The sequence below is a fragment of the Filobasidium floriforme genome, assembly GCF_021052385.1.
Source record: "Filobasidium floriforme strain CBS 6241 chromosome Unknown HD553scaffold_8, whole genome shotgun sequence".
NCBI classification, from domain to species: Eukaryota; Fungi; Basidiomycota; class Tremellomycetes; order Filobasidiales; family Filobasidiaceae; genus Filobasidium; species Filobasidium floriforme.
This window is the reverse complement of record NW_025763629.1, coordinates 1-479667: the sequence shown is the minus strand read 5'-3', so window position 1 is coordinate 479667 and position 479667 is coordinate 1. Positions and strand designations below refer to the sequence as shown.

Here is a 479667-nt window from a genome sequence, read left to right as displayed (position 1 = left end):
CGTCGCTGATGATGGCAGAGAGCAGAGAGAGAAAGGTGGATTTCGCTTCGGAAACGAGCTCTCGTCATCGGCTTTCACAATCGTCGCATTGCTCGGCTCGATATGTTCAACGGGAAGATATTATCAGTAATACACGTCATCTACGTGATTCGGTTCGACTTCTTATCAAAGTAACTAGAGCTGGACCGAGATCCAGCTATCGAGAACCGTTGATCTGGTCAAACAGCACTAGCGTAAACCACCTAGTATTATTAGCTGGTATAGCTGGACACCGGCTCACTGTGACACCACAGACGTCATTTCTAAACTTATAGTACATCATCACATCGTGCCCACCATGCCTACCGTGGAAGATTACGTCGAAGAGGAAGAGGACCAACAGCAACCGACCGATTCGTTCGTCTTTGACGACGACACCGACCTTCCTCTCCCCGGTACCACACCTGCCAACCCTTCCAACTCGACACCTCGTCGAGCCCTACCTAACGCGGGAACAAGAGGAGCTCTCCTCTCCCACATCGACGACGATGAGGTAGATTTTGATCTGGCCAAGATTCAAGCTCAAGGTCGAGGGATCGAAAACGTCGGGGCACCTGCTGCTTCTTCCCGTTCTGCGACTGTCACCAGGAGCACCGACGATGGCTCGAACAGGCCTACAGCGCCGGCTGGGGGGATGCCGGGAATGGGGGGGATCATGGGCGACTTGATGAAGATTCAAGAGGCCGAGGATCAACGGATGAGAAAGTTGGAAAAGCAGTTGGGTTCGACGCGGTTCGTCAAGGATCCGGAAGAGTTCAAGAGGTGCGTTGGCGGATCGTCGGAAACTATCACTCCAAGCGAGACTGAATCTTCGAGGTTGCTAATCTACACCTTGCTCCACACTATGTACCTTGGTTACGCCGCAGATGGCACTCGATTTACCCGATCTACTTTGATGCAAAGGCAACGACCACCACCGGACGTCGTGTGACCCGGCAGAAATCTCTCTGGTGGCCCCAGAGTTTCCACATTGCCAAGGCGTGTAGCTCTTTGGGTCTCGAGACTGTACACGAGGTGAGTAGGAGGTACCTTTGACTAGAGCACGCTCAAACAGCAAGATATGGATTGCAAAGGCATGTTAGCTGATCTTGCTCTGGGCCCGTGCTCGACCCGACGTGTTTGGAATAGATTGAAAAGTGTCACCCGAGCGATTGGAAAAACCCGGGTAGGGTCAAGGTCAGGTTGGAAAGGGACGGCCAACCGGTGCATCGGGACATCAAAAACCGTGAGTCGACAGATTAAGCTTGCGTCCATCATCATCATCGCTCGGATCTTGAAGCTGACATTGCATAACGTTCTGCAAACAGGTACCCAACTGTACAACATCGTAGCCACGCAGATGCAGAGACAGAACGCGTCGTTGGTCTACACGAAACCTCCTCGAGAACCCAGCTCGTCCTCTTCTAAACCCCAAGCCGTCGCCAAACAACCATCAGCCACTTCAGGATCGAAAGCCAAGCCCAAGAAATCAGCCAAGAGTGGTACGGCTCCGGCACCTTCGAAACCATCTTCCAGTACCGTCAAGCCTGGACCCCGACCACCTCGACCTCCCCATCCTTATCCCTCGATGGAAGATCGATTCCCGCTCAACTCTCCCCTCCTTGCGCTCGGTGTGGCCGTCGAGGCCGTCAAGCGGGACGTAGAGCAGGAGAAGGAAAACCTCAAGAAGGGCATCGGTGCTCCAGGTGGTGGAGCGGGTGCAGACGGGGAGGGCAAGGGACAGCCGAAGATGCCGAAGATGAAGAAGATCATGGTCAGGAAGAGGTAGTTCTACTGAAAAGAACGGGCGCGGTGTCAGAATGGGGGCTCATGAAGAAGAAGGAATTGTATAATCAGGATTACGGGTCAGCCGTGTTCCTTCCGATATGAACCGAGAGGTCCCTAGCAATCGGTCGGTCACATCGGTCACATCGCAGACGTCGTTCCTCGTCGAATTTCCGAGAGCAGACCGAGATGTGCCGCTGAGCTTCAACTCCGCTCTAACACACTTTGGCTATGGCGTAACTGTCATTTTCTCAGAGCCTGCATCGCGCGACAAACGCGTTGCAGTAATGTTGTTAAGTGGGCAGTGGGTCTGCGTGATTTCGCGACTGTACTCTACGATCGCTATCTATCATCGCACATCGAGCCCGTACGCAAGTGAGCGGTTGTTCAAGAGGTTAGTCTTTTGGACTCCTTCTGCAGACACTCTCGGCGGAACGACTTCGGGACACCTTGTGGCTCTAGCTGATGATATTTCGACGGTACAAATCGACGATGAAGTCATCGCGTGCAGAGTCGTCGTTTCTCTCAAGATTTCGGTCCCCGTACGGTCCGGCCCGATCTACTTTCCCTTTCACTTTTCATCACTTTTCGTATTTTTTCGTTCAACGATACCAATCATCTTCGGTCATGTCGATGTCATTCGCACAGCGATTCTAGTTCCGATTCCGTACTCCCACTCAGAGGAAGTATCTGCACACAGATGTGTCGTCAATATCAGCTACGCGTTCAGGCAATATGCAAGAAGAGGGCTCAGGAACAAGACTGACCGGTCACCGAAATCTCCGAGTCCAGGGACGATGAACGAATCTTTATCCAGACCTTCGTCTACCCAGGCGGTGATCTGCAATACGGTGCAAGATGACCAAGAACGTTTCAGCGGATATACCCAGAAAGTAGCGGGCAAAGGAAGTCACGAGGCCAGACTTACGATCTTGAGCTTGGGGTACTTTTCACAGACGTTCTTCAATCCCTCTGGGGACGAGATCTATGCAAAACGCCATGTTACCGATTGCGGATCAGCTTCGATCCACACGACGACCTCCTCGAAATCTTCCGAGACATGAGGGATTCCAAGACTGACCAGGTTCAAGAACAAGATTTTCTCTTCCTGTACCCCGTGACTCAATAGGACGTCGATAGCTTGCATGGCCGACCCGCCGGTAGCTGTGAGACAGACGAGCTAGAAGGTCAGCTCACGGAGGGTGGAAAGACGGCGAGTCTAGAATTAGAGGCAAAGCTTACCGAGCATAGGATCGAGGAGGAGACAGTATCGGGTATCGATATCCTCCGGTAACTTGGCGTACTATCATACAAGAGGTTCGGATTCTCGGTCAATCAAATATCCTGGAGCGTCATTTGCGCGAGCGAGAAAGAGCACTTACAAAGAGCTTGGGCTTGGCCGTGGCTTCGTCCTGTTAGAACCGAGTTTTGTCTTAGCTTCCAAGCATGGGGACGATCCGGACATGATGCCGACGTACCCGTTGAATGAGAATCTATCGCACAGGAAACATGAAGCACAGAGTTCAGACTCATCCGTACCGCATCGAGGGCAGAAACCATACCACCAGCAAGCTGAAACTCACTTTACCTATCCGTACTGTTCGTATTGTCGACTTCGCACGATCAGTCCAGTATCCTATGGCATCTACGGTCTCGACGACTCGCCTGATCGTGCACATTCCCGCAAACCCGCTTCCATAGCCTCTCCTGCACGCATGATCGACACCCCACAGATCTTGCCCTGGAAGCTGACTCCTTGGTACTCGATTCCCAATGGTGTGGTGACCGTGTGCGATACGACGGGCAGGTGGTTCAGACCTTCTTCGACAAGCAATCGGATGATCCTGTCCGACGTGCTGCAACGTGCAAGAGCTCGCTGTTTAGGTATACCGCATCGCAAACGTGGCACGAACATTTTGCGTAAGAAACTCACAAGACGAATTCTCCACGCTGAGTCTTTACATCCCGGATGATGGTCAACAGAGCTTGGAGTTGTGCGGTAGCGGGGAGGACGAGAGCGTTGGTAGGCAGGTTTCCACAGGAAGGGTTTGATCGGCTCATGCTCGAGGCCGGGAGGGTGGTGGTGGCTTGTTGTTGCTGTTGCTGATTGGACATGATGACCTTCTATGCTTCTGAGTGGGTATGTGTCTATATGATTCGGTCGTGCTAGACTATGGCAGGGTAGCAGAAGTAAGTCAGGTCGAGTGCTGTTACATCTCGCTCTTGGGTTATCTGTTGCAATATGTGATGTACGCAGGTTACCGATAACGATGGAACGCATGAAAAAGATGTCAGGCTGCATGACACCTCCCTCTTTTGTGCACAAAGAAGACCGCTTTCATCTCATGCATCTCAAAGGTAGTTGTACGAGGAAGAACGAATATGTTCATATCTTGCCCAGTCTACACTCCATCGTCGCTCTCGTCAGTGAAACAAAGTGAGCACCACCTAGGAGCTGCTTGGCTCGAGACCGCGCACGCTTATAAGATTGCCTGATCAGTTCCTCTTGCCATCGAGCAGAATCTTAAAAAGGTCGACCTTGACAAAACAGCTCAATAACATCGTATATACAAAATGTCAGATTGGGGTGAGTTGCAATCCTCATCGCCTTTACCGTCCATTCTCCCAGCTAACTGATCGACTCGGCTGTTCTCCTTGATCGCGATCCTGTTCAGACCTCAGCGAAGATGAGACCCCGGTAGCACCCAAGGTCGCACCCGCTACCACCGGGACCAGCACGGCACCCGCCATCGCCCCTACCCCTGCTCCTGTGGCCTACAAGTCGAGACGGTTCGAGGGTGAAGATGAGGAGGAGGAAGGCGATGTCAGTACAGGCTATGTGTCTCCGTTGCCTTGGTCACCCACAACACGGCTGATCTGGTTCAATCTCGTCGGCTGAAACTCTCGTATCATGGACATGGCACTATAGGACGACTGGGACGTCTCCGATTCTGAGAAGAAAAAGTCCGACGTCGCTTCGGGAGCCTCGACACCAGCGACCGCGATCAAGAAGAAGCGGAATCTGAAGACCGTCCTCGCCGAGAAGGAGGCCAAGGCTGTGAGTACCGCATATTCGCAATACCGGAGGTCAAGTGACTGATGTTGACGCTGCGGTTTGATGCGGGATGGCATGATCTGCTTTGTTGCTTTAGGCTATGGCCAAGGACCAGGACGATATTATGGACGACGAGACCCCGCAAGAGAGGAGGAGGCGGGAAAAAGCCCAGCAGGAAGAGGCCGAGGCCGCTGCCGCTGCGGATTTCTTGGGCGCCGTCTCGCTAGGAGGTGAGTTCCCCAGGCCGTGCTTGTAAAGTATCCAGGATATCAAGGCTAAAGACCGGCACATCTCTGGCCCTCGCCTTGTAGACGCCGCCGACCTGACGAAAGCCGAACCCAAGACCAAGGACGATTTCATCAAGCTCGCTCAACAGGTCTCTGCCGTGATCTTTGAACGACTGCACGACAGGCCCTTGTACTCGGCTTTCGCAGAAGAGATTGCCAGGATGGCCGTCGTCCCGCTCAAGGACGTGGATACGAGAAAGATTGGAAGTGCGATCACTGCCGTGGCGAGCGAAAAGACCAAGGAGGCCAAGGACAAGGCTAGCGGGAAGAAGAAGGCGAGTCGGAGTGTTTCGAAGGGGGTCGTGTGACCCGCCGTGACAGGTGGAAAAAAAGTTACTAACGGGTCGTATCTTTTTGTTCTACCTCTTTTTGCGGGTTTCACGTTGCAGGCCACCAAGAAGCCCGCTCTCGGTGCCAACAAGCGTGTCAACGAGTGAGTCTCCATCGCTCTGGCATGAGCTCGTACTGTCGAAACCTTTGCTGATGCCTTGTTCGCGCGCGCGATCTCTCCTCGGCGGCAGGGCTGACACGACGGCTTATGACGAGGCTCTGGACGACGATCTCGACTTTATGTAGACACGAGAGGTTGGTGTACTTTACATCGGGATAACTTGTCGTGGTAGATGAGATATTGTCGATATACGATGGAGGCGTATCACGTGACTGCACCTAGTTACTCCCCCCTACCCCTTTCTGTTTCGATGACGCGTTTCGTTTTTACGGCATCAAATCCCCTCTCCCCTCTCCGGCAGCCAGCTTGGTCGGGGATGAGTGGAGCTTTCGATTGAGCACAACCTCGCACCTCGAAGGGGGGATGGGGGATTTCGTCGTCGATCGTTGATCGTTGAATCATCCATCAAACATCTCTTTACTGTAATTACTGTTGAAGCACCTGACGATAGCTAATATTCAGCAACCAGTAAACAAAGGATCGACAACCAGACTCTCTACCTCATCCTCGTACGCGCACTCCAACGCACAGCCTTCCTCCATCACAGCAACAACCCGAAGCCATGTCCTCGTCGGAACACCTCGCTACCGACAATGTAGGCCCCTCACCAGGCCAAGGATCGTCCTCTTCCACTCTCCATTCTCACGTCGAGCCTGCTACCACCACTAGCACTGGCGCCTCGAGTGGACCTGGACACGCACACCAGGTCGCGCAAGCTCAAGGCCTCAAGCTAGACACGGCCGCTAGCAACCAGTCGTCGTCTTCCGGTGCAGGAGGGGAAGCTGGACGAGGTGGTGGACCTATGGAGGGGAGCTACAAAAGACCGGGTGGATTTGCCGAGAACCCGAATGCGAGGAGCAAGACGATTACCTTGGCGGAGGGAGAGAACACTTATGGGGTCAGTCCGAGGACCTCCTGGTTTCCTGCCGTATACTGTGCATAAGTCAGAAAGGTTGACATGCTGCTGCCTTTTCTCGAAATATGTTTCGTTCCGACCTCTCTTGAACCGCACCCCGCGTTTCACCGCTCAGGCCTTGAACCGACACCCAGCTCAACCGCACTCGGCTTCCTCCATGTTCCCTTCTTACCGAGTCGGCGTGTCCGAGGATAGGAACAAGAAGTGTAGAAGAACGATGGAAGATTCTCATTCGTTTGTCTATGATTTCGGAGGTGTCGTCGGTCAGGGTTATTTCGCCGTCTTTGAGTGAGTCGATCGGAATCTCCTTTTGTTTGCTCGAAGAGGTCGGTGGGCTAGAAGCTCAAAGCAATCTTCTTCGTGCTATGGGGATCATATTTCAGTGGACACGCAGGTAAACACGCCGCCGAATGGTGTGGTCAAAACTTTCACGAATTCCTTCTCGACGGTGTGATCACCAACCCTCACACCCCGATCCCAGACCTCTTGAACAAGACGTTCCACGCCGTCGACAGGCGTCTCTTCCAACTCGCCGAGGAGGACCGGACTCATTCGGGTTGTACCGCCGTCACCGCCTTTCTCCGGGTCGAAGAGGATGACGAACAGGCCAACGATCAAGGTGGACCCGCCAAGGGATTCACCAACCCGGGGATCAAGAGTCGTGGCTTGTTGGAGGGTAAAGGGATCGAAGAGCTCGAACGTCTCACCTCGGCCGGAGGCGGGTCCAAGGCTACCGTTGGGGGTGCAGCCTCGTCTACCCAGAACCAGGACGAATCGCTCTCGAGCGGTAACGCTTCGGTCCAACGTCGTTCTTCCCGAAAGATGATCAAGGATTTCGTCAAGGGCCTCACGGGTGGCAAAGAGTCCTCATCTTCTGGAGACTCGGGGTCTGCGACCGGAAGCGGGAGGGACGGCAACGGGTCGCTCGAGACGATCCCGGATGGCACGCCGAGCCCGTTAGCGAGGGAAGGGTCGATGCCGATCGCCGATGGACACCATATGGTTGACCTCGTCGAACCCAAGAGTGAGAAGCCGTTGAGGCGAGTGTTGTACACTGCCAACGTTGGGGACGCTAGGGCCGTCTTGTGGTGAGTTTCCACGCGGATTCATAATCTTCAGGAGAGAGACTCGCAAGCTGAGACCATCACTGCTGGCCTGCTGTAGTCGCGGAGGCAAGGCTGTCAGGCTCACGTATGACCACAAGGGAAGCGATGCACACGAGGCCAAGCGAATCACCGATGCTGGTGGCTTCGTGATGAACAACCGAGTCAACGGTAAGTCTAGAGCTAGGTGGTATTCAAGCATACGGAACGGCCGAGCTCACCCAAGGCACGTTGATCCTCGGTCGATCCTGACAGGTGTTTTGGCCGTAACGCGATCGCTCGGAGATTCGAGCATGAAAGAATTCGTCGTCGGCGCGCCTTATACCACCGAGACTGCACTGGACAGCGACGACGAGTTCTTGATCGTAGCTTGCGATGGGGTGCGTACCTGTTTCTTCAAACTTTATACGTCGGTTTCGTGCGCTAACGAGACCTCTCGACAGCTTTGGGACGTCACGGACGACCAGACCGCCGTCGACCTCATCCGAAAGGTTGAAGACGCTCAGGAGGCTTCTAGGGTCCTACTAGACTATGCCATCACCAACTACTCGACCGACAACTTGTCCGTCATGGTGGTCAGATTCAAGTAGGCGTAGAGGCAGATGTTTCATATTTCCTCGGATGAAGCGCGCGCGTGTAGTGGAGGGCTGTCATCTGTGTTCCGCTTCGTTCGGTTGTGATTCAGTATGTGAATAATATATCAAATGATCTTATGAATGTCCGTACCTCAGGCTTTCCGTACTAAGAAATAATGGTCGATGTTTTGTGGCTAATGCGGTCAAGCGTCGGCAATGCGTGGGCTGCGAACTAGCCCACGAAATGCCATGAGGGATCACGTGGCGCAAAACCGCTATGCCATTCTATGTCTGATGCCTTTGTTATTCCGGCGAATATACTCGCTGTACTGGTACCAAGCAGGTCGTCGCCATCGGAAAGGCATCGTCTAACTGCGCACATCTACTATGACGTCGTCTCACCCAGAAGTTTGCCGAACAGAGGCTGAAAGAGGATCGCCCCTTCTTTCCTCCGTCATGACATATCGATAACCTCACACCGCCCGTCCTACATATATGGGTCATGTAACTGAATCGAACTTGACGATGAGGGCGATCACCTCAAACCAAACCTTCTGAACGTTGATGAGGCGTGAGTCACAGTAGGTAGCGCACGTCCACGGAATGGAGACGAGCCCTAAGAAGTGGGAACGTGCGAGAGAATGCTCCCCTTGATGTACGACGGTACGTGGTGGACTTGTTGTCTTGATATGGACATGGATAAGTACAATGTTCAGCCTGTTATTTCGCATTATAATTGCACTACAGACACGCACTGTCCAAAGGTTGGCAAGCGGCACGTTGGCGGTCGAGTCGCGGGCAAAGGTTGCGGTGGGTTTGGTCAAAGGATCCGACCATTCCTTGTGCTGCGGCAAGACTCTCCGTGTACGTCTTGACGAGTCGAGTTCCCACCTCAAATTTTGCCTCGTCGAGGGGTATCTTGAAACCAGACGGGTTAAGCGCTTGCGCTAGCTGCTGCCCAATGGCGTCATCAATAGGCTGGGGGCGTATGAAAAAGGGGCCCTGGAGGATCGTCTGTTTGAGGACCTTGGGAATGGCCATACAAGTCCTCAATACGCACGCGAGACGGGTGAGCAGGGTGAAACCCGGGCCTGTCGACTTCTGACCGAACTGTCGAGTGATTTCATGCAGCACGCCGCCTGAGGAGTTGCACAGATGAATCACAAGACCCGTACCCGTGCCAAGAGGCAGTCCATGAGTGTCCAGCCGAAGTAGCCGGACTTTCCAATGTGTGGCCCCTGCGTGCTTCTGTGTGATACAAGAGCGTCAGAGGATCACTCAGGGAACGCGCCATGGCCCGCTCCACCACACCACACACCCCGTCTACGACCAGGTTGCAATTTGACTCCTCATCGCCATCCGCCACATTGTAGGAAGGCGCGTCGCTGTCGCTGATCGGTAAGACATATCTCTTGAACTGTTTCAGCGAATCTCGGAGGTACCCGGCGCTTCCGCAGTCAAAGAGGACACGTGTGCTGTGATTGCCTTTAAAGATGGGGATGAGGCGGCTGAAACCATCGTCATTGAATCTGTTGGTTGGGGCGGGAGGCAGGAGGCAGGTTCAGCACCAGGAGTACCTGTCTGCAGACGTGTTGACCGACTGGCAGACCTCCATCAGTTGTTTCCTTGCCCATTCTTCTTGACATTTTTCTGTAGGCAATTGTGTCAATCCCAACGCGCCACGAGGTGCTCCATCTTGCAATGTACCGGGTGGCGGGTGGAAACCCAAGAGCAAGATCTTGCTCTGCAAATTTATAACGCAATATGCGGTCTACCACGTTCGCAGTGTTCACCAGCAGTGGTGAAAACCACCGAACATTATATCTTCCTTCGAATCATTACAACACTTAGAACACAACCAAACCGCACCCAGACCAAACCCTTTGCCAACAGACCCTCTCAACGTCTCAACTCTCCTTATGCCACTATGGGTCGACCAAGTCCATGCATGACCTGTCTCGTTCCAGAAGCTCAAAGCAAATCCACAACCAACCAAAACCACTTGCACTACCGGGACGACGTCTACTGCGTGCCGTTACGACATGAAACGCGGCGGAACCAGCTGCATCCCATGTCTGAACAGACACAATATCTGTATAGGTCCAGGGTTCTGGTAATATGAGGTTCCAGTAGGATTGATTAGTGAAAGTCTGTTGAGCGTAATCGACATTATTACAAAGATGTTCCCTCCGTAAGAAAACCGTCTAGTACTTATGATTGATCGAAATATTGCACACTTGAGTCATCATTGTCAGGTCCGATCTGCATAACCCATTACTGCTTGACACCCGTCACTGTCCATCATCCCGCTGCCATCTCGAGCATTCTGTACAGGCCATTCCATCAACAAGATGTTTCGCACAGCCCTGACTCTCTAAACTCACCGATCGATCGCTTGACCAAGGTCATTTTGACAGCTGTCCAGGATAACGCCCGCGATCTCGCGGTCGATGTCAGGGAACATTTGGTGTAGGGTATCGATACCGGCTTGTCGGGCCGTCGTAGTATTCCGATCGATTTCGGCGGTCAATTCGGTAAAGTTGAAAGTTGGGTCATCAGATGGGGTCATCCTAAGAGCTCAGAGGTTGACAGTGTCAGCTGCGGTAACAATGATGCTGTCCGAGAGTAAATCTACTCACGGTCCTGGAGGCGGCGTAGCAAAATCTACCTGATGGCGAGCATACATCTCATTGACTTGCAGCCGGTCCTCAGGGTGCGATGGCACACCATGTGGTACGTCCGGTTGCCGGCGACCGAACAGACCCCCAAGCGGACTTGCGGTGGGCAGAGATTTCTGACCTTGACCAGATGGACTTCGATAGACCGGTCGAGGGGCACGTATCCGATTTTGGAAGCTGGGTGTCCGGGGCGTTTCTCCTCGGTCTCCTCCCCGATACGATGGCTGACGGTAAGCTGAACCTGGGTAGTCATTTCCTTCTTCATCTGCTGTACCTCCGATGCTCTCAATCATTTTGCCCAACGCGCTCAGCGGCCGTGAAACGGCTTCCGTTGCAAACTCGCCCGTACGCTGGAAGAACCGTTTGGTATCGAGAGCGATATTGCCCGGCAACGATGTCAAATCGCGTGCTGGTTCCTCTCCTTCCGCTGTATTCGACCAAGCCGCATTGACAGTGGACGCGCTATTCGGCCCCTGCGGTCCTCTGGCGTTCCTTGGTTCTGCTGGCGGCATCTCTGCCACGGCTCGCCCGACATTCTCCTCGAACTCTTCCCGTGTGATGTTGCTCAGGCCCGATGCGTCCATCGTTTCGATAAAGGAGATTGTGCCTCCCTGTCGGATTTCTCCTATGAGCACAGGCGAAATTGTCTTTTAACTCAAATCCACTCACCAGACTAGACAGGTAATACCCGGCCTCTCCTTGAAGGCGCTGCGCTGACCTGAACCGATTGATGTACCTGAAGGAGCATCCAATCAGTTCTCTGCCTCAACCCCGCCTCGAGGATAAAAAGCTAGATTCACTCTATGTTTGAGATCATATTGTCGGGATTCGCCCGTATAACCACGAAGATCAAGATCGGCAGAAAAGCATCGGCCGATGTGTTGTCCGATCCAGCTACATGACGGATCAATCCTGGTGAAAGCACAGTATCGCTCAGCTTGGGTCTGGGATGCTGAATGGATTCAAGGCGGAAAATTTACCGAAGATGACCTTGCAACAATTCAAGATACAGATCATTTTATCTCTAGGCGCCTTGTAATGATTGATCTTGAGCAACTCTATGCGACCGGAGCCTCATTTAGCCTCGCTCATGATCTACCCCAAATCACTGTCTCGACCGTTTCGACAGACTCACCCTGTTCAGCGAAAGCCAAGAAACCCTGACTCGCCTCTCCCTCTGGCACATCCAGGTGCTTCTCTCGTACCCATGAGAAGATTCGTATCCGCTCGCTGAGCACGAAATCCTTCTCTAGGTCGTCCGTCGTGATTGGGTAGACGGAATGATCGATCATCGGTGAGAATGTGCTGGAAAAAGCGGTGATATCAGTCGGAACGGAACGACAATCATTCGATAGCGCGACTGGAGAAAAGACTGGCTTACTAGGTGTATAACCGATTCATGACCAATTTCTCCATCGCTTCCATCGACTGCTCAAACTCTGCTTCGCTCTGACCTTTCCACGGATCCGTCTGCCTCATCTTTTCAGCGATAAACTGAGAGCAGAACGACAGGGTAAAGGAAGTTATTTAGCTTGTAAGGCGTAAGAGTCACTTGAACATCGGGACCGGCGGAACTCACCTCGAGGAAATCGTGAATGAGCTTGATCTGGTCGTTGATAGTAAAAGGCCGTTTCGCGAACGAGACCAGGAAACTAAATTCCAACAAGAAAGGAGACAGCACACAGTTAACATGCCGATTCTCCTGGTCTCAGGCCCTCATGGTCGTCTCTTCAAATCAAAGGCTGATAGGACACACCTCTTCAGATACTTCTGGATAGGTTCCGCCGACCGACTTCGGAGTTGGACCAAGAACCCTTGAAAGTCAAACACCGGCTCCGAAGGTCGGTCTTCCTCTTCATCTCCTTGTCTTTGTCTCAAGGAAGAATCCTCTTTGCCTTGACGGATGCTTGACGGTCGGCTTGAGTCGGTGTTTTGTACGGCTTTGGATGGGGTTCGAGGGGCGCTCGATGAAGGGGGTGGGGTTGATGAAGGGGATATTCGCTGCGACCCCAATTCGGCGGTAGGTTCAGACGTTGCACCATGATCCGGACCAGATTCCCTCGATATGTTCTTCTTCGGTACAGACGGTTCGGTCGTGGAAGAGGACTTGTTGGCCTGCGTATCCACTTCTTCTGCAACGGCACCGGTATCTCCTTGTCCTGAAGGAAAGATCCCCGACAGGACCAGTCCAGGAGGGTTCCCCTTTTGTGTATCTTCCGTATCCCTTTCGTTGTTCACCGGAGTACCTGGATTACTACTACTGCTGGGAGATACGTCGTGCGAACTGAAAGGGTCGAATTCGGCGAGGATAGATGCGTCCACTCGTGCGAGCGGAGACGCTGCTGATGAGGTAGGACTGAGGTTGGCTGACGGGTTGAACGGCGAGAGGTAATTGTTGCTGGTCTCTGCTGGCGCCGTAATAACACATCGAGCGAGTGAGTATTCCTAGCTTCATGTTCAGCTATGAGGAGCCGTGACACTCGTGGTCACTGACCTGGCTTTGGGGTATCGGTCCAGGGGTTCAAGTCGCCCAGCTCCGTCCGTTTGTCGCCAGTGTCGTCCGATAGGTTGATCGTCGGCTCTATCGCTGCCTGACCATCGGCCTTGGCAGCCATCCTGACCAACTCTTCAGGTTGTACCATTTCATGAGAACGATGTGTCGATGAACTTGCCCAATAACCTTGTGGGATCATCCAGTGCACGATAGCGACCACCTCATTCCACGAAACAGCAGCAGCAGCTTCGGGCAGCATTTGCTTCCGTAAACGGCGTTGGCTGTGTCCTCCGGAAGCAAATCGAGCGGCACAAGATCAGCAGCAGCCTGAAGGTTCAGTCGATAATCTACCTACCCGCATTCATTCCTACACAAATCAAGTATCACTTTCCAACTCATCGTACATACACGGAAGCGCAGGATCGCCCCTCTATTTCCTGAGAGATGGCCTCCATAAGGGATGCGAACCTCTACACCCTCCTGATCAGGCCTTCCCCGGACTATCCCAATGTGCTTCAACTCATAGACAGTTCCCGGGGTTCCGAGGTCCGGTACCTGCGAGTCAAAGAAGACAACTCTGTAGGACCGGATGGAAAACCAAAGTTGGAGTATGCCGCTGGAGGATACGATGCAGGGTTATATGGTATGTCTCTTCGCTCGTCATGCTCGTGGTAGCTCGGTTGAAGTTGAGAACCCACACCGAATGTAGACGCATATACGAACGCAAAGCTGGCTTCGGTTAGCGCATCCAGCTTGAAGGCGAAGAGCAGAAAGCTCGAGCTGCACAGTCCAGATATACAATTGCCTTTCGGATTCTCGGGAACATTGTTAGTCCGACCTCTTTCCCGCTGTGAGGACGTCGCATACAAAGACTGACCTATATCGTCTCGATTTTCTATTCAATTTCAGGTCATTCGTAAGTTGTTAGGATTCATTGTCCGCAATTCGTCTAGAATCGAGTCACTGAGCGTTTGATTTCCGCAAATATACAGGAATGGACATTCACGTTCGAAGGGTGAGCTTTACCAACCCGCTGATACCGCAAAGTACTATTCTCACCTATCTCTCTCCTGTGGCTCTCCTCGCGCACAGCCACAAATTCAGGTGGAACCGCCCCACATTCCATTCCTCCGATTACGTCTGCTCTTTGGACCGGAAACCGGACCCAAGCGTTCAGCTCTGCTTGTAGGTCTTCTGTTACATATCGACATAGACTTCCAGAGGCATCAGGCTGATAATATGCACGACACCTTGCATGATACCTTTTGCCGATACGATGATCAGAGGAAGAGAACCCGCAAAGGGGAAAGACGGAATCATCCAACTCTTGGATTATAACCTCGAGCGATTCGAGTTCGAGGACAAGAAAGGTAAGTCGTCAGAACTCGAGCTATTATAGATGTACAGAGGCTCATCCGCCTGGAGTCGTCTTTGTCGCTTCTTGCATCAGGACTGGAGATTGCCATGTATACTTCGTAAGTCGCGCCTCCCAATGTTATGACTTGATCTTACAGGTTACTAATGCTGACGCTCTGAACAGCTTGTTGTCCATCCTAGACGCCGCGGAAGAAAGACTCGCAGCTAGAGATGGCAAACCCACCGTCCAGCCGAAAGTCGCGACTACAGAAGCAAGCGGTGCGAATCCGGGACTATCGAAAGGAGGTCGAAGAGAAAGCGCAGGAAAGGCTGTCGGTACGGATGACATGTCAGGTGCTGTAAGTCTCGGAAGGAGGGTGACTACTGGGTCTACTATTGAAGCAAATCGGATTCTGGAACGGATAGAACCCCAACGAGCTGTTCGTCCGAGCTGACGGGTCGACAACGGAGTACTCGGCAAGGGCGGTCTCCCTTTTGGCGGTAAGTAGGAGTCTCGCTCGCTTGTTGGCAAATTGTCATTTACCAATTGCATTGGTCGCTCGACACAGGATCCTAGCGTGCTTTTCATCATCATCAAGACCCGACAAGCAGAGGCCGCACAGAAAGCCGTCGAGGTGGCCGATGCGACAAAGAGGTAAGCGCTTCATCATGTATGTGTAATCGTGCACCAAGTTCACTGACGCGACCTACGACATCCAACATCGTAGGGCAAGACATCGAGCTGGCCTGGATCAGGATTCGAGGGGTCTATACCAGTATGTCGTGGAGGAAGAGGTCAAATCTGCTCCGCGGGTCGCGAGTGGTCAACAAGGCCCTCGAGTGATCGACCTGAATGATGCCCCCAAGAGCGAACCGAAAAGGAGGTGAGTGTGCGACGTCTAGATCCTAGGCTCTGGTTTGAGCAAGACTGATGGATTTGAGTTCGCATAGTGACACCAAGGCGTGGCGACCGCCTCCGAATATCTCGATCTACTTGTCCAAGATTGAACTTCCCGACCTTCATCCGGGTCGACTAGCAGCGCAGAAGTCGTCATCATCAGCAAGGAGATCGCCTCCACGTAGCTCTGGACAGACTCCTCCGTTAAGGATGGAACCTCCACCTGTCCCCAAACATAACTCTCCAGGTCCTGGTACAAGTCATGCGAATCTTCGTCCACCGTCTTCGAACGCGCCGAATTCACGTCAGCCTAGTTCAAGTTCGAGGATGTCACCACAACCACGACCGTCTCCACCTAACCCGTCAATTAGTGGCGGACAATCAAGGCCTTCCAGCTCAGTGCCTGCTCCGATCGCCAAACCACAGGTACCATCACATTTACCCCCTGAGCCCGAGCCGTTCGGGTTAGGAACCGTGGGGTCCAAGATCGCCGCCCGACTCTTCTCATCCAAGTGATCGTATCGCCGCGCGAAAGCGCAAATGTAGCATGCTATCTCATATCCATACCCTCACGATAGACAGATGACCGATCAGACGATCATGCGCTCGTAGACTGTTCCTTGTCTTTGGCCAAGATCTGCTCGACCCTCTCCTTCTTCCCCTTGTTTCCACCTCCGGTGATCTTGCGGTCCACCCGGGTTCCGATCCTGATATCGCTCGAGATACGGGGCGTGCCGAGTTTGTGGACGGCTACGTGACAGTCGTAGATGACCTTGGTCACCTTGGACCACTATCGGTGAACGAAGTAACAGTTATGAGCTCGTGCAAAAGTATGATAGATACGTTGGCAAATGTTTACGGGTCCCTCGATATTGGTACCATATCCATGCATCGTATATTCCACACCGCTCTTCTCAAGCACTCTTTGGCACTGGTACGATCGAAAGCAAAGCAGATATATTAGTGAGATCGATGGAGTGCCTTCACGATTTTGGATAACATTTACCTCGGCGATCTGGGGACCGACGCTGGGATCGGCGACGCCCATGGGGATCAAGCAGAGGTCCGCTACAGCCCATAGCTCCTCACCGTCGTTAATCTCTTGGTTGGACATTATTGACGAATTGTAGTTGTAGCTGACAATAAGGAGATGGACGGGGTGCGGAGTCGAGAGAGAGAGAGAGAGAGAGAGAGTATGAACGATTCAAGATATCCGTCACTGGCACTGGCTCGGCCTTGTCCGTCATCCGAAGTTCCGCACTCGTCATCAAGCCCGTCTCTCACTTTTCACGTGATTGCTCGAGATGGAGATTTGCTTCGGCGCGATCCTGCAGGTATAAGAACCTCCGGGGTCGGAACGCACACACTACCCTCACCCGCACGTTCCCTTCTCCTCTTTTCTTCACCTTACTGAGCCGACCCTTGAGCAACTCATAGCAGTGCAAAACGTCAATTACCTCGCTTCCCACGAGGACTGTTACACATCGCGGTCCAGGCTGTGGATCAAATCTGTATAGGCCTCATTTAATCCCCCGCGCCCAGAGCTTCACCAAAAAGGGGAGTTTTCGATGAAGGCCGGGTTTCATATTGGGGCTACATGTATTGTTATCACATCAAATGTTCTATATCAACTGCAACTGGTGCTACTTCAGATAGCATTCGATTGACATCGTTTCCACTAGCTTGTCCTGACGTATATTGTTAGGTCGCAGACTGTTCGTAACTCGAGCCTGGGCGGGGATATTCGTCATATCGTAGCCAACATGCTTGCTTGATCGTAATTACATAAGGAGACCCATCGTCTCACATCTAGGAATCTACATCCCAGCCTATCTCGTCCTTTCTAAGCCATCTAGACGATGGCCTCCAACTCGGTAGCGTAATCCAAAGACGTCTTGATGAGCCTCTCCTTGGCGATCGGCCCATCACCTGACAGTCCCGCACCGGCCGACCCGGTTGGCCCGTCCGTAAAGCTCGAACCTGGGTTGTTCAGCACACGAGCGAGACCGAATTCCCTTGTCGTCGGTGAGAAGGACCATCCTCGCTGTCGAGTCCGAAGCGGTTGTTCAACTCAGTAATGTTCGGCGAAAGGGGTACATGGAGGCATATTACGGCGACTCACGCCTTGACCAAATTCGACCGTCTCGGACTCGTTCTTGAAGAATAACAACCTCGTCGCATCCGCTAGGGGCAGAGTGGCATATGCCTTTTCGTGACACGAAGCGATCTCACTCCTGGTCACCCAGCATGGATTGGTCATTGTCAGCAACCGATTTTGAACAACGCCTGTTAGTCCATGGCACAAGTTAAGACCTACCGAATAGTCCCTACGAGACCTTCGAGCAGGACACCGTATTCTTCCCTGGGTACCCGTTCCCTCGCTCTCCAAACCTTCGTGTAAGATCCCTCCATCAACCATCGCTCGCTATAATCACAACCGGATAGTATTGTATAAGAACCGGTTCTCCGAATTTGATGACTTTCGACGAGATCACCTCCAGCCCACTCACAGATCGATCGGCCATCGTACGTAGACGTCGTTCATCATCTGTTCATCCAGGGTCTCGAGCACCGTGTGGAAATCGGCGATCCTCGAAGAAGCTAACAGGGAAAGGAGGGAGAGACCGAGCAGAGGAGGTTGAGAGGTCGAAGGGGGCAAGATCGCCCTACGAACAAAGGTTGACGACTTGATTAGCTAACAAGTGTTCCGTAATACCGCAGAAGTAGAGAGAGCTCGACGCACTTGAAGTCCCGGTAATAACCGCTCAACATGGCCTCATATCGAGCAAAAGCACTGACATCCCTGACCTTGAGCGAATAGAAGGCTCCGATCTCCAAGATAGATCCTATGATGACCACAAAGGAATGTCGGCTTGTTCAGCTTGGATTGGACGCGGCCAGCTCGCTTGTTGAATGCGACAACATACGGGCTGTCAAAAGGTCCTCCTTGTCCTGCTGACCGTTGGGGCTCAACAGACCTGCTCTTGCGAGGGCGATCTGCAAGTACTTTTGTGTTCAGATCGACGCATCCAAGCTTTAAACCCAGGTCGTCGAGACTGACCTTGAGTTGCGTCAACTGCTTCCCAGCTCCGGCGACGTCCCCTGAATCGTAAGCCTGCTGGAGACTTGTCAGACCTTGTTTGAGCTGTTGGTTAGGCATGATCGTGAATGATATCTATAGGCTCTATTCTATCGATCGAATGGAGGTGCTAATGTCCTGAGCCGACAGTGACGTTCGAATATCCCATAGATCTGCTTGTGCTTGCCCCTGTCGCCTGACGCTGGCGTAATCAGTCGAGGTCGAGCGCGAAGAGTCTCAGGTCACGCAAAGGGATGATGCATATCGACAACTACAGCTGGATCTCGCTACACGGCTCTTGAATGCTGGAAGTCATTCCCTCATCATTCCCGCTACAATTCGCCCTCCTCTTTAACATCGTCGATTCGAGCACGCTACAGGCAGAAATTAGGATCTTTCAGCTCTTCTGATGGACTTCGCGCGCACTCGCGAAGTATACTCGGCGCTCACTTTGGCTACATGCTTGTCCATTTCGACATCGCTAGCTTCACCCTCCTCGACGTCCCGACGTCTAGTCCCAGACTTGCTCTGCTGTTCAACGTCTGGCTTGGCGTCGTGAGACTCTCTCTTGACCCTTTCACGAGTTGGACTAGCCGACCGACGATCGTCTCTGTCCCTACGATGGCTGTCACGTCGTTCCCGTTGTCTAGGGGAACCGTCCTCCGAGCGATCATGATGTCCCCTATCCCTTTCTCGATCACGAATCTTTTCCTATAGCACAAATCATAGTCAGCAAAGACGATGGTGCCCTGATTTGGTGGCTGGTCGGCTCACCTTCTGACGTCTGACAAACTTTTCGAAGACGTCCTTCCTGGCTTGCTCATCGAGGTCCTCGAACTCGCGGAACTGTCCCATGATAGTGGCGGCCTAGCATCACGTCATTTGTCAGCACCGCAATAGAACCTTTGATTAACGATTTCAGTTAGCTTACCTCGTCGTACGACCCTTCGAGGTTGATAGGAGGTTCAGCCTTTTTCATGGCATATCGCAAGTCGTCCATCAAGTGACGCTTCCTTCGCTCGGCCCTCTTACGCTCTTCCCTCGCCACCTTTTCGTTCTGAGCCTCCAACTGAGGTTCAAAAAGCCTTAACACGCCGCACGGTAGAAGCGATGCCGATAGCTGCCAGTAACTCACCAGCTCAAAGACCTGTCTGACATTACGCTCATCGACCAAGCTTGTGATCTTCAGCTCGTGAAGCAACTCCGAGAATTGTTCCCGCGTCATGCCAAGTTCGATTCGCTTGCCAGCCTTCTCGACCGCGGTTCTGATCTTGTCCGCACTGGCCCCGATGGCTTCTCCGATATCATCCACCGCATCCTGGAACAGATCCAACGGGCCTGATCCAGGCATCCCGAGGATGGCTTCATATTCAGGTCGGGTCTCGATCAGGGGCAAGAACTCCTTCCACCTGGTATTGGCCGTGATCTTGCCGGCGTCTTCCATCTCGCTCAGCAATGCTCGGAAGCCATCCCTTGCCTTTCGTGCCCTTCGATTCCTCTCGATCCTGTTACGTCGTACCTTTTCCTCGTGAGTCTTCATGATCTGCAAGGCGTAGCTGTCAAACGCCCTGAGGACGTCCAGGTTGTCAGCCTGTCGCAACTTGCTGTCCTTCTTCCAACGTTCCGAGTCGAGGACCATCTCTTGAGCCGTGTTCCATCGGGTCCCGACCGTGATAGGCAGGTCTCGCATCATCTCGTCTAGAACTTTCATGTTTCGCTCGTACAGTTCTCTTTCGGCGGCCTATCGCAAGGAGAGATCGTCATCAGCGCGTTGTATGTCTGCAACCTTGCAAAAACAACGCTTACCTTTTCCTTCCTCTGCAGGTCATGAATATACTCGTCAAACAATTGTCGACGCTCATCTTCGGCTTCCAAATCCTTCCAGTACTTTTCGTGCCGGAACCGCTCCTCTGCAGTCCGGAAGCTTGTCCAGGCTTTGATGTACTTGCTGCTCCTCGTCATCAAGCGGTGGATATACGGTCGGAAACGGTCCAAGCGTTCTTTCCTAATCTGTTCCCTGTTGGAGATCAGGTTGTTGATGTACTGTCATGACGATATGATAGCGATGGTAGATCAGCTTGATGAATAGGTTTCCTGAGAGTATCATTCCTCTGGCTTACCTTCTGATACACGTTCTTCTTTTCAGCAGACGTGCTTAGAGCCTTGTAAAGAGGATCCATGATGACGGTCCTCATAACCTTGTCCCAACTCCAGGTCTCGTCGACCTTGGTCTTCTTCAGCAACCAGATGAAAGCTTCCTCGGCGTCCCGGACGTTGGTGTATCCGCCAGGGGGAATCATGGGAGCAGGACCGATAGCGAGATCATCCTTCTCTTCGAGCTCGTCTTCTTCTTCTTTTTCAGGGGTCGGGGAGCGGGACCTGGAACGACCTCGGATAGCTACCGCTGAGTCGTTTCGTTCAGCTTCAGCGTCACCACCGGTGATCATTCGTTGCCCGTCTCTATCAGAGCTGTACAAGTTAGCATCCCAAGTCAGATTTGTCTCATCTTAGCTTAGGGGCTTACGCTTCATCGTCTTCTCCCCTCGCTCGAGCGGCATCTGCGTCCAACTTCTTTTGCAGCTTCACCAGCTCATCGGGCATGTCCCACTACAAAGCGACCGAGTGAGTTCCTGCTACTATCAACAAGAGGACATCAGCCGTACCGGGACCCACCTGAGTTTCCTTGGTGACATTATTGACAAAGTACGTCTTTCCATTAGTAGTGTACTGCTTCCACTTGGTAGTAGCGATTGCTCTCTGGATACCGCCAGATACAACTCAGCTCAGCATCGATCTGCCCACCTTTTCTGGAAGAGAACTGACCTCGAACGGCGATTTCAACGCATCAGGCTTCTCCCAGGTAGACTCCTTCGTCACAGTGTTTGCCCAGTAGATTTTGCCATCCTTGCTATTGTACTCTTTCTGTGTTTGGGTGTGAGGAGGGCGTGTGAGTAGAGTCTTCGTTGCAAGTCGAGCAGTCCTGCGCTTACCCATTCTCCGGTCTCGGAAGCGACAGACATTTTGACAATATCTATCAGGATTCAGATGCTGCGATCGTGGCTGACGTGAGTCTGATGAGCTGTACCTAAGCGATATTCAAGAAGACGATGGATATAGACACAGTTGGGTACCTTCGTAGCTCGGATCGGTGATGCATGCACCGCAAGCTGATAGGTCACGTGATCGCACAACTGACTGACTACTGTACCCTAGGAGTCACGGAGGCCGCGAAATGGCACATCTAACTTATCTTTATGATTGACTACTGCGACATCGCTGCACAAGCAGTCACACAAGCAGAATTGTACTCGCAACGATGGATCAGGTATGTTCGATTCTGCAGCGACGCTCGGCAAAGATATGTAACACGAATGCTCACGATGTGGATGCGATCAGAGCGCTTTCCGTAATCTCCTGGCATCCGCGCCCTCCAAGGCTCATACGACTGGCAGAGCTGCTGGAGTACTCGGGGGTCAGACTTTGAAGAGAGGATATGGTGGTGGAGCAGGTAGACCCAAAGACTTGTGAGTGACAATCGCGATCGCCAGGTCAGCTGGAGGTTGAGCGGTGCCGCCCGTACAGTGCGCCTAAGGAGAAGACGGACAAGGGAGAAGCACCGAAACCGGAATTCGCCCCTAGAAAGGTCAAGAAGGACAGCAAGTACAAGGATCGGGCCGAAATGCGACGGCTTGGGGTGGAAGATGAATTCAAGCCTGTGAGTTATGGTCACCTCGGCTGTATTGGATGACTAGTAGCTGATTCCAGACCCGGTTTCTCGAGTAGATCGAGCGAATGCTCGACGATTTCGAACAGCGGGCGAAAGCTGAAGGTGAGGATGAAGATTCTGTGAGTCGGTGGACGTACAACAGCGGCACCACCGATCTTCGCTAAATTGAACTTTTCATGGTAGATCGCTGCCAAACGGGCTTACCTAGGCGGAGATGCCGACCATTCGGCCCTGTTCAAGGGTCTCGACTACAGTCTCTTAGAAGTCCGGAAAGCCGAGCTCGCCGCACAAGAGGGCACCAAGTACGACGAAGAGCTGGACAAAGTCCTCGAAAACGCATTACCGTCTGACGAAGTGATGTCCGCAGAAGCTGGGCCGGGACCGAGCACGACGGGACAAAAGCGGTCGAGGGAGGAGATCATGAGCGCGTTGCAGGAGAGTCGTAAACGTCTGGTCGGTGGGGACGTGCTCGAGGGGGAAAAGAAGAAAAAGAGATCCAAGGTGGAAGCTCCATCTGAGGCACCGACTGCAGGGTTAGGGAGCAGGTTCAAGAAGATCGCTGCGGTCGCTACCGAGACGGACGGGAAGAAGAAGAAAAAGAAGAAGATAGTCAAGGCCGTTCCCGCACAATCCGAGGCACAATGGCCGGCCCCGCCACAGCCTGGGTTGACCATCATCTCGGCCAAAGCGGATATACCGGAAAGTCCAGCTGTCATCCTGGAGAGGGAGAAGAGGCTCGAGGCGGAGAGGCTGAGAAGACGATCACCATCCCCACCGCCTGCAAGGCCGGCTTGGGCGGAGGAAACCACTGAGGCGCCGGCAGTAGTGGAACAGGAAGCATCACCTCCTCCCTTGTCTGCTGCTCCCGCACCCGCAGACTTGCCTGAACCAACGCAACCACAAGCTCCTGCTGCCATCGATTCGGATGAAGAGGATATATTTGGCGGAGTGAGCGATTACGAGATGGACCTGGGCAGCGACTCGGAGTCGGACGCCGAGAAGACTAAACCTTCAAAATCCGCAACCGAGTCTAGAGCGCAACTGAGCCTCCCTCCTAAGAAGGGTAAAGGTTGGTTCGGAGACGAGGATGAGGAGCAAGAGGAGGCGAAACCGAGCGATTCCATGTTACCTAATATTCTCCGGACCACCAGGCCCGTGGATGAGAGCGCTCAACGTCTCCCCTCGCGCTCGCCGTCACCGGAAGACGGCACGCTTCGTCCTCTTCAGCCGTTATCCTCGTCGAAGCTCCCTTCGGCGAAGGAGCTACTGGCCATGGACAAGGCTGCCGAGGCGGATGAAAAGCGACGAGAGAAGAAGGCCAAATGGCGGGCGAAGCAGGGCTTAGCTGCTCAGGAAGGAGTTGGCGGGGACGATGATGGCGATACGCGGGGGGATAGGGGTAAGACGGACAAGGAAAAGGAGATCGAGGAGAAGCGAAAGTTGCACGTAGAGACGCAAAGGCTAGAAGCCTATATGACCAAGAAGAAACAGGGGTGAGAAGGGTATACTATAGCACTAAGCTGCTGTTGTACAAGATTACTATAATGCGCAATTCGATTCGCAACGCCGGATGGCATTCAATATACTCGACCGACGCCTTGACATGCTCGGCAGAGATCGTTGTCGAAACTGAAAAAGGTGACGGTCTCCCCGGTACCGCCGCACTTGAAACATGGCCTGTACAAAGTCGAGGTCAGTTCGATCTGATCCGATTCGATTCCAACAGTTCCAGGCCAAGACTTACGTGCCTCCCAGCCTAGGATCTCCCGGACGAACGACGAGCGCCCCAGGCGGTGGCCGAGTCCCACCCCATCCATACCCATTTCCTCCGTGTGAGACGAACATGGTCTGCGCCGGTCCGCCTCCGCCTGCACCCGGATAACCCGAATGAGAATGACTCGGACGGGGGGGCATCATCGGATAGTGCTGAGACTGAGGTGGTGGTGGTCCAGCGTTCCCGTTACCAGCAGGATATCCGGGAAAATAACCCGAAGGTAATCGATTCGTCTGTCCTCCGCTTGCGATCATCCCCGGTCGGAAGGCGCTATCGTTCATTATCGGCCGTTGAGGCTGTGGGTACGATGGCTGTCCTCCGACTTGGTTGAGATTCTGGGAGAGCGCCATTGGCCGTTGATAGTTGTTCGCGCTCGTCGTGGTATCGATATTGTCAGTCGTGTCGGTAGGCCAGGAGTAGGACATGGCCTGGGTATAGGGTTTAGAATGTTTCTTCCAGCACTGCGGAAAGGCAATGCATGCAGGAGTCAGTTGGGCTTGGCATTTTTCGTATGTAGAGGTGGGAGTTGGTGTCGCTGACATTTTTGCAAGGGTGGTATGGGTCATCGTTCTTGAACCCCGTATTATAGCCTGAGTAGAACGAAGTCAAGCAGTCAGATCATGTACAATGTCATCGGGAAGCATCATAGGATATCGCTCACATTTCGAACAGAAATGACCTTTCGGATAGATCAACACCTTGCCATCTCTCAACAAAGGCCTTCCCGGGGTAGGTACTTCTGTCGGTCCAGAACCAGGTGGTACTGAACTTCCAGGTCCAGGTCCCGGCCGTGACGGCACACCCGGAGGCGGTAACCTCTGCGATCCCGGGTTAGGAGACCACTGGGACGTCGAGGGTCCCGCCCAGCTATGATTCGCATTGCCCGAGAACTGCGGCCGCATCGGACCTGCTTGCATCCCGGTATGTTGTGGTACGAAACTATTGCTGCTATTATTCGTTGGTGGGGGACCGCTAAAATCCATGTACTGTGGTCCCTGAGCGATAGACTGATGACCGGGCGCAGCAGAGTAGGCTGGAGGTGGTTCGTCCGGTACACCATCTCCATCTACTTGGACCCCTGGAACAGGCCTGGCGGATGAAGGAGGAGGGTGCAGAGGAGGAGCATGTATTGTCGGCATCTTGGTGATCAGGCTAGATTGTCTATATCACCGAAGAGCCCGGCAGAGCTGATCCTCTGATGATCAAGACGTCGACACTTCCTCGCGGATGTCACCGACGCTTGCTGAACGCAACAAGAAGGAAGTTAAGGAAGTCGTCATTCCCCTCGCCAAGATTAGCTTCCGAAGAGAGAGAGAGCGCGGATCGAATTAGCTTCCGGATCGAACTCGGGGACGGCGATGTTGTCAACGTCTGAAATCGCTCAATGACAATCCTTTTGGACATTTGAATGGGAACATCTAGCTTCATCATCCTCCACAAGCTACAAATTTACCAATTGCAAACAACGGGGTGTTCGTTATGGACTCGGTTAGCGATTCCGATGATGACGGTCTCGGCCCTGGTCCGGCCGACAAGGACCTGGTCGTCATCGTCTACGTACACGGGCAAGTCCGACTCGGTGGCTCGTTTGTGCAAGTCTTGCAAACATGCTAATTACGGTCTGGCTGCCCGTAATCCGTATAGTTTCAAGGGTACAGATGTAACGTTCGAACAGTTCCCCGAACGTATCAAACATCTGGTTCAGACCACGTTACCTAGGGTCAAAGTTCGGAGTGAGGTCTTCCCTGTATATGAGACGAAAGGAGATCTAGTGAGTCCTCGGTCCAGGCGATTAGAGTTCCATTGTTGACTCATAGCTGGATATGCCCCGCTACTGTTGTAAAGAACCATGCTGTAGAGCGGTTCGTTGATTGGTTGACCGAGCTCACGGTTCATGCCGAGGTCGATCATGCTCAAGCCGGAGGCATAGGGAAGGCCAAGATAGTCCTCTGTGGGCATAGGTAACCCTATCGAATCGTTCACAAGCGATGTACAAGTGCCGAAGCTGAGAATCTTGGGTCTTTATAGTATGGGAGGATTGTTGATAGCCGACTCGGTATTGCGCATGCAAGCGCACAAGCAACACCCGGAAGAGCTCTTGTGGCCTAGGGTCATCGCCGTCATAGCGTTCGACACGCCTGTAAGTTGAGACCGCCTCGCATTGTGTGTTTTTGGGTTCAGAAGAGCTGACACTCTTTTTGTTCCTCCTACAGTACCTCGGTCTGCATCCACATGTCTTTGTGAGCACATGAACAGACTGAGCCGTTTGCGGTCGTTCCGATCGCCTTCTGACACGCTGTCTTCCCTTTGTCTTCGTGTAGAAAAACGGTATCACCAAATACAGCGGCCATATCGAGACTGCACGGACAGTCCTCTCTACCGTCTTTGGATCAACAGAGACAGCCTCGGGTTCATCAACACCTACCAAGACAGAGAGTCCGCCCGCAACCTCTGCCTCGACATCTTCCTTCTTTTCCCTGCCAACCCGACAATCCCTCTTGAAAGCTTCCGCCGTAGCTCTAGGTGGAGCTGCAGCGGTAGGAACAGCTTATTGGCGGAAAGATGACATTCAATTCGGTTGGAAGTGGGTCTCGGACCATGCGGTCTTTGTGAGAAACCTTTGGGACGATACGGGCATGAAAAACCGGTTGGAAGGGTTGGCGGGAATGGTCAAGCATGGTCAACGGGACGGGATCATTTATCGCAAGTGAGTCCTCGCCTGGACATACGAACCCAGCTTGAGGATCATGCGCTGATCATACGATATGCTATGACATGCTAGCTTCTATACTCATCTCCCACCTTTCCCACCACAACACCCAACAAGACGCACCTTCTGTCTACTCCCATCCACGACCCACCCACTCTGGCCGTTCTGGAAACCGGTCACTTTCGATATAAGCAAGACCGAGGATGAAGTGGCCTCGCATCTGGGCATGTTCAATCCAAGGTCAAACATGAGCTTTTACGAGCTGGGTCTGGATGTCGTCAAGGCCGTTCATGAAGCGATGGAAGGGGTCACCCAGGAAGACCAAGCAGAACAGGACGTGGAGATGGACTAAAGGGTGATCGCACAGCGTCCAGCGTTGCGGGTCCGAAGTCGTTGCTAGAGTTGTATAAAGTAAGTTGGTTTGATAGCATTTCGATGTTCAGATTAATCAGAGTCACTAATAACCCTTCCTCCACGTAGACCACAGTTGTATCGTGAAGACTCGTCAGATCTAGGTTTAGACCGTTGCTCATGTTGACCACCAAGACACGGTCGGCAGCAATGCTATGAAGCATGTCAGCCATATGCCGATAGATCCCATGAAGCCTTCAGCCGAAATGGTAGCCGATGGGAAGAATGGTGTGCATCGATTTTATCGTTTATTTCTATGCTATGAGACGGAAGGCGACCAAACCGCTAGGTCTACTCAGACTTCTCCCCCGTCTTCTGTGCTTCTTCAGCTAGAATCTTGGCAGATACCTATAACGACAGACACCAACGTACATGCGACACGGTTCCGGTCAGCAAACACGTTCTGCCAATGTCTGCCAAGCTTGCCGCCTTCCATGAAGCATGTCACCGGCACTTACGTTCCGGACGTTCTGCTCGGCCCTCTCGATCCCTAGCGTGACGGACTTTTCGTACAACTTCAAGGCAGGACGAAGGTTTCCAGCTGCAACGCGAAAAGGCATAGCCGGGATAGGGTCACGTCAGCATTCGGTTTTGCTAGGCAGAATTCTGCAGAGGAGCTGGATCTTAGGCTGAGTTTGGCTTACTGGACTCGAGAACGGCGGCGAGGTTGAAAGCAATCTGCGCCGCAAGACGATACAACACAGTCGGCATACGCGTTACGGTGGTTTTGATTTCCGTCTCGCAGGACGTGTACCTACCTCAGGATCATCAGGTGCCAACTCCAAAGCTTGCCTGTTCTCACAAAAACGACCTAGTCAGCCCCCTATTCCATCGACTTTCTACCGCCTGTCTTATCGCCATGCGGAATCCCGTCTCACCCCCCAGCCGCACAACTCACTTGAGATGCCTAATAGCCGCACCCGGTTCAGGCGGACTTGATAGGATATAGGCCGATGCCAAGTTCATGTGCGAATCCGGACTGTCGGGTTGGATGGTAAGGGCTTGTTTCCAGGCTGTGATGGCTTCCGGAGTGTTTTCTGCATTTCCCAGCAGAGATTCACGTGTCAGCCGAGGGATCATTAGAGCACATTTGGGCAAAGGCGACGACAAGATCAGGGAGTAGAAAACTCACGGAGGTGGTATTCAGCTACCTAAGATCCGCACTCGACATTCGATTAGCTCTCCGCAACCTTACAAGCTCCAGTGACCAAAGCCTTCACCTACTCACACCCAAATTGAAACAAGCCGAAGCGGTAGGCTTGATCTCGACACTCTTGGCATACTGATCCCTGGCGCCCTGAACGTCTCCCTCTTCTAGTCGCTTGTTACCCTCTTGCATGGCTTCCATGGCGGTATGCTCGGTTGGGTCTTCTACTGAAGGCGCTGCGGAGTCTGTGCTGGCGAAGCCTGAGGCGTCGTAGGTGTGATAAGCAGGACATCAATACTCTCCAGTCTGTTCATGATGCTACTCACGCCTGGAGTAGAAGGATAGGTTGTTCAACCGGGGCACACTCGAAGATGCTCGGGTTCGTGCAACGGTAGACATGCAGGCGATCCCAGCTCGACGGCTAGGACCGGCGGTAGCGGCCGCTTGACGAAAGATTTGAACTGCTGAACGACGCATATCTATTATCTGAAGGCCGTTGTGTCTCAAGTTTGATCGAACGAGTGCTGCAATGATCGCGAGCGACACCCTACAATATCGAGAATGAGATGTTCGAACTTGGTGAATTGTACAGGCAAACAAGGTTGACTTAGAGTCTCACCTCTGTGCGATTCGGGTCACTTACGTCATCCCGTGGGTCCCGGCTGAACCCGAGCGGGCGATCGATCGAGAGAGATTGTCAAGGAAAGCTGGTCGAGACCCTGAGGACATCATCTTTTCCTCGAAATCTATCTGATTCACAACCATATACCTTTCACAGGCTCGAATCAATCTCTACAGGCTACAAGATGCCGTTCTTGATCGCAGGCAGAGGTCCCGTTGCAGCCGGTTTTTTGCCCTGCTTCGAGACCTTCTGTCGATCGCCCGTCGCCGGTTCTTCTCAATCGTCACCGCTCTCAATCCATTATACTTCTCGTCGAACCTACGCTCAACCGGCCAGTCGACCCGTCGAGGATCAGGACAATACAAATGATGAGCCTGTACAGCGTGCTAACTCTGGCCCTAGCACGACCGCGCGCAGAGGGGGGATGTCGGATGAGGAACGGGCCAAGTGGGCTTTCACGACCAAGATCCACCCGACGCCTTATGATATCCTCCATCTGCCAAAGACGGCTAGTAAACACGATATAAAGAAGCATTGTAAGATGTCGTCTCTTCACGTTCATCTCGGCTTGTTCAAACTCACTGTGACCGCTTGCCCGCACTCCGAAAGATTACCGCCTAGCCATGATCTATCATCCGGACGCCAACCACCCCTCGGCATCGACTGACAACTTCATGTCACTTCGCAACGCCTACAACTTGCTCAAAGACGAATCCTCTCGCGTTCGATACAACCGCACCGGGGTCGGATGGAACTCCTCGGCAAGCTCATCAAGCGGAGGTGGTGGGATGGGCACGAACTGGAACGACGAACTCATGAAGGAACAGATCCGGCGTCGCGCTTATGGTCCTCATCGGTCTTCATCTTCTTCTGCGTGGGGATCAGGAAGAGGCGAGGCGGGCTATTCGCAAGCACGGTGGGGCGGGACCGCGGGGGATTCAGATTACGGGTTCGCAGGTTACGCACATGCCGGACCGGATACTGGAAATAGGAGGGGGAATTACACGTCCAATGTCAGGTTTATCGGGTCGGTCGCCATCGTGGTAAGTACGATCTCTTGCTGAAGAAGTTTTCTCCATAGGTCTTTATAGGCACCATTCCGGGGAGAAAAAGGAGAGGAAAAGCTGATCTTGCTATTCGTCTTTGCGTAGAGCGTACTGTTTGCCATGTTTCAGTATGATCGAGCGAGCAAGTCCGCCGAATCTCATCACGCTCAGCTCAGGATCAACCATCTCAAGTAAGAGCCCTTCATCGTCCGAGCTTTCCTCTCGCAACTCATCTACTCAAGCTGACGTTGCTCTTCCGGCAGAGCCTCTGAAGCGCTGGCAGAAGCTCGACATGATGCCAGACTGTACGGCGCCGAACGTCGTGATCGGATCAGGCGATACGTCCGCAGTCTCGAAGTCGAGCGCGAGTACGAGCGGTTGATGAGCGAGAGCGAAGGAGTTGTGGAGGGGGGCGAGATGGTAGGCGCGGTGGATAGGAGGAAGGAGGATGCGAGTGCGATCTTGCATGGGTCCGGGAAGGGTTGATACCGTCGACGTCCTTTACTGAAATGAGAAATAGATTATTCGTTCGACGCATAACTATCAAGGTTCATATCCGCACCAAACTGGATCGCGTTCGCCTTGGTGATTTGGGGTCAATCTCGCTTCTGTGCCCGTCGTCATCTCAACAACCCCATCAACAACCCCATCAGATGAAGTTAACACAAACAGCAAACACTCATTCGCTCATCTGATCAGTCCGACCTCAGTTTTAAGCGAGTTCTCCGTCATGTCCTACTCAACGAGGTCTAGGATTGGTGTCTCGATCACAGCAAGTGACGAACATTGCCACCCTCTTGACCTCGCCGAAGCGTCGGCACAGAAGGGGTCTGTCCGTCAGGCAAACGAGGTTCAGTTCATGGTGCAGTTCCTCTTCAAGTCTTGGGAGAGCTGCCGGTTTAAATTTGCCTTTCTCGATCATGGCAATCAGGTGTGAGACCCTGTTGCTATTCGCGTCGAGCTGCTCGGCCTCCTTGTTCGTGTCGATCGAAGATGTACCGATAGGGGATAGCTAATATATCGTCAGGAGATACATTGATGATATAGACGTCAATCGCATGTCGGTACACCGCTTCAATCTATACGACTAAGGACGACCTTGCGTTGATAAGCCAATAGAATTGGAACCATATCCCTGATCCCGAACTCTGGCCAGAAGGTCTTTACGAATTCCAGCGAAGTATTCGATGAGCACTGTCGAGGACAGCGGAGACATCAGCATGTATGTCCTTCTTGAAGCCATGCTGTATGCCGTAGCCCAAGCTTACCTGCCACATCATGAAATCGCTCAAACGTTTGACGTCGCTGGTCCGGATCAAGATGTCCAATGGAGGAGATCCGGACTTTTGTGTGGAAAGGTTACTGAACAAGACGTCCGACGTGATCTCACTGTTGCAATGACTGGTTCATCAGTAAACCTGCCGTTATGCCAGTCTCTGGTGCAGGAAATTTAAAAGCTTACTCGGTCTGGATGAGCCCTGCACGAGCGTCTGAAACGGCCGACCGGATCGCGGTGGTGACCTCGTCTCTCGAAGTGTACGGGCAACATACATTGAGTATTGACCTGCAATCAGGAGGACAGGAAGGGTAAGCAGCTGACGAGACTCATCATGTGATCATCGTGACGAAGCGATGAGATGGTCAGGGGAGACGTAACGTACGATCTGTGTGATGATGTAGATTCCTCCAATTCTTGCATAGATTGCTGGATTTCTAGTGGTAGAAGCGATCTCCGACCTAGCACATTGACGCGGACGTCATAGCGATGTAGAAGTTCGCTATCGTTGCGAATCAAGTTGATAACGTTAGTATTAACGAAAGGGATGCGGGACCATCTTCCACGTCGACTCCGCTCACCCTTCTTCTGAGAGCCGCTTGAGATTTGTCTTGGCGAGATGCATTATATCGTCTATCTCTTCTTGTGGCCGGGTAAAGTTTTCTATGCTGAAGGCGTATACTGATACGCAACGTATGTTTAGACGAAGGCATTGTTCCAGGATCTATGCGCACGGGGTTATGACAATGGGTTTAGCTAGACGCATATTAGCGACCGTTGTACCGTGCCAAGCTCACCCCTTTTAGGCTTTCAAACCCGGCTTCATGACCCCGACCCACCCTCAGGCCTCTTTCTCGAGCATACCGCCGGTTGCCATCCATTACAATTGCGATATGCCGTGGAATGGGTCCGCAGGAAAGAATGGACAGGAGCAGCCGAGTGAGTCGAGATGTCGCATAGCTCGACAACGAGTTGAGGAGGTCGGAGAGAGTAGCGCTCAAGCCTGAGAATATCTTGAAGGTATGCATATCGTACTAGATTGCGGGATATGCTGCAATGCCTAGATGTGCTTCTGTGCTTCGATAGTACAGACGTTCAAACGAGAAGATAGAACTAGAAAGTTGGTGAATATCGCTCCTCTCGACTGCGACCCTCCCTTTGATCGGAAGCGTAATTTACTTCCGAATGTCTAAGTCACGTGATCTAAATGTTATCGATCACAAGAGTTGCGAGATGTTCACTTCGAGTTTGACTTTTGAGATTCACTTCGAAAACGCTACTCTGGCTATCGTTCGGATTACCTTTTGGCAACCCAAAACTCACAACTCGGCATGTCTTCATCAACTACCAAACAGCCGAAACATAGGGTATCGATTCCCGCCAAATCTGCCTTGAAAAGCGGCCCCTCGAAGAGCCAGAGCAAGCGACCCGCAGGAGACGAAGATGACGAACCAGTGATCATCAAGAAGCGAACAGCACCGTCTTCGAAAAAGGCCTCAAGGAACAACGAGAAGGACGATGAGGAGGAAGGTCTGAGTGATCTGTCGGACGGAGCCGACGGAGAGGACGAGTTCGATGTTAACGGGATGGAGGTGGACGAGGAAGAGGGCAGTAGTGATGAGGAGGGTGATATCAGTACGGACGAGGAGATCGAGGGCATGAAGGCGGACCGCAAGAAGTCGAAGAAGAACACCAGTGAGTCACTTCTGCGCATCTTCAGCAAATAGACAAGCTGACGATTTTATGCGTGACCTGGACAGAAAAGCGAAAGGCAGCTACCACCTCGGATGTCTTCGCTTCGACGCTGACATCGCTGTTGGAGGAGCCCGCCACTAAACGACCCAAGACGGATTCATCAGCCCCTCCCAAACCTGTCAAGACTGAAGTCAATCCGATCCTCGCTCTCTCCGCCGCCTCTGCACTCCCCCCAACGACCAAGCAGATCAAAATCGAACGACTAGCCAAACGACAACTCAAGCAGGAAAAGATCGAGCGGAAAGATCGAGCGCGGGTCAAGGATGTCTTGGAAGGGTGGGGACCGAGGGCGATCGTCGTAGTAAATCACGACAAGAAGGCAGAAGTCAAGGACGAGGGCAAAAAGGCGGGTCAAAAGGGCAAGGGGAAAGGGAAGGGCAATAACAGTCTGGTGCAAGAAGGTGTCGAGGTGATGGCTCCCGGTGGCCAGGAATGGGAGCGAGGTCTCCGAAAGGTTGCTCAACGAGGAGGCAAGTACAACCCTACCTACCGAATGGTTCTTGCCGCAATCCTAACCCCTCAATCCTGCTTCGGTCGAAATTCAGTTATCAAGCTGTTCAACGCCATCGTCGTCGCCTCAAGTAACCACACAGCACCCCTGGCCAAGGACAAGATTGACGCGGCGCACAACGACAAGAAGTCGAAGAAGTCCGACAAGGACAACATCCTGGGACGTGGAGGCAAGAAGGACGATGTCTTGACCAAGGAAGGGTTCTTGGGCATGCTGAAGAACGCATGACCTTACGGATTAGAGCCACTCGGAGTCATCTTGTATAGTGAGACTTGGATGATGTTGTGACACTATCGATTAGCCACGTTGAATCGGATTATCCGAGTTCGTTCAGTCAGTAAGCCCACTGGCTGCGAAGAACGACGACATGTTACCGCGGCGTCAATAGGGGAAGATGGGGCGCGGGATCGGAGGATTGGTCCGGCTGAATTCATCGAAGACTGTCGTAATATCGATACAAATGCGTGTTCCCCTGATACAATGCGCGGCCCCTGCGAGGTTACATTACCTTACTTCTTGATTGCGGACAGTTCAATGTCCGGCGCTGGCCCCGCCTCTGGCTCAAGCGACGATCTGTTCTGCTTCTTCTGTCGAATAAGCGCGTCCGAATCCTTGCGGAACGTCACTTCCTGCAGAATCGCAGGACACAGGTTTGTTCAATCAGTTTCCTGCCATCTCGTTGCCGACGCCGCTTCCACGCTTGCGGCTAACCTTGATGAAAAATGACAAGATAAAGCAACACCCGGCGATTGCGGTGAATGCAACGAAACAGGTTCTGATCGAGGCGGCATAGCTGTCGACGATCAGGAGACGAAGATCCTCTGGTAGGCTTGAAGTGGTGGCCAACGAGGCCTCGAGGATGGTCGCGCGGATTTCGGGCGATAGAGACGATGGAAGTCGGGATTTGAGTACGTTATTGAAGATGGCGTTGGAGGCTGAAGTAAGGAGATTAGGGTTAGAAACGGACCTGTGGAAGGAGTGCTCATCTCCAAGTCACCTGCTAGGCCAAAAGCTCCGCCTGTAACAAAGTATGCCAAGTGATCAGCCACCAGATCGGGGGTACAACTTTGCTGAAACTTGCCCATTGTTCGGAAGAAGTTCCGCGAGGCTGTTACGACCGCTCGATCCTTGTCCGGCGTGACAGCCATCATGGCGACCAGAGCTGCAAGGCCAAGTACGGTGTAAGCTCTGGGTGAACCGAACGGTCAGACTCGAAAGCTTCTCTTACTTGTCTGCAAGCACCATCCGACACCTAGCGAATTGACCTGCAGGATACCGATCACCTTGCCGAGTGTTGTCGTTCGACCCCAAAGCAACTGGAGGCCGGAGGACAAGGTCCACATGCAGGATCCGAAGATGATGACCGCCTTATACCGATTCGTGCGCGAGATGATCTGGCCGCCCAAGACTCCCCAAAAAGCCTGTGGAAGAGTGTAGGCGAGTACGAGCGCACCAGACTTGAGCGCAGTGTAGCCTTTGACGTATTGGAAGTACATCGGAACGTAGAAGATGTTCCCGTAGTAGATGAACCCGATCAGAAAGGATTGCATCAGTAGGATAGAGACGGAAGGGGTGCGAAACAGCCGAACTGGATGAACGCAGGAATGGGCGTGAGATGGATTGAGCGACTCGCTATCTCTTCTAACTTACGTGGCAGAATCGGTAAACGACTGAGCTTCCATTGGGAACATAGAAAGCCAACAAGCATGGCTCCACCGACGACCAGCAGAGCAATGACAGTGGAGCTATTCCAAGCGAAAGCGCTACCGCCCCCGGATATCGGTACCTAAGGCCGGCCAGAATGAGATCGAGGCTCTTCAAGCGGATTTATGCTCAGGCTTACAAGTAGCAGAACCGTCGCGCCTGCACCGAGGATGATTCCAGTATAATCGATTTGACGCAGTTTTGTTCTAGTAGATCCGTTTGAGAGTTATATGAGGAGAGTCGTCACGTCGGAATAAGTCCGAGGCGATACGTACTTGACACTGCCAACTACCGGCTTCAATGGCAATATGAAATGGGTGCTGATCGCGATCAGGACAGATAGGGGGCAGGTCATCCTGCGAGATAAATTGGTAATCAGCTGGGCATCCAAGAACAGCATCGCTCGAGACCTACCAAAACACCCATCTCCATTGGCCCGCCGTAGCTAGACCACCTCCAGCGAACGGTCCAATACTATTCCCTATCGAGGTGGCCGCCGAGATCAGACCTTGATATTTGCCTCGGTCTTTCAGGGAAACGACGTCAGAGACCTATAGTGTGACGAGAAATGTTCAGCACAGCTGATGGTTTCACGAAGAGCCTTCATGCTTACGACGGTCATGGCGATTCCGTTGATTCCACCTCCTCCCAGCCCGCTGATCGCCCTAAAACAGTAGAGCTGAATAGGGGTCTTCGCAAACCCGCAGAGCAGGTTTCCGAACCCAAGAAAGAGGAGCGCGAGTTGCAGCATAAGTTTGCGGCCGAACTAGAGCAGTTGAGGGAGGTCAGTGCCAGGTCAAGGCAACGGCTAGAATTCGATAGAACTTACGATGTCGGAAAGTCTTCCGTATACCAGGTGCATGGCACAGCTAAGAAAGGCGACTAGGATCAATCAAAATTCATAAGGTTCGAGATGTCCATGTACCCCTTACTTGGCGACCAGGAATGATGTTCCAACCCAGGTGATACTACAATAGATGCCATGCCAGGTCAGCTACATGACGGCAATCAACGTCTGGTACATGGCCTGCCCTCACCTATCGCTGCCGCCGATATCAGTTCCGATCACCGGTGCCGCAGTACTGACACTCGTTTGATCCATAAAACTCAAGATGAGAGCGAGACCAATACCAAAGTAGATCATTAGCAGACGAGAGAGTGGGAGGCGTATGGACTGGTCCTGCAGGACGATCTCTCGATCGGGTTGGGCGGGTTCATCGGGGTCGAGCGAGGTTGGTACGTCGTCCTCGATCTTGCCCATCTTGTTGTTATCCATCGGCGACGATATGCGTTAGATCGGTGGTCATTAGGCATCAGGATGTCATCATTGGGTGTGGGTACTCGTATCGCTTTGAGAAACCTCTCAATTGAACTTGCACCTGCAGGTCGACGTGAGAGGCATGTGAAGTGAAGTTGATGGTGACCTTGTGGTGCGACTGGCGACTGGTCATCCAACACCGAAGAACGACCCAATATAACCGACAAACACCGAATCAGAGATCAGAGATTGATGCCAAGACCGAAGTTGAGACATTTCTATATGCGTTTTCTCCTCACTCTACCCCTACATGATGCGTTCTGAGGTCGAGTTTCATCGATCGACCGCTCAGTTCTTTGATAGCAACGCGATCTTCTGGAAACAAATGCAGGAAGGACCAATGCAACAGCATTTGGTATGCTTTCGTCGACCGCTTCTAATACAACCGAAATACGGCAGCTATTGCTGTTATCCTCTTCAAAAGGACAGGTCACACTTTCCGACGATCTGCGAGTTACCCCCCTCCCCCCCCTCCAAACCATCTAGCGCGAGCTGCCTGATATATTTCTTCGCAACTGGAAGTCGAGGGGGGGGTGGGTCGTTGATTCAGGATAGGTAATTGAGGGTTACAACGTACAGCAGACAAATAGGTAGTGTGGCCGCGAAAGAATGCCGCAGATGCGGTGGGGAGATATTACACAATTGGTGAAAAACTAGAATCTATCGTATGCCTGAAATCGCTATTGTGCACGTCAAGTGGCGTGGAAGGTAAATCCCGTCGTGTGTAAAGTCATGGCGGACCACCGGACCTGGCGCTCTTGGGACCAATCAGCAGGGTAAGTTGAAGGTAGCGGATGAAATGCTCATCTTGTGTCATGCTAGTTCAACACTCAAACCACATGCTTGCCAAATCCACCGCATCTCATTTGTTGTTTCCAGAAGCCCTTCTTCTTGTTCACCATCACCGAAAGATCCAGTTGCTTGAGCAACTCCTTGAAGTGGATTTCCCGCTGAATTCGAGACTCGGCCAAGCCTACAGTGACCTGGAGTCTGTACAAGATGGCGACCTTCACCTGAGCTCGTACTTGACATCAAGCTCGTTGCTGGATTGTGCACTCACTGAAGCAAAGGATCGGCCGGGGATTTACATGTATCCGTAGGCTAAGGTTCTCAAAACTTGCTTTCAGGGAGGCGAAAATATGAAGGGCTACATGTCAGTAGGATCAATCTTGTGGAGAACATATGATGGATGCTGCGGTGGAAAAGCTATCGGGATCGTTCGAGCCCTATGTATCGGTGGTACATGGTCACAACCACATCTCATGTAACGTTTATTTCGTTGACTTTCGTCAAGCTCATTCGACTTCAGTGCGCTGTCGCATTGTAAGGTAGGTCTATGAGAGTTGAATGACGAAAAACTGCCATAAATCATGTCTCGGTTCGAAGAGGGTCCAGCGGATGGTGGCATGAATTGTGAGATAATGCTCGATGGTCATAAAATCAAGCGAGATGATCTCAGGAAAGCTCGTGTGTGACGCTCGGACTCGATTGACTAGCTACCATCTGACGTCAAGATTCCCGATCTGGCGGATCCCAAAGCTGATTCGCCTTGCTTAAAGGACGCGCTTCGGTTCCGCGTCACAAAGGGGCGTTGCGCGATCCGGTCTGACTCAAAAGTGCCTTTGCGTGAATGGACAGATTGACTAAACTCTCGCTTCATATAGTCTTTCACCTTCACCTTCCCTTTGACTCGATCTACAAGCTCAACATATCATGACACTTCAGTGGGAAACACACGAAACGAACCCGATGGATACTCCCCGCCTATTCGAGGGAGACACGCGCAACAGTGTGGACCATTTCGATGGCGAAGCCAACGTCGCGCTGATCTCGTCTGACGGCGTCCGCTTTCAAGTCTGGGACTACGAGCTGCGAGCCGGAAGGTGAGTACTGAGCCGAATTATGAGAGCAAACGGGTGGACAGCTAATGCTATCTCCCTGGGTCTTGATGACAGCGAAATCTTTAGAAACTGTCTTAGCATAGGGGAAAAGGGCAACGACCGAGTCGCCACTTTGCGCTTGGTCGAACACTCTGGGATCATCAGGACCATCCTCGACGCACTGCTCTTGCCAGTCAATAAGCTTGAAGCGATCCCTTCATACTGGACGTTCGAAGACGCCGCGGCAGACTATGCCGCGGCTGAAAAATACATGCTGGACCGATACATGTCGGTCTTTCAGCGCCGCATCGAAAAGGCCGTCCAGATCGGGCCGTTCGAAGCATTGATTTGGGCGGTCTCCAAAAGCAATGCGCGAGTTGCCAAACTGGCCATCGAGCAGTTTGCGAAAGCGTCTCATCTGGAGATTCGGGCCGGCTCAGTACGAACCGAAGTCAAACCCGGACACTGGACAGCCGCCATGATCGAGTCGATTGGCGTGGAAAACTACCGACAACTCGTCCGGCTCAGCATGGACTGCATCACCGCTTCAATCCAGACCGGCAGGCTTCGAATTGATTGGCTCGCGGTCGCCGAGAAGTTCGAATTGCATACGGGTCGACCTGGAATTGAGTGGGAATGCCAAACGCCGGTCTCTTATGCATCAATGTGATCGTCGTAGGAACTTCATAAGAAACTAGGGGTCGTACACCGACTTGACCTTGTACATGTTGACGTTCTCGTTCGGCGTGACCACCTCTTCGTTACCGCTATCGTTGTAACTTATAATTAGGACCAGGCCAACCAGGTTTGATTTCAGGCTGACTTACTAGATCCTGTCGACCTTGTACATCTTGTCCTTGGAGACGATCTCGAATCCCCGGGTAGCATCGGATAGGTAGACCTTGCCCTCAGCAGTTTCAGAAGCAGCCTTCTCGGAAGGCTTCTCTTCGCTTGTCGCTGCGGTAGAAACCGGGGTCTCCTTGGGCTTGTTCTTGACGTCCTTGGTGGCCTTCATATCTTTGCCCCAACCCTTTTCACCTGGCTTGCCAACAGCCTTGGTCGTGTCTTCCTCGAAAGGCTTGCCCTTCAAGGCGACGGTGCTAGCTCGTCCGCTGTATACAAGCCAAATGCGACCAAGTTAGCTCCTGGCTGTTCTTTGCTTTTGCCGGCCAGACTTACTCGGGAATGAAACCAAACTCCATTCGGCCTTCGCTATCCTTGGTTCCCTGGTAGATATAGAATCCCTTCCTCTCGAACTGGATGATGTCGAACTTTTTCAATCCGACCACGTTGGCATCGGCCAAAGCCTTGACGCGGTATTCAGTGACGGGGTTCAAGACGGCGGTGAAGTCGTCGTCTCCCTCGATCTTCTTCTTGTTGATCAGGTAGTCATAGTCAATCAAGGTCACCGGGACCAAATCGCTCGCAGGCTGGGGCAACCAGTGCACCTTCTTAGACGTCTTCTTGACGTCACCCTCGAGGTGGAGCTCGAGCTCAAGGCTGTCGACCTTGCCGCCATCGGCCTTGGCGATCTTCCTGACATAGGCGTTACCCCAGTCCATAGCAGTGATCTCCTCGTTATCGCCAAAGAGAGCGGCATCGTACTGCTCCATGAGCAAGTCGGAGGAGAAGACGGTCTTCTTGTCTCCGATCTCGGGGTTCTTCTTGTGAGCGGGTAAAGTCTTGGTCTCGGGCTCGGCAGGTCCTCCGTTGACGTGAACCTTGACCCTGTCGACAAGGTTCATGATCAGCCACTTGTATCAACCACTTGCTGATAACCTGCTAGTCTGACTTACAAGTCTTCCTCAGCGACAGCCCAGAATCGAGGAGCGATCGGGTCCAAGACCTTCTTGTTCCAAGCCCAGAGCTGATCCCACTCCATCAACAAATTACTCGAAGAGGCACCCTGCGAGGCGATGAACCCCTTCAAAGCTTCGACAGTGAGACCCCTGGCTCGCATACCTAGAATGATCCGAAGGAAAAAAACATCCTGCGTCAATGCCGCGCAACTTGTTACTTTCAGATCGATCTCGAAGACCCACCTCGCAATGTAGGGAACCTCGGATCCTCCCAAGTAGCCACCCGGCCTTGTTCGACGAGGTACTTGAGCTTTCGCTTGGACAAGACCGTGTACACGAAATCAATCCTCGAAAAGTCAAAGATCTCGATGTGCGCCAACCCGAGCTTCTTCAAGAACCATTCGTACTGGGGCTTCCTGTCCGCGTACTCGTTGGCTCTCAAAGCGTGGGTGACGCCGTCAAGAGAGTCGACGATGGGACAGGCCATGTCGTACATCGGGTAAGCCTTGAACTTGTCACCGGTGATGTGGTGAGGCTTGTTGACGCATCGGTAGACGGCGGGGTCTCGGAGCGAACCGTTCGGGCTGAGGTGGTCGATCTTGGCTCGCATGAACCACTTTTGACCTTCTTCGGTCCCGTTCAGCATCTCTTCGAATCGCTTCATGTTGTCCTCGATCGACTCGTCCCTTCGCTTCGAGGGCACCATGGCTTTACGTTGGTCACGCATCTGTCGCAATGCGTATCCTATCGAGTCAATGTCTATCGTCACACACGAAATCTCTCAGAATTGCACTCACGGTCTGCTGGTCGGTGTCGTCCATGAACGCGTCACCTTGCTGAATCAATCTCCTAGCAAAGTCCTGAATCTTGTCAAAGTGATCGCTGGTGTGGACGACCTTGTCCCATCCGACACCGAGCATCTGCAAATCTCCCTCGAATGACGACTCGAACTCGTCCTCCTCCTTTTCCGGGTTGGTGTCGTCGAAACGGAGGATGAACTTGCCCTTGTACTTGTCGGCGAAGAACCGGTTGAGGATACAGGCCTTGATGTGACCGATGTGGAGGTAACCTGAAGGCTCAGGAGCTGAGAGGCAAGGATGATCAGGATGCGGCTGAATTTGAAGCAGTACACGATCTAGACGTACCGAATCGGACAGTGACCTTGCCCTCAACGGCGTTGGGCAATTCAGCCTCGACAGTTCCTGCCTTCTTCGTCTCGGCCTTGGCGTTCTTTGCCTGCTCCAGTCAGACCCATCAAGATTCAGAATCAGTATTCTATCCATCCGAGGTATAACGTGACACTGCTCACGGTCTGAGACTTGGAGTTGAACAACCCAGTGACAATCTCCTGGGTAGCGGGGAGGGCATCGATGTAGTTGTACCATCTGGTCAGGTGGACGTGCTTGTTCTGCTTGAGCACTCCGAGGGCCTTCAAGGAGGCTATGAGGAAGAATCAAGATGTTGAATGAGTGTTTAGCGGTCTGTTCTCAGCTGGAAAGTGGGATCAGAGGTGATGAACAAGTACCTTTGATGCTCGCCCAGATTTTGAAATCGTTGAAACCAGGTTGACGTCCAGCCAAGAAAGTCCTGTGGTTTCAAGATTACCACCGTGCTCATTAGTATCAATACAGATACAACCAGATGAGAAGGGATAGCATCACTTGCCTGAGAGCGAGGTGATCGTCCAAGGCGTTGAAGATGGCGGGAACCTCTTGGAAAGGAGTCGTCGGGGTCAAGGGGGTAGGGAGGCTAGGCAGAGCGGTCTAACGTAACACACAGTCCAACCAAAGTGAGATCAGTTGATTCGACAGAGTTACTAGCAGATTCAAAACCCTCTGACTCACCTCCTTTCCCTTGAGCTTGCCGGCCAAAGCACCCTCGATATCCTCTACGGTGGTCTTGCCGTCATACTGCAACTTGCCGGCCAACCAGTCGATCTGGATGTTTTGGTGCGACGCGAGCAAGGCGACCGACCAAGGGAAGGGATTCTGAGCGACGTCTACTTGAAGGGACATGATGATGAGTATCAGTCAAGAATGATATCTTTCCGTGGGAGGGTATTATGACAGGTCACAAGGGATATCGAGTGACGAATTCCAAGGAGCACCCGACTTTCGAACCTTGTGGCATGTGCCAGTGCCAGGGTAATGACCGCGCGGACATCAACTATAACTATCTCATGTCCGTCCACTACATTCACCCTCGGCCATTGCCAAGGATCACGCTCCATGCCCGATGCCGATGCCAATGCCGAGGCTGCACTACAGTACCTTCCCCCTTCAAGGCATGCAGTCTAGCACAAGGTCGAGGGATATAAACTCGTTCGGGTGACGATGAACGACGTCGCATCAACACTATCATCCTGCTGGTACATCGCTCAACCGTATTCGCTCCAAGGTACATAATCCAATCTCGTCCCGCTTCAACCTCGCTACCACGTCCCACATCGCCATACCATCATGACGTCCGGTTTACTACTCGACGGTAGCGACCCGATGATGCTGCCCGAAAGAGGCTATACCACCGATTGCATAAGCACCCAAGCTCGAGCCATCAGCATCATCAAGTTTGAGATCGAACGGGCCAAGGCTCGAGGTGCACCGCCGCCCGCAGAGTCAGTTCCCAGAGCAGCCAAATCCGTGTTTCATCTGTTTTTACTATAAAATGACTTCGCTTTCGCTTCCACGATCACTGGCTACGAACGGTATGGGGAATAGAGTATTCACAGATATTTTTGTCCGCTACGTCCGTTGCAAACGGAGTAAAGGGAAACCTCCGGGTCAGATCGGCCTGAAGCTCGCCGACCTCGCATCCACCATGAAGAGTCGCAACATCGTAAGACCAAACGAATTCCTGACATGAGGGAGCCGACGAATACTGAAAAGCCAACTCCTTTCGTTGTCTGGAACGCTAGTACTGGACCTACCCGGAGCTTTTCGACCTGGCTCTGAGCCGGACGACCACCTCCGAAGGCCTCAAAGTCGGGCTCATGCCGCCGACGTCAGCAGGGGTGTTTGCAAACTACATACCGATAAACTTGCAAACACATCCGTATCAATCTATGGATACGCAACCCGGTCATCCGACTGCAGGAACGGGCGGAGCGGTGTCAGCACCAGGACCAGGGTCAACCGCGGACGCTCCGCCCGCTTATCAGCCTGGGTGGGAGATGGAAGCAGCGATGAGGGAGAGCGCGAGGATGGCTACGTGAACAAAGCAAGAGCGGAGTCTTGACCCTGCCAGGCAGTAAGGGAGGATATGTGCGGGAAACATCGAAAGACTAAGGTCGACTGCGAGAAGGAATACAGACAGTACATCGGCAATTCGGAGCTCAACTGTTGGGAGTCATTCAGTGTACGTGGATCGCAATACTTTATAATATTGGGTGGGTAATGGCAGTCAGTGTATAGTATATAGTATAGTATGTAATCAAAGATCAGAACATGTGTATGCAATTATGTAAGGAAGCTAGGAAAAGAGAGAACCGCCATGAGCCACAAGTCAAACGCAGAAGGGATCCATCGGTGGGTGCCACGTCATCGCGCGCGTGATGATCGACCTTTCTTACGGAATTCCTTGACAAGCTCCTAAGTTGCATGTTTGTTTACGTTTCGGACGTTCGAAACCGATGTTCAGACATGATCGACATGACCAGACATGTTCCAGATATGCAAATATCGATCGGATCGGCACGATATAGCTAGATTTAGCTTGACCGTTCACCAAGCATGACTACGCTCCGGGACGCTCTGTCCAACTTGGAGGAACAGACCTACCAGATCCATGACCTCGCCATCCAGACGGCCTCGCGACCCCTCGCTGGTAGGTTCACCCGAGCCTACCTTGACGGCAACAAGAACATTTTCAGCACCATTCGGGAAGCGGCTCACCACGAGCGAGGATTGTTCACTTTTGTCGGAGAGAGTGGTTTGGATGACCAGGGCCAACCTCAGCGGGAGGGGATGCCTTCGGCGTCGTTCGTGGAGAGGAGGAAACAAGAGGTGGTGACCCCCTTGAGGAAAGCTCCGGCGGCAGGGGGTGACGACCCGATCAAGTTACTGGACAAGGCGTTGACGTTGGTGGATGAATAGTAAGTATGGAAGGATGTTGTATCGATCGAGCAAGTCGATTGATCTTGGCTGTTCGTAGCCAATCGATGCCCCGGGCTAGGGCTCATGTGGTAGACCTCATGGAATCTTTCATGTCCACGCAACAAGCCATCAAGGACCTCGAGCAACAGATTGAAGAGGTCAGTACGATGGCTCCATCAGTTTGAGCTCGATCGGACGTTGAATGTGTCACGATCCTGGGTCTACAGGCCAAACAAGGCGGATCGAAAATTCCACACAAAGCGAATCGATCGGCTGAAGCCATCCCTGCAGAGGAAGAAGCCGAACCTACTTTTGACAATCCGGACGATTGGTTGAGAGCGGAAGAAGAGGCCGTCAAGAGGTTGGAGAAGGAAATTGCCAAGAAGAGGCGACACGTGAGTCCGAATGCAGGTCCTTCCATAGGGAAATGCAGGCTGATGTTTGCGGTTCCATCTCTCCAGCAACCACATTTGGCATCTCGTTCCCGAGTTGCAGGCCAAAACGCTGAACTAGAATCTACGCCATCGCCCACGCTTTTGACTCGTACTTCCCAACCCTTGTTCATGGCCTCGCCCGGATCCCCGTTGAAATCGATGAGGTTCCCGGCGTCTCCCAGGCGTCGAATCCAGACCAAGGAAAAGTCGGACATGCAGACCCCGTTGAGTATGGCCCTGAATGCACCTCAATCTCCCGAGACCCCTGTGAATGCGACCGGGTCTGAGAGCGCTACTACCACACCGACTCGAACTGGAACGTCCGGCTCGCCTGGTCGATCACTCGGCGCCAGCGGGAACGTCAGACCCGCCACAACTACGTCTACCCCTCGATTCGCGCAGACGACCACAAGCTTGGCGGCCAAGATCAACGCGCTCACGCCTCATCGGTCCAAGGGTTCACCTTCGGCCAACGAGAGACGACGAGTCACTTCTTACGCTGCGACGCAAGATGTCAGTCCGGGTCCTTTCTTGGCGGGTGGGACATCCGGGTCAGGGCCGATGTCGGGAAGAGGGAGACGAGTGGGGTTGTTTGGTCTCGGACGTAGCGTCAACAGTGGCAAGGAGACAGAGGTGAATTCGAAAGAGAAGGCCAGTCAGGGTGCCGATCCGACGACACCGCAACAAACCGGACGACGTGCAGATCCAGTGGGAGAGTCGACCGTCATAGAGGCCCGTCCTGATTCTGATCCTAGCCCAAGCGGCGTTGAAGAGGTCGGAGACGAGACGATCACCGGACCTGTTGGTCAGGAACCTTCTATGGAACCCGATCAGACGGAGGAAACAGGACAGGAACCGGCCGTGATTGAGGGTGTCAAGGTGGATTCGCCGGCCGTCAAGTATGGGATCGTACGTCTCTATTCCAAGGGAGGTATACATGTAGTGAAAGAGGGCACGGCTGACAAACATGCTCGCGAGAAATTTAGGACACGATTTGGGCGGCTGTTCCCGAGATCCTAAGGACTGAAGAAGCTCCACCGGAAGTCTGCGCAGGAGGGAGATTGGACATTGGGGATACGATGTAAGTCCGGCCTTGAGAACCAGATTGTGCCATGAGACCACCCGACGTCTGACATCACACCGTGTGCGATGTTGTAGCAAACTCTTGGTCAAGATCGCGGCTGTTACGGACATCCGTGCGCCTTCGCCTTCCAACGTCTCGGTCGCCTCTAGTAGCTTGCATTCCGCTACCGGCCAACCACCTCCCCAGGTCAAACCCCCACCTACGACTGATTCGAACGTGATTACCTGCCACATGCTAATGACCATTTTACGGACGGACGAAGCTGTGGTGGTGTGGCCCGAGCTGAAGAAATATCTCGAAGGGATCTGCAAGGAAAAGGGCTGGGAGACGGGCTTGGGCCAGAAAGCATTCTACGGAGCGGTGGCCAAGAAGGTGATCAAGCTCGATCGAAGGGGCGCTGTCAGGGGTGGAACGGTCGCGTTTCACAAGTAGACCCGAGGTGCCGGTATTCATATTGTATATTCTTCCTGAAGGGTTGTTTCACCTCGTGTCTCTTTCGCATCGCAATCAACTATAATTTCTCACGTGACTCTTCTCGGTACGCTTGATGGCTGTGAAAAGCCCCGAACCTCTCGCCTCTCGGCGGCCGCCCCGCGCGCTTTCTTGATGACGCGGCAGCGTAATCTTATCAATTTGGAGCAAACGTTCGTCGTTCGCCACTTGCACCTGCTTGATCTCGTCAACTGTACGTCGACATATACACACTCTGTTACTAAGTACTGTTTCGAAGATTTCCTTCTACCCACAGCATAACCACAACTCGTGACAAGAAGGCGCAGAGATAATCCTGGTCGGTACACTTGTCTTTGCCCGCTCGATCGAATCCTCTTCCGCAGATCGCCGTCGTCCCTCCTCTGTACCTCTGTTCCGATAACGATTCTATCGATCGATCACGATATCACCATGCCCGACAATCCCGAACATGCACAAAAAGCAATTCCGTCATTCCCATTCACATCCCGTGACATTGAACACGGTGCTCGAGCCAGATGCTCACAATCTGCTTGCCCGCCTGGTTGAGGACAGCTTCGTCGCATCGCAGATCAATCGATTTCTCCGGCTGGTTCGACCTTGAACACGTGCACGACGAGACGAAACACGATCGTCAAGCAAACATTCCTTTGACTCCGCCTACCCCGACCAGACCGGACAGAAGGTCCCCCTTTTACCCTTGGCCCTTGGATCTGTTGTGATCCTTTCGTGGTTCAGTCATCACGACATACGAGGTCGACAAACGTGTATTCCCGCACACGTACCCAGCGAAAGCACGCTACTCCGCGTTCTTCTGGATCCGTTTCAGCCTCATCACCTCTCTTCGCCTGACGTCCAGCTACGGACCTGGACCAGATCACAGACGGGGCTCTGTCGATTGCTTTTTTCCTGTACACCGACTTGGACAGGCTCGCTGCTCGCTGTCGACCCGCACCCCTTAGTCAGGAAAATCCATTGACCACGACCTCCTCGCTCCCTCGTGCCTCCTCGATCTCCTTTGCTCACAAAGGAAGCATCAAGGGTTTGAGACGGAGCTTGCCGACTCCTCCGAACGTCGGACTCCTTTTACGACGGCGGACGTATTGCGATTCCTACGCTCGACTAGATTTGGACTGCTAGATCCGTATAAGAGCAACCCCAAGAGGTTTGTTCGCGACACCTATACATATACCCATACACACGTGTATACAAGGAACGGACCACACGGGCCATCGACGAACGCCGCAACGTCGCCACCGTCATCATACCTTGTTGATCCTCTCGCGCCGACAACTCGACCTCAGTTGACAGGCGACACTATCGATCCGGACCGACCTCAACTGGTCCTCGCCGATACGCATACGAAAAGCCTCCTGGAACACCAACGACAAACTCCGCTTCGATATACATACCTTCAGCAAGGCCTGCAAGAGCGGTACGATATAGCTACCATGTCAGCCCAGATCAAATCGACCCCCGCTTCGACCTCGTCTTCGGCGACCAACTCTACCGAGGTCTCACCCGCATTTTACCGGTTCGAGGACCCTATCATCAATGGACAGCTGACCCCGTTGACCAGTGTCGATACCACGCCTGTCAACGAGAAGGAGGATAGTGACAAGCTTGTCCAGTTCAAGGATGTTCACGCTGCCGGTGGGCAGATGCAAGAGGGAATCGATGTCGATGTGCCACCAACCGAGCTCGAGATCTTGCAAGCGAGGGTCAAGGAAAGCTGTGAAGGGAGGACTCAGAAGGTCGAGGCTTGGGGTCATCGAGGCGCTAGTGCCACATGTCCAGAGAATACGATGGCATCCTTCAGAGCGACTTGCGAGGCCGGCGCTCAGGGTATCGAGACCGGTAAGCGCGCCTGTTGTTGCTTTTTAGAAAGTGACCAATGTCATTGACGACCCCCTCGGCTATGTTAGATATCCACATCACAAAGGATGACGTCTTGGTCATGTTTCACGACCCTGAGCTCGGTGGCAAGACTACAGGAACGGGCAAGATCCATGAGACGCCCTGGAACGGGGTTTTGGAGTGAGCTGACCCGATTATAATTAGTGCTGCGATGAATACTGATATATCTATACGACAGGCACATTCGAACTCTGGAACAGCCGGCTCAACCTCTGCCCCGATTCAGCGAGGTGCTGGCTTTGCTCATGGAGCCCGCCAATATCCACGTCAAGCTCAACGTGAGTTGTTCGCCTTGACGGTACAATTTATGTGGGCGAGTTCGGTCTGATTGGAGGAAGACAATTTCATGATGCAGATCGACTGCAAGGTGGAAAACTTGCCGGACAAGTTGTTCCCAATGATCAAGGAGGAAATGTTCAAGTACGAGCATTGGGAGACCTTGTTGGCGCCCCGAATCATCCTCGGGATCTGGCATGTGGGTCGCTGCACAAGCTTGATGCGATGCTGCATAGACTTTTTCGCTGATCTGGGCGCTTTTACCTTTCGACAGCCCAAATTCATTCTGGCTGCTAAACGACACCTTCCCTTCATTCCCCTCTACGCGATCTGTATGTCGGTCGCCACTGTCCGCTCGTTCTTCTTCCAGCACTGCGTCGGCTTTTCGATCGCTTTCCCTGCGCTCTATTCGGCCGATGGGAAGAGGTTCCGTGACGAAGCCCGGGCGGCAGGCAAGAAGATCACCGTGTTCACCGTCAACGATCGGAGCGAGATGCTAGAGTGTATTCGTTGGGGCGTCAGGGCAGTGATCACCGACGAGCCGAGCAAGATGGTCAGCTTGCAAGAACAGGTCAGTAGAGCCGAGCGTTTATGGCGTGCTTCGTGTAGCCATGACTGATCGTGTTCTCACTCGCAGATCCAGCAAGACCCGACGACCCTGTTGACGCCGTACTTCCAGCGCGTTTTGATGCCCTGGACGTCGCCCCGGTACTATGCCTACAAATACGTGAGTTTACGGCGGAACAGCCTCGATAGTCAACCTGCCCTGCTGACTAAATCGACACTTTGCAATGCAGAACGCCGAGGCAGACATAGAGATGGAGTACCTCGAAAGGGAAGGTGGCAAGTTTTACGTCGTCCAGGACGTGATCAATATCTAGCCCAAGGCCCTTCCATACCCCACGGACACTAGATGAGACGCATGGATTCAGACAGATTAGAAAGCAAATGATATGACAACGCCCTGCAGTGTATATAGACAAATCGCCCGTGACTTTCACTTGTACCCCTTGGCCCGTGGATCGCCAGATTGATTTATGCTTCGACGTCAAACGCTTGCATTTATCAAATAGGTGATATGACTAAGGATGAGTAAGAGGTTGACGTTATGGCAGGACTCGATGTCAGTCCCAGCGCGCATCGCTCTCACCCTTCCCATATTGGACACCACAGCTTAAAGAGAGCCTTTTCTGATCTGGGTGTGGGCTCCTTTCCAATAATGATGCTTTCCAATTGTCTTCATGGTCCCTACGATGTTGCTATGCTGCCCTCCTCGATCACACGGCATTACAGCGTCTCTCTGGAGTCGAGATCATAACTTTATGCAATGACAGCCGACGGATGTCCAAATAGGATCGTCTCCCAACCAAGTCTTTTGCCCCCGTTCGATCATGCAAGCCAGGCTTCCTCGAAATGCACCTACCTTCTCCACCAGGCGAAACGGGAGACTGCCAGAGCACGTGCAGGCCTCGAATGCGACCGCAGCACGAGTCAGGTGCGTAAATCGACAAGTGGAAAGCAGCGATGTTGTGCGATATTCAGATATCATCTGAATCTGTTACAAACAATATCGCTCTCTTCCTCCTTGCGGTCGATCACTCGCTGTCCGAACCAGACCCATATGCTAAAGCCAGTCCTCTGGCGGGCTGAACAGGTGCAGGCGCTGATATGGGTGTCAACTTGGAAGGACGAGGGATGGTTTGGTCGAAGACCGAAGGAGCGGCAGGTATAGGTGCAGGTATGGGTTTCGGTATTGTGTCCTGGGCGACGATCGTGTTCGGTACGGGGGTTGGCAAGGCCGTCTCAATGAGATTCCGGTCTTGCGCCTGGTCTCGATGCACGGACGGATCGTGCTGAACAAAAGTGGGTGCTTCCCCGTTCACGGAATCGTGTATAACTGATGGTCGATGACCGTCACCTGAGTGAGCTCCCCTAGTCCTTGTCCCCCGTCCGCGGTCTTCCCTGCCTTCGGATCGACCGCCTCGACCTCCATCGTCACGATGTGACGGGGCTCCACGTCGTCCTCCCGTCGAAACGTTCCCATCTCGACCCCGCCCGCGTCCCCTTCCTGTCTCTGAATACGGATGCTGAACGCCTTGCCCCCTACCCCTCCCACGTCCTCGTCCACGGTCCTGTCCCTGTCCTCGTCCCCGATCTCCTCCGGTGCGTATACCCATCGCCGCTCGAGCATCGTCCACGATTCCCGTCTTGTCGAGACCCTTCTCGATGATCTCTTTCCCCCACCCTTCGACCCGTCTCCTCCCCTCTTCCAACCAGACGTAATCGTCCATCATCGCCCCGTATCCATAGTCCTTCAGTGCGACTTTTTTCGTCTTGTCCCTCTCTCCCGAACATCCTGTGGACGCTTTGTGGGCTTTAGAGCAGGCGAGTGAACAGGTAGGGAGGGCACATCGTGGACATTTGTATTTCGACGGGTTGGAAGAGCATTGTTGGCAGAGCGTGGTCGACGTGGAAGGTGCTGAAGGTCCAGGGGTAGGAAGTGTAGGTACCTCTTCGACTAAGTCCATCGTGTGAGGTTGTATAAGTAGGTTGGATGCTCGACCTGTGCTGTAGCGCGCTGTAGGTCTTTAACGATTTTAACCTTTTTCTCAAAGTCCTTTGACCAAAATCATCAAATTCGAGTTCGTCATCTATCGATTTTTGCTTCCGACCTTTACTGCCGGCGATCAATCTGCATCCAGACGAGGTGGAATTTACTTCCGATCCCGTCATCTCCGGTATCCTCGGGCACGATCTGAGCTGTTATCGTGCTGAGCATGCTGAGCACGAATGATGAATGACCTATACCTCCATAGTTTGCTTTTGATGCCCACTAGTAGCCTCGACCACGACATATCAGCACTAACTTTCCAGTAACAACTAAACATGTCCCTCGAACAACCCGAACTCAAGCGGCTCCTGAAAGCCAGCATTCAAGGTGAGCCTCGATCCGGCCTCTTGCGAACATCTATCCCGGCTTATCATCATCGACCCTCTTGTAGCTAAAGAGACAGCTTATGCACCGTACTCCAACTTCCGGTGAGTCACGAGAGAATATACTGAACGCTCTCATGATATTCACAGTTCAACGGCTGATGCGACTTGTCGTTGGCGGATCTCACCGGGGATCACTGAACGAAACAGCGTCGGGGCCGCTCTTCTCTGTGACGATGGGACAATCATTCCAGGCTGTAATGTCGAGAACGCCAGTTACGGTAAGTATCTCATATACTATGCAGCAACCATTCGCTAGGACGTAGCTGATGGACAATCTTGTGTTCTCGCTGCGCTGAAGGCGCCGGGATCTGTGCCGAACGTACCGCACTCGTCTCCGCCGTGGTCAGTCGACCTTCTCGTTGATATCCATTCCTGACAAAAGGAGCCTTCCAAGACTGACACAAGGGTACCGTTCACCTTACGCCACATCCATGTAGAGCCAGGGAAAGAAGGATTTCCGAGCCATCGCTGTGTCCAGGTAAGTCTCCCGCTCCCATACCGCCTTTTAGCTCTACCATCAGCTCAACGGCTTATTCCATCACCTACCTCGTACGCTTTACTCTATCAACTTGATCCTCAATCTCCATGTCAATGTCCATCTCATCGTGCTCGGCCACAGCGACGTCCCCTCCCCCTCGGTATCTCCCTGTGGGATCTGCCGGCAATTCATCCGAGAGTTCTGCAGCCTCGACACTCCGATCTACATGGTCGGCTCCAACTACACCGAGTCCGACAAGGAGGTCAAAGACGATGGGGAGACGATGGTGGTGAAGACACTAGAAGAATTGTTGCCGATGAGCTTCGGGCCCGAGTTTTTGGGCAAGAAGAAAGTCTGAGTATTGAGTGTACTGAGCGTAATACCATGAGAACGGTTAGGGGTTGAAGTTCAGAGGCTCAAGATCGGGTTGTACGTATTGATCGTAATATGCATAAAGGGGAACCAGCCATCTATCTGTCTGTCTTTCTATCTTGATGTGAGGTAAATGCTGCCAGGTCGTCCATGTTCCCCCCTCTACGCCCTCTTCTTCCCTGCAGCCCTCTTTTCGTCCCGCTCGAGCGCTTTGCCCAACCTGCTCGCCATGTCTAGCATCATTCCGAACGGCAACAAGAAGAACGGGATGTACGTCCCCAGGCCGAAGACCAGTTGGAAATTAGTTGGGCGGGGCAAGGTGGGTGGCGGAGAGATGATGTGTTGGAGGCAGGGGAGGAGGGTCGTGCAGACCGAGGCCGAGTAGATCAGGAGGAGGGCTGTGATGCGACAGGGATGAGATAATTAGTGAATGAGTTGGACGTTCGAGGCGAGGAGAGCATGACTCTGAACACAAGAAGCTTACGGTAAATGCTCTTGATGTCTACACCAACGCCCGACACGCCGAACCAAGCGTATAAGCAGACTATCAAGCTAGGTCGAGCTCAATTATTTGTACGTACTGTAGTAGAGACAATAGGCACCGACGAAGAAGAGCGGGAGTTGGAAGAATACCTCGAGGCAGATGCTTTTCGATTCGCACACGCGTATAATAAGAGAGGATCGGCGGTGCGGGGAGCGATCATCGTCGGGGGGGGGGTTGGCAAAGTGAAACCCAGAGCTTCAGTTTCACTATCACCCGTCATATATATCCCACAGGGATCATTCGCCAAACTCACAACCCCTTGAACCAGAACAAGCTCGGATCTTGCTTCTCCATGCCGAGCATCAAGGTGTCTTTACTGAATTCGAGCGCTTGAAGGTAAAGCGAGCGGATAAAGCCGGGAACGAGGTGTCGAGGGTAGATCGCTTGGCCGTCGATCACGGCAGTCAAGGGCTGCGAAAAAAAAAGGTGCAGGAAAATGAGTTCTGAACCGTATGAGAGGTCTACTTTCTGGACAGAAGCGCTCACGATGTGAATCTGCAGGAAGATCGAGGAGGATCATCATCAGTGCTGTGCCGATGCGTGCAACCGGAATGCAGCGACTTGCCACAAACCACAAGAACCAGAGCTTGTCCAGCGGACGAGAAGAGAGAGGAGTCCTGTCCATGATATTGGGTGTGTATCAGAGGTGTGTGGCGAGCTCAGGTTGATTGACCAAAGTCCTGGACGACTCAGCATTATTCCATCATCTCGACGTCTCTGATCGAGTATATATATTCATTTCTCGCTTGTTGACGATTCAGAGATCGATCCGGAAGCAAAGTTAGAATCCGATTAGCTTCCGGATAACCGCCGTCGGAATCAAATCTCGCTGCAGTGAGCTCGACTGGATATCTGTAGCTCAACAACCTGGCTGCGAGGATTCACTTCTTCTTCTCGATAAACGACTCGACTTGGGACACTCTGTCTAATCACCGCCATTAGCAGAAATTGGAACACGCTGGGAAGGTTCCAGAATCCCCGCGGCATGTCCCGACTGTCCTCCTTGTCCACCTCGTTCCCGAGCCCGACCTCTTCGCCCATCCTCATCGACACCGCGTTTCTCTTTCTCCTACAGGGGGGCTATTACCTCCTCTCCCGTCGGTTCCTTTTGCATGCATTGCCAACGCTCCGACAGATCTCGAAACGTGACTCAGAAGGAGCAGACGGATCAGGAGAGACGAACGATACGGGTATCTTGGGGTTGCCCGGGCTGGCACGGGACGATAACGACGACGAGGACGGGGTGATCAACGCTTCGGGCGGTCTGTCGGATACCGGATCAACCCACGGTCCACCAGGCTCGAATTCTCGTCGAAACAACTTGAACCTGTACCCTCCGACTGGTCAGAATGCTTCCCGAGCTCATTTGGCAACTACGGACGACCTAGACGAGTCGGACACGGACTCGCTCATTTCGTACGCTGCCGGTTCCCCCTCTCCTGGCATTTCAAATCGACCCTCGATGGACGGCTACCCATTGCTTCCCCTGCACTCGCAAGCTCAACCTAACCTCTCGGGTCAACATTCTTCTCACCTCCGTCCAGGTTCCATCGTCACCGACCCCAACGTCCTGAACAAAAAGCTGGCCAAGGAGGTCTCGATCCGATCACCCGGAACCTCTTCGTCGACGGCACGAGGGGTGGAACCGAGGAAGAAAGTGTTGAAGCTGTTTCACGGGAGGTCTAGATCGAACCGAGCGCCGGTAGACGGGGAACGTGTACGGACGACGAGGGGCTTAGGGTTCTTGGCTAGGTGTGTACGATTCCAATCCCGTTCTTGCGCGAACTCGAACAACGTTCTATCCACATGCAGCTGATAGGCTGATCCCTTTGTTTTTATGTTCGAATACCACAGAAACCTCTTTTCACTATGTTTCTCTGAATGTCTCTTGCTTCTCACGTTGGTCATGTTTCATTCGATCGGGATCCTCCATTCTAGGTGAGCTTTTCGTGCCGACGCCGTTTGGCTGAAAAGTCGGGTTGTGCATGGAGCTGAACGCCCTCGGTCTGTCGCATCCCCTTGCCTTGGTGTTCAGATCGAGACGAGTGCATTTCTCTTTTTCCCTGCATGTGCTATTATTGCTCATCCTGTTAGTGGTGCCAATGGTACAATGCCTTCAGTTGACCTATCGCTCACGAGGTCAGTACATATGAATCTTGACAAGACTAGCAAAGCATTTCGACTGACTATAGCTCGCATGTGGTGCTACTGTGATAGATCCTGCACCGGCTGGTACTACCGCAACAACCACAACATCGTCACCTCGACGTCTGACCATCAGTAAACGGCTTCTGCTCGCCATGATCCCCTTTGGAATTTACGTCTTCGCGTTCACCCGGATTCCGCCTTATGTGACCACCGATCATTTGGGTCTGTCAGCGGTGATGCTGGCGAATCAGAATGAGACAACGGTCGTCAACGGTACCACCATCGTGGTAGGGACGGGAAAGACGTCACACAGGATCGCTCTTCCCGCCCACGTGCATTTGGGGGATTACAAAGATCTGAACGATGACGCCGACAACACAACAGATCCATCACGCGAGGATGCAGGTGAGGGTGATGATGGGGTACAAGAGGACTGGCAACGCGGCGGATGGCTAGAACCCAGTCTCGGACGGGTGGTCGTCTGCGGGATCATCATCATGGGCGCCTTGAGCGGGTTTGGAGCGGTGAGGACCGCTTGGGGCTTTTACGAGAACGGGGGTTTGAAGAGCGGGTAGGTTCGATTCTATCTTCGATAGGCACAGTGAGCTCAAACAGCAGAGCTGATCACGTACTGCTTGTCATGCGCTCGCAGCCGGCCGGTCTCCCGAGAAGACATCATAGCGGCCGAAAGGTCGTTGTACCGAGTCCGGCACGACATCATGTCCAAACGGGAACATCTCGGCCGGTCTGATTCGCTAGGTGGCGACGCGAGACCATCGATGATGAGGTCTGCTACTGGCTGGCTGGACATTTTCGGTTCGGCAAGGTCGAATGGAGAAGACAGTTCGGTGAGGAGAGAGTTGCAGGGATTGGAGACAATGGAGGGTCAGGTCAAGCGGTCGTTAGAAGCCATGAAGTTGAGAAGGGTAAGTCTGAGCAAGACCTCTTGGTGATCGAGCATCCTGTAATTGACGTGTCTCTAATTACAGAAACGCCAACGGTTCGCTCAGACATGGAGGGGAAAAGTGTACAACCTGATCGGTCTCGTGTTCGCCTTCTACTGTCTCGCACGGGTATTGATGGTGAGTCTCCGATCGAGCTCGTCGGCAGCGGCAACGCTCGTACTGAGCAGCACCTCACGCGCAGTGCCTCACGTCGGTGCTATTCCCGCCGTTGGCTACGAGTCACATCTCTCAGCCAGGAAAAGACGACGATACCCTCCCTCAAGACGGCAAGGGCAACACGAACGGAGACTGGATATCGTACTCGATCGCACTTGCGCTCAGCCAATTGCCTACGGGCGTTGTCGACGTCAAGATGTGGAGTCGAGCCATCTCGCTGTTACTCACGGGCCTATTGATCCTGGCGTCTTTGGCTCAGGTATTACGGAGCGTAGCGAGAATTCTGAGGTTGACGAGCAAAAGCATCGGAGCTGGATTCTTGTTGCTCGGTCTGAGCCAGCTCATGGTCAGTTTCGTCACCACGCTGTCGCTTAGTCTGAGACCCGCTGACGGTGACTTTCGAATCACAGTCCACGTATGTCATCTCATTGCTGATCCAAATGAGATCCTACATCCCTCCCGCTACGCCAGACGCCTATCTCGAACTCAATTCCACCTCTACAGCCTCGATTGACAACTCGTTCTCTACTGCCCTGGACCCGACGCCGAAGGACCCCTCTTTGTTGGCCACCCTACCAGACTTTCGAGTTTTCGGTCGCTTGTTCGACGTGATGTTTGTCCTCGCTGCCGTCAGCACGATGGTATGGCGGTACGTCGGTAACAAGCTCAACGGACCAGACGAGTTTGGAACAATCTATCATCATTAGGTTGGGAGATGCGGCATTGTGATGTGAAAGGGTCATCCAAGTTGTACAGCAATATATCTATAGATGAGAAGGTATTAGATAGCACAGGAATCGAAGCAGCAGGTTCGAGCTGTCTAAACTCGGCGGCGACCAGTGAGTTATGGGCTGTTTGAACGTGCTAAGCATAACGAAAGCACCTCCAGCTTTCAGGAGCTCAAGATACGGTAAAAACATCGACGATATAAGCTGGCTTGCCATCTCCTCTTTGGAGAAACCACGCGCAACCCAGAATCTCCACTGGTATACTCATCCTCCAGCCTGCCACCCTATCAAGGGTCTTTGCAAAGAAGCCATTCTACATAAGTCGGAGAAGTAGGGCGACAGCAACCACGGCAGTGACGAAGCCCGACTTCCTTAAATGGGCATATTCCATCACCACAATCCTCGTTACATCCCGGGTTATAGACAAGAGGAGATACTCGTCCCCCGTGTTTTCCCATTTGTACGGGGCAGGCACCTGAATTGAGAACGATGAGCCGTTGTTTCTGAGGTAATGTTTGGTGAGAGGGGACGCACCTGGTGACAACACAGAAAGGTGCGGACGTCAAATCCGGTGTCCGGTTTGGGGACAGTGATTTGAACCTTTTGCTCAAAATAATGTTTGGGGAAGGGAACATAGGCCGCATACCCCCGCCCAAGATGCTTTGCGTAGACGTATGCAAGGCTCTTGTCCTTGGGCCAACCATCAAGGACGACGTACTCAACCTTTTCTGACTCAACTGTTCCCAAGGGCGAAATCCTCATTTGGATCATTCGACTGCATGCCACTGCGCCGAACGCAGCAGTTTTGAACTGTACAATAGTCGTGGCGGCGGTCCTTTCGAGAGTGTCAAGCTCGGACAGACATGTGATCACAAAGTGAACCGTGCTGTATTGCCAACGTCGCTTGTCAAAGTGCTCGTGAATGCATGTTTTCTCTGAGTTTGTCGCTCCTTTTCGAGGTAATACAAGATGTCAACTAATGCTAATGACAAGGTAAGAAAAATACAGCTGCGACGAGAGGTGGACGGATTATGGGTCTACAAAATGTCTCCAGCATGAAACGCAGCCAACGTAGTTGTGAAAATAAAGTGGGGAAAGGCATCGCAAAATCGCCGCGAGCGAAGATAATCCGGGTATGCGAACAGTCGATCCCTTCTCCTTGTGGCGAGAGGGTTCTCTCCCGCCAGGCCACGAGCAGAGGGTCGAATGTGGATTTCCTGCATCAGACGGTGATTATCTCTATGTGTATCGTCTGATCCTGGTTTACTGGTTTTCGATCAAGCGGCATCCGACGAGAAATCCTTGTTGGAATCCCGTTTCGAATCGCCGTTTTCCGAAGTGGGCGTCCCTGCGTTGTTCTGTTGCCCGCCATACGTCCACAGCGCTCCAAAGAGATCTTTGGCCGTCGTCGCAAGATTACTCATCAAACTACCGTCCCCCTCGTCTCCTCCCCGACCATGCTGCTGATTCAAGCTCGACTTGAAATATCCGCCCGATCCTCCCGTCTGTCCAGCACTACTGCCGCTCGGCATGGATGCTCCTCGCTGATGTCGCCTTCCGATTGATGTTACATTATTCTGAGCCTTTAATGTCGATGCCGATTGTTCTGCCGCCGAAACACTTCCACTAGCCTGCTTCTTGCCTGGTACATGCACCGTCTGCGCGTGTGGAAGCGAGGCCGGGGATGTGTCGACTAGTGGCCGTATCGCGACCTACGCAAGAGGAAATAAGGAAGATCAGGTCAGAAAACACCGTTTTTATCGGTTATAGACGCTCACCTGAGGTGAAGAATGCGGCGTCGGCGTACTGCCACGGTCCGGGACGTACTCTTCCGACTCGACCTCGTCTTCTGGCGCCGCCGCCTTCTCTGCCTTCTCTTCCTTCATCATGGCAACGCTGTCCTTGGGCATTGTACCGCCCAGGCCGACTGGTCGTTGAACTTGGGGTGCCGAAGGCTTGTCCGTGGCCAAAGGTGGCGACTTGGGACCCGAAGCATCGGCAGTGGCTGTTGACGATTTGCTGGACGATTTGGCATTCGTAGGCGGCTGGGCCGCCATCCGGGACGAACTGGGCGAGATAGACGTCGCTGCAGCGCTTCCCGTACCTCGACTGGCTGATCGCTCGGCAATGTTGACCCCGGTCCTTACGGCCGACCTGCCTCGCGACTCGCCATCCCGTCCGGGAGATGTCGAACCGGATGCCTTTTCGGTGCTGACCAAAGGTTGCAAGGGGGGCGTTTCGTTACCAGCTCCTCCACTCCCCGTCTGACCAAAGTATGAATCGTTGACGTCATACGAAGGCAACGACCCAGCGACGGGCTCCTTGATCACCCGACGGACACCCTGTTCCAGGCCACCTTGACCGGTCGCGGCCGAAGGTTTCCAGTTGAAATGACTGTTAGTCGGGCTGGTCTCTTCATAGTACGGCTGCTGGGAACCAGGGGTCCTGATCTTGAGGATGCTTCGTCCGGGCTGAGGAGGCGAGCTGATCCCTGCGTTCTCGGGTGAGGTGGGAGACGACACCTTGTTGGGCGAGTATGACGTTGGCGTCTTGGTGTTGGGCGAGGCCGTACCCGAAGTCGACGAGCTAGAGGTTCCCGATGACGACGACCTCCATTTGGGTTGTTGCGGGGCCTGACCGACGGTGGCAGCCTGTTGCTTGCCATACGAAGCCCCACCTCCGAGGTGCGTCTGGACCGTCCTGGTTCCCGCCCCGCCCCGTTTGGCGGCGGTATCATACTCGTCCCCGACCCCTAGATCGGGTCCAGAAAAGTAGTCGAAACCGACGGCGTAATCGTCTTCGTCGTCCCAGGTTGGCGAAGTGACGGGCTCAGGTGACACCCCGTCGACATCACCGCCCTTGGCATTACCCACAGGGTATCCGCTCGAAGCCTGTTGCTTGTACGCGGCGTCCACTTGCTCATCGTCATGAACGTCATCTTCGTCCCCTCCACCATGTCGCTCTGCATACTCGCCCGTCGGCGCATAAGCCAGCTGAGGGCTGGGGCTAGGGAAGTCGCCCATGGTCTTGAGCATCGTCGGTGCAATTTTGGCGATGGTCATATGGTCCGGCTGGGAGGACGACGATCCCTGCCTAGACAGCGAGGGGCGGGACGATCGGGTCGAATTGGATCTGATCGAGTTGGACCGGGCGGACGAACTGGCGGATGACATGCTCCTCATCTCGAGCACGGCGTCATCGTCCTCGTCGTCGTCCTCATCCTGCTCGTCGATTGCCGTACCTTCGATACCCGGGATCTCCTCGGGGTCATCGACGGCGATGCACTGTTCGACAAACGTGTTGAAGCTGATGTGCTTCTTGCTGGCTTGTGCAGGCGGCAAGACGCCCTCGACGGGCGTCCTCTGACCGCTCGACGGGTTGTCCTGCGGGGTCCTGCTTCCCGATGTGATGGGACCTCGGGGTGGCGATTTACGTCGCTGATGATGCCCCTTGGTGACGATATTGGTGTCACTCTTGGTGTGCAACAAGATCGGCCTCGACTCGTCCAGATCGTGATCGTCCACCTCTTCCGCTCGAACGGCCTCGAGGATGGGCGATGACGGGTTCGGGATGGACAACATTTCCGATAATGTCCTGTGTTTGAGGATGGGTTTCGTCGGGACGCCGTTGACGGTTCCGCTATCGGCTCGGGAGAGACCCAGACGTTCTTCGGCTGTGGCGACCTTGGGCGGTGGGACGGGTTCGACGGCAGTGTGTAATGGCCCATACAGCCAGGTGACGTCCGAGTCTTTCAGCCTGCGCGGGGGGCACGACCAGGAAGGGCAAGAGCAAGGCGGACGAGTGAATTAGCAGTGTACAAACGGAAAGGTAGACGACTGCCACCACGTCCTGGACTGCACAGCCGCATCGTCTCTGCTATCCATAATCTCTGTCTCTGGTCGAAACCTGCTCGATCGTGGTCGAAGATGACGAGAATTCGCCTTATCAAGCACCTTATCCACCCCATCGCTCCACAGCCACCAGCCCAAACCACCCAAAACTGCCCCCACCCGCTCGTCGAGACTCACCAATTCAAGGTCTCCGGACTGATCGTCTTGAGCTTGTTCCTCTGTTTCCACCACGTCCTCCAACTAGCATTTTCCAGCCTGACCCCGTTGGCGATCTCGTTCTTATGCCTCGTCATCGACCTCCAACTCGCCCAGACGTCTTCCTCGGCCCAATCGTGCGAGAGATAGTCGACGCAGATGGAAGGCAGACGGGCTTGGATGTCTTCCACCGAGGGCGCTGCTGTCGAGTCTATCGGCAGCGAGGTAAGGGAGGGGACGACTTGAGCCATGGTGATGAGTTTGAACCAGGTTCAAGACTGTCCGTGTGTGGCGTTCGATGTCGATAGGTGCGGCTGGGGGGATCGGTAATCGAAAGTTTCAGAAGTGCAAGACCGACGTTATCAGGGGCAAGGCAGTTTTATTCCTGGATACTATGACCACCTTGTTCCCTCTCGATACTCGTTGCGTTGATGCGTGCTTGATGGTGTGTGTGTGCTGTTGTGTACTTATATGATGGAGGACGATGGCCCCGGTCCAGATTGGTGGTAGCTTGACAAGGATGAGGTGATGCGAGTGATGGGACGAGATTGCCGAAAGCTGATGAGTGACGCGCGCACAAGAGTAGCTGGCTGGTGGAGCAGATCAGGCAGGCAGGGGGTGACAAACAGCAAACAGCAAGGGAGGACACAACCGCCGGCAAGGTCGTCTAATGCAAGTCGAGTTGGTAGGTGGTTCTACAACACTTTGCTTTTGGACAATCAAGACCAGCAGCCAGCTATCGTTGTACAATATCTTTCCGCAACGACCCCTGTCCACGGTGCACGGATAAGGGGTGGGGGGATCTGCGACCCGCTTGCCCGCCTACGTTGACCCCTCGAATTTTCCCCGCGAACGATCGAAATTTCAAAGCACACAAATTAAAGTACTGGCTTGCGGTGTCCTGGACTGGCGGCTAGCTTCTGACCTTGGTGCATGTGTCTGCCTGACGGACCTCGTCGTCGGAAAATTGACCGAGACCTCCCTCAGCAGCCAGGACCACGTTCTCCAGCCACGGGGTCGACGTCACGCGTTCGCGCAGAGTCTCACCCCTCGCCCCCTCTCGTGAGAAAGCGAGGGCAAGCGCGGGCGCTCTAACCCCATCCATGGCCATGGTCTAGCAACCCCTCTCTTCCGAGCAGCCGATGAGTAGATCTGGGTCCTCGGCGGTCAACGTCGACACACTGCATGTTTGCATGCCTGGCGGGACCATCGGTCAGCTCGAGCCCCCCCGATCGCGTTTCACCTTGTGGCCGTACGCGGTGTTTGAAACTGGAACATGTTTCGAAACGTCATTGTAAAAAACGGCCCGAATCATACGATTGAAACAGTCGGGAAAGATGAGCTAGGAAATTCACGTTCTTGGACCTTGTAGTGATTGCGAGATTGTCAAGGTCCCGAATGACCTTGGCCTCAGATTTACGTGGCATGTCATCGATACGAATATGTATCGGTGAATACTTCGAGCGACGTGTGCGATGGGTATACAGAAGAAATTAGTCCCTTTGATGTCGCCAAACAACGTCTCGCCTTCGAGGAAAGGAAGCTCGCTTTTGAGGAAAGAAGGCTTGAGGCTGACCTCGCCATCGCCAAGTCCAACGTCCGCAATGTGTCCTCACGACGTCGATCACATACATGCCCTACTTGTGTCCATTTCCAACGAAGGAATTGACATCGTCAAAGCCGATCTTGTTAACAGAGCGGACTGACCATGAACACTATCTATACGTAGCTCTTTATTGCGTGATGGTCTTCCTTCTACTGACGAGAGGGATCGATCTGAAGGCCCACTGAGCCAGTGCCATAATGCAAAAGATAATCCAGTGATTTGGGGATGGACCAACCTATGAATATACGCCGTCGGCGGTTTCCCCAGATAGAGTCAAGTGGTTCCAGTTCGAGACCTAGCGGCGGTGCACAACGCTGCATGCGAGAGCGCCAGAACCCACCTCACCACAAACCTCCTTGACCGGGACGTCAGGGACAAGCTGATGGTTTCCATTTATTCCTGCGCAGCCATTCCTTTGCCCGTTACCTTATCATCGGAAGGCTTACATCCCGTCGCAAACTGATAATGAGCACGAGCCAGCCGACGTTCATTGTCCGCATCGCTGAGATATCTAGCTTCAACGCGCTGGTCGTAGTTCCCTCTCCAATGACAGAGCAGTACTCTAATCACCAAAGACACAACGCCTTCTTCCAAAGACTCGGCGCAGGGCCATCTGCATATCGGCGCCCGAAAATGATCACAAGTTAAGACCTCCATACAACATAGAAATCGAAGGAGAATAGATAGAATAACAATAACCAAAAGCCCATCAATCTTCGTCAATCATATAGTCGGGATAATTAGGCTTCTCTGCCGCTCGATATTCGTCGACCAGGGCCTGTACCGCCTCCCTGTGACAAGAAATACGTTTTATATTCCAGCTGCCGTCCCTGCATCGGCATACGACTAGCCGGACTCGCGACTCACCTCGATCGATCAAATTCATCAAAGTTGTCTTTGAACATCGCCTCGGATTTGTAGTTGTGGAGGTACGATCCGAACTTCTTCGTTTGATCATACTCCCGGAGCATACGGCTGAAACGCTGATGATGACAAGCGCGCTGTCAACATCGACGGGGAGTATAGCCTAGCGAACGGTGCGAAACTTACGTGAGCGATACCAGTATGATTGGCCAGCATCAACCCGCTGACTCGATGGTTCGACGGGGAATAGGGGGATTTCTTGGCGAGCGCTACTTGTATGGAAGCTGCTCCCCAAGGGATGAACCGCGCGAGTTGTCGTTCTCGTATCCGCAGCAGGGATTTATGTACCTAGTCAAAGCCTTTATGTATCAGCATTATCTTCAGCGAGCAATACCGCATACATCGCATACTCACATCGGTCGGGTCTACGTCTCCCTGGATAATGTTTAGGATCGACATGTAACAGCTAGCATCGCTCGGGTTGCTTGGTGTCGACACTAATCGGTTCTTGGGCTGGAGTAATCTCCGCATAACATCCAGTACGGTCGTCTTGCGAACAGATTTGGCCTGGAAGATAGCAAACTCGGTCAGTGAGCACCTAGATAGAATTAGCCCTAGAGCCTCGGCGCACCTTGTCAATCTCATCGCCGGTAAATGGTGTATAGGCTGTCATCAAGAAATGACATCGCGGTGTCGGGATCAACGAGGATACCAAGCTGACGAGGTCGTTGTTCATGTATCCCGGATATCGCAGCGTTGTCGTGGAAGCGGCCATCACGGTTGAAACCTGCGGTACCATGAAGGAAAATTGGGTCAGCTTCGCCATCACTGGCGGGCAGGCATCCTGCACGATCGAGACACCCACCAACTGATTTGTCTGCCTGAAGCTGGCTTCCTTCTGATCCATGTTTTGCTCCACCAACTTGTGCAGTTGCAGATTGTCCACCATGATCACGCTGTCTGCATTCTCGATCAACCTCTTGGCGGCCAATATGTTGTTGTAAGGCTGAACGACGACGTCGCCAACTCCAGGAAATACCGAGTATGTCTGGATGATCTTCTTTGGGAACGAATCCGAAAGACGTTCTAGTAGGAAAGAACCGAGTCCGGATCCTGTCCCACCCGCTATCGAATGCGTGAGCATGAAACCCTGACGAACGGCACGGACATGGGTCAGGTCATTTAGATCCCTCGGATGGTGTTTGAGCTCGCGGCTCACCTCGAGGCTATCACTGCCGTCCGCCTCCCGATTGATCAATTCCATCATCTCTTCGTGGCCTTCCTCTCCCAATGCATAACCTTTAGCCCAATTATTTCCTGCTCCACCTCCATCCTTGTTGACGTAGACGTTTTCAGTGTTGTACAAATCTTTGAAAGCGGATGTCTGGATCTGGTTTATGACCTAGAGTAGCATCCCGTTCATGATGTCTTCAGTAACCGCAACACATCTGGACCTAACATATGGGAATCCTTCTTACCCTAGGTTCAGTATCTATCAAAATGGCACGTGGCACGTAATGATCGTCATCCGCTTGATAGAAAAAGACGTCCTTCCTATCCCCCGCTGGCGAGTGAAAACCGGAAGGACCGCTCGACTCGCCGGAAGCGTTGAGGGGTGTCGAGGGGAGAGAATTTGTGCTACCCTGAGCCCATTCTTCGACGGTACCGTTCGGTGAGAGTCCGTGGTCCGCACATAGCTTCTTCCAGAACTGCATCGGAATGACGGTTGAGAAAGATCAGAGAAGAGCAATGTATGTCGCGACTCGTCGAGCTTACTTCTGAACCGACTGTGTACAAGAGGCACACGAGTTTCATAACATCAGCTAGCGATTGGTGTAAAGACTTGCTTTGCTACTGACTTTGGTTCCCAGCCTGACCCGCTTGAAGGGAAATGATCTCCCTGGGCATCTCGGTTTGTTTACGATGATCTGTTTACCTCCTGACGAGTCGGGGCCTTGCGTTTCTCTTTCGTTATGGGTCGATGCTGCTTGATGGTGGCAGGCTATTGACGCTGGTAAGAGCTTAGGATATGTCTTCGAACGGGGGAATCTGCTGGCTGATGGAGCAAGTAATCACACAGACGTCCGCATCATTCCGAACAGGTAATCGTGCTCGAATGAATGGTGGATATGGTGGTCAAATGCTTGTTGTTGACAATTCGGACCAAAGCTCGTTACGTAACCATCGGAAGTAAATATATCCAACGTTGAATATGCTTCCGATCTCAGCCGGAGTCTGGCCGTACGACTAAGTTAGTACTATCCGCTTGCAGCACGATCAATGGATCAATGGGCACCTGCAAGAAATTCCTGATAAAACATCACCCGACTACTCCTAGCTCCTAGACACTCGTAGCTCGAAACATCCGTACACTTTCGAAATAGCGATTCAGAAACCTCAACCCGGGCGGGCACGATGTTCAATTCCCTATCTCTCGGCAGGAATAGGAACAACAACTCTGCATCCAAATCGCCAAACGAGGCACTCTCAGCTCACCCACTGCTCGGAGCAGTGTCTGGAAGTGGTTCGGTTTCCGAGTTAGGAGTCGTAAATTCTGGTTCGGCCGATGATGCCAGCAAGACCCCGGGAGGTCCCTCTCATAAACCTCGACAACGTCATGGCGGAGGGGGAGGTGGTTCGCAGGGTAGCTCCATCGGGACCCCATCCAACGTCGCTTCCTCCCAATCAGCGCCTGCTCTGAATGTACTCTCCGCTAGCAAGACACCTCAGCCTTCCGCGGTGACAACCGCTTCGCCAGCCTTTGCCTCGAGCAATCCGTCCCCGACGGGTCAAGCTGGTAGCAGCGTTACCTCGCGATTACAGCTACAGTCCCTCAAAGCTGCCGGTCAACGTATGGGCCTTGGAAACGGATCAGCCGGGATTCAGATGCTGGAGACGTTATTCGAAAAGGCACAGGTTAGCCGGTCGGGGTCTGGAGGCGACTGGGGCGAGATCATCAAGGTCTTGACAGCAGGCAAGGTGAGGGTCATGTCAGCCAAGGTCAAAGGGTTGACAAGCAGGAGAGCTTATACGCTCTCAACGATATGGAACTGGGTATGAAGGCGACTCTTTTGTTACCATCGGTACCGGGCTCTTCGCTACCGGTAACGACTCAGAGTCTACGGGATCACATCATGTTCCCTGCCTGTGGGACGAGCACGGGTAGCGTCTTCGTCACGATGTCAGGCTTGACCGGAGTCATTGAGGAGTACGTGTAATACGTACTGCGGAGGGGGATAACAGAAGGGTCAAATTGTGCTATTCTACAGAGACAGAATCACGTTCGAGTCGTGTTTCGCTGGCGACAGCGCACTCCTGCAAGCCCTTAAGAACCCCAATACGAGAAGGTGAACACTACGGAGAGCTGATGCGGCTCGAGGTCTTTCATGGCTAACGTATATTCCCGGTGTCAGTACTGCTTTGGCCAGTCTCCAACCTCTAAGGGCATCAACGAGCACGAACGTGCATTTCCCGTCGTTCAATACGGGCGCTGCCAACGGTCTGCTGCCGTTTCCACCTCTGCCTCCGCCCCCACCAACATCAAATACGGGTAACCGGTCCAGATCCGGTAGCAGTGCGAGCCTGGCAAGCATCCCTCCTATCGCCTCGTCGAGGTTGAATCCCTTTGCCTCGCTGTTCGGTAGTAGCTCGGGACATTCCAGCAATGCGCCTAACACACCGCCAAGAGGAGGTGCGGCTGAATTATCGTCATCGCCTGGTAAAGGGGCGTCTGCTCTGAGTCCCAGACCACCATCCATTGCATCGCTCCCGCCTTTGGAAGTTACTACTGAGCAGGCAGCAGGCGCGCTCGAGCCCGAAGGATATCAGTTCCCAGCTTGGTCTATCGACAAAATCATCAAGTATGGGGAAGTCTGCAAGTCATTAGGCAAGGCGATCAGGAGGAACGTAACGGACGAACTCGAAGGGCTTCCAGACAAGATAGTCGAACGTGTCGCTCGCTTCGTGCTAGTCTCGCATCCCTGTTCAACAGAGATAAAAAACGTCCCCGGGACGCCGCTGCTGAGCGTAAATTCGCCAACAATGGACGCGCCCCTGGACTTCCATGCCAAGGCGGATCACGTCTCCGAATCTCTACAAATCTTCTTCGAGAGCGTCTATGACGACCTGTTGGCCCATTACTCTTCGGCCGTCTCGGTACCGCAATCGCCCTCTGGGTTGGGCAGTCTGAGACGCCGGGGCAGTCAGAAGGGCAAGGCGAGCCACGAGGATACGGAAAAGACGCTCGGGGCTTCGCAGAGGAGGGAGAAACAGAAGCTTGCTGCGGAGGAGGCGGCAGAGATACAGGCGATCCAGGCACTGGATGTCGTCGAAAAGGTCGTATGCTGTCTCTTATACAACTTGTCAGTATGCCCGAGGCGAACTTGAAGAACGCGTCAAGCTGAACAGTTCCCGTATGTCCAGCCTTTTTGCCCCTTCTGTGTCGGATGATTTGAGACATGACGAGGCATTATCTTCCCGAGTGGCGGCCTTGAATCTTCTAGAGCTGTCCTTGGATCACCTGGGCGTCAAGACGAAGGAATCTGACCCGAAGAAGCCTGACGAAGCAACGCTCGAGCGGGACCGAATCGTGGCCGAGGGTCTCGAAACGATTGTCAACAAGGTCGGACAGGGTGAGCATGCAGAAGGTAGTGGTTGCCGCTTTCAAATGCTCAAACGATTCTTTTCCATAGTCTTGCAATCGCTCGATTTGCCGGAAAATCACACCCCAAAGAGGAAAAGCGAGATCTTGGTGCAAGCGCACAAAGTCGTCATTGGTGAGCGGCGTTTTTCAAGACTCGACACATACGTTATTGATATACTGAATTGTCTCGCAACCACCTCAGACGGCTTGCAACAATTGCCTACTATCCGGTTACGGCCAGAAGGAGAGACGTATCAATCCCCCGACGCGTCATCTCAGCCGACTGCAATCGACCAAGCTTTGGAGATGCCGCTGTCCTCGGTTGACAGCGAGACCGCGTCCGTTCCGGGACCTCGTCCGGGTACACTGGCTTCACTATCTTCTGCAAGTGACCGTAGTCTCGACCGAGGAGGGCATGAGTAATAATGAAAAAGGCAGGTCGGCGTGCGTGACCGAACTTCGATCCAGCGCGTTCAGTGACTGCAACGCGAGCGTAACGATTGTAGCTGCATGCGTATCATCTTGCTGTATTTCGGAAGATACGCTTTGTGGAGGTAGGGGAACGTCTGGGGCATCACGGTCGATGCTCAAACCGAAGATACCTGAGCGAAAGATGTAATTGAAACTCTTACGCCGGTACGCCGGCTTGCTCCCGATGCCGTCATCGTGCATTTGTTGACGATGTCCCGACCGGCCGACGACGATCCCCTCTGATCCTCTGGCGTACGTACTGCCTAGCTACCTGATGATGTGGACATTCCGAACATCATCAAGGATACAAGGACGGACGGCTGATCTGTTTCGATATCAAGACCTTGCATGCTAGCTCAACGAATCTGCCTGATGTAGAGTAGGCTTTGGATAGAGGTTGTCCCGTATAGTCATCTCTGCACAGTGACCATGTCTGCATCAAACATGACCGAGCAAGGTGAGTCGAGTTTACCCTTTGATCACACAGTCCCTCGGTGTTGCTCAAATGTGGAGTCTCATCGTTCCTAGGCGATTCGACCGAGGGTACGCCTAGACCGGATAGCTTGCAGGTTCAAGTGACCGCACAGGTTCCCGAGATCAGGCTGCCGGATAGCGTGGATCAATCAGACCTCGACGAAGCTCTCCAAGATAGCATGGTCCTCGCCGCTCCTGCGACCGAAGCCACTCAGCCTGCTGAACTCAAACTCGAAGGAGGGACCTCAGGGGCAGATCTTTTGCTACCTATCATGATCTACGCCATTGTGAAATCTAATCCGAACAAGCTCGTCTCCCACCTCCTGTACGCTCAACGGTACCGAGCGGCCATGGCTACAACGGGAGAAGCGCAGTATGCCGTGGTCAATACCACTGCGGCCGTGGAGTTTCTGGAGAATGTTAATTTGGCCGAGCTCGGGCTATCATCAGCAGAAAAGGTGCTCAGGTGCGCCCTACATATCGACTCTGTATCGACCGATATCCCGGCTAACGCAGCGGGTCGTGCAGCGTGACGGACCTTGAACCTATAGGTCTAAACCATTACTATAGCGACAAGGATGGCGATACGGCGAGCATCGTCTCTGCATCGAGCCGTTTACGGGGCCGTGTCTCTCAGGTTGGCGAGCTCGCCGGATCGGCAGCTGGATCAGCGAACAAGGTGCTCACCGGCGTGGTGGACTCTAGCTGGACAGCGTTGCGTGGGTTGATGGTACCCAACCTAGGCTTAAGATCAGGGGAGGAGGAAATCCACGAAGGGGCTCAGTCTACCCTCCGACCGAGGTTGACTCCCAGGCGAGCTTCCGCATTCACGCTGGCGAGCGTCACGGCGACCGTTGCCAATATCGCCCACGCAACCACCCAGCGACAGCGGGCCAAGACGATCTCTGCGCCACCCATCGCCGAGGATCGAGAACTCCACGCCGTCTCGAGCAGACCGCCGTCTATTAGGGAATCAAGCGAAACTTCGGAGTCGGAACATCATGGTTCCGACCGAGGCGAGATGACGGATGACAACGAGGATGATGATCTCGAAAATGCTGATGATATCGTGCAAAAGGCACTAGGCAGGAACAAGCAGGCATCGGACGTAAGGAGCATCAAGAGCGTGTCGTCCATGCTCGGCAAGCCGGAGACCGACAAGCTCGAACGCTTGAGCATACACGAGCGGTTCGCGAATATGGGCTTACAACGACATCCCGATGGGTCGATCTCGTCTACTGCAGATGGTAGCAAGGTAGGTCATTGGCTTGATTGCCAGTCTGAAGCGAACGCTTATTGCGGTGTGGCATATAGACCGTCATGTCGAAGAACGGTCGGACAGGCCATCCTCCACGACGGACGACTCTGTTGAATCCGATGGGTTCCGAGTCGCACCCAATCGCGCCGGAATCGCCTCCTATTTGTCCAGCATTCGATACGACGCAATACACTGCTGAGGATCTTGCCCCACCTATCGAGCAGTTTATGGAGGGTGAGTCGACTCTTCGGTCACACACGCATACCGTGCCCTTTGTCGATGCCCAAGCTAACCTTACCGCGTTCTGGTCATAGGCAACGTGGCTGACTTGAAGATCTCTGATATCGGAGCGTTGTTAAAAGATTACCGACGGCTGGGCGATGTCGTCAAGCGACTGAAGAGCGATCTGGACAAGGGGAGCCAAGACATGACATGAGCACACGATGCCTCGCGCGAGATGGACGTTTCATAGCGATTTGCGACTTGTAATCCCAAATGTAACCACTAGGAGACCTTCTGATGAGACACTTGCTTGATTCATTCGATGTTGTTTTCTGCGGCGATGGAGGCCGTGAACGGGGTAGTTGACCCCCTTCAAGCAGATCCCCCGCAAGACTCGCGTGCGGCTTTGAGCGGGGTCTCTCTCTCTCTCTCTCTCGCACGCCCAGGCCGGGTCTGTCAGCCTGGATCACCACTCATCATCCTCACACATCCGATAGATATCCTTCATCTGGCTACATGTCGATGCCATTCTGGTTATTATTGTCATAATCTAGCTATCACAAATAGTGTTCCCTTACCACTCGTTGCCCTGGATACGCCTCCCTTGCACCACGATCATTCCCCATATACCCCCCCTGCAACCACCTCCGGCTGATCAAGCCATAAATCACCCATTTGAACGCTACGGATCATGTCATTCCCTTCATCGCCGAATCAGCAAACAATGCCGGCTCGGAGACCGTCACACACGATGCAGACATTCGGATTCAACCATCCAACAGCGCCGCCCTCACACCTGCCTGTAGCCTCGACATCGACTAGCGAATCGACGACGCCGAAAAGGAAGAAGCTCACGCACGCCGAAGCGTTGGAACAGATCCGGACTTTCTTGAGATCTCAGAGCTCGTACGACGTCTTTCCAGTCAGCTTTCGGTTGATTGTGCTGGATCACCACCTCGTCGTCAAGAAGGCACTCAACACGATGTTGCAAAACGGTGAGCCCCCGGTCGGCGTGAGATGGGTATCGAAGGATGGAAGCTAAACGTTACGGCTCGCTTTCGTTATAGGTGTTGTCTCTGCACCGCTTTGGGACTCGGAAAAGTCGCAATTCGCAGGTAGGTCCTGGCTGTTCCGGCCGGCAAGGAAGAACTAAACTGATCGACCGGAATCAACAGGGATGTTTACGGTGTCCGACCTTATCCATCTCATTCAATACTACTATCACACGACAACGTATGAGGACGCTGCCGCAGATGTGGATCACTTTCGACTACAAAGCATCCGAGGTAGGTCTGAGATTGCTGTTTCATCGCCTCGTTCTCGACAGATGATAACCTGTTCATCCTGCAGACATCGAAAAGGCCATCCGTGTACCTCCACCCCCTCTCCTCTCGGTTCACCCTATGCGTCCGCTATTTGAAGCGTGCAAGCTGCTCATTCAGACGCACGCACGACGGTTACCACTCATCGATACAGACGATCAGACGGGGAAAGAAGTGGTACTGAGCGTGTTGACGCAGTATAGGGTATTGAAGTTTATGGCGGTCAACGTGGGTCCCTCCATAGAGAAAGCCGGTATATCCGAATTCCTCACTGATGCAGCATCCCGGTATGACACCTGCCTTTATCATTGTGTAGTGCCGCGAGACGATCCATCTGGACCAGACGCTTCGTTCGCTGAACATCGGAACCTATTGCAATCCTTCACCGGAACACGATAATCCTTATTATCCCATCGCTACGGCGACGATGCAGACGGCTGTATTCGACGTCGTACACATGTTTTCAGAGTTGGGGATCTCGGCGGTCCCGATCGTAGATGCAAACGGCAAGGTCATCAACCTGTATGAGACGGTCGATGTGATTGTGAGTACCGCAATCAGGTCGTTGTATCGAATGGTCAGACTGACCTTTGGTATTGTCGTGCAGACCTTGCTGAAGTTGGGGACCTACCAAGCGCTGGATTTGACAATAGCTCAGGCTCTGGCCCGACGCCCGGTAGATTTCGAGGGCGTCCTGACGTGTGGACCGGAGAGCTCGCTGGCGTCCGTATTCGCTCTCATTCGCATGAGGCGGATACACCGACTCGTCGTCATCGATGACGGGCGACCGAAGGAAGGTGAATCGGAGCAGGATGCCAAGCAGCGCAAGGGCAGGCTTTTGGGGCTGATCTCGTTGAGCGACGTTCTGCGTCATGTTATCGTGAGTCGGATTCGCTCGCAAGGACTCGATACATGAGCACTGAACGTCCTTTGTTGCGCCCCTCCGTAGGGTTCGGACGTGGAGATTGGCGGAGGTGGAGTCGGGGCCGTACCGGTCGAGACGCTACTAGCAGGAGGAACCGCGCAAGGCAAGGCCCCTCGAGCAGACAGGGCCGCGGCGCAGGCCGCCATCCGTAGAGATGCCGAGTTGAGAGGAGAATTCCCTTCATGACATGCACGTATAGCAAGAGTCTGAAGCGGATTACACGGTGGGTGGAACGGATTCGTAGGTGCGAGGTTAGAGGTCGAGCAGGGGAGAACAGGATACGGAGAATCCACCAGCTGCCAGCTACTATAGATGCGAAGAGACGTTTCTTTCTTTCTTTCTCCAGTTGCTCTTTAATGATCCTTTGTTACACTTCTTGGAACGAGTAGACTGTGTTCTGACGACTTCTGCTGCATATCGAATCAATTCGTTGTATTTCGGGAATTCTGCGGTTTTGCCGATGCTGATGGTTAGCTCGTTGTGGTAGTAGGTCACGTGAATCGGCTCGAACCGCTCATGATCGTCGGCGGTGTCCTAGGCCAAGTCGACAGTACACTCACACACCTCTTGCATTCCACTCGTCGTTTGTCTTGCGGAAGAGTCCTCGACCTTGACACTTCAGGGAACACTGTACTGTTACGGATCACTGGCAGACCACTTTCTGGACAAGATGGCGACAAAGCTGGCTCAGAAACGAGTAAGTCCACATCCCGTTCGAACGATCTTTTGTTATCTTTTGCCCCGAACCTCATCATCAATCATCCGCTCTATGAACAGCTTCAGAAGGAGTTCCAGGCGATGGAGAAGTCTCCTCCTCCGTTCATCTACGCCAGGTTCGAGGAAAAGAACATTTTAGACTGTAAGTGATGGCTGCCATCACCTCGAATACCGTAAGATAAGTTCGGCTCATTTGGGTGATCGATCAAAGGGCACTTTATCCTTCGTGGGCCTCCGGATTCTCCTTATACCGGGGGCGAATACCACGGCGTCATCAACGTTAGTCACAGTGCATTCCTTCTTAGCCAGAATAACTCGGGAGATCGCTGATGTGGCGTTCGCAGTTCCCTAGCGACTACCCGTAAGTGCTGCTGTTCCATGCATATCTTCAGCAGGTGTTCTTCGACGAAGAGAAACTGATCATATCAAATCGATGTCGGACCACAGGTTCAAGCCTCCTGACATCAAGTTCTTTACTCCCTCTGGGCGATTCGCACCGAACCAGAAGATTTGCATGAGCATGACGAGCTAGTGAGTGGAGGATTGTGCATGATGGGCAGTCGTGTGCTCTAACTAACTCCAATCGCCATGACTACGTAGTCATCCTTCTACGTGAGTATGGTAGCTTCTGAACGAAATGTGAATACTGCTTGACATCTGCAAGTGATCACAGCTGGAATGCTGCCTGGTCCGTTGCAACGATCTTGACTGGTTTGTTGTCCTTCATGTTGTCTGATGAGTGAGTGCATCTCTGGATATCGACTCGAAATGCGGCTTAGATGCTGAAGAGAAGACACCTTTCCGTAGAATCACGACGGGTTCCGTCAAGACGAGTGTGGATGAAAAGAAGGCGCTGGCCAAGGTGTCTCATGCCCACAACATCCAGAACAAAAAGTTCAGAGACCTTTTCCCAGAGGTACGTACCCTATCTTATCCGATTATGATACACCTATAGCTCAGCTTATAGCGTGTTGCTGCAGTACTCTGGCCCGGAAATGAAAGACGTGCCCGACATGGGTCAGGCTGACAAGCCGCCCGCAACTTCTCCCGTAACCAGCCAGTCTTCAGACTCAGCGCCGAATGGTATAGCTGATCCCCGGCCGACAACAGGAGAAGTGACGACATCCAGCAACATGATACCACGAACAGCTGTCGGAGTCGATCCGTCGGGGTCGGCAGCAATAGTCCCACAAGGGCGAGGATGGCAGTTCCTGAATCTCAGATGGTGGGCCGTCGCGGCCTTTTTAGCATTTGTCCTCTCACGGCTATCCACTCTGGGAAGTGCCTAGACCCGTCTCTGTTTGTGCGTTTGACATCGTGTCGTTGTAAAAGCTTATAACTACGAAAGTGTTTGATATCATGGTTACGTGTACACATGTGAAAGGTGCAGCTGCGACCTTGATCGATACCTCAGGGTGCATACCAAAATGCGACATTGGCAGGTATGGCTAATTCTACTTAAAAAGGCACTGTTTAGCATCTGATCGCACAGGGTGATTCTACCTGTCTTACCTAGAGACTGCTCTTCGACGTCGAATCCCTCGCTTGTCCGAGGCGGTACATCTGCTGAACGACCGGCGGAGTTAGTGAAGTGTAGTCCAGTCTGGGGTGAGAGCGATTTTATCTCACTGTGCAGGCGCGCGTCCAGGGAACATTTCGCGAGAGACTATCGAAGGCCCGGGTGAGCTGCAAAGTCCAAAAATCTGGAGCGGTCATACGTGCCTTTATCAACCTATCAGGTACGCTTGTGACGTCAGGGTGGTACCGATCGGACTGGAATAGAAGTGCTAGGCCTTCCATCCATTCGGTGTATGCGTCGCGCGATGGTGCCACGAGATCGAGCAGGCTCAGCCCATCCACGCTCATCAGAGAAAACGACGTTTGAGAGGGAATCGTTTGGGTGTGCTGCGTGATGGGTCGGGAAGTCTGGGCTCTGACCTCGACAACGTCACTCAGGATCAAGACTTCCGGCAGCCGTGCTGAAACGTTTGTGTCGTTGCGCTCTCTAAATGCTCCCCATTGCACAGTCTTGAGATCTGGCGACTGCGACCTTCATAGAATGAGCGGTCTGTCTTTCGCTAGATAGAAGGTCGACTCACGAGCTTAGCGTAGCGCCAAACGTCCATGTGATCCGGCAGCTCATGCTTCGACAAATTGAGACCAGCGTAGAACCAGGTTCCTATCCATGGCGGCCAAATCAGCGGACTGATTTGTTGAAACGGGCAACGCTCGTGACTTGCCAGCACGCATGCAGTCTAGCCTAGTTTACGATCACTAACTCGCAGTCAGCGAAGAAACGCAAGTAGTCAAGTCTGATATGACTTACCTTTGTGCTTGAACGAAGTTTTGGCTTTGCTGGTGGAGTTCCTCGGTCAAATCTCTTGAAACAAAGCGGAAGATCAGTCACCGAGCGAGACACGATCTTGCACTCGCTTACCTGATGGACAGAGTTTGCTGAAGCTGTTTGCCATCAGCATATGCTGTAATCTGGAGCTCTAGTACGGTCTCATAGCGGGTTTCGAGGAGGCGTTGTTCCAGAGTATGCCAAGCCATAAGCGGGTCCTGCTCCAGTACATTTTGCACGTGGAATTTCGTGGATTCGCAAACTTGTTCGATGTGATCTAGATCCGCCTCGGAAGACTGCCAAATCCTGCGCATCCCGATCAATAATTCAGGTCATAGTGGGGGAATTTCGGTACTCACTCCAAGAACAATCTCAGAGTCAAGGTGTGCAGGCGGTAAAAGGCCAGCAGCATCGGCTGAAACGAGGGGGCGGTCGATCGCATCAAGTTCGTAAAACACGACAATAACAAGCGCGCGCTTTCGAAACTGAACACACGACGCGAAGTCAGCGCGACCGGCGTGACAGTGAGACCGCTCATCGCTAACCTAGCTACTACCAGTGAAACTCTGGAATTCTCGTCGATGTCCTGGAGAGCTTCAATCACCTGTAGGGAGCAATGGTCAAAGTCTAGTTGCGCCGCCGAGACTCGATTCAGCGACCTACTTTCAGAAATTCGCGCGGGTATGAGCCAGCAGTCGCCTGTGAATTGTGAATCGACGAGATCAGCTCGAGCCACTTTGTTCCATCATGATACTTGCTAATAGATCGATCGCTAGCAGACCCACGCCAGTCGAGGTCGCTGAACTAATTCCGGTGATATCATCCTCCTGAGGTTGCACGGTATTGTCGATCTGCCGGTCGAAAGGTCCTGCTCCTGGATGACGACCTTCTTTGGCATGATCAAGGATGGTCTGGGCTAGACCTTCGTGGTATGGGTCCTGTATGACGAAGGGTATGCGGAGTTTGCGTTCCAAATACCTCAGATAGAGCTTCTGAAAGTCGAAAATGTGTTGTTTGATGTCGGTGTGTTCGTAAATACTCATTGTTCTCTGCCAGATGGAAGGATGAGCACAGATAGTCTGCAAGAGATCAAGTCCCACGGAACCCACTTTAACAACATCGTTAACTCTCGTGCGTTCGAGTTCTATCAGGAAACTCCATTCCACCTCATCAGCCATGGCCGCGCCGAAGAGGCTATTGACCAGTTCGAGGCTATGTCAAGCGGATGGTTTAGATCTTGCGAGTATCGCATGATTCACATCGTTTCGTCTGCCTCTTACCTCTTTGAACCCATTTCCAAGTCACTCGTATCGATTCGTTTGACCACAGACTGTAGAAATCCAGGCGCTCCTCGCATAGCGGGAAAGATCGGTCCGATACCCAGATACCTAAAATCGTTCTGTCTGTCATCCGCTCGACCTTTCCCTTTACCGGTGAACTTTTCGAGAAGAGCTGTCTCGCTGACCCGTCCTACTAGCTGAGATAGAGCCTCGGTCGCAGGACGAGAGACGTTGTGCGTCTTCCCGGTAGCGACGATATGGACGAGCTAAGAAGTCGGGGATCTCATTAGTGCTGCATCGAACGAGGAGATATGGGCAGATCGGCCAACCCGTCGAATGCACTGGGGTCCGATGGTTTCCCAGCCAATATGTAATTCCAATATGGCCGAGAAGCTTTGCAAAGCGTACTGCACGAATAGTTCTCAAATTCTGTGATCAGCCAAATCGGGACAGAGAAGCGAAACCCAACTCACGGCCAACATATTCCCAGTCAACGGAGATACAGCTTGATCGACTCGCGATATCTTGTTGTCTTCTTGTACCCCAGATGCATCTTCTGCCTGATAGGTTTCGTCCGTGACCGACAACAGTTTCACCAAAAGCTGCATTCCTCCTTTGAGCATGAACTCGTGGCTGAATTCCTCCTCCTTGATGTACGAATGCAATTTGAAAAGAGAAAGCTTCAATCCCGGTTGAGTTTGCCTTGTCGGTGAAGCTGGAAGGATAGGAGAAAGCGGCTGTAAAGCATAGGACATGGCCGAGATTGTATCCAGAGCCTCCAGAGCGGGAGATGCAATCACCCTGATCGTCCGGCACTGCTCATCAGCGGTGCGGCCATGATTGGATACGGGAATAAGCTCACTTCAGATCATCCCCTTCCATCACCTTGATGGTCAAGTTTTCATCCGTAACCAAGACATCGTTTGCATCTCGTATCGCCAGCGTCGCAGCAGGTTCTTCCGTCTTGAAAGCGGCCGCTAGCTGTTTGATGACTTGTCGTACAGGCTGCAGAAGACGATATTTAGCCTAGCTTTCTCGATTGTCGATCGCAAAGTGAACCACTCGCCAGTTGGGGATCGATCCGAGCTTTGAGTACCCGGTCTATACACAAGAGAGCGAAGAATTGTCAGTCGATCCGATATCCAAGCAGTTTGATGTCGCACTCATCACTAAACCGTACCTCGGTACCGAACGGAATTGCTAGCTCGTGTTTGTTGAGTAGACATTCTGAATGGGTCTGTGATGTCTTGAAGATCAAGCTCCCGACTAGACTGCGGTGTTATCAGGTACTTGAACCGAGATGCACGATTCAAAGGAGTCGAGCAATTGACTGATGACCCATACAAGATTCTCTTTGTTCCACCTGTAGTGACCGGTTGCAAATTCGCTTCCGGAACACTTCGTAAACACGCCTCACGTGACGGTCGCAGGCTCGTATGACGTATCAACCCAACCTTGGAGGCCTCCAACGAGGTCCTTGCGTCCTTGACTGCAACCCGCAATCCGTCTGGAAAAAAATGCCATTACAGCCAGCATGCAGTGTGCAATTGAATAGGCGATCCAGGTCTTAGAAGGGCCGAGCCCATGTGCATGCGACATATAAAATCATTTGAAGAGATATGATGCCGAGGTGGCGATGATTATTAACAAGGTCTTGCTTGACGAAGGTACAACGTAGATTCAGAAGGGTGCTACATTAGACTGAGGGTGATACAGTGAGATGTCGGTTAAACAGAGAGACTTCGCATTTCTGTTATCGCGATCGTGAAAGATGAGTGATCAGCCGAGAGGATCAGTATCAAGGAAGTGACTGCGGCCAAGATTAACCTTATCGGGTGTCTGATCGTATCTCGCTCAGCGATGACCTTCTATCGACGATTGAGCGTAGCCTCCAACGACCCGATGCTAGATCCAACAGAGGAGATGGACGAGTACGATTCAGCCCGTTCGAAGCTAAATCCCATAGCAACGACATCGAACGAAACATCAGCTACCGCTTATGAGAAAATACAGATTTCTTACAAGTCGACAGCCGGCCATCGTACTCACTCGATATCCGTGCGAGCTGTCATCCATAGAGCTTTCGTATAATCGAAAAGGGACAATGAATAACGTCTTTTGGCCATCAAAACATTCTTGACGTCGTCTGTTCATCACGGATACCGAGAGACGGGTATCGAGTCGTCATTATTATCAGCATCGTACGGTCCAGTGAGATGATTTTGACCGGGGTCTGGAAGAGCTCGGACACACCATCTTCTTCCTCGGGAGGATGAATATCGTTGACGCTCAAATCGAAATAACCCCGGACGGTCGGGAAGGGCACTGGTTCGTACATCGTGAATTCGTGAAAGGTTGTCCGTTCAGGTTTCAAGTTATCGTCGTCGGCAGCGAGTTTGTGGTGCTATGGTCTCTGGTGGTGCCAATGCACCTGAGCGGCTCGAGATTTGTACAAGGGTCAGACGGGTGATAGGGGATGTAATATCGCATCGATGGCCTGGCTATCTATATATCCTACATCGTACAACTTGATAATTGATAGCTCACTAGCGTCAGATCTCAGAGTAGTGTGTGACCGTCAGCCATCAGTACGATCTAACGGCTCGGCGAGATCGGTTCAAGGTATCGGATGCCCTCCAAAGGCCAAAGGTCCTGTCGAAGCTGCAAGGTGCAAGGAGGGACTCGTTTCCCAAAACCGGACCCAACCCGCAAGCCATCGTGTCACTCGCCCTCGTGGAAAAAGGTTGATCGCGCTAGTCGAAGAGGTTCTGTATCGGCTTCGTTTCCAGCGCCCAGAATCGGAGAGTCATGCGTTTGTACTATCTGCCTCGATCCACCTCGCTGACAGCTGGAATCTCATGAGGCCTAGCAGCTGGCATCCGAAAGGTTCTGATCTTGCAGCTACGAGCTACGTGACTCCCAGATTTCGATGGCCAATTGACCAACGGGTTTCTGAATTTCTGATCGGTGTGCAGCTCATCGTCACGATCGTCACCGAAGATGCAGCGATACAGCGCTCCAATCGCTCCGACGACTTCTGCAATCGCGGGCAGCGGGCAAGCTAGAAAAGTGGTGACGTTGAGATGGAAAGCCTTTCCCGGTTTCAGCATCGCCGATCATCAGCATCGGTGGCGCAAGTCACCGCTCGGCGTAGAAGCGAGATCGATGACGTCGCTTCTCTTTTGGATCGGCGATGGCCTCGAGAGCCGACACGACGTAAGAACACATGTACACATGCGTTATCATGTTGAATATGTGTTATGAGCGATGTTCAGGAAGCTCTTGTCACCGGAAGCTAATGACGACATCAGGCGAAACGGATGAAGCGAGATGACCCGTTCCGAGGATTATAAGTCGCGAGCCGTCACAGATCACAGAGCACAGAGACATGAAAGCGATGGACATGATGGATGACATCGGAATTCCGAAAACTCCCTCCCGCCTCACACCCCCAAGAGAATCTCAGTTCAAACAAACACTTGGACCCACATCTTCTTTACCATGTCCGACTACCCAACCGCTTCTACCTCCGCCCTGATCGATGTCCTTCAGCACCGAGCGAGTTCACCGTTCGCCCTCTCGCTCGGTCTAGGATTCGCCGGAGCCAGCGCCTTCTTGTTCTCCAACGTCGACACTTTGCTCTGGAGTCCGACTGCGCTCGTCGGTTCTGCCAAGGAGAGGAAGAAGGTCGGCTTGGAGGGTAACCAAGGAACTGCCGTCGAACTTTGGGCCTGGTACATGAGCAAGGCGGTGGTAAGTCGAAACGTCAGATCAATCGTCATCAATGTACATACCGATCATTCTGTTCTTCTCACATACAGCCCTCGACCGGAATCTCGCTCGCCGTCGGAGCTCTCGGACTTACCTCTGCTGGATTCCTGATCCCCGTCTCCTCTTTCTCGACCTACGGCCGAGACCTCCGTCGAATCCTCTTCGGAAGCGTCTTGTTGCTCACCTCGACCGTTCCCTACTCGTTCTTCTCTAGTGAGTCTTTGAACGAACTATATCCTCCGCTTGTTCTGGACGCTGATCGCTCTGCTCAACTCCACAGTCACTCCATTGAACAAGACCCTCCTTTCTCTCACCGAAAAGGCCAAGGCTAAGCGAGCGAACCCGCTCTACCCTGACTCCAAGCCGGCCTCGTCCGAGCTCTACACTCAGGATTCTCGAGGACTTTTGCCCCAGGAAGAGTCGCAGGCCCGCATGCTCCTCGAAAAGTGGATCAAGGCTCACACCGGAAGGGTTGTCTTGGCCGCCGCTGGGTGGACCGTCGCTTTGGGTGGATTGTTGCTTGCCTACTAGACGAGCAGAGCGAATGGGAAGGAAGGATGTTGAGAGCTGTGTCGTAGTCGAGAACGATGTATCATTAGACAAAGTCAAACGAATATACCAAATATACGACGGACAAAGTAAAGCATCGACATCGTGCGAAGTGTATGGGCGATACTTCTCAAAGGTCATGTCGGATGCCGGATATAATTGTGATAATTCGATACAATAGATGCTGAGGACGCTGTGCTTTACAGTGCGGTTGGTTAAATTGGGAAAAAAGAAGGTAACGCTGAGTCCTTGAGTGTTCCTCCATGAGATGTCGAGCTGGGAATCGAGGAACGCTTGTCGGCTGAACTTCGCAGATCTTACTCGAGAGCTTGACCGCCAGAGACGTCGATCTGACCGAGGAGTTCCTTGGCCTTTCCATATTCCGCGGTAGAGACGATCTCTTCCTCCTCGGCCGTATCTTCCTGTGTGAGTAGAGGAAGGACCGAGCAAAATCAAGCGGTATAGATATTGTTGGAAAACACGCGGCGAGATCAGACGGAACGAGGTCAGTTGCCATGATGAGGGAGGAAATAGGGACAGACTCACAACCAATGCGGAGAGGTCGTCAAACGCCTCCTTGACTCGTTCTTGCGAAGGAGCTAACATCTGTTCACAGTCTTTCAACACTTTACGCTGCAGTCGACAGGGGCGGGTCAGTTCGAAGGTCATGCATGCGGCGGCCGCAAGGACGTCCTTGTGGATACTCACGGCGTTCTTGAGCTCCCACTCGTCTCCATTTGCGCTCGATAACCGCTCGACGACATGTGACTGCTCGGCATACTCCTTCTTGTACAGGTCGACCTCTTTCGCCAAGCTGTATAGCATGTCCAAACAGCAAAATGACGGGGTCAGTATGGGTTTGTTTACGATTTCGGAAATCATGGCGGACGAGGGCGTCTTCGACTTGCCGTTTGAGGGAGCCGGTCTTGATGGTCAACTGGCGGGTAATTTGCTTGACTGAATCTGACATGGTTGCTTGAGGCAGAGATGTAGCGGCTGTCTCCGGACAGGAGGGAGGCTGGTGGAGATGAGATGTTTGGGGCATGAGGTCGGTGTTGCATGAACATCTAACGACGACCCAACGATTCCTTGATCTGTAGCGAGCGCGTGAGAAAGCGCGCGCGATGAAGCGAAGAAGACTAGTACTCTGTGTCACAAAGTGCGGGTCTCCTCACTCTCTACGAATTTACGAACAACCTGCACACCTCGGACAAGTCGATCAAGCTCCTCGACTCTCTCTTCTCTCAGCTCGAGATTGGACACCAAACGATCGGTTTCTCGCTCGCGCTGACCTGGCATCTCCAGCGAAAAAAATGGCCGACGAATACGGTACGTGAATCTTCGGTATTGTCACTACGAAACAACGCGACCGTCAACTCACTCGGAATTTCGTTGTAGACGCACTCGAGGCAGCAGCCTCATCGTTTGCCGCTACGGCCGAGGTAGGCAAGACTGGTGAGTCTCACTATAGTTCCGGAACACAAGGCCAGATGATCATACGAGCTGAACGAACAACTACCTACTTCTTGCCAGAACCTCGTTCTTCGAGGAACCGTGAATATTCCCCTGGACATCGTAGCAGCCGGGACGACCGTGATCGACGAGGAGGAGACCGGGATAGGCCTCGCGAGAGGGACGACCGGGACAGAGATAGAGATAGGGGAGATTACGACAGGAGGGATCGACGGGACTATGAACGCGAGCGGGAGAGGAGACATCGCGAACGTGCCGACGGTGGAGACAGAGACAGGGACAGGGAGAGGGGTTACGATCGAGATCATAGAAGAAGAGATGATCGTGGAGGAGATAGATACGGAGGACGAGGTGGAGACGGATACGATGATCGACGACGGGGCGGGTCGCCTCCGGGTGGGATGATCGCTTCGAGCATGAGGGAAGATCGAGGTCCTCCAGCAGGCGGACGTGGAGACTATGGCGGGGGTGGTCGAGGTGATTACGGTGGAGGTGGCGGTTACGGCCACGGAGGCGGGTACAGAGACGATCGTCGCGGAGGCGGTGGTGGGGGTGGTGGACGAGATAGGAGGAGGAGGGACGATGACCGCGAGTTCGAGGTCGGCCCTCTTGCGAACAGGAGGCGTGAGCCTACTCCGGAGGATGCCATTCCCCTGAGCGAGAGGCAGAGGCTCGGGCCTAGCCGGTGGGACGAGAAGCCTCCCGGTTTCGAGGACATCTCGGCTGTCCAAGCCAAGCAGACTGGTAAGGCGCCCCATTTGAAAGGTCTCGACGTCTTCAACACGCTAACCTTTCTCCTCCTCGTCGTAATCTTTTCCAGGTCAATTCCCTGCTCCGGGACCTAACCGTCAACCCATTCCCGCGATGCACGGTAACCCCGGTTTCCCGGGCGCACCCGGATTTGTCGGAGGGCCAGGCTTCCCCGGTGCCGGTGGACCCATGGGCGGTGTCGGTAACCCCATGCGACAGAGCAAGAGACTCTATGTCGGTAACATCCAGTTGACCTGCAACGAGGCTACGTTAGCGGAATTCTTCAACATGAAGATGCGGGAGCAGGGTTTCGCCGTCGAGATGCCTGGCGAACCTGTTACCAGCGTACAGCTGAATCACGAAAAAAGCTATGCGTTTGTCGAGGTGAGTTTGGGTTCCGTATATGAAAAGCTCTTGAGAGCGGCCAGGGCTGATTTCGGGGTACATTGTTCTAGTTCCGAGTACCTGAAGAAGCGACCGCGGCCATGGCCTTTGATGGAATCATCTGTGAGCCGCGCCCCAAGCTGTTTCGAATGATGTTGTCATTGACAGATACCTCCTCAACAGTCCAAGCTACTCCTCTCAAGATTCGTCGTCCCAAGGGTAAGCCGTCAATCTCTGACAAGATGTTTCAGGTCACAGCGCGCTCAGAGCAGCTATTTTTGTGCAGACTACGTCGGACCGGAGGGGCCTGGTGGATCGATGCATATCCCTGGCGTAGTCAGCACTACGGTTGCTGACACGCCTAACAAGATCTATATCGGAGGTCTTCCGACCTATTTGAATGATGAGCAGGTCATGGAGCTTCTCAAGGTACGCCGGTCTAGCCATCTCAATCTGCGTAATGATATTGACCTGGAGGTACTGCTATACAATAGTCTTTCGGAGAGCTCAAATCGTTCAACTTGGTCAAGGAAGGAGCTGGCCAGACAGGACCATCCAAAGTATGTACTGAGAAATCGACCATTCTGCATGAAATTTCTGGCTGATTCATGCAACTCGGTCTTGCATAGGGTTTTGCTTTCTGCGAATACGTCGACGATGTCGTCACCGAAATGGCCATCCAGGGACTGAACGGCTTCCAGCTGGCCGATCGGATATTGCTCGTACAACGAGCGTCTACGGGACGAGGTCAGCAGTCAAGCTTTGGCACAGGCGCCAACTCTGGTCCCACCGGTGTACCCAATTTGCGAAGTCTTGGTGAGTTCGTATGCAGATACCATATCTTGTCATGCGCTGATCACGATCCCGTTGTCTTAGCTCCCAACATTTTGAACAACGTTGGCATGCAGTCTGCGCCCACTTCGCGCGTGATGCTCTTGCTGTACGTCTTTTGCTAGAAACGCCAGGTATCGTGTTGTGTCTATCGAACTGATTCGAATCGCCTGAATTGCAGTAACATGGTGACCGCGGAAGAGTTGGTTGACGAGCAAGACTACCAGGACATCTTGGAAGACATCCGAGAAGAGTGTGAGAAGTATGGTCCGGTGGACGGGCTCCGTATTCCCAGGCCTGGTAAGCGTACACGCGACCTTTTCCGAAGAACCCCCAGCTGACTTGTAAATCTTGCGCAGCTAAACGAGAGGCCAAATGGAACCCGGGTGAGACCGCTGGTCAACAGAAGGCGCATTACGACGTAAGTCCGGAGTAGGGACCGCGTGTCCAAGGGAGTCGAACTGAAACGGTGCTTGGTATCAGAAAATCGACGAAGATGCAGGTGTGGGCAAGGTTTGGGTTCTGTTTAAGGACATCAACGGAGCGGTGAGTCCGAACAATTTGTCTCCATTTGCCAGTTCGTCAAGCTGACCGCTAGTCGATGATTCCGCAGAGTCGCGCTATTCAGCAGATTGCCGGAAGGTAAGCTAGCCAATCTCACATCCTATCGCAACCCACTGCTAACTGGGGCATTATTTGGATGTAGGCAATTCGGTGGAAGGACCATTCTTACCGCAAGCGTGCCGGAGGAAGAGTTCTTCCCACCAGGCGAGGCCCCGCCAGCACCGCCGCCAATTGACCAGGCTGCTGATGCAGCATTGGCAGATATCTTGGCTTGATCAATCGCCAGAAGGTAGCGATGGAATAAAAAGCCCATTGTGGCATTGGTCTCTTTGTGCAAGTTTTGGTTTGATAACACATGATGAACGAGCGATGGGACAAGGATTGATAGCGAAATCAAAATCGACCGAGGTCATATCACAGCCAGTACCTCTCCAAGTGGTCCTACCAGGCAGAGCTTGACGCGCAAGAAAGGGTTCTCTCCCGTAATTCGAGCTCTTTTATCCTGATCTGCGTGAGCGGTGGTAGATGGAAAGCCGAAATTTCGGGTGCCAAGCCACATTCTAAAGATCAGGGCGTGCTCCAGATCACAACCGATGCGCAGGTGATCACCGGCGAACATGCGGACAGGTGGCTGTGAGACCAAGGTCGACTCGAGTTGTGCCAACCGATGCGACACTACAGACCACGGCGATGACACCGGTCGGAAAGGGTCTGGATAGGGACCAGAAGAACTGATTGAAAGAGGTCCACATGTGCCTCGGCTCCGCAACTTGGCCGTCTCTTTCCAGAACCTGGCCATGGCATCGGGCGTCCAGATCAAGACCTCGCGCCGGTTTCTAAGTCGGCTCTCTGCAGTGATCTGCTCGTCCAGTTTTTTGTAGCCTTCATGCAGTTTGTCGTGCGTCGTAATTATAGCTGGCGATGGCCAGAATTTGTGTTGTACATCGTGTTCTGTCATCAAGAGTACAGGTCCGTGAATGGGGATAGCCCATCGTACTCTCAATCTGGGCTGGGTCTTGACGAGGCCTGCCAGGTCGGGATGAAAAGGGTGTGGAGTTGAAGGCATCTTGATGGGCGCACCGATGGCCTGGTTTGCGATCTGGGTATAGGCTGGGCCGTCCTCGGGCACGTGCAAATTAACGGGCTGTCACACCGGAGATATCAGCGCAATGGTCCTGCCTGAACACCAACCCCGAATGCAGGTAGGGCTTACCTCGGGTAACATGTCAACGTATTTGCCGAACCGTCGATCTCGCGAGATGAGACCTCGAGCCCAGCTTCGATGGGTCTTCATCCACGATTTTACCTTGTCCGCACAGGGGGCCGATGGCGCTTGATCTCGTAGAGACATTGCCTCTGGACTTTCCCTGAGCAGCTCCTTATATTCCTGAGGATGTACGACTCCCGTATCCGGCAACCTTGACGCGTCTGCGTCCGTGACAGGCTTCGAAATCAGGTCGACCTGGGACAATGCGCTCAGAGCTCCAACGTCGTCGTCAACATGCGTCTCATCGGCCATCTTGAGGGCCTCTGGCTCTTGGTGCAGAGACCGCAAGACGAATGGCGACAACTCTTGCTTCATCGGCTTGACATCTTTGATCGTTTCTGGCATATTCTGCTTGACGGCCTTTTTCCGAGACTTGGTCTGTTTCGCAGGGGGCTCCTTAGGCGGGAGTACTGACGGTCCCGATGATTTATCCGTCGGGATTTCGAATGGGGCAAGACGCAGTGGGAGCGGTTGATAGTGCGATTCTACCGGCCCTGAACCAAGAGTTGGATTGGCTTGAGTGATAGTCTCGTCTACGATAGACGGATCTGTCAGGTAAGAAACCATCCCGGTCGTCATTCGCTCTGACGGACCCTCTGGAGGTCGAACCTCTTTGCTCCGCTGGATCTGACTTTGCGATCCACTCAAAGATTGCCTCCAGATCGTCAAGCTTTCTCGCTGTGTATCGCTCTGACGGCTCTGGAGACCTTTGTCCCAACCCCATTCAAAGTCGGGCAGATTGTCCAGTTCCGGGTCGAGCCATTCGAGATCGGGAGGTCGGGCCTCTCTCGAGATGCGGGACGGTCCGGCCTCTGGGGAAGGACCTAGTAGGCTCAAGGGGGATAATAAAATCATAGGACCTCTGGCCTGAGCGGATGTGTGTGCAAGAGGAGTTTCTAGGATGTCGTGAGACTCTGCCGCTTCGACCCGATTGACTATGGATTGTTCCGGTCGATACAGCTGGAACGACTCGGCTGCCGTTGTTCTTCTCCATTCTGGGATTCCCACCGTGTTCTATGAATCGAGCTTATCGTATCAGCTATCCAGAAGGAACTCGCAACCACAAGAACCAGGACTCGCCGGAATCATCCTGTAATCTTTCCCGCTACCGCCGATAACTGTGAGGTCCAGAGCGGTGGGTAACGGAGGCGCCGAGTACCGCCATGTTCTCGGGCCAAAGGTGTAGTCTGATCCATAAGCCAGTCGGTTTTCAATCGACCCGGCTGACTTGCGTTTCACAAGATGATATGCGTGACTCACCTAACGTGCGGCACTCTGGCATTTCCATAGGCCTCCAAAACGACTCCGTCCACGACATACTCTCATGTTCCCTCCTATCCCCGTCGATGGGCCTGGGTCCATTCCGTCCACTTCCTGCCTTCCGCCTCAGATCCTGCATTTCGATATGTGCCAGCTTCTTCCCCTGTACCAGCAATTCCTCGGCAGCCACCTCCAGCTGCTCGTTTTCCTGCTCGTTCAGGCCCATACGGAAATCTTCGGGTCCTGCTAAGTACACGTGACATCGATCCGCCCTCCTTTGGGGTTTTAGAGCAGTTGATGAGGATGAAGATGGCTTTGACAGCGAGGCTGGAACGAGTGTTGTCCGTTCAGATTCCTTGCCTTTCCGTCGAGGAGCCAAGTCTAGTCCGCTCGAATTTCCATACTTGGCGTGTCGAACACCCTCGTTTGTATTCCTGTCCGTGATGGTGTTCGTGGCCGTAGTAGATCGCTGTCTAGCTCGTTTAGCAGGGACCGGCTGGACTGGAGAGGCTTCGACCTGGGAAGCCGCTCGTTTCTGCGATCGAGTCTTTGGCATCATTCGAAGCGGGACGATCGCGACAGTGGCAGAGAATTCATCGCATGGTCGGTTCTGCTTGCAAGAACGTCGTGTATTTGCGTGTTGAATCTACTGCCGAAAGCATGTGAAGTTCTGTAGAGTCGTTGGTCGAGGGTGATGATGGACCGAGTAAGTCAAGGTCAAACGTTGAGTGATCATCCATCCAGGCGCGGATACAAATCTGGGACAAGGATCGTTGTCCATGCTGGATACCATCGTGACCCGCACCTTGCGCCTTGCCAGTCAATTAATGCTAGAAACATCACGTATGCAGTCGTACAAGAGTCATTCGTTACAAGTCCCCACGATCGTGTCGAGAGAAGAAAATCAAGAGCAGAAAGAGGCATACAGGAACGGAGGAAGAAGGAAAAGAAACGGATTCCCCAGTCGCGCCCAATAAGGGTCGGACCATCGTCCTTGTCAACTCGAATTCCTTCGGCCCCGTCTCGTAACCCATGCGTCGTAATATCGTTAAAGCTATGTCCGAGAAAAGCGTGTTTGTCCTGCGCCGGGCCGCGCATCGCCTGGTCCCGGTCCATCGTCCAGATCCCTTCCTCCCGGATCCGACGCCCCATCTCCTTTTGCTGAATCGCCTTGCGTCATCGCACCCGTTTGTCGACTTCATCAAGGTGCAAGGTGACCAGTACGGTCGTGGATGACCCCGGGCGCCTCCCCCTCTCGATCAAGCTCGGCTTTGGTAAGGCCGTTCCCTGAGCGGAGGGTGTTTCAGGTCGTAATCCTTGTCCCGCTACGATCGCCGGATTCGAAACGAGCACGAAGTAATGATGAGAGCATACGGCACAGCTATCGTCAGCCGTGCATGGTCGAAGGTAGAGGTCCACGAAAGCGAGATGGTGATCGAAGAAAACGGTACTGACCTTGAACAAGAGCACATGGGGCTCCGGTGCATGCCTCAGGTACATCACCCACCTGCGACTTTCCGAATCAGCCATCGAGCCGCAAGGAGACGACATCGTGTCGAGCCCGACAGACTCACCCAGCGCTCTGCCTGATCCCGATCCCACGCCATTCAGCCTCCGAGGTAACGCCCGGTGGAAGGTATTTCACCAGTGCTTTGGGGATCTACAGTATCGACAACAGCGGACCAGGACGGTTAGCTCGATCGGATGTCAGGCCATGGAGAGTAGGACGTCGTTTTGTTTCGTGCGGGAAGCAAATGCAAGACGGAACGGGAAGAAAGGATGTAGGAGGTATGGATTTACGTGGACGTGTCTGCAGGGTTGGTGTAAAGGAAGGACTAGTCAGACGAGCTCATTCACGCTGCAAGAAGAGGAGTAGTACTTACCGATATTCCCATTGATCATCTATCCATTTAAAAGGAAACGAAAGTTGACAAATGAGCAGACATATTTCGCATTGCAGTTCCGCATCCAACGCCGCAGACTGACCAGAATACCTCGAGCTATATGTGATCTGGTCCGCATACTTTTCCACCGCTCGTTGTTTCTCCTGAGCCGTGTACATCTTGGGTGGGTTCTGTTCGAACAACATTTTCTTTCGTAGTTGTAGTTGAGTTGAAGGAAGGTAGCTATATCACCAGCAACTGCTGATTATCCAGGTGGTAAGAGTCGGTCGGTGAGGCGGTCGTCGTGTGGTCGTTTCGTCGTGCTATGATATGCGGTCTGTTCGATTCGAGATCTGTGTATCCTGAAGAACTAGTGACGGTCGAGTGTGAGATGCACAAGAGGTTGTGATTTGTTGATCGTTGCTGCGTTGTTGGTTGTGTGTATGTTGTTGATATACCTCACCTCGGAAGCGATCAGACTGAAGGGATCATTCAAAGAGAGGTTGATCGACTTTCCATCCCAATAACAAACGGCGTTGCGAAGATCACGTGACGTTCAGACGACGGCAATGTCACGTGATCTTCCACACGTCATCACACTTCAAGGGACAGCGTCTTCAATCAAAAGTCTCATCGACAGCGACATACCCATAGCCTACAGTCGTCACAGATAGGCATCGGCGTAAGCACGATCCTTGAATCAAGCCATGACCAAATCCAAATCGACTCGCCACACAACAGCTCCTACAGCAGCCAACGAAGACATCCCCCTGTCGGAACAGATTCGGCTCGCCCAAGCTAGCGGGATTCTTCCTGCCGGATCGCTACAACACCCTTCCTCCATCCGCCAGAGAAAGCCCGTCACCGAACCTCTAGTCAGAAGAATACCCTCTGATCATCAGGGGGCTACGATCGAGGAGATCACCCTGGGTGAGACCGGCACTGAGGAACAGCAGTACGATAGCGACGAGGACTACGCCGACAATGGTGAGGTTGAAGTCGATGCCGAGGACCTCCCGAACGTCCCTTGGAACCCAGAAACGTCACCCAACACCATGAAGATCCCGACGGGTATCAAACGACCTCGAAGCTCCGATCGCGAACAGACAATAACGCAAGAGTTGGACTTTTCGGATGAGGTTTTCATCACGATCATGTACCTCATCCCGCTGGCGTCCCTTTACCTGTTATTCGATATGTCAGTATCCTCCGATTTCCTATCTCCTTACTCCGATTGTTGCTTCTGACGCCCCCTTTTGTGCTTCTTTACCACTCATGCGCCTGCACGTTGTGTATGGTATCTCATACTTCGACGGAACCTACGTCAGCTTGGCGCACCAGTCCTTCAATCGAGAGCCCGGGTGGACGCATTATACCAAGAGGCTCAGCTCAGCCATCCCTAGTGAGTGTAGTCACTTGTTGCTTGTTTGAGTCGAAACATCATCAAGTACGTTGGATGTTGATCGTGCTTTGATTCCTTACTCGATTGGTAGCTATCGCCATCCTCGTATTCATCAGCAAGTCCATCCATCCACCTTCCTTCCTCCTTGTACTACCGTTACTGATCTCAGGAACATCTCTCGATCCCATAGCTAACCGCTACCAAGCCCACCCACTCACAGCCCCGCTTTTGATGCTGACCTCGTTCGGCGCAGGATGCCGGTTGTTCTGGATAATGAACAAGTCGAATTGGTTGACGGTAATGAAACAGGTACGTTCGCACATTTTCTGGACTGGTACGGTGAGCGAAGGGCAGGAAAGGGCAGAAGCTGATCCCCTTGCACATCATCAGGCAGCCCCGGTGGTCACCCTCTGGATCTTGTCAGTCGTGCAACTACCGATCGGAAAGCTTATGATCTCGTTGATGGCAGTGCTCGCATGGTACTGGTGGAACGGGTTCGAGTTTGCTCTCTCCCTCACCTAATCACGGCCCAACGAGGAATAGCGGAGGCTTGAGAATGTGGCTCGGCTGCTTATGATCCTCTTAACGATTTCATGAACCTTTACGATATACATGCATGGGGTACCCTTTCGTTACCAGCAATCGCTTTTCAGTCTCGCGGATTCACAAGCCCCAGGATATTCTTTGATATTTCGTGTTGCGATCCCAGTCTCGTGGGTTAAGAAACGTTCTACTACAAGCGAGAAGAAGGCGCGATTCAAGCCTTCAGCTTGGCCTGCAACTTGGGTCCACGGAGAGCCTGCAAGTCGGAGTTTCCACCGATAAACTCCTGCAAGAAATAACGCCCCGGGAATTCCCAACAGATGAACATCAGCATTGGATTATTTCCGACAAAGCGGTGTGAAACTAACCTGGTTGATCCAGATCTGGGGGACAGTTCGCTGTCCGCTCTTGGACTGGAGGTACGCCTGGATCTTGTCGGTGTCATCACGCAAGTCGATCCTGCAATCAGGAGGGGGAGATTCATGCTTAGTAACGCGACAGGAAACGGGGCGAAGAGGATGGTAATCTAGCAAGGGGGTCTACGCACTCGACAACCTTGTACTTCTTGTCGGCGGGGAGAGACTTGGCTTCCTCCTCCAAGAGCTTCTTGGTTTGCGAGCAGTACTGTGGGCCGAATGATAAGTTGGACGGTAAGCCAAAGTTCGTCGATATAGACGAGGTAAGCGAGGACATACAGGGCAGTAGCTCTTGCTGAAAACCATGACGTGGTTGGCCTTGATGGCCTCGTCGACCTCGATCTTGTAGTCGGACATTTCGCTTGTACTGAGAGGTCTAGCCTGGGTAGTGGAGAGTAGGGCACCTATCTTGGCAGTTTCTTGCGGTGTCGACGGAGAGAGTCTGGTGACGGTGAGATGGGCTCGAGGTTGACTGAGCGGTGTGGGTACGGAGAGCAAGTGTGCGCGAAGCTGTGAGAGTCTTTTGAGACTGCTGTTCATTGACTGTGGCGAGAGAGTCAAGAAGAGGAGTGCGAACAGGAATACGACGGCGAGTGCTGACCAACGGAAACGACGTCGAGCTAGGTTGAACCGCATCGTTGCGTGCGAGAGAAGTGGAGAGGAGGCGAGCGCCGTGGGAGGGGAGGAGAGGCTGCTCTCGAACCGGAGAATGACGAGTATTTGCCAAAAACAGGCGAGGGGAACGGGGAGAACGCGCGCACGCGCCCCGGGAGATTTGTCATTATTGATTCCGGCGCGTACGTAAGACATTCGTCATCGATGTCGATGGCTGAAACTAACATGAAGCAGTTTCAATACAGGTCACATGCTCAGGACTGTCGCAAGCTGTGACTCTACACTCGAGGATTGTCAAAGTGTCGTCTTTGATTTCCAGCGGCTCTCTCGGAGCCTGTGCCCGTACGAAGCGTTGACGACCGCGCCCCGCTGATCACCACGTAGGGTGGCGTGCTTGTGACAAGATAGCTGAAAAGGCTCAATGCAGACTCGGTTTGTAGTGATTCCACAGACTCTATTCCAGCCTCTACTTCATTATGATTTTGTGTGATGAACAGGCGCTTTGACTTCTTGGAACCTAGCGAGTTTCAAGAATTCTTGGAACCTAGCGAGTTTTAAGAATAGGAGGCATCAGCGAGATTATCAAATATGAATCGTTCTCGTCTCCCCCAATTGCTGGCCGTGCTTCAGTGCGAAGTGCTCAGGTCCTGATCACCTCAAGTCAACGTCATGCTCAAAGATGCTATCTCGCGACGTCTTCAGACTACCAGTCGCCATTAAGCGTCTGTGCAACCAAGATTAGGTCAAGTGTGCATATCCTATAGGTAGGTACGAATTCGAGCGCAAACCGATACCCGTCAATTCCATTGGGCGCATCCGAAGCGAAAGTGAATCAGGGGCTTGTGGAGTATGTCGGTACAGTGAGTTCCAGGTCTCTAGCTGAGCCAGTAGATCTCTCTTGAGATATATAGCTACACAAGCTGCTTGAGGGCCCTGCGTTGCGAAGCAAGATGTATATCGGGGGCCAATCTTAAGGCCGTGGCACTCGATGCGTCGTCAACTGACTTGGATCTTTCGATATAATCGAGAAATTCTTCTATATGACCACCGATTCCTTGAGACTCGCTTGGGAACCCCTCATCCTCAATGACAGCACTCGGAGCAGGCATGCCTTTGCTTGAGCAGAACACTTCGGCTGTTCGAACAGAGACGATCCTTTGTGACAGCTTCACTGAAAGTTCTTGGGAATCACCTAGCGGGGTCATATGGACAGAGACCTCCCAACTTGACCCATGCTGTCGATTCTCGAGAAATTTCAGTGCCTTACTGAATGCCACGAAGAAGCAACAGAAGTGAAGAGCCAGTATACGCACTTACGCGAGATTTCAAGCTCGCGCGATGAAATGTCTCGTTCTTCTACGAACAACTAGCTACGTATCAAAGCAGCTGAACGATGTCAACAACAGCACGACACATCTACATGTTAGGATACTATGCCCAATGCAAGACGAGAGGGGCACACAAGAGAAACACCTCAAGCGCTTGTCGATCGGACTAACACCTGTTGGCGTGTTGTTATTCCGCGCGCGCGGCCTCGGGGTAACCTCGCCTCGGGCATTGTGGGTCGTTGTGCAGATATCGTGAAATCGTTCTGGGCTAGGATCGCAAAGAAGTTATGATCACTGTGACGATTGGAACGTCGAAATGGCAGACGGGGTTACACCGTTGCGAGATGGTAGAGGGAAGCTCTGTCCTGCGGCGGTGCAATGGCCTGTTCGATGGCCGCTACTGAGAGCCTGGTTCTCGATCTCTCAACGCTGAGCGCCAGTCGATCGATGGCCCGAACAAGGTTGCTCGCTTCGACATAAGGTCGTAGATTGAGGAGGCTAGTTGATGTGTAGTATTTGATCCCCTGTGACTATTCTGCCTGCTGTAGAAGTCGGCCGAGCTCGGGTGAGATGTAATGCTAGGCGGAAGAGCAGCAGGAGTACGTCAGCCCTCGTGAAGCGGCGTGGCGCGTCGCGACTAGCCCAGACCATATCGCAAGACTATGCCATTCCCCCCGGCTATCCAGCTGTTCCCGTTCCGGAATCTGGTAATGTAATGCTTTAGCGTCATTCTTGATCCCGTTGAGCCTTGGGTCTCTGCTCCTTGCGCTGACGGACGAGAGGTATGGGGAATGGCGAGTCGATGAGGCGCAACAGCCATCGTTCTATGACATCGTGAATGACATCGTTGAATGACTACAGGGAGGTCAAGGCAGGATGAGGAGAGGTAGAGGAAGTTGGATGAACATCTACCCATAGTATCATCGTCATAGACGACGCATTCCCAGTGAAAAAAAAAAGTCGTCGAGCCAGTTGCTAGGGTGGCGAATCGTGCCCTGCGAGTACTTAGTCCCGACCGTTCTGGATTCCCCCCTTTCCTTTTTCCTTTTTGCCTTTCTCTCTTTCTTCTTTCTCAAGAGTTTTCTTACCCACGCACACGCTTATAAGCCCAAGCCAAGTGACTAAACCCTTTTATAAACGCTCAAAGCGAATCAAAAACACTACAAAATGGACTCCATCAACCCTTACCGATGCCAGCGACTCGCACTCATCACCGATTTCGTTCGAGAGACCAGGAACGGCGGTTTGATCGTGGAGCTCAACGAGCGTCGAGAGAGGATGCAGCCCGGAAGGAAGATGCTTGGACTACGAGGCGAAGCGCCAACCATGCAGTATGTTCGACCGGTCGCCCGGCCCGAATCGCTTCCCATCACCTCCCCTACCGCCGCACCCGTCAAGGTCAAGACCGAGGTCGTCAAAAAGACCAGAGACGTCAAGAAGACCGAGGGTTCTAGGAAGACCAAGGACAGTAAAAAGTCCGAGGTTTCCAAGAAGGTCAAGGTCGTCAAGAAGTCCGAGGCCGAATCGACCGGAGACGTCAAGAAGACCAAGACCAAGGCGATCGTCGTCGTTGTCATCCCCAACAGCGATGACGTCTTCTACACCGCCCCCACCTCTACTCCTATCCCCACTTCCACTCCCACCCCCGCCCCCAACCCTGTTGCTCCCGGCGTTTTGGCTGTCCGGGTCGCCCCGGCTCCGGTCAAACCCGTCGCAGCTAACTATATTACAGAATGCTTGAGGCCTCGCAACCTGGTCGGACCCAAGATCGCCAAGTTAGCCGTCTACGTGGACACCGAAGAGGACGAAGTCGTCGAGAAGAAGGTCGTCGAGAGGGAAGAAACGTTCGAGGACAAGGAGAACGCCGGAGTCGTTCTCGTCGGGAAGAAGGAGGTCGTATCGGTCGAGACCTCGGAAGAGAAGGAGCAAGTCGTCATCGTCGTCGAGGAGAAGAAGGAGGTCGCATCGGTCGAGACCTCGAAGGAGAAGGAGGAGAAGAAGAAGGACCTCAGCATCATCATCGAAGAGGCGGAAGAAGAGGAATCGTCGGTCGAGGTCGAAGTCAAGGTAGAAGTCGCCGCTCGAGTCGAGGTCGGGTCGGAGGAAGAGGAAGAGTCGTTCGTGGTCATCGAGCCTCTTGAGGCCGACGAGTCGTTCGTCTTGGTCTCCAGCCCGGTCCCGACCCCGGCTCCAGCTTCGGCTCCGGCTCTTGTCTTTCCCCGTTCTCGTATTCCCGTCCTGATCAAGAAGGCTCACCGTGCCGTTGCTCTTCCAGTCCTTTCTGTTCAGACCCAACCCGAAGCTCAGGTTCAAGGCCAACGCCGGACTCAAGCTCGACCTTGTCCTCAAGCCACGGCATCTACGGCATGTCGACGACTCTTCGGGATCGGACGGGCATCGACCAAGGCGACCATCAACGCAAAGGATCCTTTTGCTTAGGAACGCATACGAGGACGGGACTGGCGATGTGGTTCTTTCGGCAAATCGAGGATTCGGCTTTCGACAATCGACGCACCTCCGCCATCGACAGGATCCCCCCCTCTTCTTTATCATAAAAACGCCCTTCAGACCCTTCTCGAAACCGACTCGGCTCGATCCTCCCTCCCCAGCGTCGGAACCGTAGTACCTCCTCATCCGGGTCCCTTCAGCTCAACCGGTCGTAGGGGTTCGCTCCCTTATTGTCATTCCGGCCTCCCAGTCGTCGGTCTGAGCCGATGAGTGTGGTACTATGGGACGGACAACGGGGAACATGGGACAGCCCGGGCACGGATCAAGGATGTGGTTCGGAGGACCGTCCTCACGAGGGTAGTAGTACTCGCAAGGTATTTATCTATCCTCGTGGGGGGGCTCACGACGCCCGTGAGTATTCTTCTGTTGCGCGCTTGACAAATATGAACTCGTCGGCTGATTATCGTCGTTGTTCTTGATCTTGTTCGATCGTCTCTGCGTTGTCCGGCTTTCTTCGTGTCCTGTAATAACGAACTTGTCTTTATGCTCTCTCCGATCCATCATTCCGCCTGTCTCTGCTTCGAGTATTGTGGAGTCTTATTGCTTGCGACTTTGCTTGCGATGGTTCGTTCGAAGGTCTCCCCCTTTTGCGCGCGCGTGGCTTGGATGGAATAATTTCCTGGGAGAGAAGGGGGGAAAGTTGAAAATGGGCAGCTCGGGATTCGTTCGACCTTTACTGATGTTACTCTCGAATCGTTCTCGATCGACGTGTGATCCAGCGAGCATATGCTATTCTGTAGAGCTACATCTCGGAGAATAGCTCGTACCATCAACCTAGCATCACCCACCTTTCCGCAACGTGCACCGCGTGCCATGTCCTCGTCCATCTCCGTCCCCCGATCACCTCCTTCGCCGGCGAGCGTACCTACCGCTCATAAAAAGGTCAAGCTGGCCACTATCGACGGTGACTTTGCCGAGCCCGTACAACAAGCGTCTGGATCTGGGTCCGGGTCTGGTAGCAACCCGACCGCTGCTGATGGAAAGGTTGACAACCGCAAGAAGAACGGCAAGAAAGAATCGAAGCAGAGGTCGAGGAGGGCTCCCCCGATCGACGAGGTGCTCCTACACGACCTCTTGTCGACCTTGGGATGGAGCGAGTTGCCGAAACCGAGTGATCCTCCCTCAGAGGCACAGACGCTCGGACAGCGATTATGGCCCAAGACGGCTCCGGCGTGGAAGAGCTCGCGAGGGGGGAAGAAAGCTGTCGAGCCGGTAGCGGCAGAGGAGAACGAGAACAAGGTCGAACAACCAGCCTCCTCCAACGATTGGGGCTTCACCGAAGCTGAATTCACCGTCGTCGCTTTGACTTCTCACGGGGATGGAATCGCGGTCTACCCCGTCGCCCCCGAGAAACCGCAGTGGGCGATCATCATGCCGTTCACCTTGCCAGGCGACGTGGTCAGAGCCAAGGTGACTCGTCACCAGCACTACCATTCCTTCGCCGACCCGCTGAAGATCATCTCTTCGAACCCCTCGGCATCCACCTTTCCCATCCAAACCACTCGGGACGACTCATTGGTAGGCTGCAAGTATTTCGGGACGTGTGCTGGGTGTCAATACCAGTCCCTACCGTACGAGCAACAACTCGCGCTCAAACGTCACGTCCTCGTCAAGGCCATGAAGAACTTTGCCAACCTGCCATCCGAACAGATCCCCGAGGTCAAGGAGACGATCCCTTCCCCGAAACAGTACAACTACCGGACAAAGATCACCCCGCATTTCGAACTCCCGAAAGCGTTGCAGACAGGGAAAAAGGGCAGACAGGCGTTGAACGGGGCCAAGAAGAATAACGCTGCGTCGGCTGCGGAAGCTCAAGCTCAGGAGGAACAGGCTAGCAATGAGCAGAACGAGATTTCAGCCGAGCTCGATACGCCCATCGGGTTCGAGGGGAAATGTAAACCCGGGATCCTCGATATCGAAGTCTGCCCGATCGCGACCGAGGCCATCATGAACGCCATGCCTGCAGCACGAGCTGCGGTCAAGCAGAACATACGGTCGTACAAACGGGGAGCGACGTTGTTGCTGCGAGATTCGCTCGTCCCCGAAGTCTCTGCTGGCGGGTCGAGCGAGACGGAGCAGAAGGAGGCGGAGAAGGTTGACCCGGTGGTGGATGTTCCGGCTGGTGTGATGGACGAGGAGGAGCAAGGGATGAACGAGGGATCGACGCCCGAGGTCGCCATCGCTACCAGACGGTCGTCCAAGGGCAAGACCATCGATCTCGGTTTGAGCACCGACGTCAAGCTCAAATCCCCGGAAGAACATGTCTGTGTCTCGGTGCATAGCCATACTGTGACAGAGCGGGTTGGAGATATCATCTTCCAGGTGAGCATTCAAGCCGGACACCTTTGATTCCCTCATTATCAATCTCTCTTCTTGTGCAACAACAGTTCCCCGCAGGTTCCTTTTTCCAGAACAACGCCTCGATCTTGGGCCCCTTGACCTCATTCGCGCGGGATCAAATCGACAAGGATTCGGATGAGAAGAAGGAGTCTTACCTGGTCGACGCTTACTGTGGGAGCGGACTTTTCAGCTTGACGCTGGCAGAGCATTTGTCAGTCCTGCTCACACGGTTTCTTGAATGCCGTCGGCTGATCACGTGACCTATTGGTTTCGCAGCACCCAAGTCTGCGGGATCGAGATCGATCCCAACTCGATCGCTTATGCTCGTCATAACGCCCTTGTCAACAAGATTTCCAATGCCACCTTCCACGCGGGCGCTTCCGAGTCACTGTTCGACACGGTCACCCAATCCCTCGCCTGGCCTGGAGACAAGACTACCCTGATCGTCGACCCGCCTCGAAAAGGATGTGACGAAGGCTTCCTGGGCCAGGTCGTCAAGTTCAACCCCAAGCGGATCGTCTATGTCAGCTGCAACGTGCACACCATGGCCAGGGATGTCGGGCAGTTGGTCAGGAACAGCAACGCCGGGGGCGCCAAGGGGTACAAGATCGACAGTCTAGGCGCGATCGACTTGTTCCCTCAGACGCATCATACGGAAGGTCTTTGCGTGTTGACCAGGGAGGTGTGAAGCAGGGGCGTGGTTGTAAGACAGTGTCAGCGAGCTGCAGAATATAATGAGAGTTGTTACTCGGTCGGACGGCGCAGCGTAAATGAATCCGCGATTTCGAAACGGGTCGGCCAAGCGGTATCACCGCAGCTTCGAAACTATGCTCATACTTATCGAAACAAGTCTACCAATAAGCCTACCCGTTAACCGTTAGTGCACAGAACCGTCGGCATCATTCCGGAATCCCGGGATCCTAAGCTTGTAAAAAAATTGGTCTTTGAGCGGCGATGGTGCTCTTTATCCCCAGATGCCTTGCTTGATCGCTTTTTTTCGAGGGTTGTTTGCTGTTTAATTGCTTCTGATATAGCAGATCTCACCCTAGATTCAACCATACCCACAGCGTAGCAAGGCGCCGATTTTCGCTAGTTGTCGCTCTCAGCGCGGGGACCATGCGACACAGATGACAGGCAAACGCGCCACAGCAGACGAGAGCCGCCCAGCCTACGTCACTTCTTGTCCAGTGGAGCGATGTATGGTCGTAAGATTGTCTATTTGTCGTTATCATTGTAGTTCAGTAAGTCGTGTATAATATCGCTTTCCCAGACCATCCCAAGTCTTGCCATCCCTGCCTCTCTGCCTCCACACCCTCGGTCCCTATCCTCAACCTACTGACAGACCTTCTGCCCCGCCCTTACTACCCCGTTCCTGTTTCTCCGCCAGCCGGTTGCCCCTGCGCCTGTTGCTTCTCCCTGGCCGTCCGTACTTGATCTCGCCACCAATCGATCATCTCCCCGCTCACGCTCATCTGCCGTACCGAGGGTTCTTCGAGCATATCTAGGGTTCTTGTGAAGCGGCGAATCTGTCGGACGCCGATGAAATGCAGGTATAAACCGATGGTGGTAGATGAGCGACGACGATAAAGGTCGAGAACGGTACAGATGGCGGGGACCACCGAGTGCAGCGAAAGCGATAAGAATATGAGCACCTTCGTTCGGAATCAGCAACTTCCGACACTTTCGACTCGCCTGGTGTTCGATGGCCGCGTGATCTCGTACCGTCAACCTCGGATGCCTGAACGAATACCGGAGGTGCAGCAAAAAGTTCTCGCGCGTCTCGTCCGGTTTCGAGGAGACGTTCTGGAGGCCACTGCGTTGCTTGCCAGACGTTCATGATTTATGAGGTGATTTTCGGAGGACGTGCGGATGCAAGAGGTCAAGTGAGGGTGGGGGAAGACCTGGTCGATGGCGTGAGTATCAGTTCTATCTTTGGTGTTTCGCGAGACGAATGCTAGCCGGTACGCACCGTCTGTAGAGGGAGAGGACCTCTTTCTGGAGGCCTGATCTTGGTCGTGGTGGCATCGTTCGCGTGTGAGTGGTACAGTAGGATCTGTGTTCTGGATATCTGAGTGAAGAACATGAAGATTTGCAAGAGATGGAGAAGGTGTCGGGGTGTTCTCTCTGCCTGCTTTTGATCTTGCCATCGATCGGGGGGAGATGACGTTTGACAGGGGGCAGGGATAAATGTCAGGTTCACTAGAGGGGGGCAGTCGCCCTTACGTAATCGATCGACATCCCTCAGAGTAACCGAAGTGACCGGGTAGTGTTGCTAGCTAACTATCCAAGGGTCATGTCATCGAGTAAATCATCTGTTCCCCCCCCCCCCCTCCCCCTCCCCCACATCCATACGTTACCACCCACCATCCTCAACCCTTGCAGTCATGCCGCCTGCTAATGCTCCGGGAAGATCACGCCTATCGAAACTCTACCACCGACTCACCTTTGCGCTCGGATTAGGAGTCACGCTATGGGTCATCCTGGGGTACATTGGCACGAGAATGAGACGGGCGAGGATCGAGTTGGTTCAGGGTCGACAACGAGCAGATAGGTGGGTCATGTCGTCATCGTGTTTTCTGCAAGCAGCAGAGAGTATTGCCTTTTATTGAAACGCTGACCCGGACTGGAACCACTCGCTTGCTCGCCCGTGGTACAGGGTCAAACAACACTTTACGTCGACAATGTCCAATATCACGTTCACCATCTACGCTCTCCTACCTACGCTTTCCTCCCAGCTCCTGGAAAGTCTCGATATAGAATCCCTGACTGAAGAGCTACAAAACCTCGCTGCTGCGGGAAAGCACACGAATATCAATGACGACAAACCCACGCCGGGTACTAGCGTACCGACGGATTCAGAGGGCATGACGAGCGGGGCATCGAGTACGACCTTGGAGAGCGATTTCCAGTCACACGAGAGGGCAGACGAAGTAGCATCCGGACGGCCAACAGGTCTGGGGATGGGATCGACGGGGATGGGAGCGGGCATAGGAGCTAGCTGGGCTAGCGAGTTTGTCAACTCGAACCCGTCTTCCTCCTCGAGAGGCGTTTCGACCGATGTCTCCGTCTCAGGGGGTGAAGAACATGGGGATCTTCTCAATCAAGACCATGATCGCCATCACATTCAAAACGATCCTCATCAGCCCTTCAATACCCCAGGATCGCACATGGAAACATCACACTCTGACTTGGAATTGGAGACAGCTACGGATATGTCGACGTCGATGAGCAACATCACCTCTGATCCAGATCCTTCGCCCGATTCCCAATCCGGAACCGGCTCGCCAAATCGAGATCGATCCAGACGAGGAACAGGAAGAGAGGCGGAAGGTGATGACGGCGACGTCGAAGGTGGAAGTAACACCTTTGATGGACCTAGGTCACCCGAGTCGAGGTATCTGAGGAGTCCTAGTCGGAGCCCGAGGCGGTCCAGACGTGCATTGCCTAGTCGGGGGACTGGGGCGGGTTCCGCTTTTGCGGGTACGACGGCTGTGGATCAACATTCTCAGCGATACCACGAAATCGGCACACAAAGGGGAGGCGATCAAGGGTCTTCTGCTTCGTATGCCGAAGTCGTCCAATCTGGACCTGCAGATATCACTGTCACCCGAGACGAAGAGAGAGCAAAAACAGAGAAGGTTGAATCCCAGCCAGGGAGGACCAAGGCGCAATTGTGGACCGAAATCAAGATCCAGGGTAAGTTGGTCTCAAGCAGTGTCTGTCAGAATCGCAACGCTGCTGTCAACTCGGATCGTGTGTGGCTGATCCGTCCGCTACCTCCTTCCGTCATGTCTATCAGCTATCACTAGAACCGTGATGACGTTTTACCTTGTCCCCCTCTTGACGATCCAGACGACGTCACAGTTGACCCTCTTGGCTCGGTTACATCACCTGCGGAACTTGGCAGATGCTCAATCCGCCTCGACGCGCTCTCCGAAAGGTTCACGCGCACTCGGCGAAGATGATGAGCACCCTACGTCACCGGTCAGATCGCGGTCGGGGATGAGAAAAGCAGCGAGCGAAGTCATCCAGCTCTTGACCCCCTGGCGATACTTTTCACTGGAGTCGATGGGCCTGGACGAATATACTACGGAGACTGAGCAGCCAGGCGGATTTAGCTCTGGCCTCTGGTCGATTGGAACGTCGACCGCTTCATACCTCTCGGGAGCGTCGAAATCTTTCGCTTCCCCTGCCGATTCGGCAGCCACCGTGACGCCGTTACATGCTAGGCTCGACGTCGAAACTGAGAGAAAGTTCCTATGTTTCAGCTGGTGGCTTTTGCACGTCGGTTGGAGGGAGCTTGAGGAACAGGTCCGGAGTGCTGTGGTCGACGTCTTCAAACCGTAAGTCGTCAATCGCATCTACGAGAAATTACGGCGAAAACGCTGACGCGTACCGTGCATTCCGGTCGACTGACAGGGTCGGTTTGAAAAGAGAGCTGGCCGTATATGACTGGTTACGCTTGTTGGATGAAGTAAAATTCAAAGTCGACGGGACGGTAGGCCAAGGGTAAGAGCACTACGCTTCGTGTCGTCGAGTCGGCCGGTATTAACCTCATGTCGCTCAAACGGTCAGCTTTCACGATCTCTTGTGCCCTCCAGCAGACCCCGCCGAGTTTGAACGCCTACTCTCCAAGCATGGCCTTCAGCACGCTTGCCCCATCCCTATGCCCCCCTATCATGGCCCGCTGGCCGAGCTGCTGGATCAGACGTCGGGACATGCGCGTTCAGCCGATTTCACCTATCTCCTCTCTACGTGTTACGACCGGATGAAGAGGACTTGTCTGGACCATTTCGCCTCGCAGGTCTACGATGAGATCGTCTTGCTAGAATCGTTGGACGATGGCCTGTACTCGCATGATAATGCAGCACGGGTCGAATCACTCAAGTCGAAGCGTCTCGTCGAGTGTTTGCCATTCCTGACTGATTGGAGTCGGAGCGTTTGGGCCAAAGTTCCCGATGAAGCCGTAGAGGTGAGACCCCATTCGTGAACCAGGAAGACTTAACCGTGCTGAGTCGATATGCTTGCGAATGACTCCAGCGTACATTGGGTTTGCCTGAGGTGGAAGGCTTCGCCACCCTGATCTATGCGGACTTTGCAAGTGGTATATGAGCCTCGTCACGGTTTTGTCACCAAGCCGCCGAGCTAGGTCGGACCCAAGTTGTATACCCTTCAGCATCGCCTAGATTTGCACGTGGCCGAACCCCTACAGCTGCATCGATCATAGCGATGCTAATATGCTCATAGCGAACTTGAAGCCCTCTGACCTTGTAGCGGGGAGAGGGACGGATAGTTGTGGGTATAGGATACAATTATTCTGAAATCGGCTACTTTGCAGCTGGTCATGTCATGATGGATAATGACCGCTATACCAAGGACTTCATGGGCCGATACAAACCAACTACTTGGAAGGGAACAGTGATAGGAGGATATTTATAAAGTAACTGGACGGGGGGAAAAGGCTATGAGCTCTTTCCACTGAAAGCCCACACTGGGTGCAGGCCGTTCGTAAGGGGTCGTTAAAGCTTCGCCGATGAGCCTCGCTCGTGTATATCGAGAAGGTCAGGCGGTAGCTCGAATCGTATAGATGCCCTCACAGGGGTCTTTCTCCTCGTGAGCGATGTTGCGATAGATAGCGTCCATCGTTTCAGGTGTAATGAGTTGGAACTTCACGTTCATGTGTTGCAATAGCGAGACGTAAGAGTAGCAGGTCCGTCCATCCTCGGAGGCTTGAGAATAGCTGTCCGATGGCAGAAGTTCCGCATCTAATGTAATGGTTTGACAGCCAGTCCCTGCACCGTCTTGGATCCGACCCAAAAGGGGCGATTCGAAGGTCTCCTGAGAAAAGTCAACGTCTTCTTGAAACGCATCGTGGCTCATATGCTGATCCTCGCGAGCCACCAGCGGCGGAAGGCTGTCCGGGTCGACAGCACAATGGAGTTTCGCCAGGTATTTGCGTAGGATTCCGTTGGTATCGTAGATGTGTTGAGAAAGTTTGGTGAGAAAATACGAGGCTGTAATTCGATATTTTCGCTGACGAGCACTTCTCCTCCCGGTCACTTTGAACAGGGGCCACCCGCGATTGTGAATACTCCCAGGTCGTCTCGGCTGATTATGAGTAGATCGCCTCGGGATATGATTTGTCTGCTCTGTGATGGCTTCACGATACGACTTTCTGTCATGTACAGCTGATTTGGCACGAAACGCAGGAGCGGTGCGCCACTTCGCAGTCGGCCCATCATCTTCGTCTTCGTACTCACATTTACGTGCATTGGTCTTGGATGCTGACTGCGGCTCAGCTCCAGTCTGCTTGCCTTGGTCGGAGGATGCGATCATTCGTGCTCCGAACTTTTCGATTTGCTGCCTGTTCCCCTCAGTCGACACGGCTCGCGGCGCCGTGAACAACCGCTCGCTATCGGGCGGAAGGGCTCGAGCGGAAGCCACAGTGTCTTTGTAACTGGACATGACATAATTCCAGAGTGCCGCTGCCGCATCCTCGTTGATATTGGTCTCCGAGCCTGCCCCGTAGTCCCGAGTACGGTGAGGCAACTTGTGTATTCCGAAGATGTCGCTGTCGAAGATTTCCTTCGCACTCATTGAACCCTCTGCGCCCTCCGCTAGATTGGCGTGGTTGTTCGGGTCGTCACTCGCGTCGTCACCAGACCAGGCGGTCTCGATGTATATGACGCGGTCTCGCTGTGCATCGTCCCAGGCTACATCGTTCCGGATGAACAAGCGCTGGAACGACCAATTAACCATGGCAACGCCGTGCCTACAACCGCAGAGCTGATTGGTGATCGACAGGTACCAAGCAGCCTTGGCTAATGCCTTCTTGTGCTGGCCCACGAACTCCGAAGTTTCCTGCTCTTCCACGGTTCCATACGGCATCTGCTTCTTGTTCTCGCCACAGCCTCCTATGTGATGCATCTCGAAGGTTCCATTGATCATCCTACCATGGCCCCACGAGAAGTCTGGGATCCTGACGCCTTGACGGATAGTGCTCGCTGCAGCCATCGCGGCAGTAATCGACTTCGGCAACGATTTCTTTTTCTCGTACGGCTGTATAATTTCCGCCCAGATTCCGGGACCGCAGCTTTGCTCCCATTTGACAGGGGTCATAAGACTGCCGATATTTTGTTCATGACTCGCGCGTGTTTCGTATGGTGTGCCCTCGATGCTTCGGTAGCGGCTTATTGAATGGAAGCTTGATACGATATTGGAATTTTGGGTGTTCTCGCCATCATCCAGATCCCTGGAGTCCCTCATGTGAATAGACTCCGTGACCCAGCTGGGGAAGTCGAAAGATCCGTGTATAGCAATTCCCGCCGGAATGGCCAAGGGCTCTCGGGGCATCGTGATCGCTTTGAGTGACTACGGAGAGTACAGTGAGCTGCCAAGTATCAGATAGCAATCTCATATGTGGTCTTCACTTACTGATAGTAGGAGTGATGCAGGCTTCGAGTCTCTTCTTGATCTTGAAACGACAGAGGAAGGAGCGATACAAAGAGATTGAGCACTCCGCGCTCGCCGTAGTGCCTACAGGTACCAATAGGATCTGAATGAGCTCAATCATCAGGAAGGGAAGATAAAGATAACGAACAGGTCTTCGTGATCTTTCGTAATGGTCCCAATGGTAAGGCTTTGGTGAGAAACCTTCTGCCTTGAAGTAGAGCTATTTGGTCGTGGCGAAGAGACTTTGATGAGGAGAACGGCTAGCCGTATAAGCCGATTGAAGGGGCAAGGCACTCCAGCCTTATACGACGCCGATGTGATGGAGGTATCCAATGATTTTTTAACAAGGTATGAATAGGCGGGGCGAAGACGAGTACTGACGTTACATTGAGGTCAGTATATCATCAGATCAGTAGATCAGTAGTACAGAGTAGTGAATGACAACAGGCGATCAGGCGGGTGATTACACCAAGAACACGGAGATGTCGCTTCAGACTGGTCGAAAAAACGTGTTGATGTCCGCTCATCGCGCTTGGTCGAAGACAAGTACTTGTTACAATGTCGCTCTTCAACATCATGTCATCATTCTCTGTATGAGAAGCTTCCATCAGATCAGGTGGAGACATTGGGCAGACGCCAGCCGTTGGTAGTCGTCTCGATCAATCCCGTTCGTGCTGTCACTCCTAAGAAGCGCTCGAGGGACTCTCTCGAATTTTCATATGTAGGGTCCCGGGAAAGCAAACGATGGAGGATGAAGGTGTTAAAGCTGGCACCGCCGGCCAACAGACCTGGAAAGACGCGAAAGCTCAATGAGTATGGATGACTCGAAATCTTGACTCTCCGCGCTGAAACTGACGTTGAATTTCCTGTGGTGCGTTAAAAGCAAAACATAATTCAGGAGGCTGTCATCCCGAAGGGAAACACAGAATTATAAAATGCTCACGGTCCATCTATGCGTCTCCATATCGGCACGAGTCTCGAGCGGAGTCTCTAGGACGACCGCTTCGGCAGTATCAACTTTGGCATCCAAAAGGTGTGAGTCGCGGTTGACGGGCTTTCGACTTGAGCTGCTTAACTCACACAGTAAAGAAGAAGGGTCTTCCGGGACGACTTCTGGCTTGTCCGAAGCGGAATATAAGCCATCGTTGCTACTGTGTAGAATACCATGGTTGATCCAATGATTCAAGGCGTGCTTGATGACCTTTTCATCGTCCATCCCAGTCCAATCTGATATCTGTTGCCAGGTACATCGGCCTGTAATCTCCGGTTTTAATACGGTATTGCTCATCTAGGATCGGAAGCCAATCAACGAACCCTTTTTGGAAACAGCATCGAGAATGGCAGCCTGAAGCGGTGTGGCGTTACAGGTGACGGACCGATCGCCGAGCTCTATGGTTAATGAGACCGACCCGAGCATATTGAAAAATTTCATGTGTTTATCCTGTTTCACTTTCTTGAATGCGGTGGAGTACTGCTTTTGCATGCTGTGCGATCAACAAGTATAAGCCTCGTTATTAATGCAAGCGGTCGTAACATAGACTGACCGTCGAAGCGCCCGTGGCAATCTGAGGCGCTTTCCAGCTACGCTCGGCCAGTAGTGATGCGACAAGATGATCGGCTCAAGTTGATTCTGAAGCGCTACTTCTCAGTTCTCGCTGGCGAGAGTAACAACGGAAGCTCGGGCCGCATACCTGTTGAACTCGCTGCACTTGCGCGTTGAGACGCTTCGAATCCGTCATATCCTTGAGCATGACCTCGCACACCTGCAAAGTTGTGTCCCCGAACCTCTTCTTCAAAGTTTCAACTTTGGCAAACTATTCAATAGAACAATTGAGAGACAAGCTTAGGAGACGTATGGATAAAAAAAAACTTACGTGTTCGTCATAATCGTAGTTTTTGACGTTCAGTAACTGTCTTGCCAGCCACATCTGAATCTCGGTCACAATCACATCGCGCGAGTCGTACATCCCTACCAGGATGCTCAAGATATCGTTGGGATTCTTGGCACGGAATTCTGAAGCGTTCGTGAAGACTGATCAGCTTCAGCCGAGCTATTCGAACTGCGGCAATATTGCCAGCCGACTGACCTGGTGCTGCGTCAATGGGTTCTGGATCCCACTTCTGATCGATCCATTCTTCGGCCAATTCGTGTCTGACATTGATCTCCCTGATCCCCCGAATCTGGTCGCTCTCGTCCGCCAACTCGTCCGTCTCGACGAGCATACTGACGATGCTCGCCACTGCATCGCTTCTTGATCTGAAATAGGCGGGACGAAGATTAATCAATGATCTGGCTCTCCTATCATCCGGCCTCACTTGAGATATGCCTTTATAGGCTCAGAGATCGAGTGAAGAAGTACTCCAGAAGGGTCGACTACCCGTAACGCCTTGATAATCAGGATGTAGCCCCGGATGATATCTTTAGTCTCGGCGCCTGGATGAAGTAGCCTCTGATTGATGCTGTAGATCGACTGGTATCAGCGAGGCTCTGCTTCTAGCTTGAGATTTCGCGCTAGCTCTACTCACGACTCCTTCAAAACCGGGGCAAGCTTCGTCCGCTTGAGCGGTGGAGTAAGTGCGTCACAATCCTGTGAGAGGTAAATGTTGAGGTGAGACCTTCGATGGTCGCCTTCGCACTACCGCATGGTTTCGGCTCACCTGCATATCGGCCAGGGCGGGAAGCGATGCCGGGAAGTTGACAATTATGTCGAACATCTGCTGACATCTATTGGTTCCAACAGTCAGCCTGCACTCAGCGAATAGCGCGTTGTTCATATTGCACTAACCTGTATTCATATAACTCCATCTGCAGGCGGTGCTTGATTCGCGTCTCTATATTATGCTTCCTGTGTTCGTCCTTACTACCGCCGGCTACGACGTTACAGAGGAATATCAACGTCTAGTCATGAACTCTCCGCAAGCGCCTGTCGTTTCGCTTACCCTCTATGTACCCGAAGAACCAACCGAGGATATCTCGCCTGACGACAACCTGCAAATCTCTTAACATCCTTCGTTTCCATTCTCTACCTTCTTCTTCGCCCTGATCTTCGTCCATAGAATCGACTCCGTCTTGAGTCCTAACGGGCTCATCCCAATCCCCCCTCACCACCCTACCCAGCTGCTCATAAGCAACGTCTGCGAGCATAGAGGCATACTTAGGCAGGATCCCAATTCGATAGAGGTAGCGGTTGGGGAGCTCGAATTCGTAAGCACGATTCGAGGGATGATGTAGGGGTCGCAAGGGAGGTAGCGTGGACCGGAAGTAGTTCTTCAGGTGGTGATGGAACGCTTCAGACGGCAGGATATCGAAGAGTAGCGCTTGGTAATGGTTGCGAAATAGGGTCTGGCAGTAGCTTTTGCTAGGTGCAATGGGTGTTTTGTAGCTTTCGGTTTCATCCAAAAATTAGGGAGAGAGATTAGAGACTCTCGACTCAACCTTATCAGATGGACACTCACAAGCCATCGATCCACTTCATACCCGCGCCCCATTCCTTTTCCCACCGGTACAGCTTGTCAAATAGGGCGTTCATGACCTCAGTTAGCCTTACATTTGAACCCCTCGACAGATGCGCGACCTTGACGTGGCTATCCGTTAACATCAATCTTGTTTGTGACCGCGATGATGATCAATCCAACGCTTACTTCAAGGTGCTGCATACAACGCTTGATATCAGCCTCGATCCAGGAGAATGACGCCGACATTTCGTCTGCGGCGAGACATATGATCAGTTTAATTCCGAGAGTATGTTTCGCCCTGGAGACTGTTGTTGCGAAAGTAGCTTACCTAGAAAGTTGGAAACGAGTAAGCGAGGCGCATCATACGACGACTTCATGATGTGTGCTAGCGAGGCCGTCTGAGATTGGGTAGCTACAGACAATACGTATGCAGTGTGTTGTTTCAGTGAGATTCCCTGATGACTCTTCGTAGGGTCGCTCACCGGGTTTGACAGTGTTTATATTGATGTTTCTCGGTGAAAGATGGGCAGCGACCTCATTCCACGCCTGGAAAGACAGACGTCAAGCAATTTCAACCGTCTCGATCTTGAAGAACTCGGCCCGAAATTAAAGCCGCTTACCCTCCCAAGAACTAGCTCCCACTTGAGTTCGGATGGCGTCACCTTCTCATAATCATGTGCCAATGTCCAGCGAGGCCTGCTTGATGACGAAGCTAATTCGACGGGTGCCGCTTCCTCTTGCTCATCGTACAAGGCCGCTAGCGATAGCCCAGTGGCGATCGGCATCATGCTGATAGTTCAGAATGAGCACCGTTGTCAACTGATGGGATATGAGAACCGCCTCGAAAGGTACCCGCCGGTTAGCATTCCTGTACACATCGACCCAAGAGAGATACACAACAACCCGGTGACCTCGACGAGAAGACATCGTAAACAAGCGATCGAAATGCATCCGGTAGGAAACAGACCATCGGAACCAAATAGAAGCGCATCATCGAGACTTTCGATAAGCGCATCGAAGTTCCCCGTTCAAGTTGTTCAACGACGTTTACGAGGCGATCATTCACCTGGGATTTGGCTTTATTATCTAGCCCTCCTCCTCATCATACCTGCACCGAAAGGATTATACAGATCCTTCTCGTCGTACATAGCATATTCGCGGAGGGGACACGTCGAAAATGGCCCAGGAACGAGCTTCAAAGCGGACCAAGGTCGATGGCAACGGGGAGGCCATGAACAACCCATATCTGTAAGTCGCTAGGTATCGCTGCGGAAGGCCGAGAACGAAAGGGGACGATGATGGCAGTCCGCTGAAGGTATTAGGCGAACTATGTTCTAACACACCGTTCCTACGTATGCATAGCGCCCATCTTCAACCTCAAAACGGATTCAACGCGTCGGCTTCCTCGTCGTCCAGCACCAAGCACCCCTTGGAAGGCCTCGTTCCCCGTGCTGTGGGTCTTGACAAGATTCACGAGATCATGGGAGGAGATGTCAACCCTTTCAAGGGAAACGGCACCCAACCATACTCGGCCAACTACAGGAAGATCTTGCAGCAGAGGAAAGGGTTGCCGGTTTACCAAAAGATGCAAGAGTTCTACGATGTGGTGAGTGTGCAACCTCATTCGAGATTTTGCGTGTCGTGTTGCCTTGCTGAGAACCTAACGTTCGCTATGTCTGGCAGTTCAACAACAATCAAATCATCGTTATGGAAGGTCAGACCGGTTCCGGAAAGACAACTCAGATCCCTCAATTCGTGTGTTACGCCGACCTGCCTCACCTGAAGGGCAAGATGGTCGCGTGCACCCAACCTCGACGAGTTGCGGCGATGAGCGTTGCTAAGCGTGTCGCAGACGAGATGGACGGTGAGCAAGATTGCCAATTACTGTAGCGACGAGCGACAACTGACGACCATGCCTGACCTTCACAGTGCCCCTTGGGAAACAGGTCGGATATTCGATCCGTTTCGAAGACATGACCGAAGCTGGCACGACTTTCCTTAAATACATGACGGACGGAATGTTGCTCCGAGAGGCCATGAACGATCCTCAGCTCGAACGTTATAGTACCATCATCTTGGACGAAGCGCACGAACGTACCCTCGCTACCGACATCCTCATGGGTCTCCTCAAGGATATCGCAAAACGACGGCCCGACTTGAAGATTATCGTCATGAGTGCCACGCTCGATATCCAAAAATTCGCTAAGTACTTTGGTGACGGAACGGAAAGCGGGAAGGCTCCCGTTGTGCAGGTCTCGGGAAGGACGTTCCCCGTCGAGACTTATTACACGGCCGAACCCGAGCCCAATTACCTGGAAGCCGCGATCAGAACGACGTTGATGATTCACCAAGCCGAGGACGCCGGAGATGTCTTGTTGTTCTTGACCGGAGAAGAGGAGATTGAGGATGCGTGTAGAAGGATTAAAGCGGAAGGAGATGAACTCTGTCAGAACGGTCTCGCTGGGCCCATCCTGGTCGTACCGCTCTACTCTTCCCTCCCACCTCAGCAACAACAGCGTATCTTCGACGCTGCGCCCGAGAACAAGGACGGACAAGGACCCCCCGGCCGCAAGGTCGTTGTATCGACCAACATTGCGGAGACATCACTCACAATTGACGGAATCGTCTACGTGGTTGACCCCGGTTTCTTCAAGCAAAAGGTGTACAATCCTCGTATTCGAGTCGAATCCTTGCTTGTCTCGCCCATTTCCAAGGCTAGCGCTCAACAACGTGCTGGTCGAGCGGGAAGGACGAGACCTGGAAAATGCTTCAGGCTGTACACCGAGAAGGACTTTGTCCGCGAGCTGGAAGATCAGACGCACCCGGAGATTTTGAGAAGTAATCTGGCCAACACCGTCTTGGAATTGGTCAAGCTCGGGATCAAGGATCTGGTGCATTTCGACTACATGGGTGCGTCTGCCTTGTCCATGCAAGCTTTGATTCGACGAATTGGAACCGGCTTACTGACTTTTGCGATACTCACTGATATATGGCACAGATGCTCCTGCACCGGAAACCATCATGCGTGCACTGGAACTGCTCAACTACCTCGCGGCTCTGGATGATGACGGTGGTATGACCCCGCTGGGGCAGATTATGGCCGAGTTCCCCTTGGACCCCCAGGTAAGCCATCCCACTGCGATGGGATTGTGAAAGAAAGCTGATTGGTTCAATTCCCATTTGAACAGCTGGCCAAGATGCTCATCTGCAGTCCCGAGTTTGGATGCAGTAACGAGATCTTGAGTTTGACGGCGATGTTGTCCGGTAAGCCTTTGCCAAGTCCCTCTATACGTGATTTATAAGTATTGAAACCCTTTGCTGTTCAGTCCCAAATGTGTTTGTCCGTCCCAACAACGCTCGAAAGGAGGCCGACATGGCCAAAGCTCAGTTTACGCATCCCGACGGTGATCACTTGACAATGCTGAACGTTTACCACGCTTTCAAGTCGAGTGAGGCCGACTTGCTATAGAGAACAATCGGTCGACTTTTGCTGATTACAGCCCGTGACTTTTCATTGACTTAGATGAACACGACAAGCAGTGGGCATGGAACAACTTTTTGTCGCAGAGGTCGCTGCAGCAAGCCGACAATGTTCGAGCCCAATTGCGTCGATCAATGGAGAGTAAGCAGATCGCGCTCTTCTCCGAAAGGCGCCCTGCACAGAGTTTGATGGTGTTTTGGCTTCTGTTCTCTGTTCCAGAGTACGATCTGGATCTAGTTTCAACCGCGTTTGAAGACAAGAACTATTGGCTCAACATCCGGAAGGCTCTTACGGTCGGATTCTTCATGCAAGTTGCCCACAGGGAGGGAGAAAAGGGAGCCTACAACACCGTCAAGGACGGTCAGGTGAGACGATCCGTTCTTACGGTCATCAAGCAGGACCCGAACTGACTGACCGAGCTCCTTCTAGATTGTCAAGCTGCACAAATCGTGTGGTTTGGACACCAACCCAGAGTGGGTGCTCTACAACGAGTTCGTGTTGACGACGGCCAACGTGAGTCCATTCCTCTTGTAGTGGCCGCCCATCTCGGATACTAATCCGGCCGATCCTATCGCAGTTCATCCGCACAGTTACCGAGATCCGGGGAGAATGGCAAGTCCTGCTCGCGTACTTTGCCCCTGACTAGCTTCTAACGCTATGAACTTCTCACAGGCTTTTGGAATACGCACCGCAATACTTTGACTTGGACACTTGGAACGAAGAGCACCGAAAAGGCGAGACCTTCAAAGCTGTCAAGGCCCTGAAAGAGCGGTTGATGGGGCGACGAGGCAAATCTGATGGCGCCGGAGCCATCAAGGACAAGAAGCGAAAGACACACTGAAGAAAGATTGTCGCGTCGACAAGTTGTACACTGGGTTTCAAGCGATCGCCATAGACAATCAAGAGCGATCGAAATGTTTCATTATGCATAAGCAGCTGGTTCGCCAAGACTTGTAGAGTCTGAGGTGACATAATTTTCGATACATTCGGGTCGATAATAAGACTGTGCGATGCTACAAGGGGTATAAGGTTGGATATCTGTAGCGTATTAATGCAACTCGATCAGGGCGCCTGCCCCGAGCTGCCAGAGATCTCGGTAGACAGCGAGTTGTCTAGCCAATTCTGGGGTACACTGATCGTTCCCCCGCTTGGTGTGGGTAGCGACCATGGACTGGATGGATCCCAATCTGGTATCTGCATACCTCCCGATTCAAGTTCGGTCTGATTACTAAAGTCGAGCATGTCCTGGTTCTGCGTGAGCGAGAGGAGCAGGTTCATCTCGTCTAGGGTGAATTTGATGTCTTGAGCGTCGATGACGGGGTCCGGAAGCGCTGGAACCGCGGCGGCCTGGACATCATTGTCCAGAGGCGCCATGTCGATCCATGTGCTCAGATCGTAATCGAGCTGATCCGTATCGCTCGTTTCAGCCTGGACCGCACCATTGCCGATGGCAGTGAAGCGTTCGAAGAGGTCATTGCTGCCGTGATGCTCTCCGAGCAGATCGTTCGATTGTACTTGCCATGAGCTGGATTCATTGTGTCGAGAGGCAGCTTCGGAAACTGGAGGGGGGGTGAGAGATCGATCTCTCGAGGGCGAACGACCCGCCTGGAAAGCCGGAACAGGGCCTGTCGAGCCGCTAGCTTTTGGCTCGACTTGAGGCTCATCCTTGGAGAAAGGTCCACCGAACTTGTTTTGACGAGCGCTCACGCCCGTATGACCTTCAAAGGTCGCCTTGACCTTGCTAGCTGCAGCGGTCGCGGCCATCCTCCTCGGCGTACGTCTCAGCTTGGGACTCGCCTCTGCAACATCGTCGTGTTCCATCCGAGGGTTCTTGGAAGATCCACCTTGGCTCAGCCTCGTGGATCTTCGTGGAGTCGTGAAGACGGATTCCGAGAGGGTTCGCGGTTGTCTGGGGGGCGAAGCCGGTAATTCTGCAAACGAAACCTCATTCGTCTTCTGAGCGAGCGGTATTGGGGCTGCTGCCGCTTGCCGCATAGGCTGCGAAGGTGCAGGCTGCGAGGCGGTCGATCGTCCCGGCTGAGAAACGCCCTGATTCGCCGCCACCGTGGAGGCCTTTCCTAAGGACGCCATCTGTTTCGCGGCCGCCGCCCTCGAGGCAGCCATCGCGGCTTCTTGCTTGGGGATATCCTCCAAGGGTATCCTCTTGGCATTCGGAGACCACAATTCCTTCGGTCGCATCTGTTTCATCTTGTTGAAATAGATCCCGCAAGCGTCGCATACCCGTCTCTCCTTGCCGTCGGCGAGCGTCTTGACCCTCCATCGGGGTGTCTCGGTCGTCCCGCAATTTTTGCATACTGGCTTGACCACAGGGACGGACGGGCCGCCGACCTTGGCTGTAGTGGCAGCAGCAGCTCCGGCAGAAGTAGGCCCTGCCGTGCTCGTCCCGCTTGTACCAGTCGCCGTTGGGGGCCCCGTCGTCGGAATGACTGCCTTACCCTTGCCCTTGTTGTTAGGTCCGAGAGTCGTCGGTCCAGCCTTAGTCCTGGCCCGTGTCAATGCCGCGGCCGCAGCAGCAGACGCGCTTGCCTCGCCCGCCCCCTGCTTGGACGACCCGGCAGCTGATCCTGTTCCAGCTCCCCCTTCCTTTCCACTCCCATTCCCATTGCCCACCTGAACACCCATCTCCATCAAAATTTGCGCAAAAGCATCCTTGCCTACCAACTTTTGAGCGAGATCGATCGTGTGGCTCGTCGGATTCCTAAGCACTTGACGAGCGAGGGCCATATGCGTAGCCGGCGAAGACTGGGGAGGACGATCGGTCTGCATCGGACTGCCGGCGGTGGTGGTACCGGATTTCTTGGAGCCTTGCCGAGGTGTCCGCAGGATATCGGCGATGAGCGTCCCTCCAGAAGACGTCCCCGGTCCGATCGGTTGACGGGGCGGTGTATCATCGTTGGCCCCATGGACGAGCTTGGGTTTAGACCCGGTCAGATCGATCGTCGTCGTCGCCGTCGTCGATGATGTGGCCATCCCCGTCTTTCCGCCTAGCCCGACCATAGATTTCGATCCCGGCAGAGCACTGATCCTCCTCGTTCTACCCTCCGCCGTCGTCAAAGTTGCGGTCGAGCCCGACAAGGTCGTCGCCGACATGGCAGCCAACAACCCCGGGCTCGAAGCCGCCCTCTCCACACCTCCCAATCCCGGTCGAGCCCTGCTCATCCCCGCTTGCCCTTGCCCCTGAGTAGCTGCCCGAACTTGAGGTTGTCCTTGGCTCGCAGCTCTGGCTCCCAAGACGTCCATGGACGTCTTCATGCCTCCCAATCCTCCTCCGACGACCTTGACGTCCAATTCGTCGTCGATACCCGCACCTGTCGCACCTCCAGTCGACGCTGATGTCAGGGTGGACGCGGCCGGGGTCACGCTCATAGGGACGCTCTTGAGCAAGACGTTGAGCTCCAGTCCAAACGTCCTCTGCCTCGGCTTGGATTTTGAGCTCGACCCCACTCCGAGTCTCGCACTGGACTCGGCATCGACCGACGTGGATGTCGAGGCGGATTGAGCCTTTTCCCGCCTGGCCGCCTTCCTCTTCGCCCTCCTTTCCGCCGCACGAACGAGACCTTCCAGCCCGTCCAACCCCGCTTCATCTCCCTCCGTCTCCCTAACCACCCCGTCGTCATCCTCGGCGTCATCGCGATCATTGTCATCATCGTCGTCATCCTCCTCGGTCCTATCCCCTTCTTCGAGAGGATTCAAGCGAACGTACCCCTTCCCCAGCGTCTTTCCCGGTGCGGATTCGTTGAAGATCCAGGACAAGAGCCCCTTGCCTTCTTGCGGAGGTGCGAGTGGCATCGGAGGTGGTAGCGAGACGCTAGCGTTCGAGTAGGCTGGGGACGGGTATGTGCCCGCCGCTATGTGAGGTGGAGGGGCGGGATGGTGTTGTTGTTGACGATAACGCTGGTGGTTCCTCGGCGTATGTCCCGACAAGCTCGTCACCGGGGACGAACCCCTTGCATCGTGAATGTTGTCTTCGGGCGTCATCTGCATCTCCAAGCTAGGGAACCTCGAGAGCGTTCGACGGGGCAAATTAGGTATGGTTTGAAGTTGTTGCTGCTGTTGTTTGATCGTGATGGGGTGGGGGAGGACGGGGAGGTAGAGCGAACAGTCGGGTGTCGAGGAGGAAGGAATGACCTCGGGGCTGTTTTCGAGCGGGTCCGAATGATTCAGCAAATCTTGATAACGTTGAGAACTTGTGACGGTCTAGGCGAGTCGACACTCACCTAGCGCGACAGATGGCCCTGACGATGGCTCTCAGGCTGACGCTCCCCATATAGACCTCTTCTTCTTCCTCCTCTTCCTCTTGCTCGTCGCCGTCCATCTCGACATTCTCCTCGTCCCCGTCTTGACCCTTTCCAGACTCCGAGTTCATACTCTGATCTTCCGTATCCACGTCTGCCGTCCGTCGCCTCTTGCATCCGACGCCATCTCTACCCTCACGAACGGAATTCGAACCCCTCCTCGCCTTGGCATTCAGGTTGTCACCCGAGGTCACCTTGACGCGGGGTTGACGGTGAATAAAGACGTCTTGGTGTGATGGCAAGGTGGTGGTATAAGAGTAATGCGAGTCGGGGAGGTTGTAAAAGACCCGGACTGTTTGCGTCGACGAAGTTCAGGTCGGATCGGGTCAGCCATTTCGATCTGTGTGTGTGTGGTGTGGACCCGCTCACCTGGCAACTTGTAGATCTTGCCCGTCTGCAGTGTGGGCAGAGGATCTGGTCTTCGTCTCTTCATCGTGTTGACGGGATTGTGTATGTCTGTCCTGACTATATTCTGTAAGTTGGGTGTCGATGGTATGGTATGGAGGTTGATGATTCGATCTGCATGTGTGATGACATTCGACATCGAATGGGTTGCATGGTAGAGGGAATCGACGACGCGTCTTGCGACGCGAAAAGGGACGCGTCGCGCGCGCGATCAATTTAACTCTCCAGGCAATGAGAATGTCAGGCTCATCTTACGTAAGCCGTTCTCCCTCTCAAGACCCTATTCTGCAGTTCATGCAGTTCAGTCGATCCGACTACAACGCTTTCGATTGTCGACGACGATCACCATATCCGTGTCATCCAATCAAACAGCTCTGACATCGCCCTTACGACCATGCCACGAGGTATAGACCTCTCCAAATTCCGGGGAGACTCGGACTCGGAGGACGAGGCCTTCCCGCCCGTCAAGAAACAGATCGTCCTCGATTCATTCAAACAACAGACATTCTCACACGGGATTCAGAAAAAGACCAAGAAGGAGTTGGAAAAAGAGGAAGAGGAGAGGAAGCGCAAGCAGGAGGAAGTGTGAGTGGCCGTCCTATCCTCTACCTCTACAAAAGGAATAGCCACCACGGCTCCCCGATCGATCGGCTTTTCGAGCTGAACTTGATACTTGACATCTTGTTTGTACGTTCCCTTCTCGTACGACAACGACCTGCAGAGACGCGGCCAAGGCGTATAAAGAGTTTGAAGACTTTTTCGCCGGAGACGATGCGGCCTCGGCACCACGGGGCGGGACTCGAGGTCCGGCTCACGGAGGAGGAAGAGGAGGTGTAGGTGGGGGGTTCGTCAAGGCAGGAGGAGGTGAGTCGATGGTTTCCAGTCTGGCCCACGTGGACAGCTGTACAAGCAGCTAACGTCCCGGTGCGACCATGATCATAGGCTCGGATGCTCCCGGTCAAGCTTATGTACCCTCCCGACCGATCCCTACCGGCCCCTCTTCGTCCTCTTCCCACCCTTACTCTTCCACTCGCCGACCTCGTTCCCCCTCCCCACCCGCGTTGCCGAAACCGAAAGGCAAACGTGCCATGGATTCCTTCTTGGAAGAGATCAAGCGGGAAGAGAGGTACCGAGAGGAAAAGTACGGCCGGGTCGCTCAGGCTGAAGGGTCGAGCGTCTCTGCGATGGCGGCCATGGCGGGTCAAAAGACGGGGATGAGGACCCTGGCGAGCAACTCGGAGACGACCAACCTTTACATCAGCAACCTCCCTCAGGGGATCGGGGAGGACTCTCTGGGCAACTTTTTCGCCAAGTACGGTCCTGTGGGGGCGGTCAAGATCATGTGGCCGAGAGGGGACGAGGACACGTCGATAGGCGCCGGGATCACTTCGAGCCGGAGATCCAAGGCTGGCCTGAGCGGGTTCGTGGCGTACATGAGGAGGGAGGATGCCGAAGTCGCGGTGAGAGAGTTGGACGGGCTGGATTGGGGTGGGAGTCTGTTGAGGGTCGGGTGGAGCAAGATGGTCAGAATCCCGAGTCATCCTTTATACGGTATGTTGGAGGGCGTGGTTGAGCATATCCGAAGCGGTCGCGCTGATTCTTCTCCGGCGTGCGCTCTTAGACCTCACGTCGCACAAGGAAGCCGATCGAAGGAGGTCGTCCCGTTCACCACCGCCTCGACGACGTCGATCACGATCGCCGAGTCGTGATCGTGAACGTGAACGGGACAAGTACGATGATCGCTCTCGTGCAGCTCATGGACGGAGAGACAGTCCGAGCCGGAGTCGAAGTCCACCGAGACGACGTTCGTCACGAGATCGTGATTGTGATCGACGCCGTTCCCCTTCACCAGAAGCCCGACCCTACAGCCGAAACGCTCCGCCGCCACCTCGAGGTCGTTCTCGATCACGCTCCTTTTCGAACGGCTCTTCCTCTTCTTCCCGCTCCCGATCACGCTCTCCTGCCCGCGGCGCACGCAACAACCGGTCAGACGCAGCCCTCGCCAAGTTTACCCGCAAGATGGGCGAGGAAAAGGAAAAGTTCGTCCGCGCCGTCGCCGACCGGGTCAGGGCGCATGGGAATAGGTTTGAACAGGTCTTGCGGGATCGGGAGAAGGGCAATGAGAAGTTTGCGTTCCTGAGGAATGTCGACGTAAGGACTATACCGTGGTTGCTGTCCAGCGTTGAGACGTTCGAGCTGATATGAGGACGTGACGTGCGGTAGTTGCCGGAATACCATTTCTATCGGTATTGTCTCGATTCCAGGTACCGACTGCCGACGCCGCCACCGGACGATTTTGCAGACGAGGTCGGTCGGCAGTGTTCAAGCTGATGTGCATGCGTCGAGGTCGCTAATGTGCGATGTCTTCTGAAAAGGGCAAAGCCGACCTGTACTCGAGCGACTCGGCGGAAGACTCCGAACGAGAACGAATGCACCGTACGAACAAGGGTCGTCTCGGCAAGATGGCGAGAAGACGTCTGGAAGCGGGTCTACGTGCGATGACCGGCGAGAGGGAACAGATCGCTCGGTTGATGGAGTTTGCGGTGAACCATGCTGATGCGGTGGACGACGTGAGTGGCAATGATCGAATCGCTGGTCGAGGTCGTTCGGATCGAGCTGATCGGCGTGTCATGAGGTAATGTAGGTGGCCGATGTCATCTGCCAGAGCTTGAGAATCGAGGGCACGGCCGTGCCGAGAAAACTCGCTCGTCTCTACCTCATCTCGGACATTCTGCACAACTCGGTCAGTCGGTTTGTTCCCTCTTCAACGCATGCCCTTGTACTCATGCATCATGCTCTCTAGTCGGCCACACTGTCAAATGTCTGGCGGTACCGGGATGCTTTCGAGAAGAGACTGCCGGACGTCATGGAACATATGGCAGACGTGCATCGGAGTCTCGTCACCCATGCCGGCAAACTGAGTGGGGAGACGTTCAAGAGTCAGGTGGCGTTCGTGATAGAAATCTGGGAGAACTGGTACGTGGACTGGCTCCGGTTCGATCACTTTTATGGACCGAGCTAACGAGCTCGACCCGATGTGATAGGATCGTTTTCCGTTCCGACGTGACGGACAAGCTGCGATCGGTCTTGGGCGGTGCTGCGGCTCGTCCTGCGCCAGCCCAGACCAGCGATGCTTCGAACCAGAAATCATCGGAGACTACTGCGCAGAGCGATCAATCCCTGAATTCTAGCCGATTCAAGAAGGCATCAGCCGGCGGTTTCAAGTCGACCTTTGTCTCGTCGACCGCGACCGCGACCCCGGCTCCGGCTCCGACTTCGGACCAGCCCGTGCCGGTCGGCGATGACGAAGATCTCGACGGTGAAGCGATGGACCAAGATCTCGACGGAGAGGCTATGGAAGAGGACCTGGACGGCGAAGCTATGGATGCTGATGAGGATCTGGATGGAGAGGCCATGTAGCAGAGCAGTGGAGCCGATACCATTGCGATGGTGGTGTACCCGTTTCCCCTCAAGCTGTTGTTTTCCAAGAATCGATCGCTCCGTTATCTTTCGGCCGTATATTTGCTTCCGAGACTGATCCGTTGGAAATCCCTTGCGGCGATGGACCCATATGCCCTTGGCCCTTGGCTTCCTTTGGCTTCATTCCAGAACTTGGAAAAGGATCTCGCTGGTAGCTGGTCCGACAAAACCGTTATCCAACTCACCCATATGAGCACAGAAGGGTCGACAGATCAACAAGCAGCGTTTCTGCTTTAGCACACGAAAACACTTAGGATCTTGCCAGACCAACCCGTACTCGTTCTGCACTGGACACCTTTGGCTTCGACTGCCTTTCTCACCGCGATGATCAGGACTCTTCTTGGACGAAACCTGCCTGGATCTGCTGGCTCTTCCAGCAAACAGCAAATTGTTTCAAGGATCGTTGGCTTGTCACAATGCAGGTCATACGCTGCCATCCCCAACGCGAACATCGTGAGCTAATCCGGCTCGAGGTATAGGAAGCGGTCATTCCGAGCTGATAAGATTACGAACCACCCTATCCTCCAGGCTGAGCTCAAAAGGACACCTCTGTTTGATTTCCACAAACAAAATGGAGCCAAGATGGTACCCTTCGCCGGCTGGGAGATGCCTCTAAGTTACGGGACAATCGGTCAAAGTAGGTGTCCACCTATCTTTCGCCTATCGTTTAGCTGCTTATACTCTAACGCATGTATTCTAGCCACTGCACACGGCCACGTCAGGACCGACGTTGGACTCTTCGACGTCTCTCACATGCTCCAACATGTCTTTACCGGCGCATCTTCTCTCGAATTCCTCTCCTCCCTCTGTCCTTCCTCTCTCAGCTCGCTAGCTCCGTGGTCCTCAACCTTGTCCGTGCTCCTAAATGAAGAAGGCGGAATCATCGATGACATGATCGTTACCAAGCACGGCGATGACGGGCAAGGTGGACAGAGGTTCTACGTGGTCACCAACGCTGGGAGGGCGGAGGAGGATGTCGCGTGGATCACCAAGAAGATGCAAGAGTGGAACGGTACGGAAGGCAAGGGGAAGGGGAGAGAGGTCAAGTGGGAGAGGCTCGAGGGATACGGTCTGGTGGCTCTCCAAGGTGAGTTCAGGTCGGATGATCGGTCGAACGCAAAGCTTGTACTTAACGATCCTTTTCCGCCGGTTCGCAGGTCCAAAGGCTGCCGAGACGCTACAAAGCATGATCGACAAGGATCTGACGAGTTTGAAATTCGGACAAGCGACATATGCCAAGGTGGCTGGCGTCGAATGTCACATCGCTCGAGGAGGTTACACCGGCGAAGATGGCTTCGAGGTAAGTTCGCATATTCTTGAATTACAACCTATGATGCTGACAAACCGTCGATCTTGCTGCCCAGATCTCGATCCCCCCCGCATCGGCTGTAGAGATCACCTCGAAGCTGACCAGCTCGCCCGGGGTATCTCTTATCGGACTTGGTGCTCGTGACTCGCTTCGGCTGGAAGCTGGAATGTGCTTGTACGGGCATGATCTGGACGAGTCGGTCAGCCCCATCGAGGCCGGTCTCGCTTGGCTTGTCGGTGAGTCCTCGATAGGCGAGAAGCCTCATGAAAGACGGCTGAGATCTGAGGTATATGCATTCCGCAGGCAAGGATCGAAGAGCCGCGGGAGACTTTCCCGGTGCTTCCAGAATCTTGAGAGAGTTGAAAGAAGGGCCTGCTAGGCGAAGAGTCGGGTTCGAAATCACCGGTTCGCCCGCTCGGGAAGGATGCGAGATCCTCACTGTCGACGAGGGCTCGATCATCGGTAAGTACCGGTGTTCAAGGCCAACATGCCTGATGACGTGACACGTTCAACTGATCGATTGACTATATGATGTAGGCGTGATCACCTCGGGTATCCCATCTCCTACCCTGGGTAAGAACATTGCGATGGGATATATCAAGAACGGGTATCACAAGAAGGGAACCGATGTCAAGGTCAAGGTCAGGAAGAACTTGAGGGATGCCACGGTGGTCGGTATGCCGTTCGTTCCCGCCAAGTACTACAGGTAGATGCCCAGATGACAGATCGCTCAAGGGTTGTTGTATAATTCCGATATACTTTGAACACTTCCGAAGGTATCGCATAGAGGGTCACGACGGCGACGAATGCATTTGCTAATTGCTAATACGGCGATCGGGCTAGCCTTTTGCTGTTTGTTTTCTTTTTGTTGTGCGTTTCATATGATTTGCTTCCGATCAGGAGAAGCCCGAGGGTGACCTCAGCTTTGCGATTCAGACTCGGGATCGATCAACTTTTGACATTTCCCCCCTCCCCTCCCGGTCCTTTACATGTACATGACACCGGATACAAGTAGCCCCAAACCGATCAGCTTCGACGATAGCGACACAGTACCTCGACACAACTCTCCGACTCGCCTTTCACTCCACATCAAATCGCACCACTCCGTCAGACGAGAACCGAAACCGACCGACACACGACATTCGACAATCGCCAAACCCAGGCCACAAACACAACCAGTCCGACTACAGCATCACTCGTCACCTCCATCATTCTCGCCTCTCTCTATCACCTTCTACCCTCACTTCCTCTCTTCTCGCCGACACACAGAGTGGCAACAGGACATATCGCTCCTCAGCTTCCAGCAGAAGAGGGTCATCATCAGCACAAGTCCGCGAAGATGGAGAACGAATGCTGTATCTGCTTCGAGGATCTTCTCACCAGGGATGAGTTTGACAAGCAGCTGAAGGTCGCGGCGATGGCAGGATGTGGCGAGTTCAGCCTTGCTCTCTGTTCCTCACAACGCTTCGGCTGACTTTTGGGCTCATGATTCCGCAGGACACCTCTTCCACGAAGACTGTCTCAAGAATACCTTCGCGAAGCTCAAGCCTCCCCAAGTTCCAGTATACGCGCAGCCCGTGGAAGGTCTCTACAAGTCTCATCCCGAATGTCCCAAATGTCGCACACGACCCAAGGCCTGCCAGACGGCAAAGTGCAGACCCGAGTACGGATATTACGGTGACGCCGCGTACCCCTGCATCCCTTACACCACGATCTTTTTGGAAGACGGCGTGGACGCGCTATTTGTCAAGAATAAAAATGAGGAGAATGTCAAATACCTCGAGGTAGCCCTGCCAGTCGGAACGGTGCAGAAGTTCGATCTGGCGCGGGCTGCGCGGGATCTAGGCCTGGAGCTCGAGGCCGTGACCGAGGAAGCCGAGGCGATGGCAGCGCAGGACAATTTTGGCTTGCCTAGGAAATTCAAACCTAAAGCTGAGACTGTACAGAAGGAGCTGGAGAAGATGTTGACAAAAATGAAGGGGCAGCAAGCCGATAATACTATAAAGGTGAGACTGTGGCTTTGGGACGGTGGCTGAAATCTTCGATCGTTGGAGCTGATGCGGTCCAACAGACATGCGTAACAGAGCTCAAGACGGTCTCGCAGCGACTACACGACGATCTGGGTCTCTTTGAACGCAACCGCGATCTCCAGGAAGAACTCGAACATGCGGAAGAGAATAAAGAGGCGTACGGCGATATGATCGCAGGAGATTTGACGGCAGAGCATCAAGAAAGAATCGCTGAAATGGAAGCAGATCAAGAAGCGATCAGCCAGCAGCTGTTGGAAAAGACGGCGGCCCATCAGATCATCCAGGCGGAAGCGAAGGATAAGGACAAGCAGATCAAGGCTTTGACGGTTTCAGAGAAAAAGTTGAAAGGGTGAGTTGATGCTTAGATATAAAATGCTAAACGTCGCTCAGTTGCGAGATGTATGCTCAACCCAGGAACGTTGCCAAGCTCGAGAAAGAAAAGATCAAGCATGCCAACGAGACCAAGAATCTGAAGACCAAGGTGGGTTCCGTTTCATTGCCGAGCTATAGCGTCGGCTGATCCCATCACGGCCATACGATAGTTGGAGAAAGCGGAGGCCAATGCAGCGCAAGAAAAGTCTATTGTTGCGCAATTGAAGGAAAAGCTGAAAGAGGCGGAAAAGCAAGCCAAAGAATTAGAGAAGGCGGTCAGTAGTGCGATGATAAAGCGTTAGACGAAACTAGAAGTTCAACTCGCTGCCATCGTATCCAGCTGAAGAAAGGGCAACCGAAGATCAAACCTGACCCGAAAGAGGTCATCGATCTCTCTTCCAGCTTGCCCGGCACGCCACCACGGAAAAGGGCCAGGGTCGCAACACAAGGGACCAGCCCTGGTACCGAGAGGAGCACCACGACCCCATTATCCTCTCCTCCTCAAACGCCTCGGAAAAGCACTGGCCTCAGCAAGCAGGCATCGAGCGACTTCAGCAAGGCCATTTTGGCAGCTGGCGAAAATAAGAGCACGGGAAGCAAGAAGGATGTTACGATCAACGACGTGGCGATGGAGTTGTTGACGGGCTGGGTCAACTCCTCTCAAGCGAGCCAGGCAACGCCACCTCGAGCCACGCGCAGTGCTGCGCAGAAGAGGAAGGCTGCCGCCCTCTAAAAGCCCAAGTAACGACTTCTCTCACCCATGATCCGCAAGAGTGAAAACGATCTGTTGAAGCACGTGTCGAGATCGCATCGTTATGAATGCTACGAGATCCCCTATTATACTACATTGTCTTCAAATCACGATCGTTGAGATGTCGAGTCGTATGTTGTATTCGTATGATCAGAGCCACCATCGCATATGTCATGTCGCGTCTCTCATGACGCCCATGGGAAATAAGCAAGAACGTCTACTTGCGGGTCCTCTCGAGGTACGCCTTCCACCCTTCGGACCGGTAACGCTCCGCCTCGACCTTGACCTCTTGCTCGTCCGTCTTTCCATAAATCCCCCTTCCGACGATGATGACATCACATCCGCTGTCGAGGATGACCTCTTTGGGCGTCCTGTACTGTTGACCCATCTTGTCGCCCTTGACGTCCAATCCGACACCAGGCGTGAGGATCATGAAATCCTCATCCTCGGCAGCTCCGGCCGAATGTTCCTCGTGGACACGTTTCATGGCGATGAAACCGAAGACGAAACCCTCGTCCCGGTGTCTGCGAGCCATCTCGACGGCTTGTCGGGTATATTCCCCCGTTGCGAGGTTGCCCTTGCTCGACATTTCGGCCAGGAGGAGGAGACCCCGGTCGAGAGGCTTGCCGACGGAGGAGAGACCGGTGATGATGCCGTCACCGGGGATGGGGTGGGCGTTGGTGATATGAGACCAAGAGGCGATCTTGTGGACGCCCGAAGAGTATTGCAAGGAGACGGTGTTGCCTGAACGTAGGGGATAAAAAGGTATCCCGAGGGTAAGCTCGAGCGGTCGAAGAACATTGCTTGTCTGACTTTCACTCACCGATATCGGCAAACTTTCGGTCCTCGAAGATCATAAACTCTAGTTCCTCGCTCAGCTTGACCAATTCTTCCACCAAAGAGTGCGAGTAGTCCTCGACCACGTCGATGTGCGTCTATGAATGACAACCGATCAGCTCGAGTACCGGTACGCATACCCAGGGTCCTTTGACTCACCTTGACCATACAACAGCTCTTCCCTACTCTCCTGACTACTTCAAGCAGCTCGTCAGACTTGGTGACGTCGACGCTGACACAAAGGTTGGTCTGCTTCTTGTCCATCAGAGCGAGGAGCTGTTTGGCGGCCGCATTCGAGTGGAAAGGGATCCGGTCGGTGTAGCTCAGACCGGCTTTCGAGGAGGATGCTTGAGAAGACATCGGGCAGACGTGGATTTCACGATTTTTACAGGCAGAAAGGCAGTTGGAAAGACGATGGAATAAGACTAAGCAGAGTGTCAAGGTGACCTTTAGAAAATGCAAGAGCTCAAAATGTAACTAGCAGTAGAGACATGCATGAAGTTCTGGGTTCCCCGACGAACCCAGAGGCGACGCGCATTCAACGACTCCCGGAAGTAAACGATATCTGCTTCCGACATCTGGCCTCGGCCATCACCAGATCGCAATAACTACTTGAATTCTCGCATCGAAAATGCTCAAACGAGCGAAAGATCGATTCATGCGATTCAAGAGATCCTTTGCATCGTCAACCGTCGACAGAACGAAGTTTTATACAGCTTTTGCGCTTGGCTGATCCTGTCACCTCAGGTTTTTGAAAAGGTGAGCAGCATCAGCCGTGATTTCATCCCCCAAAGGACCTTACGGAAAGAATGCTTTTCAGGTCACGATGTCAGCTCTCTCGACCGCCGCTAGCGTGACTCAGCCTGGATGTTGCCAATCGTCCTTGGTACTACAAACCAAACTAGCCCAGACTCCTATATGCCCGATCTGCTTTGACCCTCTGGTAGTCGCCGATGAGGAATTTTCGAATGTCAAGGATGTAGTTGTCTGGAAGAGATGCGGGTAAGCAAAGCTATGTCTTCAGGAAGGAATTCCGTCAACTTAGAGATGGCTATACATAATACATATAGGCATCTCTTTCACAAGGAATGCTTGGAGAGCACTTTCGGCCGTCTTCCGCGAACCAGTGAACACAGCAGACGATGGATCGGTCCTGATGACGAGAGCGACGGCACGGAGGACTATTGCCAGGATCCAAAACTTCGATGCCCTCGATGTCCGAAATGTCACCAACTCGATCAATCCTGCGAAGTCCCGACACTGCGTAAACCTTACTGTAACCCAATCAGATTAGTCTACCTCGATACGGATATTCTAGGCCAGGATGAAGTAGTCCCTCTCAATGTCGCCGTTCCTGGAGGCGCAGTTCAGAAACTCAACCTTGCGCACACTTCGCATCGACTTGGAATAGCATTGAAGGATTTACAAGATAGGTTCGAAGACATGGAAGAGGAGGAGGAACTCATCGGCACGGACATCGTGGAGCAAGCAGAAAACACTAGGGAGCTGCTTGTAAAGCATATTACTAAGATGCTTAGGCAAAGGGCGAATTCGGCTTTAGAGGTAGGACTTTTGGCGATCGTGGACCAGATAGAACAGGCGATCTGATGTTGTGTCTGAACCTTCAGGAACAGCTTATGTCGCTCTCTGATACGGTCTATGACCTCGACCTCACTATCGATGCGATCGCTCATCAGTCGTATCAATGGATCATCGCTCGTGACGCGATAGACGAGTTGGAGCTTGAGAAGCAGGAACTCAAGCGGAACCTACTTTCAGCCCAAGCACACGCTTCAACAGAAGAAGGTCAACTCTGCCAGCTAAGAAAGGTAGTACAAGAACAGGAGGCGAAAATCAAGAATAGAGACGGCTTGATCACGGCTCTAGAGAAGCAGGTCCAGGTCCTCCAGAGCAGAAAATCTATATCTTGCTCCGACCGCTTGCTACAGGAACGCAACGAGAAGAACTCGTCAAGGTGAGAGCCACATAAAACTAAATCTGTAGCTGACAAAAGCGCAGTCGACACGTATTGACTGTGAATGGCATTTATGTCCTCTAGCAGAACGCTCCCTCTGGGTGCTTTGCGAAGCAATACTTTCAGCGCCGACGAAAATGACAAGGTTGATAGCAATGGTAATCAACGACTTTTTCTCTCCTGCTCGCGTGAATTTTCAATACTGACCACAGGGCGGTACAGTTTCTTCTCAAGATCTACGGTCTACAAAGCGCCCTGCGTACAGCCATCATAGGGAGGATGACGACAAGGATGAGAATCGCGGCAAGAATACCAGAGGTCATATCGGTGAGGATGAGACATATGGCCTTTAATGCTATTCGACGACAGCACGTACTGATTGTCGTGTTGTCATCAAGCGAGATGCTATTCTCATGATGATCGCGTCTTGTACACTGTTCCACGGTACGGCCGAATGGTCCGAGCGCCACTGATAGTCACGAATGACTGACTTTGTCTCTCTTCGGTCCGAAGCAGTTCTGATAAACAATCGAACTCGCGTGGCGTAGCAGAGCAGATCGGGCTGAAGAGAAAAGCCTCAGATGCGCTAAGCGGAGGGTCCAGCAAACGCAGCGAAGGCCCGAGCAGCCGCAATGCCTAGGTCTTTCGATCCCGTATACGAAATTCAATTCCAAAGTATCCATCCTTCCAGGTAGTCTATCTCTCGTAGTTGTAACACCTCTCTGAAGAAGGTCGAGCCCCTTATGTCTGATCGAGAATTACGAGTTGAACACATGTGGCGACATCAAAAGGCATAGGGAAGCTATTTTACACCCGAAGCCCCGCGTTCGCGCTATCGCGAGACATTCATTATTCGATCTCTTCGGCTAATAATGCGGGCCTTCGTACCGCCGAACTTGCGACTTCCGCTCCATGTCGTTATCTTTCTACCCGCTCCTAGATCCATGCGATCCCTTCTTCCGCTTGTTCGAGGGAGCACTTGCGACCTCGGTCGCCGAAGCTTTCCTCTTTTTTCTAGGCGTATCGTCTTGCTCCTGGATGTCGAAGTGACCTTTCCCATCCACCGAGATCTCGAAGGTGCCACCGTTCCCGAGCAGGCGAATGTTGAGCGGCCTACTCTCACTTTGCCCATAAATCCCGCTTCCGTTGGCGCGGTCACCGTGAACGATTGTAGTGGATTGTACAGTTATGCGCGATTCGACTCGGGAGTCGATCGACAGCTGAATGACCGGCCTAGAAGGATCCAAAACCACCTGCATCAACACCTTCGTCTCGGTGGTGCACCACTCTTGGATATCATTGAGGTTTCAAGATGAAGGAGGTTGTGTTCTCGCACTCACGATTTGTCGGTCTCCCTTTCAACAGAACTTGCACCGTCGTTATCCCGGATCCCCGTAGGTCTGCCGAAGTTGATGCAGTCAGACACGAAGCATCCAACAGATAAATCGTATTGAATCTCACTTTGGTATGGTCTCCAGTAAGCCCCGAGTCGCTTTCTCGCTTGCCATAACTCGGATGACCTCCGCCCGCTCCCACTTGAGCTGCCCTAATTCAGTCTCCAGTTTCTTAATGGTTTCGCCTCGATGCCGACAGAGGTCCTCGCTTTCTCTCAGAGCCCCTTCTCTGTCTATCGCAGAGGCTTCCAGTGCGACGATATCCTTGTCAAGCCCGACCTTGTCTGCCTTGAGCTTCGCATTTTCTTTCTCAAGAGAGGCGTTATCCTTTCTTAACTGTAGGATTTCTGCGATCGGGTTTACCGTCGCGGTCACCGTTCTCCTGAGCTCGTTGATCTTATCCTAGAGGCAAGTTGATAAACGATTTTGCTTCGGTTACGAAAGCATGATCACCGATACTCACTGAAAGTATACCCTCGGATTTGAGCTTCATCAGATTCTTGATCAAGGTATTCAACTGCTCTTTCTGAATCCGGGTTGTTGTGTCGATCACCCCTGCTTGGTATTCATCTCCCTCATCATCGATGAGATCCTTCAGAACCTTCATGTCGGTTCCCAGCTTGGAAGCCACATGGGCCAGGTCGAATCGGGCCTTGTCTTCTCCATCTACCGTAATTGTGACTGGACTAACTTCTTCTGTACCAGGACTAGAAGCTAGAAAGACTCTCATCACCGGATCACAGTACTTCTGAAAGTCGAGGCTAGCGATGCACGCGTCATCCTGCGCTTTGCACATCGGGCAGTGCGGGCATAACTTTTTGTAGTCAGGTTCTTCCCCCTCTTCTGCTTCTTTATTGTGAGTAGTCGCTCGCGGAAAGGTGCCGAACGCTTCTTCTATGCAAGATCGATGATAAAGATGCCTAATGAGATTGGTCGCAGCCTCAAAATCAGCTCTTGGTCAGATTGTTGAAGACTCCCCCTTACCCGCAGCTCTTCCATGCCACGACCTCCAGTTCCTCAAGGGACTCCTCGTTGATCGCCAATAAGACATCCAGACAGATGCCGCAAATCGGGCTACTTGCGAGCTTGCCCTGGAGAAGCAGGGCCGAATTGCAGCAGCCGGCATTGTCGATACCCGCCGATGCGATGAGATGATGTCTGCCTGATTCAGGAAGGTGCTCGGTACCCGAAGTCGCCATTGTGGTCTATAAGAACACGGGAGGAAGACGTCAGTATAGCGTTCGGCGTACCACGTTCAGCCTTGCACGCACTGTCATAGATCTTTACGACAGCCGGGGATAAGCAGCTAAGCAGACCAATTCGAGAATATGGATGCCCAGTAGACTATGTGAATCGTAATATCGAAGGTGATTGTTTCGATGTCGATTGTACGAGCTCATTATGTGCATATGTATACTTGTGTATATGTGTGTACGATATACGACAGTCTTACGAGTAGGCGGCTAGGGGGTGATAGCTGAGCAGTCATCGAGAAGCGAGAAGCGAGAACGCAACACCCAGACAGGATTTGCTTCCGGAAGCTTGAGTATCCAAATGAACTGATGGCCGAGGTCGGTGTTTCGGAAGCAAATAACGCTGAGAGCCCATCAAGGATTCCCCAGCAGACGTTAACTTTCGTTGTGAAAGAGAGCTTTATGAGCGATGACGCCGCTCCACTCGCCAGACCGTGCAAACACCCCTACTATACTCAAATCTGAGTGTTCACACACGCCTTCAACATAGCACATATACAAGTACGGACGCGAGTCACGCCTGTACGGGCGCCACAGCGGTATGTTATATCTCTTCCCGTCCTTTATTCTGAACGACATCAAGTCTCACAACCACTTGGACCGTAGCCTGTATCTCTTATCTACAATGTCCCATATTTTTAGTCAGGCAACAAGGATCGAAGGAGATATCAATTCCGACGCCGTACACAAAAGGCTTCAGCAACAGACCGACATATTGACGTGCCCGATCTGCCCGATCTGTTGGGAAACCCTGTGCGGATTTGATGCCGAATCTAGGACGGAACATGTAGTCGTAGCATGAAATGGATGTGGTCAGTGCGAGGGCGAGAGCTACGCCATGATCTGCTCCAGTCGCTTGACCACGACGCCGCTTTATGGCAGGTCATACGTTCCATCAATCCTGCATCGAAGCGACTCTCGCGACTCGCCATCCCAACGTGGCGATCTCGGGGGAATATCGACCTATGAAAGTAGGGAAATGCGCAGTGTGCAATAGTGGCAGTTTCCTGATAGACCTTCCTAGCGACTTGGGCGTTCGGCTCCCTTTCAAGCGCATCTATCTGGGTACTCAAGACCCGATGGATGCCGACGTTTTACCTCTGACCGTCAACTTCAAAGACGGGAGCTCTGCTCATTTTAGCATCAATGCTTTGGCTCACAAGGCGACAACGGAGGTTGAAAACATGAGCGCCGCGCTCGAGCTTCACCTCGGTGCCTTGCAGATGAGGGTGTCGGGATCGCCCAGAGGTCTGCAGTCTTCCTGTTCGTCCTTCGAGACAGTCATCAACAAATTGCGAGCACTGGTGGCAGAGGTCAGAGCAAATCAGGCGGAAGGTCTCATGACAGTAAGACTTCTGAATCTCGACTACTCAACGAAACCGGCTAAAGTTGGCTGTCTTCACCACAACAGGCGTCCGTTTCTCGCCTCGATGAGGCGACTCTTAGTCTGCAAGACGTTTGCGAAGACCTGAAACAAGGTCAGGGCCTCTTCGATGACATCGCTCGCGCCAAAATTGATCTCAAGAAGCTGCTGGAGGAGAAGAGCGCCCAAACTGAGCATGTGACCAAGCTAGAACGCAAGATCTTCGAGCTGAAGAAGGGCGTATCCGATGCCGAACTGGTCAAATCCGAGAGGATGCAGCTGCTTTGTCTGGACAAAGAGTTTGCCCTGCGAGCACGATACGACAATCAACAACAGTGCGACCGTCAAGAGATGAAAGGGGTCGTCGCCTCGCTGGAACAGCGATCGGTTACGGCCGCCAACGAGAATGCAAGACTCCAGCACGAGCTGCAGTATTACCACGCCTTGGCGCGCAACAACAAGATTGGTATCACTGATCAAACTCGCACTGGTATGTCGTTCGCACATGGTATAGTACGTGCGTGATTAAAACTGACATTGTTCGCCCCTTATCAGGCCAGGTCGGCACCCCTATCCGCTAAAGACGTCAGCTTGTAGCGCTACGGGTCACTGCATACGGTAAGATCGTGCTGACAGGTTTAAAACAGAGTGTTTCAATCGCTGATATCCATTCACTGAATTTAGTACCTCCTGCTCTTATGCTCGTTGATTGGGCGGGAGCAGGATCACTCACGAACGACTTTGCCTTCCACCCATCGAATTATCTCAATGACATTCTTGTAATATCTGGAGTCCGAACTCAGTTTCCCGTCATCAGCTCTCAGAATTAAAAGCATGTCCTAGCGTATTTCTTCTCTTTATACATCTAATCATCCCGCAGGCGGTCGTCGTTTCGGCAGCCCATTGGGCTTGGCACGACAATTGGCTCCGACCCCATTGCACACCCTCTTCGGACTGGAATGTCGCAGGAAATCGGAATACGCTCACATATCGTTATGATGTTATACCTACGTTCCGCCGGATACAGACAGTGTGACCTCTTTTCTCGTGTGTTCCGATAAATTCGAAGTTCAATTATCCCTCTAATCTCAGTAACACTTTTGCAATAGATAGCGCTGCATCGAAGCTATTGGATTGCGATATTAGCGGTTAGTCGCGGAGACGGCACTCCATCTGATTCGATCCAGCGGTTGATCTTGCTCTCACAAATGAGTATAGCGTGACATATCTATATGGATCAAGCTCAGGCCAAGTCGAATTCTCAAGCTATATGCAGCATCTGCCTCGATGCTCTGGTGGGACCAACGTCGATGGAAACGACCACGAGCAATGCGCTTGGACATGTTGGGATACATGACACGCAGCTCACAGCAAGCAGACCCAACCATAGATCACGCTTTCCACATCGCTTGCATCGACACTGCTTCTGGCGATCTCGATCCATTCAGCAAAGATCCAGCGGCTAGATGCCCCAAATGTCCGCAATGCCGAAGCATCTCTCCTCTCTGCGGGCTGAGTCCTAATGGCGCGCACGCTTGCCGTCCCTATCAGCGTATCTATATTGATTAAGAAGATCATCTAGAGTCCCGGCCTCAGAAAAAGTCTGTCGGCAAGAGCAAGGGTTCCTGGCAGGCGTCGTCGGCGTTGCTTCAGCTGCGCGATGAGAAACTCGCCCTCGAGCGCAAGGTCGCAAGCGTCTATACCGAGATGAGCCATGAGCACGAAGCGATCAAAGAACAGCTACTCGTACACTATGAAGAGTCTGTACAAAGGATCCACAAGAAATGCGTAGAGGGGTACAAGATCAGACTCGACGGGCTCAGGAGGTTCAAAGACGCTCTCGAAAAGCAAATGTTCTTGGAGAGAACGCGTATGGCGAAGAAAAGCAAAGGTTTGGAACAACTTTACAATCAATATCAGAGGGCCATTCAGCATCTCGAGTACATATCATCGGTTCCAGCTGGTAGTCACGCCTTCCGTTGACGTCCAGAATGAATCCGTTCTTTTCTCGTGATAGGCGAATGGGTCAGCCTCCAAGCGCGCAAGAAAATACCCTCAACCGCTCCTTCGGATATGGCAAGAACCCTCATTTGAATACGGTAAGTATCATAACGCCTCTGGTGCTTATCTTCAGCCACGGGCTTTGCTAACAAAGACGCTTACAGGTCATGACCAGACTTTTCGAGCCGGAGGTCTAATCGCCTGCGACTATCAAAGCAGATCCCCTTCGTCAGTAACCGGTCCGGCAGGATTTTGCAAAACGGACAATGAGTGGAGACCATCTCGGCCATAGTTCCTAGTTACCCTTTTATCTGTAGTGATTGCGATGATCAGTCTTCCGCTCCCTATTCATGATGGCCGTTCTCGATCGAACCTTGTAAGCTTCTGATAAAGTAGATGAAAGTCCAATATATATAATTTCGCCTGCAGTCCGCACACGCTCGTATTGACGCTATGCTTGTGATCTCGTCAGTATAAAGGGAAAACGATAAGCAATCCATCTAGCGGCGCCATGGGATAGCCGAAAGCGCACTGCTATTTTGCAAGGCCGTTTGCCTCTCTAGACAGTCAATGGCTTTCGAGTTGGGTTGTCTCCCCAGAGTCTCAGCTCTGAACTTGTAATTTCGCGCTCGCCGATCGCATCATGGGCTTTCGATGTCGTTGAAGGATCCTCAAAATCAGGCTTGAGATCTCCATCTTCTTATTCCTCTCCTCTTGTGCGTTTGTACAAACCCCTGCTCAATCGCACTTTCCCTTCTTCAGACATCAGATAGGGATGTCGCTCCTACCTCTTCTCTCGCCAGCCGAGCGGTCATACATTCGAACCGGATTGGCCGACCCCAAAACACCTACTCGACTGGACAACCGAAAGCTCGATGGCTTCCGATCCGTACAGATATCCCAGGGAGACGCTCCTCAGGCAAATGGAAGCTCTCGAGTCGTTCTAGGAGGAAAGGGCGGAACGGAAGTGATGGTCGGGATCAAGCTCGAAGTGGTGGATGCTGCCGAGATCGGAGAAGAAGCAGATGAGGAACGTCAGGGCAAGGAGAGCTGGAGGGCAAGCGTCGAGGTCGATGTGTCAGTCGAACCACACGGTGTCAATCTTTTTCAGGTAGTTATCTCACCCGTGAACATTCCAACACTACAGAACACCCCAAGCATATCCTCACCTTCAATCTCAAGGGCTCAACGCGTTGTCGTCATACTTTGTCAACCTGATCACGGATCACTTTGTGCCATATCTGCCGCCTCTAGCAATCCTGCCACCTTACAAGTGAGTGTGCGTCAGAAAGCTGTATCATGTCGGATCATTGATACTGATATCCTCTGGAGCAGATATTTTCAGCCTCAAGTGCACGTGTCTATCCTCTCGAGCACCAGCGCTTCTGTACCCTTCGTCCTCTTCCTGGCTCTTCGCGCAGCTTTCTCGAATCTCCACGTCCCGGTGACTAAATACGTCGGATACGAAGGAGCTACAAGCGGTGATACTATCCCCGACAATTCTACGGGGACCGGAGCGGATGATGACATGGGTGCCGGGTTCGTTGGTGGAGATGCAGGGTTGACGGGAGCTGTGAGAGCTCCTCGTGGCAATACGGCCGCACAGAAGAAGGCGAGAAGGGGTGGCAAGGGGAAAGAAAGGCAGATGAAGATCACTGGAAAGGGACGTGCGGAGTATGTGGCCGGACCTGGAGACGATTGGGATTTGGAGGATCTCGGTGGGGGAGACGAAGGCGAGGGCGAGTTGATGGAGCGATCTGTCAGGCTTGGACTTCCTGCCTGCGTTACCTTGAATCTGGTGAGTAGAAGTATATAGGCTAGAAACGGCTTGCAGAAACCTGATCGTCTCCCGTTGGTAACATCTAGATACCGGACACGGAAAAGTATTTCCTCGATGCTTCTCGTCAAGAAGAGATCGCCTGTCCATCGCGACTGCATCTGTTCTTCAGTTCTCGAACGTCGACGTCTAGCTTGGGAGAGTTGAAGGTCTGTGGGTTGCGAATAGAAGGGGGAGAGCCTATCGATCTGGGTAGACTACCTGGACTCTTGCTGGAAGGCAAGCGGATAGCGATGGAGATCATGAACGATACGAACAAGGTCATGGAATAGAATTAGATGACCGCATTGACGCGGAAGCTTGTAACTCGTATACCATAGCTTCCCCTACGAACGAAATTTTACGCTCTCGAGCGCTCGATGAGAGTGGGCGTGTCGTTAGGAGGATGATGAGGAGGATGATGATGATATCACTTCTGGCCGAAAGGAATTGCTTCCGCACGTGGTCGAGTGACCTCCACGTTCAAAGGTCAAAGGTCAATCATCATACCAGTTACTTTACAACGGGCAACTCGATGTCAACTCGCAACTTGCCATTTGCCTCTTTCTCGATTAGACATCGAATCTAGCCTATCAAATATGCCTTTCTTTACGAGAACAGGCGATGGCCCCGCACCCCGTGCAAGCGGAACATCGAGCCCAGCTCGACAGCAACCGCCCCCAAGCCAGCAATATGATCGGTTGCCCGCTCAAGACAACTCGCAACAACGCCGAGTGCCCCCTGCCGTTGGAGGTGACCCGTATGGTAGACCCGACTCGAGGAGTGCAGGAGCATATGGTCAACCGCAAGCGTACTCTCAGCAGCAACCTCAGGGCTACGGTCAGCCTCAAGCTTACAGCCAGCAGCCGCCTTTGCCTGCTCGCGGTTATCAGGAGGACCCCTATAGTCGGGCTGGAGCTCAAGGAGGGTACACTGACAATGGGTACCCTCGTGAAAAGGCCGAATATCGTCCGGCTCAGCCTGCCCAGCATCAGCCACAGCCTCAGCGGGGACAAGGTGGTGGAATGTGAGCTCTATTGCGCAAGTGGTCTTGATAGTTTTGACCGGTTGCTGATGACCGGTTCGCTTTAGTTACAACATCGCCGCGTGCCCAACTACGGCTCTTGCCTTGACAAACCGGCTCGTCGTTCACCCCCAGGACTTCCCGGAAGATATCGACTATGTGCGCCTGAAGGGACGCTACGTTCTTGGGATTGTGTATGTCGATTCGGTCAAATCCACCAGACAGAGTTTGCGACTAACACCAGCGATGCTCTATGCCAGCCGCGATAACACTGGATCGCTACAACCCAGAGAGATTGGGCCTTCCAAGCATATCCGACAATGGGTCGGGCTGAGCATGCAAGGAGAACAGGTTGAGGTCGAAGTCTACGAGCCCCAGAATGGTGACTGGGCTGGAAACGTGGACCTTGATGTGAGCATTTGGTGCAGGAGGCCGTTCCGTTTCAAGGGTAACTTATACCGGGGCTCCTCTCTTTGTATTTTACAGATTGGTTTCCATATCAAGAAGACAGAGTCTCATGAGGTGTATGACACTGAACAATTGGCTCAAGTCTTTATCACCGTGAGTTCCAGATCGTTTCGGAGCACGGGCTCTTGTCCACTTTACTGATTGACAGATCGGATTACAGGCGTTTTCGAACCTTCCCTTGACCCCTTTACAAACCATCATGTTCGATTACCGCGGTGTAATCATGAAAGCCACGGTTCGCTCTATCTCGACCTTGGACGGCTCTGACGGCGATAATATGGGAATCATCATGGAAGGGACTGAGATCAACTGGTTCAAAGATCCCAGCAGCGCCATCAAGTTGAAGAACACGAGCAACAGGTAAGAGGCAGAAACGATGTTTTTCTTTTCAAGAACGCGGCTCATCGTTTCTTTCATGACCAGGGCACCTACACAAGCGATCATTGCGCCCAACTTCAAGTTTGAGGATATGGGTATCGGTGGTCTCGACACTGAATTCCAAGCGATCTTCCGTAGAGCTTTCGCCAGTCGAGTTTTCCCTCCGGGACTCGTCGAAAAGCTTGGGATCACCCACTCAAAGGGTAAGTATACGCTTGCAAAGTGTTGTATCGCCCAAGGTGAAGTCTGAGCTATTTCTGATTCGCTTTAGGTATCCTGCTCTATGGTCCTCCTGGTACCGGAAAGACACTGATGGCTCGACAGATCGGGAAAATGCTCAATGCCACCGAACCCAAGATTGTGAACGGTCCCGAAATTTTGAACAAGTTCGTCGGAGCGAGTGAAGAGAACATTAGAAAGCTCTTCGCGGATGCTGAGAAAGAGGTCGGTAATTGATCACCGTTCGGTAGCGCAATCACGACTGACCGTCGCGAATCTATCTCTACAGCAAAAAGAGAAGGGTGATGAGTCCAGCTTGCACATCATCATCTTCGACGAGATCGATGCTATCTGTAAACAGCGAGGATCCCAAAGTAACGGTACCGGTGTTGGTGACTCTGTTGTTAACCAGTTGCTTTCCAAGGTATGGCCTCCAAAAGCTGAGTGTCAAGTCGTAGGCTGATGAATGTGTGTTATTCATCAGATGGATGGAGTGGACCAGCTCAACAACGTGCTCGTTATCGGTATGACGAACAGAAAAGACATGATCGACGATGCCCTCTTGCGACCGGGTCGTTTCGAGATTCACATCGAAATTTCGCTTCCGGACGAGGCAGGCCGAATTCAGATCCTAAACATTCACACCTCGAAGATGAAAGACAACAAGGTCATGGCCCCTGACGTCGACGTCACCGAGCTCGCTAGCTTGACCAAGAACTTTTCCGGTGCCGAGTTGCAAGGTCTAGTGAGAAGCGCAACAACCTTTGCGTTCAACCGACACATCAAGGTCGGGACCATGGCAGGGATTTCGGACAATGTCAGCGATATGCAAATCACTCGTGCCGACTTCCTGAGTGCGCTGGAAGAAGTTCATGCCGCCTTTGGTGTCTCGGAAGAAGAGCTTTCGACCGTTGTAGATAACGGGATCATTCACTTTTCGCCAGACATCGAGGTGAGCCCGCTCTTTGTGATTATATCGTATGGCAGCGTCTTACGTCCTATTGTCATGCCCAGACTATCCTGCGTGACGGGAAACTCTTCGTCGAGCAGGTCAAGAACTCCGAACGGACGAGACTAGTCAGTGTACTCTTGCACGGTCCCGCTGGTTCCGGGAAGACAGCGCTGGCTGCCACTATGGCACTGGGCTCGAACTACCCCTTTATCAAGTTAATCTCGCCGGAATCAATGGTTGGATACAACGAAGCCGGGAAGATCAACGAACTCAACAAGATCTTCTCAGACAGCTACAAAAGTCCCATCAGCGTGATTGTTATTGATAGTATCGAGAGAATTTTAGGCAAGTCGCTTAATCGAGATCAACTTCGGACTATGTTGAATCTGATCACGACCGTCCCCTCTGCCAGACTGGAACCCCATCGGACCTCGATTCTCAAACGGGGCCTTACAAGCGCTGGTCGTTCTTCTAGGGAAGCGACCTCCCAAGGTTAGCGAGGTCGTACTGTCCCTGCGGGTCATATGCACTGACGTCGATCTGTGACGTCTTACAGGGACGACGGCTTTTGATCCTAGCGACCACCTCTAACCGAGCCATGCTGACGGATATGGAGATGGTCGATGCTTTCGACGCTGAAATCAGAGTACCGGCGATTAGCAACCTCTCGTCTGTAGCGACAATCTTGAAGGAGGTCGAGCTCTTCTCGCAAGAAAGAGATCTTCAGCATTGCTTGAGTTTGCTGGAGCAAGCAGGCTTTGGCGGTGAAGGCAAGCTCAACATCGGCGTCAAGAAGCTGTTGACCATGGCAGAAATGGCCAGGCAGGATCCGGACCCTGCCGAAAAACTGGTTGGAAGTTTGATACAGGCTAGCTAGTTCTTCAGTGACTACAGATTGAGAGGATCCAATTCTGATTGTAAAGCTATTGTTGTAATATCGCAAAATATCCTGGCGTTGCGTATATAGATACAAGTCGGTCGTCAACAGTCGTGATGATTCGTGATATACTCCTAGTCGTTACATCCCGGCGAGAGCCTGACTCCAGCGGTCTCCTTCTGCCATCAATACTCGACCAACCTCATTGCCGTCTAAGCCGAGGGCGACTTTACGGTCTTCCATGTTCTTATATTTTTCATTCGAGCACGTCAAAGCGTGTGATGCCAGCAGGGAGTTGAATACGAGGTAGAGTTCCGAGTGCGACAAGATGTCATTCGAATCGCTGATAGCTCGCAAGAGGTTGTCGTGATCCGACCGCACCTTGAAGCATTGCGCTCATGTAAGCTGCGGATAGCGTTAGGAACCCGGGTCCAGCTGTAACTCACTGATCTCCATGCGATCTCTGACACCCCTTCCCGCCGGATGCATCTCAACATCGCGGCTAGCATCATTTTTTGATGAAGACTGCAGTGCTTGATGAACAATGCTACCGGGCTGCTTGTCATCGCTTTCAAGACCGCCGACATGTCCCTAATAGTAACGGGTTTGCAGTCGACTCCGTTGGTCTTTGCGGCTTCGATGGCTACCTCTACAGCTCGTCTACGAGACAATCGTGACAATTAGCCGCAAGAACAATGCTTGCTTGCAGCGTAACTGCATGGACAAATTCTCACCGGCACGCATCCAAGACTCGTCGAGCGTCTCCATTCGTACCAGCCATCTTAGCTGCGGCTAGTTCGATAGCCTCTTTCTGCAATACGTTGTGGTCCTGGTCGTTCTCTGGATGTGCGATCAATCGGGACTGCACAATCTCCACCAGTGAGGGTTTATCATATGGCTGGAATAGCAAGCTTTGTAGGCCTGTGGCGGGAGGCGTTCATCAGAAAACAAGAGATTGTGCAGAACGTGGAAATTACTCACCTAATCTGCTCTTCACCTTGGCGGCCAAGTGCTGCGGCAAATCCATACGATTTGCGATGGCTATAACGAAAAGTTGAGAGTCGCGAAGAGTTGGCCAGTTGAAAAAATTGTAAACCACATCCTGTTTTGCCGTCAACAGTTGGTCGAGCTCGTCCATTAGAACAACGCTAGCCAGTATACCCACGAATTAGTTCTCTTAGATCTCAGATCCGGAAAGGCCTGGCTCACAATGTGTGACCTCTAGGTCCGCCAACACCAGACATCCGCCCCTTTTCACTGAAGTGTTCTTCTAACCCTCGCAGGGCGGCCTTCGAGTTGGAGGCCTTTTGACCGGAAATCGCCTCCCATAATACTGTATAGGCATGTTGAGGCGTCGGGACTTTGAGACCGTTAATCTCGACGTAGGAGAAAGGTAATATATCCTGAGAGTTGGCGCGATTATCAGAGAGACTGTCGTGGCAGGGTATCTCAGCCATATGTCACTCACCCCTTCCTCAGCGCGAGCTCTCAATTGTTTGATCACGGCATGAACCGTCGCCGTTTTGCCTGTACCCGGCACTCCAGCAATATCTATGACGTTGGTCGTGAGCGCGATTCTCTCGTTGGTGGCCGTCGAGCACGACTCACAGAGACAGCCGCCACCACCGCCTTCCACTCCCTCTTCGACCCTCATCAGAACATCTACAAACTCGCTTTCCCGGCAAGGCAGCGTATCTGGTGTAGCCCCGACGTGCAACAGATGTAGGGCACGCTCGTAGGGGTCCTTGGGCAACAGATGAGGATCCAATTGGGTGGTGATTGCCTCATATGTCTCCTTGACCTTCTTTCGGCTACTCTTGGTCGTCTTTCGACGTTTTGATGGTGTCGTGGCGGCATTTTTACGTTTGCGCTTGCCTCCCAGTATGCGTTCCCCACGTTTTCGTTTGCTCCTGCCTTTGCCGTTTGGTTCGCCGTCATCCGATCCTGAGACGTCTTCGGAGGACTGAGATTCGATATCCTCGAGTTGAGAACCATCGCTCTCATCGCTCGATGACTCCGCTGGATCCAGCTTCTCCTCTCCGTCTTCTCTGGGTATTCTGCCCCGTCTAGCCTCCGTACGGGGCTTCTTGCTCTTCGTTGGGATTTCTACTTCGAGCAAGCTTCGCCCGTCCCCAAGAGGATTGACCACAACCTCCTTGACGTCGTCCCGAAGTTCCCAATCTCCAGCCTTCATCCCTCGTTCGGCCAATTTGTCCCAGTCGATCTTGAACCAACTTTTGCCCTGTCCACCTTTTGCGAACTTGTCGAAAGCATTCTGACAAAAGTATACTAGCGGTACAGCTCTCTTGTACAAGTTGAATCCCCCAGTAGAAGTATGCAGCGTCATGCTAGGTGGTGCCGTCTTTGCAGCGAGCTTCAGCTCTCGGTCCATGGCAGCTTTGCTCTTCTTCGCGTTGGGTCCCGCCAGATCAAGCTCGTCTCTATCTTCGTCTGACGAAGACGACTCGTCACTCGAAGAGTCCATAGCGAGTTCGATCTTCCACAGAGCGTTCCAGCTGGGGTGAAACTTCGGGTAGAGCTCCTTGAAGCGGTCCGAGGAAATGATGGAGCAAACGTTGATTAGGTTGACGATGGGCAGGGTGGAAGTTACCGGTCGGTTTGAGCACGTAAAAGCATAGAGCAATTCTCGCTGAAGCGGGAAGAATGATTTAGTATGGAGCCCTAACCCACCCATTGTCCACTTCATCGCACTCACATCGGCAACTTTCAAGACGTTCATGGTAGTAGGTAGATCTTGTTTTCGGTAGAACCATCTGACCTCGCAGAGCTTGATTCGATCGTCTGCCCCTGATCGATGGTCCGGCTCTTCCGAATCGTCTTCGGTACCCTGATCATCTTTTGAAACTGGCTCATCCCACATCTTGGTGAGAATCCCCACGCCCACGTCGTTCCCCAAAACGGCGACTAGCACTCCGTCTCCGAGGCTGAACTTTTGGAAAGTTTCCTCGCCTCGAGTCTCGCTCGCAGCCTTCTTCTTCCCTTTCGCTGTTGGCTTGGCGAATCCTCTTCGCACATAAGACTTGTAGTACGTCTGATTCGAACCTGGTACCTGGTCCACGTCGTCGGCGAGCGGCCCCCATGTATAAGTGCCTTCGTCTTTGGCAACGAGAGTCGTAGGGGTGCTGGACACTGTCGGGGTCCCGGCAAGACGTCCGGACCGCCGTGTGGGTGTGGACGGGTTAGACATGATTCGATAGATTCGAGCTAGATGTTCGAATCTAACTATAATGCTGCGGGCTCAAAGACGATGAAGGCCAGGGACTTGTTTCGAGCATCTATAGGTTCGAGTGAATGGTGTTTTGAACGCTCTTTGGGCATCGGGGCGTCGAAGCTGACAAAAAGTAAACAAACAACGAGGCGGATGGAAGAAAGCTGCTAAAACTCTCAACCGACTTTGCGCTTTGGCTACTACAACGTGAATGGCCTGACATGCAATGGAACCGTTTACAACCTGAGAGAAAATCTAGCTGAGACCAGTAAAGCCATGCCAACTGTGTGTCAAGGTGGCGATTAGTATGCCACTCGCTATACATGAGACGGCCAGACGTACGCTTCATTCAGGATGCCAAAGACGGAGTTGGCAATCATGCGCTGTTCCACAGTAGCGTTACTCGCGTTGAGCTGTAGAAGCAAGGAATGAATAGATGAGGACACTTTGTCTGCGATATCGAACCCGGATTCGCGCACCTTGTCCGGATGAAGGCGGCCGATAACGCGCATGTAACCGATCTTGACCTGCTTCTCGGTGATCAACTCCGCCATCGAGGGCTTCTTCACGCCTAGTCCCTCCCATAGTACCATGTCCAAACTCGATAGGAGCCCTCGCAGATTGGTTTCCTTGCCACCCGACCAGGCCTGCACTTTGGCATCAACCCCTGCCTTGAGATCCAGACGCTCAGCATCTTCCGTCTCCTGGGCCGCAGCCTGTTCCCGCATTTTGGCCACATTCTTGGAAGAAAATGCTGCTGTTGATACAGGCGCCTTTCTCGCAGGAGGGGCAGGTCGCGCTTTTGGCTTTGGAACGTCCGATCCGTTCCCGTTTGAGGCTGTCTGACCCGAGCTGGCCATCTTCCGTGAGCGCGCCAAACCGTCCGAGACCAACTTGCGTTGATTCGCTCCCTGAACACCAGTAAAGATCGGTGCGGCGACGGCATGACCCATCAGACGTTCCCAATCCTCTCTAGCTTCGGTCCACCGCTCCGCCATCTCATAGGCGCTGGCTCGCTTGCTCAAGGCCTTGAAGAGCGCTTCCGGGAGCTTGACATCCGCGAGATCGCCCATCAGGGGAGTCTCTTTTGCAGGGTGATAATCGAGCCCGACCATGGTGATAACTTGGCTAGTGTCCGCGATGGCACCGGTATGATCTCCCTGCTTGATGCGGGCCGCCGCGCGGTTGTTGAACAAGGGGACGGTCAATAGATGACCCGAGGGAAGAGGAAGGAGGGCAGCCGTGTATGCATCCGAGGCTTCGCCAAACTTGCCCAGCTTGAAATGCTCGTTACCGACGTTCTTCTTCGCAGCGGACTCCGCTACCTTGTTCGAAGCGATAGGTTCGACGGGGCGAGTGATGAGAGGCGCAGGCGAACGGGCTGGTGTAGGGCGTGATGGTCCAGCAGACGGAGAGGCTCTATCCCTCGGCTCGGGAATCGCGATGGGTTTCCGCCGGCCCGCCGACCTGTATACCGGTGCCGATTCTCCAAAGAGATCGCCGACCTTTGGTTCTGATGCCCGGTTCGGTTGTAAAGCTGAATCAGGCCTGATCTCGGCAGGAGGCGGTCGTTGGCGTATCCGAGGTGGGGGAGGTTTTCTCGCCACAGCATCTTCCGGCTCTTCGTCATCATCATCCGAGTCCTTGAACGAATCCGTCTTGGATCGATGTGCATTTTCTCCTGTTGCTCTCGGAAGTTGCCTCTCCGCCTGAGCCTCTTCAGGATCAAGCATCCACCTCGGCCTACCATCGCCATTCTTGGCTTTGTTCCCGTTGGCTCGCTCGGCAGCAGCGAATGCCGCCTGCCTTTCCTCGTACAACTTTTGCGCCCTCTCCTTACCCTGGCTCCAAAGACTGTTGGCCTTGCTAAAGACGTTCATTCCGATCTCGGAAGCTTGAGCGAGGATCTTGTCGGCCTGTGCCGAAACGTCGCCGTAGACCTGCGCATCTTCCTCGCCACGAGCGTTACGAGGTCGACGTCGTTCCTCATCCTCGGTATGCAGATTAGCACGAGTCGGTCCCTGACGTCTCCTCCTCCTACGTTCCCGCGCCAGCTCTTCCTCATCCATCTCGTCCGTGTGTTGGACCGAGGATCCTTCACGACGTCGATCGTCCACCACTGAACCGCTGCTCTCCCCCACCAGCATCGCAATTGCCGCTTCCACATCGGCTCCCGTAGACGTCTTTGAGAGGGCCGAACGAGCTTGAGCGGGTGAGAAACCCATCTCCACAATCTGTCCGACGATGTGAGGAGGAGGAGATACGGTTCGAGTCGATAGCTGATATGAACACGATTTGATGTTGAGACTTGAACCTATCTTACTGACAGATTGTAATTGGACTGAATACTCACTTTTGCAGGTACAGGCGGACGTTCAGGACGCGCCTTTTGAGTCGGTCGACCAAGATCACCTAATAAGTCGTCCGAGTCTTCGTTCCGTCTTGAAGACCCGGTCCCATGTGGTCCTTGACGATTTGCAGGTTGCCCTGCTTCTGCGGGCTTTGTACTATGACTAGCCAAAGCGTCTAGGTCCCAAGGATCTGCTGGGGGCGCAGCGGTAGCTCGAGAACCCGACGTAGGCTGTTGTTTGACTATTGGCGGAGTGTTGGATATTCCTCCCAGTAGATCATCGAAACCCCAATCGACGTCCGCGCTCGTTCCCGTCGGTTTAGCTTTGACCGGCACTTCTGGCCTGCGAGGGACGGGCTGTAACACATCCGCAGCTCTGATCTGCGCAGCGAAAGAGCTCGAAGCAAGGGGAGATGGCGAAGTTTTCAAGCTTGCTGTGGTCCCTTTGCTCGTGCCTAGGCCCCACGAGTCGAAATCAAACGCCTGACGCTCCCTGTCTTCCTTTTCCTTCTTCTCGTTTGCCAACCTCGCTTGACGCTCTACCAGCGTCAGACCTGACATGCTCGATCCTAATACGTTGATCCCCATTCCGCTACCAGGTCTGGAATTGGCGCTCGAGCTGGTCGTACTCGATGGTCCGAAAGAGGAGAGCAGGTCGGAAAAGGCATCAGGTCCGGCATTGCTAGCTTTGGGAGCTGATGCCGGCTGAGGTCGAGACGGTGTAGACCCTCTGGAAGGTACAGTTCCGAAAGCTGGACTAGCCAATCCTGACGCCTTACTTCCTGCAGCAGCCAATAAGTCGAACGCCGCAGGCGAGTTTGATCGAGAGGCAGAGCTGATATTCGTGATGTTCGAGGATGTCGGATTGTAGAGAGGTTTAGGGAAGGCTCCCGAAGGTTTCGGTTTGGTTGGCGCCGGCGCCGAAAAGTTGAGATCCAGCAGATCGTCCATCCTGGTCGTAGATTACAGCACCTATAGCTGCGTTTAATTCTTGTCTGTCATATCCTTCCACACGATATCGATAGTATATAGTAGTTGTGCTGTTGATTCGACGTCGACATGACGAACCTCCTTCCCTTGATGCATGCTGGCTGCTCTCAAGGTCGCGGAAGCAAATTCTCTCGAGTGCGACCTCCTTGCGACTCTTTCAGAACTACGACCTTTCTCAACTTCCAACTCGTGTACTCTCGACAGCATGCATGACCACCTAATCAGTTGAACAGACCTTCACGCCACCTTCCGTGAAATCAATACATTAGACACGTCGAAATGTCGCTAACCCGCTCCCTACAACCTGCCCGACAGGCCATCCGAACCACCTCGGCCCGCTGCACACGGACACCCTGTGCTCGATACTTCAGCGCCGACCAAGCCCTCGATCTGAACTCGGCTCCACCTTCAGCATCTTCACATGCCTCGTCATCTACCTCGACGGACCCGACGCATTTCCTCATCACGCTCAAACGATCCTCGATCGGTCTCCCTAAACAGACCTCTGGAACGCTCGAGGCGCTCGGTCTGGGCAAGAAGCTGCATCGATCCGTGCTCCACCCGTTCTCCGCCGACGTGGCCGGACAGATCTTGGCAGTCAAGGAACTCGTCCAGGTCAGGAATGTGACCGAGGAGGAAGGATTGAGGATCGTTACGGGGCAGGGCAAGAACGGAGAGAGGAGGGGATGGGAGGTTGTGGGAAAGGCACCAGGGAACGTGAGATTGTAGGAGGAGCATGGTCAAGTTTAAATGGATGGTGAGTGGTACCGTCGAGAGTGAACGAGTGGTACAAAGCTGATTCCGATTTTCTGTTATATAGGACGCCATGGCAGTATTTGGCTACCCCGCGGGCACCCCTGTATCATCTATATCACCGTGCGGCGTACGATGTATATCATCCCGTACAACGGCCCATTCAGTATGCAGACAGCCGTCACAATTACATATCAGCCTGGCGAATCTATCATGCGGAAATCTAGATCCACGGTTTTTCATTCATACACAAGACAATCGTCAGGTGGAGTGGCCGCTGTTTGTAGGCGGGGTCGAGTTGGAAATTACTTGTCAAGAGATCAGAGAACGTTCGAACGCATCAGATCCCGCAAAGCCCTATAACCCTGTCGCACTAGCCACTCTGCATGAACCGCCCACATCACGAACCAATATCTAACGGGATGACCAGGCCCTTGCAAATCATGACCCAGTAGCCGTCTAGCGATTAATCAAGCTTGACCTTTTCTCGCTATTGCGGCAGGTCGGCGAACACAGCTCTCGAACGGCAACATATTTTAATTCGGGATATAAGTAGGCAGAGCGAAAACATGCCCCGATAACACCTCATCCCATACGGTCCCATTGGTCCTCATCCCGCTCACTCAACCCATCCCTTCCCGCCTCGTAGCCTACCTGACCCTTCCCAGTTCCAAACACCCCTTGTCTCGTCGCCGGTTGCTGCTGCTGTCCTTCCAACTCGGTACCGGCGTCGAAAAAGGTCGTCGATCCTTCTGGCGTCCCGGTCGAGACTTGGGAATAGCCATTTCCACCCCTTGATCCGCGCATGTGCCCCTCTGCGTACGCCTCCTCGTCGTCCAGGTCCAGGTCGATCGCCCCGGCGCGAGCTTGGGAGAGGTCGATCGGCTTGGGAGGTCGGAAAAGGGAATGGCCGGATCGGTTGAGGATTGTGCCCAGTCGCCAAAACTGGACTCCGTTACGAACGACCAGAAGGAGTGTGTCCAATACCTCCTCACCTGCAAACGTGACGACCAAAGGCGAGGACTCAGCTAAGAATGCATCATTCGAAGCCTGACTGTACTCACGCTTCGAACCGGCTCCACATGGGTTGAGAAAGACGACGATCAAGGTGATGATACAGAACGCCGTGAGGAAGAGATCTAGCACGTTGAGTGGGGTCAACGGATATTGCTGTCAAGTCGAAAGGAATCAGACGTCAGCTGAAACTCGATGGCGAGAGGTCGGGATCTGACACACTTTGCCGAATCCGACCCAGCGTGTTCCGACTTCCAAGACCATTCCACCATTGACGATGATCTCCAAGATGTGCCACGTCGTAGAAGGACATCCGCCTGACAATCAAGGCACAAGGAGATGTTTAGCCTTGCAATCGATGCTGCAGACGATGATACCGGCTACTGACCTTCGAGCAAGCTCAGGATGACCGTCCCCAGACTGAGTCCGGTCATGACCAAGTAGAATATGATATAGTACCGGGAAAACATGATCCGGTTGGCGACTCCTCGCATCCGTTCCGACGTGGTCATGCGATACGGCGAGCGAGAGTTGCTGCGGGACATGGGGACAAGGGATGCGTCTTTAGCGACATCAAGTCCCGTAAGGGTGAACCAATGGTGCGCGCCTGCTCACATTCCAGATCCACTCATACCTTCACCCATCAACCCTCCCGATTCTCCGGCGAATGTAGACCGCTCCAAAGCCTCAATCTCGTCGTCCAACCTGTCCGCATCATATTCCTCGTTCTCGTTCCCATCCAGCGAGTCCCGGCGGTCTGACGGGATCGAAGGCGATTGCGAGTCTGTTGGACGGTCAAATCGAGTATCTGACATGATCGAGTTTAGTTTCGCTAGGCTATGCGCAGTGACACGAACAACAACGGTGAATGACTCGAGTGCAGATGACACGGGTAGTTATCGTGCGCTCAGATCAAAGGCTACGCTGCTGCACGCTGCACAGGTTTCGGACCCAAATAGATGCCCGGGAGCATATGTTAGGTACTTTGCATGCGCGTCGCTCGACGCAAGATCTGTCTAGAGACGAAACCGTGAAAGAGCGATGATCTTCGCCATGCGCCATGCTACCCTACTCGTATCTCAAAGCGCACAGGTGGCTGCTAGCTGTGGTAACTGGCTTACGTTGCCAGGACGATTGGATAGAATACGAGGTTATTGGATACATTTGGCAAGCAAATAGCGGCATAGATTATGGTGATGGATAGTAAGAATATGATCCGGACTAAAGATCCTGGTTGGTTCATTGAAGTTGTCACAGCGCCGCATGTTGCTAAGCACAAGCACATGCAGATTTCAGCTGGCCCAAGAGCTTCAACCGTAGACGATAACCTGAGGTCCGGCAACGACAACGGCATCCAACAGGCTGTGGAGAGGACAAAATGGCAAATGAGTACTCAATTCAGCGTGCCGGGATGAAGAAACGCAGCCCTCACCTCAGGTTGTAGGGAGTGACGTACAGCTCCTCGCTGGTAAGGAGGAGGAAGTTGGTGCCTGCATAATCAAGAACCACCATAGTCAGCACCATCGCTCTTATGACAGTGAAAAGCTCACTAACCGTTGATGATCGGGTTGTCGTAGACACCTTCGTAGACCTGACCTTCAGGAATCGTACAGTATCCGGAACCATTCGATTGTCTGACGAAGGGAGAGGTGGTCGTGTTTAGTTGCGAAATGAAATTACACGTTAAGTTCTCGGTTTGAGTGACGTTGGACCCAAGAACGGTCATGTAGCTGTTGTTGTAGGACACGTTTTGGCCGGGAGCGTCGTAGGTAACCTCGATGTTGTAGCCGGGGGAGGTGAGCTGAGTCCGGTTGGTCGATAGCGCCGACGGAACGCCTTCCGCAGTAAGGTTAGGATTGTTGAGAACGTTCAAAGTAGGGAACCTGAGAATCACGATAAGATCGGATGAACAGACAATTCGAATTACGATAAGATGAGCATGGCCTGGGGATTACGCACCTGGACCATTGGATTCTGGGGTTTTCCTGGGGGCAAGAAATAAGGTAGGGAGACAGGAGAGTCCACGCCATGGACTGGGAGATACCTGTGATCGAACGGCGGTCAGCGAAACATTCTAATGATACGAGAAGCCCTCAAAGAACTCACCAGCCTCGAACGACACCGGCCTATACAGCGCAAAGGGAAAGTAGGCGCATCAGCGCGCTGTTACTACGCGGAACTATTCTTCGACAGCTCGTTCGTGAATAGTACTCACATGGGGAACGCGCCTGCGAGTTGCCTGAAAGCCATCTGCTGACGAGCCTCGGTCGAGATCGACTGGAGGAGCAGCTGGGCAGCGGGACGAGAGTCGAGGGCGGGGAGGAAGCCGTAAACTCCAGACTCTCCGAATCGGGTGAGGATAGCGCAGAACTGGATGAACTCGGGGACCGAATTGAAGTTGTAGGAGTACGTGCACTGTTTGGCTCCTGCAGAAGCGATCGTTACGATCAGAATCGTGGAGATGGCATAAGGGGCGCAACGGGGAAGCCTACTCACCAGCACCCTGCAGGATGTTCGAGATCAAGTTGGCGTGTCCGATCTCTTGCTGAGCCATGAAGCGGATGAGCTCTCGCTGCTCGGCATCAATACCCTGGGCGTCGAACTCGGCGTCCGAGAACCTGGCGAGACCGTAGTTGAAAAGGTCGAGCTCGATCCACTCCTGGTTCAAGGCCAAGTTGAGACTCTGGAAGTCAAAGTCGGACATGGGCTTGTACTCTGCGCGAGCAATGAACAGATAATTAGCATGTTATGTAAGTAGCGAAGACAGCTGATGCTTACCGGGGGGAGGGGACGAAGCGTTCGAGTTTCCACCGGCGGGCTTGGGGGGAGCCAAAGGCCCGGGGGCAGCCAAGACGGCCGTAGCAAGGGTGGCGAGGGCGAGGAAGGTTTTGGACAACATTTTGATCGATGTTAGGTAGATCGACTGGTTTGTGTTGGGTGGCAAAAGTCAGAAGCGACAGATCTGGACGGGTCTGTTCGAAAGTAGAGGTCGAATATATATACTTGTGATCGTAAGCCCAAACCTCCTTTGACGCCCTTGCATCGCGGCTTGCATCAGCGAAAAATAGGTTCCGCGCGCTAGATCACTACTGGATCGCTCCTTTGGGATCGCGATCGAGATGGACAACCTCCCTGAGACGTAGGAATCGACGCCATGACGACGACGATTGGTCTTTGGGTTCGTTGGAATCGCAGCGCAGAGAAGCACAAGGTGCAACGAGCGCGGGACACCGCCACTCGCCACTCGTCGTGCGAAAAATACACCGGCCGCTAACCACTTCATCAATTCATCAACGGCAGAGCGCTAGCCTCCAGCTCGGTAGAATTGCTGACGTATCAGCCAAAAAATCGATGACGCAAGGCGCAGAAGCGTGCCCCAGCCGGCAAAACCTGTCTCTGATCTCTGGGTGAGACCTTTGCCGCCTTTCCGTCCCCTTACCCTCCCCCTTCGACAGCGCTGATGCGTTTCGGGTGACGCAAACAACCGGGACAACGCACACAACGTGCTGCGATCCACAATCCTCCGGGTCTCGCATCGACGTAGACTCTGCCTCCGCATGTGGTCAGGCGGGATTCGTGTTTCGGCCCAAACGGGATTTTAGGTCCCGATCGAATGCCAGAGTGGTGTCGCATCGGGTTCGGGGCAGGACGACGGGACAACCACTCACCGCTGTCGTCAGCAAATAGAAGGTCAAAGGACTAACCGGCGGTGGGAAGTGAGATGTTCCACCGACATTCGCCTGTCAACTCTGTCAACAAGTTTGAGGGAGTGTCTACAGGTTCGCCACTGCCTGCGCTGCGAATACGGCGTCTGCATCATCCGAACCCCCACCATGATGGCACCTTCTCTCCGCATGTTCTTACATCGGAACAATACCGCAATCTTCAAGCGTCCGCCAGATGGTGAACGGTGAACGACCGTAGGATCATTGAAAGTGGCCTGCGAGATCGTTCGCAGCTTTACCTTTCAAGATATGCGTCCGTCGTTTGGCATCGCTGCATGGAGGGATCCACGATGGAGCTGTCCACCAAGCTACTCAGCTCGTAGCGAACGGAAATGTCGACGTAACGGCGCTGCGAGACAAGAAAGTCGTCCATCTTGTCAGTGTGGTAGAGTATCGCAGTAATAACCTGCCTTCCACGTTCGATTGAACCAAATGAGCCCGCTCGGGATCATGATGGCTCGATCTCATGATCACTACAGGACGACCAAGTGCTCAAAGGGAGGACGAATCATAGTTTGTATTTCGCCACTGTGCAAGCCAAAGTCTTCCGATCTTCAATCCCCGGCAGGAGTACGACCTTGGTCCACGCACAACCCGCCGTCCAGCAGAGTCGCCACGAAGAGGAGTGTGATCAGATTCTTGTCGATTATCGGCAAGTGGGAGCTACCTATGCTCCAACGGGACTCTACCGTTGAACGGGCACCCGTAGTTGACAGTCTTTACGGAGCTATGTCATCTTCCGTAATCAACCCGCGTTCAGGACGATCCGGTGGCCCTCGACTCGTCGGCGACTTGGTAGGACTTTCAGCTTTCGAGACGAGAAAGGATCGAATACGATGCCGAACACAGGTCCTAATCTCTGCCTTGCGTTGTCGGCATTGTGAACTGTTTCGGATGATTAACCGATGGCTGGCAACCCAACGATCACACCTGATATCGCTCCGAAGGTGGATTACACGACTTCAATGACACCTCGCAGTTGCTGTTTTCTTGACCTCTGGAAGGGATGTCAAGTATGGAGAACAAGGATGTCACTGAAACATGAGTCGAAGGTACAGGATCGGCCAGCAGCCAAACGAGCGAAGCCGACTGGCCCATCCCTAAAATTCCTACCGCTTCAGCCTGGACCTTGACCTTAAACGGTCAGGCTTCGACTGCGAGCTTGGACGTTGAGGCTTCGACCTGGACCTCAAACCCTACGACTTCTATTGCCCATATTGACCCCATCACCTCTGCCGTTCCTACCGCCTCTACCACGCCTACCTTTTTTACTGTTCCATCTTCGGTTCCCATCGATTGGAATTCGGCTTCTACCTTGACCTCTGTCAACGTGTCATTATAGATCGTCCCCAGCAAAGTCGGCGATAGGTACCATCGGATTACGCTGCGCTCATCTCAAGCGGACTATGCGAATCGCCCTCGACCCCCTTGGGCAGGACACCTATCCCATCTCCACGCTCTGCATGCCATGGGGCTGTTCACTGGGTATATGGTATATGATATGATATAGCCCCGAATCAGGATTCCGTTGACAACGATACAGTAACGAAACGAAACGATACATTTAAACCCCCGCTCCGCCTTTTGCTGACTGTAATTCTACTTCTTCCTCCCTTTGCCCTTGCCCTTCCCAGACCCAGATCCGCTCGCTGCGATCCAATCATCGACCGTGCTCATCTTGCTCTTGAACACCTTCCACTGTAACCGTTCGATGTTATAGGAGAGAAATCAGTTTCGGCTACTCGAAAGAGATGGTGCACGGATGCGACACTTACCTGATCGAGGTCGAGGGTGATTCCCTTCTTCCCGGGTTTGTCCTTGCCATCCGCTTTATCCGTGTAATACTGACAGTAGGAGCCGTCATGATAAGATGAGTTTGTCCGTGTTATATCACCGATCGACCCTTGGACTTACCTCGCGGATATTGACATACTGCTTCCCCTTGAACTCGCTCAACGTGACCCGTTTCTTGTCCGAGACCAAGAAATACGGTCGACCATCTTCATCAACGAGTTCATCCCCGCTCTGTCCAGCAGCGGCTTTCCTTGAAGCTGCTGGCTCTGCTTGGTGTTCCGCTTCATCCTCGTCTTCAGGGGAAGGCTCTCGTTTCGTCTTCTTCTTCGGCTTTACGTCCTCCTCATCGTCAGAAGGCTCCCGTTTGGCTTTCGTCTTCTGGGGCTTGACATCCTCCTCTACTTCTGATTCGTTGTCCGATTCGGATTTCTTGACCTTGGGCTGATCGTTCGTACAGAACAGATTATGAGGGCCTCATAGTGTCGATTCGAACAGCTTACTCGCGAGCTCACCTTGATATCGAAATCCTCGTCATCTTCGTCATCGCCCGACTCGTCTGGATCCCTCTTGACCTTTCGTTTCGGGCTGGCCTTGTTCAGTGACCCACGGTTTATACGCATAGCTGTGGGGTCGTTAATGTACTGGAAGACGAGTCGTAGTAATCGTACGGCTTGTCGGACTCCCGTGCTCCCAGGTTATACAGGTGGAGAGACCAAATACCACCATCGAGATCGTCGTCTTACGTCTTGGCTTGCTAGGCGATGTCGATCATGCGCGCGGACATCGAGTGATATTTATCGTCGTTGACACTTTGCAAGATGTCCGCGTTTGTGATCTCAGGGGAGAGAGGTTCGGAAAGTCAGGGGTCGGTTCAGTTAGCTCAAGCTCGACCTCGATGGATCCCAGAACATTTATGATCATCGAGCTTCCGTCAATAATATACAGGCCATAGTACAAACACGCTCGAGTCAATCTCATCATGGCCGCCTTCTACAACCGATGTATCGCCTCGAGCTCCCGCCTAGCAGCGACCCAGCCATCCAACATTGCGGTCGCTGCGTTCTCGACGTCGGCATCCAGCTTGGCTGCTGCGAAGGGCAAGAAGCCTGGTAAGTCGCCCTCTGCGGTTGTCTAGAGTGTCGATGGATAGTGGCTGAGAAAATCTTGATAAAACAGGTAAGGCTCCCGTTACGAAAAAGAAGCCCGGGTCGTTCAGCAAAGTCCGAAACACTGCCGTCAAGGGGAAGGAGGTGAGCCAGTGAACGAGTACATAGATTGATGAAGCATTTGCTAAGCATGAAATGATCTTGTTTACAGGCATCTTCGGGAGGCGCTCGAGGTGGAGAAACTCAGACCAACCAGATCGACCTGACCGAGTCGGTGGCAGCAGAATTTGAGCCTGTGAGTCGATATATTTAGGCGGGGTTGGAGAATACCGACGGGGGCTGACTCGATCTCGTTAACGAGCAGACTGTGGCGGTGCACGCTGGAGTACCTACCCGGTTCAAGAAGCAGAACGTCGACCAGTTGCAAGCTTACGGTCTTCCCCGACGGATCGCTCAAGAGGTAAGTCTGGATCCGGTACCATCCTAATTCGTGCCCACTGCTAACATCACCCCGGTCACCCGACCCACATCCGCAGTTCCAAAAGGGTCAGGCCGCCACGGTCACACGGATATCCAGCGACAAGCTCATCAGCAGGCTCAACTCGGCCGCGGAAAAGTCTAGCAAAGAGACCCGACTCATTCTGAACGGCTCCAAGGGATCGGGCAAAAGCACCATCATGCTTCAAGCTATGAGCGCCGCTTGGCAAAAGGGCTGGATCGTCATCTACCTTCCGCGAGCGACCGAGCTCATCGATTCAACCTCGCCTTACGCCTACAACACGACGACGCAGACATTTTACCAGCCGGCGCTTTCGTCGACATTGTTGAGCTCTATGTTGGCTGCCAACAAGAAGGCGTTGTCGGAGATCTCGCTCGGACGCGAGTACGAGACGGCGACGGGGCAAAGGTTTCAAGCGGACGAAAAGCTGGACGCCTTGATGGCTCGTGCTGCCAAGGACGAGACCATCTCGGTTGGCGTGCTGGAAATTGTGTTCGAAGTCTTGGCCAAGCAAACCACGTAAGTCGAGTTGTGAGACATTTGGCCTATAATTCGCTCTCAACCTGACAATCGGATGACTTCAATGTAGATCCCCCGTCCTCCTTGCCGTGGATGAAGCTCAAGCGCTCTTCATGCGCTCAAATTACCGAACCCCTCATTTCGACCACCTCGAGAGCTATGCCCTCTCCTTGCCCCGACTCTTGCTGGACTACGTCTCGGGCAGGAAATCGTTCGATAAGGGAGCCATCCTCACCTCGATCTCGCTGTCGACCGCTCAACATGCCCCGCCCAAGGAGATTTACGCTGCCGTTCCGGAGCTGAGCAAGGCGCCTGTTGTCACGCCGTACGACAAGCTGGATGAGCATCACGTCGAGGCTGCGAGGGGGCTCGAGGTCTTTGACGTCGGTGACCGATTGGACTTGCAGGAGGCTAGAGGGATCTTGGACCTCTGTCAGCAGCGCAAGTTTGTCTTTGGAGGTGAGTCTCGGTCGCTGCTACGATGTATTACGACTAGTCAGCTAATAACTCCCCTGCCTGCTTTCAGTAACGGACGAAATTTTGTTGGGCAAGTTTGCAGAATCCGGAGGCAACGTAAACGAGTTTGTACGGGGACTGCGGTCAACTTTGACAGTATAAAGCGGCGTGTATCGATCGAATCGATTTGTGAAACGACATGCATGAATTAGCTAGCTAAGATAGTGCGGGTACAACGTATAGAATTGAGCGATGGGGCATTAGGGGAGGATGAAACACTCCTTCGTGATCGAACAAACGGAAAGAGAGTGGAGCTGAACTGGTTCTAGGCAGCATTAGCCATAGCTCGTTCTCGCTCGGCGCGTTCCCTCGACCGGCGGGCGGCCGTTATGATCTCGCTATGAATCACGGCATTGGTTCTGCGAGCGTTGTCGAGGTAGACGTGGTGCTAGATAGAGCCACAGACGTGGTATAAGCCACCTGAAATTCTACCGCTTAATTTATTGATTGTCCACTCACCCCAGCGTGACTGATCTCGATGACCTTGCCGTGATTGTTCCCGGCTCTACGCATCGAGGCGACGGAATCGTATCCACCCTTGATGTCCATCCCTGTGACGACAACATATTGCTCACGTCAGCGTGCCCGTGTGACCTGCTACCGAGCCCTCGACCACTTACAATCGTGATCACCGTAGACAAAGGCGATGGGGATATTGAGCTTGTGTACCCGATCGGCGATGGGCCACCTCGCATGGGCACCGGGCGCCAGCAAGTGGGTGATGGCATACTCGGAACTGCCCTTCGAGCTCGTCAGTCTGTCGAGGCATAACCCCAATCTGTCAGTACCTCCTTTCGTAATAGATGCACGCGTCTAGACCCTCGATCCTACTCACGTCCAAACGTAATCGTGCAGGTCGGCGATATCCTCTTCTGGCAACGCCGCAAACCTCCTCGTCGAATACTTGGCGACCAACATCGGCCCTACGGGACCCAACTTGCGTACCAAGCCGAACGGGCTGACCCCTCCTTCCCACATGTAGTAGACGGCCTTTTTCCACCATCCATGGTTTCCCCGCTTGGCCTCCTTGTCGGCCTCAAAGTCAGTGGGTGCGACCGACTGCGTCGACTCTTCCCTCCCGACGCCTGGACGGGTGGTGATCGAGTATTCGGTCGGCGCAGACGAGATGCCCGGTCGACGAGAATTCTGTCTTTGCTGTTGAGCCTGGTGATCGAGGGAGGAGTCGATGTACTCCCTCGTCTCATTGTCCATGATCTCGGCGTCGGGGACGATGTCTTCTCCCTTTTCCGGATGGTTGACGATCCCGGCAGGCGATAACAGGACCAATCTGTCGACCCGTTCCTACCAGCGAGTTGCTCTCGAGCATCAGCACATCTCGCCCGACGCTATCCTCTGAATTTGTGCTGGACTTTGGGACTCACAGGATACTTGAGCGCATACGCAGAGACGATGTATCCTCCGAGACTGTGCCCGATCAGGGTCATCTTTTCGATCCCCATCTTTTCCCTCCATTCGTCCAGCGAGTCGGTGAAGAACCTCTCGGCCTGCGAAATATAAAAATCGGAGAAGAGCATCCTCGTCAGCTCGGAGGTTCATGGTCGAGCCAGGATCAAGGACCTTGATGAGGCCCAGAGAATGGAGAATCTCTGGACTGACCTTTTCGACACGTTCTTTCGCCGACGTCCCTCGACCCGAGACGAGCTCTTTCGGGTCGGGTCTCGAACTCCTTCCCATGCCCAACCAGTCGATCGCGTAGGCAGCTCTTCCGACCGAGGCTGATAACACATTGCCAAGGTCAGAAATATGACAAGACATTCAGTTTAAGCTCGCACTCTTCCCAGAGGAACGACGTGAAAAATCGACCGAGGACTGACCGCTCGCCTCTGCCATCTCCTGCAAGTTTCTGTAGAAAAAGGCCAACCCCGCTCCGTAACCATGCGTCAAGACCACAGCCTCCTTGCCTCCTTTCGTCTCGGGGGTCAAGAACGAGCACATGTTGATCATCCTCCCACCCTTTGACGACCTCGCATTATCTTTGAGCGGGACCTGGGTGACCCGAGCGGTGATGGGGTTGGGGTTCTCAGGAGTGGGTTGTACGTCGGGTTCGTGGGGTGTCCGGAAAAAGGGGATTCGTTTGAGGAGGCGGGTCTCGGAATCCCGGGCGGTCTGTTCGGAAGAGTTCCACCATGCTCCGAGCGAGGTGAGGAGAGAAGAGGGGATAGCTCTGGCTGCAGCGATCTCGGCTTGGATGACCTCGCCGGGGGGAACGCCGTCATTTCCATTGACGCTGCGGTCGGTGCCTCCAGGGTGCACGGTGGCGGATGAGTCTGTAGAGACGACGGATTCGCGACGGGAAGAGACGTTGGAAGACTCGGCCGTCTCCGTCGAGGTCGGGTCGTGGGAGTGCTTGAAGATCGTCATGGCGGGACGTGAACGTGCAAGCGGTGGTAAGGTCGACAAGGTGTAGATAGGTCGAAGTTGTGAGCTGGTTGATGAAGCCAAGAAGGTGTTGTGATTCGTAAGAGCTGCAGACAGAGACGACGACGAGGTCCTGGTTCTTGCTAGTAGTAGTGACTGCGAGATTGCTCGTCCGGGGTTCATGCAATAATAATAAGGTGGCAGACGAGGACGACACCTCTTTGTGATCCAAGAAAGGAGAGTTGTATTCGACACAAACGAGTGTGCAGCAAGAGAGAGAGTCGAGGTCGTTGCCTGAGTTGCCTTGAGGCTGCTTATGACGTTGGTTGCATGGATGCTGATGCCGTGCCCCCTCCCTTCCGTTCGATCTCGATCTGTCTCTCTCCCTGTGTGTGCCGACTCGGTGACGAACGCGAACACGACGACGACCGAGGTGAATGCTCTCGAGGACGCGAGAGGTGGAGGTTGGATGTGACGACGATGACGGGAGATTCGCAGCGATTCCAGCGAATTCACCCTCCGTCGGTCGCAAACATTTACATCCGAGGTGAGACTACCTCCTGTGTCGATGACGTTATCGTGTCGGCAAACCCGATCATCCCGGCGTTTCACCTTTGCATCCCCTCGACGCGAGGTCGAGCGGGTACTCGTACAGGGGTTGCGCGTCGCACTATGCTGACTGCCGGTCTGCTGCTGATACAGGCTCTCGGGTGAACGTGAATCATTGCGACCCTCCTATTTGCTGGCGAGATCCGCAAAACAAGGTCGTGCTCCACACGTACCGTATTTGCATCGAGTGTGAGCCGAGCTAGCGACAGTGACAATCGCACCTCAGCGACAAAGCCGTTCCCTCCATCACAACATAGAGATCAGTTGTCCCGATTGTACTTGGATGACTCGCATGCTGCGGAACGCTCAGTTTGGCTCTCTTGGCGAACCGGGGTAGCAATGTTCGAGGTCGTGCCTTCTATTCATCGGAGATTATGGGTCCTGCAAAGTCTAGTCAGCGCGAATCGAACAATGCGGCTTCCAAAACTAAATCGACGAGCTAAATGACCTTCTGCAAAAAGCTGGACCATGAGGAAATGATAGCCAACCTCATGTCGGCTCGTCTCTGTCAACCTGGTCCCGGCACTTGTTGAGGATATTTGTTTGCGCATTTGTCGCGCCCGTAACCCGAATTACAATGCCATCTATTTTCGCCGCACGAGGGCAGTCTCTGTGTGCCTGCAACGATCAGTCAACGCGGTCGAGATTCCATGGGTATTTGGCGAATGCTATGGTTTTATCGTCTTCCAGTAGTGCTGCCGACCTGCAGACAAACGCCGTCCCTTTGAGATGGCAAGGGAATAGTTGCAAACCTGTTTACCGTCATCCTGCTCTGGAGTAGAACGCATCGATCTATGCTCCACTCGCATCTTGGTGAGATTGGCCTCTGCGGGCTCATAAAACACTGGCACCGTCCTCCCGACCAGCCGTATCAAGGTAAGTTCCTTCCATATCGATATTGACCAGGCTGAGGACTGAAGGACGACACGCGTATGGGCCCCGGTTGGCAACGGGGAACTATTCTATGGCTTCAGGGACTCGCTCGCGATCGGCATGGAGGGTTGCTGTACCTCATGCGGTGCCCCATCGAGTAGTCGCCTTGGCCAGAACTTTGAACCTATGTCTGTCATCTATACACTGATCGAGGACTCGTTGAGACTCTGTGCCGGTCATACCCGCACGACCGAAGCTGATTGGAGCGTCGCCACCTCGATTTAGCGTCCCGCTCGATCGAGAGGGAAGACGAGCATTCGGGCTATGGCGCCGTGAAAGCCTCGAGATCGAGTGTACATTCCGAAGACTCGCAGGGTACATGACGCACTGCGAGACCCTTTCCGACCGGTTCAAGGTCGGGGACAGCTGGGCATAGTGAAGTATACTTCTGACCGTAAGAATCCGTGCTTGCCGATCAAAGACACCTACATCATCTGATCGGTCCTCCCTTGTAGTTGCTCTGATATGGACGGCAATATCGTCTGGTACTGATCGCTGTGCTGAGCTATCAGGTCTCTGGCGTCGACTCGGGATGAAGAGTTTTCGCTTTTACGATTAATTATCATCGCAAGTCAATGCATGTCTAGAGCTACATACCTGTAACTCGTCAGATCTGACAGTAGAGCGTCGCGTCGTCTGATCCTGTTACAAGTCCCTCGAGGATCAACGGATATGTAACAAGCGAAGTCGTGCGCAAGATACATACGCATTGACCAACGCGAGCAGAGGACTTCTGCGATGAAAATAGCCTGCCGCTCAGAGGCTGTGGTTCACCATCGGGGAATAGTCACGTTTAGTGCGTCTCTGTCGGCGCCGCCGTCAAAGTTTGACTATGACAGGGGTCGTAACGTCGCCGGCGGACCTGTAGAGATCGACTATTATTTGCTTTGACACACATTTCGAGTCTCTGTGGGTTTGATCCCTCACATCGATGCTTGCTGGGGGAAATCTGAGGGAAGGGAATTCATGGGACGAAAATTGATGTGCGCAACACCACTGTAAACAAAAAGTTAAGAGCAAACCGGATAGAGGTGACCATATTCGCGACTCTGTGATTTCCACAGGTTTTGTTACCTGCGGAGCGACATGATCTTGTCAATCACCGAAATTCTCGAAAGGCCAGGATGCAAACATGGAATCGAGTTGGCCTCGAGACGAACGGATGGCTCCGTGTACGGGGTGGCAGAAGCGTACCATCATCTCCGACCTTATGTACATTATCCTCGGGCGGCGCGTGCGGACTGCCTTGCAGACACGGTTTGTCACACGGACGCCTCGCTCGAATTCAAGTTCTGGCTGTGTTCGATCAATGCGACCTCGACAAGAAGCAAAATGCAACAAGTATTCGACTGTCGTGGATGGTGTGCTGCCCTTTGACGATGACAAGAGATATGCCATTATCGACAGGAGCGAGCCTCGCACGTTGTGTGAACGGATTGCAGGACGGGGGGATGATGGCATTCTGCCGATGGTCGACCATGAGGAGTCGCAGTCGCAATAGATCACGGGGAAAGGGCTACTAGAATAGGTCGAGTTGTGCCAGCGCGGTTGAAGATGGATGAGCCGTTTGGGCAATCATTCGGAGACGGAAAGAACAAGGCGAACCCAGATTACCAGGACATTGTGTATACACATTGAGCTGGTGTTAGTCGTGTCGTAAATTCAAGGAATTGGTTGAAGATATATACTTCTCCGAAGTGAAGATTGACGCCTTTTCGCCCTCGAGGACAAAGAGTTCGAGGGAAACGTGATGGAGCAGTCCGAGAATCAAAGCTAGATTATTGATTAACACGTTGTCGATGGGCACGATACAGCACCATTGCCAGTGATTTGCTTCCGAGATCTGCATCCGCATAGATGAAATGTTGAGATGACTTGCATAACATAGACAAATGGGGCTAAGGTAGTACAATGATAGTATAGTCCGATATAAGCGTTAGCACCGTGTGGCGCGGCAAGTGCTCGTGAAAAACCGCTAGCGCGCGTATAGCGGACATTGTCCGCTATTTATGTCCGTTTCCAACACTCCCTCTTGCTAATGCTTATTGATCGCTAAACTCCGCTAGCTTTCCCGTATGGCTCCGCTAAGCAGCGGAAGACTGGTTCTGGCCTTGACAGTAACCATCATGATCCTACTACCTGCCTCCTGCAGTCTGAAAAGAATGTGTATCCCGCTTGTGTCCGGGAACCTGTAGTCGACTCCGATAGTCGCGTGTTCGAGTCCGTTTGCACCGCTAACGACTGTGCTAGTTCAAATGAACCAGAGAGCAGGCCTGCTGGTGCTTGTGAGGCTTGAGTGCCTTGGTAAGCATGTCAGCAGCCTGATCATTCGTCCCAACATGGTGCAATGCCACTATTCCTTCATCCATGGTTTGGCGGACATAGTGGTAGCGGATATCGATATGCTTGGTCCGCTTGTGGTGACTCGGGTTGTCCGCCAGAGCGATAGCACCTTGGTTGTCACAGTAGAGGTCTATCGGTCCGTTGACGATGCGTCCCATGTCCGACAGGAGACGCTTGAGCCAAATGCCCTCCTTGACGGCCTCCGTTAACGCCATGTATTCCGCTTCGCAGGTCGACGTCGCTACCGTAGTCTGGCGGATTGAGCACCAAGACACAAAGGAGTTCATGTACCTGAAACAATACCCAGTGGTACTCCTCCTTGTCTCCATATCACCAGCATAATCGGAATCCGTGTATCCGATAAGGTGACCGGGATCAGCGTTTGATCCGCCAAAGGTGAGCGCGGCTCCGCTAGTACCCTTCAGGTACGCTAGCGTCCGCTTTGCCGCTTTCAGGTGTGCCTCTGAGGGGTTCACATTGAACCTGCTCAGGTAACCTGCAGCAAAAGAAAGATCAGGGCGAGCAGAGACTGCTGCCCACATGATAGATCCAACAATGGATTGGTAGAGCGACTTCCTGGCGGTGTCTACCGGTGTCTTGTCGTCTTGCCGGACGAGCTTGCCTTCATCTAGCGGACTGCTGACGGGATTGGCGCCTTCCATCTGGAAGCGCTCCAGCATCCGCTGTATGTAGCCTTCTTGGCTGAGCCTTAGCGTGCTTGACGGGCGGTGGCGGTCAATCTTCAAGCCCAAGATGTAGCCGGCCTGACCGATATCGGACCACTTCCACTTCTCCGTTAAGGCGCTCTTGACCGTGTTGACCGTTTCCATCGTCTTGGCGGCGATAAGGACGTCATCCACATAGAGCAATAGGTATGCTCCGTCAGCGATCCGGTAATAGAGACCCCAGTCGCTATCCAATCGCTTGAATCCGATAGTGGCGAGATAGCCGCTAATGAGTTCCCACCAGACTCTGGGACTCTGCTTGAGCCCATACAGTGATCGTATCAACTGTAGTCCATTGCCACTGGTGGTAGGCTGATAGCCAGGAGGAAACTTCATGTAGATAGTCTCCGATAGCGTTCCGTTAAGGAAAGCGGTATCGGCATCCATCTGGTAGAGCTCCAAGTCCTCCGCTGCCACAACCGCTAAGAGCAATCTGAGCAATGTAAGCCTTGCCACAGGGCTGTAGGTGTCGTCATAGTCTACTCCCTCTATCTGTGTAAAGCCTTGAGCTACCACTCTGGCTTTGTACTTGACGGTCTCGCCAGCGGCGTTAACCTTCCGCTTGAAGACCCACTTCGCTCCGATAAGGTTAGCTCCGCTTGGGACACTGACCTCCTTCCAGGTGCCTGTTTCAGCAACCGATTTGAGCTCCCTATCAATAGCCTGTTGCCATTGAACCGAGTTTGGGCTTTCCATGGCTTGCCGGTATGTTAGCGGATCAGCTTCCGCTTCGATTTGCTCCGCCATGAGTACGGCATTGAGACCGGGAACGGCGTCGGCTCCGCTAAGTCTCGGTGAAACTCTCCTTTCAAAGGGTGCTTCTGCTTCAGGTGGAAACAAAGTAGCATTGTCCCCCCCTACAGCGTGATCGTCCGCTAGGGCCGCTGGCTCTTCCTGAGCTCTTGGCTCATCCAGATCGGGCCTAACGGTCTCGCTGTCGATTACCGGAGTTTCAACCGGTCCGACAACTCCGTTAACTGTGACGGCAGGCGGATCTTGATTGCCAGCTCCCTCTGGAGCCTGAACAGGGTCTTGTGTGGGTCGCTTGAAGACCACATCTCTGCTCACAATAATCCTTTCCGCTTCTCCGTCAAGCAGAACGGCGTAGCCGCTTCCGCTAGTGTTGACCGTTAAGAGTCTTCCCGGACTTGCCTTTGGTAGCGATAAGTCCGCTTTGTCCCTTGTCTCTGCTGGGATTCTTGCCCAACACTTTGCACCAAAGCTGTGAAGCTTGGCAAACGTTACCTTCTTCTTGAAGATCTTCTCTTGAATGGAAATGCCTTCAAACTGGTTGGCGGAGTTGACGATGCTACCGGTATACATTACCGCAAATTCCCACCATTTCATGTCCATTCCGCTACCGATAAGCATGGACGCTACCATCTCCTTGATGGTCCGGTTCATCCGCTCGGCAACTCCGTTGAGTTGAGGGGTATGGGGTGTAGTCACTTGGTGGACTATCCCTCTTTGGCGGATATAATCGCCCATAGCGCCCTTGTACTCCGCTCCGCCATCCGTCCGGATAGCCTGAATGCGAGCGTTAAAGCTCCGCTCCACCACACCTTCAAAAGCTCTGAACTGTCGGAGGATCTCCAGCGCAGTCTTGTTTGGAAGAGGACTGACAAAAAGTAACTTGGTGAAATCGTCAATAAATGTGATGTAGTATACTCCGCCGAGTTTACCGGGCTTTAGCGGACCGGCAAGATCGGAATGAATGATCTCTAACGGCGCCTTAGCCTTGACGGAAATGTCGCCAAAGGTAAGCCTGGTTGTCTTGGAGATAGCGCAGATATCGCACTCAGCGGTCTTGAAGTCCGATGTTCCGGAGTCGCTAACGGTCAAGAGATCTTGGTCCGCTAGCTTCTTGATACCGCTAATGCCCATATGGCCTAGTCTCCTGTGCCATCCTTCCATTGTATCGCTTTCTTGAGCTGTCACAAAAGCATTACCTCCACCAGCAATCTTGCTGATCTGGTTGAAGTTGCTTGACGCCCCCTCCGCTAACGGTAACACAATAGCGCGAAGCCGTCCGTTAGCACCGGCAGGGTGAATCTTGATGGTGATACCATCCTTGGACATCTGTCCTCCTTTGTTGCTGATGTGCAACTTCCAGCCTCGCTGTAGTAGCAGTCCCTGTGACAATAAGTTGGCAGGCGACTCCGCTAAGAGGTGGACATTACCGATACTCAGGTAACGGCCCTCCGCTGGGTCCGCTAACATCCGTACAATACCGGTATCCGTGGCGGTAACAGCGTTACCGGCCGTGTGAAAGGTCTTGGGCCTTTCAAGCTTGTTCAGCACCAGGAAAGCGTTCACATCATTGCAGATATGTTCACTGGCGCCTGAATCAATCAACCAGACAATCTTGTTTGTCTTTCCGGTAGTTAGCGGAGTGATCGGCTTCTCCGCTACTTCTCCAATAAACGCTCCTAGGATATCTTGTCCCAGTAGAGCGGCTAAGTCCGTGGAGTTCACCGCTCCAGACTTCTTGGCGTTACCGGTAGCTCCGCTAGCTCCGTTAACACCGCCTTTGTTCCGTGTGCCAGGCTTATAGGTAGTACCATCCCCTATCTTCTTGCCTCTACACTCGTGACATAAGTGGCCCTTCTTGCCACAATTCCAGCAGGTATACTGCTGTTTGCCTTGCATATTGCCGGACTTCCTTTGCGCTTGTCGGCCATCCTTAGCGGCAACCATGATCGTTCCGTTAAGACCGCTCTCACGTTTGACCTCCGCTACACGGAGATTGAACATCTGGCGGAGATCGGCAAAGGTTGTCGCTTCCTTGGCAAACGCCCTGACCTTGCTAAGCGATCTCCATTCGCTTTTGAGCAGGCTGTAGCTTGGCGGAAGTGCCCGGAGGAAGTAAGCGCACTTCTCGGCATCCGTTACCGTCAAGTTGGCGGATTCCGCCTTGAGTAGGAGAGCGTTAAAGTTCTCCAAAAACTTATCGGTATCATCTCCATCCGATAAGGTGACGTTTGTAAGATCATGCTTGATGTCAGACCGGTAGTCCTCGTTATCAAGCTGATGGAGGACCGCTAACTTTTCCCATAGCGCCTTAGCGGACGTGACTCCGCTAATCTCCATCCGCAAACCGTCAGAAAGACTGAGCTGAATAATACCCCTAGCTTTCATGTCCTTCTCCTTCCAGCTCTTCCAGGTCTTCAGATCCTCTAGGTAGAGCGATATCTCCGCCGAGGTTGGCGCTATCACTCCGTCCTTGACCTTAACGGGCATCGGCCGCTCCGGTTCGTCCGGTATGTCTTCCGTCAACACCGACAGCGCTCCAACGGATAAGAGGGTGTCTTGAACTGCATTACTCCACTTGTAATAGTTCTCTAACCCAACTAACTTAGGAATCTTTCCTAGAGTAGTAGTCTCCATGCTTGGATGTGTGATATTGGGATTCCGATAAAGGCGAAAAAGGGCGCGAGTTGTCCGGTAAGATCGGTAGGTCTTCTTGCACTCTGGATGAGCTAGATCAACAGAATAATATTCCTGAATGTAGTGTTAACTACCTGGGCTCATAACCTGTTGAGATGACTTGCATAACATAGACAAATGGGGCTAAGGTAGTACAATGATAGTATAGTCCGATATAAGCGTTAGCACCGTGTGGCGCGGCAAGTGCTCGTGAAAAACCGCTAGCGCGCGTATAGCGGACATTGTCCGCTATTTATGTCCGTTTCCAACATGAAACACATGTCTCAGATTCGTTCGAACCCCCGATCTTGATCGATCAAGGTTGATCAGCTCAGATCCGGTTGAATCATGCTATCCAGGTTGACGTATAGATGCTTATATCAACACGAAATCATCAAACATGCCTTTCAACACCCCATGCAGGACCTGCCAACAACAAGGCACCACCAGCAAAGCCAAAGGTACGTTAGTCGCATTCCAAGAGTCGCATTTTGGTGATTGATGGGTTATTCTTATATATAGGATGTAATCGACAGGATGAGAGAGGGGTACCTTGCGACAACTGTTTGAAGAGAGGATCACTATGCATCACCCGCCGTCAAGTCGCTGGCTCTTCCCTGTCGAAGATCGAAGAGGTGCGAACCTTTCCCGACTATCTCCTCTCGGAGGGAGTCAAGCGTAAGCTTATCTGGCGTATATCACGATAGGTCATCCTCCTACACTGTGACGACATGTACCGGCGGATCCCGGAAAACAGGATCCCGGAAAACATTATGGTTCTGAAGCTAGTGCAGTTAGCTGGCTGGTATTCGCACTCGCCACCTACATCCAGGGACCTGCAGGTACGTCGAGTTGATGACTAGCTAAACCTCGAACCCGAACCCCTAAACCGATCTGTTACGGCCGCAGCGTCTGGCCAGATGTGTTCTGCACTGTTGTCTGCAACAGCAGCCGCAACAGTGGATCAGCCAACCTTTGACCCTTGCGAAGAACTTGACCCTTGCGAAGAACGTCGAAGCCCATGGACCTGAGCTAGATTGGCTCATCGACGGCTTGCTTGGCAACAAAATTGATGAGGACGACGAAGAACCTGCCAGGAAGAAGGCTCGACTTCGTAAGCCAGCCATGCAAACCTTCTCGTCCCGCTTCTCCTGCTGACTCCAGGTTGGATCAGAATGATGAGCAACCAGACAAAAAACCAGACGAAGATGAGCGATCAGACGACGAAGATGTGAATGATGAGCGATTAGACGGAAGCTTTGCTTGTGTTTGTGTTTCAAGTTTACGGATGTTGTGTTTCCCAAGCCCCGCATGACCGGGTGCACCCTTATGTATATGTCTCTGGTCTAGTAGCGGACCCAAGCGAGTGTCTACTGTATTGTCGATCGATATAGTGCGTTGTCGATATGTGGTTTCGTATTGATCGTGACTTCAAGCGGTCCTTGACAACCTCTTGCCGCGTCCCGCGGACCGGCAGCGGCGACCCAGAGAGATCGATACAGATGATGGACACCATCACTAGCACTTTGTATGCAGAGTAGTCCATCTAGCATATGATCTTACGTCCTCACCTGCTCCTTACCTCCTTATCGTCTTAGGAGTCACAGCAGAAACCCTCGATCCAATCGATCCTCCCCGCAACGCAGACTCGATTCTCGTGGTGGGCAGCGTGTAATTTTGAAGACCATTCGAGTTTAGAATTTACAAACGTACATATTCAGCCCGCGTCTCAAGCCGGTGGTCCGATCCGCGTTTTATCCCGGTCGCGACGTCGCAATCTCAATTTTTAAGTTCCCAGGAGCCATCGTCGTCATCATTACTGTTCACTGATCACTGTTACGAGCGATATATGGACGGCGATGTCAACGACCTCTTCCTCATCATGTCGTCGTCGACTCCTTTGATCCCTCACCCCAGCCTACCACCGAGACCCGGAGTACAATCGCGTATCAACAGAGCCGTCCTAATGTCGACCTCGATGATGCGACCCGCCGCTTCGACCTCGATGATGCGACCCGCTGCTGCGACCTCACCGGATCTCATACTCTGCGCTCCCCCTTCCCCCGCGCCCCTCGAGAAAGACTACGTCTCGTCCGCTGATCCAGCGGAACGTATGGTCCCCCGGTGAAGGTCTCTTCGAAAGGCAAGGAGCCGGAGAAGATCGCCCCAGAAGAGCGGCTGAAAATTGTCTCGCTGACACAGGTGGAAAGGGTGGAAACTCTCGGCGATCTTTGAAACGATTCAAGGGGTGGGAGGATCTAGGCCGAGTGCAGATTGTGTGGGCCTCGATAGAATTGACCGGCAGTCAAGAGCACATAAAGAGTCTGGCAAGGTTGAAAGTGAGTCGACCAGATCCGGGTCGATTCGAAGAAAGCTGTGAGGCTGAAGTAGTATCTTGAAGGCTCGTCTTGTCGGCTTGTCGGAACCCCCACAACTCGACCTCGTTCGTCACATGATTTTGGCCCACTCGGACCCTTACAACTAGCAAGTTATCGGCTACGCGCTACAATTGGGGGTTGGCGCTGGTTGCTTACCGGTCGTTATGCCATCAGGTGCACGCACCATCAGGTACACACGCCATGGGGAGAGATACGATCGGGAGAGATACGATCGTCGAGAATATGGGAAGATTGTGAACGGCGGGACCCATACGGCAAACGATCTGGCTGAGGAATCGAAGCGGACGTTTTGGCTTGCGATGGCGATATGATACTATGCGATTTTCGACTCGGGATATTTGCAAGACTACGAACTTGACGAGCAAAGCCGGACATATACACGACTTGCTGACGGCCGGTATAAAAGTCACAAGCTCGGTAGAGACCACTTGTCGCCGAGATACTGGTTGCGACTTATCGCAGTGGATATTTGGGTGTGTAGTTGTGCTTGAACGTATATATCATGCTGCACAAGGTCGACTTTGCTGTCACAACATAGCTTCACGGCCACGGGAGGTTCGTGCCAGTGCTCGAGAGCTCACGTGGCCGAGATGGTCAACCGGGTCGAACGCTCAACGCTCGACGTCGGAAATGACGTTCTTTGCTGCTCGACGTCAACGACCGCGGCGCTTGGCATTGGGCGTCGATTTACTGACTGGCGACCGGACACAGACTCTCGAGGATGGCGCCGGATTTCATTCTCAGTATTAGGAGGTCTGTGGCGAATTGGCATGGGCGCCGGCGTCTGTAAGAAAGCTTCTGCACGGGCGCTGAATGGGGGGGGGGGGGGATCTGGGCGAAGTCGGGGCGTCGCATACGCCAAGTCGCGAGCTTTGAAACCTAGTACTCGGACATGTCGATCTATCTACTACAGTCAGACGTCCCATTTAAGTACATTCTCATGAGAGAATAAAACCAACGCTGTCCTATCTTCGGCATTGTCGGTAATGCCGTGAATCACTACGCCAGATCGAAACAAGACAAGATCGCCTGGCACATAAGCCAACTTGTATTGTAGATTGGGAGTGCCCACCACCAAATGACTTTCTTTGTGACTTCCAACATTGGTCATGAGCACATAGCCTTCTGGATCATCTCCTTGATCGATATGTGGTGTGACACGCAAGTTACGTACCAATGCCATACCTAGAAAGGGGCAAGGTGATTCGTGGAGATAGGTTGCCAAATCCGCATGCTTGCCTGCAAGGCGATCCATTCCTTGGCGATACCTCTGATATTCGTTGGGTGCGAGTGTACGAAAGAGATTTGAGACTAGCTGGAAGAAGGGTTCCAGCTTGCGCATGAATTGGCGAACATGTCGGTTGATGTACGAGCCTTTAATGCTGTCATTCGAAACGATAGGTCCCTTCCTGGTTTGGCGCTTTGCTATCCAGTAGGCGAAATGCAAGACGCCAGCGTCACAGCCATATTGTTGTCTAGCCTGAAGGGGCGGTGGGTGGGTGGGGCGGGTCAGAATATCTTTGTCAGACCCGTTCGATCACAATCTTTGTGGACTTGCCTCATTGAAATTGTGATGCCGGCCGCAGGAAGGCGCCGGGATATTCCTGCCGGCCCCAGTCCCTGCACCTCTGCCTTCACTCGCACAATTTTGACGATTTTTCCCTCCATGGTATTCGTCTGACTCGAGATCTTCCTCCGACTCGCAATCGTCTGACTCGCGATATTCGTCCGACTCGCAATCGTCTGACTCGCGATATTCGTCCGACTCGCGATCGTCCGACTCGCGATATTCGGACGACTCGCGATCGTCCGACTCGCGATATTCGTCTGAGTCGTTCGAGTCGTCGGGGGCTTCCTTCCGCTCCTCCCGCTCCTCCCGCTCCCTCTGCCATTCCTCTCGTTCCTTCTTCGGACGGCTATTCATCCAGCCATGACAGAGTGCATCGATCGTCTGTGTCAGCTCAGCCACCTCGCTAGGCGACAGGAGTCCACTGATCTTGAAACCTAATGGGACGGCATCACGTGTCTCCATCTTCACGGTGCCTGGGTCGATAAGTCGTGCGTCAGGTGTCGAGTTGCGGCGTGCGTTCCGGACATGACCAGCAGTTTGTATCAGGGTTACGCTTCTACGCTTGACAGGCTAGGACTTACCCTCATAGAGTGGCAGTTCCCGTGTCGACTGATCCCACCCGTCGACCATTTGATCCCAAACATCCCCCGCAGGCCTATCCTTGACCCGTTGATAGGCGGCTGCTCGCTTCGTTCTCGGTTCGTCCTGAAAGGCTGATCGCTTATCCCCTTGCAGGACTTCGTCCCACGTTTCAGGCAAGGTGATGGTGGTTGCATCTTGCTCTTGCGCAGCAAGTTTATCAGCCAGCGCTTTCAGACCTGCTGCAAAATGCGTTGAGTGAGCTTGCAGGAGTGGGATTGGGTTGCTTTTACTGACCGTTCGGATTTTGACGATGCAGGTGCTCCAACCGTCGTTTACTGATCTTGTTATGGGCGAAATCGGCGCATGCCGAAACGAATTCGTCTCGCCAAGCTTGTTCGATGTTCGCAGCGTCGGCTACGAAGTCCTCATCGACGAGGTTGGCTCCCCGGGTAACCACTGTGGCCGCCATAGCCTCGCTGTCTATCACCCACAGCAAAGGAGGAGGAGGATTTGGCGCTGCAGACGAAGCATCAGGCGGCCGGGCAAGAGGCGGTCAGCCTCAGAAACGATGGCCGAACCGGGAACGATCAGCAGACTTACCTGACGGCTCTGGCGTACCGAGCGAAATTTCCCTCGGAGATTCGCCGCCGTCGTTCCGCTGTGGTCCATCTTTCCCAGCGTGCTGCTCTGGACCACTTCCGTCTGTGTCGATCGGCTGAGTCGAGTCTCGTTCAGACGTCTCATCGTCTGCGTCGACCGACTCAAGAGAGACTCGCCCAGGCACCTCGCCGGGCGAATTCTGCACCACCTTTCTCCGCTTGATATGGCTCGCCGTATCGCCGCTGCCGTCGTCGTGATCGTTTCGGGTTCGAGGACGGTCGATCGTGCCCTTGGCGACCTTTTTAGAGACGCTGTTGCCAAATGAATCGCCGTCGCTGTCTTGATGATGACGTTTGGTCGAGGTTTGCGGGTCGCCATCGAGGGCCTTGGCGACGTCATTGAAGAGGCGCTCTGCAGGTGAATTCCAGCCCGGGTTTTTGGACTGAATCAATGATACCGCCTCCTGAAGGTTATAGGACCTGGCTATCTTTTTGATTGGCAAGAGGAATCGACGGCTAGGCGGCTAAGATCAGATTACAAACTCGTTAGTGCGTCGGTTACAGACAGTCGACCGGCCATTACGTACCTTGTTGAACTGGAAAGCTCTCCACCAATCAGACTGCCATCTTATACCGATGTACCGGTGTAGATTCTCTTGTCTGTTTGCCGCATAAAGGCGATCTTGCATTCGTCTTCGCATATCTGGCTCCAGGTCTTGGGGTTTGAGTATCGCCTCCTGCAATAGCCTCTCATAGATGTCTGCTGTCGTATGTTGGGCCTGTTCAACTTGATCTTCGGAGAAGGCCAGTAATTTGATAGCCGTAGTAGCAGGCTGCTTGGACAAGTATTGCATTGACGCATAGAAATCCCCCCTGCTGCATTTCTGCCATAGCTCCGGTACCGGCGTCGCCATGTTGCCGCCTGTTGAACGTGTTCGTCGACCTCTTTCTCTGAAAGTTGTCGCCGTAGCGGAAAGGTTGTGACCGTGACAGCAAGACCGAGGCTGTGACGGAAGATCGGTATCTGAAAGATTACAGCTTGCACTTCGACCGTTATCGAAGGCCTATCGACTCGAGGGCGAACGGTCCGAAGGGGTGCAGGCGAAGGTCGATCGGTCGGATCCGCGCGGGATGGCCCGGGGCGATACGCTGTCACGTGACCGTATGTACGTAAGCGGAGCTAGTCCCGTCGAGCCACTTTCCGATGGGCCGATGACGATTGTTTGTGACCCAAAGAAAATTGGGTCACAAAAAAACGTCATCGGCAATTCCAACGGGGGTGCGGGGACCGTGCGCGTCGCGCTATCCAAGAAGGCGCGCCTGCGCGACCGTACGTCCGTCTCCCTGCAGATGGGGTCGTCACGCCTAATTCACCTACGAGTACAGGAGTTGATCCTGGCCGCCTGTCGAAGGCGACTGTCAGTATTGCCAGTAAACAGAGATCTGCTCCCAGGCGAAATCCTGGGAGTTTTTGGTCCATTTCCGTTTCGCCGCGCAACTTTCCCAGACATCATGCCTCCAAAGAAGCCGCCCTTGCAGGCCGACCCAGCAGCGGTCGCGAAAGGGTTGAAAGATGGATACGACTGGTTCGAGGCCAACTTTGGGCAGGCCCTCGCCTCTCCCCAGGACCTGGACCTGCCAGCATCCACCACTGTTACCCATACTCCCATCTCGAAGACCATCGACGAGGACCAGGACGAGGACGCCGATCTGGTCTTCTTGACGGATCTGATCGAGGCTGACAGGCTGGACGCAGCAACGGGGGACTCTGAGGATATAGACGTGATCAGAGTCAAGGAGGGGGAATTCGAGGATGTGGACGTGATCGGAGTCAAGGACATTTCCACATTCGATTTCGAAGCCAAGATCAAGGCGTTGAACCACGACGCTGTGCAGTGGTTGGACCAGGCCGAGACGACTGAGGAGGGGCGTCAGATGGCGAAGAAGGCATATCCTACTGTGTGCAGACTCATGGCCAACCACCCGGCTTTTGATATCAATGAGGGTAAGCTGATATAAGGAGTCATTCTTCTGTTGTGCTACGTGCTGACCCATTGGATTCAGACGGCATGCTTGTCAAGACCACGGCATTCCACTCATCGTTCCCGGAAGCGCTCCTCCTCATTGACCACCGCCGAAGCTTGCAGGTGAGTCCCTGAGTCCCGAGCAAAGGGGTATAGCTTTGTAGGGCGTATGATTAGCGGGGCTGGGGCTGAAGAAACATCCAGTTATATGAGCATCTCCATGCAGTCGCTTTCTCGCTGAACCCCAAACTTGGACGAGCCTACAGCAACCTAGATCCCAACACGTACTTGACATCGACCACGTTGCTAGACTGCGGCATCGAAGCGGAGGAAGGACCAGGAATCTACACGTACTCGTGGGCCAAGGTTCCCAAGAATTACATTGGCAAATCCGTCCATCCTCGCAAGAGGCTAGATGAACATCGGAGGGGAGCAGCGTCGACCGGTGTCAATCGCTACGTTCGCTATGCCAAAGAGACCTGGCCTGTCGCTACGTGGAAAACCGCTGTCATCTTGGTGTTTCCTCCGGACTGCCCTCAGGGAATCCTCAGCGCTATGGAGACTTCGGTCATCGGTATGTTTGCGCTCGACTGTGTCCCCATTTTCTTTTCGAGCTAAACTTTCTGGTCCTTCAATACTGTAGCTGTTCACGGGTCCACTCTTCCACCATCGCCTGCTCAGCTCAACATCGTCGATAGACTTCGCCTGGTCCGCAGGTTCGTTCGAGCAGGGTTTTTGCTCACGTTCCCCATATACTGACTCCACTTGTCTCTCAGTCCCATGTCCGACGTTCAACTGGCTCAACTCTGTCAGCTCGTCGCCGAGAATCAAGCACCTCCCGTTCCATTGAGTGACAAGGAGACGTGGTACAAGTACGTTCGGACTTGGGCGTAGCAGCGAGAGTGTATCAGATCACTAACGAGGTCTTTCGTCTCATGATGAAACTGCTAGATCCTTTGAGAAGTTGAATGGGATCAACGTCAAACCCATCCACCTTCTGCGGTTGATGCGTATGCCAACAGATCTCGCTTTCGATCGGACTAACTGGAAGATCTCGGGGGGTTTATTGGAGGAGAAAGTCAGGTTCCACCGTATGCTGGTTAGCAAGGGACTTAGCAAAGCTATCTACCCGAGGCGTATCGCCCAGGGCATGCAGTACGAGCAGTACGAGCGGAAGGGCAAAACGAGTACAGATACCAACAAGTATCCGTTGGCTGGCGTCCGTCTGTTTGTTGGCGACCAACCCCCGCTGGATGTCAGCTGGGAAGACCAGCCGGAAGAGGAGGTCAGCTGGATGGACATTCGAGGGGAGGTTGAGAGCACCGCAGCTACGTTGTTTGAAAGGGTATATGGCTATCAACTATAGGATAGGGCCGATTATATACGCATCTGTGAGTGATATAAGAGTATACAGTAGTGTTTGAACGCCCTCTCGCCCTACTTTATCAAAGGTATCGCTGTAACGATCTGCATTCTCATTTGTTACTTAGTGTGTCCCTATGCGTTGCGGCTCACTCTGTATTGAGTGGCCTTCGGCGCGGGCATGACCGCTGATCTAGCTATCTACACATGTCGGAACGGAGAATAACTAACTAACAGCTAGGTCGAGAATCAATAGCGTAAGTACACGTCTCGTAGAGGATGGGAGAGGTGGGAGATCGCTGAGTCCGAGAAGTCGTCGATGTCGATGTCGTCGATGTCGATCCAGGTGGATTGTAGTAGACGACTGTCGAGTTCCCTCACCGAGTTCCCTCACCGAGTTCCCTCACTCGCGTTTCCAGGAACTACCCCATTCGACCCGTGCTGTGTGTTTCAGGCGTGGCATGCATGTCATGCGCCGTGCGCCAAAGGCCGCTCGCCTGCTCCCAAAACGTGTAGTCGCGGCCTCGGCCGAGGCGGTCGACGTTGCGGGAAGGCGAGCGAGCGGGTGACCTTATGCGCTGCGGCTCACTCTGTATTGTTATTCGTTGTGGCTGAGCACTCTACGGACCTCGATGATCATTTTCATGTTCTGCCACTGTTTGACAGGCGTACTCTAGTTTTTCAAGATCCTCAAGCCACTTGGCCGCGCTTTGGTTTACTGGGTCTGAGGCATCAGACTGCCGACCACTTGTACCATATTATCATACGACTCAATGTCCCGATACAGGATCGCTATACAGTGAAGAATCTTCATCCTCGCATCCCAGTCAATCCATCTATTCCCGTGACATTCATTTTGGCATCCGGTAGGGTTCAGGTCGAGGGCTGCGGCCAACGATCTCCACGAAGAAGATTGAGCTTCACAGTACCGCCATCATCGGCCCATTCGAATCACTCACAGTGCTATCGCGTGTGTCTAGTATCCCAGCGTTTGACCTATTGGCCCGTCTCCGGATGTCACGCACGCCTGGTTCGAAAGCCATGGTTAGCGGGAGCTTTCTTCTGCCACATGTCAGCCGCGACGAACAAGCGCTAACTTTTGCCCTGCTTGTGTTGCAACTGAGCGACCTCCTTGGAGTTGTATGTAGGGACTGGCGGAGGTTCCTTGGGATTGAAGTAGTCCTGTCCAAAGTTGTCCTTCGCAGCGTCTGGCTTTGCCGCCTTTGGGCGGGCAAGCAGGATGGGCAAATACAGCTCCGGCTTAGAGACGAGGTTGTCTGGGGCTCCGAATCGGTAGTCGTAACGCGAACTTGACATGTTAGCTATGTTGTGTATGCCGTGTACAGTGGGCGGTGAGTTCAAGTTACAATGGTTGCGACCGATCAATTGATTCATTAATTATTATATCAAGAAGCAAGAGGAAGGTCAGACGGGGCGCTTGAGACAATAAGCAGTAAAGGATCTGCGGTTCCGCGAGAGATCTCAGGCCAGCAAATTGCCTGGGCCGCTCAGCGAGCACGACGTTTGAATAATCTGATGAAGAATGTCAATCGAGTCTTCATGCGATTGACCAAAGGCTATCAAACACCCGCCAAATCTTCGACAATCGGCAAAATGCCACCAAAATCCAAGGCCAAGGTCATCGAAGATCTCAAGAAGCTCAGCGAACATTGCGAGGCCCACCGTAACAAAGCCGCTAATTGTAGCGAATTCTCAAGCACGGGCGAGCCTGACCTTCCTGAAGCGGTAGCACTGCTGTGCGTAATGAAGAGTAGTGGAACCGACTATGTACATGGCACCCGAAGACCGAATATCCACTACAAGTTCAACGAAGGGGATTACGATAACATGGAGGAGTTGAATACCGCTGCCAGATCACGGGTTATAGAACGTATCGAGGTGAGCACCGCTACCGCCCTTCGATGCACTCCTCAATCACCGTTTCGCGTGCCACCTCTCGATCACCACCCTTCAAACCTGACCTATATTCTTTCAGAACGTCTTTGGCCCCCACGGCTACAATATTCCCATGCCGGCAGTGCGTTACTGTATACACCATGGCCCCCACAACTCGATCCATCAACTAGCGAGGGCATGCATGATGCTGGAGATGACCCACGAGCCCTCGTCTGAAACGGCGTATGCAACCTGCAAGGACGACTTCTTGGATCCATCCCTCGATGACTCTGAAGCAGGAGAACAGAAGAAGCCGGCCAGTGCTACCGGGACGACTGTATTTTCTGAGGACCAGGTCAACACAGGATGTGCCACTTTGCGACGTATTTGCGGTGTGAGTCGAACTGAACTACTTCTGATTGAGTTTACCCCAGCTGATCTTCTTACGTAGTATTTTGGAATGTCGTCAATCCAGTTTGGAAGATACATCCTTGTTGGTAATCGGGATCAGTACAAGGACCATATCAAAGGAGCTTCGACATATGCTATTCTCTACGACATCGGATTATTGCCACGAGATGATGCCTCGGCAGCATGTTTGGCTCCGAACGCCCTGGTGAGTCCCTTGGATAATGTTGGCGGTAAGAAGTATATGCTGATGTTCCAATTTGCATTGAGGTAACTGCCGTTGCTACAAAATTTCTGCGAGACGAGGTTGTCCGCTTGGCATTTGATCTGGCCGCAGCCGATTTTCTAGGTCAATACAGAAGCTCAGTGAGGGATCCCATCGGTGAAGCTGACATGAGAGGTTGACTTTGCACGGCAGGAAATCCTACCCACTATCACGCGCTTCGAAATGCGATCATGGCAAGCAAAGGCTATGACAGTTGGGCGGACTTCATCACGGATGCAAGACGAGACCAGTACATCGTACAATCCCAGCAACAAGATATATGTGAGCGCCATCTTACTTGGCGGTGGCCAGAATGAAAACTGACACCTCCATCAGTTTCAAGGACATTCCGTGATCTTCCCGACATTCTGCACTCCTATGGAGAGTTCAACTCGGCAATGTCAAGATTCATCCAGAAGGCTTGTCGTCTGCCTCCACTCACCCTTCAATACTCAACCTTAGATATGGAGATCGTTGACAGATACTGGCTTGGCGGATAGTCAGTACCAATGTGATCGGTGATCGGTACACTGAAGAACCAAATCATTGACCGGTAGCTGGATACAACTCCCTCATTTAGCTCGGCAGCGCACGCTCTATGGCGGCTCAGCATTCTGACTGGCAAGCAGGAAATCAGAATGCAGCAATTTCTGGTCTATTATGCCAAGCGATGGACCTTTGGTGCAGATGGACGGCGAGTGATTGACAATCGGGTCCAGGCCAAGCAACAGGTGGGTATTTCTCCCTACCAAGGGTCTCTAGTATGTTATTGAAATCGGTACGCTCTAGGTCGAAATCCCGATGTAATGGAGGCGTTTCTACTGTATGGCCACACTTGTCTCACATGGCCACACCTGTCTCTCGACGTCGACGTTGGCCTGCGAAAATCAAACTGTCGAATATGTCGAGTACCCATATGATTGTCAGCGGAATTGCATCAGGTCGTTTCGTCCAAGGCGTGGTAGCATCTCCCATCCCTGTATGCGGTTTGCTTAACCTGTTCATTGTACCTGCTTTTCTGTTTCATGAATTTGAGGTGTAACGTCTTATCCGACGTTTATGTCGCCCGCCCGAATGGTAGGGGGGTTGGCGGAAGGCGAGTAGGTTTGTCGCGTTCGTAATCGTTAGAATGTTATGCTGAATGTTATCATTCATCGTTTGCTAGTATATCGGTTAGTACACCAGATTCTGATTAGCATTTCAATGTTCTGGTAAGCTGGGTTCGACTCCCAGGCGAACGTCTTCTTTTTTCGCCCGGCGCGTCTGGTGAGTCGCATCCCCGCGACTAGACGAGATCGTATTCACACAAACCAGCTTTTTATGCGCCGACTCCCATCGATCATACTCCGACTGAAATTTGACGCTCTAGTCGCACTGATCTGTTCCCGGAGCAGACCCGGGACCATCGCAAAACCGCACTTATGCATGCTTCGTTGACCTCGCCATTCAAGACGACCGTCACGCACGTCATATCGTATCTCCAAAGTTCCGTGTGATACCATCAGGGAGCATGTAGTATATATGTTCGCTATACAACCCCCCAAAAAACATCCCGGGGGACATCCCTCCCCAACGTCCTCGTCTCTCCCGGCGCAGATCATCCCAGGCGTCCAGGTTCAAAGGACCACGCATGCTCGTAAACACTCCATCTCGCAGCGCTTGCTTAGATGGTGGAAGGGAAGAGCATCTACAAAAGGTCAAATTTGTGGGTCAGCCTGGATGCCCATCCATCTCAGCATACGGCGACGAGCCTAGACCTACGATTCGGGCGCTGGCACCGAAAGAGTGGGCGGGCATGTTGGACGAGAACTTGGCCTTGACGACACCCGAGTTTCCGTGAGGCCTCGAGACACGTCCCCACATCACTCGGACCTTGGAACCGGCAATCTCCCTCTTGGCCTTGTAGACGTAAGCGACACGCTGTGAAGAACAGAGACAATTAGATCAGTTTCGTGTCGTCGGAAACATGCTGTTTTGACTGGCGAAAGCGGGCAAGGTTCGGCAGGGGGGTCTCGCGGATGGAAAGGGCGGCAGGTGTTGAATTGCGGGCTGGCTGGATTTGGCAGGTGTCGGCGTCGTCGGCACATGGTGATTATCAAGTCTAGGTGGTTCTTGCGAATCGATTTGGTTCTATCACGAGACCAGTGACTGGCGATGGTTGACAACAGAGTTCGACGAGGTTTCCGGTAGACTTCCGGCTCGTCTTCAACGCCAGAGTCGAGCGGCTTGGTTGTCATCGTGAAGAATTCGTATCTTTCGGTCCGCTGGTACTGGTATTCGCGGGACCGTCCCAACTGAGACTGCCCTTTCCGACCCGGGTTCTTCTTTCTTCATCTTGATGTCCCAATGCTTGATGTCGTCCAGCCAGATCCAATCCGCCGCCGTTCGTCCCTTTTCTGTTCCGCCCAGTGCCCAGTCCCCACGACATCCGCAAGACAACCCCTTTCGTCGAACCTTCCCCCGCCTCTCCCTCGCATAACTTCCAAACATCCTCGACGTCCGACACCCGACACCCACCTTTCCGAGGTAGAACTGAGCGGCCTCCTTGTTCTCAACGCCCTCGATCTGGACGAGAGTGGTGTTGGGTCGCGAGTTCCTCTTTGCTCGCTTGTGACCGAGAACACGAGCCTTGACGTAGAGACTATTTCAATGGAAAGACGTGCCCGGTTGTTCCAGTTGCGAGGTCCAAGATAGGTCGTTCGTGAATTGCAAGCAGAGAGTGCAAGGGAAAGAATAGACATGTATCCGTTCGTCAGCCCGTGCGTTCTTTCCTTCCACCATCCATCTGTCCAATTGCCCTTGACACTAACCGAGACTGTTCAAGCAAGATCAAAGGTCAGCTCCTCCCGTCTGCCCCCAGACACCAGCATCTCTCCCTACTCACAGAAGCCATTTTGTTTTTTGTCCGCTTGTCGAAGTTACTTGCCGGTATCGAAAGGTTCAAGGGTGAGGTCGTAATCGTCGAGGTCGAGGTCGTTCAGATCGATAGGCTGATCTCGACTGGCTGCTCGCTCGCAAACCCCAGCCCGGCCCAGGGCGAAGGCTGCCAACTCGCCCACAACCACTCAGCCCCACCCACGCTCACACACAACGAGCGAGCGGGTGAGAGCGACCCCCAAGGGTAGCACCCGCGCGCGCAAAGGGGGTCAGGGAAAGCGAATCGACTAGAAGCGCATTCTTTGCGACTCGCGCTTGTTCGATTCCACCAAGACTTCCCTCGCGCAGGGACTTGCCGAGGTCGATGGCTGCTTACCTAATCGACCAAGATCGGAGTTATCACCGAACCAGCTCTCGGCCTCGCCCGACCTCGGTCACACTCATCAAGACCCTCACCTCAACAACTCTCACCACCACTTCAACGCTGACCCGCTTCCCTTTTCCCCTCTCCCAGGCCTCGATGCGAGTAATCAGACTCGCTCTCTCTACGTCGACAAAACTTTTCTAGATGGAGCAGGAGAAACGGAGCGAGCGCCAGAACGATTTCGAGTTGGACCCAGAGTCTGGACGGGTCCTTGGAGCATCATCGGATCTTCCGATTCGATTGATAGGGGAATCCGTGTGGGACGGGTCTTTTCTTTCCTCCTTCGGGAGGTCAGGGGAGGGGACGATTGCTCCGAGATCAAGGGAGGTGTGTTCAGAGGGGGCAACCTCGATGGCTACATCTCCTTCTCTCGGGTCGTTCGCAGCTTGTACATTCAGGCGTAACTTATTTACAGACTCGTTTATATACACATTTCAATTCAACCTTGATGGCCGTCTCAACGGTTCGACATCACAACTTGCAGTCCGACGTGACCGCCCATTGTTGGCATGATTGTGAACATCACCGTCGTCCGTGCTAAATGATACAGTACCCATTCTATGCACATCGTCTATACGTTCCCGCCGACGCTCATACCATCCCGCCAAAGGCCAGCCTGACCAATGCGTTCCAATCCCAACCCTCCTTCCCGAATCCTCTCAACAACGCTTCCCTCTCTTCCCTCTCCCGTCTCGCCACGTCACTTTCCCTGCCGACTTGTACCGTCGAACAGTAAAACCTCTGCAGACCGAGCGCCAACAACTGCGCCTCGGCTTGCGTCAACGCGAGGTCTGTTGACGGTAATGGCGACGACACGGGGGATTTGGTGGACGACGGCGAGATCTCCCCTCGCATGAGTACGACCGGGTGAGCTTGTGGGGGCGCGGTCGGGTCGATGACCACCTCCGCTTTACCCTTGGCGTCCACGTTGGGTTCGGAAGGAGCAGGGTGTCCGAGGGGATTGTTGTGCAGGTCCGGGTAGTGGGTGAGTACCAACCATGGACGGGCCCACTCGCCCTTTTGCTTGTATTCCTCCAACGAGGTGAACATGACCGACGAAGCCGGTTGTCTCTCCACCTCGCGTGTCCTGCCGGTCGAATCCACATCCTCGTGGTTGACGGACGGCGTCGGGTGGAACGTCCATTGCAAGAAGAACATCTCCCAACTCGCCTCCCCTCCGCCGACCTTGCCGCCCTCTTGTTCTCTGGGCAGAGGGAGCAAGAAGACCGGATGTTGTTTGGCGAGCTCGACCATGCTCGCATACGTCCCTGGCGGGATCGAAGCCGAGAGGAAGGTGGGTGCGAGCGTTGGGTGGGCGGAGTGATAGGCTTGCCAGAGGGAAGAGATTTGAGAGGTGGTATGCGGGGACGAGTAGATCAGGGGGAGATTCAGGATCTGCGAGAGCGGCTGCGGGAACACGAGAGTGTCAGCACGACATGGAGAGCTACTGTGCATCAGCTAGGCTTGGAGACACTCACCTTGATCCCGGCTCGATCGTTGTTGACCTGAGCATCATCCTGCTTGGCAGCTGGTTTCCGTTTGGCAGGCGACGGACTCGAGGCGGATGGGGACGCGTTCGCTGCTGAATCCGCCTCGACACCTGAACCCGTTGTCGTTGCAGGCTTGACATCCTTCTTCATTTTGAGCGCGATCCTAGCTCTCAGATCATCGATCGATGAGACCTTTTCCCTGTGATGTCAAGACAGCGAGAGATTCGGTACATGATCAGCACAGGTAGTTGTACATCTCCCGCATTTGCCACTCTACCGAGACTCACTCCTTCATCCGCTTCTCGAGCTGAGCCTTGTACTTGTCCCTCGCCAATACTTTCTTCCTCTCAATCTCTTCCCGTGTCCCTATCAGCCTCGCTGGAATATCTTCTCCCTGAGGCGTAGACGAGGAAGCTGATGCCGCTGATCGATCGAGGTCGAGTCGGATCGGTGCGACGTGAAACCCTCGGCGGACACCCAAGGAAGGTCCGGCACGAGGCAGCGCCAGAGATCTCGAAAGGCGAGGAATGAGCATGCTTGCGGTATTCAGCGGGTAGATCTAGTAATGCAAAGATCAGCTATGTAACTGTCGATTCCACCATCCATGACGTTTCAGATCGTGAACTGACGAATTCGAGGTCGACCAACTCCTCGGGTTCAGAGGTGGAGGTCCGGAACGAAGGGTCACGTGAGTGCAGCTACCGGGAGTATTATTTAGCATCCGGCGATGGCGACATTTCTCCGGAAGCAAATGATGATGATGAATACCGAATTGCAGTAAACTGCTGGGCTGGATTGACATTCGATTGACATGTTCAAACAAATAACCAGCAACTGACATCACCTATCCTCCATTCCACACCACTCTTCTACCCTCTAGTACGCTCCATTCCAGTCCTTAGAGACGTCGAGCATGTCATCCCGATCGATCCTCCAACGAGCTCGAACAACGACCCGACACCTCGTATCATCCACCTCTTCCCGCAACATCTCTTGCTCATCGGTCCGTCTCGACGATTCGCCAATCCCCAGCCCATTTCAACCTAAACCTCACCTCCGACCAGAAGCTCTTCAAGGCGTCTTGCGTTATTCTACGTCGTCATCCTCGTCGTCTTTACCGACATCCTCCTCACACGCCTACTCTACCAAGTCCTCCCGACCCGCTGACCCACCTACTAAACCTAGCCCCGAGTCCCTCTTGGATACAAGCCGATCACACGAACACGACGATAGCAAACGCAAAGAACAGATCAAATATGATCAGGACCACGATGTGCGGTTGCACCACGAACACCTCGCTCCTGTCGCTCCCAAGCTACCGCCGAGACGTCGACCGAATTATCAAGCGGCCGGGTTCGGGTTGAGCGGGGATTACGGGCGGAAAGCTCAGCCTGGGCCGATAGCAGGAAGGCAGGGAGGGAAGAAAAGGACGACGGATAGAAGTGATAAGAAGGCGGTGGTATCGACCGAGGACAAGGAAGAGCCGGCTAGTCCAGATCTACCTGCCCAGCCGACGCCTCATACGTCCGCTTTCACTCGGCATGATCCGAATGTGCAAGTCTTGGGCACGGGGACGGGCGGGAATGTGCAGATGTCTTCCTCCGCAGGAGGAGTTGGAGGCGCGGGAGAGGTTCTAGGTGTACAAGGTAGTGAGGTGAGGAGGATGGACGAAGGTGAAAAGGACGCGGTGGATGGGAACGAGGCTGAAGCGTGTTACGTCGTAAGCCGAACCATGGCCTCTGTTTGACCCGCTTACTCGGCTTGCTCATTTCTTGTCGCTTGATACTATCACCCCAGCCTCCACCATCGACTCTGGCATACCATCATCCATCCCCTCTCCCGCTCATCTATTCTCCTCACCCCTTGCCAAACTATACCATCGCCTACGAAACGTGGGGCAACCTCAACGCCGATCGATCCAATGCCATCCTCCTTCATACAGGTCTCTCGGCGTCCTCTCATGTCGCTTCGGGCGGGAACGGGGTGAGCGAGGACGTCGCTTCGAGAAAGGGTTGGTGGGAGGATTTCGTTGGCAGTGGCAAGGCGATCGATACGGATAGGTTTTTCGTCATATGCACGAATACAATTGGAGGTTGTTTGTGAGTCGAACGACTGACGCTCTCGCAAGGCATCTTCGATCGATGATCGGCTGACACTGTCTGCTCTTCCCACACCGTGTCATTTCGCAGCGGCTCGACGGGTCCGTCCTCTCAATGGCCCCACGGCGAAGAAGGCGAACGCTGGGCTACCCGCTTCCCCACCCTCTCATTGTTCGACATGGTCCGTGCGCAACTTTCCTTATTGGACGGACTAGGGATCGACAAGCTGTACGCCAGTATAGGTAGCTCGATGGGAGGGATGCAGAGTCTGGCTTTGGCTTATCTGGAGCCGGAGCGGGTGGGCAGGGTGGCGAGTATCAGCGCTACGGGGAGGAGCGGGTTGGGTGGAGTCGGGATGAGGTTTGCCCAGAGGAGCGGTAGGTTGCTGAGCGCTATCAGTGCTACTTGAGATAGCGAGTCTAATCAAGATGATGACGATGTAGTATTGATGTCGGATCCCAACTGGAATCGAGGATTCTATTACGACGGTGTACCCCCTCACGCAGGGATGAAGCTCGCTCGACGTGAGTAGTCAACCTTCCGATTCGGCGCATCGAGTCTGCCCTGGAGCTGACACCATGCGACCGCTCGCCTCATAGAGATCGCTACGATTACGTACCGATCAGGCCCAGAGTGGGAACAACGTTTCGGAAGGAAGATGCTTAGCGAGACGGTAGACGAGCGGGGTGAAAAAGTCGTTGGTGTACCCAGCCTGAGTCCGGATTTCCTGATCGAGACTTATCTCGACCACCAGGTGAGTCGCGACCGGTCCCGTATTGTACCACGCCATGATCGCCGCGGGATGACACTGACCTCGAATTTACAACCGTGTTCGCAGGGCGAACGGTTCTGTCTGACGTACGACGCCAACTCGATGATCTACCTGTCCAAGGCGATGGACCTCTTTGACATGACCGACGACATGCTCGCCGCCCTCTCGGACAAGTTCAAGTCGGCCTACCCTGACGACCCAAACCCCTTCCCCCACCCTACCGACAACGTCAGCCCGGAACTCGGAGAAAACATTTCGTCTTCGAGCGTCATCGGACCCATCTCCAGCCAGACGGAAAAGCACAAGAAAAAGTACGCGGCGCCGTTCATCCCGACTTCGAAATCTCCGCATTTGGCCTCGCTCGCCAAGGGGTTAGCTCGACTCCAAAACATTCCCGCCCTCATTCTTGGTGTGCAGTCCGACGTGCTCTTCCCGGTCGAGCAGCAGCGAGAATTAGCAGATGCGCTCAAGCTCGCCGGGAACGAAAAGGTCAGCTATTACGAACTTGGAGGAGTGTGGGGGCATGATACCTTTTTGCTCGACGTTCAAGGGGTCGGAGGCGCCATCAGAGGGTTCTTGCATTGATAGTAAAGGAGGCACAGTCAGGGAAATACCGGTTGTAGTCAAGGACGAACAGGTTGTACCATCATGGGCAAATGTACCGGGCATCTGACAGGGATTTGGTCTCGTTTTGCAATCATCTCATAGACGAGTCTATAGCACTACAAAGAGACGAAAGGAATAGCTCGACCGGCGGCAAAGGAATGAAGATTAAGCGAGGGACAGAAGAGCAAAAGCGAAGGTGTCCAAGTATCGAAAAGGCGAAGGCATGGCGAAGTAAGAGGAGCAAGATCTATGCGTTGCGACTGCGGACCAGGGTGACATCCATGGCAGAGGCCAACGAGCTGACCGTGCTATTGGAGACCGAAGTCGTGGCGGAACCAGGGCGGGTACTCGACAATGCGGACAGGGATCGAATGGGAACGGGTTTCTGCAAACCCGAGCCAGTGCTGAGTTGCGGTAGTGGGGAATGGATGTCGGGAGATTGCTGGTATCCTCCGTGTTGTTCTTTACCCGAGGGCGGTTTTGAGTTGGCAAAGGGTGAAAAGCCGAGTGTCGAAGAAGGCTGGTAGTTGGTCTTGCCAGCCAGAGGCACGCGACTGCTCTGTTGAGACAGGAACGTCGAAGTGGCGGTAAAGTTGGACGAGGGGAAGCCGAGGCATGAGTCGGGACTTGCGATTTCTCGACTCCTCGATCTGGTAGCCTCCTCCATGATGCTCAATGGCGGCAATTCGTTAAGAGGGTACGGTGACGGACGAGCGCTACTGCCACCATCGAGCGAGAGCGCAGGGGTGAGGTCTCCCTCGGTCGAGGAACTGAGCCCGGACATCATGGAATGCGAACGAATGGCTTGCATATCGAGTCGGGGAGGACGTTCTGCCGATCCTCTGGCAAGGGGAGTCCTATTATTGGCCGGACCCATAGGAGTACGATCCACGTCGCTGTTCCGGATCGCGGTTTCAGGCGTCTCGGCCCGCCTACGCTCGTCCGCCTCGAACAGCGATCGCAAAGGGATCTCGGGCGAATCGTCCATCTCCATCTCAAAGGGACCGATCGAGCTGGATTTACTGACCGTGCGACGAGGCTTCCTTTCGCGCTTCTCTCTCTCAAGTCCGTCTATAAACCAGTACTCGTAACCGGGAGTGATACACCATTTCCGGATCCTAGCATTCGGATCGCCGTGCAGTCTTTGGACCCGAGTAAAAGCGGCGTTCGCGTTGATTTGGTGGCGAACTCCGTTGTAGAGTAGACGAGGATCCAATGTAAAATATGGGTACTTTGCGGCGATGGATTCGAACACCGAAGCCACATCGAGCTGATGAGGGCTCGGCGCTTCTATCAGAGCTTGCCCGATCAACATGCAATAGCTTCCCGTGGGCTTCTCGTAGATGGTGCCTGCCCGGGCGGCTTTGTCTTCCTTGTACTTCGCTACGATCGACTTGGACGCTAGAACGTCCCATACGTAGCCTGGGCAGTAAGACTTGATATCGGGTTCCTGCTTGACCTGCGTCGGGCGGCAAGACGGCAATTCCGCCGGTTCCTCTGTGACGGCTTCCGGTACAGGGTCGGGACCAGGTGCTTCGTGTGAGGTCATAAGATCGTCTGCCATGACATCGTGAGTAAAAGGCTGCTGGGTGTGGCCATCCTGGGGTAGAGAGCAGGTAGGACGGAAGCCTTCGCTACCGCTTGCTATACCGCTTGTCGGTTGATGGTCGGCAGGTGGCCAGCCTTGCGAGAGTGTGGTAGCTCTAGATCTGCGCGACCGGTGTTCCGTTTCGACTTTGGGTTGCACGTTCTGTGGATGGGTGGAACCCAGACGAGTCTCTCGAGCGGACACGGATCGCTGGTACCCGCTGATGGAAGGGCGTCTTCGACTGGGTCTTGGAATCGGCATTCCCGTCTGGTGTCCCATTCGTGGTACGGTGTAGTACGCCACGTATGTGAGGTCACCGACATGGTTGGGATCCAAATGGGGTACCGGCCCATACATGAAAGGCATAGCTGGCGAGGATGAGGACAGCGACATCTGTTGGAATTGGGGCAGGAAGGGACTCCAAGGGGTCTGACCCGCCAGAACGGGCGAGTAGGCCTCGCTCACGGCGGGAACCATGGCGTGTCGCGCAGGGGTACGTATATCGTATGGTACCCTTCTGCGTTGCTCGTGTCGATATGTCGAGGACTGTCGGCCGTTCCGAGAGCGCCTAGGGGGAGGCGCCGGGGCGTCGAAGTGATCCGAGCAGTCCGATTCGTCGCCCTCATCCGGCAACAAGGCAGGGGTGTCATCGCGAAGATACGACGAATCATCCCCGCTACTCCAGGAGTTCTGGTCGTGAGTGTAGCTGATGATGAAGACAGATTCATCATACGAGATCGTCAGAAAGTGCCTCTGAGCAAGAGCGATCAGGTCGGACGACTCACTGGTGTCCATCGAACTGATCATATCGGTCCTCAATACCTCTGCAGGTCGACTTCACCCGCGTTCGCTGATGATGAGCTGAAACGCGGGATGATTCCACGTGATCACGTGAAGATCGCGGAGCGACGGGACTCTCAGGCGAAGGGGACCTCGCTCGACTTCTTCGACCACCTTGTTCAGACTGATATATCACGACCCGTTGTCTATGACTACCAGCATCCGATTCTGGGCGGAAGTTCTCGTCAAAGGATGGCAGTGAACGGGCTGGGAAGCGGTTGTCCCGAAGAGGTGGGAGGGCGCGGGAAGAAGGAATTGCTTGAGCTCGCACAGAAGGCGCGTCCGGGGCATGACTTGGAAGGGGAGGCAGGGCTACCGTAGTAAACGGGAGCTTTGCGTTGTCCCGAAAAAGGTCTCGCCCGAGATGGTTGACGGAAGATGAGAAGTCCATTCTATTTGATCTATGTCTCGCGCGTGGGAGGGTATCAAAGTCTGATGTGATCCGTTTAATCTCTTACGATATGATTTCACCAAGAAAAGCAGAAAATCTCCGCCCGACCCGGTCGACCTATATATTCGTTGGCAGACTTGGAATGACCGACGTGTCCTCGCTGTCTGTCCTCACTGGATCGAAAACAGTGCCCCTACCCGACAGGTAAACAACCACACCATATGGCGAAAGGATCTGCGTTTGACAGCGATCTGCATATTCCATTGCAGATCAAACAGCAAAGGTCTGCAAATCCACCTCGCTGCATAGGGGTCGACCACTGCCTTTGCTGTTCCCACGCCTTGCACTGCACTCGATCACGCACACATGCATGCCGATGCCCCAAGATGTATGCCGGGAGCGGGTCGCCCTTCCCCTTTCCCTCCTCGTTCCCTGGCACCCGGGCAGCGTCGCGCGTGGAATGTGTAACCTCGGCTAGACATGAAACGCGCGCGTCGATCACACCGAGGAAAAGGGAGGAAAGAGGGAGGAAACAAGGTTTAGATCGGCATGATGATCTGCAAAGCAGTAAAGAAGGTTCTGGATATTCCGACACAGAACAAATGTCATGGCCGAGGTCTTTGCCTTTCGCGCGCTTAGCAATTCGTCACGTATAGTTGCCGCTTCGCTCTTTATTTCGAGAAGGAGGGGGTTCGACTATCCACCTTTGACGTACTCTATCTGAGCAGTGATGCCCTCTTGCCGTGTTAACATTGATACTCTCTTCCAATTGCCCCCTTGCCACTAAGCCCATTAGGGGAGTCCGATTGCCAAGGCGCGCTTCGCCCCTTCTGGCATGGAAGGGCACCACCGTGTCTCAGCACGTGACGCCATGCAGATCATGACGAAACTCCCTTTCGATTGCTTAAACCTTATCATTCTCGCTTTTTCGGGCAGAGGCGGGGAAAGATCGGGTGGTGGCACGACGAACGTTTCAAGTTGAGACGTTTTGATGAAGATAAGATTGCAAATTCCGATCGCACGGCGCGCCGGTCGCGTGATTATTGCGGGATGGGCGACCTCTTCGGTCATCATCGTGAGACAGCTCGGGGTGGTTAAAGATTGGTCCTGTCCCCTATCTGCTATCTGCTATCTGACGATCGGTTTAGCCGGCTGACACTGTTTCAGGTTCGATCGAGCCTTCCCGTGACCGATTCCAGCTATGAGAGGCGATCCCGGTCGATGTGAGACTAACATCAACCGAAATTCATCGTCTGATCTGGCATTCTAGCTATCAGGACAGGGTGTCATGGATTCTCACTCTCCAACCGAGTACCCATCCCTTCCGCGATACTGGCTTAGAGATGTACTGTCCAGCCATCGTTTCTATGGCTCAGTTATGAGTATCAAATTAAAAATGACCGTCCGCTCATTGGGGTCCTCTTGTTTCAGGTATCTATGGATTCCAGTAGATGGGTCAAGGTCCTTGTCTGCTTTGGGATTTGCCCTGTATCGTATAGAGCTAAGCAGAAACGAGGCAGAGGTCAATTTTGACGCAATACCCTACTAGTATCTGTATTATTGTGTTCACCCAACATTCAGTCGCACATGCATAAGTCGACCTCTCGGCTACAAGCCGTTTCGAAACTCAAACGCTGAGATCGCATTGAAGCCGATGTCCGGCATGACCTTCTGGGGCCGAAGTTTCGCTGGAGCGTAGTATAGACATCTTCAGGCAGCGGCAGTCGTCGCCAATCAAGTGATAGCGAGCGTTGTATTGTGCATAGAATCAACAAGCTACCTGGGATAACAGATGACATGAATTCTCGCTGTGTCGCAGAGAATTGCGGGACCAGCACTGAAGTTGCCACGTTGGGCTTGTGCAAACCTCATGATCCTTCTCCTACGACGGCGACGAGTACACGGCCACGGTATTTCCTGGGTGAGAATGATTGCATGCCGTGACAGAGGCTCCAAGGTATCCGAGGATCGACCTGTTGCTTTTCATGATGACGGAGGCATGGTCGTCTTGGTACCGTCCGCGCCGTCCGTAGTCAATCCACATAGACGACCCCATCTGGGTCGAGTCGGGTACCACCACGATCGCGCTCCGCAGGTCGGTAGTACAGGGAACCCGAGGCCGTGTGCGTGAGATGGGGCTTAGCCGTAGTAGGGCTCGAGCGCCCTTGCTTCTGGATATCCGACATGCTTGCAGAGTCACTTATCAGATCTTGGCATCTACAGAATGTTGCGAAGATGCAGTCAAGACGCAAGTAGTGATTCAATAATAAGATGGTACCGGAGATGAAGCAGCCTTCCTCGAGACTCTCGGCTTCGACCGACTAGATCGCTCACGCGAATTTCGACCATTGCGACCCAGCAGGATCAACAGCGATCAAACGTCATCAACCATCGCTACAAGCTACAAGCTACAAGCTACAAGCTACACCTCCATATCATCATTGCACACCTCAACCGAAGACAACGCGGACGGACCAAGGAGCAAAAATAATGACGTCGGTACTGCAAGACACTGTGCAATCAGCTCGAAGACAGCGTCTGTTGATCTTGGTCGGAGTCGTCGGCTCAGGGAAGGTATGTCGGGGGGATCATGTAACCAAGTGACGGCAACCGCTCGATTTATTGACTGTTGGATCAACGTAATTTCCGCCTTGATATTCTTTCAGACGACGCTTGCCCAAGAGATGGTCAAGACCGGCAGATGGGTACGAGCTTCTCAGGACGATGCGCCGACTCGAAGGAGGCAGGAATGCGAGGCGATGGTACGAAGTGGACTTCGACAGGGTAAAGACGTCGTCGTGGATAGAGTAGGCTTCGATTACCAGCAAGTCATCAGCTATATATCAGTGTGCCGATGACCTTTCCAGCGAATGCTGATGTCGTCTGTGCAGGCAGCGAGCACACTTCCTGAACATCGCGAAAGAGTTTCCTAATGTCGATTGTTACTGCTTGATCTGTAAGTAATCATGCGGTGTACTTGCTATATTTGGGGATGTAAGCTGAGCTCTGCATGCACAGTTGAAGCCCCTCGATCGGTGAGTATATCGACTAGAAACTGGCCAAGCAGTTTGATCCTGATATCCACATCATCACGGCAATCCTCCGCGAAGGCACTGGAAGCTCGCTTGAGACAACGGACGAATCACCCAACAATAAAGGACGCAACGCAAGCTATGAGGATCCTGGGCATCATGCTATCGACATACAGACCTCCTAACAGAGATGTCCCCGAAGGCTTCAAGCGGCTATTCGTTCTGCCATTCAGCAGGCAGCCGGCGGGTGGGATGTGGACGGAAGAGCTTATCGAACAGCTTTTGCAAGATGTGGAGACGAGCCCGGACGGCTGGAGCGATGACGGGAAACCAGTTGCCTGGACGCATAGTCCGCCCGCAGCGTCGAGCGGGCCCGGCCGAGGGTCATGGCGAGGTCGTGGTCAAAGCATCGGCTTCCGCCCTTATTCCAGACCGCCAATCGAGCACGGGTTTGTGGGACAAGATCCGCCCCCAGGGGGTTACCGTTACCAGGCTCGACCTCAACATATATCTCCTCAATTAGCGTTCCGACCTGGTCAGAGTGGGGGGCAGACGATGCTCGGGTTCCGAGCGGATTCCTGGCATACTCGTACCGATAGGCCGTCACAACCGCCTCCACAGCAGTGATCGCTTCAGGAGACCCGTTCGATTATGCGTTGTAATGGATACAGCACCAGAAGCTGATAACAGAATGATACAACCCGTGTCTATAATAATATGCATTCCGCCCTATAAGTTCCCTTCTAACGGTCATCCCCGACGGCTTGTCGCATCGCATGTTCAGGTCGTACACGAGCAATAATTCGGTGCCATGCCTTCCACTTGTATGCTCATTTCTTTGAGACCGCTAATTCGCCCACGAAGCGCCTTGTCTACTCGTTTCCGGACCTTCTCGGCATTGGCATAGACGACGTTCTCCCTTGCCCCGTCCAAGTATGCTGTCGTCGAAAATGCATCGACCGGTCGAGAAGGATCGTATGCGTTGCGTGAGACGTCGAGCTGGATGTGAATGGACCCGATGAGAGAGACCTCGTCTGCCGGCCAGAATCGAGCTGCGCCGTAAGAAGCGACACCTTCCAGGTTGGAAACCTCTCCAAGCGCTTGTCTGATCTCGGTAGCCTTTTCCGGGCCCAGCTCGAGGCACAAGATACGCCCGCTATCGACCACGAGCGGGATCACGCTGGCGACGATCAAGCCGGCGATAAATAGAGATGCGATTGGATCGAACACCGTTAAACCCGTATAGTTGATTAAGACGGTCGAGACGATGACGCCGACACTTCCGAGCGTGTCCTATCAGAGTGAGTGGGTCAGCACTGATTGTGCATCTGTATTATCATAGCTGAATGACTTACCGCTAAGACGTGCTAGAGTATGAAGAGCATTCGCGGTCGTTCAGCTTGAATTACATCCTGAAGCATTCTGCGGACAATCCTCACCAAGAAGACTCCCCGCATATTGGCAGAGTTTCCATGACTATGACCGCAATCACCGCCGCCGTGCTGTGGCCAAACAAACGATTGCGTCAGTGAAGCGAATATGTCGCGATACATTCTGCCGGAGACTCATACCGAATGCCCATGGTGGTGATGTCCGGTAGCATACATTCCCCACAAATTGATCGCCAGCCCGCCCGAACTGACGAACAGTAACTGCGTCATGTTTTGCATCTGTGGAGGGTTCATACTATTCGAAAGACGTCGAGCGATCGATGGCGATCAGCCAACAAACATGCTGTATCCATTCTGGTAGATCTCGACCGACTCACATTCGCTGAACACCTTCGAAGAGGATAAAGATCGAAATCAAGATGAGAAACACCCCATTGGCGAAGCCTGACAAGGTCTGGATTCGGTCGTATCTATATATAGGGCAAATCGACTCAGTCACGACGAGGTCTCCGCTGTTTCGTACCGGACGGGTTCATGACCTACCCATACGTCCACCTCCCACCCTTTTCCCACCTTGCCATCACGCTCGCTGCCAAGCCGACTCCAAGCGCAGCACAGTCAAACGCCATGTGCACGGCATCGCTGATCAATCCCAACGAGTTGGTCCAAGCGCCCCAGATTAGCTGGACAAAGAGGTAGACAAGGTTCAGCAGGAGGAAATAGAAGATCGGCCGTGATTCCGAGGAAGAGAGGATCGATTTCAGGACGGGTCGCATGGATTGCGGGAGGTAGTCGACGATGAACGGGTAAGGGTCTTCGCTGGATTTCAAGGTTGTTGTGGGAGCGGGCTGATAAGCTTCGGCGACGTAACCGTTGATCATTTGTTTCTCCTCCTTAGCGTGATCATGCGACGCGGATGCCGAGTCGATCCGGGGCACCGCCGACCTCAGACCTGTCATACAAGCCAAGCCATTACACGATCAGCATAACCAAGGGCAGGTCATCCCACATCGCACGAGGGACTGACCGGCATAGATCGTTAATCCCACCGCTCCATCGCCCCAACTCGGCGTCTCCTCGTTCAACAGGATCCCAGCTACCATGACGCCCATTGCTCTCCCGACGAACGTCCTCCTCGCACGATCCGCTCGACGCCTGTTTTCTGCTAGAACAGCCGGATTGGCCGGTCCCGATCCCGCTCCCGACTTTCTCATGCTAGATGGCGAGGTGACGGGGACTGAGAAACGGAGGTTGGGGATGATCGGGTTCAGGGTGGATCCTTCGTCCCGTATAGACCGCCGTGAAGCATCCAGGGCGATACATGTCCCCACGAGTAGCGAGATAAGAATAAGGGTAAGTGGGGAATGCAAGACGTGATGGTGGACGTGTATCCGAGTGGGTTCCTGGGAGCAGGCGATGAAAGATGAGCAATTCGTTTTCGCCAGCTCGACCTGATGGCACCTCATTTACGCCTACTCACGACAACTCCCGTCCCGGATAATCCAAGCGCGACGAGTACCATCCCTGCCGCCCCGCATATTCCCAGATCCACCTCTTGCATGCCCCTCCTCGACCTCTTCTCCTTGACGTCCCGTTCCCGCTCCCAAGCTAATGGGAAGGTCAAGGCCAGCCCTAAAGACACCGTAAGCATCGCCGCTGGAAAGATTGCTATTCAGTCGTACGCGAAAGCAACAGCAGAGCGGGTCAGCCACCCAGCTGGACACGAGCCAAGTGGAACGGTTGAGCCAGGAACGCACGTTTTGCTTGCCAGACGCTTTCGAGCAGGTAGAAACAAGATGTCAAAATTCCCGCTACCCAGCCGTATTCCTATGAACGATAGTGTAAGAGAAGATACATTTCGGTATCAGCGTGAGATACTCCACAGCAGAAGAACGACGAGCAAGCCCGAGGACTCACTTGTGAGATCTCGCTAGCTGCTAATACACCGAGGACCGTTACCGCACAGCTGTTCGTACATTCGGGCGTCATATCATCAGCTTTGTACATTCTTTCTAGGATCTTCTAAGACAAGCACAGACTTACCGGAGAGCGTCGTAATGTCTCATCGTCGTGACGATGCATATCGACTGGACCAGAAAAGTCACGGCCAAAGCGAACGTTCTCGGTATCTGTTCGTTCGTACACATTCCGCCCGTTCAAACACTTCGACTAATCAGCTCCGTGCGCAACCGCTTCAAGGAGAGTCCTCTTTGCCAGCCCTACTCACTTCCAGGTCTTCGGAGAGCTTTCCCTTGGTCCGCCGTATGACCCCGAGGGCGGCGACGACCCATACGCCCCCGACGAGTACGATCACATCGATCCCTACATGCTGAGAATGGTTGAGCGCGAGCAAGGTCGAGCTGTAGAAGAAGATCTTGGGTAATGCTGTATAAGCTGCATCGGATGATGGATCAGAATGCGAGCTCTGATGGTAAGAGCGACCGTGACCTTGGTTGTGGTTGTGATGCCGATGAGAGTGGACGTCGTGAAGTGATAACAATGACGGCGAGGGCCGGAGTTGGGGTATCGACATGATCAAGGTCGTAGCAGGGACGTCGTCTACCGGTTCGTCAGGTCGTCAGATTCGTGAAGCAAAGAGCTAGGCGATTCGCCAGTGCTTGCTGTCGTATAGGTCGTGATAGTTAGTGTCGCACTACTGATGTCGAGCCCAGCTCCCACCCAACTATCGTCCGCTGTATCGCTGTACCCTGTACCCTGACCTGATCAGTCCTCCCGACAATTCACTATTTGCTTCCGGAATCTACCCCCCAGGCCCACCACGCCGATCTGCCGTAAACCTCGTGAGTCGCGGCGTGGGATCCCGGATGTAAATCGATTCGCGTCGGTCTCGGCGAAGAGGGACGTGTCGACGGCCCAGCGATCCAGCGAAAAGGTATGTTCATGCAGAATAATATGGTCACATCAAGGACTCACACATCTTGACCGACTCGCAAAGGCATCAAGTCGAAGAGATCGACCCACTATCATGTCTCAAGCGGACACCAAAACCACCCAGTACATGGGTACCGTCGGACCTTGCGGAGTGTGAGTGTCAATAGTCTCGAGTGAAAGAAAGAAAAAGATAGAACGCGTTTCAAGCTGATCACCCTGCCGTTCTGTCACGCAGCCGGACTACCAACTGGCCTGCCATCGCCAACCCCAAGCTCCCTGCTGAAGGTTCATCCTCGTTCAGCAACGTCCACCTCTTCCTCTGCATCGTGCTCTTCCCCCGCTTGCTCCAGGCCATCCTCCCCTTCCCCTTCAGGATCTCAAACTCTTGGACATGGTACTTCTTCCTCGTCGCCCTCTTTGGTGTACCCGTAGCGATCAGCTATTGGTGGGTCATGAGCAGGATCGGAACGAGGGTCAACGAGAAGTGTGTCTTGCCCGGTCGAGGCTTGGAAGGTTACGTCACTATCAAGGATGAGAAGCTCAGGAGGTTGTATGGGGGTGTCGGAAACAAGATTCCTATGCAAGCTTTCCACGACGCCTATTTCGAGGGCAAGCTCGAGTTCAAGGGTATGTTCATCACTTTGTACCACCGGTCGTCCCATTGTCTTAGAACCTCTCGCTCATCGCCCTACCGTCCACCCTACCTTGACCCTACTCTTCGCAGGCGACGTTCTCGAACAGATGGAATACCGTCACGACTGGGCCACCTTCCCCCTCACCGCCGATCACTTCCGATACGTCCTCACTCAGCTCATCCCGGATGTCATCTTCCACTCGGAAGGCCAGGACGAGGATCAGGTCAGGGATCATTATGACCGAGGTGACGATTTCTACGAGTGGTTCTTGGGTCCACGCATGTGAGTGGGCTAGACTCGCTCGGGAGGGAAGAGGCTGGACCTGACCATACTAAGTTTGCAACTCGTTCTTCAACCTCGATAGGATTTACACCTCGGGGATCATCTCGGACCCTACCAAATTCGAGACTCTTGAACAGCTGCAGGACAACAAGCTCGCTCTCGTCTGTGAAAAGCTCGACCTCAAGCCCTCGGACAGGTTGTTGGATATCGGCTGTGGATGGGGTACTTTGGCTGCTTACGCTGGCAAGAACTATGGATGCGATGTTACCGGGGGTAAGCCTAACGCATCTTGCGCACGAGGTCTGTCTCCATACTGATTTATCAATTCGAAACGCGCCTAGTCACCCTTGCCAAGAAGCAGACCGCGTTCGGTAACGAGCGTCTCCGAAAGAACGGCGTCGAACCTTCTCAAGGTCGAATTCTCTGCACCGACTTCCGACACCTCCCCGCCGAGGCTGGCAAGTTCAACAAGATTGTCTCTCTCGAAATGGCCGAACACGTTGGAATCAGGAGGTACTCGACCTTCTTGAACCAGGTTTACAACTTGCTCGAGGACGATGGTATCTTCGTGTTCCAGGTCGCTGGGATCAGGACGCGTTGGCAGTTTGAGGATCTCAACTGGGGTCTCTTGTGAGTCATGTCTGCTTCTTTCGCTCAGCTGATTGGGAAGCTGACTGACTCGGATCGATCGTAATGGCAGCATGAACAAGTATGTCTTCCCCGGTGCCGACGCTTCCTGCGCCTTGAACTGGGTCATCGCCAAGGTGAGTCCTCCCGCATGAACGCTTGATGCGTTAATCATGAATCCGACCTGACCATATCCTTGACCTTGCCAGCTTGAACACGCCAACTTCGAGGTTCGAAGCATCGACGTTCTTGGCGTGCACTACTCGGCCACGATCCATAGGTGGTACCTGAACTGGGTCAGCAACAAGGACAAGGTCATTGCCAAGTACGGAGAGAGGTGGTACAGGATCTGGGTCTTCTTCCTCGCCTACTCGGTCATGTGAGCACCCAAGCGCAGAACAGTCCGCTGCAGAGAGATTCAAGCTGACCCTCATGATCCCGCTTCTCTTTCTTTGACGATGCAGTGCCTCGCGTCAAGGATCGGCTTCCGTCTTTCAGATCACCCTGCACAAGAACTTGAACGCTTTCAACCGTGTCGAGGGTGCTTTGGCGCACACCAGCTTGGACAGGCTGCGAAGTGGTGACCTCGATGGACTCAAGTCTGTCGAGTAAATGATGCGCTCGGTGCGAACCGATCGGCTCGCAGTAGCAGGTTGACTGAGAAAGCAAGAACAGGGGAAGAGTGCGGATGATGTGTAGATAAACACGAAAACGGACCAGGACGGCATTGGACGATAGATTAGGCAGGTGGAACCGAGTGCAAAGCCGAGCCTTGTCTTTCATCTTGTCTCTTTCCGAATGAATTGCATTGCATATTGCATAGGCATGTTTTGGTTTTTGGCAGATAAGCGAGATACTCATCGTGGATCGTGGATCATGATGATGGATTGGAATGTCCAGTATGTCGGCCAGTATCCGCGGTTCTCGTCTGGCCCCCCTTGGCCAGCGAAAGAATTTCCTCTGAATGCGCGTCGCTCTCTCTCTCTGAGGAAATTATTTTGTTATTTGGGAAAGAAGGGACGACGACGCTTCTCATCAAGATTTTTCCCTCTCTCTCTCTTACAAGCCCTTCTCTCCTTTCCTCTTCTCACACTTTCATCTCCCCACCGACCTCTCCTACCTCAAGGTCCATCCACGCTCTTTCACTGTAACGACTAGCGGTCTCTTTCCCTGTAGAAGAGCCGATCCGAAAAGAGAGAGAGAGAGAAGAACCACCACCACCGCGATAGACAAAAAGGAGGAAACAGCAATCTTTGCCCTCATCGTGTGTGAACCTGTAATACATTCACGACATTCATCCACGACCAATACCACGCTTCAAAATGGATGTAAGTACGGCTAATCCTCATTCAATTCTCGTCACCAGTACACTCATGCTGATTCTTGTCGCTGCCTCCCCTTCTGTTGTCTTGGGTTGTCACAGCCCGCAGTCATTCAAGGCATTCACCAGTGTCTCGAGGCCATCTTGTCCCCGGATACCAACCAGATCAAGGCTGCCACTGCCGAGCTCAACACTAAATACTACAAGAACGCGGAATGTATCCCCGCTTTGTACGAGGCCGCCGCTTCGTCCCCCAACCAGGGTGTAAGTCGCGCGCGTCCCCTCCGTCCTGCCCACATGCACGCAACGAGGACTGACCTCTGATTCGCTCGGACCGATGATCGATAGGTCAGGCAACTCGCCGCTACCGAATTGAGGAAGCGAGTGTTTGCCAAAGACTTCAAGCTCTGGGAGACGATCCCTGTCGAGTTTAGGCAGAGGATCAAGTCGGGCTTGCTCGAGCGTTTGTTGAACGAGGAGACGTGAGTGGTACCGTCTCTGTCGTATCAGCCATGACTCGATGCTGACTGATATCACTGTTTCCTATTCTGTAGTAAGATTGTCCGACACGGTATCGCTCGGGCCATCGCTGCCATTGGTGACCACGATCTTTACACCCCCTCGGGCGCACCTTCATCATCGACCACGCCATCTTCCAACCAATGGCCGGAACTCATCCCGTTCCTCACCCAGACGTGTCAATCAGCCAACGCCACTCACCGAGAGGCGGCCATTTTCGTGCTGTACACCGTCCTGGACACGGTCAGGGACAACTTTATCAACGACATGATGACTGGCATGTTCCAAATCTTTGGGACGACCTTGGCCGACCAGGACGCCGACGTCAGGTTGATCACCCTCCGAGCGCTTGGCAAGATTGCCGAGTACATCGAGAGCGATCAGAAGGATTTGGTCGTGAGTGTCTTGCGTCTTATCACAATCCTACTAGTATGATCGCTGATTGTTAATCGGTCTTGCAGAAACAATACCAAGCTCTCATGCCCCACATGTTGCAGGTACTGCAACAAATCCTTGTCGCTGACGAGGTCGAGGGTGCCAAGCAGGCTTTCGATGTCTTCGAGACGTGCTTGATCCTCGAGACCCCCTTGATCTCGAAGAACCTGAAGGAATACGTCGAGATCTGTCTCGCCATTGCTGGCAAGTCGGACGCCGAGGAGGACATCAGGAACGCTGCTCTCAACAGCTTGAGCTGGACGATTCAGTAGTAAGTTGTCACCAATTCCAACCGTCGTTGATGCAAAGCTGATAGTCCACATCGTCTTGCGTCGCTACCAGCAAAAAGGGGAAGGTCCAGTCGTTGGGACTCGCCGGTGTCATCATCGAGCGATTGTTGCCCATCGGTTGCGAGGAGGACCACGATGATGATGACGACGACTACCCGTCGAAGTTGGCCTTCCGAACGCTCGACGAGCTCGCCAAGGCTCTCCCGCCCCAGCAGGTCTTCCCTGTCCTGTCTGCTCAGTTGCAGACTTACATGGCTTCGGAGAACCCGGCGATGCGAAAATCTGCGCTGATGGCCTTCGGTGTCACCGTCGAGGGGTGCAGCGAGTTTATTCGGCCTCACGTCAACCAGCTCTGGCCCTTGATTGACAGCGGTCTTACCGACGCTCAGCCTACCGTGCGAAAGGCCGGTTGTATCGCTCTTGCGTGCATGTGCGAGTGGTTGCAGGAGGAATGCGCCGATAGGCACGAACACCTCGTACCCGCCTTGTTTGCCTTGGTCGAGGACTCCAACACCCAGAGGGCCGCCACCGCTGCGCTCGAGGCTTACCTTGAGATCTTGGGAGACAACATTGCCAGCTACTTGACCTTGTTGATGGAAAAGTTTGTCGGCCTGCTCGACACTGCTCCTGTCCCCGTCAAGATCACCGTAACCGGTGCCATCGGTTCCGCCGCGTTCGCCTCCAAGGAGGGTTTCCAGCCTTACTTCCTCGAGACCACCAAGCGAATCGTTCCCTTCTTGCTCCTTCAGGGAGAGGGTGAGGAGTCGACGTTGCGAGGCGTCGCCATTGACACGCTCGGAACGTTTGCCGAGGTTGTCGGCCGAGACGTCTTCAGGCCTCACTTGCACGACTTGATGCAGTACGCCATCAACGGGCTTCAGTCCGAGAGCGCCAGAATGAAGGAGAGCGCGTTAATGTTCTTTGGAACCATGGCTGGCGTCTTCGAGCAGGAGTTTGCCCCTTACCTCGCTCAGACCGTGCCCGCGCTTATTGAGAGCTGCAAGCAGAGCGAGGCCGACCAATTCAACGATGCCGATGGCAAGACCGACCAGGCCACCGTCCAGCAGGCCATTGCCGCGTTCAACACAGGTACCGCTTCCGGTAGCGTCTCGCTTGAGGGAGGTGACGAGAGCGACGATGACGACGAGTTCGAGGACATTGACGGGTTGATGAACATCAACAGCGAGGTCGCCATCGAAAAGGAGATCTCTGCCGAGGTACTCGGTCAGATCTTTGAGGCCACTCGAGAGGCCTTCTTGCCCTTCCTCGACGGGTCCATCCAGGCCTTGCTGCGTCTCTTGATGCACTACTATGAGGGCATCAGGAAGGCTGCCGTCAACGCCTTGTTCACCACCATCAAGACGTTTTATGAAATGTCCGACCCTGTTGACTGGCAGGAGGGTGTGAGTCTTTCATTTTCCATCAAGCACACACCCGGCCTTGTGCTGATTTGGACCCTTCTTTCCAGAACCAAATCGTTCCTTTCCACAGCCAGGTCGCTCAGCTTGTTGACATGATCTTCCCCGCCATCATGGAGATGTGGGAGACCGAAGACGACCAGTACGTGTCTTCTCTCTCGTGTCTTGTCGTCCGGGTTCCCGCATCCTCTATATCCCCCTTCCGAACTGTCCTTGGGACGAATGATGATACCATAACTCAGCTCACCTCGATGCTACACGCACATGAGATGAAACTCCTAACACAACGCAATATGTTTTCTGAACCAATCAACAACCATATAATCCTTTCTTTGCGGGAACCCACAATCCATTGTTTCCGATGAACTTGCGCTGATCCCAGTCGTTTTTGATGGTTGTAGGCAGGTCAACATCTTGCTCTGCTCTGCTTTGGCCGAGTGTATCGGTACCTGCGGTCCCGCTTTGGTTGAGGGCCGTCGTGAGGCCATTCTCGGTCACGTCCGTGCCATTCTGGAGCAACGACACGAGTGCCAGCAGACCGGTGGATTCGAGGACTTCGCCGATCTCGAGACCTCCGAGTACGAGGCCGTCGTCATCAGCAACTCGGTTGAAGTTCTCTCCGCCATGGCTTCCGCTTACGGTCCCAGCTTCGCCGAGGAGTTTGGTAACTTCTTCCCATTGATTACCAAGTACTACGTGAGTCGGTTTGCATCGTGGCCTCTCTTGATCCTGCCAGTGCTCAATCTGTCTCAATGCGTACAGAGCCCTGAGCGTGCTACCAACGAGCGATCGATGGTCGTCGGAACCTTGGGCGAAATCATCGTCGGCTTGAAGGGTGGCATCACTCCTTTCACTCAAAACATTTTGGCCTTGCTGTCAAAGGCTTTGCAAGACAGCGAGGCCGAGGTTCGATCGAACGCCGCCTTTGCTGCTGGTGCCTTGATCGAGTGGTCCGACCTCGACCTTAGCTCGCATTTCAGCGAGTTGATGCAGGTGTTGCATGGCTACTTCAACGTAACCGCCGAGACTCCCAAAGACCAGCTCAACGCAAAGGACAATGCCGTCGGCTGTGTCGCTAGGATGATCGTCAAGAATCCCACAGCCATGCCTCTCGATGCTGTGAGTATCTCGTCCCGGTGGTCTATTGTTCAGTACTGCTCAACATACTGATCCGCTGGACTTTTCTTAGGTCTTGCCCATCTTCTTCAGCGGTCTGCCCTTGAAGAACGACCCCATCGAGAACAAGCCTGCGTTCCGAGCAATTTTCTACCTGTTCGAGAACCAGTCTCAACTCGTCCTGCCTCACATCGATCACCTCCTCTCCGTCTTTGCCTACGTGCTCGATCCCTCGAGAACTGGCGAGATCTCCGTCGAGACCAAGGCTCGTCTTGATCAACTTCTTCAGGCTCTGCGACAACAGATGCCCGACAAGGTGTCCCAGGCCGGTCTCTAGAGGTCGGATGGAACCTTCTCAAAATAACGACCATCAGCAGTACTTTTTGGGCCTCTAGATGTGTGTGACACGATTTGACGATTGTACCCTTTGTGCAGAGAGCACTTTGCCATGACCCAAGCCTTTTGTAGAGTTATAATTATCGAAGCGCTCGATAACATTTGCCATCTTGCATCTTGAAATCATATCGGTCTATTACGCGGCATCTATCGGTAACGGCGGGACCGTATCTGACCTCCACCTTGCGAGCTCGATTGATATCGGCCTATACAGTATGCAATCACATGTCCTCGTTCTGCATCGAACCGTTATCCTATATAAACAATGACAGACTTCGAAGCCACCACTCGATAGATATGTCCTTTCAGCGACTCATAGATTCGTCTCTGGCTTCAGGGATCGGCGCGGCAAAGGTGAGCTTGAACTAGCACGACTATTCATTTGATGCCAGCCTGCAACTGCATCCTTCTGTCCGACATCACAGTGGTTCGGGTTTGTTACCCGACTGATCGAGAAGCGTACAGCTGGGGGAGACGAAGTCGCTAACGTTCACGAAGAGCTCTGGGGTATGTCTAAAATTCTGTCGTCTGGAACAGCTTGGAGCTGACTGAACCTCACGACAACAGCCGCTGTCCTCGAGACGGTGCACAAGTATCGAGGAGTTTCCGCAACCCCCTTGGATTACTTGCAAAGAACGCTACAAGCTGCAGATATACCGGCTGCTACTCTCTTGAGCCAGATCCTGTATTCTCGCCAAGAGCTGGACACAAGGACGTTCGACTCGATCGCGGCCTGCATATTTGGCATCCCGGTCACGCGGATCGAGGTTGCGATTCAGGCCGCTGTGACCTCACGACCGGCCCAGCTTGGCGAAGGAAATGAGCCAGTATACGTCGAGTTGTTCCGCCGATGCATCCACTTGGGCCAAGCCCCGTCTGATTATGGCCAAAAGCTTCTGATCGACGTCCTCGAAGCCCTGGGCCAGGCAACAATAAACAATACAGCTGGCATTCGAGAAGCAGCTCAGACCGCACTGAGAGATTGGGTCGGATCGGATCCAACGACCTCGGATGTTGTCATCCACGCCATCAGAAAGATCGCTGGAGGTTATACTGCTGGTCAGAATACGGAGGACAACATGAAGACAGCTGCTGCTCGAGGGTTGGACGATGTCCGTTCTGCTACGCCGGATCCACTAACAGAAACGCTCGTCCATGGGTCAACAAACACAAAGGCTTATACACATATCAAGACTCCCGTCTATATCACCTACGCCCTGCAAAATGCTTTGGAACAGACTTGGACTTGGCAGAGTTCCAGGCGACCAGATCCGACAAGCGGCGAAGGGCTCAATGAGGGAGAGGAGGACATTCGCAACTTACCCACTGCCTTTCGCGATCTGATTCATCTGGGTCCAATCCTGACTAGCAATCCTTCGACGTTCGCTCACTTTCTACTACAAGCTTCCTTCGAAAGAGTCTTCTCCTCCCTCCGAGATCTACGCCAAGGGGCAAAACGGGACGCACAGATGTCTGTCAAACCAGAGGACCAGATCATGGTGGATCTGTCGAATGGCACGGAACCATCCGAACGAGATCGTATAGCGACCAGGATCGTTAAAGTCGGTTGGAATGAGATCATTTGGCTGTTCCATAACCTCGCCGCATCATTGCGTTTTTGGAAGTGGTCGAGCGCAGAGGGAAGAGCCGGTTCAGATTGGCATCAGGATTGGCCGTACCCAGTATGTCTCGTAGCGTATGCGGATCCCTACGATGTGCTCATCTTCATTATCAGAATACAGTCGGTCAGTCGCTTAGGATCATAAGCGACCGATATCGCACCCAATTAGACGAGCTGGATGTCGTATTGAGGGGGTCACATCACGGCGGGAATGCAGTGCTGTGAGTCAGCGCAAGGTGATCATCGCCTACAATATTAACAGTCGCCGTACCGTTCTTCATGCCAGATCCACTTTCGAGATAGTTTGCTCTACGATGCGAAAGTCCACTCTTATTGCTCGCGACGAGCTGTCGACCTTTGGTGTTGGGGATCTTGCCGATGGGTTCGACGGTACAGATAGCGACCGGGCTGTGCAAAGCATCTTGGTAAGCACTCTGATCAATAGCGCAATATCGCACAATCCTGACTTCACTCTCCCGACAGGAGCGCTATGCTATGCTGACCGGCCCACCGGATTCGCAATTGGTCTACGATACATTGACACGACCTGCGTCTTGGGTAAAGTTGGGCGAAAACGCCTGCACCGTGAGTAGTCGCTGGCGGTCAGCCTGTCTCCAATACGCTCAAGGACCTGAACCTTGCAGCAACTCGCCACGTATTGGGATACTGCTTCGCCCCTGATGACAGCTATGAGCGACAATTTCCTCTTGCTGCAGCTCGTCTGCGTTTTTTCTTCACCAACCGCTATATTGACACACTTAAACGCTGCGATGACATCTGATCATGTTGCTCCGGCTATACAAAGTAGGTCGTGCCCGTTGACAGCATTTTCCCGTTCGGATGTACTCATATATCTGACCGAGGGTCTCTTCATAGACGATCCACAGACGACTCTTACGAACTATGGCGCTCTAGTCTTCCTTGCGTCTACCGTTTGCTTCAAATATGACGTGAGTACTTACAACTCGCCTACGTACAAAGCGAACACAGCTGAAGACAAATTCAGTTGCCACTACCACCCGCTCTCAGAACAGCGTCTCAAGTTCACCTGGTAGATGAATTATCTACAGAGGAGGATCTGTGGTTGAAAGGCTGGATTCAAGCAATCGTGTGTACAGTCGAATCAGCTCAGGGGGTCCGCTTGATAATGACAAGCCGTAATTGCCTTTATAGTTTGGCACAACCGGGATCAGCGATGAACTGCTGCAGTACGTTCAGCTTTTAACATGATTGACAGATTCGGTATTAACATATTCCATCGTCGACCTGTTAGGTCGACCTCGCCTGAAATGCTTCTCCGTCTTGCAACGACTCTTGTCTCCCAGGCGATCTCAGCTGCCATCTCAGAGGTCATCGACATTGAGACACTCCACAGCGGACTCAGCTATTTTTCTCAGCCTTTGCTGAGCTGGTGCTTAGCGGGCATTATAGATTGGCTCTGTTCGGAAATCCAGCGGCAAGGGCAAGTGGTATGCTTATTGGCAACGCGAATACTGTCCTCTGATCGTTTCGATGGCTATCAGTGTGTTTGCGGCTATATATCTAGACGTTTTGCAGCTTTTGCTAGGATCAGAGGAGCTACCACAATCGACTGTGGAGGCAAATTCTCATCGAACGTTGGCTCTTTTCGAGAAGGGTAACGGCTTGGAGCTAGTTCTTGATAGTTCGGATATCGATGCGACAAAGTTGATCGAGAAGCTTCGGCATGCACAGATGTCAATCGATAGTCCAGGTACGTAATTCGAGAAGTCGCAACTGAACATTGGCTGATCCGGCTAATGATGGAATAGTCTTGAAATCATCGGAGACTTGGGAAAGCTGCCTCCGCTTCCGACGGGCCAGCCTGAACGTTCCTCTTCATCAGGCCATTCAAAGCCTGGGAATGCGCCCGGCGTTGGAAATCCTCGCTCACGAACTGTGCACTATGCCTTCTGGGGACAAGACGTTTATCGCGCTATACTGTGGACTCGCGGAGGAGCCTTGCGCCTTCGAAGCGGCTCGTCAACAACTCCGGTCTTCATTCCTGAACGGCGGCGAACCAACGCTTCACGCATTCTGGCTGCGCGTTTGTCAGCTCCTAGTCAAGTTCGCCGTTTCCCCGGGACGAATGTCAGCGCAATCGATAACCGAAACCAACAGAGTCACACAAAGGTTCTTGTCTGCGAACGATCAAGGCGCCCAGGCCTTGAAGACAGCGAACCATCGAGGTCTCCGGACCGTGAAAGCGTCTTGATGGCTGAGTCTTATATTATAATCTCCTGGTACAACAGCATGTAATGAACTCATGCAGATGCCATCTTGACCATGTCGTCGAGAAGTACAGCGCGGAAGGAACCATCCTTCACCTGGGCATACACTGCATCATCGCCAACGTAGACGGTAACACCCCGTGCATCCAAACCACGAGCCACTTTGAAAAGCTGTTTTCCGGTAGTGGTGTGAGATCGTCCGGTCGGGATGAATAATAGGTTCCGGTCTGCCGCATACTGTTCCGCGATTGACCTGAAAGTGACTTCGCTCCCCGTCGGCTGTGCAAAAGCCGCAGTACGGCCTCGTGAGGACAGCTTGCTCTTCTTGTCGGACGACTTCCTATCGCGCAAAGGAATAAAGGTCGGTTTGACCAGACGTTTCGGTGCATCGGCTCCAAGGGCCATCGCATCGTTCATCAAGCTCAATCCTGCGCGGAATCCGTGATCGATTCCCTTGCTCTCAGTCAATCTATCGCCTTTGGAAGTATTGTAATTTGCGAAATGTTCCTTCCAGAAGTGGTACCTATAGAACAGATCACAGCGGCTGAGTACCGACGTAGATGGCTTGGGCAGATCACCATCCCGACTAACCAAGATGCAACTTCTCCAGCACTGTAGTCTGGCTGGATCAACCAGAAGTGCAGTGTATCAAGCCATGTCGGGAAGAACTTTTCTTCGATGATTTGGGCAAAAGTAGAATCGCGTAAGAGGCCGCTCCAGCGTAACACACGATCCAATGGTTCCATCTTCTGGTCCAACGGGTTGACCTCGAAGTCGCTGTCGATGTGGGCTGCGAGCTTCGGAACAATGTTTAACAGCATTAACGTATCCCATTTGCCCTTGGAGAACACCTGTAGCAAACACCGTGAGCAACAAGTAACGAAACACAGACGCGCACAAACTTACGTCTCTCCACAGCTTCCACTCGTCGGGTATCGATTCCTTGACAGACCACCGTTTCATCGTTTCACCTATCCTAACCTTGGCTTCGTCCAGCACGCCATCGAAGCGATCTTGTAGAACAGACAACCAAGGGAAAACGATGGAAGCGAGCGAGTATTCCGACCCGGGTCGTTGTCTCCTGGGATTCCACTCTCCGACTTGCGACGAGATTTTGGGCAAAATCAGTTGGTTCAAAACATTATCCCGCATAAATCGCGGTAGTAATGGCGACCAAGATTCGAGGAGCTTTACCGCAGGGCGAGGATCCAGAACGTTCCAGTCGTTACTATGCCGAACACGAAGTAAATCAACCAAGAAACAAGAAACCTGATGACGATAACAAGGTATTACTCACTTGAGAGCTGATCTGACTCTTGGCAGCCATAATTTATCCAGCATAGCTTCATATGGCGTCATTACACTGGAAGAAGCATCATCGTTAACAGGTGTTCTGATGACTCTGCCGGATCCCGACTTGCCTGCTATGAGCCCGACGACCACCATTCGAGGAGACATCCTCGCCAGTTCCGTAAATCTGTGAGAGCGTGGCATCTTCGTTTACGGTATCGGGGTCGGAGAAACGGAATGCTTTTCGCCATGGCCGTAGAATTGCAAGCAATGTGTCCGTATCTGCCAGTGGTTGCCAATTACGAAAGACGGTACCGAGCTGTTAATTCAAATCGAGATGAGCGTATGCGATCGAAGGAATTTGGCAGAAACGGCTCACAGCCTGAGTCATCGCTCCAACCAACACTTCGTCAAGATCGTATTCTTCATACTCGGTCTTGAATTGATCAATCATCTTGTGCATCTCGGGCTCGAGCGAGAGCAAGGGATCTGTCGAACGTTGATCGACCGTTTCAAGCTTGGCCTCAATCTCCCCGACTACCCTTTGGATCTCTTCGAGGCGTCGGACCTTTTCAGCCTCGATATCCTCTTCCTTTTTCAGCCGCTGCGTCTCCCGCTTTGCCCATTCCCGTCGCATCCGTACGGCTTGTCCCTCTTTGATGAGTGCTTGTACGTCGCCCTTCGTGGATTCCAGGATGAGACGCAGATTATGGCGGAGCTCGGGCAATTGCATTTTTTCGCCTGTTGGCGTCCATTCAGTCGCAGCACGAGCCGACAGCGATAGATCGGCCAGCGACGAGACCTCTTTCAGCTCTCCACCCCTCGCATCGAGGACCAGCCCGATACCCGTGGAGCCTGCTGCACCTCCCGCTGCTGCCTCTGCCACGAGTTCGTCATAGGTCTTGTGTTCCACCTTGACCTTGACCTTTTTCTCCCGCTTCCACTCCGCCTTGGCACCTTTGCCAGGTGCGGGCTCTTTCTTCTTCTCCTTCTTTTTCCGTCGCTTCTCCCGTTCTTCATCGCTACTGGCATCAAGAACCTCGCCTCGCTCCTTTGCTTCACGTCGGCTTTGTTCTGTTCGAACGCCCTTGCCGATACCCTGACCTCGAGCGAGACCGACATTGGCTTCGATGGGAACCGCTTTTCCGTCCTCATCTCGACCCAGACCTTTTCCGGGCGTCCAACCCTGCTTTGCCAGGAGTCGAGCTCCGAATGATCCAGCTATCGACCGAAGATGGTTTAGATCCTTGGCAGTCACACTGAGCTTTGGTTTCGACGAAGAGGCCTCAGGTTCAACTTCGGTTCTGAATGCCTGTTGCTGTCTAGCGGGGCGGGATCGCTGAGGGGTCGCTGGGCGCTCTCGACCGAAAGATTGAGGCATCGCATGCGCCGGATCACTTGGATATAACGCTTCCTCTTCAGCCACTTCGATTTCATGTCGCTTAGCGGTACCAATACCTCCAAGATTGTCGTTGGAGGCTCGGCTGACTACCTCTGGGCGGGGTTCTGGCTTCGTCTGCTGTTCCTTGGCTTCATTGGCATCCGCTTGGGCCTGCTCCGTACCCGTGGATTTGGCAAAACTTGACATGGTGATCGGCCTGGTAGGCGTGGAAGAACTGGAACCGAATCCAGCTCCGGCTCTAGTCGAACCTATACCAATTCCCCCGCCGCCTCGACCTCTTGAGCTCCCTATCCCACCGAAACCTCCCCGAGACGGCATGCTCGATTCTGAAGCTGCTCTTGCAGCACCCATGCCCAGTCCCAGACCACCTTGTGGCTCGTCGTCAGAGTAAGAGTTTTCTCTCGTCCGGACGGGTCCCTTGTCTTCTGGTTGTTGATCCTGAGCTAGCGGTTCCACGGCCTCCTCAGACGAAGAGTCTGAATCGGAAGATCCGTCGTCATCCGACGGGGCGATCTTCTCTTGAGGCTGCTTGGATGTGGTGGCTTGAGATTCAGACTTGGTCACGAAAGTAGGAGCTCTGTTTCCAAACAGGCGGAAGCGATCAATACTCATAATTTCGCTGTGGATGCTATTCGTGAACATGGCTTACTTGAACGCTGCATTTCGCTTGCCTTTCCTTTGCTCGAACCGCCCTGAATCCTCATCGTCCTCCCCAAAAATGCCTTCCCAAGCGCTCGCTTTCCCGTCTCCTCTATTTAGCCTCCTCTTCTTGCGTCCCGTGCGCTGTTCGAACAGCTCTCTTTCTGCCCGCTCGTCTGGATTGTCGTCACGATGCACATCGTAGCCATCCGAACCCGAGGCTCCAGAGTCGGAAGAGTAGTCCGAGGCGTAGTCCTTCTTTCGACGAGCCATAACAGTGCTAGGTACACCGACTCAGGGTGGAGTTTGTCTAACGTCTTCTGAGATGTGTTGGTGTTTGCACATGGCATGGTCATATGTAGGTAGGCTAGTAGGCTTTAGGACATCATGTCAAGGTTGAGGGATGCTCGATTCACGTCGCGATCGATATAAATGTCAGGTAGAGAAAGGACCGTCCAGGGTTTCATCATGACGGGCAACATGCTTGGCAACGCCTGCAGCATCAAAGAACATGCGGATCGATTGCATCTGAAATCGAGCAACTGTCTGCCTATATGTCTATGTACAACCTCGACGGCCGTTGCATCAGACTACTGCCCTTTGGTGTAGACCGCCTTGAGTCTTGTCAACGCAATCTATTACAACAGAATCCGGAGTCAGGTATCGGCTCGGGATAAACACTCGGATGTTGTGTAAGACTCACGTCATAGCTGTCCCGCAACGCGGATAGATCCGTCTCCTTGACCTTGATCTTCTTGACTCGGTCGAGGTGGTTCGCTTGTGATAGCATTTGTTTAAAGTGCCTCGCCTCTTGCTTCTCGACCAGTGTCCACGCGGTACCTTCTTTACCGGCTCTTGCGGTTCGACCGACTCGATGCACGTATTTCCGCATGTCCACCGGGGCATCATAGGAGATGACATGCGATACACTTGGCAGATCGATACCTCGAGCGATCAAATCCGAACAGATCAATCTGTGATAGGATTTCTTTCAGCGAATCCTATCACGTCTGACATCGATCTGAATGCTCACAGATCGATCTCGCCTTTGGAAAATTCTGCCAGTAGCTTTCTTCTCACGCTCGTGTCTAGCTCTCCTGAATAGGCCTTGGCGACGATCCTCTTTCCTGCCGTGTATGCGTCTTCGAAGAACGCGATCAGGCGTAGTAATCGTTCGGTCGAGTCGACGGATTTCGTAAAGCACAGTGCCGACGTGATCTCGGATTGTGGGGTATGAAGGAGATGCAACAAGTTCAAGGGTTTCAGGTCGGGTGGTAGGACGATCATTCGCTCCTACATAGATCAAGAAGGCAAAGTTTAGCAGGCCGTGATGGCTGTCTTTCTGGACGAGCTAATCGGACTCACTGTCAGAGAGGTAGGGATGGCGAACTGCTGGCCAGTCGCATCCGCTGAGGCTTCGATAGCATCGGTCTTGCCGGACCCCACGATGAAGTATTTCGGGCTCGTCAAATGTAAAGCTGCGATCTTGCCTGGATCTCGAGTTAATGTTGCAGAGAACAAGAGTTTTTGACACTGCATCGACGTCGAGTCAACGGGATGAGCAGGCATCATTCTGGGCATCGAACAACAACAGCTTACCGAGTTCTTCAAAGGTCTCTTGCCTTCCCAATCCCCTTGTCCCAGTCCTAGATCGTCGTACCAACTCGGTGCTACTGCGTCGTGCCCTTTCGACAGCCTAGCATCCAGGGAGACATCCATCGAGTCGGCCTTTCCTGGTGGTTTCAAGTGGGTCAAAACCTGGTTCAACCAGTCCTGGAATGATTGGGTTAACAGTCGATCGGCTTCATCGATGACCTAAGTTGGCACGAAGTACAAGAATAAGATCAGACTGCCGGATCTCACCAGGTCTAGGAGCCGCAAATCAGCTCACCAAGAAGCGCAGATGCTGCAAAGAAAAATTTGGCGTGTCCCGTAAATGATCCATCAACCTTCCCGGCGTCGCGATCAAGATGTCCACCTTGGAAGAACCGCCCAATAGCCTACCGTCCGTTAGAGACTAGTTTAGCCGACCAGTCACCGTTGCTTGAAGAAGAATTTATACGTACTTGTCTTTGGTGTTGCCCACCAGTGCCGTCTGCTCTTGCGCAAAAGAATGCTGACCGGTCGCAGTACCGATCTGTGGAATTTTCGATCCGTATCAGGTTTCTGTGGTCTTATTAGCGGCAGTCGTGAGCGCAAAACGACTGACCTTGAGTCCACTGCCTTTTGCCAATTCTTCTATCGTCTCCCTCACTTGCATGACCAGATCCCTAGTTGGCAGAATGATCAATGCTCGCAACCTCGTCACTATCCGTCGACTCAACACCTGATGAAGCAATTCAAACAATCAGTCTCGTCGTGTAGCGGCAGAGTACCATGTACTCTCAACTCACCTCGACGACGGGAACACCATAAGCCAAAGTCTTCCCACTTCCCGTCGGTGCCGACACCAAGAAATCGTTCAACATCTCCCCTGCAAAGGGTACCAGCGGCAACGACGCCAACTCTGGGATGAGCGCCGTCTGAACTGCGAAGAAATCTTCGATCCCCAAGTGTCGTAACCTCTCTTTGATCCGGTCTCCCAGACGTTCTCCTTCTGCTGCGTCCGGGTCACCTGCCCGGCGTTTACGCCGTGAGAGCAGTTTGATCTCGTCCAGCTTGACCTTGTCGTCTTCTTGTACTAGAACGGCGTCTCTCAACGCTGACGGGAGACCTTGCCGGGAAAGCAGGGTTTGGGACGGTTTGGCCGGGGCTTGTGGTAGGGGGAAAGATGGGATTCCGTCCGGATTGATGGACGTTTGGGATTGATTCGACGATGCAGATGACGAAGATTCTGCGTCGCTCTCCGAGCCAGATGATGAGCTCGACGAGCCGTCCTCTTCCTCCTCGTCGTCCGACTCTGATTTGCTGTCCGACTCGACCGACTCCATATCCACATCCTCATCCTGCTTTCCCACTGCAGCTTTCTGTTTGGCAGTTTCCCGCTTCTCCTTCTTCTCCCTTTCCTTTTCCGCCACGAGTTTCAATCTCTCCTTTTCCTCTTCGGCCAATCGTGCCTCTTCCGCCCGTCGCTCTTCCCGTTTGGCCTTTTTCTCCTGTCGACGTCGTTCCCGGCGTTGTTCAACGGTCTCATCTTCTGGCGGGACGACGGACTCTTTGGGTGTGGCTGATGTTACTGGAGTTGAAGTAGGTGCAGCAGGGGTAGTAACTGGAAGAACCGAGTTCTTTTTGGTGGGTTTGGCGACGGCTGGGTATGCCGATGTGGTAGGCGCGGGGAGCGTACTCGCAGCTCTAGGCTTGACAACGATCTCCTCGTCGTTTTCATCCTCGTCACTGTCACTACTATCATCATCCCCATCCTCGCTCTCCTCATCATTTGCACCGTCTACGACCCCGTCCTTCTCCTTCTTGCTCTTCGGTGCCGAGTCCTTGGCCGCCTTGAGCCTCTTTTTCCGCTTTTGCATCTTCTTCTTCAGATACCGTTGCTTGGCCACCGTCTTGTCCTTCTTGACCTTTTTAGGCTTGATCCCCGAGCTCGGATCCCGTTGAAGTGCTGCCAGTCGTTCGGGATTCATGTAGCCTACTCCCGGAGCGGCCGTGGTAGGGAGAGTCGGCGTGGGGGCTACATCGTCCGTGTCGTTGAAGGTTATCCGCTTTCGCTTCACACCGGACACGGCGTCTGATCCGCCGTACTCTGACATCCTGACCAGCAAACGATGAAGGGGGTTGACGGTTCTAGATGTCGTTGTAGGTATCTTGGATGATGATGGGGGATGTCATGTAGGCCGAGGTCGCGACTTTATTTGGAGAAATCTCTCTCTCTCATCTCTCAACTCTTCGGCTCTCTCCGCTGCCGTAAGGAAGGTCAAACCGTCTTTTGCATCCGCGAGTCCCTTTGGGCGGCGGGAATGACGAAACCACCCCCACCCACCGTGATGCAGCTGATCGTGTTTGTTACGAAACATGCAACCATGATCGAAAGGGATCACATCCCGACTAAATAGCTACTACAAGACAAGCTAGTAAGCTAGTACAACTATCTAAAGCACCTACTACTATCCAGCGACCTAGCCACGAGCCATCATCACTGGCGCACCATGTCTGAACGTCCAGCGCATATCGACATGCCTTCCTCGTCCGACCAGAGCGATACGGAAGTACAAGTCCCGAGGAATGCTCCAGGCAGACACTCTCCTCCTAATCTCGACCCGGACTTTAAACGTGAGTCGTGCCGTCCTCCCAATGATCAGGGTCGTAACAATTAATGAGAGCGTCGCTTGGGGCGGGTAGCCCGGGGTATCCTCAAGAATGCGTCGAGCTCTTATAGCATTCCGCAAGTGGCGGACGGACAACCTGGAGCCGTCATTGATAGGCAACAGGGTGACCAGTGCGTCGACTGTGGCCCTGTCACCCTCAAGGATTCAAAGCTCGGATGATGCTGATAGGTGAAACTTGTGACCCAGTCTGAAGTGGGATGAGCAAAACATCAATCTAAACGAGATCAACAAGGATTCCACGATGTGAGTCGTCCCTGTATCTGTGCCAAAGTTGCTTCGCAAGTCTCGCCCTTGTCGTTGTTAACATCCTATCATGCGGAGCTCGCCGTTGGTAGGAAGATTGACGAACCGAAGACTCCGTTCGTCACAAGCAACGAGTCATTCCCCGACCTCGGTATGTCGAAGCCCCCCCTCTGCCACCTGATCAGCATTCGAGCTCTGCTGACATATCTTTGATCTGGAAATCGACTTGAACCACAGAGGTACCGGACTTTGAATTGAGTTCCCCGACTTCCGAGAGGAGAGCTAGTATGGGTTCACAAGCTAGTCCCGGCGCGAGGAGGTGAGCTATAGGCCATTGCATCGCTAGATGGACCCCCGGCTGATGCCCTACCATTCAGACGGTCTGAACAGGAACTCGTCGCTCAGAACACTCAGCGAAACGCGGGGGTTCGTCGAACGCCTGGGTTTCCATTCTCCGAGACTGTAGACTCTGCCACCGGTACGCCCATCATCGAGCATGCTATCAACGCCACGACCAACAACCCGAACGGCCACAACGTCCCCGTCAACCCACCTCGATCGCCCATGACTCCTGATGCCCCGCTCACACCCGTCCGACCGGGAAAGACGTCGTCCACCCCGACGAGCAGGTCGGCGTCGTTCTCCTTGCCCGACGAAAAGTCCGGATCGGGCAGGCTCAGGAAAATCGTCTCGCCCGGTGGAACGCCGGGACAGCAGATGGGTGAAGAGGTCGAGGAAGAGGACGGGGAAGTCGAGGACAAAGACTTCAAGAAGAAGCGAGCGGGTCATTATGGTGGCGAGGCCGAAGCGATGAAACTGGCTCAGGTGAGAGGAGCGGGCTGTATGGGGAGCCGAGTCCTGTCGCTGATTCTGTTGCTGCGATGTTGTTGGTGCTCAAACAGGCTTTGATGGCGCAAGAGAAGATGGACGAAGAGGACGAGGAATAAATCTCGCCGTTGATATGACTGAACGAGGACTTTACCTTAACGACTACGAGAGTTTAGAACTGTATCGAGAACGTCGGGCTTGAAACGTAGCATCTGCTCAGCAGGTTTGGCATTCTTGTCATGCGATATAACTATATATTATTCTTGGCCTACTGAGCATCCAACGGTAGACTGTCAATCAGGCTCGGGTTCGAATGGATCTGCAGAACAGCACATCTCGACCCGTTCTCTTTTCGGCGCCTACGCAACGGCCGGTCCCGGATTTCGACGGCCAGACAGTATACAAACATGGTCTCATATGATCGCTTTGACTACAACCCGTAGCGTAACCGGATGAAAGGAAATATGGCGGTTCGGCTGATCGGCGCTTTAGGACAAGCTTCGACCCATGAACCTGTTCAGGCGTAGCGTGAAGTCGATCATCAGTCAAAGGTTCAAAAGCACAGGCGAGATTCGCGAACGGCGACTGACTTTCTCTTCTGGAAGCTCATCCACCATTTGCTAGGCTTGGTTACCCGCTGACCTTGCCTCTCGGCAGGGGTAGGTGTGCCATCCTGCTGTGTTTCAGGTTCGATAGGGTAAATCCTGTCACAGAGACGAGCGGCGAGTTCTTGCCTAGCCTGCAAGAGGTACGATCGAAGTGCGTCTACCGAAGCATACCCCATGGAACTGTTATCAACACCACACGTCGTGCAGCGGAACAGGCGAGCCGCATAGGCTCACCGGTCTGCGCCTTGTCCGAAGGTCCCTTGTACAAACTGTTCAGGGGGAACCCAGCTTCTCCGGGAACGGAGAAGTGGTCAACCGCTAGTGTCTGCAGTACCTTGGTTGCTTCGGGATAAGCAGGCGATGGTTTGCCGGGACTCGGTGCCACGCGGGTGAGGCAGTCGTGGGTGAAGAGGATGAGGTAGATGAGCGTTCGGTCGGCAGGCCCTTGGATCTCGAAGTTCCGAAAGAGGCAGTTGGCTCGGAAGCTTGAAATTCCCCAGAGTACCGTCAGCCTTTGTCGTTGATCTGACATACAGAGGGCAAGCAACCGAACTCACAGGTCCAAGCTCTCTTCAATGATGTCGGGTCTTGAAGGATCCTCTGCGGACAGCATATCCGTGGTGAGTGACTACGAACGGTGCGATCGTCGCATAGATACAGCATACCAGGAGTCGGAGCCGGTCCTCTGACCCGAGAGTTGAAGGGCAGAAGCCCGACGTTCCCGACGAGCTGTGTCGGCTCATCGTTATAAGACGAGTGGTAGGCCTAGACATGACGCGGCACAGATAGCAACGTCAGGTCCAGGTTGACTGAAGTGGATAGGACGCTACAGCTTACAGGCATCGCGAAGATAGATCTAGTGTCAGTCCGTTTGCAACGATGGCTTGTTAGGGAGTCAACTCGAGGGGTCAGAGAGCTAGACGACCAGATCAACGAGGTAACCCGGTGTCTCTAAACCACATCACTCCTTGACCTGTGCATGCTCTCGCTATGACGCGGACGTCGTTGACCAGAGACTCGTCGCGTACAGGTGTCGTCTAGGGGACATAGTGGCAGGGATTTAGGTCGAGGCAGGGCGTGGCACGAGAGGACGGTGAAATCGATTTTTTCGCGAAGTTGTTATGGTGCAATTATGCGATTTGCACCCAAAAAACGCGCATAATTCGACATATTGCGCGATCGATTTAGGTCGACCTAAATCACCTAAATCAAACATTTGCGCCCGTAGGGCGCCGCTCGGAGGCAGAAAGTTAGGGGTTAGGGGTTCAGAGTGGCTGTTTTACGACGTTTCAGTAGTTGTTTTGAGTTGTGAAAGTATATTGCAAGAGGTTAGATTTGCACTGAACAATCTGAATAATAACCTCGAGTCGGACATGTCTAAGTCTTTGAATTCGATCGTTTTAGAAGCAGTAAAGACCAGGTGCAGATCGTATGGTATTGCATAGAACAGTTACAACATGTACAATCACTTCTTGACCTTCTTATTGCCGTTTTTAGGCTCAGCGATTTCCCACAATTTTACAACTCGATTGTTCGAGTCTCGAGCCTGACGTTTGTCGTCCCCGTAGTAGCGCTCCGGGATCTCCTCGCACAGGTCCTTGAGAGCACCAAGGGCCCGTACAAGCGCAGCAGCCTTGTCTCGGATGGCGTGGAGATCGTCTCGATTCAACGCGACGACATCATTTTCGTCGTCGGGGTCGAGACTTTCGACATGATCGTCCATCAGCTCCTGCACTTGCTCTGCGACTCCCTCGCAGCCAATAGCAAGGTCCCAGCCACCTGGTTGAACCTTGACGAGGCCTCCCGTATTCACCCGCTTGTCGCAGACGACGCCATCGAACGAACACTGAGCACAGTTCTTGTTCGGTGCAGTTTGCTTGCATTGCACCAAAAGTCCGAACTCGCCGTTGTTGCCCTTGCGTTTGGGGTTCGTCCACATCGCACGACAATGTCCGCACCTATCCTGACCCTTCCTTACTTTGCCCTGACGAGCAAAGAGGGTGAGAATACCGGCCTGAGATATGATACGCACACGATCAAGATTTATCAGTTTGGGTGCAAATCTATCTCGTTGCACTGAAGCAGAAGAAGAACATACCTCGAAGTGATCCGGTCCTTTACCGTTGATACTCCCTCTCTTCTTCAAACAGAGCTCGTATAACCTCTGATCGGTCCAGTACTCCCTAGCCTGCCACAGCTTCTTCAGCCTGGCCAAAGCCTTGGGTTCCCTGTACCCGATCACCCTGTCCCCGACCGTTTTCTCGATCGTATACTCCCGCAACTGGGCCCACTCGTCTTCATGATCATCATCGACGACTGAAATCCCAGTAAGGTGTCTGTTTGTGTGTTCAGTAAGCAAGAACAGATGAGAAAGTGTTAAGTGCAGAACGGTAAGATTGCATCAAGAAGCATGACTTACTCGGCAGGGATCTCGTCGTCGTCCTCGTCCTCGTCCTCGAGCTCGTCCTCCTCTTCACTCAAACGCCTGCTGCTTTTATAGCTCGAACTCGAGCTCGAGGAGGAGCTCGAGCCCGAGCTGCTCGACGATGAGCCCGAAGAGCTCACCGGGGCCTTCCTCTTGGTCGTCTTGGGGGCCAACGGCGCCGTTGGCTTCTTCCCACCCGTTTGCATCCGTAGGGACTGCTTTCGAGGATGGACAGCAGCTTGAGAGGCTTGAGAGGACTAAACAGGACGTTTTAGAGTCAGTACAAGTCCGTACAACTCGATGCAAAGCTTCGGTACTGCAATAGACGACTCACTCCGGCTTCTGCGTTCGACATCGCGCTAAATTCACGTAAAGTGGCTGGTGGCTTGTTTCAGGTGGTTTGACGTGTTCAGGCGATGTTATCTAATGACTAGATTGCTATAGCTACCGTGTAATAACGATCTAGACGTCTAGATGTAAAGAAGATAGATGTGAATCGAGTACAGTGCAGATTCGACGATCGTACGTCTAGATGCTTCTCCGGAGGCAGATTTGCACCCGAGATCGTCGTTTCTTTTGTTCTCGTTTCGAGCTCGATTTTTCAAAATCGAGTCAGTTTTACTGAATCGAGTATTACAAGTCTAGAATCAATTATAGAGGCAGATAGTACATCGTGGGTGATTATGAACGTTGTGATAGTGCGTGACAACAAGAACAGAGGGTCTATCGCTTATATTAAGTCAGGAATCGATCGAGAAGCATGTACCGATCTAGTTCATGTCGACATCGTTGCTGTTGCCTCGGACCGCACGTTTACGGCTTTGGAGAAGTCCTGCTTCCTTCATGTGCTCCCTTACAGCCTTCATCACCTTCGTCAGAGTCCCTTGTGGGTATTGTAGCTCGAATAGGGCGATACCAGCTTCGGTGCAAATTTCCAATCCTGTCGTCTGCGTATAGGCACTTGCCAGTAATTTGCGCTGACCGTGAAGCACTTGCATAGCGGTATCTTCCTTGGTAATTGGCTTCGTCACCCACTCATCTGGCCACTCCATCAGGGCGTACTGGTGCTGTCGTTTGTCCCCTGTTCCTGCTTCAAACCACTGAAGCAGCGCTTCTCGAATTGTAGTAACTCGAGGGAGGTTCATCGGACGCTTCCCCATGATGACTTCACCGGATACCTTGAAGCGTAGACGATCATCACGGTTCGAGTGGTCTACTACCATCCTCGTACTGCCTGAAGCGGTGTTTCGAGGCGTATAGAATGGTGCAGAGGTGGGTGCAAGGTGTCCAGATTGCACCGGATTCGCCGTGTTCAAAGACAGGCTCGGTGGCATCGTAAACGAGGTCGATGGTGCTGGTTGCTGCAGCATAGGAACCTGTTGACTGCCTGAGAGGGTTTCCACCCTTGCCAGCAGCGTCTTAAGGAGTTCTTCGGCCTGAAACAAGTGAATCGATCGATCAGTATAAAGGTCAAGTTTGGTGCAATTTTGGGAGGTTGTCCCCAAGATTGTACTTACTCTCGACTCCGACTGCGAGTCACCACTCGGTTCGAACGTCTTGATATCTCGCAGCATGCTCCGTATCTCGTCAAACTGCTGCCCTGTCGATCGTTCCTGTTGTTTAGAGAAGGTTCTGAACTCTTGCTTGACCTCTTCTCGAAGACGTTGAATATCCGCTATTGTCGGCTGTAAACCGTCTCCACCATGCTGCTGCAGCACATGCCGGCTAGCAATCCATAGAGGATTCGTGGCATCTCCATGGTACCCTTGTATCTTACTCTGCTCATCCAGCAGATATCGCATCAGGGTCGTCGTCTGAAGAAAAGAACATTGAGCGCAGATCAGTCGATTTGCACCGAAGAAGAACAACTTTCGATCTTTCGTTCCAGAAGACTTACGTGCTCTCCACTGGCCCATCCACCCCACCAGCGGATGATAGGCAGTCCCCAACGGTACGGAGCATAGTTATGCCTCCACTGAGCACCTCCTCGTCGAAGAGAATGGCTACTGAAGTCCGAGGTGGGATTTTGTTCGTTCAGACCGGATTTTTCGCAGAGTTCATTCCAAATAGCCACCCACGACCTAGGTGGCATGGGTATAGACACGTCAAGCTTGCCACCAGCCTGAATGGCAGGGAGAAGCATGTCCGAGCCAGCTTCAGCGATGGCTGTTCGTTCTATTACGTATTTTCTCCATCGAAGGAGAGGAGGTATCGCCCAGACCTCCATCTCCTCTGGGTCCATTGGACGATGTATCTGGTACTTATTACCTATTCAGAAGACGCATGCGAAGGCCATAGAAAGGAGTCTACACGTCAGATAAGGATGAACCAGGTTTGAGCGCAAATCGTAGAATCTGCACCCACAATTATGCGGATCCGTCTGATTCGTCTTTCGCCAAGTCAGATAGATGAACGGGATGTCTTGACCGGGGTAATTAGGGTCTGAGCCATGCTCCACGAAGTCAGAGACCTTCAGCTTCAAGCACTCGTCCATCCTTGCCATCAAGAACCACCCCAAAGTAATATACGCTGATGCGTACATCAGCTGCGAATATCGCATCGGATTGTTCTCGGTGACCAGTTCTTGCTCGATGTACCGTACGAGGACCTTCAACTGGGGCAGGAGCAGAGGAGAAGACTGAGAAAAGTCAAGAACTCGATCAGTTTTGGGTACTTCAGCTTCAACGCAACATCAAGAATTTGCACCCACCTGCTTCGTAATACTCTCCTTAGCATGACGACGCTGTAGCGATTTAAACAGGTCCGTATTGTGGCCATCGTTCACAGGATTGCCTTCCCATCGACCATCGACCTGCCTCCACTCTGCAGCCTGTACGACAGGACAAGGGGACAACGGCAATATCACAAAATGAGTGTCGATTCATCTCCCCACGGATTTGATGCAGATCTGAGATATTGCACTCACATGACACTGATTCGGGAATTGTCCAGCGAAGTACGCTTTCAGGGCTGAACGACTCCCCTCGATCGATCGGAAGCCGACCTGATCCTGCCTGGAGGTCCAGAACAAGAATACCATCTGCGCTGACCGGATACTGAGCACGTCGAAGACGTCGGAGAGATCGGGGTCGTTTTCTGTTCTACTCGCTTGGTAGTTCTTGATCCAGTCCTTGACGACTCTGATATGACCTGCGTAGGCCTTGTTGGTGGTAAGGGCCCTGCGATGAAGGTCTACAGTGTCTTGTCCTTGTTGAAAGAGGGTATTCGAGTCGAGGACCGTAGGAACCGAAGAGGAGTCCCTTTGCGTGGCCGTAGCACGCTTTACTCTCCCTGAGCCTCTAGCCTGACCTCTCCCTGCTGGTCTACCACGTTTCTTAGGTACTGGGCCTGCCAGAGAATCAGCCTGTTGCGATGTTTGAGCCAATTGCGAGTTCGGTGCAATCTGGCTAACTTGCGGTAAGCTGAAGGCTGGACCCGACGATGAAGAATCACCCATGCCTGGGGGGTAGACGAATCCTGATGTACTAGGTTGGAACCTCTCCATCTCTGCCTCCATCTGAGCTATGTCTAAGCCGAACTGGTCGAACTCGAAGAACGCCGGGTCAAAACGGTCGTTCGATGCCGCGAAGGCTGGCTGATGAGGGGTATTTGAGGGGTTTCGGCTCATTTTGACGGGCTGAGTGATTGTAGGTGGTTTGTTTGTACTGCTAGTGATGTGTATAGCGAAGGACTAGATGTCTAAGACCTTATTTGATGTGTAAAGGCAGATTTCGAGAAGTTGCAAGGCGATCGACTTGCACTAAGTCGATAAGTCGTCGACTTCGTCAACATGACGTTAATAATTAATTATTACATTAACACATCATAGCTGTAAGCGGTAAATTTACTGATAACGCGTCGAATTTAGGTCGATTTAGGCCCTGCTAAAGCGTGTCGCATTATGAGGAACATATGCTGGTCATCCATCTCGTGGATACATGCTGCTACATCTTTCAAACATCGCCTACATCGTTCTCCTTGCCTTTACCCTTCGACTTGTTCTTCGGCTTTGGCTTGGCCTTGATCTCGGCCCCAGGGATGATCGGCTTTTCGTAAACAGGTTCAGCGTCCTTGCCTCTACGCTTCGCTTCCATCTCGTCCCTCTCTTCTTTCGTGATCGGCTCGTACTGCGCATCCCACCCTTGTAGTACAGCAACTCGATCTCCGAACCGTCGCTCTTCTTGTTGTCTCCACATCTCGTTGAACCTTTTCCTATCTTGCAAGTCGCGATAGCGTCGAGCACCAGCTTCGGTATCGTTCTCGACCGGACGGGCGGTCCGGTGAATCTTTCCTTTGCCTCGACCGGTGCTGTCGTCATCCAGGTCATCCTGAACGCCGGTCTGATCGAGTTTCTGGGAGGAGACGGGTCGAGGACTAGCCGTCCGAGTGATCACCACAGTCGCCTTGGCTGGAGCGCCTCGGCCTGGACCTCTTCCACCCTTGAGCTTTTGCGCCGCCGTGGGCACACCCGCAGAGCTTCCTCCGATCGTCATGACCTTGCGGCCTCCCGACTCCACCTTTGGCGGTACGTCTTTGGCAATTCCTCCGGCACTCATATTCAAGGTCGGGAAGGCTCCGCCTCCAGTTGCGGCAAGATAAGCCAACCTTTCCTCTTCAATGGCACGACGTTTCGCCTCGTCCTCGCGGCGCAGTACCACGCCGAGCTCGTCGTTTAATTTCGTGATGACCCGCATTGTGCCCGAAGGTCCGAGGAGAGTGGATTTGCAATGGGGACAGGGATGATAAGGGAGATGTAGGTTGCAAAGAATCAACCCGCATTGAGAGCACGCGGGTGTATATGGCGATAAGGGATGTGTTCGAGCTGATACGGAAGAGAGCCGCGATTAGCCTGAATATAAACATCCTCGTCGTCTTGAAGCTCACCCATGCAGAAGCATCCTTCCTGTCCATCCATCTTGCCCGCCTCGACCGCTTGCCCATTCGCCATCTTCTTGACGCCCTCGATCATCCGTTCAATCTTCTTCATCTCTCTACTCTTCGGCCTTTCGGGTTCGACAGGAGCTAGCTTTTCCCTTTTCCCTTTTCCATCTGGCGACTGCGACCTCGACACCGGGTTCGACAAACCGACGCCAGCATTCCCACCCGCGCTCGAACCGCGAGCGCTACCTGCCAGGCTCCGACTACGGTCCATGACGGTACCGTCCTCCTCTTCTACCGTGATCGTCGGCGTATTGGCACCTGTACCCGCTCGACTTCCCTTCTTCTTTCCTCCGCTTCCTCCCCATCCCAGATCGTCCTCTCGATTCTTGATGTACACCTGTCCAGGCATCCCACCAAAGGCCATAGCGAGATCTTCTGGCTTAGGAGTAGAGCTTCCGCTCTGACCGTTCTTCGCAAGCTTACTTGTGCTGCCGGTCGAATGGGTAGCGGCAGAAGAGCTCTTTTTCGTTTTTATCTTGGTCGCAACATTGGCAGGAAAGGCCTGTGATGGCGTAGGACCGGAAGTACGAGCGGTACTTGTCGGCATGGATGGAGCGGCTGGTGGAGGCATTCGAAGAGGGAACTTCCTGTCCAAGTAAGTGGCGATAAAAGGCGCGGACCCGCATAGTTCCTGTTCGATTATTAGGCGGGAACATCAGGCTAGCAGCGGGGAGAGGCGGGCGTGAAACCGAGCTCACCTGGAGGTGCCTTTCGACCTGGACTCGAGTGCTCAAGCTCTCCACATATGGTACAATCTGTTCTTTGGCATCATCTGTACCTGTATAAGACGGTTAAGACGGATGTCAGGTCGGTGGGCCCTCTGAAAGGCAATTCGTATCGGTATGACGTCTTACTGAGACCGAGAGTGTTGGATATCTGCTCAGCGAGCCAATTGGACGACATGGTACGTCAGCGATCCAGTACCCGAGGGTTTCCGCCAGAGAGATCTAGAGTAGGAGCTCTCGAAGCTTTGCCTATAGCTGAGGAAATTGATTGCTAGGACCTAGATGTAAACGTCGCTTGATCATCGAGGGCACCATGACCACATTCCTAACGCTTTGAGCATCGGTGTCAACGATAAAACGCATAATATGATAATTGGAATATGCGATCTGCGATATCCATTCCATCAAATGCTTCCGAATCTGGCTGGACGTAGCCCGAACCTCGACATCAACATCGCAAGCCGAGCCAGAGATCGAGCCAAGGCGGCTCCGGGTAGATCAATGACGTAGTTGATGATACGGGCCTGGGCCCAAGGACGTTTCACTCTGCCAGGTCCATACTGAGCAAGGTCGACGACGCTGTGAGAAGACCTGGGCGAGCGTGGTTCTCCTTCCGTTCACCGAGAACCGATGACGACGTGCGCCGCGAGCTGGAGCGAGGGAATAGAGAGGGCACGAAACAGACGCATTCACCGTATACGGCATTTGTTTCCACTCCCTTGGTATCAAACCAACTGGCAAAAGCCAAGGGTCTCATCGGCCTTGCAGCTTGCAGAGTACGCAGAGTAGAGTGCAAAGCCAGGAAAAAGGGATGGAGCTGGGAGACCATGGATGCGTACGCAATCCCCGACTGAAAGTCTCCGCCGCTGCCGCCGGGTCCCGGATGGCCGATCGTGATGAATGCGAAGAGGGAATTCTCCTGATCTCCTGCTCATATATCCCTATCGTTCGAATCGCGAGCCACTTTCCTGTATTTCCGTGTATCAAAGTCCTTCGCCCTACGTAGAACAAAAGCAGTAGCGCAGTAACAATCATCGTAGTAGTGATCAGCAGAATCACCAGAGTATCAAAGGAGGGAGCTAGCGATCGAGGGATCTTCACCCTGCACCCTCGTCCCATCCCGCCCGATACGCGTCGCCGCCGTCGTCGCCGCAGTTTATCGATTCCCAGCGAGCGGGTTCAGAAACACAGGCAGCGTCGTCGTCGTACAGTAGCTCAGTAGTGCACCGCCTCTTCTTCCTCCAGTCCCGATATATCCAAGACCTCGGCTTGGGCAGTCGTCGACATACGCCCTCGCCTTCAAAAGATCGTGCTTCTGGACCTCACTGTATCGCTAGGACCATATAGACTCGCGGTCGAACGGACGAAAACAGCCGTCTCTCTCAAGGTCGACCGTAATCTCTTCCATCTCGATCCCGGCCCGTTTCCTCGAGCACGATCGATTGGTCATCACGGAACAAGCATAATAGACTAGTCAGGGCAAGATGCGTTTGCCTTTCGTCAAGAACATCTGGGGGGTTGTGGTAGCAGGACTATTGTGCGTCAGGGGAGCCGATGCCCTGATCTCGGCCAACAAGCTTTGTAAGTCTTTTCCTGTCCAATCTCCCTCGCCCGCTCTTCTTCTGGCAGTCCGATCTCTCTTCCGATCGTTCCTTTTGGTCCATTATCGAGATCGGTCCCCTCAGAGAGGAAAGACGACCGTAATTCAGGCTTGTTGGAACCGCGAGACTCATCAGGCGACTGGTCTTTTACAGACACGGATTCGGTCACATACTGCTCAGAAGCAAAGGGTATCCTCGTCAACGAGTTTGATATTCAATACCACAAGAACAATCAGGTGAGTACATTCGACAATGGTATCATATTGACTTAACAATTTTGACCGAGGCCCGGGTTTCTGTTACAGAGTTTGACTTTTTTCATCTCGGCTGCGGCTGTGTCGGATGACCTGAATGTGGCCGTCAACCTCTATGCCAACGCGTACGGTCGACAGATCGTCAACCTGACAATCAACCTGTGTGATCTCTTGCAAGGCGTCTTGTGTCCCCTTCCGGCCATCAACTTTACGGGTAAGCTTTATCGAGACATACGCTGCTCTATCACGGCCGAGTATTGACAACTGCTCAACGTAATAATGATGTCAGGTGGCGGAACATACCCGATACCCGATCAATACTTGAGCAGCATCTCGGACAGTATCTGGGGGCTCGTCTGGACCGTGCCCGATCTGGAAGCGTTCGCGAGGGTCTCGCTGAACAACGTGCAGAATGGCGAATCAGCGGCCTGTCTGCAAGCCACCCTGTCGAACGGACTCTCGACTCAACAGACCGCCGTCAAGTGGGCTTCAGGGGGACTGGTCATCGCCGCTCTCATTATCGCGCTCATTCATTCGACTTTGCGATGGTCACCGAGCGCGGCGGTGTACCGGTGGTACGACATCCTCTTCATCTTCCAGGCAGCGGCGGCTTCTGGATTATTACAGATCAATTATCCCTCGAACTACGTCAACTTTGTGCTCAATTTCCCCTGGGCGCTCGGGCTGTTTCACGACGACAATATCAATGAGGCCGTCGTCAACTTGCGAAACTCGACGGGCGCAAAATTGCCTACGACCGCCTTCGCCGCTGTCGATTATATCAACCGAAAAATGTCGCCGTACAACGAAGCCATTCAGTTGAACTCGTTCTTCCGTGCCAATTCGACCGCCGCGGACTTCGAATCGTTCGTCGCCTTGACGACCCCGGTCGACCGTTCGTTTGTCGCGTCCGACTTCGCGAAGCGGGTCTACATCCCTACGGTTTCGCAGCAAGATACCATCTCCACCATCCAGAATGGAATTCCCGTCTTCACCAACTCTACCGGTATTCCAGCGGCCAGCGCGTTTGATACGATCTTCATTATCTACCTGATTGCCATCGCTGTCGTCATCGGCGCACACATCATCTGGGGAGCGATCGTCTTCTTCGCGGACAGGTCCAGGAGCAGCGAGCGAAGAGGTCATGGATGGCTCCATGAACAAAAGAGAGGGTTTTGGAGCTTCTTTGCCGGGAACATGATGAGGCTGGTGAGTCTCGTGGAATCGAGCCTATCGTTGGCATGAGTCGAAAGACTGATCCCCGACAATTTCACGCTGGCAGTGCCTCATCTTCCTCTTCCCCGTCTTCATCTTTGCGCTGTATCAGTTCAACATCGGCCGAGATGATTCGTGGCTGAGCATCCTGCTCGCCGCACTCTGTTTCGCGTGGACCGTGATCGGCCTTACCACCGTGCTCGTCTTTGCCGTCTTGCGTCATCGCAAAGACGGTGGCGAGTTTTCCTCCACTTCTCCCCTCTACTCGCGATACGGATGGTACAACTCGGCTGGGATGGTTTACCGGCAGTTCCGACCGAAATACCACTTCTGGTGGTTCGCACCCTTGGCTCTGGCATCGTTCGTCCGAGCCTGCTTTATCGCCTTTGGCCAGGGCAACCCGTGGGCCCAGGTAATCGGTCTGGTAGTCGTCGAGTTCTTGCTCCTGGTCACCTGTATCGGATTCCGACCCCACAAGGACAAGAAGGGAGACTGGCTCGGTGCCTTCCTCGCTTTTGCACGGATGTGCGCTTTCGGACTCATGATCGCGTTTATCCCGAGCATGGATATCGATCCAATCACGCGGACCATCATTGGGTTCGTTGTCATTGTCATGTTCGGCCTCCCTGTGGTTTTGCTATTCTTTGGCTTGCTCTTCAACCTTGGTAAGGTCCCCCTCTTAGAATCGAAACATGCTTAGAAACGATACTGACCTACCTTCGTGTCTTCACAGCTTACGGTTATGCCTTCCGACGCAACAAACGAAGGATCGAAGATGGTATCGAGGTCAACACGACTAAGAGGCATGCGTCCGATATCAACTCGACTACACCAGCCATGGTGCAAACCGGTGCTTTCGGAACTCCTCGAAACGCTACGCCTGATGCTTACGCGATGGGCGCTGGGAACGGTCTTCGTCCTTACGACTCCGGATACCCTGATCATCGACAGTCGTACCACCCATCGATCGACGGCGACGAAGCATCTCAGCAGCGCGAGACGTATGGCGGATATGGGAATAACCGATTTAGTCAGAATGACTACAATCAAGCGTATGACGGCTACAACAGTGGTCCCGTGCCGCACCGTCAGAGTAGTCACGGCTATGCGTATGGTGGCAACTCGAACGGCGTAGAAGGATACGGCACATATGGAGGGTTTTCAGACCCCAATATCGCTGGACACGGGGCGGGTCAGCGATACCAAAGTTAGACAGGCATCTCAGCATGACACGTGGATATCCCAGCCCACAGGAAAGATTTCATCGGCTAACGGAACGACTTTTCGAAGAACCCGCTCTCACTCTACCCTATAGCCCACCTGCAACTTTGCTCTCATTCCCTCCAATACATAGACCAAGTGACGGAATCTAGATTTTGCAAACTGTATCGATATCGCTGGCGGCTTATATTTCGTTGTTTCCGGCTCGCGGGATTAGTCTTGTATTCAGTATTACTTGCTCACGAGGGTATCTATCATAAAATTGGCTAGGAACAAGTCTCGGTCTATGCCAACTCAACGTCGCATAGCAAAACGGGGTATATGTCATAGGGAAAAAGTCTTGCCCCACCGCACTCGGACTGTGTTGTTCGGGGCTACATGATGCTATTTTCTGACTCGGTAGAACCTGCAGTCGAGAAGATCAGCTTGTGCGTGCATCGTTCAAATAGCCTTGCTGTCTTACTTGGGCAACACCTCTCGCAAGTATTCCAAGTGTTTCTCTCTAGCACTGGCCTCTTCCTGCGCCGCCGACGCATCCCACGCCCGCCTATCCGAGTTCGATCCAAAGACCACGGTGTAGGACGGGATGACTTCGGGCTGAGAGGGATCGAGGGCTCTGCTCCGCAGCGTGGTCTGTGGACCTGTTGCGCTTGACGTAAGCCTTGGATTCTCGCTTCGTCTCATGATTGATCAGTCGAGATCGGCGCACCTACGACACAGTAGTCCGACACGATGACGTCTGCCAGAACCTCGCAGCGAGCTCCGAAGTTGTTGGAGTTTCCAACGGACGCTTGGACCTTCGCTCCAGTCCCAAACTGATTCTTATTCCCTATTTGAAGCGTCTTTGAGGTGTCACTGCAATGAGCGGAGGTCATTGACTTGTAGCGCCCCAAGCAAGAGCGTATCCCATACATACGAGTTGAGGATATGAACGTTTTCCGCGATCACACAGTTGTCGCCAATAACAATCTCCCCTTCATGCGCCAGGATCTGAGCCAAAGGATGAATGACGGTACCTGTCCTGCCACATCATTTCGTGCCAGAACGAATCAGCTGATACAGAAGCGTGTGCGTGATGAGGAGGGCGTCGTGACTTGCCCTTGCCTATCGTCACTTTACCCTTGAATACCGCATCTTGCACGACGGTCGCTTCGGGGTGAATGACCACCTGGCTCTCATCATAGAGCGGCTCTTTCTTGCTTCTAGGTTTCGGCTGAGGGGCAGATGACATCGATATAGACTGAGTGAGGCTAATCACCGAGAGTTCAGCGACGACGATGACGATGATCACAAGAAGAAAGCGTTTCGTACGACTCGATGATGATGATGATGAATGGTATACTCATACCCCGAGGTACATTCGGCACATCGTAAACAACAACCCCCGCTCGCGCGCCTGAATGCCAACTAGAAGCGCAGAAAACGCCTCATAACCCTCTAGACTAGGGGCTGCGGGTCAGAGGTCCATACATGAATTCCCTTGTCATCAACGTTATATCACAAGGCAAGCCTGAAGCTCACGGTCAAGGATATCAGCCATCGATCACACAATGTCAAACGATACCCCTTCGCCTAGAGCCGATGACCTGATGGGAAGGGAAAAGACGCCCGACCTGAAGTGAGTGCAGCTACCGAGACCTGCCGTCGGACACCGGACTAATCCCCCGGACTGCCACAGAAGTGAGAAGGAGTCTGGTAGGAAAGCATCAGAGCTCAACGATGACCGGGAAGATGACCGTCGTGACCGTGACCGCCACAGAGAAGATCGTCACCGCAGGCGACACGTCTACGAGGAAGACATGGACGAAGAACGTGATGCCCGCAGGAAGCGTTCGGACCGACCCGAAAAGGACGACGAGACGCCTGAACAGAAGGAAGAGAGGCGTCGACGTCGTCGAGAGGAGGAAACCGACGAAGATCGCGAGGAGAGACACAGGAAGCGAAGGGAGAAGGAAAAGGAACGCGACCTCGCCCGTGATCGCGATGGCGACGAGGACGGGGAAAGGAAGAAGCACCGTTCCAGGCGAGATCGATCCGCTTCGAGGGAGTCTCACAGATCGCACCGCTCTCACAGGTCACACAGGTCTTCTCTTCGTGACATTGACGCCGACCGCGACAGGAGGGTCCGTGATCGGGAGGGACCGGGTTCTAGGGATTCGAGAAGGTACGATGATCGCGAGCGGGATCGGTACCCAAGGGATCGGTACGATGACGTGAGTCGACATCCACGTCATATCAAATTGTCAACCCAACGCTAAACGTTGACCCGATTTCGTAGAGGAGAGATAACGGCTATCGGCGAAGGTCAGTCTTTGTTTTGATTTGGCTCGATCGAGCCCGGCCTGACGCTTTGGTGTCGTGCCCGCAGCCCCATGCGACGTTCCCCTCCTCCCCGTCGACGATCTCCCATGTATGACGTACCTCCTCCGCGTCGACCTGAACCACCTAGGGACGAAGTCTCTGCGCTTATCGAGGAGGCTGCTTCGGAAGCTCGATCCGTTTTCGTGTCGCAACTGGCTGCCAAACTGACCAGCAGGGACGTTGGCATGTTTTTCGAAGACAAGCTCGGGCGAGGATCTGTGCGCGACGCTAGGGTCGTCACTGACCGAATCACAAGGAGGTCCAAGGGGTACGTTCACTGTGTTCTTGCCCGATTCATTTTACTGATTCCCGTGTTCCGTCCGCAACAGTATCGCCTACGTGGAGTTGTCCTCGGTCGAGCTCGTTGCCCAGGCTATTGCTCTCACTGGCACGATCGTCATGGGCTTGCCCATCATGGTCACTTTGACCGAATCTGAGAGGAACAACCAAGGAATTGCTAGCATGTCTATGGTGCCGGGAGCGCCTATGTCCGGGTAAGCATTGCTTACATAGAACTTGCAAACAGAATGTGGCTAATCGCCGAGTTTGTGCTTTCGGCAGTCCCGGTTCGCTTCCTCCTCTTCGACCCAATATCCCTGGTCTTCCTGCTGCCCCTGTGAACAAGGATACCAACGCCGATGCTGAAGTTCCATATTACCGTCTCTACGTCGGTAACTTGTACTATAACCTGAGTGCGGATGACATCAGACAGGTCTTTGAGCCCTTTGGCGAACTGGCTTTCGTCGATCTCCCCATGGAGCCACAGGTGAGTGTCTCACTGCTTCTTGGTCAATATCAGGTCCTTGCTGATTGCCTATGTGTATCTTGACAGACCAACCGGAGCCGAGGATATGCGTTTGTCCAGTACAAAGAGCTTGAGCCTGCTAAAATTGCTTTGGCTTCGATGAACGGATTCGAGTTGGCAGGTCGTCAGAGTGAGTGGCGTGAATTAAAGGTGGCCTTGATCATACTCAGGAACTGACATGTCATTTGACTAACTTTAGTTAAAGTCTCTACTGTTCACGAAAAGGGTACTTCAGGTCAGGCCCGTGCCCCTGTTGAGCAACAGCTTGAGGAGAATGGCAACTATGGTGAGGCAGAGTATTTTCGAAGTGACGATGTTCATCCGCTCATTGCAATCACATCGACAACTTGCAGGCACAAGGATGGATGCCTCTGCTCGTCAGCAACTCATGTACAAGCTGGCCCGGCAACCGGACCCAAGTGTCCCTGGCAATATGACTTCTCCTGACACCTCCGCGTCAGTCAAGAAGCCTTATAACGAACGACTGCAGCTAAAACTTGCTCCCGCTATCGAACGCCACACAGTAACCGTTTGAACATCCCTGCTCAGCAGACGCAATTCGTCCAGTTGTCCAATATGTTTACTGAAGAGTGAGTTAGCACCAGCAGGCCGTACCAGGTCTCGTGCTAAATGGTTGATACTCCTGCAGAGACACCAAAGCTGGTCCCGAATGGGACCTGGATCTTGCGGAAGACATCAAGGGCGAGATCGAATCCAAATATGGCCCGGTCGACAAGCTTGTCATCGACAAGAATTCGAAGGTGAGATATATCAGCTATCGGTGAGACCTTTCTGTGCCAGACCTGACTTGTGGTTGCTTCTGTTTAGGGGGACGTCTACCTCAAATTTACCGAAGTGGACTCTGCGGCCAAGGGCGTTCAAGGCCTCAACGGAAGGCTGTTCGGCGGACAGAAGGTCGTTGCCAAATTCATTCCTGAACCCGTCTTCAAGGCGCACATCTAGGTCCGCAGAGGCAAGTGCAACCTTGGTATGGTGATCAGAACCAAAGACAAAAGGCCTACGAGCGCGGACGAGCCTTGTTTACGGCTCCAAAACCTTCTGCTTTCGTTTGTGCTATAGCGTGGCCGATTGTAGATATTCATCTCAGCGTACGGTTGCGGTAATCGGCGCTCCTGCCCGTGATGGCTCATGACATATGCTCTTTTCTGATTAGATCAAAGTTTCTCGACATCATGGGTGCAGGTTTGGTCGGCGTGCTTGGAAATGGCGGCGGTCTCGGAATTTGCACTTATTTCTCTGGTTTTAAGCTCCTAGCTTTTTTGACTCCCTGCTCTCCTGCATCCTCAATATCGACACTCTGCCCTAAGCTGATCTAGCCTCGCGATTTGATAGACAAATCTGCCCTCGCCTTTTTCGTCCTGATCAGGCATCAGGCAGGCATCGTGGTCAGCACTGTAAGTTGAAGCGCAAGTCGGCTTGCACCTTGTAGGCTCTATGATTGTGTTATGATAGCCATGGCTCGATCAACGATATTTTCGTTGAAACGGGGTTACGTTAAAGACTATGGAGATGTATTCCCTCCATCTTGTGCTCTTGGCGATGGTCTACCTAGCTCCTAGCTTGTGATCGCAACCATGCTCGAGGCTAGCTCGAGGTCGATCATCGAAGTGCCCCGACTCGCGGAGGTCGCGTCGCGTGGACTTGTTGTTGTTGTTGGTTTTGTCTCGCGAGCGATCAAATGTCCCAAGGTCGCAAGCTGCTCATCATCAAGGTGCAAATGATCCTTCAGAGAGACAACGAATGCCCACTCCCTCATGGATGAAACGGAGTCTTGTTCCATGTTCATGCTCTTATCCAGTAGAGTGAATGCTACCTACAACACCTCGCCGCCCGGCATCAGCGGGACCGACAGGCCGTAATGTCATATCTCCGCAGAGTTTGAATCGACAACTGCCACAGCTACCTCCTTTGGGTGCTCCAATCCAGCTGGATAAACATGCCGAGTCGAATAACTCGCCTGCAAATGGTCCGGAAGCTAAGCGGGCAGTTCTGCTAGACGTGGTACTCGAAAGGGACGAAGATGGGGGTGTCTCTGAAGGTCAGAGGAGCTCAGGCTGAAAGGAGGTTCGAAGATCGAAGAGTTAACACTAGATCATGTATACAGCCGCAGAAAACATAATCAAGCAGCTAGGAACTCCCTTGAATGCATCAGCATACGCCTACAATGCCACTGCTAGCACGTCAACGCACCATAGGCAGGGAAGCAATAGCGGCGATCAGTCCGGCCGACAGACTGGCAGAACGCCTACCAAGCCCGTCAAAGTGGACAAGGCCAGGTTGGCAAGTCTGGTACACGAGCTACAGGACACGGAAAAGAGGTACTTGAAACGGATAGCATGTCTGAAGAACGTGAGTGATGAGACCGCTTTCTCCCGCTGGCTTCATGCTGTTGACCCGATTGGTTTCAATCCGTGCGTGTTTAGTCTTATGCGGACCCTCTACGCAAGTTCGCAAGACGGTCCGAAACGATGATCATACCCGTATACGATGCCAAGGTCATGTTTGCCAATATTGACACGGTGGTCGAAGCGGCAGAGAGGTTCTGCCATGACCTGCAAGAGGTGGATTTGACGGGCAGAGCGAGGGACAGAAACATCGGCGACGTCTGCCTTCATCATGTGAGTTAGCTACCATTCCAGATAGCCGATTCACAAGCTCATTGCTCGAATTTGTTCCAATTAGTTGAAAGGACTCAAGACGCTCGATTGCTATCGGACCTATTATGATAAGCAGGACGAATCGCAACGGAGCTTTCGAAGCATGTTGAAGCGCCCATCGTTTGAGACTTTTACCGACGTAAGTAAAGTGGAGTTCATCGCGTCAGCTTTTGCGCTGACTTTCCTGCTACAGTCTGTCAAGTACCAGACGTCCGGCATCGGGAACATTGGAGTTCGCGAGCTTTTGGCAGAACCGGTACAGCGAATACCTCGCTACACACTGCTTTGGCAAGGTGCATGTTGTTGCTACACAACTTCTCCAATCGCGATCACTGACAATCTCGCCAATAGGTATGGTTGACAGCATGAGTCCGCATGATTCGCAGAGGCAAAAACTCGAAGAATGCATCGAGATTGCTTCCAAGATCGCTATGTGCGAGACTGACGAGCGTACTAAGCGGGCGACCGTGATGTACTGTCTGGAGCGGACCGTTGACGGCTTCCCCGTAAGTCGCTTCGTTCTCCCAGACCCGCAAGCTTGCTGACGTCAATTCTGACAGGCGAATCTGATATCAAACAATCGAGACTTTATCGATTGTATCGATGCGGATGATATTTTATACGATCGACCGCAAGGACGACCTAGCCTGCACCTCTCAGCATCGAACCCTTCATTCTCCAATCTGAGTTTGTCTCCGTCAGGCCGACCTCTGTCGCCCGGTGGACACTCGAGCAGCAACGGCAACCTCAATTGCACGCTGTTCCTCTTTGACGACAAGCTCGTTATCGCCGAACGACAGCATCCTGCTGTGAACGGGAGAAAGGCTACGGGCTTGGACGATCTGAACAAGATGATGAGAGGAGGTGGCGGACTGCTCGGGCTCGCTCAGAGTGGGGCGCATTTGACTAAGGACAAGCTCAGCTTCAAGGGTATTGTGGACCTATTTGATATAACGGCTGTCGGCTTGGACGGCGGAGGTATGCAGTAGTTCGGCGTCTAAATTGTCGACGAGCTATATGACTGACGAAGAACCACAACAGATTTTCAGCTCGCTTTCCGCGCTCCTCCCACTGACCAAGTCGACAAGTGGGCAGGTCGGCCTGTGCGGAATTACACAGTGGTTCACCCCCCTCTGCCGCCCAACACCGATACCTCGGCCGCTAGTCTGGATCGACAGAAGTTCATCAAGAAATTGTGGACTGCACAGGCCCTGATGCGAACGAAACCTATCGCGTCAGCTCCGAAAGGCTCGATGCAGTCGCAGGGTATCGGTCTACCTACAGCTTACATGGCTGTACAAAACCATGTCGTGGAATCTCGTAGCCGCAACCGCGAACATATTGCCCTGTATACCAACCTATGGGCCAGAAATGCTTGGGAAAGCAGCCATATTAAGGTCAGTAAAGGTCCGGTCATTTCGCAATACATCAGCTTGCTGAGTTATGATGGTGAACGCAGACTAAGACGGTTGTGCAGATCAACTCAATGGCACCTTCCGCCGACCTTTCCGCGGGTGACAACAGCGATCCATCCACGATTGTGAGACTGGATGGTCATCAGGCTAATCGCTGCAAGTGAGTCATGATTGCTCGGCAGGAAAGACAATCGTCTCATCAGGCTCACATCAATATACGTTGTGTGGATACTTTGCCAGTATATCAATCGCTTACGCCCGGAACGGACGACTAGACAAAGATCAGGAAGACTGTGGTCTGGGCGATGCGATCGACCGCGCCATTCAATTGGGTAAGTGTGAAAAATCGTCAATCCTGGATCTGGCATGCTCACATAAGCGTTGGATACGGCAGTGCACGCCATCGGCGATCTCCTCCCTGCACCTGTGCAAGGCTCATCGTCACAGCCGACGACCCCAACCAGTGCAAGAAGCCGTCCCGCTCTGATGACCTTGGATACGTTGTCGCGAAGCCTCTTTGGAAATCAAAGCATCTCTTCGCGATCGAAATCGACTGTTAGCCGCTCGTCGACCCTGGACACCTCGCGATTCTCTATAGACACCAAATCCACTGCGGCTACTTCCTTCGACTCTGACCACGGCGTCAAAACGATGGGGGAGTACAGTCCCGGCAGAAGCACAGCAGGCAGTCGGTCGGGCAGTCAGGAATTGGATCGCTCTTCCGGCTTGTTTGCCTTGAACGAGATCGGGGGTGACTCTGAAGCGGATCTGAATGCGCGACTCGACCTGGCGAAGATCAATTCGATATCGACCACCCAAATGATGCAGGTGATGAGCGCTGACGATGTGTCAGAAATGGGAGGCATCGCCCGAACAGGTGAGACGAGTTTTTTCTGATCGAATACGTTTCCCGAATGACCGCTAACGTTCGACTTTCAGCCGTTTCGAGAACTTCGCCGCCTCGAGGAGCTTTGCATGTTCGAAACCGGACGCCTAGTCCTCCTCCTGATGACTCGGACGAATTGATGACTATCAAGCCAATCAACCTGCCAGTCAGCGCTACCAGGCCGTTGAACCTAGCACGTGGCCGGACACCATCACCCACTAAGGGACCGAGACCGTTGCCATCCCCTCGGCCATTGGGTGTGGACTTGGAACCCGCTTCGAGCACAACTCTCACTGCGACTGCCTCTACTCCGTTAGTATCTCCTGGCCGGTTACTCGGACCACGTCAACCGACGATCAAGCGAGAACGGTCCATTGCGCCGGCCGGCACGGCAAGAGTGGTCTCTGGTGCCGGTCGTAAGGTATCGACGGGAAGGCCGACCATGCCTCTCAAGGATAGTCCTATCGAGACAGATGTTTCGCCCACGTCGCCCTTAATCCACAAACGGAATCGCTCAGACGAAGTACTCGCGCCGCGGAAGAGATCGTTTGACAGGCACACCATACCGAAATCCTTCGAGAGCGAGATGGGAGACGGAGCGGACGCGGCGCCCCGGGCTCTGCCCAATCCACCACAGGCTGTCAGCGATTCTGGTATCTTTCCACCTCAGATGATGCTGGTCGAACCGACACCTCTGGAGCCAGAAACGGACGTCTTCTGGGATCCTAGTTCGAGCGAGGCGGATCATGTGAGTAGATTTGGTAACTTGTACCCCTTGAAAGAGACGAGCTGATTTGTGGTTCTGTTGCAGTCGTCAAAAGCCGCTACTACTGCTCGGCAACTCAAGGTCGAGCTCGAGAGACTGGACTCTGCCGTTGGAAAGGGAATTGCTACCAAGCAGAGACAGAAGTTGGTCGTGGAAGGGTCTCCGGGACTGATAAGATCCCCACCTAGCAGGAAATTATCGGTAAGCTCTACCGGTCTTCCATCAAAATACCCATCCGATGGCTGACCTTTGGCGTATGACATTGCAGACACACGTATCTGTAGACGCCGATCGATCGGCTTCGCTATCCTCGCGTCGCAATGCGGCGAATAATACGAGCAAAACGGAGCTGGATGCTAGTTTCATCCATCGTTGGATCACCAACGCCTCGGCGCTGCTCGAGCAGGTCACTGAGAATCTCTCGCGCGCCGAATGTGACAAGGTTCAGTTGAGAGAAGAAGCAGAGACGTATCATCAACAAGCGATCTCGGTGAGTTGCCCGGAAAGAGAGAACCGCAAGCGCGTGCAAACGGACATTAGTATTAAACGTGATCTCAAACCTTACATTTAGTCATCCCTCGAGGTCAACAGCTTACAAGGCCGACTGGCTCGAGCGACGTCTAAGGCGGATCTAGCGAAATCTCAGATTCGTGATCTAACGGCAGAGCTGGAGACGGTGTACGAGGTGAGGACATGATTTCGACGTCGATGGATCTCCCGTATTATAGAAAGCTGACCTTTGCCTATAACCATATCAACTCGCGGTAGACATTTAACGTCGAGCTCGACAGCTTGTTCACCGATATGCAGTTGCCGCCTACAGAAGCATTCAAGGCGTTGACAAGGGACGTTCAAGAAACCAAAGCGAAACGCAACGATTTGCACCTGGAAAACATGTTAGTGGATAGTGAAGAGAGCGCAAAGTGACCAACGGGTGTTCATCCATGCCTTCTTGCCCTTTGCAACAGACGCCTACGGCGAGAGTTGCAAGAGTCGAACAGACAGAGAGAAGAGTAAGTGATTAAAGTGGTCCGACATTATCTCCATCGGCAACTGATCAGATGGCCTCGGATTGTATCGTATTGCAGGCTGTCACGGCTGTTGAGGGCATACGGCAATACTTGATCTTGTGGCAGCATAGCCACCTTGCTGGAAATAGTGGCCTACTATAATGATGTGCGTTCGTTGTAATTTCATACGCTGGCACGTACCCCCATACCCTCCCCCGGTCACGATCGGTAGGATGACCTTGATATGCATGTATATGCGACGGGTATGAGAGGATCCGATGTTCGTGATGTTAACGACAGTCAGTGATCGACGAGAGGTTGGAGGATGTATCGGATGACTTGCTAGGTCGATCAGGTTCCGCCGACTATCAAGCGCGCCGCCAGGAACAACGTGCTTTGGGCGGTCGTTGGTCGATTGGGTTCTCGCTCTCCTTCGCCCTCGCCCTCGTCGACCTGGGTCGATCTTTTGATGACTCTTCTCAACGTTTTTTGTGTCTGCGTGCGTACATATCCGAGTCTCGAGGTACGGTACATGTTACGTTGTCGGTGGTGTGGTGGGTAGGATGTTCGTGTCCGTAGTCGCAAGTATGGCTCGTGGGCACGGCCGGGGTGGGTGGGGAAGTATATTTTGCGTCCTTAGATTGCGTCGCGTCCTCTTTGTTCGGATCTAGTAAGAGAGAATACAGTAGTACTCGTAGCCAAAATACTTGATCGCATCCTATGATGCTAGGTAGGACAGCTAGACCAGATCGTTCGACAGCCCTCGACTACTCGGGCATGGATAGAAGGACATGCCAATAGCCAATAGAGTATAGACATTAGCCAACTCCCTCGTGCAAAGTCGCACGCAACCCGTGGCCTTTACCTGAACCCTCCACAACGACACTGTCGCGAAAAGTTGAAGACTCGACATCGAGTGCTCAAATTGATCACCTTGCAGCTGCCAGCATCAACAGACGTCTTTATACAGCTCGCATAAGGTACTACATCGCCCCGGGTCTGTTCAGCCTATCATGCCTGACAAGCGAAGAGCCCCTTACGTGTCGAACGACCGGTCCGTCGTGGACCTCACAAAGCTGGGGGCTACCCTCGGTTCGCAAGCCGGGCCTACGATGCCTAACGGATATGTGAGCAATCCGGTCTTGAATACGGTCTCGGACTCAATAGGATCGCCCGTCGACGCAAGCAAGACGAACGGTTATGCGCCTCATACCGAAGGGATCTATACATCGTCCGTCTACAACGGAGACAGCACGAAACGACCACATCCTCAACCGCCGGTGTACGACCCTCGAAATAATCCATACAGCTTACCAGAAGGTCAAACACGGCGGCGTGGCGGATCGATGTCCTCGGTCTCCGTCTCTTCACCACAGTTTCAGACTACGCTCTCAAAACTGCTCTCCTCACCCTTACCTTCCGCCTCCACCCTCAAGTTTATCTTCCTATGCACACTGTGGTACGGTACCTCGGCCGTTTCTTCCAACACGGGCAAGGTCATCCTCAACAACTTTCGCTTCCCGGTGACCCTGACGATCGTTCAATTCTTCTTTGTGGCCGCTTATTGCTGGGCGATCACCGAAGGCCGTACATGGGTCCCTCTAGGCAGGTACACCCGAGGCCTGATGCGGAGGATCTCGGGGTCGAGGTCGTTGACGCAGAGTCAGGGGGGAGGGTCGAGGTTAAGATCGCCTAGCAAAGCGATCTTGAGGAACACTTGGCCCATGGCCGTCTTTCAGGTCGGGGGGCACATCTTTTCGAGCATGGCGATCAGTCGGGTACCCGTCAGCACGGTGCATACGATCAAGGTGAGAATGCTCGGGCGATGTAGGATGAGTGACGTATGAATTACAGAATGGCTAATCCGATGCTTGTTGTCTTGCCAGGCCCTCTCGCCGCTTTTCACTGTGCTCGCATATGCGCTCCTTTTCAAGATTTCCTATTCGCCCGCGACCTACCTCTCTCTCCTACCCCTCACCCTCGGAGTCATGCTCGCGTGCTCTTTTGACATTTCGGCATCCAACATCCTCGGCCTCGTCTGCGCCTTTGGTTCGACCCTGGTATTCGTTTCGCAAAACATTGTCTTCAAGAAGCTAATGCCTTCGACTGGCAGTGCGTCGGTACACGGACCGGCGAGCGGGACGATCAACCCGTTGAGCACCGCTCAGACAAGTGCCAAGTTGGACAAGATCAACCTGTTGTTCTATTCATCGGGAATGGCATTCTTGTCGATGATCCCTCTTTGGGCGTATTCGGACATGCCCACCCTGATCGCCCTCTGGCTGGATCCCGATAGTGTTCACCTGCCCATCAAAGTGAATCGGGGCGCACCTCCCAGCGTCCCATTCTACTTTTTCGTCAACGGCACGGTGCATTTCGCGCAGAACCTGCTGGCGTTTGCGATCTTGTCCTCGACATCGCCCGTCACCTATTCCATCGCCTCGCTCGTCAAGCGTATCGCCGTCATCTGTCTCGCCATCATCTGGTTCAACCAAAAAGTACATCCCGTCCAGGCGGCCGGGATCGCGCTGACGGGCATCGGGCTCTGGATGTATAACGCAGCCAAGCGGGACGTGGAAAAGGGAGAGAAGAAGGTCAGGCGAATGGAAGCCGTCAAGGACGGCATGTTGCCGCTCAACATGGCCGATCAGAAATTGCTCGACGAGAGGAGCGAGACCAGTACGCCCGTCCCGGGGGACAAGGGGATGTACGCTTCACCTGCGCCCTCATACGGCTTTGGCGACTATGCCATGCTGCCAGTCTCGCATTCATCCGCCGTCAAAGGTGGATATCCCTTTGACGATGGCAAGGTGAAGCGGGGTACTCAGCAAGGCTATGTCGTTCCATATCCATCAGTCTCGACGGCGCTACCATCACCGCCCCCGTCAAACGCATCCTCACCTCCTTTCCATGCGACAACCAACATACCTCCATATGATGATACAACCAGCTTCAACGGCTTTAATGGAGCGCGAAGGAGGATGTCGATTGAACCGCACTCAAAACTCGGGGTTACTCCGACACGGCACGTTCATGACGATTCGCGTCGCATCGGACGAGGTGTAGACGAGAAGGAAGAGATTCTCGTGGACTTTGAGCCTCGCAAGGGCTCGGGCACTGTAGCGCCGACGGGAGCTTAATCTCTTTCGAGACGAGATCTTCTCACTGCGGAATCATGGACTGGACATTCTTGCATCCCGCCTCGAGTGCGCCTTGATAGGTACATTCAGTGCGAGGATTGACATGCGGCTATTCTTGACCTGTTTTGTAACGATACCATTACGCGTACGACGGTGTGATAATGATAGGGTGATGCCTTCTTAGATGCGATTCGACATGGACATGTGGTCGTGTATGGTTCGTGACATTCGTAATGGACCCTTCTTGGTGATCGATGTTCATTCCGAAAAGAGTGGCCGATACTGGTGCGGACACGATACCGATGTGAGCTATATTCCCCGCCTCTCAAGGAAGATATGGTGCACTTACGGTATTATCCCCTTCCTCAACTTGATACGCTGTCATCGGCGCTTCCTCTTCCTCCTCATTCATATCGTTATCCATGTGGAGGAGCGACTTTCCTAATAATTCCTCGGCATTTCCCTGAACGCGTTGTATCTTATGCGGTCTCTCATCCCCGTCGTGCTCTGCCACTACCCCTGCATCGCCATTACCCTCCAATCCAAGATCCTCGTCTGCTTCCCAAATCCCTGCTAGCTCATCTTCGCCCATATCCTCCAGCTCTCTCTGACTAGCGGCGTGCATCAGCTGAGCTTGGCTGAGCGCTCGAGGAACGTCTTGTGAACCGCTAGGGTAGAAGAGTGGCTCGTTCTCTTCGTTTCCATTGCCGAACTCAGCCTGCTCGTCGCCATGGTGCTCGTCCGCTTGTAATTGAGGGAAATTCGGAGCTGTCTCGCGACTAAACTGCAGGCTGCTCTTCTTCTTTGCCGGCGTTCTTCCGGTAGGACGATTCGTCTGATTGCCTGCCGAGTCCCGTTGAGGTTTGGCAATCTCATTTTTAACGGGCTTCTTCGAGCTGGATGCCGTTTCGTCCATGAGGTCTTTAAAGGCTTCGTTCTCGGTCGTGGCGATCGTCAATTCGGCGATCGAATGCTCAGTGACCAGCTTTAGTGAGATTGGTTGTCCAGCAGTCGAAAAGTCGGTGCGCAACGGGATACCCCAGCTGTCAGCGAGCGTGATCGCTGCCTGCAGCACGGTACGCATTAGCACCAACAGCATTTGATACCTACACATGAACAGAATTCCACTCACTCTGAACTCTCTCAACGGAAATGTGAGGCAAACAATCTCCGCAACGTCGTACTCGTCGAACTCGGTCACACCGATCTTCAACTCGGTCGAAATCGCTCTGCGTGCGGCCGATCCGCTCTCCCATGTTCTAACTCTGATCTGTTCCGGGTGGAAGTACCATCCGAGTTCGCTTTCTTGGCGGTTTACGTTGCCTGTCGCCTCTGTGCCCGCTTTGGCCGTGGTTGATCCGGAAGCTGCAAAGTGATCCAACCAGTCCCGAAGCGTTCGAGCGGGAACCACGAAAAGGTTTGTCAAGGTCGCCGGATCCACCGTTGCCACCAGGAACGGCGAGGCGCCCAGGTTCAACGAGTGAGTCTTGATCACCCCTATAACATCGAACGTTCTTTTTGAGCTTTGATTGTCGAGGATGACCTCGCTCTGCACATACCATGTTTGCAGACCAACTTGAGGATCAACCGAGATTCTCTAGAGTTGGATTGTACATCCTCTTCGCTCTCATCCTCGTTGTCGACAACTCGACCCTGACCTTGCCGTCTACTCTTCAATTCCCTACTTGGATCCGCGATTCTCATTTCCAGTCGGAGGATGTTCTGAGACGATGTACTCCTTCCAAGAACCGACAATACTGACTGGAATTCTCGAACACATGATCAGGATCGCTACTAATCGGCTAAGGAGGAGCTGACTCACTTTCACTTGCAGTTTACATTTGATCCCCTCCAGGCTGGCTGCAGCCTTTCCCGTCATTTTGTACTTCTCAAACCCCTCGTGTGCAAGCGAGAACAAGCAGAACGCTGTTTTCGAGCTGTTCACGGTCGACATTTGGATCTACAGGTCGAGTGCTCTGTCAGTTTCTTGGCGGGAGTTCTAGATTGAGAAGGAGCCTTACGCCCTCATGCGTAGCCTGAAGATGAAGCTCATCCCCAAAACGTGCGATACACTGCAGGATCTTCTTGAAGTCTGAGATACCGCAGCACGCAAACGAATCAGCTCGCCAGTCATAACACGGACAAGGCACAAGGCAAGGCGCCATACTCACTCCGCACGGAGTGTGCATGCAGAACAGCTTCCATGTTGTTTGCTTGTGCAGCCCACTTCGTGCTGTGAGCTTTGACTGGTCGTTGCGATTCGAGGACATCAGCCCTTGCAGGCATGCACTCATACATGCATGGATGTAGGTGATCGTATTTACAATGTGGCGATCTACTTCCGGATACTCTCGCGGAAGTATTTACCACATAGAATAGCATCAACCGCCTGCTGGTTTAAGAGATTCATCTTCTTTGCGTTTGTTCCCTTCAACTAGATCATTACAACAATATGGAATTATGCAGATACAATATCGCGGCAAAAGATGGGCGAGATCCTTGGACTTCAAAGCAAACCCGGTCGTAAAGATGTTCGTGAGAGAATGCGATCGTTACCAAAAGGCACACCTGAAGCGTGAAGCAGCAGGTAACCGTTAGCTCCTAATTCGACTCGTTGGAGAGATCATATGAAGGCCTTGATAGGTTGCTCACCATCCGATGAAACATTGGCAGAGGTTTTCCAATGACGTTGCTTCGGCGATCAACAGCTGTACTTGATCCTGTACCGGTAATACGACGGTCGTCTTGAAATCTCGACCTATCATGCTTGTACGTCAGCTTCAAGCAGTTTCCGAGGGGTTCGACCCGTCATGCTCACCAGTCAGCTTGTTTTTCACGCGCTCAATAACCGCCAACGCCTTGCTGTTCTTGACCTCGGGGTGTTCGCCATCTATAGGCATTTTGATACTCGTTAGCCTAGATGTCTCTGCAAAGTCTCGGTAATGGAAGCCTTACCTATGATCTGGGCTTCGTCTGCCTTGGTTTTGCGTTGTCCCGGATATCCTCGACCATCTTGAGCTGGTTCAGCTGAGAAAGCCAAACATGTCTAATTAACCTCTACCACTTTGATTTTCTCGATTCATAGTATTACTCACGTTCCCGCTCGGCGTCCTTTGTGGCGTTAGCGATCAAACGCCATGCGATCAGAGGATCGTAGACGAACGCTTCGAGCACTGCCATCAAAGAATCCTTGTTGTCCCGAAGAACATCCATCGTTACCTCACAGCTCTTCTTGTAGCTTCCGTGTATACCGCTAACTTCCATTGCGTTGACCAGCATTCGCGTCAGACGGAAGGGGATCTTTTCGGGGAATTTATCACGTTGCATGGCGACTTCAAAGCAATCCCCCTTTTCTCCAGTGAAGAGAGAGAAACCTAACCATCAGCAAACCTGTTATTCGTACAATGGAATCGAAGACGCGGGACTAACAAAATCAATATGAATGACCTTTCCGCTGATTTGGTCAAGCATCAAGTTGGAAGGATGTCGATCCCCAAGTCCTAGAATGTAGCCGACCATACTGTTCGTTGCCAGTGACCTCGTATACGTGGTTCTTCGCTCCAGCCATGACTCGGAATTCTTGCTCTTGAGCCACAATACGCGGTATAGATCTTGCCCGGTAGTGTTGTCGAGGGCGTGTTCAAACACTTCGACCTTGTGGACTAACGGCAAACAATCGTAGTCTGGCGCCATTTGAGTCATTAGTCTGTGCTCGATGTTCAAGAGGATCTTGCGGTTGTCTCTGTAATCCTTGATCAGCACGTGAAGGGTGTCACTATGCGGCACCCATCCGAGCAGCCCGGAGTTGGGGGAAAGAGGAATGACCGCGTATTGCTGGATATGCAAGTGCCTCTTGAAACTCTCCGGGTCGACAGACAAAAGCGTGTTGACCAATCCAAAGAGCTGCATAACCCTCTCGTCTTGCCTCAAGTCCTCGTGACCTAAAACCCAACTTTTGTGAGATATGGTTACCTTGTGTATGTCAAGAAGATGTCTGTTCTTACCCTTCAGCAGATATTGGTGTTCCTTGCCATCCGAGCCCTTCATGCTGAACCGCCGAGGTCGTTGCTTGGAGCCGATCACAGCGAATGTCGGCAGTACATAAGATATTGTAACGATCGGCTTCCCTGGTTGATACGTTCCTGTGCGAGACGGAACCTGGTTGAATTATGTATCGCCATGGAACGGGAACACGAGGGGGCCTACCTGGAATAGCGAGCTCGAGGTCGCGGACCTTGAGGAGCTTGGGCGAGACGTATTGTAGCTCGATCGAAGGCAAAGTCGCTAGTTGCTTCGATAAGCGTTTGAAGACCTATTCAGGCGGGTTTTAGAACGGATCGCTTCTCATTTCCGAAACGTCCAGCTCACCAAGTAGTAAATATCCCATGCCTGGTTCAATTCGGACACTTCTCCGGACATTCGGAACCGTCTACAGTGCTCGCGAGCCGCTTGCAGATCGTGTCCGAAACTCTGCACGAAAGAGGTTTCTCGCAAGGTTTCGGGCCCCTAATCGTCAGAAGGATTTGTTCCGTCAACTGTGTTTTGATGCCAATTCTAACTGTACGGCTTACTCTGGCGACCATCTCATGCAGCGGCTCCAGAACGCCAAACATCCCCTCTGGGTTATGGTCACCGAAGTAGTGTTTTGAAGCTTCTTCTAAACCCTCTTGCCATTGCTCGTGCCACAGGATAGCGGTACGTATAAGTTCCGTACTAACAAGAGTCGCCTGATCGACCAGAGTCGCGCTGTGGTCGCGCATCTTTGCCATGATTTGCAAGGCGTTGTCTCTCCGGTGGACGACTTGAGACTTTGAAGCTACAGTCAGCGGATAGATCAGAGCTTGAGGATGTGCTTTTCCGACACTGAGCAACAGCTCCTGGATTAGCCTTCGAACCTTTTCTCGCGGCGTGTGCAAACGGGCGATAATCTGTGGGCAAAAGGTGATTTAGTGGTCACGAAACAAGACTGATTTGGGACAGGTCTCACCTGTGGCAGCACGTTTAGCCATACGTTGATGTTGACGGTCTTGAAGCCTTCGGAAATAGCGTCATTGACGCCCTGCTCGTATCCGTACGTAAACCACAAGGTCAAGAGACGTAAGGTGTCTTGTAACCAGTCCCCACGGGAGAGCGCAATAGACCGGAAGAATGCTATCGATTCCCAACGACATTAGCAACTGAACGCGAGCACGACCCCACGAAGATACTCGCCTTGAACAGCAGGCTTGATGTATACGTTAAATGCGTCGGCCGCTAGAACGGTCTTTTGTACCTCGAGGTATGTAATAACCTCGAAGTTGGCCAGAGCCCAAGTGTGCCAACCCTTGTACCAATCGGGATCGAGCTGGGTGGCATACGCGTAGTTGTTCAAGATTTCCGTTGGATTGTTCTGATCATGTAACCAAGTCAGCGAAGCAGTCGAATCTGCAAGAACAGATTGATGCGTACCGCGAACCAGCCATCTTGCAGGGCGACTTGCCACTTGCCGAGCTTGACATGACATCTTGCTAGCAGCTCCGTGTATGCGGCGTTGCTGGGGTGCGCAGCCACCAAGCGCCCATTCACCTGAGTCAAGTTGACGTCTCGGACCAGGTTGGCGGTGAACTCTCTCAGCCAGCCTAGGCTCTCCACTCTATCGCCCTTAGCCCAAGTGAATTTGTAGTAGGCATACAGGATATTCGGAGGAGCCCTGCCGCCTTCCACGTCGGTTCCTAGCGAAGAAGATCCCAGTAGGGAATTGAGGGTTTTCGCAGCCAAATCGAGGCGGTCGGATTTCCGGCACAAATTGACAAACTTGATCCACATGTCGGTCGCTTCTACAGGAGACAAGACCAGTGTGCGGACCTGCAGAATGCGCTGCCATACTTCGACGTCTGGTTGACAGCCCTTGAGTCTATTGTTTTTGGGTCTATCAGGAACGGAGACTGATGCCACCGCACAACAATTGGACATACCGCTTCATCCACACCTTGCGCTGTATAGCTTGTCGAGAAGGCTGATCGTGCCACTGTTTGTATGCGATGATCTCCTCTAACTCTGACAACATCTGCACGCGGACCACCACACTGTTTGAACGGGACAACATGAGCTGGTGACAGGAAAATGGGTGTCCGTCTGGGGCTCACTCGTAAGCACGACCATAGCTCTCGCTAGACAACGATGTCAGCTCTCCGTCCAAGAGATCCCGGGTCCGAGTGATCTGGGTGAGGGCCTTGGAATACTGGTTCCGGTGCACCGACAAGATGGCGCGATAGAATGGCCGATCTGGCGTGTCAGTCTTCATGACGGATATGTAGTCATCCATCAAGTCCCACTGGTTTAGTGACCAAGCCGCTGCAGCCGCAATAGGTGCCATACGTCGCCGCTCCTCATATGGAGCGTTTGTCCACCTCGCTTGAACGAAATCAGACAGGTTCTCCCACTGGCCAAGGGCGTGGAGACATCGAAGTTTGCCTAGGATTACGTCAGGATCCGGGTCGTCGGAATCTTCACCGTCCCGTTGATTGTAAAGATCCAGAGCTTTGTCCCATCGACCCAATTTTTCGTACCAAGCCTCCTGATGCTGAGAAGAAAGCGTGGTCTCCTGGGCAAAGTTCAAGGTTCCCCAAGCTGCATCAGTCTGTTGCAACTTGGTGTTGACGCTGATCAGGTCCTCAATGATTGGCCCAGTTGTTTCGGCGAAGAATTCGATCTCCTTGTAATGCAACGCCTTGGCGTATGCATGATAGACCATGGCCTAGAAAAGACGGCGAATCCTCAGTCGCTTATCATTTATGTTGCTGTCAGTCAAGCTTACATAGTCGCCGAGCATCTTTGGGTCGATGGGCAATGGCTTTTCATCGTGTTCCATGAACTCCGCCAAGGTAAGCAGAGTGATTACCACCTCCGACGGCACGTTCGGCGACGAGATGGCCAGCTCAATGTGCTTTACCAGATCCTCCTGCAGAAAGAGAGAGAAAGAGAGGACTTAGGCGATTCCAGAGGCGGAATGATCCTCTCGTACTTACGCGATATTGCTCGTATAGCTCTGTCCAACAAGATATGAACGCCACATTGAACAGTTCCTGCCCGAAAGGAGAGTGGACCTCTGCCAGACCGTGACACGATCGCAAGGCATGAGATGGGGACTGCCGCATCAATTCCAGGCCAAGTCGCTTCAACCAAGCTTTCCAGTCATTGGCGGCGGCTATTCCATCCGTGTTCCAGACTCCCTTTAGGTGCTGTTGGTTGACGACCATCCGATTCTGTTCCTGTGCAACTGTGGCTATAGCAGCCGATTCCAAAGCGCTGCAAGAGCGAGACGATTTAGAAGGTTTCCCCATTGATGCGCAAAGCTGGCTTGTGCATCTGCTTACGGATCTGGCAATCCGATGTCTACCGGCAAGACTTCACGATTGAGCAACTTCTGTGTGAGGGAATCGTACAGCGGATGTGTGACTTTCTGCGACAACAAGACCTGAAAATTCGCAGAACTCATTACGAGTCAGCTAAGACAGGTCGAGCTTTTTGACCGAGCTGAACCTTACCTTGTTGATCATAGGGATGAAGATTGCATAATCCGGTCCCAATTGCAGTACGATTGCGCATAGCGTATCCATGGCGGTTACCTTGAGCTCGGGCTCGTCGCCTGCCAACACTCTAGCTAAAGGGTGAATGATCTGCGAGATGTTATCGCTGAAGTTGACCTTTCGACAGAGGTGACCGATGGTCTGGATGGAGGTCGAGCGCAATTCGTAGGGAGCGTCCGTCCGCTCGAAACATTTCACGATGACCGGCAGAATCAAGTGCATGTATTCTTCCACGCTTGCTCCGAAAACGTAGAACGCTTTGATCATTCTCAAGAGATTTTGTTTCCTGCGATCAGAGAGCTTGGCAGCAGAGATGTCGCCTTCGAACGTCCTCAAGATCTCTTGAAGGAGTCTTGGCAAGAACGCCTTGAATTGGCCTTCCACAGCAATGGCTATCGATTCCACCAGAGAAGTGATCGAGAACTGTAGGGTAGAGTCGGGATTCCAAAAGTCGTGAATCAAGTCAAACAGGACGCCGAGATAATTCCGGATGTGTGCTTTGACGATGCCAACCAGCAGCGCGAGTTGATGGAAATATGTTTCTTGCAAGCTGGGAGGAGCCAAGCGGACGACACCCAGGAAAGCCGGTATGATCTGGTGGCGCAAGCTTGTCAGGTCAAAGTTCAGGAGTGACGGCGAACGCAAGCCCACCTACTTGACCGAGGTAAGGGACACATTTCAAGCCTTGCGTGGTAAATATCAACATGACCGCCTCCGTAGCTGACCAATGATTATTCGTCAAAGTCGGATCTGCGAGCACATTGACAAGTGCGTTGATAGTGACGGTTTGATAAAACTCGTCGGGCGCGGTGCCAGGCGCATTCATGAGCAGTTGCACGTCCGTGACACGAGCTCCCGACGCATCAGCATCTTGCTCATCCGTCTCGTCATGAAGAAGCTGGCAGACTAGCGTCAGTAACCGCATGAAACTTGACTTCGCCATACCAAACTCACTTTGTGACGGTAAGGGTCTAGAGCCCCGAGCATTCCCATGGTTCGAATCGTCTCCCTTCGTATGTTCTGGCTCTTCTCGGTCTTGAGGAAGCGCATGAGCATGGCTAGGAGATGCGGGTACTTCTGATAAGGTTCGATAACTGCTCCCGTATTGGAGGCGACCTGTCCGAGAGTTTTCAAAGCGGCATCCCGCTTCAGCGATGACGTTTGATCGGCCAGCATTTCCATGATCAATGCCATGATCTTGTCAACGCTCGGGGAGATCTCTTCCCCTCCGACTCGAGCGAGCTCTCCCAAACACGCCAGACAGTATGATGCCACTGCTGGATTTGTATCCTTGGCACTCGCGGTTCGCAACAGCACCGAAAGCAGCGGTCCGGCATAAGGCTTGACCAAGGTTGATGAGGCCCCAGATGACGCCTCGATCAGCAAACAAAGGAGTTTGGCACTCTCTTCTTTTTGCTTGCTATATTAAGAGCCTATGAATACGAGCGAGAAATGACATTCATAAGCATGCGCTAAAACTTACCTTGCTGTTGAATATTCCAACTCGGTGATCAGCTGGATCAACGCTTTCCGCAGCGATGGCATCACATAGGCTGGGTTGTGGGCCGCAAGCCTGCCGATGATTCCGATGGCGAGTTCTCGGTTCTGAAATACTTCATCGTTGAGAGCGATGAAGAGGGAGCGGACATTTTCTGCCTGAGCCAAATGGCGATCGAACTTCTCGTCCAACGAGCGCAGAACCGAGGTACGAATCCGGAAGTCTGAAGGTCGTAAAGGCCGTCATCAGCTCGGCAGCCTCCTTCATATGATTCAACAAGCTCACCTGGATCTGCGATCGCCACCGTCAATAGCTTGTCGAGCACATCGCTGATGATCTCGATCGAGTGGGTGCTGGTCTGATGGCAAATCGGGTCGCGCACAAAGAGCTTCGAGCATGTCATAGCTGCGGCCTGTCGCACATCGGGACTGTCGTTCTCCAGATACGGAAGTGCGGCGTGCTGGACGAATTCGTTGAGAGTGTGACCTAGCGACAGAGACATGAATTGAGACGGGATCTTGGGATCATTGCATTTCACGATGACATACCGCTGAAATCGAAAGTATGCAGGGTATATAATGCCAGAGAGATGATTTGCGGACTGTGTTCCAAGGTGTTCACCTGGAATACAAAGCTAGGGTCAGAAACTACGAAATCCAATACGATGCATGGTCCGCCTCACATCTGTCGTATTGGTAGCTGTTACTGATGTTCGTGGTGGTGGAGCGCCCAGGGGTCTATACGGCTTGCCGGTCAGAGTATTTGACAACATGTCCAGTAGACGGTCTGTGTAAGAGAGCGCGATGTGAGAGGTGTACATCAGATTGGCTGCATTACCCGGACTGACCTTGATTGCTACGCAATAATGGCGGAATATGGCGTGCGATCACAACCAGTGCCTGTCTCAGTGGTTCCGTGAGGCCCCATTGGAACATGAGGTCCAGTACCTCGTGCATATGTCTCGTGAGATTTGGCCCGAGAGCCGTTGCTAACATCGCGACGCATTGGAAGATCGGTTTCTCGTCTGGCGAGTTTTTCTTGCTGCAAGTTCGCCCTGAGCGTGATCAGTACAGGAAGTCACTGGTGTAAGGGTTGTAACACTTACCCTCGTTGGCGCAAGGCGTCTTTCACGTTCTTCATGATCTCCTCGATAAAGGGCTTCATCTCACTGCCAAGATTCACAGCCAAATGACCGATTGCCAGGAAAGCTATAAACCATGACGATATCAGTTAGGACTAGCTCTCGAAAGCGACCGCGCTGACTCTACATACCTGCATCTCTTTCACCGGGCTTCGACAGCTGCCCTTGAAGATGTGCCATGCTTCGGTGCAGGAAGACCTCCTCGAACCCTTGCTGATCGTACGTTCCCATAGCGGGTATCAACGTGATGACGGTTCGTCGAATGAGCGGTTCTCGGTGATCCTTATACTTCAAGATCAGTTCACATGATTGCTTGTAGTACTCTTTCATAAACTGCGGGAGCGAACTGTGTGATCAGCATACGCCGTCGGTCTCGAGAATAGGTTGCGCACCATTTCCGAATGATTCAGCAGGCTCTGGAGCGCAAGGAGACCACCATGGATGACATCTTGGCTTGGAGCTGGCTTGTTTAGAGTACGCTCCGCTTCGTCTAGAATCTTCTTGTATTGCTGCGCCTTGAATTGCGATTCTCGAGAATGGATGAGCTCGAAGCAAGAACCCAACAGCATTGAAGTTCGTTCTCGGACCACGGTCTGATAGCATACCAGATCAGTCATTGTCTCGGACGGCAGTGTCACCAAGCTCACTCGGTGATCCTTCAGCGGGGTCCAGATCATGTCCAGCACCGATACGACACATCGCATGAAAACGGCCGGTGCGTTGCTCGAAAGCTGGTAGAGGATTAAAACAGCTGCGTATCGTCCGATCTCTTGGCCCCCTCCTCGCATCATCTCGAGCGCGCGATCCACCTCAAAATCGAAGAAGCCCTCTCCTTGCGTTATCTTGGCGATGCGACCTACAGCATGAAAAGACGAATAAGAATATGTCTTTGGAAAAGAAATAGCGGAGGTCCTGGGCTCACCAAGAACTTTCGAAGCTTGCACCATGACTTCGGCGTCAGCGCAAGGCAACAAAGGTTTGAGGTCTGCTCAAGATGACCGGGATATCGTTCAGTAAGAAAATCGTTATGAAGATCGCTGCATCGCTCACAATGGTAAAACCGGAGCACCCTCTGCATGTGCTTCTCTGGGGCCACATCCTTCTTGGTCTCCAGGAGCCTATCGATTGCTGTGATACCTCCTCGGATCTCGAAACTCTGATTGCTGTGTATCAGCGAGAAGACCCGCCGGTTGAGATCGTTCCAGAGGGCATTCAGTGCGTCGTCCTGGGGATGGTCTTCGCTGTAGGAAGCCACCTGAAGCATGTCCTCGATCGATTTGCTTAGCCGGAATCCGCGTCGAAAGATTATACAAGCTAATCGCTCACGAAGTCCCGGATCTCTACTGCCGCTTGCTCTCTCACATCGCCGTTCCTGTTTGAAGAATTGAGGAAGGTTGAGCCGACTCGACCTACAGATTGACGTGGTGGAAGCGAGCTCACCTGCTCTTGAGCGAACCGAACAGGAGCGGCAGCGCATCCGCCGGCGAGTCCGACATGGCGTCCGAATATTATAGGTGTAGACTGTCCGTACAAGATACCACAGAGCCGGTCGCCAGGATGATCGAAAAGAGAGACAACGGGACTCAGGGCACAGAGTCTAGAGATGGGCGATGACGACCGCTCGAATGTAGCTCGATTCGCGTCCCGGTTGCCCTGTTGCTCTAGGTCGGCTATCCAGAATCTGGTGGAGAATTCGAGAAGCTATCAAAGAGCATAGAGCTGGGTATATCAAGATGCTCGAACGCTTGTGGATGGAGTCAAAGTCGGCTCTCGGCATCACGTTGGATTGAACAGTTGGTCGGTCGTAGAATAACACCTAGGCGAGCGTCTGGTCGGGGGGCTCGGGTTCATCGCGCTAAGCCGGCCGATGCGATAAGTCCAGGAGTGCGATTAGTCGAGATCAGGACCTATACTCTCCATGCCTCCGACGAAGCCCTTGAGAGATACCTTTCTTTCAAACAACCAACTCGTTTTCTTCGCTGCATCGATGGACAGCCTCTCCGAAGCTGAACGAAGACGAGCACAAAACCGGGAGAACCTCCGTGCGCATTACGGCTTGGCCCGAGCCAACACACCCCTCTCTCCACTCTCGGACTCGACACCGCGATTGGAATTGCCTCAAGAGGGAAAGTCAGACGAGGGGAAGGTCTCCAGGACAGATACGGATGCTTTGGATTTAGGTAGGGCGGTATCAACTCCACTGATCGGTCCAGGACGGTAGCTAAGACCCAATCGCCGTCTAGATTCTCCCAACTTCTCTCCACAGCAATACTATGCCAAACTCGTCACGACTGCTTCACTATCTCAACTCATACGACAGTCGACTGAGCTGATCAATGGCGAGTGTTTGGCCAGGTTTCATGTCGTGCAGAGCTACAGGCTGATGACCTGGTCTACACTAGATGCCAAGAACCTGAACTCGTCAAGACATAGTCTAGTCTACAATCATCATCACCAGGTGATCATCCATCGGACCCGAACATTGTGGCCAGGGCTGACGTCTCTTGCCGTATAGCTCTTCTCTGCTGGGGACACGATTTCACAGCTCAACGCCAAGACTCCGCAGCTACAAGCAATCGTCAACTCGCTCCAAGAGTCTTTCAACGAGATCTCCACCTTGGTAGAGATTGTAGAATTCCCGAAGGAGACCGAAGGGAAAGCATTCGATGGCAGCAAGTCTTGAGAAAGGCTGTCTGTCGACTGTGCTCCGCCTTGTATAACGCCTCTTTAACGACCCCCTCACGAAGATGATCCAGCTTTGATATACCTGTTGCTATCTGCTCGAACCTGGACTTCACAATCTGCTGTCGAAATGTTTCGCAAGCAAAAAGCCAGGCTACAGCATCTGGGATCAAGGTGTCGATTTCGTGCGGAAAGCTTGTCAGTGGTTCCCGACATCGCCCCGGAGTATTCGGAATCATGTCGTCAGATCCCGTGGCCGGGCGTAGCCTGCTCTATATCCCGGTCACGCCGTTATGACAAGTTCAGACAACCTCCTGCATCTGCGTTGAGCCAACAAGGCCTTGCCGGATGTCGTTTTACTAGACAGTTTGGATCGAGAAACATCGGCGTCGGAGTGCTTCACATCGTAACACGCTTTGAGTCGTTCGTGCTAAGCATGATAGGCAACAAAGTGGCAGATTCGGTTCGTACAAATAGAGCATCTTGCTTGACTTAGAATTGTTTCATTTCGACGTTACACTTGGTGTCATTTTTAGTTTTGATACATCGTCATATTGTCTGCACTTGATCAATCGACCGACTGTGGTCGATCTACTTGTCGTCCACTTGCGCACTTCGGTCCTTCCACGCTTCACCCAGACCGAGTTGCCTACAAGCCGTAAAGCGGGGTTAATGTTTACATCTAGAGAAAAGCCAATCGATGTTCACAACCGACTTACCCGGCCTTTGCATCTGGTGGAGGGTTCTTGGCAGGGATGGACCCCTCCTTGGCCTGCTTAGCCAAGACGGGATGAGCCGGACCCTGTCCGGTGGAAGAGCGAGGCAATTCCGAAGCAGGAGCCATATCAGGGTTAGGTGGGGGAGGCCTCTCGTGCAATTTGACAGAAGGGTAAGCCTGACCTGGAGCGGGCTATCAAATGGTCATCATGATTTAGTCAGTAGCGGCGATGTTGAGCACCTCAACGAAGTCCTTACGTAACCATCCTGAACGGGCTCGGGGACGGTAGAGTCTGCGTATCCGCCGGGAGGGTTGGCAGCCATCTGTCGAGCCGAGGTGGAGAACCTGGCCTTTTGCTGCGACTCGTTGTCAGAGTGCTGGTCAGTCGAGGCGCGGGCGGCAGACGATTTCGAAGGAAGGTGGGGAGTCGCGCCGGCCTGATTTAAAAGGGGAACATGACGGAAACATCAGGTCAGCAGAAAGTCGATCAGGGGACAGGTGAAGCATCATTTTAACGCACGTTTCCCTTTCCACCGTCAACCTGCTCGGGACTCTTGTGCTTCAAGTGAGAGTTCTGGTCGCCCACAACGCCTCCATCCACAGGAGTCCTCGCACCCTGCCCATCCTTTAGGGCAGCATCGGTAGCATCTCCCTTGTCGGCGAGGCGACGAGCAGAAGTGTGCAAGCTTCGGTACGAGGTGCCTCCGGCCGTCTTGTTGTCCTCGTGCTCCTTCTTGCTGGTTCCAAGACCGAGTGCGTTCTTCGCACTGGCAAGGAAAGAAGGAGCGGCAGCCTCTTCCTTGCCTCCGACCGCCCCGCTAGACTTGACATCCGAGTTCTGAGTACCGCCTCGGTGGTCCTTGAAGCTCCCAACCTGAGCCTCTTGAGTGGAAGAACTAGCGTCCTTGATGGCCTCGTCCTTGGCTTCGGAAAAGGCAGCCTGGCCTCCCTTGTCCTCGGCAGCCGTGTCGAAAGGCTCACGGTTGGGCTTGCCGTGATCGGCTTGATGCATAGCGGACTGAACACCAGCGGATTGGTTGTCGAGACCTCCTTCCATCGTTCCTGTCTTGTGAACGGCATGCCTCTCAGAATTGGGCTTCTTGGGGTCTTGCACCAGGGCGTAACGGGTGGAGCTGAACGCCCGGAGAGGGACGACGGCTCGTCGCGAGGTGACGGTGCGGAGTGATTGGGCGAACATGGTAGATTGCGATTGTTAGCAGAGGAATGATTTGTGATTCGGAATGGAGAGAGTGTGAGGGCAATTTCGATTGTGAGTGTGGTTGTATGTATTGGTTGTTATATAAACCAGCCCGATCCTCCTCCCCCTGCCCGGCTACTCTCGATCACCTCGATGCTCGATGATGATGAATTTGATGATGTCATCATGCAGATGCATTGATGCCTGCACCGCGGAATCGACCCCCGGTCCATCCGTATCATCTGACCATCCGTATCGTATATATGTGTGGAGAAACAACTACACAACAACTCTCAGTCTACATATCATGCTACACTGATTCTGCCGCCTTGTCGGCCACTTTGTCGACGACAGCCTTATCGCCCTCTGCCACTACTGGAGTCGCTTGCGTCTCGCCCTCCGGTGCATCCTTGGCGTTCGCCTTGGGGACGTGCTGAAGCAATTTGCCTTGCAGTTCCAGGGCCATCTTGGACGATGCGGTCTATTCCAGAGCAGAGAGTTGCACTCAGTTGAGATACTTCCGGTCTGTTTTAGCACGGTATGCGACGAAACTCACTCGGATGAGAAGGGATCGCGATTGACCGTCTTCGAACACGACCGTCCTGACATACTTGTCCGTTACCTCGATCGACATTCCGGGAAACATTGCCACGTTCAAGATCAACCGTAATACTCCCTCGGCTCGCATCACTAGAGCAGATTGTTCGAGTCAGTACGATGACAGTCCTCTCGAGATGCTGGGACCGTGCGTCTGCACTCACCAAGTCTCGGCGCGCTCGTCTTGTTCTTCTTGTCCACATTGACCCGGAGAGAGCCCGTCCCCCGCTCCCTCCACGCATTCGATTCATCCATGACGTGAAGTTTACAGCGAACCTGATAGACGGTATCCTCGTCCTCTTCCCCGGTATGCGCTGCAAGACAGATAGGTTATCAGTCATGCCCTGCAGAGCGACTAGAGCAAAAAGCGGGTTGGATCTCGACGCACCTTCTTGCTCTGCCAGATCCACCTTGGTCCTTTCCTCTGCTGGTCCGCTATCCTTCTTGGACAAAATGTCCCCAAATGAAGCTTGAGGCTTGTCCGCCTCGACAGTCTCCGAAACGCCTTCATCCTCGTCCTTGCTGTCAGGCTTGCCGGCGGTCGCTACAGGAGCCTTTTTGGGAGTAGCAAACGGACTGGATACGGTGCCGCCAGATGACCATCCGCCAAAGGCAGAAGAGGAAGTCACCGTGCTCTTGAAAGAGGACAAGGCGTTGCCCGTCGAGGCGTTCGAAGACGATGCCACGGGTTGAGAAGCGAATGCTGAAGAACTCTTCACGGCGCTGAAAGGCGAGGCGGTCGAGGAAAAGGCTCCAAATGTCGCCTGAGGCTTCTTGGCCGGTTTAGGAGTCGAGGGGGACTCCGGCTTTGACGGGGTGGAAGAAAGGTTGTTGGCCTCCCGGACTTTGGCACTGATATCAGATGATAGCGAAGATCCGATGGAGCCTCCGGACAGAGCCGACGTCGTGGGCTTGGCAGACGCAAAGGGAGACGCCGCAGAGGAAAACGAACCGAAAGTGGCCTGAGGCTTCTTTACTGGCGTGGAGACGGTAGGTGGTGAGACAGTAGGCTCGACCACAGGCTCTTTGACGGCGTCGGGGGTGGACCCTTCCATATCCACCGTTGAAGCGGTATGAGGTGGGTCCTTCCAAGACGAAACGTATAATTAGCATGGCTGCACCCTAAATACACGACTATCGACGTGCGACCAACCTCAAGATCGTCCTCCTTGATCCTCTTTGCAGATTCTCCCTGCACAACATTGGCGCTCTCGGCTCGGGCGAGCATCTTTCTCTTCTGACCCGTCTCGACTTCTCGCTCGTGCATGCTGCCCTCCATGTCTACACTCGCAGCGTCGTCCTTGTGTTCCTCCTCGTCCACCGTCAACAGCTTTGACGATACTCCACCTCGAGTCTTCTCCTCGTGGCTGAGCTTTTCGACCTTCTTTCGGGTCTCGTCGACAGAAGCGTTGTTTTCGGTTGAATCATCGTTTATCGGTGACGCCGATTCGGTTGATGACGGCCTGGGCGGTGGATCGATACGGTTCTTTTTCGTGGCGATAGCTGGTAGGCTCGAGGAAGCCGTCGCCTATAGTCAATTTCCGACAAAGGTATACGTGAGCAAGCTAGCCGATAACCCGGAGCCGGGCTTCTACCTACTCCGCCAGCTGCAGAGGGTTCCGTTGATCCTTCTCTATGCCGCTTCCTGGTAGCTCTCGCGACTAGGCAAAGTGTAGCAGGCTCAGTCAGACTGGACCAATCCGTTACTTCTTTTGGGAGACTCACCACCTGTCGCTTCCTCGACATCCTTTGCATCGATGCTTCCGGCCCTGCTCATGGCCTCTTCATCGCTACCTTCTCTTCTCGATGGGTTCCGCGAGCTGGATCTGGCTCTCGTAGTAGGCATTTTCTTACAGCCAGATCAGTCACGGGAGTCTGGTAGTTGAAAAGAGGGGTCTGTCCTGTCGCAAAAGAGGGGTAAAATCGAGATGGAGGCCGATGGCAGCTGCTCTCTCCAACTCGATCACCGGATAACGCAGTCCCAGGGAGCGGGCTCGTCGCACAATCATATAGAGGCAAGAGGTGAGACTACGCGCGAAGCGTAAACCCAAAGGCACGAGGGGTCTACAGTGTGGTAGGTATGGGGGATCGTAATTCATGCACAGTGGGATACATCAGGGTCGTACATGCAAGCCTTGAAGATCATCGAGACGCTCCTAGCATAGATTTCTTTCGGAACGCTGCTTGCAACTCTAGCTGTCGTAAACGAGCGTCCTCCCTCTCCTGCTCCGCGTTGCTCCTCGCGATCCGTCGTGACGGGGGCGCTTTGGTGTAAGAGTGGCCCTGACGTCGATCAAGCGGTCATTGTCAAGATGCATCCCCCCAGTAAGGTCATAAATATCCAGTGTACTCACGATGACATTGGGCCTTCGGCTACCCTTTCTCTCCTCGACGACCTCGCGCTGTGCTTCCAGAGCGTATTGCATCAAGTCTTCCTTTTCTCTCAACTGTTTAGCACTGATCGTAATCACGCCGCTACCCTCTCCAGGCCCATAGCTTTCTTCCTCGGCATGCCCTGTTGCAGCCATACGTCCGGTGGCGGATCCACTAGCGATACCAGCCGCACGCAAGATGGGTTTGGACCACTTGTCGATCAGCTGGTTGGCCTGCCGGGTGATCTCTGGTTGGACGCGCTTAGTTCTGGTGTAGAAGTTGACAATCTTGCCGAGCCCCGAGGCTTTCAGCATGTCCTTGTCAATTACATCGAACTGATGAATACAACGTGATCAGAGCCAAATTCCCCTCTCAATCCGGTCCCTGTACAAACGTTCACTCACCTTGTTGAGCTGGCTCAAAATGGACCTCTGGATCGTCAAGGAAGGCAAAGACCCATCCTTCAGGGGCTCGATGAAACCAGTCAACTCTGACAAGAATTCGCTGTTTTCCAGCAACGAGTCTTGCAAAGACGCGCTGTTCGCAAGGTGGATGTTGAGCCGGAGATTTCCAACCATTCAGTAGTACCATGCGTCTCACTTTTGCATAACTTGCATGACCTTGGGTAGTAGCAGAGTCTTCTTGATCGCAGGCTTCTTCTCGTTGTTCAGATTGATGTCTTCGCGGATCGCACTCGTCATCAGCGCCGTGATATCCTCGATCTGCTTGTCCTGCATCAAATCGTCGCCCTGAAAGTTTGCATGGAAGGCACATGTCAGTTCTGGAACGGGCTTTCACGAAGACAGGATGTAGGCTCCATCTACTAACATCGTCTCCTCGCTTCTTGGGTCTACGCTTGGCACCTGTCTTGCCGATTGCATCGAGTTTGGCATCGAGTGCCCTTCTGCGCAGAGTCTGCTCATCGACCTCTTGCTCGCGATCTCCCTCCCCGTCTCCCGAATCGGCCCGTCTCCTTCGTGACTCGGCTTCAGAATCCTTCTTTACCCTCTTCTTTCGCTCACCTTTGGGCTTGCGTTTGGGAGCTTTGGCAACGTCGTCGCCCTTTGAGCGATATTTGTCCTCCTCTTCCTCGTCATCTTCTTCGGCCACGGCATTGTAGCTACGCTTCTTTCCCAGCTGCTTATAATCGGGTTGATAATCACCACCCGTGTACTCTTCGTCGTCGTCCTCCGAATCACTGCTGTCTCGAGCGACAGCAGGACTGAGCGATCGTCGTACCGGCTGCTTGGCAACTGGACAAGCAAATCGGGCCGCTTAGTAAAGCCAGCAATCACCTCTCGCGAGGTCAAGCTACAGACTACTGACCTGGTCTCTTTTCGTCCTCTTCGTCAGACGATAGGTCCGAATCATCGTCATCTCCCCCGAAAACATCAGCGACGGTAAAAGTCGGCTTGCTTGCGGCGGCTGCCGATGTCGATGCTTCAGCCTCGGCTTCTTGCGGCTGGACCACGTCGGTCACCACGTCCATCGAATCGTGCTTCTCTTCGTCGCTCATGATTCGGTTGTATAGCTACGGGAGTGCCAGGAGAGCCTGGGCGATCAACCTGGGATAGGGAGTGGATGACCGTTCGGATCAAGCGTCGCAAGTCCATTCAACCCCTGAAGCCATGCCCGAACCCTCGCTCGTTGAGCGCGTCGCGTCACATGAAAGAGCCCGTGAGAAATGAGACAGATTGTGGAGGAGGACGTCTCATCCGCTACAACTAATGGATTACAACCGGAACATCAGGGAAAGGGACGATGATACAGGGCGTTGCTGATTGCTACGGAGGCACGAAAACAAAACAATCGAAGCCGAGGTCTACATGAAAAAGGTCGTCCTCGAGACTTCCATCTTGGGCTACAAGCAGAACAAACCACCGATATCAGCTATCTACGGGACCTTGCTGTTCTTCTCGTATCAATGCGGCCTAAGCTTACCTTCCACTTCCACTCGTACTCCTGTTCCTCGTCGAGTGCGGGAATCTTGACCCCATTGACCATATCCTTTCGCTTCTTGCCCTTGATTTCCTCCTCGTTCGCGTTGGCCTCGTCATCATCGTCATCCTCATTTTCGCCGGCCACGGTTGGCTTGTCAGTCCTCTCCATGTCCACATCGGCATCCTCGACGTCCTCGTCCGCGTCTTCCTCGTCCTCCGACTCGGCCTTGTCTCCGCTCCTAGGTGCCACGCCGTCGGCAGCCAGGACGCTGGGTAGGCCCTTTCTCAACCACCTGAGCTTCAAGGTGAATCGAGGTCCAATCTCCTGCAACCTAGCCTTTTCCGTTGACGCAAACATGTATCTGATCGAGATTCAAATGCGCAGAAAATCTGAGCAAGCCATTTCCAGGCGATTGCAAGCTCTAGTTGGAGGTCAGCTCACCGATGTCGACGGAAGAACAAGAAATCACGCTGATTATGCAGCGTGACAACCTGTCGACCTCTAAACTGAGGCATGGGCGGGAAGAGGGACCCGAACAATCTTCCCACGTTCATACCCAGCAACGTGGAAAAGTTGTTCAAGATGAGTTCGGGAGAGTGAGGAGAAGGACGAGCGTGCCCGCTGATCTGTTGACCGAGGACGACGCTAGTCAACTTGAAATAGGCGGTTGGCCCTGCCGGGAGGTTGATGACGGTGATAGCGTCTGGGATAATGTCCAAAAATCAGGATTGAGGTCCTTTGAGAAAAAAACAGAGATTATGCTCTGCGATGACTCACTCGGTGTCTTGTGGTCCTCGTTGACGATGACCATCGCCTTGAACTCCCTCTTTGCGGCCCACCTGGCGATCCTGCCAACCTCGAACCCTCTCCCCTTTAATCGCTTGTACACTTCGCCGCCGGGCAAGACGGAGCGCAGCTCTCCCATGAACGCGTGGGTCGCCTGAGTGGCATGAGGTGATGTAGTCAAGAGGATCCGGGGAGGTTCGTCAGAAAACGGTCCGGTGGGGAAGGGGGACGGTTTCGTCGACGTCTCGTCCTCGCCATCCTGCTCGCCCTCTTCGGCATCGGCCTCGCCCTCGTTGTCCTCCATGTCCTCATCCTCGTCAGTCTGACGCTTCTTCATTCTCGCCGCCGAGGAAGGCCCGGGACCCGCTCCATTCTCATCATCGTCCTCCTCGCTCCCACTACCCTCGCTCTTTACCGGCACCTCGACCTTTTTCTTCTTGCCCATTAACCTCGACCTCGCCGCCAATGACGCCGCGCTAGTAGGATCTGCCGTCAGGTATGACCCGGCGTCGAACTGACGAGCATTGTCTAGCGTCCTAGGTACATTCTTGGCCAGACGGGCTTCTCGAGCCTTGTCACCCTCTGGGTCTTCGCGCTCGGTTTTTCTGGTCTGTGGTCAGGTCGGCGAGATGGACAGGGCGAGGTCGTCGTAATTTCAGACCCGGAGTGGGTTGGCAGGTGGCAAGAAGCACGATGAGGGCAATGCGGGTCATGTGATAAAGAGGGCATGCAAGGAAAAACAATTTTATAGTAAATAATCTACACATGACAACGGGGAGACCGAGACCGGAAAAAGATGGTAACTAAAAGTATCGAGGTGGGGTACGGGGAAGAGGGTATATATAGAGGAGAAAGTCGAGGAGTTCATCTAGATACATGACGAGGAAACAAGGAGGAGAGAAAAAGGGAATCCTGGAAGACTCACCTCCATCCTCCGTTTCAGCTTCGCCTGAGCCTTTGCCCGCTTCTCCTTCCTGTGCACCTCGGACCGCTTCATAGCGTTCAAGATCCGCTTGTCGGGAGGCATCTTGGGCGATTTTTTCGCGCCTTTGATTCGAATTACTAGGGGTGTCGCCTTTCAAACCAGAGAAGATGAGAGTAAGCGACATGATCGAGAGTATCCGGATCAAAGGTGAACAAGAACTGGTACGTGGGTAGAATTTCAGAAAATGCGCGAGTGTTTTACGCCTCGGATCCGTCTACCTAGATCACTCCACGGTCCATGGACATCTCCTCAAAGGAAGAGCCCTCGGGACCATGGAGAGATCCGTACGGTAAATTTTGTAAGGATCCTCATACTGACGTGCAAATTGTCTTGGCAAGGGTTCATCACGAGAGTGAAGAGGGAGGATTTGTGGCAATTTGTCGAGAGTAGAAACGAGAATTAGCAACTCACAGTCTGACCACGGATTATTGAAACGAACAATCTGCGTTGTCTGTCCAGAAGAAACGATCAAGATGCAAGATGCAAATGATGTCGAGGTTCCGAATGTTCCTTTCAAGAGGTGTGTGTGGTGGTCCTGCCGAATTTTGGCTCGTCACGTGAGTGAGAATCGAAAGCGGACATCAAGACAAATATATATTTCTCGGTCATCTCGTGATCCAATGTCCGCCTCTTGTTTTGCTAAACTCGGCACTCGGCTCGGTCAAGTCCGAAGATAAAGTAACCGAACCAAGGCAACTCTCCGTCTCTCTCTCTCTCTGCATGCACACTTTTCAATCGAGCTCCCCCATGTTACGAGCACCGGGTCGCAACATGTCACGACTCGCGGTCCTACATCGTCTCGGCACCTGGTTTCGGACCAAGCATAGAGCTCTGAAATCAAGCGCTATTGAGCAGCCTTCAATTGACCCAACTGTCCCGGCGGACCAAGCCAGGAAGTCGCGGCTTGACATTCCGCCTACCGTCGATACCCCCATGACTCGCTCGATCATGCACAAGCGGGATGACCCTGAAACCGCTTCCACCAGCCCGACCCTCATCAACTCTCTACCTCTGATCAAGGCTGTTTCTCATGGAGTCGAGGAAGCTGTGGACAAAGAAAAGGCTATGCAAGAGATCGAGGCCGAGCGGGGTGAATATCCAGGCGACGAAGGGGATGGGGGGGAGAAGGAGCCGGACGTATACGATAGGTTTCCAAAGAGTAAGAAGAGGATAATCTTGTTCATCGTTTCCTACGCTGCATTCCTCGGTCGTGAGTCTTCATACTTTCTCTCAGATACATTCCGATCGTACAGCGAACAGGCTCAGTCAACAATCACTATGCCTGCCAGCCGTAACCTCATCATGCTTCATGCCTTCCATACCTCAAATCGCCTCCGATCTCTCCACGTCCGAGGTCGTGATAGGTTACACCGTCGCCATCTTCATCTTCACCATCGGTGCCGCTCCATTGGTCTGGTCCACCCTGAGCGGGTTTTACGGCCGAAGGGTGATTTACCTTTGGAGCATCCCTATCTACGTTGCGAGTAGCATCGGGGTGGCGAGGTGTAACTCGGTAGGGGCTTTGATCGGGACAAGAGTGTTGCAAGCGATAGGTCGGTCGATATCACCGTACAGAGTCTTGCTTGGGATAGACTGACGAGATACCTCACGACTAATACAGGCTCCTCCGCGGTCCTAGCAGTAGGGTCGGGCAGTATCGGGGACATCTACCGCCCCATCGAGAGAGCGAGAGCCATGTCCGGTTTCTACGCTGGAGTCGTGTTATGAGTGTCTTCGGCTCCCGCTCTATGGTCTCTCGGATAGGCGCATCGGGGGCTTATTTAGATCCATGATTCTTGTCCTGAAACACAGGCCCGGCTCTTTCGCCGATCATCGCCGGACTGTTCCAAGAGTATACAGCTGTAAGCCATATCATAACATCCATCAGATCAACACCATCATCACTGACCATCAAACTATCTTGCGCTCAGCAAACATGGCGTTCCATGCAGTACTGCCTGACTGGCTTCGGAGCCCTCGCACTCGTTCTCATCTATTTTTTCCTTCCCGAGACTTGGCATGGCGAGACCCCGCATGCCAAGGCTTGCAGAGAAAAGGGGAAGAAGTTTATCATACATCGCTTCAATCCATTGAGCAGTGTCGCGCTACTGAGATGGCCGAATGTGGCTTGTATTGTGAGTTTTCCTCACTGTGCTAGAGCCTAGATATCGGGATGACCGCGCTCATAAGTGGGGATGAAATACAGTCTTTCAACTCGTCGGCGGTCATGATCTGTACATACGCGGTGATGGTACCTCTGAGTAAGGACAATGTCGCTTGTGCGAGCGCAAGAGCCATGTCGGAGACGCTGATCGGTCTTGCATGACACACTCCTGTACAGGTACAATCTTTGTAGGTCAAGGGCTGGTCTTACCGCCTTGCTTATTGACCCGCTGAAGCTCTTGTTATTTTGCACAGAAACGAAGGTATCGACTCGACAACGCCGCCATCCTAGGTGCACTCTATTTAGCACCCGGTATGGGCAACCTCGTCGGATCCCGAATCGCGGGAATCCACGCCGACCACACGGTCAGGAAATGGCTGGACAAGCGGGGGTTCCGTCGACCGGAAGATCGCCTGTATGCGACGCTTCTGGGCGCGCTGTTTGTCATGCCCGCTAGTTTACTCATCGCTGGATGGTTGATCCAAACGGGGCAAGTCGTCGTCCGTTCACAGGAACCGATCGAGTTTGCCATGACTGACACGTCGAGTCTTGCACAGTGCTGGGGGTATGGGACCCCCTTTGGTTTTCTTGTTCTTCAATGGAGTCGGTTTAATGCAGGTTTTGACACCATCGAACGTCTACCTCGTCGATGCTAGCCAGACGAGGAGCGCGGAAGCCGTACGTGTAAGAAGGCGTGTAGGCAACGCTATAGAGGCTGACTTGAGCGGCTCCGCAGATTGCGATCAATAATTTCGTAAGGTATACGTTTGCAGCGGGGGCATCAGCAGGAGCGTTGCCCTGCATCAACGCGATCGGTACCGGATGGACGAATACGATAGCCGCTATAATAGGATACATAGGAGCCGGACTCATCTTGCTGACCCTGCGCTATGGGGACAATTGGCGCCAGTCCGCGAACGAGAGGTACGGGATAACATACAAGGAGGCTGATGAGTGTCAAAAGGCATCGGAAGAGAACAAATAAGGCGCTGTACGATTCTCGGTTGGAAAGGGGGTGTAATAACATGGACTGTATCCATAAATTCGACTCCTAGTGTTTGAAATCCCCTAGTGATTGCGACTGTGGCTCGACGAGATTGCCAGTGGCGCTTTCGAGTTTTGATCACGCAGGCGGGAGAAGAGGTCGTCGACCAGCTTGGAACGGCTGGACATGACCAGGTCAGAGTCGGATTTACCGTGCGTGCGTGCCGTATGGAAACCGAACTTACGTGGGCGTTTCGTCAGAAGAGATGGGTGTCATCCAGTAATGTCGTCGGGTTTCCTTGGGACCCGACAAGGTGGCATAGTCCAGGTGATGAACTTTGAACCCTTGCGCACGAAGCTGGTCGATGAGGACGGTTTCGTCGACTGGGTACAGCATCGACATCTCATCTGACGCCTTGTTATGAGCAGTTCTCGGCGCAGTGCTGGTCGACTCGATTTGGGGGAGCTCCGCAGGAAGTTGTTTCATCTGTATCGCGCCGGACGTAGTCGTGGCGTACCGGACGGCTCGTTTGTCTCGATAGGGCGTCATTTCCAACGAACTCTGCCCAAAGTCGTTGTAGGGAGCGAGCGAGGGATTCTGGGGTAAGGCTGGCATCGTTTCAAAAGCTTTGTCGACTAGGAAAAGTTGGCCGTTGAATCAGACGAGTTCGCTCACGATGGAGAGTTGCGTGCTCAACACGATGGCCTCACCCAGTTGATAATTCCTCATACTTCTCATAAGCTTTTGACCTAGCGAACGGCGAGATCTCTGGCCGTCGATATGTTCTTTTTGGCTATCGTCCGAGTCGTCAACGTGCTGTTTGTCTTGTTTGATCGTCTCGTCGAAGTCGTCCGAGTCCCACGCGGAAGGCGCGCTGTTTCGCTGATATCGCTTAAGTAGGAATCGCATGATGAAATTGAGCTTCAGAATGATGGATTGAGTGGATGTATGGTTTAGTAGAAGGGTACAGACGAGAAGGAAAGCGGAGGGATGAAGGAAGAGAATAGTGAGTGTTCTTGAGCGATTCTTTATACGGGCTGGTCGGGATTGAAACGATCCGGACTGGGATGACGCCATTGGCGCGCCCGCGTCTGCATCTACAAACAGACTGCGTCATGGCCAGCTCTCAATCAGCGCAAACAAAGTACTCGTAGCTATATCTTTCAGTCGTTAGCGCATCATGACCCTCATGTCGCTCGTCACAATTGTCAGCATTGCGCTTCTCATGCGTCGGCTCAGTGGCGAAAACTTACTTACTAGTACACCGTGATATGGAGGTAGTTCCCTCCAAGTGATATGGAGGCAGCTCCCTCCAAGTCAGATACCAAAGTAGCTCCGTGATGAAGGATGAACCGATGTATTATATGACAAGTATCAACCTATTTTACAACGCAACTCCAGCAGTGCATGCACACTACTTGTTGGACGACTGGAAAACGACAGCCTCGGTCGCCTTGGTACCGCTCATCCCCGTTCTCACGGCCTCGAGCATGGCCACATCCCGTATCAAAAACCCGTACCAACCCCTGGCAATCAGGATGGTTGCCAAGTGCCATAAGGAGTGGGCATCGATGATTCGGTGAAATGGAGGGAAATCGAACAGTTCGAGTGACATGGCCGCCGTAGTCGCCATGACCAGCACAGCACTCCGACCGCTCCATGGAGGTTTAGGCGTGATGGTGAGCGGGTCGAGTGGGGGGTATGGGGTCGGGATGCGGGACAAAGGCCAGGGCAGTCGGATGGAAAAGGACAACGAGAAGAGTGACCACAGAATCAGATGGGTCGCTCCCATGATCAGGTTGAAGAGTACGTTCCAGCCATAGTCGAATCGTGGGCCCGACAACAAGTAGGAGACGTGCGAGAAGTAGGCGATGAGGAAGACGATGATCAAGGGGTATAGGCTAGGTGCTCCGCGAGGTCGGTCGGGTTGTTGCGGAAAGAGATGGAAGGTGCGAACCAATGTGTAGAGGAGAGTGCACATGATGGTCGCCGTGGCCGAAAAGTAGTCCATCTTTTCGGTAAACGGGGTGTCTGAGATGGAAATTTTGTCGGTCAGTCTCAATTATGGCGATGACGACCAGCATCTCGCGACATACCCCGTGTATGGAATACAGCACTCCAGAACCACGTGTTCATCTGAACGATGGCCAGAGCCATCACCCATCCCTTCAGATGGACGCCTGTTCCATTTTTTATCCTCGTCCGGACCTTTCGTAGTCCCTTATAGTGAACCCATGCGTTGCCGAGGGAGAACAAGACGCTGGCGGGCTCCTGGATCCCGGCCAATCGCCAGAACGGCCATTTGCCGTAGAATTGGTGGACGACAGGACGTGCTGACGGGGATGATGCAGAAGAGGAGGCGAGAAGCAAGAGTCCCGAGGTGACCGAATGCGTGCAGTGATACGCGCAATCGCCTCGGCATGACCATCGAAAGAGTCGTAGCATCGCGTCTAGGGGAGGTGAGTCGGGAGTACACCGATTTGACACACATTGTGAGAGGCAAGATTGGAAGGCCGGGAGGCGATCTCCAGACGAGGCGGCCACCATGGGCATCATACAGACGATGGCGAGCACGACACCGAGGACGAGGTTGGGCGATGTCGGAGAGGAGAATGGAGAGGCTCGACGCGAGGCCGTTGTCAACAGTGGAGCGCGGGCCGAGGTCGTAGGAGAAGAGGGCCGCGGGGAAAGGAGATTCGGATCCGGGTCCTGGCCACGAAATGTCCTATGGCTACTCGCTCGAGAATGGGGTCGAGACGAGTAGACGGGCTGGTCGTACTCGTCGTGCTCGGCTTGTTCGTCGGGCTCGTTCGCGTCCTTCGGTGTGGCTGCTGCTTGCATTCCGACCTCGTCGGCAGGTCGTCTCCCTTTGATGAGCGAGTCGACGAGGCAAAACTAGCGGGTCCGACGGACAACGTTGGGTTAGCGATGAGCCGCTCGAGGCCGCCAGCAACGATGACTCACCTGCAGCACGTTCATGATCAAGGGGAAGACGGCCATGACGACGATGACTTGAACGTCCTCGCCCATCCAACCGATGAGCCAGCCAGCGAATGGCAGCAGCAGCTTTTCGGCGCAGAGGTAGAAGAGCAGGATGACGCCGATCTTCATCAGCGTGAGGGACACGAGGTAGATGGCGAGCTGTAGGAAGAATCTGAGGGTGGCAGAGATATCATGAGCTTGGTCGTGCTGAAGCCGGTTGCGGTGCGAGACTTGCGGTTTATAGCTAGGAGGATCGCCATAGACGCCGCTCCTGAACCCTGGTTTCTGCCCGAATATGCGTTCGCACGTCCAGGTGAAGCCCTGAATGGCTAGATATAGAAACAGAACACCTGAGAAGAGTTTTGTGGAGCAATTTTTCGTGAGTCGCGGTTGTCAGGTCGACATTGGCACGGAAGATGGGACCCGTCATCTCACCGATCGTGGTGTCAATTAGGACGTTTAGAAAGTATAGGCTGCAAGGGTTGATGTCGCCCTCGTGTGATGCAACACCGGCCGATATCTACCGGCAAATTCGTCGGGTTAGCTGAGACCCCATCCTGCCCGCACATCTTTGCTCGCTCGCCCAACTTTGACTCACCCACACGTTCAGAAAGTGCACAAATCCTTGTCCGATCAACTGCTTGCCGACGTCCATCGACCAGACCCTCCATCGACGCCGTGGTATCCCCTTCTTGGCATCACCTTCATACTGCCGTTTGACAACTAGGGACAGGACCACAAACACGCCCATGCAGCCCTGCACGACCAGTGCGACGGGACCGAGGAGCTGGCATTTCTTTTCGGCGTCCTGGAAGCCGTTGTGTGCGATGAGCGGCGAGAGGTCCAGGCGTGATGTCGAGGATGACGTCGAGTTGATGTTGGCGAGAACCATGGTGGTCTCGAGGGACGGATCAGGCCGGGTCCTGAATCAGGTCGTTCTCGAATGGATGAGGTCGTGTGATTCTCTCTCGGAAGGGGGATGACCATGTTGCCAGAGCTGGATGATGAGCGATCACCGAGGCGAGGGGGGGAAGAAAGTGAATATTCGTTTACAATAGCGACCACGCCACGCAGCCAGATTGGGGTTTCAGGTTGGCATGCGGCATGCGGTGCATCGTGCGTACGACGAGTACATGTTGTAAAGATGGCATTCGCCCCGTTCGAGTATCCTTGAGATCTCTTCGCCTATTGCTGCTGGCAAAGTCTCTACCCACAGCGCCATCGCCCTGCTGTTTGGGATTTCGGATGTTCTGCGCGTACGAGATGTCGCTGGTGTCTAGGCACTCCGAAGGTGTCCCATATGGTCCTGCATCATACTGACAGTGAGATGTCGGCGTGTAGTCAGGCTGGAGGAACCAATCTACGGGTAAGACGGGTAAGATGGCAAAGGCTTGAGGGCCGATGTCGCAACCCCCCGATTAGTAAATTTGGATTGCCAAAGAAAAAAAAGGAGAAAAAGTTACTTCGAGCTGGGAATCGAACCCAGGTCCCCAGAAGGCCCTTTCGGAAGACTCAGAATCTGGTGTCTTAACCATTGGACGACTCAAAGCGCGGATGACGGCTATATCAAATCTAGAAAATGACCTGCAATCGTCTTTGCCCAACGCCGTAACCGCGGCATCCACGATGAGCGCCCTCGGCGTTGAGCAGCTCCGGTGACCACGAGCCAAAACCCAACGAACTTGCAAAAGCACCCACCTTATCGTTTTTTGCCATCTGAGTCGTTCTTCTTGAGTCCACTCGCAGCCCCCCGTACGACTCGATCATAATGGCAGTCGACTGTGAGATGCCGAGCCCTTACCGACGCAGCCTACTCCACAAGCTCGAGGAAGGCTTCAACGTCGATGTAGACAGTATCGATCCTTCTGCCGCCAAGGCCATGCCGTTCAAGCCTCATAACCGTGACTATGGCGCTTTCGTTGTGGCAGTTATTACGAGGCTGACGCTGACCGCCCTGCAGAGACGTCCAATCAATTCATCGTCGGGCAAGCATTGTCTCGGCCCGAGAACCAGGAACTCATAATCGAAACCGTCAAAGAGTTTGAAGCGCGAGGTTGGGAGTACGTCCTGGATCGCGTCGTGAGTCGCTGCATCACGTCGACAGGGCAAGCACACCTATTCTCAACCTCAAAACCCTCTGAGAATTCGCCAGTCCGTCAGACTATGTCGCCAAAACATTCCCAACCTTCTCGACAGGGTCCTGCTGCAGACCTCGCCGAGGTTCGCCTACGACACCGAGGCGACTATCGACCACGCTCGACGGTTCGCTAGCATGTTTGAGGAGGAAGGGATCGATCGGTAGATCCGGCTGGCTACAGCGAAGCACGCCAAACCCCACATGTGCTGATCTGTCTACGCTTTCGACCAGCACCCGTTTCTGTCTCAAGATCCCTACGACGGGTCCGGGGATGGCCGCTGCCACAATCCTGAACCAGGAAGGCATCAGGACGCTAGGCACGATGGTCTTTTGCCTACCTCAGGCGGTCGGCGCCAGCCAAGCAGGATGTCTGTATATCAGTCCTTATTATAACGGTACATCTTTCGGTGTCATGGCAGAGGGGGGGTGGCTCATGTCGGACTGACAAGAGGTTCGCTGCATAGAGCTCGCCGCGTTACTGGACAAGAGCTTGCATGTGGAGTACCAAGACACGGCCACGCAACACCCAATGTCGTACCGAGTCAGGCAGATGATCGAGACATATGCCAAACTCGCTCGGGAGTCGGGCAAGGAACAACCTGGAATCATCGTCGCCGCGTGAGTTATATCTCGGAAGTGGAAGCCCTTGTAAGCCATCGCTAAACCGCATTCATACGAGCCGTTAGGATGACTACGGTCAAGGAGGTCGTGGCTGTAGCGGAACTGCAAGCCTTCGGAGTGACTCTCTTTCCCGACCTCCTCGTGGAATTAGCAGAGACAAAGGACGAATCTCTCCCACCCTCCGTGCCACGCGGGGAGTACTCTTACCTCGACCTGGGCCCTACCCCTGAACGTCTCGTCGGCCTATGTCAATCTGATCCGCTCAGCAACCAGCCATTTGACGCTCGAAGAGACTATACTCAGGTGGACCTTCTTGCGAACGACGGGAAAGCGTTGGATCAGGCCGTCGAGGAGGACGAAGCCAGTAGGAAGAGGTTGGAATATGCGATCAGGTTCTTCATCGAAGCCGAAGAACGGGCAAAGGCCGTGATCGAGGGGTTGATGCAAGGGTAGATACGGACATTTGCAGCGAGGATTTTGCAGAGAGGGTTTTCACCGAACATTGCAGGGCCAGGGATTCGTGATTGTAGTCGAGGGTGTTGTCTAAGTTGAAGTTGTAATGGATGTCGTTATGAAGATAGCCATGAGCACACAGACTGCGATGGTCTCGCCCTTCTCGAGATGGTCTCGTCCTTTTTGACGGCGGTCGTAAGCGTCGCTTCGCGCCTCACGCAGCGAGCTCGCGCGGACTGGCGGAAGGTATGCCCAAGAATGTATTGCGAAGAGGCGAACATGTGCTGTCCGCAATGGCCCTTTCTGTGGGCATGACTCGAGACTATACCAGCACCTCTCCTGATCCTGAACTGTGCTCGATTCTATCGGCTGAAGCTCTTTCCTTGAACTATACAAAACAAAAGTCTATCTCGACTGGTTTTACAACTTGACACGCTCACACTCGAATATAACCGCTCTCCGCTCTTCCTCACCGTCTACCCACTCGCATCCGACAACGGCATCCCGGATGTACTATCCAACCGGGTCCGTTTCGGTGGATACCCCTCGTCCTCCTGCCGAGCGCGCTTGGCCGACCCGCCGTCGTTCTCGCCCATCTCGCCATATCCGCCGCCGACTCCTCCCGATAGGCTGGGTTGCCGCGACATGGGCGTGGCCGGTCGAGATCCGTTGGGCGATCGAGTGTCCCCGTCCACCCCGTCCATAGGATGGGTAGATAAAGGGATGCCTGTCGTTCGCATGGCCGCCGTCTCGGAGAACCAATCCGGGTTCGAAGACATGACTTCGTCACCCGGATGAGTCGACAGGCCCAGCCCGGACGTCGCGCCACCGCCATTGACACCACCGCTACCGTTATGATTCGTCGGCCACTGGAACCCGCTCGACATGCTCATCGGATCGTGACCGGCCGCGACGAGCTCGTTGAACCTCTGCACTGCGTTGCCCATCATCGCTCCGTTCCCACCTGCACCCTGACCACCGAACCCGGATCCGTGACCCCCCGTCGTGGCCGCCAACAATTCTCTCCAATGATCCTGCTGTTGTCTCTGTTGACGCAGATACGCCAACTGGGCCTGTTGAGCATGCAAAGCCGCTTGCAACTGAGCCGCCGCCGTCGCCTTGTTCCAATCGATACTGCCGTCCGGGTTGATCCCGTGATCGACAGGCAACGAGTACTGAGCGTATGCCTGTTGCTGAGGGTCAAAGTTGACCGGTGACGGCGTGGTCATCTGGTTCATGTGCGACGAGGCGGTTTCCGAAGTGAACGCGGGCGGTGGGGGATGGCTCTCGAACGGAGGGTAACGCGGGCCGTCCTGCCGATAAGACGAGGACGGGTTGAGGTCGTTGCTGCTGGAGGGTGTGAACGAGTTGCTACGGTCGTGTTGTGGCTCTGTGCGAGATTCAGCTCGTCGTTGATAGAGCGAATACATGGAGGGTTGCTTTTGTGGCGGGTAAAAGTTGGTCTGGTGTGCGCTCACGTCAGCTCAAAGGTTCAGTGCCTTATGTAGCGACTGAAAGGACAGCATCTACTCACCCTCTCGTGGTAACCTCCGTTCCGATCGTCCTGTTCGTAACCCGCACGCTCATTCTGGTATCCACCCTGACCCGTCCACGAACCCGTCACCGTTCTCGGAGCCATGCCGAGAGTGGAAGGCGCCATCGTCGACCCCTGCTGCGGGATGGCATCGACGCCCGAGCCCGAGGACGAGCCAGATCCAGGTCCTGAATGGGGGTAGACGTTCATCTCCCTCGTCTTTCCCTTTACCTCTACCGGCGACCTCGCTCGAGCCCTGGCATTCGCGTGGCCATTACCGTTCACGCCCTTGCCGACCTGTCTACCTGCAGCGTCTTCCTGCTTTGGCGCACCTGCTAGGCCTACTCCCGTCCCGTTTCCCAGACCACCACCAGCGTTTCCAGGCAGACTGACGTCCTTCCACTCTTCCTTTCCCTTCAAGCTCATCCCTTTCGGCGCGGTCGAGCCCTCCCCACCGCCCGGATTGCCGGCGAGCTCGTCCTCGTCCAAATCGGAGCCGTCGTCTTTCCCGCCGCTCTCGGCCATGGCGGCAAATTCTGGAGCTCTGCGACGCTCGATCGGACCCGAGTACTGTGGAGGCGCAAAGGATACGCGAGAACGTGTGGGCTGGTAAGCTTCGTGCGTGATAGACCAGACGTAGATACGTTGATACGAAGGAGGCGAGCGTGTGTGGACGTACAGCATGGTACCGGTCGATCGAGCTGTCCAGGTCTGACGACGAGAACTCGTAGCATTTACCGTTGTGCGAAAAGATGAGGATCGAGACCTGTGTATGACGTTCCCGTCGGTGGTAGTGGTAGGACGTGAGAGGGATGGATGCAGGATATTGATCAGATCAGCATTCGGTTGACGTGATCCGTTGCGGGTCATCTCACCTCGGCGCCGCAGAGTACTGAGAGTTCCCATGCCTTTTTCAAGAGACCGTGTTTACGCTGAAAGGGTCGTGGTTCGAGACTTGGTTAGCACTACTGCCTTCGCTCCGGTCCGAGAGTGAGCACATCTGATACTCGCCTTGAGAAAGGTGACGTTCCTGTTGCGATCTTCGGTGAGACGCTTGATGATGATCTTCTTTCTGCCCATCTTGGTTGCTGGTCTGGTCTGCGCCTGTTGTTCGAGAGAGTAGGTAGGTATAGGTCGTCGCTGTACGCTGTGTGTTATCGAAGTGTCCTCCTGAAGTGAATGGACCCCTATACTCTCTCCTTGCTGCTTGCGAGAGTTATATTTGGGTTCACCGTTCGGTCGATCGTCCAAGTTTAGCAAATCAGAGGGAGAGAGGAGGTGTCCGGCGGAATCAAATTACAGGAGGGAGCAAAGAGAAAATGCTTCCGATGCATCCCTTTCCCCGCAGTAACCGACCTCGCGATTCGGCCGGGGGAGGGGTTCTCGCAGCACGTTTCACACAACTCGCTGCGGGTCAGTCGTGTTTCATGTGACTCGATCATCAGCGGCGATCAACGACGCCACCCGACGACCATCCTCTCTTTACCATACATGTCCACCCAGCACTCGGTCCTCCCTATCACGCCCCGACTCTCGAGCTCCATGATCCGTCTCACGCGTCCCGCCTGGCCGTCCCCGATCTCGACTGCCACCCTAGGTAGACCCGCGTCGTCCCAATCGTCATCCAGCCCCGACGACGTGACCTCTGGATCGACTCCCAACAGCCCGCCCAGATTCCTCGCCAACGCACGATAATGCGCCAACCCATCCGCTCGCACCCTATCGCCCACCTCTTGACCCCGCTCCCCATCGCCCAACAACGCGTCCACGTCTTCCCACTCCTTGACAGAGCCGGGCAGGCGCTCGTACTCCTCCATGGGGATATAGGGCGGGTTGGCTACGACCAGATGCGGACGGCCATCCAGCAAATCGAGGTCGGTCAGGCTCAGCGCATCACTCTGCACGAAATCGACCTCGCGCGTCAATCCCGTCTTTTCCCGGTTGACCAATGCCAGTTCGATGGCGAGCGGGTTGATGTCCACCCCCAAGGCCCGGAAGTTCAGCTCGTGTTCCCGGTCCCATTCTGCTGGTCGACCAGCGTGTCGAGGGCTCGATCGGAGTTCGTGAGCGATCAACAAGGCGATCGCTCCCGAACCCGTGTAGAGGTCCAACACCTTCACGTCCAGCCTCGCTTCTCCTTGCTCCTTTTCCAGCGCTTGACCATCCGTCTTTCTCCTCCTACTCAGCCGCCCTAAGCCTGCCCGTACCAGTGAAGCCAATCGCTGAAAGACGTCCCCCGTCTCCGGTCGTGGAATCAGGATCGGCGCACGGCATTCCAAAGTCAGGGGTCCGAAATCCGTAGAACCTATATTTCCACCGGATCGCCGTACGGGAGGATGACCGTGTACACGTCCGGGGGGCAATGTATGAGTAACAACGAATTTCGGTTCTGAAGAGCTATGGAAAACCGGGGGACTGACCGAGGATATACTGCAATGGTTCCCCTAAACTCCGCCTCCTCACCCTCCTTTCCACCTCACGTTCAATCTCCATATCTCCCGCATTCCCCTGATTTCGAGTCTCTTGTTCGATCCACCCTAGTTCAAGCTCGGCCTCTCCTCCTTCCTGAAGTTCCGGGTTGAGACGTAAGAGAGCCAACAGGGCGTTTATCGAAATGGGCCGTAGAGATGAGGTTGTTGTTGTTGGAGGGTCTTGCGATGTCAGGGAAACCGAGGCGGAAGTATGGAATCGACGAGCATGGGCGAATCTGAGCAGACCGGATGAGATCGTTTCAAATTCAGTTCACCGAGGATGGCATGCGGATCGGGGTATGCGTTTCATCGCGACAAAGATATTCCGAGGGGGGTTGATATGGTACAAGGTCGCAGCGTCGTTCGGATCGGACGTGCGCGTACAACGTATGCAAGCGAAAGGAACAGGGGGTACGGATCTATTAGCTACAGTGAAGAGCAACTCGGGCAAGTCTCGGTCGGGCAGTACTGGTGGATGGATCGGCCCCGGGGAATTCACCTGTCCTTGTTCGTCCTTGAATTTCTGTCCCTGATTGATGATGTTTTCGAGGATGCCGATGACGTTGGAGGTGATCCGCCTACCGGGTCCTCGACCACGTCTACCACTTTGACCATCGTCTCCCCACCCATTCCCATCCCGGCACCTACCATTCCCACCCCTGGGATGGTCTGGTATCCCTCGCTCTCCGCTGCTCTCCCATGCCACAACCTCGCGCTCAACCACGCGCCAACCGACTCGCCAGGCAAGGGTCTAATCGTCTCGACTAGGTGTTCCGTGACGAGGCCCGAAATGGGCGAGAAGGTGTACAGAGATGAGGTCTGCCAGGACGTGGGCTGCGGAGAGGGTTTGTAGTTCACGACGGTCAGTTGCGGCTTCCATGTTGAGAGTGTTCAACCACGGTCGACTCACCTCTCGCTGAACGCCCAGTCGAGACATCCCACAGACTTCGAGAACGACCCTGACCTGCTTGCTTCTCCCGAACGCCTTGCTTTCACGTCGGACCCCAGGGGGTTCTTGCTTGTTTGACGTTGATGTTGTCAACGTAGGTGTAGGCGAGACGGCGAGTTTGTGCAGCGAGGCGTGTAGATCAGTGTGAAGAGCTGTGTAGACACAGAATGTAAGCGTGGTTGACAAGCAGGGAAAAGAGCCCAGCAAGGGGGACTTGCCGTGCATTCCATGTCGGGCTAGCGCAAATGTCAGGCTATACAGGGATAAGGACGAGATCTGTCCACCCAGAACATCCAGAACGCGGCATTTTAGTCAGTGCCCGTGATCTCCCTTCCGATTCTGGAATCTGGCCTTAGACTCACTTTCAGGGGCAACGGCGCGGGCAACCTCAAGCTGACGTGGTTACTGTAGACTGTCGGGGGGAACATCTCCCTCGGTGGATCCTGGTCGAACAGGTGGGGCAGTGTGGTTCGCAGATGAAGAATCCCGGATCCTACACAGAATAGGCGTGTGTGGTCAGAGGTGGTCCAGGTGTCGAAGCAATATCAGACCTTTACTTACCGACCCGTAGTGACCATTCCTGATCGTCCACCAGCTCTTCGTCCCCTGGTCTGACTGGTTTCTTCCCCTTGCCTCCAACGCTACTGCTTGACTGCGAAGCCGATCTGTCTCGGTCGTCTTGCTGAAGCCCCGAGTTGGGTCGGAAGAACGGATTCGGGGTGTGGTCGTAGCGGGAGAGGAGGACACGAGAGGAAGAGGACGATGCGGTCGTGGCAGTGAGCGTAGACCACAGGCGGGTCGGTGTGGTAAGAGGCGGCATGCGGTGCGGTGGCCTGTGTGATGCTGGTCCTGCTTGTCAGAGTCGGGAATCTATGACCTGTTCGCCTTGGCCAGAGACTGATGGCAGGGGCCAGGACACTAGAGCCCTCCGAAGAGGGTGTACAAGTTGTATATCCTCGACCAACTTTCGGAGTGAGCCGAGGGGGGGTCGTCATGAATGAAGGGAAGGGAATGAATCACGTGACCATCGCCGAGGGAGGGGCACCTCCAGCATCTCCCAGGCAAGGGGCAAGGGGGATCATCATATCATCATTGTTTTATCGTTGTAACGATCAGATCATAGGCCATAGGATCATATCGATCATCGAACTCTTTGCTGGTCTGGACCAAATTGGTCGACATAGCCCCATCGATTCAGAATCATGTACCACCTCCTCACCGGATTATATGAACACTTGACGCGCAAGGACGAGTACTCGGTCGTCATCATAGGTCTCGATAATGTCAGTTCCAGCTCGGGATCGACCGTGCGATTGCTATTATTAATCGTCTCATACTCTCTTCATCGTACGACAGGCAGGAAAGACCGTATGTCAAAGATGTTGATGGGGAACTTGAGCCAAGCTGATAACTACTTCCGCGGTCACATTGAAACAGACCATGCTCGAGAAGATCAAGACGCTGTACAATCCTATCCCCGGAATGCCAGCTGACAAGATCGGTCCGACCGTAGGCCAGAACAGTGAGCATCCCCAATCTCCTCCGTTTGCTTGGTATACGCTCAGATGGCTCTAGCAGACTCAATCAATCTGGACGCTAACCCGAACGTCCTTTCTTTCACCGCGTCGCAGTCGGAAAGATCTCTCTCCCCTCGACCACCCTGCACTTTTTCGACTTGGGCGGTCAACGTGATATCCGTCAGATCTGGGAGAAATACTATGACGAGTGTCACGCCGTCGTCTTTGTCGTCGATGCGGGGGATCAGGGGAGGTTGAGCGAGTGTTGGGAAGTCTTTGGTCAGTCCCGTCAAATCCGAGTTGCTATTACCTTGTGCCATTGAGATTGACGTTTTCTTTCATACGGTGATTTGGTAGATACGGTTCTGACCTCGCCTAGACTATTAAACCTCCCACTCTTGCTCCTCGCCAACAAGCAAGACACGCCGACCTCGCTCTCTCCTGCCGAAGTGCGCGAATCGTTCGACGCCTGGCACCGAGCTCGATCAGAATCCGACTTGAACGACTCACTCAATCTTGACCCTGACGCCAACCCGGACGGAGAGAACGTATCAGGAGACAACATCGGCGGAAACACGGCCAGACCTATGAGACTATCCGATGTTGACGGGGCCAAGGCGGAAAGGATGGCAAGTCTGGACGTACTCGGGGTGAGCGCGTTGACCGGGGATGGGGTCAAGGACGCTGTAACCTGGTTGTACGCGCGGGTCAGAAACGCCAGGCGAATGTGAGTTGCAGTCGTCGGGACGGCTGACGGCGCGGTTCAGGGTCTCGAGCTGATCCAGAATATTCTCCTAACGCTGCAGAGGCGATCGGGATTGAGGCGGACGAGGGTATAAGATGATGGGTCAGAGCGTCCCACATGAGTCGTCCGCATGGCTCGTCTATTTGGCGTCTAGGTGGCTTCATTACAACAACTCGGAAAGCGTTAAACAGCGTTATGGCACTATGTGCTACCAAGCACGACCCACTCGCCCGCGGCTGCCTCGCCGACGACGCCTTCGACTTCGACCAAGTACCTCGGTCCACTTTGTGGCCCAGATGCAGCCACGCCAAACTTCTTCTTGGACACGGACGTGCCAGTCTCGTGCTTGTGCAACTCGAGCACGCGATGTTCTTCCGGCAAGTCGTGAAGCGACGAAGGCGAGGAAGTGACGAGAAAGGTCGATTTCCCTGTCGATCTGGAGATGATCGGAGGATTTGGCGGGAGGTTCCTCTGTCGAAGTAACAAGAACCTGGTGTAGTTTTCTGCTCAATGCGGTCAAAAAGACGTATATATAAGAGAGCATTCGACTCGCATACACTGCTATTTCCGGACGCACTCACCCTTCACGTTCTGAACGCTCTCGGCCACAACTTCGAGACTGCTCTCCAGACGTTCGATAATGGCCGAGGAACAGATGGCAGCACCATGGCCGCGAAGCCTTTCGTCGTTGTCGTCCGTCACTACCTTGATATCCTGACCTACGCCTGCAGCGCCTCCAGAGATTGTAGTCTTGGAGGAGGAAGACTCCGAAGAAGCACGCGAAGCTAGGAGGATAGCGGCTTGGGCGGTAGATGGAAAAGGGATCCGCTGGGCTCTAGGGCAGTGATCGTCCAGATACTTTGAGCATTGGCCTAGCGCCTGACAGGTTCACGATTAGATTATTCAGTCAACATGGACTCCATTTTAGATAATGTTTGACAAAGACTGACCTGCTCGTGGCTTCCCACCCAGTCCACATCTTTCAACTCGACTCCCCGCCGTACGACCAAGTTGTGCTGAACAGACAGAGTATGCGACCCGACAATTTCCCACTTTGTTGCTGCTGAGCCGTTCTCTGATGCGTGTGTTTCGGGATGTATCAGGTTTAAAAGCGTCTCCTGTACGACGCCTTGAATGGTATTCGAGATGGGCACGACGGCATAAGGCGTTGAAGCTTTAAAGACGTCTACAAGCGCAAGACGGTATGAGCTCAGAGAGGCGCTCATCACAGACAGCGATTATCGTGGTTCCGGACTCACGCACTCGTTATAGTCTGACATGGTATGATCTCCGCATCGAGCCCATCTAGGATCTGTCGAGTCGCCTAGAATTCGGGTTGAACTGCTCAGTTCGGGTGTCCCCGTTGGCTGTTGACGTCACGCAGGACCGTCGAGGTAGCCGACTTGTTCCACTCACGACATGGCTGTACGAGTCCTCCGGTCCCAGGTAAGAAGCTTGCATGGTTCTCGTCTGCCAAACCAACTGAAAACGCTGTAGAAGGAGGTGGATGATCGAGGTATAGCTGTTGGACGATGGATGGGTTATCAAGTAGCTAGGTAGGTATGACTCAGGAAGTCAAGGTGGGGTCGATGCGCTTCTAATTGGCGCGCGCGGCATTGTTAGCAAAAGGAGGGGCCAGATACTCACAGATGACAATGACCCCATTGTCACGATCACATCTATGCCATCTAGCATACATCTCGATTCACAATAGCCACCTACGACCCGAACGGATAGTTCCCACTAGATAAATACTCCAGAGAGACACGCCCAAAATGTCGGCCGACGCACCTCCCGCCGAGGAGCCCATGTTCGCCGGATTGAAGAAAAAGTCAAAGAAGGCCAAGGTCAACTTTGACGAGATTGACCTCGAGGGTGGCGAAGACAAGGCTATCACCCCGGCCAACATTGCTAGCGAGACCATCGCTCAGGCCGAGGAGAAGCTGGATGGTGGAGATGCGCCCGTAGCAGCCGAGGAGGACATGTTTGCCGACCTCAAGAAGAAGCCCAAGAAGAAGAAGAAGGAGATCCCTATGGATCTGGTGCGTCCTGCTGGCTCGCATGTACAGTGATCGAGAAGCGCTTGGGTGCTGACGATTAAGAAATGACCTATCCACCTGCCTTCTTTACGTATCCGCTTGACCCACCTTGCCACAAACGACCTGACCAATCTCGCAGGAAGAGCTCGCGACCCCCGAAGGCGAGACCGCCACTCCTGCCGAGTCGGCTGGAGTCGACATGGGCGAGTTTGGTGACATCAAGAAGAAGAAGAAGTCTAGCAAGAAGAAGGCCGCTTTCGACCTCGAGGCGTTCGAGAAGGAGGTGAGTCTGAGCGTGTATGGCAAAGCGATCGCGGGTCGAAGCTCACTTCGATCTCCGGATGTGCTACCTCTGTCGCGATTTCTAGATTGGCGAGGCCGAGGCCAACGAAGATGGTGAAGTCGACGACAACATCCCGGAGGGAGACCTCGGCGATGACATCTTTACCTCGAGCAACGACGCCGCTCCTTCCTCGTCCAAGATCGGCGAGGAGGCCTGGGTCGGAACCAGCCGAGACTACACCTACCCCGAACTCCTCAACCGATTCTACTCGATGCTACACTCGCACAACCCCGAGCTTGCCGGTGACAAGAAGAAGCTCACCTTGGTCCCTCCTCAAGTGACCAGGGAGGGAACGAAGAAGACCATGTTTGCCAACTTGGCCGAGATTTGCAGGAGGATGCACAGGCAGCCGAAGCACTTGATGGAGTTCTTGTTTGCCGAGTTGGGAACGAGTGGAAGTGTGGACGCTCAGCAGAGGTTGATCATCAAGGGACGATACACGCAGAAGAGTATGGAGAATGTCCTCAGGCGGTATATCGGTGGGTATCTCGACGTGACTGCCATGTGGGTTGGTGGGGCTGTCATTGACCAATTCAACCGTTCCATCGCGCCAATAGTCGAGTACGTCGTGTGCAAGACCTGCAAGTCACCCGACACCCTCCTGAACAAGGAGAACCGTCTGTACTTTATCACTTGCGAATCGTGTGGTTCTCGTGAGTCCACCCACGCTCACTTACTGCTGTCTCTCGCAAGGACTTTGCTAATCGGCACTTTCTATCTGTTTGCAGGACGATCGGTCGCTGCCATCAAGACCGGTTTCCAGGCCCAGGTCGGACGAAGAATCAAACCTGCGGCTTAGAACGCTCAATGATATGCCACTTTTGCCGCATCTTCTCCTTCCTCTTCCTGTCCTCTTTGTTCGATACGCTACATGTTTGGGTCTGTGCGACGAGTGAAACGAGATGACTGCTATGTATCACGTATCGCATGATGTGTCGAGTTTCGTCGGGTTGTGACAAGAGATCGCTTTTCAAGACGGCTCCGGCTCCGTCGGGACAAGTGATTCGATTCCGGAGTTGGCCGATCAAGGGTGCCTCACTTGTTCCAGCTGCTGCTGTGTATCACCGTACAGGAGGGAGAGTGCTAATACATCCTGATCAGGTCACCGTTCGCTCGAGGTAGCCATCCGAGTGTGACGAGGCATCGGAAAAAGAGTCAGGAGACTCACCAAATCATCCTGTGGGGCACGCTCTGAAGCAAAGGCCACCTGAATGTCAAACCCGCGTGCGATGCCCATCTTGGATCCCCGAGATTATGGTAGAGATGGTCGAAGGGATAGCGAATCCAGTGAGCAATCTCGGAGATGCACCGCAGTGGCCGAATCTAATCAAAGTTGACGCTGTTTCTGCTTGCGGTTTAGTGCAATCCGAGTATGGGGAGCCTTCCTCCTCGACCCTGAAGCGTCCCTCTACAGATGGAACGCAGGTGAGCCAGGCGGCAGGATACAGCCCCGGCCAAAGCTGGCTTACTACCATCAAGCTAACCAGTCGCTTCTGGATCCTTTTGAATGTTAGACATCGTCACGGAAGAAATCCAAGGTGGTCACGGCTTGCTCGCAATGCGTCAAGCGGAAATCCCGATGCGAACTCGTCACCGAGGCGGGATGTCATCGATGCGTCGTCCTCCAGACCGATTGTTCGCTACGAGGCACGGTCCCAATAGCTGGACCGTCATATTCGAGCGCCCAGTCTCACAGCGGGGAATCTCCAGAGCAGGTCGGGTCCGAGCTGCATTCACGGCTCGAACGGATAGAAGATCGTCTGGATCGCCTGTTGGACCGCAGGGAACATAGCTACGTCCAGCCTCTGTCTGAGCGGGAGGAAGCGATCGACTGGGTGACGATGGCCCCGGATTACAATGCTACCGGATCGCTATCGTCGCATGCATTCAAGGTGATGGGACGTCCAAAGCTGAACTTTGAAGATCCCGTGGCTTCGGGGATCGTCAGTGCAATCGAATTGAGATGCGTTCATGACAAGTGAGTCGACTCTAACGTACCGTACAACATGGAGAGCTTACATGACAAGCTCTTGTTCTCTCACAGGTTCGTAGCGGTCTGTGACGACATCTTCCTCGTCACCCAGCTGGGTATATCAAGCAGCTCTCCACCGTCAAACCTCTTTGTGCAGACCTGCATGCTCTACTTTGTCGCCTGTTTCAAGGACTCGACCTTTTCCATGCCTCGAGAACAACGCCATGCGATCTATGCCCTGATGGATCGGCAATACGTGATCATGTTACGGGCAGATCCGTCGAGAGACCTCGTGCTCGGGCTATTGATCCTGGCGTTCTCGTCGTTACCTCAGCTCGAGCAGAACGTGATCTACGCAGACCCGTTTCGATCTTCCGTGTTGGCGTACAACATGGCGGCCGATTTGGGACTGGAAGAGTCGATGAGGAAGCTCAGGCTGCTTCGACCATCAGAGATCACGTGGGCGGTCTATGAAAAGCTGCTCAGGGATGTCGGATTGGTGAGTACGCGGAGCGTCGATGCATGGCAGTATACCGCGTGGCTGACTATCGAGGTCACTGCCAGTGGTACTCGATCTCGCATCGTTACGTATGGTCAGTGAGTTTCAATCTAGACTAGAATTCGAGGCCCTAAAGGAATTGCCGTCTCAGGAGCAAGATCGTGGGCAACCCAAACTGGGAAGCCGGGCGAGCCTCTGTGCCCTTTCACCTCCTGGCGCCATTGGATACCGAGTTTATTCAACAGTCCAGCCTGTTGTCACACCTTTGGTTGGAGTCTGACTTGCTGGACACCGCTTCTAGTCCGGCCCGGGCTTGTGGGAGGATGCGGATAGAGCAACAATTCCATCAACACCAGCTCGACGACTACGCCCTGGATCTGGAGCGCGCTCAGGCGAGGATCGTCGAGCAGAGACGCGCCATTCAGGCGACCCCTCGTCGTGAGTCGAGAGAGCGGGGCCCGAAATTTCCGATGCTAAAGCTCTCGTCGCGCGCCTTTCCACAGTCAGGACGGCCGCATACCTCGTCCTGGAGTCGTATCATCTCGCATTTTCGCTGAGCATGCAGGGATCCACCGAAGCGCGCAACATGCCTTCGCCCCTCGCCGCCCAGTTGCGTATCGATTGCCTCGTGCGGTTCGGCTCGAAGATGATCTTCAACATGGGCCATTATCTCTGGCACATCATCATGGCAAGACCGGATCTGTCGACGCTACCCGTACATCTCTCACCGCCCATCTACCTCGCCCTGTCGACGATACAAGGCTGGGATCTTGGTGCGGCATTGCACCACCCACAGCGAGCAGGCGTGTCTTTGGATGTCGAATCGATCTATCAGGTCTTGCTCGAGGATCAACTGTCGTCTCCGCCCATTGTCGCGCGGATCAAGGCCATTCCTAGATATCGACTCGACACTCGGCAGGTTCAGCGGCCCGAAAACATGCCCGTGCCGGTGGGAGGGGAACCAGTGCACGGCAACGGTGATGTGCATCCGCCCATGGGCTTGGCCGACGGCATGGCGCCGCAGTTTATGCAAGCGGCAGACGCATACGGCGGGGACATGTCGTGGTTGTTGGATTTCGAGTCGGATTGGATGGCGCTGATGAATGGGCGGGGCGCGGGAATGTAGAGGTCGTGGTCTAGTGCGGCGAGCGTTGTATGACAGTTTCATCTCGGGACCAGGATTACACTCCAATGTGTTTGCGTCAAACAGTATATGCGCGAAATACCAACGAATCATCGCTGTTGCAGGTGCCTTTCAAGTTGACGCTTCAGTCGCGCTCGTAACGTTTTACGGCCTCGTCTAGCCAGTTCGGCTTCATGTCGAAAATAGATGGTACACTTTGAGCGAAGATATTGAGGGCAAGTCGGTCGGGGCAAGCCGTTCACCAATCGATTGCGACCTCTGCGAATGTCTTGGGCAACGCCTACATGGGATTGTTCAGGTTGAGTCGATAGCAGCCTGCTTGTCAAGCCTGCGCTGTCACCTGACGCACCCGTTACAGCACAACGCTCGAACGCCGTGCATGTCGAAAGCAAAACATCAACATCGAGTAAAGCGCTGCAGCCTGCGTTTCACCGATGTGAATCAACGAAATGGAATGGAACCACGCATGAGCAAGGGACAGGGCGAGAAAAGCCTACTGTATCGCAGACAGATAGTATAATATCATTTGATGTGAACAGAAAATTTGTTGCGTCTTGAGAGTTTGGAGTCCCGGCTTGGCCGTATCGGGCTCTATGATTGCCTCTTTGTATGTTACTTGATGATCTACAGTGCTGCAATCTGCATCGGATGGGCTACGATCGTAGCAGCGATTGCTCTCGACTCGTCCAAGGTCGACTGCCGTTGCCTGCGTGCAACGCGCCCTATCGCTAGGGCCTACTGCGAGCACAGGGCATTGACGCCTCACAATCTCGCCCTGGCTGATCATCCTCGCGTGGTCGTGGAGCACGAGGCAGCCTTCCAGAGTGATGACTCCGATTTGCCGCTGTGTGGTCCCGGCCGCCACTGAATGTGACGCGCCGCTCATGAAACGACAGGGAGACGGAACGGCCCACGCAGCGGCTTGCGATGAGGTGATTTCTTGCCTGGACAGAGGAGTCCTGTCGCTGTAGGGCTCCGAGACAAGATTCCCGCTTGGACATGCGCCTGGCCATTGCGAAAAACCCCTCCTGGAAGAGGCGAAAAGGTGCGTAAAAGCGCAAAAAGGTCAATTACTACCACCGTTCAATCACTTTACTGGGAGACACTGTAGCCGGGCAGGGTTGCATGTCTAGATGATTGAACATTATAGTACCAAGACGTCCATGCATCATCCCCGGGATTTAAAAAGGTACTTGCAGGAAAAGATTTTATCGTGCCAAAACCGCCCAAAAAGGGCAAAAATGTATGATTAGAGCCGGAATCGAACCGACGCAGATTTCTCTACATGAATACACCTATACAGGTAAGCTTACGCTTGAGTCATGCGCCTTAACCGCTCGGCCATCTAACCATGAGTTTGGGTATTTACGTCTTACCGTCTTATCCCACACAAAATCTCATCGGTAATGGCCACCATGTGAATTCGTTCATAATCCTTATCACACTGCAACATTTAGAAGTCACAAGTGAGATCTGGTGGCCAACCTGGTTACATCAAAAGAGTCCGGCACAAGCTCCTCTGACCATGGAGCGTGTTCTCATAGAGGCAATTCAATGAGAATTCATCTCAGACAGGCTGACCCCATCTACTCTGGCCTTCCCGCGCCTCCCCATGATTTCCCCTATAGACCCCTCAGCAATGGGCAATACGCACGCAACCATCCGGGACTGCTCTCCTCGCTCGACAAGACAGGGATATATATGATCACGACGTCACGCCCAGAAACAGAAAAAAAATCGATACAAAAACGGTCTCCCCCCTCGCCCGCGTCTAAAACCACACCGCCACACTCAAAAGATGACGTCCTCGTCCTTGCCCTGATCCAACATGTCCTTGCCGCCCGCATCTCCACCCCCGATCCCGCTGTCGGCACTGTACTCGACGCCGTCCTGCTTCTCGGCGGCCATCTCGGCCTCGGCGGCTTCCGTGTCTCGCTTCTTCTTTCCCTGAATCTTTTTCAGTCGGAAGAACTCTTCCCTGCGGGGCTCAAAGAGGGGTCGGTGTCAGTGTGAGGTTTTCAAGGGCCCGGAGTGCAGACGATACAGAGACCCCGTCGCGACCCACCTATCCATCTCGTCCAACTCTGAATTGATGTACGACACGGTGTTCTCCAACCTCGGAATGACGACGTGCTCGATCGCGTTGACTCGTCGGTTCGTGGCCTTGATGACCTCGTCCAGGATCGTAAACGCCGTCTGTTTTGTGCGCACACATACGACCGTCATGTCAGTCATCGGGTATACGTTTCGGTGCACAATATGTGCCCAAAGACTCGGCGCTTCTCACCTGCAGGGAAGCCAGTTCTACCAACGTTCCGACCGCCTTGACGTAAGTCTCTCTCGACTTTTGAATCTGCTGTCCACCTCGACTCAGACCGGTCAGGTTGAAGTCTATCTCCCGACGTCCTGGGTCAGCTCTATGATATCCTCACTTCCTGACCGCGACTCACCGTTCCCCTCCTTGCTCCTCACGCCCTCGAATGCCGGCAAGACGACTCCAGAGACGTTCTCCTGTTTGGCCCTGACGGTATAGCTCGCCTGTCTCACAGACTCTTGAACCTGGAACCCAATGTCTCCCGTAGTGTAGGTCACCTCGGCCAGAGAAAAGGAAGCTAGTTGGAGCACCCGGCCCATTAGACGTTTGGCCTACAGTCGACGAGTTGACAGTACATTCAGCATCGGCGGGCAAAAGGGCCAAGGGCAATCAGGCAGCTAGGGAAACCCAACACTCACCTCGTCCACTTTCCGCAGGATTGCCCTGAACCTGGTCATCAACGCATCACGCTTCTTGGCCAACAGCGAATGACCCGTCTGAGCTCCCTTTAATCGCTGTTTCGTCAATGTCAGGTTCATACGGGTCGGGCTGCGAGTGTTCAGTGAACAAGGTCGAACATTTCCAGTTAGCGTAAATTATACGAGGCAGGAGGTAAACGTGGCGAGGCTACAAGAGCAAAAACTCACAAGACCGACTCTCTTGGACCTTGACCAGACATGATGTATGCGTTTGATTCCCTTGTTAATGCTCGACTTCAATCAAGGCTATGGTAGGACCGCCCGCGTTAGCGATGTGTGATGCCGAAATGAATGATCGACAACACTTCTCACAGAGTATAGTCTCAGCAGTCTATAGAGCTTGGACTGGTTGTTTGGTCGCATAGATCGATTGTTGAACGCTCGACATCGACGATGATGATGGATGATGATGATATCACGAGGTTAAAGGTTGTGGGTGTTGGTGCTGGGCGAGGGCGAGAGGGGGACAGAAATCCGCGGATCACCCTCTCTCTCTCACTTGGCTCCTATGCGAACACGCCCGAGCAGCAATCGAGCAGCGAAACTAATCCATCCTCGACCGTCATGTAGCATGTAGGTAGTTATGCCCATGACATCCTACACCTCTCTCTCTCTCTCTCTCTCTCTTTGCTATTCCTCGAGCTCGTTTCTTCCTCAGCTCCTGCAATCCTACTCCTTCTCCCTCCACGATGCAGGGCACCATTCCGGGCAAGTTTCCGCCCAACTTGCTCAAGCTATTCGCTCCCCGACCCCCACCTACCTTCATCAAACCTCTCGGTCGGGACCCTCACGAACCCGGTCCCAACAAGCTGGACGGCGTGGCCGAAGTCCTCAAACGTCTACATGCCGAGAATGAGGAGAAGATGTTGACCGAGGAGCAGACGGGACAGGGGAGCGAGGCCGAGGGCAAGGAAAAGGGGTTCACGTTGGCCAGAGAATACCAGAGGCAGTTGAAACGGGAAGAGAAGAAGAAGCAAAAGGAAGAGTACAAGAAGAACCTCGAAAAGAATTGTACGTACTGGTGTGCTGTATCGTTGTCACACAGTTTTTGCTAGTATCGCTGAACATTTAAACCTTTCTAGACAACCCGCAAGAGGATCCCAAAGCTGAGGGTGACCCGTACAAGACCCTCTTCATCTCCAAACTCGTACGTTTTCGTCCTGTGTCCTTCTCTACCTGTATGCCAACTTCCTGTCCTGAAACTCTGCCTCCTCGACCTACCCACCTCGCAGTCCAAAAAAGTCACGGAAGAAGACCTCCGCAGAGAATTCGAAATGTACGGCGCGATCGAGCGAATCAGGATCGTCAAGGATAAAAAGGGAAAGAGCAAGAGTTATGCGTTCATCGTCTTTGATCGGGAGAGGGATATGAAGGGTGAGTCTGATGTCGACTGTCGCGAGCATGTCGAGATGAAGGATGCGCTACCATTTCGGTGACTGATACCTGTACTTACTCCCGATATACCTACCCCGGTGCAGCCGCCTATAAGGACGCCGAAGGGATCCCGATCCACCATAAAAAGATCCTCGTCGACGTGGAACGAGGCAGGACTGTCAAGGGTTGGAAACCCCATAAACTAGGAGGAGGCTTGGGTGGTCGTCCTAAACCCGTAGATCCGGTTGCCGTCGCACCGCCCATGGCGCCCGTCTTTGGAGGGTTCCGAGGTGGCATGCGAGGAGGTGATCGGGGTGGATTCCGAGGGGTGAGTCGGGATTTTTCGTCATGCTTCATGTCGTCCATCTTCTTAGGCAACGAGCTAACATGAAAACTCTGTGCACCGACAGGGACGAGGTGGGTTCCGTGGCGGATTCCAGCGAGGAGGATTCGGTGGTGGGGATCGTGGTGGCTTTGGCGGTGGTGGATTCGGCGGACGAGGAGGATTCCAAGGCGGACCACCAGGCGGTGGATACGGAGGGTGAGTCGCGGCAAATCTTCCTGCTCCGAGCGATGGCATGGATCGAGGCTGATACCGCTTGTGCTTGTTTCATGTCATTTTAGCCGTGGAGGATTCGGGGGCGGGGATCGAGGCGGTTACGGTGGTGATCGAGGCGGCTTTGGCGGAGGTGGTGGTGGTGGTTTCGGCGGCGGTGACCGAGGCGGGTACGGTGGTCCACCTGGAGGAGGTTATGGAGGGTAAGTCTCGCCGTCCTACCTTGTCCTGCGTGTATCCTGTTCGCCCAACTGACCCTCGATCCGACTGGGACGTCTCCGTCACAGCCGAGGCGGCTTCCAGGGCGGCGGTGGAGGTGGCATGAACTATGGCGGAGCACCAGATGCTGGCGCACCAGCAGGTGTAAAGCGAGAATACGGTAGCAGCGGCGGTGGAGGTGGTGGTGGATACGGTGGTGGGGCATACGGAGGGGGTTACGACGACAGGGACTCGAAACGGGCGAGGTATTAGCGGAGGAGCGAGGATCCTCTTGAGAGAAGCCAGAGCTGGGCCTTGGGATCAGTCGGCCTGACGGCGCCCCGTGGTAACAAGGAACTCGGGCGTCTACTATGTGTTATTTTTGCTTTTGACGACGCATTTTCCATGAACCAATTCGAACTCGGCATGGGAACCCTCAAACATGGGGGAGATCTGTATTATATATACCTGCCGATATTCATCTTTACCCGATCGAGCTTGTTCTTGGACATCTAGCTCCAACGAGATGAGCCATGTTCCTCGACATCCCCTCGGCACAATCGACTTTAAACCCCTCTCGCGGAGTCGATCTCCCCTCGGCACCGCCGACCTCTCTGTTCCAAGCACCCAACTTGACATTCACGGCTCTCCTGGGAGTTGGCACTTCGGACTGCCGCTTGAATGTCCCTCGGAAGAATATCAACCCATCTTGTGGGAGGATTGGCAGATTCTCAACGATCCCACAGGCTGGATGACCGTGTCATTTGTCACCAATGGGACTCGCCTACTCGGCAGACTGGCCCTCCACTTAACAGCCGCCGCATCGCTCTCGTCTCAGTATAGCATGCATCGCGAGAGTGGCCAGTGGCCTTACTCTGTTCGCGAGGCCAGTAGCGCAAGTAGGATGCATGTGTAGTGTGCGCCTTCAATTTGAACAGTCGCTTGGTTGTATGCCCCTCATCCTGTATTGCAACATCTTTGCTCTTCCCATCAGGCGCAAGAAGCTTGGACGTGAGAAACTCGGCAAGCCGCTCTGCCGTCCTGTATCGAAAACAGCTTCGACAGTAAATATACGTCGATAGTTGCCTGTCTGTTCGTGCTAAGTGCATCGATGATCGATGAGTCGCGAGTCTGCAGATGGCGGACAAGCAAGATATTCAGCCAAGCTTGCGTCATGGATATGTAATTTCTTCGCTTTTGCTCTTCAACACCCCAGAACAGGATATACCTCTTCAAGGCTTGCAGGCAAACCTTCAGCAACGATCTCCAAGTTCTGGTAGAACATGATACCATGTCGCAGTCAACACACTTCATCCTATGAGACTTGTTAAACTGATCACTTGTTCTCGTTAACAACCCTGTCGACGACCGTGGATGATATCTTGCCAGGATCGAAACGCCCGACGAGCCAGCGAGGAGCAGCCAAATGCATGGAGGACCAGGCTTGTCGACCTTCGCTCAAGCGCTGATACATGGCAGCGACTGCATGAGTCTGTGAGTTGTTCCGATCGCGATCGAGTGAGCGGAAGATCCGGAATTTTCAGCGTTATTGAGCCGGAACCAGACTGCTCCACGCTCGGGCATCTTGAAAGAGCGCTTGAAATCTCACCATGGACCACCCGATACGCATATGAGACGTCGGACGAAAATTGACGAGCTTATGACAATCATGAAACACGAATGAGAAAGGCTCTTCCTCCTCCTTTACGGCGCCTGGATTACGCGGAATCTGTTGCGTCCAAAACCAGTCTGGGCGAATCTATCAACAAACTCTCACTCGACAAGGATACGCTGGACCACTGACGCGGAATCTACCTCGATTGATTGATTCTGATTAAACAAACTGTGTGTACATCTCGGTGGATATTCGATCGAAGGCGGCGTACGGTGACCGGGATCAAAGGTTTGATATGTGTCGGATCGGGACCGGGACCGGGTGAGGCGCGATCCTGAACGGGAGGATTGGATGTGGGGAAGAGGGCAATTGCGCTGGAGGTGTAAGTAACCGGAGAATCAAACTCACGTTCTCACCTTTCCAACATCGATGGATTGTCAACCGTGTGGCCATGCAGACCCGTCGTTGAAACGAGATTGTTCGTTTGTTGTGATCGGCGGATCCGGGCGAGGGGAGTTGGTACCTCCCCGAACTTGGTACTTGCCTCTTTGGGATTCTTTCCCCGGAAAGGCGCCATTTGTTTGCGCGGGGGAGGGGAGAGGGACAAGGACGATGGGTTGCATCGACTATCGGGGTTGTCTGTGCTTCTGAACACAATAGCCGGTATATCGTATCAGACAGCGTGATGACATGAACTGCGAGGAGCCGGTCGAGTCTCAGAGGTCGAGAAAGATGGGCAGGCAGAGTTGACTGATGGTCTCCACGGGAGTATGGGTTAGTGGTCGCCCTAGAGTCCGAGGACTGAATCCTATTCTACAATTCCGGGGCGGTTGTGGGCGCTATTTCTTCTCCTTTTGGGCAAAGAGAGCGGTCAGTTTTGGGTCGACCCGGGGTAAAGTGTACTTAGCTACTTGGCAACCTCGCACGTCGTATTCCTGCAGAGATCAGAGATAGACCTACATCAAGACTGTTCGCTCTCGCCGTTATCGATCGTTTCAACCTAGGAACGAGGTCGATCGAGGGACCAAGGGATCCAGACTTTGACAACAATCCCGCGCACAAGAGGGAAACGAGTCTCGCGCAATCATCAAATTCAATCAAAATCGATACCACCACACTCATCCTGACCTCGAAGCTCAAACCGTTTGACCTCTTCGACATCCGATCACATCACTTCCTCGTTCTCAGACGTCATCGTTGAACACTCGTCGTCCCTTGGCAATCCAAGTAGATCCGCTAGATCCGCTACGATAGCTGAGCCGGTTTATACAAGCAACGTACCATCAACCTGGTAACCTTACTTTGGTCGATTCCATCAACACACGCAATCAACCGCACGCACGCCTCCCCCATCCTTTGACAGATCCATTCCCTTTACACCGTCATCTCTCTACAAGGATCCTCACCGCTTGAAAGCCACCACATATACGATCACCAATTATCCACCTACCGATCTTGCCAAACCCACTCGCTTGAGACCCCGAACTATACACAAAAGAATAGCTCCAGCCACGACCTAGTCTCTCCCACAAAGAGCTACTACGAGAGGGAAGCGAGAACGTTCCGCAAGAAGAGACTGGTTCTCGTCGCCTGTCATCTCACGACCCTGTCATGAGCGGTAAACCGGGAAGTCCTAGCAGGAAGATCAGACACCCACAAGCTAGCTGTGAGTGGATAACGAGCACACAGCTGTACCTCGGAAACGAAGAAGGGCATGTCGGTTTACCGTGATCTTGCTCACGACCTCTTGTCGTACCGCACAGACACCGGCGCTCAACCCCTTTCACCATCATCCCCTGACATGTCTGGCAATTCCCGCTCGACTAATCCCAACGGGACCGCAGGGATCTCGAGGACGATCGAATACACCCGACCTTCGCGAAACTCGGCTCACATCCCACCTGGTCAGGACATGTCCATGGGCATGACCTCGACCTCGGGTCCAGGTTCGAATGCGGCAGGACCTGGTCCTTCATCGACGGGAGGAAGCAAGCTGATGTCGCCCATCAGTGATCTGCCAGGGTCGAATGCTGCCTACTATTCGGGCTCGGGATCAAAGTTCGATTCGCCCTTGGAAAAGCCTTGGGATCTGCCCATGCCGAGTCGTACGGCACCTCAACCGCCTACACCGAGCGGGGGTTTGACACCCGGAGGTCTCTCGGCCCACGGGGGATGGGAGAGGGACCCTGCCGGCCAAGCTTCGCCAGGAGGAGCGTCGACGAGGGGGAACAAGTCGGCGGGAAACTCGCCCAACCCGAACAGGTTTTCGCAGAGTTTCGAAAAGGCTGGGATGGCAGACTATTCAAATGGGTCGGTCAGCGCACGAGGCGCAGCGAGTGGGACGGGCGGACCTCCTCCTCGACCTTCACGGGCGGGTACGATGCCCCTGCTCGACGCTCATACTGGCTTGACCGCGATCAACACAGCCGTAGGACCTGGAGGATCTCACGGGATCACGTCCCCGTCAGCGTCAACCGGCCGACCGACGAGCTCGCATTCGCCTTACCTCGCCTCGCCGCATATGAACTCATCCATGTCAGCGTCCCCGCCCATGCCCGCCGTTCCACCAAACTATAACCGAGCACCTGCATCGACATCGCTGTTGAACAATGCGAACGGGAACAGCCCTCATCTCCCCGCTCCTCCGATGGCGTTGCAACCTCCTCCCTTGCATCATCAACCGTTCTCGGCACCTGGGAATCCGTACGCCATGGCAGGGCTCGACGGAGAGGTCGAAAAGGCTGGACTCGGGGTCGACGACAACGAAAAGTCCAAGGGGAGGGAGAGGAGCGGGACAAAGTCAAGCACCAAAGAGGGCAAAAAGGGCGTGTTTGGATTCATGACGGGTGAGTTCGGGTCTGACTGGGTCGGCGGTGAAGCCGGGGTACTGATCTCTCGACGACCTTGTTTAGACCTCTTGAACACCAAGTCGGCCGTTGTCATCTCGGCACCCTACGATCCGGTGCACTTGACTCACGTCGGTTTCAACTCGGACACCGGCGAATGTGAGTCGACTGGTGGGAGGATGATCGTCGAACGCTTTAGAGCTGACCAATGCTGGACTTTTGCGCAGTCACGGGTCTGCCCAAGGAATGGCAGCAGACGTTGCAGGCTAACGGTGTAACGCGAGAAGAACAGGAAAAGAATCCCCAAGCTGTCAGTCGCCTGGGTACTTGCAAATGTCGACGTGATGTTGTGCTAATCGTCTGTGTTTTCGCTCTTCGACAGGTCCTGGATATCATGAAATTCTACGGAGACAACATGGCCAACGGTCACAGTATACAAGAAGGCGTCTTTGACAAGATGAAAAACGCCGCCGGGTCTAACCGGAGTAGCGGCGAGGCCGAAGGCGAGGCTGGTCAACCAGTCTCCTTGTCACAGGCGGCAGAGATCGCAAAAGCTCACGGATCTGAGAACGCGTTCATGGCCAAATATGCTCATCCTGTAAGTTAATCATATCACTCAGTGACACTTTTGAAGGGGTGTCACTAATGCGTTATTTATCCGACAGCGGACGGCTCCTCCACCGCCACCGCCAACGAGCAAAAAGGCTGGTATGCCAAAAGTCCCCGGTCAGGTCAGTAGATATTCGTCCTCCGACCGAGTTGTTGACGTATTTCTAACCTTGGTCTCGTGTTCAACCTAGGGAGATGTTCGGAGCGCACCCCCACCACCAGGCCCGCCTAAACCGTCGAGAATGCAGAACGTACCTACGGGGACTTCTGTGCCACCGGCGCTCGATCGATCAGTCTCGCAGCGAGCACCTCCCACCCAGGTCGCACCGAAAGCGCTCGACCGGTCCATGTCGCATCGGCATCCGGATCCTCGGCAACCGCCACCTCCCACCGCCCAGCCAAGTCAAAAGGCTCCCATGCAGTCATCCCACCCGTCTCGCGCTCCAGGCCAGAGCGGCAGTGCTGCCACAGCGGCCCTGTCGCGTCAAGCGAGTAAGGCCGCCCCAGGTAGTGGAGCGGCGACCCCTCGACGACGGGAAAAGCCCAAGGAGAATTTCGATGTAGTCGCACGGCTCAAGGCGATTTGCACGGATGCGGATCCGACCAAGCTGTACAGGAGCCTGGTCAAGATCGGACAAGGGTGAGTCACGTTCGAGCGTCTCGAGCGATGCATTCGAATCTGACGAACGACCCATCTCTAGTGCCTCTGGAGGTGTCTACACTGCGTACCAGCTCGGTACCAACGTCTCAGTGGCCATCAAGCAGATGAATCTCGAGAAGCAGCCGAAGCAGGACCTCATCATCAACGAGATCCTCGTCATGAAGTCGTCTCGCCATCCCAACATTGTCAACTACATCGATTCTTTCCTTTACAAGGGAGATCTTTGGGTCGTGATGGAGTACATGGAGGGCGGTAGTCTGACCGACGTGGTGACCTGCAACATCATGACCGAAGGTCAAATCGCCGCCGTGAGCCGGGAGACGGCCGAGGGTCTGCGGCATTTGCACTCGCACGGTGTCATTCATCGAGATATCAAGAGTGATAACATTCTGCTCAGCATGACCGGTGATATCAAGCTCAGTGAGTACCCAGTCCCGAGGAGCAGGCAAGCCAGCTGGCCGATCTAAAACCCCCACCCCACTCACTCAACAGCCGACTTTGGGTTCTGTGCCCAAATCTCCGATCCGGCCAACGCCAAGCGGACGACCATGGTGGGAACGCCGTATTGGATGGCGCCCGAGGTTGTGACACGGAAAGAGTACGGCCCCAAGGTCGATATCTGGAGTCTGGGAATCATGGCCATAGGTAAGATCGGGGTTTCGCTTCAGAGCGTCGAGGCAAAGTCTAACTAGTTCGAACCCGTGTGCAGAAATGATCGAGGGGGAGCCGCCATACTTGAATGAGAACCCGCTTCGGGCTCTGTACCTCATCGCAACGAACGGGACACCCAAAATCAACAACCAGGAGTCACTTTCTCCGGTGTTCCGTGACTATCTCGCGCGATGTCTCGAAGTCAATGCCGACAAGCGACCCGATGCAGCGCGACTGCTCCAGGTGAGTCGGCAGTGGTGAACCTATGCTATGACTGTATTGACAACGTCTTGACCTTGCAGCATACGTTCTTTAAATCGGCCGAACCTCTCAAAACGCTGGCTCCCTTGATCAAGGCGGCTCGAGAGCAGGCCAGAAAGTAGGGGCCAAACAGTCCAAGGACGATAAAAGGCCATCGACCGTTTCCTCACCCCTTATACCTCGGGCATGCTAGCATGTCTCTTCTTTTGCGATTCGTCACCGCAAAACCGGGCTGGACTGGATCAGACGTCTTTCTTCGCTGGTAGCCGGTGCGCTCATCCCGGCTATGATCTTACGTATTCCCTCTGCCTGCCGGTCGCGCCCCTCCTCTCTCATTCTCCTCCACCCCGACCTCCTCTATTCTTTGTCTCTCTCTTAACGAACCTTCCTCCCTGCATCTTTTGTTGTCTTGTTTCTACTGGCTGCAACGCCACGATCATGACGATGGTGATGATGATGACTTGCTGTATTTGCTCCGGGTCCCGAACTGAGCAAACGCTCGCGCGTCCGGGTTATCCGGGGTCGTCCCTCTTTCGATCGAACAAAAGCGATCTCTCCAAGCATTCCACGCGAAGACTCGGCGATCGCCCAGTTAGTCCGATTCTCGTTCCTTTTTGTCCGCCCAGGAGAGACTTGCATCCCTCGCTCTCCCTCCTCTTCAGCCCTCCTCTCGATCGTGGACAATCTGATAGACCGACCCATCTCTCTATCTCTCTCTCTTGTTGGTGGCTTGTGGGTGGGCGTTGCTGGAAAACGTTTCTAGAATGTCTAACCGAACCGAGCTCATCGAAACCAGGAACCAACTCAAAGCGATGCGGTGAGCCGAAAACACCTTGCGGTCGACGTTCAAGCCAAGGCGGTGCTCTCTCTGCGTCTCCCGCTATCGATGATCGCTCTGGGGTCTCGATGGCGACGGACGGTAGTGTTGCGGTTTGAGATAGATTGATCTTCCTACCTCGCTCCATGGCGGCGTCCCGTCTTGTCCACCGCTTGGAGGCACAATCTCTCCTTCGAGCTGCGAGCCATCCCGACGAAAACCTTGGCTTCTTGTGGCAATTGTACGCGTCAGCCTCGGTCATTACAGCCACCCATCTACAATCCACTATCTCCCAGATACCGGACGAGCCGGGATGATGGGTCTTGTCTGACTCGGAATGGGGTGACACCCCCACGCACCAGGCCCCCTGGACGTCGCTCTTTGTTCTTTAGCCACGAGGCTGGCTCGCCGGGAGCGAGACATGAGCTCGATGAGTACAACGATCAACGATCGGCTGTGGGCCCAAGACATGGTATCAACACCGAATCGGTGGATAGATACAGCCACGGAGATCGTGGACACATGGCTTTGAGTCCTACGTTTCGTTGATGCCTTTTTTTTTTGTTCACGACGACCCATGATCGAGGGCGTATGAATCGTGTGCAACTCTGCTGTGTTGATCACAACATGGATGCCCATCATCATCATCATCATCTTCGTGCACCATTCCTTCGTCCGTCTCTAGTATTATCGTGATATCGTGTCTGCGTTTCTACATCGTTAGCAAGATCTCCCGCCCAGAACCATGCATTCACGCGAATCCAGCATACAGATCCTCGACATGAGCGATTTCGACGAACTGGCGGACTTCGCCGACCTGTTCACCGTCCCGCCGACCTCGACCTCGTCCAAGTTTTCTTCCTCCCGGTCACCGTTTTCCCCAGCAATAGCCTCGACCTCGACCTCGTCCGTGTTTCGACCCGAGTCGATAGCTTACCCTTCTGGCATCCCGCTCGAGTTGGACCTGTTTGATGACGAGGCCGAGTATCTGCACCGGGCCAGCCCGAGCTCTGAGAGTGGGGAGAGCGGGAGTGGAGTGCGGGCTGGAATTAGGATGTCAACAGCTGATGCAGAGGGGATCCTTGCAGGTGAGCCCAAGAAGCGTTTCATATCGGATAGATCAAACGTACAGGGCGGCTGATCGGGAGTTTCGCCAAACAGAACTGAACATGGACGAGGACGATTCGATCAGCCCGACGCTTCCGACGTTTGATATGAGGACGCGCGTTTCAAGGGATCAGACCGAGATCCGGGCGCCATCACCATCTTCATCCTCGACGTCAGCGTCATCGTCGTCGTCGGGTTTCATGCCGATCATCTTGGAGATGAGACCTGGTGAAACGATCCTCGAACGTCATGATGACGCGATGCAACGTGAACACTCCTTTGGATCTTCGTCAAAGGACCCTCGTGGTGGCGTCGCGGCGGGACGATCATCGCGGTACCGAAGTCGACCTGCCAGCCTGGCCACGACCCTTCGACCGAGACGGGCGAGCACGGGCGCAGGACTGTCTGATTGGATCTCGATGTACGACCCTCAGACGCCGACGGCCATCGTGGATCTCGAGAGGATGGCGAGCGGGTTCCCCTTGATCCCTCAGGCGGTCGACGAGGAGGAAGACGTCGAGGACGGTCTGAGTGGCGGGACGAGTCGCGTCACAGGGCTTCCCAGGGGGTTGGACCATGATCGGCTGGATTCGATCACGAGTTGGCAAAGGGATTGCTGTGAGTTGAAACGTTTTCCATCAGAATGTTTGATCATCGGGAAAATCCCCCCCCCCGTGACTCGGGCATCCATACCTTTTTCTCCCTGTCGCAATGTCGCGCTCCCTTTGTTGTTGCCACCTCGGCGACAGTCGACGATCATCTGAAACCTAATCAAACATGCACAAGCGAGACGACACAACGTCCGTGCGATGATCGTTTCCATCGATCGATCAGTCCTTCGATCGAACCTCTCTCCCGCTCTCCCTCTTCCTTCCCGTTCCGTTCTATCGCCTCACCCTCGATCGCTGACAATCGTTCCACGTTGTTGTTCTGTTATTGTTCGTCGCCGTATACCATCAAACATCATCACCATCACATCAAACACCAATGCCGACGCGATCCAGGCATCAACTCGACATCGATTTCGGATTCCCATAAAGATCCAAGGAGAATCGTATCCTGGGATCCGACGACGACGTCGAATGAAGTCGATAGACTCGGTGAACTCTGTTCACTCGGAAGAATAGTCATTCAGCGACAAGATTCCGATCGACCCACGACCACGAGATCATCTCCCTCTTCGTCATCACTTTTACTTCGAACCAGATCCCTTCCGGATCTCGAGACGGCGTTTTCCGACCACACGAGACGTCAGTTCCATCAAAGGATCCTTCAGTGGCTGCCCGACAACATCATGGCAGGCTACCTTCAGGTAGAGACCGGTCTTCAGATTTCAGACGAATCGTCAAAGGACATCCACGCTCGGAGGTCACCACGACTGTCGACCTACTCGGCGTCAAACAGGCACCTCGCACCGCCTCAGCTGCCAAGGGTACCCGAGGAGTCTTCGTTGACCGACATTCAGTTCTCATCGCCACCTCAACTTCCTCTGCGACAATTACCTGTTCGATCGTCGGCACACTCCATACATTCCAGTCGCTCAGTCGATACATCCTACTCGATCCCATCACTCGCCTTGTCCCATACCGAGTTCTCGCCAAGCACCTCGACCTCGACCGACACGGGGCTTATGACCTCGAGTTCGAGCGGCTCCGGGACGTTTGGCTCAAAGGCCAGGTTAATACGACATCCACTTCCCAAGGACGACGCATATTCCGCCCGAGAATCCGTTCGTATCAAGGCGTACGTGCGTGGTCAGGAAGACGAACGGGAGGAAGAAGGAGGGCTGTACGCGAATCCTTTACGGGAACTCGACCTCCAAAGGCCTGTGAGCAACAAGTCGAATGGGACTCGACCTGATGCATCTTCAAGACCCAGTGGACACTCGTCATCCCTCGAGACCCTCACAAAGGACCTAGGATCCGATTCAAAGGGACTTTCCACTCCTCATGGTGATCAACAGGCTACGATAGATGGCTCCACCACCAGGTCTTATCGATTCCCCATAACACCAGATGGCGGTAGTCCGCTCTTTTTCGACGTCACTTCGGTCCTTGAAAAGGGATTTGACTACGACAAGGAGAACGACGTTAGCAGCACGGGCAACCCGGATGAAAAGCACGAGGTGGACATCAAGGTCGATCCATACTCTCCAAACGTTAAATCGCTCTCGTCTGCCTCTTCACGCCGAGGTACAGGAGCTAGTGGGACAGACACCGACGTGCATTCGATCTTCGCCACATCGAGCGCTTCGGATTTGCACGGAAGAAGAAATCAACAAGGTTGGGAATCAGGCGACAAGCGTTTCGTGCTGGAAGAACCCATCCGCACTGTCAACGACCATATACGGGTAGAAAGGTCCGGGTCGATCTCGACGACCGCTTCCAAGTCGACTCAGTCTTTGACGGTACCCAGCAACAACACCACCATCAGACCGCTCCACTTGTCCTATAACCCTTCGTCACGCAGGAGTTCCCTCGCTGCCACTCAATCCGACAGTGGCTCTGCACACCCCTTTGCCTCGCGCAACTCGCCCAATCCTACCACATCGGGCAGCTTTGAATTCTACAATCATCATACGGGAATGAACAGCCCCGGAACACTCGGTTCGGCACGCGGGATGACACATTCCATCAGTATGCCTCAGGTCACATTGGTCGCTCCGGAGGACATGGAAAAGCTCGATGACGAGGTCTGCGTGATCTGTTGCGAGAGCTTGAACCCTTTGTACCGCTTGGCAGGGGAGAAGCCGAACGTCACCTCCGCCTGTGGTCATAGTCTGCATCATGTGAGTCTCAGAGTCTCGATTCCGCACAGGCTTTGCGGTGACTGATCGCTTCAACGTCTGACTCCCATGACAGGCCTGTTTCACTGCGGTATATGGTCCCGTAAAATTGGCGCTCTCGCGTCGAGACTTGGGCGTGTGTGGCGTGTGTCGTCAGCCGATGCGCTTGGACCAGGATGAGGTGTTCCAGGGAGGCGGGAACAAGGGAGGCGGGAACGACAAGTTTGCCGCCATGATGGGTTTGGAGGGAAGCAATGGGACGAACCGCTCAAGACGAGGCAACAACATCACGACGTCGTCTCGTGGACAGCTTCCGAGCGAGTTTACCAAGGCGACGAGGAGCCCCATGGTTGACGCGGCGTCTATGTCGTCGTTTGCCTCTTCAGCCGACAAGAACGAGCAGGAAGCCGACGACCCCGTCGACATTCCCCGGAAGACCAGTGGTAGCGGGTCCATGATCCCCCAGGTCGTCGTTCCCACCATTACCGTCAAGGCCGAGCACAGCATCATCTCCAAAAGGGTTGATAACGCCAAGAGGGGTTTGACCTGTATGATCACGGTACAAGTCCCGCCATCAGGACGACGACCTTTTTACAAAAGCAGGGATGCGGAATCCCCAGCTTCGATCGACAGTCAATCTGGAATGCCGAGGGCGCGGACGATAGGCGGTCTCTCGAGCGCGGTGCCTGCCACTCCAGACAGTAGCGTCCCACCTAGCTCTGCGAGGTCTCTAGGCCCGGACCCCTTTGCTCACGTCGCAGCCGATCTGAAGCATCGACTAGCCGACTTCAAGAGCAGCGGACTCGATACTCTGGGCCGGATCCGCCTGTTCGACATACTCCAGGTCCGCAAAGGACAGTTCGTACTGGACATCATGGTCTTCTTGTACGACATGGCTATCGTCTGCGTTGCCGAGGAAAAGAAGCGGGGATTGAAATCACTACTCACTTCGAGCTCTAGCAGCAACAATCTTCGTGGCGGGGATGACAGAAATTCGAAAAAGTCTAAGGCGCCTCTCAAGTTGAAGGGCAGGATCTACTTTAGGGACGTATCTCGGATCGTAGACTCCTCGCTCGCAGGAGAGTTGAGCGTGACCATTCAGATGAAGGCGACGAACATCGAGAGCTTCATTCTGGTCTTTCGCGACAAGTCCGCCCAATCTCTCTGGATGAACACCCTGAACATGGCTCTAGCGGAATGTAACGGTGCCAGCTCCGCTATACCGATGACACCCGTCTCACCACCTAATTCGGGCATATCGAGTAAACTCGCTCGGATGGGGATCCAGGAGCAGGTCGTCTCGGCAACGCAGTTCCGAAAGGAAAGCATGTCCTCGGCTGTTTCACTGCAGACTACTAGTGACGTTTCGGTAGCCAAGCCTCTTGCACCTGTCCATACCCCCCTCGACCTAGTCATTGTCGTCCCCGTCCCTTCGATGAAGAGTCCCGCGTCCGCTTCCACAACCCTCAAGCTGGACCTCGTCTCTTCTACCCTCAATTTTATTGTTGCCTCCTTAGGCAATCATGACAGGATCTGTATCGTCGCTTATCAGGCCGGATTTGACGGTTGGGTCAAGCGAACTCCTTTCCTCAATGCAACCCGCTACGAGAGTCGAAAACGCCTTGACAAATTTGTCCTGAGTTTGGTCGATAACGAGGGAGATACGTACGAGCAATTTGCCGTGCCAGGGACAAGAGATGAGCAAATAGACATCGTGAGCGCCGTGAACGCTTCGCTGGATAATACTCTACAACGAAAAGGCAAGAACCCGATCAGCGGTATGATCGTGGTCAGCGACACGGGTGGGATTCCTAGCCGGTCCAGCATGGACTTGGTTATAGCTCGACTCGAAGCAGCCAAGTCAGTTCTCTATCTGCGCGCCTGTCATTCACATGAACTTGCAACTGACCCTTCCTCGCAGTGTACCGATCCATGCTGTTGGTTTCACCAAGAGCCACGAGCCAAGTCCTCTATGGCTGCTTTCCAATGCCACGCATGGCACTTATGTCTCTCTGACTCACGATTGGAATCAGCTCAGAGGTGAGTGGCTTGGTTCGATACGCCTCTACCGCGATTTCAACATCTAACCATCATCATCTTGTAGACGTCTGCGCCGGTATTCTGGGCGGCTTGATGAGCATCGTCATGGGTTCGGTCAAGTTGTCGCTATCGGCAACGGTGCCTCAATTCCGTATCCGACGCGTTCAGGGAGCTCAAAGCACCATGATCTCGACGGATGGTCATACAAGCGAAGTCGACTTGGGACACCTGGTATCAGGATCCAAGATCGAAGTTCTGGTGGACTTGGAACGGGAACGGTCCGGCTCTGTGGACGAGAATGGCGACCCTTCCGATGACGATGCCCATTCTGCCGGATCGAGCCTCCATCAAGTCCAAAAGACGAGAAGCATCGCGAATGCCGAGCCTCACTCCGCCGACTCGAACCTGAACCAGATGTGGGAAGAGGGAGCACTGGAAGAAATCCCGTTACTGTCCGTCGACTGCCAGTACATGGACCCGGCGGCTAGGAGACAGATCGCTCGTCTCAGCGACCCTCGGCTCCTCATGATCACGCTTTCAGCCTCTCAACCAAGCAAGCAAGTCGCCGCTCCCGAAATTCTGCGACGCAAGGCAGAGTTGCTTGCGAGTGAATCCATGACCCGCGCCGTGCTGCTGGTTTCGCGCAACAACTGGGCACAAGCGCGCCGCATAATTTCGGAGACGAGCAAGATCTTGGCGTTCAACTTGTCTAACGCCATGAATTCGATCCCGAATACCCTTCAACGAGCCACCCCATCAGCCATCCGCAAGGAGACCGAGGCTAGAGTCACGACTCATCTATACTCGGCGATTCTAGAGGATCTCGACGTACTCGGTGAGGGGTGCGATGAAGAGGTCAAGGAGGTGTTTGAGCGCGATCAGCGAACATACTCTGCCCAGCAGGTCAGTTTCGGATGGCGACTTCATTTCGATTACCCGGTCTTTCGTACTGACGTAACAATTTCATCACGATAGGCACTTATACTCAGAAAGCAGCTGTCCTGGACATCGCGCTCCGCGACGGAACAGCTATATATCACGGAGGGTTCGCAAGAACTGCTCGGCATCTCTCGCTCCTGGTCGCAGCGCTGAGAGACTCGATAGACCTGCATTTAGATGGTCAGGACGTTTTGTATTTTTTGCTGATAGCGTTGGTCGAAATAACTGTATGGCTACGATATGACACTAAAGTGACAAACAAATTTGTTCCCTCCACCGAAGGATCCGCTTCTTGATTTTATGACTTCAGAACCTCATCGATATTTTCATTGGAAACATAGAACAATGCAAGGTTCTGGCTCACCCCAGGGATATCTATCTGACGACTTCAGAAGGTTGGAACCGTTACCAAGTTGATATACAAGGATAGACGGCCCGAAGAACATTTCAGAGCCAATACAAAGATGAAGATGTTTTCCTTGAATTTCACATGACAGTCAACAAAGACACGTTCAAGATGGAGATGGGGGCCCAAACTAAGCCGATACGCCCTAGCGTTGCAATCGAGAGCATTATTTTTGCCGCCGATTTGGAAGATGACCCTGCCGTATGGCAGCTCTGCTGGGATACGGAGCTGACGTTTACTTCGTGCGTCATTCCCCCATCAACTCCTGCACAAAGCCGAATTCCCAGGGCTCACAGAGGCGGACCTACTCAAGCCGGAGTACCGTGAAAGGGTGACCTATTACTGCCTCTACTACAGCCGGTACCCCATTTGTCCGGGTGGCGTTCAGTCAGAATTGGAGAGCTTGAACAATTACCTTTCCCGCTCACTGCCCTACGACACCTGTATTACCTTCTCTGAACTCATCAACGTACAATGTGTTACCGTCAGGGCCTTCCAGGACGAAGCGCAAAGCCGTGCCAGGATGTATATCCGACGAGCAGCATACGAGAGCCAGCTTACCATGTTCACCAACGCAGGAACTCATCATAGATCATGAATTGCTTCGGGTTGACAAGGCGCACGGACGTCCTGTGCCAACAAGCCATCAGATGCGCATTCTCAATCTTGTTTCTCCATGGTATCATAAATACACGTTTGAGCGCCCTCGAAATAGAGAGACGACGGGAAATGAAACACTATTCCACGTCCTAGCCGAAGCGGCAGTGAACGGGGCTAGGAAGCGTACGAATAAAAGCAGCACAAGATACGGAAAAAGAGGAGTCGTCTATTGCCTCTCGTCCCCGTTTGACCCGTGATCGAATCAAGGAAACAGAGAGCCTAGAAGACGCCACCGAGAGAAAAAGCACAAAAGCACGGAAATTTCACCGTCTATCCTGCCACGCCCTGCGTCACGTCCCCATCGCCGTCGTTGCTGCCGTGATTACAGCTCACGACCTAACGATCAGGTAAGCGTCCTCCTCCTCGGGTACACCCTTGATGGCCTTGGCCAACTGTCGGTAGACGGGGTCGCTGTCGACGTGCTGGAAGTACCTGAGCTGCCAAGACGATCCGGCGGCGGCTTCGTCTTTTCGCATTTGCCTCTGCTCGTTCTGTGGACGCAAGGGTCGGTTATACATATGCATCAGCTGGTGCCGGTTTGCGCAAAGCTGCTCTTTGCGAAAGACTCACCTCGATCCTGCTCTTGTCTCGCGAGGCGGCATCGTAGTCACCGGTCCTGATCCCGTTGGCCACCTTGGACCACAACCTCCTGCTCTCCCACTCGCCCTGCTCCTCGATGGGCTTGACTGAGACCTCGGTCTTGGGCACGGTCGAGTCGGTAAAGACCTCTTCCGTCTTGTGGACCTTGCCGATCCCGGTCCAAGTTCCTTCGTAGCTCTTCACCGACTTGCCGTTGTGCGTCAAGGTGGCCTTGTACGAATGGGCCTTGCCCGAAACCCATCCTAAATGGTGTCGCCAAGGGTCAGCTCAGGGCCACAAATCGATGCACGGCAAGGCGGTGAGCGCAGACTCACCCTTCCCCTTGTAATCGATGGTGGCGACGTAACCGGTGTCACTTGAGATGGCGGTCGAGTCGGCCAACTCGATGTAAGGCGAACCCCAGATCAAACCCTGGATCTGCAACTTCGCTACAGAGGTCGTCGTAACGTGTCAAGACAGGTCAGTTGCGTTGCAAGGATGATTGAAATACATGTGGCGAAACTCACGCAGGGTGATCAAGTAGTTCTCCTTCTTTCCATTCGGAAGCGTGATGGTCAAGGTGGCATGTCCGTTCTGCTTGACTGTGAATTCAGATGAGTTAAAAGGTCAACTCTTGCCCTTCTCGCATCGCAACGACGACGAGCAGCCGCGTCGGACTAACCGATAATGGAACCGCTGCTGAAACTGGTCTTCTGCCCCGAGTGACCCGAGAGCGCGACACCAGCCTGCTTGTTCTCCAAGTGGTAGGCGGTCTGCCCGGGTCGTACGGTAGATCAGTGTCAATCGCCTTGGGCTGTTCGAATATTTGTTCAGGGCAGGCTTACGATAGGGGGGTGGTGAGAGACCTGCTCGACGATCAAGTGGGTGTCCCCCCGTCCGTTGACGTTGGGCCAGACTCCAAAGAATTGCCTGTTCAACGACGATCGAGCGATACATCAGCGTCCTGCGTGAGTGGGACAATGTAGCAGAGCATTAGATGACAAGGACTTACTCTCCCAGTACGGGGTTGAGGGGCTTCTTCTCGGATCCCATCTTCTCGTTACGGGTCTGACCACGCGATACCAGCGTTATCAAATTAGCCTTCCCGACCGCCTTCCATCGCCTGGAGGGAGAAGACTCACGGTGTACTGTCCCTTGAGGGTACAGATGAACCACCTCAAGACCCTCTCGGCCCTCTCCTGCTCGTCCCTGCCTTGAGCGATATCGGCAAAGAGCTCGGGTCGTTCTCCCCAGTAAGCGGGGAACTCGGTGAGCGAGGTCGGGGAGAGGATAAAGGGAGGGGCAGTCATGCTCGAGAGATCGCCGGTCATGCTGGCCAGCGACTGTTAGGGCACAGGGAAGACGGTGTCGGCAAAGTTAGTATCGAGCGAGAAGAGAAAGAACAACATGGCGGAGACGAACCTTGATGAAAGACGACCATCCGGCCTTCTGTGCCTCGGGGACAACGTTGGTACCTGTCAGAGAACCAAGAGGAAAACGAACGAGAGAGTTGTCAGCGATCTCGATACAGGACAAATCAGCGTTTTCGAACGGAATCCAGGAAGAACAGAGGGAGGACAAGGGGGGTTGAATGCCTCGGTGGTTGATGACGGCCAGAGAGGAAATACACCGATTCCATCCCACGGCCATCCCCGAGAGAGAGCATCTGGATCGTGTTCACCAATATGCTCCTGTGTGTTCGGACCTCAAGGTGGAGCCGGACAACACATCCCGTTTGTCTGCTCGTTGTTTCCCTCTCACACCACATCAACCGATGCGCGCGACCAGCTCGAGAGGGTTCCACGCTCATCAATCGATCGATCAGGGTCGACCGTCGAATCGTCCGATCGCCTGAACCGCTGCAATTCCTTGCTTCCTGGATCTTCCATTTTCTACCTATCGATGAGTTGCCTGCCCAGGTTCTGGTGGTTGTTGATTTCCTCTTCGAGCGCTTTCGATGATGCGACGTGGGTGTGGGAGACGAGCGAGCGGAGGGGGAGAGAAAGGGAGGATGACAGGGGTGTCTTACCTTCGTCAGCCATATTGTGTATGTGTGTTTGCCTGTTATGTGGTTGTTTGTAGGTTACTAGGTAGAGTTTGAGGAGGCTGTCCAGAGTGTGAAATGATGGGTTGATGATCGGTGTCTGAGGTTGATGTCCCTCTGTGTGTCGCAGTGGATGGGATGACGAGGAGCGACGACGACGACCAGAGGGGCGAGGGGGGAGAGAGAGGCTGCGCGTCATCAACCACACACATCAAGCACGCACGGACATCCATGATAACCCTGATAAACACTTTGATGTCCGCTAAACCGTGGGCTACCCCGGCATCTCTAGACATGCTAGACATGCTTCTATGATCTATGATCATCATCGATACAGTCTAGCATCGAACAACAACAACCCAGCAACTACAAGACGACAATGTCATCACGCTACGAAGAGAGAGACGATCGATACCGCTCGGACGACCGTCGTCGAGACCGAGACCGGGACGAGCCCGCATCATCCGATCGACATCGAACGAGAGACCGGGATGTCGACGATCGCGAGGCAAGACGGCACCGCAAGGACGACGATGATCGTAGAAAGGGCAGGAGTGATAGTAGGAGTAGGAGTCGGGAGAGATATTCGAAGCGACGGAGAGATCGGAGCGAGAGTCGGGATAGGGGAGAAAAGGACAAGAAGAAACGACACCGGTCAGTCCCGCCTGCCACTTTCAATCCATCTTCATTCTGCTCGGTGACTGAAAGAACCTTTGTCCAATCCGCTCCGAACCCTCCTCATAGCTCACGATCCCCCTCCCCTCACTCGCTCAAAAAGGCCGAGAAGAAGGCAGCCAAAGCCGCCCGCCGCCGTGAAGCCGAACTCCAAGCCGCCCGTCAGGTCGCAGAGATCAGCATGTATACGGCCGAAGACAACCCTTTCGGGGACAGCAACCTCGGTCAACAGTTCAAGTGGGTCAAGAAACGGGAACAGGAGAAGAAGTTGGGGATCAGCGACGAAGAGGCCGCGAGACGGGATCAGGTGAGGAGGTTGGAAGCCAAGGAAGAGCTCGAACGTCTGAACAAGCGTCGAGCGGAACGAGAGGTCGAGATGCAGCTCCGGGAGGAAGAGGAAGCGCGTCTGGCCCGACTGGCGGAATCGGCGCAGATGGCCGAGTGGGTGGCGAAAGAGGACGATTTCCAGTTGGAACAGTCCCGACGTCGAGCGGGGATCAGGATGCGGGAGAACCGAGCGAAAGCCATCGACTTTTTGGCCATCAACTTGAGATTTGCGGATCCGACCAATGGAGGGGACGGCGGTGCCAGGGCCGGGTTGACGGGACCGGGCGAAGAGGACGTTTGGGGTTGGGAGGACGCGGGGTTGGAATGGGATATCGACGAGCCTTGGTTGATATTCGAGAACCTCACGCTGGAGGACATGGAAGAGCTGTCGGGGGATATCAAGATGTACCTGTCCCTGGAAAAGGCGCCCGTCAATATCGAATTCTGGGAGGTGAGTCGAGCGAGATTCTCCGAAAAAGACTTGCTTAGCTTCGCGAATCACACTAACATATATTCAATCGAACCCCACCCGCAGTGCATGGAAAAGATCTGCCGCGATCGGATCCGTCAAAAACACCTCGAACGCGACCCGTCCCTCAACGCCGCCCAAGGTCGATCGACCAACGTGGCGGTCGAGACGGACATTGCCCGGCTGCTCGAGGGCAAGACGCACGAACAGCTCTTGGCGCTCGAGCAGAGCGTGAGGATGAAGTTGGCCAGGGCTAGCAAGGAACCGATCGATGTGGATTATTGGGAGGGGTTGTTAAGGAGTCTCGAGGTGTGGAAGGCCAAGGTCGGTAGTGACGAAACTAAGTTGGGAGGTCTCGTTGCATGCTGATAAATACCACGTTCTTCTCGTTTGAAACAGTCCAAGCTGCATCAAATCCACCTGGTCGTCATGCAGAACCGACTCGAACAGCTGCGTCAACGTCAACGAGAACAAGCGCTCAAGGTGCAGGAAGAGCTCGGTGGCAAGATGGCTGGTGGAGACTCGCTCGACCCGGCAGCGGCGGCGAGACAGGCGGCCGAGTTGGCTGCAGAGGAGATGGACCTTGGGGACGATCTGGGCGAGGCTGGAGAGGACGAACAGGTCGAGCCGTACGACAGGGAAATGTCGCCCGAGCTATTGGACGGCAAGGAATTGTCTTACGAGGACCGATCGCTGCCCATCGTCGACGAGGAAGAGAGCCTGCGTGCCCTCTTTGCCGCTCGTCGACTCGTCACCTCGACGACCTTTATTCCGCGAGCACAACGCGCTACCAACGTTCAAGAGACGGTCAACGCCCCCTCGTTCGCCGATCTCGCTGCCGAACGTTTATACAGAGAGGAAGCCGCGAAAAATTTGGACGAGGACGAAGAGTTCTTCAACCTCGACGAAGGGTTGTTCAACCCGGGGACTTATACGTGGGAAGACAAGTTCAGAGCGAGGAAACCGAGGTTCTTCAACCGGGTCCATACCGGATTCGAGTGGAACAAGTACAACCAGACGCATTACGAGTGGGTCTGAGCGGCTTGAGGTGGCTATGTTTCGTAATCATCTTGCTGACAATCCCCGTTCCGCCATGTAGTTCGGACAACCCGCCTCCCAAGGTTGTCCAGGGTTACAAGTTCAACATATTCTACCCCGATCTCATGTGTGTACTAGCCCCATCGATATTCGTGACTCCACAACTGACTAGTCCCATATACACAGCGACAAGACGGAGACCCCTTCGTACAAGTTCGTCCGGGACAAGAACGACCCGGACACCTGCTTGCTCGTGTTTACCGCTGGACCGCCTTACGAGGATATCGCTTTCCGTATTGTCGACAAGGAGTGGGAATACAGTCACAAGCGGTAAGCTGGGATGTGTCTCAGCATTCGTGCCACGAGGACGATGCTCATCAGGACGGCTTGTTTCTCGATAGGGGTTTCCGTTCCTCGTTCGATCGAGGTGTTTTGCAGCTGTACTTTAACTTTAAGCGACAATTCTACAGGCAAGTGGAGACCGTCGATTTGATCATCGTGGCGCAGTTGCTGATATGGATCCTTCTGCCCATTATACAGGAAATGATTCAGTCATATATTGTGCCATTCTGTTTGCGAGTTGCTGCTGGATCTCGCTCGCTGTGCCTCGTGTGCCCTCTCATTTGTATCAAATTAGTCTTCTGTCATGACAGAGTTGATATCTACACAACGTTCACAATGACATCCATATGAGCGACAGGATAGGTTGAGAGATGCATAGCTGGAGCTGGGTATTGATCGTATAGATCGTGCTGTCAGGTGTTCTCTCGTCTCACTGACCTGAGACTCTTCGCAGACCTTGTTGTATTTCTCTTTATCCGTCCCGCGCGCGAGGCGGCTCGTGGGTTGCGGCTCTCGCATTCCCCAAGCAAAACATCACCAACCCGCTGCTCTCAAACTCCCGATCAAGTGTCGATTCCATCTTTCACATCCTACACCTACTCTCTCCCTGCTCCTTTCCTTCTCCTCCCATCCTTCAAGACCACCTCAGACCCACACCCTCCAAAACAATGTCTTTCAGGGCTGCTCTGCGTCCTGTCGGGGCTCGAACTCTCAGGGCTGTGAGTGGTGACAGCGACGATCGGCAATCATCGACGACGACGACATGGTCGAGCTGACCTTGTCGCCTCATTGCCTCTCTCGACAGTCCTCACTGAAGGTTGCCGGTGTTCAGGCTCGATTCTTGGAGACTTCGGCTGCCGCTTCGTCCTTAGTTGGCGAGCTTCCCGAGGGAGGTTCAGAGCCTGTGAGTTGGCATGGGTCGATCTCGATGGCTAATGGCAAGATGGGCGTTGCCCGTTACTGATACATATTCGATTTACTCTAACAGTTCACCGTCAAGCTCTCTAACGACACTTTCCATTCGTACCGATGTGACCCCCCTTCGCTCGAGGTCACTACGACCAAGGACAATATGGTCGAGCTTTACTCGCAGATGGTGCGTGATGCATTGCCAAACCGAGTGTGAAGAGCGACGTCAAGGCTAACCTCAAACCCTTTGGCTCGGTCTCAGACATTGATGAGGCGTATGGAGCAGGCTTGTGACGCTTTGTACAAGGCCAAGATGATTCGAGGTTTCTGCCACTTGGCTATCGGTCAGGTTAGTTCGCAAGGCTTGTGAAAAGGCACACATGACCGACGGCTGATCACTATATGTGTCAATCGCGATTAACGTCTCGCAGGAAGCCGTCGCTGTCGGTATGGAGAGTGCCATCAACGCCGACGACCGAATCATCACCTCGTACCGATGCCACCCCTTCGCCGTCCTCCGTGGCGGTACCGTCAAGGGAGTCATCGCCGAGCTTTTGGGACGAGAGGCCGGAATGTCCAAGGGAAAGGGAGGATCGATGCACATCTTCACCCCCTCGTTCTTTGGAGGTAACGGAATCGTCGGTGCCCAGGTTCCCGTAGGAGCCGGTATCGCCTTTGCCCAAAAGTACTTGGGCAACAGCACCGTCACTTTCGCCATGTACGGAGACGGAGCTTCCAACCAGGGTCAGGTGTTCGAGGCTTACAACATGGCCAAGCTGTGGAACCTGCCCTGCGTGTTTGTCTGTGAGAACAACAAGTACGGTATGGGTACCTCGGCCGAGAGGTCTTCCCAAAACACCAACTTCTTCACCCGAGGTGACCAGATTCCCGGTATCCAGGTAGGTGTCGAGTCGCACGACGAGTTCCGGAATGTGATCACCGCAAGCTGATGACAACTCGTACTCGACGCGCAGGCCAACGGTATGGACGTTCTTTCCGTCCACCAGGCGTGCAAGTTTGCCAAGGAGTGGACCACCTCAGGTAAGGGACCTTTGGTCCTCGAGTTTGTCACCTACCGATACGGTGGTCACTCGATGTCGGACCCCGGTACCACCTACCGAACCCGAGAGGAGATCCAGAGGATGAGGTCGACCCAGGATGCCATCAACGGTATCAAGACCTACCTGAGCGAGTGGGGCGTGCTCGACGACAAGGAGTTGAAGAACATTGACAAGAAGGCCAAGGCCGAAGTCGAGCAGGCCGTCACCGAGGCCAAGGAGAGCAAGCCTCCCGGTCTCGACAAGTTCTGGGAGGACGTGTACTACAAGGGTACCGAGCCGGCGTTCCTCCGAGGAAGGTCAGTCGAAAAGAGGTCTCTTTACACACACGACGACGCATAGAAGCTGACAAGCATCCGTTTTATCTCTGTTTTACACATCAATACAGGACTCAGGACGAGATGAAGTACTTCTAGACGGGACGATTTTGGTCGATAGAGAGGGGCACGCGCACGAGATTGCAAGCCAAGTCGGAGTGATCAATAGACCGAAGTGTCTGATAGTCTGGGCGAGCTGAGCAGTTCGGGAGCGCGTGAGGGTGTATTATTCCATCCGGTGTAGAGTTTTTCTCGTTTGGGCGATATCATACGGTCTTTTCTGATGTCTGAGCCGTGCGATGCTTTTCGGGCAATGGACTTTCAAGTATGCATGTCACTATGAGAAGTCTGTCTCAAGGAAAGAGTGCGATTCAAGGTATGGTTGATTGGACTAGTCGATTTGATCAGAATGACATGAGTAGCGGGGTGATAGATGGAGCCGTGGAGGACGAGCACAACTTCAGGTGACAACAATGACACTATCAAGACGTCCTTTACCTCACGTTGCATTCAAGAAAGCGCACGAAGCACACACATCTGCGACATTCAACGATTGTTTCATGTCGACGTGAAACTGTCGTTCGGGGGAACGGGTGGAGGTGATTATGGTTTGGGAGTCATGGTATGACCGGTATGAGCATGAACGCGTGAGAAAGCGATGAAAAGTGACCCTCTTCCGCGAGAAAAAACGGGGGGCGGCCAAGTGTTCCGAGCCCTGGTGGCCTGGGGTGGGTGGTCCCGCGGGTCGCGCTTCGTTATTCGCTGGCAACTTGCACCCGCCCAAACATATCCACGTCCCTCCCTCCTCCTCGCCCTCCTTCCCCATCGTTCTCTCTCTCTGGTACGACATCATCGTCGATTAATTGTCACTCTCCTAAAACACCACTCCTGCCTCTTCCGCTCTCCTCTCTTCTTTTCTCGTCGTCTCTTTCTCCCCTCTCTCTTTAAACCCAAAAAAAGGAGAACACAAAAGCTACAGACAAGATGCACTCCGTCCTCCGAACTTCCCTCAAGACCGCCGCCCGTGGTGTCGCCGTCACCTCGGTACGTACATACCATTCCATGTCTTGTCAAGACGTCTGTCTGTCAAATGGAGGAGGAAGGAACAAGAGGTCGAGACTCTACCCTCCTACACCAGCTCTGGTCGATCTCGGAGGATGAGGCGGGCAGGTCTCGACGGGAGACACGTTTATCGAGATCGATCGAGGAGCTGGGCAGGAACGACACGACCTCTGTTTCTTCTTCCTTGCATCGACAAAGATGGCGATGCTCTTGCTTTAGCTGGTACGCACTGGATTGCATCGCTAACCCTCTCATCTCATATCGTATAGGCCCGAACTGCCGTTGCCCGTGGTGCCGCCGTCGCCGCTACCAGGTCTTATGCTACCGCCAAGCCTGGTAAGCCTCGACTCTCTTGCCCCAAGCATAAGTCATGATGCGAACGATGCTAACTGTTGCCTGGTACAGCCGCCTCTGAGGTCTCTTCCATCCTCGAGGGCAGGATCTCCGGTGCCTCCACCGGTGGTGAGCTCGAGGAGACTGGTCGTGTCTTGAGTGAGTGGAATGTGTGCCTCCTGGTCCATTGCCAACGAGCCTGATCACTGACCATGTCGCCGTCGTGTTTGTTCGCGTACTACAGCCATCGGAGACGGTATCGCCCGTGTCTACGGTTTGAGGAACGTTCAGGGTGAGTGGCGATCAGCGGAATGCAAGAACGTTCATGGCCACAATCATCCGAACTGACCTGGTCGCCTTTCTATTCGCTTCGCAGCCGAGGAGATGGTTGAATTCGCCTCGGGTGTTCAGGGTATGGCCTTGAACTTGGAGGCCGACAACGTCGGTGTCACCATCTTCGGTTCCGACAGGGCCATCAAGGAGGGTGACTCGGTCAAGCGAACCGGTACCATTGTCGACGTTCCCGTCGGTATGGAGCTCTTGGGTCGTGTCGTCGACGCGCTCGGTAACCCCATCGACGGAAAGGGTCCCATCAACTCTACCGAGAGGCGACGAGCCCAGTCCAAGGCTCCCGGTATCTTGCCCCGACGATCCGTCCACGAGCCCATGTTGACCGGTCTCAAGTCGGTCGACTCGATGGTTCCCATCGGTCGAGGTCAGCGAGAGTTGATCATCGGTGACCGACAGACCGGAAAGACCGCCGTCGCCCTCGACACCATCCTCAACCAGAAGAGGTTCAACAACTCGTCGGACGAGAAGAAGAAGTTGTACTGTGTCTACGTCGCTGTCGGACAGAAGAGGTCCACCGTCGCCCAGCTCGTCCAGACCTTGGAGGAGAACGACGCCATGAAGTACTCGATCGTCGTCGCCGCTACCGCTTCCGACCCCGCTCCTCTGCAATACTTGGCTCCTTTCTCGGGTGCCGCCATGGGAGAGTACTTCCGAGACAACGGAAAGCACGCCTTGATCATCTTCGACGACTTGTCCAAGCAGGCCGTCGCTTACCGACAGATGTCCTTGTTGTTGCGACGACGTGAGTCTCTCGAAGCGTCCATGCGTGACCCGGGCCGATCACCGAGCTGACGTGTCCTGATCTCGACGTTTCGCTCTCCTCTAGCTCCCGGTCGTGAGGCTTACCCCGGTGACGTCTTCTACTTGCACTCTCGATTGCTCGAGCGTGCCGCCAAGATGAACGAGAGCCTCGGAGCCGGTTCCTTGACCGCCCTTCCCGTCATTGAGACCCAGGGAGGAGATGTCTCGGCCTACATTCCCACCAACGTTATTTCCATTACCGACGGACAGATCTTCTTGGAGTCCGAGCTCTTCTTCAAGGGTGTCCGACCTGCCATCAACGTCGGTCTTTCCGTCTCCCGAGTCGGTTCCGCCGCCCAGACCAAGGTCATGAAGGCCGTCGCCGGTTCCTTGAAGTTGTACTTGGCCCAGTACCGAGAGGTCGCCGCTTTCGCTTCGTTCGGTTCCGACTTGGACCAGGCCACCAGGTACTTGTTGGCCCGAGGACAGCGACTCACCGAGTTGTTGAAGCAGCGTCAATACTCTCCCATCGCCACTGGTACGTTTAGGGCTGGTGATCGGTACAACCCACGGAAATGACAATGATTGACGATCTGCGACTTGAACTGCTTCCCCATACACAGAGGTCCAGGTTCCTCTCATCATGGCCGGTGTCCAGGGTCTCTTGGACAAGATCCCCGTCGAGAGGATCGTCGAGTGGGACGCCAAGTTCCAGGCTCACTTGCAGGCCAACGAGCAGGACTTGCTCAACGAGATCTCCCAGGGAGTGATGACCAAGGAGCTCGAGCCCAAGAGTGAGTGCCCTGTTTCCACGCGTCTGAGATCCTGTGCCACACGAGCCTTGCTGATTCGTTCTACCTCGTTATCTTGCAGTCAAATCCACCATCGAGAAGTTCAACGAGAGCTTCTTGTCTGCTTAAAACTGTTAGCGACACAATGGAGGAAACCTTGCGTGTAGTTAGATGAAAATGATGCGATGAATTTGAAAATCGATATTGAGAGTGATGGTCCGGAATTAATGGCTGTGGAGCTTGATCGGGTCGCATGTCGTGAGAGGGTCTTCGTTATGGCTTTAAAGGAAGCTTCTTGATTTTGACAGGTTTGAAACGACCGGCGATCACAGTCTTTTTTTTCCCGCTCGCAACCGTTACGCCCGTCTGCATCAATAATGGCGACGTGAGCCACTGAGGGTGGTATATTCAACGGCGTTTCTACTCGGTGGCCAGACATTGGGTGTTGTCATCCTCCCTCGAATCTATGACTTCGATCGTTCCAACCAAGACACATTGACAAGACCGTGCAAGGCTGGAAGTCACTGAAAGATTCATGACCACCATCCCTTTTGTATCGGCCTTTACATTGGGTCAGTTCCTAGCCAGTTCAAGGGAGGGTCATCCAATCGCTCGCCCAGGTTTTTGTTTGCCGTCTTATCAATCGAATGAGATGTACAAGGTGAAGATGATCCGATCAGCCCGGATGTCGGCTCAGCGCGAAAATTAAAACGGCAAACTGTGAGCACATTCCATGCATTCGGGGTGGCGACATGTCATTTGTAACAAAGGCGATGCGGGGAGAGGGGATACTGCGACAAAGTGAGGCGGCGGTCACGACAAAAGCCACCAAGTCGGATTCCATCGATATCTTGTCAGGCGACCACGTCACCCAAGCGGCCCAGATCATTGACCACATTAACGCTTTGAGCGATGTCTTCTACGTCGTCAAACAGGTTGCTTTAACAGGCCTGTGGTCCGTCAGGATGCCCCAAGACAGCGCTCGGCAACCAGGTCATCATCGTAGATATTCCTCTTGATCGGAATCGATCTCATTCTTCACCCATGACGAAAGATGCAGCCCAGACATGCCAGGTGGACAAGACGACCGCAGTCGGCCCGTTTTACAGCGCTTGCTGGTGGCACATGAAATGGAGAGATCGGTAGCTCAACCTGTTTGATCGATCTTTGGCCAGTTACGAGGGTAATGAGAAATCATAGCCCTGCCCTGCTGTCCCGGCGCTCCGCATTTGCTCAATAATGAAGAGTGTCACTGTATCGCCTGATCTCGAATTGTTGATCTCATGTCCCGGAATTGCGCATCGCCTAGCGATGTGGCGAGAGTCTTACCATTGGTCGAGGAATGCTCTTTTTGTCTGACAGCAAATAAAGACATATGACACACAGTATGAAGGAACCTAAGCATGACCGATATCTCAAGATATTGGTTCTGATGACGGGCGCATGACTATGTTCGAAAGGCGCTACATTCGCTTGTCGACGATTCTTGTTTTCTTAAGAAGAGGGGTCGCATTGAAAATTGCAGGGGTCGAATCCTCCAGATCCAGAAGGATGGCTGTAGTCAAGAGCCAAAAGAATCGGAAGACTTTGTGAAACTTGGACTTGCGCCAGATCGTCCCAACGTCATGGTGGCTTTTAGATGCCCGGCCCGGGGTATTTCTTAGACTGGATGAACAACTTTGACACGTCATGTAAGGCACTCGCGTGACGATTCGATCGCATTGTCAAGAAAATGAAAATGCCAAAATCCCGCGAAATCCCGCATCTCTATAACGCATAAGTCGTCGCGCGGCGCTATCCCACTCGTGTATGCATTTCCTCCAATTTCGCATAAAACGCGTCACGCGCTCAGCTTGCAGCTTGGTCCCCCTAGCCCGAGTTGTGACAAGATATAAGTCAGTTCACATCGACCTCGATCAACCATTCAATCCAGTCTACTTCTCTCCTCCTTCTCACCATCACAACTACACTCTCGAGTAATCACTCACCCACTACACTCTTCACCCCTCACCAACCCCCCAAACAACAACTCTAGCAACAATGTCCGGTCGTGGTAAAGGTGGAAAGGGTGAGCGATTTCTCTTTCTTCGACGCCGATTCGGCCTTCTTCGCCTCTCTTTGCTTACCATCATCTCGACATCGTCTTCTCGCTTCAGGTCTCGGAAAGGGTGGTGCCAAGCGTCACAGGAAGGTCCTCCGTGACAACATCCAGGGAATCACCAAGCCCGCTATCCGACGTCTCGCTCGACGAGGTGGTGTTAAGCGAATCTCCGGATTGATCTACGAGGAGACCCGAGGAGTCCTCAAGACTTTCCTCGAGGGTACTATTAGGGACGCCGTTACCTACACTGAGCACGCTAGTGAGTCTTCACAACGATTCCATTCACTCCAACTTTTCACATCTGATCGTGCCTCCCGTATATCCTTTCAGAGCGAAAGACCGTCACCTCCCTCGACGTCGTTTACGCCCTCAAGAGGCAGGGAAGGACCCTTTACGGTTTCGGAAACTAAGCCGTTCCCTTCCAACATCACCAACCTTCACAATACAACATTTCGCCTCTTCGTTCCTTTTCTTTTGGCTTGAACAACCAACCACAACCATCTTCCGACATTCGATCTTCGCTCTCAATCATGGCACTCGCCTCTTATCATCTTGACCGCCATTCCGATTCCTCGAACAAGGATCCACGTGCACATCGGTGCTTTCGCCTGGCCAGCAGGGCATCGAGGGTTCATTCGGGCTCGGGACGAACGACAGGGTGATTCGTCGGCGGGCTTAGCCTGTACCACTTGAAACCATTGTGTTCGACGCTGTTCTTTCTTGTATCCAATTAGCAACAATATTTGCATACCGTGCTCGCGTCGAATATTTTTCTCTTGTGGCCCACTATTGCTGCCACGACATGTTCTATCTACAACGTCTTGCCCTCGACCGCCTTGGACCAGAAGCGATCGATCGCTTTGGGCTCAATCTTCGACATCGAGATCTCATGCACGACCAAGTCGTATGCTCCTTCTTGTGGCACTTGTCCTTCGCATACGTTCCCACCCATGGCGACATTGAGCAAGATGTTCCACTCCTCCATCGGTCTCAACCCGCCCGGCAACGATGTCCGCATCACCGGTCGACCTTCCATGACCCACACCAACCTCTTTGCCGGCGCATCCCAATAAAAGTCAAACCTGAGCGGCCTGCTTCCCATCCCCTTCACGCTCGTCTTGACGGATCGATGCTTGCCAGCGTCCTCAGCCGTATAGAAACCCCAATGGAGACAAGAATGATTCTCTCCCGATCCATTCCACGTCTCGGCGATATCTACCTCGCCTTCACCTGGCCAGGTAAACGGCTCAGAGGGAAGCAACCAGAACGCAGGCCAGATGCCCGTCGCACAGGGCAGTGTGAGGGTGGCGAAAAGGTGGCCTCGAGGATGGGTCAAGCGGGTACGACTAACGAGCCGGGAGCTGGTCGGGGTTGCGCCGTCCCTCGATTGGATGGCCCGGAGGACCAGCTTGCCATCAGAGGTGCTGCACGGCGGTGACCAATTTCAATCCCTCAACGATCCCGCACATATCACCTTTGACACTCACTGAAACGAATTATCCGGGCTAGAGGTATAGCTCTGCAGCTCGTTATTCCCCCATCCACCCTCGCCATGTCCCAGTTTGTGCTCCCATTCCAAAGAGACGGGACGAGACGGATCGAAAGAAGGGCGCCAGAATGTGGTTTCAGCGGTCGAGTCTCGATCATGCGGGAAAGTCGAGCTCCCGGAGGAGTTTGTCTTGAATCGTTGGATCAGGTTGCGGAACGACATGACACCGGTAAGTAGAGACGAGGCTTGGAGGAATCGTTGTTCTGGCTTTGAGTGCTCGATTCAGGCTCGATCGTAAGTATGCCTCTGCTTGGCAAAGAATTCGGACATTCTGAGGCTGTGTCTCTTCGTTGCGCTTACCGTTGATCTGTCATGATCTGCCAATTATCTGTCTGGAAGCAGGGCGAAATCCACCTGCTTCGTTATCAAACTGAAATAGATACCAATATCGACAGTCAACAGATGACCTATGGTACCTTCGTCAGTCTGAGAGTTCAGCAAGCAGCGCAGACAAGCATTTGCTGATCGATTGATGCGTTGAATAAATGTGTACAACCAGGATGTTTTCGTTACAAAAATCGTTCGTTATGCCATGATATCGTGTCGACACTTCAGGTGACTGTAGAGATGGGTTGTTGCGGTGGATTAGCTTGAGGAAGGTTGCCAAAGAGCTGTCATGACAAGATTATGAGCTCGCATACATCGATAGGACTATGCTTCTTTTGAGGCGTGGGCTACTCACATCTGCGAGACTCTGTGCCTTGGCGACTCCGGCCTTTTGCACAACGTATTGATATAGCGCAGGCTTGATTGACGGCTGTTTGTCGATCAACTCTTTAAGCTGTTCTCGTGGCAGTTGCATCAAGGCTCCGAAACTGGCAGGAGCTATCGCTTTGACACAATGCATGAAGCCGACCCATAGCTGGGGGACTGTCCAGATCTTTTTGGTAATAAGCCGTGATAAAAGTGTAGTAGAGACATAGCCGACAAGGCTCTTGTACGTTTGAACGGACCGAATGACCTGGCGTATCGATCGCGAAGGCAGGATTAGTATCTTGTTCTTTTGTTAAAGTGCTCCGTCCGACTTACCGTTCGCATGAATAGGATGGGCAAGGAAACCGAGTCGATAATTCGTTGCATGACGACCGCCATGACCTCCGACGGGAAGCGGTCCGTGAGCGTGAAACAGATATCGATTGCTGTAGCAGCACAGGTACTATAAGTCACTTGCAAGTTTGCCTTTCGCGCAAATAAAGCGTTACCCACCTTCTTTAGCAGCAGACACGCCGATCGATTTTTCCTCCTCGTGCAAGAGCACTAGCAGATCTGCAGCCGAGAGCTCTTCTGGCTTGCTCTTCGGCAGATTTGTCGACGCACGGATATCTGAGATGGGTATGATGTTTCTGAAGACGGTTCTGATTGTTTCGCGCTTTTCCGCTGGTGATTCGGAGAGCACGCTGAGGATTCGCGGCAAGAAGCGATAAAGCTCGGCCTAAGAACAGCTCGAAAGCAATTAGCCTGGAGAGCACTAAAGCCTTTGCGCACCGTACTCCCTTACCCTATTCATCTGAGAAGCAATGGGTATAAGGAATTGCGGGGAGAGTTCTCGCTCCTCTGCCAATTCCTTGATGACAGTGACCAGCCCAGGGCTCGGTCGGGCGGTATCAGTAAATACTGTGAGAACGTGTAGCGCAAACGCCTCGGATTCGGGCGGGAAGTGTCGAAGGGATTCCAGCATTTTGACGTGCTTCGAGCCCAGTGATCGGATCAGCGGGGTAGAGATGGCCTTCAATGCCTCTTGTACAGATTCTTCACATTTGGAATATGTCGCAAAAATCCTGTGGAGCAGATGCTAAGCCCAGCTCAGATATGGGAGGTGGAGTAGCAATCAAAGGGCTTACTCGTCAAGTAGCTGAGGCTCTCGAACGCTCAACGCGAAGAGTAGCTCTACATGCTGCTGCACCAATTCTTGGCTGGCGGGCTGAGGAAGTTCCCGAGGCAGGTAGGTATACATGGCCCCGTCTGCCTCTGTCTTTGAGTCGTCCGAATCGGATGGCCGCTTGAGCTTCGAAAAAGTTGACTTTGCGAAAGACAAAACCATATCGCTCATTGCCTTGGAATCGGGAACCCATCTTTTGGCGGTGTTGATCGCGATTAATCGGATCTTGCGGTCTACAGAAGCAAGATGTATGAGACACCCGGATACTGCCGACGATTGTCCTCAACATACCGGCATGTGTTGTCATATCCAGCAGAAGACCCATCGCAGCTTGCCGCAGAGGAGGTCTCAGCGTGACAATATCTCTCAGAGTCGAAAGGCCAACAGCGGCACTGTATACAAGCATCAGCTTGGTTTCTTTCTCGAGCTCAATCATGGCCTCGACTGACTGACCTCTGAGTCTGTTCGCAAAGCCCACGCAGAATCTCCAATATCTCTTGCGGCAGGTCTGGTAGATCAATCAAGAAGGAGCTCAAGGAGTTGTCCGAGCTATCGCCATCTTCGATCTTTTCCAGATATCGGGACAACAAGACCTTCAACCATTTCGCGTACGAGGATCCGATGGCCTGTTTGTACCGAATCAGTTTAGAAGCTAGACTGAGAGTGGACGAGTGACTGACCTGTTCTGGAGGCGCGATCTGTTCGCTGTACCACTCCTCGTTCAACCAGACTCTCGCTAGCTTAGATCTACCGTCATGAAACCATCTCGATAGGTCAGCTTCCATCAATCGAAATACCCTATCCCAGGCTTACCTGGATGCGAAATCTTCCATCACATAGTCGCACAGGGCCTTTCTTACCCAGTCGTTGTCGGACGCAGACGAGTTTTCGCCTGATTCTCTTTTGGGGGAGACCCGCGGTTCGCTTGATCGACTTGCCATCCGAGCTAGCAGCAATACCCACATCTCTTTGGGAGAAATCATCGGACCGGCGAGACCTTGGATGGCCTCACTGTCCTCGTCCAGCATTCGCACGTCCGTTTCTTCAGCCATCTGCTGTTGGACATCACCCCCAGTCTTGCATATTCGTCTCATGACCTGCAAGACCATTTCTTGCCGACCCTGATCATCCAGACTCTCCACTTCTGGCAAACTAAAGTCGATGAAACGCATGGGCAGAGCTTCATCTATCGGACCTTCCGTTGGGGGTACTTCCTCCGGTATCACGATCTCCGGTACTCCTTCGGGTTCTTCGTCTTCCACCACCATGTTCAGCGGGTCCTGAGCGGGGCCTTCTTCTAGCTTGATGCCAATCTTTCGGTCGGCGCTCATCACAGCAGCCGAAGGGATCGCAGAGTCCTCATCGAGCGGATCAAGCAGCATGTCGTCGGGTTCGTCCTCTTGGAGTCGCGATGGCAATGCCAAAGTTGAGTTCTGTACCGCTGAAGGTGCAACCTGGGTAGACTGGACGACTGGGATGGTTGACGAGGATGCACCCAAAGATCTTGCTAGCGCAAGGTGGTGTGGGGCATCGGTTCCTCGCAGTCTATGGCGGCTTTGCTATAAGTCGTTAAGAAGAGCATCAGCCGTGTTTCGGGAAGACACCCGAATCATTACTCCTCACCTCGATTGCATTCCGGACTGCATTCTCGTCCATGGCATTCAAGGTGACAAAGAGAAGCTCCAGCATGACGTCAAAGTCCAGCTTGGTGACATCGACATCGGGTCCAAGACCGTCCCCAGGGCGCCCGCCGGACAGTACCGCGCCATCAACTTCGACCCTTTGGCGCTTCCCCGCTGAAGGTTGTCCGTCTGTCAATGCCGCTCCAACCTGATCGTGCTCTCGCTTGACAGTGGTCGAAGACGCGGAAGCTTGGACTCGGCGAGCGGCGGCTTCGTAGCGTGCAGCCTTCTCTGCCTTTAGGGCAGCGCTCGTTCGAGCATTTTGCTTGCTCAGCGCATCATTCAGCTGAGCACCAAACGCGGGAAACATTCCAGTCCTGTCGTATCCAACAGCGGCTTTTGTTAGCTGCGCAGCGGATTGCACGCTATCGATGTGTATAGACCAACCTCAACAGATGGACCATGGTCACCTTGAGCGCCTTTTCGACCGATCGGATCTGACTGGCGGATCTATTTGCCCCCTGCATAGCCGATGGGGTCCAGGCAGTGAGAGAGGGGACGAGGTTCGTGGCCAACGCTGGTCTGGCTTTGAGTAGCGGAGGGATCAAGTTGAGGATAGGCTGTAGAACCGCAGTCTCCCTACGATAGGCGCAGAAGAAGTGACAATATCAGCCTTTCGAACCCGTCTCGAAATATTGATACGCCCAACGTGACACTAACGTGCTATTTGTCATAGCCTGGCTAATCTGGGCCAACAGCTGGTTCGTCTCGTTCATCAGGTCCATCGTCTTAATGAAGGGATGCGTAGGGGGAACGAGATTGAGGTTCGGGTCATCCTTATTTTGCGATTGAAGCTATAGAAAGACCACGTTGGTTCGATGCTCGCTGTACGATTGACACAACGTATAGGTACGCACTCTTGGATCGGCACTTCCTCCTCGTGTGGCTACCATGAGGGATCGCTGGATGAACTTCCACGCCAACGAGCGTATTCCCACATTGACATCCTTAGGTTGACCGAGAGTGGCCGGCTCAATTGAGATGGCGAGAGCAAAAGAGAGAATCTGAGTCTTGGCCGCCGTCAAGAGCTGCCATTGGTCTTCTCGAGGTGGCCGGGCCAGACAACTGGTAGGTAAGACGAATCCGAGAAGAATAACCTTTATCAGATTCTATTTCTGCCGAAGCGATTGCCTATGTATCGACAACTCACAGAGACCTGAACAACAGAGGATACATGCAACTCAAACATTGTACCGCCAGCTTGACGATAGCAGGAGATGGATCTTGCAATAACTGGACCATGTCTGACAAAACCGTGCTTGCAACTGCGAGGGTGAGGACAGGTTTACGTAGGTCAGGCACTTGCAAGCAGAGGAAAAGGTTCGCAATACAACTGGTTCTCCGTGGTGCTACGACTACATGCTTGCTGAACATGACAATCTTGACAGGCTTGCGGTACGTACTAGTCGTCTTGACTTCCATCGACAAACTGCTTCGTCCCAACCCAAAGGCAATGCTGTTCAACACCCATCGCTTCAAAGCTGTATCTCCCGTGTGTTTGATGGCCTCGAAGAGAGGCAAGCAGAACTCCGTTACTCCAGCCGGGCGTTTATCCAGTAGATCCGATACCACCAAAAGAGCTTCGACCTGTTCCTTTGACTCTGCCGGCTTTCCCAAAGCTACCGTGAGCGCCTGGTATGGATCCTGGTCGGGTGCATTATCGGAATAGAGCGACATCCTGGCCCAACCATATAACGGATACGCTAAATCGATCGAGGGGATACCGGCAGGTTCTCGTCCAGCAATGAGACTATACAAGAGGAGCTTTTTCAGCTTGAAACCTGGAACGGGTGTCGGTTGAACGACATCTTGCACCTGGATTCTGTATGAGCAGCTTAGGCTAGCTGAGGTCGCATCGAGATCCTCCGGAATCGATTGTGTATCCGCGGTGCGTGTCGGGACTCCATTGACTGATTATGACGAGACCGGGGTGCTCATTAACATCATCATCAAGGGGAGGGGGGTATCTAACTGCATAAGTGATCACTCGAACCGTCCAATCTAGCCAGTCAAACGACAACTATCTAGCCATACATCAATCGACCAAGGATCGAAAATATGGTCTGTAAACGGTCTTTGGACGAACATCTCGGAGCTGTAACGCCATCCGACGACTGAACATGACCTCTTTCGTCCTCTCGCACAGACGTCTTCCCAAGGAATTCAGACCCTCTTGGAAGCGGAGAAGGAGGCTGCCAAGGTGGTGCAGAAGGCTCGTCAATGTATGTCAAATGATCGTACCATGTCACAGCGTTCGCCCGTCCGCGTTTTAGCTAACGAACTTGATACTAAAACTACCTCAACCTGCTGCAATATCTCATGCCTTTGCTCGGCCGTCTTTATGGAAATCAACGTAGACCGAGTACAGAAGCTGAAAGATGCTCGTGCGGAGGCTGCTAAGGAGATCGAGGCTTACCGAGCTCAGAAGGAGAAGGACTTTACCTCGTTCGAATCCGAGGTATGTGATGTCTCGGCCTGTCCTCAGTGTCTCGCAACCACGACCTTGTGCTGATAGCTCGTGAAATTTTGTGTCTCACAGCACAAGTCTCAGACCAAAGACTCTCAGGCTACAATCGACAAGGACACCGAGAAACAGGTGGAGACGCTCAAGACTGACGTCGAGAAGAACCGTTCGGCCGTCATCGACAAGATCCTCGAGCGTGTGATCCAGAACGACCCCCAGCTGCATCAAAACCTGACAAAGGTCGAAGCTTGAGTGAACGGAGTGTCATCGTAGACAGATCTACGAGGCCGGAACGCGATGGGAAGAAAGGGAATCCATGGGGACAGGGACCGTCGCCGAGACGCTGGGATCCCCGTCCTTTAAGGGGGCCCCGTTGTATGCACCATATTGTTTTCTGTTTGACAAATGTTATCGATTCCTATACCACACTTAATATGGTTTGGGATGGAGGTATCATGCTACCGCGCTACCGAGATTGTTTGCCATGTACGACAAGACAGCCGCGACCGCGATCACCAGTCTCGAAATCCCAGCCAAATGTCTAGCTCCTGCCTTTATCGCCAATGGACCTCAACTGTCGTTAATTATATCTGAGTTCGTCATGTATAAGCCTTACAGCTAGTAAATAGGGTATAGGGCTAGCCAATGGCCTGTATCGTAAAACGCCTATATCGCGTTATCCCTTTCCTGGAGTTGCAAGCTCGTCATCGACTGGCAGCGGCGGCGGCGGTCAAAACGGCCAGACCGGACATCCCATTACTACCCTGGCTGCCTTGCCGGAGAGATTGCTCTGCTCTCATCGCTCGGTCTTCACGATCGTCGTCCCCTTCCGACCTTCTCTCCGTCTGCCCAGAAGAAACGTTTCCCGTCTCGATACGCCGTCTCTTCCTTTCAGGGTCCGAATCAGTCTCTTCGTCGTACCGGCCGCTGAGAATGGGCGACATGTTGCTGCTAGCTCGTCTAGATTCATGAGCTGGACTTCGAGGTCTTCCTGTGCCTGCGCCGGACACAGCGCTGCGAGGCGAGAGACCCGATGGTCGATCCGATCGAGGGCTTTGAGCTGGCTCGTCCAATAGGTCGAAGAGTTTACGAGGCGTGATATTGGGAAGTCGTTCCGGTTCCGAGCGACCTGATGTTGCGATCGGTCGCGCAGGCGGCAGCATTATCTCTGACCTAGATCCATCTAGAGGTGATCTCTCCTGAGGTCTCATCCTCCTATCGGCAGGTTCAGATACAGCGGGACGTCCCGTATGACTGAGAGGAGGAAGCTGTGTCCTGCCTGAGCGGCTAGCAGAACTGTATGCAGGAACCTCCGGCGCGACTGGCCTTGGAGGGATTGGACGCCGCTGAGTGCCCCATATTGCAAACAGGTCCCCGTACCACTGTTTCAACCGCATCTCGGTCTGTTGGTGGGCCGCAGAAGGGCTTGCACCGGGGGCTAAGGACGAGGCGGTGTGCGTGATCCAATTGGATACTATGTGCAGAGGAAAGAACACTGTGCATCGACGACGTCAATCAGCTTGAGTATTGCGGACCTCAGAAGCTAGACAACCTACTCTGCGGCGAGTGTCTTCCGATGTCTCCGATCGTATCCAGAATCACAGCCAGGTTATCCACCGCTTGTGATTGTCGTCTGGCCGTCATACCAGCATCAACGTCTCCGGATTGAGCCGCTATAGATTGCAGGTAAAACTGGCTCGACTCGGCCAGGGAGTGTGAGAGCGCAAAACAGAACCCGGTGGCCGACATCCATGCGACGGGCGAAGCCAGTTTGTTCAAGCTGCCGACAAAGTTGACCTCGTCGAAACGCAAGTGCGGTGGGAGAGAGCAGGCCCAATTCTATAGCAAGCTTTGATTGAGCGACAGGCTTTGATCCCAATGCGAGCGTTGCGGAACTTACCCTCAAAGAGTATGACAGGTCGTCCGGAGAGACGTGCGGGAGCTTCCCGCTTGAGCAACGGTTGGAGAGTTCCATGATTCGAGAGAAGACCGACAACTAGCGGAAACGCACGTAGTCAGATTACGGAGATCGTTGTCGTGTGGTTTCTCTTGACTCACAATCCTGACGACATGACCGAATTCGCCGACATCGTATTTATCCAAGGGAACATCCGCTCCGAACATTGCCTTTGGCTTCGTCGCCGTATAACCCCCTGAGCGATGCCACAAGGATTCGCTTCCAGGCAAGGGCGTCGAAGTAAGCTCGGCGTCAGTTAGACGTCTGGCCCGACCGTCAGCCGACGCTGAAACATCCGCCAGGTAGAGCATCCACAGCGTGCGTGAGCGGCATTCTACCAGAGTGGCGGTTCTCTGTTCGTCCGATACAACTTCATCCTCGATTGCGAGGTTATTCGGTTCCCCATTCCTAGGTCGAGCTAGCTCAATCGCGATGTCTGGAACGATGTGTGGGAGCAATCATTCAGTTGTATGATCGAAATGATACGAATCGAAATACCTGATCCCACTCACCCAGGTACTGAACAGACTTGTGCGGCCTCCCCATACTCTGTTCATACAGCCCGATCAGACAGATAGCCTGGATCATCTCGGTGTCGGTCCAGGTCAATTTGTAGGCGGGGTCGTTCCTGCGCTTGTTGATCCCCTCCATCAGATCGTCTCCCTTGGCGATTCCGGACGCCCTCAACCAGGCGTTGGCCTCTTGTTTAGCGCGACTCGCTAACACTTCGCCTCGCGCATGTGCGGGAAAGTGGGCGTTCGATTCCGAGATGGAAGGCGGAACGAAGATCGAGTGGTGCATGAAACGCACGGCGAATGCGTAAATGATATGCAAGAGCGCAGACGGGACCCGGTCGAGGTAACGTCGGTAGGCAAAGGTAGGTTGGTGGAACATGAGCTGGTAAGGGTGCACCCTGGCGAAGAATTGATGACACATCTCTTCGACCAAGATGTCATCCGCGTCGATACGCTCGACGACCGAGAGATACCACTCCTCGTCCCTGTCGCGTCTCCTGTTGCTCTCTTCCGATCTTCTTGGTAGACCGTCGGGGGGGCCGCCTCGTCCGGCCCCGTTTGGTGGTTGTCCCGAAGACGAGTCTCGACTAAAGTTGGAGTTGCCAGAGCTTCCAACAGATCCAGAGGCGTGATACGACTTGGATGAATTGTTCGGTAGTCCGGACGAGGTCGTGTGTCCTCGTGAGCCATCCCCGTTCAAGTCAACCCCGAGGCCGTTGAGAAACGGGTTGACATGGCCGTTTTGACTACGTTCGAGCGCGATAGCCTCTGCCACCTCCAGGTCCCTCGCGTCTAGCCACGATGCTCGATCGTCTGCGGCTTCCTTGTCCGAAGCTCGTCTCGCATCTTGAAGCATGTCGTATACTCTCTGAGACTCCCTTTCGACCGCCCAGGTCAGGTCGATCGAGCGTCGAGGTGCTTGGGCAGACCCGTGTGGAGCGAGTGAGGGATCGGCCATGTCCGGCCTGTTCGTGTCATCGTCCGTGGGTTTCTTGTCATCGGGAGATTCCGACTTGTCAACTTGCATGGCATCGCGAGTCCGAGGAGGAGGGATGGCTTCTCCCGCGGCATTAAGATACGAACAGACCCGAGATGAAAATTCGCTGTGAAGTCGAAGAAGGAACGAGGTGAGATTTCGAGGATTGTACTCCACGTATGGCGTCCGCTCGACGTACCAGTTGCTGCACGGCGCGAATCCGTCACATCTTCTCTTGTTCTTGTGGCAAGCCGAACAAGCCTTTGCCAACCTTTTCCTCTTTCGTCCCTTCGTCGTCAACTCGAGATGAAACGGATTCGGAGAATTGCCCGTTCGGGAAGAAAAGCTGGATTGACTGTCCCTGGACATCATCTCGGGACGTTTGGCGTTGAAAGGATGCCCCTTGTGTTCCCCATAACCTCGATCGGAAGGGGTGAGGGGACCCCTGAGATGGGCCGACGAGGCTGAGAGACCCGACATGAATCGCAACATGTCGGGTCGACTGGGCAGAGGAGCGTCGGACGTGCTGTTCCTATTCCAAGAAGAAGGACCTTGAGACGGGACGGCCGTGGATGATGACGGTAGTTCCTGTCGAGTCCGGGAAGGAGGTGGAGTGAACGAGGACTCGTCGAGATGATATCGAGGATTGGCCGTCGACTTTGAAATGGATTCTCGCCTCTGTGGCGACTTGGAAGAAGAGGCGACAATGGGAGGGGGATGCTGACCAAAGGCCAGCGTGTCGGGTGGACTGTGGATCTTTATACTGCTACGGCGGCGAGAAGAGGCACTGGCGTCACCGTCGTTGTTGTCGCGATCGAGTGCATACGCTGAGTGATGCTGATGATGATGATGCTGATGCTCAGGGATGACCCCTGAGATCTGACCGACAGAGACGGCGTTTGAGGTCGAAGATTCCGTCATTCCAGCAGCAGCGCCAGGGACACTGCTTCTAGCGTTCGGAGGATCGCTAGGGGTCGTCGTCGTCGACATGACGATACGGGGTCGCGAGGGCTGTGCGGTTGCCGCCCGATCGTTTGTTTCGGGTTGATCTGTGATGATCCGACCCGGTGGAAAAAAGGGGAGAGAAGTCGTTGATCGTCGTCAGCTTTGAACCCCCCTGGATTAACCGAAGGCGATAGAGAGACTGGGTGGCTGGGTACGAAGCGAGGTGGATAGTAGCAAGTAGCAAGTAGCAAGTAGTCATGCATCGGATGGATCGCTTCCGAGGTTGGGGGGGCTGTGACATGATGGCATGAAGAGGGTCGTGCGTTCGACTATCGCTCGCGCTCGATCCTCTTGCAACCTCGATCAAGATGACCAATGCGTGCCGATCAGACTTGTCCTGGTGACCATCACAAAGAGCTGCCAACCCCCTTGTTTCACTCGGCACCGTCTTGAGCGGAAGATCTTGACTCGGTCACAACCCGAAGCCGACAGGCCGAGCCAGGCGCCAGAGGCCAAAGGAGGGGACATCACATGCTTGCGCAAATGAAATAGGGATCTAGAGAGACGCAGCCGAACGCACCTCGGCTGGGAAATGTAAATGCCTTGGCCTCCCCGTCGTTATCTGCCTGCTGGTCCTGGTGATCCTGGTCTACTTCCCAAAGGACGGGTCGGGTAGAAGCCGGAGCCGTAGAAGGTCAAGAATATGATCGAGGTGCGATCGAAAGGAAGGGGGCGAGATTCGAAACGGATCAGATATGGATTGCGCGATCAAGGGGAAAGGAAGGGCGACGATCGTCCTGAAACACTTCGGGACGTATTGTAAACTCGTGCGACTCACCAGATCGTCCTACTGAGCAATCTTCTCGCCTTCGATCATCCTCGTCAAGGCCATCGAAACCTTCACCTTGTTGTCGTTCGTTCATGACGAAGGAATGTCTTGATCGAAAGGTCTCGTTTGTCGCCTAGGTAGAGTAAAAACTCGGACACTTGCGGTTTAACCGGTCCGGGGTGAATGAGATCTGCAATTCTGCAACGAGTGCGCGGTTCAACGAGCTCAGCTGTTCTGCATGACGACGATGATGGTGCGTAGTCGAGTCGTGTGGGCGTTCAACGCACCGAAGTAACAGCGATCGGATGGGTCGATCCACCCAAAGGATGCACGAGGTTGTTGCTTTACGCCGAAGTAGACAACAAGCCCAGGAGCTTCCGACGAAACGTCCGAGATTTCCGGCACCGGTGACTGGGATCTCTCGATTGCTCTTTTTCCAAGGCACGCAGACTACTGACTTACCCAAACAGAAATGCAGGCGTCACGTTACACAAAGATGAGAGTGGATGATAGCTGTGGAATGCCCAAACGTCGAGATGGAAACAGATCGATGTTCTCGAAAATGGAGTCCTCAGCCGGACATTGCCGCCCGGACGACGGTTGTGCATCGACGAAGGAGTGTCATGCGTTGAAACGAAACCCTCACCCTCCGTCCGGAGCTCACTCTACCGAAAATTACCAACCCGGTTGGCCCCTCGCTTGCCCCGACTACTTGCAATACGGCCGGCGGTGGGGGCTCGCCTATCGCGGACCGAAGATGGGGAACCGCAAGCGAACGTGGACGGGAAAGAACAGGGACGCGGAGCAAGTGCCGCTCGCGTGAGCGCGGCAATTGCGGCAATGGGGTCGACGCCGCCGGGTGAAAAAATGTGGAGCGGGGGACGATTCCCCGGCGGAAGATCGTGAATGCCAGTGTCGATGAGTACATCTGCTGCTGTTGACGAACGCGATTACAACTGCTCCGAGTCTGCTGGGCTGACCAGGGCCATCTTGACCTTTGATCGTTGGGTCTGCTTGTCCTTCTCGAGCGAGATGTCAACAACGACGGTATCAAATACCGAAATGTCGACTTTGTTCCCTTCGCTGTTTGGTACCGCGAGTTGGTACTGCTCGGCATCATATTCATGAGAGTCCTTGCTGAACGTGATCAGCCCCTCGAGCCCGAGCCTGTCAAAGTGATCGACGTCGATCAGCGGCAAATTCGAGACGCATCCGGCCGAGAACGAAACTCACGTGGGGACGAATACGGCCAAACCGTTCTTGAACACTCTGATAACAAAGGCGTCCTCTCGAGTGACCCCACCGTCGTCTCGCCCTGCTCTCTTTCCTCGAGCCTTGAGCGCCAGGCCAACATAGAATTCCACACTCGCTCGACCAGCCATTTGAGCCAGACGATGTCTCCGGTTGACGACCGACATGGCTCGCTCCACGTGAGACTTGGACAGCAGAGAAGGATGCAGTGTCGTATATCCGATGGCAGCAGCCAATTGACGATGGGCCAAAACGTCGGCATATCGACGAATAGGAGACTGTAGATCGTCAAGAGCGAAACATGAGAACAGGAGACACACGCCGCAACAGGGACGGCGGACTGACTGTGAAATGTGTGTAGATGGGCGTCGCCAATCCGTAATGCCCAAATGTGTCTTTTGACACACTTCCGGCACAGAAGTACTCGGCAGCCAGCATACATCGAGTAGCCATGATCCTGACCAAGGTGTTGAATTCGGGATGTCCGGGATCCTGCAGCAGGCACGAAAGTCAATGGGAGGCCACCGCAGGTATGCTGGGACTTTGGCTTACCACGCATTTATCCAACGAATCGGCAAGGGCTTTCGAAGACGACACATCAAGAGACAGTCCCTTGCGCTTCGCCAAGATGTCTTGCAGTGTCTCGAAATTGGTTTGGGGCGGCGGCATATGTCGACTGAATGGGCATATAGGGATCGTCAGTAACCGGCTGATTGAATAAACTGATTTTATCGCTTACCGAAGGACCGCGGTTTGGGGATATGCCTCTTGTATCCGCTTGGCAACGCTAATGTTGGCCAGCAACATGAATTCCTCTACCAAGCTATTCGTCTCCAACATTGCCTTTTGTTCGACGTCGATAGGCTCAGGCGCTCCCTCGTTCGAGTTGAGGTGGATTTTCAACTCGGGGGAGGACAGCGAAAGAGCCCCAGCAGCGATACGTTTCTGCTTCAGCTTGATGGCGAGTCTGTTTAGCAGACGAATGCCCTCAGTGAGAGGGTCCTGCAGAGACCTACGTAAAGCAATCATCGACATCAGCCCCAGGCAAAAATAGTCGAGATGAACTGCCACCTACTTGTCATCCTTGCGGTTTTGCGCTGCCTGATAAGTAAACGCCTCCTTCGATGCGATGACCGACTTGGTGAATCGCACACCGACAATGTCACCATCAGGTGTTAGTTCCTGGTGATGTTCAAAAATCAGGTCAATACGTTGGAGCGAGAACATTGGTACAATGAGACCTACCCAGATGGCTGAAAAGGCCAACCGCTCGACGAACGGCCTCAGCGAGCAAAGGTTGGTACCAAGAAGACTAGGCAGCATATCGATACGCTTGTCTACCAGATAAACAGTGGTTCCCCTCGAAGCAGCCTCGGCGTCCATCGGGTTGTCCGCATGAACGAAATGAGACACATCGGCGATGTCTGCGTCCAGGAGTTGAATCAGTCGCCTTGTACTGTCGCGATGCCAGAGGGTCAGACTTACGGACACCGGCCTCGATGTTTCCGTTGGGAAGCGGTCGAGCGTGCAGAGCGTCATCGATATCTTGACAGCCTGATGCAGAACAAATGTATCAGTGATACAGATTACCTTCAGTAATGAGAGGCCCCTGAGAGACTCACCTGGAGGGTCGATACTACAGATAAGCAGATCCCGCAAATCTTCCCTGTCGCGCCAGATAAGGTTGCCGTCTTCCTTTGGTGGCACAACCCAGCTCTCTCCTTCGACTGGCAGGCAATTAAGAATGGCCCGTCCAAACGGCCTGTATGGCACTTCGTATTCGAGCAAAAGACTTTCCTGCTCGGCCTCTTTGCTCTCTACCTTTCCCAGAGCCCTGACGAAATGCCCCTCCGGGTAGCGCGAGTGAGGAGGCCAAGCGTCGATGGAGATGAGCACTTTCTGATCGAGCAACGATGGTGCCTGACGGGTCCTGAGCCTGATTCGAGGCAATTTACGCTCCAGGGGAGTGGCAAAGACCGTTTGCTGGGCTAGCGACGTAGCATCCTTGTTGGACAACGAGCTTGCATCCAGGTGGCAAACATAGCTGCGGGGAAAAAGAGGGCCATAATTAGCGGGCTGAAAATTTGCGGAGAAGAGTACGCGAAGAGTACGCACGCTCGCCAATTCCGTTTGACGATTCCTACGACCTTTCCGGTAGGTCTCTTCTCGACAGCGTTCTGCTTAGCCGCAGAGGCAGCGGTCTTCTTCTCGATCTCTGCCATACGTGCTTCTGACTGCTGGCCCTCCTCAGCGTCTCCCTCCTCGTCATCGGCATCGTCGTTCTTCAGGGCCTCTACGAGAATGATTGCGAATATTAGCATGTGCTCTTGATAAGATTGCTGCAACCACCGCACCATCTTGATCGAGTACCTCTTGACCCGGCGCCTTCCACTCCGCTTCGGGTAGCATCTCCACTACAACGACATCTCCGTCGATAGCCCGGTTCATGCTCTCCCTCCCGACAAGCAAGATGGGCTTGCCGAAAGCCTGGGCGTTGACATTACCCTGAAATGAACACAAATCAGAATTGGCTGTGGCTGATAGGACTGTCAAGTAAACACTTACCTCAAGGTAGTTGTAAGGGTTGGCATTGAAGTAGCCCTGATGAAAGACTCCACTTTTGACGCCCGCGAGCAAAGTGGCTTGCGGAAGGTACTGCAGATAGCGATGGATCAGCATTTCTTAACCCTCCAGCGACGTCACGCCGAAACTCACCTCCGGGTACAGCCTCTTGGCCGATCCACCCTTTGAGCCTGGAGGTCGATCTCCGCCTTCTGGTCCGTACTTTACGGCAACGAGGTCGCCGAGAGTGATCTTGGTCAGCTCGTCGGTCATTCCGTCAACGTATTCTCTAGTCGATACGGCGTGAAACCCGGACGCAAGAGCCTTTTCTCGATTGCCACGATCATCTGTTAAGAGGACCAAGGAGGGATGTGTCGCAGTCGATCGGGAAGGAGTGATGGTTTTGAGATGGTTTTGGTAAAATTCCAGCGTCAAACGAATGGCTACAGAAGCGGCCGATAACGTCAATTGCGGGATACAAGTGATGGATCCATAACATAGCTCTGCTTACCTCGATCGTTGCGATCGTTCACCGTCTCGCGAACAATCTTGCCATCCTTGTCTTCGGTCTCAATGACATTCATGCCATCCTCGACATCCTCCTCATCTCCGGTCCTGGACGCAGATTCCTGGCCTCCTGTCCGGTATCGCTCAACCTTGGTGGCCGTTTCTCGCCGCTCTTCGTTCCAGAAGATCCAGACCTTCCTATCCTCGTCCGCGAGCAAAGATTGAAGACGGTTGTATAGAGGCAAAGAACGGTGTCTGGTCTCGGCCAAGGTCGTCGATGGGAGGATGATAGGAATGCCGGCTGGCAGCGATTCCAAAACATCGATCTGACCAACACGGAGTACCCCGTCATCAGGGAGGTGGCCGGCGTACACGCAGATCTCAGGGAACGTACCTGATGTAACACAATGTTGGTATCGATCACGAGCCAGTGACCCGCTTTACTTGTGAACTTTCCATGACCTCGAGCTCCCTCGACAGGCAAGACCGCCTTGTAGCCAGGATACGATGAACACTCAGCGCATGCTTCATAACCACAAGGGATATCGGAACGAAGGTAACGTTCGCGTAGGACTGCAACCGGCCAAGCTGTTGAGCTTTCGTGCTACTCGATCGGAATGGGAAACTAATCTTACTCTTAACGACTCTACCCTTCTTGGTCTTCTTCAAGAATTTCTTCTGAGCGAAGGCCAGATCCTCCCGCGTCCGTTTCAGAATCGTGATTTGGGGTATCGAGAAGTTGCTGGTCATGTTGGGAACACCTGAATCTATCACTGATAACTGAGAACCGTCTTATGGTACTACTTGTTCACAGGTGTACGTTGTAGTTGTCCGCCCAAAGCCAGTTCAAAGCTCAAAGATCGAGGCCCTGGTTCGTAAGCTCTCATTAGCGAACTTTCAGGCCTGAGACTTCTCGCGAACCCGTGTTCAATCGGCACTCTCCGATCGTCAGTCCTCGAGCATCCACGCTGAGCCCAAAATGCACATATGCACAAGAGATACTCTGAATCTACGGCGGGCTTTGCATATAGATTGCATAGAATTTTAGTAGTCAAGCTCTGCCGGGCTGCAGTCGATCCAAACTTCTGAAAACCGCAATATAGCAGATTCACTACCGGCGCGAGTCGCTGGACCTCTCAACATAAGATGGAATGAGCCGCTACTAGGAAATATAGCTCAGTATGCCTAGGGACTTGTCGGTGAGGTCCGCTCTGGACCTCATCGCCTCGAGCAAAATCACAGAGAGGCAGGAAGGGCTGGAACTTCTCACAGAGATCTGTTCCAACGCCAACAACTGCAGATCTCTACAAAATACGCCGGACGGAACTGGCTGGTTACAGGTATTTCAATGCATGTTCGTGCTGGTCAAAACCGAACGTGCAGCTGCTCTCAAGGGCAGTAAAACTTCGAAAGGTCAGTACTGTCTCGATCTATTGGTCAACAGCGATAAGCTAAAACGTTCTGCGTGAATTCAGCCGCCATATCCCGACTACAGGTAGCTGCAGGCAAAGTTCGCTGGCTGGTAGAAGTATCTTATCCCTATCTTACGAACAAGCCGCTGGTTGCGCTTTATACTCATCTCAATCAGTCCATCGTTCACGACGGTGGACTAGTGGAGTACATATCGACCGATTACATAAAGGCTCTCAAGGTGCTGCTCAGCTTCCCCGCTCATCTGGAACATCTGGATGAAACGACATGGCGATATCTCATGAGCATCGTTTGGGATGTCGTCCTCGATGGAAGGGTTGAGCACGACCGGGATGACTGGGATGCCGAAGCGCAGGAAACATACGAGACCGCTGGCATTCCGACTGAAGACGAGTCTGAGGATGAGGGAGGAACTATGAAGCCTCGACCTGGATCATCAGCAGTCAAGCGGACCAGGACTTCGAAATCGACAGGAAGCAGTGACCTGGGAACTCTACCCAGAAGGAAATACAAGACTCTCTCGGCCGATGCTACGGATCTGCTCTCCCTATTTCCTGTACTGCTCAGTTCATCTTCAGCGCCGATTTTACCACGAGCACAACTGCGAGACCCGGATGATACGCGGTTGCCTCATCGTGCAGGGATCCCGCTGCTACGTCGGGTATTTGCGTTCTTCGAACGATACCCATCCGAAACCAACTCGCACAAACCCGTCTTGCAAGGGCTCAATATCCTCTTAAGGGAGCTTGAGCTCAACGCTATCGACGAGATGACGCGGATGGGTGCGAGGATGTTCCCTCTTCTGGTCAAACTCTGGTCGACCCGGGACTTGACGCTGAGGGATCACGTACTCGTGGCTTTACGAAAGTTCGCCCCATTCCTCTCGCGAGAAAAGCAAAGGTCGGCGGTAGCTGCACAGCTCACACAGGCGCGCAGTCTCTCCCAGAGTGCGGCCGACACAGACGGCGACAGCGGGATACTGGGCGAGAGGATGACTGCTCCGCTTGCGGAAGCGATGCACGAGCTTCAAACCCTGATCTTCAAGGATGCTGGAACCAAGAGAGGAACGCTACCGCTCGATCTCGCCGCGTTGCATCTGCGTCTTCCGGAGTCTGACACCGGTTCGAAGCCCCGATTCAGCTTGGAAGACCCCACATTTCCTCTACAGTCGTCGATTATCAGGGTACGCACTAGGCATTGCTTTGGAGTCGATATCGCTATGGAGAGGCTAATCTCATCCCCGACAGGCGGGGCCGTCTTTTACCGCTCGGTTGACAGCCTCTTGGGCAACTTTGGAGCTCAACGCAGACTGCTGCTTTAAGGTATGCCTAGTCTGACTGATCTGTGTGCGCTCAAAACGGCCAGCTGCTGATATTATATTATGTCCGGCAGCTTCATCAAGTTCCGGATACTGTCGAAAATTCTCGGCTGGTCGGAAGTGCACCTGCCACAAAGCGAATAAAGAAGAACGATAGGACGAATCCGATCTTGGCGCTCGCCCCGTTTGTACAGACATCGCGACAGCCGGAATCGCGCATGTTGGCATTGCAAACGTTATATTTTGTCATTGAGCGGCACTGGAGCGACCTATTCCTGGACGTTCAAGCGGAAATCTTGAGCCAGCTGCTTTCGCTAACCAAGGATTCAGACTTGAACATCCAGCAATGGACGTTTGTCTGCCTTGCTTCCGTCTCTACGAAACGACGGTTAGAGGCCTCTCGGGAATTCGGGGACCGCAATACGGCAATCAATGGGACGGTTGCCATATTGAATCGCACGGGCGACGAGGAAAGCATTTGGCAGGAGGTATGGACCATCGCCTTGCGCCGCACGAACTTGGCATCCGGAACAGCTTGTCGGGGCGCTTGCCTGATGGTACATGCTCTTATGCTTTCTGGGACTGTTACGGATGCCAGCATATCGACCGCTCTGTCGGGATTTTTCGAAGAGATTATCTCTCAAGGCCCAGCCTATACGTCGGACGCGGTGTGCGCTTTTGTCAAAGTCGCGCTCGACTACGCCGAAAGAGATACCAAATTATATCGCCTTGATCACCATCAGAAGGTGATTGCGTGGTTCAGGTACAATTGGCGGATAGCCCAGGATATACGTACAGGTACCAATGCCGTGTCGACCAGTCTCACACCGGAGGCCGTCGAGCTACTTGCCAAGGTCGCGGGATCCTCAGACACGCCTACCATGTGGATAGAGACCCCTTTGATTGCATCCGACGTCCTTCAACACATGACTGAAGAATTGGAGACCAGTCCAATTCGGCAATACTTGTTGTATGCTGCCTTGCCGATTGAACAGGCTAGCCGCTCGACGAAACATAGGTTTCCGCTCGGCGTCAAGCTGGACACGCTCGAAGGAACCGCAACGCAATCGAACCTAAAGAAGACTCGACAGATTCTGGAGCTGCTGCACGACACTGTCAAGGACGTCTCGACAACGATTGATTTAGCCTCGGCTTTGAAGATGAAGAATCTGATAGATCTTTCTATCTTCGCCATCGTCGTATCGGCCGTCATCACGTCTTCACAGGAAGACCCCGAACATATCGCGGCTGAGACAGCGTGCGATCTGCTCGAACGGGTGTTAGCTCACACTTTCAAAGAGAGCAATCATGGAGCTCACGAACGTGCGATGATCCTGTCCAGTCTCACGCCCATCCTCAGTTCATCTGGACCGCGGCGCGTGCGGGACAGCCGGTCCGAGATGTGGCCGACATTGACATTACCTGATGGCAGAGCCGGAGTCACAACACTCCCATCTTCTGAACAGCCTGAAGCCCTCGATCATTCCGATCATCCGCTTACAGACCGTCTTCTGGTAACGGTATGGCGAATCGCCAGGGTGAGTCGCTGCGTTATTCTCCCAATCAACCTAGCTGATACACACCGCTGGATCCTTGCAGCTCTCGGAAGTCTTTCAAGCACATGCAGGTCTGTTCCGGCAGTACCTGGCTTCCGGTCAGGGATCGCAAGGTCTACGATCTCTGGTCGGAGATACGACCCGCCAAGGTGACGATGACTTTGGTCCGATACGTCAAGAAGAAGACGGTGGCGTTGCAAACGATGGCGATGTCGGAGAAAACCTTCCTTTCACGCGCGGGTATTCTATCGTCGTGCGTGCTCTCACCGATCCGGCGTATTACGCTTCTGGCATGCAAATTGGAACCAGAGACGTGGAACTCTACAACATCCTGATCGAATCCGAAGAATACAATACCTACATACTGGGTCAAGCCATCTTTGAGGCAATCGGCGAGCAACGCCTTGTATTGACACGCAAAGCTCTGTCGTCCCTGGTGGAGCTAGTGACAGACGTGCTGAAGATTTATGTCTATAAGCGACTCCCAGCTACCCGACAACTCGTCTACCAATTTCTATCAGCTACCCTCTACACCTGGATCGATGTAGAAGAATCGGTAGCTTCGGCAGCCGAGGAGCTCTTGCCCTTGTGGCATTGGTGTTCCGATTATCTGACAACGGGCAAGCTGGACGCCTGGCAAGATCGGTATCGGATCATTACCTTGTTCGATGAAGTCGTTCTCAGAGATCCGTCGGAAACCCGCTGGCTCGCTGAAGGAATGACTGACGGGGAGCGGGAGACGCCCTCTCAGGTCATGCTTCGGTCACTGGAGGATTGCGATATTCGAGTTCGCTTCCGCCTCGCTACATCGGTACCCCGCTTACTACAGCTGGACATGCCGATCGCAAGCAAGCCAAGCAGCTTCTACCTGAAAGTTGCGCGATATTTCAGGTTTCAAGGCAGAGACAAAGAATTCATTCTCTCGCGAGCAATCCTTATGACGAACGTTGTTATTGCAAGTTCCGGGGCAAGGAGGGCACCGTTCTTCCATCTTTACGACACCGTCGCAGGACATCCCTCGCTGCACACCCATATCGAAACCGCCTTCTCGGCCATCACAAGACTCTTACAACTCGCGTCCTTTTCACGTCTATACCTGGAGTACGCGACCAGGTTACTCGCAGCACAAGGTAGAGAGGATCAAGACCCCTTACATATTCCCGTTTCGCTATACGGATTTCAGTCTCGAGCGGTCTGGGCTCGAGAGACTATTGGGACAGCAGGAGCCTCTTTGCTGCTTAGCCCAGAATGCGAAGGATTTTGGGAAAGCTTGGTCGAGCTTGCACAAGTCGACAAGGCTGATACTCTTCACCATAACGTTTCTACTGCGATTGCCATGGCAGCTGGGATGAAAGCTTTAGCAGATGCGGATGGTCAGGCGTTCCGAGCGGAACTCGCGAGGCTAAAGGCGCGGTTCTCCAAGTCGACTTCCCGGCCCAAGAGCAAGTGGGTTTTCCAGAAGAGCGAAACCGCTAGCATGGTAGCCACTCTGTTTCAGCTTGCAGACGAATCCATATCACCCGCCGAGATACACCAGTCGTTTTTGCAGGGTAGTACCGAGGAGACCGTTCGACAGGCCGCAATATACAAGGCCTTGCTCTTCCCGAACGATTACGATCCGTCTATGGACTTGGAAGAGACGATCACGCCTAAGAACAGTGCCCAGGAAGTTCTGCGTGGGATACAGCTACTCGCCAATGAATTCGACCTGGATCTCCGCTTGATCGCCTGCAATACTATCATGCAAATCATGTGCAAGATTTCGGCTTCTTGCTTGCTCAATGAACGGCGCAGGCTCGTTTACAGTTTGGCACTGTTGATCGCAACTTACCCGGACACCATCATGGAACCGGAAATATTCGATCTCTTGTTGCGCGCTGTAGCCTGCCTGTACGAGCAACCAGATTTGGGCCGCCTTGTGGTCAGTTTCTTGGCCTGGATCTTGGAACAACTATTGGATGGATCAGCTCGTTGCAAGGCGCCTGTTCCCGTGCTTTCCGGGTTAGCTCAATCAGCCAAACGGTACACAGAAGGACCGAAAGGATTGACTTCAACCGGGCACGACGCGCTCTCTTTGATGGAAACGTTCATGAATCGTCTGCTGCGGGAAGATGCCGGCACCTCAGATCCGTGGAAGTCCAAACTTGGTCAGCAAATCGCTCGGCTATTACCTCTCTGGCCTCGCACCCTGCCAGAAGGGCTAGAGAGAAAAGTTTCCCGCTTGACTTACGGGCAATTACGTGACCAAGCGTCTCATACGGATGTTACCGCAGGAAAGTTCACCTTGTCGAAACAGCTGGCTAGATTTGCTCAAGCACGTCTGCCCGCTTCTGCATATCGCAAAAGCACGTTTTGGCATTTAAGATCGAGTATAGCCAGCGCTCCCGAACTATCACACGAGGATATGGAGGCCTTCATGCTGCTGGCATACACCTGTGACGGTCTGGCGGAGATACCAACTCACGAGACCATCGAGAAGCTCAAAGGGTCTGCCGGAGTAGAGATTGGTCTTCTGCAGCCTTTGAGTCGGAAATCTGAGCCGACTGCCGCCTCGAAGCGTCGTATACTGTCTCTACTTTTGGACGATATGAGAGGAACATCCTTGACAAGGGTCTCGCCGGCATACCGAGCCCTCGCCGGTATATGCGCCACTGCACCCGAAATTCACCAGTCGGCGGAATTGGATCCTGTGTCACAAGGGCAACTCACATTACTGGCCTCTAACGTACCCTCACCGCGACGAGATGCACTCAAGATGGACGATTTGACAGACGCAACGCTGGACCGAGGTCCTTATGCCGAATCCCACAAGGATGCTAAGGGCTGGTCAAGTGATTTTGGCCGACTGATCGTCCAGGAGCTGGCGTCGGCACCTGCTTACGCAGCACTCAGCTATTTGCTGGACATAATGACCATGTCCGACGAACTGATAGATGATCTGATACCGCCCTTGCTTCACCTTCTCTTGGATTTGGAAATGAGAACGACCCCACAACAAGCTCCCAATCGGCAAATTATTTCTGGTTATTTTAACTGGCTGCTCGCTCGGAAAGAAACCGCTCGTAGTTGCAGCTTGAACATCGTTCATTCGGTACTATATCTTCGAAACTTTTCCCCAGCTCGATCCACGGCTGGCAGTCGGCCCCTTGCATGGCTAGAGCTAGATCTGCGAGCTGTGTCGGTAGCCGCTCTTCGATGCAAGTTGCCAGAAACAGCGTTGCTATTCTGGGAGCTGCATCGCGATGGAGCTTCAGACAACTCGGAGCTGGAAGAGGACGATTTGTCGGTAAGCAGAGACAAGGAGATCTGGAGGATTACTGCATGCCTGACTGTCTTGTTGTCCAGTTGCTATACGAGATTTACGATAGTGTTGAGGAACCGGACGGTTTCTACGGAGTCCCGTTGGCTGGGGACGCACGTAGTGCAGTCTTGAAGAGGCTTCATCACGAGGAAGATTGGACTCAAGCATTCAGCTATCACGGTGCTTCCTTCGAAATCTCCGATGCACGCAACGGTGCTCTACCGCTTGTGGCCAGATCACTGAGAGCATTCGGCTTCGATACTCTCGCTGGCACTTTACTCCGAGAAGTCGCCAATGACGGCGGACATATGCCATTGGATCTAGCTTGGAGAACACGTCAATGGGACGTTCCGGTGGAGGCCCTCGTTAATTCCGCTGCAGAGAGACCGGGCGCGAGCGTGTACAGAACGTTGCGATCGGTACACCATGCACGTGATACCAGTCAAGCTTGGTCAGTGGCAAGAACGGCCCTGAGCGAAGCCTTCAATACCTTCGGCAGCATCGGACTCGAAGATATGGCGGGAATCAGACAGGGACTTAAGACACTTCTTTGCTTGCGTGAGGTCGATCTATGGTTTGCGGACCTCTTACCCCTCGTACACCTCGAAGACTTTGCGCATGACAAGTGGCGAGCTTTTAGAACGCTGCCGGCAAACATGGAGTGAGCGAGAGATCAAGTTGTGATGCAGGCACGAGACTGATTTGCTTGGCTCTTGCAGATATCCCATGGCCGATGATATCCTCAACGTTCGTCTAAGTCTCTTGCATGCAGCGAAAGCATCGGAAGGCCCACAGATTGGCGACCTTCTGTCAATAAGAACGGCGGGGCTCGTCTCGGTGGAACGAGACTGTCTGACGGCACTTGGGGCTCTGGCTCGAGCTAAAGGAGATCTCTCAGGGGCAGTAACTGCGCTGACCAGAGTTCAGAATCTGACGCAAGCTGACGCGAATGACCACTCGACCGAGTTTGCCGAGGTCTTGTGGCTGCAAGGCCAGCATGGCCTGGCCCTGGAACAGCTCAAAAGGCTTCTTCGCACGAAAAACTACGCACGACCCTCAAAACCCCAGGAGTTCTGGCTTAGAGCGAACGTCCTGTCTCTGCTGGCAAGTCCCTTTGCCGACGCTGTCCGAACCCACGCGAAGCGTACTCATCGCAACGATTTTTCGCAATCTAGGGACAATGGACGGCTGAAGCCAAGCAAGCGACCGAGATCGATATTCGGGAAGACTACTTCAAGCCGTCACAGACCGCCATATACCATGCAGAAAAGGGAATAAGCGCTCAGCAGATGGCCGGAGTCTTGTTGCGCTACGCACAATTCGCGGATCAACAATTTCAAGCAATGTCCCAATCGGAACAGATTAAACAGCTGAAACCTCACCACGCTCGTCAAATGGCTGAATACGAGGCTCTTTGTCATCATAGGACGAAGGCCGCAAGAGATGACCCTGTTGTGTACGAAGCCCTTCGATCACTCAAGCAGGAATGCCAAAGAGACAAGGAGCGCCTGAACAAGCACGAGCTAGATCGGCTCGAGTTTCTGCGGGTCGCACTCCTCACGTATGCCAAAGTCATCGCCACAACGGATTCGCACGACAATCTCGTGCTTAGGTTTTGTGCCATCTGGCTAGCTACCGAATCGGACGCCGATACCAACGTTTATATCCGGAAAGCATTGAAGGATATTCCCTCCCACAAGTTTGTTGATCTGGCTTACCAGCTGACAGCTAGGCTTCACCCGAACGAAGAGGGTGCAAGCCACTTCCACTTGAATCTATACGACTTGGTCACGCGTATCTGCGCAGAACACCCCTTTCACATGGCGTATCAGGTCATCACACTAGCCGCGCCTGCGGTAAGATCGTCCAGGCGGATGTCAACCAACGTTGGGGACCGCGAACGCGCCGCATTCACGCTCTTAGCGCAAGTGAGGACATCAACTTCGAGGTCCGTAGAGATAGATCAGCTCGAGCGATTTGCGAAATGTGCCATCGCGTGGGCGAGAGAAGATAACGGCAAACGAGGCAAAGACGGTTATTACCTTCCAACTAAAGACTCGGTGATCCTTTCGCTCCGTGACATGGTGATACCCGTACCGACCGCGAACGTGCCTACCGATCCAACGATGGCGTACAAGAACATCGCTAGGCTACGCGCTTACGAGCCAAGATTCTCGGTAGCAGGAGGCATACATCATCCGAAGATCATGACTTGCTGGGGATCGGACGGAAGAGAGTACCGGGAACTGGTGAGTAGTCAGGAAATGACAACAAGCGTGTTAACCTTGATCGCGGGTTGACGGCCAAGTCTTTCCGCAGTTCAAAGCTGGAGACGATACGCGACAAGACACCATCATGGAACAGCTCTTCAAACTTGTCAATAATCTCCTCGACACTGACTCTGAGACGAGAAGGCGAAAGTTACATATGAGGACTTATAACGTTTTGACGCTGGCTGAAGAGACCGGTGTGATTCAATTCGTGACCCAAACGATGCCGCTCGCCGAGTATCTGATGAGTGCTCATGATCGGTACGTCTCGGCGCTTTTTCGACCTTGACAGACAAGCCGGGCTGACGGCCGCGTCCACCATTTAGGTATCACCCAGATGACATGAAGGTCAAAGAATTTCGGGAATCTATGCGGTTGATACAGTCAGGAGATGACCCGAATCGCAATCAGAAATTAGTGGAGACCTTCAAAGAGAATCGCAAGCGCTTTCGACCGGTCATGCGTAACCTCTTCATCGAGAAGAAGAAGGAGCCTCTGAGCTGGTTCGCTATGAGATTGGCGTACAGCCGGAGCTTGGCGGTTTCTAACATCGTCGGCTACATCGTCGGTATTGGAGACCGACACTGTTCCAACATCCTTATCGATCACTCCAGTGGTGAGATGGTTCATATTGACTTTGGGGTAGCGTTCGGTCAGGTAGGGACAAGCTTAACACGTGCGCGCAAAAGTAATGTAAGGGAAGCTGATGAAATACGTATTTCTCATCCTGCAGGGACGGGCTTTGCCAATTCCAGAACTGGTGCCATTCCGTCTCACAGCCGACTTGGTCGATGCGCTTGGCTCTTTCGGTACCCAGGGTGTATACCAACGGTGCTCAGAGAATACGCTTCGCGTGATGCGCAATACATCCGAGCACATTCTGGCCATTTTGGAAGTCTTCAAGCACGATCCCCTACATAGATGGTGAGCTCGCATCTGACTCCTACTCTGACGGCGAAATCTGACAAGCGACGGTATGCAGGAAAATCACGGCAGAAACCATGAAAAAGGTACAGGACGGACTTCCTGTACAACGCAAATCCTCGAAATCCGCATCGGAGATAGGTGATCGTGCCAGCGGTCATGCTGACCAAGCACTCGCCGACGTGATCAACAAATTGGATCAAAGGATGAGCGTCGAGTATACGGTAAATGAATGGAACAGGAACGCACAGGCGCCGGCTAATTTAGCAGTTATATTCGTCGGTGAGTCGAAATGGACAGGTTCCCAGGGCGTAGAACATTGTTTAAATGTCTGAGGAATCTTGCAGGTTGGCAGCCTTGGCTGTGAGGTCGGCGTGTCCACCACCAGACTCCCTAACGAGATTTTCACGAATCTTACGCCCTTTTATAACGATTACGAGACACTCACATGGTCGAGATTATCACAAGATGAGCCAGGTCAAGACAGAGTATCTATCACCATGTCGCATTGATGTCATTCGCCGACAAAGAGCGAAATGCATGTCAACAACGTATCTTCTCTATATGCATCATTACAAATTAGGAACAAGATGAAGGAGGCAGGCCGGAACAGCTGCCGGTGCGCCGGCTCGAGGTCATGCGTCGTCCATCTAGTCCGGTCCCGATCAATTGCTGTGCACTTCGAGTTTCGGCAGCGATCGAGGTATGAATCCTGCCAAAGAGCTCTCCGGCGGTGGCGTTCTCTATCTCTTCTGCGTCGGCGGTGACAGAGTCTCGGGCCTTGAAGCCCTCGAAGCTGGTCTGATTAAGGATGGAGCCTTTGTCCCCGAGCTGAGAAGACCGGTCCGAGCCTTCGTCTAGACCGACGCTACCAATCCAGGACCGCTCCGCCGCCTCGTCTCCGTCGGCTTTCAGAATAGTCGATCCGTGTGTAGTTTTTCTGACCGTTCCTATGATCATCTGTTCCGGCGTTGCGGCTTCGAATACGGCGCGCGCTGCCGTTTGTATAGTACCCAAAGACGACGTTTCGCTCCCGGTATTCTGAAACGGGTTTCGGAACGGCGAAAGAAAGGCGCCGCCCTCCCTGCTGAGATCTTCGCTGATGGTGTTCAGAACTCGATCTCGAGGGTAGAGTGTCCTGGGCGTGGGTGACTCGTCCGAACTGACCTCCCCCTGTCGTCCCGCAGAATCGGGAGACGAGGGGCTGAATTGTACATGACCGCTTCTCGGAGTGCTAGTCAAGCACCGCGGGCGTCGATGAGACGGGGTTTGACTGAAGTTGCTCTCCTCTTCGTGATCGGATTTTCCCCAGAGCTCAGTGTCATGAGAGAAGTTGGTAAACACTGTCGAGGTGGAATCAGTAGTCCCTCGCTTGCCGATACCCTGAACTGCGGTAAATAGCCCTTCTCTCGATAAGACCGGTAAATCTGGAACGCTCGGAGGGCGTCGCAGGTGTGATGATATACCTTCGGTACCACTACTTGGGTTTGCCTGTGCGATCGGGTTGGATATCCTCTCTTTACTCAAAGGCTTCTTGTTGAACCTTCCGCTACTGGAAACCGCTTGCGCTATCCTCCGAGAGAAGGAGCTAGCACTCTTGCTCATCCTCACGACAAGCGAAGAGCTAGAGGGTAACAATCGCTGCGGAGCAATCTCGCCCTCGAAACTCTCGACGAGTGTCTTTGCCGAGTAAGCGTCGCTGTTGTCGAGCTTGTCTTCGCTTCGACTCAAGTCCACGGTCAGGTAAGGTTCACCACGTTGACCCTTGGTAAACATCCCCGTCTCTGGTCCGAGGCTCGCAGAGTGCCTCATGCTAAGGCTCGAGCAGAAGCTGAGATCACCCCCACGGCGTCTCTTGTTCAAGAGGTAGATGATGAAGAAGACGATGGCCAGACAGGCTATGCCAACGGCTGCTCCTAGAGCTGCTTGAGCGCCGGAACTTAGCGTCGAAGAGCCAGATACATCCTCGTCGGGCTGATCCGAATGGGTCAGGTCCAGCTGAAGGGACAGTATGCTGATTGCGTGCGATGTGGTATTGGTAGCTCGGATCTCGAGGGCGACAATATCGTAATCGCGAGCCTCTGGGAAACCCCCCTTCAAGCGTAGCGTCCCGTCGGCTACCTCTACCTGGATTGATTGATCCACAGGTTCATGGTCTGAGGACACTTCGAACGACAGCTGAGACAGGTTTGAAGCCGCAAGGTACTCGCTCAGGTCCAGATCTCCGGTTGGTCCTCCGTTCGCGGTCTGAACAAACGTTCGTCCACCGAGAACCGTCGGAAACGTCTCGTTGGTGGTAAACGCGTACGCTTCGACCTGCACTCTCATTGCCGTTTGGAGATGACCGCCGAATGCGTCTTGTAATTCTACGGGGATATCCATCGCTTGTCCTGCCATATCAGAGTCTGGAGTCGCAACGATATCGCGAGTCGCTCGATCGAATCGAATCCAATCGAACGTCGAATCGTTGATCAGGAGGTCTGTAGTGTTCTCGGGTGAGATTGGCTGTCCGTCCAGCTGAAGTTGAGGCCAGACCGAGGCGGACACGGCAGTAGGGTATCCAGCCGTAACGTTGAGCTGCGGCACGCTGCCCCGCAGCTCTAAGCTATGAAGCCCGACGGTCAGGTTGAACCCTTGCTCAACGTCACTGTGTCCGTCAATGTCCGAGGCCATGAGCTTGATGTGAAACAGCCGAGTCTCAGACTCGTCCGATGTGGCGGGCGAATAGCCGTTGAAGGTGACCGTATCGCTGTCGAAGCCGAGCCATTGAGGCAAAGCTGATCCATCCTCGAGGCAAGCCGAATGGTAGATGGGTCGGTTCCCATTGGTACCTTCGGGATACACGAACGGATGAAGGAGACCGATCGAAAAGCTCCATCCGGGAGGAACCCTGACACCCGGGTAAAAGTTGGAATCATTGGCATAGGCAAATGCACTCGATATGACGGCTCCTGGCTTGGCATCATCGGTCTCCGAGGCGGTGATCTGGGTAGCCAACGGTAGATTGACGATGGGTATCACTCGATCCAGAGAAGCGTTTCCACGATCAGGGGTAAGAGCAGGATTGATAGCCGGTACCGAGGGTTCTTGAGGGATAGGTCTGGCCAACACAGATGGTGGAAGGAAGGTTGCGCCAGCGAAGAGAGCGATAACGGGAAGCCGTTGTAGGAATGACATGATGGGAGTCTGTATAGAGGAAGGTTCACGCCAACGGGTGAGTGCTACGATCGTGGACATAGGCGGACGGCGGACCACTCACTGATCTCGCTTGTGTGGGGTGATATGATCTCAATATGAGTTAGTCTAATTGGCCGCTTGGGTGCTCAGACGCTTCCAATGTGTCTGATAGTCTGTTCTGATCTTTGTCGCCAGGACGATCGGTGACGCGGGATAGGGGTACCTTTGACCAGCTCAAGGTTCTACGTCAAGCCGCAGGATTGATCGGAAGGGGCTTCGTCGATTCGAGGGTGGGCTGGGACGATACGAGAAGGGTATGCAGGGTTATGAGTTAAAGCTTTGATATGGACCGATCGCGAACAAGCCTCACCGTATGTCGTTGCGAGAGATAAACCGTGAACGATTTAGATGGTTGCGCGTAGTACGTTATGGGTGGACGTGATTCTGACCAGTTGGTATCTCAGTGTGTCGGGAAGAAGGAGTGAGAAGTATGATCGCAGTGAATGTAGGGTAGCTCCTGAAAACAGTAGATAGTCGGACACAGGAGGTCAGCATGTCACGATCGTTGAGGTTCGTTCGGTCACCATTCGATTCTCAGGCATGGAGTAGTCGCATCACTCAGCAAGCAAAGTGGATATGACTCACTTATTATGGATCCAAAGGAGAGAACGGAGGTGTCGACGAGAGAATAGATGATACATATGTGTGTGTAGCGGAAAAGAAACCAGGAAAGTGGAAAATGAGATGAAGATCGGTTTTTTTCTTGAAGAGTGGCGATGGGGTGACCGATGGGGAATCGCGGAATCTTTCTGATCTGATCAAAACAAACAAACGAGTATGTGATGATCAGTCGAGAGGATTGATGAAATTGATGGAATTGATGAACTTCGATGCGGGGCAAGCTGCACTGACGCTGCGAATGGGGGAAAGCCATTCGCGCTAGAAATCAACATGGGCGGCCTCGGTCTCAATTACGGCAGTGTGCGACTGAAACGATCATCGTCCCAGACTCCTCTGTTCCGCGACAAGGACAGCGTCGCTCCTTGACTTGAGAATGCCTTCTTGTAAAGAGGTATCGCTACTGCTCACCAAAGATTTAAGCCCTGAGATTGACTGACAGCACCATTCTCGCAATGGCCCATTTCGTGGCAGTCCTGCAGCGCGGGTACAAGTAAGCGGCTAGCCGTTTCGGTATACCTCCTAAGTACATTATTGTTCTATCCCTCCGCACCGTTCCAGCGAAGACAATGTGGTCTCAGTCCTTTCGAAGTGCAGTCTTATCCGTTTGGGGCATATGACCTGCGAAGCAGGACCTTGCAGGTTAGTCGCGGTGAATGACACGTTTGTTGGCCGATTGGCTCTTCTCCCCGGCCCTTTCCAACGAAATGGACCCCCGCAACTTGGTCAATCAGAACGACCGAGCGAAGTCAACCGGCGACGTGAACGGTTGTTACCTGAGACTGTCCTAATTTCCCTGACGGCCATCTCGGGGACCTGGACAGGACCGCCTTGACAGCCTGCCCGCTTCGCTGATAGACCAACATGGCAGCAGGACAAGTTCGAGATTCACATGTATAGCGTTTATACATGCAATCTAGAGCGAGGTTGTGTATCTCAACTCGACCAGATACAAGATGAAACAAATGTATAGAGGCAAGGGAAAAAATGGTGTATGGGAAGATGTGAGTCCGCGATAGATTTTGGTGTGAATAGGCAGAAGGGCTTGTGAGTGATCGGGCGTTTAGACCTTGACCTGCAAAGAGACAAACGTCGGGTCAGCCACCGATACGAGTGGCTATAGCTGTAGACAGCGAGCGACTCACCTCCCTGAGACCGTCCTTCCAGAAGATCATGTAAGGGGTGATACCGTCCTCTCGGTAGTTCATGAGGACGACCATGCCGTCAGGGTCCATGGACTCTCCGGTGAAGAACTCGTAGTCCTTGAAGTTTCCGATCATCTTCTTGGCGAAGGCACCGGCGGCGGTCTCGAAGGTGGCGAGACGGGCCTTGGCATTCTCGTCACCGGCGTCGGCCTTGGTCTGGAGGGCAGCCTTGGTCTTCTTCATGTATCCCTTGAGGTAGGTGAGGTAAGACTGGATCGAGGCGGAAGATGCAAATAGATCAGTTACCGCTCGGACTCTCAATTGACGGGCTCGTAAAAAGATTGCTGGCTCACCTTCTTGTCGAAAGAAGTGCTCTGCAGACGGAAAGAGTGGGCAACGTTGTTGACGGTGACGGCACCGTCCTCGGCACCCTCCTCGGCCTCCTCGGCAGAAGGGTTGGCACCTGATCAATTCAGCAGCATCAAAGTCGAAGGAATATATCAGCTCTGAATATAGAGAGGCTGTTCGTGGCAGCTACTTACCGATATCGACATCACCCTCCTTGATGGTGACCATCTTGGCGTCGACCTCGTAAACGATGTCGTCGACCAACTTGCTGAAGACCGACGAGATAGATTCATTCCAAATTTTCAGGACAGTAAGAGCAAGGTAACGGGCGAGCAGGAGACAGGTCAGCCTATAAACTCGCTACGCTTTTGATTCAAAGGGACCAATCCAATCATGACTGACAGGTCGAAGGCATCCGAGATCATCTCATCGCCGCAGTGAACGTCCTCGTAGATAATCATTTTGTTGTGTTGGAGAAGTTTATTAGAGGATAGAGGGAGAGACTTGAGGTTTGAGGAGAACTCGCATACCTAAATGGAGGTAGAGATGAATAGGTTGATGTTTTGTTGGCTCTCGGTATCCCCCCCCCCTCGGCATGGCACGACGAGGAACGTGATCCAACAACCGCGACTGGGATTTTTTTTCCTTCCACGCGAACGAGGGGCGCCATTAGCCATCCGCGGATCACGATCCGGACATGCACGCGCGACCTCGAGGACGCGACGTAGGGGGTTCAAACAGCCAGAAGTGCAGAACCGCCAGAGCCGGAGGACAGTAGATCTTGTGATCTTGTGCATAATAACGTTACAACGAGCGGCTGAGCAAGTATCTTGCAAGGCCGTACTTCAAATTATCATATGATTCGACCGACATTCCGCTCGAGTCCGTCTCGGGCGGAAACTTTGTAGGAATAGTAGCGGAAATACATCTGCACGCATTGTCGGTAGTGGAAGAGGAGTAGACGAGGGTCGGGAAAGTCTCTGGAATCGTTCACCCTAAAAGAGGAATGAGGCACTACCCGCCCATGTAGTTTCGCGATATCCGGGTCATCTGTGTTGAACACGTGTAGTACCATGTCCGTCTCCTGCTTGGTGTGTAGCAGGACACGAGTGTAAGTTCCAACACCTGACCTCATTGAGCGACTCTATCTGAGACAATTTCGCGACTCACCCTTGGGAAGAATGCCCATTGCAATGCGTCAAAGCTCTTATGCAAATCAGGTGATAGTAATATCCCCATATCGACCGCATATAAGGAAGATGTCATTTCCGGCCCAAGCAGCATCTTGTAGAGCTAGGTACAGTATAAATCATTGCGGGGCGCGATTAGCTGCGCCGTTGATCTTGGCAGATCGACGTGGTCTTTAACAAGTGATCGAGACTCACATCAGGGCGACTGATCGGAATAATATGGGCGCCGACATTGTGATAAGAATTTACACCCGTAGCGAGACAGGTCCCATCCCGCATGGCCAGTTGTAACTTGAATTTGTACTGACAAACAAGGTTCAGCGGTGTTTGGGATACATGGTGCAAGGACACAGAAAGTGACTTACTTGTCCCGCTCGAGCGGTCCGGGAGGACACGCTCATGCTATTCTGACTTCCAGCATCGTCCTCTTCATCAATATAATCGTCATCCTCGTCTTCGTCTGGCTCTTCCCCATCGTCCGGCTGAGGGAGCCTGCCGACTCGTCTACCGCAAGGTCCCTCTAAAGGCTGACAAGGAAGCCATTCCCCTGTGGCTTCGCCTTGTTGTGAAAGCGACACCAGCGGATGAGCTTGATCATCTAGTTACATTCACTAAGAGGCGATGTACTTTGGGTACCGAAGATGTAGTTACCGGGTATAAGCCATACCGACTCGTCGATCGGCGAGAGACCCCCTGGTCCAGGCGAATAGAGTCGACCGTTGTTGAACTCCACGCAACAGCCAATGATGGTGACTATTTGCTGCCAGGCTTCTGAAGCAGATCCATGGGACAAAAGATTGGTAGGGATGATAGCGATTCTACAGCCGTTGACATCGTAGATCTTGATGAGAGGGGATCCTCGCCAAAGACCCTGCCAGGCTGGAACGCCCCATCGGATAGTTTCGGCCTGGTCCGGGAGTGCCGAGATATCAAGATGGATACCGTTCGTCGGTCCCGGCATGACGTTCTATCTTACGATCAGCTTGAATGCAATTATACAGACCATATGCTAGCCAGAAGCTAGAAGCCCGTTGGTCATGACCCACAAACTCTAGCTTGGGCATGTTTCAGACAAAGTCGCGAGCTGATTAGACTTCCGGTCGGAAGCTATTAACCGGTGCGTTTGCATCCGATCGCCTCGTTGGTCACGTGATCGAGCACTTCCCCAAGGCTGAACTTTGGTGAACTTTACGGAGAAGACGACGAACATCGATGAGATGGGTGCAACTTGGACAGCGACGCAGCAGTCCGTGACCAGACAACCGTTTCCATAGCCACACATATAGAGAACTTGGACTGAGGATGGAGTTCTTGCCGCTACCCAAATTATCTCGAGGCGATGGGTCCATCGCCGTTGCCAACCCGCACAGCCGTAGGTGTGGCATCCCTCAATCGAGTCGAGCTAGACATTGACCGCTCCTCGCAATCTGCTTGTCAACAGGCTATTATCACTCTTTCCGACACCCTCTCTTCATTCGTCACCACAACCCTATTACATCGATCCACTTTGCACCTTCCAAGCCTCATCGATTCGCCATTACCTCTTCCTCGCGATTGCTAGTCTATGCGCCCCGGACAGGAAAGGTCATCAAGACCATCACCCGGTTCAAGGATACAGCAAGAGGTGCCGAGATAAGGAAGGATGGAAAGTTGATTGTCGCCGGAGGCGATGAGGGTATCGTGCAGGTGTTTGATATCAACAGTCGAGCGATCTTGAGGACGATGAAGGGGCACGAGCAGTGAGTTACTGTGAGCAAGCGTGGAAGTCGGCGTGGCCTCATGGTAATCGGTTCTGCTATGAAGGTCTGTACATGTGACCCGGTTTTCACCCAACAACACCGAGATCGGATCAGCATCTGATGACGGAACCGTCCGTCTATGGGACATTCCATCCCAAACCTGCTTGCAAACCTTCGACGGCCATACCGATTACGTCCGATCCCTCGTCTTCAACCCCAATAACCCCTCCCTCCTCCTCTCTGGATCTTACGACTCGACCATCAAGCTGTGGGACGTCCGAACGGGCAAAGCCGAGATCACCATGTCGCACGGCTCCAATCTCTCGGTAGAGGATGTCCTGCTCTTCCCAACCGGAGGATCGAACGTCGCGCTGTCTGCAGGAGGACCGATCTTGCGGGTGTGGGACTTGGCGATGGCGGGTGGCAAGTGCGTGAGGGCATTAAGCAATCATCAGAAGACGATCAGCTGCATGACTTTCGATGGCGGCGCGAGGCGAGTCTTGACTGGAGGTCTGGATCAGATGGTCAAGGTGTACGATGTCGAGGATTGGAAGGTCGTGCATACGATGAGGTACCCCGCGCCGATTATGAGTCTGGCCGTCTCGGTGAGTCCCTCTCTTTTAGTCGTTCCAGGTCTATGGGATGTACTCATACTGACCGAGATGTTCCTCCTTCCAGCCCGACGACACCCATATCGCCGCAGGAATGTCGGACGGCACACTCTCACTTCGTCGACGAGACCCGAAAGCCTCCGAGCTTGCCTCGTCAAATTTACAAAATACGGCATTGAAATCCGGTGCCTACGAATACTTTGCGGACTTCGAAAACATCTTTGGGACCGGGCACGTCAAGGACAAGAGCGCTGCTACAAAGGGTCGAGAGGAGAGGGTCATTGGAGCTGTTGACGAGTTGAGGGTGGAGAGCGTCAAAAGGAAGAAGTTGAGGCCATACGACAAGTTCTTGAAGGAGTTCAAATATGGAGCTGCGCTGGATGCTGTCATGGAGAACGTGAGTTCAATGACGTTATACGGTGATTGGGATTCGCTAATTGACACGCTCGTTCCTCGCTTCAGAACATCCGACCAGCGACCGCTTTTGCCCTCATCCAAGAGCTCGTCTACCGAGACGGCCTTCGATCAGCACTGAGCGGCCGGGACGATGTAACGCTAGAACCGATCTTACGGTTCTTGTACAAGTACATTGCGGATTACAGATTCGGGCAGATGGCTAGTGAAGTTATGGATGTCGTATTAGGTAAGTGAGTGCGATATGCGTCTTCTACACAGACCAGCTGACGCGCTACCGCCTTTGTAGATCTCTACAGTCTCGTTCTAGGGCAGTCAGCCTTGATTGACGATATCATTCGCAAAACCAAGTCGAGGGTGACTGGGGAGTTGCGCTTCCAGCAGGAGCTGCTAGCTTTGAATGGGGCGCTGGATATGGTGCTGGCTCAAGCTGCTCTAGGATAAGGCACATTCGTTCCATCGATATGATAACGACCATTGTATGACATTACGACACGGACATTGTATCGATCTTTACGCAAAAGTACTCAAAGCGACCCCGCAACTCCGTGTGTTCTCGCCGTTCTTGGAAGTCCAGACAGCCTGCCTCTGGACAGTCTGCTCTCCATATCTCCTTTCAGTTTCGTAAAATAATCTGAAATCGTAGAGGATCAACGACTCTTCCATACTGGAGAACGCAAGTAAACTAACCATCGGGTGTAGCATGTGAGAGAGCATCACGTCTCCACGTTCTGAAAAGTTTATCCAGCTGAATTAAACGACCATTTACTGTCGCAGAGGGATCGATGTCTTCCCATTGTGTGTTGGATTGTAATGTGATGCTCCGGCTCAACAACCTGTTTCATCCAAATGATGAAAGGATGAGTACCTGATATGAAAGCAAGATTCGTTTACTCTCACAGGTTTAGCATACTAATCCGAGTTTCTGTTGGAATTGGGTCCCAGTGCCGTCTTAGTAGGGCCGAATACCTTCGACGCCAGTCGAAGTTATAAGTATGCAACCGTTGTAGGAGCTCGATAATCCTTACCATCTGTCCTTACAGCGATAGGGTGGCCTCCACCGAGTCAAGTTTTCCGCGACTTGGCTCCATGAGAACTGCCGTGGAGGCGGCTCAGTAATGGACCAACCATGGGCATGCATTTGATCGGTGATCAATTTCGTCAGTTCTTGATCTTCCGCTTCAGACCATGGACCCTTGACTACGCAGATTTCAGTTTCACCAGAGATATACACAAGATGGTTCAGCTCACCGTTAGCTCCTCCACGTTTGCGCGGCAGTATATAACTCTGATATCGCAAGTGGACCGCATCGGGATCTCTGTCTACTAGAGATCCAATCTTGGTCCACTGCCGAGGATACATTTGCGTGAGACTAAAGCGCAATGCCTTGCATCAGCTTGATACCATGTGCGAAAACCTGAATATCTCCATCGCGTTTACCCCCAGACCTCGTCTTCTTGAGCTTCTGTCCAAGCGGCGCCATTGTTTTGCGAGTGAAACCATTTAGCAAAAGTCGCTCTTGTGAGCTTCAAGGTTCTTCCCGGTAGATTGCGAACTGAAGATGGCAGGCGATTCTCAGTCTCGTTACGAAGCCTGCACAGCTTTTCAATGACGTACCTACGTGTGAAGCTGCTGCTCGACGAAGGCTAGCAGTCTTCCTCGTTTTGACCGTAAGTATGTTCTGTAATTCTGCATGGCTCATACCATGTGCCTGGGATCTGAACAGCTCAGCGCGACCAACACAAAGCAAGCAGTCTTACTCACTTTTCGGAACCGCTCGACTTCCGTCAACATGATTGCCTTCTCCGTCTGCGAAAAGCGACCCTTGCGCAATTTAACACCTTGACACAAGACGAAGTTCTTTTAGACCATAGAACGCTTGAAAAAAGTATCCGTCTTAGTTACCTTTTTCTGCAAGCTTTACGTTCGTCATTTCTACTGAGCAGCGTAATTCCATTTTCCATGCCTCCTCAATCTCTTCGTCCGGTCGCTTGACAGGTATAGCAGCATTGCCGACCTCGAGCATCATCAGGTTGAAGCGATCCTCCGCCTCTCTCTCCTTTCTATCTCGGTCCTCAACTGTGAGAAGTGGCGACGGCGATCGTTCGCGCTCCTCCTCGATCACTATAGGGATCTCCTTCCGACCGCCCGGAGCCCAAGCGGCTCGTAAAGTCTTCTTCTGCTTATCCTTCTTCTTCCCCTGCTTTCTGGCAGAGTCTGTCGCCCCTCCTACGTCCAATGCTGCGACAAATCCCGTACTTGTCACAGCCGCAGCACTATCCTTGTCCTTATCCTTCCCCGCTCGCTTAGCCCTTCTTTCCGCCTTCCTCGCCCGTCTTTCAGCTCGAGCCTGTTTCCGAGCTGCCTTTTCCGCTTTTTGCGACTTCTTCTCCGAGCTGGAGACCTTCTTCGTCCGCATCGTGCTCGAGGGAGATATAATTGCGATTGTCGTATTCGGAGAAGATGTTTGGGGGATTGGCGTCTTCTCTCTCGAGCTGGAAGAAGCTATGGCCGTCGCGTTCATGGAAGGGATATGGGAGGTTGAAAAGGTCTTTTCCTTTGAGCTGGAAACCTTCTTCTTCTTCATACCCGAGGAAGATACCACTGCTGCTGCTGCGCCCGAGGAAGAGACCTGGATGGTCGGTGCGCGAGAGGGGTGTGAGACAAGCGTAGTAGGTCGGACATCTTCGTCATCCGTATCCAGGATCTCGATGATCTCCGGTCCGACCGCCTGGGCCACCGGGACCTCGACAGCCCGCGAGGGTTCCACGTTGGGTCGTTTATCTTTCTTGGGCTTTTTCGGCTTCTTTCTTATCGCCGGAGGGTTTGAAGCGAGGTGGGTTGGTGTTTGGGATTCGGGTAGTTGTTGAACCGGGGTGACGTCCGGCAGCAAGACGATCTCTGATGCAGAAGTCGTTCGACCAACCACAGATTCCTGCGAAGTTTCGGGACGTTGTCCTTGAGCAGCAGCAGCTTCTTTGAGTAATTTTCGTTCTTCCTTGCGTTTCCGTTTCGCGATCACGGCCTGGAAGAAATTCGTGATCCAGGCTGAACACAGCTGATTGACGGCTAAGGGCTATGAAATGATGCTCACCTCGACGGAGAGCGTACCGCTAGGCGGTTTCTTCTTCTTCTTCTTGATCACCTCTCCATTCTTCGCTTTAGTCCCCACCGCCATCTGTTGCGGTGTCGACGGCGTGGCAACCACCTTGCTCGACGTCTTTGCGGGCTTCTTGACGACGACCACCGAGTGCGGGTCGACGGGCTTCGCTTGATGGAAGCTCGCCATCATATTGGACAGGAATCTGCGGTCCATGATGAAGAGCTACGTCCATGTGAGATCTTGTATAGTACCCGTTATATTCGTCGAAGTTCAGACAAGTGTTACGACTTGCACGATTTGTTGATGTCGAAATCGGCGCAAAAAAAAACGAGAACAAGTGATCAAAACCGAAGGGTCAACGATCAATTGCATGATGCGAAGTGCTCGGAGATCAGCCGGAGGCAAAATGAGCGGAAGCAAGATACCCTGAATATTTCACGTGATGGTATCCACGCTCTGCTCACGTCATCATTAGGGGTGTGGGGTGGTGGAGGCAGATCAACGTTTCCGACTTCACGTTTCTGCTGACCAGCACGTCCAGCACCCATCATCGTTACACACAACGCAGAGAGAGGGGGGGAGGGGGGGTGAAGGGGTCCGGGGTTACGAGCTATTCTGGTCAGAGCTTATCTTACCCCTTCGTACCTTTTTCTCCTCTTGCGTATTCGGCCGCTCCTTCCCGGTCATGCGTCACGGGTAGCCGGAGTATTTTATGGCTGACGAACATCGATCCTGTGATACGTGATACGGAATGTGATCATGGTCGTACAGGTATATATACCCTGCAGCACAGGCTTCACAACAGGCAGAGATCTAGAAGCTCAGCTGCTCCTCAACGTTAGCTTGCTTTTGGTCGAACTGAGAAGACGTCCGAATAACAACGCCGATTAACACAAACCCTTCGAACAAGATCCATCCTCGAACGGCTCGACGTAACGGAAGTAAACCATCATGAGCAACGTTTCGAAGACCTCCAACGACCAGCCCGGGTCGACCTCTGAACGTGCGAACGATCATCAAAAGGGGGACACCAGTCCGGCTCACAGGAACGCCAGTTCGGGGTCACATCACCACAGGGGTCCCAACGCTCCCAAGAATGTCGAAGAGTTTATCGAAGGTCAGATCCGGGGGAAGCAGAATGAACAGGAATTGATGGAAAAGTTCCCGACCGATGAGACCGTATGGCATGGGTTCGTCAACGTGAGTCGCATGGTAGATTGATGATGACCCGAGATGCCAAAGTGCTGAGGATGGACACTGCTCCTCAACTTAAAATTATCAGTGGGAGAAATATCCGGATCGCAAGGAAGAAGCGGAAAAGGTCCTCAAGTCAGTCCTACGCCTCCCTTCATTCCGCATCCATTCAAACGCCCCGCTAACATCCGCTCGAACCGTTGTAGACAACACACCTTTACCCCGATCCCCGAGTTCCAACTCATCCCGTTACCGTCGACCAACCCGATCTTGCTCGGACATCGGTGGAAAGAGTACCACCTGGCTCTCGGACCGAACTTGAACAAGATCCACGAGGAGAGTTGGAAGATCTTCAAGGAGGAGAAGAGGGAGAACATGCTAGTCGTCCTGGACTTTCCTATGAACTGCGAGCCGAAGAGGTCCGACCTACTCAAATCGCACATCACCCCGAATGATATCCACTTTGTCCGCAATCACGGTGGTGTCCCCACCGTGAGCGACGTCAACAAGTACTCTATCGCCATCGGTGGGCTTGTCAAGAATCCGGGGGAACTCTTGTTCAACGATTTGAAGGATCCGGCCAAGTTCGAGCAGGTGGAAATGACCATCACGCTGCAGTGTAGTGGGACGAGGAGGATCGAGCAGATCAACCTCTACCCTGGAGAGGGTGACGGTACGCATTGGCGATTTTGAGTACAAGAAGTGGCCGTGAGCCTTGCTGATGCCTGCATCTTTACATGTTCATAGAGTTGTTGAGCGCGTAGGTGGCGGTGCCCCTATCTATGTCTGGTCGGCTATGAGCTCATATCCATTTCATCAGACCCTGGGCCGAAGGAGCCATTTCCACCGCTCGATACAAGGTGAGCGTCAGGCTTGCCAAAACTACAACTTCTCGCTAGCTTACGTGATCATCACATCATGCAGGGAGTCCAAGTCAAGGATGTCATCGCCTACTTTGGGGGTGTCCTGCCGGAGGGGCTTCACATCGAGGCTATCGGCGCGGATACCTGTAGGTCCCTTCCTGTCTTTCAACGTGATTACGGCCGTTGATGTTCCTTCGAAAACTGGGCAGATTTCAAGAAGAACAAGGTGTTCAACTGTGAGTCCGTCAAGGGACTGCGCAGCCGGGCGAACAGGAAATGCTGATCCTGTTTTCCCTCTCTATTTACTATAAGACACCGTGTCGGTACCCTACCGAAAGGCCAAATACGATGAGGCTTTGTTGGCTTATGAGATGAACGGAGAGCCGCTCCCTAAGATTCATGGTGGACCTCTCAGGCTGGTCGTGCCGGGTGTCATTGGGGCCAGGTAAGTAGGATCGACAGGGAGACGTCAAGCTGGGTCGGATGATGCTGATGATGAACGGTGATTTGCAGGAGTACCAAGTGGGTTACCAATATCAACATCTTGCCGGAACCCAGTATGGGCCCGGTGCAGCGCCAAGAGTATCTGTATTACACTCAGCAGGTACGTCGACATAGGGATGTTCGAGAGAAGGTCCCCCCCACTGATGACATGCCTTGCAGGTCGGAAAACACAACGCCACCTTCGCTCGAGGGTTCTCCATCCAGGATATGCCTGTTTCGTCGGCGATTTTGACCCCGGGGGACAAGGAAGCCATCGTCCACGACGGATTCATCCATTGTGAAGGTGAGCATAAAACAAAGGCGCTGACACCACTCGCGAGATCTGGCTGAAAGGTTCGGCATGCCTCTTCTAGGTTGGGCGTACTCTGGCGGTGGTTCTTGGGTCGAGAGGGTCGAGATTTCCATCGATGGCGGTTTCATCTGGAACGAGGTGAGCAATTGGCCGATGGCGCTCGGGGTGACCAGAAAGTAATGCTACCGGCCTAACCTTGCTGCATTGATGCGCTGTAGGTACCCGAGGAAAACCTCTCTCCCAAGCACTACTACGCGATGAGGTTGTGGAAGATGGACGTTCCAGTTCCCGTTGAAGGTTGGATCGAGTTGGTCGTGCGATGCTGGGGTCAGTCTTTGTGCGAGATAATACACTTGACGATGCAATCTGACCTGTCCTGGCCACTTCATTAGATTCTCACATCAATACGCAGCCGACCTACGTCCGAACGGCCTGGAACTGGACTTTGCAGTGAGTCCTGCTTCTCTATCTCGAGCTCGAGATCAACTGGACTCACCCGCCTTGCTCGCTTCAGCGTTACGTCTTCCGCGCACCGTGTGCCGGTTTACTCGATCAACCGGTCGATCCCGGCAACAGCCCAGCGATTGAAGTTGCTCGAAGAACATGGCGAACCCATCGTACCCATCACTCACCCGGTTGAATTTGCGGTCGAAGGCGAGGATGAGTATCTCGACGCCATGAGACTCAAGGGCTCGCGTGAGCCCGTCGAGTGAGGAGCGGGATGGATTTGGTGTTGCACATCTCGCTCTTCATTCTATCTTCATGACGGACCTGCTGTGTAACATGTAGTGGGATAATCATAAACGTCCAGATCATATGAACGTCAAACATGAGCTGGCTCGGCAGCCAACAGGGTTCGAGGTACTGTAATGCACAAAGGCTTCCCAAGCGGCCCAATCTACTACGTACCACGCTGTCTCACCTGCACGAGCGCCTAAGAGTACGTGCCTGCCTGGCCAAATACGCGATTTGTCATCATCTCTTGCATCTACTACATGGGGTAGAAGCCGCTGATCCCGCCCGCCTGGACCACATTTATACAAATACCCATGCTACCCTAGTCTTGACAATCCACGCTCTCATTCGTTTACCCCAACAATACATAGGAACGGCAAAAAGGCACATCGCCTTGGAACAATTTCGCATCAGCTGTGACATCGGATACGAGAAGAGATCGCGCTTACTAGGCTGATAGCACCGGTCACGTAGAACCAGGAAAGCGGACCGGAGCTAGTATACCAATCCGCCAGAAGAGTGTATTTCCCCACGCGTACAAGGCTTTAACCAGCCTGTTCGAAAGGAATCGGCCATTGTAAGTTGCCGTGCGGGTACCGATGTTCCTTGGAGACTTACATGATGATGCCGAACGTGTCCCCTCCTCGAGCGGGAAATGCGCTAGAGGCGTAGGTGATACCACAAATAGTCCCGAATGCTGCGCCAGCGACTAGAAATGCGAGGAACTGGATAGAACTCGATGAGCAATGGTTTAGGGAAGAGTAACGAACTCGGCGCAAGAGCTTACCACAGCAGTGACGAGGTAGTGTGCCCCATGTTGGACGGTATAGCCCATACCAAATGCGCCTATATTTCCCTCACTTCTGAGTAAGCATTGGTACTATCCAGGCAACAGCAACCTCGTGTTCACCAATAGCAAAACATATCCCGCAAGGCATCACCAAGACAAGTCTCATCTCGGCTTCAAAGACCCCCTTGTTATGCTTGGATAAGATCCTTACGGCATGGTCGTTGATGGGTCCAGCGGATAGCAGTGCTAGCATTGTACCTATGAAAGGGCTGATACCTCCAATATAACTGTGCATGTAGACCAACCTGGTCGCCGATGAGTATTCACACAGCGCGCATCCCGGAAAACCCCACTCACCCGATTTTGGCCGTGTCGAAAGAGTAAGGGGGAGCGCCATATATCTGGCTATACAGCGAACTCTGTCCGAGGAACATAGAGATGTGAACAACCAGTCTGCCAAGATTTCATGCTCGGCTCTTAAGCCTCGTGCCCACTTACGAGCTGGACAAACCAAGTGAAAGTTGTCATGAACAAAAAGGCTGCATACAGGACGTTGGGCGACAAGAGAGTTCTAATGTGTTACGAAGTCATCCATCATTAGCTTCGGCCTGCGGAAAACTCTGGACTGTACCATATCCACCTACAAAGCCGGCCGACAGAGTGCAAGCGTTATGCTTTTATCACGGCGAATCGGTCTCCAGGGTCGTAAATGGTAGCTATCGAAGATGGCCCTTGGGTGTATAGGCGCGGCGGTTTCCAACGGTTGGACAATGGCGGTACCAGATCCTTTCTTGGTGTCGTCATGTACTACGGTTCCCGTCTCGCCGTCCCGATGCACAAAATCACACGACTCAAGCTGCCTATGATAAACAGTCTCGGGAACGAACAGGATGGTGGCGAAAACAGGGAGGATTGTAGCCCCGAATAAGACCCAAAAAGCGATATTCCTATGTCAGGGAGATTTCCCCACCTGGTCAGCACCTCTAAGCGTCACGTACGTGCAAGCGCTAATCAAACACGAACCTGCCAAGCCTCTGAATAAGGATGCCCGAAATCACCGGAGTCAAGCAGATACTTCCATTGAAGGCGAATTGCCAGATAGCGATGCGAGTACCCTGTTCGTGTAGAAAGAAGATATCCGTGATGCTGGAATTCACCAGACATCTTGTCACGTGGAACGTCCAATCGGCAAGATTAAGGCCTTATTCCTGGAATGATGAGATGCGCCTCGACTCACCCGTATGCACCCATACCAAATCCTTGAAGGATCCGGGCTCCGAGGAGAGAACCATATGACTTGGCTAGAGAAGTTGAGCCCGCGAAGCGATCAAGGGATTTTCAGAGCTGTGATCATCGCTCCCATTGAATGATGGACTGACCGAGGGCACCCCAAATCAGACCTGCGAGGAGCAGTATGTTGCTGACGAGAAATGTCGGGCGTCGGCCGAGCGAGTCTGAGACAGACACGCACAGAAAGGACGCTATTCCATACGTCAGAACGAGGTCGCCATTGATCGCAATAACTTTGGTCAACGAGACATGGTACTCGGTGAGGATGTTTCCAAAGTCCGGTGTCAAGACGGGGCCGACTACACCGACAGCTATCGCTCCCAGCAGGAGCGAAGCATATGCGACCTCCTTGCGAAACCGGGACCTGCCGCAGGGAAAATGAGCACAATGTCAGGAGCTCGCAACTAGACATCTTCTAGGATGGGAAGCGATGGGTACGACACCCTGACTCACCAGTTCAATGGATCATCTCGATGTTCGCTTGGTTGTGGCTGCAAGATCAAGCTTGCATCCTGAGCGTGCCGCTTCAATCCGAGAGCCTGCTCTTCGCCGCCGTTCGATGGCGGGTGGAGTAGACAGGTACCGGGGATGTCACCGGACACGGCTTTGGCCTCGAAAATCCCTATTCCCATTGTCGAAAGTGTGCGTCTGCAAATAAGATTGGGCAATCGCGGAAAGATGCTGGTCGTCAGCCATTAAGTGTAGGGGTATATATACACTAATCGAACCCAGAACCTCCCGCAGTATGAGAAAACAGAGTGATGCTTGTCGACAATCGTGGGTGGTTGGTGTGTGTGAGAGATATGTGCGTAAGAGGAAGTCAACTTCCGTCCCGCACGCGGACCGACAAGGATGGCAATCGGACTTTGGCAGACAGGACACCTCGATATACGTTCCGTCGCACACGATCTCGGCGTTTGCTTTGATGTATCATGACTCTGCTAATCTTGACTTGAGGGGCTCTTATCTCAGACTTATCTCGAGGCAAAACCCCATCGCAAGGGAATAAGAGGCACATCGGATTTGCCCCACCGGAAGTCATCTTCCGCGTCCAGGGCTTGCCACGCGCGGGATGGGTCAAGGCTGAAACGGGCAGGCCATTTTCATGCGTTAGGGAAGGAGTATATAACAAATAGACACATCAAGGAAACTGGGGCGAGGGTGTCAGTGTCAAGCCCATAGGGTACGTATCAAGGATAGACCGACTCAATCAATTTACTTTGATCCGATTTTGATTCACTTAGCCGTTCGCGCCATGACTCCTCTCAGACAAAAACCGGCCTACAAGGTGGCGGCGATTCAAGCTTCTCCAGGTGAGTACCAGACCGCCAGACGTCAGTCACAGTCTGATTCTGGAATAACGTTTTCCGTTGCCCCAGTATACTTTGATCTCGAAGCTACTTTGGCCAAAGCGATCGCTCTTACCCGCGAAGCGGCCTCCAATGGGGCTACCCTCGTCGTATTCCCCGAGCTCTATCTTCCAGGCTACCCCTTCTACATCTGGCTTGATCCCTACGGCAAGTGGACGGAAAGAACCGAGGGATATTACGCCAACTGTCCTGCGATCGATGGACCAGAACGCGACATCCTGGTCTCGCTGGCACAGGAACTACAAATCACCATAGTGATGGGATGCGGGGAACGAGATCACGGTAGCCTCTACATGGCTCAATGGATTATTGGCCCAGAAGGACTGATCGCGCAGAGGCGCAAGTTGAAACCGTCCTTAATGGAGAGGTGAGTACTTGTACGATGAACACCTGTTGCAGTTACCAATACTAGTTCCTGTCTTTCAGGGTCGTGTTTGGCGAAGGCGATGCAAGTCGAGGCATCAGCAATCTCGAGATCGACGCGTTTCTGAGACCTCACATTGTCATTCCAGGGGTCCGACATCCGAGTACATGATTCGCCTCTCGGAAGGATCGGCGCTTTGAACTGCTGGTAGGCACCGCGAAGGAGACCATGTTGAGCGATCGAGCTTTGGCTGAGCTTGTCGAGCGACACTGCAGGGAACACAACGTGCCTCTCATCAAGCATATTATGGCGTGTCAACATGAAGAGGTTCGTTGGAACTGGAATACATCGACCTGGTCAGGCCTCTTAATATTCGATGACGACCTACTCGCTACACAGGTTCATTGCGCGAGCTGGCCCCACCTACACGACAACATGCCTCATCATTCTCTAAGCCGTACTGCCAACGTCGGATCCAACCGGGCTTATGCGATCGAAGTCGGTACTTTCGTCATCATGGCGACTGCACCAATTAACGAACAAAACGCCCAGCACCTGTGTGGCGACGACCAAACCAAGCGGGAGAGTTTAGGGATGGGAGGCGGTTGTTCGATGGTCTACGACCCCGAAGGAAGGGAGATTGCGGAGCCTTTAGACGAGTACGCTGAAGGGATCGTGTATGCCACGGTGGACCCGGTCAAATGCAGCTTGGCGAAAGCAGCTCTGGACACGGTCGGTCATTACGCTCGCGAAGATGTCTTCAGGGTAACGTTCGATGCAGAACCTCGCCAATCGGTCAAATTACACACCTCAGACCCCCGCAAAGATCAACGGTTCAGGATTTCGAGAACCGAAATGTTCTCTACGGCGACGAAGCGGTTGTGCGAGAATGCCGGGGCGGCAAGTGTTATCCGGCCATAAAAGGGGTTCTGACTGAGCGACCGACCGGAGGCTTGCTAAGATCGCTGTAGAAAGGTTGATAAAGCCTCTCGTCAGCTTGTATCTCGATGTCCTTGTACCTCTTACACCTGGCTCCATATCGAATGAAGATCATCTTTAAAGTTAGATTCCGTGGGAAGGGGGGGGGGGGGGAAAGCGACGCGCAACGAGTATCTCCGATAAGAGGATCCACCTCGGCGATCGCCCCCCGGACAGCACGTCAAGATGGCGATGAATCGTCTCTCTCATCCCAAATGATAATATGTATATGCCTTCTTCCCTCAATTGTTGAACTCGGTCAGAGCCATAGAAACCCCGTCAAAGCATACTTGATCACATACACCATGGGCCCGCTCAGAAAGAACGTGACAACAGCTTGCGACGCGTGAGTAGCTTGCGGATTTCGCTTCGATCTCGACCTGCACAGCGACCTAATCGTTCGCTAACGCTGTTCGTGCCGGATCTACTCGGGTTTGGCAACGTGAGAAGTTGTAAAAGACGCCGGATCCGATGTTCTGGAGGACGACCAGAGTGCGAGACTTGTCAGAGATTGAACAAAGTCTGCGTCTATGCAGAAACGGATGGAAGGCTACTGTGAATATGCCGTGGGTGTGATCCGAGTCGACTCGTTCTGTACTCATTTCGCCACGAGTCTTTCCTCTTTCAGACGAGCAGCAACAAGAGAAGAACTGTTGAGGCTTCGGGAACATGTTCGACAATCGCGCGGATCTTGCGAGATCCGGGATAGTGATGCATCCCTACCGAGTGAGGCTGATCATATACAGCCAAGATTACCGCCCTTTGGGACAGGAGGCATGACCCTTGATATGGATGGAAGATTGCATTTGACATCGAAGGCCACATTTTATCGCTCCACCGAGGAAAATTTCAGACCGGAAGAAGGGCTCGAAGCGGATGTGCCAACAGGAAGGACGACGGTACCGACAACCTTACCGGAAGATCGATATCATCTCGAGGCATCTTCGCTGATCAGCCTCGCTTTCCGAAACACCGTCACTTTCGGTATAGTGGACTTTTCCAGCGATTTTTGGCAAGAGCGACGGAAAGATCCGATGGGACGGACGCCGTTCTACTCTCGGTTCCTGTACATTGTGCTTTTGATAATCGGCTGGAGGCACCAAGTAGATATGGGTGTCATCGAACGGTTTTACGACCGATCTCGAGACCGAGGTTTAGATCTGATCCGCGTGGCCAGGAGAATGGTTGATGAAGAGGCGGAGAATCCCAAGCTGAGCACAATACTCGGATTGTATCTCTTGTGCTCCTGCTTGGTCGGGATGGGTCAAGAGTGCGTGTCGGGTCTGTGCAAAGGCAATCTTGGATCGCTTAGCTGAATAGCTCTATTTCTGTATCCTCAGCCGAATCGCTTCCGTATACTACTGTGAGCATTCGAACAGTTCAGGTAAAGCACATTGACCCTTCTGACCGGATCATGGTATTCTTTTGCAGCTATTGGTATATCCCTGGCACAGGATTGTGAGGATATGTTCCTTCGCTCTTCTGAACCTATAAGTACTGATGGATCGGCTCATAGTCAATGTCCATTTACGATGCGATGACCAGCTGACAAAGCTGGACATGCACGTCGGCTGCGCTCTGGATCGGGGTCGTCGTTCTGTTGACGCGGCTACCAGAATCATCAGTGCGTCTCTTCCGAAATCCGAGCCTTCATGATCGGCGTTGACTCTGTCTATTACCGCTAGCGGCTTGGTGGTCCTCGTACTTTGCTCGTGGGAGTGTCGCCGATTGGCAAGCTCGTACCCAGAGACCGCCGTTGACTGGCGGGTCTTCTGCCGAGCTTATTTATCCATATCATTTGGAGCTCAGCACACTTGGCATCCAGATATTGCACTGCAGTCATTCGGTGATAATCGGCGACGCCGAAAGAATCGTACGTGCTAAGAAGGTGCAAGACGACATGAAATCATGGTCAGTCTCAGCGGGCCAAGCAATGGGATCAGCTAGCTGAGTACAGAATACAAAGTTTATAGGTCTCTTTCGCTTCCTGAAGCCTTGAGATGGCCCAACGTATGCGACACTGAACATGCGTTACCAGGGTGAGGATTATTCTGGGAAAACCCGCAGCCAATTCGTATTGGGTAAGCTCATGACGATTGAATCTGACAGCACTATAGCTACGTTGGCACTGTTCGAGGCCTATCACATTTTGCTCTGTCGGCCGTACCTATTCGGAGGTCGACCTGATAGCCTGAATAGCTTATCGACATGCATCGGAGCAGCACGAAATATCGTGTCACAGATTCGTTATCTTCGGACTCGATTCGACGTGTGGACGTTCCCCCTCACCGTCCAACAGTGAGTCAGTCCCTGTGATCGACGTTCGTCAGATATCGGATGTCGGTTCTGACGCGGTTGGTCTTCGACAGTATCATTTACGTCGCTGGCACCGTTATCATCGTTCGGCTCTCGGGCGTTGCCCCATTGGAGGCAGGGGATTCTTATCGCCTACAGCAAGATCTAGATTACTTATCAGATGTCCTAGAGGCTATGTCAAGCATCTGGCCAGCAGCAAATCGTAGCTCTTTGTCCTTACGGCAGTTGGCGCAGGAATATTGCTATGCCGCTTAAGGAAGAGGGGAGGCGTGGAAAAGATTGTCCCGCGCGGGAAGTTATCTTCCGCCTGTATGAGTCCGAACATCGCGCTATCGAGAAGCTCAAACCCAATAAATATAAAACGCCTCCGTTCGACACTCCGTTTCGACAAACGCCAAAGTCCAGAACGGTCAACAATCACATCCAAACTCGATATCATCATGATCAGCCTTCCGAAACTCGTCGGCAGTCTCGCCTTTCTTATGGGCACATCGCTCGCGTCTCCTATTGTCAAGAGGAACGGGACGCGTTTTGATCCGGCCGATTTTGTGGTCGCTGCTGTTCGTGCGGCGCCTCCGTGAGTATTTGGGGTGATTGGAGATCGAACCCATGTACTCAGGGCTACGATGCTCATCCATCCTGTCCTCAGTCAATGGTCTTTGCCGTTGATCAATTATACATACGGTGGCATGAACCTGGACGCGACCGTCGCCTATGCTGCCGATCTCATTCAGCAGGCTTCTGACGATGGCGTCGGACTGTTGGCGTTCCCCGAGTTATACTTTCCTGGGTCAGTGAGATTGTCCCCGACCTGTCGATCAACGCTGATGAAGGCTGCTTCTTAATCATCATAGCTACCCTAAATACCTCGATGCCAATGCTTTTGTTCCCGACTTAGTAGACAACTCCCTGAGTATGGATGGGCCTCAATGGCGACAGCTTGTGGCGGCGGTTCAACACGCTGCCATCTACGTGGCTATCGGTTTCTCCGAAAGCGATGGTGACAAGCTGTACATGAGTCAGGCACTCTTGTCGCCAGAGGGCGACGTGTTGATACATCGGCGCAAGCTCCGACCATCTGGTGGAGAGCGTACTATATGGAGTGATGGGAATGTCGGCGGATTGGAGGTAGTCGACACGCCTTACGGGAGGATGGGCATGTTGGAATGCTGGGAGTAAGTCTGGCTCAAGCTTCGCCTAGAGTTTGCCCTGGTTCTGGGAATTCAAGCCCCCCCCTCCCCTCCCTTCTGCAGACATTTCCATCCGTCAATGACATTCAACGTCCAGGCTCAGCTTGAGGACATCCACATCGGGGCCTGGCCGTACACGCCCAACTACAACGCTACCGGATGGGCATACTGGCAGACTGCCGATGTCAACCTTGCGGCAGCTCGAACCTATGCCGTCAACTCTGGTGCCGTTAGCGTAGTGCCCAGCATCGGCAAAGCTGTGATCTTTAGCGCTCAGGGCCTGGTGCTCACGGAAACTCCGGACGCCGAGACGAGGATGTCCGAGGAGCCATTCATCTATACCTCCGTCAACACCACTGCGTTCCGTAGGACGGCATACAACGTGAGTTGGTAGGGTTGTCTCGATTTTCCAGAGGCGCTCAATCGTCTGTAAACGTGTGACAGATCAACGGCGAGGAGAGTTGGGGTACGCTACAGCAGATTGTGAATTCCTTTCCCAAAGGTAACCCCAAGGCGCAAGGCTCGTTTGTTCTACCAAAGGAGATCCGGGTCGACGATCTTTTAAAGGCCGCGCGTAACGGATCCCTGTACCACGATTGAGAGCCGCAGATAGCTAGGAAACGGCTTGAGAGGTGCTGGTGGCCGTGCTCAATCATGGACGTGATGGTCACGGTTGCTGCTTGAGCGTCTTCGGCCGTATACTGATTGGGTGTTTCGAAGTGTGAGGATCAATCACGCGTATCGTAACGGTCGAAGCATCATATGGAAAAGTCTCCCCGACATGGTCATGAATGACGTTGTTTAATTGTTTAGGATGTGCGGGAGGTCATCAGGCGATCTCGATCGGCAAAGCCCGTCAAGTACGGGGAATCGACCGAGTTTACGGATGGTCGTCTCGGTGTTCGTGTTAGTGACTCGCTGTCGTTCAATGATGTTCAAGTAGATTGTGAGCCGTGATGAATGGTCAGACTCGCTTTGACAAGCGCGTTGTTGCACGTGCTGGCAACGATCTGTGATAGTTCACACTACTCGTTGCGCATCCGATAACTAGCTGTCATGGCATCAGGAGTCCATGCATGTGTCTGTCACGTATTGGAAGTTACAAATTGTTGTCGAACAGCTCAGCACGGTCTTGTAATTAATCATTTCGTCCGGTCAGACGTTGTGCGCTTTGTCGCCGATACTCCACACGCTTAGGTCGAGGAGGGTCCCCTCGGTGAGTAATTATGAATGACCTGAATCGAGACGGCTGTGCAGACAATAACAGAATTTAGAACCCCGACATGCCATAGCTCCGGATGATGGCAATTTCGAAGAGGGGTCTGCCTGAGCGATAAGAGAGATGGCGGAGGGCGAGACGGTTTATCGTGTTTTGAAGGCGTAAAGCAAACCGTAAGATCTATTGCTCTTCGCTGTCGGATTTTTGACATACATATTTACTTATAAAAATTGAAAAGCATCACTCGCGATTTCGTATAATGGTTAGTACACCAGATTCTGATTGCAATATACAATCTTCTGGTAATCTGGGTTCGATTCCCAGAATTGCGTCTTCTTTTTACCTTTTTTCCAACCCTATTGATCTCTCCCTTCCTCACGTGACTTTGCTATGGTTAGCCCACTATGACTTGGCCCTCTCCAGTATTATCATTGAGCTACACCTAGGACATCTCATTATCCGCTTCAGTATTTGATCATTTAATATATTCACCCATGCCCTCCATCAGTTCCGACAGTGAGGATGACCTCCTCGCCATCTACACCCAGCTCATGCTGGACTCGATCGACGTCCCCGATCGCTCGGCTGTCGAACCGGCTCGACCGATGTTGGTCGACAGCAATGTCAACCCGAAGCCAGCCGAGATGAACGCCAAGAAGCGCAAGCTCGAGAAGAAGAAGATCAAGCGTGAAGAGAGCAAGCGAACCAAGGCTGATCTGGTGGAAGAGGCGGGTGAGCAAGACGGCTCCGATTATCAAACACATCGATCGCCTGCTCAAACGCTATCTCGCAGAGTTCCGGCTGTTCTCGAGGCAGCCTATCCGGGTCATCTCGCTCTTACCTCCAAAGGAGGATATGACGACGGTCCCGTGAGTTTGCGATTCCCACAAGATGACTATCTTGACTTTTGACGTCCCGACCATGCCGCAGAAACCCGCGTCATATCGAATGGACCAAAGGCGAGGTCTCGACCCGACGGGCACGGATCAGGTCGACCGTAGTCAACGGCGACCGACTGATAAAGACCAGACTCAGGGCTTCCAAACTGCAGGTCAGTTGCCCGGGATTCTACGACTAGTACCGACCTCTCACAACCGCTGCGTAACAGCCAATCTCCCCGTCGCTGTTCCACACCGAATCGTTCCCCTCTGACCCTTTACCCAACCTTCTCCTCGCCGACCGATCCAAGATCGGCTTGTCTCCTATGGTACAACGAGCGAATCCACCTTCCAAGCCGAAATCCAAACGACCGGAACGACAGACGATTCCCACTGTCACCTCCCCCTACCCTGCCGATATTACCGCTCCACTGCCCCGACCTCTACCAGAAACCCGGGCCGATCAACGCCGTCAATCGCGAGAGAGAAAGAAGCTAGCCCGTCGTGAAGATCGCCTCGGCTTGCGCTCATTCGAGACGTCGTTGTCTGGCAAGACACAAAAATTGATCAAGCGACGGGAAGCTCGTTACTGGGCGCCTGCAGTCGGGCTGGGAGGTGCAGCGAGGGGGTATGCCTATGGCTTTGCAGGCAGTCGAGAAGGGGCAAGGGACATTCAATCTGGTTGGATACGGGATAAGATGCGCAAGGGGGCATTAGACGAGTGAGACGCTGGGTGATACGAGCGATCAGACTGCGGACCGATCCTCTGGAAAGGGTTCCTCGGCCGCCGCACCGAAGTCGACCATGGCGTATGGGTCCTGGATGGAAGGGTTGCACCATGTTTTCACACGGCGCACGTCAATGCCCCGCCTCCCACCGCACGACTCTGCGGATCTGTCACCAGTCGAGCCTCCGCGCTAGCAATAGTCACGCAAAGGCGGAAGATCAAGATTTCAGCGAACACCGTCACCAAGACAACGCCCTGGCAAGCGAATATACAATAGGCGAAACATGCAGAGGTAGTGAATATGGCATCGCGTCAAGGCCTTTTCGAGTCACCAAGAAGAATTCGCCAATCTCGATTCTTTACCTGATACGAGCAACAGCGTTTCGTCGGGCACTGAAATCTATGTCTTCATAATCCTGGAGCTCTACAATTTGGCGAATGTACAGCCTGATGAGATTCTCCAACAAATTATGGCATGCCATCCGCCTCGTCGTCACCGCTCAACGTCGCAGGAGACGGCTTTTGCAGACAGGCAGGTTCGACGCTCGACATGTCTGGGCGGCCACATAATTCTTTCAAGACGTGAAGTTATCCAAGATGTTCAATCTATGCAATATTGATCATCACCGGCTCCCACCGCCTGCGGGGTTCACAATGATATCTCTTATCAGTGCAGCTACAAAGTGTCCATCCACGCGGATTGATCCCTGAGCATGTCAACGGACTCTGTCAGCCGCCCAACTCTCTTCTGTCTGATAAAGTAATTCGTACCGCATCGAAACCTGGGGTCGTCACCCGCTTTTCGGGCTTTTCAAAGACATGATCGTTGTGGATCGGGTAATAATAGTGACCCAGCAGGGTCGAGAACACATACCAATCGGCTGCAAAGTCTCATCACTCAACTGAAGTGAAATGTGGTCTTGAGCTGATCGACCTGGACTCACGTGCGAAACCCCCTTCATCCAAGATTTCGATGACCGATGAAAAGGTTGTCGCAGGCATCCACATCGCCTGGATCAACTTTTCATCATGAACAGACAGGATGATCTGATGACGACGCGCTTGGTCAGTAATAGGTTGAGCAGCTTCAGCGTGATCGGGATCTTTACGCTAGCTCTAGAAAGCAGCTCGAGACGGGTCTTGGGATCCATCTGCTTGAGTTGGCTGACGTGCACCTCTGCGACATCCGTCAATGTATGTAGGGCTTCTATAAGGGTTTCGTGGTCGCCCTTTGCGAGTTTTCGATGTTCTCCCTATCGTAGACCGCAATAAGCTCCGGAACTCGCAGCAACCCTACTGCGAAGCGCTCACCTGGTTGTCGACATACACGACGACCGGTTTGTCGACAGGCGCGATATATGCTTGCAGTCCGGCAATCACGTTCTCGCGGACGGGATCCATAAAATCAAGCCGAGCTGGCATTGGTGCGATTACCGCATTCATCTGTTCTCAAAAAAGTCGTTAGCACTAATGTTGCGACCTACGAAGTATTTGACAGTGATCACGCACCTTTCCCCATTGATCAGCTAAGCCCCTGGCGGCATGTGCAGCCTCTGAGGGACAAAAATTCATCTCAGCGTCGACGTTGAACGACCACAGACGTTCACTACGACCTTACTTCGGTCCACGATGACCGCTCGATCGAGCATGACCGTCTGTCCCGCTAGCGAAAGGAGTTTCAAGACGTTACGCTCCTCGAAAGTCGCTCCTGGCGCAACACTAGCCAGAAACCGTACGTCTGTGGACCACACGACAGCTTCCTCAGAAAGCTGCTCGGTCTCGGCGGAACCAATACTGCATACTGACTCTTGCTGTCCCCGTCGTTCCATGTCGCGTCTTCGCCGCATTTGGGGAACATCCATCTCGAAGGGAGGTCTGGCAGGTTCCCGGTCTGCAAAGTATTGAGTTCGACACCAGGTTCATTGAAAGCAGATTTTGAGCCGTTGATGTGAAGCGAATGGGGAGGAGCGAGCGATAATGCTTTCCAGCCTCCGGTGAAGAGCTCGGTCAAGAAATTGCTGTTGTGTAGAAGTGAGAATCTGGAAGGAAGTCCTTCCTACGGCTGGGAGACTCACTTGTGATAGACTACCGGCAAGTGATGAGGTCGGATAAGCTGTCAAGAATCGTCTATCTCTCTTCTGCTGGCACAACTTACTCATATAACCATCTACAGTCCGGTAGTTCAGAGACAGCTATCAGTCGGTACTTCTCTCAAAGTGGTAGCTCGAGACTAAAAAGGATTACCTGGTCCTGGCGGATCGTTGAAGATGAACTAGATCTTTCTATCAGGATGTCGGTCGCCTGAGGCATATTGGAATGACATACCGTAGTTCCTGACAATCTGCCGACCACGGTCCCAAGATCGTCTTCGGCCTCGGCTGTGCCGATCCTGCTGAACGTCACCTCGCCAGGTCCTACAACCTCTTTGTGATCAGGAGTGTTCTCCAAGTCGTCCGAGACCGCTATATATGAGCCTTCGCTGATGTATAGATTATCAAACACGTTATATCCCCAAAGACCTGAAAACCAAGTATTGTAGATGGCTCGAGCCGGTTCGCTGCGGATACACGGCCAAACATACCGGCCACACGTCTTGTTGTTGGAATTAAACGGGACAAATCGATGATGGGGTCGATATGTGACGCATCTGATTGTCCAGGATGAGTTCCAATCTTTTCGCTTGCCTGCGAACCGTTCCGTGTCGAAGTGTATAGGAAGACGAGTAGTAGAACGAAACCCAACACCCCGATCACCGGAGTGTTCGATCTCGGTCTGACCATATTATAGACACACTATGCTTATGCGAGCGGTCTGGATGGACAGACGTAGCTATATGAATCAAGATGTATTGGCAAAATCTAGCGACTTGTGCCAGTTGCACCTTGCAGCGAGATCATCGTCCAACCGCCGGTCGCTCAATATTGCTTCCGATAATCGGATGTAAAGGCGGGGTCCATGCATGATCTAATGGTACGAGTATATGCAGTACATCCTGACAATCACCTTCTACCCCGCTTCGTACCCTATGCCAACACGACCTGAGAACAAAATACACACATCTACAGATAAATTCGACCTCATGCAGGAATGGGCAGCGCCTCGGCCTCTGCCAACTTGTCTGCGGCATTCTCCAGCGGGAGCGGCTTGGTCTCGCCTGGCACAGGCTTGTCCCGGGAAGGCAATATAAAGTCCATCTTCCCACTATCCCGATCCGGGCTCATCAGTCGGGCGTACTCCAGGTACATCCGGAACATGTATGCCTGCATGTCCTCCCGTCGCCACGCTGAAAGATTGCCGCACAGGTTTTAGATTCTCGCTTGTGTCACAGCATCGCCGTTTCTACTCACTTCGTTCCACCCAACATTGCCCGTTGCTAGCGATCCTACGCGCAACCTCGTCATGACCGCCTTTACCCTTGGGAGAACCTCGGAAGCTGCGAATTACCGCAGCACAAGCCTATGAGCTTCCGTATCTTCGACGTTACCTTCAACGATCACTTGCCAGCCAAAGCACTCACAACGCAAGGATGGACCATAGATCGGAATAATCCATCTTGGTCGGCACATAAGCGTACCATTCTGGCAGATGGTGCGTATCTATAATCAGAGGACTAGGTCAGCTTTCCAATTCCATTCCAGGTCATTTCGCATGTCGACTGACTCCACTCGGGGAAGATGGTGGCCTTGAGAACAACGCTAATCAAGTAACGCGATCAGCCTGGACTGTTACGGCGATAGGCTGCCGGCCAACTCACTTTCGAGCGGCCATCAACCGGGGAAACCTAGAACTCCACGAGTTGCCATCCGTCTACACCAAACGATTGGAAGATACACGCTCAGTAGCCGGATTGGTTTCGGAAGCCTCGCTAGTACTCACGTCAAAGACGAATTTGAAAGCGTTGGATCGCTCGGGGTTGTCCTGAGGAGCAAAGTTGAAGTTTTCCCTAGCAAGAGCCAGGCTGCAATCAGCCTCGTCGCATCAACCAGGGGCGAAAGCTGTAGCGGTCGGTACCTACTTCATCTCATCGCAAGTACCGTCACCCCAATCGCACTGCCAAGGCCCACCGCTCATCGCCACATCCATGTAATACTCGCCCAGAGTGCTCCCGCTGATGTTCTGAATCTCTGCCTGTCCCGACGTGCCGATGGGCATTAGGACAGGTTTCCGCTCAAACGAGACGTCGTTGGCAAATTTGTGGAGACGTTCTCGGTGCGAATCCAGCCACTTGGCACCGCCCTTTTTGTTATGCATGATCCCGGTGGCCAGACCTCGCTGGATTCGAGGGGGAAGAAAAGAATATCCGGTTAGGCTGACCTCGCAGTATCGTCTCACAACGATGCATACCCAATACAGTTTCCCGCTCTTGGCCTTCCATACCGGATCGTCACCGACATCGTCCCGTCGGCCGTCCTTTCCGACCGGGGTGATGGGAATGTCCGCATGGAGCGCAGTTCGCGAAGGCACGAAGATGGGCAGTAGCCTAAGCAGATGGCGTCATGTTAGCTTGGCTGAAAGGCAAGATGATAGATCGACATGGTATTTGCCTAGTGTGTGGCTTGGGCTGGCTTTCGGGCCCCTTGATCTCGAGCGCGATCCCGTGATTCTTTAAGATCTGCGACGAAAGATGATTCTACGAGTCAGAGACCGTATCGAGCTGGTATATGAGCGTCGTCCGACGTACCGAAGGGTGCTGACAGAAGTCCATAGCACTCGCGTGCGACGAAACAAAGGTATCGGTGGCAGCTGAGACGTCCGCGCAAGTACTTTGTCAGACCAAGCGAGATATGTTACAAGACTGAAAAACCGAGCTTACCCTCCTCGACATGTCCCTTAACTGCAGGGCTATCCTTAGCACAGGCAGCCAGCCAGTTCATCTCGGCCTTGTCTTTCTCATCCACCTTGTTGGTAACTTTGGCAAGATACAGCCCCAATTTTCAGCCCGGTGAGCCCTCAGCGGTCGAGGATCTGCACACTCACCTTGCTTCTTCTTGGCTAAGGTTGTCAAATCTTTCATCCGATCGTGATCAGGCAAGATGCTAGGCTGATCGTGAATCGTAAACGTGGCCCTGCGTTTCCGTCGGGTTTCCGATCAGCATCATGCATCATACGTAAACACAATCTCGTAACAAACCTACCTGAAATCATTGAGCATGCCCAAGAACGGCTCCATCAGGTTGACCTGCGCATCAGCCCTCGGTCTGGAGGACCACCACTTGTCCCTCGAGTAATCGTCGTTCCACTGAAGCACGACCTTGCCGTTCTGAACGATGAGCGTAAAGGTTTCGACAACCTTTTCGGCCTCGGCGTTACGTTTGGCAAGTTCAGCAGGAGAAAACGCGTAGAATGGGAGGAGGGCATTGAGGATGCTGTTCGATGAGTTGTAGATCCAGACACCAGCAGTTCAGTGGACGCTTGATAGGCAAGTGATAGATTGCGAAAGGCTCACGCATCGTATTCGTCGGGCAAGAGTACCGAACGATCGCTGATGAATTGCCACCTACTCCGCAACCGTGAAGCTCTGTCAGTGGCCCGCCCAGAAACTTGTATTCCCATTCCCGGGTCTTTGGTGACAGGGAACCCCTGCACTCACCATTGATCGAACCCCAACGGCGGATTCCTATTCCACCTCGTCTTGTACTCTTCGACGGCTTCTTCCAGCGATTTGCTCTGCTTCGCTACCATATCCTTCCATTTCCTCTCTCCATCCCTTAACAATCCCAAGATCGGGTTCGTCAACGACTCACTGACCGGTTTCATGGATTTCGCGCTCGACGTCGAGTTCCCATCCGAATGCGTCAGGGGAGGGTGAAAGACGGCCTGTTTGGCACGAACGATTCCATCCGAGACTTGCTCCAGTTCGACCTGCTCGGCCCGTTGCTTCTCGTGTTTACTCAGGGCATCAAATGGGCTGATGAACAGGCACCTCCCGAATTCATCCCACTCTTCTGGCGAGTCGCCAAGCGAGAACCCAAAGTTGTTGGATATCGAGTCCGGGAACCAGTTGACCGGGTGGATTCGAGATTCAGTTGACGGACTGACGAGACTCCGGGTCTTTGGAGTGGAGAAGAGGCTGATGAGGATGATGATCGAGAGGAGGGCGAGGAGATTGAGGTAGCGTTTAGGGATGCCGAACGTCGCTCGACCGCTAGGCGATGCACCGGCTGAGCTGGCGTTTCTGAACATGGCGGCCAGAGCTGAACGCCGGCTGGTGCACGGTTGCGATCTCGGTGATGATGTGGTGGACTCGATTTGTCCGATGTCTTGAAGCGAAAGAGTGTCGGTGTATGTCGACTCGAGAGCTGACAAGAACAAGAAGGTCGGAGAATCACTACAGCTCTGGCGCGTTTTCCCTGTAGCGTTACGTCGATCGGATCGTCGATGATCGATGAACACACGCTAGGTGCTAGGTGAGGGGGTGGGGGTGACCAAACGCAGTTTGTACCTTACTGCTGGCTTATTCTGCTCTGTCGATCAGCTCTAGTTTCTGATAATGAAAGAAGAAGAAGTGGAACATGTCATCCATCCCATGCCGGGTGGTCGCACAATCGATGCCCCATGCCCCAGCGCCCAGGTCGCGTTCTGGGAAGTAACTTACATCCGTGCGCGAAAACACGGCGATCACGTAAGGGATAACGGCAGCGAAAGGTGTGACAAATGGTGAACTGCGAGTCTCAGCCCTGACCTGATCACTACTCATCTACCCCCTCGGAACGCTGTCGTAATCGAGGCAACCTCGACATCGTACATCGTCTCAAACAGCAGCGATATCAGGTTCGAGTTTCCTGGCTCCGCTACAACATCTACTTGTCACATATAGATAGGATATTATCAACGACAAGCTCTGAACAGCGATGGCTCCTGTTAAAGAGTGAGTACCCAGCAGCTCGGGAAACAGCAGTTCCTTTGGAGCGAAGGTTGACGAAGCATACCCTTGCTTGCTTCGTGATGTTCGTTCACCAGGAACTGGGAGAAGTGTAAGCACGCAGATGCTTAGAATGTATCTGAGATGAGAACAAGAGCTCATCAAGTCTTGCACGTGCCGGATCAGACGAGAAGAAGGTGGACGACAAGCCCGAGGAAAAGATCGTCGCCCTGGATGACACCGACATTCAGATCCTCAAAACCTATGTGAGCCGGGCGACATTTCGCCAATCATAACCAAAGCTGTCGACTCATTCTGTCCCGAATGCTATTCTGTTTGTCCTACCAAACTGATAGGGTCAAGGACCATACTCGTTGGCACTGAAACGGATCGAAGCCGAGCTGAAGGACATTCAGAAGCGGATCGACGAGAAGATGGGCGTCAAGGAGAGCGATACCGGTTTGGCCAGGCCGGATATGTGGGACTTGATGGCCGACAAGGTGAGTCGCAGCGTCGTTCTCAGCAATTCCACGATGACGGACAGGCTGACAATCGGGCAATTGACGATAGCAACGTCAAGGAGAACATCCCCTGCAAGTCGCCCGATGCTCCAAGATCATCAAAGCCGGATCCACCAAGACTGGTCCAGGCGGGACCGAGACTGGGGAGACTGACTCATTGGCATCCGCTCTCAACCCTCAGGACGGGGCTGGCGCGGGCAATCCGGAGGGTGACAAGTACGTCATCAACGTCAAGCAGCATGCTAAGTTTGTGGTTGGGTTGAGCGACAAGGTCTCGCCCACCGATATCGAGGAGGGTATGAGGGTCGGGTGAGTCGATAAAATACGTCGTATGGTGCAAGATAGGGCTCGGCTAAACGAATTTGGGTATCAACATAGCGTGGACCGAACAAACTACAAGATCTGTATGCCGCTCCCGCCCAAGATGGACGCTACCGTCTCGTTGATGGAGGTCGAGGAGAAGCCCGACGTAACGTGAGGCTCACAAGGACTGCCGTATTGCAAAGACAACACCAAACTCATACCATTGAACCCTCCTCCTGCAACCTCGACAGCTACGACCAGATCGGTGGATGCAAAGAACAGATCGAAAAGATCAAAGAGGTCGTCGAGACCCCTTTGCTCGAGCCCGAAAAGTTTGTCGCCCTCGGAATCGACCCTCCCAAGGGAGTGCTCCTGTTCGGACCCCCAGGAACGGGAAAGACGCTCTGTGCGAGGGCTGTAGCGAACAGGACAGATGCGACATTCATCCGGGTGATCGGGAGTGAGCTGGTTCAGAAGTATGTCGGTGAAGGAGCCAGGATGGTCAGGAACATCTTTGTGAGTGTCAGAATCTTGCGTTCAATACATCCGGTCGACGTCCTGAATTCTGACGTCTTGTCAAATACGTAAAATAGGAATTGGCTCGTCAGCACAAATCATGTATCCTCTTTTTCGAGTGAGTCGAAATCTTCTGTACGTAGGGTACAGGAAAGGGATTGACGTCTATCTCGATGTTACGTTTTGCCAGCGAAATCGATGCTGTCGGAGGAGCTCGATTCGACGACGGTGCAGGCGGAGACAATGAAGTTCAGCGAACAATGTTGGGTGAGTTAGGAGGCGTTCGTCTTGATGATCGTTCATCGTTCAAGAACCAACACGCTGATATCTTTCGATCGATCTCTGATGCATACAGAATTGATCGTTCAATTGGATGGTTTCGACTCTCGAGGTGCTATCAAGGTGTTGATGGCGACCAACAGGTGAGGGTCGATTGTCACACCTTTGACGAGGGATCTGAGCGAGTTTCTGACCGGACCTCTCCATCGCTCTCTATAGACCCGATACCCTCGACCCTGCCTTGTTGCGTCCCGGTCGACTCGACAGGAAGATCGAGTTTGGTCTCCCTGACCTCGAGGGAAGGGAGCAGATCTTGAGGATCCACGCCAAGACGTGAGTAGCTTTCGATCAGGCCTATCAGAGATGCGCTGGATCTAATTCCTTGAGGCTTGATCATTGATAGGATGTCGGTGGCGCCCAACATTCGATTCGGCCTGGTCGCCCGTCTATGTACCAACGCTACTGGGGCCGAACTGAAGAGCGTGTCCACCGAGGCTGGTCTATTCGCCATCCGGGCGCGAAGAAGGATCTGCGAAGAGGGAGATTATTTGAAGGCCGTGGAAAAGGTTCGCTCTTCTGTCCATGCTCTTCTCGATCGCAACTGGCGCAGCAGCTGACACAGATTTTGGTCTCGCTGCAGGTCATTAACCAAGGAAAGAAGTTCTCGTCGACGTCCCTGTACTCGACTTATAGTGAGTCCCGACGTCTTTCGGCTCTACAAACGAACGGTTTCCTAACAGCGCGTTTACTCGACAGACTAAACGATGACCTGACGGGAGGACCTTGACCTTGATGACGAAACGACCTATACAGAAGACGTGTTGTATAACATGGAAATGAACATGCGATGACGATCGTGCTCGGGGGTTGGTCAAACGGATGGTTCGGTGTGATGATGATGTGATGACAGTTCGATGGAATATGCAATGGATTTGGGGTCCTCGCCCTGGAATACGCCCCCGGTTCTACGCCACATGCATGCGAACGCCATCGAGCTCATTTCCGAGGATGAATCTGCAGCCGCCGCCCATCATCAGAGCCTGCCGGTCAATGTCCTGAGCCTCGTCGTTGACCGCGAATGCTCCACACAAAGACGTTGATGGATCATGAATGCGTTGGGAATGTCGACCTCAAGACTGATCAATTTGCATGAGCACACAGCGAGCGTAGGGCATCATTAACTTTGCAGCTGAGAGCTGTACGGCCGTGTAGCTCTGATCTATATTTGTTGATATGGTCGTGTACGAATGCCGTGTTGTGTGTGGCCTATGGGTGTGTGGGTGTGTATCTTTCGCGTGTGCCGGCGTCGGGCGACCGAAACACAGCCAAGACCAATAATCGACGTTGTTCAACTAGCTGCCAGCGTCCGCCGTATGGTAATGTTGTTCGTCCATAAGCCTTGGATAACAACAAACACTCGAACGGACAGCATCCCTTGCCTGGTCACCTCGTCGTTGTCGACCCAGAATCCGTCGACCCTCTCCCTGCCACACTCATTATTCCCCGCGCCCAGACGAGCCGACGAGCGAAACGGCCAAGTAGCAAACTAGGACGAGCTCGAGCTGACAGGTCACATTGGACGTCGACACCTCCCTGAACCTCTCGCAAAACAACTACGACGGCTTCAACCTCGCACCAAAAAAGCTCTCTACTCTTAGAACGAAGCTTTATCACGATCTATAGACCAGCAACCACCCGACTAAACAAATCAGGACAAACGAGCAGGAAAACAAGCCATCATAAGCGCCTCTAGGTCGGCTTGTACACCTTCCTCTTCCGCAAGACGTCGCCGTCGCCATGGCGGTCTCTGATCAGGAGATCCAGAGGGAGCTCAAAAACCTGAGGTGCGTCGTGTTGTTAGCTGTTAGACGGACGACGCAACCGATCTTGTGCTGATGTGACTTCTGTTCATCCATTGCAGATCATTCCGTCGTCTGTCGGCGACATCACAAGGCCCAGGTGCGACCCCTCTCGATCCGGACCTTCCGCCGGTTTCCCCACCCTCTTCTCAGTCGAGCTCTGCTGTACCGAGACAGCATTGGCAGGATGCGAGTTACCACCCCAACCCGCCCGTCTCGCCGACGAGGTCTGGTTCCCCTGCTAGCGTCTTTAACCGGACTCGTAGCGGCTCAATTGAACAACTCAATACTGGCAGCGGTAACAGCAACAGCAACCAGTACAACAGCAACACTACCCCCATGCAGAGACCTAGTATGAATGACGTCGAGGACCGGGTAATAGGTGCAGGTGGAGGCAACGAGGAGGACCAATCCCCCTTGTTCTGGTTACCCGCTCGACTTCATCCCGAGCTCGCTCCTGGGGAATTCAGGGCTTTCCTCAAGACCCATTCACACACGGATTCGGACGGAGTAGTAGACGGAGTCGGGGAAGCTACAGGAGCATTGGCAGGGACCTCGTTGGGCGTAGGGAATGCTGGAGGATCGGGACCCGGATTGGCTAGATCTCCGTCGTGGTTGGCTCGGAGCGGACAGAGTGGGTCAGGCGGCGATCTGGGGAGGAAGAGGTCGATGTTATCCCGGCAATATCAACCTCGGGTGAACGATGGCGTCGAGAGCGAACCTCCACCATTGCCCTCGGAAGCCTCTCAGCTTCGCAGATCTGGGTCTCAACGGGCCAACATTTACGGAGGGGTCAAAGGCGATCAGGGGGTCACGTTGGAAGAGCTTCAGAGGTTGGAACATTTGGTAGAAGGGGCTGGGATTGGGGACGATCCGGCGCATATGAGAAACTTGTTGAAAAGGAATCTGAGTTTGAACTCGACGCCCGAACGTGAGTAGTATGAGCGAGTTGGGAATCACCGGTGACGTCGAATACTGACCCCTGTTTCGTTACCACAACCTAGTGCTGGAAGGTCGACCCGAGTCAGGCGAGTCGGTGGACAACGATGACGCACCCATTATCGCAGCTTTACCCGGTCAGATCCTGCGTCGAGCGGCTCGTACGAGGATCAGGAAACCTGGCGCACCCGCCGACGGACGGTTCGGAGCGCCAAGAGCGGGACGTTCGGTCTCGGGGACATCGTCCAACGATCACCATATGAGTGAAGATGGGTTACGGGACCCAGCGTATGAAGAGGACGATCGTCGCCGAGGTCCACCTTCTGACGAGAGCGACGACATGTACTCGGCCGAGAGTGGTCTTGGAGTGGATGACAATAGGGACAGGATGGCTTATCGTCGACCTTCGAACGGCTCGACCGAAGAGTCTGCCATCTACGACTCGTACGTAGACTCGTCCAACGAGACTTCGATCGAGTCCTCCACGACATCATTGTCGCTGGACGACTCGAACGAGTATGGAAGCTCGCACTATGATGATTACGCGCGGGACGAGAGGGACGCTGCCGAGTGGGAAGAGGCTGAGAGGACACCGACGGAGAGCATGTATCGGGATCCAGGACGGGACGCTATACTGGGTGATGCTACACAGCGGTACGGTAACAACAACAATCCGCCCTCGCCGCCCGAGACGGTCCGGCGTGAGGACTTCAAGGAGGAACGACGGCAGGAGAATGCGTATGCCAAGTTGTACACCAACCCACCACCTCAGACTCCCCCGAGCCCGGTCAAGCAGCAGGCACCGCCAGTCAAGGTCGAGGCTCCCCCTCTGAAACGTATGGAAAGGCAACAATCGACCGAGAGCCTCAAACGGGCCAAGGAAGAGGAAAAGAAGAAGCGGGGCGGATTCTTTTCGTCGAAAAAGGACAAGGACAAGGACTCGAAGCCCAAGAAGGAGGGCAAGAAGGAGAAGGAAGGTTTCCTGGGGTCTCTATTCGGTAGCAAGAAAAAGGTGGAGGAACCGGCGCCGCTCAAGTTTTCTGCTGCCGGACCGGCCGCGGCTGCAGCTTTGTTAGGCACATCCAAGTCGGCCAAATCGCTGGGTCTCATTCCGATGACGGGCCATTCGCCTACCTCGCCTGGGTTCTCGCCTTATGCGCGTTACCCGATCCACGTCGAGCGGGCCATCTACCGGCTGAGTCATATCAAGCTAGCAAACCCGCGTCGACCATTGTATGAGCAGGTCCTCATCTCCAATCTGATGTTCTGGTACCTCGGTATCATCAACAAACCTCAGGCCCCTCCTTCGCCGGTCCCGGACGATAAGGCTAAAACGACGTCGGAAGCGGCCGAAACCAAAGAGAAGGCCACGGAGCCGCCGTCGCCCTCGATGATCACGATGTCTGAAAAGTCGCCGGTCTCCAAGTCGTCCCGTTCGAGCAGTCCGGCACCGGCACCTCAGCGGACTTCTTCCCCTCCAGCTGCACCAGCTCCTGCTCCAGAACCCGCCCCGGCCAAGAGGACGGGGCTCAGAAAACCAGAGACGCAAAGTCGAACACGCGCCGCAGAGACGCCTGTCCGAACACCTCAATACGGTGTGCAGAACATGCAGATGCAGCAAGAATACAACCGCTCTTCTGGTGTCCCCGTCGGCTCACCTTCTCGCTCACAACCGCCACCAAACGCCGCTCCGCCTGTACTAGGAGCCCCGATGCGAACGGGTCTGCAACCGAGTCCTCGTCTGGTCGAGGAACCGCCACGAGGCCAGATCCCTCGTTCTACTCGATCGCCAGATCTGCCACACGCCCCTCAGGGTCAAGGCGCATCGCCCAAGCATCAGGGGTATCGAGAGCAACCCGCTAACCTCAGGGTCGATGTCGATCTCGCCAGAAGCTCCGTGCAACACCGTCACGAAGTCCAAAGGTCACCTGAAGGGCCGTATCCGGTGCCGCATCACCGTCCCGAAAATGCCTACCGCGAACGAAAGAGCGTCGAACCCGACAACAAGCCTCGATCACCCCATTCACCTCACTCGGGTATTCAACCTGGTCAGATTTTCCATCATTCCAGCGTCCAACCTGGTCAGGTTTTCTCAGCACAACGGACCTCGCCTGGACAACCTGTTGGGCAGATCTTCAGTCACCCTACATACCAGTCACCGACACAACACCCTCAGGGCGCTCCTGAGCATCATTACGGCCACTACACCGAGCTCCCTCCCGGCGCAATGCCACCGCGCAGCAGTCAACAGCCGCAACAATGGCGGGCGGCTCCTCCGCCGCAGTCCAGGTCGAACAGTCAATACGAGTATGACCAGGCCAAGCGGTCGACTTCGGCAGGCTACGCACCCAACGGAACCGTGCGGGACATGCCGCCGGCCGGTCCTCGTTCCTTTTCGGCTGGCGATCCGCGGTCTCATCCTCAACCACAATACCACGCACCTCCCAGCCCTGGCAGAGCCCACGATGAAACGCCATATAATCCCTACTTGCGTCAACCCGCGCAACAAAACATGGGGTATGCAAACGAGAGACGATAGCAAGGGCAGCAGAGAGCGATGTCACGACCATTTACGGCGAGGCCCAATGAGTATGCGATTGTAACTACATAACAAATGTCACGCCCTTTACATGCAGATGTTTAATCTCGGTGCGCTTTTCTTTGATACTTGCGGGAACCACACAAGTCTTATATACCCCCACCGCCGCGTGCTCGTTCTCCCTCTTGACGTCGTACTCATCCCGTCCTACAAGACAAGCCACAATGATTCCTTACAAACAGTATACGGCAGTCCTGGTCGTCTCTTCGTGATCATGTCATGAATGTCTCATCATCAAGACAAAGAGCGACAATTCGTGTATACTGCGTGTCGTCAAGGTCGAATTGAAGTGATGCTGCTTTCGATTATATATGTGTATATCTATTACTCGAATAACCCGGCCATCCGACCCTGCCTTAGAGTCCGACCTTTTGCCCAACCTTTTCTCTGACCTTTCTCTTCATCTCTCCCTTGATATCTCCTAGATTTTGTACCAACCCGCTCAGAGTGGTCGCCCCCTTGAATGTATGCTCCGGTTCGAGTCCGTATATGCCGAGGGTGATCGCTCCCATATAGGAGGAGAGGTATAGTGACGATTCAGGAGTTTCGTCCCCGTTCACTAGGGGCGCATTGAATGACCCAGCGCTACGCTGAGGCGGATTGGGGACGTTTCCCCCTGGGCCTGACGTGGGTATGAAAGTCGAACTGGCAGAATGAGCCATCTGGGACGGTGATGGCATCCTGAAACCATCGACGTCCATCGGTGGCGGGGAGTCGTACATCTGGTTTTGGTTCTGGTTGTTCTGCGGGCTCTCGGGCAGTTGCGTCAAGGACGATCCACTGGGCCTTTCGCGTAATCGATTGGAGAATCGCCGTGGTGGAAGCAAGGGCGGTATGTTTCTCGTCTTGGCCGGCGGGGTACCGAGGTAGCTGATTCGAGAAGGAAAAGGTCAGTCGGGTTTCCGCTCACCCCTCGGAAGACTGCAAAGGTCAGCTCACCAAGTGGTTTCCCCTCTGTGTGTCGACAAGATCTTTGCCCGTTGTCGCATCGACGGAAGCAAGATGGTCGGTTGGGCAGCCGAGGTCGAACAGTGTATCGGACCTCGAAAGTTCTCAGGACTACAGGTGAAAAGTCCAACTCAGTATAGATATCGGTTTGATTGTGCATTTGGGTCGAACCGACTTGCATTTGAATGAATAGGTTCCCAGCCCTGCTGGATATCTCAACAGAGGCGGTCCTGCCTTTGTCAATCTTGACCTATGATGTCGAATGAACGGCAACGTCGAGGGAAATAGCAGCACTGTAAACGACACGAGGTGATACTTTCAGAACCCCAGAGAAGCTCACCAGATCCACCCGGATATGGCCCCTAACGGAATTCACCTCGACTCTCGCTTTCTTCACCCGCTTTCCAGAGTCTTCTGCACTGCTCCCCATATCATCCCCCCTCATCGTCTCCTCGTTGACCACGCTCAACCTCAAGTCCACATCCCCGCCCTCCGTCTTGAAGATGGCCGACGGTCTTTCCCCATCGATCGATCCTCGTTTTCGCTTGGTACCTCCTTGAAGATCGCTTCGACTTTGGGAGAGGTCCACAGCGTCTTCGGGAAGAGCAAACGGGAGCGAAGGATCTAACACATATTCCCCGGCGATCCCTCCCCTGCTCGCGTCCCCGAGACCGAGAATGTCGACCTTGCCCTTTCCTTTTCGATCCTTAGACCCCCGCAGACTTCCTCCGCCTCCGCCCTTGGGTCCTTCTTGTAGGACGACTATCCCGTTCACAGCGGGTCTTCTCAGCATTCCCGCCCGGTCTCTTTTCGGATCTTGTCGAGCATCGATCGCCGTCCGGAGTAAAGGAGGAGGGTTGCCTTGTTGGGCGTAGGCGGCTTGACGGGAGTCGAGCGTTACGTTCGGGGGGATGTGGGCTTTGACGTCGGGTTCCCATGCTGGGATTTGATCCAGCTACGTGTCGAGACAGTGCGTTCGAACTTCATATGAGTCATTCAACTGGTTCGTTCAGGGTAAAGGATGCTTACAGCAGGAGGATGAGGTCGAGGTGGGAGTGGCCGGCGATTCGTGCGCGACGAGCTCGTCCGTGCCGAGTCTTCTAATTCCATGGGCGCCGCTCGATCTGTCGAGGTGGTAGCATGGCTCAAAGCAGCAGCTCTTCCTGTATTACTACTACTCTTGCTCGTCCCATCGTTCGTCTTGGCTGATTCATGACCCGAGATCGAAGTATCTGCTGGAGTCGGTGGGAGTGCGGTCAAGTTTGTGCCTGGGGGTCGAGCTGGTAAAGGAGGCCCCGGATATTGACCCTCCGTCCACCCCGGTTGAGGTTCGTCTATGCTCATGTTCCGAGCTCCGTCTTTTGCTGAGGAGGCTGGAACCGGTTCTTGGCTCCCCGAAGTCCGTCTCGATGGGTTTGTCGAGAAACGGGGACGCGAAGTCGAGTACCGGAATGAAGCGGTGGTGGAAGTCGTTTCGGCTGGCTGCGAGGTCGACAGTGACGGTCGACGTGGGCGTTGTGCGTTGAGCATCGTGGGTATGATCTTATGCCAATATGCTCTGAGAATATCCTATACGTCACGAAGGTGGTGCAAGTACAATCGATTAATCGATCATCTCGCACTTCTCGATCATCAAGCTTGCTTTGACTGATGATCTCATCACAACTTGCTTTCGGCTGAAACCGCCAGTGCCGGCATCATTTCACTTCCGAACAGGCCTTACGTCAACCGGAAGTAAATTAGCAGCAACCGCGATCCTCACCTTCTCTAGCAGTCAAAGGTAGAAACCCGAATCATTCAACCTCATTAGCTGTGTCTCGATATTGCTGGCAGTAAGAAATACCAAGCTCACAGTACGGGAAGATGTGAGTAAGGATCCCCTATCGCCGTGGTTTGATGCTAGGGACTGAGCTCCCAACCGCCCCTCAGGCCGACAGCCAAGAAACCACCACCACCGACACGGAAATCGGCCGTATCCGCCGTCGTCACACCTCGAGATACTCCTGAAGGCACACCTGGACCCGGTAACGTACGTCTCTTCAATCATGTGTCAAAGCTTCGGGACGAAAGAGATTGACTGAAGAGGCGATCCTCCATCGGAACTTGAACATGCTAGCCCAACGTGATCAACCAGTACGAGTGGGTGCACAATCCATTACCCTTCAAGAACCCCGCCTACGCTACCATCAAGGCCAAGAATTCACGGTCGAAGAAGACGGTGAAACAGATCCTCACCTTGGAACAGACTCGGGGAATGAACCTGCCCGAAGGGGGTGAAGGGTCGGGGACGGCGACTCCGGACAAGGTCAAGCGGCCGAGAGGAGCGAATCTGATCGGGAGGGGGAAGAGGAAAAAGGTCGAGATCGAGGAAGAGTCTGTCACGCCGAGCGAACCGGATGTGGATGTGGATATGGACAAGGAGAAGGATCAGGCGACCAACGCACAGGACACGTCGGAGCCTGCAGTACCGAAGAGAGAGGTCATCTCCTGTGAGCATCCTTTTCCCCTCACCTCATTTCGTACTCGCTGACGCGAGGTCCCGACCCCCCTCACTTTATCTTTCACCAAACTCTTAGACCTTACATCCCAAGCTCCGCCATCACTACTGCCCGCCAAAAAGTACTGCGACATCACCGGCCTCCCAGCCAAGTACACGGACCCGAAGACGAGGTTGCATTTCAGGGGTCTCGAGGTGTTGGACGTGATCAGGGGGATGGTGAGTTTTCTTCTCCCTGCCTTCCTTCTGTTCATGTTGTGCTCGTAATAGGAGCTCTCCAGCTGACCCACTTCGTTTACTCGCACGTACAAAGGGCCCGGGGCAGGAACAGTTGTACCTGGCATTACGGGGAGCTCAGCAGACGTTGATGTAGAGCAGGATGGAGAGAGCTGCACAGAGATGCTTTCGGAGTCAAGCTGTTGTATATGGGATCAATCACCATGGTATACGCCATGACCGGCAGGAGGAGGATACGACGATGTATGCCGAGTGCTAACATCTGACCGAAAGTTGGGCAAAACATTTTTGAATTTGTTGCATTAAAATTTGCTAACATCGAAACAATAGTGGTGTAGTGGTAACATTAGCCGTTGCCATCGGCTAGCACTCGGTTCGATTCCGGGCTATTGTATCGTCAAAATTGCTTTTTGCTCTTTTTGCGACAACCTGACATACGTCACTTCCTACTTCCAGGAGTCCGAGGCTGCCGGTGTGATTGCTTCCGCGAACACAGCCAAGGCACCGCGATAATCCCCCGATCAGGGTGTGTGGGTGTGTGTCTCCGATGTTGTTTTGTGGCTGCGCAACCAGGATTTATATTTACCACACACACACACTCGTACCATTTTCTTCTCATGTATATAGATGCCTGGCTCGGCTCCTGGTGTTGCTCTTGTCAGTCGGTACGCTCTATTGTTTCACTCAACGATCCTGTTGAGATCCCCCTTGATCTCGGATGTTGGGCCCCTTCCTGGCGCTATGTGCCCTGATCGACATCGCGTTCGCCCAGCTCACACCGAGCGTCGTCTATCAGCCACCCGACCCTTCCGAAGGCGCACAGGTAACCAACGGCACTCGTCCCAATCAACAGTACTCGGACTTGCTGGGAAACGCCTTGTGGTTCTACGAAGCTCAACGGTCGGGAAAGTTGCCAGACAGTAACAGGGTTCCGTGGAGGAACGATTCAGTGCTGAACGATGGGTCTGATTGGGGAATCGATCTATCGAGGGGTTACTTCGATGCGGGCGACTATTCCATCAACTCGTTCAACCTGGCAGGGGTGAGGACAAGGTTTCTTCCCAATTCGAACAGGACATGGACTGACTAGGCAATTCTTCGTGGTCCATACAGACACTATTCGAGATATGCTGGGGTGTGAGTCGCATACATCGTATCACACGAAAGGCTTGGCACTAGCAACTCCGACTGAGATGTTGAAACCCTTCCTTTCAGGCGACGATGTATGGAGCAGGGTATGATGCTGCCAATCAGACGGCCTATCTGGACCAGATGCTGCGATGGGGTCTTGATTGGGCGATGAGGGTGAGTGTCTGTGGATACGGCGGCTGCGCATGGCTTTAGATATGCTGATCTAATTGGTATAGGCTCATCCGCAACCGAACACAATCTATGCTCAAGTGGGAAACCTCAGCGACTCTGGAACGTACTGGGGTGAGGATGAGACAGATCGCTCGAAGGGTGGAACGGCAACGACAGCAAGCTGACTTGGAACGATGCTGAATAGGTGGAGACCAAAATATACCCGAGCCTCGACCTGCGTTTCCGATCAACGAGACACAGTAGGTCTCGCTTTCAGGGATGGAGATTCTCGAACAACATAAACTGACACCGGACGTCCTCCTCGCCATAGCCCGGGAACAGATCTCGCCAGCGCATTTTCGTCGATGTTCTCGATGTGTTCCCTGCTCTATTCTCCTGGAGTCACGTTGAACACTACGACTACCGCTGGATCGCCCACCGGAATGGGTGATGCCGAACTCGCCGCTCAGCTTCGACAGCATGCCGTCGATTCGTACAGCTTTGCTATGAACACGACGATGGTTCTGTACCCCCTCAGTATCCCTGAGGCAGGAGCGGGTTACAACAGCTCGTCGTTCGCGGACGATCTCGTGAGCAAAGAACGCTCGTCTTGGGCTGCAACATCATCTGACTTCTGGATATTGTATTAGACCTTGGCTGCCATCTCCTTGGCGCTCTTGACGAACAACTCGGCATACTACGTCGAAGCGTTAGACCACTACAACACATACGCGTTGAGCACCATCTCCGGGGCGATGAATTGGGATGGAAGGAACCCTGCCGTCTTTATGAGCTTAGTCGAAGCCGCTCTTGCTCGGCCTGCTCTGGCTCAGGGAGCCGGTCTGGCTACGAACTTGACCGGGTGGCAAACCCAAATGGAAGCTTATCTTGACGGGATCCTGGAGGGGAAAAAGTCGAGGCCGTACTTTACCAATGGTACGTCGATCGTGTTGACGAGAACGGGCGAACGTTGCTTACGTCGCGACGGACAGGCCGATTATTGTGGTACGAGGGCGACTCGAACTCTGCAAGTCTAAACGTGGCATTGAATGCGGCAATCCTATTTGATCGCTACGCGCCCTACTCGAACGTCTCTTGGAAGCCGCAGCAGTATCACGTCAGTAACAATGACGACCGGAAAGTCGACTCTTGGCTAACAGAACGGCTACGTATTACTAGGACTTTGCTTTGACTCAACTAGACTATGCGCTCGGAAAGAATCCCTTGAACGGTAAGTCGCTCGGCTGATACATTTCCACGACAACCGCTGATATCCCCAATCACTGCAGCCGTCTATGTCGTGGGTACCCACAACAATTCGATACACAACCCGCACAGTGCTCCGGCGAGCGGGGGGAACAGCCTTCAAACGCTCGATACGTACCCTGTGACTATGGCGCATACACTGTACGGCGCATGTGTCGGAGGTCCAGATGCAGAGGATCGCTATTGGGACTTGAGGGGGAACTATGAGCAGAGTGAGGTCGCCATCGACTATACGGCACCCATCCTCACCCTTGCTGCATACCACGTAATGACAAGCGATCGGGACCCCTTCTACACATCCTTGGCATCTGGAAGCTACACGCCGACTCCTGGGCATCCTTGTAACGAGGATTACCCTTGTGGCGGAGACGGCGGCGGAGGGGGCCTCAGCAAAGGTGCCAAGATTGCGATCGGGGTCGTGGTCCCCGTAGTCGTCCTGGCCGGGATCTTCACCGGAGTATGGCTTTGGAAGCGCAGAAAGAGTCGAAGGTATTGAGAGGGGAGTTATAATGATGCTATGTTGTATCACGTTACCAAAAGGGAGATATCTTCGAAGCGACGATGCGAGAGCCGTTTTCCCGAACATCCCACTGCTCATTCTCTCTGTAAGGTATCTTGTAAGATGATATTTTCCACATATGCGAGTGTCGACCACGATGGATGTTTGTTGTTATCAAGGGTGATGGCACCTCTGCTGCCGTTGATATCATCGAGGCCGAGTACATAGGCATCGCTCGTTGGAGTTTTGCGTCGATTCTGTGCTACATCTTATGGGGAGGGCCTATCATGTACGGTACAGGGTGCTCTTTGCCAAAGGGGACGCCTTCAAATGGATTCGAAGAAGGGAAAGGCCCAGCAGGCCGTGGGCTTGGAAGGAAGACAACGCTCCCCTCAAGCCAGACGTAGGAGCACAGGCAATCTTATGGCGATGGTGTCTGCGTTGACTCACCGGGCTATATTCCGCCAGGTCCAACCGGAACCCCAGTCCAGTTTGTGAAACGAGGCAGAGATCCTCCTGATGTCGAGCGTAGCTTGTAATCACTACACGGGTCTGACAGGCGCTATCCGACGCAATGTGCATGATGAGCGCGGCAGCTTTACAGTCTCTACCGATCTGAACGTTTTATCCTACGAAAGTCCCGACATTCGACGATCCCTGCTGTTTGAAACCAGCAACAACGAAAACATCGTATGCCGTGCCATCTGAATAAGTGTAACCTTCAACGAAAGGCAACAAGTTTCTTGATTTCACCTGCGGTCGCATTCTCCACGTTAAAACAGGGAGCTCCGCCCGTCCGCCACTTCCTTTATCGCTCTTGTCTAGACACGATCATCAAACGCGTGGTTGTTCCCTCCCCTGCTGATACCAAAAGATCAGTTATATATCGGCGATACCCGAGCGAATTCGCATGTTCCTGCCAATGATCCTTGTCGATCACCTGTCTACGAAGGGCCAACCTGAAACGCGCGAAACCTAGGCGATTTGAATCCTTTGCGCTAAAAAACGCAAAAATGATACAATAGCCCGGAATCGAACCGAGTGCTAGCCGATGGCAACGGCTAATGTTACCACTACACCACTATTGTGATCGATGTTAACAATTTGCCTCAAAACAATAGACCATAAACAGTGATCAACCTCGATTGTGCCCTCTTTCGCTCTCATTCATCTCGACTCCTCGTCTGCCTTGTCTTAAAACTTCCCAATGCTGCACAATTCAAATGTTTCGGTTGACAAGGCATTCGTCATGGATCTACTATCTATAGAGAGTCTTTCGGGATACCCGCCAATTCTTCGTAACCGAGCGCCAAGTTCAAGTTTTGCATGCACTGAGTCGCAGCTCCCTTGAGCAGGTTGTCCAAGGCACCCTGATATGACGAGTCGCAACATTGAGGTCAGCACGTCAGAACTGGGGATGAGAAGGTTCAGGACAGTACTTACGACGACGACCACTCGCTTCAAGCTGCTGTGCACTTGAACACCACCCATCCTCCATCCGTGCTTGCCAGCAGCGTCCATGACGTCGGGCACGCCCTTGGTGATGTGGACCAGAGGTTCGTTCCCATACTTGTCCTCGTAGAGCTTCCAGATATCGTCCGCTCGTACCTCTTTCTTCAAGGGAGCGTTCAATACCGAGATGATCCCCGAGAACCAAGGGGCGACGTTGGGCACAAAGGAGAGTTTTAGAGGTTCCGAAGTCGAAGACATGAGGTTGGAGAGCTGGTAGCCCGACTCTCGCTCGTGAATGTGGTCGGTCAGCGCATAAGGTCGGACACCTCCTCGGAGGTCCTCGCCAGTCTACATGGAGAAGACCGCTCGTCAGATCTAGTTATTGCGCTGGAAATCCACCTCGACCCGCGACTCACGATCTTGGGCACAGTTTGCGGTCGGCCGTGCTCATCGTTGGAGCCGGTCTTGGTGCCAGCGCCCGAGTACCCGCTGATTCCGAAGATGGTAGGCGGGTTCTTGACGTCGATCAGTGGCAGAAGAGGAGCCAAGAGCATCTGCGTGTTGGTAGCGTAACATCCGGGGTTGGAGATTCGGGTAGCCGATCGGGTCACCGAACGGTCATACAATTCTATAGCATCGGAGAATGAGCTAACATTTCAGCGTCGCCCTCCTCACCAAGGCGACCTCGCGAGACTCACCAGGCAACCCATAATTCCAACCCGCTTCGAACCGATAATCGGCGCTCAGGTCGACAATGACGCTCCTCCCGCCCTTGGGCACGGCAGCATCGATCGCATCGACAAACGGCTTGCAGACCCCGTTCGGCAGTGCCATGACCCAGGCGTCGACCTCGTTGTTCTCGGCCATCTTGCCCACCTGTTCGGGCGAGAGGTTCGAGTACGTGACCTTGTCCTTGGTATATTCCGGGAGAGGAAGCCCGGCGAGTTGACGGGACGAGACGTGAGAGAGTTGGAGGTGAGGGTGAGAGTTGATGAGGGAGACGAGGTTTTGCCCAGTGTATCCGCGAGCGCCGATCAAGGCGACCCGTTTGGGCTCGGTAGAGACGGCGGCGGTGGCATAACCGCGTCGAGCATTACCGAGCCCTACCTGAAAAAACGATCGGGCGGTGGCCGAGGTAGAGTACGCCCGGGTCTGTTGACGGTGAGGCGGGACCGAGGGTCCGACGGGCAAAAAGACCCTCTCGATCCTGCCCGTCTGCTCGAACCCTTGAATAATGTTCTCGACCTCCTTGACGTCCTGGACGCCGTACCAGAACAGGCTCCTTCCCGCTCGGGTAAACGAACCGTCGGCTCGCTCAAAGTGCCAAGCCCTGTTCTCGTCGTCCGACTTGGCCGTCCAGAACAATCGCTTGTGGTCCTTCTTGACCGCGTCGAAAACGTTGTCGACGACCTTGTTCAGGATCCCGTTGCGCGAGGGCAAGAATTTGGTCATGACCGGGGTCTCGCCCTCGGGGTGAGAGACGACGGCGACGCAGTCGAAAGGCTCGTCACCATAGACCGTGTTGGGTCCCGACTTGAACTTGTTGAAGATCTCGGCGACGCTCGTCTTGCCCGATCGGACGTCCGGGTCGCGCTCCTCGAATACCTGTCGGAGCGAGGTAGCCGACATGGCCTCTTCAGCGGGCTTCTTGTAGAGCTTGTGTCCACGTCGGATCAAGGTACCCGCACCGGCGTCGGTGAAGAGTTCCTTTTGGAGCATGTCGGTGGCGATGATGGCGACCGACGAGGTTCGGGGGAGGGTGTCCAAGAGCTCCTTGATCTCCCTGAGCTTGAGCTTGGTCCCGTACTTGACCCACGATTCCTTCATCAAGCCGTCGTACTCCTCGTCCAGGTTGATCGTGCTCAACTTTTGACCGGTAACACCGTGGAAGAGCCCACCCTTTTCGTTCAGGTAGACGATCTTCATGGGCTCCAAAACCCTGGCCAACTCTCCAGCGGCGACGTCGGCATTGACGTTCAACAGCTGACCCTCCTCGTTCTCGGCCAGCGAGGTCAAGATTGGGAGACATCCGGCCCTGATGGCAGCCTCGATGGGAGCCTTGTCGACCGAGGTGATCTTGCCGACGAGCCCGTACTTGGCCTTGTCCAGGTAGGTCGCGCCAAAGACGCCGGTAGGGATCGGTCGGGCCCGTGTTCCGAGACGTTCGAGAGCCGAAGTGAGCTTGAGGTTTTCTTGCAAAAAGACGCGCCTGGCGATCTGCAGGGTCTTGGGGTCTGTCGTCGCGTACGTCAACCAGCTCACATATCAGCCACGAGCGCCCTACTCGACCTCCACCTCGCACTCACCGGTGATCCTAATTCCATCCTCGTAATCAGGGACCACACCCTCCTTTTCCAGAATCTCGTTCAACTGCGGGCCAGCACCGTGCAGGACGACAGGGTAGAGTCCGAGCCTGTTCAAGAAGGAGAGCGAGAGGGCGAGGTCGTCCAACTCGTTGGAGAGGATGGCACCGCCGATCCTGAAAGGCCATACAGGGGGAGTGGTAGGATCAGCGAGATGATCATATAAAGCAGCCGTTCATCACGGGGACTCACTTCAGGACGGCAAACTTGGCCTCGGGCAAGACGCCATTCGACTTTCCTCCCTGAGCGGATGCAGAGGAGGAAGAAGACGAGCTGAAGATTCGGAGGTATCTTTCGACTTCGTGACGAGATCCTAGAGAGTAGAGGAGACGGACGATGGTGTCCTGCGGGAAGATAGACCGAGAGAGAGACCAGAAGGATTTGCCGAAGTAGGGGTACGATTACCAGGGAGATTGAGTGGGAGGAAAAGCGAATGAACAGGGAGGATAACAATATAAGCAAAATCGTTCGGGTGAAAGGGAATGTCCCATCTCCGCAAATAAAAGATCCTCCGAACTCACCCTGTCCATACCAGCATCCCTGGTCGCAGCGCTAGTCAACCCTCGCTTCCTCATCTCTCCCGCGACCGACTTGACGTCAAACTCGAACATCTTCGCCGAGGCCGACAATGACGGCGAGGTGGTCGAGGCATTCTGTTGGGTGGTAGAGTTCGGGTTGACGGTGGGTCGGGCGGTCGAGGTGAGCGAGACGAGTGATCGTCGGCCGGGAGCCTTCAGTGCCGAGGTGGGGATACGTCTGAGCATGATGTGCAGTCGACGTCTGGCTGGTGTGTCTGTGTGATGTGTCTGTGGGAATAGACGAGGTGCGAGGTGTAACCACTACTACTCTTGTTGAATCTGATGAGCTGCTGCCTGGTCGCAACGCCGTTTGACTCGCTCAAAGAGAGAGAGAGCGCGATAGATTACCATTTTTGCATCCGAGATAGCAGCGCCCTCACCCCCATCCCCCACGCTACTGCCGCTACGGGATTAACACGTCATTTGGAGGATTAAAATGATAACAATATGCTAGCCGATGATTATTTTGATAAGCCCTCGCCCTCGAGCTAGAATCGTCACTGAACCATCAAACAACAAAAACAACAAAACAAACAACTCTCACCTACTCGTACAACTCTGGTTCATACTAGCTTCAGACTCCACCAGAGGGTCATCAACGACAGAAGACACCCGGCCACATGTCGACGACGACACCCTCCAAACTCCCACTCCAACCCACCAGCATGAACAACTTGCCGCCAAACTCCCCTTCCACAGCGACGACACAACCCTTTCACTCTGGCATCCCCGCACCGACCAGCTCGAAACTACCTCGGTTCCTCTCTTCCCCGCTGAAACCCGTCGTCGATGCCCTGTCAGCTTCTGTCTCCAGCTTGACCTCTTCGACCACCCGGAAACCCAAGGTCGAACTGGGCGACGTGGATGTGGACGTGAAACCGAGCGCGAATCCGGGCAAGGAGAATGGCGAGGCCGAGGAGGATGTGACGGTTGCAGGAGCCGCAGGTGTCGGGGCGAGGAAACGCAAAGGACCTCCTCTGGACGATCAAGAAGACGATGTCAAACCTCGTCTCGACCGACGACCTGCCCCACCGGGAACTAGACGACCGATGATGAGCTCCTCGACTACCGTACGACCGGGAACTTCGGCCTCGAATTCCAGACCGGGGAGCTCGACGGGGTTCGTGCCCACCTCTCGTGCAGCTTCTACTGCCACAGCGGGTCGTCGTCCACTCTCCGCATCGATGTCGACGACGACGACCACGAGCCGGCCCTTGCCGTCCTCGTCCGCTTCCTCTTCAGCGCTTCCCGGTCGAAGACCACTCAATGCGTCGACGACCACCTCGGGAGCACCGGGGTTGAATAGGACCCGGACGGCATCCAGCTCCAACCTCCGGGCGGGTTCGAGTATCGTCACCACTGCGGGTACGAGGAGGGTACCGGCTGGTGCTGCTACCGGATCCAGAGCCGGAGCGAGAGCTAGAACGGCAGGGGGAACGGGTGCCGGCGTGGGTGTGAGTGCGGTCTCAGGGTTGGGTGGGAGCGTTGCGGGTGGGAGGGGAGTTGGACAGATGCAGATACAGGTCAGTGTCAATCTAATATCTTCGATCGTAAAACGAGGGAAAGGAGATGACGAGATGAGTGGGAAAAGGAGTTGCTGATCGTGCTTTTCATTCTCATGCTCTCATCCCGAATTTGTGTTGGTACTCGCTTTCCTCTCATCCCGATCCGACCCTTTGTGTACTATCAAAAACCGCGACCCCCCTCACATCATGCTACCTCGCAACGTGAATCGTTACTCGCTCAATCACTCGTCCTGGATGACACCCTCTGTCTCCGTTCATACCGACAGTATGACACGGGGAGGATCGATCAGGTGGAGAATATGGTAGCGAAGATGCACGAGATGATGCAGCTAGAGTACGTCATTTTCGGGCGTCATTCCCTGGCTTTGAGCTAACCGAGAATGGGTTCGGTTCGGTTCTGCGCTTGTTCCTGTTCGTCGTGCGATTCGTTTACCACTATGACTGTTTTGTATCGACCAGGCAACAGAAAGGTGGGTCATGAGACGTAAATTCCCGAAATCCAGAGAAAAAAGCGTATAAGCTGACCCGCTTTTTGCCTCGATCGCTAGTCTCAAAACTCCACACATCACAGACAGAATTACAGACCCTGCTTCAGTCGACCCAGAACACCGAACGTGAAGCCCGCCGGAACCTCTCGACGGCGGGCGAGGAGATCGCTGCCCTGCGTGAGAAACACAGGAGCGAGCTGGACGATGTCGAACGTCAGCTCGCCAAGCGGGAAAGGGAGCGACGGGACCTCGAGGACGATCTGAGGGCTTGTCGGGCCGATCTGGAAGAAGCTAGGGGACAGGTCAGGGACGTCAAGGCGGCTCTGAACGCCCAGGCGACCGCTCAGATCACAATGACCGCCGAAGTCGCCACGTTACGTGAGCAGAACCGGGCTTTACAACAGGAGGTGGAGCAGAAGACGGGATCCATGTTGGAAATGAAGATCAAGGCGGACCAGGCGGACGAGCGGGTCAGGGAGATTCAAGAAGATCTCCGGGCGGCCGAGACGATCAGGAGGAAGCTTCACAATCAGGTCCAAGAACTCAAAGGCAACATTAGGGTGTTCGCCCGGGTCCGACCGGCTATTGGGTCCGAGCTTGAAGTCGAGGACGCCCTGGCCGAGATCGAATACGCGCAAAAGGGTCAACTCACCTCGTCTGGTCAACAACAGCTCACGATCGCGAAAGTGAGAGATAGCGCTGTGGGAGCCACGAGAAAGGAGACGGTACCCTTCTCGTTTGACAAGGTTTTCCAGCCGAACGATGGGCAGCACGAGGTGTTTGAAGAGATTTCGATGTTGGCGCAGAGCGTGTTGGATGGGTATAATGTGAGTCGCCGAAAAGATGAGCGCGAAGTGCGACTTATGTCGAGCTGACAATTTCTGCGCTTCAGGTATGCATTTTTGCTTATGGACAGACGGGTAGTGGAAAGTCGTGGACGATGGAAGGTGGCAAGGTGAGGGTCGACCGAGATCTAGACTGTACGCCACGTCGCGCTAAACTCCGCTCTCGTGACGAAACAGACCGCCAACACGGCCGGGATGATCCCCCGTGCAATTCACATGATTTTTACCGAAACCGAGGCCCTCAAAGAGCGAGGGTGGAGGTACCAGATGTACGGCCAGTTCGTCGAGATTTACAATGAAAAGGTTAGCTTGGCATCCGTTCCGCCCGGTTCGCGCTCGTTTCTTACACAGCCGACTCTTTCAAGATCAACAACCTGTTCGGGACCGCCAACGATCAGACCGAACACAAGATCGAACATGATGAGAAAAAGGGAACCACGACGGTGACTGGAATCAACCCTAGTGAGTTGCCGAATCTACAACTATTCTTGTCTTGGAGCGGCCCACTGATGATTTCGGCCATCGGCTAGTCCGCCTTGAAACGCCTGACCAGGTCCATTCGCTTCTCGCCCGAGCTAGCAACTTGCGATCGGTCGCAGCGACCAACATGAATGAGCGATCGTCCCGATCGCATTCCGTCTTCTCGCTGCGGGTGAAGGGCGATAACCCGCTCACGGGAGAGAACTGCGAGGTGAGTCGGCGGGTCATGCGAATTTTGACGATCTTTCAGTGCTGACTTCTAAGCACAGGGAGTCTTGAACCTAGTCGACTTGGCTGGGTCTGAGCGATTGGACAAGGCCGGAACGGGAGAGCACAAGGACAGGATGAAGGAGACTATCAACATCAACAAGTCATTGTCCAGCTTGCAGAACGTCATCCAAAAGCTTTCCGAGAAGAGCACCAATGACAAGGCGCACGTCGGGTACAGGGATAGTACCTTGACCAACCTCCTCATGTACTCGTTGTCAGGTATGTGCATTGAAAAGACGGTTTGCTCAAGAGACACCAAGTTGATAGCCAGTTTCATCACTCCTGATAGGTCATAGCAAGACACTCATGTTCTGCAACCTGTCCCCGATGGCCGCTCATACCAACGAGACCTTGAATAGCTTGCGATTTGCTACTAAGGTGAGCTAGAGCATGCTCGTCCTTGCATTGTGCTCGGACTAATTCCCCCGTACTCTGCTTATACAGGTCAACAGCACGACAATCGGTACGGCCAAACGACAGGCGAGGTCATCGTGATCAAACATCAGTCTTCGTCTTTTCGCTGTTTCCGTATAACAAGGTGTCGAGTCTTGCTGAGAAGCACCTTACAGAGTCATCTTGATCCGATGTAGACATTTTGTATGACAATAATGAACAACAGAGTCTCATAGAACTGGAAACACAGCCTCATTCATGTCTACCGACACTCGTTAGGAAAAAAAACGTCTAGGCCCAACGCTGGACTACGACAGCGTTCTTGAGACCGGCAGCTTCAACAGTCTGCGAGTCATCCTCGAGGACCTTGGTGGGGAACGTGGTCTGCAGGACAAATTGTCGTCGATCCGTTTGGGCACTGCAAATGTGACGACCCGGGTCAGCCGGGTTTGACATTAATCGGAAACGGAAGGTTCAGCTCACGCCGACACGAGGCCTCGTAAATCGCCGACAGTATGAGTCAAGTTGAGCTTGACGGTTTGCCTGAAAGAGCATACTCAGTCAGTCAAGGTCAACGTCATAGACGAACTTGCTAAAACTCACTTGGAGCCGTCTGCCAACCTGATCTGTACAGATGTCACGGGCTTGCTCTGGTCGACCTCGAACGTGGGCACAATGTTTCTTGCACTGGCACCGCTGGCAGCGGCAGCAAAGCTGCTAGGGAGATTGTTGATTGCGGCAGTGGTCGAGCCCTGGATGACCTGAGGAGCCGGTGCGCCGAGCCTCTGACCGGATCCGTCAAACGCCTGCATAGGCTTGGGAGGCGCAGGTCGGTAGTTCTCGGTCATGCGCTCAGCGACTCGAACTTCAACTGCCTGTCCGTTCTTGACATTCAGCAATGACAGTGGTGCCCGTCTATCATGATGAAGAATAGGCCATCATGAGTCAATTCGCACAGCGACAATCCTTTCTGTACTCATGACTCACCCAGACTTGATCGCCTCCAAAATCTCCTTGTTATGGGGATCGTCGTAAGTCATCAACGGTCCATCCTCGATACTGAACCCTTCTCTCCAAAAGGTCAAATTCCTGATCTGCACGTCGTCGTCGTCAAACTCTTCCTCTTCCTCGTCTTCCTCTTCCGACGGTCCACCGAAACCTAGAGAAGCCATCAGGCCACGAGGACGGTTCGCAGGAGGAGATCTCGATCCAGAGGGCCGGGAGGACGGGTCGGGCACGGCAACGGAAGGAGCTTCATCTGAGCCAAGCGTCATCCCTCCTCCACCGAAAAAGCCGGAAGTTTTGCCATCGGATCCCTTGAGTCCTCCGAGGGCAGCCGCGCCGCCGCTGCAAAGGATTGTCATCAAGCAGTCAATCGCTTGATCCCTAGCAGAACCTATAGACGCAAACTTACTCTCGAGCACGCTTCAAGATGTCTTGTACGACACCCTGGCCCGGGACGACCCTACCACCAGGTCCGTCAGGTCCTTGGATAGCCATTCCGCTGTGGTCAAAGGGAGAAAGTCGTTAGTCGTAGACCACCAACTCGAATACGAATGGACCTCATTCTCACCTTCCACCTTGTCCACCAGCGTAGAGCTCGGCTTGCTTCTTCACCTCATCCTCGTCGTCAGAGTTGGCCGCCGAGTTCTGTCGGGCGAATCCTCATCAGCGGTCTTGGCCATTGTGTCAACCGGGAAGTCCACCCACCCCCAGGCTACCCAGGGTAGCAAACTTCGACGAACTAAAGGTTTATCACTGTAATCAGACCCTAGGATGCAGCTCTGTTCAGTCGAATGAATGCTCACCTCTTGCTCTTCGTGGCAGGTCCCGAGCTACTTTGGCCGACCCTTCCGATGCTTGGTCCTCCTGAGGAACCTCCGGCACCCCATCCGGATGGCAAGGCTCCTACAGGCTGTCCACTCAAAGTATAGGCTCCAGCCGCTTGAGAAGGCGTGCTGGTACCCGTAGCAGCGGTGTTGACAGGAGGTTCTCGCTCGTCCTGCTCGGTGTCCATCTCTTCGGGGGCTTCTCCGGCTTGTTCAGCAAAGAACATTGAGACGGCACCCTGGGCAACGATATTGAAATCAGCGAATCGGTTGGCTCGAGGTCTTGTTACCAGGCCTACCATACCTGAACATCAGGGTATCTGCTCAAGTATTTCCGGGCATCGCCATCGGAGGTACCGGTGATCGCCATGAAGGATGCGACATCTGACCATGTAAATGTGGGTCGAGCATGAGCCACCGTTTCAGCAAGGGTCAATATACCAAGGCCTTTTTACCTTCGCTGTTAGCTGACATGGTGTATAGCTATAGTGTAAAGCTGTGTTGTGTTATATAGCTTGTTGGTGTTGCGAGCAAAGCAAGTGATGGTGGTCAAGGTATGCGAAGCTAAGAACTGCTGAATGCTCGCTGACGCAATCGGGGGAACGCCGTCTCGCACAAAAACAAATATTCGTTCTCTCGGAACGGGAAAATCTCGATCGACGAGGTCGTTTCAGGTTGACAAAGGGAGGCCCGCTTGGCTCAAGACGACCGACGGGGGTTTGAGTCTAGCTTCGCCTAGCAAACTTTGCACTCGTGATCCGATGAGACATAGACTTGGATATTCGCTGACAAAGGAAGTAACATCAGGGTTCTGATCGGTTAAGTGCAGGCAAGCGCTATAAGAGCAGACAAGAGGAGCATTATTCTCAAGAGGACATCGGTACCCATAATCTGTAGTTGTTCTTTCCCACCAATCCTATAGTCAAGTAAATTCCGATACAGACCATGAATCAAAGTCAATTCGAGCTCTACAAAGCGGATTTTGAACGAGTCAAGAGCTGGGACGATATCAGACAATTCGTTCGCAAGCGGAATGATCACAGATATCTGGCCTGCAAACGATGCACCAGGTGTGAGATCTCCGAACTGATGTGCACCTTTCATCATATGATTGGTAAAGACGCCTTCACCATAAACTGCGATAGAAAATCCTGCTACAAAAATGATGGCGGTTGCCATGGGATGGAACGTTCTCATATATGGCCAAGCCATTTTGTATCTTCTACTCCTTGTGATCGCTGCCACCATATCGGCCAATCTTGCCGATTACAGGTGCCAATGAAGGTCCTCACGGAAGAAGTGGATTGGAGGCGGACCTGTACCGGTTCGGCCAAGTACTGCACATGGACCGGTCGACCGAGACCGATAGATGTGGTCACTTTCCTGACGGGTTTCGAGAAGACACACCCTCTATACCGTCATCGATCAGAAGACGTCTATTACTTCGGACGTCCAATCATCTGTCCCGGAAATGCGGAGCTTTACCAGGTTCCATCAATGCCTATATTAGATCCCTCCGTCAGAATCGAGACCGCTTCTGTCGCGGTCGAGCCTTCACGCTTGAGTCAGGTACCATACTCTTCAGGATCAAATTCCCTTTACGAATCCGAACCTACTAGAGTGTCTCGTGATGGTAGAAGATCGATGGATAATCATGCTGACGGAAGTCCCGCTATCACAATTCAAACACGGGTAGAAGAGGGCGCCATGCTGGCTCACGACCGTGAGAGATCTGCCCAGACCAGCCTCGGCGAGGCAAATGGAAGTTTATCAGAGCTGGAGCTTTGGTTAAGAGAGCTCTTGCCCATGTTGATCGATCATCGTAGAGAGAATGGTCCTGTTGCCGTTGACCAGACAGGCAATGATACATCGGTCACAACGTCCACCGATAGCATTCATCAATTTGAAGGATCATATTCCACAGCATACGGAGCGGTACCATCCAGTGTCGTGACTTCGAGCTCACGGAAGAGGGAGCGGAGCATCGATGCACCAGATCCTGAATCGAGAGGAAAGCACAGGCGGCAAAGGCGATAGTGAGCGATGCGACTCAGGAAGGGTCCGTGAAGCGATCTAATTTCCGATATTCAACATGAATGTATAGTAGTGTATAGATAGGTAACGGGTATCCCTCAAGCTGACCAGTATCATGCCAACAATTGACTATATATCTTGAACGATGCCTGGAGACCACAACGATCGAAAGACCAGTGGTAAATCCCGTTGTGAGGAATGACTGATCGACTTAGCACAAATCCTCACTCCTCGCTACAGGCCTACAGCGGACGCTAGGCGCTGGAATATGCCAGTCGAGAAGCAAAGTAAGCAGATTATTGAAAGGAAGCACAAGCATCCGCTCGGCCGCTCAACAGTTGCGCCTCGCCCAAAACGTCAGGTGTGTGGCTCGTGAACTTATATGGGGAAATCAGCTTCTCAGGCCCGAGTGCATTTGCCTGAACTGCGGTACTCTGGCATGCCGTGCACTCGCACCACCGGAGGAAGGTTCGTCGACCCGGCCGAGATAGGCGTTTGTGAGTTTAGCGCGCGACCGATCAAACATCAATGGAACGCCAGCTTCCCACGCTTGCAAAGGGCCGACTGGCTATTTAACGTATAATAATATAATAACGGACATATGCCACATTTAGTCACTGGAAAGGATCTCATCAACAAGGCAAATTTTCGCTCGGCATTATCGTTTCGGCCGCCAACTTTCGAAGCTACTGTATCCCAACAGAGAATGTCAAATCAATCTGGATCGGTCGAAGAACGCTTGGGATGCACGTTGGAGCATTTTCTCGCAAACAGAGCCGAACATCCTTACCGTTCCCCAAAGCCATGTTGGTACTGCGAGAAGAATCGCAAAGTTTGCAAATACAAGCTAGATCAGGCGTGGCGTTTCTACGAACGAGAATGCGTCAATTGCCTGAAGGAAGGGAAACACTGTAACGGCGAGCCTCCTTTCGTCTGGTCTATACGAGCAACGGTGCCGGGAAGGAATTGTTGGAACCACTTGACACATGCCATCTCTCTTACTCCATTCAACACTCGGTACGACATATCTCCGCTACGGTGGAGGACGAGGTGTGAAGGCTGCTATGACCAAGGACTTAGATGTACAGCAAAGGACCGTGGTGGCCTGGTGGATTATCTCAGAAGCAATCCCCATCTACTGCCGATCTGGGACGGGCTGGAAGGAGCATACATCCTCCCCAAGACCTGCGATAAAATGGAAATAGGAGAGATAAAGGACTTAACGCAACCCCCCGAAGCTGCATGGTTCCTCCACCCCGGCTTCTCGGTCATGGAATTCAGGAATTCTGGCTCGGCGGATCTATGCGAAGCTGGTAGTTCGACAAGCTCATACCACAACTGGTCACCGACCGGCTCGTCCAGCACCGCCCGAACACTGCAGTTTTGGGAATCGGACGGAGCCGGGTCTGCCTCTGGAACCGAAGTATCCACACCGCTAAGTGTTCCCCTTTGGGATGGGATGGCGCACGGACCGCCACAGCAAGATATTCCAGATCCTAGCATGCTGTCACAAGTTGACTCCGGATCGCAGCCTGGTGTCCTGGATTTTCGCGACGTCCTAGATCTTTTTACCCCTGAACATTCGGTTACAAATTTCTCGTTGGAAGCATACTTTGCTAATCTCGCGCAATCTAAGGAAGGATCGAATCGATGATACCCTTCCCGCAGCCCTACCCGTAATTTTGATATGTAACAGAGTCGATTGCTAGAATACAACGATACATCCTATTTTCTGCGACCGGTCTATTCCGCACTCTTCGCTTCTACAGCTTCCTCACCCGCCTGCCTCGTTCGCGGGGTAGCATCCAACGGTGCTGCCTTACTCAAGCTATAGTTGATCTGATCGTCGTCGTCGCTCAAGTCCTCGTCTTCGTCCTCGTCGTCGCTCGCATCGCCAGTGTTCTCCTTGAGCATCTCGAGCAGTTCATGCGCCTCGCTCAATTGTGCCACCAGGATGGCTTGACCCTCCGGTATCGAGCCGTCTTCTGACAAGAACTTGCCGTCTTGTCGGAGCGAGTCGATTTGGTGCAGGGCGAGGTGATACTGTCGGACGCAAGGTGAAGCAGCAGATCAGTATAATTACTACGGGTGCCAAAAAGGGTCGCGCTTACCGGATAGAGATCTCGCGCGCTGAACGGTCCACCGTACTTCATGACCTCGTTCAAGCACTTCTTTATCGTCGACAACTTGTTGGCCTATCGAAACGACGGGTCAAAAGTGATCACGGGGCTACTGAAAATCGTAAACAACTCACGATCGGCATCAATTCCTCCGAAATGGGTTCCGACTCGGCAATCAACCGATAGATGAGACCGTGACATCGCCTCAACAAGTATAATAACACGTATTGACCCTCGGCCTGCGATCGAGATTATAAGGAGATAGTCTCGAATTGCCCATTGCGATAGGGCTTACCTTGTTACCCTCAGTATCGACAAAGCTCCCGTCGACTCGCATACCGTCGACTTCTCTTAGGGCTTGTGCGTAGCTAATGCAACGCATAGTATTAGCTCATAGTTCTCGCTGTATTCTGGTGACAAGCGGGCTCACTTGTACAAGTCCGTCTCCCTCAAAGTCCACCGGTGCGTCAGTTCTGTCGCGTTGAAACACGGGACCCAGACATCGTTATCAGCAATTGATTGCCTCCACCGTTTCCTGAGCTTCAAGTACCCACGCAATCGCTCCAACTTGGCCCTCATCTCGGTCAATCGCTCCCAAACCGGCTTCAAAGGCGGCGAAACGTTCTCCGCTCCCTCCCTCGCCCGGATATCCTGGATGATCTCGAAACACTCTTCCAACAAACCGACCAAGATCGCCTGACCCGCTGGAACCGAAGTGCCTCCCGGTCCCAAAAACTTGCCGTCGACACGGGAAGAATCGATCTTTCGCAGTTCCTCGACGAGAGGTTTTAGTTCCTTCTTTTCATGTTTCAACTGAGCGGCCAAGGCGCTGAGCTGGCGTCGGATGTGGACGAGGCGTTGGTGGATCGGTACGAGCTCGACCGAGAGGACCGAAAGCGATTTCAGAAGGGTCTTCAAGAGACGTTCTGTGCGCGTAATGGATTTGCTTCAGCCACCTCTCATCGAATTTGGCGGTCAAACGAACGCGAGGGACTTACCACAATCCTCCCACTTGCGCCACATCAGCTTGACCACTCCCGTATATTGTTTACCCTCCTCCTTGTCCTTTTTGATGATGGACTTGACGACGTGCAGACGCTGCACAAACGGTTGCAAGTCTTGCTGCGTATAAATCCCTGATTCTTGCATGTGGTCCAGGAGTTGCTATATCGTATCGACCATGCGGGGTCCCGTTAACCTCACAATGGTATAATACGCCATTCGCCGCAAGCGGACCCACCCTCATACTAGCGATCTGACAGTAAACCCCTGGACTCTCCTTGGTCTTGCCGATCGTCAAGAAGAACAAGCTCAACAGCCCAAAGACATCGTTCAGGACCTGATCCACCCGGTTGGTTTCGCTAGGCGGCTTGACGTCCACTTGAGACAGGTGTTGCTGTTCCATCTGCGCAGAGACTTCGTCCACCGAGGGGTCTTCCATGGTAGGGGTGTCTAGAGGCGCGGCGGACGCTCGGGGAGTCTTTGGGTCGGTCTGGGTCGAAGTCGAGGTTTCTTGTTCATGTTCCTGAACTTGATCCAGAGGAGGGGAAAGCGCGGGAGATTGACGAGCAGAGGAGAACCTTCGAGGAGCTGGGAACCGGTCAAGATGGTTGCCTCGTTCTTCGAAGGGGGTCGACATGGCGGAGACGTTCCTGGAAGATCCACCTCCAGAGACCATATCATCCTCGTTGTCATCTTCCTCGTCGTCGTCTCCATCAACGGACTGACGAGCGGTCGAGGAGGACGCCGTGCTATCGATCGAGATCGTCCTTCCATCCAGACCCAAACCCGGTCGACCCGCAGTCGCAGAACCCACCTTCAATTCCTTGTCCTTCTCGGTCTCCTCCAGATTGGGCGTATATACTTCCCTTAGAGCCGAAGTCGCCTTGGTAGCCCCGGTGCCTGCCACGCTTCCCCGTCGTGATTGAGATTGAGATCGAGCAGCAGCCGGGGGAATGTTGGCCTCGTCGTTCGTGATGGCGGAAGAACCGCTGATCATCCCTTCTTGAGTTTGACGGTCCCGGACTGCGTTGAGCTTGTTGACCTCTTTGGCCACTTGAGAATAGATGGACATGACATCTTTGGCTCGGATGAACTTGGTCGTGTCCTGCGGAGGGCAAAGACAGGTGGGAAAGACGTACATCGTCAGCGATTGTTGTGAACGGGAAGCGGCATGGCTTCCAGACTATCGAACATTTACCTTTTTCAAAGCCGTCAAACGGTGCTTGATGCTGCATCAATGCGGAAGGATTGTATCAGTCCTGAAAGCCCCAGAACAACCAGACAACATGTCGCCGACATAATGACCCACTTGACCAAGGCTTCCAAGATGGGCAATTCCTCTTGCGGAAGCATGGTGGATGGAGGCTGCGTTTCTAGGTGATCGACTGTCGAGTCGTAAAGGCGTGCGGTCAGTCAACCGGATAGGTGACCTATTCCTACGGACTATTTGTGTTTTTGAATGAGAGATGGCAGAGGGTGATGCACGTGCAGACATCATATGGTACATGAATACATGAATAAATGATTAGCAAGTGTGAGCATGTGAGAGAGTAGTATGGAGGGGGTGGGGGTCACGGCGGGATGATGATCGCTGGAAACGTAATCGATTACGTAATCAACTAACCTAAGCACCTAGCCTGCGGGAAATCAATAACAAACCAACCCATATCCATAGCATCATCATCATCATCATCGATACCTCTCTTTCAATCGGCGGTATACTGTATATCATCTGATAAAAAATATAGAGGCAGAACTCGCCGTCATTCTTAATGTCCACCGAGATGGCCGGCGTGACGGATCAAGCCGGCATCACGCTCAACCTGGCACAACAGGCTCAGCTAGCTACCGATCTACGGAAAGCCATCAACGAGTGTAGTGAGAGGGGCCTCTACAATGCGGCCAAATGGTTAGTCCTGGGAGAATGCTTCAGCGAAGTGTTCAACTGAAGGTTGACTTGTACGATTGGATCCGTCGTCTTGCAGGGCAAACGAGATGCTAGTCTCCATCCCGGCTTCAGGGCGAGCCGCCAGTACCTCCAAACCCACCTCTTCCTCTTCAACCCGATCCCGTCGTCCTTCTGACATCAGTCACCGTGCACGCCCGGAAAAGGAGTTTCGTACTTCAACACCCATCAATGCTCATCGGCTACAGAATCATCTTCCCGGATTAGGACTGTCCACCCCGAATTCTTCTTCGCTACCGAGGTTCCCCTCTCCGATCCCGAAGATACACAAGCGCACGAAACCCAGGGTATCGTTGGGTGATTTCCATGATCAGCCTCCTAATCTCATCGATGTGGAGCGTGATTACCCTCATGAACACGGTGGAAAGACGGCAGGTCCTCGGGTCTCGTCACCCTTTGCGCCGTTCAAGCTCGAAAGGAATGACCAGGACGATCCGGACCTAGACAACGACCACGACCTGGACCTAGATCTCGAATTAGATTTAGGGGTGGACGAGAGCATGCTAGATCCATCCTCCATCCTCTCTCTCCACCCTCACCCTTCCTCCAAACGAGGTCAACGCGGACTCGAGCCCGAACTCGAATCCCAAGTCGAAGCTTCGGAATCCGACATGTACGCCCTTGCGAAATGTTATTTCGATACGAAAGAGCTGGAAAGGTGTAAGAGGGTCTTGCAAGGGTGTAGGAGCAAAAAGGCGATGTTCTTGCGGTTGTATGCGGTCTACCTTGTGAGTAACTCACGGTCGAGGTTTCAGATGAACGAGGGCAAGAGCTGATTTCGGTGAATGCTGTATGGCAATCAGGCGGCGGATAAAAAGGCTCAGGAGATGATGCCTCACTTCATGGGCGAGTGCATACTCTTCCACCTTCCTCTCGGAGGAAGTCCAGGCTGATGTACTTTATACTTTTCGCAATCGAAACAGATTTCCAGAGCGAGATCAATACCTTGACTCCGCACGTCGTGCCAATCCTGGATCAGCTCGAGGGAGAGGACGACTCGTACCTCTTATACCTGTAGGTCTCAGTCTTCCTGATTGGCTACCGTGAGGGATTATCTGCTCACGATCGCGAAATCGACTGGGTCATGTAGGAAAGGGATCCTATATCAACGCATCGGACAGCGAGACCTGGCGCTCGAGTGTTTCATCCAATCTACTCGAGCAAACCAGTACAACTGGAGTTGTTGGCTCAGTATCGCCGCTTGCGTCTCTTCCACGACCGAGGTGGGTCGTCTTGCCCGGCCTGAAGGGCAAGCGGGAAGAAGGCAGAATAGCTGACGATGTTTTATTGCGCGTCTAGTTCTCAAAGATCAAGGCGCTCTTGCCGCAAGGCCAGATGTTCCTTTTCTTTGCCGTCACTGTCATGCTCGACTTGCACTCTGCCACGGAACACATGCTCGAGACGGTCGAAGAGCTTCAAGCGAATTATCCTACTAGCGTGCATTTGATGGCACAGAGAGCGCTGGTATTGTACCACATGCGAGGTGAGTCGGCGAACACTCCAGCCCAAGCGATCGATTACGATCCGCGCTGATGATACTCTGTTCTGTAGACTTCGAAGCAGCAGAGAGAGCGTTCGACGAGGTCCGAAAGATCGACCCGTTCAGGTTGGACGAGATCGAGATTTACTCGAACATGTTGTACGTCATGGGCAAGAAGGCCAAGCTAGGTCAGATGGCGCACGAGTATGCGCAGGTCAACAAGAATAGAGCCGAAGTGTGCTGTCTAATCGGTGAGTCATGTGGACATGATGCTTCTACAGTTCTGGCCATCGATGTTTACCGGTAATGTCGCGGACGTGTACAGGAAACTACTATTCTGCCCGAGAAGAGCACACCAAGGCCATTCAGTATTTCCGCCGGTCCCTATTACTCAATAGGGATTACTTGCCCGCCTGGACATTGCTGGGCCACGAATTCGTCGAGTTGAAGAACAGTCATGCCGCGATCGAGGCGTACCGAAGGGCGATCGGTGAGTCGCTCAGGGCTGCATGCATCCGCTTTACGACGAAAGATTCGTTGACCAGTGGTATTCGGGCCTCTAGACATCAATCCCAAGGATTACCGAGCTTGGTATGGTCTGGGTCAGACGTACGAGTTGCTGGATATGCCTGAATATGCTATCCAGTATTACAATCGGGCAACCGCGCTCAGGTGAGCTTGTTACTTGATACGCGTCGTAAACATCATAGGCTGATTGTCAAATTGATAGACCCTACGACTGCCGAATGTGGAGCGCATTGGCATGCGTTTACGAGAACCTTAAGCGGTAAATCCTGTCTACTACAGCAAGCTGGGATCGAGGCTAATAAGACCTGGTTCTATCAGTATTCCGGATGCCATTCAATGCAGTAACCGAGCGCTTCTAGGTGCAGATCCATCTCAGACGCTCACTATCCTAAGAAACATCGCCAAACTCCACGATAGCCAGGGGCACTATGCAGAAGCCGCCAAAAGTAACCGCCAGATCATCCAGATCGCAGAGTTGCAGGAACTGAACCAGGGCGAGATCGCGGCGAATTACCTGTACGTCGCGCAATACGAGCTCGACATGCTCGACCGCAAGCGAGACGCAACGGACATCAAGCCTGGGGTACCGTTTGAGAAACAGCCTCGACCGACGAACGGGAAGGGGAAATCGATCGAAGGTACCAGGGTCAACAGGGATCTGGCGAGCGCTCTAGTCCTATTTAAAAAGGTCATCGAGAGCAACGCGCCGGAGAAGGAGTTTGCCGAAGAGGATCTGCGATATATACGCAGACGACAAGAGGCCGTCGATTTGAATGTCGAAATGGACGGCCAACCGGATCACGGGGCTACATGAGCTAGACTGTTTACGACTAGTCGACGGAAGGATTCTCTTCACGACCATGACGACTATTTAATGACGATCATAACGATCTCGTTTTGGGCGCCATTTCTCTGTTGTCGACATAGGTCTATCCCTGTCACGATCGCGGGTCGGCGATCGAGATCTTGTCCGGACGGAGCCGCCGCCTCGTTCTGGGCTATGCCGTCGTGAATCTCTGGCGGATGAACGGCCATTTTCCTCGACCCGCTCCGATCTGACTAGCATGTCCTCCCGGCCAGCACTCCTATTCCTGGAGGAACGTTCTTCTTCTCCAGGTTTGAAGAGTAGCTTTTTGGCACATCGATGACAGACTTTGACCTTGACTAATGCCGTCTTGGTCTCCCCCGCCTCGGCATACGTGAAAGGCAATTCAAAAGCCTGTAATTGCGGCATCCTTGCACCTTCTTCCACCAGATGTTCTGGGAGTGGATTGTGATAGGGGCAACGAAGCGACCCGCAAGTCTCTTCGCCGATCGCACCGACGACCTCCTCAGCGGTACGCCATCGAAGCGCTATCCGTTTCGTCTTGTAATGTTTGAGGTCTATCCTGTCCCGTTGTTGTCATCGTGGTTTCACGTCAGCCTGATGCTTTACTCGCAAGATGAAAAGGAAGCTTACAGGGCGAACTCCTTGAACAGCTTTGATTCGTATGCTCGAGCTATCCGTTCTTCCCACGTTACATCTTTCGGATCCTCCCCTTCGCGGATAAATCTGTGCAGCAGAAAACAACTCGGTCAGCTTATCTGCCGGGTCCCTTGTCATTAATCTGTGCTACTTGCCTCAGATTCTCTTTCAGGACCTCGAACTCTGTCTTTCCCTTGTTGTGCTGGCTAATTTGACTCGACGGACCGGTGCCATACGTCACTGCTCTCGCCTTTTCCCTCTGATACGCTGTGCTTCCATAGAGAGTATTCCGAGTTGCTCGGGACGAGCTGGATTCCGCCTTTGGAAATTCTCGACCGTATTTAGGGGGGAAAGCTGACATCTTGCAAGGATGGTCTGGATAGATATTATCTGGCAGTAACTGTTCTAACTGTCCAAATCACCTTGATATTGCTTTCGAGCAGCTAGCAGGGAAGGGTAGTCTAGCCTATGATGCGATATCAAGTCTGGTGACGAATCTGAAACTTGGTTTATGCGATTCTGCGTCACAAAGTGCCTCCACACCACTTGTGCAGCGATCAAAGTACGATCAAATGGTTGTATCTTGTCAGGCATGTCAGGTCAAGTACATTCCCTTCGTAGTCAAGTATTGCGAACAGATCCTCCGAGCTACGAAAGCCAGCAGGATGTCGTTTCAGAACCAGCGACAGATATCGCTCCTGCTCGTCCTGGCAGGTCTAGGTGTAGCCCTGTTACTCTACCGACTTGCATCGGCTGGCCCGAAGACCTCCAGGCGAACACCCATCTATGATGCGCCGGCAGAGGGAAACGCGCCCAGAGTATATCCTTATGGAAAGCATATCTGGAACAAACGAGTTGTCGCTGTCGGAGATCTTCATGGAGGTGTGTCGCAAGAAGTGGCCTCAGATTGTGTACATACTAATGAGAAAGGCACTCTGTCAGATCTCAATAACGCTCAGACCGTCTTGCGCATGGCTGGAATCATTGACAACCAAGTGCAATGGAAGGCGGGAGAGACAACACTGGTTCAAACGGGAGACATGGTAGATAGGTGAGATGCCTCCTCGTTCGCTTTCGCACCTGTCATTACCTGATGGAGCGGACGTGATACCATAGAGGAACAGACACAATAGCTCTCTACAGGATGATGCAGTCGCTACGTTCGCAAGCACCAGGACACGGCGGTAACGTCGTTTCTGTGCTGGGAAGTAAGTCGCACACGTTAACCACAACCTTTTGACCGGTCGCTGATCGCAGAGATGCCGTCAGATCACGAAATCATGAACGCCATTGGGGACTGGCGGTATGTAACGCCAGACGATATCAAGACTTTTGGAGGTTCGAGAGCGAGGCAAGAGGCTTTGTCATCCGACGGATGGCTAGGTAGGGAATGGCTGGCCAAGTGAGTTCCCGTTCTCGGATAGACTGGGCCAAAATCTTTGCTGACGTTAGCTGCCTCGAAGTTATACGGTCACAGCCAGAGTCCCGTTGACACCCTACGACTCGCCTGAGCATTACCTTGCCTTTTCGCACGGCTCACTCAAACCCAACTTGAGCCTGCTCGAGCCTTTCCCTACACGTCCGAACGCAATCGGGCATTCGCTTCTTTCTGCTGCATTGACAAAACCGATGCCGCTGCCATATCCACCAAATTCGTATCCCGGCATGCCTCGAGGAACGGGCGAGGAGGAAAAGGTTCTTTACGGTGCAGACGGCCCGCTGTGGTGGAGAGGACTCGCTACGGAGGAGAACGAGAACAAGGTTTGCGCATGGGCCAAGACGCTACAGCAATCACTCGGGGTTAGGAGGATCATTGGAGGTGAACGACAAGCGACCGTCGTGCGGCCTGTAACAAACAATCTGATGTCACAAACTCTCTCCATTAGGCCACACGCCGAACTTTGATCAGATCGTGAATCGATGCGATTCTGAAGTCATCATCATTGACACCGGCATCTCAAAAGCCTATGGAGGCGTTTTGTCCGCCCTCGAGATCACGTACGACCTGTACGAAACGTCACAGACTTCCTTCGGCGGACAGGGTGCACAGGATGTGCTCGTCGAGGTGAAAGTGAAGAGAAAGACAGAGTTTGTCGAGGTGGAGGTTGTGAGCGCTTTGTACCCCCGGGGCAAGGTCCAACTAGACCGCAGAGAAAACATCGTGGCGTTTGACACGTCGAGACCTGCGATCATATCTTAGTCCGATTGTAATCGCTACATACCCTTTATATTGCACGTCCCGTCGGAGCGTTACCATAAAGCTGTTGGAGAGGGTTGCCAACAAGCTCATCAAGCATATCCAGCTCGAGCCACAGCCCGACTGGCTTGAGAGGACTCAAGCAAGGCTAGAGATCCTACCTGGGTAGGGTCGTAATTTATTGGTGTGTTCTGTATCTCATCGTAATACAATGCGTCGCCGGGGAAGAAGCCGTACACCCCGGCCGTCCTCGACAGACGCAACAATCCCCAAGTCTTTGCTGATATGTATCTTGAATGGTACTGGGCATCTAGGTCGAACCTCCTCGTAGCGAGAGTACCAAATGGATAGTGCTTCCTCCCTCGAGCTTGAAGTCGGACAGCTTCTTGTCGTCTTGCCTAATATTTCAGAGTGACAGATGTCAGTTTTTCCGTTCTCATCATTTATGGTGGACAGTAGGAGGGTTAGATGAAAGAGCAACCCCGTCACTCACATGGCCTTTCCAGCAAAGATCAACCTCTGTTGAGCGGGAGGGATTGCTGATTTGGCCTCTACTCGCTTTTTTGCCTCGGCGACCTAGTTGCGGCAATCATGTCGCGATGGTAAAAAGGTCATAAGCAACACTGATCTTTCTCCTTCTCAGACCCGGAGCTGTCGGCGTACGGTCATGGAAGGCTCGACGTCGATCTCAATCTGTTGAAGTCCAGGGCGGTCAGGTGAGTCACCTGGTCTGCAGAATGGTTCTTGCTTCTAATGGGGGCTTACCTCTCGACCGGTAAGAAGCTACATACATAGAGACTGTCAGGTATGGATCTAGCGAGAGCGAAGTATTGCTGCTCACCTTGACTTTGAGAAGCATGATGAAGTGATGTAACGGCTACGAAGGTGATCTGCCGAACGAAGATACTACTTTGGTAAGCAGCGTCCAGGTCTGCTTCACAGCATCGCCCTTACTAGGTTCGGGCGTAGATCAGATCCTTGGCAGTCGACTATCTGTTGGACTGGCTGTGTGTCTGGTATAACAATGCTGGTGGAAGTCAAGTCGCACGGAATGTACATGCAGGTTGATGATATGATGATATGTTGATGAATCTCCCTCACCGAAGCAGCTGCTTACCCGCGATCTGGCCGATGCCGTAAGCGCCGATCCCCACCCACAACCTTGGACCTAGTTTAGTAACACACTGCCGGCTTGAATAAACCTTGGTCAGAGTTGTTAACCCAGGTAGCAAGTAGCAGGTAATGACCGTGATGTGTATGACAGCCCGAAACATAAAGTATTGTAAAAGGAACGTGTTACACCTGTACGCGCACATCTAATAGACCTCGAAGAGAAGGAACAAAGTGATCGTTTGCTGATCTACAGGCTGATCCCACTGCCCGCTCAGGCGGTACAAGTGAGGGTAGCCTTTTCGACCAGGGCGATACCGGCTCCGAGAGCCCATCCGAGCTCGACACCTCGAAGCTTCTTCTCGACAACGAGCTCACGCTTCTCGGTAAGCTCGTATCCTGACAAGACGAGAGTAAGGATCAGCAAATCGATTCGACGTCCATTGGTGAGATCAACTCGTCTGATCCAGATACTCACCAAGTCCGAGCAATCCATGCATAAAGGTCAGATCCAAGCAGTACTCGGGCCTTCCTTCCAGCTCGGCCATGGCCTCCTTGTCATGTCCCCACCTCCTCTTCCAGGTAGCAGGTCCGGCACAGACGTCCTTCGCCATCAAGGCGAGCGTCTTTACCGACAAGGTCTTGGTGTCGCTGACATCGACCTCGGCTGAAATGGGTTCCTCGGAATCGGAATCATCAGACTTGTAGTGTTTGGGCCTGGACGCGTACGGTGCGAGCAAGGGCTGAATGCGGTCGGTAAAGTAGGACAAGGCCAGAAGTTGACCGTTGGGGAAGGTGTCCAGGATGGAGGGCTGATAGACACCGTTGAACGAGCAGGGTTTGACTTCGCAGATACTGTAGGTGCCATCCCAACGATTTTCTATCAGCAAACGTTGCTCAACAAAAACCCTACCCCACCGCGTCTTGACTCACGCATCCTTGGCCAAGACGAGCTCGACGACACGCTTGCACGATTCGAAAGAGCTCTCGGCACCGACCATGGTAACGTTGACGCTCTTCCTGCCAGCCGGGTCGAGTTCGACCCTCCTGGTCATCCCCTTGCCCAGACAAGGGTTGGGCACCTCGACGTTCTCGGCCAGATCGTCCCATTCGACCCCCGCCGCTCCGCCGGGCTGCAAGAAGCTCCACGTGAAGGCGACGAGATTGTGTACGCTCCTCCTGGCCCTCATGAGCCCGTAACCGAGGTACGAGTGTTGGTACAACGTGTAATCTTTGCCACCGAACGAAAGGTCGTACTTGTGATCACCATCGGCGAGCTTGGTCTCCTTGTCAGGGAAAGTAGGCTCAAAGACGATTTGGGTCGAAGCGCCCCCGAGGTCCATGACGGCCATCGTCTCGGCATCAGGGCTTCCGGCTCCGATCTTGCCGAGAAGGTAGTTGGCGGTGATCCAAGCGTAGACACCCTCGTCTTTGCCGTCCATGATCTCGATCGCGTGATCGTCCTTGGAGACGGCAAAGGGATAGTCGGATTCGAGCCTGACCCGGACTTCTTCCAGGATGGCCTCTCCCTCTCGTCCGGGCAATAGACGCAACCCCGCGGTCGCCTTGACCTCGACTGGGGTACACTTTTGCAACGACTCGGGGACGACCCTGAGCGCCTCTTTCATCAGCGGGTCCAGGCTCGCCGCCGCCGCCGTGGGGTCCCTAGCGAAGGAGGAAAGACCAGGTTGGATCGCCTTGAACGTCTCGTACTCGAGCGCTGGGGTCGGTCCACAGTTGTTAAACTTGTAAACGTGGATCCTCGACCCGGTCGACCCGGCGTCGATAACGATGGCGTATTGAACCAACTTGAGCGTCTCGTCGTGAGGCTCTTCACAGAATTCGGTTGACGTGGCGTCCTTGTCGGATTCAAACGAGTCGGGTCCACGGGAAGGAGTCATCTCTTCTGGGGCTGTCAAGCCGGCGTCAGAGTCGTGTTCCTTCTGTGCGGCCTTGTCTACCTGGATGTCGGCGTCACCGTCGTTATCGTTGGCCTGCCCGGGCTCGTCCATCTCCTGTCCATCGAGTTCGGCAATGTCCTCCGCCGACCACTTGTCCTCGCCTTCCTTTCCGGCATTGTTCTTGTGGCCGTTGCCATGCGGAACGGGAAGGATGTGGAACATCTCTTCCTCCTCCTCGCCCTCGCCGTCTTCCTGCGGGTTGACCTCGTCGCCCTCATAATTCAGTTTATCTTCAGGGCTGAGCACGCCTTCGGGCAAAAAAGGAGGACTTTCGTAATTGCTCAGATCGCCTGTACATCCACGCCATCATACACGTCAGATGTCGGACCAAGCCGTCTCTTCACGTAGAGAGACAATTTCTGACTGACCTTTGATTCCGGACCACTCTCCCTCTTCATACCCCTCCAAACCCCCCTCTTCGGCCGGGGTAGACCTGGTGACGTGTTTCCCACCCATCAGGCCGACGAACAACAAGATGACCACCCCTCCAATGATGATCATCTTCTTCAACGGGCTCAGGGAGGAGCCTCCTCGACGCTTCCCGCCCGAGGAGGAGGATCCATTAGGGTTGGGGAGTGGAGAGTATTTCTGTCGGGACGAGAACATGGTTGAAGAATTGGTCGAGCGAGTGTTGATCTGATCGTTGTTTTTACGAGAGAACGGTTCGGTAGTAGTAAACGCAAACGGGTCGTCCGAGTCTATCTGCTCTCCAATCTGCTGCTCCTGCTGGTAATCGGGTTCCAAATTCGATCTCGGTAAAGAGCGTTTGCGCAAAGACCCCTGGCTAGTGCTTGTAGACGTCGAAGCCGATGTAGAAGCGACGGTGTTGACGGTGGTGGTGCTGGTGTTAGTAGAGTCGAACGTATCCTCGAGCGAGTCCTTCTTCTTGTCCTGCGATGTCGAGTGTAAGTGGCGAGGAGTGAGGGTAAAAGGACGCCTGTCGACGTCTGGCCTCATACAATTGTAGGATTCGAGAAGGGTCACTTGCTGGCCACTCGAATGTTCGAGCTGTGATGGGAGCTTGGTGGTATCCTTGCCTCCGGTGCGCAGAGATGATAGGACGGAAAAAGAGCAGTAGTGTCGACCACGACTCCACCCCCCAACGACCTCTCTATCAACACCCACCACCCTCCTCGCTAGTAAAAGAAACGCGCTGCCTGCCTCTCCCGCTCCCGTGCCCGCCGTCGCCCGGTTGCAAAATACAGCACACCCTTCTCCCCCTTCCCTTGTCCCGATTCCCCGCGTGGCCGAACCTTTTAGAGTTTACTTCCACACTTTTTAGGAACCGGCTCAAATCACCAGCGCTAGCGACCAACCAGCAACCAGACCGGAAGGGAGACACGTTCGGAAATGTCAGCATCGGTTTCAGCTCGAGCGCATCAACTATGGCTTGACGAGGCAAGCTGAAAGCTCTCAGTAAAAGGAGAAATGACATGCTGATGGGCTCATATGCTAACAATATTCGTTCGTAGTTCGTTCATCGTAAAATAAGACGTAAATCCCGCGTCGTCTACGTTTCCCGACTTGACCGTTTGTTCAAGACGATCATCCGCCTGCCTGCTTGTCGCCGTCACTTCTAAGGCTCATTCGGGGGCGTCGCTAAAGCTGATGACCATGCTCTGCAGCTACATCCGCCGCCCTCACGCCGTCCTCCCTGACGGCCATCTCGACCCCACCGGCCTTTTCGGCTGCTTCCATGTTCATCACCCGCTTCTCCACCAGGTAGACGGATTCCAACGCTCGCACGCTCCATTTCTTGAGGAAAAGGACGGCGAGGTAAGAACAAGTCCTGACGAGGTAGAGTGTGAGAATGGTGGGGTAGATGAAGCGGACTATAGGTGCGAACGAAATCAAAAGGCGTCAGCACGAGGTCCAGACGTTTGTACGTGCGGGAAGATGCCATGACGGGGACTTACACAGGAGCGACCCTTGCCTCTCGTCTAGCCCCAACCCGACCGACCCGACCAATGCCACCAACGCCGGTCCGAGCAACGCGACCGCAGCCCACTTGACGATGAGCAACCCGGCGGGCTTGAGCCCATACTCTCCTTGATGCGCCCTTTCGCACCAGGCGACGGAATCTTCCCTGGCCAGGTCGGCTTCGCCATAAGCGGTCGCAAGGAAGATGATGAACCGTTTTCGGAGAGCCGGGCGGTAGTAGACGATCGAGGAGACGAGGAACCCGAAAGCCCTGCGGGAGATCAAGGTGGTCAGTAACGCCCGGGTGGTGGGATCCGAGTCTGTGACCAAACGTACCAAGCTTCCGAGGCGTAAAAGACGGGCGTCATGTCCGAAACGCCATACTTCAGGGGAAACAAGACGTACAGCTCCGAGGACAACCCCACAACAAAGGGAAGCGCGACGAAGCATGAGGTATAAATGGAGACCATTCGAACGAATTTGCGGACGGTCCATTCGGACCCGTTGAGGACCCGTTCGGCCTCTGCGACCCGGGCTCGTACCTGTGCCATGGTCGCGTGCGTGCCGGACTTAATGGATCTGCGGCCGAGGAGTTCTTGACGCAGAGCTATGATATTCTGGATCCCGGTCTCCAAGATTGTAAGACCGACAAACTGTAAAAAGACAGGTGGACCATCAGCGTCGTGTCCCCGCCACCACCCTCTCGGCTATACTCACAAAGCTGTATCCATCGTGCACTTGATAGCCAAACCACAATGCCGTCGCCCCTCTTCCCACCACAATCGGGACGAAAAAGGCCAGCGCACACGTCCATGCGATCGAAACCCAGAGGGCCATCCCAAAGATCCAGAACCGCTGAGGATAGAGCCCGGGCATATAGACCTGGGTATAATCCTCCTTGACGCGTCGATGGGCTTTGCGGCCCACACGGTCTTGCAACACGGCGGTGATCTTGCCCTCGTCCGTGACCGGTACGCCAGAATCGTCAACCTCGACAAAGACGTTGCGCCGAGGTTTGACGAGCGCGACGGAGTCCGCATAGGGGACGCGCATCTGCATGCCTTCATACTTCGGCAGGGGCGCCGAGCTTCTCGTTACCGCCCGTTTCAGCGTGATCCACTTCTTGTGAAGGGCAAGGAGCTTGCGCTCGATCGGACCTTCGACCTCCTGTTCCTTATACCGTACGCCGTAGAAGTACGAGCTAAGGCGGAGCATCCTGGCCAAGGTACGCCAGTTGTTGCGGAGAAGGTAGCGCAGACCTGCGGCGGGGCGCAGTTGACGCCATTGCGCAGGTACAAAGAACAACACGAGGATGAAGTCGACCGGTACCGTCGAGGTCGTCTCCCTGAAGTCAGGATTGAGCGTCAGTGAACGTCCGAAAAGTCGTCTCGCGAAGGCGACCTACTTGTAGTACCAACGCAGAGGCAGCAATTGTATACTGGATGGTAAACATCGAATGGCCATGAATAGACCACCTATGGGACCGACCAGCACAGCAATGTACATAAAAGCGCTGATCAACAGCTTCTGCAGCTGCAAAAGGGTCGACTTGTCCAAGATGTCGCGGACCTACAGTTTGAACGGTGAGATCATTCCGAGAAAATCTTTCTCACACCGGACCCGTTAGACTCACAGGGCTGAAGTTGGGATCCTGAGGGTCACGAATCATGTACATGGCACCTCGTCGACAGACCGCGCGGCACATCGAAAGGAATTTTGCGAAGGCAAACCTGTTTTGTCGTACGGTTCAGCGCTGGAGACCGAACGTGCCACTGCGGGTCCCGGTCGACATACATGAAGAGAGTCCCGCAGAGCCAATGGGCAAAGAAGCTCAAGAGAGGATGTCTTTGTTGTACGGCCAATCTTGCAGACAAGGTACCGGCCGGAAACAGCGGCAATGCGCAGAGGTCGACAATGTAACCCATCGACATTGGGAAAAATGCCAATTCAATGAGCATGAAGAAACCGAGCTGTACGCGCAATATCAGCGTCAATCGGCCTCTCCGGGCCACACGGTCACGAACACCGCATGCTTACTTTGAGTACAGTACCGTGCGAAATAGCAGTCTCGGAGATTGCTTTCCCAAAGCGGCCCAGAACCGGCTCTCCCAAACCGGACAGAAAAGCCACGGTACAAAAGGCATCAAAGTATCCCATCGCAATGCACATCAGCCTGGACGTCGAGCTGTTTCCTCGAGCCAATTCCCTCGTGACCTGCTGGTAGTGCAGATAATTGGTGCCTAGTGACGCAAAGCCTCGCTCCGTAAGGTCCATCATCTGAGCGATCCTGTTTCCAATGAAAGCTGGAGAAACGTTCTGTACGAAACTCAAAGCCTTTTTCAGAAGACCGAAGAAGGTGACGAGAGGTCCCGCTGACTTGCTGCTCCCGGAGGGGACGCCGAGATTCACAGCCTGCTTCGGGGACAGCCCAAGGATCACGCCGAGCGGGTGAATAAGCATGTAATCCAAGATCTTCGCCAATCCGGTGATCATCAAGTCGGTTGCCACAGTGATGATTTTGGCGACTGCGAAGAGTCCCCGAGCTGGCAGATCGAACATGCTGATGTCGCCCTGGGTTTGTCAAACCATCAGCCTCAATCGTGCGTGAAGGTCCCTTGGACTGGAAGACAAGAACGTACAACCAGATGTATTCGGCCCAGGACGTATGGTACGTGCACAAAGACCGTCAACGCTGCTGTAAGAACCAGGACTACTATAAAGGTGTTCTGAAGGAGTACGACGGGAGGTCCACGCAGTCCCACCACTAATGCGGTGGGTCGCATCCCGGTTAGTTTTCATACCTAAAACCTCCAGATCGTCGACCTGTTCTCACCTTCCATTGCGCCGTCGATATCACCTTCGAGAATGAAGCCATCTCCTTCTCCTTCCCCATCGACGTCGCCCTCGAAATCGTTCCATCGCTCCTCAACTCCCTGAACGACTTCATCTTGTTCTCGTACCACCCTCCGAACTCGTTCGCGACGTCCAGCCTGCCTCAGACGCTGTCCTCCTCGTGGTGGGGCATCTGGCGCCGCTGGGTCACCTGCCCTGTTACGCAATTCCGGAGGGAAGATCGGCTGCTGCACCCCCGCTGGTAGATCTTGCCCCACGAACGGATGAACAGGTTCCAGCCAGGGTGGTCTTTGAGGCGGCGGTCTCGGCCTCGGATCGAGAACTCGATTGTACTGCTGATTGAAACCTGCCGGCAAATCTCCATTGGTATCATCCGGGCGCCACTGAGGCACCCGTGGCATGGCGAGCGCCGTATCGCCGCCACTAGCTTGCTGTTCACCAAAGCTGGCAGATCCAACTCTATTGACGTCATCGACGTTGAAGTCGAACGTGAAGTCCGACTGATATGTGGACCGGGGCCGGGACTCGACTGTTACACTTCTCGCGGACGATGCCTCTGGAGCCTCAGGCGCCTGATCCGCAAAATGTCGGTTATGATCTGCCACTGCGAAATAACGGTTCCTCGCTTCCCTCATGGTATCCAGATTGGGAGAATCCGGCTGATCTACGTCCATCGGGAAGACATCGTCAACCTGTGCTTCATCGTCGTAATCCTGGGTTCGAGGGAAAGCCGCTCCTTGGTCCCTCTCCATCATGGCAGTCACGCTTGCGTCGTCGTCAGACTCGTCCTCCCACTCATCGTCATCCTCCTGATCGACGACAGGAGGCTCCAGAGGCGTATTGTTCCCTCCATCAGGCCCAGCCCGTCGCTCGGCCACCCGTCGCTCAACCGCCGCCATGAGCTCGTCGACTCGGGCCTCCAACTGGTTGAGTTCAGCATGCTCAGCCTGGTCAGCTTCGTCGATTGGATCCATGTCGGTCCGTGGCTGTGGACGAAGTCGCCACCGAACAGCCATCTGTGGTAGAAAATCTTCCGGACGAACCGGTCCTCCCATTTCTGGCGCGTCTGCCGCTGGGTTGTCGATAGGTCCGTTCTGGATGACCCACTCCCGAACGAGAAAGATCCCGAGAAAGGTCAGGACGATGACGACGGCGAGGATCTGTCCTTGGAATACGTTGGACAACAAGGTGTCTCGACTACGCAAACAAGTCGTCAGTTCTGGAAGCAGTCGATAGGGGATGACCTGCAAATCGCTTACATGTAGTTCCGAATTTGGTATCTCATCGTCTTGAACATGAGTGACCTCACCTTCGGGTCGTTGTAGAATATCGTGCGCACAGCCCAAACACCGTCCCCCCAGCCGACTCTGCTTCTTGGCACGCGTTCCGTCTTGGACATCCTCTCTGCTACCTCGGCGGCGATATCGTCCGCATCAATGTTGGCAGTAGCCAGCCATGCGGAAATGTCTTTTAGATCTTCAGCCGTCTCTGTACGGTTGAATGCCGGAATTTTGGTTGAATTGGTCTGACCGCCAACCATCTTCCCAACCCTGTAATCGGATGTCAGGGATTTAGCATGCAAGTGCTTAGATCAGGACAGACGATCATTCACTCACATCGAATCCCCTCCTGAAAATAGTCCCCCCCAAACTCCCTTTATGATCAATGGCAAGAATACTAGCCATACGAAAGCCACGAGGATCGCCCAACCTCCATATGCTATCACCCGTAACCCGTCCTTGAGAAATTGGAGAACAAGAGTCGGAAGCGGCAGTGATGGAGGCATATCGGCCGGGTAGACTAATGAGGAAACAAGGTTAGCTCCGGTGGTTGAAAGGAGTACCATAGCGGAGTGACAGACCTTTCTTGAAGGAGAACGCATGGCCACAGAGCTCGCAAGTCTTTTTGTGCGAGTGACCGAGCCACTGTACCAGACTATGGGGAGACTTGTGTAAGCCAAAAATCCAAGTATGAGATAAAAGAAGCTATACTGACCATTCAGAGTGCACATATCGAATGGACCCGGAACACTTGCATGGGTGATACAGAGGATTGTCCGGCTCGGCTTCAGTTCTGCATACTCGACAGACCTCGCTGTCGTCTGATTGGTTATTCATTCATGGCTTAGCATCAGGTCTGCGAAGGATTCCAGATTAGTTTTCCAAGCTTACCGTTATAGTCTGCCATGATCCCTCTCGCAGCTCCGGCTGCCAAATTCGTTTCTGATCGTAACTTTTCAAAGCGAGTTTCTATCTCGTTGGTAATCCGATGCGTCGTCCCGTCGTTAAACCGGAGCCAGTCTCGTTACACCGCGACTTGTATTAGGATACTATCTCAATTGTGATCCCTTCCAATTCCGATTCCGTCGTTTGTCCTGGTACAGGTGAAGGTGTACAAACGGACAACCTATAACTTGATGGTCGTTTGAGCTTCACTTCATACCTCATCGCGCATGCTCGGCGGGGTTGAGGCGGGCGGGCGGCGTGATCGTCATCATACGGACATCTACAACAACTGAAGATGTCCGTCGGTCGGCCGTTCCGTTGAGATTAGATCTAGCGACCTGGGCTTGCGCAGGTCTGGCATCTTTCTTTAGTTATATCTTGACAACACCTTTACCTTGGAAACACGTCTTGCATCTGCACCTATCTCCCCACTAGACTTCACGATTTTGAATATCCAAGAATAGTTACCGCTTGCCGCTTGCGAATCTGACATGGTCCTCTTTTACACCTCGAATGGTAATCGTTGTTACACTTCGGGACAAGTGTTCAACACGATGCTGAACCAGAAACTCCTCCTGCAGCCGTGTCTCCTCCAGCTACCATCTACATGTGGGCATACAGATTGAGCTTTCTCGGGCCTGCCGATATTGTAGAATACTTGCTGACGAAACAATGCTTCGGATGATAGGGGAAAAGACAAGGTCGAAAGTGAGTGCATCCTCCCACATCGTAAACAAAGGCGGGGCTTGCTGATAATTCGGTATTTCTTCACTTTCAGATGAAGACCTGATCAAATACGGCCTCGAGACAGGTATCTGAACACGACATACCATCTTCTTGTCTTTGGGGTCGCTGATAGTCGACTCTCCGCCTTCGCGACAGACGTCTGGTTTCACGTAGAGTAAGCGGAATACGAGTGTACATGAGGACCTTCTGTTATACTAATCATCTCCAGCTACGTCGTTTAGCAAACTCTCTTCGGCGCATGTATATCTTCGGCTACCTCCCGATCTACCTTATGGTGATTGGCAGAATCTACCGCCGGCGCTCGTGATGGATCTGGCTCAACTTGTCAAAGCGAACAGTATAGAGGGTGAGTGAGAATTTGGTCATTGTGTTTAGGGCGAATGACCGCTCATGAAGTTACTCACAGGGAACAAGAAGAACAATATCACGGTCAGTCCTTCTCTTCCTGGAGAATCATTGAACCGGTACTGAAGGTGATATCTGGTTCGCGACAGGTGATATATACACCCTGGAGCAACCTCAAGGTACGTACGGTAGACTCGACCATATCTTCCCTGATATCGACCTGATAAGGCTTGCTTTTGCTGCAGAAAACCGGTGATATGCCCGTTGGTCAGGTCTCCTTCCATCGTAATGAGCGGGTAGGTCGATGTCGCACATGTTTCTCAGCCGAATCTGACTGAAAACCCCGCTTCACCCGCAGGTCAAACGAGGTAAACTTCAGCATACGATATCCATAGTAACAGTAGGTCTTTTGCTGATCACTATTGTTCCGCCGACATACAGTCCATGTGCCAGCTCGAGAAAACGCCATCGTCAACCGATTGAACAAGACCAAGGTCGAAAAAGAGGTGGACCACGAGGCAGAACGACAAGCCCGGCTCAAGGCGGAAGGGAGAGTCAAGAAGGCCGCGGCGATTGAGCAGGTAAGCATGCGCGAAACGGACGAGGACCATTCACTAACGGGATTTATACATATGACGGCGGCCTCCCGTAGGAGCGTGAAGCAGCCGCGCAGCGCAAGATATGGGAAGAACAGAAGAAGGGTAAACGATTCGAGGGTCTCTTCTCAGAAGAAGCTTTCGAAGAGCGGGCAGCGCAAGAGGACGAGGATGGAGACGATTTCATGTGAGGTATATGACTATATCTGTTACTTGCAGAGTGTTCGTGCAGGAAATGACAAGAAAGGTATAGAAAGATATGTTACAATACATAATGCCTGTGTGAACCTGTCACCTTCTTGCGGTGAAATGATGACAAGGTGTATATTATTAAATGGACGTTGGATGTTCGTAAATGGTATGAGGGGCGGTAAAGGCCGGCCTCATACCGTAGCCCTTTGTGTGCCCCGATAGCAGGCCTCGCTCGTCCCGTATACAGTTGCGGTGACGGCTACTGTCTGATGAGTCGAGCTGTCGGACTTCCAGCCCAGCCATAGAAGCTGGCTCCCGAAGCGCGGTCGAGCGAGACCGACCCACTCGACGTGGATTGACGGACCGCAAGCTCATCGAGCTAATATGAGCGAGTGCCGATCCGTTCCTTCATTTTGCGGTAGTGGTCGTGACATATCGTTGATTCTCGTAGACGAGCGGCTTCATATCCAGTTCTCCTTCTTGTTCGCCATCCCTTTTCCGTTGGGTGACACGTTCCACCTGAGCCAGGAAGAGCATACTCCCCGTACTCCCCTCATTTCCGCCGTCTTTGACTGTGCTCGAATTTCCCTTGGCAAGGAGCGGTGCCCTTGATGCTGGCCCGGAGACTGCTCTTTCTCCATTCTTCATCCCATCCAGTGTGCCCAATGAAGATTCCAGCTCGTTGAGCGGTAACCATCCTACTACCCGGCATTCCAATGCTCCCAATCCGCCTTTCACTACAGGCAATCCTGATTCCCGACTACTATCGGAAAAAGGCTCCCACAGAGAAGTATCCCGGACCATATTCTCGTGTTCCGACCGAGCTTGTGAGAAGGTGTGGGCGAGAAGTTCGTTGGATTTGGAGAGGAGGGAGACTGTGAACGTCTGACCAGGGTTGGTTTGGCCTGATACTGATGATGCTCCGGTACGGGTCCGTGATAGAGCCTTCTCCGGGCTTTGTGATATTGTATCTGATCCATTGGATTGCAAGGCGGTAGCTAACCTCGAAGGTAATCTCAAGGAAAACGAGACGAGCGGTGGGGAGAGGGATATCGAGGTAAAAGACGACAAGGTGGCCCCGTGGTGCGTCCCATCTTCTAGCCGAGTTATGACGATAGCTACGGGCTGCGAAATCGTCGAATTGTAGGTTGGATTGGAGAGATCAGCATGAAATTCGGAGGGAGTATGACCAGCATAGAACCCAAACTCACCTGAGGCACGGATCGCATGACGTTACGAAGCTGGTCTCCGACGGTATGTAGCGAGCGCCTGGACCATCTCCCAGCCGCCGGAAGCCTCGGTAATATCGTTGTCCGCAGGATCATCTCGGGTTATTCTACTCCTGTATGCTTTTATGCGGGCGGATTCTTTGAGGTTCGATATAAAGAAGGTTGCTGAACGAGTACCGAGTATCGAGTAGCAGTTTGTGAACAGCACGCTCGGATGCTTGAACTTCTAGCTCTTCCCGGATCCATCGGAAGCAAATCTAAAATGACGAGAGAGTTGATTACGTAAGCGCGTGGCTTCGGCCAGTCAATCGTCATGGACGCAGCAGCAGCTTAGGGCGAACGAACGACCCTCATCGTGCATCGTGCGATCATGAGATCATGCGTGATCGATGTCGTCCCTTGCCTGACAGGTCAGACCATATCAAAGTAGCATCGAATCGAGAGTCTAAACTGCGGTGATATCGGTGATCTGTCGAGTACGAGACGGAACCTGGCAGCCGACATTGCCCGCATCTCTTCACCGCCTCTGCATCAATCAAGCTCGCACAGCGATACCGGTCTCGATCCATCATGTTGTGAGTCAAGCACAGCCCATCAAGGTCATATAGAGCTATCTTTGAGCGACAGACTGACTTATGTATGTGGTCTGAATTCAATTATGACGCCCAGTAACGCACCTCGGAATCGACCGACGGCGTTCCAATCGACGTTCACCTCGTCCGACTTTGATCCGCTCGCTTCTTCCACCGCTTCATACATGCCAGATGTCGACCCATGGTCTGGCGTACCCAGTCCTAGCGCTACACCAGCTCCGGCTGCGGCCAATGTTGGCACTAACAATGGCGGCAACAGCTTACCCAGCATGACCGCTTCGACACCCAATTTGGGGTCGTATGCGCGGCCCGTACAGGCCATGATGAACAGGATGCCGAGCGGGTTTGCTGCGGGTGGGGGGATGATCTCGCCAGGCGGCGGTGCGGCTGGCTATGCTACGATGGATAAGCCTGCCGTGTTGGCCAGCGGGATGAATATGCTATGTGAGTCTTGTGCGATCTTGACTGCCCATCCCGGATCATTTGATGAAACCTTACTGGAGCAGCCGAGACCAACCTTCCCAGCCAATACATCATGTACTGGGACTCGCTAGATACGGACGGATCAGGTCTCGTCTCTCTCGCTGCCCTCAACCGACTGCTCTCCACCTCGGGTCTCCCCGCATCGACCAACGAACGGATCATTACCCTCCTCTTACCCTCCACAGCCCAATCGGTCAATCAAGAACAATTCTTCGCCGCCCTCGGGCTCGTCGCGCTCGCCCAAGGTGGCAAGGATGTTTCGATACAACGGCTGAACCAGACGTCACCGGCTGAAATGCCTATCCCTTCGTTGAGAATGTCCTCAGGAATCACGGGCACCCCATCGACCTCGGCTCGACCTCTACAACATCCTACCCCCGTGCGGGCGTACTCGCAGACATCTTCCAACGGATTCGGAGCGCTTTCGACACCCACGTCCAACTTGTACAAGGATCCGGCATCCAGCTCGGCGAACAATCATTCCCCTTGGGACGTCGGTCCGATGAAAGCTGGCTTACCAGCGACGATGGAGAACGTACTCGAGAGCGAGACGAATGGCAATGGGTACGAGGTTGGCTTCAGCCAGGACGCGGGAGGCGGAGCGGGGGCTGGATTTGATGAACAGGGCCAGATTGAATCGACTCGAGGTTGGTGGAAGGACGTAGAGACGGTCCAGGTGACCATGATGGCGGACAAGGAGGGGTGGTTCTTGCAGAAATACAGGTTGGAGAGTGATGTGAGTCGATTTGGAGGGCGTGTGTGAACTCAAGACAAGCACGAAGTTACTGAAATTTGGAACTTCGGTGAACTGTCGGGTAGAAACGGACACATGGGACCGTAACGAGAAGGTATTCGGATTTCGTCTGGCTGCTCGACTGTCTAACGAAACGATATGTGAGGGGATGATTCGACGTGTATTACCCCATTCGGCTGCGAGCTGAAACCTCTTATCCGGCTTTCGTAGCCCTTCCGTTTACTACCCTCACTTCCGCCCAAACGGATGAGTCCCGATCAAGCGTTCTTGGAACAACGTCGCAAGGGACTGCAACGCTTCATCAACTTTGTCGTCAACCATCCGATCTTGAAGGAAGACGGTTGTCTCGGAGTCTTTCTCGCCGAACCGAACTTTGAAGGATGGAGGAAACGCTCGAAAGTTAACCTCGACGAAGAGTCCACGCAAAAGAAGTTAGGACCGAATGCGGAGGCTAGTATCCCCCAGGATGTCGAACAGAGGATCGATGCGATGAGGAAGCAACTCCCTACCCTGCTCGACGCGCACGCCCGACTGGTCGTCTTGGCTGAAAAGAGCGTCAGGAGGATCGAGGCCAACTCGGCCGATCAGTCGAGGATGGCCATGACCCTGGCAACGTTGAGCGAAGCTTGTCCGCAATCCTGTTGGCGTAACGCAGATTCGAGTGCGAACCCTGGAGGTATTGGAGGGGCTGGATGCGACCTGTGCAAAGGGGTTGGGAGGGGTCTTGCGGCCGTCGGGGATGCTTGGGGAAGGGAGGCGGAGGATGCCGAGAGACGGACGATGGCCTTGACGTTGGGTACGATTGAGTCGCTGAAAACGCAGAGGGACCTCTACGCCGCTTTCCGGGAGTTGCTGTCGAGGCATGACCGTAAGTAGATTCGGTGTACCTGGTCGTACCGACTCTGACGAGATTACGGCTCTATACAGGTCTCTCGAAAGATAATTCGGACTTCTTACGCAAGTCCGTCGATGCCAAACAGAAAAAGCTCGACGTCGTGCGTGATAAGCGCAAGGTCAATTGGGAGGTCGAGGAGGAGAAACTCTCGAGCGCGATTGCACAAGACAATGCTGCCATAGAGGCGCTCATGACCCGTCGCGTCCACATCAAGCAATGTCTTTGGCACGAGCTCTCGATCGTGCTGCATTCTCGGCAAGCAGCTCAGGCCACTTTGGGCTGGCGGAAATTTGCCGAGGAGAAGACGAGGGCGCACAAGGGCGTCGCAGGATTATGGCAGGCCCTCGCGACACGTTTGGACGACATGCCCGTAGATTGATCGCGCTGCAGATGCCTTATAATATGTAATTCTTCTTTTTCGTTGTAGCACTCAGAGCATTTCTTTGCATTCCTCATAGAATATGATACGTCACTGAGCCGAAGCAAGTCCGCGAGAACACGTCCACCTTACCGTAAGTGCATCTGACTCCAATGAGAATTGTGTGAGGTCATGCAAAATCCAAGATGTACGTACAACCTGGTTGATGGCGCAGCTTTTTGCCAATGTTAGATTTTGGTTTTGATGCGAGTTCGCAAAGTGCACAATAATGCTATCAGAACATAAAGATATTGTGACAGAACGCAGATAACGCTACCAAGGCTGATGGCTGTCAGCTTTAATCCGCATGTATGGTCGTATCAGGTCATCGTTACTGATTCGGTCGTTACAATATGAGGTGTTGAGAGTTTGGCTGGGAAGATCATGAAGTACGTTGCCTCGAATCGTCTTCAGGGTCCATATCCCCGTAAGGGGAATGCAATGCAAGCTCATGCTCATGGTCAATAGGAGCCCCTATAATCTGTTCGTCTTCGGGCAAATTCTGGGGAGCGCGATCCCGGTAAATCAATCGTTGTGCAAGTACACCTGGAAATTGGTTGAGGCGTACAAACAGATCGTTAGTGGGATCATCAAGAATCGAGACTTGGCCACTTACATAGATCCAGCAAGACAGTGATGGCGCCGCATATTGTGAACTGCATGGGAGAGTGCCTGGCAAGGTAAAACCCGGTCTTAAAAATGTCCCCTCCTAGCCATCTATAAGATCAATGAAGATGCGTGTCAGAAGGAGGATTCTAGATGAAGGCATCGGCGGTTCCTTTACCCTGCGAGAACGAGATCACTGAAACCCTCGGTAGACCGTCGTCGATAGTTGGACAGTAGTTGCGGGATGGGTAATGTAGATTCGAGCCCCAAAGCGATCAATCCGAGACTGCGGCAAAGGGGTAAGAAAGGAAATCTTGAGGTCAACACACGAAAGACTTACCTCTCTACGACGGAAGAGCTCCAGCCGAGAGCGAAGTGGATGATAACCATAACAACGATGAACCCGGCGAGAAACTCTAGGTAGCTTCCTAGCCTATCCCATTGCCAAAAGTTGAAGGGTCGTTGCTTGAGCATCCTGCTGGCAAAAGATTGTTGCTCATTGTCTATTCGCTCTTGAGAAGATCTTGTCGGCCGATTGTGGATACACAGTGAGAGCAGGAATAGTTGAGAGGTGATAAGTAATATTGATTGCACGATGAGTGCTGGGATGTGTGCTATGGATCAGTCTTGGGCTGCCAAGCAGCAGACATCCCAACGAGAGTACTGACAAGTCTCAAATCGATGTCCGAGATAAAAGAAGCATCTCGTAATGTTGGCAATGATCACAACGGCACAGATGTCTGCAGCGGATCGAAATAGGGTTAGATCATAATACTCAGGTGTGTGAGTCTGTTCTTGAGCTGACCGATTGAAAAGCCAGAAGAGTCCCTGACATCACGACAGATCGATCAGGTCAGGATACGAAACGCCACAGCTCGCGGTGACAGGACCCACCTGGCTTTCAGAATCTTCCGGACCTGATCTACATAGATCAGAGGTGGGCTAACGAATTGCAGGATTAGCTTCTTTACTGCCTCTCAAGCGTTCTGGTAGCTTACCCTACAGCCATTCCGACGGCTGCGAGATCGCCTATGAAGCCCATGACGGTATCAGGATAACGTCGCTCTCTTGGTTTCTATGACGCGAGCTATCCCAATGCAGAATCCACTGATCCAGTGACCGCTCAACGGGAGGTTGTGCAAAATGTAAGATTGATGAGCTCTTGCATGGCATTTCGTGACGTTAACGTCGAATAGCAAGAAGCTCGGGGTTGACCGAATCCGAGGTTGATGAGAAGTTTCACGTGACAAGCCAGAGCGATGAACCTTGTTTCAAGTGTGCGGACGGTGTATGTGCCTTTGATTTGTCTTTCCCTTTCACGAAACAGCGTCTCGCCAGTCCTCTCCGTAACAAAGGAATGGGAAAGTTTGAGTCTGGCGGCTATGCCATATATCCGGTACGGTGACATTAAACGTGCGAAGCATGGCAGGGAAACAGCACATGCAGTGTCTATCACCGATAAAAGTGCAGCACCCACATGATAGAAATCCCGGTCGACATCTGGAGCCTTATTATCGACGAGGTGGCGCGACTGCCAAGCGGCAACTCGGAAAGCTGGTCCAACAGGACTTCAGAATTAGCTAAAGTCGCTCAGATATGCAAGGCTACAGAGGTCGGTCTATCTGAAATAACTACGCTGTGGGCAATCACACAAGCCGTAACTGAAGCAGGCTGCCGTGAAACTTAGCCATATGCAAACAAGCTCTTGTACGAGAACGTCCATTTTAGTTCGGCTTCCAAGGCCAGAAAGTTGGTCGATTTGACTCGAGGCAAGGTTGGGATACCTTTGGCGGAACGGATTCGCCAGGATACACGAGCTATCTCGATCGGATACCGTTTTTCCGCGGTGCCTGAACTCGAGAAAGGTCTCATGATCAGCGACGTCTCCTACCTGCTACAGCTTGCACGCGGTCTAACATCCTTCGTATGCAAGGCCGCTCATCTATCAGTCCTCCCGCAAGCGGTGTTACAGACCCTCTTCGAAAATCACGTAAATAGCCTTAAGGTTTTACACGGGTTTGCCACCGGATTCTCCTTCGGCGCAGACGTCTTGCCCTTCTTTGGGGCACTCGACAACATTGAGTGCTTGACGACCGGTCCAACCTCACTACCTAGTCATGCACCGTCATGTGCAGCGATAGTCGAAGGATTATTGTCGAAGTCACAAAAACGCCTGTTTCCGAAACTGCGCAGCCTTTACACGCCCATGGTGGAAAACCACAACGTGCTATTTGACCTGTTGGTCCAGTGCGAGCTTCCCAGCTTACGCCACCTTCAGGTATCAAGCTGGGATCGTAACTCGCTCCGCCTTTTCCTGACGCAACATGGGTCCAAGCTGAATTATCTCGAGCTGAAATATTCGTGGACGGAGGAGACGCTCGCCAATAAGTTCATCCACGCACGACCCCCCAAGAACGAGCCACCGGTGTTATTAAGCTTGATCTCACTCTGTCCGAATCTGGAAGAGTTGACTCTGCATGATGGCTATTCGTTTGGTCTTGTCGGGCAAGCGGGACCAGCTTGGGCGCATCCCCGACTTCGTACTATCCGAATGGGTTGCAGCTCCTTGGAAGGATGTGAGCAGGGCTTGCGTCATTGTGGGCTTTAGCCGTTCTTAGCTGATTTGATGTTACAGCATGGGCATTCCCAGAACATCAGCCGGAACCAGCCTCATGGTGTCTCACCACACGCAGGACAGTCCAATGCAGCACCGAGGTCTTGCAGAAGTCGGATTGGCGGCGCATACTGCCCAAGCTGGAGAGGTTTGTGGTTTGGCCACCGACGAGGCCCATCCTCCCTGACGAGGAAGATGTCGACGGGGACGTACATGACGCAACACTCCGCGCGATGAGCGGCTGGCAGGTAGTAGATTATTGGAACAGTTTCCTGCCGGCTCAAAATCTCCGTGTCGACGTACAGAGCCTTCTGATACAGGACTCGAGACTGCCCCGATAGACAGCGACAACAGAGGGGCACGAAATCTATCACAGGTCATAGGCGGGATATACTTGTACAACACCATAGAGACTGGGCTTCTTGCAAATCCGTCATTTTCATTTCCATTGCTCTCGTCAGCCCCGGCAAGGGTATCTAGTAGCCCGAAGGCGGTTGTTGCTGTTGCTGTTGCTGCTGCTGTTGTCCGTAATAAGCCTGTTGTTGCCTCGCCGCCGCTTGCTGCTGCGCAGCGAGTTCGTTCATATGCTGCTGTTGGTGTTGTTGCAAGAGGCGCTGCTGGTGTGCCGCTGGAACATGTAGATTAAGACAAAGTCAGATCAGGGTGCGGACCGTAATCCTTGGGCCAAAGAACCTGACTCACACTGCTGAGCGGTCGACTGTTGCTGTTGCTGATACTGCTGTTGAGCAGATTGCTGTTGCATTTGCGCGCGGATGGCCTGGAGGACAGAGTCACTAGGATCAGCATGGTGACGAGGACACGAGTCGAACTGCAAGCTGTGTCTCACCTGCTCCTGTTGCTGTCTGATAATTGCCTGCTGATGCAGCATGGCTGCCTGTTGTTGCTGTTGTGCCGAAACGGCCCCATTACTGGCCAATCCGGGACTGGCCGTGTTTGAGAGGAAATACGGATGACGCAGTGCCTCGTGAGCTGTCAAACGCTGCGATGGCTCAAACTCCAACAGTCCCTCGAGCAGATCGATAGCCTCCTTCGGAGCCCTCGGGATCAGGCCGCGAAGGTCCTGGCGGGGGTATCGATGCAGAGCTCGACCTTGAACCTCGGGCTACAAGCGATGTGTTGTAACGGGACTCAACTAATCATACGCTTGGACCGAGCGAAAGGCTTCACAGCCACTTACGGAATCCTGCATAATCTTCCTCATCGTCCTATCGTCCGGCGTTCCCAAAACCCGGATGATCTGGTTTAGCTGGTCGGTATTGTCCCGTCCTCGGAAGATGGGCACCCCCGAGATCATCTCGGCAAAGCTGCACCGATAGCAGAGGGTTGTCAGCGTGCTTGACTCATCCGCTCAGGGTACCCAAGCAAGAACGACTCACATGCAGCCCGCGCTCCAAAGATCGATGCTAGTGCTGTAAGTTCTCGATCCGAGCAAAACGTCCGGCGCTCGGTACCACAGCGTGACTACCTGTTCACTCCACGGTCATCCGTCATCAGCTCCGTACTCCTGGATCCGAGGGAGATATCGGGCCGGACTGACCTCGTTACTAAACGTATTCACCGGCACACCAAACGCCCTGGCCAACCCGAAATCCCCGATCTTGAGCTCTCCTCGCTTGTTGATCAACAAGTTCTGCGGTTTGAGATCTCGATGCAAGACCCGGTTGTCGTGGCAGAACGCGATACCCTGTCGATGGAGTAGAGTAGCGTGACAAATTTATTTAGCATGCGCCAGTCGTGAATAATTGTTGTCCTGGAATTATCAGAGGCAAAGTAGCAGCTATGGACTAACCTTGAGCAGCTGGTGCATGAAACTCTTGACGACCTGGAGATCCAGCGCACCCCTATCCCCGTGCAGATCCATGTGCCGCTTTAAATCGTGCTCACAATACTATAATAATCAAAATCATCAATATCTGCCATTCGGGATGGCTTGACGCCGGCGAGAACTCACCTCGAAGATGAGAATCAACTTGGTCTCGGTGTGTATCACATCGTGCAGCCTGACTATATTCGGGTGCTTCAACTCTACGATCGGACCACCCATCAGCCTTCTCAATCTATCGTATCGCATCAAAAGACACGTCCAGACGTACCCTTCATCAAGCTGATCTCCCTGATGGCCGTACTAGGCGTGCCTTCCTCGGCATCCAGGTGAATCTCTTTGAGCGCGACAATCTCTTGCGTCGTCCGGGAACGACCCTAATGATTCCGACATGCCGGTCGAGAAGATGCCGTGTAGAAGAACGAGGTGAAATAGGAGAGGAGCAGCAAGGCCAGCGAGTTAGCAATCGAGCGTCGCCATATGATTCAAGCCAGGATGGAGGAAGAAGAACGGGCCAAAGGATAGCAACTCACCTTGTACACCGTCGCGTAGGTCCCTTCGCCTAACTTCTCTAGCTGGATATAGTTCCTATCGATATCCTCCGCGAAGTTTAATGATAGTCCGGTCGTAGCAGCAAGACCAAGTACAGCAATGCAGCCGGGTATTGGCGAGGTATCAAGTATAAATGGTTCAATGCAAGTGGTTGTACAGCCGGAACAATCGTAGAGCAACGTCGAGAGTCGAGCGACAAGTATCAGCGAGACATCCAACGCTTTTCAGAAGGGGTCGACTGCACTGACATGGTATCCGACCTTGCTTTCCCCTCGCTACGAGCTACAGGTCAGATGAGACGATCGGACCAGATCTGCGAGTGAGCCGAAGTTGGACGACCGTGCGTGGAGTGTCGAAAGCTCGCTCGTGATCGTTAGATCGCTATTACCTGTCAGGGGTGTCGATGTCCTCGAATCGGTGAATTACGGAAGAGGGGCGGCTCGAAGGGAGTGATCAAGATGATCTATGGCCTATTCGAGCATGTGGCGAGGCAGCCTGAATGTGATCTAGTAGCTAGTACCTAGCAGTTGGGCATCCTGGCAGCTAGCAAGTCGAAGTGGATGTGGAGGTTCAAGGAGGAGGCGTTTCGTCACGCGCGATACAAGTTCTGGATGATCGGATGATCGGATGGATGGTAATTTCATGTCAAAGTGCAAGATACAACGACGCAAGATGCCAATAAAAGAAGCTGCACGGATAACGAGTTGTGAGGACTGTGTCGACCTTTCAAAGTAAGACCAGCACCGGAGAAAAAAAAGCCCAGGCCCAACTCTGCTAAAAAGTTCGACGAGATGTTTCGATCGGGTCCTCTAGTTTATCACCCAGATGTGATGACGAGGAGGAACGAGCCTAGAGCGAGGAACTCCCTGAGACGTGACTCCCAACAGAGAGGGCACGAGACCGGCAAGGCGAGAGAGCCCAGAAGGACAGGGACGAGGGAGGAGGATGTGACCTGCAACTCGCCTCGACCCGTACTAGTCATCTGGACAATCTCGCGCTTCGTTCCGATCTCGTCCCACTTCCCCGAGACGCCCCGTCCAAGGGGTTCCTCTTGAGCGCTCTGGTCTTTCCCCTTCGTTCGAGTAGGTTGTGCAACCTGGACGAAGATATAAAAAGGACGTAATAACTTGAAGAAGAAGAAGCAGAGAAGTGTGGCACGAGGGAGAGGAATGGTGATGAACAAACGAGTTTTTTGTAGGGAGGCAGCTAGCAGCAGAGGAGGGTGACTGCTTCTCAAATGCGCGTCGCTTCTCGCTGCGTGCTGCCGCTGCTGCTTCCCACGCGAGTGTTGTGTGTGTGATGATGAGCTGTACATACCGGTCGGTCGGTAACAAGGGGAGATCGTCGTCGTCGTCACCTCGTTCCAAACCTTTTCATATCATCGCCTCCATCCACAACGACAACACTCGACCCGAAGCCGACCGCCAAGAATCGCACTATCACATTCACTTGACCTCGTAAACTAATCACGACCAACGCAAAACAAAATGGTAAGCTCGCAACCCGTGCATACCGCAAGAGCGTAACTCATACCTCAGATCCTCCCTCGTTCTGCGTTGCACTTCGCCTTTGTCGACATGTAGGACCGAATCAAGGAGGTAAGCTTAGATTCCTCAGTCATGTTTCAATAGGGCGAATGCTCGAGCTGATCTACGCCTTTCTTGTCGCTTCGCAGAAAGTCAACCAGCTCAGCGCCAAGGTCGAGACGGCCGAGAAGCGTGCCGAAGAGGCTGAAGAGGCCAACAAGAACGTGAGCTATCTCTCTCTCCTGCTGATCATTCGCTATCCACAGGAACAAGACCTGACATGTCTGTCCTTTTGCTCAACGCCTTCATTCTCTACAGTTCAAGCAAACCATCCTTCAACAAGAACAAGACATCACCTCTCTCAAACGACAGCTCGAGGTCGCCCAGACCAGCTTGGACGAGACCGAGACCCGGTTGGATTCTTACAAGACGAGGGCGGACGAGGGTGAGAATCACAAGACGACGGGGGAGAACTTGACCAGAAAGGTCGCCATGCTGGAGGAAGAATTGGAGAGGACCGAGCGAGAGTTGAAGGAGACTCACGAAAAGTCAGTCCAAGGCGTCTGACCGGACGGAACTTTGTGCCAGAACTCTGGACTGACCCCCGATCGCTCTCAGGCTTCGAGTCACCGACGTCAAGGCGGAACACTTTGAGCGTGCTGTGACCCGAGCGCAGGAGGAGAGGGACGAGCTCGAAAAGAAGCTCGACGAGGCCAACTTGAAGCTCAAGGAGAGTCAGACCGAGTTGGAGGCTTTGGTCACCGCCATGGACGCTCTAGTGAGTTCTATTACAATCTCGACTGTGGTCCTGCGAGCAATTGGCTGATGCGGTTCTAAACAACGTCCGTAGTGAATACCCACGACGCCCCCGGTCGACCGGTCACCATCCTCATCTCCATCACCTCTCATCACCGGACCTCGACCGTCAGACCCTTGCATCGCTTCCGTTTCCCATACTTCTCTTCCGCCTGAGCTTGAGCCTGCTATCAGTATTACCACAACTACCAATATACAATCGACGCCATCATACCATATATACGACGACAAAGAAACGCTACGAGGACCAGAGAGTTCGGGTCGGACAAAGCGGGATGAGAATGCACAGACAGCTAGCCCTGGATCAGAGAGCGGGATGGAGGGAGAAGAAGAGGACGATTCGCTGCTCTTTCCGGCAGCTTGGCGACCTACATTCTCCCGATCCGCCTCGGCCGCACCTGGCTCGACCCGTACTTCTACCCCTTTCAGACCTGCCGAGCCCGCCTCTTTACGATCATCTTCAGCATCCTCGATATCCCGCACATCTCCTTCTTTCGTTCCTCCCTCTTCTACTTCTGCGTCGGACAGACCTAGCCGGTCATTCTCGCAATCGATCCCGATCTTGAATTCGATCATGTTACTCTTCTTCTTTTGGTCGTCCGCTGATGGAGATCGACCTCGGTCGACCGTATCGCCGGAGCCAACGGAAGGACGTGTTGAGCAGGATCGGGAACAGGACGGGGATGACGACGGGAGGTTGATCGATGCTGGAATTCCCGGATCTTGGCGGACCGCATGACTATTGGTGATGACCACAACGAATAATGGAAGTCAGATCGTTTCTTTTTCACTTTCGCGTACTTCTTCTCCTTCTCGTTGTTGTTGTCACGCCTGTCCTTTTCTTATTCATGTCAATTTACGTTTACTGCGGGTCATGATCGTATACATCTCATGGTATATCATAAGCCGACACCGTCTAATTCGCCTCACAGGATAAACTCTACAGCTCTCTATACTCGTGGATTGGTAGATTGGGATAACCTCGTCACACGGAGAGATAATGCTGCCTCTGCATGACGAGCCAGATCATGCTTGGAACTGGAATTAACGGAATGTCAGCTCTAGGAACCAGATACTTTGAAACGCAAACTCACTGGCAACCAAGACTGGACTGAGTGCGGGAGCCTGCAAGCCGGCCGACTTGAAGATGAAGAGTTCGCTCAAGAAGTGTCCTCCCGCAAGGACATAAGAGGCTAGAGTAAGGTTGTACAGTCTGATGTGGTGTGGGCCTGAATCAGTTTGACAAGGCTTAGTATCGCTCGGGCCTGGCGTGCTTACGCTGGATTGTTAATCTCATAAGCAGCGTAGATTCGGATGCACGCAGCCAAGAGCGTCCAGACCCCAAACGTTCTCCTTCCAATACCCGTCACTAAGATATTTGTTTAGCGAGATCGATTGAGCGTTCAGACAAGGTCGGTTGGGTCAAGGTCACTTACCCTCTTCCGGCTTTCGGCTGTAGATCCTCTTGGTCAAGGTTGGCGTAACGAAAGCCTGGATGGTGTTGTAGACAGAGACCACGGCGACAAAGGCCAACCAGTAAGGGAGATAACCTCCATTGCTGGCCTGGGGAAGGACTGCAAGAAGACTGGTAGTCAGCAATAACCCGATTGCCAGTGGAAGACTGTGCAAGTACCAAAGGCCGATTTGGCGTGCTCAATCAAGGTCGGCGGTGGGCTGTGTACGTCGGGTCCAGCCAGTTGCATATTCGAAAAGATCTGTGGTACCACGTTCCATTCCTCTGCATGGACGATTGTCAGTACTGGCGATCAACGCATATGTCCTTTCACAACTTGGTGAGAAACCGACGAACCTCCTTTGAACAACCTTATCAAGGTGTAACCCACGCCTCCCACGACTACAGCAACCGGAACCTTGATGAGATCCCATACATCTGATTATTCGCGATCAATCACAACATATGAGTTAGCTCTCCATCCTCCCATCCGCAAGCTGATGACTCGGGATACCCACCACCGAGACCAGTCTTCTTTGAGCCTCCTAACCACTGTTTGTAGTTGATTCCGATCCTGTCAGCCCTGAATTGACTCCGGCGGGTATTGGTAGAGATGAATCGATGCGACGGGATGTGGCTTTTTAGAAATCCCAGAAAGTCAGCCAAGGCGTTCAACGGGGACATTGTCGTTCCAGTTCCTCACTAGACGGCGAGCGCAGGTGTTCCGTAGGAGTGGGTGAGTTGCGTGATGGCGGCTCTCGACAAGGGTCGAACATATTCCGAAGCTGGAAATCGAGGCTATCAGAAGATCATCATGGTGAAACAAGTTCAGTAATCAGACGTACCATCGTCTTCCTTTCCAAACGGCACATTGACGCCGCCTGCACCGTATTCCTATTACGTTCCTGTTATGAGTCGGTTGATCTTCACTACATCCCGTTTTTGCTTCACTTACCTCGCCCGTAATAAAGTCCTCGTCCCTAAGCACTTCATCCATGGCGACCCGCTTCTTCTTGTCCAAGTTGTCCTGACTCTCCATAACGGCAAAGTCAGAGCTATCCAACAAGCTCATGCGCAAGAAGGGCTTGTTCTTGGCCACCAACTCGATGGCCGTCTGAGTGGAATCGACCGAGACGTAAATGACGGAGCATGTCTTGGGTTGAGCGAGTGCTAGGTTGACGAGGTCCTAAGTAAATGACAAGCGGAGAGTTTCAGTTCGCATAATGTTCGAGTGTTTTCTGCGTGAGTTTGAGGCACACCTTGTTGAGATCGGTCAGGTTGTCTACACAGAGGGGATTTATCGAGCGCAGCGTCGGTTTCGTTGTTTCGCCGTGAGCATCGACAGCTTGCTTACCATTTCCGTGCATGCTACCGATATAGAAGATCACGACTTCCTTCCCGAGGAAGACCTCTCTCAGACTGTCGATAGGCCTTCCATAAGGATCCTCGAGTCGGAGACGACGGATGAGAGGATCAGAGTGGTTATACAAGGACGATTTGCCCTGCACAAGAGTAGGAATGGGAACGACGGTATTGGCCATTGTTCTTGGTTACTGCTTCTCGGATGGATGAAAACCTATTAGAAAGTCCAGGTGTGCTATCTCGTTGTCACTTGCTGAAATGCACAACTCTTTGTACGACCAAGGTACTTGTCAAACTTTCTTCTATAAATCTACAAGCTATTCGTTGATCGCTGAACAATCGTGCTTCTTGATCTCGCATGCTATGCAATGATGTTCAAGCAACTTCCCCTTCCCCGGGCGGTCGGCCGAAGTGATTAGTCAAAGGTCACGGACATCGTCTCATCGGTCTCCTGGTGACAAAACATCCTGATGTCCGTTCGCCGAGATCTCGGAAAGCCCGAGCGAGCAAGTTTATTATTCTCTTGCGATTCAAGGCGATCATTTCAGCAGCGTTGTATGCAGGTCTCGACCGGGTCAGGAGATTTGCTTGATTCACAACAGCCACATCTGCATTCGAAAAAACAATGGGTCGTCTTAGAAGATCAAGGTCGGTCAGAGAGGTCATTCGCCTGGGGCGTCAGGATTGTGCTGAACCAGCTCGACTTTTTGTCATCACAGAGTCCACAACGCTCGGCGAGATGTCCGTCGAGCGACCCGTACCCGAGCCAGGGCCAAGGATATCGATCAGATCCAGCACGAGGATATGAAGCCCGAGAACAAGAGCAAGCTGGAGGCTCAGGAGCTCGATGAGGAAAAGCCTGGTCTCGGTCAACACGTGAGTCTACACGGCTTTTGATGCTTCGAGGCGAGATTTTAGCTGAATTTTGTCTGGACATTACAGTACTGTCTCGAATGCGCCAAGTATGTTTCAATTGGGCTACTTCGCATACGCTTGACTTCCTAACTGATTTATGTTTGCACCTAAAGATACTACGAGTCTGACGAAGCTTTGGTCAACCACACCAAATCGAAAGTGCACCGGTACGCTCTACCGTGGTTCTGATCGCCGGTCTTGCATTCAGTCTTGATACTAACCTAGTATTATGTCTCACCGGTCATCACAGACGCCGTCTGAAGGAGCTCAAATTCGGATCCTACACCAAGGAGGAGGCCGAGCGTACCGCCGGTCGGGGTGTAGACAACAAGCAACGAGGGGTAGAACCCATCGTGCTCAAAAAGAAGGAAGACCAGGATTTGGAGATGGAAGGTCAGGATTCGAAGACGGCCTCGACAACAACGACGGCTCAGACGACGGCGGTCTCGAGCTGAGAAGCATTGTTGATGCGTGTGGGCGAGATTCGGTATGATGAGTCGGACGGGCTTCGGAACCCTGTCTCGGCTCTGTAACATTAGCACTTGTTGTTCGGGTTGTATACCACCTTCTTTTCCCTCTAGACGACGTGGGCACGTGTAAATCATGTAAATTCTGTTTGGCGATTCACCCGACGGAATTTTCCTGCTTGAAGACGTGGTCTGCACTTGGCCGAAGGCATTCATCATTTTCGACTCCGACAAGCTCGATGTCGAACAGATGATGAGGTCGGCACTGTATATCCTTGGCTGGGTGCACCACCACAGTGAGTACTGGTCTATAGATCTCTAGGGTATGGCACAATCGAAACGTCACGAAAGTTCGTAAATTGTCGTCAGCTGTTCATAGCAGCCGCTCGGATCTGGTTGACATCAAGGGCACGGTCAAGTGAGTATGAGCAGTATGCACGTAGCTGCTATCACACTGACCTTTTCCGGCAAGCGGCTCCAGTAAAGGCTCTCCCGCTCCCCCGCAAGCAACTCGACTTTGCTGTCGCCCTCGAGTCGACCTGGCTCCAGCATACCGGCCAACGCTTGTTCGTCGATTGCCTTGCCCAAGCGGATATGTGCCTGTATTCCACCATGTCAGACATTCCGCCATACAGACTAAGACAACCGCTCTGGCTCACCGTATCATGCCCTTTTGACCAATCCACATAATCGACGCTGCTGCGCTCGGCGAGAAAAGCCGTCATGTCTGCCCTAATCGCCGTCTTGTTCGTCGTAGTCGATACGTTCCGCAAGAACAGGAGTCGGCCTGGAGGATACGCAAGATTATACGAACGAAAGGGCAGGGTCGGAGGTGGAGGGGCTGCTTGTAGCCTCGACGGCGCTGTCTGCGGTGGCTCGAAGGTAGGCTGCTGATGCGTTGTGGTTGACGATTTCGTGGTTATTTGCAGGTTCAGCGTGTTTTGATATGTCAGATATTCCTCTCTTAATGAAGCGAATCGTTCTCTGTGATAGGCAATGTCGATTTCAGACAACGGGACGGTCAAGCTAGTAACAAGAACAACTCACAAAGAACAGGCTCTTAAGCAAGCGCAGAAAGCCGGTGACCGGTCAGAAGATGCTTGGTCATGCCAGGGTATTCGCTCCAGGAATTCTTCTCGATCCAGGTTATTCGAGAAAGTGACCAGGACTTGTTCGTAAGACGGTTCATTCTTTGCAGTAAGACCAATAGGGGTGATCCCTTGTAGCCGAGATGCAGCTGCAGCGCCTATGTCGCAGTTCCGGTGCACTAGGTCGACTATCCCGCTTATCGACTGATACGGAGCGGGCACGGATTCCTACGAGAAATCGGTCAGCTACTCAAGCTTATGAATGAGAGGGCACACATGGAGAAGTGAGCCCACTAGATAAGCGACATGGCTGGTCTCCTCGACGATGTCAACCCCGTTTGTGGCCAAGAGTCGAAACTCGAAAGCGCTGCCTGCTGCTTCCTCTTGTTCCATTGCATCGAGAGCCAGCCTGACCTGAACATGCTCCCCGCCTACAGCTCTTATTGCAGCCACCAGATTGACTGGCGGCATATCCGTCAATCTGGCTTTCAGCGCGATGCTTTGGCATTTCACGACTGGCATATTCTTCAGCTTAGCTCTGCCTAATCACTGAGCCGGACACGACAACTTACAGTCAGTGATAGGCCGCCGTATCAGCCGCAATGTTTCGGAGGAGAATTCGGTTTCGAACAGCGAAATGTAGACTGCACTCGACCAGACTACTTGTTCCAGCCGAGAACCCGCTTGCGTCGAAGTTGTGTCGTCCACAAGCTGGGAGTCTGCTGCTTGCCGGAACGGTCGTTCTTTGTCCTCTATCCTTCGTTTTTTCGCTAACACGACGTCTCTCTTCTTTTTGGTCAGCCCTCGTGGAAGGAGCATGCTGATATGTCAATCGAGGTATGAACCAAGCTGCCATAAGAGATATTCGGAAAGCGAAGGGGTATTCAAGTTCTCAGTACACTCATGATGTCCGCTCGATCGGCGCGGAGGCAGATGCTCAAAGATATAGTTCCGGTCGTCGAGGCTCAGCACGCAAAGACATCCCATATAGCAAGCAGCGAGCATTCACCAAGCCAAATGCCATTCATTATGTATAAGAGCGTACTGGGTCGTCAAGAGCGAGTGAAGGTGATTACAGGTACAACGATTTATCAGTTCAAGATGTTCGGTCGTAAGAGCAAGATCTAATTCAGGCTCGTCGTTCTGGTTCTGGGTTCTCTCGCGGACTGATGTCCTTGAAGCATACGATCTCGTTGGGCGACTTCGCTGGACCAAATTGAAGCAGCTCGTCTACAACATCGCAATCAGCTTATGCGACTCCGATAGTCATGGAAGTATAACACTCACTTCATTCTGATGGTAGAGCGGACAGCGAGTGCAACTGCCTTGAAAGAGCGCTTGACAGGGGTCTCCGACTTGATGGTTGAGGGATAGCCCATGGAGGCGATCAAAGCCAGGGTCTCTCGTTCACTGTAATAATGCGGGGTGAGCGGCTGTCGAGCTCATCAGTTAGGTTAGAGTCTGACTCACCTCTGGCGGAACTGGCCGACCAGCCTGAGCAGATAGTGCTTTTGAACGGTCAATCCGTTTTTGAAAGTGTTTTCTCGCGCAAATTTGGCCCGCAAGTAGCGGACTTGAGCCGTCAGCTTCTTGCGATCCGAAGTCAGGTCGACAATTCGAGTCTTCAAGGCTTCAGATTTGTCATCGTTCCTGCAAACCACAAATGTCTCGCGTTAGTCTAAATGCCGTCGACGGGATTGTCAACAGCCCTCTGCTTACCCAGTCAAGCGTTTGAGCAATTCTTGCTCCTTGTCGCTCAGGCTGGTTTCCAACCTGCGAATCTCCTCCTCGAGAGATTTGATCATCGAATCCGCGGAAGCTCGCTCGCTTCGCAAGGTTTGCATCTCTACCGCATCTGCGGCCATCTTGTTGCTATCGGCTTGCAGAGCTTGGACCGCTTGACTGAACTTCTCAGCTTCGCATTTGTGTCTGTACAGAGAAGCTTCGACCTGTTTGAGCTCCTGTCGGAGCTCCGTAGAGTTATCCGCCCTGGCTTCGAGCTTGGATTCGGCTCTCGCCAAAGCTTTGGACTTTTCCTGGAGCTGGGCCTTCGTAGCCTCGTAATCCTGTGCGACAGCGGTGACTTTAGTGAACGGTTACCGCCAAACTGGCCTGGGCGGTAGACTTACGCTTTGTCTATCAGTCAAAGCTTCCGTCAAGCGCCTTTGTTCAGCTTCGAGCTTTGCTTTGGCGGAAGTCAATTCGTCTCGTTCCTTGCGGGCTCGAGCTACAAGTGATGAACAACAGTTAGTCCTGTCTCACAAGGCGGTTCAGTACTGCGACATACCTTGTGTTTCGGCTGCCATCCTTGAGTTGCTCTGTTCTGTCTCAACAAGACGTTTCGAGATGCGTGCGATATCCTGTTTGGCTCGGTATTAGTGACATGCCACTCGACCTGCTGCCACTATCGCTTACCTCTTTCGCAAGACCATGCTCGGCCTCGATAGAGCGGCATTTGCTCTCGGTCTCTTGAAGTTGCGTTCGGGTCTCGCGCAGCTGTTGTTGCACCTTGCGCACTTGGGTTTGCGTCTCGCGCAAAGTGTTCTCCGTACGTTCGAATTTCTGCTCTCGCAAGCCAAAGTCAACACAACGTTCGAATATAGCAACATGTCACAGAATCGCTCACTGCTTGGAGCAACTTTCGTTCGGTCTCGAGAGACTGTTTCTCTCGTCGCAAGGCGGCGGATTGTCGATCGTGGTCAGCCTCTGCTTGTCTCAAGGCGGTCGTGGCGGCTTGCTCGGCCATCTTGGCATTCCGCTGCAAACGCGCTATCTCCTGCTCCTGTTCCCGGACCCGTTCCCTGTCGACCCTGACCTGCTCTTGCAGGATGGTATATTGAGACCGGAGGGATGCGATGGTCTCCTTGAGCTCGTCGCGCTGGGCCGTTCTCGGACGAGGGGTGAGATCCCTGCAAAGCAGAACATGTGGGTCAGTCGGTTCCAGGCGACAATTGGCACAACGCCAGTCTTACAGCAGGGAAGTCTCGCTCCGGTCGAGGTCAGCGAATTTGCTGGCATCAAACTGTACTTCGCAGTCGGGACATTTAACCCGCTCCAAACGCTGTGTAACCGTGTCGAATCGCTTTCGGAATTCCAGCACGTTCTTCTCGAGTGCGACGACCCTTTCCGTTTCGACAGCAAGGCGGTCCGCCATTTGGAAGGTGGTCAAGTTTGCCCTTTCCAGTCGTTCGAAGTTGCCGTCGAAGCGTTTCTGGGCCTCCTGCAGCTCGATCTGAAGTTCGTGATATCGCTCGACCATGCTCTTCTCCGTGTCATCCTCGGACATGGATCGGTTCAGGAATGAGAACTGTATTCAGAGGCACCACGTCAGCATTCATCGTTGCAAGCAAGTTCAAGTTCAATACACCTACTTCTGGCATCGTTCCAGGGGTTGCGGGTGTACGAGGCATCTTGAGGTTAGCGAGATGCTTGTTGAAGAGGGAAGACCGCGGGGCAGGCGATCCCATCATAGAAGCAGTAGTCCGCATAGGCCCAGGTGTAGTTTCCGGATCGGCCAGACGAGCCTGGGTGACTCGCAATTCCTCTTGCAGTTCCTGCTTTTCAATGACCAAGGCGTCAATCTTGGCGTCGCGAGCAGCAACAATGGCTTCTTGTGCGGGGCTCGACTCGAGTCTGGCATGCTGAAGCTCAAGAACTTCGGCTTGAGCGTGAGACAAGCGGGTCTTGAGCGAGTCGATGATGGTAGCATCTTCTCGGGCTCGCAAAGACGAAAGCCTGTCGATGAATGAGGTCGTGCTCGCCCTCGAAGGACTTTGTCCGGCTAATTCGGCTTCCAAGGCGGCAATTGTAGTCTTGGATGCGCTCAACGCGGCTTCAACAGTGTTCAACTTGGCTTGTATGTCGGCTACAGAGGTGGCCTTGTCGTCCGTTGCGCGTCTCGCCGAAGCCAACTGATCCTCGAGCTCTGCAATGGTCGCTTGCTGCTCCAGCGAAGCCGCGTCCACCAGGGCTTTAGCTTCCCGTATCTGCTTCTTGTCGTCACCTTCCTCTTGCAGCGCGAGCTCGCAGTCATCGAGATTCCTGTAGCACTGCTCGAGTTCAATCTTGCATGCGTCTAGGTCTCGAGTCAGCCGCTCAAGCTCGGCCCCGTTGCTTTCTTCTACGTCGGTGAGAGCGGCTTCTGCGTTGATCTTGGCGTCCTCTTCAGCCCGAAGTCGCTGCTGCAAGTGATCCATCTCGGTCTCGCGAGCCGACAACTGCTCGTCGCGATCGATAACCTCATTCCGAGCCTTTTCGACTTCGTCTTCCAAGTCGGCGATTTTGGCTTCACGTCGTGCAATTTCATCCCCCAATCGTTGGACCTGCCTCTCAAGATCCCCAACCTGAGCCTGAAGAGCTCGCTCCTTTTCGTCCGCGTCGGGGCTCTCGAGAACTTGCCTGAGCCGTTCCTTTTCTTGCTCGACAGCGGCCTTTTCCCATTGCAGGTTTTGGACCTGTTGAGAGAGTTCACGTTCTTTGGTCGCAGCGAGGTCAAGAGCTTCGACCATCTCCTCGTGCGGAACCTTGTTCGCCTCCTTCACATCCTTCAGTTCTTCCCGCAGCCTGTCAGCTTCATCTTCATGCTCCCTGAGCAGCTGGCTCTGAAGATCGAGCTCGTCCTCCAGTTCTTTAATTTTGGCATTATCCGAGCCGTTCGACGCCGCCGCTGCCTTGAGCTCGGTCTCGTGCTTGAACTGGGCATACTCATCCTCAGTCTTCCGAAGCGTCTGCTCCAACTCGCCAACCTGTTCTTGCAGACGGATGACCTGCTCGTTCCGCGCGCCTGTCGACCTGACGAACGAAGAGTCCGCCTTCGACCGGTCCAGGGAGACAGAGCTCGAACCGGTCTCCCGAGTTTCCCGTTCATCCCTCTCCCAGTCCGCCTGTTGCAACTGATCCCGAAGCAGATTCATCTCTTCCGTCAACCGCTGGTTCTCAGCCGTCAACTGCTCGTTCATGTGGTGCAAATGTCGAGCAATCTTGGGCGCCTGGGCCCGGTCTTCGTGCGTGCCGATATCGTCCAGTCCGATAGTAGGCAACGATGTGTTCCCCTTCGACCTAGACGTGGCCCCTCGCTTGTCCGAAGTGAGGTCCGCCGAGGAAGCGATCGAGACGAACGACTGGTTGCTCGCCCCCTCATCCGAATCCCCTCCACGCAAGACGCTCGCGCTCAAGTTGCCTCGAGTCTCCATCAACCGCCTGTGAAACGGTCCGATCACGCTCCTCTGCATGCTACGGGCGAGCGAATGGTCCATCCTGAAACTGATCCCGCTAGGTTCATGCTCGTCTTGCCCAAGCTCGGGCGTGGCGATCAGCTCGTCACGCCCGGATCCTGATGTCGTGCTCGACCTGCTTCCTGAGCTCCACCTATTGTTCGGTCGGGTAACGCTCATCCCCAAGCTCTGCCTCGCGTGTGACACGTTCATAGATACTGTCGATTTGCGAACGCTAGTTTCGAGAGCGGTCCGGACGTAGTCCTGCATAAAGCTCTTCTCTACCCCTCCAGCGGCCGATGGCGCAGGCGACTGGCTCATGAACCTCCTAGGCAAGGCGGCTTTCGGCGTAGTCCCCACATCCGCCTTGGACATCCGACTTTGATCAAGGTCAGGAAGACTCGCCTCGACGCTATCCTCGTCCCTGAGATCCCGGTCGAGGTCGCCTCCGTACGAACGGTCCATAGGAGATGCATGTCTCGACAAGTGCCTAGCAGCTCCAGGGGTGGTAAATTGACTGCTCGACGTGGCCGCCGTGAGATCTGCCATCTTGTTGGCAGCCATTGGAGTCGTCAGTTCCTGATGGGACGACACCCTCCGCATGGTTTGTCTAGAAGAGGCCTCTTGCGGCATTCCACTGAGGTCCAGGCTCAGATCATCGTCGTCATCGACCATCTCCATACTTTCCCCTTCCTCGTCCACAACGCCAAGTCCACCGGGAGTCATTCCAACCCCGAAGCTGACGCTGCTCCTCATCGAAACCCTGCCGGGCGTGGTGATCTGGAGATTCCCGTCGTCTTGCTGTTCTACTGGAGTCTCGGTCGCTCGCCTAAACTCTCCCGAATCTTCATCACTACCGTCCGCTTCTGTTTTCGAAAGGGAAGGCACACGAGGCACATCCTCTTGCGGCGTGGTCGATCTCATCTCTCTAGAATCTTCATCCTCGACAGTCGATTCCGGCCGCCTGAACCCGGCGGAACTGACGCTCTGATCGTCCCGCAAGGGGGAAGGCAAGTTGCGGAGCTCGACCGGTTCCGGGCTGCCCAAAGGCGAAGTCGAAGTGTGACGAGGAGCTCGAGAGTATCGTTTCCTCGTGTCCACCCAGTTACCTCGGAGGGCCGGCGATGATTGTCTAGACGCCTCGTCCTGTTCGTGAAAGACAAAGACAAGTAATCAGGTCAACGTACTGACATCACCAGGATTGCCCATCGCTGCATAAAAGCACTAACTGGCAAATCGTTCAAGCTCCCTTCGCGCGAATCAGGCAACTCCCTCGAATCGAAACCGTAATCTTCTTCTCCTTCCTGCCTATCTCCCACATGTTGAATAGTAGCGATCGACAAGCTCCTTTCGTCCATCAACGAGACGTCCTGTGCGAACGATCCCAACCCTGACCCTGATTTCTCCCTCGTGCGGCGGCTCAAGGACGAAGCGAACCTCCTCGTCTGGGCCGATTCGGCCGGTGTCCCAGCGCTCATGTTGTCTGACCCGGGCGGGGGAGACCGGAGTGCCCGCCGTGCGGATAGAGCAGGTCGGATGGTAGATATCGAGGACAACATCCCCCCACTCGAGGATCCTTCCCCTGGGCCTGTACTCCCGGCGCTTTCGTTCAGCGGAGATCGGCGGAAGGGGCGATAGCTAACGGGAGTAGAGGTGATAGGACCGTTCCCTGCGGAAAAGGAAGAAGAGGAGCCTGAAGTATCACCATCATTGAGGGGGACGATGTAAGATCGATGGGAGGGTGGGGTGAAGGTCTGTTCTTGCGGGCTGGTCGCGTGGAGGGTCTTCCGAAGCATCGGCGTGACAAAGTTCTGCGAGAACCAGCATTGCTGTCAGCCGATCATACCCTAAGCCTAGAGCTCATACTATGACCCCCAGACTCACCTCGGTCTTGCCTCCTAGCGACTTTTCGGACACATTTCCTACGGTCGGACTCTGATTCTCCTTTCCCCTATCCCTCCTCCCGATCTCATCCTTAGAACTCTCCCCTTCACTCGTAGTATTCGCCCCGCTCGTCGTGGCCGGGTAAGATGAATTGCTCTCGTCGATCAGATCGGGAAGGCTGCCGAGCGAGTCTTCATGTTGCTCGTGTAGGGCGATACGTTGTTGTAACGCGGACCTGTCCAGGTTGGCTAGGTCGAAGCCTGCCATGGCGAGCGGGGTGTTGTTTCGTCGTCGGACTTGAAGTGATTAAAGAGAGTTAAGAACGACTTGACTGGTATGGGAAATGTGCCACTGCGTCTACTATGCAAGTTGAACGAGCAGGTCGGCAATTCGGCAAGGATGCAAAGGGTTCTGTCGTCGATTCCAATTACCACATCCACCTAACCCGCATTTGTTTGTTGTTGTTGTGATGCGATGGGTTTCGTTGTGTTGGTTGTTTTTGTGCAAGCGCCAAACGTTATTACGTCACATACATACGTAAATTACGTACCGCCGTTCTCTTTCCGGTAGAAGCGCATCTCCCTGACTAGGCGCGATGAGAGATTAGCGGATGAGAGCATCGCCGGGGAGGGGAAGGAGCGGATGCAAACGCGGTAGAAGGGAGGGGATGACATGGGTGGGTGGGTGGTCGGTGGTGGTGAGTGAGTGAGTGATATCGAAAACAGCTCGATATCATCGGACCAGATCCGTTACGATCGACCTTGTGAATCTGCTCTGATCATACCCGCTCATAACTGTAGCCACTAATCGCCGCGGACGGTATCCGGAGCAGCATAGCAGCTCTGGAAAGACAGCAACCTCGACGAAGCAATCACGCGGCGTAAAAGGGAAGAACCGGACCACTCCGACCGGCGACATCTATACAACCATCCAGGACTGGGCTGATAGGTAACGGAGAAAAAGCAGCTCGAGTGACATCCTCTTCTTTTCTGCCTTTGCCCGCATCCTGCAGCTCCCGGTCGAGATAGAGTTTCGAGAAGAAGGCTCGACCAAGAACCGCGGTCCCCTTCGTCATCTAAACAAATCTTCGGCTCAAACCGAACCTCTCGACGATCTCTCTTCGACTTTTGTTCTCCTCTCATCACCGCTTCTCCAGCTATTATATCTACACAACATCGCCGCCTCGCACTTCATAATGACACCCTCGTCGCCTCTGACCGATACAGAAGCTCCGGCCGTCAAGCGAGCTAAACAAAGCTCGAAAGATAGATCAGGTGTTGACGAGACCGTAGAGGATTGGCAGAACGGATGGGTAGCCAAAATGTGGGGAACCGCCAAGCCCGGTACGACGGCCGATCCTGACGGCCGTACCGACGCCATGATGGTCGACGAGGACCAGGCTCGAGCCGAGGACTCGAAGCAGCCCGGAGGAGAAGGGTTGAACGCTTTGGTAGCCGCCATCCCAGACGACGGGGAATCCGCCCCCGGATACGATGCACACTCGGTGCCATCCAATACATCGGCCACCGCAACGACGAACGGGAACCGCATCAAGATCTCCCTCAAGGTCCGGGATGCCGCAGAGGCCGAGGACGACCAGCCGGAAGAGGACGACGTCTCTTCGATCACGAGTACGACTATCCCGTTCAACGATAGCGGGAGCGAGGGTTCTGATCCTGCCGGTGCACCTGTACCACCAGGATGGGATGAGATGGAAGTGGAGGAGGATGGAGAAGGAGAGGCGGATGTCGAGGAAAAGCCCGTCAAGCAGGTGCCGATAGTCTTGAAGAAGAAGCCCGAGGGTCCCGCTCCGGGGGCCAACTTTGATGATGATTCCGTGAGCGAGTTGACGGCGTTCACGGACGAGTCAGAGGGAGAAGCTGAGGATGACGATGATGACGAGGATGATGACGAGGATGAGGAGGACGAGGAAGAAGAGGAAGAAGCCGGACGTAAAGATGCTGGAGCTTCGGTTCCCCCTCCCAACGCCAACGCCAGCACGACGACGGGGTCGAGCAAGACTTCCCCTACGCAACCTGTCGCTCAAAAGCCGCTCAGCGCGCGAAAGCCGAGCATATTCGGGACTCGGTCGGATGAGCCGGAAGGTCAGGATGATGGCGAGGAGAGCGAGTTGACGGATAGCGATGTCGAATCCACGACGACGGCGACGACAAGGAACAAGCCCGCTGTCAACCATGTCAGCAATGATAAGAGTGTCAAACCGATCTCGATCAAGGTGACCCCAGCCAAATCGACTACAGGGGATGACGATGACGAGCCCACCACCCCGACCGCCACGACGGCGTCTGGAAACCCAGCATCGAGGAGGTTGTCAAAAGCAGGCGATGACGAGGAGAAACCGTATTCCCCGCCCAAGACCGCGAAGAAGGGGATCCTGGGCAGGTCGGCGGCAGGTGCAGGAGAGGGGGAGACGGAATCGATCGTGTCGGACGACGACGAGGAAGACGATGACGAGGGTGGCCAGGGTATGCTGGTCAAGGACGCTGTGAGGCGGGAGAGCGAGGGCAAGGCGAAGAAGACCAGTGAGGATGAGGATGATGACGAGGACAAGGGGGTCGCTGGGGAGAGGTCGTTGGAGGAACGAGGTAAGTTTGCGGTATTCACAGTCTGGTCTAGCGATACCTTTGTTGACTCGATTCTCTGCTTGTCTTTCGATGGCAGCCGCATCGCCCAGCTCGACGAAATCGAAGCGGATCTCTGCCACACCAGTGCCTTCGGCCACCTCGCACTTGATCACCAATAACCTCTCATCGGCGACCACGCAGACTACTTTGGAGGCCCTCCAAGCGTTGCTCCAGATCGAGGTCAAATTCGCCGCTCTGAGGGACCAGCTATACGTCGAAAGGATGGACGAGCTGAGTCGGGAAGAAGAGGTCATTGCGGATGGTAAGCCGATAGTATGCTTACATGGCAGTCTGCTCGACATATCGCTGATCATGGACTTATCTCCGTTGCTCAACAGGCTCCCATCCGTCCTTGTTGCACTTGCATCAAATCCTACAAGACCGACGAGAAAACTTGCTGCACCTGGCTGAACTGCGGTTGAAGCAAAATGAGCTTGAACTCGTTCGAGTCAGGGAATCGGACAAGAAGGCCGTCATGTCGTGGTGGCAAGTGAGCTAAATGGGGTTTCGGTCATGTGGAGGTCGGCGATAGGTAGCTGACCATCAGACTTTGAGCAGGATGCGAAGGATACGCTCGTACGGGATGAATACGAAAATAATGCGAGGAAGAAGCGAAGGCTGGACAAGGACAAGGCGGATTACGAGATTGTCAAGCCCGGTGGGTCGCGCTGGATACTGATCATGCCACTTTGAGTACAGCACTAAAGCCGTCTTCTAGCAGCTCCGCGACCCCTGCCACCCAAGCAACCGACCCGCCTCGATGCCGAGGCTCGGACCTTCGCATGGGAACGTGGCCCGAGCATCACAGCTCTCATGCAGGAAGAAGTCGCTTCCGATCTGGCCAAGATAGGGGTAAGCAATGGTTGCTATCTCTTTTTATCGGACAGGAACCTGACCCTGTTGATTTTCTATTCCAGGCGGCGGCACGAAGCCAATATCGGCAGTTGCATCACGGTCATCGTCAACAACACGTCATGGCGGGATACGGCCGGTATGCGGGAGAAGACCCCGCAATGATGGCAGCCGATACGGGTTCGCTCATGTTCGACCCGACCGGGGCTCGCCCTGTCGTGAACGGAGCTGGACACCATCATCACGTCGTACCCACTGCCAGCAGCTCCTCGCACCCAACGGGGTCGAGACAACGCCATTATGCGCAGACGCCTTCGGCTTATGATTTGCATGCCGGAGGTGGGTTACCGCGTGACCGTGACCGGGAACCTCGACGTGAAGGCAGGCAGGTCCCTACTTCGAATTCGGAACCGTTCGACCCTCGGCGGCGCGACCGTGTTGAAGACCCTATCCTGAGCGGTCGAATCAGGCGAGATATGGCTGTCGAGGATACCCGTGATCCCAAACGGAGAAAGACCGGTAGCGATAGTCCCGCACCGCTCAACGGGATGGGACATCAATCATCACACGTAGTAACCCCCGCTATACAGGACGATCCTCGACGGATACCTAGACGCTCCCAATCGCCACCGATACAGTCTGCCAAGGTGAACGGCCTCAAGGTGAATCCCAACGACGGACCTTCCGCAGGATACGGCCATCTAGGAGGTAATGGCGCCATGGAACGGAATCGAGCTTGGAACTATCGTTGGGGTAACCTCGGGACTTCATCCCGTCTCGCGAACAGTCAGCCCATGCCAGGTATGGCCGCAGCGCGGAATTGAATTGGATCAGAGTGTTTTTCGGAGACCAAGCGATCTTATAATGAATGTAGCGACCTGGGTCCGAGAATTAACGTTTGAACTTTATGATTGATTGTACTCCTATCTCTTGTCATGCTTGTCATTGTATTCAGAGGTAGACCCAAAGCCGACCCTACGCGGCTTGATACCCGTTCTATTGCGCTACGCTGACTACTGAAGATTGGTTCTTGGAGGCTTGTTCACCTCTTCACTCGCGCTCGCCTCGGATGATTCGGATCGATCACAACCGAACGAAGAGAACCCTGTCTCGTCTGGTTGGGGAGTTTGTGCGAGCGCTGAGCAAGGAAGCCGCAGCGATATAAATTGGGTTCGGCCCCGGTAGTCGATCATTCGGTCGACGGCTCGGAAAGCGATGGCTGAAAGTGGCACTTTCTACGCCGCCACGCCTCTCCTTTACCGCAAACGATGGGAAATGAATGTCTCGCGATCCCCTCGCTCTTACACCGCGTTCTTATTCGATCGCCATCTCTTGGCGGGATTAGCGGATGGGGGTATCCGACGGGGGGCAACTGGCAACTGGAGAATCAGTCTCACAACGGCGCATCGGCACCGAGATTGATCCTCCTCCAGCTCTTCTTACATCCTGCCTCGCGTCGTGCCAGTCACCTCCTTTCCCTCGGCCGAGCTGGGATTGCCGGAACAAAGACGCACTCGCGACCCTGCACTTGGGACCCAGAAGTTGCCTCGCGAGATCTGAGACCTCTGGGCTAGGGGAGTCATCGGACCGTACCCACTTGACCACTCGCGACGACACAACATGGCCAGTGGCCAGTGGGATAACACATAGACACTCGAGGCCTGACACCGGGTGAGCTGCGTGCGCATGTGCATTCTGTTGGCATCGCAGTTGTTCTTGCTTGCCCCGCCGCTACCGTAGTACCGTAGTTTGTGCGATCGGGAGATCCCGGGCAACGTGAATAGAGCTGGGGGAGGCGTAAAGGTGGAGGCGAGGTGACCGAATGCGAGGATGTGTGTGTCTCAGATCCCAAAAGCCCAACACAATCCCCATGACTTCGATCCCGGACCCTTGCGGAAAATCTCTGGTCGACGACGAGGCTGCGAGCTAGAAGCCCGAACGTCTTGCTAGTGCAGTGCGTGCGTACTAGCGTATGATCCTATGAGAACACACTCGAGCACACGCTCCGACCGGCCGTTCCAGCACTAGCTCTAGTTACTAGCTTACTAGCTCGCTCTGAGAGCGACCAGGACCCACGACGACAAGCCGAGCGGACCTGAAGAATCCTTTCGTCCGGACGTGGGATCCACCTCGATGTACACAACCTACACACAGCCCGTCCAGGTCTCGCATTCGCCGAGGTCCGACACGAAGTTGTGCCGCCCTTAAACTCAGCGAGTCCACGAAGCGCTCACTTCCCACAAAACCGATACTCGTCACTCGCACTCGACACCACTTTGTGTCACAGCTTCTGCTGATAACTGTAGCATCTCGGTCGGTAAAAAGAGGCGGTCCTTTGGCTGTCCTTCCTTGTATGAGAATATCAAGACGGGGGTGACTTGCAGCTTGCAAGGTCAAGGTCTTTCTCAGCGGTCGCTTCAAGATACATCCCATCTTTTACCGGAGAACAATAGGACAAGTTATCGACGCAAATCTCGCAGATCAGATCCACCTTGTCGGCTGGAAGCTGGAAGAACGCTTCGTCTCCTGAATCCAAAACGGGCGTAGAAACGTAGATCAGATTCATTTTACATCGATCACATCCGATCACATCATCAACCCCGTCCGGACCATCCATCATCATCACCCTGTTGGACGCCAAAAGGACACTGCGCATCGGCCACTCGACTCATGGACGAGAGTCTACCCCTATTACCATCAAGCTCGGCCATGGGGTCGGGCACGACTTCCACCTCGTCAATTCACCGAAGAGATAGGTACGGGCAACCTTCATCATCACCCTCGATTGCGGAAGGACCGCCCCATTTGTCTGACAACATCACCACTCGACGACCATCCCTCGCATCCCCCTTGGGCGAATTTCGCAAAGATCCGAGTTCGCCTTGCATCGTCTCGACCTCGCAACCACAACAACCAGCCACGACCGCGATTGATCCTCTCATGTCGGACGATTCTGGATCTGAGCGTGGAGTCAAGAGGAGGAGGAGGTCGAGTGCATTCGAGAGGTGTGATGAGATGAGGAGGATGTCGATGAAGCGATCTAACGGAAGTGGATCCTTCTCGGCCGGAACAGGCGGATCAGCCGCGACGAGCGGCCGTGACGTCGAAGGTCCAGATCGACCTCACGAACAAGATGGAACGCATCACCCGACGCCGACGACAAATGTCACGGGATCCCTCGTTTCGTCGACCACGTCGTCATCATCGACAACATCAGCATCGGCGTCGACCTCCTCACTCGTGCTCGACCTGCACGCCACGACCTTGTCATCCTCCCCGCAACCACTGCCTCGACCTCGGACGCGACCACAACCCGTCTTCACATGTCCTTTCACTTCGTATACCAAGGACAGGCAAGACCAAACCCAACCTCACCCGTTACACTGCTCTGAAGATCATCCGCACGAGATTTGCGGTCGAAATCGACGGAACAGCAGTATATCCTCTCAATACACAAGACGGGATTCTGGATGGTCCACCGCGGAGAGTCGACGTGGGACTCTGACGAGCGGATTCTCTTCACCTTCGACGTCGACCTCGGCTGTCGACATGACATCGCAGCACAACAAACAAGAGTGTAAACCTTTTCCTATGGACAGGCTGCCGCGAGATATTCTCAACTTGATCCTCGACCATGTATTGAAGTCTCCAGAGTTTGGGCACAACGGGAGGTGGAAGGATAAACAAGGGCTGGACGAGGACAAGGTGCAGATGGTCAAGGCGTTGAAGGTGAGTCGACCTGTACCTTCATCTCGACGTCGTCGTTTCGGGAGAAAGGGTTCTGATCCAGGATAGCTTGTGCTTCGACCTGTGCACAGGCCTCCGCGTCCATCCATCTGAAATTCTCCCTCATACATCGCTCGTGGACGCCCCACGTGATCAAGTCCCTATACCGATTTCCTCGATTGACAAGCAAAGACGCCATCGAAAAATTCGATCGGGCTATACAAAACCCATTATCCCTGTGGGGTTCAGAACTGATGCCAGACGGACAGATCGGAGGTGTGCTAGGGTTCCGGGGGAGATACGTCCGTTTCATCTCGTACTGCGTGGGAAGTGGGGTGAGCGACAGCGCTGGGAAGCTTGGTGGGAATTGGCCTACAACCTGACGCATCTGTTCCCGTCGTACCATCAGAGACATTCTGCGACCGATTACCTGATGTGGTCTGGAAGCTGGTTCGCAGATGTGGCGGGAAGATTGGTGAGTTTCACCCCGCACTTGAACCGAACGAGGACGGAGCAAAGGCTGATGGTGAACATGATGTTGTGCAGATCGCACAGTTGACAAACACCCAGGGCTGGGCGTGCGAGGGATGGTGTTCAAAGGGTTGTGAAGAGTCAAGACAGATCGAGATATTGTGAGTGGAAACGGCGTCTTGTGTTTTTCCTTACACTCGCCGATACTGACGTGGATCCGTTGGCCGCAGCAAATATCCGGAGGAAGACCGGATCGTACTTGAGCGTCTCACCATACTGCGTAGTCCTCTTCCTGCGGATATTCTCGCGCTCACGTTGTCTCAGACCAAAGGCATGCGGGCGCTCGAGCTGCTGGACGTTCAGAAACACTACCTTATCGATGGCAATCTCGAGCTTGTGAAGCGGGGATTGAAGATGGCTACCTGCCTTGAGACGTTTGCTATAAAGGTGGAGGGCGGCGTCGAGCAGGAAGGTCCACTGGATGACGTGCTCACAGTCAGTTCGCGATCGAGACGTTCGTATCACAAGTATAACAGGACTGTCGACGCTGACATTGCGCCTACATCGCAGATCGTGCCGACGCTCAGACACCTCTCTATGCAGGCCGATCTACTATCCCTGAATTTCTTCGCTATATCAAGGACTTCAGAACTGCAGTCCATCTTGATCGGTTTTGCCACACGATTACCGGTCCTCTTCCACGGCCGAGAAGCCCTCGAGACGCTCTGGTCGGAGGCTCAAGCAGAGACCATATACTCTCGAGCTCGGCAACAGGCGCAATTGGTCTTTGCAGAAGGTACGACGTTTCAAGGGGCCGTCACCCATCGTATGACTCTGAACTCGACAATGATTTCGATCAACGGCGCAGCCAACGCCAGGTCTTCGCCAGCCCCAAGTATGGTTTTCAATCAGCCACTCATGCTGAGTTCATCATCGCCTCGGCCCGGGCCTTTCCTCACAACGAATGACATGGAAGGTTCATCGCTCTCATCGATGCCCCAATTGGGTCTCGAGTCTTGGTTATTCAGGGAGCTAGGGAACCCCAACAGCGCCATCTCCAAAGCGTCCCTCACCGGAGACGACGCCATGGCCGTCTACGCGTCTTATACACACCATCCCCCGGTTTAGTCGTAGTCTTGCAAGACCGATGTATCTAATCTCTACTTATACCCATCGAAGCTAGAAGTTGTATGCCTTCGACTGCGCTTGTACAAAGTAGAACTTGTAGCAGCGTGCTTGAAATCCTCTTGCACAGCATCGGAAGCTTTTAGCTCTTCGGAAACAGATCGCCCATGTCCGACGCCGACCTTCAGCAAAGTGCAGGTTGATGTACGATTGACCACGGAACTACGGATCGCCTCGCCAATAGGCTGGCTGCTATTGAAGGGTATCACTTTGATCTTCCTGGGAAGTAGATGTCATGGATCACAAGCGAGATAAACAAGAAGAAGCACGGCTCAATAGCCTGTTGACAACGGACGAAGTCCAAGGGGTGGCGAGCGGATCATCTTCGAATTGGCAACAACTCCCCTCATACGAAGAAGCCGCATCGCATCTCGAACCGCCCGATATCAATGTGGCAGGAGTCCGTAGGCCACCAAAGGAAAATTGGCACTTGTTCAGCTCGCCTGATCATGCAGAACCCAAGCTGACGGACACAGCAGAAGATCATGCGTTCGAGCATTTCAAGCATCGTATCACCTCGGAAGGCAATGTCGTGATTTATGCCAAGGAATTGCATGATCGTTCGTCAAAGATGCTCGCGGAATTCAAATCTGCCCCTTTGACTCACACTGTATCTTGCCGCTACTAGCTGTGACTTTGAAGGCATACCTACGACAACAAGCCTTGGCTAGACCCACCTTGAAACTGAGATGCAAAGGCAAGTCGTTATTGATCTTTCATAGCCCCTTGGTGTTCTGGAAACTAACTGTATCAAGCTTTTGTAGGAGAGCATACAGAAAATCGATATGTTCAAGTTTCCGACGGTAAAGGAGGATGGAGAACGGACACCCAGACGGACACCATTACCGATTTCAACTTTACGGTAAGCTCGCACGAGCCACTTACCTGCTCTCTTTACAATACGCTGATGGCTGCGCCCAATACTCAGATTGACCTGACTCCGAACTTGAAGCAAGTGCCTCTCGAAGCGATCGTCATATCCACTGTCATGCCACACGAACCGGCATACAGAGGCAGTAGCGACAAGACGTATGATCCCCATTTCTCGAGTGGGAGTGGCAAGGTCAAACTCGATATCAAGGCAAAGGCCACGGATCGAGGCAGGAACAGCACTTGGAACGAGCGGAAGACCTGGTCCAAATGGAAAGCCAGACGGGTTGCCAAAGGGTATCCTACGTGGACTTCCATGGCGGACGATGATGGAGACTCCCCATTCGCGTCGCACTCGGGCTCTGCGCAGATCCGCGATGTCGAGAATGCCGACGAGGAAGGCAACGGGATAGATCAAGCCGGTCTTCACGAGTGGTGTCAAGCATACTGTTCTTCCCTTCAGCCGATGCGGGAATTCATCTTGAAGAAGGAAATTTGGGGATGGGACGAAGAAGGTGTCCTGTTGGGTATGTATCGTAGTGTCGTCGTTTCAAAACTGTTGTTCGCAAATCGCTGACTGCCGTGTCTGGCACCGAAACAGCTGTCCGTGCTGCCATACAATCGACAGGATACGGGCATAGTTTTGCGGTCACGTTCGAAAAGCAGGCGCGAAAAGTTATGGTCCATCCTGCCAATCTGTTTTCAAGCCTTACGACTGAGGTGAGCCTACCGTCGTTCCGTGACCGCTGCGCACCTCTCTAACGTTGGTTCATAGCCGATCATCGTGTTCCTGTTATGGATCACCTTGATATACCCTTTGCTCTGGATCTAGTAAGTCCGATCGCTCACGCGGCGGACCGCAGTTGTGCTGAAACGCCACTTCAAACTAGCAAACGAACCATCGCGGGCGGCCGCTATGAGGTCGTGACCGCAAGCTGTCCGTATTTCGCTATAGCTGTTCTTGACAAGACGACTGCTGATCCAAGGCACTCTGTGCAGATCCCCTCAAATGCTACTTACCAGCAGCACAGTCAACCTCGGCGTTTCCGGACAACAGAGATATTCGACACGGACCGCCCAACTCTGGATCAGCTCTGTTCCGGATGTACGGAACTCGTGAGGGAGATTTCGTTCGAGAATGGGAGGGACGCATTCGTTCGAGCGTGATCGGACGATTTGTAGGGGATCTCGGGTCATCGCATAGTCTAGCAGTCCTGGATCAACAGGCCATGGAAGTCGCTCGTCGGCTAGATGGTTATTAATCGGTTCGCGGCAGGTGAATGTCATAATCGCTTACTCATATACCCAGCTTTGTGAATTTTGTGCCGATTCGCGTCTACTGTGTTGTACAGGTATACAAGATACCACTCTGTTGTGTTATGATACGATGTTCTATGCTGATGATGACTGCCATATCTTGGTTGAGGGCCCGATCTGCAATTCGTGCGTGCGAGTGTACTCGTACCAGTCTTCCGTGGCAACGAATTGGGGTTTGTCGGTGACCATACTGGGCTGCGCGCCGTGACCTTGGTTGATGTTTACTTTGGGAGATCGAGTCGGTGGCTTGTAAGGCGTGTGATCAATGACCACATGGTGCTCATCGGACAGCCGCTTCACAAACCCTTCTGGCTGTAATTGGGCATACGCATGTGAAGATGGTGAGAGACCGAGATCCGAAGCAGCTCCGTGCTGTACTTACATCATCTTCTGGCCATTCGAAACACATCATAAGCAGATAGATAATAGCTCTCTGAAATTCAGGTAACTGCTGAATGTATTGGGCTTCTCCAAACGGGGCGATCGTGATCAAAGCTCTGCAAGGATCCGACTCAGCCGTCGAACGCGGTTACCATCGGACTGACATAGCTGCCAACGCACTGATGATACCGGTACGCCCTCCACTTGCCATCTTCAGGCTCGAACTCGCGTTCCTGCCAGGGCTTGCTCATTTCCTCCTGATCCAGGTCTTGCGCTTTGAACATGACGTCCTGAAACTGTTCGCATGTCATACCCGCAAGCGCCAGCGCGCGGCAGACTTCTGGCTGAAACAGCGCCAACTCCGTCGTCACATGTAGCTTGTGTGAGACCATCCCGATGACGCGCGGGAATAAGCTGTACTGGGTGTTCGAGATCGGTAGAGCAGATGATGGCCGGGGGGGTGTCTCTTGCGGGTCAAGCTGATCCTTCTGGAGGATGTCGTCTTCTGCCTCACTTGCACGCCCTTTGCCCTTGTCGAAACGCCGCTTCGGTGTCGCTGGAGGTGTCAAGGGACCCTGAAACATATTTCGAACTGCTTAGAATGCATTGATCTACCAGTAACAATCTACTGACTTACGCTCCTCCCCGACAATATCTCGCTCATCTCAGTGAGGCCGTCGTCGGCTTCCATCTCGGGCGTGGCCAGGTCTCGTCCCGCCATGAGCTCATTTTCGATCTCTCTTGTCAGCTCCTCGTTCGGCTGTCGATGGAGATGGCGAGGGTGAACCATACAATAGCCAAGAGGGACCGCGCATAAGACGGTCGATTTGCCTTGGATTGCCTGGAGGGTGGACTCTTCCCTCTACAACACCGGCGTATGCTAAGAATTAGTACGAGCGAAAGTATCGCCTTGAACCATCTTCAACTTGCCTCTCCAAGGTCTCTACCCGTTCCAACTTGAACCAGAGCCAAAATCAAAGCTTGCAACGTATCACCTTCTGCCTTTCTCCTCTTGAACGTAACCTTATACCACCTAGGACCGCAAGGTGTCATCTTCCAGCCCGCCAGACTCGCTAGATGGCGCAATCGCTGACGACTTACGAGTACAGATCGTGTAAGGTGTAATGCTCTTGATACAACGGACCTTGCGTGGCCTCCATCATGATGCCCATGACCGCCTGATTAAAGTCGACCTGCGCGACGGCGACGATCTTGGCAAGCACCGGATGATGGATGATCTGCTCAGGTCTGGGTTCGCCGAGGGCGTTGGCAGCAAGATGAATGATGTGGCGATAGTCGATGGGTTTCCGAGGGGGAGCGACGGCAGGGAGTTCGACCGGTTTAGGAGGCGGAGGTACATCGGAGATGGTCAGGTCTTCCAAGAGCTGCAGATGTGGCTCTTCGTGCTTGCCGATCGACTACGTTTGAGAGGACGATTAAGTACACGAAGCTCTTCCTCTTGAAGAGTTTGCTCGCAGTACTCACCCGATCCTGAACCGTATCCGTGTCGAAAGTTTTCCAACCGCTTTGCCCACCCTGGAATGGCTCTGCGAGCCCAAGCGAAAGTCCTAACACGGTCTCAGAGCTATCCTCGTTCATCCCCTCCCCTTGCTCCCGACCCTCGCTGGCCGCCTCGATTTTCAAGGCGTTGTCATTGGCGATCCTAGCCAGTACCTCCCTCGGGTTCTCATTCTCGTCAAGACCGTCATCACCTTCCACTTGCTGTTGTTTCTCCCTCCAATCTTGTCGGATTTCGGTATCGTCCTCCCAGCCTATCCAGCTCTTTCTAGCCATCTCAGGATCGTAAGGTTTCCCTCCCCAGCCTCCATCTTCTCCCTCGTCGACCTCTTGCTTGTGGCTTCTCACCTTCTCCTCTTGCTCGATTTTCGTCTTCCTTTCGCCTTGTCCGACCTGGGAAGGAAACCTCCTAACGACCTGTCTCTCTGGAACACCCGACCCGTGTCCGACGACGACGAAAGTAGCGGTCAAGGTCGATGTGGTGTTATTGTACGTCCGTTTCAGGGACTCGAGGAGGTTGGAGAGGGAGCTGCGGCGAGCGTGTATCTGGGGTTGAGGATTGCTATGGGTCGGAGGTTTTCTGGGCGCAGCGGGTGGGGTGTTGGTAGCCGTCGAGCCGGTATTGGTGGTCGCCTTTGGAGTAGTTGCGGCAGTTTCAGGTTTCGGCTTGGCGACGATCGTGGTGGCGATCGAACGGCGAGGAGTCGTGAGCTCGGTCCGGTCAGCGGCATCAGGACCCGCCTGCTCGAAACAGGTCATCGTCGCCGGGCTTTCCGGGGACCTCGCCACTTTTCCATCGCCGCCCCTTCGCGGTCCTTCTTTGTCAACATTGTAGTCCAATCGTCTCGCGGTCTTGCTCTTGGGTGCAGGACTTTCTGGCATGAGGCTGGATTTGCTGACATTCCAGCCGGTCTGGCCCGTCGTGTCGATCTCAAGGGACAGGTCTTGCAAGTCCTGCAAGCTGGGCTTCTTCATCCTCTGGACCGCAGGACAAGGGGTCTGTACCGGACTGTCCATCTCCGCTCGTACAGCTCTCGTCCGAACCGGTCGCGGTGTATCTCGATACTTGACGTTCTCTTTATCTTGCTCCCCTACCTTTTCCGCCCGATCAGGGGATGGATCCAACTCGTCCATCCTGACCTTTCTCAGACCTCCAGACTCGACCCTCAAACCCCCACTGACCCTTCTCGTGCCCTTCCTTTCGACCATGGCCATCTCCTGAGCTCGAGACAACCTCCTACCCTCGCTGTTCGTCCGAGATCCTCGTTCCAGGAGGATCTGATAGGCGGGAGAAGATGGAGTGAGGTAGGTGATGGTAGGCGAGTCGGGGTCGAGGTAGGTGTTCTCGTCGGATTGCCGAAAGTCTTCTTCGTCAGAGACGCTCATCGGGGGAAAGAAGGGTCCTTTGACTAAGGTTTTGAACGGTCAAGGTCACGTCCTTCGCTGAGATGTGGACGATGTGGCGACCAAGGGTGTTCGTATGATCGTATGATGATGCGAGGCAAAGACGACGATGACGATGGTACGATACAAAGGTGATGGGACGGTCGAGTCGCGAGTCGAGATCGGAGTGGAATGGAAAAGAAAGAGAAGTCGCAAACGGATCCGAGAAACAGAATCTGGCTCGATCCACCACCCACCCTCACAGCGCGACCGCCTTCTGATGAGCTAAATGCCATGATCGGATCATGAGACGCTTGAATCTACGGTCTGTTGTTCTGGCAAGACGACCTCGAATCTCACCGTACCACCCAAGCACCGTTCTGCTTCTTTCTATCTGAGGTGGACCTGGAAAGGTGATCGACAGGATCAAAACATTGCGCATTGCTCACTCTTCCCCGTGATCTGGCCCTGCGCGCTTCCCCGTCCTTGATAAGCCTGATGCCTGATGATCATCCTGAAACAAAACTCGCTCTACTTCTCTCGGCATCTCCCTTCGATGCGCGTCGCTTTCTGGGCCCTCGGCTCACCTGACCCCTTCGGTCATTTGCTTCCGCTGTGGGACTGCCGGATCAAGCCGATACCGAGCGATGGCGAGCGATTGATATGGCTCATCAGATCCATCAGATCAGCTAGTCAGGTCGAGTTGGGCTTCCTCGAGCTGATTCGCCTTTCAGACCGATGACGGATCAGGGTCAGGTCAGACTAGACCAGACCAGACTATATCATCTTCACTAGATATCATACCAACCGCAACACGACGCCTTCCTTGCTCCCTTGGACGAACAAGAGGACGTGAGCAACCCAACTTGCCAAAGGGATTCGTCCAGCTTCTCGTCGGAATCGACGTAATCTCTGCTCTCGTCCTCTCACCGTCCGAGGGGAAAGGGAATAAGGAGAAGATTGAAACTCACATCAACTACACAGCCTTCAACGAGATTCTCGCCAGACTCTCCGTCCTCCGGGATAACCTCAACCGAGGACTTCACTCCGGTTGATCGGGTTTCCAATCCTACCGTCATCTAGGGATTTGACTGTCGACCCGGGACTGTCGCACAGCCCGGATCACCAGACTTGCTCTCCTATCCATCCGTCCCGCATCTCGTTACGCTTCATCACGTTCCCAGTCTCCAAGCATATCACCAACGACCCGTCAAGCACCAATCAACTCACCTCCACGACACAATGGGCAAGACGTACCGGACCTACCTCCATGGACGCAGGGTGTACGGGTGTAACAAGTGCAAGAACCACTTGACGCTCGTCGAATGTCTTATCAGCAAGGTCAGTCTGGGGGTCGCCGCTTTCTTGCATATTCCTCGGTCCGATTGACTGATCCTCATCTCGGTCTCGCATTGTGATTGAACAGAACTTTAATGGACAGTACGGAAAGGCCTTCTTGTTCGACCTTGTGTAAGTCCGGGTCTTTTTCGAGGGTTTCTACATCTTTGATCGGACGTTTGTAGTGCTGATGGCTGGTGCCACCTTCCATGATCACATGCGGGTCTGAAACATCACCGTTCGATGCTGCGAATCACGATCTGTTACCACCTCGAACTACAATCTTCCGTACGAAACGAACGGCATGACCACCTGAATTTCATGCAAAACCCACGGTCATCTGAATTGAAACGGAACCTCGTCTTGATCCCCATGCGACACACGCGCAATAGCGTCAATATCAACTTGGGCGACCCGCAAGATCGTCGGATGACGACCGGGTTACATACCGTGAGGGACATTCAGTGTGGAAAGTGTAAAGCGATCTTGGGATGGAAATACGTAAGTCGTGGTGAATTCTCGAGCCAAGGACAGGCGAGCTGATGTGCCATATCCCTTCTACCTCCTATGTCATCGCTACGACTCCATAATCCCATCATTCCATCACGACTTCCCCCCTCCTCTACTCACTCTGATCGTCCCGACCGCTGTTCGTATGCGGTCTTCATACGTCGTTCGCCTTTCGCGCTCCTCCCCGGTTAGGACAAGGCGTACGTCGACGATCAGCGGTACAAGGAGGGCAAGTTTATCCTGGAAAAGAACCTCTTGTGCGACGTGTGAGTAGGGACATCCCTTCGACTTCGCGTTTTCGGTGGTTCCATAGTCGGCGATTGTTGGCTGATTGGAACGTTTGGTTTATTCGCATCACCGGACGTTTTCATGGGGGGGGGATGTAGGAATTGAGCGGAGAACACGTAGCCCGGCGCCTTCCTCACTACCTGGCACGGCCAAACTCGCCTACCCTTTCCTTGTTCCCCCTAAGCGGACGATTTCTCTCTCCTTCTCTTCCTCTTCCTCCCTCTGTGTTTCTATCTTCTAGCCGTGACCTGTCTTGTATCCTCCCACCCTGTTTCTTCTTCTCCTTGGTCGACCTGCCTTTTGAATCGGTCTCTTGTATCCCTTCTTTGCTTTTCCTTTCTTGACCTGCCTCTGAACCGAATCGAACCTTGTAATGTAATCGCTCTGCGTCCTGTGTAATTGTTGTTGTTGTCCGATGTGAGATGTGATGATTTAGTCGTGACTGATGGTTTTAGTCGGGAGAAGTAGGATCTTGGCGAAGTGACATTGTGCGATGCTAGGATCACCGTAGTGGAAACGCATGCTCATCTCGCTCACAAAAGCCGTCTAGATGTGATGCGAGTGTCGAGCTCCTACGAACATCGAGCTGGAATCTCGCGAAGCCTCGAACCCAGCCTCGGATATAGACTGGAAGAGGATAATAACCAAATCATATTGCATGAGCTACGGACTTTTGGCTCTTGCTTGTAAGCGTCTCACTGAACGTGCTGTTTAAGGATTTCGGTATGCCGGACAAGCTGAAAGGTTGGGACCAACTGACAGGTATGTATCACACATGCCACACACGAACCCGTCGAGGCGAGACCACAAACCGGCTCCCTTTTGCCGGGCGAAATGCTGACGACGAAAGATGAAACACGATGATCCCATCGATCGCGAAACCGAGGACCGCAACTTTTGTTAGGGACGCGATCTTTTTCTTAGAGACGCGATCTTTTTCGGAAGCAAATATCGAGGCGTGAGAGGGAGGGGAACTCAGACCTGCGCGCCGGAAGCAAATAATCCGTGATTTCGCGCATCTCAGGCCTGTGTTTCAGACAGTCAAGTTGCTAGTAGCAACCTCTTCAAAATCCGTTCTTTTTGGAGATTCTGGTACATTGGTCGCTTAGTGTCATATCCTCACAGATTCAAGTGATTTGAAGCCATATTGAAGGTCGAGTTTTAACTTGACAACTTGTATCATATATGCTGCAGAAGCCGTGCGCAAATCCGGAAGTAAATTTGCTTCCTCGTGCCCTTGTGCCGTCAAAAAATCGCGCCCCTAAGAAAAAGATCGCGTCCCTAACAAAAGTTAGGACCGCGGGAATCGTCGCACCCCCGCCCGTTTGTCAGCTCTTCGCAGTCAACCGGTAAACCCACGGCGCTAGAACGAGGGGGCGTGGGTGGATCGAGATCGTGGTGGCTTGGAACGCGTGGTCAGGGGCCGCGGAGGGAGGGGGAGATGGTTTTGTTTTGTATTTGCCCGGTGGGTGGCGGCCGACGGGGACGAGCGGGAGCGGCGCGTGGAGGGGGAACGAGAGAGAGAGAGAGAGAGAGCGCGCGAGAGAAAAAGGTGGTTCGATGTCTTTCTCGAGATTTGGTAACACAACCTACCGGGGACGAACGACGAAACGTCGATTTCAGCTCAATCGATCTCCACTCGTACCGACGGACGATACCGGCACTTGGAGGCAAAACAGCAGCGATCCCAAGAGACTATAGTTGCATAGTTGTCGACGTAGTTGTCGTCGCCCGCATTCACATTCGTTTGATCAACACCAACAACGGCCAATAACCATCAACTTATCAATTCTCAACCAGCACATCGATCCGATCGAGAAGAGCAGATTGACATATACTCTTGGTTTTATCACAACCATCACTATCGGAAACACCTCGACCTCGCAATAGAAACAACAAGTACCTCTATCTCCTTTTTCTCCGCCATGCAAAACGTTTCGCAAGCGGCCACTCTGGCTACGGCTACCCCCAACGCTCTCTCCTCTCTTCCCCTCCCCTCGCTCGTAGCCGACTCGCTGGCCAAGTTCGGATTGTTTGCAAGTACCGCCGACGAGATCAAGCGACACGTCTTCTCCTCGTCCTCTTTCTGGCCCGGTTCGTCATGGTCGGCCGAGGGGAGTTCGAGCTCGACCTTGGGACAACAAGGGGGGTGGATGAACAAGCAGGTCTTGGGGAGTCTTCTGGCCATGATCGCGACCCTGTTGGTGCTCGAGCAGGTGAGCACCTTGTCCTCGACACAACCAATTGTTTTGGTATGATCACTTACAAGTGTCGCTACAACCCCCTAACTTCCTCCCGCAGGCCGTGTACAGGTACAAGAAGGCCCACCTCCCCGGTGCCAAATGGACCATCCCCCTCATCGGCAAGTTCAAGGACTCGATGGATCCGAGGTTGGAGGGGTACAAGCGGCAGTGGGCGAGTGGAGAGTTGAGCGTGACGAGCGTCTTCAACATGTGAGTCGCGAGGCCCGGTTTGGCCGGACACTCTTCGGAATGGTAGAAGGACAGAAGGCTGATATCAGGTACACCATTACGAATTCGCAGCTTCATCGTCATCGCTTCCTCCAACGAGTATTCGAGAAAGATCTTGAACTCGCCGACTTATGCCGAGCCTTGTTTGACTTCGTCGGCCAAGCCCATCTTGTTGAAGGAGAACTGGTGCGTTTTCGATCTCAACAGCATGAAGTATGCAGATCGATCGGAATACTTACAACCCTCGATTCGCGTTCCGTAGGGTGTTCTTGCACGGCAAGGTCCACGCCGACTACCGTAAAGCACTCAATGTCTTGTTCACCAAAAAGGCCCTCTCGATCTACCTCCCGATCCAGGAGAACATCTACCGCAAGTACTTCAAACAGTGGATGTCGGACCCCACCCCGGAGCCTAAACCTTATATGATGGCCATGCGAGACCTCAACATGGAGACCTCGTTGAGGGTGTTTACCGGGAACCACATGGACGACGCTGCCGCCGCCGAGATCTCGGACAAGTACTGGTTGATCACCGTCGCTCTTCAGCTCGTCAACTTCCCCCTCGCGCTTCCGGGGACTAACGTGTACAATGCCTGTCAGGCCCGAAAGGTCGCCATGAAACACTTGACCGCCGCCGCCGCCTCTTCTAAGAGGTACATGGCCGAGGGCAACGAACCTACTTGTTTGCTCGACGCCTGGATCGGGGAGATGATCCAGGCTCGTCAGGGATCAGGGGAAGAGGAACAACGTCGGGTGCTCTCCCGGGAATACACCGATCACGAGATCGCCATGGTCGTTCTCTCGTTCCTGTTCGCTTCGCAGGACGCCATGACCTCGGCCATCGTCTTCCTATTCCAGCGCATGTCTGAGCACCCAGAGATCTTGGCCAAGGTCAGGGAGGAGCAGTACAGGATCCGGGGTGGAGATCTCGAGCAGGCTACTACGTTGGACATGGTCGACGACATGGTTTACACTAGGGCGTGTGTCAAAGAGTCGTTGCGTCTGACCCCCCCTGTCATCATGGTGAGTCCACCTTGCCAGGCCAACATTCAGCGTAGAGAGAGAAGAATGTGATCACTCACCTGCTTTTCTCGCCTTCGCACCGCTAGGTACCCTACAAGACCCGCAAAGCCTTCAAGCTCGCCGACGATTACACCGTACCTTCAGGGACCATGGTCATCCCCTCGTTCTGGGACTCGACGCATGACGCTACATCTTACCCTGAGCCGGACAAGTTTATCCCGGAACGATGGATCCCCAAGGAAGACGGAGAGCAGGTCTTGGCCGACAAGTATCCTCAGAACTATATGGTCTGGGGAAGTGGACCTCACAAGGTGGGTCGAGAGCCGAGCTTCGTGTGCAATAATTGGGAGAGAGGCTGATCAGACGAGTTTGGCCCCTCTTTTCCAGTGTATCGGTGTGCAATACGCTTCTATGCACTTGGCTGCCGTCATCGGAAGCGCTTCGGTGTTGATGGATTGGGAGCACAAGGTGACCCCTGAGAGCTCCGAAACTCAGTGAGTTTGAACTGGAAGCGTTTAGCACCCAAGCTCGATGTCAGAACGCTAACCGTCGGCCCCTTACGCCTCTTCAGGGTGTTGTGCACTCTCTTCCCCAAGGACGGGCTTCAGCTCAAGTTCACTCCTCGAGCTCCTCCTTCCTAGACGCATTCGCCGGATCCTTAGACGGACCCGTACTGGGTCGCTTTCTTCACCTCTTTTCGAACGTTTACCATTGGACTATCATCAGCGCATCGGCCTAGAATCTCTTCGTCCGCTTATCGACCTCGAGACGGCTCCTCGTCCTCACCATCATCATCACCTGTCGCCGTCGAGTATCAGTCCCCTTTCTCATCATTTCCCTCGACGGTGTGCATCACATCAATCACCCGCTAATCGTCGCTTGCCGAGCTCTCGCGATTTTACGATCATTCTTCTCCGTTCCTGCTAGATTATCCTCTCCTTACCTCATTGTCCCGGGCTTTTTGGTTTCTTTATGCGCGATGAAATTACGATAGACTATTGCCGACTCCAAACAAGCAGCATTCGAGCTGATATCCCGCCCGTGAGAGTAGCGTGTGTACTTGATACTGTACTTTGTGAAAGGGTCTGTGGAAATGCGTGGAAACGAATCACGTGACTAGCTGGCTCTGGGCCCTCGGCTGTGCACCTATCCCTGGCGCGCGTGAGAGATTGACAATCGCTCGGGTTCACAATTTTTCTCTGCTTTACTAAGCTAAGAGACGCGCCCACGCATCGTTCGCGCGAACACGAAGCGAATGATTCAATCCCCATCAAACAGTAAACAAAGTCTCCCCGCAAACACGAGATGACCCGCGAACAAACAAACATAACAAAGGTAAAAAACAAAAAGAAAACAAACCTACATTCGCACAACAAAAGACCAACTCTGCCATACAATAGACATTACACCATGCATGCTTGAAACATCCCACGACAAAAGAACTCTGCCATCGTTTCAGCCAACTGTACTCCATCTTCGACACCTAGAGGTCTCGCTGTTCCCGGCCCATATCTCATATATGAGACGCAAACTTTGATATACTACACCATGCGCACCGCTCCCTCTCGTATGTTCTGCCTTTCTCCTCCTTCTCACCTTCCGCATCTACTACTCGTAATTACAACCTAATCCAGCAAATCCATTTACTTCTACCATGTCTGTCCCCGCCAACTCCTCCAACCCTGTCACCCCCGACCAAAGTGCTCGCATTACGCTGGCACCCACCCCCACCTCTTCCTCCCTCCGCGATCTCCTCAATGAAGAAGATAAAGAGGTCACCAAGTTGGCAGGCAAACCAACTGATATCATAGCCGCCGTCATCGCATCTGCGACGGGAACCGATCAGGATGCACCTGATGATCTCTCATCCGTCGGGTGTAACTGTTTCGCCTCTCCATGCCTTTGTCCGCAAGAGGAATTTCCACAACTTGTCCCCGCGAACGGTCCGAAATTCTGGCGCGACAAGTTCGCGGGTGGGCGAATCGACTTGAACCTCTCGCGTACACCCTCGCCCCGCCTCGTTCCAAACGAGCCCCCTCTTCCCCAGGCAGGCCCATCTGCCCCTCCACCGTCTCCACCTCATCCTCCCTCTCCTCGCACGACGCTCAATCACCACATGCTTATTAATGAGCTGGACAAAAAGCACCACGACGAGAGGATGAAGGACCTCGACGAGAGTCACCTCATGTTTATTAATGAGTTGGACAAAAAGCACTCCCACGAGAGGATGAAGCGCAACGACGAGAGGATGAAGAACTACCGGCAGCAGGCTGCTGAAGACAAGGCCCAGTTTGAGGAGGATCTTTTGCTCCGCGATGCCGCTGACTGGTCCTGGACTGGCCTTGACCTATTGCCTGACGACGACGACGACGACGATAACAGTGGCCTTGGCGGCAAGAGGATCCCCGCCCTGACCGCTCGTGATAAGGGCAAAGAACGGGAGAGGGGTGCTACTCCCGTAGTCACATCCAGCGCGGCGCGGCCACCTCCCGTTGCGGCTACAACTATCCCCTCCCGTCTTTTTGCTGGGCTCAAACCTCCCGTCGGATGGGAGTCCGGTACGCGAGACCTTCCTCAACCTCCCCAATCTGCCCGCGAACAGCTCGCTGCTGCCTCTTCGGCTCTCGCTGCCGCTCTAGACGCACCGGCCAACTCTGCCATTCCTGTAAGTCACATTGCTCGACATGGCTGTCTAGAGATCACGCTCAACTTGAGGACTTCTCTCTCCCCTCGTATCTGAAGCCTATCGACCTCACACGCAGTCTTGCAGATTACCAAACGGTCATTACTGCCTTAGCGGCTGATACTATGGGTACGTGTTCTGAACGATGAGGCAGCATCCTGTTCTAATCTCATAATCTCATCTCCTTCTTCCTCCTCGCGATACAGATGCGGGACTTACGCCAGCTGCCGCCGTGCTGATGTACTCCGAACAGGAGGAACGACGACGCCGAGAGGCCATCGCAGCCCCTGCCCCGACCCCGATTCCATCACTTCCCATGGGTCTTCCCTCCCTCCTCAAAGTATCTCAACCTCCCGTCCTCCAGGCCGCCATGGGTCAGCGTGATCCAGCTGCCCCACTTGCCCAACTAGCCAACAATCGGGCCTCGGTGGCTGAAGTACCGCTCGTTCCGAGCTCTTTCCGCTTCGAGGATCCACTGAGTCACGCATTGAAGACTAGGGTAGGCGAGCTCAAGAACCCATAGCGTTGTTAACTTTCGTTTAAACTTTTCTCTTCTCTTTTACAAATTCTAGGCTCAGTCCATCATGGAGGCGAGCGCAAAGCCTCGTGATTGGGATCCGGAGGAACACTACCCGCCTCTGCAACCCGGCCGCTCCCAATCTAATCACTACGTTGACCCGCCGGCCACGATGCTTACGGCCTTTCCCACCGCGAAGTTCTACTCCCGCTTCCGGCCTGGATACTGGTTACACGATGCAGCAATTGAGTCGTATCTGTACTTGGTCGAATGCCGCGCGAACACCCCCGCGAACAACGCTCCCAATCATTCCGGTAGCTCCGCGAAGGTGATCGTCGGCCCGACCGTGATCGGACAGATCCTCACATCCAAATACCAGCAGGGAGCGCGTTATCTCGGTGCCGTAGATGGGAGTCCCACCCAACTTCCGTACTTCGAGCAGGTGAGCAAATACTTTTACTACGCCGTCAATTGAAACTTTCAAACTTACAACATACTTGTTCGCCATCCCTTCTTAGAATGGCATCGACCTGTTCGAAGCTAACCTCTTTGTCATGCCCTGGAACGTCAACCGGGAACATTGGTTTGCGGTTGCAATCGACATTCCCGAGAAGGCTATATATATCGTTGACTCTGCACGGTATCAAGATGCCACCCGCACGGATGTTTTCTCGGTATGTCTTCCCTCCAGACGCCCCGTCCTTTCGTTGCTCACCTTACACCTTACCCCTCGTGAACAGTATGTCTTGTGCTGGCTTGCGGAGACTCATCATGCCCTTCGCGGTACCGCTTTGGATACTTCAGCATGGACGTATCACTACCCGGTGAGTTTGTCCCCTCGTTCCTCCGTTGGCGGTTGATAGGTATTCATACGAACACCACCCGACATACAGAACGTCGCG

General features: G+C 53.4%; 169 protein-coding genes and 6 non-coding genes across 175 annotated transcripts; 85 read left to right on the top strand and 90 right to left on the bottom strand.

The window, feature by feature from the left end:
- Positions 1–105: 105 nt before the first annotated feature.
- HD553DRAFT_217461 (uncharacterized protein) lies at positions 106–2038 on the top strand. The gene is made up of 4 exons (XM_046177207.1): positions 106–801; positions 906–1053; positions 1168–1264; positions 1347–2038. Exons 1-4 carry the CDS (start codon positions 338–340, stop codon positions 1805–1807), a joined length of 1170 nt encoding a protein of 389 aa, XP_046037454.1. The 5' UTR covers positions 106–337; the 3' UTR covers positions 1808–2038.
- A 188-nt stretch (positions 2039–2226) lies between these two features.
- Positions 2227–4001, bottom strand: HD553DRAFT_309629 (putative uracil phosphoribosyltransferase 1). Its single transcript, XM_046179725.1, has 10 exons — positions 3737–4001; positions 3469–3659; positions 3387–3400; positions 3282–3296; positions 3186–3215; positions 3046–3106; positions 2885–2967; positions 2732–2788; positions 2571–2644; positions 2227–2493 (listed from the first exon to the last, which is right to left on the bottom strand). Exons 1-10 carry the CDS (start codon positions 3916–3918, stop codon positions 2481–2483), a joined length of 720 nt encoding a protein of 239 aa, XP_046037453.1. The 5' UTR covers positions 3919–4001; the 3' UTR covers positions 2227–2480.
- Positions 4002–4180: 179 nt separating this feature from the next.
- On the top strand, positions 4181–5814 carry HD553DRAFT_309626 (translation initiation factor eIF3 subunit). Its single transcript, XM_046179724.1, has 8 exons — positions 4181–4240; positions 4304–4390; positions 4479–4627; positions 4733–4861; positions 4956–5088; positions 5170–5420; positions 5535–5578; positions 5667–5814. Exons 2-8 carry the CDS (start codon positions 4378–4380, stop codon positions 5719–5721), a joined length of 774 nt encoding a protein of 257 aa, XP_046037452.1. The 5' UTR covers positions 4181–4240; positions 4304–4377; the 3' UTR covers positions 5722–5814.
- Positions 5815–5944: 130 nt separating this feature from the next.
- On the top strand, positions 5945–8347 carry HD553DRAFT_309624 (phosphatase 2C-domain-containing protein). The gene is made up of 6 exons (XM_046179723.1): positions 5945–6494; positions 6628–6800; positions 6896–7600; positions 7677–7786; positions 7871–7995; positions 8059–8347. The coding sequence occupies exons 1-6, from the start codon at positions 6159–6161 to the stop codon at positions 8203–8205; spliced, it is 1596 nt and encodes a 531-aa protein (XP_046037451.1). The 5' UTR covers positions 5945–6158; the 3' UTR covers positions 8206–8347.
- Positions 8348–10570: 2223 nt separating this feature from the next.
- Positions 10571–12704, bottom strand: HD553DRAFT_270955 (uncharacterized protein; the record flags this gene model as incomplete). Its single annotated transcript, XM_046177686.1, has 9 exons — positions 10571–10760; positions 10950–11479; positions 11538–11604; positions 11669–11780; positions 11849–11941; positions 12004–12173; positions 12250–12362; positions 12448–12520; positions 12625–12704. Coding segments are annotated over 9 exons (1428 nt in total), but the record flags the coding sequence as incomplete, so codon positions are not given.
- Positions 12705–13745: 1041 nt separating this feature from the next.
- Positions 13746–16169, top strand: HD553DRAFT_217070 (uncharacterized protein). The gene is made up of 12 exons (XM_046177206.1): positions 13746–14005; positions 14072–14189; positions 14272–14278; positions 14355–14377; positions 14455–14547; positions 14647–14732; positions 14813–14837; positions 14903–15077; positions 15145–15219; positions 15288–15373; positions 15447–15602; positions 15670–16169. Exons 1-12 carry the CDS (start codon positions 13807–13809, stop codon positions 16130–16132), a joined length of 1506 nt encoding a protein of 501 aa, XP_046037449.1. The 5' UTR covers positions 13746–13806; the 3' UTR covers positions 16133–16169.
- Positions 16170–16214: 45 nt separating this feature from the next.
- HD553DRAFT_295022 (YkoF-like protein) lies at positions 16215–16873 on the bottom strand (the record flags this gene model as incomplete). Its single annotated transcript, XM_046178479.1, has 3 exons — positions 16623–16873; positions 16476–16547; positions 16215–16406 (listed from the first exon to the last, which is right to left on the bottom strand). Exons 1-3 carry the CDS (start codon positions 16728–16730, stop codon positions 16215–16217), a joined length of 372 nt encoding a protein of 123 aa, XP_046037448.1. The 5' UTR covers positions 16731–16873.
- Positions 16874–17030: 157 nt separating this feature from the next.
- On the bottom strand, positions 17031–18831 carry HD553DRAFT_309618 (SAC3/GANP/Nin1/mts3/eIF-3 p25 family-domain-containing protein). Its single transcript, XM_046179722.1, has 7 exons — positions 18678–18831; positions 18544–18613; positions 18360–18462; positions 18127–18282; positions 17934–18041; positions 17739–17850; positions 17031–17660 (listed from the first exon to the last, which is right to left on the bottom strand). Exons 1-7 carry the CDS (start codon positions 18774–18776, stop codon positions 17469–17471), a joined length of 840 nt encoding a protein of 279 aa, XP_046037447.1. The 5' UTR covers positions 18777–18831; the 3' UTR covers positions 17031–17468.
- A 106-nt stretch (positions 18832–18937) lies between these two features.
- Positions 18938–21777, bottom strand: HD553DRAFT_309617 (putative formin binding protein 3). Its single transcript, XM_046179721.1, has 11 exons — positions 21686–21777; positions 21519–21617; positions 21369–21452; positions 21220–21302; positions 20816–21155; positions 20502–20738; positions 19831–20436; positions 19627–19764; positions 19470–19562; positions 19146–19406; positions 18938–19069 (listed from the first exon to the last, which is right to left on the bottom strand). Exons 1-11 carry the CDS (start codon positions 21713–21715, stop codon positions 19028–19030), a joined length of 2013 nt encoding a protein of 670 aa, XP_046037446.1. The 5' UTR covers positions 21716–21777; the 3' UTR covers positions 18938–19027.
- Positions 21778–21981: 204 nt separating this feature from the next.
- Positions 21982–23941, top strand: HD553DRAFT_349432 (uncharacterized protein). The gene is made up of 5 exons (XM_046183464.1): positions 21982–22020; positions 22092–22219; positions 22278–22410; positions 22479–22541; positions 22606–23941. Exons 1-5 carry the CDS (start codon positions 22012–22014, stop codon positions 23917–23919), a joined length of 1647 nt encoding a protein of 548 aa, XP_046037445.1. The 5' UTR covers positions 21982–22011; the 3' UTR covers positions 23920–23941.
- Positions 23942–25393, bottom strand: HD553DRAFT_349431 (uncharacterized protein). The gene is made up of 4 exons (XM_046183463.1): positions 24858–25393; positions 24737–24786; positions 24167–24657; positions 23942–24099 (listed from the first exon to the last, which is right to left on the bottom strand). The coding sequence occupies exons 1-4, from the start codon at positions 25333–25335 to the stop codon at positions 24000–24002; spliced, it is 1119 nt and encodes a 372-aa protein (XP_046037444.1). The 5' UTR covers positions 25336–25393; the 3' UTR covers positions 23942–23999.
- Positions 25394–25534: 141 nt separating this feature from the next.
- HD553DRAFT_216915 (uncharacterized protein) lies at positions 25535–27543 on the top strand. The gene is made up of 8 exons (XM_046177204.1): positions 25535–25761; positions 25841–25967; positions 26042–26157; positions 26225–26336; positions 26410–26436; positions 26518–26903; positions 26979–27317; positions 27387–27543. The coding sequence occupies exons 1-7, from the start codon at positions 25676–25678 to the stop codon at positions 27256–27258; spliced, it is 1134 nt and encodes a 377-aa protein (XP_046037443.1). The 5' UTR covers positions 25535–25675; the 3' UTR covers positions 27259–27317; positions 27387–27543.
- On the bottom strand, positions 27298–29127 carry HD553DRAFT_309605 (TPR-like protein). Its single transcript, XM_046179720.1, has 9 exons — positions 29084–29127; positions 28791–29011; positions 28546–28724; positions 28450–28468; positions 28216–28354; positions 28076–28109; positions 27962–27995; positions 27776–27858; positions 27298–27665 (listed from the first exon to the last, which is right to left on the bottom strand). Exons 2-9 carry the CDS (start codon positions 28939–28941, stop codon positions 27609–27611), a joined length of 696 nt encoding a protein of 231 aa, XP_046037442.1. The 5' UTR covers positions 28942–29011; positions 29084–29127; the 3' UTR covers positions 27298–27608.
- Positions 29128–29222: 95 nt separating this feature from the next.
- Positions 29223–30618, top strand: HD553DRAFT_334868 (uncharacterized protein; the record flags this gene model as incomplete). Its single annotated transcript, XM_046182170.1, has 4 exons — positions 29223–29622; positions 29696–30129; positions 30238–30323; positions 30396–30618. Exons 1-4 carry the CDS (start codon positions 29271–29273, stop codon positions 30616–30618), a joined length of 1095 nt encoding a protein of 364 aa, XP_046037441.1. The 5' UTR covers positions 29223–29270.
- Positions 30619–31206: 588 nt separating this feature from the next.
- HD553DRAFT_328532 (Decaprenyl diphosphate synthase-like protein) lies at positions 31207–32436 on the bottom strand (the record flags this gene model as incomplete). The annotated part of the gene is made up of 6 exons (XM_046181879.1): positions 31207–31326; positions 31401–31521; positions 31595–31696; positions 31794–31910; positions 31990–32132; positions 32206–32436. 6 exons carry the CDS (start codon positions 32434–32436, stop codon positions 31207–31209), a joined length of 834 nt encoding a protein of 277 aa, XP_046037440.1.
- A 261-nt stretch (positions 32437–32697) lies between these two features.
- HD553DRAFT_295008 (uncharacterized protein) lies at positions 32698–34142 on the top strand. The gene is made up of 3 exons (XM_046178478.1): positions 32698–33103; positions 33169–33633; positions 33709–34142. Exons 1-3 carry the CDS (start codon positions 32740–32742, stop codon positions 33900–33902), a joined length of 1023 nt encoding a protein of 340 aa, XP_046037439.1. The 5' UTR covers positions 32698–32739; the 3' UTR covers positions 33903–34142.
- Positions 34143–36825, bottom strand: HD553DRAFT_309597 (major facilitator superfamily domain-containing protein). Its single transcript, XM_046179719.1, has 13 exons — positions 36416–36825; positions 36311–36346; positions 36208–36247; positions 35992–36144; positions 35793–35929; positions 35654–35734; positions 35518–35584; positions 35325–35460; positions 34903–35262; positions 34756–34836; positions 34642–34692; positions 34386–34503; positions 34143–34303 (listed from the first exon to the last, which is right to left on the bottom strand). Exons 1-12 carry the CDS (start codon positions 36652–36654, stop codon positions 34478–34480), a joined length of 1407 nt encoding a protein of 468 aa, XP_046037438.1. The 5' UTR covers positions 36655–36825; the 3' UTR covers positions 34143–34303; positions 34386–34477.
- Positions 36826–38331: 1506 nt separating this feature from the next.
- Positions 38332–39398, top strand: HD553DRAFT_216737 (uncharacterized protein). The gene is made up of 2 exons (XM_046177203.1): positions 38332–38579; positions 38652–39398. The coding sequence occupies exons 1-2, from the start codon at positions 38410–38412 to the stop codon at positions 39244–39246; spliced, it is 765 nt and encodes a 254-aa protein (XP_046037437.1). The 5' UTR covers positions 38332–38409; the 3' UTR covers positions 39247–39398.
- HD553DRAFT_331277 (tRNA synthetases class I, catalytic domain-containing protein) lies at positions 39271–42429 on the bottom strand (the record flags this gene model as incomplete). The annotated part of the gene is made up of 11 exons (XM_046182010.1): positions 42220–42429; positions 42041–42138; positions 41901–41962; positions 41685–41815; positions 41521–41611; positions 41173–41459; positions 40619–41102; positions 40373–40538; positions 39756–40304; positions 39404–39688; positions 39271–39355 (listed from the first exon to the last, which is right to left on the bottom strand). The coding sequence occupies exons 1-11, from the start codon at positions 42388–42390 to the stop codon at positions 39271–39273; spliced, it is 2409 nt and encodes an 802-aa protein (XP_046037436.1). The 5' UTR covers positions 42391–42429.
- A 1611-nt stretch (positions 42430–44040) lies between these two features.
- Positions 44041–46524, top strand: HD553DRAFT_349422 (uncharacterized protein). Its single transcript, XM_046183462.1, has 6 exons — positions 44041–44465; positions 44525–44624; positions 44694–44861; positions 44928–45809; positions 45887–45981; positions 46059–46524. Exons 1-6 carry the CDS (start codon positions 44104–44106, stop codon positions 46414–46416), a joined length of 1965 nt encoding a protein of 654 aa, XP_046037435.1. The 5' UTR covers positions 44041–44103; the 3' UTR covers positions 46417–46524.
- Positions 46525–47542: 1018 nt separating this feature from the next.
- HD553DRAFT_216675 (PLC-like phosphodiesterase) lies at positions 47543–49643 on the top strand. Its single transcript, XM_046177202.1, has 7 exons — positions 47543–48312; positions 48381–48492; positions 48551–48650; positions 48728–48847; positions 48923–49219; positions 49286–49375; positions 49446–49643. Exons 1-7 carry the CDS (start codon positions 47907–47909, stop codon positions 49527–49529), a joined length of 1209 nt encoding a protein of 402 aa, XP_046037434.1. The 5' UTR covers positions 47543–47906; the 3' UTR covers positions 49530–49643.
- Positions 49644–50903: 1260 nt separating this feature from the next.
- HD553DRAFT_271090 (uncharacterized protein) lies at positions 50904–51176 on the bottom strand (the record flags this gene model as incomplete). The annotated part of the gene is made up of 1 exon (XM_046177692.1): positions 50904–51176. A coding segment is annotated over one exon (273 nt), but the record flags the coding sequence as incomplete, so codon positions are not given.
- A 147-nt stretch (positions 51177–51323) lies between these two features.
- Positions 51324–52597, top strand: HD553DRAFT_309586 (cytidine deaminase). The gene is made up of 7 exons (XM_046179718.1): positions 51324–51386; positions 51465–51586; positions 51651–51687; positions 51793–51863; positions 51944–51987; positions 52083–52123; positions 52265–52597. Exons 2-7 carry the CDS (start codon positions 51535–51537, stop codon positions 52479–52481), a joined length of 462 nt encoding a protein of 153 aa, XP_046037432.1. The 5' UTR covers positions 51324–51386; positions 51465–51534; the 3' UTR covers positions 52482–52597.
- HD553DRAFT_349419 (transmembrane protein 6/97) lies at positions 52598–53723 on the bottom strand. The gene is made up of 6 exons (XM_046183461.1): positions 53605–53723; positions 53526–53534; positions 53293–53450; positions 53077–53141; positions 52980–52997; positions 52598–52893 (listed from the first exon to the last, which is right to left on the bottom strand). The coding sequence occupies exons 1-6, from the start codon at positions 53662–53664 to the stop codon at positions 52658–52660; spliced, it is 546 nt and encodes a 181-aa protein (XP_046037431.1). The 5' UTR covers positions 53665–53723; the 3' UTR covers positions 52598–52657.
- A 301-nt stretch (positions 53724–54024) lies between these two features.
- On the top strand, positions 54025–57104 carry HD553DRAFT_294993 (Abscisic acid G-protein coupled receptor-domain-containing protein; the record flags this gene model as incomplete). Its single annotated transcript, XM_046178477.1, has 9 exons — positions 54025–54455; positions 54690–54791; positions 54894–54977; positions 55075–55178; positions 55257–55758; positions 55840–56113; positions 56177–56269; positions 56334–56654; positions 56719–57104. The coding sequence occupies 9 exons, from the start codon at positions 54025–54027 to the stop codon at positions 57013–57015; spliced, it is 2208 nt and encodes a 735-aa protein (XP_046037430.1). The 3' UTR covers positions 57016–57104.
- Positions 57105–58302: 1198 nt separating this feature from the next.
- HD553DRAFT_216498 (putative regulation of carbohydrate metabolism-related protein) lies at positions 58303–61471 on the bottom strand. Its single transcript, XM_046177201.1, has 3 exons — positions 61065–61471; positions 58815–60792; positions 58303–58748 (listed from the first exon to the last, which is right to left on the bottom strand). Exons 1-3 carry the CDS (start codon positions 61331–61333, stop codon positions 58314–58316), a joined length of 2682 nt encoding a protein of 893 aa, XP_046037429.1. The 5' UTR covers positions 61334–61471; the 3' UTR covers positions 58303–58313.
- Positions 61472–63224: 1753 nt separating this feature from the next.
- HD553DRAFT_309577 (tubulin gamma chain) lies at positions 63225–65635 on the bottom strand. Its single transcript, XM_046179717.1, has 10 exons — positions 65412–65635; positions 65329–65339; positions 65031–65261; positions 64772–64954; positions 64418–64702; positions 64184–64339; positions 63967–64119; positions 63739–63900; positions 63556–63671; positions 63225–63479 (listed from the first exon to the last, which is right to left on the bottom strand). The coding sequence occupies exons 1-10, from the start codon at positions 65458–65460 to the stop codon at positions 63398–63400; spliced, it is 1428 nt and encodes a 475-aa protein (XP_046037428.1). The 5' UTR covers positions 65461–65635; the 3' UTR covers positions 63225–63397.
- Positions 65636–65836: 201 nt separating this feature from the next.
- HD553DRAFT_294984 (putative guanyl-nucleotide exchange factor) lies at positions 65837–70951 on the top strand. The gene is made up of 12 exons (XM_046178476.1): positions 65837–66531; positions 66615–66760; positions 66822–66899; positions 66966–67913; positions 67975–68183; positions 68244–68327; positions 68397–68555; positions 68584–68721; positions 69194–69605; positions 69668–70394; positions 70454–70631; positions 70712–70951. Exons 1-12 carry the CDS (start codon positions 65968–65970, stop codon positions 70831–70833), a joined length of 3765 nt encoding a protein of 1254 aa, XP_046037427.1. The 5' UTR covers positions 65837–65967; the 3' UTR covers positions 70834–70951.
- A 392-nt stretch (positions 70952–71343) lies between these two features.
- HD553DRAFT_328526 (putative Snf1p protein kinase activator) lies at positions 71344–73052 on the top strand (the record flags this gene model as incomplete). Its single annotated transcript, XM_046181878.1, has 7 exons — positions 71344–71614; positions 71687–71734; positions 71795–71905; positions 71970–72169; positions 72258–72485; positions 72549–72821; positions 72891–73052. The coding sequence occupies 7 exons, from the start codon at positions 71344–71346 to the stop codon at positions 73050–73052; spliced, it is 1293 nt and encodes a 430-aa protein (XP_046037426.1).
- A 330-nt stretch (positions 73053–73382) lies between these two features.
- On the top strand, positions 73383–74958 carry HD553DRAFT_309566 (ubiquitin-conjugating enzyme/RWD-like protein). The gene is made up of 9 exons (XM_046179716.1): positions 73383–73563; positions 73644–73725; positions 73795–73862; positions 73928–73944; positions 74031–74114; positions 74184–74195; positions 74257–74322; positions 74391–74499; positions 74564–74958. Exons 1-9 carry the CDS (start codon positions 73537–73539, stop codon positions 74870–74872), a joined length of 774 nt encoding a protein of 257 aa, XP_046037425.1. The 5' UTR covers positions 73383–73536; the 3' UTR covers positions 74873–74958.
- On the bottom strand, positions 74959–78496 carry HD553DRAFT_309563 (uncharacterized protein). Its single transcript, XM_046179715.1, has 19 exons — positions 78388–78496; positions 78274–78308; positions 78070–78212; positions 77681–78008; positions 77537–77614; positions 77208–77473; positions 77037–77139; positions 76686–76976; positions 76591–76626; positions 76473–76531; positions 76287–76412; positions 76021–76233; positions 75910–75963; positions 75824–75843; positions 75683–75762; positions 75306–75626; positions 75213–75249; positions 75096–75146; positions 74959–75037 (listed from the first exon to the last, which is right to left on the bottom strand). The coding sequence occupies exons 1-19, from the start codon at positions 78431–78433 to the stop codon at positions 74994–74996; spliced, it is 2331 nt and encodes a 776-aa protein (XP_046037424.1). The 5' UTR covers positions 78434–78496; the 3' UTR covers positions 74959–74993.
- A 2119-nt stretch (positions 78497–80615) lies between these two features.
- HD553DRAFT_334853 (uncharacterized protein) lies at positions 80616–81624 on the top strand. Its single transcript, XM_046182169.1, has 3 exons — positions 80616–80960; positions 81029–81191; positions 81259–81624. The coding sequence occupies exons 1-3, from the start codon at positions 80709–80711 to the stop codon at positions 81507–81509; spliced, it is 666 nt and encodes a 221-aa protein (XP_046037423.1). The 5' UTR covers positions 80616–80708; the 3' UTR covers positions 81510–81624.
- HD553DRAFT_309557 (tubulin binding cofactor A) lies at positions 81625–82530 on the bottom strand. The gene is made up of 4 exons (XM_046179714.1): positions 82436–82530; positions 82236–82341; positions 82074–82160; positions 81625–81949 (listed from the first exon to the last, which is right to left on the bottom strand). The coding sequence occupies exons 1-4, from the start codon at positions 82495–82497 to the stop codon at positions 81845–81847; spliced, it is 360 nt and encodes a 119-aa protein (XP_046037422.1). The 5' UTR covers positions 82498–82530; the 3' UTR covers positions 81625–81844.
- A 111-nt stretch (positions 82531–82641) lies between these two features.
- Positions 82642–85692, top strand: HD553DRAFT_309556 (uncharacterized protein). Its single transcript, XM_046179713.1, has 14 exons — positions 82642–82856; positions 82926–82982; positions 83061–83744; positions 83821–84134; positions 84206–84257; positions 84318–84353; positions 84421–84563; positions 84629–84694; positions 84764–84950; positions 85011–85074; positions 85147–85265; positions 85325–85386; positions 85449–85511; positions 85579–85692. The coding sequence occupies exons 1-14, from the start codon at positions 82652–82654 to the stop codon at positions 85609–85611; spliced, it is 2085 nt and encodes a 694-aa protein (XP_046037421.1). The 5' UTR covers positions 82642–82651; the 3' UTR covers positions 85612–85692.
- HD553DRAFT_309553 (uncharacterized protein) lies at positions 85564–88717 on the bottom strand. Its single transcript, XM_046179712.1, has 5 exons — positions 88057–88717; positions 87877–87983; positions 86743–87810; positions 85673–86673; positions 85564–85608 (listed from the first exon to the last, which is right to left on the bottom strand). Exons 1-4 carry the CDS (start codon positions 88613–88615, stop codon positions 85939–85941), a joined length of 2469 nt encoding a protein of 822 aa, XP_046037420.1. The 5' UTR covers positions 88616–88717; the 3' UTR covers positions 85564–85608; positions 85673–85938.
- Positions 88718–88871: 154 nt separating this feature from the next.
- HD553DRAFT_309551 (cyclin-dependent kinase regulatory subunit CKS1) lies at positions 88872–90398 on the bottom strand. Its single transcript, XM_046179711.1, has 6 exons — positions 90043–90398; positions 89940–89958; positions 89857–89866; positions 89631–89716; positions 89512–89563; positions 88872–89381 (listed from the first exon to the last, which is right to left on the bottom strand). Exons 1-6 carry the CDS (start codon positions 90143–90145, stop codon positions 89316–89318), a joined length of 336 nt encoding a protein of 111 aa, XP_046037419.1. The 5' UTR covers positions 90146–90398; the 3' UTR covers positions 88872–89315.
- Positions 90399–90606: 208 nt separating this feature from the next.
- HD553DRAFT_309549 (uncharacterized protein) lies at positions 90607–91964 on the top strand. The gene is made up of 5 exons (XM_046179710.1): positions 90607–91137; positions 91268–91341; positions 91433–91456; positions 91532–91650; positions 91732–91964. Exons 1-5 carry the CDS (start codon positions 90647–90649, stop codon positions 91861–91863), a joined length of 840 nt encoding a protein of 279 aa, XP_046037418.1. The 5' UTR covers positions 90607–90646; the 3' UTR covers positions 91864–91964.
- Positions 91965–92962, bottom strand: HD553DRAFT_309546 (thioredoxin-like protein). The gene is made up of 4 exons (XM_046179709.1): positions 92580–92962; positions 92432–92508; positions 92253–92343; positions 91965–92170 (listed from the first exon to the last, which is right to left on the bottom strand). Exons 1-4 carry the CDS (start codon positions 92934–92936, stop codon positions 92099–92101), a joined length of 597 nt encoding a protein of 198 aa, XP_046037417.1. The 5' UTR covers positions 92937–92962; the 3' UTR covers positions 91965–92098.
- Positions 92963–95371: 2409 nt separating this feature from the next.
- Positions 95372–96682, top strand: HD553DRAFT_369718 (uncharacterized protein; the record flags this gene model as incomplete). The annotated part of the gene is made up of 1 exon (XM_046184154.1): positions 95372–96682. Exon 1 carries the CDS (start codon positions 95411–95413, stop codon positions 96680–96682), a length of 1272 nt encoding a protein of 423 aa, XP_046037416.1. The 5' UTR covers positions 95372–95410.
- Positions 96683–97564: 882 nt separating this feature from the next.
- HD553DRAFT_328520 (S-adenosyl-L-methionine-dependent methyltransferase) lies at positions 97565–99779 on the top strand (the record flags this gene model as incomplete). Its single annotated transcript, XM_046181877.1, has 3 exons — positions 97565–99073; positions 99139–99302; positions 99368–99779. 3 exons carry the CDS (start codon positions 97565–97567, stop codon positions 99777–99779), a joined length of 2085 nt encoding a protein of 694 aa, XP_046037415.1.
- A 529-nt stretch (positions 99780–100308) lies between these two features.
- HD553DRAFT_309540 (uncharacterized protein) lies at positions 100309–101178 on the bottom strand. The gene is made up of 3 exons (XM_046179708.1): positions 101061–101178; positions 100784–100904; positions 100309–100617 (listed from the first exon to the last, which is right to left on the bottom strand). The coding sequence occupies exons 1-3, from the start codon at positions 101114–101116 to the stop codon at positions 100453–100455; spliced, it is 342 nt and encodes a 113-aa protein (XP_046037414.1). The 5' UTR covers positions 101117–101178; the 3' UTR covers positions 100309–100452.
- A 237-nt stretch (positions 101179–101415) lies between these two features.
- Positions 101416–104428, top strand: HD553DRAFT_215808 (Peroxin-3). The gene is made up of 6 exons (XM_046177197.1): positions 101416–101642; positions 101748–102787; positions 102891–103434; positions 103511–103600; positions 103667–104063; positions 104132–104428. The coding sequence occupies exons 1-6, from the start codon at positions 101476–101478 to the stop codon at positions 104201–104203; spliced, it is 2310 nt and encodes a 769-aa protein (XP_046037413.1). The 5' UTR covers positions 101416–101475; the 3' UTR covers positions 104204–104428.
- Positions 104429–104461: 33 nt separating this feature from the next.
- On the bottom strand, positions 104462–106673 carry HD553DRAFT_215903 (uncharacterized protein). Its single transcript, XM_046177198.1, has 2 exons — positions 106526–106673; positions 104462–106462 (listed from the first exon to the last, which is right to left on the bottom strand). The coding sequence occupies exon 2, from the start codon at positions 106442–106444 to the stop codon at positions 104654–104656; it is 1791 nt and encodes a 596-aa protein (XP_046037412.1). The 5' UTR covers positions 106445–106462; positions 106526–106673; the 3' UTR covers positions 104462–104653.
- A 260-nt stretch (positions 106674–106933) lies between these two features.
- HD553DRAFT_309538 (uncharacterized protein) lies at positions 106934–110870 on the bottom strand. The gene is made up of 19 exons (XM_046179707.1): positions 110620–110870; positions 110482–110545; positions 110328–110411; positions 110186–110250; positions 110000–110118; positions 109484–109926; positions 109330–109414; positions 109202–109268; positions 109070–109131; positions 108860–109003; positions 108631–108800; positions 108418–108557; positions 108235–108357; positions 108088–108173; positions 107858–108027; positions 107624–107797; positions 107487–107560; positions 107400–107409; positions 106934–107331 (listed from the first exon to the last, which is right to left on the bottom strand). Exons 1-19 carry the CDS (start codon positions 110785–110787, stop codon positions 107156–107158), a joined length of 2424 nt encoding a protein of 807 aa, XP_046037411.1. The 5' UTR covers positions 110788–110870; the 3' UTR covers positions 106934–107155.
- A 2071-nt stretch (positions 110871–112941) lies between these two features.
- Positions 112942–114432, top strand: HD553DRAFT_215748 (helicase associated domain-containing protein). Its single transcript, XM_046177195.1, has 8 exons — positions 112942–113122; positions 113188–113263; positions 113326–113448; positions 113523–113621; positions 113700–113845; positions 113910–113993; positions 114058–114092; positions 114153–114432. The coding sequence occupies exons 1-8, from the start codon at positions 113021–113023 to the stop codon at positions 114319–114321; spliced, it is 834 nt and encodes a 277-aa protein (XP_046037410.1). The 5' UTR covers positions 112942–113020; the 3' UTR covers positions 114322–114432.
- On the bottom strand, positions 114103–118280 carry HD553DRAFT_215764 (uncharacterized protein). Its single transcript, XM_046177196.1, has 3 exons — positions 118166–118280; positions 117719–118088; positions 114103–117636 (listed from the first exon to the last, which is right to left on the bottom strand). Exons 1-3 carry the CDS (start codon positions 118227–118229, stop codon positions 114543–114545), a joined length of 3528 nt encoding a protein of 1175 aa, XP_046037409.1. The 5' UTR covers positions 118230–118280; the 3' UTR covers positions 114103–114542.
- Positions 118281–118595: 315 nt separating this feature from the next.
- Positions 118596–121621, top strand: HD553DRAFT_270842 (uncharacterized protein; the record flags this gene model as incomplete). Its single annotated transcript, XM_046177681.1, has 9 exons — positions 118596–118786; positions 118923–119065; positions 119144–119788; positions 120057–120352; positions 120425–120508; positions 120577–120771; positions 120846–120944; positions 121005–121177; positions 121246–121621. The coding sequence occupies 9 exons, from the start codon at positions 118596–118598 to the stop codon at positions 121619–121621; spliced, it is 2202 nt and encodes a 733-aa protein (XP_046037408.1).
- A 171-nt stretch (positions 121622–121792) lies between these two features.
- Positions 121793–123829, top strand: HD553DRAFT_215707 (putative aminomethyltransferase mitochondrial precursor). The gene is made up of 7 exons (XM_046177194.1): positions 121793–122103; positions 122165–122318; positions 122382–122768; positions 122839–122981; positions 123046–123226; positions 123294–123452; positions 123528–123829. The coding sequence occupies exons 1-7, from the start codon at positions 122098–122100 to the stop codon at positions 123698–123700; spliced, it is 1203 nt and encodes a 400-aa protein (XP_046037407.1). The 5' UTR covers positions 121793–122097; the 3' UTR covers positions 123701–123829.
- Positions 123830–124864: 1035 nt separating this feature from the next.
- On the bottom strand, positions 124865–126077 carry HD553DRAFT_309530 (uncharacterized protein). Its single transcript, XM_046179706.1, has 5 exons — positions 125718–126077; positions 125563–125625; positions 125435–125501; positions 125062–125369; positions 124865–124996 (listed from the first exon to the last, which is right to left on the bottom strand). The coding sequence occupies exons 1-4, from the start codon at positions 125777–125779 to the stop codon at positions 125292–125294; spliced, it is 270 nt and encodes an 89-aa protein (XP_046037406.1). The 5' UTR covers positions 125780–126077; the 3' UTR covers positions 124865–124996; positions 125062–125291.
- On the bottom strand, positions 126078–127415 carry HD553DRAFT_309529 (humps family-domain-containing protein). Its single transcript, XM_046179705.1, has 3 exons — positions 127140–127415; positions 126967–127078; positions 126078–126887 (listed from the first exon to the last, which is right to left on the bottom strand). Exons 1-3 carry the CDS (start codon positions 127338–127340, stop codon positions 126361–126363), a joined length of 840 nt encoding a protein of 279 aa, XP_046037405.1. The 5' UTR covers positions 127341–127415; the 3' UTR covers positions 126078–126360.
- Positions 127416–127629: 214 nt separating this feature from the next.
- Positions 127630–129711, top strand: HD553DRAFT_215661 (uncharacterized protein). Its single transcript, XM_046177192.1, has 8 exons — positions 127630–127739; positions 127801–127982; positions 128051–128543; positions 128609–128955; positions 129043–129113; positions 129178–129282; positions 129354–129399; positions 129472–129711. Exons 2-8 carry the CDS (start codon positions 127807–127809, stop codon positions 129593–129595), a joined length of 1362 nt encoding a protein of 453 aa, XP_046037404.1. The 5' UTR covers positions 127630–127739; positions 127801–127806; the 3' UTR covers positions 129596–129711.
- Positions 129712–129759: 48 nt separating this feature from the next.
- Positions 129760–131759, bottom strand: HD553DRAFT_215673 (uncharacterized protein). Its single transcript, XM_046177193.1, has 6 exons — positions 131621–131759; positions 131334–131554; positions 130813–131269; positions 130417–130751; positions 130296–130355; positions 129760–130188 (listed from the first exon to the last, which is right to left on the bottom strand). The coding sequence occupies exons 1-6, from the start codon at positions 131624–131626 to the stop codon at positions 129882–129884; spliced, it is 1386 nt and encodes a 461-aa protein (XP_046037403.1). The 5' UTR covers positions 131627–131759; the 3' UTR covers positions 129760–129881.
- A 922-nt stretch (positions 131760–132681) lies between these two features.
- HD553DRAFT_349394 (uncharacterized protein) lies at positions 132682–133785 on the top strand (the record flags this gene model as incomplete). The annotated part of the gene is made up of 4 exons (XM_046183460.1): positions 132682–132948; positions 133014–133455; positions 133521–133583; positions 133650–133785. 3 exons carry the CDS (start codon positions 132682–132684, stop codon positions 133544–133546), a joined length of 735 nt encoding a protein of 244 aa, XP_046037402.1. The 3' UTR covers positions 133547–133583; positions 133650–133785.
- A 1839-nt stretch (positions 133786–135624) lies between these two features.
- Positions 135625–137224, top strand: HD553DRAFT_309524 (uncharacterized protein). Its single transcript, XM_046179704.1, has 4 exons — positions 135625–136043; positions 136114–136239; positions 136302–136764; positions 136833–137224. The coding sequence occupies exons 1-4, from the start codon at positions 135742–135744 to the stop codon at positions 137073–137075; spliced, it is 1134 nt and encodes a 377-aa protein (XP_046037401.1). The 5' UTR covers positions 135625–135741; the 3' UTR covers positions 137076–137224.
- A 113-nt stretch (positions 137225–137337) lies between these two features.
- Positions 137338–140747, top strand: HD553DRAFT_331265 (putative vesicular-fusion protein sec18). Its single transcript, XM_046182009.1, has 12 exons — positions 137338–137809; positions 137875–138000; positions 138067–138217; positions 138293–138367; positions 138435–138634; positions 138698–138855; positions 138924–139096; positions 139161–139295; positions 139356–139823; positions 139886–140168; positions 140236–140315; positions 140380–140747. Exons 1-12 carry the CDS (start codon positions 137382–137384, stop codon positions 140698–140700), a joined length of 2598 nt encoding a protein of 865 aa, XP_046037400.1. The 5' UTR covers positions 137338–137381; the 3' UTR covers positions 140701–140747.
- A 94-nt stretch (positions 140748–140841) lies between these two features.
- On the bottom strand, positions 140842–143908 carry HD553DRAFT_270650 (P-loop containing nucleoside triphosphate hydrolase protein; the record flags this gene model as incomplete). The annotated part of the gene is made up of 10 exons (XM_046177673.1): positions 140842–141081; positions 141147–141360; positions 141435–141621; positions 141682–141848; positions 141910–142103; positions 142169–142251; positions 142309–142735; positions 142853–143003; positions 143205–143350; positions 143417–143908. 10 exons carry the CDS (start codon positions 143906–143908, stop codon positions 140842–140844), a joined length of 2301 nt encoding a protein of 766 aa, XP_046037399.1.
- A 74-nt stretch (positions 143909–143982) lies between these two features.
- Positions 143983–147296, bottom strand: HD553DRAFT_309515 (uncharacterized protein). Its single transcript, XM_046179703.1, has 4 exons — positions 146283–147296; positions 144409–146208; positions 144272–144342; positions 143983–144212 (listed from the first exon to the last, which is right to left on the bottom strand). Exons 1-4 carry the CDS (start codon positions 147228–147230, stop codon positions 144185–144187), a joined length of 2847 nt encoding a protein of 948 aa, XP_046037398.1. The 5' UTR covers positions 147231–147296; the 3' UTR covers positions 143983–144184.
- Positions 147297–147484: 188 nt separating this feature from the next.
- Positions 147485–148480, top strand: HD553DRAFT_309514 (uncharacterized protein). Its single transcript, XM_046179702.1, has 2 exons — positions 147485–148026; positions 148090–148480. Exon 1 carries the CDS (start codon positions 147549–147551, stop codon positions 147996–147998), a length of 450 nt encoding a protein of 149 aa, XP_046037397.1. The 5' UTR covers positions 147485–147548; the 3' UTR covers positions 147999–148026; positions 148090–148480.
- Positions 148458–149952, bottom strand: HD553DRAFT_309513 (uncharacterized protein). Its single transcript, XM_046179701.1, has 5 exons — positions 149652–149952; positions 149425–149570; positions 149259–149353; positions 149087–149192; positions 148458–149017 (listed from the first exon to the last, which is right to left on the bottom strand). The coding sequence occupies exons 1-5, from the start codon at positions 149849–149851 to the stop codon at positions 148608–148610; spliced, it is 957 nt and encodes a 318-aa protein (XP_046037396.1). The 5' UTR covers positions 149852–149952; the 3' UTR covers positions 148458–148607.
- Positions 149953–150111: 159 nt separating this feature from the next.
- Positions 150112–151997, bottom strand: HD553DRAFT_309510 (Rds1 protein). The gene is made up of 8 exons (XM_046179700.1): positions 151815–151997; positions 151533–151751; positions 151252–151462; positions 151143–151162; positions 150996–151080; positions 150591–150919; positions 150469–150526; positions 150112–150398 (listed from the first exon to the last, which is right to left on the bottom strand). Exons 1-8 carry the CDS (start codon positions 151933–151935, stop codon positions 150347–150349), a joined length of 1095 nt encoding a protein of 364 aa, XP_046037395.1. The 5' UTR covers positions 151936–151997; the 3' UTR covers positions 150112–150346.
- Positions 151998–154243: 2246 nt separating this feature from the next.
- HD553DRAFT_309506 (transcriptional Coactivator p15-domain-containing protein) lies at positions 154244–155240 on the bottom strand. Its single transcript, XM_046179699.1, has 4 exons — positions 155068–155240; positions 154676–154996; positions 154537–154605; positions 154244–154459 (listed from the first exon to the last, which is right to left on the bottom strand). The coding sequence occupies exons 1-4, from the start codon at positions 155173–155175 to the stop codon at positions 154361–154363; spliced, it is 597 nt and encodes a 198-aa protein (XP_046037394.1). The 5' UTR covers positions 155176–155240; the 3' UTR covers positions 154244–154360.
- Positions 155241–155475: 235 nt separating this feature from the next.
- On the top strand, positions 155476–157333 carry HD553DRAFT_283295 (mitochondrial ribosomal death-associated protein 3-domain-containing protein). Its single transcript, XM_046178177.1, has 7 exons — positions 155476–155664; positions 155732–155805; positions 155873–155956; positions 156026–156121; positions 156198–156679; positions 156750–157138; positions 157206–157333. Exons 1-7 carry the CDS (start codon positions 155535–155537, stop codon positions 157295–157297), a joined length of 1347 nt encoding a protein of 448 aa, XP_046037393.1. The 5' UTR covers positions 155476–155534; the 3' UTR covers positions 157298–157333.
- A 127-nt stretch (positions 157334–157460) lies between these two features.
- Positions 157461–159577, bottom strand: HD553DRAFT_341200 (alpha/beta-hydrolase; the record flags this gene model as incomplete). The annotated part of the gene is made up of 7 exons (XM_046182611.1): positions 157461–157583; positions 157655–157746; positions 157816–157952; positions 158031–158497; positions 158578–158700; positions 158813–158931; positions 159031–159577. 7 exons carry the CDS (start codon positions 159575–159577, stop codon positions 157461–157463), a joined length of 1608 nt encoding a protein of 535 aa, XP_046037392.1.
- Positions 159578–171546: 11969 nt separating this feature from the next.
- On the bottom strand, positions 171547–173674 carry HD553DRAFT_341197 (uncharacterized protein; the record flags this gene model as incomplete). The annotated part of the gene is made up of 5 exons (XM_046182610.1): positions 171547–172052; positions 172161–172400; positions 172456–172677; positions 172762–173284; positions 173348–173674. 5 exons carry the CDS (start codon positions 173672–173674, stop codon positions 171547–171549), a joined length of 1818 nt encoding a protein of 605 aa, XP_046037391.1.
- Positions 173675–174272: 598 nt separating this feature from the next.
- Positions 174273–179488, top strand: HD553DRAFT_323348 (uncharacterized protein; the record flags this gene model as incomplete). Its single annotated transcript, XM_046181381.1, has 18 exons — positions 174273–174765; positions 174825–174907; positions 174989–175358; positions 175428–175500; positions 175561–175656; positions 175736–176069; positions 176151–176175; positions 176384–176403; positions 176601–176945; positions 177017–177190; positions 177493–177498; positions 177626–178045; positions 178143–178436; positions 178494–178658; positions 178721–178832; positions 178869–178997; positions 179052–179214; positions 179296–179488. The coding sequence occupies 18 exons, from the start codon at positions 174273–174275 to the stop codon at positions 179486–179488; spliced, it is 3495 nt and encodes a 1164-aa protein (XP_046037390.1).
- Positions 179489–179870: 382 nt separating this feature from the next.
- HD553DRAFT_t42 lies at positions 179871–179956 on the top strand. The gene has a single exon. It is a non-coding gene; the product is annotated as a tRNA-Gln (tRNA).
- A 174-nt stretch (positions 179957–180130) lies between these two features.
- Positions 180131–181835, bottom strand: HD553DRAFT_309497 (60S ribosomal protein L33-A-like protein). Its single transcript, XM_046179698.1, has 5 exons — positions 181600–181835; positions 181526–181530; positions 181233–181356; positions 180477–180635; positions 180131–180402 (listed from the first exon to the last, which is right to left on the bottom strand). The coding sequence occupies exons 1-5, from the start codon at positions 181606–181608 to the stop codon at positions 180379–180381; spliced, it is 321 nt and encodes a 106-aa protein (XP_046037389.1). The 5' UTR covers positions 181609–181835; the 3' UTR covers positions 180131–180378.
- Positions 181836–182491: 656 nt separating this feature from the next.
- Positions 182492–184088, bottom strand: HD553DRAFT_215406 (ATP11 protein-domain-containing protein). The gene is made up of 3 exons (XM_046177191.1): positions 183794–184088; positions 183495–183705; positions 182492–183423 (listed from the first exon to the last, which is right to left on the bottom strand). The coding sequence occupies exons 1-3, from the start codon at positions 184039–184041 to the stop codon at positions 182608–182610; spliced, it is 1275 nt and encodes a 424-aa protein (XP_046037388.1). The 5' UTR covers positions 184042–184088; the 3' UTR covers positions 182492–182607.
- Positions 184089–184282: 194 nt separating this feature from the next.
- HD553DRAFT_349382 (Alpha/Beta hydrolase protein) lies at positions 184283–187071 on the top strand. Its single transcript, XM_046183459.1, has 6 exons — positions 184283–185226; positions 185304–185605; positions 185696–185982; positions 186049–186129; positions 186205–186359; positions 186444–187071. The coding sequence occupies exons 1-6, from the start codon at positions 184420–184422 to the stop codon at positions 186960–186962; spliced, it is 2151 nt and encodes a 716-aa protein (XP_046037387.1). The 5' UTR covers positions 184283–184419; the 3' UTR covers positions 186963–187071.
- HD553DRAFT_349381 (uncharacterized protein) lies at positions 187040–189378 on the bottom strand (the record flags this gene model as incomplete). The annotated part of the gene is made up of 1 exon (XM_046183458.1): positions 187040–189378. The coding sequence occupies one exon, from the start codon at positions 189376–189378 to the stop codon at positions 187231–187233; it is 2148 nt and encodes a 715-aa protein (XP_046037386.1). The 3' UTR covers positions 187040–187230.
- A 2817-nt stretch (positions 189379–192195) lies between these two features.
- HD553DRAFT_309491 (AAA domain-containing protein) lies at positions 192196–193568 on the top strand. The gene is made up of 5 exons (XM_046179697.1): positions 192196–192376; positions 192469–192626; positions 192694–192758; positions 192821–192837; positions 192913–193568. Exons 1-5 carry the CDS (start codon positions 192293–192295, stop codon positions 193459–193461), a joined length of 873 nt encoding a protein of 290 aa, XP_046037385.1. The 5' UTR covers positions 192196–192292; the 3' UTR covers positions 193462–193568.
- A 46-nt stretch (positions 193569–193614) lies between these two features.
- HD553DRAFT_271111 (CDF-like metal transporter) lies at positions 193615–195001 on the bottom strand (the record flags this gene model as incomplete). The annotated part of the gene is made up of 5 exons (XM_046177693.1): positions 193615–194127; positions 194265–194336; positions 194406–194520; positions 194603–194695; positions 194769–195001. 5 exons carry the CDS (start codon positions 194999–195001, stop codon positions 193615–193617), a joined length of 1026 nt encoding a protein of 341 aa, XP_046037384.1.
- A 2136-nt stretch (positions 195002–197137) lies between these two features.
- On the top strand, positions 197138–199558 carry HD553DRAFT_294920 (S-adenosyl-L-methionine-dependent methyltransferase). The gene is made up of 8 exons (XM_046178475.1): positions 197138–197270; positions 197353–197744; positions 197842–198034; positions 198117–198307; positions 198376–198664; positions 198735–198798; positions 198871–199040; positions 199126–199558. The coding sequence occupies exons 1-8, from the start codon at positions 197212–197214 to the stop codon at positions 199271–199273; spliced, it is 1506 nt and encodes a 501-aa protein (XP_046037383.1). The 5' UTR covers positions 197138–197211; the 3' UTR covers positions 199274–199558.
- Positions 199559–199596: 38 nt separating this feature from the next.
- HD553DRAFT_294918 (armadillo-type protein) lies at positions 199597–204338 on the top strand. Its single transcript, XM_046178474.1, has 10 exons — positions 199597–199989; positions 200085–200246; positions 200331–200464; positions 200537–200897; positions 200963–201207; positions 201279–202629; positions 202695–202786; positions 203046–203340; positions 203407–203763; positions 203834–204338. Exons 1-10 carry the CDS (start codon positions 199984–199986, stop codon positions 204095–204097), a joined length of 3267 nt encoding a protein of 1088 aa, XP_046037382.1. The 5' UTR covers positions 199597–199983; the 3' UTR covers positions 204098–204338.
- Positions 204339–204398: 60 nt separating this feature from the next.
- HD553DRAFT_215168 (mediator complex subunit Med5-domain-containing protein) lies at positions 204399–207767 on the top strand. Its single transcript, XM_046177190.1, has 12 exons — positions 204399–204510; positions 204582–204663; positions 204724–205838; positions 205892–205998; positions 206064–206202; positions 206261–206362; positions 206422–206581; positions 206654–206727; positions 206784–206885; positions 206951–206985; positions 207051–207509; positions 207568–207767. The coding sequence occupies exons 1-11, from the start codon at positions 204454–204456 to the stop codon at positions 207415–207417; spliced, it is 2340 nt and encodes a 779-aa protein (XP_046037381.1). The 5' UTR covers positions 204399–204453; the 3' UTR covers positions 207418–207509; positions 207568–207767.
- A 252-nt stretch (positions 207768–208019) lies between these two features.
- On the bottom strand, positions 208020–211687 carry HD553DRAFT_283270 (GC-rich sequence DNA-binding factor-like protein-domain-containing protein). The gene is made up of 7 exons (XM_046178176.1): positions 211368–211687; positions 209696–211295; positions 209448–209635; positions 209324–209389; positions 208933–209254; positions 208618–208877; positions 208020–208549 (listed from the first exon to the last, which is right to left on the bottom strand). Exons 1-7 carry the CDS (start codon positions 211628–211630, stop codon positions 208060–208062), a joined length of 3189 nt encoding a protein of 1062 aa, XP_046037380.1. The 5' UTR covers positions 211631–211687; the 3' UTR covers positions 208020–208059.
- A 21-nt stretch (positions 211688–211708) lies between these two features.
- On the bottom strand, positions 211709–214754 carry HD553DRAFT_215101 (ATP-dependent RNA helicase). The gene is made up of 10 exons (XM_046177189.1): positions 214483–214754; positions 213751–214384; positions 213567–213683; positions 213424–213494; positions 213249–213357; positions 212957–213172; positions 212723–212890; positions 212391–212650; positions 212061–212331; positions 211709–211992 (listed from the first exon to the last, which is right to left on the bottom strand). The coding sequence occupies exons 1-10, from the start codon at positions 214488–214490 to the stop codon at positions 211948–211950; spliced, it is 1899 nt and encodes a 632-aa protein (XP_046037379.1). The 5' UTR covers positions 214491–214754; the 3' UTR covers positions 211709–211947.
- A 556-nt stretch (positions 214755–215310) lies between these two features.
- On the top strand, positions 215311–216923 carry HD553DRAFT_309472 (uncharacterized protein). The gene is made up of 7 exons (XM_046179696.1): positions 215311–215578; positions 215648–215744; positions 215821–215877; positions 215970–216028; positions 216115–216196; positions 216255–216702; positions 216780–216923. Exons 1-7 carry the CDS (start codon positions 215455–215457, stop codon positions 216822–216824), a joined length of 912 nt encoding a protein of 303 aa, XP_046037378.1. The 5' UTR covers positions 215311–215454; the 3' UTR covers positions 216825–216923.
- Positions 216924–218328, bottom strand: HD553DRAFT_309470 (actin-related protein 2/3 complex subunit 3). Its single transcript, XM_046179695.1, has 6 exons — positions 218151–218328; positions 217979–218078; positions 217871–217913; positions 217548–217798; positions 217296–217470; positions 216924–217218 (listed from the first exon to the last, which is right to left on the bottom strand). Exons 1-6 carry the CDS (start codon positions 218154–218156, stop codon positions 217194–217196), a joined length of 600 nt encoding a protein of 199 aa, XP_046037377.1. The 5' UTR covers positions 218157–218328; the 3' UTR covers positions 216924–217193.
- A 450-nt stretch (positions 218329–218778) lies between these two features.
- On the bottom strand, positions 218779–220093 carry HD553DRAFT_323338 (uncharacterized protein; the record flags this gene model as incomplete). Its single annotated transcript, XM_046181380.1, has 4 exons — positions 218779–219327; positions 219412–219649; positions 219733–219995; positions 220073–220093. 4 exons carry the CDS (start codon positions 220091–220093, stop codon positions 218779–218781), a joined length of 1071 nt encoding a protein of 356 aa, XP_046037376.1.
- Positions 220094–220508: 415 nt separating this feature from the next.
- On the bottom strand, positions 220509–223366 carry HD553DRAFT_334823 (uncharacterized protein; the record flags this gene model as incomplete). Its single annotated transcript, XM_046182168.1, has 6 exons — positions 220509–221174; positions 221256–221552; positions 221636–222006; positions 222103–222376; positions 222449–222568; positions 222665–223366. 6 exons carry the CDS (start codon positions 223364–223366, stop codon positions 220509–220511), a joined length of 2430 nt encoding a protein of 809 aa, XP_046037375.1.
- A 162-nt stretch (positions 223367–223528) lies between these two features.
- On the bottom strand, positions 223529–225729 carry HD553DRAFT_349369 (uncharacterized protein). The gene is made up of 4 exons (XM_046183457.1): positions 225534–225729; positions 225378–225457; positions 224623–225310; positions 223529–224560 (listed from the first exon to the last, which is right to left on the bottom strand). Exons 1-4 carry the CDS (start codon positions 225580–225582, stop codon positions 223692–223694), a joined length of 1686 nt encoding a protein of 561 aa, XP_046037374.1. The 5' UTR covers positions 225583–225729; the 3' UTR covers positions 223529–223691.
- On the bottom strand, positions 225730–226404 carry HD553DRAFT_309465 (uncharacterized protein). The gene has a single exon (XM_046179694.1). The coding sequence runs from the start codon at positions 226231–226233 to the stop codon at positions 225946–225948; it is 288 nt and encodes a 95-aa protein (XP_046037373.1). The 5' UTR covers positions 226234–226404; the 3' UTR covers positions 225730–225945.
- Positions 226405–229963, top strand: HD553DRAFT_334821 (uncharacterized protein). The gene is made up of 6 exons (XM_046182167.1): positions 226405–226985; positions 227159–227241; positions 227311–227473; positions 227549–228468; positions 228542–229139; positions 229208–229963. The coding sequence occupies exons 1-6, from the start codon at positions 226889–226891 to the stop codon at positions 229684–229686; spliced, it is 2340 nt and encodes a 779-aa protein (XP_046037372.1). The 5' UTR covers positions 226405–226888; the 3' UTR covers positions 229687–229963.
- On the bottom strand, positions 229964–231005 carry HD553DRAFT_334820 (trimeric LpxA-like protein). The gene is made up of 5 exons (XM_046182166.1): positions 230794–231005; positions 230612–230711; positions 230405–230550; positions 230159–230336; positions 229964–230101 (listed from the first exon to the last, which is right to left on the bottom strand). The coding sequence occupies exons 1-5, from the start codon at positions 230924–230926 to the stop codon at positions 230080–230082; spliced, it is 579 nt and encodes a 192-aa protein (XP_046037371.1). The 5' UTR covers positions 230927–231005; the 3' UTR covers positions 229964–230079.
- Positions 231006–231245: 240 nt separating this feature from the next.
- On the top strand, positions 231246–233824 carry HD553DRAFT_341176 (uncharacterized protein; the record flags this gene model as incomplete). Its single annotated transcript, XM_046182609.1, has 12 exons — positions 231246–231313; positions 231374–231908; positions 231974–231999; positions 232064–232324; positions 232386–232550; positions 232618–232822; positions 232889–232991; positions 233061–233147; positions 233215–233317; positions 233386–233451; positions 233511–233622; positions 233690–233824. The coding sequence occupies 12 exons, from the start codon at positions 231246–231248 to the stop codon at positions 233822–233824; spliced, it is 1866 nt and encodes a 621-aa protein (XP_046037370.1).
- Positions 233825–234600: 776 nt separating this feature from the next.
- HD553DRAFT_309459 (uncharacterized protein) lies at positions 234601–239952 on the top strand. Its single transcript, XM_046179693.1, has 18 exons — positions 234601–234920; positions 234987–235231; positions 235306–235500; positions 235565–235678; positions 235733–235832; positions 235891–236045; positions 236100–236517; positions 236581–236936; positions 236999–237114; positions 237195–237286; positions 237349–237831; positions 237894–238588; positions 238652–238807; positions 238875–239096; positions 239178–239291; positions 239375–239502; positions 239575–239619; positions 239695–239952. The coding sequence occupies exons 1-18, from the start codon at positions 234689–234691 to the stop codon at positions 239729–239731; spliced, it is 3903 nt and encodes a 1300-aa protein (XP_046037369.1). The 5' UTR covers positions 234601–234688; the 3' UTR covers positions 239732–239952.
- Positions 239953–240458: 506 nt separating this feature from the next.
- Positions 240459–242826, top strand: HD553DRAFT_214717 (triose-phosphate transporter family-domain-containing protein). The gene is made up of 2 exons (XM_046177187.1): positions 240459–241424; positions 241503–242826. Exons 1-2 carry the CDS (start codon positions 240630–240632, stop codon positions 242754–242756), a joined length of 2049 nt encoding a protein of 682 aa, XP_046037368.1. The 5' UTR covers positions 240459–240629; the 3' UTR covers positions 242757–242826.
- An 843-nt stretch (positions 242827–243669) lies between these two features.
- Positions 243670–244921, bottom strand: HD553DRAFT_271001 (Rad9/Ddc1; the record flags this gene model as incomplete). Its single annotated transcript, XM_046177689.1, has 5 exons — positions 243670–243822; positions 243889–244253; positions 244316–244517; positions 244579–244716; positions 244778–244921. Coding segments are annotated over 5 exons (1002 nt in total), but the record flags the coding sequence as incomplete, so codon positions are not given.
- Positions 244922–245065: 144 nt separating this feature from the next.
- On the bottom strand, positions 245066–254745 carry HD553DRAFT_309454 (armadillo-type protein). Its single transcript, XM_046179692.1, has 34 exons — positions 254404–254745; positions 254290–254335; positions 254014–254218; positions 253886–253948; positions 253611–253819; positions 253356–253556; positions 253095–253296; positions 252928–253030; positions 252670–252863; positions 252505–252608; positions 252371–252443; positions 252108–252308; positions 251808–252045; positions 251279–251744; positions 250980–251222; positions 250283–250918; positions 250112–250212; positions 249764–250043; positions 249553–249696; positions 248882–249492; positions 248711–248821; positions 248205–248649; positions 247968–248145; positions 247744–247907; positions 247328–247684; positions 247125–247262; positions 246963–247068; positions 246761–246898; positions 246186–246697; positions 245852–246104; positions 245712–245783; positions 245575–245646; positions 245409–245514; positions 245066–245324 (listed from the first exon to the last, which is right to left on the bottom strand). The coding sequence occupies exons 1-34, from the start codon at positions 254457–254459 to the stop codon at positions 245309–245311; spliced, it is 7044 nt and encodes a 2347-aa protein (XP_046037366.1). The 5' UTR covers positions 254460–254745; the 3' UTR covers positions 245066–245308.
- A 111-nt stretch (positions 254746–254856) lies between these two features.
- HD553DRAFT_309451 (Vps51/Vps67-domain-containing protein) lies at positions 254857–256125 on the top strand. The gene is made up of 4 exons (XM_046179691.1): positions 254857–255143; positions 255207–255302; positions 255366–255421; positions 255479–256125. The coding sequence occupies exons 1-4, from the start codon at positions 254882–254884 to the stop codon at positions 255644–255646; spliced, it is 582 nt and encodes a 193-aa protein (XP_046037365.1). The 5' UTR covers positions 254857–254881; the 3' UTR covers positions 255647–256125.
- HD553DRAFT_309448 (uncharacterized protein) lies at positions 256126–257769 on the bottom strand. The gene is made up of 4 exons (XM_046179690.1): positions 256884–257769; positions 256621–256800; positions 256365–256555; positions 256126–256294 (listed from the first exon to the last, which is right to left on the bottom strand). Exons 1-4 carry the CDS (start codon positions 257559–257561, stop codon positions 256237–256239), a joined length of 1107 nt encoding a protein of 368 aa, XP_046037364.1. The 5' UTR covers positions 257562–257769; the 3' UTR covers positions 256126–256236.
- A 30-nt stretch (positions 257770–257799) lies between these two features.
- HD553DRAFT_309442 (uncharacterized protein) lies at positions 257800–260099 on the bottom strand. The gene is made up of 7 exons (XM_046179689.1): positions 259884–260099; positions 259758–259819; positions 259312–259686; positions 258547–259243; positions 258323–258472; positions 258118–258251; positions 257800–258042 (listed from the first exon to the last, which is right to left on the bottom strand). Exons 1-7 carry the CDS (start codon positions 260002–260004, stop codon positions 257872–257874), a joined length of 1710 nt encoding a protein of 569 aa, XP_046037363.1. The 5' UTR covers positions 260005–260099; the 3' UTR covers positions 257800–257871.
- Positions 260100–260230: 131 nt separating this feature from the next.
- On the bottom strand, positions 260231–262083 carry HD553DRAFT_309440 (uncharacterized protein). The gene is made up of 5 exons (XM_046179688.1): positions 261858–262083; positions 261360–261784; positions 261132–261280; positions 260936–261068; positions 260231–260866 (listed from the first exon to the last, which is right to left on the bottom strand). The coding sequence occupies exons 1-5, from the start codon at positions 262045–262047 to the stop codon at positions 260351–260353; spliced, it is 1413 nt and encodes a 470-aa protein (XP_046037362.1). The 5' UTR covers positions 262048–262083; the 3' UTR covers positions 260231–260350.
- Positions 262084–262205: 122 nt separating this feature from the next.
- HD553DRAFT_309438 (anticodon-binding protein) lies at positions 262206–264771 on the bottom strand. The gene is made up of 5 exons (XM_046179687.1): positions 264184–264771; positions 263250–263868; positions 262914–263175; positions 262473–262833; positions 262206–262392 (listed from the first exon to the last, which is right to left on the bottom strand). Exons 1-5 carry the CDS (start codon positions 264283–264285, stop codon positions 262354–262356), a joined length of 1383 nt encoding a protein of 460 aa, XP_046037361.1. The 5' UTR covers positions 264286–264771; the 3' UTR covers positions 262206–262353.
- A 193-nt stretch (positions 264772–264964) lies between these two features.
- HD553DRAFT_309434 (major facilitator superfamily domain-containing protein) lies at positions 264965–267472 on the top strand. The gene is made up of 10 exons (XM_046179686.1): positions 264965–265453; positions 265533–265796; positions 265865–265967; positions 266054–266105; positions 266175–266378; positions 266450–266504; positions 266585–266595; positions 266662–266897; positions 266965–267085; positions 267144–267472. The coding sequence occupies exons 1-10, from the start codon at positions 264991–264993 to the stop codon at positions 267390–267392; spliced, it is 1758 nt and encodes a 585-aa protein (XP_046037360.1). The 5' UTR covers positions 264965–264990; the 3' UTR covers positions 267393–267472.
- A 1334-nt stretch (positions 267473–268806) lies between these two features.
- HD553DRAFT_328504 (Per1-like protein) lies at positions 268807–269948 on the bottom strand (the record flags this gene model as incomplete). Its single annotated transcript, XM_046181876.1, has 2 exons — positions 268807–269423; positions 269489–269948. The coding sequence occupies 2 exons, from the start codon at positions 269946–269948 to the stop codon at positions 268807–268809; spliced, it is 1077 nt and encodes a 358-aa protein (XP_046037359.1).
- Positions 269949–270257: 309 nt separating this feature from the next.
- HD553DRAFT_254223 (vacuolar membrane protein-domain-containing protein) lies at positions 270258–271173 on the bottom strand (the record flags this gene model as incomplete). Its single annotated transcript, XM_046177341.1, has 5 exons — positions 270258–270287; positions 270357–270533; positions 270606–270724; positions 270810–270894; positions 270973–271173. Coding segments are annotated over 5 exons (612 nt in total), but the record flags the coding sequence as incomplete, so codon positions are not given.
- A 662-nt stretch (positions 271174–271835) lies between these two features.
- On the bottom strand, positions 271836–271923 carry HD553DRAFT_t38. Its single transcript has one exon. It is a non-coding gene; the product is annotated as a tRNA-Gln (tRNA).
- Positions 271924–272079: 156 nt separating this feature from the next.
- Positions 272080–273731, top strand: HD553DRAFT_309430 (uncharacterized protein). The gene is made up of 6 exons (XM_046179685.1): positions 272080–272275; positions 272335–272453; positions 272527–272672; positions 272743–272906; positions 272976–273129; positions 273198–273731. Exons 1-6 carry the CDS (start codon positions 272143–272145, stop codon positions 273583–273585), a joined length of 1104 nt encoding a protein of 367 aa, XP_046037357.1. The 5' UTR covers positions 272080–272142; the 3' UTR covers positions 273586–273731.
- Positions 273732–274061: 330 nt separating this feature from the next.
- On the bottom strand, positions 274062–275803 carry HD553DRAFT_341162 (uncharacterized protein; the record flags this gene model as incomplete). The annotated part of the gene is made up of 2 exons (XM_046182608.1): positions 274062–275048; positions 275120–275803. The coding sequence occupies 2 exons, from the start codon at positions 275801–275803 to the stop codon at positions 274062–274064; spliced, it is 1671 nt and encodes a 556-aa protein (XP_046037356.1).
- Positions 275804–275837: 34 nt separating this feature from the next.
- Positions 275838–276199, bottom strand: HD553DRAFT_256814 (uncharacterized protein; the record flags this gene model as incomplete). Its single annotated transcript, XM_046177360.1, has 4 exons — positions 275838–275885; positions 275995–276051; positions 276086–276087; positions 276127–276199. Coding segments are annotated over 4 exons (180 nt in total), but the record flags the coding sequence as incomplete, so codon positions are not given.
- Positions 276200–276201: 2 nt separating this feature from the next.
- HD553DRAFT_214463 (S-adenosyl-L-methionine-dependent methyltransferase) lies at positions 276202–277695 on the bottom strand. The gene is made up of 2 exons (XM_046177186.1): positions 277540–277695; positions 276202–277424 (listed from the first exon to the last, which is right to left on the bottom strand). The coding sequence occupies exons 1-2, from the start codon at positions 277610–277612 to the stop codon at positions 276571–276573; spliced, it is 927 nt and encodes a 308-aa protein (XP_046037354.1). The 5' UTR covers positions 277613–277695; the 3' UTR covers positions 276202–276570.
- Positions 277696–277883: 188 nt separating this feature from the next.
- Positions 277884–279465, bottom strand: HD553DRAFT_309425 (uncharacterized protein). Its single transcript, XM_046179684.1, has 5 exons — positions 279101–279465; positions 278902–279032; positions 278758–278815; positions 278501–278691; positions 277884–278424 (listed from the first exon to the last, which is right to left on the bottom strand). Exons 1-5 carry the CDS (start codon positions 279357–279359, stop codon positions 278086–278088), a joined length of 978 nt encoding a protein of 325 aa, XP_046037353.1. The 5' UTR covers positions 279360–279465; the 3' UTR covers positions 277884–278085.
- Positions 279466–279657: 192 nt separating this feature from the next.
- HD553DRAFT_214362 (P-loop containing nucleoside triphosphate hydrolase protein) lies at positions 279658–280944 on the top strand. Its single transcript, XM_046177185.1, has 6 exons — positions 279658–279822; positions 279896–279907; positions 279977–280061; positions 280171–280335; positions 280414–280783; positions 280863–280944. The coding sequence occupies exons 1-6, from the start codon at positions 279742–279744 to the stop codon at positions 280876–280878; spliced, it is 729 nt and encodes a 242-aa protein (XP_046037352.1). The 5' UTR covers positions 279658–279741; the 3' UTR covers positions 280879–280944.
- A 58-nt stretch (positions 280945–281002) lies between these two features.
- HD553DRAFT_349350 (Prephenate dehydratase-domain-containing protein) lies at positions 281003–282262 on the bottom strand (the record flags this gene model as incomplete). Its single annotated transcript, XM_046183456.1, has 5 exons — positions 281003–281304; positions 281383–281680; positions 281752–281987; positions 282065–282125; positions 282218–282262. The coding sequence occupies 5 exons, from the start codon at positions 282260–282262 to the stop codon at positions 281003–281005; spliced, it is 942 nt and encodes a 313-aa protein (XP_046037351.1).
- Positions 282263–282486: 224 nt separating this feature from the next.
- HD553DRAFT_309421 (translation initiation factor) lies at positions 282487–284126 on the top strand. Its single transcript, XM_046179683.1, has 5 exons — positions 282487–282843; positions 282980–283123; positions 283209–283662; positions 283741–283836; positions 283912–284126. Exons 1-5 carry the CDS (start codon positions 282577–282579, stop codon positions 283980–283982), a joined length of 1032 nt encoding a protein of 343 aa, XP_046037350.1. The 5' UTR covers positions 282487–282576; the 3' UTR covers positions 283983–284126.
- A 128-nt stretch (positions 284127–284254) lies between these two features.
- Positions 284255–286295, top strand: HD553DRAFT_214339 (uncharacterized protein). The gene is made up of 7 exons (XM_046177184.1): positions 284255–284470; positions 284544–284608; positions 284698–285161; positions 285228–285654; positions 285720–285748; positions 285806–286092; positions 286162–286295. Exons 1-7 carry the CDS (start codon positions 284395–284397, stop codon positions 286209–286211), a joined length of 1398 nt encoding a protein of 465 aa, XP_046037349.1. The 5' UTR covers positions 284255–284394; the 3' UTR covers positions 286212–286295.
- A 1749-nt stretch (positions 286296–288044) lies between these two features.
- Positions 288045–288149, bottom strand: HD553DRAFT_t37. Its single transcript has one exon. It is a non-coding gene; the product is annotated as a tRNA-Leu (tRNA).
- Positions 288150–288479: 330 nt separating this feature from the next.
- Positions 288480–289959, bottom strand: HD553DRAFT_309417 (ATP synthase subunit D-domain-containing protein). The gene is made up of 6 exons (XM_046179682.1): positions 289760–289959; positions 289532–289661; positions 289249–289444; positions 289086–289189; positions 288864–288994; positions 288480–288776 (listed from the first exon to the last, which is right to left on the bottom strand). Exons 1-6 carry the CDS (start codon positions 289789–289791, stop codon positions 288590–288592), a joined length of 780 nt encoding a protein of 259 aa, XP_046037348.1. The 5' UTR covers positions 289792–289959; the 3' UTR covers positions 288480–288589.
- Positions 289960–290280: 321 nt separating this feature from the next.
- On the top strand, positions 290281–291027 carry HD553DRAFT_270931 (uncharacterized protein; the record flags this gene model as incomplete). The annotated part of the gene is made up of 3 exons (XM_046177685.1): positions 290281–290602; positions 290674–290738; positions 290824–291027. The coding sequence occupies 3 exons, from the start codon at positions 290281–290283 to the stop codon at positions 291025–291027; spliced, it is 591 nt and encodes a 196-aa protein (XP_046037347.1).
- Positions 291028–293055: 2028 nt separating this feature from the next.
- On the bottom strand, positions 293056–294687 carry HD553DRAFT_334807 (uncharacterized protein; the record flags this gene model as incomplete). The annotated part of the gene is made up of 6 exons (XM_046182165.1): positions 293056–293211; positions 293329–293448; positions 293606–293708; positions 293751–293981; positions 294238–294269; positions 294616–294687. 6 exons carry the CDS (start codon positions 294685–294687, stop codon positions 293056–293058), a joined length of 714 nt encoding a protein of 237 aa, XP_046037346.1.
- A 1357-nt stretch (positions 294688–296044) lies between these two features.
- On the top strand, positions 296045–298484 carry HD553DRAFT_270715 (kinase-like domain-containing protein; the record flags this gene model as incomplete). The annotated part of the gene is made up of 9 exons (XM_046177676.1): positions 296045–296180; positions 296247–296339; positions 296408–296490; positions 296563–296778; positions 296981–297429; positions 297491–297870; positions 297943–298095; positions 298160–298344; positions 298404–298484. The coding sequence occupies 9 exons, from the start codon at positions 296045–296047 to the stop codon at positions 298482–298484; spliced, it is 1776 nt and encodes a 591-aa protein (XP_046037345.1).
- Positions 298485–302957: 4473 nt separating this feature from the next.
- Positions 302958–306203, top strand: HD553DRAFT_271121 (Pleckstrin homology domain-containing protein; the record flags this gene model as incomplete). Its single annotated transcript, XM_046177694.1, has 6 exons — positions 302958–303074; positions 303148–303254; positions 303324–304931; positions 304993–305111; positions 305176–306014; positions 306087–306203. The coding sequence occupies 6 exons, from the start codon at positions 302958–302960 to the stop codon at positions 306201–306203; spliced, it is 2907 nt and encodes a 968-aa protein (XP_046037344.1).
- An 899-nt stretch (positions 306204–307102) lies between these two features.
- HD553DRAFT_309402 (uncharacterized protein) lies at positions 307103–309906 on the bottom strand. Its single transcript, XM_046179681.1, has 10 exons — positions 309725–309906; positions 309118–309170; positions 308838–309038; positions 308708–308763; positions 308541–308625; positions 308378–308468; positions 308223–308297; positions 308031–308144; positions 307687–307958; positions 307103–307607 (listed from the first exon to the last, which is right to left on the bottom strand). Exons 1-10 carry the CDS (start codon positions 309735–309737, stop codon positions 307446–307448), a joined length of 1122 nt encoding a protein of 373 aa, XP_046037343.1. The 5' UTR covers positions 309738–309906; the 3' UTR covers positions 307103–307445.
- Positions 309907–310091: 185 nt separating this feature from the next.
- On the top strand, positions 310092–312945 carry HD553DRAFT_309401 (mid region of cactin-domain-containing protein). Its single transcript, XM_046179680.1, has 8 exons — positions 310092–310393; positions 310484–311192; positions 311277–311534; positions 311610–312238; positions 312310–312375; positions 312435–312578; positions 312650–312718; positions 312789–312945. Exons 1-8 carry the CDS (start codon positions 310119–310121, stop codon positions 312793–312795), a joined length of 2157 nt encoding a protein of 718 aa, XP_046037342.1. The 5' UTR covers positions 310092–310118; the 3' UTR covers positions 312796–312945.
- Positions 312946–313140: 195 nt separating this feature from the next.
- HD553DRAFT_309399 (dehydrogenase E1 component-domain-containing protein) lies at positions 313141–315236 on the top strand. The gene is made up of 7 exons (XM_046179679.1): positions 313141–313309; positions 313396–313494; positions 313579–313686; positions 313762–313848; positions 313931–314398; positions 314474–314856; positions 314946–315236. Exons 1-7 carry the CDS (start codon positions 313259–313261, stop codon positions 314971–314973), a joined length of 1224 nt encoding a protein of 407 aa, XP_046037341.1. The 5' UTR covers positions 313141–313258; the 3' UTR covers positions 314974–315236.
- Positions 315237–315624: 388 nt separating this feature from the next.
- HD553DRAFT_309368 (P-loop containing nucleoside triphosphate hydrolase protein) lies at positions 315625–318370 on the top strand. The gene is made up of 8 exons (XM_046179678.1): positions 315625–315918; positions 316206–316272; positions 316342–316428; positions 316514–316561; positions 316646–317362; positions 317447–317899; positions 317985–318155; positions 318235–318370. The coding sequence occupies exons 1-8, from the start codon at positions 315859–315861 to the stop codon at positions 318279–318281; spliced, it is 1650 nt and encodes a 549-aa protein (XP_046037340.1). The 5' UTR covers positions 315625–315858; the 3' UTR covers positions 318282–318370.
- Positions 318371–319901: 1531 nt separating this feature from the next.
- On the top strand, positions 319902–321019 carry HD553DRAFT_309362 (histone H4.1). The gene is made up of 3 exons (XM_046179677.1): positions 319902–320220; positions 320309–320512; positions 320584–321019. The coding sequence occupies exons 1-3, from the start codon at positions 320193–320195 to the stop codon at positions 320661–320663; spliced, it is 312 nt and encodes a 103-aa protein (XP_046037339.1). The 5' UTR covers positions 319902–320192; the 3' UTR covers positions 320664–321019.
- A 45-nt stretch (positions 321020–321064) lies between these two features.
- HD553DRAFT_260810 (concanavalin A-like lectin/glucanase domain-containing protein) lies at positions 321065–321871 on the bottom strand (the record flags this gene model as incomplete). The annotated part of the gene is made up of 2 exons (XM_046177409.1): positions 321065–321677; positions 321741–321871. Coding segments are annotated over 2 exons (744 nt in total), but the record flags the coding sequence as incomplete, so codon positions are not given.
- Positions 321872–322250: 379 nt separating this feature from the next.
- Positions 322251–327124, bottom strand: HD553DRAFT_309359 (Symplekin tight junction protein C terminal-domain-containing protein). The gene is made up of 16 exons (XM_046179676.1): positions 326767–327124; positions 326514–326628; positions 326221–326428; positions 326024–326157; positions 325751–325942; positions 325305–325680; positions 324495–325240; positions 324362–324428; positions 324135–324307; positions 323973–324073; positions 323644–323914; positions 323301–323580; positions 323009–323234; positions 322832–322941; positions 322485–322763; positions 322251–322413 (listed from the first exon to the last, which is right to left on the bottom strand). Exons 1-16 carry the CDS (start codon positions 327038–327040, stop codon positions 322354–322356), a joined length of 3612 nt encoding a protein of 1203 aa, XP_046037337.1. The 5' UTR covers positions 327041–327124; the 3' UTR covers positions 322251–322353.
- A 222-nt stretch (positions 327125–327346) lies between these two features.
- Positions 327347–328273, top strand: HD553DRAFT_309357 (H+-ATPase G subunit-domain-containing protein). Its single transcript, XM_046179675.1, has 4 exons — positions 327347–327424; positions 327510–327585; positions 327721–327821; positions 327903–328273. Exons 1-4 carry the CDS (start codon positions 327422–327424, stop codon positions 328077–328079), a joined length of 357 nt encoding a protein of 118 aa, XP_046037336.1. The 5' UTR covers positions 327347–327421; the 3' UTR covers positions 328080–328273.
- Positions 328274–329131: 858 nt separating this feature from the next.
- On the bottom strand, positions 329132–331644 carry HD553DRAFT_271081 (uncharacterized protein; the record flags this gene model as incomplete). Its single annotated transcript, XM_046177691.1, has 7 exons — positions 329132–329322; positions 329384–329666; positions 329728–329823; positions 329886–330220; positions 330297–330777; positions 331165–331402; positions 331475–331644. Coding segments are annotated over 7 exons (1794 nt in total), but the record flags the coding sequence as incomplete, so codon positions are not given.
- Positions 331645–333839: 2195 nt separating this feature from the next.
- Positions 333840–338190, bottom strand: HD553DRAFT_349334 (putative nucleolar exosome component). The gene is made up of 16 exons (XM_046183455.1): positions 338005–338190; positions 337764–337942; positions 337374–337695; positions 337016–337305; positions 336866–336955; positions 336655–336805; positions 336416–336593; positions 335923–336344; positions 335786–335854; positions 335546–335724; positions 335376–335482; positions 335040–335312; positions 334853–334976; positions 334646–334792; positions 334283–334578; positions 333840–334216 (listed from the first exon to the last, which is right to left on the bottom strand). The coding sequence occupies exons 1-16, from the start codon at positions 338117–338119 to the stop codon at positions 334000–334002; spliced, it is 3159 nt and encodes a 1052-aa protein (XP_046037334.1). The 5' UTR covers positions 338120–338190; the 3' UTR covers positions 333840–333999.
- A 227-nt stretch (positions 338191–338417) lies between these two features.
- On the top strand, positions 338418–348642 carry HD553DRAFT_213693 (uncharacterized protein). The gene is made up of 13 exons (XM_046177182.1): positions 338418–338782; positions 338845–339983; positions 340048–340122; positions 340193–341656; positions 341718–344960; positions 345020–345636; positions 345695–346079; positions 346151–347224; positions 347295–347506; positions 347572–347902; positions 347979–348169; positions 348228–348451; positions 348517–348642. The coding sequence occupies exons 1-13, from the start codon at positions 338551–338553 to the stop codon at positions 348534–348536; spliced, it is 9207 nt and encodes a 3068-aa protein (XP_046037333.1). The 5' UTR covers positions 338418–338550; the 3' UTR covers positions 348537–348642.
- Positions 348643–348748: 106 nt separating this feature from the next.
- Positions 348749–351454, bottom strand: HD553DRAFT_349332 (uncharacterized protein; the record flags this gene model as incomplete). The annotated part of the gene is made up of 2 exons (XM_046183454.1): positions 351429–351454; positions 348749–351355 (listed from the first exon to the last, which is right to left on the bottom strand). Exon 2 carries the CDS (start codon positions 351344–351346, stop codon positions 348749–348751), a length of 2598 nt encoding a protein of 865 aa, XP_046037332.1. The 5' UTR covers positions 351347–351355; positions 351429–351454.
- A 1444-nt stretch (positions 351455–352898) lies between these two features.
- HD553DRAFT_309341 (translationally controlled tumor-associated) lies at positions 352899–354145 on the bottom strand. Its single transcript, XM_046179674.1, has 5 exons — positions 353920–354145; positions 353712–353785; positions 353523–353632; positions 353170–353439; positions 352899–353099 (listed from the first exon to the last, which is right to left on the bottom strand). Exons 1-5 carry the CDS (start codon positions 353976–353978, stop codon positions 353088–353090), a joined length of 525 nt encoding a protein of 174 aa, XP_046037331.1. The 5' UTR covers positions 353979–354145; the 3' UTR covers positions 352899–353087.
- Positions 354146–354280: 135 nt separating this feature from the next.
- Positions 354281–355748, bottom strand: HD553DRAFT_309340 (uncharacterized protein). Its single transcript, XM_046179673.1, has 5 exons — positions 355335–355748; positions 355073–355266; positions 354903–355010; positions 354688–354810; positions 354281–354601 (listed from the first exon to the last, which is right to left on the bottom strand). The coding sequence occupies exons 1-5, from the start codon at positions 355666–355668 to the stop codon at positions 354371–354373; spliced, it is 990 nt and encodes a 329-aa protein (XP_046037330.1). The 5' UTR covers positions 355669–355748; the 3' UTR covers positions 354281–354370.
- A 195-nt stretch (positions 355749–355943) lies between these two features.
- Positions 355944–358007, top strand: HD553DRAFT_331237 (57.7 kda trp-asp repeat-containing protein). Its single transcript, XM_046182008.1, has 6 exons — positions 355944–356079; positions 356149–356446; positions 356511–357051; positions 357125–357454; positions 357520–357700; positions 357761–358007. Exons 1-6 carry the CDS (start codon positions 356010–356012, stop codon positions 357913–357915), a joined length of 1575 nt encoding a protein of 524 aa, XP_046037329.1. The 5' UTR covers positions 355944–356009; the 3' UTR covers positions 357916–358007.
- Positions 358008–360893, bottom strand: HD553DRAFT_309333 (uncharacterized protein). The gene is made up of 10 exons (XM_046179672.1): positions 360567–360893; positions 359378–360497; positions 359237–359313; positions 359090–359183; positions 358913–359027; positions 358723–358844; positions 358500–358671; positions 358385–358440; positions 358162–358307; positions 358008–358105 (listed from the first exon to the last, which is right to left on the bottom strand). Exons 1-9 carry the CDS (start codon positions 360786–360788, stop codon positions 358300–358302), a joined length of 1986 nt encoding a protein of 661 aa, XP_046037328.1. The 5' UTR covers positions 360789–360893; the 3' UTR covers positions 358008–358105; positions 358162–358299.
- Positions 360894–361727: 834 nt separating this feature from the next.
- HD553DRAFT_328487 (molybdopterin binding oxidoreductase) lies at positions 361728–364141 on the top strand (the record flags this gene model as incomplete). Its single annotated transcript, XM_046181875.1, has 13 exons — positions 361728–361775; positions 361858–361904; positions 361976–362442; positions 362571–362629; positions 362694–362778; positions 362842–362868; positions 362945–363077; positions 363146–363236; positions 363296–363419; positions 363490–363566; positions 363647–363755; positions 363821–363878; positions 363943–364141. The coding sequence occupies 13 exons, from the start codon at positions 361728–361730 to the stop codon at positions 364139–364141; spliced, it is 1524 nt and encodes a 507-aa protein (XP_046037327.1).
- Positions 364142–364447: 306 nt separating this feature from the next.
- HD553DRAFT_349327 (major facilitator superfamily domain-containing protein) lies at positions 364448–366875 on the bottom strand (the record flags this gene model as incomplete). The annotated part of the gene is made up of 12 exons (XM_046183453.1): positions 364448–364556; positions 364613–364717; positions 364782–364888; positions 364951–365009; positions 365074–365240; positions 365311–365372; positions 365452–365524; positions 365598–365900; positions 365977–366117; positions 366191–366254; positions 366333–366607; positions 366697–366875. The coding sequence occupies 11 exons, from the start codon at positions 366873–366875 to the stop codon at positions 364630–364632; spliced, it is 1518 nt and encodes a 505-aa protein (XP_046037326.1). The 3' UTR covers positions 364448–364556; positions 364613–364629.
- A 572-nt stretch (positions 366876–367447) lies between these two features.
- Positions 367448–368936, top strand: HD553DRAFT_349326 (nitrilase). The gene is made up of 6 exons (XM_046183452.1): positions 367448–367556; positions 367623–367980; positions 368040–368061; positions 368126–368184; positions 368253–368304; positions 368377–368936. The coding sequence occupies exons 1-6, from the start codon at positions 367499–367501 to the stop codon at positions 368896–368898; spliced, it is 1071 nt and encodes a 356-aa protein (XP_046037325.1). The 5' UTR covers positions 367448–367498; the 3' UTR covers positions 368899–368936.
- A 232-nt stretch (positions 368937–369168) lies between these two features.
- On the top strand, positions 369169–371398 carry HD553DRAFT_213381 (uncharacterized protein). The gene is made up of 10 exons (XM_046177181.1): positions 369169–369301; positions 369406–369510; positions 369592–370225; positions 370296–370318; positions 370387–370413; positions 370472–370579; positions 370641–370866; positions 370929–370994; positions 371073–371253; positions 371325–371398. Exons 2-9 carry the CDS (start codon positions 369486–369488, stop codon positions 371140–371142), a joined length of 1179 nt encoding a protein of 392 aa, XP_046037324.1. The 5' UTR covers positions 369169–369301; positions 369406–369485; the 3' UTR covers positions 371143–371253; positions 371325–371398.
- Positions 371399–371711: 313 nt separating this feature from the next.
- Positions 371712–373061, top strand: HD553DRAFT_341133 (aliphatic nitrilase-like protein; the record flags this gene model as incomplete). Its single annotated transcript, XM_046182607.1, has 5 exons — positions 371712–371848; positions 371921–372061; positions 372126–372446; positions 372525–372843; positions 372906–373061. The coding sequence occupies 5 exons, from the start codon at positions 371712–371714 to the stop codon at positions 373059–373061; spliced, it is 1074 nt and encodes a 357-aa protein (XP_046037323.1).
- An 864-nt stretch (positions 373062–373925) lies between these two features.
- HD553DRAFT_t43 lies at positions 373926–374012 on the top strand. Its single transcript has one exon. It is a non-coding gene; the product is annotated as a tRNA-Gln (tRNA).
- Positions 374013–374174: 162 nt separating this feature from the next.
- Positions 374175–375283, top strand: HD553DRAFT_341132 (uncharacterized protein; the record flags this gene model as incomplete). The annotated part of the gene is made up of 4 exons (XM_046182606.1): positions 374175–374412; positions 374474–374549; positions 374611–374731; positions 374789–375283. 4 exons carry the CDS (start codon positions 374175–374177, stop codon positions 375281–375283), a joined length of 930 nt encoding a protein of 309 aa, XP_046037322.1.
- Positions 375284–375908: 625 nt separating this feature from the next.
- Positions 375909–378065, bottom strand: HD553DRAFT_341131 (uncharacterized protein; the record flags this gene model as incomplete). Its single annotated transcript, XM_046182605.1, has 13 exons — positions 375909–375992; positions 376057–376166; positions 376230–376332; positions 376395–376538; positions 376597–376728; positions 376795–376838; positions 376904–377023; positions 377092–377303; positions 377361–377370; positions 377441–377452; positions 377530–377557; positions 377611–377804; positions 377867–378065. 13 exons carry the CDS (start codon positions 378063–378065, stop codon positions 375909–375911), a joined length of 1392 nt encoding a protein of 463 aa, XP_046037321.1.
- A 167-nt stretch (positions 378066–378232) lies between these two features.
- On the bottom strand, positions 378233–381774 carry HD553DRAFT_309300 (uncharacterized protein). The gene is made up of 15 exons (XM_046179671.1): positions 380876–381774; positions 380732–380782; positions 380421–380651; positions 380263–380351; positions 380099–380194; positions 379967–380028; positions 379830–379897; positions 379630–379765; positions 379301–379557; positions 379162–379228; positions 379040–379092; positions 378946–378980; positions 378803–378881; positions 378633–378718; positions 378233–378568 (listed from the first exon to the last, which is right to left on the bottom strand). Exons 1-15 carry the CDS (start codon positions 381466–381468, stop codon positions 378363–378365), a joined length of 2109 nt encoding a protein of 702 aa, XP_046037320.1. The 5' UTR covers positions 381469–381774; the 3' UTR covers positions 378233–378362.
- Positions 381775–382044: 270 nt separating this feature from the next.
- On the top strand, positions 382045–384773 carry HD553DRAFT_309299 (P-loop containing nucleoside triphosphate hydrolase protein). The gene is made up of 14 exons (XM_046179670.1): positions 382045–382153; positions 382246–382259; positions 382334–382413; positions 382504–382647; positions 382718–382977; positions 383047–383142; positions 383223–383487; positions 383565–383605; positions 383678–383754; positions 383843–383909; positions 383986–384099; positions 384170–384332; positions 384407–384458; positions 384523–384773. Exons 1-14 carry the CDS (start codon positions 382137–382139, stop codon positions 384525–384527), a joined length of 1395 nt encoding a protein of 464 aa, XP_046037319.1. The 5' UTR covers positions 382045–382136; the 3' UTR covers positions 384528–384773.
- Positions 384774–385440: 667 nt separating this feature from the next.
- HD553DRAFT_212969 (uncharacterized protein) lies at positions 385441–389311 on the top strand. Its single transcript, XM_046177179.1, has 3 exons — positions 385441–385610; positions 385688–386556; positions 386630–389311. The coding sequence occupies exons 1-3, from the start codon at positions 385564–385566 to the stop codon at positions 389101–389103; spliced, it is 3390 nt and encodes a 1129-aa protein (XP_046037318.1). The 5' UTR covers positions 385441–385563; the 3' UTR covers positions 389104–389311.
- On the bottom strand, positions 389259–391715 carry HD553DRAFT_309295 (uncharacterized protein). The gene is made up of 5 exons (XM_046179669.1): positions 391141–391715; positions 390452–391066; positions 390291–390361; positions 390103–390222; positions 389259–390033 (listed from the first exon to the last, which is right to left on the bottom strand). The coding sequence occupies exons 1-5, from the start codon at positions 391639–391641 to the stop codon at positions 389520–389522; spliced, it is 1821 nt and encodes a 606-aa protein (XP_046037317.1). The 5' UTR covers positions 391642–391715; the 3' UTR covers positions 389259–389519.
- A 232-nt stretch (positions 391716–391947) lies between these two features.
- HD553DRAFT_283158 (uncharacterized protein) lies at positions 391948–393124 on the top strand. The gene is made up of 5 exons (XM_046178174.1): positions 391948–391976; positions 392041–392140; positions 392228–392600; positions 392688–392827; positions 392922–393124. Coding segments are annotated over exons 1-5 (675 nt in total). The 5' UTR covers positions 391948–391974; the 3' UTR covers positions 392982–393124.
- A 44-nt stretch (positions 393125–393168) lies between these two features.
- HD553DRAFT_t44 lies at positions 393169–393239 on the top strand. Its single transcript has one exon. It is a non-coding gene; the product is annotated as a tRNA-Gly (tRNA).
- Positions 393240–393475: 236 nt separating this feature from the next.
- On the top strand, positions 393476–396086 carry HD553DRAFT_294800 (9 glycosyl hydrolase). The gene is made up of 10 exons (XM_046178473.1): positions 393476–393887; positions 393959–393982; positions 394061–394150; positions 394213–394279; positions 394353–394407; positions 394479–394737; positions 394798–395083; positions 395140–395264; positions 395327–395378; positions 395437–396086. The coding sequence occupies exons 1-10, from the start codon at positions 393564–393566 to the stop codon at positions 395907–395909; spliced, it is 1755 nt and encodes a 584-aa protein (XP_046037315.1). The 5' UTR covers positions 393476–393563; the 3' UTR covers positions 395910–396086.
- An 843-nt stretch (positions 396087–396929) lies between these two features.
- Positions 396930–397000, bottom strand: HD553DRAFT_t36. Its single transcript has one exon. It is a non-coding gene; the product is annotated as a tRNA-Gly (tRNA).
- A 19-nt stretch (positions 397001–397019) lies between these two features.
- Positions 397020–400602, bottom strand: HD553DRAFT_294798 (uncharacterized protein). Its single transcript, XM_046178472.1, has 7 exons — positions 400249–400602; positions 399920–400071; positions 399671–399843; positions 398063–399598; positions 397781–397992; positions 397356–397712; positions 397020–397282 (listed from the first exon to the last, which is right to left on the bottom strand). The coding sequence occupies exons 1-7, from the start codon at positions 400489–400491 to the stop codon at positions 397175–397177; spliced, it is 2781 nt and encodes a 926-aa protein (XP_046037314.1). The 5' UTR covers positions 400492–400602; the 3' UTR covers positions 397020–397174.
- Positions 400603–400877: 275 nt separating this feature from the next.
- Positions 400878–404534, top strand: HD553DRAFT_349317 (P-loop containing nucleoside triphosphate hydrolase protein). Its single transcript, XM_046183451.1, has 11 exons — positions 400878–401828; positions 402098–402165; positions 402291–402301; positions 402380–403146; positions 403212–403274; positions 403342–403467; positions 403530–403626; positions 403695–403855; positions 403914–404133; positions 404204–404292; positions 404359–404534. The coding sequence occupies exons 1-11, from the start codon at positions 400926–400928 to the stop codon at positions 404407–404409; spliced, it is 2556 nt and encodes an 851-aa protein (XP_046037313.1). The 5' UTR covers positions 400878–400925; the 3' UTR covers positions 404410–404534.
- Positions 404535–406691, bottom strand: HD553DRAFT_309282 (uncharacterized protein). The gene is made up of 10 exons (XM_046179668.1): positions 406592–406691; positions 406441–406520; positions 406116–406375; positions 406018–406051; positions 405881–405957; positions 405722–405811; positions 405295–405654; positions 404911–405222; positions 404791–404850; positions 404535–404725 (listed from the first exon to the last, which is right to left on the bottom strand). The coding sequence occupies exons 1-10, from the start codon at positions 406608–406610 to the stop codon at positions 404599–404601; spliced, it is 1419 nt and encodes a 472-aa protein (XP_046037312.1). The 5' UTR covers positions 406611–406691; the 3' UTR covers positions 404535–404598.
- Positions 406692–407169: 478 nt separating this feature from the next.
- On the top strand, positions 407170–409364 carry HD553DRAFT_323295 (uncharacterized protein; the record flags this gene model as incomplete). Its single annotated transcript, XM_046181379.1, has 6 exons — positions 407170–407208; positions 407409–407923; positions 408411–408531; positions 408574–408667; positions 408785–409187; positions 409259–409364. 6 exons carry the CDS (start codon positions 407170–407172, stop codon positions 409362–409364), a joined length of 1278 nt encoding a protein of 425 aa, XP_046037311.1.
- Positions 409365–409913: 549 nt separating this feature from the next.
- HD553DRAFT_270861 (uncharacterized protein) lies at positions 409914–412645 on the bottom strand (the record flags this gene model as incomplete). The annotated part of the gene is made up of 11 exons (XM_046177683.1): positions 409914–410213; positions 410282–410365; positions 410425–410529; positions 410586–410658; positions 410721–410763; positions 410845–411216; positions 411289–411454; positions 411531–411706; positions 412280–412397; positions 412491–412521; positions 412602–412645. 11 exons carry the CDS (start codon positions 412643–412645, stop codon positions 409914–409916), a joined length of 1512 nt encoding a protein of 503 aa, XP_046037310.1.
- A 431-nt stretch (positions 412646–413076) lies between these two features.
- On the top strand, positions 413077–416080 carry HD553DRAFT_270797 (anaphase promoting complex subunit 8; the record flags this gene model as incomplete). The annotated part of the gene is made up of 12 exons (XM_046177678.1): positions 413077–413201; positions 413278–413387; positions 413739–413986; positions 414062–414108; positions 414192–414272; positions 414349–414481; positions 414558–414741; positions 414810–414989; positions 415064–415228; positions 415302–415410; positions 415469–415525; positions 415585–416080. 12 exons carry the CDS (start codon positions 413077–413079, stop codon positions 416078–416080), a joined length of 1935 nt encoding a protein of 644 aa, XP_046037309.1.
- A 53-nt stretch (positions 416081–416133) lies between these two features.
- HD553DRAFT_341120 (folate-sensitive fragile site protein Fra10Ac1-domain-containing protein) lies at positions 416134–417092 on the bottom strand (the record flags this gene model as incomplete). The annotated part of the gene is made up of 4 exons (XM_046182604.1): positions 416134–416259; positions 416327–416654; positions 416726–416818; positions 416914–417092. The coding sequence occupies 4 exons, from the start codon at positions 417090–417092 to the stop codon at positions 416134–416136; spliced, it is 726 nt and encodes a 241-aa protein (XP_046037308.1).
- A 258-nt stretch (positions 417093–417350) lies between these two features.
- HD553DRAFT_309277 (Metallo-dependent phosphatase-like protein) lies at positions 417351–418984 on the top strand. The gene is made up of 6 exons (XM_046179667.1): positions 417351–417613; positions 417674–417782; positions 417848–417939; positions 418001–418133; positions 418195–418550; positions 418618–418984. The coding sequence occupies exons 1-6, from the start codon at positions 417397–417399 to the stop codon at positions 418929–418931; spliced, it is 1221 nt and encodes a 406-aa protein (XP_046037307.1). The 5' UTR covers positions 417351–417396; the 3' UTR covers positions 418932–418984.
- On the bottom strand, positions 418826–420227 carry HD553DRAFT_309275 (ubiquitin). The gene is made up of 8 exons (XM_046179666.1): positions 420046–420227; positions 419883–419955; positions 419770–419818; positions 419694–419711; positions 419592–419621; positions 419422–419504; positions 418954–419326; positions 418826–418871 (listed from the first exon to the last, which is right to left on the bottom strand). The coding sequence occupies exons 3-7, from the start codon at positions 419785–419787 to the stop codon at positions 419239–419241; spliced, it is 237 nt and encodes a 78-aa protein (XP_046037306.1). The 5' UTR covers positions 419788–419818; positions 419883–419955; positions 420046–420227; the 3' UTR covers positions 418826–418871; positions 418954–419238.
- Positions 420150–422746, bottom strand: HD553DRAFT_212763 (nucleoside phosphatase family-domain-containing protein). Its single transcript, XM_046177178.1, has 4 exons — positions 422368–422746; positions 420972–422247; positions 420517–420893; positions 420150–420437 (listed from the first exon to the last, which is right to left on the bottom strand). The coding sequence occupies exons 1-4, from the start codon at positions 422603–422605 to the stop codon at positions 420313–420315; spliced, it is 2016 nt and encodes a 671-aa protein (XP_046037305.1). The 5' UTR covers positions 422606–422746; the 3' UTR covers positions 420150–420312.
- A 605-nt stretch (positions 422747–423351) lies between these two features.
- Positions 423352–429147, bottom strand: HD553DRAFT_309270 (uncharacterized protein). Its single transcript, XM_046179665.1, has 15 exons — positions 428944–429147; positions 428768–428873; positions 428634–428707; positions 428389–428572; positions 428032–428322; positions 426753–427969; positions 426559–426683; positions 425957–426490; positions 425714–425889; positions 425553–425649; positions 425325–425488; positions 424637–425264; positions 424256–424572; positions 423916–424190; positions 423352–423831 (listed from the first exon to the last, which is right to left on the bottom strand). The coding sequence occupies exons 1-15, from the start codon at positions 428957–428959 to the stop codon at positions 423599–423601; spliced, it is 4437 nt and encodes a 1478-aa protein (XP_046037304.1). The 5' UTR covers positions 428960–429147; the 3' UTR covers positions 423352–423598.
- A 213-nt stretch (positions 429148–429360) lies between these two features.
- HD553DRAFT_212570 (cytoplasm protein) lies at positions 429361–431081 on the top strand. The gene is made up of 12 exons (XM_046177177.1): positions 429361–429513; positions 429579–429606; positions 429686–429705; positions 429776–429808; positions 429880–429898; positions 429966–430090; positions 430151–430173; positions 430239–430268; positions 430335–430385; positions 430448–430457; positions 430531–430670; positions 430742–431081. The coding sequence occupies exons 1-12, from the start codon at positions 429489–429491 to the stop codon at positions 430874–430876; spliced, it is 639 nt and encodes a 212-aa protein (XP_046037303.1). The 5' UTR covers positions 429361–429488; the 3' UTR covers positions 430877–431081.
- A 204-nt stretch (positions 431082–431285) lies between these two features.
- On the bottom strand, positions 431286–432202 carry HD553DRAFT_323289 (flavin reductase like domain-containing protein; the record flags this gene model as incomplete). Its single annotated transcript, XM_046181378.1, has 2 exons — positions 431286–432002; positions 432089–432202. 2 exons carry the CDS (start codon positions 432200–432202, stop codon positions 431286–431288), a joined length of 831 nt encoding a protein of 276 aa, XP_046037302.1.
- Positions 432203–432510: 308 nt separating this feature from the next.
- Positions 432511–435307, top strand: HD553DRAFT_283125 (protein-vacuolar targeting-related protein). The gene is made up of 6 exons (XM_046178173.1): positions 432511–432681; positions 432776–433143; positions 433206–433918; positions 434002–434076; positions 434147–434804; positions 434864–435307. The coding sequence occupies exons 1-6, from the start codon at positions 432677–432679 to the stop codon at positions 435208–435210; spliced, it is 2166 nt and encodes a 721-aa protein (XP_046037301.1). The 5' UTR covers positions 432511–432676; the 3' UTR covers positions 435211–435307.
- Positions 435308–435464: 157 nt separating this feature from the next.
- On the bottom strand, positions 435465–437000 carry HD553DRAFT_309263 (uncharacterized protein). The gene is made up of 8 exons (XM_046179664.1): positions 436854–437000; positions 436750–436797; positions 436661–436683; positions 436524–436595; positions 436196–436457; positions 436034–436141; positions 435866–435966; positions 435465–435795 (listed from the first exon to the last, which is right to left on the bottom strand). Exons 1-8 carry the CDS (start codon positions 436895–436897, stop codon positions 435632–435634), a joined length of 822 nt encoding a protein of 273 aa, XP_046037300.1. The 5' UTR covers positions 436898–437000; the 3' UTR covers positions 435465–435631.
- A 761-nt stretch (positions 437001–437761) lies between these two features.
- HD553DRAFT_309260 (uncharacterized protein) lies at positions 437762–438883 on the top strand. Its single transcript, XM_046179663.1, has 2 exons — positions 437762–438431; positions 438491–438883. The coding sequence occupies exons 1-2, from the start codon at positions 438062–438064 to the stop codon at positions 438808–438810; spliced, it is 690 nt and encodes a 229-aa protein (XP_046037299.1). The 5' UTR covers positions 437762–438061; the 3' UTR covers positions 438811–438883.
- Positions 438884–438904: 21 nt separating this feature from the next.
- Positions 438905–441455, bottom strand: HD553DRAFT_309259 (Pkinase-domain-containing protein). Its single transcript, XM_046179662.1, has 11 exons — positions 441113–441455; positions 440846–440900; positions 440584–440689; positions 440442–440515; positions 440280–440378; positions 440028–440174; positions 439867–439955; positions 439668–439794; positions 439317–439592; positions 439172–439247; positions 438905–439097 (listed from the first exon to the last, which is right to left on the bottom strand). Coding segments are annotated over exons 1-11 (1203 nt in total). The 5' UTR covers positions 441115–441455; the 3' UTR covers positions 438905–438945.
- Positions 441456–442201: 746 nt separating this feature from the next.
- HD553DRAFT_294762 (tropomyosin) lies at positions 442202–443216 on the top strand (the record flags this gene model as incomplete). The annotated part of the gene is made up of 5 exons (XM_046178471.1): positions 442202–442354; positions 442448–442462; positions 442540–442614; positions 442709–442938; positions 443009–443216. The coding sequence occupies exons 1-5, from the start codon at positions 442352–442354 to the stop codon at positions 443214–443216; spliced, it is 531 nt and encodes a 176-aa protein (XP_046037297.1). The 5' UTR covers positions 442202–442351.
- Positions 443217–444080: 864 nt separating this feature from the next.
- Positions 444081–446366, bottom strand: HD553DRAFT_309248 (Erg28 like protein-domain-containing protein). The gene is made up of 12 exons (XM_046179661.1): positions 446014–446366; positions 445919–445941; positions 445615–445845; positions 445505–445553; positions 445363–445444; positions 445178–445296; positions 445017–445097; positions 444840–444944; positions 444643–444780; positions 444485–444575; positions 444301–444419; positions 444081–444244 (listed from the first exon to the last, which is right to left on the bottom strand). Exons 1-12 carry the CDS (start codon positions 446198–446200, stop codon positions 444192–444194), a joined length of 1278 nt encoding a protein of 425 aa, XP_046037296.1. The 5' UTR covers positions 446201–446366; the 3' UTR covers positions 444081–444191.
- A 217-nt stretch (positions 446367–446583) lies between these two features.
- On the top strand, positions 446584–447391 carry HD553DRAFT_331225 (bud site selection-related protein; the record flags this gene model as incomplete). Its single annotated transcript, XM_046182007.1, has 5 exons — positions 446584–446669; positions 446741–446897; positions 446964–446983; positions 447050–447103; positions 447187–447391. Exons 1-5 carry the CDS (start codon positions 446647–446649, stop codon positions 447389–447391), a joined length of 459 nt encoding a protein of 152 aa, XP_046037295.1. The 5' UTR covers positions 446584–446646.
- Positions 447392–447598: 207 nt separating this feature from the next.
- HD553DRAFT_212268 (uncharacterized protein) lies at positions 447599–449360 on the bottom strand. The gene is made up of 6 exons (XM_046177176.1): positions 449064–449360; positions 448786–449006; positions 448451–448719; positions 448063–448387; positions 447863–448003; positions 447599–447795 (listed from the first exon to the last, which is right to left on the bottom strand). Exons 1-6 carry the CDS (start codon positions 449308–449310, stop codon positions 447769–447771), a joined length of 1230 nt encoding a protein of 409 aa, XP_046037294.1. The 5' UTR covers positions 449311–449360; the 3' UTR covers positions 447599–447768.
- Positions 449361–449473: 113 nt separating this feature from the next.
- Positions 449474–456017, bottom strand: HD553DRAFT_212232 (uncharacterized protein). The gene is made up of 12 exons (XM_046177175.1): positions 455589–456017; positions 454934–455515; positions 451863–454850; positions 451464–451798; positions 451118–451400; positions 450907–451053; positions 450779–450851; positions 450621–450718; positions 450265–450557; positions 449962–449985; positions 449779–449901; positions 449474–449721 (listed from the first exon to the last, which is right to left on the bottom strand). Exons 1-12 carry the CDS (start codon positions 455853–455855, stop codon positions 449616–449618), a joined length of 5319 nt encoding a protein of 1772 aa, XP_046037293.1. The 5' UTR covers positions 455856–456017; the 3' UTR covers positions 449474–449615.
- A 628-nt stretch (positions 456018–456645) lies between these two features.
- HD553DRAFT_212087 (uncharacterized protein) lies at positions 456646–460171 on the top strand. The gene is made up of 6 exons (XM_046177173.1): positions 456646–458194; positions 458271–458495; positions 458572–458723; positions 458792–458891; positions 458955–459085; positions 459151–460171. Exons 1-6 carry the CDS (start codon positions 456784–456786, stop codon positions 459907–459909), a joined length of 2778 nt encoding a protein of 925 aa, XP_046037292.1. The 5' UTR covers positions 456646–456783; the 3' UTR covers positions 459910–460171.
- Positions 460172–461637: 1466 nt separating this feature from the next.
- On the top strand, positions 461638–463103 carry HD553DRAFT_212135 (uncharacterized protein). The gene is made up of 3 exons (XM_046177174.1): positions 461638–462662; positions 462731–462814; positions 462904–463103. The coding sequence occupies exons 1-2, from the start codon at positions 461756–461758 to the stop codon at positions 462766–462768; spliced, it is 945 nt and encodes a 314-aa protein (XP_046037291.1). The 5' UTR covers positions 461638–461755; the 3' UTR covers positions 462769–462814; positions 462904–463103.
- Positions 463104–463123: 20 nt separating this feature from the next.
- HD553DRAFT_309236 (uncharacterized protein) lies at positions 463124–464583 on the top strand. Its single transcript, XM_046179660.1, has 4 exons — positions 463124–463286; positions 463358–463443; positions 463513–463777; positions 463853–464583. Exons 1-4 carry the CDS (start codon positions 463245–463247, stop codon positions 464408–464410), a joined length of 951 nt encoding a protein of 316 aa, XP_046037290.1. The 5' UTR covers positions 463124–463244; the 3' UTR covers positions 464411–464583.
- A 75-nt stretch (positions 464584–464658) lies between these two features.
- On the top strand, positions 464659–466911 carry HD553DRAFT_309232 (uncharacterized protein). The gene is made up of 8 exons (XM_046179659.1): positions 464659–465027; positions 465096–465164; positions 465232–465329; positions 465396–465864; positions 465939–466057; positions 466113–466168; positions 466228–466274; positions 466337–466911. Exons 1-8 carry the CDS (start codon positions 464703–464705, stop codon positions 466597–466599), a joined length of 1446 nt encoding a protein of 481 aa, XP_046037289.1. The 5' UTR covers positions 464659–464702; the 3' UTR covers positions 466600–466911.
- Positions 466730–469939, bottom strand: HD553DRAFT_369384 (uncharacterized protein; the record flags this gene model as incomplete). The annotated part of the gene is made up of 7 exons (XM_046184153.1): positions 466730–466966; positions 467037–467151; positions 467216–467610; positions 467673–467897; positions 467993–468068; positions 468137–468453; positions 468521–469939. 7 exons carry the CDS (start codon positions 469937–469939, stop codon positions 466730–466732), a joined length of 2784 nt encoding a protein of 927 aa, XP_046037288.1.
- Positions 469940–471178: 1239 nt separating this feature from the next.
- On the top strand, positions 471179–472054 carry HD553DRAFT_270857 (Yippee/Mis18; the record flags this gene model as incomplete). The annotated part of the gene is made up of 4 exons (XM_046177682.1): positions 471179–471277; positions 471363–471406; positions 471667–471775; positions 471977–472054. The coding sequence occupies 4 exons, from the start codon at positions 471179–471181 to the stop codon at positions 472052–472054; spliced, it is 330 nt and encodes a 109-aa protein (XP_046037287.1).
- Positions 472055–474225: 2171 nt separating this feature from the next.
- On the top strand, positions 474226–476206 carry HD553DRAFT_270964 (cytochrome P450; the record flags this gene model as incomplete). Its single annotated transcript, XM_046177687.1, has 7 exons — positions 474226–474288; positions 474374–474525; positions 474616–474729; positions 474806–475565; positions 475652–475876; positions 475953–476059; positions 476137–476206. The coding sequence occupies 7 exons, from the start codon at positions 474226–474228 to the stop codon at positions 476204–476206; spliced, it is 1491 nt and encodes a 496-aa protein (XP_046037286.1).
- Positions 476207–479667: the final 3461 nt, after the last annotated feature.

Excerpts from the sequence above, each read along its gene's own strand:
- HD553DRAFT_294920 (XM_046178475.1), top strand. The coding sequence starts at position 197,212 with ATGTCTCAAGCGGACACCAAAACCACCCAGTACATGGGTACCGTCGGA. Across the intron at positions 197,271-197,352 it reads ACCGTCGGACCTTGCGGAGT|CCGGACTACCAACTGGCCTG; the intron begins GTGAGTGTCAAT and ends TCTGTCACGCAG. Across the intron at positions 197,745-197,841 it reads GGGCAAGCTCGAGTTCAAGG|GCGACGTTCTCGAACAGATG; the intron begins GTATGTTCATCA and ends TACTCTTCGCAG.
- HD553DRAFT_309260 (XM_046179663.1), top strand. The coding sequence starts at position 438,062 with ATGGTGGAAAACCACAACGTGCTATTTGACCTGTTGGTCCAGTGCGAG. Across the intron at positions 438,432-438,490 it reads TTGCAGCTCCTTGGAAGGAT|CATGGGCATTCCCAGAACAT; the intron begins GTGAGCAGGGCT and ends TTGATGTTACAG.
- HD553DRAFT_309232 (XM_046179659.1), top strand. The coding sequence starts at position 464,703 with ATGGATCACAAGCGAGATAAACAAGAAGAAGCACGGCTCAATAGCCTG. Across the intron at positions 465,028-465,095 it reads TGCCAAGGAATTGCATGATC|CTGTGACTTTGAAGGCATAC; the intron begins GTTCGTCAAAGA and ends TGCCGCTACTAG. Across the intron at positions 466,058-466,112 it reads TTTCAAGCCTTACGACTGAG|CCGATCATCGTGTTCCTGTT; the intron begins GTGAGCCTACCG and ends GTTGGTTCATAG.
- HD553DRAFT_215748 (XM_046177195.1), top strand. The coding sequence starts at position 113,021 with ATGCGTGCACTGGAACTGCTCAACTACCTCGCGGCTCTGGATGATGAC. Across the intron at positions 113,123-113,187 it reads AGTTCCCCTTGGACCCCCAG|CTGGCCAAGATGCTCATCTG; the intron begins GTAAGCCATCCC and ends CCATTTGAACAG. Across the intron at positions 114,093-114,152 it reads ACCGAGATCCGGGGAGAATG|GCTTTTGGAATACGCACCGC; the intron begins GCAAGTCCTGCT and ends AACTTCTCACAG.
- HD553DRAFT_283158 (XM_046178174.1), top strand. Across the intron at positions 392,601-392,687 it reads GAAGAGAGAGGTCATCTCCT|ACCTTACATCCCAAGCTCCG; the intron begins GTGAGCATCCTT and ends CCAAACTCTTAG. Across the intron at positions 392,828-392,921 it reads TGGACGTGATCAGGGGGATG|GGCCCGGGGCAGGAACAGTT; the intron begins GTGAGTTTTCTT and ends GCACGTACAAAG.
- HD553DRAFT_212969 (XM_046177179.1), top strand. The coding sequence starts at position 385,564 with ATGGCGGTCTCTGATCAGGAGATCCAGAGGGAGCTCAAAAACCTGAG. Across the intron at positions 385,611-385,687 it reads AGGGAGCTCAAAAACCTGAG|ATCATTCCGTCGTCTGTCGG; the intron begins GTGCGTCGTGTT and ends CATCCATTGCAG. Across the intron at positions 386,557-386,629 it reads TTTGAACTCGACGCCCGAAC|TGCTGGAAGGTCGACCCGAG; the intron begins GTGAGTAGTATG and ends ACCACAACCTAG.
- HD553DRAFT_216737 (XM_046177203.1), top strand. The coding sequence starts at position 38,410 with ATGACACTTCAGTGGGAAACACACGAAACGAACCCGATGGATACTCCC. Across the intron at positions 38,580-38,651 it reads TACGAGCTGCGAGCCGGAAG|CGAAATCTTTAGAAACTGTC; the intron begins GTGAGTACTGAG and ends TCTTGATGACAG.
- HD553DRAFT_309540 (XM_046179708.1), bottom strand. The coding sequence starts at position 101,116 with ATGCCACCACGACCAAGATCAGGCCTCCAGAAAGAGGTCCTCTCCCTC. Across the intron at positions 100,905-101,060 it reads GTCCTCTCCCTCTACAGACG|TGGCCTCCAGAACGTCTCCT; the intron begins GTGCGTACCGGC and ends CAAGCAACGCAG. Across the intron at positions 100,618-100,783 it reads ACGCGGCCATCGAACACCAG|ATTCGCCGCTTCACAAGAAC; the intron begins GCGAGTCGAAAG and ends GGCGTCCGACAG.
- HD553DRAFT_309605 (XM_046179720.1), bottom strand. The coding sequence starts at position 28,941 with ATGCGTCGTTCAGCAGTTCAAATCTTTCGTCAAGCGGCCGCTACCGCC. Across the intron at positions 27,859-27,961 it reads CGCCGCCGTTCTCGAGTCCA|CTGGAAACCTTCGTCCTGCC; the intron begins GTAAGCCAAACT and ends TTCGCGTTGCAG. Across the intron at positions 27,666-27,775 it reads CCGAGCAGAACGTCCGGAAC|GTATCTGCCAAGATTCTAGC; the intron begins GTAAGTGCCGGT and ends CTGTCGTTATAG.
- HD553DRAFT_349419 (XM_046183461.1), bottom strand. The coding sequence starts at position 53,664 with ATGGACAGGACTCCTCTCTCTTCTCGTCCGCTGGACAAGCTCTGGTTC. Across the intron at positions 53,142-53,292 it reads TTGTTCTGGTTCAAGGGGTT|CATCTGCCTCGAGGTATTCT; the intron begins GTGAGTTTGGCG and ends CGAATCGAAAAG.
- HD553DRAFT_334821 (XM_046182167.1), top strand. The coding sequence starts at position 226,889 with ATGCGTTTGCCTTTCGTCAAGAACATCTGGGGGGTTGTGGTAGCAGGA. Across the intron at positions 226,986-227,158 it reads GATCTCGGCCAACAAGCTTT|ACACGGATTCGGTCACATAC; the intron begins GTAAGTCTTTTC and ends GGTCTTTTACAG. Across the intron at positions 228,469-228,541 it reads CCGGGAACATGATGAGGCTG|TGCCTCATCTTCCTCTTCCC; the intron begins GTGAGTCTCGTG and ends TCACGCTGGCAG.
- HD553DRAFT_309282 (XM_046179668.1), bottom strand. Across the intron at positions 406,052-406,115 it reads CCTGCCACGAAGAGCAAGAG|TTCGTCGAAGTTTGCTACCC; the intron begins GTGAGCATTCAT and ends ATAAACCTTTAG. Across the intron at positions 405,958-406,017 it reads CTACCCTGGGTAGCCTGGGG|AACTCGGCGGCCAACTCTGA; the intron begins GTGGGTGGACTT and ends TTCGCCCGACAG.
- HD553DRAFT_309551 (XM_046179711.1), bottom strand. The coding sequence starts at position 90,145 with ATGTTGTTCGAACAGAACCCACCCAAGATGTACACGGCTCAGGAGAAA. Across the intron at positions 89,564-89,630 it reads GGGATCAGGCAGAGCGCTGG|GTGGGTGATGTACCTGAGGC; the intron begins GTGAGTCTGTCG and ends GGAAAGTCGCAG. Across the intron at positions 89,382-89,511 it reads CCCATGTGCTCTTGTTCAAG|CGGGACAAGGATTACGACCT; the intron begins GTCAGTACCGTT and ends CGGCGATCGTAG.
- HD553DRAFT_309465 (XM_046179694.1), bottom strand. The coding sequence starts at position 226,233 with ATGGTCTCCCAGCTCCATCCCTTTTTCCTGGCTTTGCACTCTACTCTG.
- HD553DRAFT_309399 (XM_046179679.1), top strand. The coding sequence starts at position 313,259 with ATGTCTTTCAGGGCTGCTCTGCGTCCTGTCGGGGCTCGAACTCTCAGG. Across the intron at positions 313,687-313,761 it reads TCGAGCTTTACTCGCAGATG|ACATTGATGAGGCGTATGGA; the intron begins GTGCGTGATGCA and ends GCTCGGTCTCAG. Across the intron at positions 313,849-313,930 it reads GCCACTTGGCTATCGGTCAG|GAAGCCGTCGCTGTCGGTAT; the intron begins GTTAGTTCGCAA and ends AACGTCTCGCAG.
- HD553DRAFT_334853 (XM_046182169.1), top strand. The coding sequence starts at position 80,709 with ATGTCCGACTACCCAACCGCTTCTACCTCCGCCCTGATCGATGTCCTT. Across the intron at positions 80,961-81,028 it reads GGTACATGAGCAAGGCGGTG|CCCTCGACCGGAATCTCGCT; the intron begins GTAAGTCGAAAC and ends TCTCACATACAG. Across the intron at positions 81,192-81,258 it reads TCCCTACTCGTTCTTCTCTA|TCACTCCATTGAACAAGACC; the intron begins GTGAGTCTTTGA and ends TCAACTCCACAG.
- HD553DRAFT_309359 (XM_046179676.1), bottom strand. The coding sequence starts at position 327,040 with ATGTCGCTCTATTCCGATAATGCACCCGACCAGGATCCATACCAGGCG. Across the intron at positions 322,942-323,008 it reads CGTGTCTGCTGCTAAAGAAG|CAATCGATATCTGTTTCACG; the intron begins GTGGGTAACGCT and ends GTGCTGCTACAG. Across the intron at positions 322,764-322,831 it reads CCATCCTATTCATGCGAACG|GTCATTCGGTCCGTTCAAAC; the intron begins GTAAGTCGGACG and ends TCGATACGCCAG.
- HD553DRAFT_309566 (XM_046179716.1), top strand. The coding sequence starts at position 73,537 with ATGGCGACAAAGCTGGCTCAGAAACGA. Across the intron at positions 73,726-73,794 it reads GGAAAAGAACATTTTAGACT|GGCACTTTATCCTTCGTGGG; the intron begins GTAAGTGATGGC and ends GATCGATCAAAG. Across the intron at positions 74,500-74,563 it reads TCAGAGACCTTTTCCCAGAG|TACTCTGGCCCGGAAATGAA; the intron begins GTACGTACCCTA and ends GTGTTGCTGCAG.
- HD553DRAFT_294918 (XM_046178474.1), top strand. Across the intron at positions 200,898-200,962 it reads GCGATCAGAAGGATTTGGTC|AAACAATACCAAGCTCTCAT; the intron begins GTGAGTGTCTTG and ends TCGGTCTTGCAG. Across the intron at positions 203,764-203,833 it reads CAGCCATGCCTCTCGATGCT|GTCTTGCCCATCTTCTTCAG; the intron begins GTGAGTATCTCG and ends GACTTTTCTTAG.
- HD553DRAFT_309459 (XM_046179693.1), top strand. The coding sequence starts at position 234,689 with ATGCTACCTACAACACCTCGCCGCCCGGCATCAGCGGGACCGACAGGC. Across the intron at positions 236,046-236,099 it reads GGACCGTTGACGGCTTCCCC|GCGAATCTGATATCAAACAA; the intron begins GTAAGTCGCTTC and ends CAATTCTGACAG. Across the intron at positions 237,287-237,348 it reads CGACCGCGCCATTCAATTGG|TGCACGCCATCGGCGATCTC; the intron begins GTAAGTGTGAAA and ends TGGATACGGCAG.
- HD553DRAFT_309341 (XM_046179674.1), bottom strand. The coding sequence starts at position 353,978 with ATGATTATCTACGAGGACGTTCACTGCGGCGATGAGATGATCTCGGAT. Across the intron at positions 353,786-353,919 it reads ATCTCGGATGCCTTCGACCT|CAAGTTGGTCGACGACATCG; the intron begins GTCAGTCATGAT and ends GTCGGTCTTCAG. Across the intron at positions 353,633-353,711 it reads GGAGGGTGATGTCGATATCG|GTGCCAACCCTTCTGCCGAG; the intron begins GTAAGTAGCTGC and ends TGAATTGATCAG.
- HD553DRAFT_294984 (XM_046178476.1), top strand. The coding sequence starts at position 65,968 with ATGTTCAATTCCCTATCTCTCGGCAGGAATAGGAACAACAACTCTGCA. Across the intron at positions 67,914-67,974 it reads TGCTGTCTCTTATACAACTT|CCTTTTTGCCCCTTCTGTGT; the intron begins GTCAGTATGCCC and ends CCGTATGTCCAG. Across the intron at positions 69,606-69,667 it reads TCAGCAGAAAAGGTGCTCAG|CGTGACGGACCTTGAACCTA; the intron begins GTGCGCCCTACA and ends CGGGTCGTGCAG.
- HD553DRAFT_215707 (XM_046177194.1), top strand. Across the intron at positions 122,982-123,045 it reads CCGGCGAAGATGGCTTCGAG|ATCTCGATCCCCCCCGCATC; the intron begins GTAAGTTCGCAT and ends CTTGCTGCCCAG. Across the intron at positions 123,227-123,293 it reads CGGTCTCGCTTGGCTTGTCG|GCAAGGATCGAAGAGCCGCG; the intron begins GTGAGTCCTCGA and ends TGCATTCCGCAG.
- HD553DRAFT_309295 (XM_046179669.1), bottom strand. The coding sequence starts at position 391,641 with ATGCTCAACGCACAACGCCCACGTCGACCGTCACTGTCGACCTCGCAG. Across the intron at positions 391,067-391,140 it reads CTCGACCTCATCCTCCTGCT|CTGGATCAAATCCCAGCATG; the intron begins GTAAGCATCCTT and ends CTCGACACGTAG. Across the intron at positions 390,034-390,102 it reads CACAGAGGGGAAACCACTTG|CTACCTCGGTACCCCGCCGG; the intron begins GTGAGCTGACCT and ends TTCTCGAATCAG.
- HD553DRAFT_309451 (XM_046179691.1), top strand. The coding sequence starts at position 254,882 with ATGCCTCCGACGAAGCCCTTGAGAGATACCTTTCTTTCAAACAACCAA. Across the intron at positions 255,144-255,206 it reads TACGGATGCTTTGGATTTAG|ATTCTCCCAACTTCTCTCCA; the intron begins GTAGGGCGGTAT and ends ATCGCCGTCTAG. Across the intron at positions 255,303-255,365 it reads GTCGACTGAGCTGATCAATG|ATGCCAAGAACCTGAACTCG; the intron begins GCGAGTGTTTGG and ends GGTCTACACTAG.
- HD553DRAFT_309515 (XM_046179703.1), bottom strand. The coding sequence starts at position 147,230 with ATGGACGATCTGCTGGATCTCAACTTTTCGGCGCCGGCGCCAACCAAA. Across the intron at positions 144,343-144,408 it reads GCCGCCTTCATCCGGACAAG|CTCAACGCGAGTAACGCTAC; the intron begins GTGCGCGAATCC and ends TTGCTTCTACAG. Across the intron at positions 144,213-144,271 it reads TTTGGCATCCTGAATGAAGC|TTGGCATGGCTTTACTGGTC; the intron begins GTACGTCTGGCC and ends CTTGACACACAG.
- HD553DRAFT_309491 (XM_046179697.1), top strand. The coding sequence starts at position 192,293 with ATGACGTCGGTACTGCAAGACACTGTGCAATCAGCTCGAAGACAGCGT. Across the intron at positions 192,377-192,468 it reads GAGTCGTCGGCTCAGGGAAG|ACGACGCTTGCCCAAGAGAT; the intron begins GTATGTCGGGGG and ends ATATTCTTTCAG. Across the intron at positions 192,627-192,693 it reads AGAGTAGGCTTCGATTACCA|GCAGCGAGCACACTTCCTGA; the intron begins GCAAGTCATCAG and ends TCGTCTGTGCAG.
- HD553DRAFT_309401 (XM_046179680.1), top strand. The coding sequence starts at position 310,119 with ATGTCATCACGCTACGAAGAGAGAGACGATCGATACCGCTCGGACGAC. Across the intron at positions 310,394-310,483 it reads GACAAGAAGAAACGACACCG|CTCACGATCCCCCTCCCCTC; the intron begins GTCAGTCCCGCC and ends CCCTCCTCATAG. Across the intron at positions 311,193-311,276 it reads TCAATATCGAATTCTGGGAG|TGCATGGAAAAGATCTGCCG; the intron begins GTGAGTCGAGCG and ends CCCCACCCGCAG.
- HD553DRAFT_215764 (XM_046177196.1), bottom strand. The coding sequence starts at position 118,229 with ATGAAGAGACGAAGACCAGATCCTCTGCCCACACTGCAGACGGGCAAG. Across the intron at positions 118,089-118,165 it reads CAAGATCTACAAGTTGCCAG|TCCGGGTCTTTTACAACCTC; the intron begins GTGAGCGGGTCC and ends CGACGCAAACAG. Across the intron at positions 117,637-117,718 it reads AGGGCCATCTGTCGCGCTAG|CCCCGAGGTCATTCCTTCCT; the intron begins GTGAGTGTCGAC and ends GCTCGAAAACAG.
- HD553DRAFT_309556 (XM_046179713.1), top strand. The coding sequence starts at position 82,652 with ATGAAGCGAAGAAGACTAGTACTCTGTGTCACAAAGTGCGGGTCTCCT. Across the intron at positions 83,745-83,820 it reads TGTCCAAGCCAAGCAGACTG|GTCAATTCCCTGCTCCGGGA; the intron begins GTAAGGCGCCCC and ends AATCTTTTCCAG. Across the intron at positions 85,512-85,578 it reads TTAAGGACATCAACGGAGCG|AGTCGCGCTATTCAGCAGAT; the intron begins GTGAGTCCGAAC and ends ATGATTCCGCAG.
- HD553DRAFT_349334 (XM_046183455.1), bottom strand. The coding sequence starts at position 338,119 with ATGACCAGCAACTTCTCGATACCCCAAATCACGATTCTGAAACGGACG. Across the intron at positions 337,943-338,004 it reads GAAGGGTAGAGTCGTTAAGA|TCCTACGCGAACGTTACCTT; the intron begins GTAAGATTAGTT and ends GGCCGGTTGCAG. Across the intron at positions 334,977-335,039 it reads CCCCAAACCGCGGTCCTTCG|TCGACATATGCCGCCGCCCC; the intron begins GTAAGCGATAAA and ends ATGCCCATTCAG.
- HD553DRAFT_349369 (XM_046183457.1), bottom strand. The coding sequence starts at position 225,582 with ATGTCGTCCAATTGGCTCGCTGAGCAGATATCCAACACTCTCGGTCTC. Across the intron at positions 225,458-225,533 it reads ATCCAACACTCTCGGTCTCA|GTACAGATGATGCCAAAGAA; the intron begins GTAAGACGTCAT and ends CGTCTTATACAG. Across the intron at positions 224,561-224,622 it reads GGAAGGATGCTTCTGCATGG|CTCGAACACATCCCTTATCG; the intron begins GTGAGCTTCAAG and ends CTTCCGTATCAG.
- HD553DRAFT_214362 (XM_046177185.1), top strand. The coding sequence starts at position 279,742 with ATGTACCACCTCCTCACCGGATTATATGAACACTTGACGCGCAAGGAC. Across the intron at positions 280,062-280,170 it reads TCCGACCGTAGGCCAGAACA|TCGGAAAGATCTCTCTCCCC; the intron begins GTGAGCATCCCC and ends ACCGCGTCGCAG. Across the intron at positions 280,336-280,413 it reads CGAGTGTTGGGAAGTCTTTG|ATACGGTTCTGACCTCGCCT; the intron begins GTCAGTCCCGTC and ends GTGATTTGGTAG.
- HD553DRAFT_213381 (XM_046177181.1), top strand. The coding sequence starts at position 369,486 with ATGCAGAAACGGATGGAAGGCTACT. Across the intron at positions 370,319-370,386 it reads AATCGCTTCCGTATACTACT|CTATTGGTATATCCCTGGCA; the intron begins GTGAGCATTCGA and ends ATTCTTTTGCAG. Across the intron at positions 370,414-370,471 it reads TATATCCCTGGCACAGGATT|TCAATGTCCATTTACGATGC; the intron begins GTGAGGATATGT and ends ATCGGCTCATAG.
- HD553DRAFT_309448 (XM_046179690.1), bottom strand. The coding sequence starts at position 257,561 with ATGTTCGCCCAATCACTCCGCACCGTCACCTCGCGACGAGCCGTCGTC. Across the intron at positions 256,801-256,883 it reads TTGACGGTGGAAAGGGAAAC|GCCGGCGCGACTCCCCACCT; the intron begins GTGCGTTAAAAT and ends CTTTTAAATCAG. Across the intron at positions 256,295-256,364 it reads CCACCAGATGCAAAGGCCGG|GCAACTCGGTCTGGGTGAAG; the intron begins GTAAGTCGGTTG and ends TACGGCTTGTAG.
- HD553DRAFT_349326 (XM_046183452.1), top strand. The coding sequence starts at position 367,499 with ATGACTCCTCTCAGACAAAAACCGGCCTACAAGGTGGCGGCGATTCAA. Across the intron at positions 368,062-368,125 it reads TCGTGTTTGGCGAAGGCGAT|GGGTCCGACATCCGAGTACA; the intron begins GCAAGTCGAGGC and ends TTGTCATTCCAG. Across the intron at positions 368,185-368,252 it reads ATCGGCGCTTTGAACTGCTG|GGAACACAACGTGCCTCTCA; the intron begins GTAGGCACCGCG and ends GCGACACTGCAG.
- HD553DRAFT_212135 (XM_046177174.1), top strand. The coding sequence starts at position 461,756 with ATGGACGAGAGTCTACCCCTATTACCATCAAGCTCGGCCATGGGGTCG. Across the intron at positions 462,663-462,730 it reads GCAGCACAACAAACAAGAGT|TCTCCAGAGTTTGGGCACAA; the intron begins GTAAACCTTTTC and ends CATGTATTGAAG.
- HD553DRAFT_309586 (XM_046179718.1), top strand. The coding sequence starts at position 51,535 with ATGTCCCTCGAACAACCCGAACTCAAGCGGCTCCTGAAAGCCAGCATT. Across the intron at positions 51,587-51,650 it reads CCTGAAAGCCAGCATTCAAG|CTAAAGAGACAGCTTATGCA; the intron begins GTGAGCCTCGAT and ends ACCCTCTTGTAG. Across the intron at positions 52,124-52,264 it reads CGAGCCATCGCTGTGTCCAG|CGACGTCCCCTCCCCCTCGG; the intron begins GTAAGTCTCCCG and ends GCTCGGCCACAG.
- HD553DRAFT_214717 (XM_046177187.1), top strand. The coding sequence starts at position 240,630 with ATGCCTGACAAGCGAAGAGCCCCTTACGTGTCGAACGACCGGTCCGTC. Across the intron at positions 241,425-241,502 it reads GCACGGTGCATACGATCAAG|GCCCTCTCGCCGCTTTTCAC; the intron begins GTGAGAATGCTC and ends TTGTCTTGCCAG.
- HD553DRAFT_215406 (XM_046177191.1), bottom strand. The coding sequence starts at position 184,041 with ATGCTCATTCCTCGCCTTTCGAGATCTCTGGCGCTGCCTCGTGCCGGA. Across the intron at positions 183,706-183,793 it reads CTCGAGAAGCGGATGAAGGA|GGAAAAGGTCTCATCGATCG; the intron begins GTGAGTCTCGGT and ends TTGACATCACAG. Across the intron at positions 183,424-183,494 it reads ACGATCGAGCCGGGATCAAG|CCGCTCTCGCAGATCCTGAA; the intron begins GTGAGTGTCTCC and ends GTGTTCCCGCAG.
- HD553DRAFT_309563 (XM_046179715.1), bottom strand. The coding sequence starts at position 78,433 with ATGTCTACTCAACAAACACGAGCTAGCAATTCCGTTCGGTACCGAG. Across the intron at positions 78,309-78,387 it reads CAATTCCGTTCGGTACCGAG|ACCGGGTACTCAAAGCTCGG; the intron begins GTACGGTTTAGT and ends TCTTGTGTATAG. Across the intron at positions 75,844-75,909 it reads AACTTCGTTCAAGCACAAAG|GCTAGACTGCATGCGTGCTG; the intron begins GTAAGTCATATC and ends ATCGTAAACTAG.
- HD553DRAFT_309529 (XM_046179705.1), bottom strand. The coding sequence starts at position 127,340 with ATGTCTTCTCAAGCATCCTCCTCGAAAGCCGGTCTGAGCTACACCGAC. Across the intron at positions 127,079-127,139 it reads AGAGCTGTTGTATGGTCAAG|ACGCACATCGACGTGGTCGA; the intron begins GTGAGTCAAAGG and ends TGTCATTCATAG. Across the intron at positions 126,888-126,966 it reads CCGAAAGTTTGCCGATATCG|GCAACACCGTCTCCTTGCAA; the intron begins GTGAGTGAAAGT and ends CCCTACGTTCAG.
- HD553DRAFT_309362 (XM_046179677.1), top strand. The coding sequence starts at position 320,193 with ATGTCCGGTCGTGGTAAAGGTGGAAAGG. Across the intron at positions 320,221-320,308 it reads TCGTGGTAAAGGTGGAAAGG|GTCTCGGAAAGGGTGGTGCC; the intron begins GTGAGCGATTTC and ends TTCTCGCTTCAG. Across the intron at positions 320,513-320,583 it reads TACCTACACTGAGCACGCTA|AGCGAAAGACCGTCACCTCC; the intron begins GTGAGTCTTCAC and ends ATATCCTTTCAG.
- HD553DRAFT_309506 (XM_046179699.1), bottom strand. The coding sequence starts at position 155,175 with ATGCGTATAAACCGTGGGTCACTGAACAAGGCCAGCCCGAAACGAAAG. Across the intron at positions 154,606-154,675 it reads AGTATGTCAATATCCGCGAG|TATTACACGGATAAAGCGGA; the intron begins GTAAGTCCAAGG and ends TCCTACTGTCAG. Across the intron at positions 154,460-154,536 it reads TCACCCTCGACCTCGATCAG|TGGAAGGTGTTCAAGAGCAA; the intron begins GTAAGTGTCGCA and ends GAACGGTTACAG.
- HD553DRAFT_215661 (XM_046177192.1), top strand. The coding sequence starts at position 127,807 with ATGTCAGCTCTCTCGACCGCCGCTAGCGTGACTCAGCCTGGATGTTGC. Across the intron at positions 127,983-128,050 it reads GTTGTCTGGAAGAGATGCGG|GCATCTCTTTCACAAGGAAT; the intron begins GTAAGCAAAGCT and ends TAATACATATAG. Across the intron at positions 128,544-128,608 it reads GGGCGAATTCGGCTTTAGAG|GAACAGCTTATGTCGCTCTC; the intron begins GTAGGACTTTTG and ends CTGAACCTTCAG.
- HD553DRAFT_309454 (XM_046179692.1), bottom strand. The coding sequence starts at position 254,459 with ATGTCGGACTCGCCGGCGGATGCGCTGCCGCTCCTGTTCGGTTCGCTC. Across the intron at positions 253,031-253,094 it reads GCCCGGTGAAAGAGATGCAG|CTTTCCTGGCAATCGGTCAT; the intron begins GTATGTAGAGTC and ends CATGGTTTATAG. Across the intron at positions 247,069-247,124 it reads CATGGGATATTTACTACTTG|GTCTTCAAACGCTTATCGAA; the intron begins GTGAGCTGGACG and ends CCGCCTGAATAG.
- HD553DRAFT_309626 (XM_046179724.1), top strand. Across the intron at positions 5,089-5,169 it reads GGGCGCCGTCTCGCTAGGAG|ACGCCGCCGACCTGACGAAA; the intron begins GTGAGTTCCCCA and ends CTCGCCTTGTAG. Across the intron at positions 5,579-5,666 it reads GCCAACAAGCGTGTCAACGA|GGCTGACACGACGGCTTATG; the intron begins GTGAGTCTCCAT and ends CCTCGGCGGCAG.
- HD553DRAFT_212570 (XM_046177177.1), top strand. The coding sequence starts at position 429,489 with ATGGTCCTCTTTTACACCTCGAATG. Across the intron at positions 429,514-429,578 it reads CCTCTTTTACACCTCGAATG|CCGTGTCTCCTCCAGCTACC; the intron begins GTAATCGTTGTT and ends CTCCTCCTGCAG. Across the intron at positions 430,671-430,741 it reads AGGCCGCGGCGATTGAGCAG|GAGCGTGAAGCAGCCGCGCA; the intron begins GTAAGCATGCGC and ends GGCCTCCCGTAG.
- HD553DRAFT_309549 (XM_046179710.1), top strand. The coding sequence starts at position 90,647 with ATGACCAAATCCAAATCGACTCGCCACACAACAGCTCCTACAGCAGCC. Across the intron at positions 91,342-91,432 it reads GCTCAGCTCAGCCATCCCTA|CTATCGCCATCCTCGTATTC; the intron begins GTGAGTGTAGTC and ends CTCGATTGGTAG. Across the intron at positions 91,651-91,731 it reads GGTTGACGGTAATGAAACAG|GCAGCCCCGGTGGTCACCCT; the intron begins GTACGTTCGCAC and ends GCACATCATCAG.
- HD553DRAFT_309417 (XM_046179682.1), bottom strand. The coding sequence starts at position 289,791 with ATGTCTGGTCAAGGTCCAAGAGAGTCGGTCTT. Across the intron at positions 289,445-289,531 it reads TCCTGCGGAAAGTGGACGAG|GCCAAACGTCTAATGGGCCG; the intron begins GTGAGTGTTGGG and ends CGTCGACTGTAG. Across the intron at positions 289,190-289,248 it reads GAGGAGCAAGGAGGGGAACG|ACTTCAACCTGACCGGTCTG; the intron begins GTGAGTCGCGGT and ends GTCGGGAGATAG.
- HD553DRAFT_309430 (XM_046179685.1), top strand. The coding sequence starts at position 272,143 with ATGGCAGTCGACTGTGAGATGCCGAGCCCTTACCGACGCAGCCTACTC. Across the intron at positions 272,276-272,334 it reads GCCGTTCAAGCCTCATAACC|AGACGTCCAATCAATTCATC; the intron begins GTGACTATGGCG and ends ACCGCCCTGCAG. Across the intron at positions 272,673-272,742 it reads GAGGAGGAAGGGATCGATCG|CACCCGTTTCTGTCTCAAGA; the intron begins GTAGATCCGGCT and ends GCTTTCGACCAG.
- HD553DRAFT_309263 (XM_046179664.1), bottom strand. The coding sequence starts at position 436,897 with ATGGGCTTCATAGGCGATCTCGCAGCCGTCGGAATGGCTGTAGG. Across the intron at positions 436,142-436,195 it reads AGCTCTTCCGTCGTAGAGAG|TCTCGGATTGATCGCTTTGG; the intron begins GTAAGTCTTTCG and ends CCTTTGCCGCAG. Across the intron at positions 435,796-435,865 it reads CACTGTCTTGCTGGATCTAT|GTGTACTTGCACAACGATTG; the intron begins GTAAGTGGCCAA and ends ACCAATTTCCAG.
- HD553DRAFT_309236 (XM_046179660.1), top strand. The coding sequence starts at position 463,245 with ATGTGGTCTGGAAGCTGGTTCGCAGATGTGGCGGGAAGATTG. Across the intron at positions 463,287-463,357 it reads CAGATGTGGCGGGAAGATTG|ATCGCACAGTTGACAAACAC; the intron begins GTGAGTTTCACC and ends GATGTTGTGCAG. Across the intron at positions 463,444-463,512 it reads TCAAGACAGATCGAGATATT|CAAATATCCGGAGGAAGACC; the intron begins GTGAGTGGAAAC and ends CGTTGGCCGCAG.
- HD553DRAFT_309524 (XM_046179704.1), top strand. The coding sequence starts at position 135,742 with ATGTCGCTCCTACCTCTTCTCTCGCCAGCCGAGCGGTCATACATTCGA. Across the intron at positions 136,044-136,113 it reads GCAAGCGTCGAGGTCGATGT|AACACCCCAAGCATATCCTC; the intron begins GTCAGTCGAACC and ends CCAACACTACAG. Across the intron at positions 136,765-136,832 it reads CCTGCGTTACCTTGAATCTG|ATACCGGACACGGAAAAGTA; the intron begins GTGAGTAGAAGT and ends GGTAACATCTAG.
- HD553DRAFT_309442 (XM_046179689.1), bottom strand. The coding sequence starts at position 260,004 with ATGCCTACTACGAGAGCCAGATCCAGCTCGCGGAACCCATCGAGAAGA. Across the intron at positions 259,687-259,757 it reads AACCCTCTGCAGCTGGCGGA|GCGACGGCTTCCTCGAGCCT; the intron begins GTAGGTAGAAGC and ends AATTGACTATAG. Across the intron at positions 258,043-258,117 it reads CGCGATCCCTTCTCATCCGA|ACCGCATCGTCCAAGATGGC; the intron begins GTGAGTTTCGTC and ends GCTCTGGAATAG.
- HD553DRAFT_309275 (XM_046179666.1), bottom strand. Across the intron at positions 419,505-419,591 it reads ACGTCGAGCCTTCCATGACC|GTCGCCGAGGCAAAAAAGCG; the intron begins GTACGCCGACAG and ends TGCCGCAACTAG. Across the intron at positions 419,327-419,421 it reads ATCTTTGCTGGAAAGGCCAT|GCAAGACGACAAGAAGCTGT; the intron begins GTGAGTGACGGG and ends CTGAAATATTAG.
- HD553DRAFT_309333 (XM_046179672.1), bottom strand. The coding sequence starts at position 360,788 with ATGGACCGCAGATTCCTGTCCAATATGATGGCGAGCTTCCATCAAGCG. Across the intron at positions 359,314-359,377 it reads CGTAAAGCTTGCAGAAAAAG|GTGTTAAATTGCGCAAGGGT; the intron begins GTAACTAAGACG and ends TCTTGTGTCAAG. Across the intron at positions 359,184-359,236 it reads AAGTCGAGCGGTTCCGAAAA|GCACATGGTATGAGCCATGC; the intron begins GTGAGTAAGACT and ends TTCAGATCCCAG.
- HD553DRAFT_309368 (XM_046179678.1), top strand. The coding sequence starts at position 315,859 with ATGCACTCCGTCCTCCGAACTTCCCTCAAGACCGCCGCCCGTGGTGTC. Across the intron at positions 316,429-316,513 it reads GGAGACTGGTCGTGTCTTGA|CCATCGGAGACGGTATCGCC; the intron begins GTGAGTGGAATG and ends CGCGTACTACAG. Across the intron at positions 317,900-317,984 it reads ATACTCTCCCATCGCCACTG|AGGTCCAGGTTCCTCTCATC; the intron begins GTACGTTTAGGG and ends CCCCATACACAG.
- HD553DRAFT_309629 (XM_046179725.1), bottom strand. The coding sequence starts at position 3,918 with ATGTCCAATCAGCAACAGCAACAACAAGCCACCACCACCCTCCCGGCC. Across the intron at positions 3,660-3,736 it reads CAGCGTGGAGAATTCGTCTT|CACGTCGGACAGGATCATCC; the intron begins GTGAGTTTCTTA and ends TGCACGTTGCAG. Across the intron at positions 2,789-2,884 it reads AAATCTTGTTCTTGAACCTG|ATCTCGTCCCCAGAGGGATT; the intron begins GTCAGTCTTGGA and ends CGTTTTGCATAG.
- HD553DRAFT_309513 (XM_046179701.1), bottom strand. The coding sequence starts at position 149,851 with ATGTCAGATACTCGATTTGACCGTCCAACAGACTCGCAATCGCCTTCG. Across the intron at positions 149,193-149,258 it reads GCTGGGTCGGATTCGGCAAA|CAATATCCGTTGACCCCACT; the intron begins GTGTGTCAGATC and ends TCGACTTGACAG. Across the intron at positions 149,018-149,086 it reads ATGTGGAGCCGGTTCGAAGC|GTGAGGAGGTATTGGACACA; the intron begins GTGAGTACAGTC and ends TCACGTTTGCAG.
- HD553DRAFT_309553 (XM_046179712.1), bottom strand. The coding sequence starts at position 88,615 with ATGATGCCAAAGACTCGATCGCAGAAACGAGCGGCTTCCCAGGTCGAA. Across the intron at positions 87,984-88,056 it reads GCCAGAGTGCCGCACGTTAG|ACTACACCTTTGGCCCGAGA; the intron begins GTGAGTCACGCA and ends CTTATGGATCAG. Across the intron at positions 86,674-86,742 it reads ACGTTGACATGTTACCCGAG|CCCGTTAATTTGCACGTGCC; the intron begins GTAAGCCCTACC and ends CCGGTGTGACAG.
- HD553DRAFT_309624 (XM_046179723.1), top strand. The coding sequence starts at position 6,159 with ATGTCCTCGTCGGAACACCTCGCTACCGACAATGTAGGCCCCTCACCA. Across the intron at positions 7,601-7,676 it reads GACGCTAGGGCCGTCTTGTG|TCGCGGAGGCAAGGCTGTCA; the intron begins GTGAGTTTCCAC and ends GGCCTGCTGTAG. Across the intron at positions 7,787-7,870 it reads GATGAACAACCGAGTCAACG|GTGTTTTGGCCGTAACGCGA; the intron begins GTAAGTCTAGAG and ends CGATCCTGACAG.
- HD553DRAFT_309277 (XM_046179667.1), top strand. The coding sequence starts at position 417,397 with ATGTCGTTTCAGAACCAGCGACAGATATCGCTCCTGCTCGTCCTGGCA. Across the intron at positions 417,783-417,847 it reads ACGGGAGACATGGTAGATAG|AGGAACAGACACAATAGCTC; the intron begins GTGAGATGCCTC and ends GTGATACCATAG. Across the intron at positions 418,551-418,617 it reads GGTTAGGAGGATCATTGGAG|GCCACACGCCGAACTTTGAT; the intron begins GTGAACGACAAG and ends TCTCTCCATTAG.
- HD553DRAFT_309421 (XM_046179683.1), top strand. The coding sequence starts at position 282,577 with ATGTCGGCCGACGCACCTCCCGCCGAGGAGCCCATGTTCGCCGGATTG. Across the intron at positions 282,844-282,979 it reads AGGAGATCCCTATGGATCTG|GAAGAGCTCGCGACCCCCGA; the intron begins GTGCGTCCTGCT and ends CCAATCTCGCAG. Across the intron at positions 283,837-283,911 it reads TTGCGAATCGTGTGGTTCTC|GACGATCGGTCGCTGCCATC; the intron begins GTGAGTCCACCC and ends ATCTGTTTGCAG.
- HD553DRAFT_309259 (XM_046179662.1), bottom strand. Across the intron at positions 440,690-440,845 it reads CCTACGCGACGGTGTACAAG|GGTCGTTCCCGGACGACGCA; the intron begins GTGAGTTGCTAT and ends CGGAATCATTAG. Across the intron at positions 439,795-439,866 it reads CTTTGGAGCGCGGGCTGCAT|CTTTGCCGAGATGATCTCGG; the intron begins GTGAGTCGTTCT and ends CTATCGGTGCAG.
- HD553DRAFT_309577 (XM_046179717.1), bottom strand. The coding sequence starts at position 65,460 with ATGCCCAGGGAGATCATTTCCCTTCAAGCGGGTCAGGCTGGGAACCAA. Across the intron at positions 63,901-63,966 it reads GAGACGTAGACCCGACCGAT|GTACATAAATCCCTGCTGCG; the intron begins GTGAGTATGCGA and ends GGCTTTGACTAG. Across the intron at positions 63,480-63,555 it reads GATGAATTTGATCGATCGAG|GGAGGCGGTACAGGCCCTGG; the intron begins GTGAGTCGCGAG and ends TTCTTGTCACAG.
- HD553DRAFT_294798 (XM_046178472.1), bottom strand. The coding sequence starts at position 400,491 with ATGCTCAGACGTATCCCCACCTCGGCACTGAAGGCTCCCGGCCGACGA. Across the intron at positions 399,599-399,670 it reads GGATGGAATTAGGATCACCG|ACCCCAAGACCCTGCAGATC; the intron begins GTGAGTGCGAGG and ends ACGCGACGACAG. Across the intron at positions 397,993-398,062 it reads TTGGAATTATGGGTTGCCTG|AATTGTATGACCGTTCGGTG; the intron begins GTGAGTCTCGCG and ends CCGATGCTATAG.
- HD553DRAFT_215168 (XM_046177190.1), top strand. The coding sequence starts at position 204,454 with ATGTCCTTTCAGCGACTCATAGATTCGTCTCTGGCTTCAGGGATCGGC. Across the intron at positions 204,664-204,723 it reads CGTTCACGAAGAGCTCTGGG|CCGCTGTCCTCGAGACGGTG; the intron begins GTATGTCTAAAA and ends TCACGACAACAG. Across the intron at positions 206,886-206,950 it reads AAGGCTGGATTCAAGCAATC|TTTGGCACAACCGGGATCAG; the intron begins GTGTGTACAGTC and ends TTGCCTTTATAG.
- HD553DRAFT_283125 (XM_046178173.1), top strand. Across the intron at positions 433,919-434,001 it reads AATACAGGTTGGAGAGTGAT|AAACGGACACATGGGACCGT; the intron begins GTGAGTCGATTT and ends ACTGTCGGGTAG. Across the intron at positions 434,805-434,863 it reads GTTGCTGTCGAGGCATGACC|GTCTCTCGAAAGATAATTCG; the intron begins GTAAGTAGATTC and ends GGCTCTATACAG.
- HD553DRAFT_309546 (XM_046179709.1), bottom strand. The coding sequence starts at position 92,936 with ATGCGGTTCAACCTAGCTCGACGTCGTTTCCGTTGGTCAGCACTCGCC. Across the intron at positions 92,344-92,431 it reads AAGAAGTACAAGGTTGTCGA|GATCGACTTGCGTGATGACA; the intron begins GTGCGTAGACCC and ends TCCTGATTGCAG. Across the intron at positions 92,171-92,252 it reads CCCAGATCTGGATCAACCAG|GAGTTTATCGGTGGAAACTC; the intron begins GTTAGTTTCACA and ends TATTTCTTGCAG.
- HD553DRAFT_309299 (XM_046179670.1), top strand. Across the intron at positions 382,648-382,717 it reads GGGACTTGATGGCCGACAAG|CAACGTCAAGGAGAACATCC; the intron begins GTGAGTCGCAGC and ends AATTGACGATAG. Across the intron at positions 383,755-383,842 it reads AGTTCAGCGAACAATGTTGG|AATTGATCGTTCAATTGGAT; the intron begins GTGAGTTAGGAG and ends TGATGCATACAG.
- HD553DRAFT_212087 (XM_046177173.1), top strand. The coding sequence starts at position 456,784 with ATGACACCCTCGTCGCCTCTGACCGATACAGAAGCTCCGGCCGTCAAG. Across the intron at positions 458,195-458,270 it reads GAGGTCGTTGGAGGAACGAG|CCGCATCGCCCAGCTCGACG; the intron begins GTAAGTTTGCGG and ends TTTCGATGGCAG. Across the intron at positions 458,892-458,954 it reads TTACGAGATTGTCAAGCCCG|CTCCGCGACCCCTGCCACCC; the intron begins GTGGGTCGCGCT and ends GTCTTCTAGCAG.
- HD553DRAFT_309425 (XM_046179684.1), bottom strand. The coding sequence starts at position 279,359 with ATGCCGCCTCTTACCACACCGACCCGCCTGTGGTCTACGCTCACTGCC. Across the intron at positions 278,692-278,757 it reads AGCCCGACATGGAATGCACG|CTCTTCACACTGATCTACAC; the intron begins GCAAGTCCCCCT and ends GTGTCTACACAG. Across the intron at positions 278,425-278,500 it reads GACTGGGCGTTCAGCGAGAG|CCCACGTCCTGGCAGACCTC; the intron begins GTGAGTCGACCG and ends CCCTCTCCGCAG.
- HD553DRAFT_349431 (XM_046183463.1), bottom strand. The coding sequence starts at position 25,335 with ATGCCGACAATACATGCTCCTCCTCTGCACCCTCCTCCTTCATCCGCC. Across the intron at positions 24,787-24,857 it reads AGGTCATTTCTGTTCGAAAT|GCTATAATACGGGGTTCAAG; the intron begins GTGAGCGATATC and ends CGTTCTACTCAG. Across the intron at positions 24,100-24,166 it reads GATCCTAGGCTGGGAGGCAC|GCCATGTTTCAAGTGCGGCG; the intron begins GTAAGTCTTGGC and ends GACTTTGTACAG.
- HD553DRAFT_214463 (XM_046177186.1), bottom strand. The coding sequence starts at position 277,612 with ATGGAGATTGAACGTGAGGTGGAAAGGAGGGTGAGGAGGCGGAGTTTA. Across the intron at positions 277,425-277,539 it reads ACCATTGCAGTATATCCTCG|GTTCTACGGATTTCGGACCC; the intron begins GTCAGTCCCCCG and ends GTGGAAATATAG.
- HD553DRAFT_349422 (XM_046183462.1), top strand. The coding sequence starts at position 44,104 with ATGACTACGCTCCGGGACGCTCTGTCCAACTTGGAGGAACAGACCTAC. Across the intron at positions 44,862-44,927 it reads TTGCCAAGAAGAGGCGACAC|CAACCACATTTGGCATCTCG; the intron begins GTGAGTCCGAAT and ends CCATCTCTCCAG. Across the intron at positions 45,810-45,886 it reads CGGCCGTCAAGTATGGGATC|GACACGATTTGGGCGGCTGT; the intron begins GTACGTCTCTAT and ends CGAGAAATTTAG.
- HD553DRAFT_216915 (XM_046177204.1), top strand. The coding sequence starts at position 25,676 with ATGGACTCGGTTAGCGATTCCGATGATGACGGTCTCGGCCCTGGTCCG. Across the intron at positions 25,762-25,840 it reads GTCATCGTCTACGTACACGG|TTTCAAGGGTACAGATGTAA; the intron begins GCAAGTCCGACT and ends TAATCCGTATAG. Across the intron at positions 26,904-26,978 it reads GACGGGATCATTTATCGCAA|CTTCTATACTCATCTCCCAC; the intron begins GTGAGTCCTCGC and ends ATGACATGCTAG.
- HD553DRAFT_349432 (XM_046183464.1), top strand. Across the intron at positions 22,220-22,277 it reads GCAGGTAGACCCAAAGACTT|TGCGCCTAAGGAGAAGACGG; the intron begins GTGAGTGACAAT and ends CCGCCCGTACAG. Across the intron at positions 22,542-22,605 it reads AAGGTGAGGATGAAGATTCT|ATCGCTGCCAAACGGGCTTA; the intron begins GTGAGTCGGTGG and ends TTTTCATGGTAG.
- HD553DRAFT_283270 (XM_046178176.1), bottom strand. The coding sequence starts at position 211,630 with ATGGCTCGTCGAAAGAAGGACTACGCCTCGGACTACTCTTCCGACTCT. Across the intron at positions 209,390-209,447 it reads GGTCGTCGGGCTCATAGCAG|TGTAATGACGCCATATGAAG; the intron begins GCAAGTCGGGAT and ends TGCTTCTTCCAG. Across the intron at positions 209,255-209,323 it reads AGAGTCAGATCAGCTCTCAA|TAACGACTGGAACGTTCTGG; the intron begins GTGAGTAATACC and ends TGTTCGGCATAG.
- HD553DRAFT_309357 (XM_046179675.1), top strand. Across the intron at positions 327,586-327,720 it reads GGTGCAGAAGGCTCGTCAAT|ACCGAGTACAGAAGCTGAAA; the intron begins GTATGTCAAATG and ends AAATCAACGTAG. Across the intron at positions 327,822-327,902 it reads TTACCTCGTTCGAATCCGAG|CACAAGTCTCAGACCAAAGA; the intron begins GTATGTGATGTC and ends TGTGTCTCACAG.
- HD553DRAFT_309514 (XM_046179702.1), top strand. The coding sequence starts at position 147,549 with ATGTCGCTAACCCGCTCCCTACAACCTGCCCGACAGGCCATCCGAACC.
- HD553DRAFT_309617 (XM_046179721.1), bottom strand. The coding sequence starts at position 21,715 with ATGTCTGTCGCTTCCGAGACCGGAGAATGG. Across the intron at positions 19,563-19,626 it reads TCGAAGGGTCGTACGACGAG|GCCGCCACTATCATGGGACA; the intron begins GTAAGCTAACTG and ends ACGTGATGCTAG. Across the intron at positions 19,070-19,145 it reads TGGACAAGCATGTAGCCAAA|CGTGCTCGAATCGACGATGT; the intron begins GTGAGCGCCGAG and ends TTCTGCCTGTAG.
- HD553DRAFT_309440 (XM_046179688.1), bottom strand. The coding sequence starts at position 262,047 with ATGAGCGACGAAGAGAAGCACGATTCGATGGACGTGGTGACCGACGTG. Across the intron at positions 261,281-261,359 it reads CCAAGAAGCGAGGAGACGAT|GGCGACGATTTGATGCAGGA; the intron begins GTTAGTAGATGG and ends GCAAACTTTCAG. Across the intron at positions 261,069-261,131 it reads GTCATGCAAGTTATGCAAAA|CGCGTCTTTGCAAGACTCGT; the intron begins GTGAGACGCATG and ends CCTTGCGAACAG.
- HD553DRAFT_294800 (XM_046178473.1), top strand. The coding sequence starts at position 393,564 with ATGTTGGGCCCCTTCCTGGCGCTATGTGCCCTGATCGACATCGCGTTC. Across the intron at positions 393,888-393,958 it reads ACTCGTTCAACCTGGCAGGG|ACACTATTCGAGATATGCTG; the intron begins GTGAGGACAAGG and ends TGGTCCATACAG. Across the intron at positions 394,408-394,478 it reads TTTCCGATCAACGAGACACA|CCCGGGAACAGATCTCGCCA; the intron begins GTAGGTCTCGCT and ends TCCTCGCCATAG.
- HD553DRAFT_309618 (XM_046179722.1), bottom strand. The coding sequence starts at position 18,776 with ATGCCTAACCAACAGCTCAAACAAGGTCTGACAAGTCTCCAGCAGGCT. Across the intron at positions 18,283-18,359 it reads GGTTATTACCGGGACTTCAA|GGCGATCTTGCCCCCTTCGA; the intron begins GTGCGTCGAGCT and ends CTTTGTTCGTAG. Across the intron at positions 18,042-18,126 it reads GTACGATGGCCGATCGATCT|CGAGCGATGGTTGATGGAGG; the intron begins GTGAGTGGGCTG and ends TTGTGATTATAG.
- HD553DRAFT_331265 (XM_046182009.1), top strand. The coding sequence starts at position 137,382 with ATGCCTTTCTTTACGAGAACAGGCGATGGCCCCGCACCCCGTGCAAGC. Across the intron at positions 138,218-138,292 it reads CTGGAAACGTGGACCTTGAT|ATTGGTTTCCATATCAAGAA; the intron begins GTGAGCATTTGG and ends TGTATTTTACAG. Across the intron at positions 139,296-139,355 it reads TTAACCAGTTGCTTTCCAAG|ATGGATGGAGTGGACCAGCT; the intron begins GTATGGCCTCCA and ends GTTATTCATCAG.
- HD553DRAFT_212763 (XM_046177178.1), bottom strand. The coding sequence starts at position 422,605 with ATGTTCTCGTCCCGACAGAAATACTCTCCACTCCCCAACCCTAATGGA. Across the intron at positions 420,894-420,971 it reads CTCGTCTTGGCCAAGGATGC|TATCTGCGAAGTCAAACCCT; the intron begins GTGAGTCAAGAC and ends TGGCACCTACAG. Across the intron at positions 420,438-420,516 it reads GCATGGATTGCTCGGACTTG|GATACGAGCTTACCGAGAAG; the intron begins GTGAGTATCTGG and ends TCGTCTTGTCAG.
- HD553DRAFT_212232 (XM_046177175.1), bottom strand. The coding sequence starts at position 455,855 with ATGGCAGGCTTCGACCTAGCCAACCTGGACAGGTCCGCGTTACAACAA. Across the intron at positions 455,516-455,588 it reads CGCTAGGAGGCAAGACCGAG|AACTTTGTCACGCCGATGCT; the intron begins GTGAGTCTGGGG and ends TGGTTCTCGCAG. Across the intron at positions 450,852-450,906 it reads AGCATGGTCTTGCGAAAGAG|GATATCGCACGCATCTCGAA; the intron begins GTAAGCGATAGT and ends CGAGCCAAACAG.
- HD553DRAFT_212268 (XM_046177176.1), bottom strand. The coding sequence starts at position 449,310 with ATGCTCCTTCCACGAGGGCTGACCAAAAAGAAGAGAGACGTCGTGTTA. Across the intron at positions 448,004-448,062 it reads GGTCAAAAGGGCATGATACG|GCACATATCCGCTTGGGCAA; the intron begins GTGAGCCAGAGC and ends GGTGGAATACAG. Across the intron at positions 447,796-447,862 it reads GGAGCCGCTTGCCGGAAAAG|ATCCGAGCGGCTGCTATGAA; the intron begins GTCAGTGTGATA and ends GATGTCAACCAG.
- HD553DRAFT_349317 (XM_046183451.1), top strand. The coding sequence starts at position 400,926 with ATGTCGACGACGACACCCTCCAAACTCCCACTCCAACCCACCAGCATG. Across the intron at positions 403,147-403,211 it reads GCGTGTTGGATGGGTATAAT|GTATGCATTTTTGCTTATGG; the intron begins GTGAGTCGCCGA and ends TCTGCGCTTCAG. Across the intron at positions 403,856-403,913 it reads TCACGGGAGAGAACTGCGAG|GGAGTCTTGAACCTAGTCGA; the intron begins GTGAGTCGGCGG and ends TTCTAAGCACAG.
- HD553DRAFT_309510 (XM_046179700.1), bottom strand. The coding sequence starts at position 151,935 with ATGTTGTCCAAAACCTTCCTCGCCCTCGCCACCCTTGCTACGGCCGTC. Across the intron at positions 151,463-151,532 it reads GAACATCCTGCAGGGTGCTG|GAGCCAAACAGTGCACGTAC; the intron begins GTGAGTAGGCTT and ends TCGCTTCTGCAG. Across the intron at positions 151,163-151,251 it reads CTCGCAGGCGCGTTCCCCAT|GCCGGTGTCGTTCGAGGCTG; the intron begins GTGAGTACTATT and ends TGCGCTGTATAG.
- HD553DRAFT_309597 (XM_046179719.1), bottom strand. The coding sequence starts at position 36,654 with ATGGATAACAACAAGATGGGCAAGATCGAGGACGACGTACCAACCTCG. Across the intron at positions 35,735-35,792 it reads CAATGGAGATGGGTGTTTTG|GATGACCTGCCCCCTATCTG; the intron begins GTAGGTCTCGAG and ends TTTATCTCGCAG. Across the intron at positions 35,461-35,517 it reads GCGCGACGGTTCTGCTACTT|GTACCGATATCCGGGGGCGG; the intron begins GTAAGCCTGAGC and ends GGCCGGCCTTAG.
- HD553DRAFT_295008 (XM_046178478.1), top strand. The coding sequence starts at position 32,740 with ATGTCTTCATCAACTACCAAACAGCCGAAACATAGGGTATCGATTCCC. Across the intron at positions 33,104-33,168 it reads GAAGTCGAAGAAGAACACCA|AAAAGCGAAAGGCAGCTACC; the intron begins GTGAGTCACTTC and ends TGACCTGGACAG. Across the intron at positions 33,634-33,708 it reads AAAGGTTGCTCAACGAGGAG|TTATCAAGCTGTTCAACGCC; the intron begins GCAAGTACAACC and ends GTCGAAATTCAG.
- HD553DRAFT_215808 (XM_046177197.1), top strand. The coding sequence starts at position 101,476 with ATGCCGCCTGCTAATGCTCCGGGAAGATCACGCCTATCGAAACTCTAC. Across the intron at positions 101,643-101,747 it reads GGTCGACAACGAGCAGATAG|GGTCAAACAACACTTTACGT; the intron begins GTGGGTCATGTC and ends CCCGTGGTACAG. Across the intron at positions 103,435-103,510 it reads GTGGTCGACGTCTTCAAACC|GGTCGGTTTGAAAAGAGAGC; the intron begins GTAAGTCGTCAA and ends GTCGACTGACAG.
- HD553DRAFT_309300 (XM_046179671.1), bottom strand. The coding sequence starts at position 381,468 with ATGTTCAGAAACGCCAGCTCAGCCGGTGCATCGCCTAGCGGTCGAGCG. Across the intron at positions 380,652-380,731 it reads TTGCCCGACGAATACGATGC|CATCCTCAATGCCCTCCTCC; the intron begins GTGAGCCTTTCG and ends CTCATCGAACAG. Across the intron at positions 380,195-380,262 it reads CTTAGCCAAGAAGAAGCAAG|TTACCAACAAGGTGGATGAG; the intron begins GTGAGTGTGCAG and ends ATCTTGCCAAAG.
- HD553DRAFT_331237 (XM_046182008.1), top strand. The coding sequence starts at position 356,010 with ATGGAGTTCTTGCCGCTACCCAAATTATCTCGAGGCGATGGGTCCATC. Across the intron at positions 357,052-357,124 it reads TTATGAGTCTGGCCGTCTCG|CCCGACGACACCCATATCGC; the intron begins GTGAGTCCCTCT and ends TCCTCCTTCCAG. Across the intron at positions 357,701-357,760 it reads AGTTATGGATGTCGTATTAG|ATCTCTACAGTCTCGTTCTA; the intron begins GTAAGTGAGTGC and ends CCGCCTTTGTAG.
- HD553DRAFT_217461 (XM_046177207.1), top strand. The coding sequence starts at position 338 with ATGCCTACCGTGGAAGATTACGTCGAAGAGGAAGAGGACCAACAGCAA. Across the intron at positions 802-905 it reads GATCCGGAAGAGTTCAAGAG|ATGGCACTCGATTTACCCGA; the intron begins GTGCGTTGGCGG and ends GTTACGCCGCAG. Across the intron at positions 1,054-1,167 it reads GTCTCGAGACTGTACACGAG|ATTGAAAAGTGTCACCCGAG; the intron begins GTGAGTAGGAGG and ends TGTTTGGAATAG.
- HD553DRAFT_309402 (XM_046179681.1), bottom strand. Across the intron at positions 308,764-308,837 it reads CCCTCAAGGGACAGTACACC|ACCCGTAACGAGAAGATGGG; the intron begins GTGAGTCTTCTC and ends TCGCGTGGTCAG. Across the intron at positions 308,145-308,222 it reads GAACTACTTGATCACCCTGC|CGAAGTTGCAGATCCAGGGT; the intron begins GTGAGTTTCGCC and ends CGACCTCTGTAG.
- HD553DRAFT_215903 (XM_046177198.1), bottom strand. The coding sequence starts at position 106,444 with ATGCCCCGAGAGCCCTTGGCCATTCCGGCGGGAATTGCTATACACGGA.
- HD553DRAFT_214339 (XM_046177184.1), top strand. The coding sequence starts at position 284,395 with ATGTCAAACCCGCGTGCGATGCCCATCTTGGATCCCCGAGATTATGGT. Across the intron at positions 285,749-285,805 it reads ATCTCGCATCGTTACGTATG|GAGCAAGATCGTGGGCAACC; the intron begins GTCAGTGAGTTT and ends TTGCCGTCTCAG. Across the intron at positions 286,093-286,161 it reads CATTCAGGCGACCCCTCGTC|GACGGCCGCATACCTCGTCC; the intron begins GTGAGTCGAGAG and ends TTCCACAGTCAG.
- HD553DRAFT_283295 (XM_046178177.1), top strand. The coding sequence starts at position 155,535 with ATGGCCGCCTTCTACAACCGATGTATCGCCTCGAGCTCCCGCCTAGCA. Across the intron at positions 155,957-156,025 it reads TGGCAGCAGAATTTGAGCCT|ACTGTGGCGGTGCACGCTGG; the intron begins GTGAGTCGATAT and ends GTTAACGAGCAG. Across the intron at positions 156,680-156,749 it reads GTCTTGGCCAAGCAAACCAC|ATCCCCCGTCCTCCTTGCCG; the intron begins GTAAGTCGAGTT and ends ACTTCAATGTAG.
- HD553DRAFT_309472 (XM_046179696.1), top strand. The coding sequence starts at position 215,455 with ATGTCTGAACGTCCAGCGCATATCGACATGCCTTCCTCGTCCGACCAG. Across the intron at positions 215,579-215,647 it reads TCTCGACCCGGACTTTAAAC|CCCGGGGTATCCTCAAGAAT; the intron begins GTGAGTCGTGCC and ends TGGGGCGGGTAG. Across the intron at positions 216,197-216,254 it reads GCTAGTCCCGGCGCGAGGAG|ACGGTCTGAACAGGAACTCG; the intron begins GTGAGCTATAGG and ends CCTACCATTCAG.
- HD553DRAFT_309530 (XM_046179706.1), bottom strand. The coding sequence starts at position 125,779 with ATGACCTCTTTCGGGTCAGGTTTGATCTTCGGTTGCCCTTTCTTCAGC. Across the intron at positions 125,626-125,717 it reads TTCAGCTGGATACGATGGCA|CTTTTCCTTCAATTGCGCAA; the intron begins GCGAGTTGAACT and ends CGCCTCTTTCAG. Across the intron at positions 125,502-125,562 it reads TTGGCCTCCGCTTTCTCCAA|CTTGGTCTTCAGATTCTTGG; the intron begins CTATCGTATGGC and ends AACGGAACCCAC.
- HD553DRAFT_334820 (XM_046182166.1), bottom strand. The coding sequence starts at position 230,926 with ATGTCATCTGCCCCTCAGCCGAAACCTAGAAGCAAGAAAGAGCCGCTC. Across the intron at positions 230,712-230,793 it reads TAAAGTGACGATAGGCAAGG|GTACCGTCATTCATCCTTTG; the intron begins GCAAGTCACGAC and ends GTGGCAGGACAG. Across the intron at positions 230,551-230,611 it reads AACGTTCATATCCTCAACTC|TGACACCTCAAAGACGCTTC; the intron begins GTATGTATGGGA and ends CGCTCATTGCAG.
- HD553DRAFT_309497 (XM_046179698.1), bottom strand. Across the intron at positions 180,636-181,232 it reads CTCAGTTCTACCTCGGAAAG|CGTGTCGCTTACGTCTACAA; the intron begins GTGGGTGTCGGG and ends TGTTCTTCACAG. Across the intron at positions 180,403-180,476 it reads TCGGTGCCAGCGCCCGAATC|ATGCTCTTCCCTTCCACCAT; the intron begins GTAGGTCTAGGC and ends GACCTTTTGTAG.
- HD553DRAFT_309434 (XM_046179686.1), top strand. The coding sequence starts at position 264,991 with ATGTTACGAGCACCGGGTCGCAACATGTCACGACTCGCGGTCCTACAT. Across the intron at positions 266,379-266,449 it reads GGCCGAATGTGGCTTGTATT|TCTTTCAACTCGTCGGCGGT; the intron begins GTGAGTTTTCCT and ends GATGAAATACAG. Across the intron at positions 267,086-267,143 it reads AGACGAGGAGCGCGGAAGCC|ATTGCGATCAATAATTTCGT; the intron begins GTACGTGTAAGA and ends GCGGCTCCGCAG.
- HD553DRAFT_349382 (XM_046183459.1), top strand. The coding sequence starts at position 184,420 with ATGTCATCCCGATCGATCCTCCAACGAGCTCGAACAACGACCCGACAC. Across the intron at positions 185,606-185,695 it reads AATACAATTGGAGGTTGTTT|CGGCTCGACGGGTCCGTCCT; the intron begins GTGAGTCGAACG and ends GTCATTTCGCAG. Across the intron at positions 186,360-186,443 it reads AGACTTATCTCGACCACCAG|GGCGAACGGTTCTGTCTGAC; the intron begins GTGAGTCGCGAC and ends CCGTGTTCGCAG.
- HD553DRAFT_213693 (XM_046177182.1), top strand. The coding sequence starts at position 338,551 with ATGCCTAGGGACTTGTCGGTGAGGTCCGCTCTGGACCTCATCGCCTCG. Across the intron at positions 345,637-345,694 it reads ACGCTGCCGGCAAACATGGA|ATATCCCATGGCCGATGATA; the intron begins GTGAGCGAGAGA and ends TGGCTCTTGCAG. Across the intron at positions 347,225-347,294 it reads GAAGAGAGTACCGGGAACTG|TTCAAAGCTGGAGACGATAC; the intron begins GTGAGTAGTCAG and ends GTCTTTCCGCAG.
- HD553DRAFT_309438 (XM_046179687.1), bottom strand. The coding sequence starts at position 264,285 with ATGCCTCCCGACAAGCGGATCTTGAACGCTATGAAGCGGTCCGAGGTG. Across the intron at positions 262,834-262,913 it reads TTGTTCTTCCGTCGACATCG|ATACATGTTTGCGTCAACGG; the intron begins GTGAGCTGACCT and ends AATCTCGATCAG. Across the intron at positions 262,393-262,472 it reads AGTACGAGTGGAAGTGGAAG|CCCAAGATGGAAGTCTCGAG; the intron begins GTAAGCTTAGGC and ends TTCTGCTTGTAG.
- HD553DRAFT_309538 (XM_046179707.1), bottom strand. The coding sequence starts at position 110,787 with ATGATGCCGATCGCCACTGGGCTATCGCTAGCGGCCTTGTACGATGAG. Across the intron at positions 109,415-109,483 it reads GTTCTTCGGGTACATAGAGG|CCGGCGGTAGTAAGGACGAA; the intron begins GTAAGCGAAACG and ends GTAACGTCGTAG. Across the intron at positions 108,174-108,234 it reads AAGTGCAGCGAGTTCAACAG|AATCAACTTGAGCCGATCAT; the intron begins GTATGCGGCCCG and ends GTAGCGCTTCAG.
- HD553DRAFT_215101 (XM_046177189.1), bottom strand. Across the intron at positions 213,684-213,750 it reads ATGGTGTTCCCGTCGTCGAG|GTGTTGAGTCGACGGATAGT; the intron begins GTGAGTTGAGAG and ends TTGCTTCATCAG. Across the intron at positions 213,495-213,566 it reads CAAAAGGCAGTGGACTCAAG|ATCGGTACTGCGACCGGTCA; the intron begins GTCAGTCGTTTT and ends AAAATTCCACAG.
- HD553DRAFT_309248 (XM_046179661.1), bottom strand. The coding sequence starts at position 446,200 with ATGGCCAATACCGTCGTTCCCATTCCTACTCTTGTGCAGGGCAAATCG. Across the intron at positions 445,297-445,362 it reads ACACCTGCGCTCGCCGTCTA|CCACATCCCGTCGCATCGAT; the intron begins GTGAGGAACTGG and ends ATTTCTAAAAAG. Across the intron at positions 445,098-445,177 it reads AAAGAAGACTGGTCTCGGTG|ATGTATGGGATCTCATCAAG; the intron begins GTGGGTATCCCG and ends GCGAATAATCAG.
- HD553DRAFT_309270 (XM_046179665.1), bottom strand. Across the intron at positions 424,573-424,636 it reads TGCACGATGGATACAGCTTT|TTTGTCGGTCTTACAATCTT; the intron begins GTGAGTATAGCC and ends GTCTTTTTACAG. Across the intron at positions 423,832-423,915 it reads GAGGCAAGGGTCGCTCCTGT|TCCGCTTCATCTACCCCACC; the intron begins GTAAGTCCCCGT and ends TCGCACCTATAG.
- HD553DRAFT_215673 (XM_046177193.1), bottom strand. Across the intron at positions 130,752-130,812 it reads AATCCGAGGGTATACTTTCA|GATAAGATCAACGAGCTCAG; the intron begins GTGAGTATCGGT and ends ACTTGCCTCTAG. Across the intron at positions 130,356-130,416 it reads TTACTGGAGACCATACCAAA|ACCTACGGGGATCCGGGATA; the intron begins GTGAGATTCAAT and ends CAACTTCGGCAG.
- HD553DRAFT_216498 (XM_046177201.1), bottom strand. The coding sequence starts at position 61,333 with ATGGCTCAAGTCGTCCCCTCCCTTACCTCGCTGCCGATAGACTCGACA. Across the intron at positions 60,793-61,064 it reads AGTCCGGAGACCTTGAATTG|GCTGAAAGACTCGGACGTCA; the intron begins GTGAGTCTCGAC and ends CCCCCCGCGCAG. Across the intron at positions 58,749-58,814 it reads CGCCGCATTCTTCACCTCAG|GTCGCGATACGGCCACTAGT; the intron begins GTGAGCGTCTAT and ends CCTCTTGCGTAG.
- HD553DRAFT_216675 (XM_046177202.1), top strand. The coding sequence starts at position 47,907 with ATGTCAGCCCAGATCAAATCGACCCCCGCTTCGACCTCGTCTTCGGCG. Across the intron at positions 48,651-48,727 it reads ATATCCACGTCAAGCTCAAC|ATCGACTGCAAGGTGGAAAA; the intron begins GTGAGTTGTTCG and ends TTCATGATGCAG. Across the intron at positions 48,848-48,922 it reads TCATCCTCGGGATCTGGCAT|CCCAAATTCATTCTGGCTGC; the intron begins GTGGGTCGCTGC and ends ACCTTTCGACAG.
- HD553DRAFT_309340 (XM_046179673.1), bottom strand. The coding sequence starts at position 355,668 with ATGCCGGGACCGACGAACGGTATCCATCTTGATATCTCGGCACTCCCG. Across the intron at positions 355,267-355,334 it reads CTACATCTTCGGTACCCAAA|GCGAAGCCACAGGGGAATGG; the intron begins GTACATCGCCTC and ends TTTCACAACAAG. Across the intron at positions 354,602-354,687 it reads AATGGGCATTCTTCCCAAGG|GAGACGGACATGGTACTACA; the intron begins GTGAGTCGCGAA and ends CACACCAAGCAG.
- HD553DRAFT_217070 (XM_046177206.1), top strand. The coding sequence starts at position 13,807 with ATGGCCTCCATAAGGGATGCGAACCTCTACACCCTCCTGATCAGGCCT. Across the intron at positions 14,548-14,646 it reads CCAAGCGTTCAGCTCTGCTT|AGGAAGAGAACCCGCAAAGG; the intron begins GTAGGTCTTCTG and ends TACGATGATCAG. Across the intron at positions 15,220-15,287 it reads GGGCGGTCTCCCTTTTGGCG|GATCCTAGCGTGCTTTTCAT; the intron begins GTAAGTAGGAGT and ends CGCTCGACACAG.
- HD553DRAFT_309470 (XM_046179695.1), bottom strand. Across the intron at positions 217,471-217,547 it reads TTCGGACAAGGCGCAGACCG|ACGCACTTCGATCGTACCTC; the intron begins GTGAGCCTATGC and ends ATGCTTCGGTAG. Across the intron at positions 217,219-217,295 it reads ATGAGCTTCCAGAAGAGAAA|GTTCATGGGTCGAAGCTTGT; the intron begins GTCAGTCGCCGT and ends ACGCCTGAACAG.
- HD553DRAFT_309557 (XM_046179714.1), bottom strand. The coding sequence starts at position 82,497 with ATGTCAGATTCAGTCAAGCAAATTACCCGCCAGTTGACCATCAAGACC. Across the intron at positions 82,342-82,435 it reads AAGACCGGCTCCCTCAAACG|CTTGGCGAAAGAGGTCGACC; the intron begins GCAAGTCGAAGA and ends CATGCTATACAG. Across the intron at positions 81,950-82,073 it reads ACGACCTCTCCGCATTGGTT|GAAGATACGGCCGAGGAGGA; the intron begins GTGAGTCTGTCC and ends CTACTCACACAG.